Consider the following 465,499-nt stretch of genomic DNA (forward strand, 5'->3'; position numbering starts at 1 on the left):
GGGGTGATGTAAGGATGATAAAAAATATTGTATAAAAATGGGGCGGCAATTTAGCGCTGCCTAGGGGCGGCATTTTGTCTAGGGACGTCACTGTATATTGTGACGATGGTAGTTGAAATGAAACACTGGGTCTATTCAACAGGAACACGTTTATTACAATAGACGACAGAAATATGGGTTATGTTATTGTTTATCAACAAATACAGGTTTAATCCTGAAGTTATACAAAAAAAAAATCATAGTTACAAAACAAATTTACTCATCTAATGGTACAGTCCTAAAAGGGTTAATTAATTATACAGGTACAGCATATATTCGGAGAAAGAAGTCTTAAAAATCATAAAAATTATACAGAGATTTGGTACTCTATATCCGTTTTAATATGGGGCTTTGTTTGCAGCTACTGGGTCGAAGGTGCCCAGTGTGACAACCACTGGTTGAAGCTTTAGGGATTTGGCTACACAAAGCCACTTCACAATCCTCGAGTTGGCCCCTTTCCAGAGAGGGGTACGCCTGCGGGTTTTCTAACTCAATTATTTTTATAATTAAATATACTTTTTATGTTCCATAAATGAAACACAGGTGGCAGTGACATTTAAAAAAATAATTGTTTAATTTAGAATCGAAGATTGTGAACCGTCAGAAGCTTGCGAGCCATTCAGGTGCAGTTGTGTTGGTGGTTAGACCAACCGAGGACAAACAAAGACCTATATCTACGTGTATTTGGTGAGATATGGTACCACAAAGATCCGCCAACCATAGATCGATGACGGTCGATGAAATACACTTTTATGGGCAGAAATAGAGGTACAACCCTTAAACGATTCACATAACGTCTGCCGCTTATTTATTGACTTGATCTACACAGATATAACTGCGAAAAATGAGAAAAAACAATAATAATAAAATTACACTAAAGTACAGGCGGACCTCGACTTACGAACGTTCGACTTTCGCACAATTCGCTATTTCGCACATTTCAAAAAAATCGTTTTTTTAAAACGTCGCGCCGTGGGGTTAAGATATCCCCTTCTCGCTCGCTCACAAGCAAGTGCATTTCTTGCGTCACTTGCATCCTGCTCGCACCCGTCACTTTGCTTGTGAGCTAGCTAGGATAGGTTTAGTCTTGCGAAAAGTATATTAGCCTATGGTCTTGCGCAGGAGCGCATGCGGGCGTGTTATGTTGTGCGTTTTGCTAATTTTATTCATTTGAAATATTTCACCCTAAAAATTTATAAACATGTGTGAGAAACGGAAAAACTGCAGTGTTGATACGAACAAAAAGAAATCAAGGACTCAAACTTCTCACAATATAGGCAAAGATGGAAATTATTAGACGTTCTGATAGCGGCGAATCTTTTGCTTCAATCGGACGTTCGTATGATACTAACAGGTCTACGATATGTTCAATTTTGAAAAATAAAAATAAAATTAAGGAATACGTTCAAAATTGTGGAGATATACGAGGGTGGGTCAATAATTCCTTAGAAAAAAGCATTAAAACAGTTTTTATTTTTGTATTTTTTTTTTATTTCTCAACATAATCTCCTTGGAGCTCAATACACTTGGTTAGACGTTTCTCAATTTTCTTTAAACTGTCAGAAAAATAAGTTTTCGGAAGGTCCTCAAAATAAGCATTTGTCCGATCGATGACTTCTTCATTTGAAAAAAAACGTTGTCCACTTAGCCATTTTTTTAAGTTTGGGAAAAGGAAAAAGTCACTGGGGGCTAAATCTGGCGAATACGGTGGGTGGTCGACCAATTCGAACTTCAATTCTTCAATTTTAGCCATTGATCGTAAACATGTGTGAACACGGGCATTGTCCTGATGAAAGAGGATTTTTTTCCTGTTTAAATGAGGCCGTTTTTCTTCAATTTTGTTTTTTAGCTGGTCCAATAAAGATGCATAATAATCCCCTGTTATTGTTTTTCCTTTTTCCAAATAGTCAACGAAAATAATTTCACGTGCATCCCAAAATACAGTAGCCATAACCTTACCAGCTGATTTTACGGTTTTCGCCTTCTTTGGACATGGTTTGCCTTCGCAATCCACTGCTTTGACTGTTCTTTCGTCTCGGGAGTATAGTGGTGTATCCATGTTTCATCTACAGTCACAAAGCGACGAAAAAATTCATCCGGATTGCGTTGCATGAGCGACAACAGGGCTTTAGAGGCCACCACCCTATTGCGTTTATTGTCGACTGTGAGCAAACGCGGCACCCATCTTGCAGAAATATTTTTCATGCCCAATTTGTCATGTAAAATAGAAATGACGCTACCTTTTGAGATCCCTGTAACCTCAATTATCTCACTCAACTTTAATCTTCGGTCACTTAACACCATATCGTGGATTTTATTGATCATTTCTGGTGTAGTCACCTCTACAGGACGTCCTGAGCGTGGTTCATCCTTTGTTGATGTACGACCACGTTTAAATTCATTTAACCAGTTATAAATAGTTGCAAGTGAAGGAGCAGATATGCCGTGAACTAAATCCAACTCATTTTTTATTTCCTTTGCTGTTAACCCTTTTATATTAAAATGTTTAATAACAGCTCTAAACTCAATTTTCTCCATTTTCCATTTTTCCATTTTCCACAAGCAATTTTTTTTTTAAATGTACGAGAAACACACAACAACCCGACCAATCTGATTGAAACTTCGCAGCATACTAAATCGGTAGTGCCGCTGCATGAAAACAAACCGCTTACAGTACTAGTCGCGCCACCTGTCGGCTTTTCTAAGGACTTATTGACCCACCCTCGTATCTTTAATCCTTTCTATGCCGCAATTAGTTAATTGATAGTAATTAACATAAGAATTGGTGTAATTAGGGCGTCCAAAGACGCTTTGGGCACTTAACCGGTTAAAGGTTGTTTCCAAAAGACACGGCATAGTTATGGATGAAATGGAAAAATATAAGTCATCATGGATCGACGACCAACATCAAAAAGATGTCCCTCTGAATATTTCAATTATTCAAACGAAGGCTCTTAGTTTGCACAAAGATTGGAAGGCTAGATTAAAAGAAGATTCTAGCACGATTTTTCAAGCAAGTAACGGTTGGTTTATATTAAATTCACTGGAGAATCGGCTGATGCAGATAAAGATGCTGCAAAATAATTGCAAACCCCACTTAAACATGTCTCTTAAACATCTTATATTTACTTGATAAATAAATATTTCAAAATACACACAATTTAATTTTTTTTTTACTTCCCTCTACTCTCGAACATTCAACATTCGCACACCTTTTCAGGAACCAATTATGTACGAAAGTGGAGGTCCTCCTGTATTGTCAAAATCGTATTAAATGGCATGCGTCCGCGCTGACACGCTTCCGGCGGGCTTTTACAGAGGGCAGTGCGTTCGCTGTATCGAAGTTATTGCATTGAATTCAAACCGAGAAAAGACGATACAGTAGAATTTAATACAGCGATTATTTACTTTACACCTCGATTAACATATTGTGCACCATATAACATACTACAAAATTACGGGTCTTAATTAGTCTTAATTCCTAAACACGTAAATGGCAATATCAAAGTCAGTAGATCGAGAATTAAATTTAAAAATAACCACGAAATAATATGATATGGATGGTCATGAATAATGGAGCGATCTCTATGAAAATAAGAACACACAAATAAATCAGCGATAGAAAAATCCTTAAACATTAATGAGATACTATAGGCTATGAAACAACTAAATAATAATAATTAAAAACAAACTCAATGGCAACTAGAATTAATTATACACCAACTGGGCATGGCTTTAGTATTATTTAAACTCAATGAGAGGCACTAGTTTGAAATAAATTTACATGAATTTGGCACGAAATGAAAGGGAAAGACGAAAGCTATTAATACACAAGGTTATAAACAAAGAAGAAATCAACAGTAAATATCGATACAGTGTGCTCAGGGTTTGGGCGGCGGGCTGATGAGTGGTGCCTTCGGGACCTTCGGATGAAGGTGCTGCGGAGACCCAGGTGAGGTCCTCAAGACGTCAGGGAAGAAAAAGAGAGCATCTTCGAGTTGTGCAAGCTCATTTAAAGCCTTTTTCGCGCCGCCGTGGTGGAGGGGGTATTTTGGCAGCGGTCGCTAGTTCCGCTATCCGCCGCTGAGGTAGATGCCGGCCTTTTTTATTTTTTTCTGGTATTCGGGATTATTACGGGATTTTTAAACTAGCCGAAGGTCTTTTGGGATGTCGTTCACCTGGCCTTCCTGGTTCTGGAGTTTTTGGCGGCCGCCACCCTTCGCATAGGTGCATAGCATTTTACCCGCTTGGCGGGTATCTCACGCTGCTGGCTGAATCCGCCGCTATCCACCGCGAGATGTCGCTAGGATGTGCGTTTTTGAGAGTCGATGGCCGCGGCGGGGAAAGTTTGATATTTGAAAGATGCCGGCGTATTTATTATTGCTGGCGTATTCGAACATTAATTATTTACAATTTTAAGTCGACTGGAGTGGATATTCGAGCGGTAATGTCTAGTTCCCGGGATCTGGGAGCGTCAGGTTTCTCGCTGGTACGTGTCTTTTTTTATCGGATGCTTTATTTTTTATTTGCTTTGCGTAATGTAGCAGGTACTTCGAGCCGGGATTGCGTTGACCTTGAAATGTTCCCGATGCGACGCTTTCTCGAAACAACCGTTAGCCCTGTACCCTGTTCAGCGCAGGGGTAAACAACCGTACCGCGACGGGGTTCGCACGTATTGATTTGGTAATAATATGTACTGGTATGCAGGAAGAGGAATAATTGAGATCATAAAGGAGACGAATGCTGGAGAAAATGATTATTGTAACTATTTAAATATATGTAATTTGTTAATAGATTATAGGCAAATGTATAGCATAATCATCGAAGAAGAGTAAAATTAAAGCCACTAACTTCTCTAATATTCAAAAGTATTAATATCATTCTATAATATTAGCTTAATAATGCCAGCGAATAAACCACTGTGGTATGCGTGCACAGCCAACCTTGTTAGTGTGAGTGTAACCAAGACACACCGATAGGCACCCAGCACGAAAAAGATAGAAAGTACTGTAAAATCGTTAATACTTAACTTCTAGAATATTTGCTTCGATGATTATACTTAAAACAATTGTACCTATCGTCTATAATCTAAATCATAAGGGAATTCGCATGTTAAGTAAAATCTTGAAAAATTGGCGTGGACTTCGCTCACGACTGACTATTCTTACTTACTTAGGATATTGTGCTTTATATTTGGGCCACCTAGGCGATATTTATGGCCTATCCTCTTTATATCTGGTTACTATCTGAAGTGTGAGCATGATTTTATTGATGGATGGACCTGGCTTCGGCGGCTTTGCGACCGACCGAGGCCAAGTCGGAGGTCTGGATTAATGGATCTCTAATAAGTTTAAAAAAGTGTTTCATCGAACAAATAAAATGAGGATGTCCGTCGACACAGGCCACCGCGCAGTTCTTCCGTGCAGTTGTTCCTCTTCTCGGCTTCCGGCGTTGCAGAATTCTTTCTTCCGTCCGTATCCTCGTCAGGGTCTCGGTGCTTGGATGTTCGATCCAGTTCCCTCGAGTTAGCAATTTATCTTTTTTGCTGGGCCCTTGATCTCAGTGATTTTGGTATTTGTTATTTTTTAATACCTAGGTGGGTGGGTTCTGAGGCTTGCACTTATGTCAAGAATCAGACTGACCACCATCTTTTCAAATATTTAGTTTATGCTCGAGGGAAGTTCGATCTCCGTGTGACGCAATGAGGTCCCGATTGCGGTCGCTGAAAAGAAATGAAGGTCTGAAGGGAATGGGGGATGTGAGAAGCTAGGGGGGCATCAGGAGGAGTACCTTCCTAGGCCGGTTAAATTCTGTCTGTGCGTGTATATCATACTGTAATAAGTGTGATATTGTAGTGTTGGGATGGTTGTTGATGAAGCTGTAGAATTGCTTCGTGAGCTTGAGGATATGGGTGTGGAGGGTTTCCACGTTAAGATCGCTGTGGAGTTCCTGACGAACCAGGGTGCATTTGTGATTGCTCTGAGAGCTTTTTTCTGTGTGATTTGGAATCTGTTGAGATACTTTAGACCGGCGTATGCCCAGATGGGGCACGCGTAGGTTATGATGGGGCGGATGATGGCTGTGTATAATAGCAGCTAGCTGCGGTAGGCAAGTTTGCTCCTATATCCTATCATGGGTCTGAATTGAGCTAGGACTATGTCGACTTGGCGTTTTTTTCCGCTAATGTGTTGTGAAAAAGTGAGCTGTTTGTCTAGCGTAAGACCAAAATATTTGAACGTATTGGTCCAAGGGATTTTAGTGTTGTGCATTACCAGGTATGGGAATTTGCGCTTACGTTTTTGTCTCCGTTTTTTAAAGTTGCGCTTGAAGCAAATGGCGTTACTTTTGTCTGCGTTTATCTTTTCCGCCATTTGTCGCACCAGGCGGACACCTGGTCGGCCGACCTTTGGACTAATTCTGTAGCTCTATTTTTGTTCAGCGATCAAGAGAGGATGGCTGTATCGTCTGCATATTGTGCTACTGTGCAAGAATCAGCTGAGGTATCTAGAGGGATAGGAATGTCTCGTGTATATAGGTTATACAGAGACGGGGCGAGTACGGATCCTTGTGGGACTCCGGCGCTTGTCGGTCTGATAGTGGATTTGGCTCCGAACAGTTTCACTGCGAAGTGTCTGTCGGTGATGAACGAGTGTATGATTTTAATGATTGGTTGTTCAATTTCGGCCTCTGAAAGTTTAACTATGAACCCAAATTTTATCGAAAGCTTTAGCAATGTCTAAGAACAAGGCAACTGTGCATTTGTGGTGATTGAAACCATCTGTTATGTATTCTGTTACGCGCAGCAGTTGATGGTTCGTGGCGTGACCGGCTCTAAACCTGTGCTGTACGTCTGGAATGAGTTTTTTCTCATAGATAATGATTTGAAGTCTGGAGTTTATAATTCTTTCTAGAAGTTTGCTCATCGTAGGGAGGAGACTGATCGGCCTATTGTTTTCGGGGCGTGTATGATCCTTACCGGGTTTTGGTAGGAGGATGACGTCCGCAAGTTTCCAGTAATCTGGAAAATATTGGATCTCTAAACAGGCATTGAAGATCCCTGTTAAGGCAAGGATGCCTTTTTCTGGAAGATTCTTAAGGGTGAGGTTACTCACTCCGTCATTGCCTGGCGCTGAACGATTTTTAAGTCGTTTGATTAAGTATTCCACCTCTTGAGTAGGGCTTAGGGTAATCGGGGGTGGTGGAGGATCTATCCTATCGTGTATTATTGCGCCAGCCGTATCTGCGATTGATTTTAGGTGGTGTCCGCGAATACCTCAAGTTTCTCCTCTGTGGTGTATACCATTTTGGTGTGACCTTTCAGTGGAGTTATTGGACATTTCTTTGTCCTCAGGGCTTTAGAGAGTTTCCAGAAGGGGTCACTACCCTTAAGTAACTCTGTGAGTTTGGTGTTCTGGGTCTCAGCAGCGTGCTGCGTTTAGTTTCCTAATATTTTTCCTTAGTTTCTTGAAGTTGGAAAAAGAGGGCGATCCCCCAGGATTTGGGCGATCTTTCTAGCTCGGTTTCTCTCTGTGATTTTAAGTCTGGTGGATTTTGGTATGTCTAATCTATGAGTGTCAGACGGGCTGATCAACGTGGATGCGGCTTTGACAGCCTCATTTATGGAGGCTGTTAAGTCCCTTATTGCGGAGTCTACTTTAGATGTGGACGAGAGATCTAATGGAATCGTGAGGTGTTCCTCCAAGTGAATTGCAAAATCTTCCCAGGATACTTTGTATCTTTGGGAGTCAGGTAACGTAACTAACTAATGGGTCCAATGCATCCCCGAGGAACATTAGGACCGGTTTGTGATCTGAGTTTAGTTCATCTACCGTGTGAATGATGGGTATATAGTTTGTATTACGGATGATGGCAAAGTCGAGAATACTAGGCATGCCTCTGGTCGGGAAATTAGTGGGCGTCAGAGGTGCGACTATAACTGATTGGCTAGCGTGGATGAAATCTAGTAGTAATACTCCGCGAGCTGTTGACTTACGGTTGTTCCAAGCGGAGTGCTTGGCGTTGAAGTCACCGGCTATGACTGTGGGAGTATTATTTGTGTCCAGTAAATTATCGTAATCTGACCTGGTGGGTTTCTGTTTCGGAGTACAGTAGATAGCTATGAATTTAACTAAGCCATAATTCTTAGTGGTGACCAATATCGAGGTTGATTCTATTGCGGGATGTGTGGCGCGCGCGGGTGGCTGTAAGTGTATTGAACAGTGCTCGATATGAGATTTTACGAGGATGGCTGTTCCGCCACCTTTAGTAAGTCTGTCGGTCCTATGGGTAGTGTAGTTCGGTATGTTAAATTGATGAGAAGGTTTGAGCCACGTCTCATTGACTAGAAGTATGTCAATGTCGTGCTCTTGAAGGAAATGTCGGACTTCATATTTGTCATTGAGGAAGGATCCTCGTGTATTCCAGAACGCGGTCTGAAGTGATGTTGGTTTTATTTTATCGGCCATATAAGGTAGGGAAAATCATCTCAAGAGTGGAATGGACGTCCTCCGTCAGGGCCTTCATCCTTTGGGACAGCATCAATAAGTGTACAGCACTGTGGATGCTCCTGAGGGAGGGTGATGAAGGAGGGGTGAGGTTCAGCGACCTTTTTGGCGGGTTGCGTCAGCATCTGCTTCTTGTCGAGGGGGTCCTGGGTTTGGGGGGCGCTGGTTTTCGGAGGTGCTGTTCCTCGTGAGGCCCAGGCGTTGGGACGTTGCACCGGCAAGCTCATCAGAGGTTGCGGGGGCTGGCGATGGGTGAATCTTTGGTTTCCGGGTCGGCAGCTGCATCCTTTGAAATTCGCAGGGTGCGGACCATTGCAATTTTCGCACGTTGCCGGACCCATCTGTCTCGTGTGCGTGCAGGAAGCGGTGATATGGCCTTCACCGCATCTGACGCATCTCGGAGAGGCGTGGCAGTTCATGGCCGAGTGGCCGAACCCTTGGCAATTATGACATTGCCCGGCGGAGGGTTTTCGTCGGAAAGGCTCGACCTGGATGCGGAGTTGCACTTCTCTGCACCTTTAGGACGGGGTAATCGAGGTTCGTCGTAAGTTCCTCGAGAATCTCGGCTTCGGAGAATTCATGTGAGATGTACTATCTTGTAGGCTCGGGGAGTAGGTATGTGTGGTATTGTGCATTTCTTTTTTGGAGGTAATCTTGGGCCATGCGGTAGCCTGCGATGGTTGGGAAGGTTATTTTTATTCCGTCTCGCTGGTCAGATGACGATACATCGGAAATGCCGCCGATTTGGAGGTCCTTAATCAACGTGCGGTGTGCCTTTTTTATCGTGGATGATAATGAGCGGGATTTTGGGCATTTTGGTGGTTGCCATTGGTGGAGAGTTTTGTGTGGTGTTCGCTGGGGGAGATTTGGGGCTTGAGTTAGTGCTAGATTGTGGGATTGTCGGGGGGGGGGGGGTGTTCGCCATCCTTGGTGCTGAGGTTTGAGGGGAGTCTGGATTTTTGGAGCTAGTCGGCGAAGCTAGTGTTAAGTTTAGTGAACCTGTTCCTGCTCAGGTTGTGTGCCCTTGCTCTTTGATTTTTGTTTAGTACTAGCATATATTGTTGCGATTTGTGCGTCGACTGGTTGATCGGGTCGTGCTTTTGTGGGGATTTCTCTTCTTCGATGGTGATGAGCTTGTCCTTTGGTTTTCGTGTCTTGGCGAGAATCGTTTCGGAGTGGCTGGATGATGTAGAAGTAGATGAGTCCAGTGAGCCGCAGTCGTCTTCCGAGTCCGAGCTGTTGACATCAGGGGCGATGGTCTGTTGAGAGGCCGGGATCTGCATGGAGTTGGGCGGTTGACTTGTCCGTGAGGTGCTGCGTGTTTGTATTCTGGTCATAGTCGTTGTAGCTGCGGGGGTGGCTTGAAGTAAATGTTTGGTGAGTTGGAATGCTATGATGGCATCTTGCAGTTCAGGGTCAATTAGTTCCAGTTGGCCCGTGATATGGTAGCTGGTTAGTGCTTCCAAAATACCCTTGGCTGTTGTTTCGGTAACTGTGTTGTTTGGGAGTGCCATTGTTGTGTTTTATTTTATAGTAAAGTTAGCTACGGGCAGTCTGATTTAGATTGGAACTATCAGATTCAAAGAGTTTAATAAGAAATAATTTGAAGATTTAATCAAAATCTGTTGGTTACTTAGACAAAGGAAAAATTTAAAAATAAGAAAAAATGTTAATAGATTGAGTAAGTTTAACAATATGTAAATTTCAAATTTCAAGTTATATTCAAGTTCAGTCAACCCAATTTAAATTAACTAAACAAATGTCCAATTTAAAGTTATAAGAATAATAAAATTCTATTAATATGATGAACGCAATTAAACAAAAAACTTTAATAGAAAGTATTGAAAGAGGTATATGTAACGCAGGCTAGGTTTTTTTTTCTTAAAGAAAGGAGAACTTTTTATGTGAATAAAAATAAAATTAAAATAGGTTCTACTATTATGCTGCAACTATATGTTAGATTTGAAAGTTATTAATTTTAAGTTATAGACAAATTCAATTGTAAACAAATTCTAATGATAGGAAAAATTTCTATCGAATAATAAAATTCTATTAATATGATGAGCGCAAAGATGTAAAGAAAGTAAAAATAATAAATGGGTGGGTAATAAGGTGGGTAAAGAATAAAGGTAAATATTTAGCTGTAGCCCGGTTCCTTGGGCGCGGTGCTCTGGCGGTCTCCTCGAAGCACTTCACACTGACCGAACTGAACCGAACGGAACTGATATCAACGCGATCCGGGGCGTCGAGATCAAGGATGAAATTGAGGCCTCGGATCACTCACGACACCACACTGAACTGAACTGAACATAACCGTCAGCGCTTGTGCTTCTCGGTTACACACTTGAGACACTGACACTTTTGGAACGAACGAAAGCACTGGCTCACAGAAAATTTCACTTCACAGATGGGAGGTAGGTACGTAGGTAGGTATTGTAGGTAGGTATGATGGTGGGCAAATGGGCAGGTAGGCGTGGAAGAGCGCAATCAGGTCTGATTCGAATGGTATATCGCGTCTCCACTATGAAAGGCCGAATGAAAACTCTAGGTTGGTCAGCTATCGTCGATTATCTTGAAAAAGACTGTTCGGCGGCAGGTAGGCGGCTGCTAGAAATCATCAGGCTGGCGATGATAGCGGTGAATCGATAGGTATCTAGGTGTCCAGTGCAAAGTCAGAATTAAATTATTCTTTGCAGAATGAACTCAATATGCAAGCTGAGATCGGAGTGGAGAGCGAGATGTTGTCTGTTCGAGTGTCAGTCTGAGTGTGCTGACTATTCCAACTTACTTACTTAGGATATTGTGCTTTATGATTGGGCCACCTAGGCGATATTCATGGCCTATCCCCTTTATATATAATTACTATCTGAAGTGTGAGCATGATTTTGTTGATGGATGGACCTGGTTTCGGCGGCTTCGCGACCGACCGAGGCCAGGTTGGAGGTCTGGGTTAATGGACCTCTAGTATCAGTGGCGCACCCAGGATTTAATATTGGGGGGGGGGGGCAAGGAGGAGAATGTAAATTAGTCCCATAGGCTCTTTTTTTTCTTCATATAATTATTTTTACATATTTTCACAATACACGGCGATATATTTGTACAGTTTCTCCTAGTTTTTATTAAATTGGAGGCATAGTGGTAGTAACCGTTGAGCGTGTCATCAGCGACTGGCGGATTGGAAGTGACTAACAGCGACCATGCTGGACATGTGCACCTAGTATGCTAAAACATTACTCAAATAATATCGACTGTGCTACCCGCTTGGTCTAGAGCAGTGTTTCCCAAAGTGTGGTACGCGTACCCCCTGGGGTACGGGAAGAGTTTGGTGGGGGTACGCGCTGCACCGGGCTATGGCTGCGCCTGGTGCAACAAGCATTAATACAACATCCATGCTAGAAGGTTTATCGCATGCGGAAGTAGAGCAATTGTAGGAATTATTAGCTTCAGCCGGATTCTTGCAAAATAAATATAAGGAGTGTACTTAAACATCATTTAGGTTGCAAATGCAACATGTGTATCCAGTTTAAACACAGAAATTCCTGAAATACAGCCTTTTCCAGCTTCATATCTATGTGAAGTTGATTTTTGAGCATTTGTAGACATTAAGTAAAAAAACAGCCTTTTGGGTGTGGAACCGCATCTCAGATTAAAATTAATAACCAGGGAGTCAAATTACGATGATCTGTCGTTTCAACATAAACAATTTCATCCTTCTCATTGATTATAATGAATGTTATTTTTATAATAAGTATAACTTTTATTTATATTTTATTATGAATGAATTTTATTTTTCGTTTATTATAATTTTGTTTATGTACTACAAAAGGAAAATATAACTATATTTTGATTGTTATTAAAGTACTTATATGCATTTTTCTTTGACAAGGGGTACTCAGTGTTACGAAATTTATATAAGAGGTACACAGATTTCGAAAGTTTGGGAAACACTGGTCTAGAGAGCTACAATATTTACTTATCCACCGAAAAAAATGTTCTTTTGATTTACACCACCACCGACTGTAGTGGGTGTAGTCGTTCTTTTCGCCGAATGTTTATCATCGATTTTTGGTTTTTTAATATTGTGGTTCCAAAATATTAATTGAGGGCCAGGGCCTCTTGCCCCCCCCCCCCCCCCGGGTGCACCACTGTCTAGTAGACTATTCCTTGACTTGTGATATTCCTCGGATTCAGGGCACCTGAGCTAATCCCGCACCCCTTCATCTGTATTTTTATCTGAAATATAGGTTTGTATGAATTTACGTGTGCGATTTTAGTTTTGTTTTTCCCGGTTCTTGAGGAGGACCGGGAGAGGTTTATACCTCCAAATGCAAGGGTGTTGTTTTATATTTGATTTTATAAGCTTATTTCATTTCACATCCTCTCGGCCCACACCGCACCGACCGCGCTGCCGCTTTTGTTCCCACCGTGACGACCGTCATGCCGCCTGACAGAGCCCCTCTTGATGCATCTGGGTCCTTTGTCTTCGACATGAGGGTTGAGAAGGTTGCGAGTTTTGGAGTTCACCAGCTCGAAGCGAAGACCGACGAGAAGAAGAAGATACTTTGTCAGGTAACCAGTTAAAACCTGTTCGTTCATCAAAAAGTGAACCGCGGTGGGGTGAAAAATTCCGAGAGTGGGGTGTGCAATACTCTCGGCAAAAACCCCACCGCTGTGATTTTTTCTGAAAAGAAATTGGTATTAGTGGTTGTATTGGTCGTCTTGGGCTGCTTGGCTCTGATAGTAGAGGTGGTGTGGTAGGTCCTGGTTGTAGGTGATCCCTGGTTGGGTACGTCGTCAATGTCTGCTGAGGATCTGAAAGCATAAGAAAAGTCGGAAGGTCCTGGTTGTTGGCGTCTACTGCTGCCGCTTTGGGTCTGTAGATCTGTAATTAGAGAAGTTTCTTAGTGGTTCGTACGTTGATTTTATGGTGGTTGCGGGGGTTGCGTCTTAGTATGGTTCGTGGTCTATTGAATTCGGTGGTGTCGTTTATGTCATAGTCGTTTAAGTTCCTGATTGAGGGGTTGGGGTGGTTTGTCGTGGAGGCGTAGAATTTTATTGCTAGTTTTTGTATGTGTTTTGTATTGTATCTTTTGTTTGTATGGGGTTCTATTTCTAGGTCGTTGAGGAGAGTCGTTCCTCTGACGTAGTTAAGAGCGTCTGTGATCGAGCGTAAGGCTACGTTTTGTACTGTCTGGAGTTTTTTTTTTTATTAAATTGGGGTTTCCGTTAGCCCAGATGGGGCAGGCGTAAGTCATGATTGGTTTTATAATTGCCGTGTATAAGAGACGTTATCCTCTGAGGGAGGGCTTGCTGCGTTTACCTATTATTGGGTTAAGTCTTGCCCTGGCTATTCTAGCTTGTTTGTCTTTGATGTTTATGTGTTTGAAGAAGGTAAGATGCCTGTCTAAGTGAAGGCCTAGATATTTAACTATGTCGGTCCCGGGGATGTTCGTGTTATTCATGCGAAGAGATTTTGCGTGTCTGCTGTGTAGGTTAGTGCGTTGTGAGAATACGATTGCCGCACTTTTTTCAGAGTTGACTTTGATGCGCCATCTCTTGCACCATGCGGAGATGTTGTCGGCTGCTTCCTGTACTATTTTTGTGGCGTGGTTTCTGTTAATGGATTTGGCAAGAATTGCAGTGTCGTTGGCGTGTTGGGCTACTATGCAGGATTTTGCTGTGGATTTGTGTGGAATGGGAATATCTCTAGTATATAAATTGTAGAGAGTTGGAGGTAGTACTGAACCTTGGAGAACTCCAGCGGTGGGAGTCCGTGTAGTTTGTAGGTCTAAGCAAACATTGAGGATGTTTGTTAGAGCCTCAGTGCCTTTATTTGGGAGCTTTTTTCAGATGAGATTACTAATCCCGTCATTGCCTGGTTCTTTGCGATTCTTTAGTCGCTTGATCAGATAGTCTGTTTCATCTTTGGTAACAGCTATTAGCAGTGTTGGTGGAGGACTAGGTGTTGAGTTGAGAATGGCACCGGCTTCTCTAATAATTGAGTTTGCGTGTCTTCTGGTTTCGGTGTCCGAGTGATCTATGGGGTTTGGTGAGAATTGTTCTTGGATGCTATCCGCGAATAGTGTGCCTTAGTCTGTTGTTATGAAGAATTTACTCTAGGCCACATACAACCTACGATCCATTAACACTGTTATTCAAGTCTATGTGGATAACAGGCACCGCTAGCGCAGGGTACTGGGTGTTCGCACTATCTCTCTGGTGAATTCCAATCCTGTTACGGAAAGGACCATCGGAATCAATTGGCAGTGACGTCCCTAGACAAACTGCCGCCTCTAGGCAGCTCCAAAATGCCGCCCAATTTTTTTATATAGTATTTTGTTATCATCCTTTTATGACTCCCAATATCTAAGAAATGTAATGTATGGTTCCATTACTAACAACATATATAGGTATTATATAGGTACCACTAAATCTAATTTAAATGCCATCTCTGCTTCAATAGATAATATTGCGAGTCCACGGTTTCAGATACATTTAAAACTATACCTGACAACTTCCAAAACTCGCGAGTGACTGGCAAAAAAATTTGAATAAATTAATTAGGTAAGTATGTACCTACATATAATTCGCAAATCTGCACGTGACAATGCTGGTCATCAAAGATGTGACGTCCTAGGACAACGGAAGTAAACTAGACATCGCGAACCAGGCAAAAAAATACAGTCCTGTTAAACCTTTAATGTTAATAATTAATACATTCTGTTTCCAACTAGTGAGCTGATTTTTTTTTGGAAAAATATTTCCGTTATTGCTAAGTTTCGGTAGGTACCTATATCTATAATATGCGTAATGATTTTTCTCGATTTACCGCCCTTCGAGTAACTGCCGCCCCCAAGCGACGCTCAATCTGCCTACCCCCACGGGACGTCACTGTCAATTGGTATCCGATGGATGTGTTTATCATACCGTTGCAGTGGTTAATTGCGAGCATTGAAAACTAAACTCGAACTGGACGCCAACGTCTTTTCTGTGAAAGAAAAGAACGTAGAAAAACATAATATAGGTACAATTAAATTAAATGAAACACCGTGATAATTTAACCTCACTGTATTTAATATGACATTGTAATTAAAAGTCAATGGTACTATATCTAATAGTCGAGTCGATGTTTGGTGATTGGGTTCGAAGGTATTGAAACTGTCTTAATTGCTTCCTGGATTTTATGGGTTTGATCCATTATCGCGGTGTCTGTCTAGTTCGTTAGTGAGTAGAGTGTGTGGTGTGAGGTGTTCCTCCAGATAGGCCCCGAATTCTTCCCATGATGTTTTATATCTGGTGTTGTCCGGGAGTGTGGCTAGAGGGTCTACCGGGTCTCCCAAATACAGTAGGATGGGTTTGTGGCTTGAGTTAAGCTCGTCTGTTACTCTAATTATCGGAATGTAGCTAGTGTTTCTTAGAAGTGCAAAGTCTATGATATTTGATTGACGACCTGGTGTGTGGATGGTAGCTTCTGATGGGGCTACTATTATTGACTCTGAGTCCTCTGAGTATTGCTGAATCACCTTGCCTCTTGCTGTGGTGGTTGTGCTATTCCATGCGGAATGTTTAGCATTGAAGTCACCAGCAATGATGGATATGGGGAATTGCGAATTTGTTTGGTCGTGCAGGTCCGTCTGCGAAAGTTGATTCTTGGGAGGGCGCTACACTGATGTGAACTGTACTAACCCGTAGTTTTCGGTGTTGACTAGGACTGAAGTGGACTCTACTGTCGGGGTGTGGAGTGGCGTTGATGTTGGTGTTGAGCTTTAGGGCAGTGGTCTATAGTCGATTTGATGAGGATGGCTGTTCCTCCTCCTTTGTTCATAACTCTGTCAGTCCTGTAGATGTTATAGTTGGGGAAGTTGATTGTCGTATGTGGTTTGAGAAAAGTTGCATTTATTAAGAAGATGTCGATGCCATGGTCCTCTAAGAAGTTCGTGATTTCGCGTTTGTCCCTGTGGATAGCTCCAGAAGCATTCCAGAATGCTATCTGGAGAGAATAAGGTGATACCTTGGTAGCCATTGAAGGTTTTATGTATTTGGTCATGGGAGTTAGCTATTGTTGAGATGTGGGGGTGGTTCAGTAATTCCTGAGGGTTGGACATATTGCCGCGAGAGTGGAGTTGGCAACTTGGAGCAGGTTTTTCATACCTAAGCACAGTTCTTGAAGTTGGGCGATTTGCCAGCGATCTGTGTTGAATGTTAGGGGGCCATTATTTTTGTGGCTTGTTGAGGGGTTAATGAGGACGTTTCTAGTGTTACTGTAGGTGTTTGAGGGTTGGGGTGTGGGGAGGAGAGGTCTCCTGTGTTGTGGTGTTGGTAATAACGAAGGTCGGGGTGGTCTTTGCCATGCAGATTGCCCGGTTGTAGGATTATGGCGGAACCATGGGGGGATCGATGGCGGAAGGTTTGGCCATGAGGCCAGAGGGGGTGGAGCTTGGGCTGGGTTGAATTTAAATTTAGAGGGCTTTGTTACGCAGCCTCTGAAGTTGGCTGGGTGGGGACCGCCACAGTTGGCGCAGGCGGCGGGACCCATTTCACGGGTGTGTTTGCAAACGGCGGTGTGATGGTTAGATCCGAATTTTAGACAGCGGGGGGGGGGGGGAGCGTGGCAGTTGTGTCCTGAGCAGTGACGTCCCGTGGGGGTAGGCAGATTGAGCGTCGCTTGGGGGCGGCAGTTACTCGAAGGGCGTCAAATCGAGGAGAATCATTTGGAATATATAAAAATAGCTACCTAAACATAGTAATAAAGAAAATATCTTTTCATTAAAAAAATAAGCTCACTGGTTTTATCGGGTTCATGATATCTAGTTTACTTCCGTTGCCCTTCGACGTCCTTGATGACCAGAAACGACGCGTGCAGGTTTGCGAATAATTAGTCTGATATTTTGTTAGTAATATATCCATACTCATACAACACATTTCTTAGATATTGGAGAAAGGATGATAAAAATACTGTATTAAAAAAATGAGGCGGCATTTTGGTGCTGGCTAGGGGCGGCATTTTATCCAGGGACGTCACTGGTCCTGAGTGTCCGTATTTCTGACAGTTATGGCATTGGCTATTCGTGGTTCTTTTTTTAGAGACTCTACTTGGATTCTTAAGAAAAATATCGAAGAATACATCGCCCTACCTGCCTCGTTTTTTTCAACATCTACTAGGATGAGGGGGATGGGGGTTCTTTCTATGCCTTTGAGCATGCGCTGGGTGCTTACTATGGGATAGCCAGCGCTCGAAATGTAAAATTTTACGGACCGGAGCGCTCGAGAATTTTACGAACATAATATTACCTAACGATATTATCTATTTGTATATGTATTTAAAAAAATAAGTGTGTTAGATTTTTTTATTATATGGCATATGTCGCTCAGACGGTCAAATTAATATTTCCACGAGACGGAGCGATAATTTTGCGGATGTTACGAACCGGAACGGCACTCCGGTGCGTTCTGATCCATTTCGAGCCCTGGGGATAGCTTAGCCTGATTAATTCCTCCGTGATTGAAGAGTTACTGTATGTCTCGGGGATCCCTCTTATTACTACTCTGTAGGTTTTTTCGGCTTCTAGTTGGTAGGAATGAAAGGCCATGTTTCTCTTGGAACTAGTTTAGTATATGATTTGGGGTCCGGAAGGGTGATTTTAATCCCCTGATTAATATTGACTGCTTCCGTGATTGGATATCCTGCGATTTTCATGTCTTTAACAACTGTCTGGAGGTCTGTTTTGTTATGTAGTATGATTGGAGGGACTTTGAGAAAATTGTTGGTAGTGGTTCGGTTACGGGTGGAGGTTTGTGGTGTCGTGTTTTTTGGTAGGGTGTGGGGAGTTTGGGTTGGGGGGATCTGCTTCGCGGCGGTGGGGGGGATTTATCGCGTGGGTTCGGGGGGGATTGTGAGGTGCGCGATCTACTAGAGGAAGGAGTGGAAATTGATCGTGAAGCTGGGGGGTTGATGTGTGATATGTGAGAGGGACCAGGGGAGGTTCTGGGACTGGCTGTGATTCTAAAAATAGTATTTGGCCGTTTCTTCATGATTTCTACCTAGTTCTTTGAATCCGTCGAGGACGTCCTGATGTAGAGTGGGGAGGTGGGTTTTGATATTAAGGCCTGTCTCTGGATCCGATTCAGAGTCAGACGTGTCCGGACCTATTGTATCCTGAGTACCTGTGATCTTTTAGACTATTCCAAGAAAATCGAATCCTTTATATAGCCGCGCGGTATCCAAATAGCGGGGAATATCGCAAATGGCCGGGCGCGTATCGTTGATAAATTTTATTTTTTATTTTTTATTTAAAAAAATATTATATCTTATTTTTTAGAAATAGTTAAATATTATTTCATATTATTGTAAAGGACGTAATTATAAGCTAGAATAAGAATGTTTATATTAGATAGTTATTAAGATAAAGGCGTCAGACACTTGTTTCATCGTAAACACGCTAATCTTTATGTGTAGGGCGGTGGATGTAAATTGAGGGGCCTATTCTTATGTCAATATGTACCTGATAAGAAGTTCTAAATGCCTGCACTTTTTATTTCATTTAAATCATGCTTCAATTCCCGTCGTAAGACATTTTCCGCGGTTCTATCTCGAAAGTTGTCACTCAGGCACCATTCAAAAATTCATTAAAAATAAACCCGATTACATAGACTCAATTTTATAACTGCAATACATCCGCCCACTTAAACATGACATAATCCTCATAGCACTTTGGTCATCCGACACACCAATAAATTCAAATAAATTCGTAAAGGGTAATTTTATAGACTAGATTGAGGCGCAAATAAAAATCATCTCACAAATCCCTTATCTATGTCGATCAATCAGATCCGAGGGAGGGATCGTCTATAAAAACCGACCATCCGTCGAATAAAATAATAGCCAATAAAATAATAGAAAACAAAATACTTGTATTGCCAATATCCAAAGCAGAATCCAGTCAGTTCGCGTTCGTCTCTCAAACATACATAATCCTAAATCCACGTATGTCTACGTGTAGATTAAAATCCATTCTTCGCGCTTTAGTACAGTAAATTCGTTCATTTAAATAGTGTCTCGCGTCTTCCACCAAAATAATAATTAAAGTTAAATTTAAAAAAAAAATATTGTAATGAATGAGGATAGAACATAATTAGTAGTAAAATATAAACACAAATTCAATTAATAAAATAAATTTTTATTTAATAACCCATTTCGACTGAGCTGAGCTATTGAAGGGGTAATTACACTCCTTCTGAAGGGGGGGATTGTTAGTATCCCCTTATATCAGTATAATTTATAAAATAAAACATATCAATGTTATGATGTACTAATAGTTTTTAGAAATTTTCTTCTACTTTGTTTTTGTTTCCATCGCCCCCTTATTTAGATTCATCACCCTCAAATTGCATCCGAGGTTACTGCCGGCCTCCTGAATTGCTCAAGCGCCTCCCAAGGGGCTCACTTTTGGAATCACTGTTATAGACGAATTAATGGATACTTTGGAGTTTATAAAACATCTATACTTACACCAAGTTCTTAAAAAATGATTGCAGAAGGCATTGTATCAATAAATATTGTGAAATATGAGTGTATTTAATTAAAAACCATGACTTTAATGTTCATGTAAATGTACTATAAAGATCTATCAAAATTATCCGCGGTGAAGAATATATCGGATGTGCCTTGCGCTACGGATTTTAAGCGAAATGAATAGATCGTATGTGCAACTTTTCTCATATACGACTAATTCAGATGCATTTTTAGAATAGTTGCACATACGATCTTTTTAATATCGTATTCATGCTCTCTCAGATTTTTTTAAAAATGTAAGCATACGTTCAGACCGTGGAGAAAAAAAATCCTTTTCGAGTGGTATCATTAACTCATTTTGACCAAAAACTGCACATAGGTCATATTGAATATGCAGCAACGTAATGTACCTTGTTATGCAGCAGAATATCTGCACACTCACTCTCCATTTAAACTAAAAAATCTTTAAACTGGCGATGATTAAGAGCTTTAGAATGGAGTTGATAATCTTAATCACAAATTCCATAACTTTGTAAATTTCTTCTGGAAATGTCTGCGCACAAAGCGCTTCTTGACGAATGATGAAATGGTACCTAAGCAAGTATCTCGTGATTCTTTTCTTTCCTTGATTTGATTGATTTTTTTCTTCCAAAATAGTAACAAAACCTTTTGTTACGCCGGTCACATGTTTCACCCTGTCTGTTGAAATTGATACAATTTTATCGAGTGGAATATGATGTTTTTCCTTGCACTCAATTACAGCGTTTGCAATATCCTCTCCACGTGTTTGACATTTGAGTTGCAATAATCCTAAAAGGTCTTCTTTAGGACCTGTAGATGAAATAAATCGTACAAATTTGAGCTGTATCCTATATAAGAACTTCGACTTACTGGTTCGAAGACATTTTGACTGTTCTATCTCACACTATCTGAGCCACACTCAAGGGGCCAAAGAGCCGCAGTTTGCCGACTACTGCCTTAGGTCATAATTATTAATATCGTTTAGAGTCTGTTTGTGTCGTCCACATTGACATGTCTTTTGGACATGTTGCGTCGGGATTATTAAAGCAAAATGTTTGATTCCCCAGATGGTTACACCAATTTATGTGTCACAATTCTTTCACTGACAAGTCTTGTGTCATTAAATGCTAAGAGGAGTGGGGCTAATCTGTTGAGAACGCTGTTCGACAAAGAAGAAATAATATTCCCATTCACATAGTTTTTTTTTTCCATTGTGGTTCGGACCCATAATAATATCCCCCCATTAACCGACACTTAAAATGTACCTCATACAAAACACTAATGAGACCAGTTGTCATGTATGGCTGCACAGTATCTTCATAATCATCAATGACACAGAGAAGAAAATACAATTGTGACTGTACGCTTTTTACAGGGACTCCTCACATTCAGGAAGCCCTGGTCAACCTCGTACAAGATGGAGAAATAGTGTTGAGTTGGATTAATGAAAGACCGTGGGTGTCCTAAACTGGAACGAAGCAGTTGGTTGTAACGCCAGGAAGATTTTATAATTTTTTATCAATGTTAGGGTATTTTAATTTGAATCGGGTGGACATTAATTTTTTTTTTTTACCTTACCTGCTTCCTGAATTTCCGATATCGAAGTTGCTAAGCTAAAATGGTAACAGATCGTCGCTGTAGGATCGGTTTGTTGAATATCCATTTTTGTCGAAATCGACCTTTTAATGCAGAATGATTTTGTGTATCTAAATGGACCAGAACCATCCTTTACAATGAATTACTTTGTAATGAATACAGCATTCATATGCTGTAAAAACAACAATTTAAATACCTCCATATATTTAAATATAGGATAATGAAATTTGTTTCTCATCCAATCCTACAGCGACAAGATGTCACAAAAAATGAGTTATTTATAAATTTATTTAGAATGTCACCATGAACATTCCAAAAGTATGTCAGCAAGAGTAATTCCTTGACAAAGTTACAGTTGTTGCTCTCCTGTAAAGAGAAAATGATTGTATGGATATATAGTAAAAAATGTAGGTAGGTATATTATTTTTTTATTAGCAACTTTTATGAACATACATAATTTTCTTCAAGCTATTAAAAGAATATTTGAACACATTTAAAGCTAGATTTATCACAAACATAAATATGTTAGGTAGAAATTTGTTCAATGAAAAGTTATTTTAAAAACCTATGGCGAAGAAATATTTTCATATATTTTTTTTTAACTATTACACTGACATCTATGACGAATGGATTTCTAAAATCATTGTATGTAGGTAATTTCAAAATTGGACCAAAAAACCTACACAATAAAGTGAATGATTACGAAGATGTCTTCTGAAAAGTTGCTAAAAACTGAATATGTGTAAGTGACGTTATATAAATTTGTTTAAAACACACCATAACATGCCATAAAAATAATCATTTTTAGTGAGTATAATATGATTCAATATTAATTATTTTGTGGGGAAAAAAATCACTCAAGCCTGGCAAGGAAAAGCAACAGGTTTCTTAAGCGTCAATTACATTGAGCTACTTTACGAGCTGTTGGCGAATTTAAAAGTGGGCGATACAAAACTTTACATTCGCTGAGAAGCCACAAGCCAGCGACTATTTTGACAGGACGTAGTTCATTTTTTTACCGGGTGGTTGCTACTACGCTCTACTGCGCAGGCGCAGTAGGCCCACACGCCGGCGTGTAGCGTGTAAAGTTGACCGGCTTTCAACTTTTCTCTGTAGATTGTTTACAATCTGCTTATTAGCTTGTTCAATGATTACACTGGGCGAATTTACAGGCAGATTGTAAATTCGCCAACAAACAGCTCGTAAAGTAGCTCAATGTAATTGACGCATAACACATTATATCGTCTCTGTTCTGGCAGAACACACTAACTGGAGAATACTAGTTTTGAGTTTTTGACTTTGAAGTTGTTAAAATGTTTGAAATGGTCTATCATGTGAGTTTATTAAGTAATCGTAAAAAGGATGACTTTAAAATAAAAACTGTTTATTTATTAAGAAGGTTTCCAGACGGTAAAGTTTGAAATAAGGAACATTTTGTATAACTAACTCAATATGTCATTTTTTCGAATTAGTGTCTTCTGCCAGAACAGTGACGATATAACTCTATTAATGTTACCATTTTTAAAATAATAAACATTAAAATATCATACACTATCCAAACAACATAAACATTCTCGCCTCAATAACACAAACATTATTTATAATAAATCACTAATTTGTGCTTATTAGAAACAGTCTCACAAAATGTATAGTTTGGTAGATAATAGAATATAAATGCAAACAGTCCATAGTTGGGGAGTGAGAATTAATCTTCGAATTACATCTTCATGAATAGTTTTTTTTTTTAAATACTGAAACAAATAAACACATCGTCAATCTATATTGTAATACTCATAATACCCATTTTGGTCAAAAATTAAATTGTTATTGAATACATTAATGTTATTTTATAAATAGACATCTAACCTCTTAATTCGTGTCGATACAATGCAAAAAATTGCAAACCAAATACCATCAGGAATCGTTGTTCCCTGAAGAAAAAGTTCTTTTCGTAATATAATTTCTAAAATTAATACTATGGACAAAGAATATTTGATGGAATTTAAATTCTAATTAAACAAGTTTTATACTATTCCATTTAAGTTTTTTGCGACTTGGGTTTCACCTTTCGGCATCTCACTCACCGATGGTAAGCACACACTGACAATGAATACTGTTTATTCTCGTTTATACAATAAAGAAGGTAAAAACCGTATTACCTACGAAGTAAATAAAGTATCAAGTATGAAAACAATTTTGGATATTTTAAGTGTTTGTAAAAACCCATAGTAGATACATTAGATACTGTCAATGTTAGTGTGCATTTACCATTGGTGTTGTAAACATAGTGACTGAGGAATAGTACAAAACTAAATCAATTAGAATATAATTTCTAATTTTCAAAAATTCAGATGGGCAGTTTCATTTCAATTCTCGACATACGAACACACCAGTTCCGGCAAATTACGTCTATGGGAAACTACATTATTGCGAAAGTTGACAAATTCATATAGGTATCTGGCATCCACCCATCCACTCCCCAAAATTACATCAGTCAAGAAGTTACAATGCGACTTCTATGTCAAGTCTTCTAGATCACCACGGTCATTTCTGGAACTAAAACCCTCCCTCGCAGTTACTTCCCCCCTACTACATTCCCTCGCGCCCGCCCATAACTCAGTGTGTGTTCGAAACCGCATGGAGTTTCATTAACATTAAAATGCCTAAACTTGTGCTGAATCAGACGAGTGTATTATTTTGACTGTAGAAGTATTGTACGGAGGAGAAACAGAAAAGAAAGCTTTTAATTCCTCTCAATAGTATCTGCTAAAGTCAACATTTGACATAATAGTATCAGATCACAAAAACCATGTGACGTAAAGCGTCAGCACATGCAGTGTTGTGACGTGGAAGACTTGTCATAGAAGTTGATCTATAGTAGAAAATTACACTGATAAAAACATACACTTGACACAAAAATAAATTTCGAAAAATCGTATTCAGAATACTGGGCCTTATTAAAATAAAATGAGTGGACGTTTATATCTTTGAAAAGATTATGAATCTTTGGAGCCACATGATGAGGAATATACAATCGTGAAATATATGCATTATACAGTGATCCCCTCGTCTTCCTACACATGAAAAAGGGTTGACTGTTGGGTAGGCTCATGGGTCCCTGCAAATGACTGGAAGAGAAAAAGAAGCTCGAGAGACCTATACACGGCGGTGGTTGGACAGTGTGTAATAGAAAAACAACATCCCTGAGGTACAGGTACTGGAGAGAGCTAGCGGCAATGTAACATAATGTAATACATCTATACCTTAAACATACAGCCCCCGCTTGTTGTATGGCTTTTTGCTATAATGACTTTTTTTTAAATCATGGCGTAATTTCAATTTACGGCAAATTTTTTTCGATATACAATGACCAAATTAAAAAATGAAAATATTTGAATTGCATGCAGAACAATAATAAGTCATGAACACCTGCACCATGAAATATGACGAACCATGACACGTGACAAGTACTACTCAGTCCAGTCTGGAAGGATATATCAAAAGCGCTTTCTTATTTCGAACAAGGAATGAACATCATATTGTAAATTAATCGGAATGAATACATATTTTTTCAATGGAAATGTGATTTTGAAATAAAATGCTTTGAGATTTTCAATTTTTTTTCTAAAATCAGAACCGATTCAATGGAAATTGTACAGAAATACGATTCGTTATAAATGACATTTTGCTTTACAGCTGTCCGGGAACGTATTTGGGCCATAAAATAATATTGTGTAATATAATGTTATGGAAAATAGTGCGATACAAATAATGCGTAAACATAATCATTATACATAATATCAACAGTGGCACTCTCAATTGGTCATCGTAGGCTTTGGCTTTGGACATCAAAAGCACGTGAGTTCAAAATATTAGCACTCGAGTAAGTATGTTGAATAATATCTTTCCTCAATGACACATTGTTGTGTAATTTATTCCCCATCGGAGTCGCTCAAAGCCCACATCTGCAAGAAAAGAAAAATATATGAAATATCTAATACATACAATGAGTTGATCATATGGAGTAGAACAGTGAGTCAAACTGCTTTCCAAAGTATCACTTACAAAAAGCATTCATTGTCATGTTGTGCTATTCGACCCATGTCTAAATGAGGCATAAAATAACTAATAATAAAATTAAGTTTAATAAATATTATTCTAGCACATAGCAACATTTAAATGCTATAGGAGGCAGTGGCGAAGGGTGGAGATAGACTGTTAAGATCCGCCATAAATAGTGCACACTAAACTTTGTCAGTGATACGTATTTGTTTTCATTAAAATTAGACTACAATGTACAGATGGTATTCGATAGTTCATGCCATAATAGATAATAGTCAAAAAATTGTTGTCTATCTATAAAATAACTAAAATTATGCAATTAAAACCATACATAACTTTGGATATTTTATAGATAGAAGAATATTTTTTATCTATTATAGTTTGGTTTAGGCAAGGCTTAATCAATTTAAAAAAAACTACCCAACAATATAAACGAAAACAAATAAGTATGAATGAAAAAGTGTGCACAATTTTGTCATATTGCCCAACATATACCAAAACTATTGTCCTGTCCTTTATCACGTTTTGGCATATTTATTTTTTTGGTCTAGCAACATTAAGTCACTTGTTTTTGATCCGTTATGTTGGCCTCCCTACAATAATGATCTATGCATCTATCAAAATGGAGGATGACACGAGAGCTTTTGTTAACCCTGCGGATGCAAAAAGACTCACATGGAAAACTGGAAGAGGAATAAAAATAAGTGATTAAGGAATTCAGGGGAGGACTTTTAATTACAATTTCTTCTCATCTCCTCAATCAAATACAGTATAACCTCGTTTTTACGTGCCCAAAATTCACGTTTTCCCGGCAATTGCGTGTATTTTTTTCAGTCCCGATGTATTTCAGTACATTTAATACCCGCATTTACGTTTTTCTTTCCCGCGATTTACGTCGGAAATATTCAAAATATGGGAGTTACGCGCACTTGACAATGATTGGGTCGTGACATTCGAACGATTTTTCAATAAAAATTTTAATTGAATGTTGTTTTTTAATAAAACGTTATTTTTTTAGAAACATAAAATTTAAATGTTCTTTTTTTCAATACCCCCCTTTTACATTTTCCCTCCAATTAGGTTTTTTTTCTTCAGTCCCTTAAAAAACGTAAAATAGGGGTTATACTGTAGTTCAATTTGATTATCTCAAAATGCCCAAATGTAACATAGATCATTATTGAGGGAGGGAGAAGGGAGGCTTCAATTGTCAATCCACATTCATCCACCTACTTCCCCTGCGGTTGCATTTAAAACCTCGTTCGATTACATTCCACTGCTCCTTTCCTACTATTGTCTACCAGCAAAACTCACCAAACGTAGATAACATAACACACAGTAAAAAAACTTCCTAAGCGTGGAGGTCTCGGAATAAACTTGTTACCAGGATTAGCTGTTGGCTTTTCATATAATCCCTTACCCTATTTTATATGTGAAATAAACGTAATTTAGTATATTAGATTACCTCTGCGTTATCAGCGTCTATGTGAAGCTCAGTAAGGCCAGTAACATCCTCCAGGTATTTGGCGCTTTCAAAGACCTTCATCAAGAACTCAATTGATTTAGATCGGTACAGGTCTATCACAATACTCGAGCAAGCAATGCACTGTTTGAACTTCTCCGTAGACGGCAGGATGTGCTGGTACGAGGTGAGGAATCCTCGAATTGAGTGCGGAACAGCTCCAAGGATACCTTCATTGTCAACTATATCATCGTCTTCGGTGTGTTTGACGATGTTGAAAAAGGCTGGAGCGTTTATCCTTAAATTGAGGAAGACAACGATAATTTGTCAAAAAATTTTGTCCCTTCTATTTAAAGTAACACCACTGTGGCAAATTATATCCCGAATTGTGTAATTTTAAGAATTTTTAATTATCTTCCTTTTGCTTATGGCCGGACGTGCTCAGCGTGGGTCAAAATGGAACTTTTTTTCTATTTTCAAAGCATGATCCTGGACGTACCTTAAACGTAGATACTCTATTTATATAATTTTGAAGCCTTATTATCCTTTACATTTATTTTAAACATTTGATGACTGCATAAAGTATTTTTAATACATAAAATAGTATTCTTTTAAACCTCTCGCTCTAATGTTTTAGAATATAGTCATATTTCAGTACATAAATGTGCAGTGGTGTTAAGATTTTTTACATTTGTTAATTTTTAAACGCATTTATAAAACCATCAGTATAATTTATATCGACATTATTATAGTGAAATATTTACGATAAAAAATTATATTGACAATCTCTGTGATCCCAAATTTGACAAGAATTAGGCATTTTATAATTCAAAAAATGGGCAAGATTAACACATTTGAAGATAATTCTAAAGATACTCATTATAAGCTATGTCTTTGACCATTCAAGTGTGATAAACATCCTATGAATAATGATTGCTTTATAATAATTATTGACCTAAGAATAAGGTAGTGTTTTTTTGAAATACGCCATTTCTTTTGGCATTCCCCAGTGGTTAAGCTGAGCACGTCCGCCCTTAACATCACAAATATATCGACCTACAACTTCTAAGTAGGTATGAAAATAAACTACGTTTCATTAATTTTTTTTTTTGACTATGTCCGGTCTAAAAAGATCATATGGGCTTCCATGGAATGGAGGTTTGTATTAACAGATTTTAGTTTTTACGAGAAATGGATGTCAGCCACTTGCTCAAACTATTATGTAGGTCCATACTCTGACTCATACACAAATTAAAAAACAATATGTGCACTTGTCAGACCCAGGATTCGAACCTAGGACCCACGACGCTGTAGGCCGACGCATAAGCTGCGCGTCCATCGTGGTTGTTACATTGTGTTCATTAATTATTACACATTATAATTGATGTTTTGGGAAAAGTAGATCCCATTATACGTGTCCAGAAAATTGTACATATCGTCGGTGTTTTGTAAAAAGGGCGAATCAACCAAAATGCTATTTTACATGAGGAGGATTTTTAACTTTTGACATTTATTTGTTTATTAGCTGTAGATGATTATCTAACAAGTTTATAATAAAGCTTAGAAAGAATACTGTCATTATAATAGGTATTATTATATAATATTTTAAAAGGCCTAATATGTCCCATTTGCTTTTTATTTCTTAATTTTAATTAATTTAATTTTAGTTGATTATCGTTTTTAAGTACTTTCCTGCAGAGATACAAATTTGCCGTTTTTACACAACAAAGCTAGTGGGGTAAATATTGTATTTTCATTAAAATCTCGATTTCGCCAAAATGGTTGATTCGCCCTTTTTACAAAACACCGACGATATATTATGCAGTTGGTTGTATCACAGTTCACCATGAAATATTGTACCGGAAACCGATGGCCGTATAGCATTTAGATCAAATTAATGTCTAAATAAAACACTTAAAAAATACATAATAAAAACCGCCAGAATACAAAGGAAAGACAGAAGAAATTAAGTAAGTATGCTAATTAAAAATACAATCATATCGTATATAATTAATTAAAATTCTGAATGATTGAAAAGTAGGTTAGCAAGTAGGTGTTCGTAAGTATCAAGACTTATCACTATCTGATAATATTGACAGTGTGATTATCAGATATTAATTGATACCAATCAAAATCAAATTAATACACTAAACTTATTGAATCTAATAAAATTGAAACATTACTCAATGCTATACGGCCATCCCTTTCTGGTATGACAGCTCACAGTGAAATGCAATATAATGAAATGTAATACAGACAATTTGCATGTAACCCGCATGATGATTACATTGTTGTTAGTGAATAAAAAATCTCATGGAGGTAGGGTGTCAAAAACTCACTTTTGTTTATGTTGAGAGATAGCTATGGTCATTTCAGCGGCTAACGCTGCCGCAATGTTTGCTACCCCTGGCCTGGTTACAGTACACTGTTGATCTAACGTTCTATCTTTTTGTGACTATAATGAAAGAAATAGATTAATCATAAACAATTAGTCACTTTAACGGTGAACGGACAATATTGTATTAAACATACACAATCTGAAAACACCTGATATATATATACCTACTAGAAAACGATTTGAACCTGAAACCACTAAATTCACACCAACGTGCTTTATCAAATAAGCTATAGGCGTCCTATATAATTACGATGAAATCAACTAGCAGTTTTTACATGAGATGCTTATCAAATTGCATTAATTTTGGCTGTCAATTTTTGTGTTTTTACATCAAAGTATCAATTAAGTGCCCTAATTTAAATAAATAAAAAAAAATATATTACTGTCTTAATCTTGTGAATTAATCATTGAATAAAATAAATGGGTGCAAAATGGGGGTAAAAAATAAGTGCAGGTACGTTATAACTAAAATTTGGAGCAATCCGGATGTCAATATAAATTGAATTATTATAAATTAATAGTTAATACAAACATTAAATAATTTAATGCTTACCTGGTCAAAATATTTTAATTTTTAACATGCACACGGTGATAAAGTATTCCAAGTAAATATTTATTTATTAATCAAGTGGCAACACAGTGTCCGCCCTGAGCACTCACTTCATGATTGATGTAGAAAATCTACCAACATTTATTATTTTGTGGCAGCGCTCCAACGGCTAGCCAATATTTATTTTAATTCCTTCTTCCTTCCTTTAACATTACCCCCTAAATTTATAAATTCAAATAAATCATAGCTCACATTTCCGGGTGCGGTAACATCATTGCAAAAGTAGCAACCGAGCATGTTACCAGGTATCAAATTTTGTTTTACTTCATCTCCGTTCGAGCATCCTTCCATGGAGCAATCTTCATGTTGCGGAGTAGAGACACCGTGCCTCATGACGAGATAGCTGTCAAAACCTAATGCCGCATTTATTGTTAGCTGAAAAGTCAATAATGCAATATTATGATCTTTCTATGTACATATTCCTCCCCAACGACAGTCACTATCCTCCGGGAGTGTCTCCATATTTCAGTTAAAGGGGTAAAGCTTTTAAAGTCGATCCAACTCTCGATTGGGTCAGTCGGCCATTGCAACTTGGTTGCTACAAGATAAAATTTCTTAGCTTTCAAAAAGTTTACAGTGTCTTATGCTCAAATTACATTGGCAGATTGCTTCCGGCCCGATCGTCTGCCACGATTGCCAGAATCTATTATAGATAATTTTCCGATATTAATCTATTATAGAATCTATTATAGATAATTTATATTAAGTTTTCCGGTTATCTACAGGTTAATAGTGAATGATCGTGAGCAAATTGGAACCAATCCTATTTCCGTCTGCCACGATTCAAGCGAAGATTGCTGAGAATGTACGAAAATATCCGAAGCTACCGCACGTCACGCCACCGCAGATGGCCAATGATTCTGAATTCATCACTTCGATTGTAAACATGTCTCTTAATAACCATCCACAAGATGTCGACACAACTATACAAAACTTTCTATATGTCAAATGGCCGCGACTCGCTACTTGCATAAAATATATTTATAGTTAGGTTTGACAACTGAGTCTTGACGTAAAATTGCGAGGGAAAACTGTTCAGTGTAGCCAACAATCTAACAAAGAAATAGTTTTCGGTCAACCTATATTTTTAATACATAATAGCAACACTATGTTTATTTTAAACCAATAAAAAGCTAGGACTAAAGCGATCGAATCGTTGCGTGTAATTGCTTATAGTGTAAAGATGTTGGTCACAATGATTGGCGTGGATCGTTGGATCTGCACGTCAGCCATTGTAATTAAACCTTTACGGATGCTTAACATTGTTATGCCACGGCTGTGGTCACATGAATATGTCTATTAATTAAGGCGCTAAGTACCAAAATAATAAAAACTGACATTTTTATAGAAAAATGTTCTACATACCAACGCCAATCACTTCAACTATAGTCTAAGTGCCTCAAGCAAGTCAAAAAAATACAGCAAAATAATTAAACCTGTCGACGTTGTAAGTCCGTTGGCGTGTTTTATTTATAATGGTGTAAGTAGCACTGTAGTGGTTAACGGCATTCAATATTAAATAGCTGACGATGGTGTGTTGACACTTGCGAGTTCTTAATACCTAAAATTATAGAAGCTGCCGTGATTGCTTCACACTGTAAAACTACATTTTTCAAAAGGTCTGCTTCATGAAATTTTACTGCAATGACTCGGTATTTTGTAACTACAGGCAATACTACTTTTTGGTACTTAGAGCCTTATTTAATACATGTATTCACATGGCAGGTAATGGAGGGAAAAGCAAGTCGCCATCAATAATTATCACAAAACAAAATTTTGTTTAAAACTGAATTAAACGAAAAGTAATAAAACCTTTTGTTTTAAATATAACTGACTCAATTACAAAAGAAACAAACCTTGTCTATGATGATGACATACAAGTAATGACTTAACTGTCGATTTAACTTAATTTTCTTATCGATTCATTTTATTAGACTTGGAAAACGGGATGTTCGGTACTGACCTTTCCAAAATGAGCTGCAAGCAATGTAGGCAGCCACCTGGCCTCTCTCGAATCCAGGAGTAGGAACACAACATCGTGAGCGCAAATCGCTTCGGTCAACCGTATTATGTCTTTTAAGGTTTGTTCCCTTAATGAACTGCCCACTGGATGTCCAGGCATTGGAATGTGCATAGCAATGCCATATGAAATCTGAAATAAATATTAAATAAATCTATTCTATTTTTTACTATTAACATCAGTCGAACAACCCTATTAAAAAGTTGCAGTTAATACATGAATCAATGAAAATATAATGTTGAAAATATGCATCTGTTATAGATATTAATATTATATAGATTGCATTGCAAAAGCTGTGATTTTACATGGGAGAATGAGAAGATACATGTGCTAAGTGCAGAACAAAATCAGTCAGAGGTAGTAGTGTCAAGTCACATGTGTTCGACGTAGTCTACACAGTGTGCGCAAACATTACAAACAAACAGTATGTTATGTCTATAAACAGCTTTCCATTATAAAATATGATAAACAAATGAAAATACTTACGACGCCTGGGAATATTTTCTTCAAATTATCAGCAGCAGCTGTGGCCTTTGCTTTACCCCCATTCAAGCAGTCTTCGTGATTGAACAAATTTTGTCTCACAGGATTCGAAAATGACACTTTTCCGTTGTCAATAAATGTTATGTGCCTAACACCCCAAGCCTGCAATATGCGAAGAAAACCTTTTATCAAACTACAACATTCACTAAATGATCTTCATCATCATCCAGGATTGATGCATTACTGGATAAGTCTTCACCTCCTGAGACAACTTTTTCTATTTCTCAGTAATTACCAGAGGCAAATAGTGCCTATACACGGTTCCATAATATGACAAAATCGTTTGACTAAATGGATAATGCTCACTTTGCCTCCAATATTTTTTTGTTCAGCCATGTCAAAATCTTTCATATTCACCACAGTGCAGCGTTAGTGGTTTTCATACATGTTTCCTGGACAAATTATTTCAAACAATCGACTTAATACCATTGTTTATTGGTATTAAGTTGCAACGTTTGTTGCTAGTTTCTCACATAGTATTTTCAATATATACGGAAAAAAGATTTAAGTATGTAACATTATTTTTATTGAACATACATAATGTGAAAACACTTCTAAGAAAATATATAACGCATAACACAATGCTATAGGCATAATACAAAAGCCGATTGTCAATAGTAACTCAATTTAGAAAGCGCTATAGAGTATTGTAAGAGCCATTAGTTAAAATGTGTCGCAATTAGATAGGATGCCTATAGCATTGTGGTCGATGTGCGTGGGCGCGAATCCCGAGACGCAGGTTCCATTCCTGCTGGATGTCATATTTTTTCAAAAAAATGATTTTTTCTATTGGTTATATTATATTTTCTCAGAAGTGTTTTCAAATTATATATGTTCAATAAAGAATGACTGCACGATTTGTGGCAATCGAAGGCAACCACAGAAATAACTAAATCGTTAAATAAATCTAAATCATTAAATAAATAACTAAATAAATCTCGAATGTTGGGAAATATGGAATAAACTTTGCCACGTGTTAAAAAATATATTATTTTCAATAGTTACAAAACTTGTCACATAAACGAGACACGCATTCAATATTGGTAATATTTTAGGACACTCGCACTGCATTTCTTGTGTATTATGGCCTGACCATCATAAAGTAATAAACTGAATCCAGCTTCAAAGCCAGATCCATTCTGACTGGCTTTGACATTTTTATCTTATTAATCTGTTCTACAGTAGCAATAATATTATATGTCCAACAAATTCTTTTTTACTCATCAAGGTTTCTGCTATTAAATACCTTTATTTCCATTAAACACTAATCATTTTGCCAAACTTTGAATCGGTGACGTTGGTAGCTGTTTCAGGTTACAAGCCTGCTCATCATCTTCAGACTTTAATGACATAATGAAGGACATAGGAAGAATAATGGACAATACAAAGTAATTTTAAAAATTCTCACCAATAAATTTCGAGCCACAGCGCACCCCAATGTTCCTGCTCCGAGTAGTAAACATTTTGTCTGTTGTATCAAATCCAGATCTAAGTCCGGCAATAGCCGCCATTTCATTAACTTCAAATTTAAATCAACAGATGACTCAGCCAACCTAGATGAGAACAATATTTAATTATTATAGTATATAATATTCTGTAGATTTAAAGATTGTATTTTTTGTGCTTTAATCAGAGAAAAAAGGTATTACGGAAGGATAACAACGTACATTATTGGGTCCATTGAGGAGGCCATGTTGGAGAATCTTGGTCCAAATTTTCCTCGTTCGTTTCTTTCCCAACCGACCCAATCAACACCGGATTCAATATTCTCTTCCTGTGAAAATTAAATGAGTAAGTAATTTTGAACATTACATAATTGAACTTGCGTTTACGTGATAGAGTTCCATTATAATGGTTTTAAAACGAATAATTTGTTGATTTTAAAATGTTTGAGTTATTTATGTTGGCAGCTCGCGAGTGGAGAACTACAGGGTTGTAAGTGTTTGTCCTTGATGAAACAAAAGTAACAATGTGGCAGTTTAGAATACTACTTCATTGTTGGGTTTGTTTTCTCAAGGACGAATACTTAGAACCTTGTAGTATTAGGCTCGCGAGCTGTTTCAGTCTAAAAATTCAAACAGTGAAAGTTAACGATCCATAAGTCTTGTCAAAGGGGGTCCTGTGTAGGGATTGCAATACCGAATGAAAATATCAATACCGGTTTTTTGGTATTTTTTATTGAATACCGGTGTTTCTTAAACATTAAAAAAGACGTAAGTAGGTGCTTATCAATAGATATAGCTATTAAAATCTTTTTAAAATAATATCTTATAGCAAAAACCTACATACCTACATTTATTATGTTGACATTTAAAAATATGTATTGATCATAATTGTAGAGCTAGTGATTTTTTATAAAAAATTTGAATATATTGATAATTTTAACTAAAGCCCTCAAAAGTTCATCAAGTGCAAATAAGTCCTAGCTGCAGGAAAAGTTTCCTAAATTCAACGCTTGTGCAGTTATCAATAATTATAGCATAATTGAACATTTTTGTCATGGATGTTTTCTATTTCAAAATAATATTATGATAATTCATCGCGACAATTACTTATATAAATTATATTTAATGAAATTTGTTTTATTATTTTTTCACCTCTGTTGGATTCACTCAATATATTTGCATTTTAGCAGCACATAACTTATAATTCATTTTCAAAAACGTAAACGAGTGTGTCTATCTCCGGTATTTTGGATTTTTAAAACCGGTATTTCGGTATTGACAAATACTGGAATACCGTTTTTGAAATACCGGTATTGCAATCCCTAGTCCTATGTTAAATCTATCTGCTTAACTCCTCCTTGCACACAACACTGGCTTAGTTTTCATTTATAATTTGTTTCAATACATTTTAAAAATAGGGATTTTGCCAAAGAAATCGGACTATACCTAAAGGAATCATATTAAATTTAAGGGCGCAGGTGGCTAAATTGATAAAGCACATTGCCCGGAATCCGATGGATGCAGGTTTAAGTCCTATCCGGTGCCATATTTTTTTCAAGATTTTTTCTAATAGGTTCTTTGGGGTGTTTTCTAAAGATGTATATTTAATATTTATTTGTCAAATACATATTATGTAGTTATTCTCTGTCTAAGTTACGTAAGTTTCATTGGAAAAAAATGCGCCCACCATTCCATTTTTGACTATAAATGTGCTCCTGATGAAAATAAGGTTGGGAATCTATTGGGAATAATGACAAGGTTTGATACCGATTTTAGTATGGATGAATCGAGACAATGGGATTCTGTGTTGATGTCTTGCATTGGTTACTTATGGTGCATTCTCAGGTGTCAATGTCTCGCAATGTTTAAAAATAAATTGATAGGAATGGTCCCACATATCGATTTAAGTTGAACCAATAGTCATAATCAAGATGGTCTCACGTCAATTTGTTAGTTCGTCAACATCATTTCATCGGACCATTTTAATAATCTATCGGATGAAGATGTAATACTTAATTCAGAAACTAAAACAAGAACACTCTGCAATGCATGATAATCAACTATGCAATTACTTACAAGTCAAAATAAGTTTGACGAGCCGATGCGAATTGTTGGTTTAGTAACCTTGGTTACTTTAGTCAGTTTACCGAGGCAACCAGTTGACTCGAATGATGATTCACTGTTGAAACGACTAAAAGTAGAAAGGACCCAACTTCGTTCAATTTAACTTAGTTGAAATATCGTTCCCACTTATCATTAACATATAATTGCCACGAGAGAACACGGCAGGCATTATATAATATTATGTAATGTTATTTGGAAAAATTATTTTACGTGATTGTTCATCTACATAATGATGGTTTATTGTATAATAAACATCAATTAACATTGTAACACTAATGCAAGGTGACACTGACAAATAAATCTCAGTAGTGAAAAAGAGTGAAGTTTGCTAAAAATTAATCTGAAATGCATGACTTGCAGTTAATTTAGCATGTAATTGTTGAAAGGATAGTTGTCAACATCTTGCATGATAAGGATGTTTTCCGACCATTTACATTGTCGTGCTGGATGATTTCGGAAACCGTATAAACTAAAACTAGGACGGCGGCAGCAACCATGTCAACTAAAACAGCTTTGAAGACAACAGTTTTTTGTCTTGTAAATGTCAACAAAATCGAATATCTAAAGTTGACGACTCATCTTGAGTTTCTAAGTGCGAAAATGCTTATAATGACAGTTACTTACATTTGGAAACGTCACATTGAAAATCAAACTGTCATCAATATTATCGTTCTGCTTTGCCCTCAGAGCGATGAAAGAGACATTTTTCCCGCGTAGTTTTCCACAGTGATATACCAGAAGGGCGACAAAATTTCTCAAAGCCCAACCGGGATACTCATTGTTACTCGGATCGACAAAACCAAAGCAAATCTCATTGTCAACTTCCACGTCCAGTGAATAATCCCCTTGACCTTTCTTCGTCAGAACCGCAGACAGAGGGCACGCGGCCAGTGAGTTTTCTTTGAATTGGACAAAGAAATATTGCTTCTGCGTTGGATCGAGGTTCGCATGAGTTTTCAGTAAATCCGACAGCTGCGTCTCATCGAATTTTTTGTTTAAGAGAAATGACTTTTCCGATTCATTCAGAACTGGCAGACTGGGAGCTGGAAATCCAAACCAGTAGAAATATTGATATTTCTTTAAATCCTAAAAGAAAAAAATCACTTAGTTAAAGAAATAATTAATTAATTCTTATTCTATTAGGTAACTAATCGGTTTTAGATGTGTACCAGTGGAGAAAAATGTTTATTGGAGGGAAGTAATTAAGTAATCCTTCTCGAGAGAGTATGATAGATCACTGCCAGTTTTAATCGTGGTTAAGTAGATCACACTCAAGTTTGACATGCCTGCTAAGGAGTGTTTATTTTGTTGCTTATAGAAGGGTTACTTAACTGTCAAACCAAACTATGATACTGCACTCACTTTTTGACATTTGTGATCAATATAGTCTGCCAAATGATCATGAATAGTCACGCATGAACAACACGTCACCATATGAGTTGTTCTTTCGCAGATTGGACAAAATTGCCAAATCTGAAGTGAGATCAATCCAGAAGAGACCCTACAGACTGCATTACATCAACAAAAATGCACCGTTTTGCACAATTGACTCCTTGGAAGCCAACATTATTTGTGTTATTCATGATATACGCCCAGCAGTGGCGAAAGGTGAATATAGGCTGTTAAGATCCGAGATAAATAATATTTATTTTAGTGTGCACTACATATTATGTAGTGCACACTAAACGCTGTCAGTCAAACGTATTTGTTTTCATTGAACTAAGTCTAAAATGAGTAGATAGTGCTTATTAGTTTTTAAAATTCAATTATGCCCTTCCTAAACCAAGCCAAGCAAGAGATAATAATAAAAAAATTTTCATTTATCTATAAAATATCTAAAATGATACCAAAACCATACATAATTTTGGACATTTTATAGATAAATGAATATCTTTTATCGATTATGCGTATCTATTCTACACACAAGACTGCTTTCGGCCGGTACGGCTGCTATCTAGAGTAGGTTTGTATTGAAGTATTAGCGCTTACTGTAACAATTACAATAAGTTAGTAGTAATTGTTACAATAAGTCCTATGTTTTAACAGAGCCTCTTTTGGCTGTGGTAAATTTTAGAGCGTGATAGACAGTTTTGACTGTTTAGACGGCTAACTTATTGTAATTGTTACAAAAAGTGCTAATATTTAGATACAAACCTATCCTAGATAGACACCGTAGCGGCCAAAAGCAGTCTTGTTTGTAGAATAGATGTGATGGTTTGATTTAGGCAGGGCTTAATGAATTATCACCATCTGTAATATTATGTATTCTTAATTCAACGAAAACAAAACATGGCTGAAAAAGTCTGCACTATTTTTGTCAGATCATCCATAGCATACCTAAGCTATTATGGTTTGGTTTAGGTAGGGTTTAATTGAATTTTTTTAAATTTACCAGCACCATCTGCAAATTGTATTCTTAGTTTAATGAAAACAAATAATTATGACTGACAAAGTTTAGTGTGCACTATTTATGTCAGATCTAGCCTACCTCTACCCTTCGCCACTGACGCCCAGCAGTGCTCGAAAAAGTGGCCCAAAATTAGACATCCAGAATGTACTTTGTCAAGAACAGCTGCTTATTTTCAAACGTTAATACCATCTATTGATCTTTTACATAAAAAAAATTAAGTTAATTTTGTACAACTACAAGTTCTATCGGCATTAAAAAACTTCCTTTATAATATAGTAAATCAATGACTCGATGAATGGAGAACAAACAACTGATGGTATTGTATTGCAAACAGAATTTGCAAAGTTCTCATTTATTTTATGATTTGGTTAACTCACAGCATATGACAGAATCAAGAAGCGAGAAAGTTTCGAGGGGTTCTCTATGCAAGCTCCACTTTTAATGTCCTCCCATAACAAAACCCCCTCATCTCTTAACAGCTCTACTTTGTCGCAGTTTTTAAAGTCTTCAATAGTATTTTTATTCAACAGCACTCCATAAGATAAAGCCGAATGTCGCTTGAAGTCCTGTGACCTAAAAATTCATTTATAAATTATTTTTTTATTGTTAATTATTTCCACTGGTAATATTTATTATAGTCTGACCTAGGACAAGATATCCTTACAAAATAGGTATACAATATACATACTTGTTGAACGATGTAGCGTCGACCTCAAACAAACATGAAATATTTGTCTGGTATGAGTAACTGCCGTAGACATTTTTTCTTGTTTCCGATAGCTTATCAACATCGAGCTTAATCTGAGTTAGTTTATGCCAAAAACTCGGATTGACAAACGATGAAAAAGGATCGTATTTTACAATTTCTGGTTCCATATTTAATTTGTACCACAAGTCGTCGAATCTGAATGGTTTTTTTTTTAACACGGTACAATATTTTACAAAATTGACAGATTCTGTTTTATTTGTATGAAAAATAACACCACTTTGTTTATCAAGCGCTGGCAATTTGATTTTGACGTTTTGATGTAGTGTTGTCTTACAAAATGTTTTAAAATATTTTCCCCATTTTGTTGAATCCGCTGCGTCACTGCGTCATCTTTTACTCAGATTTATCGAAAACTAGTGTAACTGTATTATCATAAATTTATTTATTTTAATTACCCCAAATAGTATAAACGGAAAAAATATTGATAGGTATCATTATTCAAACAGCTTTAACTTTTGCGTCGTAGATAGAATTGGATTGTTTTGTAGACTGTCAGGTTGGTACCAATAAGACTAATCAGTCAGCTGTCAAAACAGTCAAACAAAATGTCAAATTGACCTTACCGCTATTTTTAATGTAATTATTTTTTTTTTGTGAAATTTACATGACAGATAAAAAAGACGTCGAATTGTTGAAATAACATTATAATCATGGATGCCTGCTGGATTAAAATAACTGAGGGGTAATAAACATAATCTATTCTATAAAATCTATGTGCCTAGTACGGTAAATCTGTGTACCTACTTCTCTTTGATTAGGTACTGTTTTAAATCAATTTCTCGATAATATGTACTTCCGAGTGAATTAGACTTTTAAATGGTCGGAGTCGTACTCTAGTACCTACCTACCATTTATTAGCGATTTCCTCTTTGTTCAATAGCTAAATATTATGTTTTTTTCTTTCACAGATTGACCAATGGAATTGAGTTAATAAATCAAATAGAATATCAAAAATTTCGTAAGCTGCTGTCTCATATGATGAACAATGGACGGACGGACAGTGGATCTTTTACACCTGAAGAATTAGTCGCATTAGAGAAGGTTTTGAAACTCGATGCAAATGAAGTGTCACTCGTTTTAAAAACGATCAAACACATTGTGAAACGCATGTCCAAGTTTATAATGCGACCTGCCAATCTCACAGCAGATTTCACTAATATTCTGAAACTGGAAGAAGAGCGGTCGAAACTGTTTGTAAACTTATACAAAACAATCATTCAAAATACATCTGAAGACTTCAATATAACCAATTTTGGTAATCTTGAACGGTTCTCTGATTTATCATGGCAATTGAATATAGAACTGTCGTCTAGTTTAAATAAAAAGGAGCGATCGCCTACTGTCTTGATTGATATGAAAACAAAAGAACAATCGCTAGCTGAAAATAAAGTTATGGAATTGAACTGCAGTGAACTTCAGACCTTTTATCAACAAATCGAGATGTTGCAAAGTGAAGTTGATAACATTGTCAACGTAAAACAATAATTATGAATCAATTATGATAGTCATAATAATTACACATTTATCTACCAGTATAGTGTCATAATATACAAAAGATTGAGTTATGTGTAAAGATATTGAAGAATACATTCTTGTAAAAAGATGGAACCTAAACATATGAAAGTGATACCAAAAAAAAATCACTAACTTTCATACAAATCCTAATAAGATGCAACAACTTTGAAAATCTTTTTATTAAATCAGTGATTTCAAACCTTTTTGTTTCACAACTAAATTTCCCATTAAGAATACCTACCTACATGAGCCTATTTTTCGCCACACTGAATTATGATTTATCTAAAATTATTAAAAACTCATATTGTAAAAAATGCATAAGTTCAACAGAGGGGGATGTACCTAGCAAAGGGAACTTGACAAAATAATCTACCAGCTTCGGATTGCCATAGGGACAGCTGTTTTTAGTGATCTATATAAATTGCAACTTCACAAGTCTGAAGATGCCGAAAGACGAAACTCATTTTGGTAAAAATCATCTAAAATACGTGTAAGCATCTTGGATATTTTTTAATTTAAAATCATTCCTTCACGCAACCACGGTTGGTTATATTAATTTTCTTGCGACCAATGTTTGTCGTATGGGCCCACATGCCCTGTAAAATAGTTTTGGGTATCTTTGAGAGCTAAGTTTGAACAAGATGTTGACTTTGTAGGAAAGGTGTATACATATGTTATTATTATGCCGTCTCTTTTCTCATCATAGAAATTTAAAAAAGGTGCTACAGCCACAAATATCTATGTACCAAAATGTGGCTTTCAAACAAAAATGTTTACAATACCATTTTATGGTATTAATATGTTATTTTATAATATGGTCATGAATCGTTGATTTCTATAATAAGAAAAGATAGAGCATAATAATGACATAATATATTGACATCTACGTCATTGTGCTGTATGCGATTACTGTATTACGCCACTCGTTTTTTTGCATGTCGGCAGTATTATAATGGTTTTAGTTACAGATACGACCGCGGTGACGTGTATGTCTCGATATAGAAGCCGCAGTCTAGATTTTCTTTACAAAGTTTACATTGTTCAGGCTAACCACCCAAATACTCATTTTTTCACCCTTACAGGGCTCTTATATAAGCTCTTAACATCAGATACCTAAATATCATGGGGTTGCTACCAAAAATTGTATAGTAACAATGAAAAACACTACTTATTGTGGAATTTCATACAATAATAAAACGATAAAATCTTTTCAAAATTTAATTGCCTGTAGAGTTATACAAAATTATTTTTCTCACAAAAAAAAAACAAACACATGACTGCATCTATACAACATAAAATAATATGATTGTTAATAATTTGTATTGACGAAATGATCGGAATTGGGTCAACAGATAAAAAAGCCTTGCTTACAATCACAAAAAAATTAATCTCACTCTTTATGGAACTAATATAGTCTCTATACAGATACATAATAATATTAGGTAGGTACTTATAAGACATTTCTTTAAAAGCTGTCAATATAGTGTGCGTGTTTATGCCGACTTATATTAATTAATATAAAACAATATATATAGTTTTAATACACACAAATGTAAATTAAATAAATGATTTCTAAGTGTTATATTATCATTATTCCTATGAAACATCCTTTTCCAAACACATAATTACATCACTCTATTTCTAATCACATATAGGTACTTAACTCTTTTGAATTGCTTCATTTAATTATTCCATCTTAATTCGATATCACCAAAAAGAATGGAATAATGGTGGGAACATATCGAGAACACGGCACACCACGCAATGTAAACCGTGCAGATTACACACACGTAATGCTATAAAACATCAGCGGGTTCATGAGATAAATGTATTTGGCAAATTTTATCTTTTTTAAGTCTTTCAAAATGATAAATTGCAGTTTAAGATGCAGGAATATAATGTATTATTGAACAGAAGATACATGAGTATAATATTAATTCATATTATTAGTACGTGTAGCGTGTGGACACATCGTGTCGGGATGTTAATAGTATGTTTCTGTTCTATAATACACGATATAAAATGGTAAAATATGGCCGTGGTGTGTTCCCAATCTGTTCCTGCCATAATATATTATTGTAATAATAAATGATTGTAGCAGAAATGGTGTTTTTTTTAATAGATATTTTTCTGTAAACTTCAAGAAAGACTTGGCATTGATTACAACTAACTTACATCATTGGCTTATTAAAATAACAATATGCTTACTATTAGAAAGTACCTATCTTTAATTAGTAAAATATGAGGTATTGCACATGTTCAGATGTCTCTCTCGATCTTGAACTCAACTGTCAGTCGAATTTCCGTACCGAAGACAAAATAATTAATCGAGCAATTGAATTGTCATGCTGACGAACAAGATATTTCATGATTAATAAAAGTTATCTGTGATTAAAAATAGGTCTCCAAAAACACCATATCAATATTATTACAAAAGGTTTTATTAAAGTATTTCTTTTTCTAATAATAATTTAGTTTAAAATCCAAATAAATGTAGCATAGTATTATAGGTGGCGGGTGATCAGTAAAATTGTACTGTTGACAATATAAGTATTTGAGAACACAATACAATAAATTTTAGCAGCACATATGAGGGTACACGTCAAAAACAGGCTCATCGCATTTTTTGAGATTTAAATGTCAATTCGTTGAACAGAGAAAGTGTTCAAGAATGGTATTAAAACTACCAAAATCGATTTCATTCCTTCATAAATGGAGGGAGAAGAAAGTGTAGTCAAGGCAAAAATCAGCTCATTGTGTATGAAACTGCACAAAAACGTAGGAAATGTTTTTATTATACATATTTCAAAATAAATGATAAATCAATATAAGTATAAATTCTTTTACTTAATATTAAACCCATTTTCCAACCAACAACGATTTCATTCTACTTTTTGGTCTCCTGCACAATTATCATTTTGTCGATGATCCTGTTTTTGCCGTTTACCCTCATATTATGTGATCAATAATGAATTACATATTAAAGCATTTTTTTTTAATATTATAACAACTAAAGATGTTGAAGAAATACGGTTTCCCCATCAAGATCATTGAAACATGTTCCAGTTTGAGATAAGTGTCATTTTTATATACAACATCATCGTATTCACGTTTTGTATGACAATAGACTAGGAACCCTTTTATTTGCTTCACTATGTTATGTGTAAGGCTCTATTTATATAGAAGGTTTTCTTCAACATCTTTGGTAATCGGAAAGTATAAATTACGCTGGATTGTGATATTACATTGTATATCCATTGACAGCCGTCGAATTAAAATAGGCATTGTCTCTTTTCCAATTGAACTATAAAATATACAATAAGGTTTTATATAAAATCAAAAAATATTAAAATAATTAAGTGATTCTTTAAATTGCCATATCTGAATGTGACTAAGAAAAATAGCCCAGATACACGAGAGATTATGATATTGATAAATGATACAGAATTTACAAGATGTGTAATTGGGAAAAAAACTATTTTTCATTTTTCTTAGTAGGTATTCCAAGATACCATGAATGATACACGTTAGTTAAAGGTCCGCACGGAAATACTTACATTTGTTGGACTTTCAAGATCGTTTAAAATAACTATAATTTTCTCATTTAGTTTAACAGTAATATATCTTTTTTTTTATCTTACATCATATTTTATTACATTCATAATATTTTTGTCTGTATAAGAAAGTTTTCTTTCAGACTAGTCTGTTATACGCATCCTGCCACTCAATAAATCTTCAAATGAAAATGTAGTTAATTTGAACTATGTAAATCCATCACACATTCCATGCTTCCGGCGTGCGCATTTTGCACAAGACAACATGTTATTTAGGCTGTCCACACTGCGGCAGCGAAATTCTATGTTGTTCGTGAAAAAATGCGGTAAATCCTGCCGTAACTCACAGATATATGAATATTGATTGATGAAAAATTTACGCTGTTTTACAAAAGTAATAATTGCAATCATATTCGGAAGAATTCGTATGATAATAAAAGTCTATCAATATAATAGTATACGATGATGAAAGAAGTGATAGGCATATTTAAATATGATGCATATTCTTTCTTTAATAATAAACATGTAGATTGGATCGAATGAAACCAAAAAAAAATATTCAAAGGGAAATAAAAAACGAGTAAATGTTTTTGGTTGTCCCTTTTAATTATTCAAAAATATATGGGTCAGATTTATCAGTTTTATATCATTTTTATGAGAAGCATTCTTGCCATACAAGCGGCAAGATGCAACTTTATAATAATTAATAGGGCATTTCTTAGACATACGGCGAACAGAGCAGTATAATTTAATATTTTCCTTTGTTAATTGAAATGAAATCAGTGATAGAGGTATAATTCTTTCAGTCTCAAATGTATAATTTACCTGGATAGAATTCCAAACATATTTAACTGATACACGATATTTTCTGGTAAATCTGAATTTCTTTCAATTGAATTATTTAAGTACTTTTGACACTACGGTTACTCGCACACGATAACATTCATTCGGAGTTCATTGTACAAACCGTCTGGACATACTCCGGAAGCAACTGAGCAAGGTAACTGACGAGGTGCAAGAGATTACCTGTGTGCATTTTTCTCACTGGCAAATTTGCAGGTGAGACGTTTGTCTACAGTTTGTCTACCGCCTACCCGATTACGTTGTCACACATTGTCGCTTCTGCAGTGAAATTCTAGCATCCATTTGTCATGTCCATTCAGCCATCAATATATGCAATAAAGGCCTCTTCAAGCGGTCATCATGGGCAAGTAGACTGAAGAAAATTTTAACTAATAATTTAATACTCAAAATATTGCCTCGTATCTCAGATGTGCCCGTGATTCGTCTGTATATACATAACATATAAAATCGCAATGATAATAAAACAATATACACTATCGATGGAGGGTCAGTTAGAAATCGGTTCATTCGTTACCTTAACTGTCGTGATTATCAGTCCTCGTATCTTACGGAAGACTTGCTATTCTTCGAGGGCGACGAACGAATCGACTTCCATCCGACGGGGTGCGGCTCACTGTTCGACAGTCGGATTTATCTTATAGGAGAAGCAATTGTTCAGAACGCAAGCAGCGAGAGCTTTTATGTTCTCGTAAGGCGCGGAATTATTGAGGACCTCCCGAAGGAGGACGTCCCCCCTTTCCGCTTCTAGAAGGTCGCAATACTTTTCAGGGTACACGCTGGTGAGATTGGCGAGCGCCCAAACAGCCCAGTGCTGACACTCAGGGGTGTGGTAGACCCGTAGCAGGCCAAGGATTGGCTCGAAGCTGCGGTAGTTGATGTTCCGTTTGGAATTGATGTCCCAGCGGCGAACGGCGACAGCCATCCGCGAGAGCACTCGCTCCCGCGGAGGGTCATCTAGGGGCCACGCTTCCGCCCCGTCCGACGCCATGTGAGCCAGGATTCCGCACACATTGTAGCTGACCTCGATACCGTCGCTCGCTGACTCCAACAGTCTTAGAAAGACTTCCAAGTATTTGCGGGTCATGAAGACCTTCCGTAGCTCGGTGACCTCGGCCACATTCCCCAACAGCCCCATCATGTTTCTCAGCAGCTCCTCCTTGTCGGGAAAAATCTCTAGGCATCTCAGGAAGAACTCCATCCCGCCGTCGTCAAGGAAGCGGCGGCAATTGGCGGGCGTCTCGTCCGTCACGTTCCACATGGTGCTCCACGCCACCTCGAGGACGTCGTCGCACACCTGCCGTGTGAGGCGGTCCGAGACGAAACTCAGCATTATTGTGATGGCCCCATTATCCCCCAGGAAACGCTTTTGACCCCCATCCACTTGGCATGCCAAGGAATTCAACAGGTAGATGGCAATGCGCTGCACGAAGCTCTCCTGGCTCACATTGGTGAGGCCGATCAGAAGCACCGAGACAACCCGTTTATACTCGAATATCACGTCAGCGGGTATTTTAAACTGACAGAGGGTGAGGCAGCCATTCCTCATCATTGTGTCGTCGGTGCGGTGGCCCTCCATTCCATTAAGCAGCGCCGTTATTATATGCTTCTTCAGTTTCACGCTTATGGTGTTGTTCTGCTCTTTCCCCTTGACAATGTAAAACAACGTTGCGCTCCCCGATATCTGAATGTGCTTCTCCGTGGTATGCTTGTCCATTGCCTCGAGAATTATATTGAGAGTCCTCGTGATGTCCGAACGTTTTTCGCTTTCGAATCGGAACACGTGATACAGATCGTTGAGGACCTTCGTCAGGATCTCCGGCTTGTCGGCACACGCCACCGCCGCGTTCAGGACCTGCTCCTCGTTCGCATTCCCAGAGACCTTTCTAGCGGGAATGTGGTGCCGGAAGCACGCCGTGTGAGATGTCCCGTACAGTCCCAGGAAATTCAGCGGGCTATCCACTCTTTTCATGAGGCCAGGGATGTCGCACTGCGGACTGCTGTCTTTGGAGGACTTGTCCGCCACCCCGGTGCCTGCCAGATTCGTGCCGGAAATATCCAATGACAGCAGAGCAGGAAGCGACTCGACAATATGAGATAGCGTTTCGTTGGGATTAGAGTAGGTGCTAAATTTATCACTCGATTGCGAAATATCAAGGTGTTGAAGTTCTTTCAAGGAGCAGATTCCATCGATGGCGTCATTCACTCTGTACACATCGTAGAGTGTGAGAGAAACGAGTTTATTCAAGTTGACAAACGAAAACCGCTCACATTTACAATAGGATAAGTACAAATGCGTCAGAGACGGAGTGTTGGGAAGAAAGCTACTCAGATCCGTGAACGAATCCAGGTTGCGGACGGTCAGCTGGAGCAGAGGAACATTCCAGGGATACTCTCTCACACGCCTAGAAGGTGAATCATCGTCGAAAGGAACATTCCCGACCTCCAATATCTTCAGACGATCGCTGGCGGCGATTATGCAATCCCAAGAGTTCAGTGACAGCTCGTTGCAAAAGTTTAAATACAATTCATCCAGACCGTGCTGTAGCAGAACACTTAATCCTTCGTCACTGATGTCCGAGTGGCGGATTCTCACTTTCTTGAGTTTCGTTCTGCCTTTGTCTCTGAATATGTCGACGAAATAGTCGGTGATGGAATCATTCTTCTGGTAGATTTCTAAGAGCCTTTCGCATATCTCTCTCGGCAGCACAATGTCATCTTTGAGTGACAGCTCTTTCGTTCGGTAGTCCACTTTGCATATTATGGTTAAATCCCTCGCAATATATTGCAAGCAGGTGTCCAGTAAGCTGTCAGGGGCGCTATCCGACAGAGAATCTTTTCTCACTGGGTACATTTCCGTATTAGTATCCATGATTTTTCTAGCATATTTTTTTGTCACTGAACTTTATACGAACAAAGAAAATAATTACTCGGCGTTAATTGTGGAAAGTGGCCCTTTGTGAGCGGATATTGATGTAAAACGAACTTATTAGAATATATACGTACTCATTAAATCATAACGACGTAAACGTCATACTCAGAAAATAATACACAAGATAAGTACGAGCAATACGAGCATAGACTCGAGCAGAGTAAAGTTGCACATTGACTTTTATCATGAAAATTTAATTTCCCTGATTTCGTGTACATAGAAGTACCATTAATATTCACTCTGAATTTCCCAATGTTTTGCCACCGAGATTAAATTAATTAACTTTTGCACTTCCACGCAACAGGTATTTTTTGTTTTTCTTTCCCTGCCATTAAATTTGTTTTAAACCACAAAACTGTAAAAGAATCGTTTTTATGAAATTCTAATTCTCTATCAAAAATGTGTTTTTTTTTCTTTGCATTCAGTAAAAAAAATAACTTGAACCTTTTCTAATAATTACCTACCTGTCTCGTGGTATTTTAAGCTTTACTGAGTCATTCGATTTAAAATCGACAATGGGAAAACATTTTTAACTTCTGGCAATAATTTTTCTCGTGTTTGCCTGGCAACTTTTAATTATAAATGTCAAAATTGTAGGTTAAAATTAAAAGTTATGAAGCATGAAGGGGATTTTATCGGTCACTAGTTCGGTTTGATGACAAATATAATATGGCAGCAAAGCGCACTATAGCATCCTTATCAAATATGCAAAATAAATTCGTATTGCCTGAACGATTCAAAGGCACATTTGTAGAAAAATGGTCCACTTATTGGAAAAGTCTTTATGCAGACTACAAATCGATGGTGGTCGATCTCGTTACCGATATCCAAGTAAAACCGAAGAAGGCGTTCGTTATATTTTCTGGATTTGGAATAGTCTGGCAATTGGCAAAACACAATCCTGACGAGATCGACTTTCGCAACGACATTCGGAAATACGCCAATGAGTTGATGCTACTCGGAGAAGAATGTCAAAATCCAGAAACAGTCAACCATTTAAAATTCGTAGAAAAATGTTACAACGAAGGCGTTTTGAGAAGAGTTAATATTGGGATAGCCTCATTTTTATGGGTGGATGATTTCGACGATACATGTGATCTATATAAAACAAACTGCGAATACATTAAACCGACATATTTATCGATTCCCCAAAGAATTATTGATGTCGGCTTCATGGGAAAATGGTGGAATAGCTATCGAAAATTTGAAGATTTCGATGTGAATATGTAAACTGTAATATTATTGTAGCACTTATTAAATTTAATTTAAAGATTATATCAATTCTTGTTTTTTATTTCAATCCGTCTCTATTTAAAATAATTAATTCTAAGGTCTACTGAATGTTCAAATCTATTTAAATGAGTCTGGGTTCGAATCTCATGGCTAAAATTCACATTTAGAAAGTATTTCAATCTGCGGAATCGATTGTTTAACTGCTGCAAGAGCATTTATGCGCGTACATTAATTACACCAATTTGCAGCACAGAAAGGATTAAGAGTTTACACGTTTTGCACAAAAAATCTGCAATCACATTTTTACAATAGCCTTTGAGGGAGTTTGGATATGTTTTGATGTTATATCACCAAACGTCCAAACAGGAGTACATAATTTTGAAAAACCTCAAACAAACACACCTCCTATAAAAAGTCATAAGAAATGTTGAACCAAGTGAGACTTAAACTCACATTTTACGGGTTCGTGCTTATTCTTTCAGCAATGATATTTAAAATGAGACACGATCCGCATTATATTTACTTAAAAAATTATATTTACAAATGAAATATTTTTATTATAGGATTTTACTACATTTCTTTTTTCGACCATGTCCGGTCCTAATAAGATCAATTATGGGCCTCCACAGAGGTTTGTATTAACAGATTTTGTTTTTACGAGAAATGGATGTCAACCACTTGCTGAACCTATTACCTATTATTATGAACATGTAGCCGGCAACCTCGTTAAATTTTACGATAAGTATAATTATCGTAAAATTTCTTAAGCAATTATGATAATTTTATTATCGTAATATTTAACGAATTTGCCAATGTGGACCCGGCATTAGGTCCATACTCTGTGACTAATACACAAATTGAAAAACAATATGTGTACTTGCCAAGCCCAGGATTTGAACCTGGGACCCACAATGCTATAGGCCAACGCTTAAGCCGCGCGGCCATCGTATATATATCAGGCATCCCCAATGTGTCAATCGCGGGATGGATTTTGGTCCTTAGGAAGTGAGTCGTGGAACTGTAAAATAGGTTTTTACATTGAGTTTTAATAAATGAGTCGTATAGTTCCTATATACGATAAGTCCACTTTTGGTCAAAATTGAGATAATGATGACATTTTTTACTACCGCCAGCGCTTCACAATTTGGTTCAGTTGATCGGTTCCTAAAGGCTATAAATTCATATGAAAAGAGAGTTTCAAAATCACGATGAATTCCTATTGGTGATAAATCGACGGTGCGGTTTGTTCCAAAGGCCGATAAGTCCATGCGACCTTGTAGACAGCCAATTAGCATCGAGCATTTGCTAAAATCAACATGGCCGTTGTAGCAGTTCGCGTTATCAAAAGTGTCTCAAGTTTTTAGTAGAAATACAACGAAATAATGTCTGATCTTACCCAGAATGTTGCTAAAGTGGAAGGAAATACATCAAGGAAACGATTCATCAATTAGGAATTATGGAAAAAGAACGTGGATCATCAGGAAAGGTATTTAAAATACGACTATTTTGCATTAAATGTTGGCAAATACTGGGTGATTGAGAATTTCTCTCGAATAAAACAATTGTTTTTATTTTAGTTATTTCCGTACATTTTTGTAAATGTTCTACCTGCACAAAATAAAATCTGTGTGAATGTAAACTTCCCTCGTTTCAAATAATGGTTTTTTAATAACATTTTTTTATAACATTTTTTCAGTTAAAAATTACTCGGACTACGTTTATTTAAAAAAAAATATTGTGATTACATTATTGATAGTAAGTAAGTGTCAATATTATACATAATAGGTACATTTATGTAAAAGTGCATGTTGTTTTTTCAATGTATGCTTGATCCAGTGCAAGGGCCCAATGAGTTGGGCGAATGGCTAACAACCATTCCTCGAAAAAAAGGGTCTGTTAATATAACCTTCACTCTGTGGAGGTTCATATGCTCAGCTTAGGAGCGAAGACGGTAATTACATTTGTGTATCTTTTTCTACTATCACTTACCTAAAAAATCTTTTAAAGTTACCTAAACATGTTAATATTTTTTGGATTTTATTTTAATAATCTTTGTCTATTAGATGAAGAGAAGACAAAACTTATGTTTGATTCGTTCTAATGTATTAGGTTTTATGATAATAAATAAATTTAAAAAAAATACGATTTTTATTTTACTGACGAAAATTCTCACATCACCAATGAATGAAATCATTCTAACAAATTATTTTTGTATTTATTGAAATTTTATTTACCCTATACTTGTCAACCACTTATCGTTGGTCAGAGAAACAAAGACCGATAAGTCACACCTACTGGGTTCCTAAATACGATAAATTTGACAGTTAGTTTCAAATGCCGATAAGTCCATCACTCTTTTGTCAATTTTTCCTTTACTGCTACGAAAATGAATAATTTTAATGTGAATATTTGTATAAAAACAACACACCACCATAATGTAAATTTAAACAGGTTTTCATAAGAAGAAGTAGTATTAAATGAAAATATTTAGTTTGCCAACATTTCATCAAAGTGGACTTATCAAATATAGGAACTATATGACTCAAATATAATATGATTTCATTGTGATTTTGAAAAGGAAGCATAACCAATTCACCAGATTAAAGTCGTTTTCAAATTAACTATGAGGAAACTTGTGCAACTTTGTCATATCACTAGATTCATATTATATCACTCATGGCATGCCATAGGAATGAGAGAAAGAGAATATGCAAATCCCTGCTTTGCAAATGTTATAATGCCTGTGTCCTTAGCCAAATAACATTTGTTGAAGAATGACAATGGAAAAGTATGGTAAATCACAGCTAATTTTGAAATCGGACATGCCTGCGCCTTTATATCATGTACCCACTGCGAGTGGCAGTTGCGAAGTCTCCATACTAGGCGATTATTTAAAGCATATTGACATATTTATCCTGATCACTTAATTATTTTAGATTCTATAAAAATAATTTAATTTGACGACAGATGTCGCATAACACGTAGGAATGTATTTACACATTACAAAACAATCTGCAAAGGCTTAAAAAATATACCGCAATGCACCATCTGCCTCGACGTAAATAAATGTCAATATTTTTTCGTATGGACTTTACGTCACGTAACCTCAGTCTATCGAATTGTATGTAATATGGTAGACTCCTATGTCTGATGACATGATTTTTGATGTGTATAAATGTTTTGAAAAAATACGTAATTTAAACTTGTCACTCAATTTTATGTCGTCAGTGAGTTTTTGAAATTTCATCGTATTAGTGAGTACCTTTTAATCTGTAGTAATATTGTATTATCTTCTCATACCTGACAAGTGTGTTCTTTTTCTCTGTTCTCCACAGCCTACCTCTTTCCAAAAGTCACCCTTCGCCACTGGTGAGTGGAAGGTATCATGCTGAGATTAGCAATTTAACTTAAATCGATTAACCTAAGTGATAACAACGCGCTAATCTCAATGCAGTACTCGCTACAGGTTGTGGAATGAAATAAAAGTCGATTGTTATAATAATGCTAATTTTATTTTTCTTCTAATAAATAAGTTATGCCATACAACCGACGGTATGAAAAACAATATAAATAAAAACGAGAAACGAACGCTGTATAAAAATATCTCTATAAGATCTAAATTTCTTCAGAAAAAATTCAAAATACACAAAAAGGCAAAACTTACAAAAAAAAATTTGTACGTGTTTAAAAAGAAAGTAATAATTATAATTACTATAATAATAATAATAATGTTGAGTGATTAAAACTTATATTCTAGAAATCATAAATAGTTATTAACCTTTTACCATTAATGAATGCGGATACCAGCTGTCAAAGCAATTATTCTCAATAAGTACACAAAAAAAACTAATAAATATTATGACACATAATAATAGTAATAATTTTGATGATAAACGTTGATTTTGTGTGCCAAAATATTAATTATCAATCGCCTCGAGTAACAGTTTAATTTAAAATATATATATATTTATGAATATTTACACTCGGATCGCTGGCAACACCGTTCACGCCCGCACACCGTCGAAAGACGAAAAATCCATTTTAATAATCCATTCCAACGTCATAAATCTGTATATATAAAAAATACTTAATTATAATAAATTACGTTTAAATAATGTTATGTTTCAATATATATACATCAACAACACAAATGGAAGGCGATAACATTTTAATCTATTATATTGTATTACACATAAATTATTGTAAAATTCATTGATTTATTATTGGCTAGTGCTCGTCTCTTATGAGATTGATCTTTATAATCCATGGTGATTAATATAATATTATAATATAGTAAAAATGTAGTTGATGTAAAACCCTAAAGCAAATAATGTATGTAGGTGTTTGATTATGACTTATATTTTAATTTGACTATAATAATATCATGCAAAACGAGTGATAGATCACTCATATTGTAATAAAATCACCGGTCCGATTTTTAATATTAATACATAATAATAATATATTTATAGATAAAAATGAAGATTCTTAAAAATAAAAAAATAAATTACGATTATATTCTAGTGTTATTTCTAATTCATTACATGCCTTTTGATTCGTGAAATATTTCAAATTATACAAACACAAAAACAATTCAAATATATTATGCATTACATTATCAGAAGGGATCATCCATAAATGACATTGTACGACCCCCTTGCAACAAAATCTTTTGAGCGGCGCTAAAAAAAATTCATTCAGTTTCTTCAGTGTGCATCTGAAAAAGTGCAAGAACTCAATGGGCCAGACAGATGACTAAAAACCATTCCTCGTAAAGGATCTGAAAATACAACCTCCGTAATATGGACTACTGCAGATCAAACATGGCTATTTACCAACTTATTTAATTAAATTACGTCACATTTTCAAGACCAACCTTTCCAAATGGATAAAAACAAATTCATTGAAAACTATTGATTTCAATGTTACGTTCTCGCGTAATACATTTATTCTCAGAGCAAAATTAGTTCATATTATGTTGGTTTAGTCCACAGAACAGATTAATAAATAGAATTCAGATAGACTATACCCCAATACAATACATTTTGAAGCAGGGTTTTGAATGTGTGTGTACTACGAAAATGAAATCAATAGTGTGTGTTGCAACCTTTAAATACACCAATATTCAATGAATGTCAGTGCATAAACCGAGAGCAGTTGTCAGAACGAAGGACAAGCTTGAATGGCGCATTCTTGACACGTGTTTAAGTTTATGCCATTTCTTCCACACTCGAGATTGGTCGCCTGTTACTCCACACCCGTTAGGTATTTCAGTTCCCATTAATTATGTGTTCCCTGTTTTAGTCATTAGTGGCACCACACCTCCCTATTCTCATCGTCACAAACAATCACATTATATCAGATCCCCACTTTAGGTATGATGTGATAAATACGACCCCTAATAGAAAGGTCAGTCATACAATTACAATAATAATATGTACTTATGTATGTATTTGCGATAACATCCCAGTCTGACTAAATTTGTAAGAAATAATGATTAATGTATATAGTTAATTAATTCCAATTTATTTACAAATAATTATTATTCTATCATCAATAAAACCGAATTAGACCAGCGATGCACAACCTTTTTATCAGTAAGGCCAGTTTACGATTCTCTAATTGGGCAGAGTCAGACATATCATTACCTAAATAAAATAGGCACATAACAAATTCTCTGGTAATTCTGCATTACGTAACAATTACAAGATTAAAGTCAGTGTCCGCACTAGTGAGATCGCTATCAATAAACTGTGAGTGTTATACTTAATTATTAATAGATGAAAATATTTTACCATATTTTACTGAAACCCTTGTGTATCAAAATTAGGGAAAAAAATTGCACATTTGATTTAGTCGGTGGGTCGCAATAAATGACACGGCAGGGTTGTGCATCACTGATGTAGAGTAACATTTCATAGATTTGACACAATTAAAACAGAGAATAAGCATAATAATTGAGACGCTGAGGATTTAACGAGTACATGCGAGATGTAATTAAAAAAATTGAGTTACCAGTTTTCACATCACCACATACCTGTTTATGCGTGACACGGGATTTAAATATATATCCGCTATGTATGTGAAGATATAAGCATTTCAGTCCCGACATTGGAGTACATGTATCCCATGGCCCTCGTAGTCCAGTGCGTAAGGCATTGGCTTCTCAACCGGGAACTCTGGGTACGATTCGAAGTGGAGTCAGAATACATTTAAGATGTGATTTTCTCAAAGCCCAGGTGTTAATGATCATTTTATTTCTATTACCACACTACTATCACAGAGTCCCATGGCCAGTTGTAGTGTTAAAAAGAATTGCACCATGAGTGTAAAACCACAGTACTTACTAATCTTTCGTTTTTGAGATTTAAATGTTTAATAAATATTATCATTTCATAATATCTCCAAACTGTCATTTGCACTTACTATGATTTTACGCGCACGGTGCGATACATGTATATAATATACATATTTATTTTAATTAATTTAAAAAAAATATTGACGGATATGATAAATAAATATCATTAATTTTTCGTGGAGACTTGACTTAAGGCCATGCATTAGTTGAGGCACGGTCTAAAAAGATCGTTGCCAGGCGATGCGCGGACTGCGGGTCGCGGGTGCAAATGACACCTGTCAAACGAAATATTGTTTGTCATATAAATCCAACATACGTTCATTTTATGTTCTGTCTATTGTTCTATTAGTAACAATAATAATATATTCATTGACATGTTTTTTTTTAAAGTAAATGGGTATTGTTTTTAGTCATCTTTACACGATTTTAGAATTAATTGACCCGTCGCCATCACGCAGCAAAGTGACGTGCTTCCGACTCGAGATTCTCTCAGTGAATGGCAGCGAGTCCAAAATTTCGTCGCGCCTACAGTTGGAAATTATTTGGCGTTTCACTGATGCGTCATCTTAATATACAGAATATTGAAAACAATTGAAGGATACACGGCAAAACTAGGCTTATTGCATTTTTTTTTCATTTTTGAGATTCAAATGCCAATTTGTTGACAAAACAGAGAAAGTACTCAAGATTGGTATCATTAAAACAAGCAAAAACGATTTCATTTCTTCATAAATGAAGGGAGAAGAAAATGTAGTCAAGGCAAAAATTAGCTCAATGTGTATAAATCTGCACAAAAATATTAAACCCATTTTCCAACCAATAACGATTTCATTTTTCTTTTTGCTGAGCCTGTTTTTGCCGTGTGACCTTCAATTGTGTAGAATTTACAATCGTATATTTAAATCTCACTTGGTTTGCTCCCGGTGCACTTGTACCGCTACAACCCTCAGAACCTCAATTATATTATTGATAATGCGTGATGAAACAAACCAGACAACTGCCACATGTTATTAAAAAAATTTGCGGCCAGTCATTTTATAATATTGTAATTGTTAAAAATCATTTTAAATTACAACAGTTTATAAATTGAATTACCACATGGAAATAATTATAAAGTTAAGCCTAAAAATTTTTAGCTGCATAATGCAAAATACATATTGAAAGTCATGTTCCTTTGTTTTTGGGTTATCACCATTTAGTTTGAAGAATTAGTTTATATATATATATATACATATATATATATTAATAGATGGCAATATAAAATTGTTATTATATTTGCATGCAAATTTAATAGGTGGCATTATACATTCCAATAATTGTATTCAAAGTATTTTATTTTGAATTAAAATATCAATTGCATTGAAGCGCAAAATATTATATGGAATTTACTATGGCTGTCCTAGGTCACTTCTGTCACGTGTTCATTTTTTTTCTATTAAAGAATTCAATTATCACAGAAAACCATTAAACACGTGGGCAGTACCAATAGCTCCCGTGTTTAAAATACGTGTCAAATGAATATTGCATGACGTGTGCAATGAATAACAAAGCGTATGAATTTTGTACCATAATAGTTAGTAAAGTTCTTCAGGCGTAATAAAAACAGGCTGAAAACAGCGTTAGAATACATGTTTAGCAAGTCGATGACAAAGCGAATAAATATTGTGTACATAATTAATTATAAACATTACATTTTAAATTCTCTACAAACTTATGTTAGATAGTATAGAAGTTGTGAATGTTATGTACCAACATTATATGTGAGTATGTATGTAATATTATGTTCACTGGGATAATATAGACTTATCTAAAATTGACAAAATATATTATTATATTACTATTATGCAAAGTTTTGTTAATATTAAATTACCTATCTCAATGCTTATTGATTTAAAGTAAATCTAAGAACGAGTATGTAATTGTTTATACCCAGTACCGTGACATTAGAAATGCACGATCTAATATTATTTAATGACACCTAATAACTTATACTGCATTATATACATATTACATTTTATATAGTGTTTTTTAAGGATTATTTTTTCACAGCAGATACGTTTTAATAAACCACCAGGATTATTTTGTTGTACTAAATTTCAAGAGCTAAGTAATTTTAGTATTACATATACCAAAATTACATGAGCAGACAGACTTGCAAGAGAGGGAGAGAGAGCAAAACATAAATATGTATATTTCAGCCCGATCCAGCTAGACAACTCTGGTGAAAGATTGCCACGAGCAGCACACTCTGCAAATGCTGTCAATTTGACATTTGCTTTTATGATAATCGGCCTGACTTAACACCCGCACAGGCCAATGCAAATCATCCTACAATGATGCTCATATCAACTTATGGATAAGATCAAATGGAGTAAACTTAATGTAAGTATGTATTGTATAGCGATTGCCACTATTCGATGAATCAACCAAAATAGTCAACACTGATATTAATCTAAAAGAAATATTACCAAATACAATGTTACAAAATTACAACAAAAAAATCCTTTGTATTTTGTAATTCGAATTTTTTTTTATATTTTCGGTCCCATCGATTTCGAATTAACTGGACGTCCAAGCAAGGCGAATTTTGGCGCCCTTTTATGCGTCTTGAAACACCAACTGTGTCAATAGACAGCAAACATTTTCCGGCCATATAGCGCCTGTACACGTGCATGGATTTACTTGCACCAATAGTGTGTATTTTAAACTATCGTGATAATAACTGTTTACATGGAAAAGTGCTGACTGTCTCGCCGTTTTATGGTACTATTTGACAGGTCGTGAAAATCGGTTATCCTCAAAATGAGTCTCTTCGCAGTGTAGTTCATTTATTTTACGGGCATGTTCGTTACCATCGATCTACTGCATAGGCGTAGATATTGCACGGTCTAATTGTCGAATGAAAATTCAGAAGCTTCTGAACTTTTTTTATACATGCATGTAATCTTGCAATTTGCACGATAATATGTGTTTACATGTGCATTTTTTTGTTATGACCACGATAATACGTACTGTCAGCAGTAAATCCATGCACGTGTAAACAGGGTATTAGGGCGTAGACACGACACGTATGTAGCCCTCTTCACAATGATGAGCACCACATGCATTCACCTGAATCGGGCCATTGTGAAGAGTTAGCATAACAGCTTATATTACGAAACAAAAATAATATGCTAATAAATAAAATCAGCAACTTGTCAAAATAGAATCTTCAATAGTGTGAAATTTAGCATACCTACCAAGCTGATCAATAGATATTTGTAGACGAATCATTAAATATAATTGTTATTTAACGTTGACAATTATTGCTAATAACTATCAGCGTGAGTCATCAGATATGCTCATGTAATTAGAGAATTAGTTATATTAAATTGTCAACGAGATACATAAATAATTTGATTCTAGAGTCTTTGCTGGATTCAGCAATCGGGATAGGTGAGTCAAGATGATATCATCTTCTTTCTCTGTCTCCGTCCGTCGAGTAAGTAAGACATGTCCAGCGGCTGCTTGGTTGGCATCTTGGAAAGAAGCTTCAGAAGTATATTGTTGAGGCGCGACTTCTGTGTAGCACGTGTCTGTGGGATAAGATAACAGATAACGGATTAGTTGCATTTGCGAATCTATAAAAAAAATTACACATTTGCAATCATAGTGGGGTTTTTACCAGAATTGTACTTTATCAGAAAGCAATTAGGAACTTCTATGACAGACGCTTTGAAGTAAAAAATACACATAACATATATGAATACATTATAATAGCTGGAGTACCTTTCTTGGTATACATGCGGAAAAAATTAGACCAGTCCATCAAATATATTAAAAATTATTCAAGAAAAACCCCACAAAATATTTTACCCCCCGTTTAAACTATATTAATTTTTTTTTCCATAACATTTTCCCTTTCATTAAAAAACTAATCCATTGAAAATTATCGATTTTAGTATAGTAGAACCTCAATATAACAAACTAACGCGGGTGAGGGGGTGTCCATGAAAGCTGAAAGTCCGTTATATAAAAACACAAACAAAATCCTGTTTATTCGTCTACAGATGATAATATATATTATATTCAGACACACCCGTTGTGGAGTGGCACGTTAATGTTCAACGTCGACACACTTGCTTTCAGTAAACCTGCTTTGAAAAAAGAATCACGCAGTTTGCACTTTTGAAGTCTGCTGTTTTTTTTATAATCAACTCTCTAAAATTATGAAAATCAGTCATTATGTGATACCCAGGGTCACTTCAATCTACTTCTAACCTTTGTAAACTTATTGTATGGAGTAATAAATGCATCCAATCACTTTGAGTTAACAAATTAAACTGCTGTACAACTGTGTGAATTAGCGGCCAACGTTGCAAATGTCAGGGCTACGTTCAGTCTATGAGCAGAACGGCATTATGACATTACAAATTTGAGTGCGAGAAATATGATGTGATTATCATCCGCAGAACATTGTTTACAAACAGTGACAGTTGGATATAAACATTTAAAACATTTAACAGGATGTTGTTAACAATTTTCACGTTTAAACAGATATTCCGTCTGTTATATCGAGGTTCGACTGTACGTAAAATGTTCTTACGGAACGTTTTATTATCAGAAATAAATGAGTTAACGGTGGTTTTGTGAATACACATTTTCTTGCATTATATCAGGCCCTCCCTCAGGGCGTAACATATATATCTGGATGACTGACTAACCAATAAGAATAATGGGATGACAGGAAAGGTTCTGCGAGAAAAAATCATAACAAGAATTAGAATCGTAGTAGAAATGAATAATATGTTACCTTGACGATGGGAGCATGCAGCAGGGGCGCTCCTTTAGGTTTGGGAGCAGGCAATGCCGGATGCTGATGTGTCACGGGCACCGCCTGCTTTTCTTGATTTGACTTCCCGGTATTTTCCTTACGAGGCCTATTTTTAAGCAATGATGGGGATACTTCGTGGGGCTGCAATTAGAAAACAATATATGATGTAGTATTAATCTTTGATGTATTACGTTCTCGGTATCTTTAAATGAGGATCGATCATTGGATGCTCAATGGAGTGGAAACTGAAATGAAGCACAAAAAAATCACAGGGTTTCGAGACACTGTTTCTCATAGCAAATGTCTAATGAATAAAACATTTATTAAATGTTTTGATCAATATATTGAAGAAATAAAAACAATAGTTGTATGTTTTTATACTTATGACACCGTAAAACTTTTACCTATTTTAAATTCACTTATAACTTAAATTAAATGGCCGAGACATTATTGATTGCAAACTGACAGCACAATTTTCTTCTGCAGAGGATTATTGCATAACCACACAGTCGGGGTACACTTACCAAAGTAGCAAAAAGTGTCTATGTGCCAAAAATTTTCATTAAAAATTTTGTAGAAAAATTTCAAAAATATTTTTTTAAAAATCTCTATGCTTGCACTCGAAAAATTAATTATCACTATTAACACGAAAGTGACAATAAAACAGTAGTTTAGTTTGTAATTAGGTTGTACACCAAAAATGATAACTTCAGATGATTTGAGATGACACAATGATTTCTAAAATTCTTACATTTGAATCGACGAAGGTAATTAGAGTGAGCAAAGAATACTGGAACTTAATTAGACCACATCAGTACAAGTGTTCAATTCATTGCAATAAAAAATAATGTCATGGTTACCGCATAAGTTCTAGTGATTTTCAGCCTCTGCGGGAACATCTCGAAGGCGTATGACTTGGTGCAGACGGGGTATTTGGGGCGAGAAATCTTGGTGAAGAGACGGGCGCACTTGTCCACTCGCAGCTCACAGATATACACATGCTCTTCCTTGGCAGCCAGCGGACGACCCTAAAACAATAAGCATCCATTCTTAACAAATGACAAATAAATCCTCGGCCAGATAAATTGCAAAAGTCTTCCAATAAGGGCATGAGCCAGAGCATTGACTCCAATTCTTTGACTTTACGTACGTGATTTAATTGAGATGAAAGCTTCACTCCCTTTATACATGAATATATTTTAGATGTGAGTGTTATAGATAATTAATTACCTTGCAGAATGTATTTAGATCCATGACCCAACACTGTGACATGACGAGTTCGATAGGAACCGCTTCATATAAAGGCACTCTCATTACTTCATTAGGGAAGAATCTGAAACATTTGAAAAGGAAATTATTGTAGTATGACATTATTTACAAAAGGTCTTTTAACTAGTTTGAGAAGAACATTTTATATTCCAAGTAATATTTCTGTATCTTAGCTTACTTTCTAGTAGGTTCGTGATACGTCTCGTGCGGTCTGAGGTAATGGTGACCGTAGACATATCGCTGTCCCGTAGCGCTATCTTTCCACAAACGTTCCACTCGGAAGATGTCCAACTCCGACACGCTGATTGCTCCGATTGTTTTGTAAGTGTGCTTGCGCACCTCCTGGAAGCAGAAGGATAACACTAATTAATACGAACATAAGGATAAAAGATGGTGTGAATCTTCCAACAGTAAAAACAAATTAAGAAACTCGTTAATTCCGGCAAACAGTAATACAATAACCTATTTTAGATTTAACTACGTTAATAGGCTGCCAGACTATTTGTACATATTATTTCTGAAACAGTTTATAAAGTGGTAAGAAAGAAGATTTCGTCTCTGCAAATATGTAAAGTAACTGAGGATGGTAATCACTGAATTTATATGACAAAATTAAGTGATTTTCGAGGAACATAGTTAAGTGGATTCTCATTTCCTTCTATACCGCAGTATTATGGACGGTGACATTACAACGCGCACAAAATACTATAATTGAGCCATTAATGAGGGTGTCCTCTGTACTCCGATAGGTACTATTTCCCTCTAGCAGTCTAGATTTAGAGGGTAGTTAGTCCTTAACACTCCAGACAGCCTCCTGAAGTCACTCATCTACCTGTAGCCTTGGTTGTCATCGGGTTAGTTAATTGCCGATTATGACGCATTTCTATGTGTTGATTTTTATCATTCAACTGTCTATTGAATGACAGAAATTGATAAGTGGGAATCAGTTGTTGAATTGAATGAAGTTGGGGTCCTTTCTACTTTAGTCAATTCAACTGTGAATCATCCTTCGATCAATCAATCACACTTCGGCGGGTGGAAACAACTTATTTTGATTTTATTAAGATTCGTTACTACCATGTGACACAACCTTGTTTTAGTTTATGAATAAAGTGGCATATTCAGCCAAATGGACTCAAATGGAATAGTACAAAACTTAAATCAATTAGAATTTAAATTTTAAATTCCGTCAAGTACCCTCGGTCGATAGTATTAATTCTGAGGTATGTCTTTGTCAAAAAATATTTCAGGTGGTCATACGAAATGATGTTATAAACTCGATGTCATAAGCAAACCATTGATAATAAAAAAACAACTGACCGATGAACTATCGCCGGCATCAACATCCCCACTCTTCCCGGCGGTGTTCTTCTCCTTTCCTCCCTTGTCTTTGTCCTTGTCGGTCATGTTGCTCTTCCCCTTCTTACTCCTCTCGATGCGTTTATTGAAAGGTTTGCTGCTGCTTGAAACGGCCGCATTCGCTCCCTCCTTCGCGTTGCCGGCCTGAGTCTTGGTGAGAGGCGAGCTACAGTCGGGGTGTAGTTCATCGACTGGGATGTCTCGCAGGACGTAGACCGTATCTCCTTGCCGCACCTGGAGATCGCCTCGCAGAAGCGACAGGTAGAATTGATGGCCTTCGTCCGTGTATTCGTCTAATGAGATTTCCAAATTCACCTGAAAGAAAAAATAAAATAAATAAGTATTCAACCTATGCCCTGATTTGTACAGTCGCCTCCGAGTAGAAATGGGCTCAAGCTAATATTGAGGCTAAGATCAGAGCAGACAATGGGTAAGAGATTTGATGCATAGTAGCACAATGCCCCAAATTTGAGTGACAGAGTAGAGTTGCGACTTAAAAATGACGATGAACTTAAATGTGCCTTGGCATTGGTGAAGACAAGAACTCGGTAAAATCGTAAAAGTTCTTTCACAGAATTGGTGAGAGCTTCTAGACAACAGATCATAACTCAGAGAAAAGATAATTTCATATATATTATACAAACCAAGGAAGTTTTGAAGTTTTGCAACTGCCACTTATGAAGATACCCATATGTGCAGAAATCGTACAGAATACACTGTTAGTTTTGACTACAGTGAAGTTAGGTGCACAAATAATAATATAAAATAAAACCTCATTGACTGCACAATGCCTCATACCATTGGGCTGACTAATGAACTGCCCTGATTACCTAACGCAGTGTTAAAATGATTCTCAATGTTAAACCTATCTGAATTTAGGTAAAAGCTGAACTTAAATGATAATATTTCGACAGTGTAATCTTGCCAATTATTAAAAACACGTTTATTGTACAGATTTTCATACATAGTAGGCATACTTGAAAAGTACATAAAATTACCTCTCTGGGCTGACAGCGATGGCAATAGTACGGCTCGCCGATATCAGTAACGGCCATACATCTGGCGTGCTGCCAAACTCCACAACCCTTCATTGTGTTCTTCGACACATCCGACGCAGCAGAAGTACCAGCTGAAGAACTTTCCTGTTCGGTACTGCATCCTTCAGAAGGCGCAGGCTTAGGATTATTTTTAACGGAGCCACCGTTATCTGTGTCGGAAACCTTAGAGGTGCTCGCGGGTGACGGTGGATTTGTGCCGTTTTGATTTTGGTTTTGGTCTCCTTCTCCTCCACATTGAACCATCAGGCCTTCTTCCCCATGCAGACCACACACGCACAGTATCACTTCCTCTGCAAATACAATTCCATATTCATTATTAATCAGTAGTGTGCGGTAATTTATGAGATCAGGGATGCGCTCAAAAATAATATATATTTTATAGGTAAACGAGTATTTTTTGACTATTATCTATAATTGATTTTTAAAAACTAACCAATACCATCTGTAAATTGTAGTCTTAGTTCAATAAAAACAAATACGTATGATTAACAAAAGTGCACTTTTTATGGCAGATCTTAGCAGCCTACCTTCACCCTTCGTTACTGCCTTTCAGTCATGCTAACCACTAAGTAGCATGCTGTGTACAATAAAGGAATACATATTATACATGTCATGTTATTATTATTCAAGCGGCGAAAAGTACTGGTGTAAAAATCAACTGATTTTGTGAGACGGAAAACTAAGTTTACGACTCTTCAAGTTGCATCAAATTGGCCTGATTACAATAATCAAACAATAAAATATATTGTAAGTTAAGAAAAATACATACCCTGTTTGCGTTTTTGTAAGAAGCCTTGAGGGAGGGGTTCGTCGGGTCCCAAAATTGTTGACAGTTGTTCGGCAAAATCCAACTTTGCATTGTTGTATAACTAGAAGAAAAAAATATTATACATAAATAAAGCTACATCTACAGTTATATTAAAATTTCTAATTAGGTTACATTATCAACATGATTCATCTGGGGATGTGACACCTCCCATGTCTTCATTGCAACTATGGTAATAATTCCATGGTGTGGCGATAGCGTCATTTAAAAAAATAAAAGAAGTACTGTATGCGTTATTTCTTGTTATAACATTTTTAGAACAGCATGTTAAGGAAATGTGCATGCTGGGCATGATGACAAAAACGAAATAATTAGATGAGGGAATAAATAATAAATGAGCAAGACAGAAAGTTTGAAGAAAAGACAAATGGGTAGACAAATCAGTCACTCAGTGGTACCCAAGAATCGCCATCTGATACACCTGACATGATAGTTATATTCTACGGAAGTACATGACAATCCAACACAGGATCGAAAGGGATGGAACAACTTGGAAACTGGATTGATGCAGGATGATGCTAACATAAATATATATTAACACCAAGCTTCTAACAATCAACATTTATGATCCAAATTGATCCAAACTCCACAACTTGACTGACTTTATTAAAGATTCATAGTTCTAAATAAATTATCAACAATGTATGGTTAAAAAATAATGTAGTAGGTAATAGTAACAATGAAAGCAAATATGTACCTTTCTAAGTTGCTGAGATATGATGCCTTGACTGGAGGTACGTCCTAGGGTTTTAATAATGGTCGTGAACAAGGAATTGAAATGGCTATCGAAAAGAGCGATGGTCTTATACTGTCCCGTTTCGATATTCCCTTGAATAGTAGTGAGATCCTGAGGAGAAGAGTTACTTTCCGCATTACGGCTCGCCTTCCTCCGAAGCAGCGGAGTACACAGCAAATCACCCTTGTCATCTGTCATCAAACAAAACATTTAATTGTATTAAAGAATCTTCCAAATTTACTTCCATTTAAATTTGTCAAATTAAAAGAAAATTACCTTTAGCGTTAATAACCAAGTTATAAAGTTCCCGAAAGACGTTAGCCAGCCTGGCGTGCTTGCTGAGTTCAGGATTGTCTTCGGCCCGCGCCAGACGCCTGGTTCTGATGTTCCTGGGCGTCCTCAAGGCGTGTAGACGAGTCAAGAACACACTGGGATTGCACATGTTATGTTGGAGCAAATTGGCATTGGTAGCAGCGGACTGCGACGGCAGAACGGCAGAACTGTTGGGAACGCCGCTTGCATTGCACGCCATTATCTGCGATGCGCTCGGCTGGATGTTTGACAACAACTGCTGACTCGCCGCCAACGCTGGATGAGAGAGCATTCGTTCACGTATGCGCCGTACCTGGAATTCATTGACAATGCTTAATAATATCAATACAAGTCTACCACAAAAATATCAGAACGAAAGAAAACCCCTCATCTATGACGATTACGTATTTAAAATGAATCTTAATTTTATTCAACTTTAAAATTAAATTCTCTGATCTCGTACCTTTCGATTCAACATGCAATGATTACTTTTAATTCAACATCTTTCTATTTTCCAACATTTTAATCGCTTCGTAATGTTAACATTTCGATTCATAAATATATATCTATATAATATTACATAATTTTATCCTATGAAAATGTTTTCTTCAAGATCTGGGATCACTACACTTATTAATTTGTTGTAATATTTATTATCAATTACCTTATCAAGATTTCTGTGCAAGAAGCAGTGTCGATCCTTCACCATAAGCTTCTCCTTATTGGTGAGCGGCTTCATCTGCGGCTCTTGCCAGAACCGGCTACTCGCATGCTGCACCTCCTTCATGAAGGACAGCGCGTCATTTCTCTCAGGCGAGTTGACGTTCACGATCACGTTGGACTGGCCGTTGGGCTTCATGTTCGTCTTAATGGCCTTCCTGGGCCGCCCTACTCTGTTAGGAGTGACATTGGAGGGATTGGCCTGACTCTGATTGGCCGCAGTCGATGGAGGGACAGTGGAAGTCCCCACGGATACGGATGTTGTAGAAGTTTTAACTTGGCTCTTGACGACGGATTTTGTTATGCGTTGAGATTTACCGCCGATGACACCGCGGCAATTTTCAGAGTCACATTTGCATGCCTGTAAAAAGAAATTTATTACATGAAGATTCAAGCAATAAACCACAGTAGATTATGGGTTTCAAAAACATATTATGTAGAATGGTAATTATAATTCGACGCAGCGCATTATGACTGATAAAGATTATTATACTAAAGTGTGTCTCTTTCTCAAATAATCAACAAAGATATCCATTCTAAAAACTACATCTTTGCATGATACAGTGGAACCTCAATTTTACGTGCCTGAAAGTCATGTTTTCCCATTATTTGCGTGTGGTTTCTGCAGTCGCATTTTGTTTTACCACGTACCCAATAGTGTATTGTAGAATTCAACAAGTTTAACTTCAGACTTGTGGTGTTATCGAACTATCGCGAGAGGATTGCCAGGATTGGAAGATTCCTGACATCCTTAATAAAAAACGAAAAAAATGCAATGATATACATATGGCATTAGTTAGGATATTTTTGGGTATATGGCATGCCGCAATTTTTCGTCAACATTGTTTATGAGCCGAATAAGCTCTTTTTGTCGTATATACATATATACTTATAATCTTTCTACCATCAATTTACAAAACCTTTTGCATTATTAACACTTCTAAAAATGACTTATAGCACACACAAAAAAGAAACATCAAATGCTTTCATGGTGATGGGAACGAATAGGGAAGTAGGATTTTAGTACACCAAGCTGCCGCACATCAACTTAAACTTTTCGCATTCTAACTCCATTTTGACAAAAATGTTAGTTATAAACATACCATATTAGTGTGAAATTAGATAGTTTTGACAGAAATTAAGACATAGTCGCAGCGGCTTCAAGCAAGAGAAAGCGATGCAATAGGCTTAATGTAAGTGACGTTCGGAATAAAAACTGTAACAATTATCAAATTCACCATGTCGACTGCTAAATCTGCAAACCCTATTTGGGCAAATTGTTCAGGAAGGAGAAAGAACTTAATAATTTAACTATCAAGCGGAATTTCACAATTCTAAAAATACACTATTTTAACTTCCCTTTTACATATAAAGAAAATTTATATAAAAACCGGAGTTGTTCTAATTGCGATATTGGAAATTTGGCACCTGCAGTTGACTGTTTTGTTTGAAGAACGATAATGCATTTATTTATAGGTTTAGGAGTTTGAAATTATGTGTGAGCATAGAAAACATGCTTTATAACAAAATCCCATCAAAATCTCACTTTTGGTCCAAAAGTGCAGTTGACTGGTTTGCAGATGAAGCAGCCGATGTGTAATTCGTGCGCACTTGAAGAGACCGCACCTTCAAGGTTAAATTGTTCCACTATAAAGCTTTTCATTTTATGTCTAATAACATTTGACAAATGACATACATTCTTAGTATGGAATATAAATTGTGGTGTGAAAGATTTAATTGGAATTTTGATTGGGCTGTTATCTTGTATACCAAAAGTAAATGCAACTGTTCACTTTCCATCGGCATGGCAAAAGTTTATTCGGTTGAAAGCATCAAGTCTATATATACTAAAGGGCCACCAAATACACAAATACACACAATAAAGATCAACATATCGACTAACCTGTCCTTCAGCCGGATTGAACAATGAGAAATTGTAATCGTAGGTGAGTTCCTCCCCGGATTTAATGTCGCGGAGGGCGAAGAGAGCCATTCGGAAGAGGCCGTTGACAGACCACTTCTGCATCTCGCAGTTGGGTTGGCAGGAGTGGTTGACGAAGCGGCCCTCACCGCCCATCCGATGGCCGTCGATCACCAGACCACCGTCCAGATGCAGGCAGTAGTGGTGTGTGTCTTTCACGTACCTAGATGCCATGCGGTCCTGCAAAATCAGGTAAAATCAATGAATGAATGATTTTAATTAAAAACCTATGCAAATGGAGTTTTAATATTATATGAAAACTGATAATTATTAAATTAGCTGGTAATAATTTCATTTTAGATTCATCGGTAGCAAGCTTTGATATTTATTTTCCGGAACCTCTTGTTGCAGAGATTTTTAATTTATGCATAGATTACCAATTCAACTAAATTTAAAAATCTGGAATCCTAATCAAGCATTGTGACGCAAAAAGCTTGTAAGACAGATTCAATCATTTTGAAAGGATGGGTTCTTAGCCCATGAAACATCTCCATTAGGTAAAAACATAACGTTCACTGTCTGAAAATCGCAAGAAAGTTTACCTTGAATTCCTTATCGGAAACCACTTCTCCGACGTATTCGAGGATGAATGTTCCGTTGATGATAGGCATCTTAGTCCTCACGCCCCACCCCTTGTTCTCAGTCATGAATTTATCCAAGCCTGGAGCGATCTCGTGGCGCTGGATTCGTTGATTTTTACATAAATCCCTGAAAGAAAATAATAAATAAATCAACTTTAGAACATGATTACTTCTAGATAGTTCATTTCATAATATGACTCTCTACAGAAACGTTTGGAGGTCCAGGTTAAATTAAGAGTATGCAGTGTACTTTTAGCAATTTTTTGTATTTTTTAATAAATCTAATTGAATTATGGAGTTTTCGAATATCAACACATGATATCCAAAATTTGTATCACATGACCACATATTTTAAAATGTTAATATTATTCTTAAAGTAAAATAGCGCCGCTGGCGACTTTTTTACCATTAAAGCAAATTTTTGAAGTGTTTATCTCACTCATTAGTCGACCCGTCATGCCGGGCCCCCCCAGACCCCGGGCCCGAAGGCTAGAGCCCTATCAGCCACCACCTTATGGGGGCCATGGTTTTACCATTTGAGACAGTTATTGTTGTTACAGTATCACATTTTGCAACAAAGGAGAATAAATAAATAAAATATACTGACTTGCAAGGACAGAGTTGCGGTGAACACTCTGCGTAGACCATTCGGTTGATGCAGTCATCCTGGCACTCGGAGGAGGGCGGACAGCTGCACGCCTGGCTCTCACACCCGTCGGGAGTTGGCTTCACATCATAGTACACATCTGCAGACAAACAAATTCCACATTAGTCAAACAACTATCACATAATTAATTATCGCAAACAAAAATGTTGGAAGAAAAACCTAATTTAATGGAGATTATTCTAACTGCATTTTCCCATTGCTGACTCAATTGTAGAAATATTGGTACTTGCACATATTTGTCAGAGACGCACTAAGATAAAAATGTCGCGCTAGTGTTACCAAGCTAAGAGAAGATTTTTATACAGTGAAACATCATTATTTAAATGAACAATCATGTAAAATCACAAACAACAGTGTTTGCCAGCAAGAAGTCAACAGCAGACCACTGATTTTATAATTTACAAAATTGTGCTGAAAAAATTCTTCTCTGTTATTAGTTAGGTTAGTGACGGGGCCTCCACTGCCGCGGCTAGTTCCAAGGGTATGGAAGTGAAGGTTGTCAATGCCAAGAGGAGTCACAGGCCAAGGTCTTCGTAGGGTTGGTAGTCAGAATAAAACTCATAGTCGGTAGATGGTCCATATATTGTTCAAGTTCACAAAAGTTCACAAAGTTCACAATGGTTCATCATATTATAATTATTAGTGTTCAAAAAAAAGTTAATATTATTCACATAAATGTTCGAAGCACAGTATACGGTCGTCCGTCAAATGATAAAGTACATTAACACTCGCAACGAGAAATATTAATTCGAAGAAAAGTTCCACAATTATCCAAATGTATCAAAAGATTCGCTACCATCAAACTTAGGTTGACAGTCAGGTTCGTACGACCCGATGAATAGCAGATAAAAGTCGAAAAAGATTCGGGGCCTCCGTTGGAGAACCGCTGTACGAAACTATACTTTTCACTCGAAAATATTAAAGTACCAGATAGGTATTTATGTTCGAAAAATTATTCGCGAAATTTTTCTAAGTCGGGGTTAGGTATTTATAAACGGTTACTCGCGCCGAAACGACAAAGTCCAACTTTAGGTATTTTACCCGCAGGAGGAAAGGGGGAGTTGGGTGGTCCCAAACTCCTGTGCAGACTTGCACAATTATATGAATTTGTATGATATATCAGACCGACGTCCGACGTGGACTCGGTCCTGGAAGCAGTGAAAAACTGGATACAGAATTCGAAAATCCTGGGTTTTTATTCGAATCGGGAGATTTCATCCCCTCGGGCGAGCGTTCTACGGGTCAAAAATCCACATATCATTTTCACTATGAGATTTGGACTTAATTGATTGCCCCGCGAAACCGCAAGTCGCGAGAGAGCTGAAATCAACGGTATTCGATAGGCGCGGGCCGCCGGCATAAATCGTCTTTCGCGGCATCCCGCTGAGAGCGATATTTCACTTAGCTCTCCCTACAATGAATGCGTTTTTTAGCTTGTATTGTACTTTTAGTTTTTAATTAACCAAGCGAAAACTCAACGCATCGAAGAGTGTGATACGTCAATCTGCTCGTCACCGTTCAAGCTAGCATATGAGTATACACCCTGCGATGTAAGTCTCTCCCTGGCTGAGTGGCGGGAGCCACGAGTTCGGACCTATGAGTGGGCCGCCCACGCGCTACGTGTATATTTATGATAAAAATTAAAATTATTAAAATACTAGGTCTTATTCTCTACGTATACATATAAATGTTATATCTAATTAACTTATATTTAAGGCGCTAAAATTAATGGAATCTGACCTGTTTCTGAGCTCTATATCTCGCGAACCTCTATGGTTACGCGTACTATGGAATAACTGAAATCTCCGCGGTCCGTAGACGCGTACGTCATTTCAAATTTTACGTTGATCGGACACGCGCAGCTCTAGCTATCATTAATAATGTGTTTGTATGGAGATCTCGCGGCCGTCATGAATTGCGTAACAAGGATGGCGCTCCACACATGAGCCGGTCGGCTGCGGTCGCGGTCGGGATAGGGAATTGATCCAGTTGCGCAAGGGAGACAACTGTCCGGTTACCGACTGGCGAACGCAGCGCCAAGGCCGCTCATATGTTACATATGAAGCGCGATAAAAACCGCGGGCAATCGCGCGCGGGATGCGTGGATTACGCGTATGGTATTAATAGGGGAGTGATGAAAATTAGAAGTCAGAGGTATACAGTACCTCGTGAGTGGTTTAGATGCTATGTAGATGCTATGTACAGAGCCCAGGTCTAGACCGATTCTCGTCTAATTAAATTAATTAAAATATTGATTAATTATTATCTAGCTTCATTTCGCGGATCGAATTATGTTATCATTATACTCTAATTATGGGTACAGATTTATATACTAATGTCGGTTTACAATTACACACGCTGACAATACCTAATCATCGCAATTATACAATATTAGATCCATTTGTCTTAATGACATTATTACATTTACTCGAAGTCCAATACAGTATTATGCTAATTTAATATTTATATACCTATCAAATATTTATTTAACATGGCAAAATATCTATTACTAACATTATATACCTATTGCTACCATCTTAATTAGGACACATAATCTTCGTACTGCCTCTTATTAATTGGATTTTAATTACTACTTTATTATTACTCCGTCGTTATTTACATTCTTACCATCACTCTTCATGGTCCTTATGACCGACTTATCTCATCTACAGTTCACCCTGAGGAGCAGTGGGACCTGCTGGGGCAACTGTAGGACTTCCTCATACATCATATATGGCTTGTCTTCGTCGAGGGTCGCAAGCTTATTACTTTATAACCGGTGGTACATTGACTATTTTGATCAGATCGAGCGATTCGATGGTACCACTCCTTATGGGAGTGTCCTCTCAGGAGCACACTAAACGTGTTCGTGACATTAGGTTAGTTATCTTCTTTCAGAGTAAACCTTCAGTGGTTTCGCTGAAACAAGTTCCATTTTGGTATGGAAGAGAGGACAACAAGCTGCATAATCACAAAGTTTAGAGGAAAATTAGAGGTCCCTACAGCTCTAATCCTAGTTTAATCCATAACATCATTTCATTATTTTTCTTGATCGGAGATAACTCTGAAAACTTCTGAATCAATTCTGTATATGTACAAGGCTATCTAAATTCCAAGTTAACACAATACCTGCTGCATATGCGCAATGCTTAGTAAATAATTATTGTTGTATTATTAAATAATGGTTTATAATACAATGACACATTTACTTTGTATCTATTGCATTGTATATTCTGCATTCTATAGAAGTACGTAAGCTTTTCAGCGTGTAAGACAACAACTTTCACAGCCCAGTAGCACCATTGTCGCGATGTAAGTATTAATTTTCCAAGTGATAATAAATTATTGTCCTCTATCTCATTCTATCTAGTTAGTGTGGCTACCGAGACTGCCGTTAAGAAACGTTACATTTGACAGTTCATACATCGAAATAGTTAACTCTTGGAATGTGTCATAGCATTTTTATTACTATTTATATCAATTTTAGAGTTTAGTGTTATGTTGGAATAGAACTGCAGGTATCTTTTTGTCTCACTTTCATAAACATAATATTATACTTAGGCTTTATCTCTAATCAAAAAGGTTGTCTATAATAACTTTATTCCCAACATTCAATTGATAACTAGTGAAATCGTTGGATCTAATCAGGATATAGACAAAGACGTTTTACATCAGCTATGTCTTATTGAATTCTGGGTACAAGACGTTTTTTCCTATTCAGTGGATAACTCCATAGGTTATTGACAATCATTGCAAGGTATTTAGATGATCACAATAGGTGTGGTAACTTACTGGTTCTGATTTTGCGGTAATTCCACGATGGCACAGGTTGATTGTACTGATGCTGCCACCAGATGTCGTAAGGCAGGGTGAAATGCAACTTGCGCTGTCGCACCCAACGTTCACAGTAGGGAGGAGGCGCCACTAGTCCGTTTGGATGATCGGCCGACTTGTATACCAGTTTCGCTTTAGGGTCCACAGGCTTAGGGCTGGAAAAAATACAATTAACACCATTAATGGCTCAACATAAGATTTAAAGTCAGTCTACAGAGACATCTCTGAATACAGTAGACATTGACAACATTAACAAGTCGTTTGAAGTTTGTAGTACTCAAGAATTATAATTTAGGACAGGATTTTCAATCCCAAAGGGATCAGTATTCTCAATGCAGATCCCAATTCTATTTCAATACCAAAACCTTTTACCACAAAGCACATTATTTTCTTCTTATGTTTGAGTAGGAAAGAAGTTTTATGGCTTAAACTAAGTAAAAAGTACTAGATGATCCAGTGACCATGAGAAAACAATCTTTAAGGTAAAATCCCTAGTACAGTGGTTCTTAAGCTGGGATCGGTGAGTCAGTCTCAGGGGTTCGGCGGAAGTCAAGACACACACCCGACTCATGATTCGTGATGACACGCCCCACTTGGCCATCATTGGCTGCAGGTGATCACGCAAGAGCTTGCAAAGTCTCTCGACGGATACTTCCCTTCAAGAGAGTCATATCCAGCATGGGTGAGACAGCCGTTCATGTTTTGTGTTGAGACAACAGATTTCAATGATGAATACCTGATGAAATCATTGAAATTCAGCAAAGCCAGGTTCAACAGTAACTCTTCAGAACACCAACGTTTTGGTGTCACCAAATGGTAACGTACCCTGTTATTGCTGAGAAAGCTCTGGAGATTTTCAAACCGTTTGCTACAACATATCTTTGCGAGTAATCCTTTTTGAGGATGCTGGACATAAAAACGAAGAAAAGGAAGACTTTGTTGCGAAAATGACATGAGAGTGGGACTTGCCAAGGTGAAGCCGCGCATTTCTGAACTGGTCTCTGAAAGGCAACAGCAGAAGTCACACTGATTTGCAGTAAATATTCATTATTATGTTTTTGTTTTTGTGTGAAAATCATGTTTTAATGGTTTTGTTCTTTGAACACAGTGATCTTGTGCACCAGTAAAATATATACCTATGTTTTGAATTTGAAAAAAATCATATTTTATTTTTCCAATTAAGAAGGGTTCGGTGAATGCGCATATGAAACTGGTGGGGGTCAGTACCTCCAACAAGGTTAAGAACCACTGCCCTAGTATTATAACAAAAATAACAGTTTTTCCTTAATTAATTAGGAATTTTAAAATACAGCCAATGTAATGTTTTGTTAAAAGAACGGATGGACGGAGACTGGATGCTTTTGAGACGTGGCTATTATATTGGCATACCATAAAGAAATCTTGGCCTTATCACATTAGCAATGAGGGGGTTTTCAAGACGAGCACAAGACAAAAGAACTTGGAAGTTCTATCAAGAATGTCAATGATATGCTCCGCTTAGGAGAGAAAATGTCATAAAGATAAATACTCACTCGTTGACTTTGTAGTAATCGGAGAATAGTCCGGCGACCAAATACTTCTTCTTAACTTTTGGATTCCGTTTTGTAGATCCTTTCTCTCTCTCGCTCCTGTACCCTCGTTCCACGCTGCTTGCCGGACTATCGTCTCTTGAAGACATGATCCTCTTCTTGCTAATGATACTCTTGGACAAGACGTCGATACTTTTCTCGAAGTCGATCTCTTTCTCCTGAAGCGGTAGAGGATCGTTCTCCAAACAGTTGTCTTGGAGGTGTTTGACGGTTTCCACGGAAGCGTCCCGGGACTTGGGCGACTTCTTGATTGTTTTGACAGTTTCCAGAGAGCTGTCGCGGGAGCTCGGTGACATGTCACGCAGTCGCTTGACGATATTGCAACTCCTGGATTTTCTTCTTTGAACTATTCTTGGTGCAGCTGATGAATCTCGTATGGCACTATTATCGGTTTCTTCCGTCGTATCATTTGAAGCGGTATCTAATCGACTCTGTTTTAATAAACCTGCATACTTAGTATTTTGTTTGTTCTTATTTACAGTGGAAATCAAGGGGGCGTCATCTGTATCGATACTGGTAGGGGTGTCATTCCGTCTCGTTAACCTTTTCATTAAAGTATTGTCACCAATCACTACAGTGGCTTTAGATTTCAACCCCCGTTCAATAATCGCCCTTTTAGATAGACTGACATTTTCAATACTGTCACATGGCGAAACCTCCCTCAGTTTTCTCTTCGATCTGTCAGTTTTTTGTTCTAAGCCGCTGTTGGGTCGTTCCGATTTAAAGTTGAGCAGACTCAAAGGAATGCTATCCTCGGGGTCGTTACCAATTGACCCCGAAGACAATGGCGGTAGGCTATCAGTTTCGCTGAGAATCTCCCATTTGGCCACCGAATCCAGCATGGCAGGCTCCGTATTGATAGTCAGCGGAGTTTTAGTCGAAAGGCTGATATCAGGGATGTTTGCTACAGCTGTGACGATAGTCTGCGCAGACGATGACAAAGTTGCAGGCTTTATGATGGAGATATTATTATTATCAACAGCCGCTTTTCCTTGTAACCGTTCAAGAGCGATCACCGAAACCCGGCCCTGCTTGGGACATTCGTCTTTGTTCAGAACCACTTTCAACTCTCCGTGTTTCTTTCTAGTGGTCCGTTCCACGAAAGTATTGGTCGCTTCGCCTATTTTGGGTACTCTGTCAAAAGCAGAGGAGCTTTTAGAAACGAGATCGGTGGCTAACGGCACTAACGAAACCAGAGGAGCCATATTATTCTCGTTAATTAATTCATCTTCAGCGGAAGTGGGCGGGTTAAACTTCTTCTTCTTTTTCTTGATACTGGGGAATCCGGTTCTGTTAATTGTCTTTCTCCTTTTGGCTCTCTTCTTGAGAGGTATCGATGAATCTGAAAGACGAGACAGGGGAATATTTTCACAGTTCTTAACAGCTATGTTTTCAATTTCAGAAGGCTTGATGATTTCTGACTTGGGTAATTCATTAGGCGCTCTATCTTGCTGAATTTTATTTTGCAGCGGTTTCGATACGAGTTTAAGTTTACTTTCTCTCAGAAGATTTGCGCCAGACTTCTTTTTCTTTTTATCTGCGGACTGACTCACAGCGCTATCGGATTTCTCTTCTGAATCGTTTGAATGATTTCTTTTAGAATGTCTCAAATTGTGACCGCTCTCCTGAATCTTATCTGAGATAACCGATGCTATAGATTCCACCTTTTTGGACTTATCCGAATTGGGCAGCGACACCATGGGAATTTGATTTTCTCCTTCCAGACTGACGCGAGTGACTTTGCCACCGTTTTTACTATCGACAGGTTTACCCGAAGCCTTTGAACCACCTTTCGCAGAACTGTCCGATATGACATGATTAACAGAAATAGATGACTTAGGGATCTGCAATTCGATGTCCACTGACGGCTCGAATATTCCTGTAGGCTTATCATAATTATACACGACCGTCTCTTCGATGAGAATATCTGTACCCTTGGGTAATTTCTTCGCCTCAGCTGGTAATTTGGCCTTAGAAATCGGAGATTTAATAACAGTAGCTCTCGTACTGATGGCTGTGAACCCGTCTTTGTACAATCTGGACCCTTCGAGAGATTTCTCATGCGGATCATTAGATCCGGTCTTGCTTCTCTCCAAGATCCGAGACTCGATTGATTTCCTGAGATTGTTGCTCATCAGAGTGTCAAGGACTTTAGTCGCCGAACTGGGATTGATTTTCGAGACCAAGTTGCTCGTCAATCCTTCCAGCCTGTTCTTTTTGCGAGTTATGATCTCGGACTTCTGAGCAGGAGGCAGAAGATTTTTACTCATAGATCTCGACGACCCAGATTTAACACTATCAGATTGGGAGCCGCTGTCTTTATCATCCCTCTTAGACTCGCTATTGCTCGAATGTCTGTGACCGTGATCATCTTGGTTTTTCGAATTTTGTGAATCAGTCAATCTGCTACCGGATCCCTTATCGTTGGTTGTATTTTTATCCAAATGTAAGACTTTATCGTCAGATAATTTCTTAGACAAGCTCTGAACAACTAAATCGAGACCGGCATTAGCGAGCTTGTCAACCTCGAGTCGGTGTCTCTTTTTGGGTGTCACAACAGGTGGAGAATGTTTAGTTCCAGCCGCATTGGCAGGTGATCCCGTGGAAGAAGCGCTATTAGCATTCTTATTGTCTGACTTAGACCCTGTAGTCTTTGAAATTTCCGATTTGGAATCTTTAGAGCCGACCTCGCTCTCTTTGGTTTTAGGCAGAGACTTTTCCAGATCGTGAACCATCCTGTTGACAGCTTTCAATTTTTCAGACGCCTCGTATATCTTCTTGGACAGCTCGGAATGCTCCCCGACAGGTTTTTTGATAGTAAACTCGTCGTCAGTCCCAACAGATGCAGGGGAAACATGCAAACTGTTGCAGTTGTCACCCGAAACGTCAATATGTAGAGGCATAGTTCCGTCAGCGGGCGATGACCCGTTTTTGCCACTCTCTGAATTGGCATGGTGTTCTTGATTTTTATTGCTTGCATCCTTTTTGGCTTTTTCTGTCGCCGCATTCATTTTCAGGTTCGCTTTGGAAACAGGTTTATCCTTGGATGGGTCGTCTTTCAAATCCCCCGGGCAGTCGGTTTCCGTGCACAAAAATGGATCCGAACCTTTGGCATTTTCCGTCTTCATGTCTTCCACAAACTCCGTGGCCACGAGACTGAGGCTCAGAGAATTATTAGTGGAAGGATTAATATGATAATGCCTCTTCTTCAAGGGCAATTTGTGTTCATTGGCGCTCGTGTCTTTCTCTTTGCCTCCTTTGCTTTGAGATTCTTGAAACTGTTTTTTATGTCGACGCTTGGAAGTGGGTGTGGCCGCTTCGGCGTTATCTAATCCTTTCCGTTTTTTGGATGCCCGCTTGACTCCCTTGGCCACGCTTTCAGGGGCGGTTTTATCCCCAGAAATCTTTGACTGCTGGGCGGTTGGCTTAGGAAAGGCGTGGCTGAGTTTCATGAAGTGACTGATAAGATTTTCCATTTCCTGGCAGAACTTCTGGTCGACGACGCCAGTGGCTGATTTGGCGCACACCTCTCTAGTGCGGGAGGCTGACCGGGAGCGGCGCCGTTTTTTGGTTTTCTTGGACTTATGGCGATGGCGCTTTGACTCCGCGCTCGACTTGCTGGACATCCGGGACAGCCTGCCGTTCGACTTCGGAATGTGACACTTGGTGGGGGTGATGACTAGTTGAGTTTTGTGCTTTTTCCAGTGAGACGAACTCTTCTTCTGAGGTTTCTTGACATTCAGAAAAACATTTCTGCTGAGAGATTTATTGGGCACATAGCTGCTCTGGGACTGCGGAAACAGATTGACGACCGGCGTGGGAGATTTTTCTTTCTTAAACACGGGATATATAGTCTCGGCAGGCTTTTGAGATTTCTTTGTTTTAGGGGAGATGTTACGGCAAGGCTGTTTTACCGTGTTATTGTTAATAGGTATACCCTTGCCCGTCAGAGGCGAAGAAACTAACATAGAAAAGGTATCATTTCTGGGCGTAGAAATTGGAGGGCAGGCAAATTTGTGAGTGAACGCTGACATATTGGATGTGAAGAGAGATCCGAAAGAGTGCCTGTTGGTTTTGTTGAATCCTAATCTATTGTTTGAGTTGAAGAGGCCGTAATTTATGAAATCCGTATTGAGCCTAGAATTCGAGCCGCTGAAGACAGGAGCAGGGGCGAATAGGTCAACTTTGGTGACAGAGGGCAAGGCCAGAGGGGTCAATCTGTTGGTGAGGCCGAACGTGATCTTAGAAGAGGCGGCGCCGGAGTTTCGGATCCCGGTGAACTTGGAGGGGAGATAAGAGCTCTTAGTTCGGCATTCTGAGTCGGAATCACTTGTGCTGTGTCCCAGCGTAAGGCAGCTAAAGGTCTTGTTGGCCAGCAACAATATCTCCTGCTCTGACACAAAGTATTTCTGATTCTTGTAATAGCTCCGATCGCGCACCGACCGTGACTTCTTCAACTTCCTCATCTTGCGCCTCATGTTCCTGACGCTGTGATCGCTTTTATATCCCGACTTGTCACTCTTATATCCTGACTTGTGATCTGTCTTGTAGCCAGATTTGCAACAGTGATCAGATTTGTAACCGGACTTAAAACCGTAGTCGCTCTTGTAACCAGATTCAATGATCCTGCTACAGCTCTTGTAAGATTTCACCTCGTGGTCGCTCTTGTAGCCGGAAAGGATATCCTTATACTTGAGGTTGAGGTCGATCTCCCTCCAGCTGGGGTCAAGGGGGTCATCTCCGGCGCCGCCCTCTTGGTCGCTGCGGTTGTCCCTCCAGCCGCTAAGGCTCTTGCCGCTCTTCTTGGGCATGGCAGCTAACTTGTTGAGGTCTTTTCTCTTGGCGTAAACTTCAGAAAGGACACTGCGGTTGGCGAGCGCCTCATCGTCGCTGTCCCCTGAATCAACAGCGGGCTTGGTCTTAGGCGGTCGGCCCGGGCCTCTTTTAGCAGAAACAGTTTTGCTCTGCGGGGGCCTGCCGGCTTTTCTTCTAGGGGGATAGAGCACCCTATCTGTGGCATACAGCATTCTATCGAGGGCGGCGATATCTAGTTTGTTTTCGTTCTTCTTCTTCTCAGCCTTTCCGGATTCCTGTCTCGGAATCGGCGAAGGAATTTCGACTTTGCAGTCACTGATTGCGGCCAAGGTTTTTCTTCTGACACTAGCCTCACTTGACACGGACCGGTCTCTCTTATCGGGTTCCGCTCTGCATTTAGACTTGGAGCGGCTCCCTCTCTTGGGGACGGGGCTAAGCTTAGCGGGGAATTTACTCTTCGCTGGCTTCAGGGAGCCGTCTTCGGATTCGGTCCTCCTGGGTGAAGGCGATGGCGAATTATGACTGGAGAGTATTCCCGAATCGGGTGACACGTTTGGGGGGTCATTATCGTGACAGAATGGATTGGCGGCGATGTTGTCGCAGGTGAGAGGTATCTTTTGCTCGGCAGTCGGGGCCTCCTCCTTTACTTTCCTGGGCCTCCCTCTCTTCCGCTTGACGTCAAAAAACGAATTCTTACTCTCAGTGTCCTGAGATTCGCTCAAATTTGTGCAGACGGCATCAGCCTTCGATCTGACAGTCGACAGGGAAGCATCAGACGCTTCCAAATCGCCGCCGGTCACATTTCTAGCTACAATATCAGCACTTGAAGTTGTAATATCTAATGTCATGAAGTCGCTGTTATCCACACAATCATCCAAGCTTGGTGGATTTTGAATTAAAATTTCTACACTGTCGGTGACAGAAGATATCTCGGCCAGGTCTCTATTGATCTGGGATAGCTCTTCGGTCTGCTGCGGACTCAGTTGCTGATCAGGCACCGTCAAGTGCTCGGATGATAAAAAATTCGGTTCCATCTGGTCGATCTCTGATATGGGGCAAGACTGGGTGAGGACGCAGTCCCCAAGGCCCTGCACTTTTGTCATGTTGGTGACGGCCGCGATGGGAGTGGTATGGCTGAGGAGTTGGGTCTGCGCCACGAACTCCTGGAGCAAACTAGATGCGTAATGAGTGGCCGATGGATGACTCATCTCCTGACTTGTGCTTTCGTTTTCTGAGCTGGAGCTGTCTGCCGTCGCCCTTTGGATTGCCGCATTCACCAGTTGCGGAGGCAGCTCCATTTCACTGCTGGAACCGTCACCTAAAAAAGTGAATAAAAAAATAATTAAAATTGTTAACTAAATTGTAATAACTACAATTCAGTTTAAAGCGTGTGCATGATTCACATCTTCTCTTTCTCACACTCCTGCGGCAGGCCGCGAGTGATGCAATGCAAATCAAGTGATGAAACGAGGTCACATGGGCCTATGGTTAATTTAAAAGAGGACTTGCAAGTAAGATGGTTAAGAAAATACAAAAGGAACGGTTAATGCTTCCTTTTCAAAAGCTCTCAAAATCTATTATATTATAACTGAATGTACCACGCCTTTTACATTTTCACAGCTCAATTCCTATGGACATACGGTGCGATCGACTAAAATCCAGCCCCTATCGATGCATTGGATATGTCTGTAGATGAGTATAGATTGTTTTTGTACCATTCTCTTGGACAGCCTTGACGTCAGGGTTCTGAGATTGGCCATCCGCGCCGAAGTCTGTGAATCCCGCAGTGTAAGGCTGATGCTCAGGAAGAATAGCCGCCAGGTCCTCTTCATTGATCACCTGCAATAAATAACCGTGAAAGATTAGTCATCATACTTTGCTAAGAAGCATTCTTCAAAGCAGATTTACAATAGATTAACCCATTCACTGCGTCCAACGCAACTGGCGCGTTGCCCATCAGGTGGCCATTAGATATAATTAGCATGTTATTTAATGTGGTAATTAAATATTAATTAAAAGGTCGAATGGAGAAGAGCGAGAAGAGATAAATAGTAACATTCCATCCAATGCCCAATAGTAGTCCAATACGTAGGGCACACTAGTCAGTAGTCACTGTGATATTTATTTTAAAAAAAACACACACACAGTGACATCAGTATTGACAGGTGACTTGACGATACTCACAAATAGACTTACCATACGTCCCGGTTTGACCGGGATCGTCCCGGTTTCACCCATTGGTCCCGGCCGGTTTGGAATTTTGTCCCGGCTGTTATTCCGCATATAAATGATTGGCAATAATACATTATTATGATTGGCCGTAGACAGAAGACGCATTTTGTAAGTGTTACTAACAACACTTCAAATAGAAAAGAAGTAAAACTAGCGCTTGTTGTTGTTATATACTTTTTACCATTGGAAGTAAAACTGATGGATTTTGAGTCTCTTCACGGAGAGACATAGGAAATTTGACTGAAAAGATACCTAATTTGAACAGTGCGTTATGAGATTGATAAAAAGATTGCATTTTGTAGTGACAATATTATATTATAACACGAATTTAGGAGCCGACTCTAACAAGTATTTGGTGTTAATATCGTCGGTATTGGATGTGGAGCACATATTGTGCACAATAAATACACTTCAATCTGATGTGGATGGTCTGCCAATTGAAATTGAAGCTCTTGTTTTGATAATATATAGTTCGAATAACTCAATTGACCATTTCTTTTTTTATGAGTAAATGTTAAAAAAAGTTCATTCCAGTGGGAAGTATGACTAGTACAATAAACAAATAAAATAATTAAAATTTCTGCTGCAGCAGAATTCTTCTTTTAATAATAAAACAATTTTTAGTGGTTAAATTTGTTTCTTTGACCTATCTCTCATTCTTGTCCCGGTTTAGAGTTTCATAATTAATGTAAACCTACTCATAAAGGTAAATAGGTGCTCTTGTATAATAGCTGTGAGACGTGTCATCAGACGAAAGCTCAAAGGATTTGGAGGTGCAATGGATCAAGGCACAAACGCTGGATTCCATGAGCAGATGGTCAGTCGTTTCGTTGCTGTGATGTGATCACAAAAAGACCATGTAGCTGGGATATGTGCTTTAAATGCTGCCCAAGAGTATTACACTCCATTTCTTCAAAGCATAGGTCTTACGGAATCCATTGCAGTGGATGACCCTTCTTCACCCTACAGCAATGTATGCCTTCCCCGGGGTAGTTTCAGCCATTCACAAAGCCAACCCGAAAGCTATTGCATGGATTAATTGCCTTGCCGGTTCCACTGCGACCTGTTACATGACTAGTTCTGTGATTTTGTTTTTGGGAACGGGATTTGAACTTGTAAACACTGTGATCCGGGCGCCAGCTAGTAAATAGGGCACTTCATTGATACATTGATTTAAAACATAAAAACCGATAGCCTTTGATAAGAATTTTATGTTAAAACTACTAGTTAATTTTGTCATAATTAGATAGGATGCCAGTAGCTTAATTGGTAAAGCACATTGGTGCGAATCCAGTGGTTACAGGTTCAAGTCCCGTCAGTTGTCATAATTTTTTAACAATTTTTTTTCTAGTAGTAGAGTAGAAGTTTTCAATGTATGTATGTTCAATATAAAGAATGTTAACATTCTCAAATATTGTGAATTATTATTATTATTATTATTTCTTTACTTAGTAATTATTTTACTATCACCATATTATATAATATATACCTTGCAGCAATGATACAAGAGCAATCTACATGTTACAGAAGTGACATGTAATTGGAGAGAAGAAAAACGTGACACTGGACCGAGGCAACTTAAGCAATATTATGATTTTCCTTATAATGAAGTAAGTATTCATTCACCTGCAAGCTGCACGCGGCCGCGAGAGCCGCGCTGGAGTCGGAGCCAGATGACGAGGAGGAGCTCGAAGACGACTCAGCATCGGAGGAAGAAGACTCGCCAGAGGAGCTGGCCGCGGGGGAGGAGTGGCGCACTGAACTGCCGCCGCCCCCCGCCCCACCGCTGCACCCTCCCCGACCACCCAGACTGCTGCTGCATGACGTTTCTTCATCACCGGTTACGAGGCTCACGTTTGATTGGATCGTCTGGAAGAAATGGAAAATAATATGGTTAGTATTTCATTTTGGTGGAATATATGAAAGTAGATGTGCGAAGTAGACATTAGACATAGACGCATTATGGACGTGAAATAGTGTGTGTTGCAACCTTCAATACACCAATATTAAATAAGCGTCAAAGTTTCATTCTTGAATTCATGAATTTTGCCAAAATCAGCTATGAAAATTGAATTAATGTTCATATTGTCGCTGAAACTAGAAAATTGTGTAACTCCAAAAATACTACTTTACAGGAGAGACAAAAAAACATTATGGTTTCGTATACAAATATATGGTTATGGAGTTAAATCATCCATGACTTAACGTTACATTTTTTTGGAATTACATCATTTGCAAGACGGGTAGATATTAACAACGGCCACTAGATGGCTTTCAAAATCAATTTTCGATTAAAACGAAGTTGCATATTTTTCTAGTGTCAACGACTGTATTGAATCTAATAAAATTGGAGACCGTATAGTATACAGTCATCTCTTTCCTATAAGAAAACTCACGACGAACTGTGACACGGTGAAATGTTTTACGTAAAATTTACATGCAACCATTCTTGCAACGATTTCGGTTTAGTGGGATGTGGAAAAATCTTGATGCACTAAATGACCCCCCCCCCCCCGTGAACCGAAAAAGTTTGGTAGCTCCCTACTTTCCGTCATTTACAATTTTCAAAATCAAATACCTACGATTTTTAAATATCAGAACGAATTTTCCTTATAGAGCTTTTGTAATATTGTATTAACTTCATACACGGATAATCGAATGTTTACTGAACATCGAATTATTTATACACACTACTCACAAGAACCAAATCGAATATAATATGTACAATATATTTGCGACAGTCCGAATGACAGAAAGCAGAAGAAGAAAAATCTGAAAAGCTTCTTTGAATAATACAATAATAATAATAATTTGTAAGTAAGCAAGTATGTATGGTATTTGACTTCGAGCTTCCAAACCTGTAGTGGCCGGTTTGGAGTATTTCTACCGAAACAAGGAGAGCTTTGAAAAACTTGCTCAAGCCGGGCGAGATATGTACACAGCTCAACACATGGTGCTTTTAATTCAATGCGTCGCATTTTAAACTGTGTGCCGAGAATCAATTTTAAAATTGATTATTTTAACGTCACAGTGAAGTAATACTCACTGAATTAATCGGGGGGCATTCACTCTGCCCTGAGAGAAGCAAAGGATCAAGAAGGGTGGAAAGTCTTGGTCGCTCAATAGATGACAAAATTCAAAAGAGGCAACGATCCTCAGCCATTAGGGAATGCCCAAGAAGAGACTAATTTTCTTAAATATTGCAATGAGTAAATTAGAGTTTTTTTTTAAATTTGTGAATCAAAATTAATTGTCCGCGAATGGAGAAAAAATGATTTAACAAGTTTTAATGAGATATCAAGCAACACCCCTACCATAGACAATAATTAGCTCTCTATAATCCTTAGGATAGTCTATGAAGTCACGAGAGTTGAACATATCGTAAAATTATAACTTGAATTATAATTAGAAAGATTGAGTTCAATCATATACCTACAATGTTGGTGCAGATATGGCAGAGTATAATCGTGGTTTCAAAGCTAATTATTGATGAACTACATATGTCAGTTTCAACTGAAGAAAGACCAAAGCTACACAAATCTGTCTCAAAACGATGACAATTCAAAAAAATGTCATTTTCCCTTACATCAATCATATACCTACAATGTTGGTGCAGATATATGGCAGAGTATAATCGTGGTAGCAAAGCTAATTATTGATGAACTACATATATGTCAGTTTCAACTGAAGAAAGACCAAAGCTACACAAATCTGTCTCAAAACGATGACAATTCAAAAAAATGTCATTTTCCCTTACATCAATCATATACCTACAATGTTGGTGCAGATATATGGCAGAGTATAATCGTGGTAGCAAAGCTAATTATTGATGAACTACATATTATGTCAGTTTCAACTGAAGAAAGACCAAAGCTACACAAATCTGTCTCAAAACGATGACAATTCAAAAAAATGTCATTTTCCGTTACAGGTAACTAACTAGAAACAGGATGATGATAAGCTTACAAAAATTAATTACGCAATTAGTTGTCAATAATTCTCCCAACGCTTTTCGAAGTATTTAGATTTAGAAGCAAATTACAAATATAGTAAGTAATTATAATTTAAAATATACGTTTTCTATTCACCTGTGATTAAAATGCGAACACGTGTTTTCGGCGAGGGAACAGCCAATGCTCGTAAAAGAAAGCAGTTAATAAACAGACACCCGGCAATTCGTTATAGGTATTGTGGAAGCTGATTACTGATTACGGATTAGGTATGGTGTCTTAATATTGATTAACCACCTTAGCCGAAATCAAATAGATGAGGGTACGTGGCCCGCTACGTATACATAATATCAGTGGCGAAGGGTGGAGGTAGGCTGTTAACATACGACGTAAATAATCCACCTTTGTAAGTCATACGTATTTGTTTTCACTGAACTAAGTCAACAATTTACAGATGGTGTTGGTTAGTTTTTTTAAAATTCAATTAAACACTGCGAAACCAAGCTACAATAGATAATAGTAAAAAAAAAATAGACGTCTATCTATAAATTACGCCGTAATTTCTTAACCGGTGGGCCGCAAAAATTTTCTGCAGTTCAAAAATAGTTACCTAGAAACCCAACATTTGAAGTGGGGTTGTATTATATTTCGACGATTGTTTCAAAATATATTTTTTTTATTCCAATTTTTTTTTTTTGATTTTTTGTGGTCCGCGGACGTAAAAAGAAACATTGATATTTTTTTATCTATGTACTATGGTTTGGTTTAGGCAGGGCTTAATGAATTGGAAAAAAAAACTAAACAACAACACGACGTGCAACACGTATTCTTAGTTCAACGAAGACAAATATGAATGAAAAGAGTGCACTATTTTGTCGAATCGCCCATAACATACCAAAACTATTATGGTTTGGCTGGGCAAGGTTTCATTGATTTTTAAAACCTAACTAACACCATCTGTAAAGTGTAGTATTAGTTCAATAAAAACAAATACGTATGACTGACAAAGTTTAATGTGCACTATTTATGTCGGGTCTTAACAGCCTACCTCCACCCTTCGCCACTGCACAATATGTAATTTCTGAGGTGGTCCAAGCTATGTATATAAATAAATAATAAGTTAAACTTTGGGAGCAGCCTGTTGCCAGGAGGAGGATAATACGCAAGTGAGAAATAGAATTTCGCGGCAATATTCGCTGTGTTGAAAGCGCGCGAACACTAGAATTTATCAGCGTACCATGTACCATAATAAGACGTACAAAAAGTTACGCACGGATAGGCATTATTTATACCGAGCCTGTAAGTGAGCAATATGTATGTGGGGCAGCTAAGTGCCTTGATGACCTCCAAAGGATCAAGTAAGGCAAAGAAAATTAACACAAAATGCAGATTAACAGTGAAGATACGTAAGTACTTTCAGACGCGGCGTGCGGTAATTTTTGTTAGTGGACATATTCTGTCAAAATAAATACATATTATACAGGTTACTATAATATTATTGTCTACACGGGCCACTGAAGGTTGAATTTTGAAACAAAGTGAGTTTTACACTTTAAATAATACGTTTTTCTTTCTGACAACCTACCCGATTGCATAGTAAATACATTATAGCGATCATACCACTCAGCATTACAATTAGTGTGACACACTTCAATATTTATGTTTTGTTATCAAAACAAAACAAAGTGACGGAAGCGATTGTCAGCATTTCCTCAATCATAACCTAGATCAATAGTGTCTATTATGGTTTGTTTAATTATGACAATGTCTCTTGTAATAATATATGTACTGCGTGTGTATAAATAACAACGATCCATAACTCGTCACAGTCAACCGGCATTCACTCGAGTCCAGTCTTGCGGTCCTATTAATCACTCAATAACATCAATCTCATCAGTACACCCGTACCCGCGATCATAACATTGTATGTCATCTTGATCATTGTATTTATTTATTCTTGTATCGATAAATAAACTCTCTCCTCGAAATTTCCAACCAACTACGACTTCTCCACACCCATCAGCATTCCAAAAACATAATGTTATCAATATAGAAGTATAATTGTATAAAATATGTATAGGCATGCTCCGCATTCACTGTATCTAAGGACCGCACGCCACTGGTACCTGCCTACTGAGTAAATATAAAATACAGGGAGTTATTTATACCAGGATACACTCCAATATAAAATCTCAATATAATAGTAGACAGGTCAGTAGAATAGGTTAAAGACACGAATCTGCAATAATAACCCAATATTGCAATGTGTGCTGCCAGTGTTCACGTATGCATACGAAATATGGTCCATTAATGTAAGACGAATCCAATACACCTACGAGTAGCACTAAGTGGCATGGAAAGGTGCATGAAGGGTATAACGCGGAAAGACCACAAAATAAACCAATGCAAACTGATGAAATCGCAAAGTCGCTGAGCGACTTTACAAATATAGTCATACAGTGGTACCTGCCCAAGGGGCACTAAAGACCACATATAGGGGAGCAAGGGTGAATTGGAGCCTCCCCCAAAATTTAGGCGAGTTGCAAAATCAACTCACATGAACATCCAAGGGAATTAATTGTTCCAATGCAAGTAATTTTTAAAAAAGAACGAAATTCGTTTGTTTGCTTAAGTATTTTGGAGACAGGTGTTTATGATAATCCACGTGACGGTCGGTAGCGACATTGACGGGAAAATCTGGAATTAATTTACTGCTAAAATTCCGATCGGACGCCGGGAGAGAAGACAAACGAACGTATTACATGGAGCCATCAGACACAATTCGACAACTGTGCTTTCATAATTGAGTTGTTACTCGGGTGTGAGGTGTGACTTTGACGATAAAATAATTAAAATTATAACTTTGAATCGGCACAACGCTTTCAATCAATATACTGTTATGTTATATTTTTATATATCAAAAATTTGAAGACTTTGTAGAAAATATAATAAATATTAAAGAGGGAATAAAATCACTGATAATTATGTCATCAGGCTTCTGAGCCATATCGTGACTGTGTGTTGTCTAGGTAAAACTACATTCCTGGGTCAAAAAAACTTCACGCTTTAAAAAAAAATAAACAAATTTTCTAAATTCCTATTAAATGCAATTTTACATAAATTAACACTGAACAACTACAGTCCTACAAACTTGTCTGAAGAACGGTCAAAAATTAAACTAATAACTACCATATGGACGCCATTTTGAAAACGCCATTCGAATGTTAGATTCTGCCTAGTTGCGAGTCTTGATTGGGTAGTTTTCTTCAGATAAGTTTGTAGGTCTGTAACTACGATTTTATTTAGTATGCTCAAGATTTTATGCTGAAAATTAAATTAGTTCTATATTAATAATTATGCAGTATTTCACATCGATTTTAACGGCTTAAATTTTACTAATGGTATACGTACTTTTTTGTACTACATGAGCATTCTCAGACTTGACGATTCACGTTTGTCGTCGTTAGAAATTGTCAACTAATACCAATAAGGTGCAACGATTGAGGTAGATACTCTCAGATTGTCTCAGAACTTGTTTTGATTGGTTCATAAATAACATATTATGTTGTGTTGTTTGTTTGTTTGTGAATTTATAAAAAATATCCATTACTCAGCTTGGTGGCTACCATGGCCCCCACATCCCTAAGCGGGCACCCATGCCACGATGTTCAGGTTCAGGCCAGTGTAATGCTCTACAGTAAGTAGTGTTCCCCAAATAGCATTCCGCGGAACTCCAGGTCCGGGTAAAATAAAGGGTATTTCTGTGTTTTTTTAAGGAGATTTTTGGTATTTTTAAATAAAATCACTTGAATTGTCGGCACTTGTCATCATAATATTATATTATTAAAAATATATATATACGACCCTTGGCCATATTGGATAAATAGTAATTTTTATTAGTCAGGATAAACGCTAAAAAATATATAAAATTAAAATTCATTCGTGAAATAGCGCCGCAAGCGACTTTTTTCTATTAGAGCAAATTTGTGGTGTGTTTATCTCACTTAACTTGTCGACTGGCCACACCGGGCCCTTCCTAAGCCCGGGCCCCCAGGCTAGAGCCCTGTCAGTCCCCCTTTGTGGGGGCCATGGTGGCTACACTAATCATATTCTTTTTAACTTAAAATGTAATCGTAAACTATTATAGATGTTATGTAATAAAGACTACTAGTTAAACCAAACGTCAAACTGACTAGATAGCGTGGCCGTACGCGGAAGCTCACGAATTCAATCCAACCTATAAAAAATCGTTGAGTTTAATCAGCCTAAAATAGATTTTTATTATATTCCACCCACGAGACGACAAAAAGTTTCAAATTTACATTTCTCGATCGGACCAGACGATCGTTGTGAGTCATCGAGTCTGCTCGTGTGATTCGAGCTTAACACAACCCAGAGTGGATGGCGGTAGACGCAGAAAGTGAGTAGTATGGATGCACTGCGAGGGTTGGAGCTTGGGGGAGTGGAGGACAAGAGAGTGACCGGGAGGAATGTGGTTTACGCACTGCAAAAAGTCACCCGGTAAGAAAGGGCCGAGAAGTGCACTTGGGAGCCGACACTCGCTAAACTGACTCTTGACATGTACATACTATTAACTCACTCGTGATGTGTTAATAATAATAAAAAAAAACCAGCCATAGTTTGGTGACGATACCGACGCAAACCAATATCCAGCAAAAGCTTTAAAGAATTGATTGACATATCAATTAGTAATTAAAACAAAACACAATAATATGTAGAATCAGAATGTATCCTCACAATATAAACATTCTATTTTTGTCATGATATTGAAATTTTCTATTACATCGCTGGATATTAACACAGTGACAATAATATGATGTCATAAATTATAGAAGATAGTCCTGTATTCATAGTAGGTATAACTATTCAGTTTAATAACCGGTGCAATAATTGAATGTTTCTTCAGAACAAATAAATTAATTTTGAATAACAAAGGGTAAAAAATACCAATGACACGAAAATCACATTAAAAATGTAAAAGTATGTATTGTAATCTGAAGCCAGTGCAGTGCATATTGGACTACGAGAAATGAGAATGATGACTGCGTATTTTCATTTAGATTTGATTTATTTGAAGATTGCTTTATAAGAAAAAAAGGATTCGTTATTTGTATGGTGCATTCAGGAAGAAGAAAAGAGTTGTTAAAATAATTGACGGCTTTTGAGCTTTGAGAATCGATGTCTCCGTCGAATCTTAGGGGTACATTTGTACGACCACGTTACAAACACTCGAGTTCATGAGCGTACACAGCAGCCCTCGGTGACTGAAGCAATCACGAAAAGACGCTTCACGTGGCTGGGAGATGTGTTCCGGATGCCGGCAGAGAATGCGACACTTCGTTCCTTTGTGGCACAGCCTGAAAGGTTCCGTCGCCGTAGCCGGCCCTCCCTCACCCTCCAGCGGTGTTACAAAAGCGATCTACACGCTGCAGGTCTGGCGAGAGTTAGCAATTGGACCGGGGTAAGTGGCGCAAACTTGTGCTTCCCCTATGCCAAGGCGCGATAGGGTGAAAGAAGAAGATTCTTTTACAATTACACTGTCATTTACATGACATGCGATTTAGTGGTTATTATTCTATACCTATATTTAAAGATTATGTGAAATAGGTCTATTGACGGTGACTTGGCTGATGAGATAGAGAATTTTCAAGTTATCGGCGGTAAGTAGGTATTGTAGAATACCACTGACTTTACTGGTATGTCATTTCATTAATTGTTTCTCGTGCTTCTTAATAATATTTGCTATAAATACCCCCCCCCCCCCCCTACATCTATGACCCATCACCCCTTTTCAGATGTGTCATATATATTTTTTAAATATGGTCACCGTAATTGTCAACATTGATATCACAGCAACCAATTTAACAATTATGTTGGGTTGAATGATACCTACATATCAAAATATCACAGCCAACGGAACGCAATGTTTCATCATTAAAATTAGCAAAAAAAAAACTTGAAAACATGGCGTGTCCGCGGAATCATAGCGATTAATCAGCGACAAATTGGACAAAGATTTTTTTCGCGGAGACAAAAAAAAGTCACAACATGTTCGCTCCGAGAGGCGGCCCCAGCTTGAAAAATAATATATCCATCAATACGCCATGTAATTCCGAGAAGACGAAAGAACAAATAAAATTAATGTGCCTGGGAATGGCGCAAAAAATTGTTGTCAGTGTAGAAATTAAAATAATATTATTAAATAAAAAGAAAAAAAACAATGATAGTTATACTAATCGAGTGACAGCTTCGTATCGAAGTAATAATATCACGAAAACCGCAAAAGGTTACCCATCATGACATATTATACAAAAAACATTCGTGACAAATGCGCGCCATTAATATACATAATATTGACTTCTTAGGACAAGTTAGATCATTTCGATTCAAGGAATTTCATTTCTGAGACACTTCTAGTGATTTTATTTAAATATGTATAATAAAAATAAACACATCAATATATCTAAATTGAAATGTTTCGAATTCCAACATAAAAGGAATGTTGGGACACATAATAAATTTAATTCGCACAAGCTGTCAGTTTCGCCAAAATAAATAAAAAAAAACGGTACCACAGTTCAGACTCATTCGGATAATCGAAAAATTAATTAATTAACCCTCCTTCGACAACTGAACAAAAAATGCGTTTGTATTATTGCAAAGTACATATTATATAGGTAGATATGTAAATACTTAATAAATAATATTATTGTGTTCGACTTTTTATTGGTGTACCAGGTGTACCTTATAGCTAGAGCGGGGGGGGGGGGGGCAAACTGCGGCCCGCCGGGTATTTTTTTGCGGCCCGCCATTATTAATTATACTTCTGATTACGAATAACTATATAATATTGACAATAGATTAAAATTTGAAGAATTTGTTGTTTCGTAAATGTATTATCTCAGTACGTCTTCCTTGCATCTCGTCTCACACTATGTAACCACTATTTTCTACGTTGAACATCGAGTTCAATATATATTGATAGTGTGCCGACAGAGCTACAACTTGAGGTTATTGATCTGCAGTGTGACACTGATTAAAGAGAATTACATCGTCGTGAAGAAATCTCCAAATTTTACAATGCCCTTAATTCAGACAAATTCGACCAACTTAAAGATTATGCAAGAAAAATGTTCGTTATTTTTGGATCAACCTATATATGTGAACAAACATTTTCGATCATGAACCTCAATAAAAATTCTTTACGATCAAATATCTCCGATGCCCATTTACAAGCAGTTTTGAGAATATCAACTACAAAATCAACACCTGAATTAAAAAAAATGTACAACAGTTTCATTATTCTCATTATTTTTTTTGTAATGTTTATTTTTCGTGATAATATAGTGTATATCTAAAAATGGTATTTTAATTGCGGTCCGCTGCTCATTTTGAATTTTTGAATTTGGCCCTCCATCTAAAAAGTTTGCCCCCCCCCCCTAAGCTAGAGTAAAGTTTGTTTTTAAGACGTCGTGGACCACAACAATATGTGGTTCCGGGGTTCATCAGTACCGCTCCAACAACATCTCTAGATGTCACACATTAAAAATTTATGTTAAAATCTAAATTCCAATCTATTTTATATAACTCCTTATTCATAAAGTTTTCTTCATAAACTTCCTATATATCGCATATACATATCTCAAGGAAACGTTTTATAAATTGAGTTACTTACATATTATTATTTCGTGTATATTATGAATCAGGGGAAATAAAAAATGGTCATTTCCATTATGATACAAGGAAATAAAGCGTTCAGCATTATAATAATATGTAACGTCATAAATATTGAGCTTTTAATATCGCACGCCAATTATATGCAAAATTCAAAGCTTTTGTTTTAGTTAATAACATATCCAGAAGAATATTTCTCAAAATTTTCCATATTCATATAGTTTTTGATATAAGTAGTAAATATACCCAACTATGAATTATATGAGTTTGGTCTGTGGGAAATTGAGTCACCACTAATTTTTTTTTATGAATAATCTGTATTTATTTAAGAAATAAATGGAACGAATAATTATTTAGGATTGTTTGCATATTGTCTAAAAGTTACACATGTAAAGATAACTAGAGGGAAAACAATATGAACTTTATGTACTACAAATTACAATTACATTATAGCTGATATTAATTCCGCATGGCTGTGATGTAACAGAAATCCAAAAATACGAGTATCGCAATTCGCAATGTAACATGTTAATCTGCATGCTGGGCATAACGCCGAAAGACGCAAAACAATGCAATGAATAAGGAGGCATACGAGAATGAGCGATGTGAAAGAAGTCTCCAAGCGACACCTTCTCGTATAATCGCACAGTTGTACCTAGAGTTGGATTTTTCCCGAGAAAATCTCAATCTCGAGATTCGGGATTTCCCGGAATGATGAAATTTTGAGTTCTCGAGATTCGGGAATTCCAGAAAAGAATTCTCGGGAATTCTCGAGATATCGGGAAATTTGAAAAAACCCTGTAAAAATCATTATAAAAACAGACAAATTCCAAAAAAAATGATCTTATTAATTTAAAATGGATGTAGGAAAACAACAATAATTAAAAACATTACTTATAAAAATGGAATTTCAAAAGCACATACTGTCAATCGCTGCGTCTAACAATCGCGTACGCTTTTGAGACACAAAATTCCCTGATGTTGCAAAAATTGCGCTCATTTTGAGTCGACGTTGGCTTAATTGTGTTAAATGCCCCAATCAGTCTTTGAACATTTTGTCCAAAACAAACAAGGCAATATACAAATGGGCAATATAATCGTAAATGTTTTCCTTTCTTGCTTGGCTCAGACCGTTCATTCATAGAGTTTGGTAGCAATTATTGTAGCATGGAACACTGGTCATTATTTAACAATATCTTTATCTACTTATATAAACGGACAAATCCTATGTTTAGCTGATTGCCGACGTTTGGTTAGGCTTTGTGAGTACAGATCATAAAATTACTGCCTTCTCTCGCGCAGATAAACCGCGGGTCGGAATTCAGCGCCGAGATAATGTTTCGAAATAAGCGATCGATCACGAGGCGGCAGGGCAAATAAACAATAATCTTGCCTACACCGTGCACGAGGAAATATTTAACATTTTCGAATGTTGAAATTTGATGGCAGACAAAAACTTTACGTTCCTACATACCTATTATCATACAGTGATCGATATACAGAAAATAAACTAGTAATTCAGGCACTGGGACAACTGGACGCCATAACAGGTGGGCGCCGCACTGTCGAATGAAATAAAATTCGTTCTCTACGATTTGATGCAGACAGTAGACGAAGAATTTTAATAAGTTTCTATATCCTACTACTTAGTAGTTTTAATTCAATTTGCTTTTCACCTAATCGAATGAAAATTATTATGCCTGACGATTTATATAAAAATAAAAGAATCCTTTTCTCGTTGGAATTTACAACATAATATGCACAATTAAATCATTATTAACGTGTGCATATTAATTAAATACTCACTAAGTATTAATATAAGTAATAATATATATTATAAGTAGGTACCTATAATTCACGAACGTCTATATATTTTTAATTTCATTCGATTGCGTTGCGCCCAGTTGTCCCAGCGCCGAATTTTCATAGACCCGTAATTTATACATACACGTTGTGCGGTCTGGAATAACTCCAGTGGAGCAGTGATTCCCATTCGAAAATCCGTTGGACAGGACACGTCGAACTCGGAAGTTACCCTAGAATTCGCAAGAGCTTGTGAAAATAGTACAACTTTACTCGAAACAGTGCCTAGTTCCTTTTTTTCTGTCCAAAGTATTTAAAATTCCCGGTTTAAAGTTCTACAATGAAAATATATTGATATAGGTATTCTTGATTTATAAAATGTCATAACATATAAATATTGTTATAGGGCATATTTTCATCATCATCAGCCGGGGTCGATCCACTGCTGGGTGAAGACCTCCCCTAACTCCCTCCACTACTCTCGGTCCCTACTTCTTTGCTGCCAAGTACATCCACCGAACTTTATGAGTGGTCTATCCAGAGGGTTTTAGGGCGTCCCTGTGGGCGTCTAGTGCCCCTTGGCAATGACGGCATTTGTCCAGCGGTCGTCCACTCGACTAGCGACCTCTATCACATCCCGTACTCTTGGCTGCGTCCTTGTAGTTAATACCAAATGATAGAGATATTTTAGTATTCTGAATTGCCACTAAGTCTTAAATCGATACACATTCTCATTACAAGAGTAAAGTGTTCAGTTATCTATTTAATTATTGATGGTTTTCAACGGGTGGTATATACCAACCTACCATTTAGGTATATTCTTTTTATTTGCGTAAAAACCATTTCGTACAGATAACTAATATACAGTTATAATGCTAATGTTAACTTCACACTTTATAAAAACAACCAAAATAAAGATACTTTACTTACGGAACGATATTTACGGGTAGTTTATCAAAATACCGTAAAAATACAAGGTTTATTTTTGATATTAGGTATTTAATATTATTTTTTGAATGATCAATTAATTTGTAACTATTCCAAATTTAAAAAGGCTGTCATACTATAATGTAGGTAGGCAATACTCTGTTGATAGGTTACCGTTAAACGGTTGCGATGTTGCGAAATCAATAAATAATGTAAAGTCGATGCTTTCAATAATAAGTTGGCAGGCCTGAACTTAGATTGGTCGCCATTCCGCCTCTGTGTACATATCCAATTATCATTGCATAACATAATAATATAAACGTTTCGAATTAGATTTGCAGTTCACACGATCGCTTTTACGTACTTTCTCTCGTGAGTTTCCACAGATTCGAAATGGTTCGAATGGGTTACCTACCTGTCCAATGAGACCCAAAGGTAAAGTGCAGTGTCGGACAAATTTAGGTTTTAGATTTATTTTTAATTTATTCAGATTTTCCAGTTGTGAATGAATGAATGAAAAAAAATATTATTGTAAGTGCGTTATTTACCAAAGGTTTATTTTGTGATATCAAGAATCGAGATAAACGTTTATATAAGACTACAGATACACGGCATTGCAGTGGACGGGCGTAGACGTGTGTCAACGCAGGGTCTTATTTGATTCCAATTGCATCCAATTTGAACTACCAATTGGATTTGTTTTATCCTATGATGACCACCGATGTAGTCTATAATCTGTGCAAGTTCCATCAATCCAGTAGATTGTAGTTACAACTGAACAAACGGTTCCTTAATTATGTTTGTTGAGGATCCTGACCAATGTTTCCTCTAATACTCTAATGCCGTGTCCACACTGGCAACAAGTTGCTGGCAACCTCCTCCGAATTAAATTTTACGATAATTATCATAATTATCGAGGTTGCCAGCAACTTGTTGCCAGTGTGGACACGGCATAATAGTCTAATATGTGCCCGCTCACACTTGTAAGAATTTGTCCGCACAAAAATGTTTCCAACCTACGCACACAGAAACTTTAAGTAGACATCAAAATCGGGTAACTTAGAGTAATAATATAAAGAGAGTGGGTATCGTTCGGCAAAATGAAGCCATGTTTCTTGCGTATGACACCACAGTAGAACATCATTTTTTTTATTAAGTATTAACTTACTTACTTGGGTAAGTAAGTAGGCTTCTTTGCGGCATAGTAATGTAATAAGTGCATTTACCTACGCAAAACATGATTAAAGTCTGCACACATATTTATTTATTTTATATTTTTACACGACTTCTGCCATATAGAAGATGTCCTCCGATTTTAGAGATGAAGTAGAAAAATAATATTTTGTCAAAGATTGAAAAATCAGCAATATAAGTATATTTACAAATAAGTAAAATGACGACAAAAACAACGATAGGATTTCCTTTTTCGCCTGTATCTTATTAAATGTTGAATTCTCGAAGTACGGCAATTTACCTTTGGGGCCCTGAGATGATATCTGCGGAGCTTAGCGCGATCGGCAAATCTCGCATCAATCGAAAAGTGCATTAGAAAGTTCAGCATGTAAAATCAATGATAATAAATATATCACGTAAAATCATTTGAATGTGTATTATTTTATTGTTTCGTTTGCGGACGAAAGTGAACGGAAATTGGAAATCTACAATGAAGCGAATGAAAGTCTAAAATGTGCGCTAATCACCAATTTCTATTATTCTACTAATACTAATAAACCGACGGTAGAAATAATATTGACTAAATAATGCCTAATAGTTTTCTTAAAGAAATAACGGAATGATTAGACAATGAGATGTAGGTAATTAGGTATAAGGCAACTTCTTGCCGTTAGGACAGCATAGGATCTATACCAGGGATATCTAATAAAGTAATAATTTACCCACGCTGTTTCGTTTGTATAAGTAAGTACCTACACATTTTGACATAGGTATTGACACGAACAAAAACGCCGACCTTCAGTTAGTGTTTATGGCAGAGTATGGTTTAACGACATAACTATACAAATCTAGCCTTGTAGTCAATTCTACTTCTCAATAGCCGTGCGACAACCTCACGACAAGGTACAAACAGAATATATAAGTCCCATGGTCCTAAACTATGGAAGAAGCAGGGAAGAAATGGTCGAAAAAGACCATGAACAGGTAACCAGTAGCGTAATCGTTTAGTATTAGGAAGTAAAATGTATGTTGTTAACCTTTTCTTTGTAAATGTAATAAAATTTTACGTAAAAAAATTTCGCCTCCAAGAATCGAGACTGCTCAAGTGTAATTGGAACGCTGTGACCACAGGCCTCGAGATGACACGTCGCGTAGATTTGGGCGCGATCTAATTTGGAAATAATTTCCGGGAAATCTCCATTAAACTTAGAAAATAAGTTATGGGAGAGATTGTTTACGTAAAATTTAGCAAGTACATGCTTCAGTAACTTTTATAGCAATAATGGAAGTGTATGAAAATTGAAAAAGAAAATTGAATATTTATAAATTTATATACTGTATAATTGTAAATAAAGAATTTTAATACTAATTTTATCAATACAAGATAGAAGTTAACTACCGTTATAAAAATACTGTAAACGCGTACCTATATTTATAGACGCGTAATTATAATTATAGATTTTATTAATGCTATAACTCGCTGACTATAATGAATATTGTAAAAGTAACGATTGGAAAAACTTAAGATTCTGGTATAGATGGGTTTCTACCCATAAACAATAATAAATCTTAATCGCGTCTTGGATAAATAAAAGAATCAAATACTGCGACTAAAAATACAAATTGACGCGTGACCTTGAACCTTAACTGAATTCTGTCCGACTAGAATTTACGGCCCAGCTGTGCTGGCTCGCGAGGTAAAAATAGATTCAAGGTTACGTTTAGATTACTATGGAAAAGCCACTATTAAAGACTAAATAAATTTGTAGTCGCTTGTAAATAACATCTTGTTAGGATTAAGCATTTATATATTTAAGTTGAAATGTTAAGTATAATATTATAGTATTTTCACGTAATAATGTTCGTCCGAAAGGTAAATATCGAATGAAACGTTTTCTGCGGCTCCAAATAGTTTTATTAAAACTTAGTAAAATTCTATTGGCCTAAAAAGGCCAAGAGTGGTGGAAAGGACTAGTACGTGGGTGTCAACCTTTCATTTTGACATTTTAAATTTAAAGACTGCCGTTCCCTTATTTAGTACCCGAATACTTATTCCGATACCTCGATGGAAAGCTAGAAACTTTCCCCTTCGTTTGAACACGAAAAATCATATAAAATCAACTATTTTGCTTACGTCATCGCAACGGCGTATTTAAGGGACTTGTTCTAGATGGTGCTTGAAACACCCCTATTGAAACTTTATTTTGTAAAAATAAGGTAGAGTAAATTTAACCCGATTTAATTAGAAGATATCTCTATTAGAAAGTTGCCAGGAACGGGAGATATATGTAAATTTATCCCGTGAGAGAAAGATATACATCTGCTATCCCTTACGGACTGTTTCCTGTTAAACCTCTATCCGAAGGGTATAAAAGGCGACCACTTTTCCCGTAAAATCATTAGTTTCTACACTTCTCACCGGCGATCTTCAACAAGCAGCAGTCCTCACTGCCAAGTTGTGAGATACGGTTCTCAGTACATTCGCGATTCCTACGTACCAGTAAGTCCCCTTCGACGGGCAAAACGTAGCGCGAATAACACGTATCTGTCGGTAGTGACGTCGGCCGCTAAAACGTAGCACGAATACTACGTATCTGTCGATAGTGACGCGCTCGCGGATTAATTTTATTTTTTATTACTCATCATACGAGGTGACGTAATCGAGATAAATTACGCGATCGGATTTGTTTTATAAAAACAAATTAATAAACTCAGTCTGTAATAATAAATTTTACAAATCTTTTCGGAATTATAAAATAAATTTTTGAAACTTTATTAAGTAAACATAATCATAAAATAAATTTTAGTAAACAAATTCATAAACATAAAAACAACTTTTAGTAAATAAATTTGTAAACATTAAGCAAACCTTTTGTAAACAAGTCTGTAAACACAAATAAATATTTGTAAATGTACTGTGAACATAAATAAACTTTATAAACAACAATAAAATAATTTCTATTCTTTTTTATAAACCTAATACTGTGTGACCAAAGAATAATTTATATTTTCTTTCTTATGGGAAAATATTTCTCGAATTAAAAATATCCAAAGAATATCGGCGTATACATTCTCTGAATTAGGTGTGACTTTTTGGGAACTCGTGAAAGATTTCACAGAGATCCTATAGTGAACAAATAAATAGTTTGCTGATACTTTAATGAGATTTAATTACGGGAACAATGACAGTTAACCTTATTGTGTGACCGTGAACTCTAGTACCTGAATAAATTCGGCACCACACCAGCTGAGAGTTTTATTCGGGAATTCAAAAGTTGTGATACTACAAAGGAGATCCACCTCTCCTAGTTCATCACTAGTCTCCTCAGTGACGGCCCGGTAGCATTATTGAGCTAGCCGTGAGCCGGGTCATGTCAGTATCTACCTAATTATAAAGTTATAGATTATTATACAATCCAGGGTTGGCGAACCTTTTCACGTACGCGTGCCAAGATTTTCCAAATATTATATTTACAACCGTCTGACGTGCCGAGCAGTTTTTATGGGAAGAAATTGTTTTTTTTTTAAATATTGTGTTCAAGATACCATTTACATAACATAGCACACATACATTTCGGTCCACCAATTTTGAAACTGTCTGCCAGAATTACTACTAGATCCACCAAGTTTTTGTTTCTTATTTGGTGCAGCCATTTTTTATGGGTAGACATGAAATTGTTTGTTAATACTATATTTATTAGTTCTTTACGCACAAATTGACATCATAATTGCTACGATCAGATGATGCATTCTCTCAAGTGGTCTTAAGCATTGTAAATCGATCAAAATTAGAGGTACGCAAAGCGGCATCCCCCGCCGCCTGATGAGTTTAGTGCGATAATAATAATATATGTGACGCATAAAGCCTAAGGACCAACCTATGCTATTATATTTACATTAAACATAATGCTTATTCTTGAAGAGTATTTACCTGCTACTTTTATAGGTATTTATTATTATAGGTATTGTTTCTCTTCAAATGAGTGCCATAGGTTCGCAACCACTGCTATTACATAATATTTACGACTGATTTTGACGTTTGGTCCAAAGCAGTGTACCAAATGAGGTATCTATAATATAACATAATATGACCAAACTAACAGTGGTCGAAGTATTTATTTGTGTTTATGAAGCGATAAAGAAATTGTGCCTCAATGTTTATAGGTATATTGCACCGATATTAAAATAGTAATTGTATGCACCGAATTTTAATTTAGTATGTAAGGTACGCATTCATTATCCAAGTATCTTAAATAAACACAGATAATACTACTATATAACGCAAACAGACTTCCAAAACAAACGAGCAGTATATTTTTATTTTTATTTACACCTTTGGCAGGTTAATGTAATAGTTGTGTGGTGATCCTAGAGATAATGACCATTGGCGCACGCAATGTGCAACTAAACTGGGGGCAGTTACATTTTACTTGCAACGAAAGTGTAAGCCCGGCGCAGACAACCTAATGGAACATTAGTCATGATAATATTAATTATATGAACATATTATTTAGTTGGTAATCGTGCGTCGGCGGAAAGGCTCTGCAATCTGATTTAGATCTATTTACCATTATAGCCCGTTCTCACGTGCATGGATTTAAGGCTGAAATTACGTATTATCGCAGCCATAACCAGAAAATGCACGTTTTAACACGTATTATCGTGCCAGTTCCAAGGCATGGATCAAGAAAGTTTTGCCGGCTTCTGAATTTTCACGCGATAGTCGGAACTTCACAACGTAGCAAATGTAAACAACGCGTCTTGATTACGATTGAAGAATGAAATTGGCGAGACAGTCGGCACTATTGCGTGTAAACAGCTATTATCGCGGTAGGTAGTGAAATTAACATAGTATCGGTGCCAGTAAATCCATGCACGTCAGCAGTATTGTTTGTTGGGCGACACATATAGTCGAAAAAGCATGAATTTTGAACTTTGGTATAATGAAGAGCATAATATTTTAAGTAATGATTAATGCTTTAACTTGTCTTGCTGTAACTCTGCTTTATAAATTGTAATAAGCAAAGTTACTTCCCTACTTTCTAAACCATCATTACTGTGGAACCGGTGGGCGGTTAATTTTTTTTACTACTAACAGAGATACAAAAGTGGGCGGTAGGTATAAATGGGTTGACTACCCCTGATAGATAATGGTTGGAGTAGCGCCCACCCGCACCTGACCACTTTATCTGGTGCACCATAATGAAATTCTACCACATTGATGATAGCAATAATGGAAACTATCGATGAGTGAAAGTCGTGACGGAACAAAGGGATACATGTTAAATATTAATACAATATTTTCATGAACATAAAACTACCATAGATTTTCAACACGCGGGTGTCCTTCCTTATACAGTTTATGCTACTTATCAGTCAGCATCTCCAAGTTGTCTTGTCATCCATATATAAAAAATATATATGGCTCTTTAAAAATGGTTCTTGTACCAAAAGTTTGTCAATATCTGATATAGATGATGGGGAAGGTAACAGCTTTAGCCAAAAACGCGGTAGCATTAGCAACCCTGGTATCAGGCCTCGGACACTGACGGAAAAGCCGAATTGATTGATCCCATGCGGGCGCGAAAAGCTTTACCGAACGATAGACATAGGGAGATTTCAACGCGCGTACGTAGGTCGAACGAAACCGGTCGGACTAGAATGCAGTGGGTAGGTGCTTATTGCGTCTGGTACACTAATAATGCGATCAGAATCAATTACACATCGAACGCGCTCGACGAAAGAGCGGGGAAGCCCTGAAGGGAAGTTCGCGCCAGGCCGTGCGCACACGCCAACAATGTGTATAACTGTACTGCATTTAGTTAGAAATTACTTCATTTTAATCACTGTAAATTCTTCACATATGCATCCTATGAGGATTATTATAAGATGCAATGTTCAGCCAGGCTTATTAGTTATTATTGATAATTTACATAGGATCAAAATAACAATCTCTTTCTTCTCTTCTTGGTCGTGCACTCATGGCTGAGGATCGTGACCACATTTAAATTTCGCCATCCTTTGAGCGACCAAGACTTTCCATCCTTCTCGATCTTCCGCTTCTCTCAGGGCAGAAAAGATCGTACCCCCAGTCAGCTCTTTCACTTGGTCGCTCCATCGCGCAGACGCTCTTCCTCTGCTTCGCCTTCCCTGGAGGCTACCCAAAACTACCAGTCTCTCCAGGTTGTCCGGTCCACGCCTGACAATATGTCCAAAAAACTGCAGAATTCTTCTCAGACATATCGTCGAGAGCCGTTCCTTTATCTTCAGTCTCTGGATGATTGACTGGTTCGTCCTGTGCTCCGTCCAAGAAATGCGAAGCATTCGGCGCCAACATCACATCTCAAAGGCATCAATTGCCTTCCGTTCTCTTGCCTTCAGGGTCCACGACTCGACTCTGTATAGAAATATCGAGAACACTAATGTTTGCACAAGCATCATTTTTGTGGCAATCGAAATTCCCCGATCCTTCCATAGAGTGGTAAGGCGTGTCATCGCATTTTTATAATAAATAACAATAAAAAAACTAAATTTCGTCTAAACTCTAATGAGTTATCTACTCTTCCCAATTTGTATGTATGTATATTGAGACTTAGACGATAAAGGCAAGGCAGAGGTTTTTTTAATAGTGTGGTGCTGAATTACAATCTTGTTCATTTTTTGGTCATATAACCCGCAGTAATTATGAGACTAACTTCACTTAACTTAACTTTTGGTATTCGGTGAGGTCGAAGGTCGGAGAAGTTCTCTGCAGATGCAGATGCACGGGCCAATTCAAGAATGCCTGTCTCACACACAAACATCACAAGTATTTAAACATAATTTTAAATTAAATTCACTAAAACAGTCAACTCTACAAATTGATAGATATGCAACAATGACTAAGATAAACTCTAAAACTTATTTTTTTTACGAATATACTATTGTCGACTTGTACCGAAATCAAAACACTCATATTAGAATGCAAATGTAGCCATGACTATTACAGACTGCAGACTGTATTAGTAATTATAGTAAGTATAGGTATATGCAGCCAACCAAATACCGAACCATCACTATTTAGATGAACAATCACAAATGTGTTAGCTGAAAAAATATTTAAATCTGCAAACGTTTTTTTTCTATTGCTATCAATTCAACCACACTAAAATCATTGAGCAATCCCCACTAAAGCCACTAATACAAAAAGTTCATTATACCCTGAGTTATAAGCCAAACCACGCAACAAATTAATAAGATATAAATGCGAACGCCAGTCGCCATAGGTCAAGACTTTGACGGCGGGTTTGGTTCATAACTTGATAAACGAACAAATACAAAGCCCCAGAACTTTCTCAAATACTATTACCAATATTGAACGCGCGTTGCGTATACGTGAAAATTTGAACGCATAATATAAATACAGATGAAAATAGTTAAAATAACATATTTTTCCACATTTGAGAATGGTATCTACTTTCTTACAACCACACCCAGAAGGTAACACACTTCCTATTATTCGATTCTCAGTGTCTATTGATTCATCTAAATATCTGCTGAAGAAGTCAACGAATTGGCATGATTCGCAGTTGTAAAGCAACAAAGACAGAAAAGGGTAATAAACGAGAAAAAAATGGACTGATATAGATACACCAACATAAATCGTCCGATGTCCGAATTCGGAACTTCACTAATCAAAGTATAAAAAAAATACTGAACGATGTTCCAAATTTTAGCACGCAACGCCCTCACTCAGCAGACAACTTCTGCTAGATCGATAGCAGTAATTTACAACAATGTTTTACTGTGCAGACCTGACTTTATGTCGACGAAAGCAAAAGCGCGACATTTTAAATTAAATGGGATACTTTTACGCGCCCCGCTGCGCTGGTTACTTATACGATAAATAATTATGTACTACACACACTTTGACAGAGACTATAAATACACATTATAAACTCGTATAGATTAGTAGTATTAATACAGATAGTTCAGAATCTACAGCACTTACTTTTTATTAAGAGAAAACATAATGAGCTTACATAATATTAATATTATGCATAACTCACTTAGTTTATAACCACCCGTTTCATGGGTATCGTGAATTTGTTCATGTATTAACCTTTTAACAACCCATCCGATTTATATACCCACACAGTTTATATTTATAGTGTTATACCAGGGACACACTTCGGCGTAAAATGTTGTATCGGAAATATAATATGGCCGTATATTAAAGACCGTCCAACCTCTTCGAGTCGTATAGTACTGATATAAAATGCATGTCTAGATAAAACACGATTGAGGAAGCCAGCGGCAAACAAATTTTGAAAATAGCCGATATACTGGATTATTTGTTAGGTCAGGTTAGGTTTTAATTCTAGAATTCATGAATTTTGCCAAAATCGGCTATGAAAATTGCAACTGAAAACGGCAATGTTCATATTGAATCTAATAAAATTGGAGACCGTATAGTAGACGGTCATCTCTTTCCGATAGAAAACTCACGGCGAACTGTGCTACGGTGAAATTTTTTACATACAATTTACCTACATGTAATAACCGTACAATTTAATATAATTTATATTATCATTTTGTCAAATGGAATTCTTTCCTGTAAATAATGATGACTCTACAGAACAGATTAATAAATATAATTCCGATAAGCTAGGTAGGTATAGTCCAATACACATTTCGACGCAGGGTTTTGAATGTGAGTGTCCTACGAAAATGAACCTTACATTATAGACGTGCAACAGTGCAACCTTCAAAAACACCAATACTGAATGAGCGTCAGTGCATAAACCAAGAGCAATTGTCACAATGAAGGACAGCTTAAAATGACGTATTCTTGACACGTGTTTAAAATTATCCCATATTCTTCCACACTCGAGATCGGTTGCATGTTGCTCCACACCCGTTGGGTATTTCAGTTCCCATTAATTCTGTGTTCCCTGGCTGACTTAATTAATATATGGGGTTCGTTTATTTAGAATTTCATCTTGAGCTTCCCAATAAATAGTAAAAGAGCAAGAGATATCGGTACGTTAGTCAGTGAAAAATGTATGAAGAGACCAATAATATAAAAAAAAAAAAAAAAAAAAAGCTTTCATGAAAAGTAGAGATCATATTATGATCTCTAATAACAAGTGTATATGTTACGCCGAATGTGCGAAATTAACTATTACATGAAATGGGCAAAATTTTGCCTAAATCATGAAAAATGCAAGCCCGTTGCCTTATTCATGAATTGGGCAAAATATCTGCCAAGTGCGTGAACGGTAGTAATTTTTCTGCCTAGTTCATGCATTGGGCAAATTAGATAGTAGCGCTACGGTGGTGTTTTTTGCAACTAAACCAAATGTTTCAAATAATGCTCATGCATTGGTCAAAATAGATGGTCGCGCTCCGGTGGTGTTTTTTGCAACTAATCAAACTAACCAAATGTGCCAAATGTCATTGATTATATAAAAATATACCAATCAATAACTACAATGACCATTATGCCAATAACTACAATGCCATTTACTATGCCCAAAAAAAAATCTAGAACTATAAATATGATAACAGAAGAATTTTATTAAAAGGTATTTTCGCGATTTGATTCGTGCTTGAGTATCAATCGTGCAGTGGTCGATTGTCTGTTTGTGATGGTATGATTTGATAGTTTGTTGAAACTAAGTTAGCCAACCTCAAAATCGACATTCAGTTGAATTCAGAATTACAAAACCTAACCTAACCTAATAATAATAATATTATATTATGTCAAATTATAACTAATAAAACCATCCATATTAAATTTACTTTTTCTACTGTCATGTTGACAGTTTAAGAATTCCATACCCTGGCGAATTCACGCACTCGGCAGATAATTTACCTAATTCATGAATAAGGCAACGGGCTTGACTATTACATGAATTAGGCAAAATTTTGCCCATTTCATGTAATAGTCAATTTTGCACATTCGGCGTAACATAATATACATACATACCAAGTCCAATTAATACCGGAAACGACAATATAATATCATCCACATTACTACACAAGTAAATTGATCCAACACAACACCTTACATTTTATTTACGAAGGCTGTCTTATTATTTTTATTACGCGGGCCAGTCAGAAGCGTACATGGGACATCGTATCGTTATTTTATATTTCATATCCGTAAATAGAAGCACTTTGCTGGAAACAAAAGTAATATCGAACAAATTTAATCTAACATTATTATTTCATACGAGTAACAACTTTCGAAAATACAACGGGCAACGAACGGTGTCATACGCGCGCCAAGTTTGTACAAAAAAAAAACCACTCCATGCGAATTATTTAATTGCATTATTAATGTTTGAAATTAATAAATTTAATACACGTCTGATTATGTATTCATGATTATAATGCGCTATTAATTATTTTATAACCAAATTATCGGTAATAATAAGACTTATTATAATTCAAACATTAATTAAAGTGTATTAACATTTTTTATTGCTTACTAGCTTTGTATAATATGTATTTGAATTTTATTAATGGACAATTTAATATAGGTACCTGGGATGTAAACAGCGAGAACAAAATAGAATACGAAATAAGACATCGTCAAAGTATAATAGCGCCTGTACACATTGCATAGATTTATCTGTAGCAATAGTGAGTATTTCAAACTATCGTGACAATAACTGTTTACACGTAAAAGTGCTGACTGTCTTTCCAAGGTTTTCTTGGTAGGTACTATTTGACAGGTCGTAAAAGTCGGATAACCTCAAAATGACTCTCCACGCGGTTTAGTTCGTTTTTTTGTCGGCAGGTTCGCCACTATCTTTCTACTCCGCAGGCGCAGATCGAAAAAAATCCCAACCGTCGCATGAAATCCAGAAGCGTCCGAACTTCTTTGATTCATGCAGGCAATCTTGCAACTTGCATGACAATACGTGTTAACACGTGCATTTAGGTACGTACTGTCGGCAGTAAATCCGTGCATGTGAACGGGGTGTAATGCTAAGTTTCTGTATCTATTATTAAATACCACCAATATGTCTAGTCACTCTCAACAGCCGCTTAACGTTAGCCGTTTAGTTAAGTACATAGCGACATATTGCCAGAATTAAGAAACGCAAGTTACAGCAGCACAAAATATGTAATTAAGATTACATATCGTACAGATATCATTAGCAAACAATGACACCGCACTAAGAATAAAGAAAACGAAATGGATAACCGGATGAAGGCATCTCCAAGCTGATTTCGATCTTTTCATGTGTGTTGCGTTGCCACAGACATTTTTTACCTCTCGCGTACCACTGGATGAGTAGATTTCTCCGACATATGCGTAGAGTTGGGTATTTCCCGAGAAAAGAATTCTCGAGATATTGGGAAATTTAAAAAAATACTGTAGAAATCCTAAAATCGGTGTAAAAACAGACAGATTCCAAAAAAATATGTTTTTTTTATTTATGTAAGAAGACAAACAAAATAGAAGTAGGAAAACAAAAGTATTTCAAAACATTACTTATTAAAATAGAATTTCAAAAAACACATAAGTTCTGTAAATCGCTGCGTCTGACAATCGCGTAAGCTTTTGGGACACATGTGTCGACGTTGGCTTAATTGTGTTACATGCCCCGATCATTGAATGTATTGAGTTATATGTCCACTTTTTTCATATAGAAAATCGTTTTTCAATTAATATTTGATAATAAAGAAATCCCGAATCCCGAGAAAAGATTCTCGAGATCCGGGATTTCCTGAAATGTTAAAAATTTCAATTCTCGAGATTCGGGATGGGAAATCTCGAAAATTTCTCGAGAATTCCCGAAACCCAACTCTAGTACGTATGCGCGAGCACAATTTCATTTTCCAAACTTTATTACATTGCATACCTACACTTGTCATTCTCTTATCCAATCTTAATTACGGGAATGACACACTTTTGGATACATTATTTATTACATTACTCCAAACATATATTTTTGTTTGATTAAACCAGTGATGCACAGCCTTTTATCAACAGAACCAATTCTATTTATCTGTTTTATAATAATAGTTTGCGAGCCGGACAGGGAATAAGTGTCGCAGATAATGACTTAAGGCCATGCATTAGTTGAGGCACGGTCTAAAAAGATCGTTGCTAGGCGATGTGCGGATTGCGGGTCGCGGGTGAAAATGACGCCTGTCAAACGAAATATTATTTCTCATATAAATCCAACATACGTCCATTTTATGTTCTGTTTATTATTCTATTAGTAACAATAATAATATATTCATTGACATGTTTTCTTTTTAAAGTAAATGGGTAAAGTTTTTAGTCATCTTTACACGATTTTAGAATTAATCGGCCCGTCGCCATCACGCAGCAAAGTGACGTGTGTCTCACTCGACGTTCTCTCAATGAATGCGAAGCGAGTACAAAATTTCGTCGCGCGTACAGTTGAAAATTATTTGGCGTTTCACTGATGCGTCACCTTAATTTAAACATATTATTATTTAAAATTATATTTATGTATATTGTATATGTACCAGATACTTCGGTCGCTCTCTAGCCTACATTTCCTATGTATTTACAAGTTCAAACGCAGTGTCAGTGCTAGTGGGATCGCCAACTCAACATACTTACTAGATCGATAGATACGAACCAGCACTATCTGCAATGTGTAGTCTTAGTTCAATTAAAACAAGTAAGTATGACGTATGACTGACTAAGTTTAGTGTGCACTATTTATGTCGGATCTTAACAGCCTACCTCCACCCTTCGCCACTGGTATAATACATGTGTGATAACTGATAACACTGATAACTGATAAGTGTGTTGTCGTCAATGACATTATTAATGGACGACGCATTCAGTACAGTAGCTAGCAAGTAAATTCGCCCATAGTGACATTCGCACGTGTATAGGTAGACATCACGCAGTATCATTATGCGATATCACGCATCGGGAATTTATAGCAATATCACCTTTATTGTAACGGCGTTAGAACAGTGTTTCTAGTATCAATGTTAGTTTGAGCGAACCTGTTCGAACCGAACTATTCGGCATACCCGACAAAAAGTTTCGGGAATTTATAGCAATATCACCTTTATTGTAATGGCGTTAGAACAGATTATGCCATTCGGCAGACCCGACAAATAAAGTGAGTGTCATTATTTTTCCCAGATGCTTCCGGTAGGCCAGATAGAATTAAAATTTGTAGACGCAGTATGTATTGTATAGTGACCAGACCAAACGAAGTGCTGAGAAATGATTAGGCTATTTTCGGTTCAATGATATTAAAGGTGTGTCGGACAATTTAGCTGAACGATCGCAGCGTAAATAATAACAACTTTGTTTGAATAATTGATTCTCCGCTGTTATGATAGCAGTGGTCCTCAAACTTATACGTAAAATGTCTCAATTTAGGTACACATATTATAATATATGGAGTTATCTCGGCATTCGTGGCATCGACTTAAAATCACAGTGCTTTGCGACTGATTCGGCTACACCAGTGAATGAATGATACATCGTTTGAAAACAAACAGTATAAAACTCTAATTAACGATTTTTTTATTCAACGAATAATTCACAAGATTTAAGTATGTAACATTCTTATTATTGAAAGATGACTTTTCTAAGCTCTTTGAGCGAACCTGTTCGAACCGAACTATTCGGCATACCCGACAAAAAGTTTCGGGAATTTATAGCAATATCACCTTTATTGTAATGGCGTTAGAACAGATTATGCCATTCGGCAGACCCGACAAATAAAGTGAGTGTCATTATTTTTCCCAGATGCTTCGTCCATATTAATGGCATTGGTTGTCGTGGCCAGATTAGTAGTTGTTTTGCGTGGGGAGACACCATCCCATTATATGCTCAGATCATTGCATTTTTATATCAATGATACCTGTTATAACACAAGAAACCAAAGTTATAATTTTACTGTGTCACAAAAAACCAGTACATATACGTAATCAATTCGATGAATTTTTACGTATATTATTCTCTTCGTAGGTAGGCCGCGGGTTGCGAACAGCTAGATTGAATCAATAGATTACACAATCCAAATGAGAATATTTATTTGTTTTATTATATAAATAAATTAATATTGATGCTGCAATGGCCTACTTTCTTGCACAATAAATTGCTTTCATAATTAAGGCCGAATTAATGATCATTATTTACGTCTTTTTAAAATTACAACCACAAAAAAGAAAGGAAATGTTTCATTCACACGTTAGCACACTTTTAATAAATCAATAATTGAACGAGAAATTTCGACATGTTTATTACAATAGTAAAAGTGTGCAACTACATACTACGAACTTTATAATTCTGCACCTGAGATACCTGACAACCAGTGTATCGTATAACCAAAAAGAACACTTTCAGATTTCGATTTTTCATCTGCTTGTTTAGTAATTAGGTTTTGAAAGACATTACATTACTTTAGCTACAAAACTCTGTACATAGACATTTTTCGTGCTTAGGTACAACTTACGACAACGCACTGGCTTTGAGGTACAATTGAACAGCACAGTATGCTGACAACACTAAGCCGCAACGCACAGAGGAGGCGGCGGGACGCATGTCAATTTTCGAGCGGTGCGATCACCCAACCAAAATACAGTGTGATCTAATACCGCAAAGCCCAATAGATGAGGCGGGTAAATTTAATTTCAATTTCAACACATTGAGAACATCACAAATTATAAGTTTAAGACGTTCATAACATGACGTGAGACATTATTATAAAGAAGAAAAGTAATAAAAACGATAAAAATGAAAATACAATTATACATCTATATGAGTTCAAAGAAGTACGCCGAGTTTGCTAAAGAGACCCTATTTTAAGAATTCATAAAATAGCGTCCACCTAAACTCACCCTCACGCAAGTGGAATATATCAACACCCGAAGCAATTTGGTTGAACATAGTCATTGCCCTCCCAATTGGCGTTACCAGTGGCAGATTGGTTCTGCACCTTGGGAGAATAAACTACAGATGCTGTCTATTTCTAAGATAGTTATCAGGGACATACACGTCAACAAAACTGCCCAGAATGGCAGAGTTCTCATTTATACCTCGTATAAGTCGAAAAAAATACGTAGCTAAATAAATATCTCTTCTAAATTGCAGACTGCAGTATGTAAATGGCAATGGTCTGGACAAACGTCACACGGCGAGTGGACAACCGCTGGACAAATGTCATCACACAGTGATTGATACCCATGGGCATGGCCCCCACAAGGGAGGGGCTGACAGGGCTCTAATCCTAGGGGCCCGGCGTGGCGGATCAACCAGCCAAGTGAAATAAGCACACATCACAAAATTGCACTAATAGTAGAAAATTTCGCCTGCGGCGCTAATTAACTTCAACCATAGGTACTAACATGTCAAAATATATACTTGTTGCAATTTTCGATTATTGTTTGTCGATATTCGACAACTCCACAATTCAAGTGGATGTATCAAAAATACAAAAATCGCAATAAAATACCCAAAAATTTACCTTGTTAAGTGTAAACCCACTGACTTTAACCTTAGCGATAGGTAGGGGGGGGCGCCGAAAATTCTAGCCTGGGGGCCCGGTTCAAGATGTGGGGGGCATGCCCAAGGGGCATTAAACGGTCACAGGGACCCCTTATAACTCGCTGGATAGACACATAGGTTCGGTGAATGTACGTGACAGCGAAGAACTAGAGACGGCAGTGGATAGACGCCGACTGATGATGATGATGATATTTATTTCACATTAGATCCTAGATACGGCATTTAGACATAATAATACATAATAATATTGACAAGCAAAACGGTAGGCCAGATAGAATTAAAATTTGTAGACGCAGTATGTATTGTATAGTGACCAGACCAAACGAAGTGCTGAGAAATGATTAGGCTATTTTCGGTTCAATGATATTAAAGGTGTGTCGGACAATTTAGCTGAACGATCGCAGCGTAAATAATAACAACTTTGTTTGAATAATTGATTCTCCGCTGTTATGATAGCAGTGGTCCTCAAACTTATACGTAAAATGTCTCAATTTAGGTACACATATTATATATGGAGTTATCTCGGCATTCGTGGCATCGACTTAAAATCACAGTGCTTTGCGACTGATTCGGCTACACCAGTGAATGAATGATACATCGTTTGAAAACAAACAATATAAAACTCTAATTAACGATTTTTTTATTCAACGAATAATTCACAAGATTTAAGTATGTAACATTCTTATTATTGAAAGATGACTTTTCTAAAAAAAAATCTATTGGTTATTTATAATATGTATTCTCAGAAGTGTTTTAAAAATTATGTTTATTCAATATAAAACTCGCTAAGAAATGAATAATTATGTCAAAATTCTTACGATGTTTACACTCTCATAATCTAAAACATTCAATATCTCATGAAACACACCACTCTTTATAAAGCTCCAATGATAAACTAAAATTTGTAACGTTCTTCAGGTCAGGTTTTTGAGTTAAGTTTTAGTATGTCATATTTTTACTATACATATTATACTCAAATGCTTTAAATTCGGTACACAGGAGTTAATGGGGTAACAATACATTATATTCAAATTTGGGGGCGGTCCAGCACTCAAAACAAATGATAATACTCATAACGATCACTAATAGATAGGTGCCTTCATCAGTAATAGATTATTCGTAGGTGTTTTCCAGGTCCCTTTTGAGATAATTTCAAAATTGCATTGGTATTCGCTGCTGTTTTGCACGTGTCGCAGAGGACGAAACCCCACTAGTAATACATAAATTAGTATTAGTGATTGATTTCTATTACCACATACACATGCAGTTTAAGGGACAGCTAAATCCAACGCACAGAACAACGGATTAAGAAAATAGAAATGCCAAAGCCAATCGCTATACACCAAGAGTTTGAAGCCACTTCTGTTTTATGACTCAATGGCAATCATATTTAAATATTACCAATACTGAATGCGCGTTTCGTCTACGTGACAAAATTCATTACAAATTATGATACAGTCGTAAATATTGAAAATCTATCCCATATTTATCCACACTCGAGAATTGTGCCTTCATACAACCACACCCAGAAGGAAACCCACTTCCCTTATTTTTCCGGTACCTGATCCAATGTCATTCGTAAGCAATGCATACAATATTTAGTGAAGAGTAAAACGGAATAGAGCAGTCACAAAAAATAAAAGATGAAGATTATCAACATTTTGAGAAGCCAGTATAAAGCGCCATAGCTAATCGTCCGGAATATCGGCTAAAAAAATCACCTGGTGCTTATAAATTAGGAAGCTACGACCATCCCTCTTCGGATAGATACGAATACATTATATTGTGGAATTAATTTTACAACGTTTTTATTAGGTCGTATTCTTATTTGTCCGGCGGTTGTTTATCCAGTACAAATCTTGCAATCGATTTTTAACTAACTTCCCGACTAGCTAGACATTTGAAACTTCTAGAATATATCGGAACACGATACAAATGCATTCTTTTAACACTTTTAGCCATCTTTAAGTAGAATTGAATTCATTTTCAGTTAATTCTGTTTTGTATGAAAAGTTATTTCAGAAGAAATCCGTAATCCAATTCACTATTATTGGTTGCTAGGGGGTGGTCCTAGCAACAAAATTATTAATATATACGTGTGTTAGGTACTATGGAAATCAATATGAAATGTCAAAATGACATTTCAGTATTATTTCTATCAAGTACATTTTTTTTTGATCGTTTAAGCTAGTTTATATGATTCAACAGAAAGTTTAACGTTGTAAGTATATCATCATCATCATCAGCCGGGGTCAATCCACTGCTGGATGAAGGCCTCCCCAAGCTTTCTCCAACTCTCTCGGTCCTGTGTCGTTCGCTGCCACGTATTTCCGCCGAACTTTACCAGTTCGTCAATCCAGCGGCTTTTAGGGCGACCCTGTGGCCGGATATATGAATTTTCACAATGCCTGATGGTGCCGAAATGCGAAACCCCGGATGTTAAAAACTATCCAGTTTGAATAGTACAAAATTTAAATCAATTAGAATTACAATTCAAATTTCATCGATAGCATGTATTAATTTTCAATAAATTATTGTTGTGTAAACTTTGTTTGAAAGGTTATTTTTATAAATACACATTACATATTATTATAAAATACAATCGTACTTCATTTTATTGTGAGAACCGTGTTCTGTCTAAACTTAAGTCTATACGAAACAGTTGTGCAGACCGCATAGCAGGTGAAAAAGATATTAATACATCTAATATTTATGTATCTAGTCTGGTGTATCTATGATCTATATCAGTAATAGTAAACATTTTTCTACACCTGTGACAAATTGTTCGTAAAATTCTTTAAAAAAATATCGCGTATCATTGTTTGTAGAGGTGAATTTTATATTTAAGACGGTCAATAACACCAACTTAATATTTGTTATCGGATAGAATTTGCTTTATATGGCTACCCATTGGCCGATATAAATAGTCAGTATTATCAGTTATTTTAATTAAATTTTATTGTATTTAATTTTTTAGTTTAAACTATTATTTTTGAGAACAAAAAGCTACACAAAACCGTCTTATAAATTTGTACTGAGTCTACATAACGGTTAACTGCACATTTATTACTAACAATATATTATTATATTCTAAATCTACTACACCCTACAGTCTACACCTATTACACAACAAATATTCTATTACACTTCAACAAGATATTTGTTTTGTTCTGATGTCAATTATTCATTTTCGGTTTAAAATTAACGACTTTTCGAAGATATTTGAAGACGACGCGCTTTGTAAGAGAATATAACTCATCGTTCGGTCGATGTTTGACTTTTGATTAAAAATAATTCATTGACGAAAATAGCTGTGGGCAAAGGGAGGAAGTTCTAAAAATCGAAAAATGAGTTAAATATCTCAGATGAACCATATTTCATATACTTAATGCACAATTGAGAAAAGGGATAAGTAGAATCAACGATTATAATTAACAATTACTAAATTCCACACAGAAAAATTGCGGTTCCCATACAAAATGGTCAAAAATCATTTTTTGAAAAGCAGTAATTTTAGACTTAACCCGTCCTTTCTTTCGCACACAGAATTTTCTGTTAACAGTCATTTATGTTTACCCAAAGATGGTCAAAATTGCGGTTTTCTAATTTGTTCAATCAATTAAAAGTACTTAATGAGTAACATTATTTTTAAATTACATTCTGCAATATATATTTTTTAAATTACCATCCTTTACTTTTTCTCACAATCTGGTCGATTCATTTATGGTAATATTAAAAAAAAATCTCGAATACAGTTTTAAGTGAATTATGCAGATATTCCTCCATTTATGTCTCACATAATTAAATATTTTGTGTTGCTCTTGCTCTTGTGTTGTTTAGTATTTCGTGGGGTGTTTGGGGATCAATTTCATGATTATGTTGTCTACACAGAGTTCCGGGAGTCCAGCGCTCCTTTTTCTAGTATTGGGCAGTCGTTGATGACATGCCAAACAGTTTGCACACAGACATCAATCATCGTCCTTCAATTTTAAACTTTTTTAGTCATACAATTTGTTTTAACGTCGATAAAACAAGCCAGTGTTCAAAAAATTTGATAGATTTTTGACAAATTAACTATAAAACTAATAAACTTTTGCATACAAAATTCGAAATCTGCCCGCCGAGGAACACAAAAATGGTCCGCGTGTCATAGGTTCACCACCGCCGTTCTGTAGCAAACTGCCATGTAGTAATTAACTTGACTGAGGTGAATAATAATAAAACAATTAATTTAGCTGGGAGCTAATAGACTACGCGTGGCGCCGTGTGATACCCAAAAAGACAGATGGCGGAATATTAATTTTACTCCAAGCGCTGCGAGTCACTTTGCATATTGCCACTGACAATAATATTAAACGAGTTTGAATTCATTTGAATAAGTAGTGTTTTAAATCATTGTCTACAATTCGGCACATGGCCGAAAGGTTTAGTACGATTATCTCGAGTCACCTGCATTAAAAAGAAACAATAAGTACTTAATAATATTAGATATCATATTATTTCGGATTATAATGTAAATCAAATAATTATACGAGCTACCCAAAATAACTAAAACTTTATCCGTAATGGTAAAAAACGTATCTGCCTCTCGACTTAATAGTTTTTTTGGTTCTTGCCAATTTAACAACAATTAATGAAAACAATTATTCTGTTCTGTGAACATACCACTTAACTCCAAAATCAATAAAAAAAAAAGTAATACGTATGATATGTTGTTTTCAGCCAGTTAACTATATTGGAAAATTAACTGTCATGCGTGATTTTTTTTAACACGCCCGCCCATGACCGCGTTAACCGCGTGTCGTTGCCGTTGCCAAATGCCGTTGAGTACCTAACACAGTTAACACATACCATTAGCATCTCCGATTGGACTTTTTTGTATCCAATTGGAGATTCTAATATAATGCAAATGGAATCAAGTAAGACGTGTTAACTGTGCTAACAATTATGGTAGATAACCGCCGCCCTGTTTATGGAATTGCTCCTGAGTGATAACTGATAACCGTGTTATTTTGAAGCAATAAACGTATTCTATATAGGGAATATCAAAGATAAAATTGTGGTCTGGATGGGATTAGAACACGAGAACTTGCAGATATCTCTTAATTAATTAATAACAACGCGTCTGAGGTTCTTTTTAAATATATAATAGCCATCATGCTATACGTTAGTAGCAGATACGATTTTATTTGTAAATAATATTCGATGGGTTGGCAGCATTGAATACATTTCTCGTAAATAAAAGCGGAAATGGCAGTTAGATGTAAACGCGAAGCGTTGGTTTCGTAACTTAATAATATGATGTAGTGTTAGTTGCATTTGACGTAACTTCTAATCTAATGCAGTGTTTCCCAACCAGTGTGTCGTGAGTTAATGTTATCATTTCAAGCATAACTTTTCAATAATTTTCTTTTTAATCTTAATTATCAATTTTCGGGAGTGTCTGTGTCGCTAACTAAAAAGGGTTAAAACTGGTCTAAATAATAATAAGATATATTGTGCTTGTAACACTAATATGAACTGAGTTTTTTTTATCTCAAATATTAGATGATATTGAAAAAATATCATCGCCCCGCCCCATTAAACAAGACAAGACACAGGCCCTACAGCCATTTGTCAAAACATGGCTCAATATGCTAGACGTAAACCGCATCTGACTGGAGACTCGATTGAATTTTCTCACGATCGTATAAATAAATGTTGCGAATCGTAATGAAAAAATAACAAACACACCAAGGACATTATGGTAACCTTGAATATATTTTAATAGGTAGGTAAACATGTTGGATTCACGGCGGTTGAGTTATGAATTTGGAGATTGCGTATCGGATGGCATTCTTATTTTCGTGACCGGATATTTGTCCAATATGCAATTAGCCGTATCACAGTTCACCGTGAGGTGTTATATCGGAAATATATGGCCGTATAGTATTGAGGTTGAATTCGTGTATATTGTACGTATTAATAAAAACACTGCATATTTTAATGTAATGCAAACCACCGGAATACAAGGGAAAAACAATAAAATGAGTAAGTAAGTAAATCAGAAATACCATCATATCGTATACATTTAAGCGTATAAAATTCAGGTAGGTGCTCATAACTATCTAACTATGCAAGTCGTAACTATCAAAAATATCAATAATGTTCTTATTGAATGTAAAAATTGGAACATTGCTGTCTGCAATGCTGCACGAACAACGTGTCATTTTGTTGTTTTATTTTATTATTTCAATGCTATATTGCCCATCTCTTTCCTGTGCGACAGTGCACGGTGAACTGTGGTACGAATAAATGTGACATGCACAATGTACAACATGAAATATTTATATCTAAAATTGATACAGAAATCGTCACAAATCACAAAAACCGGATACCAATATTAACGAAATGTAATAATCGTTTCAGTCGCATTACGGTTAGATAATTTTGTCGCAGAGTACAGGTGGCTAAATTGGCGACCCACGCGATGGATGCGGGTTCGAGTCTTCTAATGATTATAGAATATATTATAAAATTAAAGATTTTTTCCAATAAGTATGTTTCCAAATTCAAATTGATTGTTTTTTTATACTCCCAAACTCCCCAAGCTCCACTTTTGTAAATAGAAGTGAAAAAAAAAGTAAGCAGATTATACAGCGCAGCCTTAATCCGAGACGATTCATTTAAATATTTACATATTCAGTTGAGAAAACGATACACGGCGCGATAATACATTACTTACTTGTTTTCTTGCCATTCGACGTAAGTAAACAAGATTAAAAACGTAAAATAATATAAATAAAATACAGCGACAATACATATTTATTTATTAGTGTTTTAGTAATACGCCGGTGAAATTTATTACCATCTTCGAATTAGTATTGCACAATATTATATCATACCCAGACAATGTCGTGAACAGGTTTTTAGCAGCAAAGAATAAGTCAACGTACTTTAATTGTTTTTGTCTAGTAGAATAGAAATCTGCAAGAGATTTGTGTAAAGTTGTTGTAAAGCGAATGCTCAGGTTTTGAATCTATTAAGTTTTTTTTTTATAGCGATGTCAATGCACGTTACACAGGTTTTTTATTACGCTATATTTCAGTTAATACAATATTATACTTCATTATAGGTACCAACTTAATATTTTTTATCTATACCTAGAAATATCGACAAAAAATAGCAAATAACGATGAAGAAATAAATACTTATCCAGTATATATTACCAAAATCAACATATGTCTTAAAAAGCACTGTCATATCATAAAAACTCGTATGCAGTAACGTGATTTGACAGGACATGACAGAGTTGAATATATTAGTACAGTAAGAAAAAGGTTGAATCCCGCATAGTGATCAACTGGGTTATCCCCTATGCCAGTATATCTCAAACTGGGGGGTGCGGTCCCCTGGGGGCCGTTGAGCTCCTGCCAGGGAGCCGCGAATTATTTCAGTATTTGAAAAAACAAAAATCATAACGTGATCACTGGACGATACCTGATACAAATAAGCCAAAATCTCGAGGTCGAATTTTTACACGATCACAATAGGTAGATACTTTATCCGATATGGACAAGAATTGTAGAACTTAGTAATTAATTTCGCCTCTTTCTTTATGACAATAAATCAAATCTTTCTTCCCACTTCGGTGATGAAAAAATGGATGTGTTTTGCTTCATATTTGGCGGATAAGTAAATGAATTGAATATTTTTCTCTTCAGGGAAAAGATATTAACATTTTAATTCTGAATATCAAACTACAAGCTTTCTAAAAAAACTTTCTTCGTGGTCAAGAGGTATTAATTAATCAATGATGCACTGACATGTTTTCATGCTTGAATGAGTTTGTTACCACCAATGAAATATCACTCTCGACTTCAATTAGAAGTGTTATGCATACTTGATCACATTGTTGAATTTCAGCATTTTCATCATTATTGGTAATAACACAGGTCGTGTCTTTCAACGGAGACTTTGTAACAAACCCTGCGAATTAGCATTTAAAACATTGTACCGGATATTTATTTATTATGTAAAAATATGCAATCATCCCCTTCTCATTAAATTGGTTTTGTGGCTGTAATAAATTTGATGTTTTTTTAAAAATTTTGCTTCACTAGCAAGTAAATGAAATGTTATATTATTTTTAATAAAAATGTACCTATAATAATAATTAATGTTAAATAAAGTACTGTTGGTTAAATGTAATATATTCACAGTCCGTCTGGCATCATAAGTATCTATGTACCTAATTCAGTGGCGCACGCAGGATTTAATATTGGGGGGGCCCAAGGAGGATAATGTAAATTAGTCCCATATGATCTTTTTCTTCTTCACAGCCTAATTTCTCGTTTATCGGCCTTTTGTCTATTGCACTCGGTGTACCTACACCATGATCCCCACATCCTGAAACGGGCCCTCAGGATAGAATATTTGGCGGGCCCCCTACCTACCGCGAACATTAAAGGCAGTGTGAAACACTGCATTAACGTTTTAGTTCAAATTAAGGGTACTCATACAGTGAATTATTGGCGATTGTTGATACATCTACTTTAATAATGGAGCTGTCGAGTATCGACACATAATAATCAAAAAATATGTTGTACAATTATATAATTGAAAATGTTCATGGCCATGAAATATAATAGCGCCGCAGGCGACTTTTTTTACTATTAAAGCTAATGTATGATGTGTGTTTATCTCACTTATCTGGTCAACCTGACACGCCGGGCCCCCCACAGCCTGGGCCCCCAGACTAGAGCCCTGTCAGCCCTCCCCAGCCATTACCTACACCACTCCGGAATTCGGGTGGACACCGAGTTTTTTTTTACAGTTCCATTAGGGATTGGGTTTCTAAAAAAAACTGAAATTAGTGTTTCGAAATTTTTGTGTTAGAAATTAAAATCTAAGAAATTTTTCTAAGAAGGGTACTGGAGAATTACAAATCATTTTTTTGCCGTGTTTTTATTTGTCTAAGACCAAAAGTATAGTTTATCGGCTTTCAATTTCAATGTTTAAAATCATTCTGATAATTTTGGGGGGTGCCAGGGACCCTTGCCCCCCCCCCCCCTGGGTGCGCCACTGACCTAGTTAGTGTAATTTTAACTTCGCATTCACCTCTGTGCTCATACTTGCAGATAAGAACTTATCTTGATGTAGGTATGTAGAAAAAACTCAAGAAAACCACCAAACCAAAGGGCGGACACAAATTTAAAAGTCAAGTGCGCTGCATACGTTCCACATAAGGATGCGGTGCCCCTGATATCACATTATATAGACGCGCCCAAGTTATTGATTGTTATTTAGAAGGTATTATAAATGTTAATATAATCCATCTCCGATGATGTTTGTTTTTGCCCATTTCGGCTGCAACTGTTTTCAATCGCGAATGCTAAAGCTAACGGGCAGGTATAATTCAAATCACGTATCAAATGAAGCATGCATCGCGCATACATAGACGACATACCTGTCTGGAAATTCTCAATGCAACAATGGGATAATAATATTATTAGTGACTGCTGTCGGCTTCAATGAAATCTAATATTAATCAATCGCCTAGCCACACAGACATCGATTTTAAAACAATTTAACAGCAGAAACGTTCATAATATTGTTACATATTGTACTGTTAGCAACATGGTATAATCGAAATAATCTAGGGTAGAGGAAGGACAGATTATTCTGTCATTTCGTGGGACGTCGATGTGACATCATGGTTATTCACAAAATACACGTTGCCAAATGGAGCTCCGCATATTGGTGGATTGCAACTTTATTAGTTTGAAAAAAACATCTAGTGCTGCTAGCAACAAATCGCATGCGTCTCGGGCTGTGAGTCGAAGCCGCCAGAACGCATATACGGGGTCGCCGGTCTCTGCATCCCAAATACCTAACACGATAGCTTTTAATCAATTCTTCTTAATTTATCGTCAAAATTACAACTTTTATCAAGCGCTCTGTCGACCGAGATGTTCTGTATGCCAACGGTTGAGGTTTGACATTGTTGTACAATTCTTACAAGTGCCAACAGAATTTTCCCGCGTACTTTACGTTAAAGTTCCTACCACCACCCGTCATATATGCACAGCCGCTTTCCATGACGCTTTAAACGTTTCTGAAAAGAAGTGATTTTAAGTGCTCATTCCGTCCCGAGACGGAGCCGCACGGGACTGATGCTGCAACCATGCACCATAGTGCTTAAAGAAGTACTATAGCTTCACCCCCGCTAGTCACTGCACTATTGAGCTAATAGAAAAAAATCCTCGGCCATACAAACCGTATGAAAAATGTGGTCCGCATAGTGTGGTGTTTACCGGTACCTGTAGTTGATGGTGGTGATTACGCACCAGTGGCGAAGGGTGGTGGTAGGCTGTTAAGATCCGCTATAAAAAATGCACACTAAACTTTGTCGGTCATACGTATTTGTTCCCATTGATATAGGACTATAATTTACAGATGGTGTGATTTTATAGATAGACGAGTATTTTTTGACTATTATCTATTATGCCCTGGTTTTCGTAGGGTTATTTGAATTTTAAAAACTAACTAATACCATCTGTAAATTGTAATATTAGATGAAAACAAATACGTATGACCAACAAAGTTTAATTTGCACTATTTATGGTGGATGTTAACAGCCTACCTCCACCCTTCGCTACTGTTATGCACAGCCTATTTATTACGTAGGGCATATTTATCAATTTTATATCACCGGGCCGCAGTGGGTAAAAGTGTTGAGAAATAATGATACCTATATACTAGAGTACTAGACGATACATAAATATTATTATTACTTTAAATTTAATAGTTACATATTACTGGTGATGAACTACTTGTTATTTTGGGTCGGTTTGTGCATCACTGGGCCCTAACGCAATCGTTATTTATCAATATCCACCACGTAGCATAAGATGCATTATTAAAAACGAGATATCTAAGTTTCAATATGCTAACTGCATTGCATGGCATAGTAGTTAATCTGAAGTATGAAAAAATAGCATAATAACGTGTTCAGACGTTATCAGCGTGTACGACTCTCAGATTAGCTTAAATCCTTAAATTGTATAGCCAACTATTTATCTGTATATAGCAGTGGCGAAGGGTTAAGGTAGGCTGTTATGACCCGCCATAAATAGTGCACACTAAACTTTGTTAGTCATACATAGGTATTTGTTTTTATTGAACTAAGACTATAATTTACAGATGGTATTGGTTAGTTTTTAAAAATCAAAACATAATAGTTTTGGTATATTTTGGGCGATAGGACCAAATTTTGCACACTTTTCCCATTCATACTTATTTGTTTTCGTTGGATTAAGAATACATATTACACATATTGTTGGTTCATTTTTTTAAATTCACTATGCTCTGCCTAAACCAAACTATATTGGATAAAAAATATTATTTTATCTATAAAATATTCAAAATTACGTATGATTTAATTGCGTAATTTTAGATATTTTATAGATAGATCAGTATTTTTTGACTATTATCTATTATGACTTAAAAACTAACAAACACCATCTGTAAATTGTAGTCTTATTTCTATGAAAACAAATACGTATGGCTGACAAAGTTCATTGGACACTATTTATGGCGGATCTTAACAGCCTACCTCCACCCTTCGCCACTGGTATATAGTATATAATATAATCAATATATTATTCTATCGTCAGAAATTGGGAACACTTGTTAAGCCGAGTTGAAGAGTTCTACAGCGATCTCTACAGTGATGACACTGACATACGACTATAGACTTAGATCTTCAGAGAAATGGAAATTCGGAAGACCATACTCCCGAAATTACATCCTGGGAAGTAACCCATGCTTTAAATTACATGATAAGTGGGAAAGCCCCCGGGGAAGACGGTTTAACGATAGATATCCTCAAAAAAGCAGGAAAGGATGCAAATGAAGTACTTGCACAATTGTTCACAGCCTGCATATGCAAAGAGGATGTCCCAGAGGTATGGAAAAATGCCAGCATTGTCATTCTTCACAAAAAAGGTGACAGAGAAGACCTAGCAAATTATCGTCCAATAAGTCTACTCCCTATTCTCTACAAGACGTTCACAAAATTCTCTCAAACCGTCTGCAAAATGTACTAGACGAGAACCAACCGAGAGAACAAGCCGGATTTAGAGGAGGATACAGCACTATGGACCATATCCAAGTCGTCAGAGAAATCATAGAGCGGTACCAGGAATACAAACTGCCACTATGCATGGGTTTTATAGACTATGAGAAGGCGTTTGATTCGATAAAGAAATGTTCAATACTCGACGCACTCAGAAAACAAGGAATCCCTGGACGCTATATAAATATTTTCAATAATATATACAGTAGCGCAACAGCATCTGTAAATCTCCATAAACCATCGCGCAGATTTCCTATCAGCAAAGGAGTCCGACAAGGTGATACAATCTCACCTAAACTATTTACAGCTACCCTTGAAGACTTATTCAGGCAACTTGACTGGAATGACAAAGGGATCCCCATAAATGGAGAATACCTGAGTCATCTGCGCTTTGCCGATGACATAGTAATTTTCTCGCAAGACTCAGAAGACCTCCAAAGCAGAATGCAGGAACTCGCTGAAGTAAGCAACAAAGTAGGTTTGAAAATAAATGTAACAAAGACGAAAGTCATGTTCAACTGCTTTGCAGGCCAAAAAGAGATCCTCATCAATGGCACTCAGCTCGAACAGGTGAAAAGCTACATCTATCTGGGACAACAAGTATCTATAGATGGATGTATATTTGATGAAATTGTTCGCAGAGTAAAGCTAGGCTGGAGTGCTTTTGGCCGCCTGAATAATGTCTTCAAAAGTGACCTTCCACTGTGCCTAAAGCGCAAAGTGTTCAACCAGTGTGTGCTTCCCGTGATGACATATGCGTGTGAAACATGGACCCTAAGTAAAAGAGAGATCCAGAAACTTAGAGTAGCACAACGTGGTATGGAGAGGTGCATGCTGGGCATAACGCGAAAGGACAAAAAGAGGAATGAGTGGATAAGGAAGCAGACAAGGGTTTGCGATGTAATAGAGTTTATTAAAAGCCTTAAATGGAGATGGGCTGGACACATAGCTCGAAGAAGAGACAATCGTTGGACAAATCTAGTCATCCAGTGGTATCCAAGAAGTACAAAACGTCCACAAGGTAGACCTAGAGGCCGCTGGATCGATGAAATGATAAAGTTCTGCGGAAGTACGTGGCAACGCAATGCACAGGACCGAGAGAAGTGGAAGCAACTTGAAGAGGCCTTCATCCAGCAGTGGATAGATTCAGGCTGATGATGATGATGATATTATTCCTACTATAATTCGTTATAAATAATCTGCGCCAATTTTATTTTGAAACTCAGCATCATTTCAATGCAATATAAATGCAGTTATATTTAGCATGCACTTCGATTTTAATAATTATTATTGGAGAAGAAAAGGCAACCGCGATTAAGCTATTGCAATCATGACATTGTAAATGTCACGGTGAGATGGCATTTATACATAATCATAAACATAATAATCTCCCTGCTGACATAGAATGCAGGTATCTAATTCTACATAGATGTATTCAGTGTCATCGGGTCATCGGCTAGATTGGTGAAAGTTGAGAGAGACATTAAGATCAATAGGGTGAACGTCGCATTGTTAAAATTATCAGCACGATTAGCCAGAGACCTTATAACAGTGTGCTATACTCTGAGGTCAAATAACCTACAACAATAACGCGGAGGGTAAGTTAGAGCGTAATGCAGAAACATTTGTCATAACTAAAATTTCCTTAACAGAAAACACTATGCAGAAACACTGTCCTTAGTTAAGATCATTTTTATTGAAAATAATACCATATTTAAAAATTCTCGTTAGGTAAATTAGGTAAATTATTTTATAATCGTTAAACGATGACAAAAATATGACAACTGCATTTTATAAATGCAATAACTATAAATACATATTAATATTTAATTATAATACTCTTATGTTTCCGTTATAAGTCATTATACGTGATTCCACAGGCACCACAAGATTTTTTTTTAACATGGTAACACTAGCATCAAGTGTCATTCTTCATCTGGTATTTTGTATTTCTGCGGGCTGGCGTATAAAAATAAAATAATATTCTGCAAGTACATGCCAAACGAATTAACACTATCAATATCCACATTGAGATACATTGTCAAATGAATTTGAGTGTATGGACTGTGTTATAGACATGCGAATTTATTTTGACAGCAGCTGTCAGTGGTAAATGATAATACAGAAGGGGGCGTGTTCATACCAAAAGTAGTCTATGGTTAAGGATTCCTTAACTCTATACTCAGGATTGTCTATAGTTAAGTCATGCTTTTCGGCGACTTATCCTTAGGAACGAAATCTTAGATTGTGCATTCCGCTCATAGACTTTAAGGGGGGACATGCTCGTCGAAGGTCAAAATTGAGTTTTTATTGTATATTCAAACCATGATCCTGGACACTCCTTAAACGTTGTAGATGATCTATTTATATACTTTTGAAGCCTTATTATCTTTTATAGTTATTTTAAACATTTGATGACTGCATGAAGTATTTTTGTTACATAAAATAGTATTCTTTTAAACCTCTCGCTCTAATGTTTTAGAATATAGTCATATTTCGGTACATAACTGTGCAGTGGTGTTAAGATTTTTTACATTTATTAATTTTTAAACGCATTTATAAAACCATTAGCATAATTTATTACGAGATAATTTTTGTAAAATATTCACGATAAAAAATTATATTGATAATCTCTGTGATCCCAAATTTGACAAGAATTAGGCATTTTATTATTCAAAAAATCGGCAAGATTAACACATTTTAAGATGATTCTAAAGATATTTATTATAAGCTATGTCTTTGATCATTCAAGTGTGATAAAAATCTTATGAATAATGATTGCTTTATAATAATTATTGACCTAAGAATAAGGTAGTGTTTTTTTGAAATACGCCATTTCTTTTGTCATTCCTCAGTGGTTAAGCTACAACATACGGCTGTAGCCATAAATTGACAAACTATAATTGAAGTAAAGAGTAAAATGATATTAACGCGCGTGTTTGAACATGTACCGTTTAAAAAAAAATAAAAAAAAATTCGGTTAGGTACATGTTCAAACACGTGCGTTAACATAATTTTACTCCCTACTTTAATTATAGTTTGTCATTTTATGGCTACGGCCGTATGTTGTAGCTTAACCACTAGGGAATGACAATCGAAATGGCGTATTTCAAAAAAACACTACCTTATTCTTAGGTCAATAATTATTATAAAGCAATCATTATTCATAAGATTTTTATCACACTTTAATGGTCAAAGACATAGCTTATAATAAATATCTTTAGAATTATCTTCAAATGTGTTAATCTTGCCGATTTTTTAATAATAAAATGCCTAATTCTTGTCAAATTTGGGATCACAGAGATTATCAAAATAATTTTTTATCGTGAATATTTTACAAAAATTATCTCGTAATAAATTATACTAATGGTTTTATAAATGCGTTTAAAAATTAATAAATGTAAAAAATCTTAACACCACTGCACAGTTCTGTACCGAAATATGACTATATTCTAAAATATTAGAGCGAGAGGTTTAAAAGAATACTATTTTATGTAACAAAAATACTTCATGCAGTCATCAAATGTTTAAAATAACTATAAAGGATAATAAGGCTTCAAAATTATATAAATAGATTATCTACAACGTTTAAGGAGTGTCCAGGATCATGGTTTGAAAATACAATAAAAACTCAATTTTGACCTTCGACGAGCATGTCCCCCCTTAAAGTAACAGAAGAAATATCACTGAGAGGGTCTTAGATAATATGTGGCTGTATAGAAGTATCTTTGAAATTCCTTGGGAAAATGTTGACGCCCTCAAGTAAACGAGAAAAAATCTGGAAATTCATTATGTAGCATAAAAAAATAGAATAGTAAACCGTAGCTTGACAATATTATGAAGATAAAAGTACAGCATCCCCAGTGAAAGATTTCAAAGAATAGGTACCGAAAAACAGTACTTTAAACCAGCCGTACAATTATTGAAGTATGGATTAGATATCAATTCTTAATAAAATGTGTGTTTCTCACAAATTGAGTAGATACCTACCACACATAATTATAAAATATTACCCAAAAAATAAAAATCCCTGCAACTTTTTCTTCTTTCGACCATGTCCGATCCTAATAGGATCATTTGGGCCTCCACAGAGTAGAGGTTTGTATTAACAGATTTGTTTTTTTTTACGAGAAATGGATGTCAGCCACTTGCTCAACCTATCAGGTGCATACCCTGACAGACAGAAATTGAAAAACAATATGTGCACTTGCCAGACCGCAGGTTCGAATCCCTGCAACATGAGCCTATAAGGTACAAAACAAAATATGTATGTATGTACTCATTTGTACGCCAAAAATAAACCACAACAATATTATTATGTGTCTTCATTGAACATTGTAGTTTATATCAATTATTTGTTTGGTTGTAGAAAGTGATTTTAAGAATCAGTGACATTTTTACTAAGTACATACATACGTTAGGATTGTATTGATTTATTTTGTATTAAAGCCTCAAAATCAGTGCACGTTCATAAAGCCGCCACTGAGCATTCCTAACTCATTATCCAAGGAAAGATCACCGGTATAGGGCAGCGGAGGAAGAAGCAGGGAGTCTTCTGTTATAGGTACGCCGGGTAGCTCCATTTAACTGTTATAGGAATGAGACAAAGACCTTCAAGGTAGCCGTCCGCCGATAGGGGATGGCACAACAAGAAGAAAAGGGTAGAGTAAAATCATACACAAACGTTAACATATGTACGAAATAGCTACGTATTAAGAAGTTCAAAACCGGTCAAAACGTGAATATAGATTTTACTATCTAACACTAACTCGATGGTGATGCCCGGATCAATCCACTGTTGGATGACATACATCCCTCACCAGGCTGATTTTCCATTAATATATTATCGCGATGATCCAACGGTATATTATATAGGACTACGGTACGGACGTTTTGAGCTTCTTGCGTAGGTACCTACCACTTGAAGACAAAATCTGTCCATCGATTGTCATTTCATATGGTCGGAATGAGCACTTAAAATCACTTCTTTCAGGCATGTCTTAGCGACATGGAAGGCGGCCGTGCATATCCACAGTTTTACATACATGACGGGTGGTGTTGGGAACCTAGGTAGCCGTGGCATGACTATTTCCATTTTTTCCATATAATATTATTCTTCCACAGTTTTGGCAATAATTAATAATATTGAACGAATATCAGACTACAACTAGGTATGTATGTACATTATACGTAGCATAATTATTGTATAATTAATTATAGTAATTGGTAAGATCGGAAAATAAATTACTATGTTCTCGCTTATGGACTTCCTGGGCGGAGGTTCTATTAACAGTATATTTTAACTGACTGATAGTCATTCGCCCAACCCATTATTGGATCAAACGGACATTAAACCGATCGGGATTGAGCCCGCGCCACGTTATTGAAGGCGGGCGCACTACCAACTACGCCACCGTGCGGCACGAACAAGTAGCGACAAAAAACTATAAACTGTGTTGATCAAAGAACACAATAAAATTAATAAGAATTTATAAATCGCAGCGCTGGCACCTCAAGGTTAGGTTACGATAAAATGGCAGAAGAATCGATTTATTCTGCATCGGCGAAGGAAAAAAAATGAAAAGAATTCAATAAAGTACCAAATGGAAGCGCCATATTAATGGGTAAATCGAATGAGATGTCTAGCGAATTTACACCTTATTTGTATCGAAACGTTTACGCGTGAATTTTATATAATTTCGAATATAGAATAACAATATCTACTATCACACCGAGATTGTTATTCATCATTCATCAATGTTGCCAATTGATGTGTAACTATTAATAATTATAAAATATAAAACTAAATCGACTTCAGTTATTATTAGCGAATTACACATTAAATTTGGTCATGCATAGATATAGATGTTACATTGAAAATAATGATACCAATAATAATAATTAATGCATATATGTACAGCTCATGTGATTGAAAAATCTGATCACTCTGCTATCCTGCTTGAAAGAATTTAGAGAAAAGAAAGAGGTTGGACCTGGTCAGCCAGCCTGGGTGACATTAAGTGTCATCTGTATCATCATACTGAATATCAAGATTTGAATGCAATGACTATTCTACGGGAGAATCGGGACCAACACGATTAATCTGCTCTCTACACGACGCTGAAAATTTCTCAAGTGTGCCGCAACTGTGAACTGTTTTGACTGGATGGTGTCTGTGCTTTTATATTACAACGTTTTTCTTAGCTCGTATTCTTATTTGTCCGGTGGTTCTTTGTCCGGTACAAATCTTGCAATCAAATTTTAACTAACTTCCCGACTAGCTAGACATTTGAAACTTTTAGAATATATCAGAACACGATGCCAATGCATTTTTTAATACTTTTAGCCATCTTTAAGTAGAATTGAATTCATTTTCAGTTAATTCTGTTTTGTATGAACAGTTATTTCGACACCATTATTGGTTGCTAGGGGTCTGGAGTCCTAGCAACTAAATTATTAATATATACGTGCGTTACTATGGAAATCAATATGTTGATCGTTTAAGCTAGTCAAGTCATGTTTACATGGTTCAACAGAATTTAAAAACGTTATATATAACAAGTTCTTTTTATCTTGTAATTATTTGCATGCTATGTATGAGTATCGTTTACGATGGTTTATGTACACCCTGCCGCCAAACCTACTAACGAATTCGTTACATATTGTAAATACTCAGAAATCAAAATACCAACCCCCATAAAACGCTTGCAATAGTGAACTACCTATGTCCAAACTACCTATGTATGAACGGCATAAGCTTAAAAAAATTTACACCCGCTTTCGATCATAAAACTCGATGTAGTTGATTACTCGCAAATGAACAAAGTATTTTCAGAATCAGTACACCGACCTCTCTATCAAAGTAATAAGACGCGTTTTTTTAACATGACATTCCTTCTAAAAGATTGTTATAGTTGACCATTTAATTTCTACTGTTGGTCACAATAAATCATTTTGCAATACATCTATCAGTGTTCATCCTGACATATTCCACCCTTTCTCTCTCGAGAGATTTCCCGCCGGATTCGACCAGAGCCAAGGGCGGTTTGTTAATACATAACACATTGACTTCGACTGGAGCCAGGGCGGTTTGTTAATATCATAATATCTAATCCGTTGACAAAACACTGTTCGAATATTTAATTCAAAATAGATCGACGTTTTGTATTAAACCTGAATAACGAGAACTAGAATCTGATATGAGATTGATAATTAAGATAATTCTTTCTGTTACATAATACAACATTAATTCTAAAGTAACATGGTGTATCGGAACAAACAATCGAAGAACACACATATATTATGTAATATGTATTGCGACGTAAAAAGATTACTTCTGACACCAACAAATTCATAAATATATTACTTGTATGCTCTGCGTTGCAATTTTCTTAGCCGCAAAATACATTTAAGTGGCTATTACGTTTGCATGTGGTCCAGTGATTCCCAGCCGGGATTTCGCGAGCTGCATCACGGGTTCCGTAAGAATTTGCAAAAGTTAGATCAAATAATAATAAAATAAATATAAATAAGAAAGAAGCATTTTAAAAACATAATAATATCATGGTTATATCGTCACAATTTAATATTATCGCAGTATGTACAGGAGGGAAATTTTTGTAGTATCAAGATATGAAGGAATTCGGTTTTCGGTGATTAATGACGCCGCCTACTACGCGCTGTTCATTGTATTTCTGTCTACGCGTTTAAAACTTGCGCACTAACGTTACAAGTGATATAGCATAGATTGAATTTATTGATATAATATTCATTAATAAGTGCGTTACAATGGTCTGCCGATTAATTTTTGATAAATATCTTAAGATAACTATTTAAATCGTGTATCAAAATTTTCTACAGCGGCACGAAGACACCAGACGTGGTTGTGGATACTATAGTATATCACCAATTTCAAAGATTATTTTAGATGTAGGTATACGTTAAGTAGCTACGAGAAATAAAACAATGTTAGTAAGAAATGAATGTAGGTACCAAGGCCTGAACAAAAACGAACCATAATTATTGCGAATGAGAAAGCATTCGGCATGATCTGCGCAATATGCGTTAGAGTAAGATAGAATTTTTACAGCTGAATTAAATATTTTTTTGGAAACGTCGCCGGTAAATATCGATTTGAATGATTACATTCATTTAAAAACTGCGAGCACGCGTAGCTAAAAATTGTTTTTGAGTTAAATAAAGTTAGTGGTAATTATTTTTAGTTAATTTAGTAGAAAATATGTTAAACTATGTTGTGTTTAAATTTGGTAACCGTACTGAGAACCAACATGACAGTATAACGTTCCATAGCTAAGTTAATAACAATAAAATAATTGAGGTTCTACACTGCGTTATATGCGAGAAACGCGGCTTCATTTTGCGGAACAATAGCCACTCTATATTATTACTCTGAGGTAGATACACAAAATTGGAAACGTAAATATTAAGGTGTGGCAATTTGCCTATAGGAAACATGCCACTGGCTTCTTTTTTACGCGTGAATTATGTCATTCTTTATGGTCGTAATAATGTGTCAGCCAGGAAGGGGTTCCCCGAGATTTTACAAATCCGCCATACAAAAACGGTTTAGAATCACTGTGGGCAACGATTTAAATGCAATTCCTAATAATATTGTTGGTATGGAAATCTGTACGCACGGCGAAACAGAATTCAATTCGACCGACGCGACGCTCGGTTTCGTGTCTGTGGTTAGTTACACTCGCACACAATAGTACGCACAGAACAGCTGTGTATTGTATACCATACCAACTTGGCATTGCCCTTGAGAGGAGGCACCTTTGGAATATATCAATATTCGATACAACTAACTCGCAATGATTCGATTCCAATTTACAATAAAATATCAATAACCAGTGGAGAGGTAAAAATTCGTCGCGGTGTACGATAGGAGTGTATATTATCACCTCTGCTATCTGTCCTCAGAAGCTATTTTCAAGGAAGCCTACAAGGTGAATCGGTGGGTATTTTGGTTAATGGGAAACATTATACGATATGCCGATGACGCTGTGCTGATGAACGTCAAGAAAACAAAACTATTACTAGCATCAAAAATAGCGACACCAGACACCAACACAAATTTTGTCATTAACAGCGAACCAATCGAACGTGTGACCCATTATAAATATTTAGGTACATCGGTACATGGGTTCAGTCTCAGGAAATAAAAACTAGACTTGGGATCGCAAGGAGTGTATTTCTCAAAATGAGACGCCTCCTTAGCAATCGCTAGGTCTGGGACTGCGTATGGTACGTTGTTATGTTCTCTCAATTCTTTTCTACGGTATGGAAGTATGGGCGCTAAACCAAGAGATGTCACGGAGAGCTTTCGAGATGTGGCTGTATAGACAGACGCATCCTCAAAATTACTTGGACTGACCGGGTGACAAATGTTGAAGTTCTGAATCAAATGAGGAAGGACCGAGAAGTCCTACGTAGTATCAAAACCAGGAAAGTACATTGTGAGAGGACAAAAGTACAACCTTCCCCAACTTGTCCTCAAGATCAACGGTAAGCGTAGCAGAGGGTAGCGCCGCATTAACCTCCGTGATTGAACTCCACTGAACTGTTCCAGAAAGCAGACAAACAGACGACAAATCTAAGATCGCCTTGATGGTGACCGACCTCCGCTAGGGGATGGCACAATTAAAAGAAGAATCAATAACCCACACATCTATTAAGTAGAGCATCTTAACAACGCGTTGTTAATTCCAATACATTAATTATAAACACATACCTACATAACTTTTATAATTTTATAACAGCCGGTCTCAGGAGGATGTTCGTGTCAAAATTAGATATGTCAGTTATGGCAATCTTAATACATCAAGATCAATACATTATTATTGAAGCCAGTTTTTACGAACTGATTCTGCTGTCGGACGCGTCTTCAAATTTTAGCTGATGTAATAACGCCGGATATTTCGATTTCCCACAAGATAAGAGACCATTTAAAACTGAAGCAGATATAACATCTGATGGACCATGATGTAGGTACATTTTTTATAGAGCGACACAAAAAAATAATACGTAAGTACGAATGACAACATTGTAAATTATAACAAAAAACTGCTTCAAATGTATACAGATTCATATAGGTACGAATTACTTGCTGTCTGTCATGCACACAGTGATAGTGAATTGAAGCAAGCTGAACTAATTCGACACCTTCGGGAGGAAGATTCTACTGCGGATATATAGACCTAGAAGTTATGAATAATGATGAGCTGTACCGCGTGTACCAGGATTTGAAACACTCTACCTGCGTATAACTGCAGAAGCCCAGAACACACAGAGACCAAATACATAGAGGAATGTGACCAACAATTTGAGTTTACCTATCCATACCCATCATGTATATTATGTAACATCGATTTGTTCACGACCGCCTTCCATATCGGAAGCCCAGAGATACGCTGTGAGGAGGGGATGAAGATCGATGCCCTTTTCACCGTCAAATACTGGAAAAGGGTCGCAGAGGATCGCATCAGCTCAAAGAAGCCGTTGGAAAAAGGCCACAGGTCTAATTGAGCTGTATGGAAAGAGAAATTGTTGTGTTCTTAATCAAGTAGTATATTCAGATAATGCAATCCATTTAATCCCAGAAAACTAAAGCCCATCCCTTACTAACTGAATATGACGCTACTGTTTCGATTTTTGTTTAAACTCTGATGGTGGTGGTAGATGGAGGACTCATTCATAGTCACAAATCGTGCCAAGGAATACTCAGGAGTAGCATCAAATACCTACTGCCAAACTCACAGGTGAAACTCGTGCATAAACAAGTTTTCGATTTCGACATAAACCGAACAGATAGCTTTTTGTAATTCCTACGTTAAATTGAATTCTATTCGTTCACGTCAGATCTTTAGGACTCCTTGCTAAACCAAGTCCATGACTTTGATTGCGTTTTCTGGAACGACGTATCGGAAAGTGGTGGCCGTATAGCATTTAGATAAAAAAAATCGCTTTGTTCGTGGAGCATTGCTAACAGTAATGTTACAATTTCATTAGATTCAATAAGAACATTAATTTGATATCGATTGGTATCAAATTGATACTTTTGAGTAATTCATAATTTCAAATAAATATATACGATATAATCGTATTTCTAATTTAATGACTTACCTACCTACCGATGTTTTTCTGGCTTTCCTTTGTATTCCGATGGTTCTTATTACGTACGTTGTAAGTGTTTTATTTAGACATGAATATGATTTCCATCACTATACGGTCATATATTTCCGATAAACAGGTCACGATGATCTGCGATACGACAAACTGCATACTTCCGGACACGAGAAAATGTACAATTTATAGAACGACGCCCATCTAAACTCATCCCCACGAAAGTGACATATCATTACCAAGATACCATCATTGTCCACCCAATAGGGATCACCAATGAAATGTTAGTTCTGGAATTGAGTGAACAAACAACTGAATAAATGCTCGCTAATCCTACGATAGTTATATCTATCTATCTATGTAGATCGGCGGCAAAAAGTATTTAACATTTTAAACTTCGATAATATTTTATAATATTTAGAAATTTATTAAAAGCTACGATATTATAGTGCAATCAAATCAAATATAAAGCAGTTCGATTCGAAATATCAACGCTTCAATTAAAATAATTATAGCAATTTAAAAATGAAAAAAACACTCGGCTGTCATTTTTTCGCGGACCACGATTATATTTATAGCGGGTCAACTATATCATATTATTATGTTGCTGAATCATACTAGAGCATTTACGGAGATACAATAATTACCGATGGTCGGATTCGATATACACAATTAATCAAAATATATATATTTCGAATTTTAATGATGTTGTTTGATTTTGTACAGCAAATGCGATACCTACTGCCGTAATGAACAGCGACTAATTTTATTACTTGGCCAATTTATATTATTATACCAATAACGTAGTAATATTATAGTTTTAACTGATTTTTTTTTACACGAAAAATCCCGGAAATGAATCCCGTTGACATATATGACGAAAAACTGTCATGATTTACTTGACAAACGAAATTTAAAAAAAAAGCAGCAGGCGGGATTGATACGTAGAACTTTCGATTAGCAAGCGCGCACACGACCGATTGCGCTATTCCGGCCATAGGGTGACTGACAATTATTATCTATATGGCATAAAGCCCACCAAAAAAGCGCTCGGTGCGCTCACTACTGAGTAGGCCCCTCCCACCCGCGTATTACCCTTCACCTATGTAATAAGGGGTCCAAGAAGCACAAAATAATTATTATTATCAGCGGCTCTCATAACAAAGCAATAAAAATATTATATTATTTCTCGGGGCTTGTAATTAATATTCACGATGACATCATTCTACCAGCGAAATATTGGACACGCAGCAAACTAAACAATGGGTTCACTGTTATTAAATAATGGCTTCTCGCCCGTCTATCGACGACGCTTCCAGGAGCGTGATTTTGCTTGCCGTGTTCAATGAATGGACTACGTTGTATTTTCGTTAATTCGTATCGCTGAGAAGCCAAAAAACGATGAATCGTGGGGCAGGCGGGCACAATGCGTCGTCAAATCCAGTGTGCGCTGGCGTATTTGATTACGTTGTATTTTCGATGATTTACGCGCCACTTGTGAAATTTTTCGCGAGCGCCCCACTCGCTGCGTTAAGTGAGTTTTACGCCTATGACTTTTCTTCAAATTTAATTATGTCATCTCACCTATCACAGTATTAATTATCAAATAGCACAATAAATTATACATTTAATTGCATCAATATCTTATTGTTACCTTTACATTAAAATTAGAACAATTTTCCAAGCATTTTGTTTTTATCGGTACCTATAGAAGAAAACTATTAGTGTAGAGTAAATTATCGATTTTTAAAAGCTTAGAATAATTTTGAACAGCTCATGGCAACATAAAATTGCTAGTATGTTTATTTGCGCAGATAGCACAGTGGGTGAACGCACTGGAGAAATTGAGATCATTTAAAATATAATCTCGCGACGGATGTGGCTTTCATGATGCTGTATATGGTGCGGTTAACATATCAAATATAGCATAGGTAGATAAGCAAATATTCATATTTTTTATCGGTTTATGGTTTATTAATTTAATTTTATATGTATTACTAATTGGCATTAGTAATCAAATGTTTGTCTATTTCATGTTCCGTCGCCGTGGCTGGTTCTCCCTCACCCTGCAGCTATGCTACAAAGGCAATCTACGCGCTGCAGTTTCGACATGGCCGGAGATGCGATAGTTGGCGATGAACCGAGGGATGTATCGCAAACTTGCTCTTGCCCTATGCCAGAATGTTGGGAAGTGACAGAGTGAAGTAATATCCCGTTTACACGTGCATGGATTTACTGTTGACAGTACGTATTATCGCGGCCATAACAATAAAATGCACGTGTAAATACGTATTGTAATGCAAGTTGCAAGATTGCATGCATGAATCAAAAAAGCTTCTGAATTTTCATGCGACAGTTGGGACTTTTTCGATCTGCGCCTGCGCAGTAGAACGATAGTGGCGCAAAAGAAATTGTAATTAAAAGTGTAAGTAAGATTTCTCATTTTCTCTACATTACTTATTATATGCATTGTATAATATGTTGCGTCTTTACTCCTTTACTGGGTATTGTGATTATTGCGAAGCATTGGTCAATAAGAATTATGCAAGAATACCCACTGAAAAATAAAACAATAACCTTCTATAAATAGAATTATATCATATGGAAACAAACAATATTTAAAAAAATTAAAAAAAAACGATATACCATTAATCAGTCGTTATTTCAATATTTTTATGGGGAAAATTACATTTTATATCGTGACGTTTAGAACTAATGACAATAAAAATAATTATTGATGTCCGCAATACATAATAAAACAGTATATTTTAATGTCACGGCGAAGAAAAAACACCTCAACACAATCAATCAATGCTAAACTCTGGTGTAATATAAAATTTAAAAAAAAAAAACTAGATTCACCATTGCGAAAAGACTAATCGCTCAATCTGATAATAATAAAAATAATTGAATAATATTATAATATGCGATGACTCCGGTTGCCCTCTTGTGCTAGCTGTCCCGAGATACTGGGGCTAGGCTAGATGGAATCGCGGGCATTTTGTTTTGGTAAATCAAAGCCGGAACTCGACTGGTTAGGATAATTGAAAAAAACGTCGGGAAAAAAATCGATATCAATGTCACGAGAGTTTAATCGTGATCTTACAACACTCACACAGACCACTGACAAACATTATTTTTGTTAAAACACATTTCAAACAGGGACGTCCTATGGCGTGTTTGAAAAAATGTATGTACGTATGGGGAGTATGAAGCATTGCGATACCTTACTTATATTGGGAAACAACTCAAAATACCTTCTTCTATGATAATGGAGTATGACAATTTAGCACAAATTCTCATTTCAATAATGATTGAGACTTTCACGGTTGTTTTTTGGATTTCCACCATCTGTATTTCATCCTTCTATAGAGAGATATCTCTTGATAATAGCCTCTGCAACGAGCCCGAAACGTCGGGGAAAGAAGTAAGAAGTACACATTCTGATTTCAATTTAAAGTCTTATTTTTGAAGTAAATGTTATGTTTATTTTTTATTTAGTTCAATTAATGAACTAGCAATACACAACGAAGTTTTACAGTTTAACAAATAATCAACCCACACGTTCCCGTTTATAATTGATTTAATGATTAATCCCAGAAAGGGTTACTCGATTTTATGACCCGTTGGAGAAATTTTTGATTATTTTTTTAATTGGATTATAAAGAAAATATTTTTCTAAATCGAATGGCATTATTAACTCAAAACTTTGATATTTGAGTAGGTACATATATATTTTTTGTTTCCTATAACTAGGATATAGATAGATCGATTGAAAACGAGGTAACTTTTAGTATGCCGTATGAATTGACTGGTAGTGGTATGATTTAATTATCCGTCATGAAAAAATAGCACCAGGAGTTCTTGGATTTGGCGTCAATTGTATGGCAAATCATTTCGTAGCATTTTCATATAGGTACTTATAAACACTACGTCTGTTTATTTAACTTGATCTGAGTGATTGATATATTCACACAGTGAAATTTATCAAGTGCCGAGCGGTTTACCCGTCGGCTTATAATGTCGCGGGTCCCAGGTTCGAATCCTGGGTCTGGCAAATACACATATTGTTTTATTTAATTGGGTTTTTAGTCAGATTATGAACCTAATAGGTTCTAACAAATGCAAATGGGTAACACTAGTTTCCTACTAGGATCGGACATGGTCAAAAAAAGAAAGAAAGAAGAACCTTATCAATTATGAATATACTAAGGTAAAATGGAGGATCTCTGATGACCAAAAATGCAAGTGTGGTGAGATAATAAGCATGCTCACTAAATCGAGAACCAGCTATATGTGACTGTTTTCTTTGTGTATAACGGACAGTTGCTTCAATTTTATATAAAACGTTATACCAGCATTCTGCTACCCCATTTATACAAAATAAATACAGTTAACCATATTTTCTACTAAATTAACTAAAATATTTACCACTACTCGCAGTGTTAGCAGCGCATCCATCAAACTTAACGGATTCACGTCCTAAAACCTTACTCATCAATGCATATGCATGTGTTCTATCTTACTCTAATGCATATTACACAGATTATACGCGTACCTAATGCTTTCTCCCTAGCATGTACGGGTAATTTTTGTTCAGGCCTTATCTAGCATAGTTAATGTAAGAGTGAGATTCTTGCATAAACACTGATCACTGAATCACACGTTTCTTCTTAATCTCGTGCTTTCCCTGTCGGAGGTCGGTCACCATCAGGGCGATTTTTACTTCATCTATGCTATCCGAAACAAGTAGAGCTGCATTACAGCCCCATTTCCGTTAATCTGAGAAATTTCAACATTTATCCCATCATCAGTCAAATGAATGTTGACTACACGTCTAAAGAGTTAAATCTCGAAGGCTTCAACTCTCCCTGGTTTATCGTCCATACCTCGATGTCGTACGCAGTCTCAAGTCTAGTAATGTTTGAGGTCTCAATTGCCAAGGATACGTCTCATTTTGAGAAAGGGTCTCGTTTTAATGTCTTGAGACTGGTCCCATTTGCCATTCACCCAAGTCCCGAAATATGTATACCGGGCTCATGCGTTCAATTGGTTCGCTGTTAATTACAAATATTAGACTAGGTAAAAATAAACAATGTCAAACACGCATTAACATTTGTAATTTTATACAAACCGCAAGGTTACGCTACATAGTCGTGTCGATTTCTTTACTCGGATATCGGTAATCCTTGAAAATGCCTCTTCATAAATAAAAATAGACAAAACATACGAAAGCGAAATATTTGGCAAACGATGCAAGTGGAGCATTTTTTCATCAGTACGCGAGTACATCGCTTTCTAAATAAATGAGATTATATTTAGCATTTTTGGGGTCCGGCCAGAGAATGTATTATTTTATTACAACAAACTCGCAAAAAAAAAAAAATACAAAACAAAAAATCAATCCGACCACGAGTCGGCACTGGTTTCTTCCGAGAACAGGGTTCACCAACCTGGACAAGACATAATGCTGTGTATTATAAAAAAAAGTGCAAACAAAAAAACCACGACAGAAAAATACAGCCGCGTGAAAAAAACTTACGTAGTGTTATTGGACGAGAAAAAAGATCGGTTGACTGCCATTAATTAGGCACATACGCCAAGGTCAAGAGCATATTTATTCATACCGCAACACCCAAGACGGTCAACGATTTTATCAGACAAAAGCTTGGCAAATTTGAACGGCTTCTTGTGAGCATTAAGAGTTAGATATAATAAATTAATCCTCATAGGTATTTGGATGCATTCATACGCGATCAAAAGCTAAAAGAAAAGCTCATTGTGTAATAAAACAAAAGAGAAATGTATGGTACAATAGAAATATTTTGACAGCTGCCATAATAATATGACTAGAAGATTATTTTCTGGTATGCTAAATAAATTCACACAGAATCTTAAAATAAACACATGAAAAAGTAAAGAATAGAATTAATATCCATGGTTTACTATCAAATTGGTCACCTGCGGAGATTTTATGGTGGAGCTACTCGTGTCTTTAACATACGCTGGAAGACGTGGTCTTGTCCAGCAATTGTATGAAGGTAGAAATTTCTGACGCATCACTATAACCTATATAACTAATCTCGAGGCTTGTAATGGTAAATAAAAAAAGAAAACTCCGGTGCATAGCAATAGATGAAGCAACAGAGATCTGTCAGTCTACGAGAATTCAGAAAAACTCACCCAAATGTTAGGTTACATCTTGAAACCATTTTGGTAATAGGTTAAAGTAATATTTAACGTGATGTCCATTCACGTGACGTGTATATTTGGAAAATTGGGCTTGTTTAGGTCTAGATATCGCATCATATTATGTAGTTATTATTGAACTAGAGCGAATTCTACAAGGAAAAAAAATTCTAACGGCTATATGAAAGAACAGAAGTTGAGTAATTCGGTTATATTATATAGATTTTGCAATCCGTAGATAGGTCGACTAACTATCGTTTATTAACCTTACCGGCAATGACACAAGGCAGGTCAGGCGTTACGTAATAGGGTAACAGATTAAGGATGCAATAATACGAATAATTCAACTTTTGATGGTAGATTACGTGAAGAACTAATTTATGGTTTATCGCCATTAACATTTAAAGTGTGTAATTCCAAGTAGGGGTTTAAGAAATATAAAAAAAAAACATCTCAAGCGTTCTGCCAAACAAACGGTTGGGAATCACTGCGTCGGATAAAAATTAAAGGATACGTGAAAGAACTACTTTATACAAAGCGATTAAAGTAAAAACAATGAGCATAAGGGCCACTCAGAATATGTGTTTTTAAATGTGCAATAGAGCTTAAGCTGATACTGAGGCTAACAGGACACACAATAAGTAAAAGATTTGATGTCCTCATGGGAAGAAGCGATTCGCAGCTCTGCAATGTTTTGGAAGATATTGTACATATAGCAGTACAATGCCCTAAATATGAACGACACAGTGTACAGCTGCGAATTGCGGATATCTTTGAGAATGTCGACGAATTGAAAGGTGCCCTGGCGGTGGGAAAGACTGAAAAGCTTGGCAAAATTGTAAAGTTCTTTAACAGAATTGGAGTGAGGACCTGATCTGCGGATCCTCTTCTAGATGAGAAGAGGCAATGTGACTGCGAGTCGCAGTCAAAGCCTCGGTAAAATCATTAAAAAAAAATGTGCAATGTTATCACCTATTCCTATTTTATCCACCTTCCAACTTCATCGCATTAAGACCATCCATCATAAGTTCTGACCCGAATAGTAATTATAGACATGAGTATAGTTTCATTGGTTAGTAAATTCAGTATGATGCCTAAACCGTCAGGTTGCGATTCAAAATATCCTTTACGACTAAATTTATTTATTTTGTAAGAGGCGACCCCGACTTTCAAGACTGAAGATCTGTCTCAGCGTAGACCTATCTAACGACGGTGTGAAATCCCGGAAACACGACTCAGGTAATTGAAAATACTATATTCCTGGAATGTTGGGATTAGCTTTCACAAATTTTTCATCCAGAACAACTCATCTTTGAATCTTTGATAGCAAAAAGGAAATTGTTAGTTTCTCGTAATTCAATACGTAGAAATGTACGATTATTTTTAAAATTAAACCGTCATTAATGGAAAATTATGTGCAATATTCTAAATTTTATTTAATAAGTCTTTTAACAAATAACATTGAATTTTTTTATTAAAAAAAACTGTCGATTTTACTTCTTTTCGACATTATAATAGGGACGATTGCTTGGGGAAGACAGAAGAGGAATGTATAATAACTTTTATATTATAATGTAAAGGAATTCTTTTCGGGATTGCGGAATCAAAAAAGTATCTATAAAATCCCGGGATTGAACGTTTTAACTTGGATTGCAATCCCTATATTAAGTCTCTATATAAGGGCATAAATAAGTGTGTATAAAAGGGCATCTGCGGCGTTTTGGCGAAAATTCATTACTTATGTATCATACTGTCGCGCACCTTCGTAACGGTGTGCGCGCGCAGATCTCAATTTCACTCTCTGCCAAACACCCCAAAAGAAGTATAACTTCAAACATAACCTCCATTCGAGGATGTATTGGAGGGAGTTAAATAATTAAGATATACCACCGCAAAGTGAATTATTCATAATGCCAGGTAAAAACCTCTCAATAAAAAATTATACGAACTGAACAAGCCACCAGATTATGCAAATACATTGTTCCCGTACTATTGAATGACATTCGTTGGTCAAATAAAATCGCTAATTCAAATAGACATACATACGACTCGTTTCAAAGTAGCTATACGTATTATGTACGTGGGCGAGTTCCACATATGCGGGCGAAGATTTCGCATCGAATCGACGTTAATTTTATTGACAAGAAATATTAAACGGCTATTACCGACACGCCAAACAAGGAGGGCCCGACCGGTCGAATTAGGCTTAGCGCGAGTAAACAAATTGGACTGAGAAGTTAGAAACGTACATAAATATATGGAAATATATACATATAATAAAAATACATTTTCTATATAGGTAAATCATTCTGCGGTGGCACTAGTGCTAGTCGCTTTTACCGTGTCAACGGCACCACTGAATACTGATTTAGCTATACAGATCTATGAATTAGAATAATTTGATAATTTACAAGAGAATTTAGAAAAATACGATTTTGCTTTAAATAAAGCTTATAATAGAGTCATCAGCCAACAATAAACTCATCCGTATATATTGTATGATTTAAAACCAATAAACAAAATACTTAAATTATAGTTTTCATGTATTTGTTAGCGCTCCACGATATATTCCTTCCATTTTCAACGGTCCGCAGGTGTAAAAAATATGGGAAACGCCAGTAGCGAAGGGTGGAGGTAGGCTGTTAAGATTTGATATATATATATTTATAATGTACACTAAACTCTGTCAGTCATACTTATTTGTTTTCAACTAAGAATACAATTTGCAGATGGTGCTGGTTGGTTTTGAAAATTAAATTAAACCCTGCCTCAACCAAACCATAAGATTTTAGGTATGCTATGTGCGACCCGATAAAAATAGAGCACACTTTTTCAGCCATATCTACTTATTTATTTTCGTTGAATTGGCAATAGGTATAATTACAGATGGTGTTACTTAGTTTTTTTAAATTCATAAAGCCCTGCCTAAACCAAACCATAATTGATAAAAAATATTCTGATATATATAAAATATCTAAAATTATGTTTGGTATAATGGCATAATTTTTGATATTTTATAGATAAACGAATATTTTTTTACTATTATCTACTATGGCTTTGGAAGAGGCAAGGTTTAATTGAATTTAAAAAACTAACAAACACTATCTACAAATTATGGGTTTTCAATGAAAGCAAATACGTTTGATTGACAAAGTTTAGTGCGCAATATTTATGTCGGATCTCAACAGCCTACATACACCCTTCGACACTGTTTTGTATATTTACTTTACCAATTTTGAGACAAAGTGTGAATTGGTTCCATTCTACGAAACACCGTGAAATTATCAAATCTAATTAGGTACATCAATATTGTAAGAGCGTTTAAAAAAAATATCCAACTACAACGACGTGCTCATTCGCGGTCGCGCTTGAACACAAAAATGTAGTGAAATAATACAAACCATGAGATCGAATAAATAAATTGAATAACAGACAGATAGGTACAATACTGTTTGTCCGCCGTCGTTCGGTGGCATTAAAATATTAAATCCAAGTTCAATGAATTTGCTAATGTTTCGAAGGTCAGATTCTCACAGATCAAAATTTTTAAAACATGGCGCGGCGACCGATGAATAATAATTAAATTAAATATCAAATCTATCTGTGACCGGAGTTATTGCCTGTTCGCGTTTGACCCGGAGTTTTTGAACATCAGAATCTAGCCATTGAACCACGATGTTTTGGGATTAGTTTTATATTTAATACAACAAATCAATTTAACACAAGAATATATTAAAAAAAACGTTGGTTAGTGCACAAATTCTGTAGATAACCATAACCGGTTGTGTATATTTTAAGAAAAAAAACTAATTTGAATGAATAAAATCGAATAAAAATCGAACGCGAATTGGACATTGGTATTTGCATTTGAATGAGATAATAATATTTTCTACCCTACTTGGTCATACAATATTATTACCGCCGACGTATCTATAGTCTACTCTATGATTACCGCACACCGCATGGCGTTTTATGTAAAATTAATAATTGTGCCCATTTTCGTCCTTCGTTTTGCATAAAATGTATTTTTTTTACAATGTTTTTATTAGGTCATTCTTATTTGTCCGGTACAAATCTAGCAATCGATTTTTAACTAACTTCCCGACTAGCTAGACATTTGAGAAACTTTTAGAATATATCAGAACACGATGGCAATGCATTTTTTAATACTTTTAGCCATATTTAAGTAAAATTAAATTCATTTTCAGTTAATTCTGTTTTGTATGAAAAGTTATTTCGGAAGAAATCCGTAATCCAATCCACTATTATTGGTTGGTAGGGTCCTAACAACTAAATTATTAATATATACGTGCGTTACTATGGAAATCAATATGAGTGTCAAAATGACATTTCAGTATTATTTCTATCAAATACAATTTTTTTTGATCGTTTAAGCTAGTCAAGTCAAGTTTATATGATTCAACAGAAAATTTAAAAACGTTGTATATAAAAAGTTATTTTTATCTTGTAATTATTACTGATCACGATGGAATGTTTTCCATTCTCAACGTCGCCGTGACGTGCCAACACTGAAAATATGAAAATGTCAATAATTTTATTAATTACGTTTGATGGTTATTAATGGCAGCTTATAAAATAGTATTGTCATTAAAAAATACTCCACGATGTAGACATACCATCATAAATTATCAGGTGTTCGAATTTAGAACTAAGCTCATCACAGTATAAAGAGTATTGAATGATATGTCAAATGTTAGCATGTGGCGCCCTCACTCAGCGGACAAGTTATACTGGTGGATCCTGCAGTTAGTTATTATGTTAAAAAAAACTGAAAACACAACCACAATATTAATTGTGTATTCATAGTTATCCAGATTTTATTATGATGTCATTTTTTCATACGCTAACAGCTATCATTTTAAATAGGGGGAAAAACAAACGAAACCATAGACTGCGTACGTTCAACTAATTCAGATTCAGGCAGATTCGTATGCCGATCGTCTGCCACTGACGTGTAATCTCAATTTGTTCGTTTGAGTCGTGGCCACAATATAATAATTCCTATTTTACGCACACGCTTTAGATCTGTTTGTGTCTTCGAATCTGCAATGTAATTTAAACATATCTAATACTATTCATAATTTGTTTATTGTATTTTTGTGACCTTCGACTTGATAGGTAGGTAATGGAGTTTTTACCTACTTTATTGTATTGATTTATTATATAAGCTAGAGTCAAGAGTGTTCGTTGCCAGTGTGTGTTTAGTTTACCATTGGTAAGTGTACACGGCGCCTGAAGATGCCGAAAGGCAATGACATATTAAATGGACGACTCACTTCATACCCGGCGAGCACGAGAAATTGTGCATGAAAGTCATTCACAGATGTATAGGTAGATGTCACGTGACCATTGATGTATCCGTTTCCATTATGCGATACAAGCTTCGAGAATTTATAGTAATATAACCTTTATTGTAATAGCGTATTAGTGTCATGACTCATTGCGTTAGAAACAGATTCTCGGTTACTTACGACTTCTCGGAGATTAGACGCAAGTGAGCTCAGAGAATCACAGGCGACTGACTCTCCAATGGTTCCTGTCATTCAATTGCATTGAATAAACATTCAATATCTTAAAATGGCATTTTATAAATAATAAATAATACTAATACATGCAAAGTGATATCCCATCTTTCTTGGAGTGTTTAGTAGATTTTTTTACAATTTTTAACTAGGCACATTGGCATTTTGTAACACAATAATAACGGTGGAGTCGAAACCTGACAGTCAGAAATTTTGTATGGGCAGACCCAGCGGTGTCGCCAGACCGCTTGCAAGCAGAATGTTCATTTGAGCGTAGGATACCGATATTAAAATATGAATTTCGCCATCCGGCAGACCCGACACAAAGTGAGTGTCATTTTATTTTCTAGATGCTTCGTCCATATTAATGTCATTGCCGAAAGGCGAAACCCGGGTCGCAAAAAACGACTTAAATGGAATAGTACAGAACTTGAATCCATTAGAATTTAAATTCAAATTCCATCAAGTACCTTCAGTCAATAGTATTAATAATATTAAACATATCATGTCGATCCTAACTAGCGACTCTGCATCGCGCCCTTAGAAAACAATAATTTAGAAAAAATCAAACAAGCGTTATAAATAGCGGGATTTCAGAATGTTGCACGTTACATCTAAGTACTAATTTTTGCGTCTTGCATTTACCCTAACTCAACTACCTATCCAGGTGCCAAATTAATACTCGGATAAATCAAAACTATTACACAATCAACGGCACGAGGAAATAATTCAACGTGTCGTTAAAAATACATTTCATAGCTAACAATAAAATAATTTCAAAGTGTTTACCCGCTTTTACTATGTTAGAGATACAATCAAATGTTTGCTGTACTTGCTCGGCGGCGCGTGAAAATTTCGTGATTTAATTCGAAGGTACGTGTGTAGACAATGACGTATTTTGTTAGGAATACATCTTATATGTAATAAAAAGTAGAGTGGGTAATAAAAAGATTTACGCGAAAAAAAAAAAACTTATTCGCCGAATCAAATACCACAGCCCAACCAAAACACCAAGGCTATTCGGGTGCAAAATATTTTTTTTTTATATTGGTTACACAGTCAAAGCAGTGGATTCTCAAATTTATTTAAAGAAAAAAACGTATCGACACATTGAAAAGTTAAACGATTCGAATGTTGCCAAGCACGATGTCAAATATCAGTAGTATTACCATAGAGCGATGATACTGTGTTCTACTAGGTATTTACAAAACGTTTATTAAACCATTACATTTTTATTACCACGTTTTTATTAGCTCGTATTCTTGTTTGTCTGGTACAGATTTTTCTTGTGTGTCCGGTACAATTTTTTTCTTGTTTGTCCATGATTTGTATTGGACGATTGAAGATTTTTAACTAACTTACCGACTAGCTAGACATTTGAAACGACGACAATGCATTCTTTTAATACTTTAGGCCATCTTTAAGCAGAATTGAATTCATTTTCAGTTAATTCTGTTTTGTATGTTTCAGAAAAAATCGTTAAAAGTAAAACACTTATTATTGGTTGCTAAGGGGGTCCTAGCAACTAAAATATTAATATATACGTGCGTTACTATGGAAATCAAAATGACATTCAGTATTCTACATTTATTCAGTATTTATATCAAGTACAAAAAAAAGTATTTATGAATAGGTACGTAGAATTGTCAAGTTTATATGATTCAACAGAAAATTTAAAAACGTGGTATACAAAAAGTTCTTTTTATCTTGTAATTATTCACGCTGGTTTTCGGAAAAAATAAATTCGATCCGTATGATTTCGCAGTTGTTCGAAGACTACTGTCATATAATAACAAACATACATAATGACTGCACGTAACCTAACCTAGCGCAATTAAGGCAATGAGGTGTTGTACATAAATTAAAAAATATATATACATAATCTTTTTAGCACTACAACGAGTCATGAGGCCCAATGACACTACTGTATTTAAGCAGTAGTGTAATAATATGAGAGAAACAATCACAAACGCCCAGGCTTTGTGAAAATCACATAAATATGTTGTGACGTCACCGGGCATCGAACCCGGAGCCCCCGGATGAAAGACCAGCGCCATATGCACAAATGTTCCGAGTCAATACTTAATCTTATCTTAGGATTAAGAACGATTTAGCGAGGCCGCCAGGACAACTGTGCGACGGGACAACTACGCGTAGTTATGCTACGTCTAATTGTGACTAGCAATACGTATAAAGTACAAGAATAATATTACCAAACCTTCCCTGCCTTGGTGTATGAGATTAGTGTTATGAAACCTTGTTTTTATTTAATTTTTAGACATTTAAATCGTCATTGAACACCTAACGCAAAAAAAAATTCTTTATAGAGCCCAAATTAGCACACCGTTAGTAAAAAAAATTAATGCTGTGACAAATCAGTAAAAGTGCAAAAGAGTACTAAACCCCGTCCCCGACAAGGAAATGCGGTTAGGGAAGGGTAGAAAGTAGTGAGTGGCATACAAGTGAAAAATAAACCGACGACTTATCGCGATGACGCCGCGTCGCCAGCGTCGGCCGTAGACCGGCCCCCTCTACGGCGTAGAGGGGGTGAACGAAATAATGTGAACGCAGGAAGTTCTAAACACGCGACATATTTAAATGGACTCTCATTGCACCTAGGTCACTGTAAGCGTAATAGAAATATATTGAGGGGATAACCATTAAGTATTATAATATTATGACACACCAATTTGACAAATCTGTATTTTTAATAATCGCCTTACCTCACTTACTTCGATTGAGTCAGAGCGATGAATAATCTTCGAAATCTCTTACCTGAAACAAAAAAGAACAAAGTATTAAATATCATCATTAGAGCTAATAAACGGTTGATTCACAGGTAAATGAACCACAGAATGAATCACACTTTATTGTTGTTTTTATTTAATAAAACGCAATTTTTTAAAGTACTTATTCCACTTTTAATTAATATATGAAGTGGAGATGGCCAGGCAAAATAGTTAAAAAAAAACAGACTGTCACTCGAAAGATCTTATCTTTCAACCCAAGCGATATTGAAAAATCTACATAACGCACTGAATCAATGAGTTAATCAAGTTTAGCAGAAGTATATGGGACCGAAACACCAAAGAACCTCGAACTGGACGCGTTACAAATTAAAAAAAACACTTGTAAAAATTATGAGATTTTGTCTTTTTGGCACTCCATAGACTCATTATCAAAGTATTATCCTAATGTACAATAAGCATACTGCGCGACTACGCCTCAGTTTAAAGCGCTGAGGTTGACACCTTCTCTTTCGCTTACGCCTGCCTAAAGATATGAGTAATGCAATACGAATCAAGTAATACGATGAAGTCACGCGGTTTTCATAGGAATGGTCAATGCTTTCCTTTCAAAATATCAATACAATCATACAACCGTACACGCTCATCACTCATGGCTATATGGTGCGAAAGACATATTTCATATTAAGTACACATACTGCGAAATATTACATGTAAACGTTCATATATATTATAAAAACTTAATCTATCTACATAGGTTTTTTTCTTCAGGCAGTACTAATAATATTATTACAACGCTTCGATTCTGATTTTCCACTATGACACAATAAACACTGTGGCCGGTAAAAGGGTCACACGGGAGGGAGGAAGTGTGCACCCTTTTCCGAGTAGCTGGGCGCGCGCCCCTTCCAGGTTTCTTCGTCTCCGCACGCAGGGGTAGCGCGACTCACGTGACGGAGCGTCATCGAGTGCATTTACCATTGGGGAGGGCCATGGGGGTCGGATTGCTCATTTACGCGCGGTCACGGATGCGACGGCTTGAGCAAACACTCGGCGAATTTGCGGGTGTCTGTTCGGTAACGCGATACGCCCGGGTTCGTCGCGTCAGAAACGAGACGCGTGGTTTATATCTATCTATATGGAAGGTACTGAAAAGAAAATCGCCCCATTGCAACTAGAGCTTGAAATAATATGCAAACAGTAGCTTTTAATATTCTACGAATATTTTATTATGTAAGCATAGAACTAATGTAATTCTTATTTTTGCTCAATTTCAATCTCACATGACCGATGCATTACAAAAATACGAGATTATTAAATACTTACGTAGCATTTCACATCTAGTATATGCAATGACATTATTAACGGACAACGCATTCAATACAGTAGCTGGTAAGTAAATTCACGAACAGTGACATTCGCACATGTATAGGTAGATGTCACGCAATTTCCATTATGCGATATCACTCATCGGGAATTTATAGCAATATCACCTTTATTGTAATGGCGTTAGAACAGTGTTCCTAGTGTCAATGTTCATTTGAGCGAACCTGTTCGAACCGAATCGTCCGGCAGACCCAACAAAAATCATCGGGAATTTATAGCAATATCACCTTTATTGTAATGGCGTTAGAACAGATTATGCCATTCGGCAGACCCGACAAAAAAGTGAGTGTCATTTTTATTCCCAGATGCTTCGTCCATATTAATGTCATTGAGTATATGTATATTAGAACTTTTATCATTTTTATTTTGCCCGTGTTCGATCCCAATAAGTTCGTATTATGGGCCTCCACATAGTGAATGTTTGTATTATGACGGTACTTCAGTGAAACGGCAAATAATTTTCAACTGTAGGTGCGACGAAATTTTGGACTCGCTGGCAATCGGAGAGCGAACGTCGAGCTGTGAACACGTCAATTTGTTTCGTGATGGCGACGGGAGTATTAATTCTTAAATCGTGTAAAAATGACTAAAAACGTTACCCATTTACTTGAAAAAAAAACATGTCAATGAATACATTATTATTGTTACTAATAGAACAATAAACAGAACATTAAATGGACGCATGTTGGATTTATATGACAAATTATATTTCGTTCGGCACGCGTAACTTGCACAATCCGCGCATCGCCTAGCCACGATCTTTTTAGACCATGCCTCAACTGAGGTATAGCCTTAACAGATTTTTGTGTTTACGAGAAGTGGATGTTAGTAGCCAGTTGCTCAACCTATTAGGTATATACTCTGACTCAAAACACAAATTGAAAAAGAGTATGTATGGGTATTTGCCAGACCCAGGATTCCAACCTGGGCGTAAAATCATCATTTACTTGCAAATAAAAATAACTCACGCCAAAACTTCATATTCAAACTATATTATTATGGCAGTATATCCATTAGGCTCAGTTTTTAGATTATATATTGCTTTGGTTATTATATTAAAAAAAAATGTATTATCGTTATCTTAATAGTATTAAGCGCGTCAACAAGAATGTTGACAGGTGGCACTCCCACATGGTAATTTTCTCTAGTTTGTTCATATTCTTATTAAATTATTTATTTATTCAAGTCAATGAATATGAATGGACAAAATTTATGAATAGAGTTATTTCTTGAACTTTTCTTCTAACGGAATTCTACATTCCAGTCCGGCAGAGAATTTGACCACGCTTCGCTGTGATTTTACTATGTAGGTACTGTTCGTAGTATCGGTTTGTACAGACTTAATTTGATATTTCTTTGGATATTCTTGGACTAAAAAGCTCAGACGTTAATGAGAATTATTTTCTAGCTACATACATAAATATAATAATCAAAAAAACAATACAGACTACACGTCATGAATACCAATGCAACACAGATAATTTAAAAGTCGGTTTTTTTTTCATTTACTTTCACATTGAAGTGGAACAGTAGAAAGGTAGACGAGGGATAATTTCAACACAGATAGAGCCCCAACACTACAGTTTCTGTGGACTTCGCACAGACTATAATGAGAAGTCAGTAAAAAGCCTTTTACTTACTACTGTATAATATCTACTATTGAGCAATGGCGAAGACTCCATACAGGGCTTTTATTTAAATTCCACCTTCATACGAAAAATAATTTTTAATACCTTCATTATTTGATATTCTACAAAAACAATATAATTTTCCAGCGACATTCATCTGTCGGTATGTATTATAAATTGATTGCCCGCTTGCATAACCAGGCCGATAAGTATATGACACAGTACGTAGCCGGCACTATATAGTGGGCTAGAATAAAAAAGGCTGAAAATAATTTCGAACATTCCACGCATACAACACATACATACGATTATACACGTATTGTAAAAAAAACGCACAATGTCAGAACCAATGCCATACTATCACGTCACCTTTGATGTAGGTATTTAAGCATAATGGGGACCCTACCATGTAGCATGGTAGGGTCCGTTAGCGATGTAATTTTGGTAAATAAATAAATCCATTTCGGCGCGCTTGACTCGATGTCAATTAATATTCTCGAGGACAAAACGTCCAACTATAGTGACAGTACAATTTTCTAGCAGGTGCTGGAATTGCGTTGGGCAAAGGTAATCTATGCTCATTTTTGTTCACTAAAATACTGAAGATTAACAAAATTCAAGTAAGTATTATAAATATGGCTGTCTTAGGACTTTCTTCAGTGTTGTATCACAGGCCACCTACCTTCAACAGGTAGCCGCCGCTACTGATATACCTATTTATCATTTAGTTCTGATTTAAATATTAACAGTTTGCCGAATTAATATCAATATATTATTATCATGATAGACATAATCGTATACCTACGTTAAACAAAAAAAATCGATTCATTGTCGGACAATAACACCCTTGTTTGTAGTAAGCGATATTTAAATTACCAGCTCGTAGCGGCTGGGGTTGCAGAAAAGGGGTCGTAAGTTGCAGGCAAGCTCTACCCTCTCTCGCCAGGTGATTTGCAGGTGGAATGCGCGGCGCCGCTAACGATGTTTATAAACAGACCGGCGCCTCTGGTGCAAGCACGCGTACCACTATAACACCCCCAGTTGATGACTGCTCGATATATTTTTTTTATCGGCGCGTGGCAAAATATGGGTAATATTATTGCAGACATAGATGTGTTCGGTTGATTATTATATCTGGCAATAACACAATGTTTGTTTATATGACGGGGACGCTCTACAGAATTGCCCTTGAGAATTGAAAATATGATTTTTTTACATGTGGTCCGGAATTGTTGCTCTACTGGTAATATGCAAAGGTCGCCGACAATGCTTTGGTCTAAAGTAATAATAATGATCTCTTATTTAATTTAAATCATAACACTGTCAAAGTGTATAAAATATGGGGTGACCAAAAAATGATATCTTCTAATATACGTAAATGTTACTAAATTCAATTTGTTAATCAGGTGTTTGGTGGAAAACATTGCAACCAATATGATGGATAGCCACGATATAAACTTAATAATAATATATTAATAACGTTTTAACCTGAAATTGTCCGAGAGGATGTTGAAATACATATCTACCTACATCTTTATTTCATGTGCTATCCAAAAAACATTATTAATGAATAGTATTTATTTTGAATATGTAAGACCTATTACATAACTATTTAAAAAAAAAAAATGGGTACATATTGTTTAATTCTAATGCATATTTTAAAAAAAAATTAATATAGTGATGTCTGTTTATTATAAAAGTGACTTTTTATTAAAAGAAATGAAAATATAATTAATTATATTTTCATTTCTTTTAAAATGGAATTCTACCAAGTAAATGCTAACTCAATTAATGACTTTTTATTACTTACCCGATTAGTTTAATTAATTTAGTCTGACACTTTTACAAACAAGTAACGCAACTTTACTTTTAGTTGGTAGGTACAATAATTATTAATTAATAAAAGCCAATGCAAGAAATAATTTATACTCATAAAAAATGGTCACCCATAGATTTTTCTTATTCAAAGCTAGCGATCGCAGAGAACAAGACAAAAAAAACTGCCGACTTTATCGAATCAATCACCCAGGGCTGTCGAAGACGTCTTACTTGTTTTTATGATAAATTGTTTTTAATTGTGTGCAATTTGGCGGGAAAATATAATATATACAGTTGCTCACCATTCGGTTATCCCATGAGCTGGGTTTTGTTTACTCTTTTGCTGACATCCTACAGTTTTATCTGATATTATAAAAGTCACACAGTACAACAGTGTTTAAATCTAATATGTAATTGCACCGGTTTAATTAAAAACTATAACGAAATTAACATTTTAATGATTTACAGATTTTCCTATGTTATATCAACTTAATAGCAATTTTAATGAGACCAGATACATATTACGATATATCCAAAATACACATCATCAGATAATGTGTGAAATATTTTCATCAAAAATTATCAAAAATTATCAAAAAAATAAGAACAATACAAAAATAACATAACATAATCAGCTAGTCTTTTCATAATTATTTTAGATGAATGTTGTATGCCGTTTGACGCTTGGAAGTATGTAATTATTCCATCTGTACAGTAAGCTATTTTTAACTTTAAATTTTTTGACAGCCCTGTATTCGTTCGGCGGGCTTCAGGTTACGTCGCATACATGTTATGTTTGAAGGGAATAATAATAATGATATTCGTTCGACCGAGAAAATAATTGTAATTAATAATTATTGCGTTTCTTAAAATAAATCCCCGATGGTTAGAGGTTTTTGAGGTTAGACTGAATTAAAATGACGTCCTTTCAACGCTGAGGTTTATTTCTGACTAAACTATGAATGACCTTGTTCCTGTTCAGCTGAGTCTTAAGGTAATCACTGTTGTCGAAGTACGGTTGATAGACGCCCTCGCCCTGAAACCGTGGGTCACCGGTTCGATGCATGCATTTAGAATATTCACATGATGTATTTTCCATTTGCTTCAGATTCGTAATAATATGGGTCAAATAAGTTAAGCGAAAGGCCAATAACCATTTCGCACGCTAATTGAAAAACCAAAACTTTTTCAAAAATATAGTTTTTGAGTTATGAATATAATAAAATAAAATTGCAGTTTTTGTATCAGTGCCTATTCGTTAATATTTTATAATAAAAAAGAGAGAAAAACATTTTTTTTTTCATAGGACAAAATAATATTTCATCACTTTCACTGTTCACATATCCCTAAAGGCATTAATTATTACCTACTGCATTTTTACAATACGTATTAAATATTTATCGGTAGGTACTTAAATGAAAAACTTGAAAACCGTGAGTAGGTATATCGACAATAATTAAATTACCATGTTCGCTGCCAAATAATAGAGTTTATGTCCAAATGTTTCACTAAGTGGAGGTTATATTAACGCACCTTTTAAATGAATGGTTGCGACCTTCACTGAATCAAACACACATTGAAAAACCAACATGCCTTTTTGTACTTATCACGGGTTGGAACTTGCGACCCACATAAATATTTTCAACATTATGTTAATTAATGAAAAAAATACTACATATACTATATAAATAGCTACTCAAAGAAAAAAATATAATTTCATTATGGTAATGTTTAATGCGGGTCGTGGGAGTTTAAGGTACGTAGAAGCCCGAAGCTCCTTCGGTTTCTATGCTACACACCACTCCATTGAGTGTTGGAAATAAAACAATATTAATGTATCCACGATTGTGAAAAATAAGTATATTTTTGTACTGCTACTTTCTGATTTCCGCTTTATGGAAAACCGCCACAGAAATACTCAAATTAGATACTTACATACGTTGGTTGAAAATATTAACGAAAATGTATAGGATTCAATCTCTGGTATATAATTATTTAATGTTAGAAATAAACCGCTTTCAACTCATTTTTTACTTTATATGTCACTTGCACTTCATTCATACTTGGCCAGACAATAATAATTACTACATATTATATCCTTGTAGGTATTTCCACCATCCATACCTTCTCGTGAGAGCTACACGCAATGAAATCTTATACGGATCAACAACGGAATTCGAAACATTTTACTACGACAGAATTCATTCATAAAAGACAGAACCGTCCGCGGGTTAAAGCTGCGGACATTTTATGAATGGTCGGTTATCCGGTTTGACATTCGAGGCTTCCAACCACACACCGATGGATTCTTTACGACGGTCGGCTATTCAATCGAAGGTGAAATAAATATACAGGTATAACAGTTCATTCAACACGTCAAATTGCCATACTATACTATGCAGAATACAGAAGCATTGTTTACTTGTATATCTCCTTCATAACAAGCTCAAATTCGGCATTTCAAACCCTATGTTTTCCAAGAAATGAAAATATAATTAATATTAAATTCGTAGAATTTAATATTAATTATATTTTCATTTCTTGTAAAATGGAATTCTACCAAGTAAATGCTAACTCAATTAACCTATGTTTTCCCACTTGCATACAATTTACTGTGTACCCGTAATAATAAGAACGATGGGAAAAAAGATTCACCTTAAAAAACGTAAATATTATGAATAAATCCATTCTCAGCTTCCTGGACATAGCTGATGAAAGATACTATTGATAAACAAAAAATAGAGTTGTCAAAACGTCACAACTTGACGGATGAATATGACAGTACAATTAGAGGTTGACCACATATAAATATAATTATCAAGTGTACACATTTTATAAAATTATCATGAAGTAGACGCTGAATCCTTTGAAAAGATGAACTCACTGTAATTGGGTAACTAACTACATAGTGAAGTGGGGAATGGATGTATTTGCTAAGTCAATTAATAACATGGTTCTTTCTGTCGATCTACATTCTACTTCAACATAATATTTATTCGAATATCAGTATGATAATAATTTCGTATTAAAACTTATTTAATTTACTCATAAATTGCATTTACATCAATGCCTGAACAAAAACGATGCATAAGTGCGAGTGAGAAAGTATTCGGTGCCCTTATAATCTCTGCAACACGCGCTAGAGTAAGATAAAAGGTTTACAGATCTGGGAGATGATTTGCTACGGTGTAGCCGGCAAATCTTCGCTTATTGCATAACTAAGCGTCGATAACCGTGTTGCTTAAATTGCTATTTCTTGTGTTACATAAAGTCAGTGGTAAATATTTTTAGTTAATTAAATAGAAAAGATGGTTCCGTGTGTTGTATTAAAATATGGTAGCCGTACTGATAAGCAAGAAGATGGTATTACGTTTCATAGGTAAGTTGATATATGTTCGTGATAATTTATTTGTATATTATTATATATTTTAATATCAGTGACCTAGTGTTTCTTTAAAATAACTTAAATTATGGATATCTTTACCTAATGGTTGCATTTTTACCGCTTAAAAATACTATATAACGTAAAAAAAATAGAAAATTATATCTTATTTCTGAGCGTCTAGTGCGAGCACATTGGGCGAGCACTAACGAAATGGTCTATGGTCTCGAACATTTGTAGACGAATGCGTTCGCTCGCCCACAAACCAAACGCACGGCACGCGGCTTCATTTAGCAATGCAACGGGTGGCGTCTAGATGTATCTATAGTCTATGATTTACATACATTTTTCTGTAATACAAAAACTATTTCGATCATGGCCTCCACATTCTGATGCGGGCCCCCTACCTATCGCCTAGGTTAAAGGCAGTGTGATGTTCTACACTAGTGTTTTCCACAAGGTAAAATTAAGGGCGTTCCGTGTGTTTTCAGCGATTTTTAAAAAATCCACTTGATATATTGAATTGTCGGCACTCGGCATCATATTATGAAGCACTGACCTCGACCCCTTTCTGTGGTAGCCAAGTATCATGTGACCCATCGCCATATTTGATAAAGTAGCCATTTGTATCAGTAAGAAACAAATTATCATTTAATTATATCAATCCTAATATCACATTGAATTACATCATACAAATACATATTTTAAAATGATATCGGGAAATAGCACCGCAGGCGACTTTTTTACTATTAGAGCAAGTTTAGGGTGTGTTTATCTCACTTAACTGGTCAACCCGTCACGCCGGGCCCCCAGGCTAGAGCTCTGTCAGCTCCCCCCCTTTTGTGGGGGCCACGATTTCGATCATCTCCGCTTACATTGGAGACAGCAAAATCAGATAATTTCACCAAGGAAAATATTGGATAGATAGACATTCCGAGTATGTAAGAATCCTTTCGTTGTATGCCTTGCGGGCATCGAGTTTTAAAGTAATCCAGCTCAGATTTACGAGTCCCGGGACAAAGACAGATATGTCGGGTCGTAAACAGTCAGTGCCTGTCAAAGGGACCAATAAAAACGTCGCTAGCATCGGAAATCTCTCAGTGCGGGAAGTCAATAAACGGTACATAGTCAATTGAGCGAGCGGCCAAGATGTAAGAAGGATGAAAATTTATTGCGATTTTATCACTTTGTTGTCGGGAAAGAAGACATGTAAAACGGTCCTTTGTAGTTGGTTAGTAAAGGTATAATTACACCGTGAGACTCGCAGATTCACCGACTCACGGCGATCGTAAAGACGAATTGTCAATCTTGAATAGACATTAAACGGACTGCCAACTCGGCTACATCGACGCTTCATTTGACTGGTTCATAACATGCTGTGTGTTGTTAGTGTCGAACAGTTATAAGTAAACCAAAAAGATATCCATCAGTCACTTGGTGGCAACACTAAACAATGTTCCTTTAGTGTTCTTACTTTAAACGGAAACTAATGGATATTGCATTTAAACGAGCGAGATTGTGTTTACTAGCGCAAACCTATTATTTTTATTTCGTAGTATTATTGTCATAATAATAAATAACGTCGGGCAACCTTCATAACGTAAATATGTCAAAATCGCGTTTTGTCAAAAGCCGCTCACGATTACTTCGGATATTTTCGTACGTTCTCGATAATCTTCAACCCAACTGTCACCGATCTTAACTCCAAGGAACGATCTTTAAAGACATTTCACGATCGTGGCAGCGATCGGCGTGAGTCGTTGGAACTGATTGCATCTGTGAGTCTTCTAGTGTAATTTATGCATAATAGTACTGATCACCAAAGTAGATTACACTACCGGAATTCGACTTTCTGAGCGGTCGATAAGGCATGTCGTCGTTGAATCTATTACAGTAAAAATCGTCATAAACAGTCAGTTTTGATTCGTCAATAAAGAACCGGAAGTGTTGGAAAATAGTTAAAATTATTCTTGTGCTCAAAAATGTACTTTACGAGATGGTGGAAATATTTTATATCTGGAATTAAAGAAACCTTCATTAAATTTTGTGAATATGTCGGCAAGATAAGAGGTAATGCAATTTTGGATACGTAACCAAGATAATAAAAGTTATATTCCAAGATTGTTTATACGTTATTGATGGTTTCCACCCTGCAACGCTATTCTAACTAGTTAACACGGTAAGTCCGTTATTTTTATTGATCCAAAATAACACGGATATCACCCGGGGCAATTCCATATACAAGGCGGTTATCAACAATAATTTATTATTGGTAACCGTGATAAACGGCACTGCAGTGCTAGAGCGATGACTCAGGTGTTACTTGATTTCAAATGCATCCCGATTAGAATCTCCAATTGGATTGTCTGCTGATGCCTAATCGGATGCATTTGATATCAAGAATGACGTATTTAAACATATGTTGCGGTACTACTGGACGACAATAATTGACATAAGTTGAGCCGGCGAGGTCGCAATGTGAGTATTAATTATCAAAATCGCTGCATCTCAATTCTCATTATGCAATTGTCGTACTCTCTATCTTATCGCTTTAACACCGTTAACACGGTCATGAGCAATCGTGTTAAAAAAAAAACTTCTGGACCGACAGTTCACATCCCGTGATAATTAACTGGGATGAATACGATAGACCATATTTATCATATTTTTATTGATTTTAGGGTTACGTGATATGATAGAAGAATTCTGTCCTGACACTCCCGACAACCAACTGACTTATCTGCTTTATGGAAAACGATATTCAATTAACATATAACTAAAGTCAAGAGTTTTAAAATCTCAATCGCGTTGCGTCGCAAACCTACCCTCGGGCAGTGCATTATTTGATACCCGGTTTTTCATTTGTGGGTGGAAAGTCAGTAAGTATGTATGGGCACAACACGTCGCAAAGCAAGAAGGGTTGAAAAACAAAGTGGAGGGCTGACTTGCACCACGCTCGCCAGTCACCGCTACCGTTGTTGTGCCTGCACGCAATGTTATTTATTGCAGTTCGGCGTACCTACCCCTACTTACCGCCCGCGAGTTACTAACTTACTACCCGCGTTCATACCACGGGGTTGATAGGCACACTCAGAGGCGGTTTCGCAAGACTACGAATTATCTGAGAGATTTCCAAGCGAGTCACAATACAATACTCGAGGCCCAATGCGTAGATATGGCCAGAAAAATCGTATGCGAAATTACCATAATAACAATATTATAATGTATCTGAATGAAACAATATCTTCTGAAATACAATATATCCACATACAATACATATAACAGGTTATTGAATAAAATAGAACACAATATTATATACGAATTCCAAATAGTTTCCAAATAGGCAGGACCAGTTTAGTCCTCTTCAATGGGACGTTGTCAACTGCAAAATATGCAACATTACAGTTAAAAATAATTACAAGATAAAAATAACTTTTTATATACAACGTTTTTAAATTTTCTGTTGAATTATTATGATCAAACTTGTACTTGATATGAAGTCAATAAAAAACAAACAAATATAGAATACTGAAATTTTGACATTTCATTTTGCTTTCCATAGTAACGCACGTATATATTAATAATTTAGTTGCTAGGACCCACTTAGCAACCAATAATAGTCTTTTACTTTTTACGAATTTTTCTGAAATAACTTTCCATACAAAACAGAATTAACTCAAAATGAATTCAATTCTGCTTAAAGATGGCTTAAAGTATTAAAAGAATGCATTGGCATCGTGTTCTGATATATTCTAAAAGTTTCAAGTGTCTAGCTAGTCGGGAGATTAGTTAAAAATCGATTGCAAGATTTGTACTGGACAAACAACCACCGGACAAACAAGAATACGAGCTAATAAAAACGTTGTAATATAGAAATGTGAGTCAGTCACCATAGAACACGACTTTGAAGCAAGTTTTGCGGGCCACAAAACGCAAGAAATACAAACCCGCTGACTGACCTCAAGTATTACCGATATTGGAAGCGCGTTTCGTTTACGTGACAAACTTTAATGCATATTACAATATAGACGTAACTATTGAAAATAACTTATTCTCTAACAGGTGTTCAAGTTTATCTCATATTCCTCACTGTCGAGAATTCTCCCTTCTTACAACCCACACCCAAAGTGTAGCGCGCTTCCCTTCTGTACATATTTGTTCCCTAGTTAAGATATTTTATAACATAGGATGCGATACTAACATAATCACACTCACACAAATTTTACATAGGTAAATAATGTCTGAAAATGTGAAATGACAATAACGACAAAATATTAATATAATATATGTATATACGCGAGGCTTCCGAGATTTAGCCATGTGCCAGCCAGCCTTACCCACCCCTGATTGTGCTTTTGTCGACTTGCACGTATGCGGAAGTCGAGAAAAAATAAACAAGTCCGAGCTCTGAGCTTTGCGGGAAAGGGGAGCTTTTGTATTAACGATGCGCCAACTTTGAATACGTTTTATAAACTTTTAAAAAGCTCTCTGCGTATTCGATCACATATTATTATTTATTGCATCTTGGTAAATTACAATCTTAAGTACCTACTTATTCCACAGACATAATTTGAAAACACGTCAGAGAAATATATAACTGGAAAAATCTTTTTGATAAAATACGACACCCAGCAGGTTCGAACCTGCGCCCACCGGGATACGCGCCCAAAACTTTGGAGAGATCTTGACATCGGTTAATAATTAACGTACCTTACCTACACAATTAATACGTTTGATTCTAAATATATAAGCCAACTGCCGATAATAACGCTTCAGAGAATATTGTAAAAACCAACTCAACTTTGTCACGATTATACGCCACTTATAGCTTAGTGATCAAGAGCACATGAGCGCGAATCCCGGGGGCGCCGGTTATATATTTCTCTTGCGTGTTTTCAAATTATGTATGTTCTATAAATCTTGTGAATTATTCATTGAATAAAAGAAATAGTATCATATACATCGTAGGACCATGACTCCCACACTCTGAAGCGCCGCCCCCTACCTATCACTAAGATTAAAGTCCGTATGGCGGGTACAGTAACGCTGCGCTACAGTAACCTGCGCTCTACAGTAACGTTTTCTAAATGGAGTTAGAAGTAAAATTAAGAATATGTAGTATATTATAAACGATTTTTAGTATATATTGTTTAATTTTAATACATCCACTTTAATTATTGAATTATTGTTGAGTATAAATATATAGTCGAAATATATTGTAATAAGGAAGGATATCATATCGAAAGTACCATGTATGTATAACATGTTGATGTGCACGTTCAATCATCCCGATATTTTGCTTATTTTATCATGCTGGGGTGCTCTGCTGCAGTGCCTACAGGCGGACCGCGTTTGCTTACAATTTATAATACATAATACCTAAGGGTGGTTCACAATAATTATGGATCAAATCCAATTTTCATAAAATTCGATTTTTTTATATCACTGGCTAGATAAAACAGATCTCTCTATATTGTGTGTTAATATCACAGTTGTAGCACTAAAATTTTCCGCATAAATGGCAATACATTCATAAGACATCAAGTTGAATGTGAATCATGTCCATTTTGACAGTTCCTTTAGCTGTATATCAAGTTGAATGTGAATCATGTCCATTTTGACAGTTCCTTTAGCTGTATAAAGGGGTTTGCTAATATTAACAAAGCCTGAATAATACTTGATGTTTCGACTATTTATTTAAATTGATCCGTGTACTAAAATATGGTAAGTATATTATACAGTGAAAACATTCCTAAATAATACAAAATGAGTTTTAACTTTAGGTCTAAATATCTGATGATGATTTTGATGGAATTGATCCATAATTATTGTGAACCACCCATATATGCTTCCTTACTGGAAAATTCAGTGGAATATAAATATGTTATTAAATTTAAGCAGACTTCATTAACACAGCGGCGTACATATATTTATTTATGAGTAACTAACACCCGTAAGAAGTATGCTCAACAACGCGTGAAGTAAACATACGAGACACCCCAAAATGTACCAACGTAGAGGTCGATTCTCACGTTGGATAAAAATACACAGAATACACAGTATTATAATATGTAATTAGATCAAAGACTACGATGTTTAAGCTATACATTGAATGCATTTTATGGGGGGCGAAATGGTGTGGTCAGAACCAAATGATTTGAATTCTAATGCTCAAATTTCATTGGCAGACTGCGTCTGGCCCGATCATCTGCCACGATTGCCAAAATCTATTAAGGTTATAAATATTCTACATCAGTGAAACGGCAAATAGTTTTCAACTATAGGCGCGACGAAATTTTGGACTCGCTGCCATTCGGAGAGAGAACGTTGAGCTGGAAACACGTCAATTTGTTTCGTGATGGCGACGGGCGTATTAATTCTTAAATCGTGTAAAGATGACTAAAAACGTTACCCATATACTTTAAAAAGAAAACATGTCAATGAATATATTATTATTGTTACTGATAGAACAATAAACAGAACATTAAATGGACACATGTTGGATTTATATGACAAATTATATTTCGTTTGACATACGTCATTTGCACAATCCGCGCATCGCCTAGCCACGATCTTTTTAGACCGTGCCTCAACTGAGGTATAGCCTTAAGTACATATCTATGGTTTTCCGGAATCGTGAACGATCGTGAGCAAATTGGACCCAATCAGCGCCATCTTTAGATTAATAGCATTTCGAATATAAATAAAACTTGGTATAAATATTATCTATTGAAATAGCCAGAATTTTACTTGGGAAGAGTTTAAAAAATTAAAATATAACTAAAATGGTAAGGGGCGGTATTTGAAGTGCGTTGAAATGTCTTGTTTAAAGTGAGCGTGAGCTTTCCATAAACCATCGTGCATTAAAAAAAAAAGAAGATAAACAGCCAAAGTTAACTACAAAAAATTGATTTTTCTATGCATTCAATAAATTCCATGAAATTGTTCCAGTCAAAAAAAAATAGTTTGAAGTCACTTATAACATGCTTATAACCTTTCAGTATTTCACATATTATGCATAGATACTAGTTAACATAACTGATATTCAGAACACATCAGTGGCCGTGCATTATTTTTTGCTATTCGGAAAGCTTAAAAAATATAATTATGTATGTATGCCTAGTATTTATTTTTTACATTTACACTAATTTAAATACATTTCAATTCGTTGATACCGATCCCACGCATGCGGATACCGACGTTGTGTGGCTACCTAATTAGATGGCAGGCGATGAATTAATAAGGGAACAACATCATGCATGGTGCAGTTGCATGCGATGATGACCATCTCATGCAAGTATTAATTAAGCTAATTAGGATTATTATTGTATACACCGGTCTGCGTGTCACTTACGACTTCATTCTAACACAATCGAGAGTATACTATTTAGTATTTTACATAATAAACCAGATCGGTGGAGATAAAATTACATTATGACAGTTGTTTTGTGAAATTTATTACACCGTATGAAATAGTTTCATTTATATTTATGTTGTAAAAGCTTCCTGTTAGCTTATATCCAGAGACACACGAGGGATGCTTTATATTTGAGGTTGAATATTATTTATTCAAGAAAACAAAACATCGTGAACATCAAGACGTTCACACAGCGCTCGAAATGGAAAAGTTCACGAACCGGAGCGCTCGACAATTTTCTGAAGATATTACATAGTTATCAAATTTTATGTGTACTTCATAAAAATAAATGTGTTACATTTTCTATTACATGGCCTATCTAGCTCAGACGGTCAAAATATTTTTTCCACGAGACGGAGCGATAATTTTATCGATGTCACGAACCGGAACGGCGCTCCGGTGCGTTCCGGTCCATTTCGAGCCCTGCGTTCACAACATGAGATTTACATTGTGACAAATATTACCCTCACAAGAGAGAATAAAATATATACATAATATATATTTAAAAAAAAAACATAAGTACAATTTTATACATAAAAATTAAATTTCGAAAACAAAATACATAGCACGTCACTGAAAATGTATATGTCTTTGGGGAGCGCATCGACTATTCTTGCACCACTCGCTAATGGTGCCTGATAGACTTGACAAGAGGAAACGGTTCCGACCCAGAGTAGATCATGGCTGCGACCACGTAGGTAATTGACAGGCGCATGTAAATTAAAATTCTTTAGGGCACCAAGATTGGAAACCATCCATCGCGATAACACGCAAAAATGTCTCAAGAGCAGAAGTGACCTACGAGTTTCAAGAGAGTGAAAAGTAAGCATGCCTTGTAGAAAGGCAGTCGGAAGATAATCATTTTACGAATTATCGAAAGGAGAATAGTTATATGTCATCGAAGAAATTTCTTCTGGACGCGTTCTAAAATAAGCTTACAGAAAACCTCATAAGAACACCAGATAATCGACCCATATTCAAGAATGCTACGTACCAACGAGACGTAGAGTGTACGTATGACACTCATTATATTTAATTAATAACTAAATAATATTAACACGTGGATTGGCAACCCTCTAAAGATTTATTTAGACATATTTTGTAGGTAACTCTACAGGCTAGTTTATACGCGTTTAAGTTATCCATCACCAAGCTAAGGTAGACAACGTCTCCGTATTCCTAGATTCGATTAGTTTTTTTTTTCAAAACCGTGTTTACCAACAATTACCTACAAAACTTTTACACTGCATGACATTCTATAATTATAATAGGTATGTTCTTGACAAAATAGGTTGCTTACAGAGATGGTTGGTTGCAAAAGAGTCTCAATAGATGGACTCTTATTTTACAACCAATCAAAAAGTAAGACAACTGACTTATGTCGAGGGTTCGACTATTCTACAAATCTATGGTATTTTCTTTGATTAAAAAATCAGTGTATTCACAATATGTATTTTGATTGAATCGCACGACGTTGATTACACACTTAAATTTGATTGCCTACATTATACATACAACAATAATTACAAGAACTTTTTATATACAACGTTTTTAAATTTTCTATTCAATTATTATGCTCAATATGCTCAAACTTGTACTTGATATGAAGTAAATAAAAAACAAACAAACAAACAAATATAGAATACTGAAATGTCGTTTTGATTTCCATAGTAACGCACGTATATATTAATAATTTAGTTGCTAGGACCCCAGACCCCTAGCAACCAATACTAGTGGATTGGATTACGGATTTCTTCCGAAATAACTTTTCATACAAAACAGAATTAATTGCAAATGAATTCAATTCTACTTGAAGATGGTTAAAAGTATTAAAAGAATGCATTGGCATCGTGTTCTGATATATTCTCAAAGTTTCAAATGTCTAGCTAGTCGGGAAGTTAGTTAAAAATCGATTGCAAGATTTGTACTGGATAAACAACCACCGGACAAATAAGAATACGAGCTAATAAAAACGTTGTAATATCTTGCGGCTTACTTCCCATTTATTCACGGCACACCAGTGTGTCACGGCACACCAGTAGGTATATCACGGCATACCGGTTGGGGAAATTAGATACAACCAAATACATTTTGCATTGCTTGCTTGGATATTGAGACTGTCGTTCGATACTAACGATCAGTTTCAGTACTGGCAACCCACGCGTCCAGATGCATCAAATACACATTATACAAGGCTGAAAATCACGACTGCGGCGTGTAATGATGCAGAAAATCGACGACAATGTAATCCGTCCTGATTATTAAACAGGGGTTGTGCTAACGTTGCCAACTCAACTCTGAATTCATAATAATTTATAATAATAATTAATTACCATTCAAGTTAAAACACAACTGATTTCAGGTCATTCGTATTTTGGCTGGGTCAAATACCCGTAGGTAGATACTATATAAATTTAATTTGTTGTACTAAAATAAACTCTAAACCCCTTATATTTGGTGTAGTTACTTGCTTTTATAGTAAGTTAAAGAGTATATTGTCAAAATCTACCCCTTTTGAGTAAACCCCTCTGATGTAAAAGTATTAATAATATTGTCAGTCCAGTGGACGAACAAACAGACAAACGTGTGCTTTGTTAAGCTCACTCCAGACCGAAATCATCTGTGTATCGAATTTTCCAACCTCGTCAGAAAACAAATAATAGGATGGACAATTTTATTGTATCGGAACCAAGCCCTCCGCATGAGCCGATTTTAGTGAGTAATGTTTTACCAAGTGCATAGTCAACACGCCAGTGTTGGTATAATATAATTTTTAAAAACATCGCTTGTAAAATTATAACACTGGAATAAATATTCGATATCTGGCAACACTACGACACGCACACAGTCACACATATTTTCGAATAACCCAGGAAAGGGTCGTGGAGGAAGCGTGAAGGGGACGAGGCAAGTGCGTGAAAAAGTTCGTCATGTTTTGAGGGACAAACACTTGCAATAGCTCTATCTATATTTTCTATAATCTAAGATCGGAACATAGTGAATCGGAAATGTACGTAAATATTCAGAAGCAATTTTTATATAACTTTCGTTGTGTTCAATGTTCACCGAATCGATGTATACTAGGCATTAACGAGAGTTTGCTTACACCAGAATTCGCAGTTGTTTCGCCAAATATCCCCCACGGTGAATGCCAAAAAAGGTGGAGCCGAGCTGCAGAAAAGATCGCCGCCCTACGACCAAATCATCTGGATCACGATCCTCAATCATCAGGTACCGACGAATACAACGAATTGTGTCTGTTTGAGCCACTGTCCTATCTGTCCTCCGAACCCCGGCTCTCCATATTATAATAAGAGAACTAAACTTAGTTCAAACCTGCCCAAGTGTAGAACAACGTGAGCCAAATAACATCACATAATTAAATGTACTAGTGCCATGTGAGATAATAATATTGGGGACACCTCAGTATGAAGGTTAATGCCAATCACCATTATCCACACTCACACCCAAACATGCGGTGCATCCCCATGGTTGCGATTACACCCCACCCGGCTATACAGTCCACTGCTTATATCACAATTTTTGCGACCACTATCCTTTAAACGGCGAAAATACATAAACGAAATTTGTATGTCAGAAATACAATGTCTGTTATATGCCTGCACCTGGCGTAGCACCCTGGCTCCATCAACAATCTTGCATCCTGGCCGCAATTAATTTCGCAAAGAAAACAAGAAGTTGACTGGTATCGCGGCGCGCCTCCATAAATATCGCGCTGATTTATGCCGGCGAAGGACGATTTATTGTTATCATGCCAAAGGATCGAGACGACCGTTCCTCGGATCATATTATTTTGTATGACTAAGCTTCGCGGGTAATGATAAAGCCCGCCATGTTGTTTATTGGCGAGTGCATTGGCGCTAAAGCTCACAGCCCACACACGCTTTGCCCTATAGAAATCGAGTCAATATTATGTTTAGTTTACTTATGTCGGAAATTAATTAAAATAAAACGCAATACGTGGTACTTACTCCACTTAGTTTAATAATAATTAGCGCATATATTCTATACACAAGACTGCTTTGGGTCCGCTACGGCAGCTAAATAGGGTAGGAAAATATCGAATTATTAACACTTATTTTAACAACTATAATAATTTAATTATAATTGTTACAATAAGTGCTATGTTTTAACAGCACCTCTCTTGGCTGTGATAAATTTTAGACTGAGATAGACAGTTGACAGTTCAGACGGCTAACTTATTTTAATTGTTACAATAAGTGTTAATATTTCGATACTTTCCTACCCTATTTAGCTGCCGTAGAGGCCGAAAGCAGTCTTGTGTATAGAATACATGCGCTGGATCGGTTTCGTTCGCTTCAGACGGATATCATCAATTATTGATACTGACACATTTTAAAAACAAAATGACGTATTGAAAATATGACAATAATTACATAAAAATCTTTGCTCAAAAATAAATCATGTTTACCTTTCAGAAAACATCCGTTCGTGATTGTTGTTAAACTACTTACTTGGAATAAGTGCATGTGCTTTATTTTAATTAATACAATACATTTCCTCCAAGAATTTATTGACAGTACCTAAAGAACACATTAAAATAATTAATGTGAGAAAAACTGGTAATTAAGTTAAACCGAATCGCCAAAATTCGATGCACTTTTAAGCAACTTCCACTAATCGGTGAGTCCAATTAGTAATCTCGTAATAATGTGTGAGTTAAATGTCCACTTCACTGAGAAGGAACGAAAGAGTGATTTAATTAACTATTTTTATGTTGCATTCTCGAATTAGATTTTTAAGTTGTCACTGTGTTTCCTTCTTCCCTTGACGCTTCCGGCCCGTTGCACACGCCTGTATTAGGTTTATTAAGCGAACTCCGCTCCAAGTGTGTCGAAAGGAGTGTTTATCTGATAGCAAACGTTCCTCAAAGGAAAAAGGGTGTAGGTACACTGTACAGTATACAATTAATAGGTAACTACTAAGTGAAGGCAAATTGTGTTCATCATAATAGTATGTATACAAAATTTATACGAGCAAACGGTGCCCTTTATACACCAAGTTAGGGAGTGTGGAAGATTCAAGAACACTTATGAGTCAGGCACTTTTGACTTTTCGTGTATAGTATCATCTGAAGTATACAAATCACAAAATAAACTGCGTCTCTCATATTATATACACGAAACTCCACTCAATATCAGGTCGAAACAAAAATAATCTTTTTTTTCTACTCATATCAAATAAATAATTAATTATAAAACTGTTATACAAAATGGGCTGATTTCTACATTAAAAGCTTAATTATTAAACTTTCCAACATAAATATAGAATTTTTATATTATTATCCATTCAAAAGGGACCTAAGACAACCTTGAGAATTAATCAATGACAAATCCTCAATACAAGGACAACCGTTAGGGTTTGAAAAAGGTACAAAACGGCAGGTGTCAAAATTGAATATAAAAAATAACGCCTGCTGTCTTCAATGGTATTTTGTCAAAACGACTCGAAGACCTTTTTATTAAATGGTGCTTAAATAAATGAAATGTTTTTACCACCACGGAGACTTTGAATGAATAAACGTAAACCGATCAGTATGTGTAAGTATAAAATTTGTTAAAATAAATCAAAGTTGGACACGTTTTAAAGCTCTGGTGTAAACTTCAATTGACAGTGAAATTATAGATTACAGGATGGCCACATATGACGTTTCAGCCAAATTTTATAAAAGTGTAACCATTGAAGAAAAATCATAAAAATATTACAATTCCATTATCTTCTTATCTGTCATAGTCATAACATGAAAAATATTATATGCATACGAGAGGTGGTAAAAATAAATACGCGAATAGCGCAATCGGTATCATATTATCGAAACCGCCCAAGTAACGGTCAAGTAATATCGATAAGTAATTCAATAGCCACGATACGTTGACACTATCACCAGTAGGTAAAAAGGTAAAAAGTGGGTACTTAGTCAAAAGTCCCAAATGTATTAACAAAAAAAAATTATTAGTGGTTTAGCTTTAGATGTTTAGAATGTCACCTTTAGCGTCGTAGAAATGTGTCAGCAAGAGCTATTCTGTAAAGTTTCAAATTGTCACTTACGAAGGCCTTTTTGGCTTACCAAGCTCAACATTTCATAGGTAGATACACCAACAAAGACCAAAGTCATGTTCAACTGCTTTGCGGGCCAAAAACAGATCCTCATCAATGGCACTCAGCTCGAACAGGTGAAAAACTGCATCTATCATAGACAACACATGTATATAGATGGATATATATTTGTTGAAATTGTTTGCAGAGTAAAGCTGGGCTGGAGTGCTTTTGGCCTCCTGAATAATGTCTTCAAAAGTAACCTCCCACTGTGCCTAAAGTGCAAAACGTTCAGCCAGTGTGTGCTTCCCGTAATCACATATTAAGCGTGTGAAACATGGACCCTAAGTAAAATAGAGATCCAGAAACATATAGAGTAGCACAACGTGGTATGGAGAGGTGCATGCTGGTCATAACATGAAAGGACAAAAAGATGAATAAGTGGATAAGAAAACAGACAAGGGTTTGCGATGTAATAGAGTTCGCTAAAGACCTCAAATGGAAATGGGCTGGACACATAGCTCGAAGAAGGGACGATCGTTGGACAAATCTAGTCATCCAGTAGTACCCAAGAGGTACAAAACGTCCGCAAGGTAGACCTCGAGGCCGCTGGATCGATGAAATGATTAAGTCCTGCGGAAGTACGTGGCAACGCAACGCACAGGACCGAGAGAAGTGGAATCAGCTTTGAGAGGCCTTCATCCAGCAGTGATGATAACACCATTTTGCAAAATAGATATTTACCTACTTATTAACTACCGTCTAAAACTTTTAACTTAGAACTATACGTATTTGCATTTGTAAAAGGTAGGTCGCCAACGGCTAAGTAATGATACCCAAAAAATAATTAATTATATTAGAATCCCTTTTTGAAAAAATAAACATTATACATATAATAAGAGTTCCCTAACGTTAGATATCAGATGTAAACATTTCTATCGCTAATTTGGCCCGGAATTTTCCTCGCTGACAAAATAAATATCCATAAATTCTTTGGTTCACTTCATTAGTGAATCACTGAAACTTATTCCCTTCGGTCTCGGTGAGGTAAGGTTTATGATTCACTAATTATGTATGAACTGTAAAAAAAAAACAAAAGGTGTTACGCATCCGATGGATTACGAATCGCAGATCATTAGCGACAAACCCTTACAAAAGGCCGTTTTATAAGGCTTCTTTTGCTAAACGATGTCGAAATGGCGCGATGGTTAATTAATTTCTGCTACCATAGACATTGAAAACTTTGACCAATCAATTATTGCCCGCGTATTTTCTTGTTTTTCGGAGTTTTTTGTTGCTGTGTAAATGCGAGGTTTCTTGCCCACGTTTGTTTGAAACATTCGCGTCTTTTATTCTTCACAATAGCAAGCTTAACAACGGTAGTTACAACCTTTTAATTAAAATACCTTCTTCACGGGCGTTGACTTGTTTGCGAAATTCGTATTTTTTCGAATTAAATAGCATAAGTATTATCAGACATTGAAGACTATACAAATTTCATTACTTATAAGTACAAATAAATGGCGATTTAATGTAAAAATGTGAATTAAAAAATCAGTTTTAAACGTTTTAAAAAAGTTAGTGGGAATTAGTCGGGGTACCAGAATGCGTATTCTAAGAACAACTCGTCAGCCGAATTGAGAACACTATTGAAGTTATTTATTATTGATATATTGTTACTTACTTAAGGGCCCACATGCTCAGCGTAGGTCAAAATGCGCGTGTTTGAACATGTACCTAACCGAAAAAAAAATATTTTTAAAAACGGTACATGTTCAAACACGCGCGTTACCATGATCTTACTCCCTACTTCATTTATCGTTAGTCAATTTACGGCTACGGCCGTATGTTTTAGCTTAACCACTGGTAAATGCCAATAGAAATGGCGTATTTAAAAAAATACTACCTTATTCTTAGGTCAATAATTATTATAAAGCAATCGTTATTCGTAGAATGTTTATCACATTTGAATGGTCAAAGACATGGCTTATAATCAGTATCTTTAGAATTATCTTCAAATGTGTGTTAATCGTGCCCATTTTTTCAATAATAAAATGCCTGATTCTTGTAAAATTTTGGATCACAAAGATTATAAAATATATTTTTTTATCGTAAATATGTCACTATATAATGTTAACATTAATTTTACTAATGGTTTTGTAATTGCGTTTAAAAACTATTAAATCTAAATTATCCTAACACTACTGCACATGGACGTACTGAAATATGACTATATTCTAAAAGATTAGAGCGAGACGTTTAAAAGAATACTATTGTATGTAATAAAAATACTTTATGCAGTCATCAAATGTTTAAAATAAATATAAAGGATAATAAGGCTTCAAAATTATATAAATAGATTATCTACAACGTTTAAGGAATGTCCAGGGTTATGTGCTCTGAAAATACCATAAAAGCTCCATTTTGACCTACGCTGAGCATGTGGGCCGTTAAAGGATAACCCAACGAAGCCAAATACGGCGGTCTATATCTTTGGGTAATACTTATCTCTCAAATTTAAAAATATGTCAGAGATAGTGATACTGTTTAAGGCATTGGACCCGTTTTTTCCTGTCTTCTCAGAATCGTGGAAATGGCAAGGACGTTTAACACGAATTGACACATAATAAACACTTTATTTATTTAAAATCTAATAAATAATATTCAAATAACACTTTTTGTGTCATTAAAATTTTCTGATTCGCTTTACTTTTTAAAATAAATGACAAATAGTCGGTCCTGTTTTCGAAATTGGCCAAAACGACTGTCACGCCACAGTGAATTTTTGAACTTAATAATAGTTTTGCAGGTATATATTGTATGAAAGAAATGGGTAAAACAATACATTTCATTGATTAACTCACGTACTTTTTTTAATTTCAGAAAAATAAAGATTTTAAAGCCATTTTAGTTTGAGTATACATCAGCCAATTTTGAATGATTTTTTCTCACAAAATAATATATACTGCACAACACTGGCGGCTCCATTCTTAGGTCATTCGGTCATTGACCTGCCAAAATAAATACCTTACAATCGACATAATACTATTAATAATATGTGCAATGTCATATATAATAATATTAATAATAATCGGTGGATTTGAAATTATAGGGCGCGCGATATTGTGTCAACCCTGTCTATTGGGCTTTTTTTTGTTTGGGCGATAATTCCCCGAACAAAAATATTGTGTTCGCCGGCAGTCTGAAAATTGACCCAAATTGAATATTTTTATAAAATTTTCTCTCTCGTTTCTCATACATAAGACAGAGATCGATATAACACAAAATACGAGATCGAAGCTTGTAACGGTGCGTGAATTACTGTAATATCGGCAATGCCCGAGTGTGAGACAAAAGATTTTTTCACCTAATTAAATGAAACAGAATGATAACACTGACTAGATAATTGGTCTCAAGACGCAACTGTGTATGCGGTTCGGATTCGTTGACAGGTTTTGACGAATGCTTTTGGTTATTTTAATCATATGTAAGGAGTTTTTGGTGCAGTTATTGCATATACACACAACGTTTGGTTTTTAGTGATTTATAATATTTTTGTGAAGCAGTTAGTACGCACGCAGTAGCAATTGAAGTCTGTGATACAATTATAATGGAAATGGAAGCACGATTCGCATCCAACGATCATCTCATTATATCCGATTTGTTCAATAAAGAAAATTACACTGATTTTAAAAATAATTTTCCCACACGTCAAGTAAATTTGGTAAAACTGTTAGAAGAAATAAACATAATCAAGTTAAAAAATGAATTATTGGTGTTTTATCAACGAGATGATTTGCATGGCGCTAATAGTGCAGTTTCTCTTCTACATTTTTTACTCAGCAATAATTTCAACGAAACATTTTCCGAGTCGATCAAAGTTCTCCAATTTATTTGCGTCATACCAATGACAACAGTTGAAAGTGAAAGATGTTTTTCCACTCTCAAAAGAATAAAAACCTTTCTACGCAATACGATGGGCCAGGATAGACTGACCGCTCTTGCAATGCTCAGTATTGAAAAAAAAATATGTGGGAAAAATAGACAATTTTTATAATCGTGTGATTGATGATTTTTCAAAAAGCAAATAAAGAAAAGTGGACCTAATTTACAAAAAATTATAACGCGTTGTGTGCAATTTCGGTTAACGATGGGTTGGCGTTATGAAAAACGGACATTTTTTGAAGGGTAAGTAGGTACCTACCTATAACAATTTCTAGCACTTATTCTATAATATATAAAAAGTCAATTTGCAATACGTCTTTTCAGTATACAACGAAAAGGCAAATTAAAATAATATATTCAAAATTGACCTGCTAGTTTTTTCCGGATTAAGCCGCCAATGCTGCACAATAAAAATATTTTTTTATTATAATATAACATTTCCGTAATACTATAAATAATAATTAACAATGAAAAAATAAATAAAACCCTATAAATTCGGTACAATTAGTGACGCTATATTACCAAAACACGTCGTACGTTTTCATGTATTTATCCTATTTTCAGACAATTTAGATATATAATTATTTTGCAAAATTAACAAAAAGAGACCATTTGATCGATTAATCCATATAGTTTTTCTAATTTCTCATTTCTAACCTTAGTAGGCTTCTAAATTTCAACGGGTGAGGACGTCTTTTTTTCCAAATTTTTATCCGTCGCGAACAGTATTTTAACTCATAGAAAAATGACCTTTACTCGCATTGCAGTAACAATCAAATTGGCAAGACCACATGACGTAGACCAGGTGTTATAATTTGTGTTGACAAATCAAACATCATAAAATACCAGTGAATGTCAAACTGAGAAAAATGTAGTTATATTATATTATTTATTATCTTGTAATACAAATGGTTGCAGCATGTGAGATATTGTAAGATAATTGAATCTTATAACCACGGCGTCTACAAAGAAGTCCTAAAGGTATTCGTTCGGTGCAACATTTATAAAAAAAATATTTTGGACTTGAGCAGTTTAGATAAAATATAGGTGGACTTTAATTATTTTGATAAATACCTACTTGGTTGGGCTTTAAACGATTTGAAAAACTTTGCATGTACTTAATACAGTTTTTATGTACCTGGGTCGCCATGTTTTGTTATTTTCAAAGGGACGTATCCAGGAGTATGTTTATTGGCATTATCAATAGAAACAAAATAATATTATTTTTCAAGGTCTATTTATTATCGATCTTAAGTGGTTTATGTCACAAATAGTAAATTTGTAGAAAATTTAAAGTAAAATACGTTTTCGAATGCTGTCATAGTAATGGCCACTGAAACATGTGTCATAATTTTCCTAATCGTCAAAATAATAATAAAATAAGTGTTTTGGGGCAGAAAATCACGTATATGTTTTATGATGTATGTATTTTTCAGATGGTTTGTGGTAAAATCTTTTTTTTTCATACTGCCACAATTCAACTATTCATAATTAATTGTTTGTTAAATTTTTCATTGTGCACTTTGACTTAATAGGTAGGTGTTAAAGTTTTTACCTTACTTTATTGTATTAATTTATTGTTAAGTGAGAATTAGCTGCTTTCGTTGTCAGTGTGTATTTGATGAGTGCGCATAGTGCCTGACGATGTCGAAAGGTGAAACCAGGATCGCATAAAACGACTCAAATGAAATAGTACAAAACTTAAATCCATTAGAATTTAATATATTTAATGCCGAGTTGAATTGAATGGAATCACCTTAGGCATTTATTAGTAATTATTTAACACAAGTAAAAAATATATTGAGGTAAGAACCTAGTTCATTGAATAATAAAAACAATATTACTCTTTACATCACAACTGACAAGATTTATATGAATTGTATATTGCCTGAACTCATTGATCCTAGACTAACACGGTCGATGGATATAAGAAACCCTCAATATCATAATTATATTAGATGCTATCAATAGAAAAGAAAAAAAAATAAAAAATAATAAAAAATAATAATTTATAATAGTTATTCTAATACATTACATACCGTTAAGCCTGTACACTAATTAAAGAACCAATTATTAATTTTCTATACACACTAATGTTCCGAAATCCTCCGCGGTGACCAAAACGTACTGCCGTCAAATACACGTTATTATAATAATGGTTTCTTAAATCTTGATTGTTGCGTAATAAATTTAAAAAAAATTGTAAAAAGTTGTAAATATTCATTGAATTGCTTTCTTTTATGAGTCATGTTTTTATAATTCAATAAAAACGCAATAATAACAGAAATCTTTTATGCATCTTGTGAATGTTTTAAACTTATAATTTGTAATGTGAGCTCATGAAAAAATGAATAACTTTTGTATTCATACACACCGATATATATAAATAATATACCAATTTGAAACACCTCAGAAACATACATAAGTATTAGATTTTTTTTTGAAAAATATTTGAATTTGAACCCACAATATGATAGGTTCAAGAAAAGGTGTCACTTCACAAATTCAGCATATCAATAATATGAGGTTCTTATTTGGAGGTCTACTATTTTTATTCTTATAATTTATTCTACCTACCACAAAAATGTTTATAAAATTTGTTAGGAAAAAAAATATTATTAATTCAACACTTTTAAAACCTCTGATTTCGTATCTACTCCCAGAGACGCTGTTTGTTTTTTTATGCGCGCTCCGCGTATTGCTATTTTGTTGTGGCTCTTACGTCAAATTTGATTCTTACGAATGAACCCATAGGCCTTAACATATGGTACAAGTTTAATATATTATGTGAAACGGATAAAAAAAAATACATATTATTGTATATCATGTTTGCATAAAAACTGCCAAAGCACCGTCTGGATTAAAATTATATTGTCCTCTGCGACATTTATTATGCTATCTCATGACGTAACAAGTAACGAGACAGTGCGCGTCGCCCACGTTTGCTACGAATAAATGGACACAATTTTGCGAGCACAAAGAGAGCCACTTTTAATACCAATTTATATTATAATCTACAAGTGGGTTGATGTTGGAATCAATACCCAAATAGAAACTACTTAGCACCACGAGACGACTACCGGATAATATCACACCAACACGTTCAATATAAAAATAACTGAATATTATTAAAACACGAATTTAATTTTAATTTTTAGTAGGTACAGTCGAACCTAGATTAGCGATGGCGAAACTTTTTACGTACACGAGCCAAAATTTCCCAAATATTATTTTTCAACTGTGAGACGTGCCGAGCAGTAACGGAGAAAATAGTTTTTAAACATTCTATTAAAAAAAATGATGATGTTCTAGATACCAATCACAGAACATAGCAAACATATAGCTTTACCACTTTTTTCAATGACGCCACACATTTCGGTCCACCAATTTTGAAACTGTCTGCCAGAATTACTATTACCACCTTACCAAGCTTTTGTTTCTTATCTGGTGCAGTCATTTTTTGTGGGTAGAAATAAAATTGTTAATTAATGTATTAATTAGTTTGGTTATTTACGCACACATTTACGGAAGAATTGCTCAAATTAGATGAGGCATTCTCTTACTACAGTTGTCTCAAGCATTATAAATCGATCAAAATTGGAGGTTCGCCGCCTGATGAGGTTGTTGCGATAATATTATATGTGACGCATAAATTATAAGGATCAACCTATGCAATTATATATTTACTTTAAACTTAATGCTTATTCTTGAAGAGTATGCCTGCTATTTTTTATACAATGCGATCTGTCATTTATTATTATTATAGATTTGTTCTCTCTTCAAACGCGTGCCATAGGTGTCCGTTATATAAAAACACAAACGAAATCCCGCTTCTTCGTCTTCGGACGATAGATACAGTCACGCCCGTTGTGGAGTGACGTTAATGTTCGATGTCGATGCGCTTGCTTTCGGTAATCCTGCTTTGAAATTAGAATAATTGACTCTCTAAAATTACGAAAATCGTTTACGTCTAACCATTATAAACTTATTGAATCGAGAGATAAATGCATCCATAAATTAAACTGCCGTGCATCTGTGTGAATTAGCGGCCAGCGTTGCTACGGTCATGCACAAAGACGTATGTCCGGTTTGCGTATTTTGCCTATGTTGGTGACCAGTCGACTTTTAAATATGTACATTTCACCTTAGATGTGGCAAGAAGATGCTTCAGAATGGCATTACAGCTAATCATCGGTAACAATCACAAAGCTTTTTGCATGAATCAAGTGACATGATGGAAGCGCTTGTTAACTAACATAATATAGGTAATTATATATTATACTTACGTACATACATAATAGTGTCACCGTATTTTTATTAGCGTGTATATGTGAATGCGCTAAATTAAATAAACAAGTTCAGCCAAGAGACGTGAATACAATACAATGTCAAATAGTTTCAAATATTAACACATTTTATGGGGTGAACAAATGTAATTGAAAATAAATACTGCGCCTTACGCATTAATTTATAAAATTCCATTACCACGTATGTCAACAGATCACCTGGCCACTTCATTACGAAAACTAGGCGCCGGGTATATATGTTTACACAGGGCCGACGCGGAAAGCCTACGGCCGCCCGTACGAAAAGCAAAATTACCTATGAAAATAAAATAATGAAAGTACGAGTATAAATGAGTTGCGACATATTCCAAAAATCGAGATTTGAAATAATCGCAAAAAATCACCAGAGCGTTGTTTTTTGTAATTAGAAGAAAAGTACTGAACCACCTTGAATATTAATGAGTGAGTCGATTTACCTACATTGTTTTTTTTTTTAAATATATATGTATATATATAATATAATACTCCTAAGGCTGCAGACACACCGCACACTATGATAAATAGGGCTACTTGATTGAAAGATAAGAAAGGCCTTGATGGCAGAACTCACAGTATTCATTGAAAAATGTCAACTTTTTCACATGGTTTAAAGTGACTTTTGATACAATACTATTTTCCTTTATATAGAATCACTTGGAATATTCAACTCAAAAATGACAAAATTTCAAAATGTGAGATATGACTCAAGGCGACTCAAATAGACGTATAGCTAGTAAGTATTTTTAATCCATTAAAATAAGAGAAACAACAGGTAGACGCATTTGAAATGTGGTGCAGAAACCGGATACTGAGAATCTCTAAGGATGGCCAAACGAACCAACGATTCCACAATTCGTTAGACTTTTCGGTTTAATAATAGATAGCAATAAGAATTACAGTCTGAATCTTAACTAATCGCAGTTTCTTTTCGCTATTTTCGTACCGTTGGACATATTCACTGGCACGGTTTTTTAAGTGCAATCATAAAGTTGTAGTTGCGTTTCTGTGCCTACTTGTATATGAAAAACTGTGATACGGAGTAATGTCTTTCCTCTGAGTCAAACGGAGCATGACCGCATATCCAGTAACAAATTACTAGGACTACTTTTCATATAATATTCCGCGGGCAAATCACAATAATCTAGGTATAGATAAATCACGAATTCGATTTGGTTTCATATTGTTTAGATTGTATTTCTTCAATTTTTCAATCCAAACATTATATATTTTGTTTGACATTGACCAAAAAAAAACCTCTGAACATTTGATAACTGAAAGAAAATTTGTAAATGTAATCATATTGTTTAACTTATTACACATTTGCTTTCTTGACACTGTCTCGAAACTATGGATTCATATTATGGCCCCTTCAATTATTGTTGGTTACCTGAGTAAACGGCGGCCCTGCTCGATAGACTCCGTACATTATATAATATACCTATATGTATTGTGTTTTTATTTACCGTGTCGCATCACATAGCCTAAGCATGACAGAACCGACACACACGTGATACAAATAAGCGTTAATTACGATCGAGACTCTAATTGCTTGACACAATTCCGCCGACGTGGTCTTATGAAATATTCAAATAAAACGTAAAATAGCAGAAATTGTGTAATTTTATTAAACAACAGAATAAAATCTGCAATTAAATGGAGACGTTCAATTATACTGGCAAAAACATGCTTAATAATTCTGTCACAACATTCGTGATAGCGCGAAGTTGGAATGATGCACTACCGGAATACGCGATTAATAAGTTATACCAAAAAAAAGGGAAATATCACGGAATTTTCAGGCTTTCGAGGTTCTGCTTTATATTATGTGTATTTATACTGACAGGGAGGCTAACATAGATTGATGTCTTCAAAGCGTTTCAACTGATACAGTACATAAACGCATGGAGCGTTTCTATCAAGAAAATAATACTACCAAATAAATAGTATGCAAAGAAATTTAAGCAATTCCATAAATCGACTATGGTAAACAAAAGGGACAAACAGTCCTACGACAATGACAATACCTTAATAATTGGCTCTTCATTTGATTATGTATATAAGTATTAATAACAAATCAATCATTATTATCAGACTAATTGTATTGTAGCCATAATCAGAGTTGCAAATTTAGTGTTGTCCTTACCATTGGGTCTATTCTATACACAAGGCGGCTATCGACAGTAGTTTATCATATTTATGTATTGAGGGTTATAATTGTTAAAATAAGTTAACCGTCTAAACTGTCAAAACTGTATATCTCGCTCTAAAAGTTAACACAGCCAAGAAAGGGGTTGTTAAAACATAGAACTTTTTGACAGTTTACATTTTATACGGTTAACTTATTGTAACGATTAACCGCCTAAATAGATAAATATGATACACAAACTACCGTCGATAGCCGCCGTGTGTGTGTGGAAAAGACCAACAGATATGGAATTTTTAATAGCTTAATAATCTGCCATATCATGGTATTAAATCTAGCATTTTTGACACCGCAAACACCTTGAAATTTCTCACGAAAAGCTGTAATACACTTGAAAATCTACATGTCAACCTATTGTACATAATTTCGTACCTACTTGCGCATCTATTCTATACATAAGACTGATATCGGCGGCTATCGAGGGTAGTTTATCATATGTATGTATTGGGGTATTATAATTGTTCCCATACGTCCAAACTGTCAAAACTGTCTATCTCGCTCTAAAAGTTAACACAGCCAAGAGGGGTAATGTTAGCTGTTAAAACATGGCACCTATTGTAACAATTACAACAAAGTTGTGTATGTGCGGACACTTGAAGCTTTCGAGATGTGACTGTATAGACGCATCCTCAAAATTCCTTGGACTGACCGGGTGACAAATGTTGAAGTTCTCAATCGAATGGGGAAGGACCGAGAAGTTCTACGTAGTATCAAAACCAGGAAACTACAGTACCTCGGCCACATTATGAGGGGACAAAAATACAGCATTCCCCAACTTGTCATTCAAGGAAAGATCAATGGGAAGCGTAGCAGAGGACGGCGCCGCATTTCGTGGCTTAAGAACCTCCGTGATTGGTACGAGTGCAGCTCCACTGAACTGTTCCGAGTACCAGACGACAAAGATAAGATCGCCTTGATGGTGGCCGACCTCCGCTAGGGGATGGCACAATAAGAAGAGAAGTGTATGTATTGTGTATGAAGTAGATGCGCTGATTAAGTTTCGATTGAATGATTTGGGTATTTATTAATAATTGCAGTATAATAATTGATAATCCTTCAATATATTTTGTTCTGGGTAAAATGTTCAAAATTATAAAAAAATCTAGCGTTTTTTTGCCAACTAGTTTACTTAACTAACCATATCTGGTTGTCATATTTTTGTTGGCAAGACTGACCATAATCCAAGCTGTAAACAAAAATTATTTATTCGTCCGACTGTTTGATTCTACGGTAGATTTTCGTGCCATCTCCTCAGACGCCCTTGTGCCGTTTAAGCGAGGTCAACTCTTGATTGTTCATCTCGGGAGCAGGAACTTCATTAAATTCAATCTAAATTTCGAAACGGACATAAGCATTGTGTAGCAGTGTCGACGACGTCTGCTAAATAGTAATATACGTTGACGTCCTTCGCTGGTGCAAAGATTAGTGCAAGAAGTCGTACCCGTTTTGCGTACGAGATACCCCGCCGATACGTATTGTATTTTTTGTCACTAGATTGACTAGGTTAAATTTTAATTACACCAACCCAAAATAGAACATTTTAAATCTCAGCCTACTAAAAGAATAACTGAAGCCACTGTGTCAATTGACCACACACGACTTCAGTATTATGACATGTATGTTATAGTACAGGGATGGCGAACCTACCGCACGCGTGCCACTAGTGACACGCGAGATGGTTTTGCATGGCACGCCAATATTTTATTTCGAAGAGAAAAAAATGACCTATTAAAAAAATACAGAGAAGAGTTTTACAAATAAATTAAAAAATAATGAGGACATAGCCATGCGTACTTTCTTCGGTTTTTAAATTATTTTTAAGAATAATATTTACGTATCGATGCACAAACGGAAACAACGAAATGCGTCGTAAATCACAGATCGCATTGTATAAAAAATATCAAGCAAATGCTACAAATTTCAAGAATAAGCATTACGTTTGAAAAATTAATGTAAATATATAATTTTGTAGGTCGGTCGTTAGGCTTTATGCGTCACACATAATATTAACGCACCTTGACCTCATCAGGCGGCGGGAGAAGCAGTCTCGTGAACCTCTGATTTTGATCGATTTATAATGCTCGAGTCCAATCAGGCAATTAAAAATGAAAATATTCAATCAACAAACGTGATGAAATTTATCGACAGTCGTTCAAATACAAACAGCTGATTACTATTTTGCCTCAAACATTATCGCTAAAAATGAAAAAATATATTATGATGGAAGCGTGGTTACAATGCTTCCAAGATCTCTTTGAACATGGAAACAATTATTCAAAAAATAAAAGATATAAAAAGGATAGAAACACGGCGAAAGATAGAATCTCAAGAACCCAATTGTAATTTACCAACTTTCTTAACAGAATTCTTAAAAATATTTTTTTTTCATTTTTTTCCCTATGAAAAACTACTCGGCACGTCAGACAATCGAAAAATAATATTTGGGAAATTTTGGCACGCGTACGTAAAAAGGTTCGCCATCCCTGTTATAGTACATAATAGCCTGCGTGAAATAGATAAATAAAATTTGACAAATACGCATAATGAAGAGATAGACTGATTCGATTTTAATTTTCAAAGCAAAGAAATAGATAACGGTTGGATCCATGGCGCGACCCCCTCGTATCTCCGTGAAATGTTATATCGGAAATATATGACCTTATATTAAAGACCGTCCAACCTCTAGCGGTCGTATAGTACTGACATAAAATCCATGTCTAAATAAAACACGGTTCTTGTCGGTTTACACTTTACAGTCTACAGGTAGCCAGCAGCAAACAAATTTTGAAAATAGCCGATATACAGCTACTATTATTTAGGTTAGTTTAGGTTTTCATTCTTGAATTATTTCAAAATATGCCATGAAAATTGAATTATTAATGTTCATATTAAATATAATAAAATTGGAGATCTCTTTCCGATAAGAAAGCTCACGGCGAACTGTGCCATGGTGAAATGTTTTACGTACAATTTCCATGTAACCTCGTATCTCACCTAACATCACCATTCAGCGTTGCCAGAAAATTATTTTTCAAAATCGGAATTTTTACCCTGTGAAATTAAAAAAGTCGGGATTTAGGAGCAAAGGATAAAAATGACAACACAAACTACAAAACTCTCTATCAAAATAATAACATTAAATAATAGTTTTCCCGACACTCGCCTATTTGTACTTGGCTGAAGATTTTACTTCCTGAAGAGTTTCTATCTGCTGCTTAATCTTAATGTATTGGTAAAATTCAGGACATTAGTACTTATATCATGTTGAATGGAACAAATAATTCAGATTTTATGAACACAATAAAACATCTAACCATTTTAAATTCATCCAAGAAAATACCCGTTTGGTATAGCAATTAAATGTTGTTATGCCTAAAATAAATGGAATTAGCTTGATTTGGCTAATACGTCTTAAGCCTAAAAACGTATTATTTGTATTAGTTGAATAATCGTGAATTTAGCTGTATTTTTTCTTAAAAAGCGACACGTCCCGCAAAAATCGGGACGTCTGGCAACGCTGTCACCATTCTCCACCGTTACTATCTGACCACACTTATGAAACGCAATTAAAATAAATAAAAATCAGTGATGTTACAATCGAAGACTTTGCATCACTACCTGTTACGTACACGACACACCGATGCAATTACATACTATTGATTCCAACAAGGATATAGGTGGGATTTAAAAAAAAAAACAATATAATATTATAATGACAATAAAATTACCAGGTCACCTTGGTAGCATTCAAATAACTTTCAAGAGTTAGCGATTATTGCAATAATGTATTCTCAATTTCATGAAACAATAGCATCTGTGCTATTAAGCATAATAATATGAGGGTATATTATCCAAATCCAATCCTAATAACAACTATAAGATCATAATATGGGCTTCCACAGAGCGGAGGTTTTGTATTAACAGATTTTATTTTTACGAGAAATGGATGATAGCCACTTGCACAACATATTAGGTCCATACTCTGACTCATACACAAAATGAAAAACAATAAGTTTGTGAGCAGGCAGAGAAGCCGTTGGTGATCGAAGTTATCACGAGGAGACGCTTGAGTTCCGGATGCCGCCCGAGTGCGACACTCCGGAGCCTCGTGGCACAACCTCAAGGGTTCTGTCGCCGACGCTCCCTCACCCTACAGCTGTGCTACAAAGGCGATCTACGAGCTGCTAGTCTCACATGGTGGAAGCGCGAGACGTGGCGACCGAGGAAAATTGCGCGACTTTGCGGTTTCACTATGCCCCAACAACACACTGTAGCGTGAAGTGTACCTGTATCTTTTTGTAGATATAACGAGGTTTCAATCGTTTTAATGTTTTAAACGTCTACTACCGAAGATCAACAGTTAAATTTTGGGATGCAGGTAGGTACTATAATGTTATGAATAAATTGCTTATAACTTTTCACACAAACCAGTTACACGGTTGAATTCTTTTTCACACATAACCAGTAAGTGGTTACCTACCCCTTTAATATTCACCCGCTGAGCCTGAGCCTGAGGTATTAGTACTAATTATTATCGATCGCAAATTGATTACGGCATTATACCTTATATTAATCCCTTAACTTAACATGACGACATAAAATAAATTACTATGCCATACGGAATATTATGAAAATATATGGCTAAAAAGCTCGATGGTCGTTTCGTTTTTATGGCGTCTGCTGTAAATGCCTTGATAATGCAATCACCATTATTCTGTCTGCATCATGCTGATCGGCCAGATAGAGTAATCTCACAATCACAATAAATAATGAAATTTTCAATTAGTTAAGTGAAAGCATTACCTTATGGGTTTTAAAGGTTCAGAAGATCACAGTATTATTAATTTAATAAAGTTATAAATAACCACATAATAATAATAATAAATAAACAATTACGACACCTGTTTCGAATACGTCGTAGACTGATAGTCAGGAGATTATAAGAAAACTAGTAAATAGGTTCCTCCAAATTAGGGTTTAATAAGGGGGTGGTATTTTATAATGTAAATATGAACCGCGTCGGCTTATAATGTCGTGGGTCCCTGGTTCAAATCCCGGGTCTGGAAAAATCAAATATTATTTTTCAATTCATATTTGGACCTAATAGGTTGAGCAAGTGACAAACACCCACTTCTCATGAAAACAAAAATCTGTTAATACAACTTCCACTCTGTGGAGGCCCATATGATCTTCTTAGGATCGGAAGATGGTAAAAAAAATTTTAGTACAAGGGATTTGAAAGTTGTAAACACATGTCGTGATAATAAATTGTATATAATTATATACCTACCTACTTCAATATAAAATGAAAGTATTACATATATTAAAATAAAACTGTCATGAAAAATGTGAAAAGGGACCTAATGAAATGAAAATATATATACTTGGGTACTTATTGATTATTTGCTTTAGGGATTATTTAATTGAATTTAGAATCGATTTCTTATATAAATGACAATTGAATAGATTTTCTTTGATAGGTAAGAAAATCTAATATAAATACGTAATCGATATTTTCATTACCAATGAGCTTTTTTGGGGGATCTTTCGGTGCCTACTACAATCATATTCTCACTGTTGTTTTAGACAGGTACCTTACAGCGACGATTTTCTTCGATTCGTCAATCGATTTGTCAGAATATTTTAAAAGGGGGGCCTCGAAACAGGCCAAACCTGTCATACAATTATTAAATCTACCAAATATGTCAACATATTAAAACGATGCGTATTTCTCACAGATTGCGTATACAATATTAGGTACATAAGGCGCAACAAATCCTTGAAACTAACATGAAAAAGGCCTGTTACATAACTACTGACATATACGTAATTTTACACAAAAAAAGACCACTAAATATTATTATGTTACCTCCAAAAGTAGAAAGAGATACCTACATTACTGTTATTCTTACTAGTTATAATTTATGGTTTTTAATTTATTTTTTTATCATAGAGGACCTCGAAATTGATCAGTGCCTCCAAGTCAATAAACCCACCACCGGTTACCTAAAACGATTTAAGTATGGAAAAAATCAAAATTCCCTTATAAAATTCTTAAGTTTTCATTGAAGTGACCTGATTAAGAGGCTGTCTATAGAACGAAACCGCATACGTTTTTGTACTATGTATCATACTAAACTTATGATTCCTATTCATGGAAATTTTCGGTGTGTATAATATGAACGTGTATGTATACGCCATACGGTATATTTCCATGAACAGAAATCATTAGTTAAGACGTGTGGCATACGGTACAAAAACCACATACGGTGGTCTCAGCCCATAGATGGCCTCTTAATATAAAAATTAATTCATCTATTAAAAGCAATCGGTATTTCAATGAATCGACTGTGGATTTCGAACTACCCTATTATAATTACCTCGACGGCCTTGTTGCCACCCCGGTTTGTGCGGTATCAATCTGAGGTTTCTAATTATATGTTGATTCCGGGACACCGGGCTGTGAAGAATTATTTTTTTCAATAAAACAAAACGATCACTCGGCACAGAATGAAAAGGGGGAAAGCGGGGCAAGTGGGCGAGAGGTGGTAGTTAGTGCGAGTGCGCTGTGAGGTTATGAACGGAAGTCAAGGACGACCGGTGAGTCGCGCATAAGGGGAAACGTGGCGGGATCGGAGACACGGGGGCCTATATATCTGTCTCGGCCATCGGGTAACCGTCTCCAAATTAAGCATAATTACGACGGGTAGATCGGGTGCAAATTTCATGCATTCTTGAAAAATTCAAAAAAATGCGGAAACAATGTACCTAGATATATATTTGTATACCTATTCACTTTAATTTTGTAAGTGCGAGATATTGTTTAGAAATTAATTGCTGCTTTGATTAAAAAAAATGAGGAAAATTATGAAATAAATTATCACATAATACATTGTTTTATTTTATATAATATATTATATACATACTGTCACACTTGTATCGAGTGAGAAATTAAAAAAAAATCACGTGACAAAATTCCGTCATGAGTACATTTCAAATTTGTACATAATATAAATAGTGACATACTTATAATATATTTATTTTCGATAAGCACTTAACTAATATTTTTCATAAAAAGAGTGTACATGTGTGGGAGTCATGGTGTTGTGGATGATGATGGACCACTTTTGCGGGGCCTCGTTGTTGGGAGGACGAGACCGCTGTGTTTGGGGATGACCAGGAGGTGTAGATGGAGAGTCGTCAGGAGGTGAGATGTTGTGCGGAGCGATACAGAGACAGAAATACAAACAGCCCGGGAACTTATATGCGAGTGACATTTCCGATGAATTGTTATTCGCTATTTATACAATCAAAATAATAGTATTTTTATTGAAATAATCGAGTCAGCTATTATCTGGCGCTTGCGTCAATGGATGACTGACTAAGTGAAAAACGGATATGCAGAATTTATTATTGAGGTCAGCTCCTTACCGAGAGAGTCCTTACAAGACTAACAATCAAATATTATTATTTCAATAGTTCAACCTGGAACCTTCAGTAGGTACCAGATTCATCACATACGGTTTCCATATATGTAAAACAAAGAGGGTATCATTGCTTTACTTTTCGAGATAATGGATCTTAAACATTACATTTTTTGTTCAGACCATACAATGTTCTTTTTTTTTAATTGACACTCGATGTGAAATCTTCACCAACAGATTCTTCGTGGACGGTTTCCAGATAAAAATAAAATTTTTAAAAACAAATTCCGTCGATTTTAATTTTCGAGATAATTTACCTTAAAGATTGCACTAGTGTGCATTGCCGTCTTGCGTGTGTACTTAATGGTAGTTAATCGATGTATAATAAAAAATAAATATTAAAGCAATTAACAAAATTATAGGTACTTACATTTACGACCTGTGTTTATAATAATTAATAAAACACAATATCCCAACACTACAATAAATATATATTGAGACATATTTCGTTGAAAAAAGAGAAGAATGAACGTTTTTTAATAATTAAACCCTCATAATATAATTGCGTCCTCAAAGGAGTGGTAGCAATATTCTTGCAAGAAGCTCTCGTCTGAAGGGTAGAGTGGGGAAATCACGATACAAGTAATAAAATAACTCACCGATACATGAACATACAAGCTAATTAATTCAATAAATATGTCTCGCTCGCTCCATCGCGGTGGCTCGAATATCGAAGAGAGTTTTTGGGCAAGCGATTCGGTATATTAAATTATTATCATCGAATGCATTTACGTGTGCATGTATGCGTCTGTCACTCGTAGATGGCATTGTGCAGAGCCAACTTTCGAATTCGATGTGATGAAACTTTTTCTGACATTCAGAGCCGGATCGAAGGCTGACGATTTTAATGAAGGTTTGAACGGCTCGGATTGTTTATTCAACAGATTGAATTCATTATGTGGGCACTTTCTTCGTCGAGTTTAGCTTAGTTTAAATTGAATTAAAAACGAAAGAATATGAAAGAATCATCTCGTACAACCAAATACGTAATCATAAAAAAATATATTAGTGGTAAAACGGTGGCGACCAATCACAGATTCTTAAGCCACAAATGGTGGCATCTTCTTCTGCCACGTGTACCTACCATCTTTCTTTGAATAACGGACCTTTAGATTACCATACTACAACACGTCCCTCATAATGTAGCCAAAGTACTTTATATTGCTTGAGATTTTCACAGTGTTTCCTATCGTATCTTAGATGATCATCTCTTGAGAATACCTTTGCAACAAGGTCAATGAAAGACGTGAGAAGAAGACATGGTGACAGTCCAAAAACCAAATAAATAGGTACTTTAGTAGGTGTTAATACTGTGCAAGACTTCTCCAGGACCCTTTCTAATTCGTATGGGGGTGTCAAAATTATTCCTTCCAATACAAGGGATTTTGAATATGTCAATATCTATGCATAATGAAAATGCCTCTAATCTCCGTGATATATCTTGAGTCAGTGGACATACTTTGTTACAATTAAATTAATTGAGAAGATAATCAAGTAATCCTATCAACACAAGCCTAGATCCAGGGTCAGGGCCAGGCAGTGGCGAAGGGTGGAGGTAGGCTGTTAAGATTCGCTATAAATAGTGCACACTAAACTTTTTTAGTCATATGTATTTTTTTTTAATGAACTAAGACTACAATTTACAGATGGTGTTAGTTAGTTTTTAAAAATCGATTAAACCATGCCTAAACGAAACCATAATAGTTTTGGTCTAATTTGGGGAATACGACAAAATTGTGGATACTTTTTCATTCATAGTTATTTGTTTTCGTTGGATTAAAAATACATATTACACATATTGTTGGTTATTTTTTTTAATTCATTAAGCCCTGACTAAACCAAACTATAATAAATAAAAAACATTATTCTATTTATAAAATATTCAAAGTTATGTATGATTTAATTGCATAATTTTAGATATTTTATAAATAGACATGTATTTTTGGACTATTATCTATTATGGCTTGGTTTCTCAGGGTTTAATTGAATTTTGAAAACTAACCAACACTATCTGTAAATTGTAGTCTTATTTCAATGAAAACAAATATGTATGTCTGAAAAAGTTTAATGTGCACTATTTATGGCGGATCTTAACAGCCTACCTCCACCCTTCGCCACTGGGGCCAGGTATACTCCTAAGGAGGCGTCTGATTTTGAAAAAAAATTGACCTAAAATAATAATTACAAAACACGAAACAAAAGATTATTATGAAGCAAATAATACGGTAATTTATTTTATTTTTAGCATCGTAACACTTGATAAAAGGTTATAAGGATGCAAAAATGATTAAATTACCATTCAGTATGATAGTCAAGAAAGATAATATATAACAAAACCGAAAATAAAGTACGGTGAATAAATTATACCAAAATTCAGTCACATGTCTTTTAACAAAATGATGTTAACATGCTTTTGAGCTTTTTTGCATTCTTAATTAGTTTAGTTCCTTGGTGAACATCGATTATTCAAACTTTAATATATTATTATTATAATTTGACTGCCTCATACATAAACGGATCAAGCGACAGAAAAAAATGGTGTATCTCACACATTTCATATCGATGTCAGTACCTATTCGAAGCTGAGTTATTATAAACAAAATGTTAGTATTCTGCTTCCTCTTTGGGTGCCGTCTTCTAACGGGGGTTGTCGAACTAATTGCAGTATTACCCTGGACAGTCGCATCAAATCACCAACGCCTTCGACTTGGACATGACGCCAATTAGACGGAGGTTGAAAATCCAAGAAAAGCCAAGAAAATCTTCATCCACTGCCCTCTACGTCGAACCTCGAACGAATTGCTGGAATAAACCATGTCTCTCTAGTACGCAGCTATAAATTCTCTTTATCATACATTTACATACACATACAACAAAATATAGTAGTTATATTATGTACACGTACTTTTCAACATCACTATAAGCTAGTCACCTAACGCTACTGATGGGCACATATTCCATACATTGTTAACAAAATCGAGAAAAGCGTTTTGCTAATTATTTGTAAATATTTAAAAGATATTATACCTATATGTGCGGTTACTGCCAAAAGTTGTTAAGTCATATTATGGAGTAATTGTAATTTGAAGTTTCATTTGCCTTCTAAAATCAGGCATCATAGTAATTTCTTTGTGCTTTATGTGCACGTTCTACATATCGGTGATCTTGATTTTTTTTAGCACACATTTATATACGAGGACAGTTTCATAAGTTCGCGCAGTATTGGGGTTACAATTATTTTTTTTATTGTTGGGTAATCCTTATTAGATAGACTTATGCAATTTCTAGTTTATTGTTACATTAAATCGCTTCCAATAATCAAAGAACAAATGGAAGTCTATGATAATTTGAAAAATGTCAAATATAGAGCTCCGTGGAGTAATTAAATTCCTCACAAAATAGGGAAAAAGTGTGGAAACTATCCAAAATGAAATGAATGCACAAAATGAATTTTGGCAGTCTCTGTTGTGGTAAAACCATGATTCACAAATGGTCGCATTTATATAAGGTAGAGTGCATTGATATAGCATTGGTACTGTGGCATTAGAAAATGATGGCCGTTGTGGAAGGCCAAATAACGTCACTACACATGAATGGTACTAAAAATCGAAGATGCCCTTATGTAAAAAGCTTTAGAAAAATTAATCGATAGATCTAAGAAGTGTATTCATGTCCGATGAGATTATATTGAAAAATAAAAATATAAAACATAAATATTCTTTTCTTACTGACCCATTCCACGAACTTATGGAACTCCCCTCGTATAGACACATAATCCATTGTTAACTCTAAATACCTAAATTATCGACAACTTTTGGCAACAACCCACGATATACCATTTCACGAAAGCGTATATGATACAATAGTTATTATTGAAACCTACTTCGAAATAATTGAGACATCACCATTAATTACACCATACTGTAAATTTTGACCATCAGCCGGTAACTTGTTCGTTAATAATGAATTTGACATTATCACAAACATTTTTGAAGCCATACAATTATTATCCAGGGTGTGAACTTGGAATTATTATTGTTAGTGTGTACATCATAAACAGATCATACTGTTAAATTGGTCATGAATTACCCAATTATATTGTCTGCAGATGTGTGTGCCTTCGTGGTAGCTTGCATTAGTCGCATCTAATTGAATCAAACATTCCAAATGATAATTATATCTGTAAAGAAGGGATCTCGCCCCCCGTTCGCGCTCCGATGGGCCGAGACGGCCGACATTCGTTTCCCGCGCCTTTTTTCATATCACAACATTCATGAGTAGTAAACGAAAGCAGGCATGAGCCAAACGGGCGGGAAACCAAATCGCGCGGGAACTCGAGCGGAATCGAAGGACCAAAGTAAAGACACCGCGATTATTGAGCACCACGGACAAAGGGGTTGAAGTTTATATATTATAGTCTAACTAGCTACCTGAAATACTGACAGATATAGCCAAAGAAATAGACTGAATCGATTTGATTTTCCTCGCCACACCACTCCACCGCTGCTATGTGGACATTAATTTACCTGTTCGTGATGAATTGTTGCAAGTGCGTTATGCATATGCTAAAATCACATCGAGTGTGAGCCCACACTTGGCATTTTATTCCAGCAAAAAAAATTGTGTATTTCAAAAAAATACTACCTTATTCTTAGGTCAATAATTATTATAAAACAATCAGTATTCGTAGAATATTTTATCACATTTGAATGGTCAAAGACATAGCTTATGATCAGTATATTTGGAATGATCTTAAAACATGTAAATCGTGTCTATTTTCTGAATAATAAAATGCCTAATTCTTGTCAAATTTGGGATCACAGAGATTATAAATATAATTTTTTATCGTAAATATTTCACTATATAATGTTAACAATTTAACTAATGGTTTTATAAATGCGTTGAAAAATTAATAAACCTAAAAAATCTTAACACCACTGCACATGGATGTACCTACTGAAATATGACTATATTCCAAAACATTAGATCGAGAGGTTTAAAAGAATACTCTTTTATGTAATAAAAATAATTTATGCAGTCATCAAATGTTTAAAATAAATATAAGGGGTAATACGGCTTCAAAATTATATAAATAGATTATCTACAACGTTTAAGGAATGTCCAGGGTTATGCTCTGAAAATACCATAAAATTTCCATTTTGACATACGTGGCGCATGTGGGCCCTTCGTCTGAACTGGCAAAAAATGGTATGTTTTAACAGCCCCTCTCTTGGCTGTGTTAACTTTAAAAGCGAGACAGATAGTTTTGACAGTTTAAACGGCTATAATTGCTATAATTGATTTATTATATAAGCTAGAGTTAAGAGTGTTCGATGTCAGCGTGTGTTTGCCTTTGGTGAGTGTACACGGCGCCTCAAGATGCCGAACGGCGAAACCCGGGTCGCAAAAAACGACTTATATGTAATAGTACAAAACTTAAATCTATTAGAATTTGAATTCAAATTCCATCAAGTACCTTCGGTCGATAGTATTAATATTAATAAAATTACAATACCTCAAATACATACATATGATAAAGTGATAATACGTATCACTTTAGACGCCTTTGTGTATAGAATAGACCCACATTATAGAGCACCTAATCCAGTTTCCGTTAACGATGTGTTTATGCAAATGGTTCGGTTAAATATCAGATGGATGATTAAAATTAATATATCAAATCGGACCTGACTCCTGGTTGTTGAATTTGTTCACCCATGTGGGGTAGTGGTGTGTAAAGTAAGCGATGCATACACGAAATAAATAAACCGAGGCAAAAAAGCGCCGGGCGTGTACACAGTATAATATATAATACGCGGCGGAGCACTTGGCCGGGAGAATGTGAGAAAACCAGCTTGCTCGGCTGCGTCAGGTAAGTCAGGTAGGTGCCCGGTTATTTATATTTAAACGAGATAATAATAATAATAAAACGTAATGGCTATGTACATGCGAGTGTTTTATTTAAACAATCTCACGTAATGTGCTGTATTCGCAGGCGAGATCATGAGCTTTGCGGGGGATTATAAGCTTAGACCCAGACGCATCAACTGTGATACTAATATACCAGACAGCGACAATAATAATATACTATATTAAGCATGTCCAACTTCAATTTATTAGGCTGTGATCCAGTATTAAAACTGACAAGTGATTTACCACATTCTCCCACTGTTCTCTAACTTGAACAAACGTATTATAAATAAATATTATATTTGGCCGAGGACACTGAAGCGTTGTAAATCAAACACCTTTCTATCACCATGATAAAAAAAAAACTAAATCCCCCATTCTTCGTGAAAATGGATGAAAGTTTTGTTATTTTTTGGGCACTCATTGTCAAACACTGTTCTCCTACTGTGCAATGAACTACTGCATGACAATAAGGGAAAACGATGTATTAATTGAATGTGCGGGGATTCACATATTCTCCTTCTCTCACTCATGTGGCAGGACGTGAATGACGCGAGCGTCCTCATGGTTAATTTGAAAACTACTTTAGTTAATGCTTCCTCTGCAAAATCTTAATGAAATCATATTATACAATAACTGAATGTACACGCTCTTTTGTCCACGACTCAATTGTCATGGACCTATGGTGCAATCGACCAAAATCCATCCCGCGATCAATGCGTTGAACATACCTGTACTACTATTATATGAATATGAATAGCCTAGAATCAAAACTAACATTTTGAAAGTTTGTCATTTTTCTGTTTTTAGTTTTTTGTCGATATTGCTCGTTTTTTACGAGAAATGGACGTAAGCCACTTGCTCAGCCTATTAGGTACATACTCTGGCTCCAAAACAAATTGTTATTTTTTGCCAGGTCCGGGATTCGAATGCACGACACATGACTTACCAAGCGGATACGTGAATATTCGACCATCGTGAGCTATTCAAGAAGAATATTACGTTATTTATCAAATATCACTTTAAACTGACTAAAGATCATTATCAGTTGGTGTATTCTGTTCATAAAACTATATAAGCATCCAGGGAGCAGTATTTCTCATCATCGTGGCGAATTTCGCATCTGAAAAAGGAGTCTTTTTGAGCATTATAATATACAGGTACACAAAATATAAATCGACAAACTCACTCATCATCATTCATGATAGTTCATTAATTTTTGTAATTATAATAAAAAATACTACCTACTCTCTTTTTTGACAATGAGGATTGATTTTATGTTACACTTAATAATACACATAACTGGGCGGATTCGAATCAGTAAACATTACTTAGAAAAGCTTTTGAAACATACATGTTAGCAAAAACTTGGACCTAGTGGAAACTGAACACACGGCAGTGGAAACAGCCATCGTCCGAATGACATGTGAATCAAATGAGCGATTTGTCTAATATGTGTGTTTATGACGGTTTTCCAATTTATAAATTATGTTCGATAAAAATGCTATTTTCTTAAATACATATGTGTATATACAGTATTAAATATAAAAAAAATAACGATTCAATCGCTATATGTTACTGTTTTAAAGTCATGTGGCGTAATTGAATCCAATGTTTTCTTAATGATATTCTCTTCCGCGAAAGACAATAATAATATACCATATTAAGCATGTCCAACTTCAATTTATTAGGCTGTGATCCAGTATCAAAACTGACAAGTGATTTACCACATTCTCCCACTGTCCTCCAACTTGAACAAACGTATTATATTAATTGGCCGAGGACACTGAGCGTTGTAAATCAAACTAACACTTTTCTTGGAACATGATAAAAAAAAAAACTAAATCTCCCATTCTTCTCCCATTCAAATCTCAAAGAGTAAGATAAATATATTCAGATTATAATATGCTTCAATAAATAAATGCCATGAGTAAAAAGATACAACGTTCGTACATATCCAAAATTAACGCAAATGTAATATAACTGGGTGTCACTCAATCTTTGAATAAAATGTTGTTCCAACCGAAAGCTCGCACACACAGGCGTGATTCGTATTTCAAAAGCTCGCAAGATAAATAACTCAATAAGTATCGAGGCAAAAGCGAAGGCTGCGCAGTGACCCCGGGCGCCTATCCGAGGGTGCACTGATAGCGATAGTAATTTAACGGCGGCGGCGGGAGTAGGCTTCACTGGGCCAAGGTCGAGGTCACGTCGCGACGCCGGTCTACTGTGGCGGGTAGCCTACAACGTTGTTATTATCAGACGCCGCGATGCGATCGGATGACACACTGCTGCGGGTTTCCGGTTCCTCTCGTGGAAGAATATAAAGCTATTAATTGCTCCAGTAGTGACATTTCCTGGATTTTAAGCAAATACTTTGAGCAGGATAGACTTCGCCTGTGTTTTGATTAACTTAAAATGTTAGTAAGTATTCTAATGTTTTTAAAAACGTACCTATACAAAAAGAAATTCATTTTTAATGTATTTTTGGTTGTAGAGAACTAAGAAATTAATGCGGTAACATTATGTTTTACTTTCACCCTCAGATTTATACATTGTATTAAGAATTAAAACAAGTATATTTTATTCCACATACTTTAATAAAGAAAACCATTATTTCATATCCGTTTAGAATGTAATATATTATATATACTTATATCAAAACAGGCGAAACCAATCCTTATCTGTATGGGGAAAACGTACTATAATAATATTATATTGTTTTATTTGAATAAATATGACTTTTAAAAGATTAATACTATCGACTACTTGATGGTATTTGAATGTCAATGCTAATTAGGCGCGTACTGACTGAGCGAGCAGCCTCGGGCATTTGCTAGGCAAATTTTGCGGGGCAGCCGCGCACATTACCTTTGAGCATCGATAAACCGACAACGATTGGATCGGTTGTGACAATGCTCGGGCGAGTCGCGTACTGACTGACTGAGCATTTGGCCTCGCGAGGCTTTCACGTATATTTTCCATGGCGAAGCTGCCTCGCGACCGCGCGAGGCTGCTCGCTTAGTCAGTACGCACATATTGATTTAAAGTGTGTACTGTTCCATTCGAGACATTTTTTGCGACAATGGTTTCGCCTTTCGGCATCTTCAACCACTATATGCGTACTCACGAACGGCAAATGCACACTGACACGTCATAATACGTCAGTTCGCATTTATATAACAAAAGTAATGGGATGTTTTTTTAGAAATAAAAGATTTTTTCATCAACTAATATTACCATACACTAATTCTTTTATTCATCGAATAATTAACAAGCTTTGAGAATGTGACATTCTATATATTGAACATACATAATTTGAAAACCGATAGCCAACATTATTAACGTAATTTGATAACATTTCATGTAAGAACTACTCGTAATCGAGTAGCTTAAATGGAAAACCACACCGGCGCGTATCCAGCAGTTACAGGTTCACATCCCGTCCAGTTTTTTCTGGTGGATATATAAATAATAATTACATGCATATTATGCATGAGGTGTTTTCAAATATATATGTTTATTACTTTTATTACAATATTAATTCCAAAACCAACTCATCCGAGGATTTCTCTATTTACGTTTGACAATAAATCATAATTGGTTTTATGACGGCTAATCTCACGTGAGTGCCAATTTCAATACGATATTAAAACGCAATAGTCCAATGAATCACATTTTACGAACACGAATAGATGAACATAATTGTAATGAGACTGCAATAAAACTGCGATGTGGCAGGTATCATCCGACTAAATAAATACATAAAATGACCGGTGCAATAGTATTAAATTTATAAATAACACATAATTGTAAACTATGATAAAATATAAAAACGCAATCTAATAAAATAATGCAGGTAGATGCATAATAATGGGCACTTAACTATTTATATTGCATAATGACCAGCAATATTATTTAATTAAGAATATAATCACCCATTTTCGAGATAATTTCGTTTTATAAAATGCCTACTAGACATAGTAAACTATACGAAGCATTGCCAGAATCATGTGAGTGCCCATTAGAACTTGTATATTCCTAGACTTTTTTAGATTTTCATGATTCCAAATTCGAAAATTAAGTAAGGAATATGTTTGATATTCGAGAATTCGGGATTGGTTCATCGATTCTCGAATTTTACAATTAGTTCTTCGTTTGTTACGAAAAAAATCCTTACATAATCAAATTCGACTTTTATATGTTTGCTTGTTTTTTGCTGTCTTTTTTTTCTGTGTGGTGAAAATTCTTGAATTCTCGTACGTTTTATAAGGCAATTTCCTTAAACATTTTGTTCTCAAAATTCGTGTTTTGTGCTTGATTATTAGCTGTCATTAAAGCGATTTTTAACTAGGTACAACCTGTGCAGTGCCCAGAATGGAGAACTCACACAACTGAGGTGTTAATAATTACAAGATAAAAAAAAAATTATATACCACGTTTTTAATTTTTTTGTTGAATCATATAAACTTAACAATTCTGTGTATCAATAAATACTTTTTTTTATACTTGATAGAAATACTGAATAAATATAGAATACTGAAATGTCATTTTGACATTTCATATTGATTTCCATAGTAACGCACGTAAATATATTTAATTTAGTTGCTAGGACCCCCTTAGCAACCAATAATAATGTTTTACTTTTAACGATTTCTTTCCGAAACATACAAAACAGAATTAACTGAAAATGAATTCATTTCTGCTTAAAGATGCCCAAAAGTATTAAAAGAATGCATTGTCGTCGTGTTCTGATAATATATTCAAAAAGTTTCAAATATCTAGCTAGTCGGGAAGTTAGTTAAAAATCTTGAATCGTCCAATACAAATCTTGGACAAACAAGAAAAAATTTGTACTGGACACACAAGAAAAAATCTGTACCGGACAAACAAGAATACGAGCTAATAAAAACGTGGTAAAATACAACCGTACAATTATTACATTATTATGAAAAGTGCATGGAGTTTAACTATGTATTTCGATTAAGGTAATTAAGTTGGTGTATGTATTTTAAACCCATGGTTCTAAAGTGTTGACAGAGGAGTTACAGGAACAATTCCCTTTTTATTAAGAAATCAACAATATCAACAAAAAATCAACAAAACACAATTATGAGCATACACCTCTGTGTTGCATGTCTTTCCAGTTCGGACAGAATCCTCGTTAGACTTTCTCGTCATGGTAACGAATCGATCAATACCAATTGCGTTGGACTTGTAATAACCTTATAAAATTCAAAATAAGTAAACCCGTATCCTCACCTCGCAGCATTCTTGATGTGGATGATACGTCATGACCAGGTGGCTGACGAAGTCCCACACTCCATCCGTCTGGACGTTGACAGGAACCGAAGAGGCCGGTGGGAGGGGGGGAGGACCCCCAGCCCCGCCCCATGCTCCGAACTGACGCATCATGCTGTCAGCTGATCGCCAACGACAGTACGTGTCGTCTTTTCATACAAATATACACAGCGATTGGAGAACATTGTAATTTTTTTTGCAAGTTGTACAAAATTACACTAACACTTTCGTTTTATTGAACGCGGAACTTGATTTTTTTTAAATATTCACTAAAATCACATATTTTCTATATTTTAACACAACCACGAAAACTTATCTCACTAATAATGAATGCGATTAAAATATTGGCAATTGAATCTTCATATTGTTTTATATTTTCATCATAAACAGCTTAAAATACAGTGCTAGAAGACACGCATGCTCTAAAATTTATCAAAGTTGTGAAACGTTATATTAAAGACGTATGACATACGATTTATAGATGTACGTTGTTGAAGGCTTGATAAAGCGAGTGAGATAAAACTCAGGGTATTCAGAATAAGACTTATTTATTTACCTTCTGAATTAATTGCATCACTAAACGTGAAGAATAATTATATTTTATTTCACTGCACGCGCGTCTGAAACAATATTTACAGACGGCCATAAATGCGAGATTCAATTTCGAACAGATACAATTTTAACAGTTCTGTTACAGCTGACTAAATAAACACACGTAGACTGATGAAAAAATGCTAGCAATTTGAAGGGGATAAATAATTCAAACTTGACGTTATTTTTTTACAGAAAACCGCGCGAAAATATTGATATTCTTGACAAGTTGGAAGTGGCAAATTAAATAATTTCAATATTTTGAAAAAGCTTGTTTATAATTAAAAATAACGATAAAAAATATTGCAGTGATATATGCAGTCAATATAATATACAATGAAAAAACAGGCCTTCGGAATGTATAAAAATTAAAAATAACAAGACCTTTAAAAATATAATATACCTACCTATTGAAGATAGTTTAACCAAAGACTTCAACTTTTCTGGACAATGTTACCGGTTTTGCAATGCATACATAGTTCACCAACTAGGTATTCTACCAATATCGGCTGTGACTTCGTCATGGAATAACTATTGCTGACGTATTTTTGAGATGCAGATAATATTCTAATCTAAACAATGGAACCATTTAAATAAGTAATTGATGTCAATTATGTAATTTTTGCTGAGCTACACGTAATGCATCTACGAACGTAGTAATAAATAACCGGACATCTAATGAATTCAATTGCAATATGCATTATATGTTTTACTTATACTGTGTTAACTGCAATTTCTTGATGGAAATATATCGTATTTTAAAGGACTATATTTAAAAAAAAACAGAATAACTTAAGAAGTGTAACCTGACTATTGTCATAGAGATACCCATAATTTAGTCATTATGACCATTGAGTGCTATTAATGACCATATCGCTAATTATGTCTAAATACAAACGATTGACAGCCTATTCTAGCAACCATGTTCATTAGTACAGCGATATTTAGCACATGCGTGCGTACCTACTAGTAAAATGTTCATCCTGTGTATATCTAAAATTCTTTTATTTAACCAACAATTAATTCATTAATTTGACCCCACGGTGGCCTAGCTGCTAGCGGGTAACGTGTCAGGCTACAACCTCATGGATCACGAGTTCGAATCCTGGTTCTGGCAAAAAAAATCAAATTGTTTTTCAATAATATGTTCGGAGTCAGAGTATTGATCTAATAGTTAATTTTCACGTAAAAACAAATACTATATTGTTAGGATTGGGCGTGGTAAATAAAAATAAATTCATTAGTTCAGTCGTTTATGTCAATTGACAATGTCCCATTGAAGCGGTGAGATCAGGCCCTAGTGAGTATGAATAATTATTATTAGATTATGTGGAATACATATTACCTACTACTACTAGAAACCAATGGATAATTAACAAGACAAGAGTACGCGATGTGATGAAAGTCGCCAAGCAGATGAAATCCCAATGGGCTGGCATGACAAATGACATCTAAGGCATAAAGTCCACTAAAGCAGGCTTGCGGGGCGCTCGCGCATTTTCTATGTGAACCATCGAAAATACAAAGTAATCAAATACGCCAGCGCACACTGGATTTGACGACGCATTGTGCCCGCCTGCCCCATGAGTCACCGTTGTGTGGCTTTTCAGCCGGACGAATTAACGAAAATACAACGTAGTCCATTCATTGAACACGGCGAGCAAAATCACGCTCTGGAAGCGTCGTTGATAGACGGGCGAGAAGTCATTATTTAATAACAGAGAACTCATTGTTTAGTCATTGCGTAATTACAAGCCCCGAGAAATAATATAATATTTTTATTGCTTTGTTATGAGGATAATAATAATTATTTTGTGCTTCTTGGGCCCCTTATTAAATAGGTGAAAGGTAATGCGCGGGTGGGAGGGGGCCTACTCAGTTGTGAGCGCACCGAACGCTTTTTCGGTGGGCTTTATACCTTACAGCAGTGGCGAAGACTCCATACTAGGCGATTATTTAAAGCCTACCTTCTTAAGAAAAATAGTTTTATTTTCATATTAACTATTTATATAATCACAAATAATAATATATTCAATATGCCCCAAAGACATTTATCGTTTAATTGTCATAATTTTACGATCTTTTCCCATATTTCAATAAGCACCATCTATGGCATCTCTTGAAAGTTTAAAAAAATAAAACACGCCGCGTTTCACTTCACATATTGTATAGGATTATTTTTGCGTTAATCGACGGGTTTTTCAATATGAAGTTTTTTTCTCATAATTTCAAAATGTCTGGCGTCCCGCATACAAATGTGCAAGCTGTTTCGTTAGCGCTTGCGTCGCGAGAGCGCATTTATTCAAAATAATTAATAAAAAGATAATTTAAAAAAATAATTTCTATGCCATTAAATCACATAAATATGTATTGATAAAAATATAAAATAATTTATCTCGTGATTTTTATTTATTCATTAGTTCACTCGTTAGACAATTTAGATATCTGATATTGTACCTACCTAAGTCTGTGTTTTAAATATAGAAGTATTTTAAAATGTCTAGTTTTACGGGTCAAATTATAAATTGTTATGGAACATTATACATATACAACAACGGATATTTTCATACATGATAGGTAATATATTTTGAGCGTATGTTACGTTTATAAATGTTTAGGAAAATACATAAGTAATTCAAGCTAATTGCTTAGTTTTATGAACTAATTATAACAAACCAATTAAGCTTTTGAAATTTCTACGTTTTAGCGTACCTATTCATATTGGGTTATCTTCTTATTTCCCGCAAATATATCTGACATGCATGGTTACTACCACAGCCTACCTCTTTCAAAAAGTCACCCTTCGCCACTGCCTTACAGTAATATCCTACGGCCTAGAAACACTAGACGACCAGAGACATCTTAAAACGTGTTACAGTGATGTTCGCGTATGTACCTACGTGGCAATGAATAATATAGAAGAGACCTTCGTCCAGCAGTGGATCGATCCCGGCCGACGACGATGATTAAGTAAGTACTACGTCATTTATTATTGTGTCCAGCCAGAATTATAGCGAATCTGTATAACATTACGGTGATGAAAAATAGAATAACATGTTTTAAAATAACATTTCCTGCCTGCTTTATCAGACCGCAACATGTGCAATTAAATCATTATAGATATAAAAATGTACAATATATATATTAATTTTACCAATGCACAGTGATTGATCATGTAAAAGAGATATTTCACAATACGTAAAAAAAGATAATAAATGATTATTTAATCGGGCACAGCTTTCTCGGCGTTACTGACATGACGCAACATTTCAGACACCAAAGAAAATTATTCACAATATATAATATTATTATAATGTTGTCTATTTATTCACTTTCGTTTGAGATAACAGATAAGAAATTATTCAAAAATACACAATTCACACATCCATCACTCAGCCGCGACGTCTTATCTTTCAAATTCGTATGCGTAAACAAACAAACACTCGTAAGATTTAATATATAAGTAAATTTTCATTTTTTTTAATTCGGTTGAGAATAATAAAGATTTCGTAGTAATATACTATTACAAACGTGACGAAGGGTGGAGGTAGGCTGTTCTCCTTGCTCCTCCATAAAAACTTTGTCAGTCATTCGTATTTGTTTTCATTAAAATAAGACTACAATTTGCAAATGGTGTTGGTTAGTTTTTAAATTTCAATTAAACCCTGCGAAACCAAGCCATAATAATAAAAAAATACTCTATCAATAAAATATCTAAAATTGTGGAATTAAATCATACATAACTTTGAATATTTTATAGATAGAATAATATTTGTATCTATTATAGTTTGGTAAGGCAGGGCTTAATGAATTTTAAAAAAATGAACTGACTACTTGTGTATTATGTATTCTTAATCTAACGAAAACAAATAAGTATGAATGAAAAGTGTGCACAATTTTATCGTATCGCCCAAAATATACAAAAACTTTTATATTTTGGTTTAAGCAGGGTTTAATTGATTTTTAAAAACTAACCAATACCATCTGTAAATTGTAGTCTTAGTTCAATAAAAACATATACGTATGACTAACATGTGCACTTTTTATGGCAGATCTTAAGGGCCCACATTCTCAGCGTAGGTCAAAATGGAGCTTTTATGGTATTTTCAGAGCATAAACCTGGACATTCCTTAAACGTTGTAGATAATCTATTTATATAATTTTGAAGCCTTATTATCATTTATATTTATTTTAAACTAATAAGTTAACTAAAGTAAACTAAAAAAGTAATAATTTTGATGACTGCATAAATTCCCCCCATGAAAAAAACTAGAACTCTAGCTGAGAAACTGAAAATAATTAAAGACGTCGAAAAAATCCAGGAGAAAAATGAGTTTTTTTTTTTAATTGTAGGTACGAGTATATCCCCGCATTTATCGTTTTTTTCCTAGGGTCCCTTGAAAATCGGAGAATCGGAGTTACACGGTATTACTTATATAAACTATCCTCATCGGTGTTGACACAATATGGGTAAGTATTGTGGCATTATGAGTGTACGCAGGTTGGGAAATTTCATCAAATTTGGAGATCGGTCGAATGCGTTGCACCGGGCGCTCGAATAAACGGGTGCCAAAACGGGTTTAAATTATTTATAGCCCTGTCCGTGAGTGACGAGCTTTGAATAATAATTGAAATCGCTTAAAACAATTATAATTGTATAGCTCGCGTAATACGGAATAAATATAAACTGATTCGATTTGTTTTTTTTTTTATCTACAAGCACTTTTGCCTACCTGTGATGAATAATTGTTGCAAGTGCGTTATTTTCGTAACCTTAAGGCTATAGTTCAGCTGAGGCATGGTCTAAAAAAATCGTGACTAGGCGATGCGCGGATTATGCAAATAACGCGAGCCGAACGAAATATAATTTGTCATAAAAATTCAACATGCGTCCATTTAATGTTATGTTTATTATTATATTCGTAATAATAATAGTTCATTCATTGACATGTTTTCTTTTTCATGCGGAACATTTTTTAGTCATCTTTACACGATTTAAGAATATATTCCTCCGACGCCATCACAAAACAAATTGACGTGCGAACAGGTCGACTATCGCTCTCCGACTGGCAACGCGGCCGAAATTTCGTTCCATTTCGAGTTATATTAAGTATATATTACTAACAGACAAAAAAAAATTAAATAGTATATAATGTACTTATGAAATTAAGAATCAATATTTAGAAATCGCAAACAAACCCATCAATTATTGTATTATTAGTATAGAAAGATAATAAACGTACCTAACAACGTCATTAAACATTATACACATAAATAGGTTTTGATATCAATGAATGAATGAAATTTGCTGATAATTATATTATATTGAAACTAGGTTTTTTGAAATCAAAAGGAATACCATAACTGCAGCGGCAACACCGAATTGGCATCACCAATGGCAGTTTAGGTTGGGTTTGGACGTTAGTTGAACAAATCCCGAATTCTTAGATCGTTATTTGACAGTGTAGAACGAAACTGCATCCCTTGGACCAGCGGCAGAATACAGAATGATCACGTCACGACAAGCGAGTTCAGACAAAGCCGTCGTAGGTACTGAATTGCGAATTAAATATTAACATATTTTATTTCAATATGTAACAATCATATTTTTTACAAACGGTTTACCATTTTGCATTCGAAGTATGGCCAATAATTACTGACAGTACCATCAAAGATTACAGTGTCACTGCCATACTATAGTGGGGTATCAAAACCACACCAAAGTCACCCCACTCGTATCACGTCGCACCACCGAAAAACCATCACGCTCGATTTTTTTTTATTTTAAAGTCATGTGTATTATAATAGTAAGCTACGATGAGCGTACTTCGATCAGCGTTCCTGAGAACGGCTTTAAAATGCGTGTGCAGTTCGCAAACAATATTGACACAACATGCACGCAGTGGCGCGGAGCACCGAGCTCTCGTCCAGGGCGGCGCGAAGGGGAGGGCGGCACTTTTTTGCTCCTTGCGCAAACAGGTTTCACTTTTAAGCGATGACAATAGTAATGCACCGGCGCGAAGAAGGACCGACGCGCCAGACATCGCCGAATTGAATTGCCATTACGAAACCGCGAGGAGGCCCAAATGAAGCACGATTTATTGAAAGCATTATTATTACTGGGCGCAACATCTCAAGAAGTGGTTGAAAAGTTACACCTGAATCGGGCAGGCTGCATTGTAGAACAATTCCATGTCGTTTACCTATTCTGTTAAAGTTTCCAATTTAATATTGATGTTTTCAATTTAATATTGTTCGCGGATTTTATAATAGATAAATCAACATATTATTAAGCTGTTTATATTACAAAACTTTTAGGATAGGTAATTTTAATGATAATAGAAAAAATAATATTCTCTGCATTAGCAAAATTGAATGCATCGTTTATAAACAAAAAGTAATAATTATTACACATTTGCACTTAGGTATTAAGTAAAGTTTTCGAAAAAAAAATGCGATACGATTTTGCGACACACCAGTGATTAGGTAGCCCAGATCTAAATAATGATAGTATAAAAATGTCATTTAGACACTAAAGTCGATTTTGGCTAAATAAATCCCCGTGCCAGCCATATTGTCTGCAATGTCATAATTAGATTTTCATTGTATAGATAAATAAAAATGTGTTGCATATTATAAAGCATTTTAATTGCAATAAACTAACAATTAACTGTCCAAAATTTAATTCCTGTTACGGTACTGTGATTGCCGAAATCCAAAGCTAGGGGGGCACAAAATTGATTGGTCGGAGAGCGCCATGCTCAAAGGCTTTGGCGCTAACTAGCCCCATGCGTAATAAATGGCTATTTCACTTCACGTCAACACCGGTAAACCCACACCCCCGCGTAGAGGTCTACGTTAAAATAGCTCCATGTTAAATCCAGTCGTAGCATCTGAAATTACCTCTACGGCAATTTCGGCGGCAAATTTGAAAAGCAAAAATCGAACGGAAGCAATATTAGAGGAAGTTGCCAATATAATTTGATATCACGATACACTATTTTTACGTGATAATAATTATAGTGGTTAGTACACACGCGTCTTGGAAACATATGAAAACTATAGTTTATCAATAAGTAATAAAATAAAATCTTAACTGACATAATTTTCCACTTCAGTACGCACCGGTTGTAAGATAATAATATAAGCGAAACACTACTTCTTAACAAAGTATATACCTGTATATACCTATATATATATATATATATATATATATATGTGTATTACAACAAACCGATGGCGAGGGGTGGGTGGAGGTAGGCTGTAGAGTTCCGACATAAATAGTGCACACTAAACATTGTCAATCATACACAAGTAGGGAATCCAATCCCGGGATCCCGGGATCCCGAGCTATTTTCGATACCTATGAATCCCGAGATTGATAAACATAATCCCGGGATTTCGGGATTGATTTTTTTATCAATCTTTATGGAAAATATAACAGAAAAAATACTTTTAATACAAAATAACTACATTAGAAATAAACTGAGTTTGAATGAAGTTTGATGTGTAGGTTGCCGATTCATTTTATTTTTTCACATAGATTATTAAAAATGAGAAAGATTGGTAAAAAAACAATGCTTCGCACTTTTAACAAAGTAATTCCACCATGATATCATACGTTTTACGGCAGTTTCATATTTGGCTGACTAATTAGATTTATGAAGCGGAAAGGCCATAAGTACGCCATGATTATTTGCTTTACTATTTTAAATCTCGCTGATCTATTCATTATGTCTTTACTATCAGAAATATCAATCTCATATTAAATTCACATTATTATTTATATTACAATATTATTTACTCCATTAAACTTGTGTATTTCCAAGATTTAACGTATACAATATTAACAATAAATGTCTTAAATAGTATAAATTATACTAGATTTATTTTTGACCGATTTTATCAATGTTATTTGTAAATATAAAATTTTTATATTAACAATGGAAAAAAATCCCAATCCCGGGACCAGTCCCGGGATCCCGGGATTGTCAAATTGTAATCCCGAAATCCCGGGATCAGAATTTTGGCTCGGGATTGGATTCCCTATACACAAGTATTTGTTTTCATTTTACTATGAATACAAATTGTATTGGATTTTTTTTTAAATCAATTAAAACTTGCCTAGAAGACCAAAACCAAACCATAATATTAGAGGTACGCTGTGAAGATACGATAAAAATAATGCACATTTTGTCAGTCATACATATTTGTTTTCATTGTAATAAGAATGAAAAAAAATGGCATTGTTTAGTTTTTTAAAAATCAATTAAACCCTGACCAACCAAACCATAATAGAAAATATTCTTGCAATTTGTATTATTAGTGCGATAATAACAAAAATAAGCATGACTTACAAAGTTTCGTGTACACTATTAATGTCAAATCTCCACAATATAGTTGATTAAATTTAATACATTGGCATTTATTATCAGTGTGTACAGAATGTACTAAACTCAATTCCTAACCAAATAAATGAAAATGTTTATTTTTCGATAAATCAAAGCAATTATTATTGATTTATTTGTATACAGTGCATGGGTGTCACTATTATTTCTAACTCTTTTCTGTCTACTCACTCCCTGAATAATGGCAAAATAAAATAGACATAGCTTAGGCAATAAATAGAACAAATAAGATAAAGATTTTCAAATATTTTAAACTGTCTGTAGTTTATACTTAGATAGGTAATTTAAATATGCAGGTAAGTAGGTATATAATTACTTCATTAGATACACATCTTGCAATCTCAAGGTGAAAACATCGTTTTTTTTATTATTAAATTGGAACGATGTACTAAAAATCTACTACAATATCTACATGATAATACTGTTATTATGCAAGATAACTTTGATTAGGTATATGGAACATAGGACCGTTTATAATTAGCATTTTATCGTGGAAAAAATACGATAAGAGATACAAAATGCCGTGTTATTTTGCAATCGGCGACGAATTACTATGCACCCAATATAGTCGTTAAAAATAATTTAAATGTAATACTATGATTCGCACGATTAATGTTTAACTTATACGTGTATGCCAAATCAACAGGGCCGGATTTACAATAAATATGACTATTGAATAAGGCCCCCGGATCAAAAAAAAAAAAAAAACACGAAAAAATGTCAAATATGCAAAGTTTTGGAAAACGGTAGGAGCCCAATTATAACATTATAAGTACATTTCGATACCTTAGTTCAACAGGGGAACAACTCAAAATTTAAATGTTTTGCAAAAAAATAGTCAAAAATTTATTCAATGTGTCATAAAATCGAATAACCCTTTCTGACATTAATCAGTAATTCCGTTATATAATCAAATTTATTGGTTAAGGGGGAGGGCATGCGCAGAGAACCTAGCGGAAAATACGAAGCTTACAATTTGAGATTATATTTATTTATTTATTGAATGCAAATTATCAAAAAAAAATTCAAATTGCAAGCTTCGTATTTTTCCGCTAGGTTCTCTGCTGGCATGCCTCTCCCCCTTAATTCCTTATTAAACTGTACAATTTCATTGTGCATTGGTGAATTCCACTAAATTAAATATAAAAAACATACACTTTCATCGAAATCAAGGCTTTAAAATTAAAATGAGAATTTCTGCAAAAAAATTCAAACGCCATTATCTTGGAAGAAGGTTTTTTGAATTGTTCCCCTATTGAACTATGGTATCGATTCGGCCGTATTTCTGCAAACAATATTCAACCCACACGTGTGACATTCTGATACAATTCAATATTTGAGACATGGTTAATTTAAAATTATGTGTGGTTATTTAATTTTATAATAAGTAACCGTCAAATGTTTAAATTAAATAATCACACATTTGAAATCAATCTTCTCTCAAATATTGAATTTTCTCAGAATTTCACACGTGTGGGTTGGATCTTGTTTGCAGAAATACGTCAATTTCCAAAAGATATAATTGATTTAAAAAAAATACTCGTAGTATATCAGTACCTGCAACTAATTGCCAAGGCGAAAGACCGTTTTCCACATAGTCACAAATTTTAAAAAATATTTACGTAACACTATTTACCAAGCCAACTTGTTTTCATATGAACAGAGCCTGGAATGTTAAAAATAATAGATTTTGATTAAAATTTGATAACAAGAAGAGTTAAAATTGTATTTTAATAAGTTGGGGTTTTTGGGAGCCACAAAGCGTATTACCCCATGGCTCCTTCAGTTGTAAATCCGGCCCTGTAAATCCGGCCCTGTAAATCAATGAATATAGTAATGAATTATTGCACTTATAGACAACTAAATTAATGTATCATTTTTTACGCAAGTTGGCTCGGACAACAAATAATGTCAATATATGACGAAATTGCTCACAGAACCAATCCGGCACGAAACGCTTTTGGGCGTGCAAATATTATCTTGAAAGGTTACGCTCATACTGTATCTCAAACGTAGTGTTCAACAAATGTGTGCTGCTAGTGCTCACATGGGCCCTTAATTGAAATGTGTGATCACAAAAGAAACCCAACGGATAAGGAAGCAGACGAGAGCACGCGATCTAATAAAGTTCGCTGGACATGGCGAGTGGACAAGCTCTGGGCAATTAATGCTGTCATACAGTGGTACTCAAACGACCAGAGACGGCCTCCAACCCGCTGGATAGACAAACTTATCAAGTTCGATGGATATACATGACAGCGAAGAACTAGGGACCAATAAGAGTGAAAGAAACTATGGAGAAGCTTTCATTCAGCAGTCGACCGACCCTGACTGATGATGATGATGTTATTTTAATCCACTAATGACGGAGATGAATAAAAATTTGTTTACACATGTGCGAAACGAATGTTTATCGAAACACGCAACTGCTGTTTTTTACACAATCATAAAATCTTGATATAAATTTTAAAAGGAGCTTATTTTTTATAATGTATACAAATACCAAAGATAATAACACATCGACAAAACTGCGACTGTCAGTCAGCAAAAAATTCCCTAAAATTTTAAAATTCGGTAATAATAAAGCATGGTAGTATACTGCATTTTCCCTTTCACATAACAGTGTTATGACAGGGCATATTCGATGATTCGCTTTGACTAAAAGACGAGTAGTCCAATGTAAACATGTATTTTTATTGATTTTTTGTCATTGAATAACGATTGCCAGGCTATTAAACTTTTCTCTTTAACTGTCCTTTATTGAGTTTTATAAAATATAAATTATAACTATACATAAGTACATGTTATGTATTTCAATATTTTTATAGTTTTTGATAAACATATTTTTAATAATTATTATGTGTACGAAGTCTAATAAACAACACAACATAGAAAAAAATTGATCCAAATCATCCATAATGCATAGCGTCAGCTGAATGCAGAACTATTCTAACTCACATTTGAAATATTTTGCAGAAGAGTTTTTTGAAACAGCCTACTTCAGTTATTTATTATTTATATGGGCAAGTGTATGCACCATTTTTTTCATCAATAATCCTACTAAAATATGATGCATCCATTTATCGATAAAGATAATAAATAATTTCAGTAAGTTGTTTCAAAAAACTCTCTCCTCAAAAATTTCAAATGTAAGTTGGAATAGTTCTGCATTCAGCTGACGATAGGTATTATAATAATTAAATAAATAGAGATAACTTGAATCAATGCAACTGAATTACTAAATTTCACACAGAAACAACTCAATCTACTTCTGACTATACTGAAAAGTTGTGAATTTAGACATATTATCTCAATTTTAATTTATACACAGAATCATTTTTACGATATCAATAAATCTAAATATTAAATTAGAAATCCCAACCCTTACTTTCATATGGCAAAACCTCACATAAAAAATATCTAATACTTGAACAATAAACTAAGTATTAATTAAAATAAAAACACAATTATAATATGAAGTATTTATTCTAATTAGTTTAATAATAACTAAGTCAGTTAGTTGACAGTGTCCCATTGAAGCGGACGAAACCGATCCTGATTATTATTAATCTGAATTTAATAATTACTATTAAAATAATATTGTATTTTTTTTAAATTAACACAACGTATGTTTTCAGCAAGAATTGACATGATAATAATTAGAAATTACCGTTTATTACTGTTTTGCAAAATTTTAAATGCAATAACAAAATTTCACAATCAGTTGAAATGTATTATTTTCATGTGTAGCCGAACTTCACAATTCGTAACATTATAATCCACAAAAAAACTGAAATAGCGTATTTTAAATTGCACTAAAACTGTATTCACTTTGTAATAATTATTATTTAACTACGATTCACAATCATAAAACGGGCACTTGTCAAACAATCAACCGGGTAATCCGGCTGTATCAATCAATTATCACGTCGAAACGTACGCACGTATTTATTAATTAAATTAACGTAAATAATAACAACACTCGTAAAACCAAATGGGCGCGAACGCCGGCGATGCATGGACGCCGGCCAGACACCGACGCGGGCAACGCTATAGTGAACTGAGTGAACACTGACCACGTGTGGCGACGCTCGGCGTACACATTACCCCAGGCGCAAACATAAAACAGTCAAATGCCACTATGCAAAAGAACCCACGGCACACTCATCGTTGCGTACAATTCTGTATGGAAAACGCGCTTACAATAAACTCGGCGATAAAACTATTACATTATGATTTTTTTTTTGTATACGGCGTCTTTGAAAGAGACGGTGATCATCGAAGCAGAGAAAAAAGGGAAACAAAATATGCGTGTCTCCTTCATTGTGTTATAATCATAATAAAAAAGTGACATACGCGTAAAATAGTAAAGTTTTGGAATACCTAATTAAACGTAATGTGTGTACAAAAACGAGAAAATTCAAATAAATTATTGTAATCTTCTTTTACAAAAATTGTTTATTAATTTTTAAAGTATATGTAAATATTGCAGAGACACCATGGGCGATTCTCGCGTGTATTGGTTTCATTTGCTACAATACCTGTTTCTATGAACGCAATACAACTGAGAATCGCTTGCGCCGTACCCGTGGTGGAACTATAGAATGATTTACATAATTTAGTAGTTATAGTCCAAGACTGCCTGTCTCTGAAGCTATGAATGCTGTTCGAATCTCCCGTTTAGCAAAAAATACAAGGTGTTTTTGATCCAAAGCAATGACCAATTCGTCGAAAAAAATCTGTCAATATGACTTACGAATTTATGCCCATATGCTCCGCTTTGGAGCGAAAATGGTAATTTATTCGTTTTACATGTTATTAAGATTAAACATATTTTATATTCTTTATATTATCGCAGTAATTTTTATGCCTAGTCCAGACCAAGAACATCTGTGGGTACTTGAATAATGTGTTCCATCCGCGAGTTTTATATATAATGCCTGGTCCACACCGGCAACAAGTCGCGCGACAACTCGTTAAATTTTACGATAATTATCATAATTGCTTAAGAAATTTTACGATAATTATCATGCTTATCGTAAAATTTAACGAGTTGTCGCGCGACTTGTTTTCGGTGTGGACCCGGCATAACATTCATTTATTTCAGGGATGGCGAACCTAATGCCGGGTCCACACCGAAAACAAGTCGCGCGACAACTCGTTAAATTTTACGATAAGCATGATAATTATCATAAAATTTCTTAAGCAATTATGATAATTATCGTAAAATTTAACGAGTTGTCGCGCGACTTGTTGCCGGTGTGGCCGCACTTTAAGGCACGCGTGCCACTGGTGGCACGCGAGATGATTTTGCATGGCACGCGAATGTTTCATCTTGAAAAGAAAAGAAATTACTAATTTATATTATATTATACTCATTAAAAAAAATATATAAAAAGGTTTTACAATACTTATTTGAATACTTACTTATATATAATATTTTTAAAAAAATTGACGACAGCCATGCGTATTTTCTTCGGTTTTTCATATTATGTTTACCAAGCGATGCGCAAATGGACACGACGAAATTCATGCGTAAATGACAAATCGCATTGTATAAAAAATAGCAGGCAAATCCTTTTCAGGATAATTATTACATTTAATGTATATACTTACACAATTTCATAGGTCGGTCCTTAGGATCGGGCAATTAAAAATAAAAATATTCAATCAACAAAGATTATGCAATTAATTATCGGCAGTCATTCAAATACAATAACTGCTTGTTATTTTGACTCAAACATAACCCCTAAATATGGAAAACCGTTCAGTGATGGAGAATATAATATGAAAGAAGAGTGGTTCAAATGCTTCCACGATCTCTTTGAGAATTTTGAAAACAAGACAAAAATATTCAAAGAATAAAAGATATGTCTTCGGCTAGAAATACGGTGAAAGATAGAATATCAAGAATTCAATTAATGTAATTTTAAAACTTTTTTTATGGAATTCTTAAAAACTGTTTCTTGAGAAAACTTTTCAAAACTTTTTTTCCCACGAAAAACTGCTTGGCACGTCGGACAGTCGAAAAATATTATTAGGGAAATTTTGGCACGCGTTCGTAAAAAGGTTCGCCATCCCTGATTTATTCAATAGTGACAGACAGATAGGTACCAAATATTTTAGATTAAAAAACATTACTCCTCTGTCGACAGTATATTATTTTAAATATTTAAAAGATTCTTTGGCATCATGTAATAAAAAATAGTGTTAAGTAAATACGTTTTGTGCATTTGCCTCTTTCAACACAAGCAGTCTCTTCGGAGCCAGCAGTTGGAGATCAACGTGGCTACTTGCACTCTCGATGCAGCGGCCTGAACTTGAAATAGAGACACACGCATTGCCGCGGAACCGGTATTTTAATAGTCCCAATCAACACCGAAGTTGTATAATAAAAGCTTAAGAACACAACGAAGTGTAACCGATGTGCCATTTAAAAGTGGGGAATTGAATCTGCAAATGTATACTTAAATAATTACAAGATAAAAAGAACTTTTTATATACAACGTTTTTAAATTTTCTGTTGAATCGTATAAACTTGACTTGACTAGCTAAACTCATTCGACGCGGATGACACGGCTGCCGTGTCCCCGTTAAGCGGCCGATCGATCCAATTAACATGTTATTTAAATACGGTAATTAAAAAGTAATTAAAAGTTACGCAGCGATTGTGTTAAACGATCAAAAAAATTGTACTTGATAGAAATAATACTGAAATGTCATATTGATTTCCATAGTAACGCACGTATATGTCAATATTAATAATTTAGTTGCTAGGACCCACTTAGCAACTAATAATAGTTTTACTTTTTACGGATTTCTTCCGAAATAACTTTTCATACAAAACAGAATTAACTAAAAATGAATTCAATTCTACTTAAAGATAGCTAAAAGTATTTGAATGCATTGGCATCGTGTTCCGATATATTCTAAAAGTTTCAAATGTCTAGCTAGTCGGGAAGTTAGTTAAAAATCGATTGCAATATTTGTACCGGACAAATAAGAATACGAGCTAAGAAAAACGTTGTAAAATAAGTAGGTACCTACTTCGTTTACACATAAATACATAATATATCTCGCGGTTGACATATTAAATTTTGAAAGCACGATTAATGTGGATTTATTTTTCTTAAAGCTCATAAAACAATGTGTATGTGTTGGAGTGTCTAGTTTATAAACATGTATAATTAATTTTACCTGTTGCTAAATGAGGAGAATTAAGTAGAACCACTTTGGACATCTAGCGACATAATACGAAGCATTTTTCTGGTAACTTACATTGTATGTGGATGCTTAAATCATGTTCGATTAAATCAATCAGTACGCGTCTAAAAGCTTTTATTTCAAAAAAAATAAATATGTGAAATTTAAAAAAAAATGTTATAAAATGTGCTTTCGTTAAAAGCTTTCTTCTTATTAGTAATTACATTTTATTTATGGCTATTTTTATCATTAAAGTGTAGTTTAACAAATTATTTTGAATTCATAATTTTAATGGTTAAAGTAATAAAATCATTTGATACGAAAGCCCATACATATCTTTTTATTCCGCCAGTGACAATTTTTTTTTATTTTTTTTATTATTTCATCTGAGTAGAGTGGTCTCGTGGAGTGTTATTATGATCAAAGCGCGCAAATTTTGGCGATGTAGAGTACATCCAAACTACTTTCAATTCGATACCAATGTTTGCAAGTGTGCAAATGTATTTTAGACTGGACTAGGCCTTGTATGCATGCCTTGAGTCCTTTTTATTTATATCGAGTCGAGCTACGATATATTATGGGTATTATCATTACCTACATAGTAGATTTAGATTTAAATCTGTTATCTTACATATAGCTAGTGAGCTTTACAAAATTACAAATTCAAGGTCCACAAGATGAAATGGGGAAAACTGGCAATTCGCTGTATTACCATACTGTTTTCTGAAAAAAGACATTGTCGCTGTAAATTATGCCGAGGCAATTTTACATTAATTTTAAGTAAATGTCTGTTTGTGTAAGTACCTCCTCATAAGTAGTTATTTCATGAACCCAAAGAACACAGCTTCGGAAGAGCACACGATTTCAATAATAATAATATTATGAAACCAGTTTACAATATAATATGAAATCTTTAATTTGTCGCGGAGGTACGCGGCGAAACTGGTGTCAGAGGGAGAGGGATACATCGCGGCGTGCGAGAGGGACGGCTCGAGACGAGACAAGACTCTCAGGTGGGCGATAGACAGGGAGAGAAGCGTAAATATTTTTCAGTGGTGAAAAACCAGCCGAACTTTTGATAAAATGGTAATATTAAAATTTCAAATTTTGCATTTCTCAGACGGTGACCATATTTTGTTGGTGGTTAAAATTTTCCCAATTTTCCTTCGAGATCGATAGTTTAAACGTTTTGTATTATACTGTCGAACAAGAACTTTTTGCTCACGTGTTAAAACTGTAAACTAACAATCCCCTCCAGTGCAGCTAATCACACTTCCGTTTAAATGAGGAACGACCCCAAATTCATCATCTCAATTTACGCTCCCGTGGTGTACGGATCTGTCAATTTACGTAATTTGAAGCTTTTTATAATAAAAATATGTCTATAACGATCAGGAGTGATGTTAAAATTATCATTAGTAAACTTTGGTTTATTGGGAAGAAGAAAGGGAATAGCATCTAAAAGGAGAGCCGGTACAATATTTTTTGCGTTGCCGCCATGACAGGTACGTCACTAGAAGATTACAGCGACCTGTTTTCGCCGATTTCTTGTTGTCGGACAATAGTGAAACTATTTTAGCCACGGGTTCGTTCAATGGAAATCGAAACGTTACGAAAATTTTAACCAAACTGCTTAACTACAATAAGAAGAGTTGCGCTCTTTCTGTCACACTTGCAGTATGTATCATGTCAGTCGAGCTAGTGGCTAACGTCCAATGTCTCGAGTTGTTTGTTACAGTTCAAATGCGGTTGTTTGAAAAAATGCGTGATCGGATTCGAAAATTTCACCATCACCGTAGGTGTTCTACACACATATTATCCCAGATTTTCTGTTCTAGCGGATTTTTTCCAAATACAAAACAGAATTCCGATAGGCTATATCGAATACAGTAAATTTTGACATAGGATTTTGAATGTGTGAGTGTCCTACGAAAATGAATCACGCATTGCAGACGTGCAATAGTGTGTGTGTAATACACCAATATTAAATGAGCGTCAATGCATAAACCGAGAGCAGTTGTCAGTATTCGACGTATGACGTATTCTTGACACGTGTTTAAATTTATCCCGCATTCTTCCTTACTCGAGATCGGTTGCCTGCTTCTCATTACCCGTTAGGTATTTCAGTTCCCATTATTTCTGAGTTCCCTGGCTATATATACGCCAGATGCCTATTAAAAATGCTGATCTGGCAAGAACAACGCAGGCAACAAGGGTCATGCTTAAAGGAAAGCTCAGGATTAAAACGTCTTTACGTGGAAGACAAGTGCAGTCAGCAATGGACTTCAATGGTATTAAATAAGTACATCGCATTGATTGCCCTATCTGCGAAACGCTTAAATTGCTTTACACTACATTTTATTCGCATACCATGGAGAAAGTCAAAGTAAATAAAGACGTTAATCGTTTGTGTTTGATCACTACCCTCGTCCCATCGGCTCCCCACAGCTGGATCGATTCAATTCCACTGGCTCAAGTAAAAAGAGATGCCAATCGCAATATTCGCGTCGCAGGGCCGCGGAATGGGGGGGGGGGATAAAACAGGTAGCGGTGGGAGTGGTAATTGCCCGCACGCTGGACTGACTGCGAAACCAAACACAAGACAATCGTTTTGACGGCGAATATGCGAAGAAATCGAGGAACCAATTATTATAACAACTATTTAAAATATTGTAATTCCATTAGCATAAGTAGACTACACTATGTCCTGATTTGGGATTCGGGATTTTCCCGGTTTTGACGATGGTTTATTATGTTAGGTATTTATAGTAGGTACTTATTTTCTGATCCACACGCAAGGAAACTTGCCTTTTATAGATGACGTCACATCATATCACAATATGAATTGTGTGCATTTTTGTTATTGTTATGTCAGTCACCGTTCAAACAAGCCGTTCTTTTAAAACTGTCATAACAGCAACAAATGCCAATGAATAGTCAAAATCAAATATGCACCTATTTTTTTTATTCAATAAAAATACATAATTACGGTAAGCCCAAGCATAAAACTAGACAACAATAGTATTTTCTCCAAATAAACACTCCTAGACGATGAAATTATTGGGTCTATAAAAGTAACAAACAATAAACATATAATAAACAATAAACACGAATTTAATTTACGAATAATAGGTTTGTTTTACGCACATGGCGTCTCGGCTAAATCGCGGTGGGCGTCCTATGTTACTTTTTTGGCTCGCGGCAAACAAACACTTCATCGTATACGGTAGCAACCAGAGATAATAAAGATAAACGATCAAAGTATATTATACAAAATATTTATTGCAGGAAAAAAAATACTGTGCGCCCCTGCGCTTCTTAACTACCACTGTAAATTGTTGAATGTACCAGCAACTTATATTATATAAGAATTATTGTGATAATTCTAAGATATCAGATTTATAGACAATCTTTTGAGAAAAAGCATATAAGTAAGCTTGTGTGGAAATAAATAAGAAAAAATAATTATTACGCGTTTTCTACCTAGTACGAGACCACAGTGCAATTAATATAAGTCCCAATTGAAAAGTTTAATGCATGTATAGAAAGAAAATCAGAAATGTGTTTTTACATGAAGCTTTTCCTCGCCTATATATTAGAACAGCGGTTCTTAACCGGTGCACCGCTGGCTTGTTGCAAGTGCACCGCGAAATAAATGATAAAAGCAGAAAAATCTGCAAAATTATAAAAGCCGAAGATGATCCAATGTGATTTTGATTTTGCCGAAATGGAATTTATTAGAAGAAAAGATTTCATATTACTTTCCTTCATTAAATATAAATGACTGGATACGAAATCCATTCGCTACGATTGATACATCGAGTTGTGAATTTTCGTAGCAAGAAGAAGAAGAATTGGTCACCTTGTCAACGGATCGTACTTAAAAATTTAATTTCTGAAATAACTATGGAGGAATTTTGGATTTCTGTCCAGCTCTCTACATACGGGCACTGAAAATCTTGTTACAGTTTTCAACATCATATTTGCGTGAGCTCGGTTTATCAACAATAACTAATATAAAAAATTAAAAAACGAAAAATACTTACGATTTTAGACGAAGAATTTAAGGGTAGCTATAATAATAATGTTCAACCTAATATTTCTGAACTCTTTAAAATCCGACAAGCTCAGGTATCACGTTAATTGATTTTCACATCAAATAAATTCCATTTTGTCAAGGGTAATTTCAGTTTGGTACAGTTTTTCCCTATAATATGTTATGTAGGTAGGTATATATATTTTCTTTAATATTTTTTTTTCTTAGACTGTTATGTAATCTGTTTAATTTGGAATACAAGTTATGTCTGCATATTTTTCTTTGTTTTCTGACCGTTCGCTTGTGGTGCACCGCAATTTTTTCCTATGCTCAAAAGTGCACCGTGACTTCGAAAAGGTTAAGAACCACTGTACTAGAACAATGATTCCCAACCATAGTTCCGCGAGAATTTGATAATTTTTGAGTGGGTTTGTAAAATTAATTCGACCATTCTATTAAATGTGAATATTGCAAATCAGAACTCATTTATTTATTCTGTAATGTGTCAAATTGGTTATTAAGATTTTTAATCGACACCACTGCCACCAGTGAGTCAGTGAGTGAGCAGTTAAGTAGTAGAAGAAAGTGTCATAATCATTAACAATAATAAAAACAAAACTATCCAAGATTCTGTAGTCTTTTACAATAAACGATTTTAAAGGATTAGAAAAAGATATTCCATGCCTGATTGAGAGAATTTCGTACTTTCTAAGGCATGGGGGGGGGGCAAACTGCGGCCCGCCGGGTATTTTTATGCGGCCCGCCATCACTAATTGTACTTCTGATTACGAATAACTTTTTTATAATTTTTTAAAAAATATTGACAATAGATTAAAATTTTAAGAATTTGTTGTTTTGTAAATGTATTATCTCAGTACGTCTTCCTTGCGTCTCGTCTCACACTATGTAACCAATATTTTCTACGTTGAACATCGATTTCAATAGATATTGATAGTGTGCCGACAGAGCTACAACTTGAGATTATTGATCTGCAGTGTGACACTGTTTTAAGAGAATTGCATCGTCGTGAAGAAATCTCCAAATTTTGCAACGCCCTTAAATCAGACAAATTCGACCAACTTAAATATTATGCAAGAAAAATGTTCGTTATTTTTGGATCAACCTATATTTATGTGAGCAAACATTTTCGATCATGAACCTCAATAAAAATTCTTTACAATCAAATATCTCCGATGCCCATTTACAAGCAGTTTTGAGAATATCAACTACAAAATTAACACCTGAATTTAAAAAAATGTTCAAAAATGTACAACAGTTTCATTTTTCTCATTATTTTTTTTTGTAATGTTTATTTTTCGTGATAATAAATAGTGTAGGTATATCTAAAAATGGTATTTTACTTGCGGCCAGCCGCTCATTTTGAATTCTTGAATTTGGCCCTCTATCCAAAAAGTTTGCCCCCCCCTGTTCTAAGGGTTACGTGTGAATTGTACGTATTATAAAGTTCACCGAAAAGAGATGGCCGTGAAACATTGCGATCAAAAAAGTGGAAAAAGTACTAAAAAATATATTAAATTAAATCAATAATACAATGCATTTTCAACCATTTAGGTAATATACCAGTCAGGATATCACAACAAATTGTATCACATGGGCATATATATACCTACAATGTTATATTTTTTAAAGTAAAATAGAGCCTTTTAGACTTTTTTTAATGGGGAACGATTTTTTAGTGTGTTTATCTCACTTAACTGGTCGACCCGTAACGGCGGACCCCCCAGGCTGGAGCCCTGTCAGCACCCCCTTGTGGGGGCCATGACTGCGATACAGCCAACTGCATATTATGTACAAATTTCCTCTAGTTGGCAAAACTGGTATATAATAATATCATCATAAAACAGTGTTACCGGCCGTACTATAATAATTATAATATTAATTTGTACTATAATTTTGGTCCGCGTCCTATGTACGATATAAAACAGGTATAGTACGCCCAAAATACTATAATTTTGAATATCGGTAATATATATGTAAAATGTACTCAAATTTCGAGATTTCCGTTCGATACATTATAATTTCGCAAGAAAGATTTGAAGAATTTGGAAAAAGAATTGAAAAACGTAAAAAAATTCCTTGACTTTGGTTTAAAATGAAATTTCTTCCGTAAGCACTTTTGGTCGGAAGAGGTACCTAAATAAAAAGGGGTCTCATAGTTTCTCAAAATCTGTTATTTTTTTCTGAGAAACAAAAAACCTATACATTTTCAACAGAATAGAAGACAACGCGTACTATATTTTTTTCCCCAAATACTATAATTTTGGAGGCTCTGTACTACAATTCCACCTTGAAAAGATGGCAACACTGATGAAGGTACCCATCGTATGGGAAAACTAAATTCCTCTATTATAGTCAGTTTCTTTTTAAATAAACACACTTTTTCTTCAAAGATTTCAGTTAATATTAAGGCGATACTTCAGTGAAACGGCAAATAATTTTCAACTATAGGCGCGACGAAATTTTGGACTCGCTGGCATTCGGAGAACGAACGTCGAAGTGTGAATACATCAATTTGTTTCGTGATGGCGACGGGGGTATTAATTCTTAAATCGTGTAAAGATGACTAAAAACGTTACCGATTTACTTGAAAAAGAAAACATGTCAATGAATATATTATTATTGTTACTAATAGAACAATAAACAGAACATTAAATGGACGCATGTTCGATTTATATGACAAATTCTATTTCGTTCGGCATGCATTTGCACCCGCGACCCGCAATCCGCGCATGGCCTAGCCACGATCTTTTTAGACCATGCCTCAACTGAGATATAGCCTTCAACGTATCAGTGCACTTATATTAAATTTAATATAAACAATTAAATAAATCGTCACTGTTCTGGCAGAAGACACTAATTCGAAAAAATGACATATTGAGTTAGTTATACCAAAATGTTCCTTATTTCAAACATTACCGTCTGGAAACCTTAATAAATAAACAGTCTTTATTTTAAAGTCATCCTTTTTACGATTACTAATAAACTCACATGATAGAGACCATTTCAAACATTTTAACAACTTCAAAGTCAAATTACTCAAAACTAGTATTCTCCAGTTAGTGTGTTCTGCCAGAACAGAGACGAAATACATCTGGATGTTATTTTTTCTGTTTTTAACAGATAATATTGGTAAAAATGTGAATTTTTGATTATAAATATTTATACATATTCCTGTATTAAGCAGCATTGCCAATTTAGTGTTTTACATGCCAGATCTAGCATTTTTCGACATGCATCTAGCTTATGGCGTTTTTATTAGCGTTTTTTGATGCCTTCAACGGCTTCAAATAGGCTGAAAATCAGATAGATATTTAGTTTATTTACAACACAATGAAACAATAGGAGGATTCTTAGCGTTATAGTAATATAATGGTATCAGATATTATAATTTAATGTGTGCTTAGGCATGTGACATCGCATTGACGATTATCGGGGATTCCACTCACTGGTATCACCTAATTATTACTTATTGTAGGTAGATTAATTAACTATTTGTTGTCTATGAAAATGTGGTGTGATTGTTACCCATATACTCATTTGTTCCAATTTTTGCATTTTTGTTTCGATAGGCAAAAAAGGGTATTTATTGTTTTTGTATTCCGTCTGGCATGTTTTTGTCAATGACAGATGGCAACACTGGTATTAAGCAGACACATAAGTACTTACCTAATAATAATAAAATACATTAAATAATATTTGTATTACAAATTACTTAATTACATACATACTCAGTTATAATAACTTCATCGATCATTGATTATTTACTTACTGAAAGAAAAACCTGTCAGAACTACCTTATAAATAAGTAATAATGCTTACTCAAATGCATAATTAATAAAATTAATGTGTTTGTTTTATATAATTTATAATTATAAATTCCAATAGATTATTTTCAAGTCACAGTAAAACTTTAGGTACCTATTCATACAGAACATAAAAGTTTGGATTGTTTGTAAATTCTCATAGTCCAATGTGTAAGGCAAACCTGGAGGGGACTTCAGGATCGATCCCTGTGAAGTCACACTACATCTACGCCATTTACTCAAAACCTGTGTTTCTGTGATTGTTTCAGTCCTACTACTACACAGTCATTAGCCCCAGTGATGATAACTATTATTTGTTTTAGTTGAATTAAGAATGCATTTTTGGTTGTGTTGGTTAGTTTTTTCAAATTCATTAAGCCCTGCCTAAACCAAATCATAATAGATAAACATATCCTCTATCTATAAAATATCTAAGGTATGATTTATGATTTTTTGGATATTTTACAGATAGACGAATATCCAGTACCTATGGCTATGACTCGATTTGCGCAGGGTTTAATTGAATTTTAAAAACTACCCAAAACACTATCTGCAATTTGTATTCTTAGTTGACTGACAAAGTTTAGTGTGCACTATTCATGTCGGATCTTAACGGCCTACCTCCACCCTTCGCCACTGCTATGAGTAGATGAAATAGGAAACGTATCATGCGGGGTGAATAAAAATATTATAATTTATTTAAAATATAAAATAGAAGACAATAATACTCATTCTCGTTATATAAAATAATTTATAATGAGAATATGTCATATAATATGTATTCGTATTTTTTTAACTTTCGATTATTATCCTTTCAACTTATAGAGGGTTTATAGCAGATCTATCAACAGCAGTGTTTCCCAACGTGGGGCATGTGCAAAATTTTTTTGCCCTGACCATCATAAAGTACCCCGCTTCAAAACCTTGGTCCATAGCGATTGCTTTTACACTTCTATTGTATTCTGTTCGGTATGTTACTTACAAGTTCTAATAACGTGCTGTGATATTTAAAATTTATAAACATATTTTTATGCATGAAAGTAGACTATAGCAAGACATGTTACATCTTTGACCATGATTTTGTAATCCCATAACATGTCATGTAAAATCAACTAACTAATCCAAATCGTATACAAATATTGCATCTGCTCGCTTCAGAATATTAGTGACTTTATCGAGAGTACTAATGAGCCACCGCTGTAAGTTGGTAACGAGGGAAAGCGGTTGGCATGTAATGAGGACACATTTCAATTGATCATTTCGTTGTGCGTACCTCCCTTATACCCCGGCGCCTTACGGTTCTCTCAATGTCTAACATGAATCTCAAATAATATCAAATCATATGCTCACAAATTCAATACTTTTATCTGATAAATGCAGAATAGAGTCGGGTTTGTTTCAGTCGGCTAATAGCAGGAATGCAGGAATGTAACTCCTCAGCCTGCATGAAGATATTTTGAATAAATGAATGGATGGCAGATGCTTTCCAGATAACGAGTGCAAATTTTTGGAAGTAATATAATATATATATTAATAATATTATTATTATCTGCTCTCAAAGCCGGGTCAGATTCATAGATTACATATAGCATTAATGGTCTTACCTTAGTTCTGGGGCGGCCTCTGGGTCGTTTGGCGGGACTCTTAGCGGCGGGCTTCGCTTTGTCGGGCACGGCCGGTGGATTCCCTGTCGCTGCTTTGACCTTCTTCTTGGGAGTCACCTTTTTCCGGGGGGTGACTACCGGTTTCCCCTGAGTCTTGGCACTTTTCACTTCATTATTATTACTATTGGCACTCGAATAACTGGCAGCATCTGCGCTGTTCACTTTGACGGGGGTAGTCTGGTCCACGCTTTGGGGGGCGTCATCCCCGTCCTCTTCCTCGTCGGAGGAGTCTTCCTTCTTGGAGTAGACGGTGGCTGTCAGCTTAGGACCGGCCCTGGAAGCGGGGACGGAGCTGCCCTTGCGTTTTGGGCTGCGTTTACTTTTTTGCTGCTTTTTAGCATCGCCTTCCGAGTCGCTGGACGATCGGGAACGCGAGCGGTCGCTGTAGGAATGACCGCCGCTCGAACTGCTTTCCGAAAGTGGAGATTTCTTCTTAGTCTTGACTTTCGAGCGGGATTCCCTTTGATTCTTGACATGATTCTTGATAGGTTTTTCAACTTCTTCAATGGGTTTCTCGAAGTTTCCCTTTTTGGCGGCCGCCGTAGGAACGGGAGTCTTCTTTTTGGGGGAAGGCCTTCTGGAGTTGTTGGCGGGCGAGTCGGGTGGAGCGGGCGGAATGGCGGCGATCTTCAAGCGCAGTCCGGTCTCGGAAGAGGTGACACTGAACTGCTGCTGAAGCCTGGGTTTGGCACCGCCCTCTCGGGACTCGGCCGCCCCCTTCCGCTTGCCGCCGCCGCTGCCCTCGGACGCATGGCCACTCTGGCTCGAATCCGAATCACTGTCGCTCGACGAATACGAACAGCTGTCCGAGTTCTGGAAGAAACAAATCATAGTTAAGTACAAAAAATTATAATTAATTATGAAAATAGCAAATACGTGATGAAAACTGTCAAATTTTTAAGCAGAAATAATATTGTCATAGCAGTTTTAGCCATTAAATATTAAATAAAACCAATACTTCGAAGATCAGACTTTTAATACACCATTAACTTTTCAAAGAGTGTTTTTCAAAACTATGGTTCTGCTGATGACTTTTGACTGAACCGAAATTCATCACCCATAAACATAAAACTTCCTTATCAGTTTCATGCCAACCTTCCTCCAAACGATTCCCATGTTATTCCACTAACATACCTTTAACAACCATATATTTTTCAATCCAAATCCCAATCCATTGTTTTGTTTGTTTTTTTACCATACATTGTCTCTACACTACAATTCTTTCCATGTAATAAATTTCATTTTCTTCTATTAATAATGACGCTATAATATTTTAAATATAAGCAATCATATTGAATTCTACCATCGCCTTACTAGATTATAGACTAAGGGCCAGATGCATAATAATAGTTATATAAATACAGATGGCGCAACAGGCGGCCAAATTGAAACAAAAGCGACAGCCACTATCAAAAAATGATATTTTTTAAACAAAAATCAAGTAGGTATATATTATAGTTTATAATTTATATACATGTTTCTGACAATGCAAAATATCACCAATTATCCAGCACCAGTATTAAAATATTAAATTATTCAAATGATTGAAAACAGATTAACATCTATTGTACCTTGCGTCAATTGATATAATGTTGCAATTCAGAAAGTTATATCCAAATACCAGATACACTACCTGTCTTAAAGTGCGTACATTTATTTATTAAATTATCACTATTAAACCAATCATTTAATTTATACTTTCAGAAGTTTTCAAATTCAAAATTTCCATTTAAAAAATGACAACAAGTCTGATGACAGAAAGCGGATTTACTGGCACCAATAGTGTGTAAATTAAACTATCGCGATAATAACTGTTTACATACAAAAGTGCCGACTGTCTCGCCAATCTCATTCTTCAAGCGTAAGCGTTGTTATCATTGTATGGTACTATTTGACAGTTTGTAAAAATAGGTAAACGTCAAAATGGTCTGCGCGGTGTAGTTCGTATGTTTTCCGGCAGGTTCGCCACTATCGTTCTATTGCGCAGGCACAAGTTCCAACTATCACGTGAAAATTCAGAAGCCGCTAAACTTTTTTGATCCTAGCATGCAGTCTTTTAACATGCACGATACTACGTGTTTACACGTGCATTTTCTTGTTATGACCACAATAATACGTAATGTCAGCAGTAAATCCATGCACGTGTAAACAGGCTATTACCATAATTTATCACTATATAGATATTGTTTCTACAGCACATGTTTCTCTGATATGAACTTTTTTAATTTTGTGAACAGAAATTGACAATTGAGTTTGTGTAAGGTTGTAATTACAGTTTCAAGGGACCCTATGACAAAAACGATAAATACGGGATATATAAAAATTAAATTAAAAAAAAGACTCGTTTTCTCCTGGTTTTTTTTTCAACATTTTGAATTATTTTCAGTTTCTCAGCTAGAGTTCTAGTTTTCTAGGGGGGGATTTTAGTTGCGACTTATAAAAATTCATGATATGAGACGAGAGGCAAGCCTGAGCGTCGACCGGCCTGTCCGAACCTGACTGAACGGTCTGTAGTATGTATCATAAACAATTCTCCGAAAGCGAAATGAAAAATATTCAACAAAAACGGTCAATCGGGATAATATTTATGACGGGACCATAATATTTAGACGATAGAGGAAAACGATAAATCGGGGAACGGTTAATGCCGGATTATTTAACATTGTTCTTATGGGTGTTTGGCGGGACTTTCAAAAATGAACGATCCATGCGGGAAAACGATTTATGTGAGAACGGTAGATCGGGGTTCCACTGTATTGTCGAATTATCATGAATTACCACCGGGTAAAATGCTGACTCTCTTGAAAAAGGTTACCTCATTATTAATTTGATAAAATCTATGCATATGGATCATAATTATTTTGGTTCTTAGCACGTACAATAAAATTATGACTACTCTACCATTGTCAAATTTTTGTACCGATATATATATATACATATTAGACTAGTACTATTTGTATGCAATATATAGATTAAAATTTACATACCTCAGAGTCGGAGTCAGAATTGCTGTCTGACTCTCCACTGGAACTTTGGGTCTGTGGCTCGACACCCATTTCTGGAATGAACAAAAAAATGTTTTAAACATGCTTAAGTAAAACTAATATTAGCAATACACAGTTAAACATTAATTTACTACTATCCAGTTTGAATATTTTGACAGTCAAGTTTTTTAATTTTATGACTATTGAATAAACCCCATCTGTGATCGTGGGCAAGAATGCAATTATGTTTGCGTTGGGATTATATCGGGTCCAGTCGTGTCGAGTCAAATGTCAGTATGCAGGGTACCTTAGGAATAATTTATATTGTAATGGAAGTTGGATAAAACTTAACCACGGTCTCCGCATATACAGCTAGTTGAGTTCACTGACTTCTGTATGCAAATTTTAGTGCCTAATGCACTACACTTGGAAATGGTGTATAATGTTCATTACGCTACCGGCTACAGTATACACTCGCATAACGTAACATGAATTTGTTACAGATGGAGAGAAAAGCAAATAAGCAAATTAACATAACTCATAACAGTATAAACACAAAAAACGGAATGATTTGGTATGAAACAAACGAGGGTATGTGATATAATAGAATTTGCTAAAAACCTCAAAAAGAAATCTTGTAGGACAAATCTAGTCATCCAGTGGTAACAAGAGGTAGAAAAACTTCCCAAAGATAAGCCTAAGGCCACTGCATGAAAGAAAATTTAATAGTCAAGTTCTGCAGAAGTACATGGCAACGCAAAGGACCACGATGAATAGAATCTGCTTAGAAACCTACAGTGAATAGATCCGGGCTGACGATGATGTTGACAACAGTACTAATGTTTAATCTTTTTTAATTGGACTGTTGTAAAATGGAATTCTACCAAGTAAATACCATCTGGACCCATGAAGTTGATAAGGTGGTGGTCATGGCTCCCACAAGGGGGGAGCTGACAGGGCTCTAGCCTGGGGGCCCGGACTCAGGAAGGGCTCGGCGTGACGAGTCGCCCAGCTAAACATGGATCACAAATTTGCTCTAATAGTAAAAAAAGTCGCTCGCGGCGCTATTTTACTGCAATTTTAACTGTATATTAATGGATGTACATATTAAAAATACAGAAAATCGCTAAAAATACACATTAATTTGGAAAATGCTACTTCAGCGTGTCACACTGCCTTTACCCTTAGCGATAGGTAGGGGGGCCCACCAAACATCTTAGCCTGGGGGCTCGCTTCAGGATGTGGGGGCTATGGTGGTAGTCCATAAAGCCGTGGGTTTCGAGTTCAGTCCCGCGGCTGTGAAAAAGATGCATGACGTTTTTTCAATGTATGTTTGATCCAGGTCCTTTAATTCTTTCTAAATAAATGAATATTACTTACTTATAATAATTCAATCACTGACGACATCACTCGATATAAGTAATCATGATTTAAATGCAAGATAATGCAGCCACTAGTAATACACGAAGATCACTATAAACATCTCGTTTCAACCTGAAAATAATAAAAGCGAATAATTAAATAATTACAAGATAAAAAGAACTTTTTATATACAACGTTTTTAAATCTTCTGTTGAATCATATAAACTTGACTTGACTAGCTTAAACGATCAAAAAAATTTGTACTTGATAGAAATAATACTGAAATGTCATTTTGACATGTCATATTGCTTTCCATAGTAACGCACGTATATATTAATAATTTAGTTGCTAGGACCCCAGACCCCAAGCAACCAATAATGGTGTCGAAATAAATTTTCATACAAAACAGAATTAACTGAAAATGAATTCAATTCTACTTAAAGATGGCTAAAAGTATTAAAAAAATGCATTGGCATCATGTTCTGATATATTCTAAAAGTTTCAAATGTCTAGCTAGTTGGGAAGCTAGTTAAAAATCGATTGCAAGATTTGTACCGGACAAATTAGAATAAGAGCTAAGAAAAACGTTGTAAAATTGGTAAAACGTCTTTTGGAGAAGAGGTAAAGACCGTAACAAAAAAGTTCCCCATTTGCTGAATAATTGAGGAGCAAACATTCAAAAAGTGATTTGTCACACATTTTGAAAAATGCCGTTTATTGTCAATTCTGATAGTCCATATTTAAATCTATGAAAGGAAACCAGAATCAGTGTTCAAAGAACCTTTTATCCTATAAAAAAATATAATGCCTTGATTTTCATTCAAATAGTGTTTTGCCCACAAGTTTCATGCAAATCGTGTTTTGTCCAAATTTCAAATCAAAAAATGAACCACTTCCGCGAATTTTGGATTATACAAAATACCAGGTTTAAAATTCTTTCCTTAAACAGTTTTATAATAAAAAACCATTTTGAGTACAATATGTTTTTCTTGATTATCTCAGCTCAACATCTGTGTGACAAATCACGTTTTGAATGTTTACTCCTCAATTGTAATTTGGAAAATTGTTAATTTAGCCACCACGGTGGCGTTCACCCATCTCTGAATCTGCTGTCTTCTTAATGTGTTTGATCCAGAACAAGAACCTAATGGATTGGGCGAGTGGGTAAGAACCATTTCTAATAAAAAGAATATGTTAATATAGTCTTCTTTATTCTCACTTATGAATGCAATAAAAGCATAACTATACACACAGCATAAGACTCACATAACACGCGATGTTGACATGAGTCGAAAAATAAATAAGGAGGCATGTAGAATATGATAAAAAAGTTCATTGAGTCGTGCAGGTGTCAACGCGTGAGGTGACCTTATTGTTGTTCTAGTGATTTCAGCAGATTTTGCTGACAGATAATGTTCGTTTAAAGGTTTAAATATGCTACATTATGGGATCATCAGTCTGATAACATTTAAAACACCTAGAAAAACGACATTACACAATTTGTTCTCGCTTACTGTAACATCTCGTGATAGTACGCAACGTGAATCATAATATAGTCGTGTCGCTAAATTTCAAAAACCATTATAACACTTTTTTGTAATAATTAAGATATATATATATATATATCGTTGGATTCGTTATTAAAATCTCTACATGAAATCGCCTCTTTCAAAAGCCGCTACGATTAACTGTCATTTATGAAACAAAATCAATGTGTCTATCAAATCCCGCTATAACACTACTGAAACATTCAAAAACCTTTTTAGTTCAAAAAGTTTTTATTGATTTTCTCAACATTATGAAAAAGTGTTATAGCGTGTTTTGAAACTCAGCGACACATTTGAACCTTTAAGTCACCATTGGTACTTAACATAGCAACCAAATCAAGTCATGTCTGAAAGGTTTTTCACACGAAATATTAACACTACCGACAGTGCATACCATAAAACTGGTAATTAAATATAAGATAACAAAAACTAATGATTAAATTAGCTGTAAGTCATTTCACAATGTAGATTTATTTTTGTAGCAAATTTTACACTCCACGCATGGCTGCACTGAGGTAATTGCATCTGTATTATAAGACGTCTAAAATAAGTTTTGTTCATCAAATTATCTAAACTTCATATGATTTCCTGTAGATAAAGTAGGAACACTGCTTTTTGGTTTATGTCGACAGTTTTCCTGACTATAAGTAGGTTTTGTGTAGGCTCGGTTAGTTTTACAAGAATTAACCACTGTATCTATTAACATCAACAATGAAGTTAAGTTAATTTGTTTGTTCTTAAAATAGATCCATAATAATTTTTAAATTGGAATGATTTATAACAGTTGACATAAAAGTTATTCTTAATAAAAACATAAATAAATCTAAGTAAAAACTGTCATTGATATTGTAAAGATGTAATGCAGGGACAGACTAGCTGTTGTAATAAAACTATATTAATAATTCTGGATAATTCCTGCATTACATAATGTATTCGGCTTTTAGAGAATGGACAAAAAGTCTTTTCAATAATTTATTCATAACAGTGGGTAATATATTTTAACAAATTAGACTACATGCGATATTATAATACATATTGTATGAAAGTATGCCGATTATGTAGTTCACTGATTATTCAATAATAAGGAACTAGATTAAATGAGATATTATATATTTCGCTATTTTACTATTATTTATTTTTCATAATGACGTTTACTATGTCAGAAATCTAGTTATGTTGTGGCGGTGATGTCTCGGTTGTAAGGTAACCTTCCATGACTATTGGATTACAAATGAATATAATGGGGTAACGACATGTTTTAATGTAATAATCAATTAAAAAACAAATTTACAATGTAATCGGTAATGTATAACAAACCGTCTAAGGCCATTGGCGCCAAATAATGCATACGTTTACAGTGGTTTTGTTGAGAGAAACATTACTCGAAGATACAAATTGTGCAATCTGCACGCCGACTTATAACATCAAAAATTATACAAGATATTTTGAATAGAATAACGTCAACCGTACCTGCCAATAAATTGATGTCAGACACAATATAATGACAACTTTTCTCATTTTTAAGCAAAAGCATCTAATGAGACTCCATGTTTACAAAAGCCTTATAACACATGTTACGACAATCGTCCAAAATGACACTATCTCTTTCAAGAGGCCATATTCTATGAGTGCCAGAAAGAGATAGCACAATCTCCAAAAGTACTACAAAGAACGCAATTGAAATATAACACAAAATGGCGATGGGGCAGATGTAATAATAGAAGTACGAATGGGTGCGTTCCTGTTTAACATATAAACGTATTATTATTTGAATATCAGTATTGCATAAAATAATTTTTAACGATTTTACTTAAAGGTTTTTCAATAATTATGCAATTTTTAGAAGTTCAAAAAGTTCAATACCTGTACAATAAAATCAATCTTATTCGATTATTTTTTTTTGAAAAGAAAAAAATAATGAAATGTATGAGCCTGCTTTGCAGTATTGCATTTTTGTGTTTTGAAATAACCAATATAAAACAAGCAATATAATAATGTTCTCATCAAATAATCACTAAATTAACCAAAAATGAATGTTTGATTAGAAAATAATAATATTGAATGCTTACTCGCTGAACCATCACGTCAAATATTCGTCGACAACACCGCGAGTTTAGAATTAACTATTCATACGGTCATCAGGAAGACACCGGTTTCGTTTACAAAATTAATTATTGTTTAAAGTAAGAACACGCTAATTGACGACAGCTTTTCGACAAATCTGTCGGTTATTCAATAATAAATTGAAAAAAGATCTAAATTTTTCATGGAGAGCGGAAAAGCAAACTTCATTGAAAATCCTAGACTCACAGTTTTGTCCGCTAATAGATCGTACCCATTATGAATTTTGGAATACCGGTGTGCTACCTTTTGCCTATACCCGTTCATAGATTTGTTGATTTTTTATTCATTTATTATGGTAATACAATATTATTTACGTGTGTCATTTGATATCTAGGTACCTACCTGGAGAGGTACCTAAGTACTTACATTTTTTTAAGAAAACTTTATCTGTCAAAAATGTTTAGATTGAATAATACGTAGGTACGTACTTACTTAGGTAGGTACGTTGACAAATTAAACACAAACACTTTATAACAATATTATTGTCTTTCTTTTAAAAATATTTTTTCTTACAACTAAAGGATTCTAAATATATAAAAAACAGCTGATACCTACTACCTAAAATCATTTTTAAGGGGAAAGTTTTCTCCAAAACCCAAGAGATTCAATATCTTTGCCAAAACCTCTTTCTAGTAAATCGGGAAATTTATTTTTAATATAAATATCACCGAGAAGATTTTTCCCAACTATAGCAACTATTGGTCGAACTGACAGTTAAGTGACGTATGAAATATTAGGTTTAGAGAACTTTCTAAGATTTATATTGTACAGCACATTGTTTATAAAACTATTGTTTGTATTCTTGATTTAGTGTGAGAATTTTGTAATCTCAGATTTACTACCTTTAATATTACAATATTATGGTACTGAATGGCGATCTATCCTACTTTGACAGTTGACATTTGTGAAGCTGTCGTCCACATATTGTTTTTATTTCCATATTTTCATACCCCTCAATAAATTCTCCCACTGCGAAGAAGCAATTCAATAAAATGGATATCACACCATTATTTAAGGCGTGCGTGAAAACAGTTCGAACCCGTAATAAAGCATTCGGCTTACAAAACGATACGGATAAAAGTCGAATTTTAAGGAAGAAACCGAAGAATGGCTTCATGGCAAAAGCAAAAGACATCACATCCCAAATAACGAGATTACGTGATTTCTTATTAGAAAATCGGGCAGCGTATATGAATTTTTCCAATTTTTTAAGCTCCGGTAGCCAGATGACTGATTCCGAAAGAGATCAGATAGATAATGGCTCACAGAGGATTATTAATTCGTGTTCGCATATAATTCAGGAATTTAAAAAAGAAACTCGTTCGTTGAAAGGATCACAGCAGACTGTAGATTTTATGGATGCTATTCTGAAATTGATAGAAGGTTATCTTAAAGCTGTGTGCGTTATTCAGGTTGAGCAAAAAGCTATAAGAGTTAAGAGAGCGTTGGATATGAGAAAAATATCCAAGCTCGAAGTGGAAGCGAAGAAAGATGAATTCGAGAGTAACAGTCATAGAGATGTATTGGACGATTCGCCGGTTAAATCAAACACTAAGAACATACTCGAGAGTGACGATGAAAAAGAATTGAAAAGTGCAATTAGTAAACAGTCTCTGGATGTGGCGGCGGAAATGGATTCGTCGATGGCGAACGAAGACATCACACTATCGGCCGAGGAAATGCAAATATTTGAATCGGAAAACATCCAATTGTACAATGAATTGAATAGTCTATCGGAGGAGGTGAAGCAGATTGAAAGTAAAGTGTTACACATAGCCGAATTGCAAGAAGTCTTTACGGAGAAAGTATGTTTGTGTATTTTCATGTAAATCCTCTGAAATCCCCCTTGTTCTATCTTATAGAAACATACGATTAATTAGTTTTGTGTTAATCCAGATTAAAGATTGAATCCTAATAAACTGATGTTGGTATATATCAGTAGGAATGCCATGACATGCTTTTAAGGAAGCGATTACCATTTGTTAAATATCAAGTTACGGGTTTATAATTAATTGAATCTTGGCATGTGGCCAATAAATTAGTTTGGCCTGTGGTATTGCAGTAGTAACTTTACTATATTCTAAAAATATATACGTAATATTAATATGTAGTATAGAACCTTTAGAAAAGTGTAGTTAAGTAAATTTTACTATATAATCACACAGTAAATAACCCACTTAATATTAAGTATAACATAGTATGTTATTGATTATTTTGGGGATGCTCTGCATCTACTCTACAGCATCATTGATCGCACGCCACTGGTATATATAGCAAAATAGAATTTTAGGTTACAAAACTTACACCAATTGATCATTACATAATATATAACAGCGGTTTTGATAACTGTTTGATTTTTCCCTTGCGACAATATAGAGACGAGGTTATGAACTGCTAATACTTGGTGGAAAGACACCATAATATGGTATATATTATTAACTAAACCTAATTCCACATAATTTAGTAATAATCAGTTTCTTAATGACATTCATGTTATTTTACTTCAAGTACCTAAGTATTTACTTATATTAATAGAATATGTTGGACTTAACTGTTTTTGGAAATAAACGGCTCAATTGTTCAATAATACACAGTGTGCGAATATCTTTCCAAATATTCAAAATGCTTCTTTGTTTTATTGATAAATCATGTGAAATCCTTAATTATTTAATTTCTTTAATAGAATTATAAAAAAGGTGGCAAGTTGCATATTTTATGAGTAAATATTTATAAATTTTTTCATAGCTAGCGGGCCAGGTTTTCAGTCACTGCTCCAGAAGGTTTTTCTTCAACTTCTTTGATATTGATCCATTGCATTATTTTTTCAGGTATTACAGCAAGATCAAGACATTGATCGAATTGCTGGAACGGTTCTAGGAGTCACCGAGAATGTCCGGGATGCAAATGAGCAAATTCGGCAGGCGATCCAACGAAATGCTGGTCTTCGAGTTTGGGTGTTGTTCTTTTTAATAGTTATGTCATTTTCACTACTGTTCCTTGACTGGTATAATGAATAAATTGTGAACCAATAAAGCAATCATTTTTTTAAAAATCATTCATCAATATTAGTGTTTTATTGGTAAACTCGGAAAAATCATCAGAAACAACCTCAGTGGGATTCAAACTAGAGCAGTTAGAACCCCCAAAGTTTGCTACTGGGTTAGATTTCAGTGGATAAATCTAATGCGGTCCAGCTCCACCGAATCTACAATCGGAAACCTGGCTCCGACTCTTTTCAAAAATGAATAGACTTACTATCGTAACCCATTTTTTGTCTACTTCTGCGGCGCATGAACGAAGTTAAAACTTCTAAATAGTTACAAAACCATATTGAAACCTTTAAAAAACAAATTACTTAATATTAAAATAGAGGTTTTGAATGAGGTGCATATTGTGTGAAGCACGCAAGCAAAATAAATTTATTATTAAAATTAACTTGGGTTTTTGTCAACCACTACAATCTAATATAAGAGTAGAGTAATATAATATAAGGTAAACTAATATAATAGAATATTGTCACAGGCTCTGTCAGATAGGGCTGGATAATATTAAGTGCGACACCATCCACCGGAAAAACAGACTTCCCAAGGGGAAATTAGCGGTTTGATGACTTTCTAGGTGGTGGAGTTTAGCCATTAATTATTAAATATACATACCTACTTACTTTCTCATATTATACATTAGGCACCAAGCTACTTATAATATGATTTTATTAGTGAGGAAATGAGTAATTTTTCAAAATAAATAATATGTAAAAAGCGTGCTTAATAATAGGAATATTATTATAGACTTTCCATTATCAGTTTTCAACAACAATATACAGCGAGCATTTTTACTCACGTTGGGGTTATTCGATTCGCTCCCAAGTGTGCGTATACCAACACAAATGCATTCACATCCTTTGTAGATCTCATATACATTTCATAGACATTCATAGATTTGTACGGTGGCGACGGGATGGAACTAAGTGACCCCCGGTCAGCAAAAATCAGACACCATAGTTTTCTTAATTAGTACATAGGTGTCACCGTGAAATAGGACGTATTAAATTAAATAATTATTTTAATACCTATCGCGTAATCATCATTATGTTATTACATAATTTACAATCATTGCTTTATTAATCTGTATAATAATAATAAATATCTATAAAATTGCGACGGGTTTAGTTGGATAAAATAAATTAAATAGTTCATTTAATCGTGTAATTAAGTAGGTATATTATGACAATGGTAAAAATATCGGTTGTGTATTTTTGACATGATAATGATGTGGAGATGGTCCCTATGAACCCTTTAGGTAGACCGCTCCTGCCGCGATGTCATATACCCAGGGAATACAAAAATAAAGGAAGCGGGTTACGAGGTATTATAATTTTTAAGTTAGTTGTAATTGTTACAATAAGTGCTATGTTTTAACAGCACCTCTCTTGACTATGCTAACTTTTAGAGCGAGATAGACAGTTTTGACTGTTTAGACCAGCGATTTCCAAACTGGGAGGCGCGAAAAGTTTAACACAAATGTAACCACAGGTTTGCAGTTTTCAAATGCAATGTTTAAAAAACGGCCGCTAGTTATAAACTGCATAAAAAGTCCTATAAAATGTTGTTTGCAAACCTGTCTGAAGATATGGAGACTAATTTTATAATACCTCAGTTCTATACTATTGTGAAGCGCGCTGGCTATCTCGTGAAAAAATTAAATAAAAGAGTCAAATCATAATATTGAAATATGAGGCATATTTGTTTAGAAACGATAACTTTGTTGTTAAACTTGTCTATTTGGTTGAAATTTGAAAAAAAATTGAGTGAATAAATCAATGCAAGGACCACTAATGCATTCACTGATTTAAAAAGACAAAGTGAAGGCATTCATAAAAAAATGGAGCTTTGGAAATCAAAATTACAAAAAAAATAAGTTCGTTATGTTTCCACTTTTAAATGATTTCTGCGCCAGATATATTGAAGCAAACAAATATCTCTTTACCGAACACTTGGATAGTTTGCTAATGCACTTTTCACATTATTTATTTAAATAAAAGATTTCGATTTTACAAAGTTCGTGTGGATATAGAATCCATGGCCCTCACAAGGGGGTGGGGGTTGACAGGGCCTGGGGGCCCGGCGAGTGAATTTAACACACATCACAAATAATAGTAAAAAAAAGTCGCCTGCGTACTATTCATTGTTTTATTTTACACATTTAATATAAATGGTAAAATCTTATTTATTTCTGTAATTAATTTTTTTTTTCATTTTTATATTAGTACATGTTTGACTATTTATAAAGGTATCTGTATTATTAGTTCATGAAATAAAGGGGGGGAGGCGCCAGGATTAGATTTTTTTTTAAGGAAGGTGTAGTAACATAAAGTTTGGAAACCACCGGTTTAGATGGCTAACTTATTGTAACAATTATAATACTTCAATACAAACATATGATGAACTATCCTCGATACCAGTCTTGTGTATAGAATAGATGCGCCGATATGAATATGTAGGTAATCGAAAAGCCAGACAATAACTTAAGTAATTTTTTTTTTTTTTTCCCGACCATGTCCGATCCTAATAGGATCATATGGGCCTCCACAGAGTTGAGGTTTGTATTAACAGATTTTGTTTTTACGAAAAATGGATGTCAGCCATTTGCTCAACCTATTAGGTCCATACCCTGACTCACACACAAATTGAAAAACAATATGTGTACTTGCCAGACCCACAATTCGAACCTGGGACCCACGGCATGATAGTCCAACGCTTAAGCCACAGTGGGCGTAATTTTAGTGTTATCAAAAACTATTTTGTTTTGTATTTTATTACAACGTTTTTCTTAGCTCGTATTCTTATTTGTCCGGTGGTTCTTTGTCCGGTACAAATCTTGCAATCAGTTTTTAACTAACTTCCCGACTAGCTGGATATTTGAAACTTTTAGAATATATCAGAACACGATGCCAATGCATTTTTTTAATACTTTTAGCCATCTATTCATTTTCAGTTAATTCTGTTTTGTATGAAAAGTTATTTCGACACCATTATTGGTTGCTAGGGGTCTGGGGTCCTAGCAACTAAATTATTAATATATACGTGCGTTACTATGGAAAGCAATATGACATGTCAAAATGACATTTCAGTATTATTTCTATCAAGGACAAATTTTTTTGATCCTTTAAGCTAGTCAAGTCAAGTTTATATGATTCAGCAGAAAATTTTAAAACGTTGTATATAATAAGTCCTTTTTATCTTGCAATTATTATATCTGAACACCAGAAGAAGAATAATAATCTTTGTATAATAAATTTTTTGAATGACAATTTGCTGGAATTTTTGAGATGTGTTTTTAAAACTGGGGAACAATAATTATTAGTACTATTTGCGGACCGCAGTAATTATCTGTGGACCGGCAGCTGGGAAACACCGATCTAGATCACAACCTCTAGTCCTCGGGAAAAAGGGGTAAACATAATAAGTTTAAAACATCAATTTTTAACATCACATTTATTTATATTCAACATACCTATGCTTATAAAAAACACCAACAAAAAGTAAGGATAATATAAGAATAATATTATATTGCAAAATTGTGTACTTAACATATTTTAGGCATTTTTATAAGAGGAAGAGATTTAGTGCTTTTTTCATAATAATTAAAATACACCATTTAGAAAGGCTGCTTTTGGACATTAAAATAAAATAATAATTCATAATTTAATACTAATAAATGGTATTTAAAAATATCCACAAAATAATAACATAATAATATGTGTGACAATATAAACATAAAAATATATTTACATGTTAATTGGAGTATTTACTATCCAAACCTAAATATTTTATATTACAATCTAATATAATAATATTATTACTATATATTATAATACATACAACGTTCATCATGAAGAGTTTTCATTAAGGTAACTATAGAAATAAGTAACGGAATGGTATAGTGTATTTCGAGGGCTTAGTGTCAAACAACACTATCTACAAAAGTGCAACTTTACAGGAGAGCCAAAAATCGTTATTTTAGATTCTTGTAACTTAACAAGGGAAATGTTTATTTAAAACCTAATGTTAATATTTTATAATTTATTGTGTATTGTACATTTATCTTGCTTATGATGATGTTAAAATTTATAGGGATAGTTTTTAAAAAATATGAAAACAAGGGTAACTTATGTAATTAGCGTTAAACTTTACTGACGATTTAATAAGAAATTAGAAAAGATTGACATAACGTTGTTTGACTATCATGTAGCCGTAAATGTAAAATAACGTTATCTCAAAAAAAAAAAAAACACTTTTTTGTGGATAACGTTGTCTGACTTTAAGCACTCGATTTATCTTGTAAGAATGCGCAGAGCAGTATTTTGTCTGAATTTTATCCCTGCGCATTTTGCCTAGTAGAGTATTTTGAGATAAATACACTTTACTATAACCGATTATAGAAATTAACAAAATTAATTACAAGCTAATATTGCATGAGAGAGAGAGAGAGACGCACAGCCTAAATCAAAATATTAAGGATAACAGGTAAGTATGCCCCTGAAGTATGATCAGAATGTTCAAAGAAAAAACACGTACTTAATAATATTATGAAAATGATGTTCATTTTCTTATCTTCACTGTTGGGTTGGAGATCATAATGTGATACTAGTTTGGGTGCATTGAGTATTTCTTGAGGACACTTTTTACTTTTCTTAACATAGAATTTATAGATGTAGAGATTATTTTGTTGATCATCCCGTAGCTAAAATCTGTCTTCAATCTAATTCATTGAAATTTCAATACAAATATTACTTTATAATATATAATATTTGTCTTAATTTATCTGTAACACATGTAAGAGAGCGAAACAGGGAGAAGATGTTTTAAATGTTACACGCTAGTTCTAAATTCGAAAAATAAACTGAAATGAAAATAAAGGAATCGTTCATTTTAATCGGATCGTGATACTCTCATAATAGTTTGACAGATACTTACAGCACAGTACTAACGACATTAAAATTAATTTGAGACAGATTGACAAAAAGGTAAGGCAGTAATAAAGTTGAAATGTGATTTTAATCAAAATAATTTCTGTTGCAGAACCGAACCACATCCAACAATGTTGACAGTTGGCACTGCCACCTGGTATTTTTTTCTAGTGTATCATAATATTATAATTATATGTCTTACGTGAAATAAAATCTCAATACGGTATATTATAAAAATAAGAAATATAATTAAAATATTTCCCATAGGTTTTTTTATATTTTTAAATCACAGTTAACATAATATTTTACTATCTATGATCTTAGGAATTTTTTGATATAATTTATGAATACATAAAGAGGTAATTTAAAATATTTATTTGGAATACTTGAATAAGACGTGAAATTGGAAAGTAGGTATGCTCCTGAATGTTAATAGATTATAATAATTCTGTTAGTCTTCAATAATAATGCTTGTAATAATAGAATAATTTCAAATACCTATTTACATAAATTAGTTTTCAATAAATTTGAAAAGGTGGGGTCAAAATAATACATAAGACAATTCTACATTATAATAAATACGGTCTATACCAGCGATACTCAACCTGCGGCCCTTTAAGCTTTTATGTGCAGCCCGAAACACATCTATTATCAAGAATTTCGTATATCTTGAAATTCGTTTCGACTTTGATGCACAGATAGTGACACCCGAAGAGGATTGTCATTATGGTCCACATCAGATCTGGTATAAGAGTGTCGCTATTGAACACGATTAATTTAAAAACACGCATAATTTTTAAAATCTCAAAAATGTTTTGTAAAAAAGGGGGGTTTCATGATTTTTTTCGTCACACCAGTCAAGTGATGCAGCCCGCGTTACTTTACAAATATATGTATTTGGCCCGAAGAAAAAAAAGGTTGAGTATCATTGGTCTATACCAGTGTTCCGCAACCGGTGGTCCTCAAGCCTAGTCAAATTATACAAATGTAGAAAACAAATGGTTAAAATAAATATTTATTAAATCATACATAATATACAAAGAAATTGGATGCAAATTGCAATCAATATGTATTTTTTTTATTTTACATTGAATTCTTACAATATCACAATTTTGATAAAAATGTTTTTTAAAAGACAGTTGCTTACAATTGAAATCAATGTATTTAAATGTGGACGGAGGAAGTTATAAAAACGTTTTAAAAAAAAGCATGTTGCTCTGTTACTCAGTGTATGACAGATACTTTGCATTTTGCAATACTGATTTTTTTTATTTACTTAAAACTAAAGAAAACAATTTTCGCCAGTAAATTTTGCAGCAGACAGATTGTTATCGGAGTTTTTTTTTAAATTGACATTCCTTTATTATATCATATTAAATTTTTTTAAGTATATTTTATTTTTTATATGACGTTTAGATCCCTTTATTATCACAGGTGGCGGTCCTCGAAACATCATACACATTGTAAGGGATCCACGATACCGAAAAGGTTGCGGAATACTTGGCCGTACTCTATACACTGGTTAAAACCTGACAATACATTAATATTTTTTTATTAAAAATTTGGCTAGTTTCCATAAAAATCAGCACCAACAATATACAAATACCGCCAACTCAGTAGGCTATGATAAAAACAGTGATAAAACCCAATAATGTAAGAGTAAGGTACATTTTTATATTACTTGTAATGAGATATACTGAGATTTCTTTTTTATTATAAATATACATACATCAAAATAACTACATATTGAATTAAATTTATCATCATCATTAACAGGCAAGATCATCTTTAAGTTAATTGTCAAAAATCTATCAAACTAAATACAATTTAATTCAACATAGATGCCATAGATGGACATAGAAAAAGGTTTATCTTATTAAATATTATGTATAAAATACACCACAGATTGAATGAAAAGTAATCATTGATTGATCATAAATAAAAAAGAGTCTGGTGTAAGTACAAGATTTGTTGAATAGAAAAACTTTTGAATGAAATGGGAAATAGTAGTTTGGCTTAAAAATTTAAATAGAAGACAGAATAAAAGCAAACAGACAATTTATTTAGTATTTTTTACTGTGCTTCTATTTTATCCCAATAAATTAAAAAAGGTATTTTACCATTCATTATTATTAATTATAACTAAAATCAGAAAGTAAATTCTATTCACTGAGAAGTGTTAATCATAATTTTAATATTTTGACTAAACTATGATAAATTTTCACGATTGAGTCAACATGAGCTATCCATTTGGATTTATTTTAGATTTTCAATAATAAACGTAATAATAACATAAATATACTATCGTTAATTATCATATTGCTAAAGAAACCTCATGATTCTACTCAGAAAATATTTTTCAGGTCGTTACAATAATGCTTTATAAATTTCATAAGGTATAATTGAGATTTTTTTTAAAGGAAGCATCTCGATAACAATTTTATTATTCCAAATGCCTAGTCCAGACCAAGTCACATCAGTTTGGTGAAAATTGTATACAAACTTGTCGAAAATGATATACAAATAAACTTAAAATTATGCTCCCGGATGCGGATGGGAAATGTTGAACATAATATTATACCGATCATATTATACATCGTTTCGGTAAACATTGTATACAAACTTGTCGAAAATGACGTACATTTACAAACATTTAATATGTTCTGATACAAATAAACTTGAAATTATGCTCCCGGATGTGGATGGTAAGTATTGAACATAATATGTATTATACGGATCATATTATTATACATCGTTTTGGTGAACATTGTATACAAACTTGTCGAAAATGACGTACATTTACAAACATTTGATATGTTCTGATACAAATAAACTTGAAATTATGCTCCCGGATGCGGATGGTAAGTATTGAACATAATATGTATTATACGGATCATATTATACATCGTTTTGGTGAACATTGTATACAAACTTGTCGAAAATGACGTACATTTACAAATATTTAATATGTTCTGATACAAAAAAGCTTGAAATTATGCTCCCTGATGCATTGAACATATTATACGGATGTTCTTGATCTGGACTACGGTAAAGAATGACCTCAGTAAATATTGCTCGATGACTATAAAAATGTTTAGTTTAAAATAAAGTTTAGGGTAACTCTAAACTAAACTAATTAGGAATTTGTAGTTTTATTCGAACAACTGATTTCTCATGTAATTTTATTATGTAGATATCTGCACTGTGCAATTTATTATTGAATTAGGTAATCGAGATTCAAGATTGAATTAAAATTTCCGCAGTGTTGATATGTTTACAGCAGAGTAGAATTCTGAGTAGTCTTCAGCCGAAGGTTCAAAATATATACCGAAGACAGAACAAAAGTGATAGTAATATTTAAAAATGTTGATGTACTTTCATGATTAGGGTATGAATGAATGACCCTGAGGTTATATCAACTGATTTTTTAACGATGAATAGTATCCATTCACCCAATACATTGAGTCTTTGCATTGGATTAAAACAACATTTTTTTTAGCCGGCCGCAGGGTCGAACCTGTGACTGACACAGTGTCAGACACGTATGCTCTGCCACGTACTTATAGGTAGATAGATATGGGGGTGACAATATTTAAATTTAGTTGTTTGTACCACAAATTATTTTGGGTTGCGATATCTGATTAGTAATGTCGGATTTCTTTTTAAAAGAATGAAAAAAGCCGAATGTACGATCCACAAACATTTTCCTCAGAATGTATCAACATTATTGATTCAATTAAAATTGTTTATTCTTTATTTTTCTAGAAAAAGTATGAAATCGATGGGTTAGTACACAGATCTTGTAAGTCCAGTTTTGTAATATTTTGAGAAAATCGAATTTAATAATTTCAAATCAATAAAAATTGAAGAAAAAATGAAAATAATGTATTTCAGTGAGACAAATTCTTCTCAAATATCGTATTTTGTCATACAATATTTAACAGCATTAAGACACAAAATGTTAAAAAGACGTGTATTTCTTACGGATTGAATATAAAAATACCCGCAACTAACATCAAAGGGGTCTATATCATAACCACTCAAATAGATAAATAAATACTTGCACACAATGAGTATTGTGTGTTTTCTGTTCGAGTCGTTATGTTATCAACCCCTTTGGTGTTGCAAGGATTTTATTATGCCCTGGGTAATAATATTTTATACACAATTTGTGAGAAATAGACAAGTTTTAAAAATTTTGGTGTAATTTAATAATTGTATGAGTGGGTTGAACTGGGAGCCTTTTGGCTGCCGTAAAAAAGGCCTTGGCAGTACCCAACTGGCCATATATTATAATTTACGAAAAAAAACCAAAAAACTACATCTCTAAAATCTCAGTTGTAAGGCCTACCGCGCATGAACGATTTCCTATCGTACGGTCAACAATCGAGGCGTTGTAACCATCGTATTGCAATGCAACCCCGCGCATGGACTATCGAGCGAACGGCCGAATTGAAAATCTGTGTTCAGACACAAAATTTTACACCGATTCGAACCGGCCGGGGTCCCATTGGCAATGCTTTTAAATGAGAGCCCGCACATGACAAGTCATGGCCGGCCGAGAGTGCCCTCATACATGCACGCACAAGTGACGCGGTCATATGTAGCGCACGCATACATCGAACCGCCACATTTCACTTGGCAGTTCATCGATGCGTACCTATTGGCGTTGCATGCGCGTACCAGTCCCATTTTTTCAGTTTCTTTCTTCATAAATTAATAATATATACACCCACATTTTAAAACAGTTTGATAATCTATACAAAACCTCTATATATTATATAATATAAACTCTACAAAATCCATTTTGACGTTTCTTATATTGCGTCCGCCATTTTTCGGTGCGGAAGCATATCTTCAGTGCGCGCGCATTGCCTCCGATCTATATCACGCCATGCGCGCTCAAACATACTGGCCGGTAATAATTTGGATCATGCGCGAGCAAACCAACGATTGTCCGAATGCTTCCGGCCGGTTATGTAATGCGCCATGCGCGGTAGGCCTAACACTTGACAAAATTCAAAGAACATCGATGTTAAAATCATTAACTAATATGGTAAAATGTTTTACAAATATTACAGTAGATGTCAGTATGTATCCTATTTTGAAATTATTTCTTTTGACCGGATGTAAAAACTGTGTGTACAATATCTGTGTATATCGATATTATAATATTTCCTATGTGTCACATAATAATAATAATAATATGTGCGAAATAGCGAGGTTTTCTTGTGTAGGTATACAAGGTATATTTTTATCTTACAAATTACATACATTTAAGTTTCTCATACTCAATATAAACTATAACAACTTGAAAGCAATACAACAGTGTTGCGTAACAGTGTGTATTTAGTTTGGGTAATAATATAAATTCTATATTTCAGTCAGTTTGGAGTTATTACAATTCGTAAGATCCATAGTATTGACCGTTTGTTTGTAGGTTTTGGTCCAATCAAATTTTTATCTCTTAATACTAATGTCATGATGCTCTTGGAAGTGACAATCTAAATGGAATCCAATACGCCACCGGTAAGCTTTGTGGCATATTCACTCAGCACCTGAAAAATACAAGAAACACTGTCAGAAATATATTAAAACTATGTACCTAATAGCGTCAGCGACGTCCCGTGGGGTAGGCTGATTAAGCGTCGCTTGGGGGCGGCAGTCAGTGACGTCCCCAGACAAAATGCCGCCCCTAGGCAGCGCCAAAATGCCGCCTCATTTTTTTATACATTATATTTATCATCCTTTCATGAGTCCAATATCTAATAAATGTGTTGTATTGATACAATACTCTAATATAAAATATCAGACTAATTATTCGCAAATATACACATATCGTTTCTGGTCACCAAGGACGTCGAAGGGCAACGGAAGTAAACTAGATATCGCGAACCCGACAAAACTTTCAAGTTCAATTTTTTAATCGAAACATATTTTCGTTATTACTAAGTTTAGGTAGTTAAATCTATATATTCTAAATGATTTTCCTCGATTTGCCGCCCTTCGAGTAACTGCCGCCCCCAAGCGACGCTCAATCTGCCTACCACCACGGGACGTCAATGGTGGCAGTTATTCGAAGGGCGGCAAATCAAGGAGAATCATTAAGTATATATAGAAATAGGTAAGTACCTAAACATAGTAATCACGGAAATATCTTTCCATTAAAAAATTCAGCTCACTGGTTGGAAACAAAATGTATTAATTAACATAAAAGGTTTAACAGGAGTGTATTTTTTTTGTCGGATTCGCAATGTCTAGTTTACTTCCGTTGTCCATGGACGTGATGCCGGGTTCACACTGGCAACATGACGCGCGACAACCTCGTTAAATTTTACTATAATTATCATAATTGCTTAAGAAATTTTACGATAATTATCATACTTATCGTAAAATTTAACGAGGTTGTCGCGCGACATGTTGTCAGTGCTATCCTGGCATAACGTCCTTGATGACCATCAATAACACGTGTAGATTTGCGAATTATATTTGAATTATAGGTACGTACAAGGTACAAACTTACCTAGTACAAATTTTATATTTTTGCCAGTCACTCACAAGTTTTGAAAGGTGGCAGGCTTATGCCGGGTCCACATTGGCAACATGTCGCGCGACAACCTCGCTAAATTTTACGATAAGTATGATAATTATCGTAAAATTTAACGAGGTTGTCGCGCGACATGTTGCCAATGTGGACCCGGCATTAGATTTATTTAGGTGTATTTTTACATTGTATCTGAAACCATAGACTCGCAATATTGTCTATTGAAGAGATGGCATTTAAATTAGATTTAGTGGTAGGTATATATTTTGTTAGTAATGTATCAATACAACACATTTCTTAGATATTGGAGTCATGAAAGGTGATAAAAAAATACTAAAAAAATGTGGCAGCATTTTGTCCAGGGATGTCACTGAATAACGTCTGTACACTACATGAATTTACTGGCAGCAATAGTGCATAGGTATATTACACTATCGTGACAATAACTGTTCACATGTAAAAGTCCTGACTGTATCCAATCTCATTCTTCAAGAGTGAGCGAGACGCGATGTTGTCATTTTATGGTAGTATTCGACAGGTAGTGAAAATCGGTTAACCTCAAAATTCGTTCGTAATTCTTTGTTTGGCGGCAGGTTCGCCACTATCATTCTACTGCGCAGGCGCAGATCGAAAAATTCTCAACTGTCGCATGAAAATTCAGAAACTTCCGAACTTTTTTGATTCATGCATGCAACCTTGCAACTGCAGGATAATACATGTTTACACGTACAATTTCTTGTAATGGCCGAGATAATATTTACTGTCAGCAGTAAATCCATGCACATGTAAAAGGGGTATTCAAGGTATGTGCCAAAAATAAAAAAAGGGGGGAGACTCGGTACATGTGTAAAGAGTGTAATGTTCCTCTTCACAAAAGCATCTGCTGGCAGAAATATCACTTTGAAAAGATGGCAACACTGGAGTTAAGTAGTCGGTGGCACTTGCTAGATTTTGATAACCCTGTCGCCTCCCGCCACCTTAGATATCAATAAAAAAATGATCATAAAAATGTAGTATTTTTGGACTAACCTTATAAATAAATATATATTGGTCCTTAGTCTGAACTGCGTTGGCCCTATCTCTCCTTATCCTATATACAGTCTTTGGTATGTCGACGGTCCTGGACATCTCAAAGTCCCTGATGCCGATGTCACAGGCAATGAGGGCCCCAGTCCTGCCGGTTCCGGGACTGCAGTGCACCACAAGGGGGCCACCGCGGTTTCTGCTATCGCCATTTTCATTATTCCCATTTTTCGCTCCTCCGTTCTTAAGCTTTTCTTCAGCCCTTTTAAGATTATAAATGTTAACGTCATTGTCTTCGTTTGAGTCTTCTTCTTCCATGGATATGTGCGTCTGGTGAGTGACCACAGATCCGTTTTGCGTGACCATCGAGTCTTGCCCGTCGTCTTCGTGGTCTTTGGCGGTTTGTGACGCTTTGAGATAACTGCGAGCCTCTATGAGGAAGGCTATTATGGAGTGACATTCCTCTGGAACGCCTCTAGCCGGCCAGAAATACCAGATGTGAGTGATCTCCCGCCATACTCGTGCCGGAAGGAACCTCAGCTGTATTGAAGATATGACATATTTGTCTCGTACCTCTCGCTTCTTGACGATTACCTGATAATCACCGAAAGACCTTTTGTTGTCTGAAACTTCTGATGGAGGAAGGTATTCGTAACATTTTTCCTGAAAGCAAAAACAATTATTTATTGGAAATTGTTAAACACAAAGTAAGTACCTACCCAGTATTAAAATTTCTTTAACATAAAATTTTAAGTGTGACAAATTTGGTAGCCAGCAAAATTAATAAGTATTGTGCAAGTTGGCAGATTGGAATTGATATACAGTGGCTTGTTTACAGCCGCTATCGTTGTTTTGAGTGATATAGATGGGGGAAAATTTCTAGTGTTTTATCGGAAGTAGCGACGTGCAAAATGTTATATAAGTAAGTAATTTATTTAGGGGCTGTGAAGACCAATTACAGTGGCAAATCTCCCAGGCTTGAGGAATTTACATATTAGATTATGTAAATATATTTTGACCTCGCCGGGAATCGAACCCAGAGCGGGATCCCGGATGGAAGGCCAGCATAATTATTACGCACTGCACCACGAGAGCCGCGAAACGCAATGCAAAAGGTAATGATAATAAATTAGGAATTATGTTCAAATTAAGTCTACAGAACAATCTAATTTTAATTTCCTAAATAAATCCATGCATTCAAATATTTTTTATTTTGTAAGTACTTATACATTATACAACCATGGTTTTTTAATTGAAACAGTCTCCTTTTTGACAAATCATAATACATAAGTACCTGAGTAAGTACCTACATACATACAGAAGAATACCTAGGTACCTACTAATTTAGTATTTTGGAAAATAGGTAAGTAAGTACTTACTTAAGTACCTACTTTTCATGAATTTATATTGACAATCGAATAGAATGGAAGTAAGTAAGTATACAAATTACAATAATGAAGATATTTTTAATCAAAACCTTCTATATACCTAGGTATCCATTCATTTTATAGGAGTGGCAGGTTTTAAGTCTTAGAAGGACCCCTTTTAAATTTTCTCACAAATCGGTTGCGTCATGTTGCGGAAACGTCCCACTCCGCATCTATTTTATACATAAGACTGCTATTGGCCACTATCGAGGGTAGTTTTTCATATGTTTGTATAGGAGTACTTATTATAATTTTTACAATAGGCTAATTATAATTGTTACAATAAGTGCTATGTTTTAAAAGCACCTCTCTTCGCTGTGCTAACTTTTAGAGCAAGATGAATTTTGAAAAACTACCCTCGATAGTGGCCGATAGCAGTCTTGTGTATAAAATAGATGCGCTGAAGTAGGTACTACCTACACATTCAATTTGATACTTAACAATGTTAGCAGAAGTGGGCGCGTGTTGAATTTCAAAGAAATGATGTAAGTACACGATTAATAAATTTATAATAGGCTTTTAGACCATGACTCAGTTGAGGCATGGTCTAAAAAGATCGTGGCTAGGCGATGCGCGGATTGCGGGTCGCGGGTGCAAATGACGCATGCCGAACGAAATATAATTTGTCATATAAATCCAACATGCGTCCATTTAATGTTCTAACTTTCTTCTTTAAACACTACGGTGCATGGTTGCAGCATCAGTCCCGTACGGCTCCGTCTCGGGACGGGATGAGCACTTAAAATCACTTCTTTCAGACACGTTTAAAGCATCATAGAAAGCGGCTGTGCATATATGACGGGTGGTGGTGGGCACTTTAACGTATGTTCTATTAGTAACAATAATAATACTTATATTCATTGACATGTTTTCTTTTTCAAGTACATGGGTAACGTTTTTAGTCATCTTTACACCTCTTATTAAGAATTAATACCCCCGTCGCCATCACGAAACAAATTGACGTGTTCCCAGCTCGGCATTCGCTCTCCGATTGCCAGCGAGTCCAAAATTTCGTCGCGCCTATAGTTGAAAATTATTTTTCGTTTCACTGAAGTACCGTCTTAACTGTTATTTACATACTACAAAAATCTAAAGTGGGTAGGTACCTACTATGTAATATACATAGGACATAGGAAAAAATATACTATTTGACAATTTTGACATTATCTAAACCACACAAATTCTAGTAGGTATATGTTGAATTTCAAACAAATGATGTGTTCTTCTTCCTTTTTCCTTCTAAGGACACACGGTGGCAACCCAAAAATCTACTACGATAAAAAACAACCGTGAAAGCCTCAAACATTATATAGATGTAGGTAGATATTGTTTCTGTATAGAAAGATCACAAAATAGTTTGCGATGAAATGTATACCTACTTACCTACTTACCTAGCAATTTCAAGACATATCGTCATGTTGCTATTTTTTCATACAAATCATGGCATGTATAAGTACCTACCTACTAAAAGTTACCTCGTTTTCAATGGATAATAAGCTCTGGACTTGGTAGAGGCAAATGTATGTAGGTAAGTAGGTACTTACTTACCTACTTATAGGTAGATACTATTTAATCATTTTTTGTTTGTAGACATACCTATTTAGTATAATAATAGGTACTTAGGTACATACCTATGTAGATATATTTTAAAACGCATTAAATACAATATAAAAAGGTAGGTATCTAAGTAGGTATTTATATTATTTTTGTAATATCCCATCGTATTGCTTGCCTCCAAATTATTTTATTATATTGCGCTCCACGTTTTTTTAAAAGGTCTATGAACTCGAAACACTTCTGACTTCACTATTCTTTACTTAGGTACCTACCTACCTACAGTAGGTACACGTAACATAATAAAATGATAAATTTATGGGATTTTTGACACTCTTGGGAATAATAATTTTATTACCCTGGAGTGTGTAGCTACAATAATAAAAAATAATAATTTATTGTTTTACTAGTTGAAACAAAGGTGGTATTGTATTATATTATTATATGTAGCACGAGCACTTCACCAAAATCGAAAATAACAGTTGACATCACTCAAAGAATGAATCCGAAAATAAATTAGATTTCAGAGGTCCACCACCAGTTAAGTAGGTAACCAACTAATTGTATGGATTGGCATCTACAACCTTTGAATTACCTATTTCTTAGTATACCTACCTTCACATTGTGAACCTTAGATAAAGTAAATAGGTACTCAGATGAACCGTTTATTTACAGAAATGCTACGAAATAGATGGCCATTAAATTTTAGCTAATCCCAGTACCATAATTAGGTACTTACTGAAAACGTCGCAACACGTGAAACATGTCACAGTCCTATTTATTCATAATGGCGGATTTGTCACACTATAATACCTTACGCCAGGGGCCTTATGTTAGAACTTGCGAGTTGTAGTCGCCCGGTCGACATGACGTCATATGACATCATTGTGACGTACTACCGGAGTGATAATAGCATTCGAGAAAATAACGCTACTAAAATAGTGGCGTTATCCATTGTCCCCATACACAAATAGGTGTTTCAGCATAATAATATCTATGGTGAGCAGTGTGCGTTGGGCGGCTTGCCTCGAGCGTGTATTGGCTTACGTCACAATTACGTCATGTCGTCGGGTGACTTCATATCACCAGTTAGAACATAGGGCTGCAGGTGGCCTAATTGCCAATCCATCTGTGCTGCGTACTTGTTGTCAACATTACAAATTATAAGTTTAATACGCATTCATGGTTCAAGTTAAGTACAGTATAGAAGTACGAAGCATAGACCGATTGAACACTTGGTAACTTTTAGTATGCTATTTTGGCAGTCGTGTAGATAACGAATTTCTAAAAAATAGCATCATGACTACTTTTGAGTTTCTGACCTATTCAGCATTATGATTCTCGGAAGTGGCTTCAATTTTAGGACGAACTATGACTTAGAATTTTTGTGTAGAAATACTACATCTGATGTTGATGTTTTCGCGAATACATTATGCGTAATACGTGTTAGTTTTTATTATTAAAACTGTTTTTGTCTGCGTCCGTACTAGTAGGTAGTATAAATAACAAATGCATTGATAAATACTTTATATTCGCAGTACCCAACTACGCCAGTGGCCTAGAGACAAAGATCTCAATAATTGATACCTATGCCCCGTGAACTGGCACAAAACGGAAAAAACTCTATCTCCAAGAAATTAAAATTTATGGGGAAAATGGGAGAGAATTTTAAATAAATTGAAAATATATCTCTGCTTTAACTAAAAAACATGAATTTTGTATAATTTTAAACGTCACCTATTGAAATACTGCATTACTTATGTGACAACTCAATATTAGTGATCCATTGGGAGACACAATATTGAAAACATTGTCAGGATTTGGCAATCAAACCAGAGGGACTCTAGGTATGACATGGGGAACAGCAGAGGTGGTGAGCAGAGGAATGGTTTATTATGTAAGTATATTTCAATACGATATCATGCAAGCATATAGTATTAATACTAGGTTGGGTTAGGTTAGGTTTTTTCATCAACGCACATACAAAATGTGGAGAAGCCGATAATCTAAAATTATTTATACCTACATTAAATAGAAAAGGGTATGGAGTTTAGATTGATTTAAAACCTACAAACTTATCTGAAGAATTGATAGGGGAGCCACTGTCGAGAACTACCCAATCAAAACTCGCAACTGGACAGAATCTGACAATCGAATAACATTTTTAATATGGCGTCCATATTATGGTAGTTTGTAGTTCCATTTCTGACCGTTCTTCAGATAAGTTTGTAGGACTTTACCTACCTAACTTTTAATGGGTACCTAGGTATACCATTTTTGTAGATATTGACTGGCAAACTAAGTCGAACCATGTTTGAACGTAGTCTGAGGGTATATAATTAATAGATTTTTCATTTTTAAGTAAGTAAGTACAACATTAATGCAAAAAGTATTAATTATATGCTATCTCTATAACTTAATAATAATTGATAAAACACTTGTATCAATAATAATTAGTTGGTAACTTTTATTTCGAACTTCCATTAAAAGGTTTACGATAAATGACGCTGCACGTGTCGAAAGTCGCCAATGTTTACACAGAAAATCGATAAATTTGAGTTTTTGTAAAGTAACTAAATTTTGAATATTGTTAAGTAGGTATTACGTACAAACAGGGCTGCCAGCACAACACAAATTGATCTGAAACAAGGGTGTAAGATGTAAGTAGTAAATTTAATATATTTTTTTCTTACCGCTCCATTTTCCATATACTCAGTCAGCATCAAAACAACCCTTGAGTTTTGCTCCCAAATCATTCTCCAGAAATCGTTTACAGTTGATGACAAAGGCGCTTGGCAAGCTATGTAATAATTCTTCATGCTTTTAGGGCCCTGGAAAAAATAAATAGAAAATCAATAGGTACCTTAATAGAATTTAAATTATAATTGACTATCGTTTTGTACTGTTCCATTAGAATCGTTTTAACAGCACAGTTTCACCCTGGGGGGGGGGGATACCAGTGGCTATGGGAGGAGGCAGGCTGTTAAGATCCGACATAAGTAGTGCACATTATAATTTGTCAGTCATACGTATTTGATTTTATTGAACTACCTACTAAGAACAAAGACTATAATTTACAGATGGATTGGTTATTTAAAAAAAATAAACCCTGCCTAACCAAACCATAATAGTTTTGATAGGTAGTACCTACCTATGTTTTGGGCGATCCGGACAAAATTTTACTTACACACTTTTTCGTGCATACTTATTTGTTTTCGTTGAATTAAAACCAAATACATATTATTATTACACAATATTGTTAGTCAGTTTTTTAAAGTTCATTATGCCCTGCTTAAACCAAGCCATAATATATAAAAAATATTATTCTATCTATAAAATATCCAAAATGATGTGTGATTTAATGTCATGGGTAATTTATGATATTTTATAGATAAATGAGTAAGTACTTATTTTTTTGCTATTATCTATTATGGCTTGGTTTCGCAGGGTTTAATTGAATTTAAAAAAATAACCAACACCATCTGTAAATTGTAGCCATAGTTCAATGAAAACAAGTACGTTTGATGGATAAAGTTTAGTGTTCAGTATTTATGCCGGATCTTAACACCCTACCTCCGCCCTTCGCTACTCAAGTCTATCAATAGATCAATACACTGAAGTGGGCCATATCGAGGATGGCGAATCTGCCCTGTAATTTTAAAAATTATTGTAAAAACATGATCAATTAAAACAACCGAGATTTTAGTGTTTTTGTAACAAAGTTGTATAATATTTACCATAATTCAGATACAGTCTGAAGATGCCAAATGCAAAATCTGAGTGAATAAAAATAGTCCTGGTGGAATATTGGAATATTATATTACACGCCATGGAGCCCAATGATTATAGTGTAGTTAAACAGTAGTGTAGTTTATAATATGTATAAGTGCAACAACCACACAAACAACACTCAGACATTGAGGTTGGGAAGTATTATAGTAAATAAAAGTTTATGGAGATAGGCCTCAAGGAAGATGGCCGCCCTTATGAGAAATCTCAAAAGCTTAAAACTCACAATTTGACATTAAAAAATGGTGGAAAATGTTTTGTTCATTGACAAACACAGATTGTAGGCATTTTGTTCATTCTATTCTCTGATAGTACAAAGGAACTATTTGTTCATATTATGTAAAAAAAAGTCTGCTAGGAGGATATCTCTGTGAAAGGTATATATATGTGGGTAATAAAAAACTGAGTTCACATTAATTGTATTCTCAAATACCTAGACCTAAGAAACTTACCCTGACGTAATTGGCGTTTATATATTCTGACGTCTCATCGCCGGGTACCGGTTTTAGTGAAACGCGTGTTTCTGGAAGAGGGATGACGTTGGAATACCGGTTCTTTGATTCGCATCCTGGTGGAACCTCATCAGCCCTTGTTGTGATAGTCGGAATCTCATTGAATTCATTCACAATGGAGTCCTGGTCCAGTGCAAAGTTAGCAAGAGCAGCAAACTGCATCGGATGCGATGTGGCCCCCTGAAAAGCAATATCGAATAAGAATACGATATATATATATACTGTCTGTCACACTATCACCCATTCCATAACTGGTTATACCTATTAATTTTGTGAATTATCGTCAGTAAGTTATTACAAGGACGTTAAAGGAACAATCCAATAGAAAAATAGAGTGTGGAAGATTTCAAGACGTGACTGTATTTGCGTACGATGAAGATTTGTGGGTTTCTGGCCGTTTCTGGGCTGATCATTATATTAATGAAGATGTTGAGACAAGCTAGTAACAAGCCAAGATACCATCAAACGCAGAAAGACTGCAAACCTACTTCAGCCATATTTTCCGCAATGAGAATTATTTATTTATTTATTTAAGAAAACAAAACATTGTAGATATAACAAATCGAAATTCAGAACGTTCACAACATGAGGTTCATAACAAATATTACCATCACAAGAGGGAAGAAGCAAAAATAAAAAAAAACATGACAGACAAAGACAGTATAATAAAGTTTCAAAAACAAAATGCACAGCACATCACTGAAAATGTCTTTAGGGATTGACTAGTTCTTGCACCCCTCGCTAATGGTGCCTGCTAGGCTTGACTCGAGGAAACGGTTATAACCCAGAATAGGTCGTGACTGCGACCATGCCTGTAATTGTGACAGACGTATATAAATTTAAATTCTTTCGGACGCCATGATTGGAAACCATCTCTCGTGATAGCAGGCACACATGTGCCAAGAGTAGAAGTGACCTACGAGATACAAGAGAGTGAAAAGTGAGCATGCCTTGTAGAAAGGCAGTCGGAAAGTAATCGTTTGACGAATTATCGAAAGGAAAATAGTCATATGTCAATAAAGACATCGAAGAAATATCTTCTAGACGCGCTCTAGAATAAACTTGTAAGAATCTTCATAAGGACTCCTGATTATAGACCCATATTCAGGAATTAATACTACGCACTAACGAAGTGTACGTATGACATTTGTATTCTTGAATGGTTTGGCTTATCGTATGATGCATCCTGGAAGCTTTATGTTTTATGCGAGTGAAAAGATAACGAACAGTCAAAAATTATGGTAAGATCTTTCACCTCAGATTGGTGCTTTAATGAACTTTTTGAACATTATATAATTTAGAAAAACACTAACTGAGAGAGTATATCACAACCAATAGAAAAAACTTTTTTTTTTGAAAAAAGTAAGCCAACCGGTCGGGAATCGAACCGGCATCTCCAACGGGTAAACGCCCCAAACTCGTCGCATTCAGCCATTATGCTACGGAAGACATACTAATGACGACAATATTTAAGCTATTGGCTATTAAATACCTACCACTCAGCGCTCTTCGAAATCATGTTACTTTCATCATGGAACTTTTTGACATTATGCAATGAGAGAGCTTAATAAGAATAATATCGTTTTGGCTACTCAAACCCCGCAAGTAGCTCAATGTTCAAGGCGATGGTAACTCCAATTTACCATCCAACCTTCGATAGAAAACGGCACCGATAGAAGAAGATTACAGGTAAGTATATTTAGTTATTGTCTCTCTTTAGAAGAATGTCCGGAATTTAATTAAAAGCTGGAAATAATAATGCCGACTACGTACCTAGCAACTAAATAACAAATCTATGAACTGTTCTAGAACAGACCAGTCTTAAAACAGTATAGATTACTTTCTCATTACATATTGTGAAATTAAAAGTTGACAACCCTGATTGTAAGCGCCCGTCAGTGGCGCCGTCTGAGGAGAAAATATATTTTTCTAACTACCTACGCATTATTTAACTGATATTTTATAACGGCTACAGGAAATACACCCAATCCGCTAGCTTCTTGGTAGGTATATCGATGACCTAACATACAAATTTGTTATATTACTTACTGTTATTTTAAATAATTCGAAAATGATATTTTGAAGCTGAATTCAACACACATCATGCAACACGCTTGACAGCTTAGAGGCAAGATACGGGATATTACAGGCTTATTCCTGCAATGTTAAGATACGGGAAATTACTAAAATGGCTGTATCATTTTTTTTAAATAACTACAGATAGGTACAGGAATTTCGCAGTCGATGGCAGTATTTTTGTTCTTTTTAGTTGGTAAGTACAGCTACCTACATCAAAGGGACATTTTCGTCAACTCGGTCAGATACGGGGTATTAACATTATACCATCGATATGTAGCTTGTAGTATATTTACCCGATTCATTATTTCAATATAAATATTCTTACAGATTCATCATATGCAGGGTTTCCGTAAGATCGTTTTGAAGGTCTTCTTGCTTTTCGCCGGGCTGATCCTCCGCCAGACACATTGTCCAAACTGTAGGAATCTAGCGACACTGGAGTACACCTTTGACCGTATCCACCGCCTCTTCGTCTCCCTCTTGCCATGACCTGCAAATAACAACCACAAAATATATTAAAATATTGCAATGTTATCAAAGAGGAATAGGTATTAATTTACTAAATTATGTGTATTGCTTAATTATTATGATTCTCTAACAGACTTCAAGAAAGATGGAAGAACATCTGAAAATCGATATCGTAATGTATAATCCATAATAATATATCCGCTAAAACTAATGAAAGGCTATAATATACTTCAGCTGAGGCATGGTCTAAAAAAATCGTGACTAGGCGATGCGCGGATTGTACAAATGGCGCGAGCCGAACGAAATATAATTTGTCATAAAAATTCAACATACGTCCTTTTAATGTTATGTTTATTATTATATTCGTAATAATAATCGTATATTCATTGACATGTTTAAGTACATGCGGAACGTTTTTTATTCATCTTTACACGATTTAAGAATATATTCCTCCGACGCCATCACAAAACAAATTAACGTGCTCACACCTCTATTATCAGTCTCTGATTCGCGACGACTGCGAAATTTCGTTCCACCTACTGTTGAAAAGTAGGTATTTGCCGTTTCACTTATGTAAGCTCTTAAACTTCGCCATCACTCAAACGTATGAACAGAAATCTTTTGTTGGAAACTCAACGTTTTACACTCGCCAACACTACTGTCACAAATCATAGAAATTGCGCGATTTAATAGAAACAACATTTCACAAGACCACTGCCGATGAAACAGTAAACAAATTCGCTCAGATATGGTCAAACCTGCCTGTTTCACAGTTTCTATTTACATGTGTTTTCCATCCGAAGTGGTATATGAAACATGGTAATTTACTGATGAAGTTACTTAATAAACATATTATGGAGTGTTATAGACGTGTTAACAAGAGTTGAGGCGACGCAAAACTCACACAAACGCATTGTTTACAATCAGGATGTTTAATTTTTAAATCGACATATGTGCATGTTGTCCTCTTTTTGCTATAAGCGCAATAAGTAGGCGTAAGCAAGACAAAAGACTGTTTCTCGTAGACGTTATGCAATGCCTGTTGCCTCAGAAATGCACCAATACACACAATCTTTCGTATCTGTGTTCGCCTCAACTTTCATTGCGCGACCTATACCTACCATCATAGTCTGGCTTAGGATATAATAAGTAACGACATCTGTTCTCAAAATCGATAATTTGACAGTTGGAACAATGGTTTTGTCTTTTAGCTGTCATTTCGACCAATCCAATCATTCCAATTTTTCTTACGCAATATGTTCACCATGAAGGCTATGCTACTCCAAATTTATGAATCTCTCTTTTAGTTCATGTTTTACACACATAATAGGTAGGTACATTATTACGGAAAATACACACTGGTTGTACAGTTTGAGTTTTGGACACAATATAAGGTCACGTTTGAAGGAATTATCAGCCATGTTTGTTCACCCACAATGGCCGCGTGGCTTAAGCGCCGGTCTATAGTGTCGAGGGTCCCAGGTTCGAATCCTGGGTCTGGCAAGTACACATATTGTTTTTCAATTTGTGTATCAGAGTATGGACCTAACAGGTTGAGCAAGTGGCTGACATCCATTTCTCGTAAAAATAAAATCTGTTACTTAATAAAAATCTCCATTCCGTGGAGGCCCATATGATCCTATTCGGATCGGACATGGTCGAAAGAAAGAAGTTTTGTTCTGCGAACAATTTCATCAAGTAGATACGTGTATCTGTATTATAGACATTAATTAATTGGTGTCCCTCATATAATATATAGTTCTTCGTTATTCAACTGTTCAAGTTGATTAGCTACCTCTTTTCGGTTAGCAAAACGGTTAAATACGGCTTTCGTGTTTTACGCGGCAATTATGATTTTAAGTATATGGGATACAGAAATACAGCACGCCACTGGTGGCTTCAACTTTTGTCACTAGATCCTTGAACTAAGGTTTGAACTAGGTATTTAAAAAAGAAATTGAAAGAGTGTTACTGATTTATTAGTTGGGAAAAGAGTATAATACTGAATTATTGGTAGGCATTTCGTTTTTTGTAAGCTTTTGTTTTTACAAGCGCCTGTATGTAAGAGGCCTGCATAATACCGATTTGGCAGATTGAAAATCGGGCTCGGGGCCAGTTTCTGAACTCAACAGTTAATTACATATATCTACCCTGTCAAACATTCGATATACGTTTTATAGAACCTTATTGTAGAATTGTAGATCCTAAAAGCTCACTGTTGGAAACTAGAGGCAGCATTGTATATGAAAGTATGGTGAAGCCGGCAAGTATGGTGAAAAAGTATGGTGAAACAGGTTGGTAATCAATTTGCGGCAAAATTTCCAGGTTAACATTGTATTATATGGGTACGTTATAAAGATCAAAGTAAATCCTCCGTGATGCCCTGCATTTTTTTTTATCGCGTCGCCATTTCTCGTGAGTTATCGGCTGTTGTCGGCATGCTTCATTCAGTTGTATGAGGAAGCCAAATCGTTGCCTATCTGTACTTTTAATACATCTATGGTTGGAAAATAATGTGGAGACAACGGTGTTTTCCATCAGCAGCCCTATGTTCTAACTAGTGATATAAAGTCACCCGACGACATGACGTAATTGTGACGTCAGCCAATACACGCTCGAGGCAAGCCGTCCAACGCACACGGCTCACCATAGATATTATTATGCTGAAACACCTATTTGTGTATGGGGACAATGGATAACGCCACTATTTTAGTAGCGTTATATTCTCGAATGCTATTATCACTCCGGTAGTACGTCACAATGATGTCATATGACGTCATGTCGAGCGGACGACTAAAAACTTGCAAGTTATAACATAAGGCCCCTGGCGGCCCACCGGCACGGAGAAACATTAAAGATTCCCGTTGTAATCAGTAATCCGTAATAACTAGATACAATGTTAAAATACAATATTCATTCTTATCATAATTATACATTCGTATATTATATAATATATAGATACTTATATTAAATTCTGTGTTCCCTGATTGGTCTACTTTGATCGCGACTTGTGAATTTCGATCGTTGTGCCAGTTACTCTGAATGCAATAGCTGTGCATCCTATTATATACACACGACTGCTATCGGAAACTATTGAGGGTAGTTTTTTATGTTTGTATCGAAGTACCTACCTATTATAATTGTTACAATAAGTTAGCCGTCTAAATAGTCAAAACTGTCTATCTCGCTCTAAAATTTAGCGCACGCAAGAGAGGTGCTGTTAAAACATAGAACTTTTCATACAAAACAAAATTAACTGTTTTGCATGAAAATTTTTGTATGAATTAACAGTGTTAAAGACAATACATATACCATATTATCTTTTTCGTGCGCACGGTGTGAGAAAATATGGTCCTCCGTCTGTACCTAGATCTTGTCCCCTACATCCCGAAGCGAGTCCCCAGGCTACGATCTTGTGGCAATGTGACGATCTACAATTGCAAATTCCAAATGGTGTTCGAGGTAAAATTAAGGGTATTTTTAGCGATTTTTTGTATTTTTAATACACCCACTTTAATGTTGATATGCACAATTATGGACATGTCAAATATCAACAATAATCAAAAATTGTAAGTATGGTAAAACCACATATTATTAAATGTTAGCATGCTTGCATTTTTTTACTATTAGTGCATGTTTGCGATGTGTGTTTATCTCACTTGGCTGGTCGATCTCTGACGCCAGCTCCCCCCCCCGTAAGCCCTGGCCCCCAGGCTAGAGGCCTGTTAGCCCCCCCTTGTGGGAGCCATGACCTATATAGATACTTGGCGTTATAAACATCAGTGGAGATTGATCATCACTCGTCTTTCAATATGAAGTAAGTAGATTCTTTAATTATTTTAGTTTTACTTATTTTACTTCTACTTAGTAGAAGATATTTAAATGTGTTGCAGTGTATAAAACCTTTCCAAATGGTCGCGGAACACCTATTCAGGTTCGGCGGAACACAGTTTGGGAAACCCTGAAATACGGTATAGGTGGCTACTAAAACTGTTGCCCAGAAAAAAGCGAATAAGAGCATTTATGAGTTATTAGTGGGTGATATCCATATCACTAAACAATGCGCTTGGTTTGGGTTCTCTTGATAACCGTAAGGCAGCGATTTCCAAGCTGGGGCGCCAAAAGTTTAACACAAATGTAGCCACAGGTTTGCAGTTTGCAAATGTATAGTTTATAAATAGCATGGGGCCCGGGCATAACAGACATCACAAATTTAATCCAATAAGTACTTCAAAAAAAGTCGCCCGCGGCGCTACTTTGTTTCAAAACTATTAAATATATTAAATATGTAGTTGTGCATTGCAATTTGATGTGATACCTAGGTATATGATGTTTGCTATAAGTACTTAAATGATAACTCCCGTGTTACTTACCTACTTAGTGAAATCTTGTTTATTTTTATACTTATAGTACTTAATTAAGTTTTTTTTCTTTGTTGTATTAAATAGTAGGTACATTTCTGGCTATTTAAAAAGGTGTCTGTATTATTTAATGAAACAAAGGGGGGGGGGGGAAGCGCCAAGATTAGATTTTTTTAAAAGGGAGGCGTAGTAACATAAAGTTTGGAAACCACTGCCGTAAGGTGAAATGGTGGCTCCAATTTTTTTACGCCACGAAGGTGAAGAAGATTGTGGGCAGGGCATGGCCCCCATATACAGTAGCGGGCCTCCCACTAATTATCGCTAAGGTTAAGGCCGTTAAGGGCAAAGCCTATAGTCTATGGGGCAAAGTGATTTCCTACACCAGTGTTTCCTGAATAGTATTCCACGATACCTCAGGGTTCCACAGGGCGATTTTTTCTATTTTAAAATAAATCCACTTGAATTATTCAGCTCTCAACATCATTATTATGAAGTACTTACTAATAACGACCCTTTTTTGTAGTAACCAAGTAACATATTGTGACCCTTCGCATTTTTGATAAATAGCAATTATTATTAATCAGAAAACACACTAGAAATAATTATAAAATAAAATTCCATTGCACAGACACATATTTTGAAATAATAAGTTTTAAAGTAAAACAGCGCCGCAGGCGTTTTTTTAAATATTAGAGCAAATTTGTGGTGTGTTTATCTCAATTAACTGTTCAATCCACAACGCCGGGTCCCCGGACTAGAGCCCTGTCAGCCCGTCATCCCTCAGCCATGGGGTAGGGCCATACGGCCTGCGTACAACAATCCAACAGTTCTCGACCATTCAGAACAAAAAACGGAAAATAGAAAAAGCTTAAAATTATTTTCCTAACTAGGTACCTAATACCTATATTGAACATACATAATATGAAAACATCTCATGCATAATATACACACTAGAAGAAGTCTATTGGTAGAAAAAGATACGACAGCCGGCGGGACTTGAGCCTATATCCGCTAGCTAGATTATCCTGGAAATCCAGCGGTACAATTAAATTCTCGTCGGGTGTCATATTTTTTTCTACCAAAAGATTTTTTCTAGTGTGTATATGCTAGATATATTTTCAAATTATGAATGTTTATTACCTACCTAAGTAATATATTTTCATACTTATCTTGGAAAAACTTGGCAATTATAATAACACTAAGTATACAATTCAATTGCAGTGATAAATTTGCGTTTTTTAAGTAAATACTTATATATAATTCTACGTATAGATGTGTTAACAAGAGTTGAGGCTAAGCAATACTCACACATACGCATTGTTAACAAACAGAATGTTTCAAATTTTTAAATCGACATCAACGTATACCTACGCATGTTGTTCTCTTCCGTTATAAGCGCAATAAGTAGGCGTAAGCAAGACAAACGGCTGTTTTTCGTAGCGTGTGCAATGCCCGTTGCTTCAGAAATGCACCAATACACACATCTTTCGTATCGGTGTTCGCCTCAACTTTCATTGCGCGACCTAGGTATACGAAATGTAGTAAAGAAAATGTTGTGAATAAAAATATAAGATACCCTTTTACTGGTTGTTACGCTGGATTACGCTGTAGGCGCGTTTGGCGGAGCGTCGAGCGGCGCGCACGACTCAAACGTATAAATGTATAACCAAAAAAAGACATTGACTACGAACATTTTCACACACGGTTATACGTTTGAGTTGTGCGCTCCGCTCAACGCTCCTCCGAACGCGCGTAGTTGGACGGCGCCAAGACCCATATTATGTTGTCGGGCCAATGTACAACGAAAGAGAGTATTTAAAAAAAATGGTCCCATGCCTCTCGCCGGAAAGGTTAGGCAACTCGGTTTTTAAACAATTTTATTTTGGGAAATAATTTATCCACTTTAATTGTTCCTAAAACCAATACCCTTCGAGGATTGTTGATTAATGATTAGCCTTGCATGGTTTTCGACGTTTCTGTAGGTCCATTGTTAGAAATTTCATAACACATCATAACTTAACAACTAATCTGAGTATTCATAAAGCCTTGTCTAAATGATTATTATATGTATATTATATAAACCAGCAATTAATAATCTATGTAGGTAGGTATTTTCGTATTCTTTTGCCGCTACATAATAATGCGCGTATTATATATTATGTAGTAAATAGACAGATCGAGTGTTTTTATACAGAAATGCTACGAAATAGTAAGCCTTGAAATTTACATCATCATCATCATCAGGGGCACGACAACCCGGTGTGGGTCCTGGCCTCCTCCAACAGCTCCCTCCACCTGTCCCTATCCAGTGTGGCCGCTTTCCAATTCGGTACCCCCAGAATACGGCAGTCACTGACAGCTCCATCCAACCGGCGAATCTTTGGCCTGCCTCTTCTTCTACGCCCTATTGGATTGTTGGACATCACTCTCTTTGCCGGTTCATTGTCATTCATACGGTGCACATGACCTAGCCATCGCAGTCTCCCAATCTTAATTGATTGAACTGCGCTGCAATCTTCGTACAGCCCGTAGAGCTCAGAATTATATCTTCTCCTCCAAATGTTCAGGGCTCGTTCATTTCGCAGAGTTAATGTCCAGGTATCCGTAGCGTAGGTGAGCACTGGCTTTACAAAAGTGTCTTGTAAAGAGTACTTTTAGTTCGGCGAGATAGTATGCGGTTTTTAAAATGTCTTAACGGCCCACGTGCTCGTCGTAGGTCGAAATTGAGTTTTTATTGTATTTTCAAACCATGATCCTGGACACTCCTTAAATGTTGTAGATAATCTATTTATATAATTTTGAAGCCTTATTATCCTTTATAGTTATTTTAAACATTTGATGACTGCATAAACTATTTTTGTTACATAAAATAGTATTCTTTTAAACCTCTCGCACTAATGTTTTAGAATATAGTCATATTTCGGTACATAACTGTGCAGTGGTTTTAAGATTTTTTACATTTATTAATTTTTAAACGCATTTATAAAACCATTAGTATAATTTATTACGAGATAATTTTTGTAAAATATTCACGATAAAAAATTATGTTGATAATCTCTGTGATCCCAAATTTGACAAGAATTAGGCATTTTATTATTCAAAAAATCGGCAAGATTAACACATTTGAAGATGATTCTAAAGATACTTATTATAAGCTATGTCTTTGACCATTCAAGTGTGATAAACATTTTATGAATAATGATTGCTTTATAATAATTATTGACCTAAGAATAAGGTAGTGTTTTTTTGAAATACGCCATTTCTTTTGTCATTCCCTAGTGGTTACGCTACAACATACGGCTTATCATTATTCATAAGATCTTTATCACACTTGAATGGTCAAAGACATAGCTTATAATAAGTATCTTTAGAATCATCTTCAAATGTGTTAATCTTGCCGATTTTTTGAATAATAAAATGCCTAATTCTTGTCAAATTTGGGATCACAGAGATTATCAATATAATTTTTTATCGTGAATATTTTACAAAAATTATCTCGTAATAAATTATACTAATGGTTTTATAAATGCGTTTAAAAATTAATAAATGTAAAAAATTTTAACACCACTGCACAGTTATGTAGCGAAATATGACTATATTCTAAAACATTAGAGCGAGAGGTTTAAAAAAATACTATTTTATGTAACAAAAATAGTTTATGCAGTCATCAAATGTTTAAAATAACTATAAAGGATAATAAGGCTTCAAAATTATACAAATAGATTATCTACAACGTTTAAGGAGTGTCCAGGATCATGGTTTGAAAATACAATAAAAACTCAATTTTGACCTTCGACGAGCATGTACCCCCTTAACAGGCCAAAGTAGCATTTATTCGCAGATATGAGTCTCTTGTTGAATTCTTCTGTAATATCATTATGTCGAGTTACAAGAGAACCAAGGTGTATGATACTGTCGACCGTATCAAACTTGTATGCCCTTAAAATGTACGCTATTCTGATAATAAGAACGTCGGAGGAATATGTAATTGTATTGTTTTTTTTCATAACGGTCGATTCGTCTCACGGCTATGCCAGTCAAAGCAATTGGCAAACTAAAACTTGCTACATTTTCAATCAAGCTATCCTCCGTGCTTGGCACGTGTATAATAATTTGTTTAAAACTCAACGCATGTTATGTTTAGTTTGGAAATTTGCGTGCTTTAATCAAAACATCATTCTACAAGACGTGTTACTACTTCTGATGAAACAGTATTTTTCCGCAAACATAACCACACCTTGCCAATGCCTAAATTAAATGGGACTCAACTCGGTGTTGCCGGCTAGCTAGGTACATCTCGTCTTAATATATGTCATCATCATCATCAGCCGAGATCAATCCACTGCTGGATGAAGGCCTCCCCAAGCTTCTTCCAACTCTCTCGTCATTCTGTGTCATTCGCTGCCACGTATTTCCGCCGAACTTTACCAGTCCGTCAATCCAGCGGCTTTTAGGGCGACCCTGTGGCCGTTTCGTGCCCCTTGGGTACCACTGGATGACGGCATTTGTCCAGCGGCCGTCCTTTCGACGAGCAATGTGCCTCGCCCATCTCCATTTCAGCTGTTTGGCAACGTCTATTACATCGCGTACTCCTGTCTTCTTCCTAACCCATTCATTTCTCTTACGGTCACTTTCACGTGATGCCCAACATACACCTATCCATGCCTGGCTGTGCGACTCTTAGCCTTTGGACATCTTTCGTGTTGAGGGTCCATGTCTAGCAGCTATCTAATATAATATAACATCTATATAATATGTTCAAAATCCTTGGGTGACTAGGTAGAATAAAATAATGATTTTAATAATACTGTACAGATAAAAAATAGGAAGACAATCTATATTTTCAATTAGGACATGGAATTATTTTGAGGCTGCTGCTGTAAGATGTCCTAAGACTACAAATTGTCGTGAAGGTTTTCACAACGACTTAACCAAGCATTTTGAATCTATTAGATGGATTAGGCGAGACATAGAGCTTGCTGAATAATACCAAAAAAGGTATGGAAATTATTGAGGTTTTTACGCCGAATGGCCAACATGCAGTAGTTATAATAATATATTAAATATTTATAATATATTTCGTTCATAAACTTAAGTTGTATACGCATTTAATTAATAAATAGATAAGTACGACAAAAATTAATGTTTTATTTTCCCCCTGGCTATTCTGTTTTGTCACTGTTCTGTTTTTTCATGTTCTGTTTTATCACGTTCTGTTCTGTCCGGTTACCCCACGAATGATGATGATAATATTGATAATGTGTCAATGGAGGTTGGTTTAGACTAGGCTTAACAAGAGTGTAATAAACTAATAAAGTATATTAAAATATGAGTATAATCTGACGAAACATGCCACACAATGTTACTTTTGTTTCAGGATAGGGGAAGTGTGTGAAATATGGAACATACGTATTATAATTTTCTATTTGCGATATTATAACTGGTTACTTATTATCTTATTAAGTATGAAGTATTCAGCATAATTTAAGAGTCACCAGCGTATTCTGTGAAGATCAGAATGACACGTGTTCAATGCGTGTGTGCTACTTGTGCTTTGAGCATTGAGAATCGATGTATTAACTTGTACGACCACGTTACAAATACTTGAGTTCATGCGCCGATACATCAGTCTTAAGTAATTGACGTAATGAGATGCTTCATGTCGCTTTGACATATTGTGCTATGACTGCTATGGATGTCGTCAGAGAATGTGAAACTCCGTAGGTACCCATGTGGCAAAGTATTAAGGACTCCATCAAAGTCGCCTGTCCTTCCATATCCTGCAGCGCCCAGGTTTCACATGGTAGAAGGCGCGAAATTTGGCGATGGACCGAGGTAAGTGGCGTGATTTTGTGCTTGGCCTACACTCTCATGCAAGAGCATGACAGGGTTAGTAATAACTCCTAAGTTATAAATATATATAATAAATAAAAATTATGATGAATTTATGTTTTATACTATTCTATTTGAGTCGTTTTTTGCGACCCGGGGCACTATGATACTTTCTAAAGAATTAACTGAATCGTCTACGACTGCTTTCGAAAGTTGTAATAATCGTATTCGTCCACTCATTTACCACCCCTAAGCAACGCATGGCCTGCATACCCAACGGAACGTCACTGCTTTTATGTCACCACCACAAAGAAAATACTACTCATTTTTCCATTCGTTAATATGACGAGTTTTCGTCTTCTTTTGGGCACTCACTGAAATCATCGTCAAACTATTCTCCCACTGTACAAAGAGCCTACTACACGACGTGATGATAAGGGGAACTACGCCTCAGTTTAAAGTGCAGAGATTCACATATATTTCCCACACTCCTGCAGCAGGAATCAAGCGATACGATGAGGTCATGCGGGTTTTCTCATGGTTAATTTGAAAACTACTTCCACATATGCAGGTTAGGGAAATGAAAATATTCATCCCCTTTAAAAATACAATGAAATCATATTGTATTATAACTGAGAGCTTTTTACATTTCACTACTCAATTCTCAACGGCTTTCTTATGATATGATCGACGAAAATTCACCCCTAAACGACGCGTTAGACATATTATATTAGTTTATATCGCATACATATTTGTACTTTCCGTATATCTAATCAATATCTGATCAAAACATAGCAAAAAAACTCAATACGGTTCAGCGAGCACTAGCGATACGAATATGCAGAGCTTACCGAACGGCTTCGCTCAATTCAACGCAAGCTCTAGCAGGACTTATGCCTCTAGATTTACGTTTAAAACAAATCGCTCTCATTTACAGAGCTAAGAAGGGCGAGGAGGGCCTCGCAGGTTTTCTGCCTGACGACAGGCTTTACGAAAAACCGGTGGACTATAGAAGGCTGCCACACCCGGCTAGACTATTTTCTGAAGTGGTTTCTTATCCTGCAACGTTGGAAAGCAACGAATGCAATAACATGCCGATTTTCACGGATGGGAGCAAAATTGATGGCGGTACTGGTGCAGGGTTTGTGGCATACATTAATGGCAGTGAGATAGCGGCTCGTAAGTACCGCCTTGCCAGCTATTGTACGGTAATGCAGGCCGAACTCTATGCCATCCAATGCGCTCTGGAGTGGGCAGGCTCAGATCCAATTCAGCGAAAGCTCACCGAAAACCATAGTATTTGTATTTATTCGGACTCCAAAAGCTCAATCCAAGCAATTGGAAATCCGTTGTCTACTAATCCGATTGTCTTTTCTATTCACAGCGAGTCCGCTCTACTGAGACGGCGCCACCCCGAGATGCACTTCAAGTGGATAAGGGGACACACCGGGATAGAAGGAAATGAAAGAGCTGACAAATTGGCTCGGCATGGTGCCTCTGAACCCAAGACCGCGGTAGCTTATGACAAATTTCCTCTGAGCTACGCGAAAATTACAATTTCAGACATGGTGAAAAACGAATGGAACTCACGATACATAAACTCATCGACAGGGGAGTTGACCCGAAAGTTTTTACCTTCAATTTTAGCAGCACGAGACGTCAGGGTGCATAAGGGACTGTGTTTTGAGATGACTCAGATTCTTACAGGTCACGGAGTCATGCGAGCATACCTGCACCTGTTTAAAATAACATCTGATGGAAAGTGTCCATGCGACGACGGAAGCGACCAGGACGTCTTACATTTACTCCTAGATTGTCAAATCTTTAGCAAGGAGCAGTACAACCTGAACTTTTTATTACAGATGGCAGATGCGGACATTCGAGACCTTCCGGGGACCATGGCAAACGAGGCCGGAAGAGATGCCCTTTTTAATTTCTGTATTGATGTAATAAAAAGAATAAAAATAATAAATGGTGACATGTAAAGATGATTCATGCCTTTCAGATCCAGTGACTGCAATCATATAAGATAGGATAAGCATATACTTAGAACATTAGTCCAATGCGACATTTCTTTTACCACGGGAAAAAACTCGACTACAAATCGCAGTCCTCAGTTCCTAATGAATACGACAAAATATTCATCAGAATCACCTCCGCCTTGCGCTACTAAGAATTTTCCAGGGTTTTTGCAAGGCGGTATCATAGGCCCTAGCCGAATTCAAATTAGCAATACCCGATGCGGGTAGAAGAACAGTTATCAATAAGGCATATTCTCTCAGCCGGCACAATTTTCATTTGACTAGCATCAAGTAGAGTAGTTTGCGTGCCAAAGTCCTTAAGAAACCTCGATAGTAAATGCGAGGTATCCATAAAGGCATCTAGAAAAAAAAAAAAAAAAATCTAATATACATAATATTATTTACTTGACTATTTAAAAGTCGCATAATACATTTTGATATAATATGACGTTTGATGGAGATAATTATAATAATTAATAATGTGGGTTCTATACGTTTATTCTGGATACAGCAGCAAGCACATTTTGAAAATAGCGGATATACTAGATTATTTTTTAGTTTGGGTTAGTTTAGGTTAGGTTAGGTTATCCTAACAAATAATCCAGTATATCGGGTATTTTCAAAATGTGTTTGCCGCTGTATTCCACATAACCGACTTGTACCGTTAATATCGCATACATTATGTATTTTCTGTATATTTATTATATCTAATCAATACCTAATATACATAATATTTACTTGACTATTTAAAAGTCGCTGAATACATTTTGAAATAATATGACGTTTGATGGAGATAATTATTATAATAATTAATAATATTATGTATAGAGGTAATAGTTTTACAATAAACTGAATTTATAAATTGAAATAATTAATATTGTTTCATGCAAAATTTACATATCCATATATCCTATACTTCCCCCCATCCTTTAAAATGCGTACCTTTGTCATTGCCGCAATACGTAATTCTTTATTTCTTAACTGCAGAGTGTCGAAATATGATGCGTAGCAAAAAATAATACATAAATTATATAGTGGAGGAGTCATTTTTTGACTGAAAATTAGAACTAATTTTCCAGTATTGCTTCCTGATAAAGTGATAGGTAATAATACTTTAGTGATAATAATTATATTGTAAATAGGTAACTAATAATTATGAGAAATATGGTTTTATTAATGATACTAGATCACTTTCCTACTCCCTACAAGGCATGCTTACTTTTCACTCTCTTGAATCTCGTAGGTAGGTCTCTTCTGATCTTGAAACATTTTTGCCTGTTATCGCGAGGGATGGTTTTCAATCCTGCGCATCTATTCTATACACAAGACTGCTTTCGGCCTTTACGGCAGCTAAATAGGGTAGGAGAGTATCGAAATATTAACACTTATTGTAACAATTACAATAAGTTAGCCGTCTGAACTGTCAAAACTGTCTATCTCACTATACAATTTATCACATCCAAGAGAGGTGCTGTTAAAACATAGCACTTATTGTAACAAAAGTGTTAATACTTCGATACAGAAATATACCCTCTACCCTCGATAGCTGCCGATAGCAGCCGATACCAGTAATTGTTACAATAAGAGCTAATACTTGGATACTTTCCTACCCTAGATAGCGGCCGATACAATAGATGCGTTGGTGTCATAAAGAATTTGAATTTACATGCGCCTGTCAATCACCTACATAGTCGCAGCCATGATTTATTCTGGATCGGAACCGTATCCTCGCGTCAAGCCTATCAGGCACCATTAGCGAGGGGTGCAAGACTAGTCAATGTGCTCCCCAAAGACGTAGACATTTTTAGTGACGTGCTATGTATTTTCTATTCGAAATTCTATTTTTCTGCATACAATTTTACGTAGGTATGTTTTTTTATTATGCATATTCTCTTCTTCTTTCTTGTGAGGGTAATATTTGTTATAATGTAAATCTCATGTTGTGAACGTCTTGATTTTAGATTTGTTATGTCCATGTTTTGTTTTCTTATAATAAATAAATAAAGATCATTGATCAATAATCATACATCTGTTACTGCCTTGAGATTTATTTCTATTTTGGAGATTGGCCAACACCATTCAGGCGATATTTGCCTTATCATATTATTATGTTATGGTACAGTTCGGTAGAACTGCATTACCAATCACGGAGCCACGAAATGCGGCATCATACACTTTCCCTTGTATAACACGTTGAAGAATGCTGTACGTTTGTCCATGTATCTATAGTCTAAGGTTTGTCCTCTCATAATGTGAAAGAGGTACTGTAGTTTTAGATCCTTTCCCATTCGAATGAGAATGTCAACATTTGTCACCCGGTCCATCTAACGCATTTTGAGGATGCGTCTTTATAGCCACATATCGAAAGCCTCAACTCTCCAGGACATCTCTTGGCTTAAGGTCTATACCAGTCGTTCTCATGTGCGGCTCTGGGTCATGCATAGCATGCGGCCACCAGAGAATTGCTGCGGGCATCAACATCATTTTCAGCATTTAATTTAATTATGTGGGCTAATGTTAAATATGTGTTATTGGAAATGAGTCATATCCAAGTACTTAAAAACCATTTTAATAATACCACAGTTGAAAAAAATTAGTCGAAGTTATATGTTGACCAAGAATCAAGTCAATTCAAAGGATTGGCAACAATTGCTTTATTAATATTGTCGATTTTTCATACTACTGTATACTGTGAAAGATCATACAGTGTAATGCACTTCATAAAAAAACAAATATCGAAGCCAGTTGACCGACGTAAACTTAGTAGCAGCCATGCGGCTCCCATTGGAAAAAAGCAGTATTGAGGAATTTCCATTTGAATTATTTTTGAATAAATAGATATGTACTAAAATGTTCAAAAGTCTTTTATTAAATGGACTTGTTTATAAAAGAATTGATTCATTTTTTTAGTACTTAAATAGAATTGAGCTTCACACAACTCATCACAACAAAAGTGAAATTTGGTGCGGCCACCAGACGTTTCCATGGAACTGTCAATGTCAATTGTGCGGCCACAGTTAAATTTCAAGGTGAGAACTACTGGTGAATACAATAGGAAAGGATTGAGACAACAACGAATCATACGCAATCCAAGACCTAGGTCCCAGGTTAAGGTGTCGATTGCTAAAGAGGCGTCTTATTTTAAGAAACGCACCCCTCGCGATCTCAATTATAGTTTTTTTATATCCACTTCCAATTCGACCCTTATTCCTAAATATTTACACTTGTGTTGGTGTTTGGTGCCGCTATTTTTATTACCGTTAATAATTTTGTTTTATTGAGGTTCATTTTCAAGACAAATCATGTAAATTATAAAATATCATGATACTAAGTACCGTGGCGAAGGGAACGGTAGGCTGTTAAGATTCGACCTGAATAGTGCACACTAAACTTAGTCAGTCAGACTTGTTTGTTTTTATTGAACTAATAAAACATTTAGCAGATGGTGCTGGTTAATTTCTAAAATTTAATTACACCCTGCCCAAACCAAACCATAATCGATAAAAAATATTCTTATATTTATAAAATATCTAAAATTATGTAAGTATGGTTTAATGGCATAATTTTAGATATTTTATAGATAAACGAATATTTTACCACGTTTTTCTTAGCTCGTATTCTAACTTCCCGACTAGCTAGACATTTGAAACTTTTTGAATATATCAGAACACGATGTCAATGCATTCTTTTAATACTTTCAGACTTTAAGTAGAATTGAATTCATTTTCAGTTAATTCTGTTTTGTATGAAAAGTTATTTCGAAGAAATCCGTAATCCAATCCATTATTATTGGTTGCTAAGGGGGTGGTCCTAGCAACTAAATTATGACTATATACGTGCGTTACTATGGAAATCAAAATGACATTTCAGTATTTTATATTTGTTTGTTTGTTGCAAAATAGCAAAAAAATGATTCGTTGACAATTACCTTATTTGTCCTAAATTATTAATACTTACATAGAATTTTCAAGTTTATATAATTCAACAGAAAATTTAAAAACGTGGTATATAAAAAGTTCTTTTTATCTTGTAATTATTTACTATTATCTACTATGGCTTGGATTATGCAAGGTTTAATTGAATTTTATAAACTAACAGATACTAGGAATCGACACAATGTAGTCTAAGTTCAATGAAAACGAATACGTATGACTGACAAAGTTTAGTGTACACTATTTATGTCGGATCTTAAAAGCCCACCTCCGGCCTTCGTCACTGGATCAAAATGTATATAATACTATTATGGCATATATCAATTTACAATAACAATTAATACAACGCGGGTATACCTAGTTATAATTCATACTAAGGCTGTTGAATCGAATAGCTAGCTTTTATTAAGCAGTGTGCACTATTTATGTCCGATCTTAATAGCCTACGTCCACCTTTTGCCACTGCTAGGTACTGTATACTATTTACTAGTAATTAGGTGTATGTTTATATTAAACAATTAAACCAATGGCTTCAAATAGAAAATGTGTTTTCACGAAGGGGTTGGAGGAAGAATATAAACAATGAAAAGTGTTTATTTTTAATATTCAATCCAAAATCGAAGTTGGTAATTAATAAGACACCAAAAAATTATTAAATTATAATTTAAATAATCAAAACAGACTACACCCGTTTGTTCTATTGACCTGATATTAGGGTAGTTCAGAGTTTAAAGCTTTTAGAGTAAGCATAATATTAAATTGATTAAATAATTATGCAAAAATAGTTACATTTGTGCCAAAAGGATAACGAAATGTTAATATTTTCTATAATGTTAATTTTTGTTTTGATTCAAATTAATAATATTGAATATTGTGAGTGGAATTCGGATATCCGATATTATATTTGGATATATTTTGTAGATTCAAATGATTTTATTACATATAACGTACCTAATAGTGATATGAACATATAATACCTATATTAAATACCGTAATGCCTTAATTATAAGACACATGTTATTTATTACCTTTTTTTGTTGAATTGTAAATGAATTCGGTATGTGTCTTATAATCGATGGTCCATTACAATCGATATTTTATGGGAGTTAAGCAACCCTGATTTGAGTCACTAGCAGATTCATAAAGTCCACAGGGTGATGGTCCTTAAATTTCAATTCCAAACGTAATTAACAATAATTCATAAAGAACAACTAATGACATTAATATGGACGAAGCATCTGGAAAAAAAATGACACTCACTTTTTTGTCGGGTCTGCCGAATGGCATAATCTGTTCTAACGCCATTACAATAAATGTGATATTGCTATAAATTCTCGAAGCTTCTTGTCGGGTTTGCCGAATGGTTCGGTTCGAACGGGTTCGCTCAAACGAACATTGATACTAGAAACACTGTTCTAACGCCATTACAATAAAGGTGATATTGCTATAAATTCCCGATGAGTGATATCGCATAATGGTTATTGCGTGACGTCTACCTATGCACGTGCGAATGTTACGTTTGAATTTACTTGCTAGCTACTGTACTGAGTGAGTCGTCCATTAATAATGTCATTGAGAGCAACATACAAATAATAATCGATTTTTACATATCTACCAATGGTAGGTTATAAACCGTTTAATTTATTTATAATTAAAGCTTAAGATAAATTCACCACAGGTTATAATATTATATATAGCGTTGAATTGATAAGAAATGTAATGAAAATAAAAATCTCTACTATAAAAAATATTTATAAATCTAAGGTGTGTAAATTAGTGTCAATAAATGAATATCTTTTAAAAATGTGTCCGTGAAAATATTTCTACTTATTTTCGTAAAGATGTAAACACGGATACTAATCTTTTCGGAATAATATCAGTTAACAGTGAAATAATAATTCATATGTATGTACTTACTATAAAAGTAAGCCACCCCGGCAGGGAATCGAACCCTGCATCTCCTGGGTTTACGCCCCCGCGCATTATCTCTATGTTACAAGGTGACGTACTAATTGCGACAAATTTTAACTATTGGCCTTTTTAATACCCACTCATCAGCGTTCTTCTAAATCAAGCTACTTTGACAATCCGTTTTTTGTTTATTAAATCAAAGTATACACCTATTACTTCAATTACTAACCGACGTCGTGGATTTCTCCAATATTTTTTATGATGTAACTTATTTGAACTTGCTAATAATTTACAATTAACTATTTCTTTTATTCAACGAATAATTCACAAGATTTAAGAATGTACCATTCTAATTATGTATGTTAAATAATTAGAATGATACCTTCTTAAATCTTGTGAATTATTCGTTGATTAAAAGAAATGGTTAATTATAAGTTATTATAAAATGTAAATGATTAATGCAATGATTTTCATAGTAATTCCCGAACCAGAGAGCCATTTTTAACGTTTCCATGAGACGGAGCGGTAGTCTCAATGATTTCACGAGCTCCCGCGCGTTTTGATCCATTTCAAGCTCTCGAAGAACGTCAAATAATTAAAAATATATATACAAGATAAAAAGAGCTTTTTATATACTTACAACGTTTTTAAATTTTCTGTTGAATCATATAAACTTGACTAGACTAACTTGATAGAAATAATACTTAAATGTCATTTTGACATTCATATTGATTTCCATAGTAACGCACGTATACATTAATAATTTAGTTGCTAGGACCCCAGACCCCTAGCAACCAATAATAGTGGATTGGATTACGGGTTTCTTCCGAAATAACTTTTCATGCAAAACAGAATTAACTGAAAATGAATTCAATTCTACTTAAAGATGGCTAAAAGTATTTAAAAAATGCATTGGCATCGTATTCTGATATATTCTAAAAGTTTCAAATGTCTAGCTAGTCGGGAAGTTAGTTAACAATCGATTGCAAGATTTGTACTGGATAAACAACCACCGGACAAACAAGAATACGACCTAATAAAAACGTTGTAATAAAAGTATTAAAAGAATGCATTGGCATCGTATTCTGATATATTGTAAAAGTTTCAAATGCCTAGCTAGTCGGGAAGTTAGTTAAAAATCGATTGCAAGATTTGTAATTGATAAACAACCACCGGATAAACAAGAATACGACCTAATAAAAACGTTGTAATAATAATAATGGAAACTTGATAGTTTTAGGTATTTGTATATCAATAATATAAATACATACTACTGAGGACGTTTTGGTATGAGCCAACGCACCAAACTTATAGATAGCTAAGAAAAATCTATATACTTAAACCATATTGACAAGTATGATTTAATCTAGCATAATATTATGGAAGAAATGTAAAGGGCGGAGGAAGCATATGCAGAAATAGCTTATCTTCTTTATGCAAACCCCATCAGTGTCTCAATGTCTTGATGTGATACGACTGGCCCAAGATAAAGAGACGTACTGGACGTACTGCATTTTAGTCACCAACTCACTAGAAGTCGGCACCAAAAGAAGACGAAGTATAATATAGTCTAGTTTAGCTCACCAATGTACATGATATATTTTAGTAAATTGTAGTTCGCTCTGGCAGTTTAGCCGTAGACGCGACGATTAAAATATCTCCGAGTGCTTACGTCACGAAAATTTGTCTCAGAGAGGGAGGAATCAAGAAAAACTTAGGAATCTGCCAGACGGCTATATTGCACCCGATGCTGGGTTACATGTAAGTTGTACGTATGCAGTTCATCGTGGGACACTTATTCGTGCGCCGCAGTACGTGAAACATGAGTTTCGCACGAGACGTGATGAAACATTTCACCGTGGAATACATTTGTACGTATCTTACAAAATGCGGCGATAGTTTGCAAATAGTACTGGTAAATTAGATTAACCCTAACCTAACCTAGTAAAGACATCTCCACATATTGTAGCATACGTAAGAATATATATACTCCACGGTGAAATATTCAACAAAGAACTCGTCATTTGATTAAATGTTACACGAACTCATGTTTCACGAACTGCGGCGCACGAATAACTGTCCTGTGGTGAACTGTTTACGTACAAATTTCCGGATACGCCGATGCTGCTGATGACTGAGTTCAATTCAATTCAACAAGATTTCCACATTGGAAAAACTACCTATATTCAGAGCTCTCAATATTTTTTTAAATCTATAATTACCAATATAGGCTTTGTCGTTCATCTTCCTTATAGGCTTAAAATATTGTTCGAATATTCTTTTTTAATTTTCAGCGTATCATGTAGGTATATATTTACTCGTTTTTCGGGTACGTACACTCTATCATTTTCAGTTTCACTAAACTTATGAAGATCTCCATCCAAACTACCTGAAACTGTCGTGGTCCAGTGTGTAAGACACTGGACCTTCACCCCAGTGCTTAAAGCTCGATCCCGGTGTTGTCACAATATATTTATGAGGTTTTCCGGAGCTTCGGAGTTTATGTAACTAGCTTAGTATCTACTACTATACTACTGTTTCACCATATTATTACTGATTTTGGGTTTCATGGCCGGTTGTAGTGTTAAAAATATCATACATATCAATAATTATCACATAATAATATTTATTCACCAATATGCTACGTTTCAAGACATTGAACCTATCTTCTTATTTGACCATGTCCGATCTAATAAGATCATATTGTAATATGGATAGAAAACCTGGTGGATGACCGATAACATGGAAGTACGTTTAAGAGGAATATGCTGCCTGGTATAGGTAAATCATTCTACAATGGCACCATGGACAATTCGCATGGCGAAATTGGACAATTGGGTTAATTAGTTTCTATCTACTACTTAGTAGTTTTAATTCATTTCGCTCTTAACACAATGTTTTGTATTGAATATTGAGAATTATTATGCCTGAGGCTTTATATAAAAATAAAAGAACTCTTTTTTCGTTGGAACTTAAACATATGGATAATTAAATCATTATTTACGTGTGAATATTTAAATTCCAACCAAGTATTAAATAATAATTTTAATATAAGTACATAATAATATTAGATTAATATTATTTAAGTATCTATAATTCAAGAAAGTTTATTTATTTTTGAATTTCATTCGATTGCAAAGCGACGCCCAGTTGTCTGGGCGCCGAATCGTCCTAGATCCACATTATGAAGCGAAATTATATTAAGAGCAAAATCAATTAAAACTACTAAGTAGCAGATAGAAACTCCCTACAAAAACCACGTCTTCATTCCGTATTAAATCGTAACGAACGTTTATTTATTTTGTTAATTGATGTTATTCCATTTGACAGTGCGGCGCTCACTTGTCCGGGCGTCCAGTTGTCCCAGTGCCATTAAAACATCTTTGGACTGACAGGGTAACAACATATGTTGACGTCTTTAAATGATTTGAAAAATACCAAAGAAGTTCTACTTAGAATAAAAACAAGAAAACTACAGTACCTCGGCCACATTATGTGAGGATACAAATACAGCATTCCCCAGATCATAATCCAAGGAAAATGGAATCCAGGGGACGGTGTAGCATTCCTTGACTTAAGAACAATCGTGACAGGTACGAGTGCAACTCTGTCGAAATTCATGGGTAGTAATTAGTAGACGATAAATCAAATATATCGGCCTGGTTTTTATAGAAAATTCCGGATACTTTTCCGAAACAAAATGATTATGAGTGTATTCCACATTACTTCAGATTAAAACATCAGTCATAATAAATCAGAGTTTGTGATTTTTTCGAGCTTAACGGTTGAGAAATTTGAGAAATCACAGTCTCAAAATCGAATTTGCGAACTCATTGATGAATATATTTTCTCGAGAAATAAAAATGTTCGAAATTTCGGAAAGTTGATTTTTTTAAAAATGGTGGGATGTTTTTCACCCCGGATAAACTCCAACCGAGATCCTGGTCAAGGAACTCAATTAAGGGACGATCCCGCCTAATGAAAGATGGGCGTTTAAAATCGGAGAGAAGCGTCTTTGGAGAGACCTAAATACAGACAGATGCTGTATGATGAGAAAGAAGGTTTTATTATTGATAATACTTCTCTTCTTCGACCATGTCCGATCCTAATAGGATCATATGGGCCTCCACAGAGTAGAGATTTGTAATAACAGATTTTGTTTTTTACGAGAAATGGATGTTAGCCACTTGCTCAACCTACTACAACACTACGATTTTGAAAATAAATACTATTTAATAAACCACTTCTTTTATTCAAATGAATAATTCACAAAATTTTGACATTATCTAATGACGACAATAATTGAAACTAGGAGGTCATACATGAAATGCTTATCACATTGCATTGTTATCGACTCTCGATTTTTGTGTATTAAATCTATTCTTATTCATCATTAAATCTATTTTAAAAAAATCTAGCCGGTATATATCTGAGGCATTTTCAAGTTATGTATGTTCAATATATGGAATGTTACATTCTCAAAATCTTGTCAATTATTCATTGAAATAAAAGAAATGGTTTATAAAAAAATATTAGCAAGTTCAAGTCGACGTTATAACTAAAAATATTGGCGAGAGCCGGGCGTCGGTTAGTAATTAAGATAATTAATATTCCTTGATTTAATACACAAAAATCGATAGTCAATAATAACGCAATTTGATAAGCATTTCATGTATGACCTACTAGTTTCAATTGTCGTCATTAGATAGGAGGCTCGTAGCATAATTGTTTAATGCACGGATTGGCGCGACACCAATGGTTATACGGGTTCAAATATTTTTTTTCTAGTGGGTATATAATATTATCTGAACTAATGTAGGTATATTCAAATAATATTTAGTTAACCATATTATATAATATAATATTCGCGTATCTAAATTGTTGTTCAACTTTATACCACCCCCTTTGCTAAACTTGAGGAAGTGTTAGTGAAGTGTTTGTTTATTCTTTTTAACCGAGAACTTTTTAGTCCTTGGTATTAATGATCGAGCGCAACGCAGTTAATAATAAAATATGTCATTATTCCTAATACCCTTTGCATAATAAACGTCACTAGTTTAACACCAACTTGTGTGTTCGCACTGTTCTTGGGGGTTTTAGGAAATCTGATTTTCAAAGCATAACTTTATTGCTACTTTACAGTTATCATCAGCGAGTCGAAGGAGAAGCACCACTGCTCCTTTCTTTACTTAATTAGTATATCTTTTTACCATGGTGTTCGACTTGCTTTTCTCCATACTTTTAACTGCGCTCATGGCGTCTTCTCCGCAAAATAGTTTATAAATCTAATCTAATTGCATTCTAATCTGAAATATTAAATTAGTAAAACGATGATTATTATAATATAATAAGGAAGATATTATCGACGGAAGAGAGGCCGCCGGGAAATCCCTGCTCGCACTTTGCATTATTGTTTGTGAGTACACAGTAATTAATATTTAATTTTCTTTACAATTAATTATTATAACGACTTCTGCAACATTATTAAACCTTTATTTTTCTTCACTTAGGAACTTTTGTAAAGGCAAATTTTTGTAATATTCTGTTCTATTTAGCTTTTAGTAGGTACTGTACCTTATCCACATTTGAAAGCTTTCAACGACTGTTAATAAATTACTCTGAAACTTTTTTAAATAATAAGTGGCAAATTTCTTTTCCTGTTAATTTAGAGTTTTAATTTTATGTTTTTCTCATTTCGGTGCTGAAGCTGAAAAAGATGGGCGGCTTGCTTTTCTATCAATGAAATAATGAAAATACGTTTGCTGACCGTTACGAGTTCATTTAACCAGAGACCGTTCGTTCGTCGTTTCGTCCAGTTTTTACGCGGGAAATATTAAGGTAAGCTTTTCTCCACTATTATTACCTTATTATCTGAAAATGGTGCATTGCTTTTCATGTATTTTATCTGCATACTTCGATATTGTTTTGTTTAGTTTAGTTTTGGTTTGGTTTGGTTTGGTTTGGTTTGGTTTGGTTTCGGTTTCTTGGCAAAGGGTTCATTGAATGGTTTTGCAGCCGGTAATTCGCATTGTTTTGTTTTTTGGGAAGGGTTCATTGAACCGAAAATAGGATCTAACAGACTTAAAATTACCCCACTGTACTAAAACCTACCGCGCAACATACTGAAAAGTGGTTTTCTAACTTTGCTAAAGATACAGTACCAGTACTCCATAATATTATTGACTTGTAAATTTCACTTCACACTGCCTGTAATTCACAGATTTTACAGCGTTGTTTTTGGCGCCGCTGTGGGAGGTTGCAGGAGATTGTGAAAGAATTTTGATTTTTAAATTAAGTAGGTACATACCGTAGATTTAGTAAATACTCTTGGCGAAGGGTGGAGGAAGGCTGTTAGGATCCAAAATAAATAGTGCACACTAAACTTTGTCAGACTTGCGCGTATTTCGTCTATTCAATTCTAAACTATCCTAAACGCCTTTATATCAATCGATCCTCGATGAAATTTCCAACATTTCTGTGTAAACGAAATGCATAGGATTATATAGAATTTAAGAAACAATTATTTTCATGCAACTTCTTAAGTATCCTAAGTGACATTATTTGCCAATGTATCGAATTTTTCATAAATTTGAAATTGGAAAAAATTCCCCAAAAATTATTGTAATTTTAAACACATGATTTTTTATATTTCGATATTACAGAACTAAATCGAATTAAGTATACCTAGGTTCATAATTTCTAAATTTCGCTTTCCTGCACATTTTATGATTTGGCGTTTAGGATAGTTTTGAATTGAATATAGGTACGATTTGTTTTCATTGAACAATTTACAGGTGTTGTTGGTTAGCAGTGTTGCCATCTTTTTGCGACCGAAATATAGTACGCGGTCCAAGAAATTTTATAGTTTTTCGGCAAAAATTATAGTAGGGGTTGTCATAATGTATAGGATTTTTGCTTCTCACAAAAAATTACATAAGTAGGTACCTACATAGAATTTGAGAATTTCCGAATTTCCGAGACTCCTTTTTATTTAGGTAGGTGCCTCTTCCGACCAAAAACCAAAGCTGAGGATTTTTTTTTTACATTTTTCGAGCAATGTTTTATCCGGGTTCTCCAAATGTTATCTGGCGAAATTATACTGCTTTGCACCTAATTATGGTACGGAATTGTTGAAATTTTAGTACTTTATACGTATTTTTTCAGATATTCAAAATTATAGTACAAATACTATAATTATAGTACAGTTGGTAACACTGGTTAGTTTTTAAAATTCAATTAAACCCTGCAAACCAAGCCATAATAGATAATAGTCAAAATAGTCAAAAAATACTCGGATCTATCTATAAAATATTATTTATTATGTGATTTAATCATGCATAATAACTTTGGATATTTTATAGATAGGTATGTTTTTTTTTTTTTTTTTTTTTATCTATTTTGGTTTGTTTGGGCAGGGCTTCATGAATTTAGAAAAAATAACCAACAATATGTGTGACACGTATTTTTAAGGGGGATCCCTTGTACCAGCAGAGGCACCTAGCGGAAAAATACGAAACTTACGTTTTTGATGATTTACAATTTCAACTGTATTTATTTATTAATATGTATCTCAAAACATAAGAAAAATATTTTTTTGAAGCCAAAGATAAACTTAGAATTATTGTAAAAAAATGTGAATTTGTTCCATTTTATCTCCCCAGTTACGTTATTACAGGCGGACCTCGACTTTCGAACGTTTGACTTTCACACAATTCGCTATTTCGCACATTTAAAAAAATCGTTTTTTTGAAAGTGTCACGCTGTGGGGTAAAGATATCCTCCTCTTGCTCGCACACAAGCAAGTGCATTTCTTGCATCACTTGTATCCTGCTCACACCCTTCACTTTGCTTGTGAGCTAGCTAGGAAATATTTAGTAAGTGAAAAACTGCAGTGTTGATGACTTCACACGATCGAGACAAAGATGGAAATTATTAGACGTTCTGATAGCTGTGAATCTTTCGCATCAATCGGACGTTCTTATATCTTTAAAGATTGTTTCTAAAAGACACTGCATAGTTATGGATGAAATGAAAAAATCTTCGTCATCGTGGATCGATGACCAACATCAAAAAGATCTCCTTCTGAGTATTTCAATTATTCAAGTGAAGGTTCTTCAAAGATAGGAAGGCTGGATTAAAAGAAGATTCTAACACAATTTTTCAAGCAAGTAATGGTTGGTTTATATTTAATTCACTGAATAATCAGCTGATGCGGATAAAGATACTGCAAAAGAATTTATTTCCTCATTATCCAAAATTATTAAAGATGGAGAATATTCCTCTAGCCAAATATTTAATGTAGATGAGACAGGTTTATTCTGGAAAATATTCCTAGTCGTACATTCTTATCTAAGGAAGAATCAGTTGCCCCTGGGCATAAACCTGCTAAAAACCGATTGACATTGCTTCTTGGTGGAAAATTAGCTGGTGATTTAAAATTGATGCCAATGTTAATTATTTATCAACCAGAAAATCCCAGAGCATTGAAAGGGAAAGATTAAGAATTGCTTCCAAGTTATTTAGAAATTAAATAAAAAAGCCTGGGTTTTTTCTGCGTTAATATTTAAAGAAAAGATTGGTTCACTTTACATTTCGTGCCAGCTGTTTGGCAATATCGTAAAGTTGATAATTTACCATTTAGAATATTATATTTAAAGTAAGATAATAAAACAGTTGACTCTTAAATAACCTTTTAAGGGAAACACCCGCAAACCTCTTCTCTCTCTTCAACGCCTCTTATCTTATATTTTTTACTTGATAAATAAATATTCTAAAATACGCACAATTTAATTTTTTTTTACTTCCCTTTACTTTTGAACATTTAACATTCGCACACACTTTCAGGAACCAATTATGTGCGAAAGTCAAGGTTCCTCCTGTATTACATTATATTTTATGGTCATATTTATTATTGAAATTTAGTTTTCTATTTTTTCTGCAGATTTTTCGACTAATTTAGTTTTAATATTTTTTATATTTTCTTTTATAATCCTTGTAGTGTAGGTACCAGTGGCAAGGGCAGATTTAAGCTGTTAAGATCTGACCTAACAGTGTAGACTTAATCTTGTCATTAGAATACAATTTGCAGATGGTGCTGTTGTTTTTTTTAAATTCAATTAAACCTTTTCTAACCAAACCATGGTATGTACAGACAGGCGTTGGCAAATGGGGTTTAACATAATATTTATTGAATATATAAAAAAAATGATGCACATAAAATGAAAGTAAATAAGGAAATATAAGAACATTTAAGTAAGAACACTAATTTTTCTCTGAAGTTTTTTGTTTCACATTATTTGCAAGACTTTTATCAGGCTGATAATATGTAGTTGATGCAAATTAATACATGCTGCTGAATCTTCCTTTGTCTACCTATTTCTGAACACTGAACTCGCTTTCTACACGTTTTTTTTTACACGATTTCGAAATAACATGGTGCATCAACTCTGAATGCATGTTGGAAACCAATTTGGCCAGAATGTGTTTGAACCATTGGCGATGCTTCCTTGAGAGCGCTGGAGCGGTGAACACCCACCCACTCAATTTATGCGAAAAGACTTATTATTATTAAAATACTTATAGTATTTCATTTATATTTAGTTAATTAAAAGTGTTCTGATCTATTACCGTAGTCATTAATTCATATACAAAAACAAATTCTAATATATGTTTTTAACCGGCTATTTTAAATATTATATGTTGATGGGAGCGATATCCGACATCGCTCGACCAAAGCGCCCAGTTCGATTTCTTTGCAATGAGAAAGAGCGTCGTCTGTCGCGTGGACTAGCAATATATAAATATTTTTTCTGCGTGCTCCGGAGCGACAGTTTCAGTCGCTCCCGGCCCGAATGCGGCTTCATCGGTTTTAAAACAATACAGCTTGTATCACACGTACAATTATTGTTTGACAATTTTTATTCAATATTATTATACAAATTAATTCTTTTCACAGTACGTATATTAAATTTCCGCACATGTTGACAACATTTCTCAAATTTAGGCGAAGTACAATTTAAAAATAAACTTCAAGTTTTTTTTCAGTTTGATAACTAAATTCACAATGTTTATCAAGTATGATATCTCTCCAAACTAGCTCTGTGGGGGGTTTAATATGCGTGGTAGGGTGGAAATCGTAAAATATCACGGCTACATGCTTAAATAATGTCAATTTTGATGAGTTACTGCTTTCAAGAGCCACATTAAATCAGGTCACCTATTTTCTTAATTTGTTATTGAAGTAAGCCAATCCTTAATATGTTGCTTCTCATTAGCAGAAGACCTATTTTTTTATTGGAATTGAATGATAAATGGCATTGTTGATGATAATATTCTCAATAGTTTTTTTTTGATTTTTTGGTGAAGTTTTGATGAAGGCAAAGGCCTTTTTACGGCAGTCAAACTCCCAGTAAAATAACTCACCGGTCGCCACTGGTTTGAACATAGTGAATAATTTTTGTTACCTTGGATTTTTGAAGTATTTTAGTGTATACTTTTATTACACATTTTTTTTTTAACATGGTATCGCTTGGAACGTATCTACCCTGTAAATGGGGAGTTCAGTGTACAATGATTCAATACCTATGGAAAAAAAAATTCTTTCACTTTCAAAAGAGTGTATGTGGAAGAAAAAATGGTCAACAAAACGAGATTGCTAGTTTTTTTTTAACAGTATCAGGCATGCTTTTCCATGTTTTTAATATAATTATATTGAATATTAAAAATAAAAGATTTATTTTTTGGGCTTTAACTTTAAGCGTGCCATGTATTTGCCATCGCTGCGGTCCGACAAAATAGTGCACACTTTTCAGTCTTATTTGTTTTCGTCAAATTATGAATAGGTACATAATATTACAGATGGCGTTACGTTTCTTAAAATTCATTAAGGCAAATCAAACTTGAGTCATTAAAAAATAATCTTTTATGTATAAAATATCTAAAATTATGTACTTATGGTTTAATTTAATGGCATAATATTAGAAATTTTATAGATAAATGAATAAGTATCTATTATCTACTATGGCTTGGATTAGAAAGGGTTTAATTGAATTTTAAAAACTAACCATCGACACATTATAGTCATAGTTCAATGAAAACAAATACGTTTGCCAGAGTTTAAAATGCGCTATGAAATCTTAACAGCCTAACTCCACCCTTCGCCACTACTAGGTACTGAATCTATAACAAATTCTGTAAATTACAATTAATTGCCGTAGTTAGGTTTGTTAGCTTTTTCAATTTTGGTATTTGTCAACTTCCTTGATGTATGTATGTGTATCATCATGTAAAACCAGTTCAATCAAGCATAGGACTTCTGAAAAAGAAGAGGACCTACCATTCTATGGAAGCTGTGGAGAATATTTACAATTTATATAGTCATAATGTTGTTTTATTAGAAATATTATGTTATATAAGTTGCATATATTTTCTTCAAATTGAACGACTCGCCCCTTGCGAGAGAAGATGAAGATTTTCAATATCATCTGGAAACGGGAGCAAAGTCTTTATCTATCAGACATTATGCTGGTCTTACTCCAGGTATTTTACAATGTTTTTCTTAGCTCGTATTCTTATTTATCTGGTGGTTCTTTGTCCGGTACAAATCTTGCAATCGATTTTTAACTATCTTAAGCTTTAGCAGACATTTGAAACTTTTGGAATATATCAGAACACGATGCCAATGCATTTTTTAATACTTTTTTTTTAGCCATCTTTAAGTAGAATTGAATTCATTTTCAGTTAATTCTGTTTTGTATGAAAAGTTATTTCGACACCATTATTAGTTGCTAGGGGTCTGGGGTCCTAGCAACCAAATTATTAATGTATATGTGCGTTACTATGGGAATCAATATGACATGTCAAAATGACATTTCAGTATTATTTCTATCAAGTACAAGTTTTTTTTGATCGTTTAAGCTATTCAAGTCAAGTTTATTTGATTCAACTGAAAATTTAAAAACCTTAAATATAAAAAGTTCTTTTTATCTTGTAATTATTTAAACTGTGTTTACAAGATATTATTGGCTCTGCACGGTTCAACGGGAATTGGCTGCCGAAGGACTTGGCACAAAAAGTAAATTGATTTAAATTCCAGGATCTTTTTTTAACCATTTGGTTTTATACCTCGTTGGGATTGCTGCTTTATTCAAGAACGGATTGCTTCTTTTTGTGTCGCATCTGTTCTGGAACGTTACTGATGATTTTAACTATCCTTTTCAGTGTCTCATCACTACTCCGAATAATTTGAGTGCTGAGCTCAAACCAGTTTTGCGAGATTCTTCATCCCTTTGAATGATGCGAACCAGAAGTTCATATCTCTCAGGATGCTGCATGATATGCCCAAAGTATGTATGCTGACTTTTTGGTTTTTATTTAAATATAAATTCCATTGACGCGAAGAGCCAGTTTGCATGCTAAAGTCTTTAGGATAACCTTGAAAATTAACACAGGGTAGGGTATCGTTAAAAATAGCTAGTATACTCAATTTTATTTTTCAACAGTCACATTTTAGCACGATACACATAGACAAGTGTTTTTCCAATTTTGTGATCTCTTCCAAATGATTTTTCTCCAACCCGTCTTAATAGGTGATTGTTTCATTGACAACCAATTGAACCATTTCTTTAAAACCAGAAATAGTCGCAGGAGGTTCAATCTGGAGAAAATTGAGGAAGCAATTCACACTTCCAATTCATGCAACATATAATTTTGCCATGGAAACGACACGTGTGCACCTGTTTATTGTCCTGGTGGAAAAGAACTTTTTTTACTCACAAAATGCAGTCATTTCCTATTAGTGCAGTAATTGTTTTCCCTTTGGATCAGTGTTTTATCCACAGTTATAAATTGACTCAAATTCATTTGGATTACGCTTAATCCTTACGGTTGTACACTAATTTATTGGTCATTAAATGCTCCGCGTCCAACAACTTAAATATCTCCAACCATACCCTCGAATTTGTCCTACGTATGTTTATTTATTGTTGATTTTGAGCTACCGCGGCACTTATATTGCAAAAACCCGTTTCTTTTATCCGTCGATTATGAATCATAACCTGTTCATCCATTACTATATCGTGGATTTTATCGAATTATTTCTGGTGTAGTAGTAAGTAGTGACCTGAATTGGGCGCCCTGTACATTCAGCCCACAACGAAAATCAGTAAACCGCTTGTGAATCATTTAAATCGATGGCGAAGAGTCCGCGTAATATTTTTCAAATATTGGTTTGGTTTGCATAGGTTATTCCATGAAATTATGTTTCATCAATACATGAAATTCACATTTTCTATTTTTACAAAAATACGAGAGGGTTATCTGCTTTCAATAGCTGTTTAAAATAAATTATATGCCAAATCTGCCTGAAAATTTTAATGTGGCTTAGTAACGGATGGATACAGTTATGTGAGATTTGCTATTGTGACTTCATTTCTTAGGAATAGACTTGGTCGTAAGTTGCAACTTCCTCACCGAAACTGACTGAAAAGGACATTTGTCTTCCCATTGCAATACTTTTTTCAATACTCTTGAGAGAGGTGAGCATAATCTATCGTGTATTTGTCTGATATTATGCTCCCCCCTCTGATAGTATTTAAAAAAACATGGGCAACATCCAAATCAACTGCGTGACGTCAATATGCCATGTGCGGACCAACCACTGATTGGCCTCTTTTTTGGTTTTTTTTGTCTCCAGAATTAGTGGTCATAATCTCGTGTTTTATCAGATATTATGAACCACTCTTCTGGGGATATTTAAAATGCATTCACAAAAAATTATGGCACCTGAGAATGTGACATTTCCACACTCATGATGCTGCTGAAGTTAATCTACATGCTGCAGCTCTCAACTGGCTAGACACGGAATGTTACCGTTGTAGATGGCACAACCTTGTGCTTCTTTCCCTATGGTCCCAGTGCAATAAAAATTAAGCAATTAGGATAGAAAAGTTGTTTTTATACATTGATTGGAATAAATTTTGTGTTTTAGGCTATCAATGACTGCTGTATGCTTGGGCTACTGATCTCGAAAAAAATCACTCTGGACTGGGTCAGGTGGTGGAAATTGTTGGGAGAAGCCATGATCTACACACTGTTGGCGCACTCATGATATGTTTAATATAACCATATTGAGGACAACATGTGCGGGGCGACATTGGGTAAGAATATTATGATTTTTATGTAGTTTTCTATTGTTTTTTTTTGAATTGATGTTTTGGAGTAACGAGGGAATATATTTTCCCAGTCTCCTCTGGTGCTGTAACCTTTGATAGGTCTTATTATTTTCTCCATTCTGGATTGTTTTCCGGTTGCTTTGGTTGAGTGTTTTTTAAAATCCTCCGTGGCACTCAGCCATCTAGATTCCGGTATCAATGTGGAGATGGTTGGCTGCACCATGGATTAAGGCTGTCCGCCGATTAAAAAACTTCTAACCGCAGCCTGCGTGGAGATGTTGTAAATAACATTATTGGACGGACAACTTTAAAATTATGCTCAGTTGAAGCATTTGAAAAGCGACACCTGCACGGAACTGTCCAGGTCGGAGAAAAGTTTTTATTTTATATGGCCAAGACCGCCAAAAGATGTAGTGCCAAACTTGCGGATTGGAATTTTAGTGTCTCGGAATTGAAGTGTCTCAGAATTGTAGCCCTCCGGTTGGAACTTGTTTTTTTTTTTTTAATATCTTCTGTACGACTGGTGCCAGTTTTCGTATATGATACAGAAGCTGCACTCACCGTACTAGACGATATTTTAAAACATTCATCATTGTCATATCTACGAGTCTACGCGCCATTTGTATTTTTTATATTGTTCAATATTTAACTTGACTGTTTAGATGGGACTCAGCATATTTTATTCCCACACGTCTTATGTCAAGCGACACTTGACTAAGGACCTTTTAGTCTTCTATAATGTATGTAAGACTTTTTGGTTTATTTTAATCTTACCCGCCGAATCAGTGTTATAGTTAATATTACTGCTAAATTAGTAAAATGCCGACTCGTAAAAAATCGTTGTAGGAATTTTTTTTGGATTAAAAAAAATACCTAAATTTAAAACACATCTTATTATTTTGTAATATTTTATTTTTAATTTTATTATTAAATCATCAGTCAGAAGATTTTTTTTTTTTTTACCAATTTTCCAAATTTTCACTAGTATTTGTAAATTCTATTGGTACAACACTTCACGGTAAGTGTGTATGGTTGTTATTCGTTACAAATCCTTACCTCCATCAACCGTCAGGTTGGCAGGATTGCGAATATCTTTTAAATTATTCTTATTTTGTCTCAGGTTTGTATCTTCCAGATGGTGTCTAAAGATTGTATCCACCTTTTTCTTAATATCTTAGTACGGTGTAGTTCAGTAATTGTATATTTTCCAAATTACTATGCTGCCCCTACTGAAGATATTTTTAAACCATTCATCATGCACAGGATTGTATCATATTTTGTTTATTTATTGAAACACTGACCCTTGGACCTTAACTTGGAAACTAGCCTTGTAAACTTTACTATTATAGCATTGATGGCATTTCTGGAACGGTTTTAATGTGACCCGGTAACCGCAGAAAAATCAATATCATCCATATCATCCGGATCATCTCCTCCATAGATTCTCGGGCTCTCTATCTAGGGAAGGTTTTCTTCAACGACTTATTTTAATGTCTTACTTGCAGATGGTATTGTATTCTAATTTTTCCAGACTACCATTATCCATCGTACACATTGATCGATATGACTGTTAGTCAGTATGACTGTTCGTCATTTGTTTGGGCAATCTATGAATAAATTGTTGAAGAATGTGGTGTGTGGAAAAAAAGGATGTAATATCGTTGTAGATTTGTTACTCACATGCGTATGGAAGTCCTCGTGGATGAAGACTAAAGAAGAATGCAAGGAAATATTATAAATTCACATGGTCTTATTATTTTTATTACTCTTAAATATTATGCTACGTGAGTTTGTATTGTTTTTTTGGCAAATTTCTGCAATCCTCCACTGAACGAGTCATAAAAGAGAAGGAAAGAAGATTTTACATTAGTGCCTTCGGCCTGTAGCTGTTGCAACAAGAAAATATTAACAATTCACGCAGTTATAAAATTTTTATTATTCAAATATTATGCTATGTGAATTGGTATTGTTTTTTTTGGCAAATTTGAAAAAAGAAGGAAAGAATATTGATTAGCCGTGTCGTTAGTTCTTTTGTTCTGAAGCTGTTTCTACAAGGAAAATATTAACAATTCAATATAGTTATAATATTTTTTATTATTTTCAAATATTGTTATGGTAATTGCCATTGTTTTTTTTGGGACATTTCTGCAAACATCCACTGAACAAGAGTCATGAAAGGAGGAAAGACAATTGTTTGACCGTATTGCCATAAGGAAAATATTAACAAATTTCTGCAATCTTCCACTGAACAGCCATGAAAGAGGAGGAAAGAAGGTTGTTTAACCGTGTTATCAGTTCCTTCATTCTGAAGCTGTTGCCACAAGGAAAATATTAACAATTCACATGGTTATAATATTTTTATTATTCCCAAATATTATGCTATGTAAGTTGGTACTATTTTTTTTAGCTGATTTCTGCAATGCACTGAAGAGTCAAGAAAGAATGGGAAAGAAGATGTTTAACCGTGTCATCAGTTTCTTCGTTGTGAAGTGTTGCCACAAGGAAATGATTCAATTCACATAAGTATAATATTTTTATTTTCAATTACGCTATGTGAGTTGGTACAACTTTTTTTGGAAAATTTCTGCCATGCACTGAAGAGTAGTGGAAGAAGACTAAAGATTGTTAACCGTGTCGTTGGATCCTTCGTACTGATGCTGTGTGAATTTTTTTATCTTGTGATATACATAATATATTTTTGTTCTTAAATATTATGCGATGTAAGTCAGGAATTTTTCTCATAAATTTCTCCAATGGCAAAACAAGTGTTTTTGGAAATTTCTTTTAAATATTTTCAGAATATTGGGCATATTTATCGTGTATTTATCTGATATTATGCTCCGTTTTCTGACAATATTTGGAAATGAAAGACGTTACTACTTTTTTGGCAAATTTCTGCAATGTACTGAAGAGTAGTGGAAGAAGACTAAAGAAGATTGTTAACCGTGTCGTTGGATCCTTCGTGCTGATGCTGTGGGAATGTTTTTTATCTTACATAGGCATAATAAATTTTTGTTCTTAAATATTATGCGATGTTGTAAGTCAGGAATTTTTCTCATAAATTTCTCCAATGGCAAAACAAGACCTGTGTTATGTGTTTTTGGAAATTTCTTTAAATATTTTAAGAACATTGGGCATATTTATCGTGTTTTTATCTGATATTATGCCCCGTTTTCTGACAATATTTGGAAATGAAAGTCAGTACTACTTTTTTGGCAAATTTCTGCAATGCACTGAAGAGTTATGAAAGAAGACTAAAGAAGATTGTTTGACCGTCTCGTCAGTTACTTCGTGCTGAAGCTGTGGGTAGAATATTTTTAACTTGCATTGCCGTAATATTTTTTTAATATTACGCAATGTAAGTCAGGAATTTTTCTCATGAATTTCTCCAATGGCAAGACGAGACCTGTGTTATGTTTTTGGAAATTTCTTTAAATATTTTTGGAAATTGGGCATAATTATCGTGTATATATCTGATATTATTCCCCGTTTCCTGACAATATTTGGAAATGTAAGTCAGTACTATTTTTTTGGCAAATTTCTGCAATGCAATGAAAGAAGACTACAGAAGATTGTTTGACCGTGTCGTCGGTTCCTTCGTGCTGAAGCTGTGGGAAGAATTTTTTGTCTTACATTGGCATTTTTTTGTTCTTAAATATTAAGCAATGTCAGTCAGGAATTTTTCTAATAAATTTCTCCAATGGCTAAACAGGACCTGTGCTATGTTTTTGGAAGATTCCTTCAATATTTTCAGATTACTTGGCATATTTATCGTGTATTTATCTGATATTATGCCTCGTTTTCTGACAATATCTGGAAATGAACTACTTTTTTGGAAAATTTCTCCAATGCACTGAAGAGTCCTGAAAGAAGACTAAAGAAGATTGTTTAACCGTGTAGTCTGTTCCTCCGTGGTGAAGCTGTGGGAAGAATATTTTTAACTTGCATTGCCGTAATATTTTTTTGTTCTTAAATATTATGCAACGTCAGTCGGGAATTTTTCTCATTAATTTCTCCAATGGCAAAACATATATTGAAGAGATTCTTTCAATATTTTCTGAACGCTGGGTATATTTATCGTGTATTTATCGGATATTATACCCCGTTTTCTGATAATATTTGGAAGTGGAAGTCGCATCTAGATCATCGAACTGGAAGATGACAACTCTTCTGAAACTGAGATTGAAGTAATCTGTCATCAATTCAATAGGACTTGGAATTTATATAATAGAAGCGTAAAGAATTAATAGGATTTTATTGGTTTGTAAAATTATTAATTTGAATAGTTTGCATAAGTATATAATGTGCCCACCTAATGTATATAAGTGGCGAGGGGTGGGTGTAGGCTATTTGTTTTCTTTGAACCAAGAATACAATTTGCAGATAGTGCCGATTGGTTTTGAAAATTCAATCAAACCCTGCCGAAGCAAACCATAATAGCTTAGGCATGCATGCTACAGCTGATCCGACTATATAGTGCACGCCTTTTCAGTTTTACAGTATACTCAGTCAGCGGCGGCTCCTCTAATAGTGCTACGAACTGCCAGCATTTTTGAAGAAATTACTCAACTTTTCATTGTTATTCATATGTGTATCACTCGCTTCGCGAAGTAGAACATGTAGGAGTATTATGAACAATACTCCGTGCGCAAAGCGATTGCGATCCAAATGGGTTTTCAGTTTACACAGGATTACAATGAGGCCATTGTATACTTCTTAAACGGTAGTCTGATGTTCCTGTGGTAGCGTTTTGTGTAGCATTTTTTACACACTTTATGATCGGCGCGCGAAATTAGGACTCTAGAAACGCCAGTTTCTGTTTTATAACAATGTTGGCGAGTTCATTTTTAACAATTTCACATTTAAGATTAAATGAATCGCCGAACTTTTACGAAAATATGAACTGCCGCATTTATTTCTAAACCACTCAAATACATTCAATATAATAAAAAAAAAACACGGCAGCACTACATGAGTAGTAGGTCGTAGCTGAATAATAAATAAGAACGATAATTTAAGAGAAACATACTTTTATTGACATATAAATACATCAGAAATAAATATGAGTTCAAAGGAACGCTGATTTACAATATAAATATTACCCACGCAATGTAAGTTTATTTTATAATTTCACTTAAATTAATAATAATGTGAAATTAAAATAAATGTACTGCTATTCACTATTGACAAAGTGACCCAGCGTACGTCATCCATTTTTAGAACAGTTCATATTTGGCTGACGCATTCATTGTTGGGAGCGTAAAGCCATAAAACGTGACATTTATTTTTCTTTATTGATATTAAATTATTCTGTTTAAAAACTTTTTTAAGAAATGGAATAAATAAGACATTTAATTTATCTTCTGAGAAGTTCGACGTTTCAGTCATTATACACTAAGATATTATCTTAGCTTATTGACACGGCAGTCTTCGGTGATTAAGGTATTCATGAAGGGACGATTGCGACCTTTACGTGGCTAGGACAAGTGTTCCCGATGCCGCCAAAGAGTGTGACACTTCGTACCCTTATGGCACAGCCTCAAGGGTTCCTTTGCCATGGCTGGCCCTCCCTCACCCTGCAGCGGTGCTACAAAAGCGACCTACGTGCTGTAGGTCTGACATGGCGGGAGGCGCAAGAGTTGGCGTTGGATGGAGGGAAGTGGCGCGAACTTGTGCTTGCCCTATGCTCCAATGCTGGGTATAGAAGGTAAACCATTGCGCACTACCAGAAAATGCTATTCTGAAGACCACCGGCCGCCACTGCTCTCAGTAATCCGCCGCTTGATTATCCGACAACTACTATAATCCGCCGTTATTTTTACTAGTTGAAAGCACAAAATCAAGTTCTATAATTCGCCGGTATTCGATTGTCAAATTCAGTAGTCCGGCGCGTACAGGTGTATAACCGCAGATGACACATTTATTTTGGAAACTTCTTCGTAAAACGTACGTTCATCACGTACCAGGGAGGAAAGTGCCCAAGGACCGCATCACAATTATGCCGTGCTCTGATGCAACCGGGACACACAAACTGAAGCTTTTGGTCATAGGGAGAGCCAGGAATCCTAAACCATTCAAGAATATCTGCCTCACTGAACAACTGGTTATGTCTAGAGTTGGGTATTTCCCGAGAAAATCTCAATATCGAGATTCAGGATTAATATGATTTTTTTTTTATTTATGTAAAAGATAAACAAAATAGAAGTAGGAAAACAAAAATAATTAAAAATATTACTTCGCTGCGTCTGACAATTGCGTACGCTTTTGAGACACCCTTCCCTGATGTCGCAAAATTGCGCTCATTTTGAGTCGACGTTGGCTTAATTGTGTTTAATGCCCCGCCCCGATCAGTCTTTAAACGTTTTGTGTTTTCTGTCTACTTTTTTCATATAAAATCGTTTTATCAATTAATATTTGATAATAAAGATATCCCGAATCCTGAGAAAAGATTCTCGAGATCTGGGATTTTCCGAAATGTTACAAATTTCAATTCTCGAGATTCGGGATGGAAAATCTCGAAAATTTCTCGAGAATTTCCGTCGGGAAATAACTGAAACCCAACTCTAGTTTTGTCAAGTGATTTACTGTTAATATTTTTTATAATCTAGTAAATACTTGATTTTGATTATAAATAAAACCGTAATTTTCTAGTACAAATTTTAACTATTTTTATGAAATGGTGCCTGTTTTAATTTTTACCCTATTTTGTATGTATGCACTATAATCCGTTGCTTTCACTAATTTTACACTTGTCTGGTTTTTGGGGTGGCGGATTACTGAGAGAGTAGTGTATTTCTTTTTGTTGAATTAGGAATATTACAAATGGTTAACGTTAAGCGTTACCGATATAAAATATTCTGTCTATATAATATCTAAAGTTATGTATGATTTAAATTTAACTCATACAGCGCTGATAACACGGCTGCCGTGCCGGCATTAGGTGGCCATTAGATAGGCATGTTATTTAATACATTGGACGCTAAAGACGGGCCCAGCGCGTAACGATTAAGGTGGCCGTTCGATATAATTAGCATGCTATTTAAATGTGATAATTAAAAAGTAATTACTGACATACTCCTGGAATTCCCGTCTTCAATGGGGAGCCGGAATAAAATTTTGTAGGCGTAAGCGTGCAGCTTGGTCACATGGTCAATTGACAAAATATGAAAGGCTTATGACGTATCACTTGGCTATCTGGATAAAAAGAAATAGTTAGTAATAATATGTAAGATTTTGTTTTTTAAGTTTGACAGAGATGGGCGTGAAAGATGTATGAGTGGAAGAGAGTGAGTATAAAGTTCATTTTGTAGCGACTGTACCACTAACTCAATTGTCAAGTGAGATTTTTTTCTTTTATTTAAAAAGCAGTCGGAAGAAACGGGAGTTGCGAGCGGACGCAAGTTAAAGTCGTGTACTCCGCGCCAAAAAAATAAACTATTGTTTTAATTATTAGCATATAAGTGTGTAGCAAAGAAAAATCACTGAAAATATAAAGCCACGTGCTTATAACCAAAAAAAAAAGACAAAGACTTTTCATTTAACCCAAATCTGTTTAATTAGTTTTTGTGAATCCTGAATCGGGATATCTCATTACTCAGCAGTAGCTTAACAAAGTATAAAGTGCACTATGTATGTTTGTTCTTGCCAGTCTACTCATTCTCTACGACATTCTGTGTTGTGTTTAACTAAATAATCGTGTACCGGGTACCCTATGCATCAATGGCTGGGAGCTTGGTAAAACATTTAGTAACATGGCTAAATCGCAACATCGTCATTCTTTTAAATTACGATAATTTGAAAACTGCACAATATAAATTGAATAATAGCAAATTTATAGTAAATTTAAACTATCTGTAATTAATTGTCAAGTCTTATAATATCTAAATTGCAGGAAATTAAAGAATATTTTTGACAAATGGTGCTTCACATTTGAATATTTGTGGATGCTTATCAGGATTTTAATGGATTTTGTTTGCATGTGTGCAATGTGTTAAAAATGTATGCGTAAACATGTATTATCCTGCAGTTGCAAGATTGCATGCATGAATCAAAAAAGTTCGGAAGCTTCTGAATTTTCATTTGATAGTTGGGATTTTTTCGATCTGCACCACATACTAGGGAAGTACTTTTAATTTAAATACATATCTACCGTGCCAAATTTATACTTTGACTAGTACTGAAGAGGATGCACTTAATTTTTTTTCCAAGAGAGGAAGTGTGCAAGGACTACCTACACCTACAGTATCTCTGCTCTACCTGCAGTAGAATCAAAACCTTGGTGCGATATGGGACTGGACACACGTGGCGGAGCCAGGGCTTTATAATGTTCCCTAAAATCTAATTTATTAATATTATTTTTTATTATTAATTCCCTAAACTACAATGCTTTATTGTTTTATCAAGATGGCAAATTTTATTTATTGTACTTATATGATTTTTATATTTTGACATAGGTAGTTGTCTGCTCAAAAGTGGAGGTTTATAGCTTTTATTGGGCAATTGGGCATTGTATGTTAGAGCAATGTTTCTTAAGGCTATACTTCAGCTGGGGCACGGTCTAAAACGATCGTGACTACGCGACGATTGTGCAAATGACGCGTGCAGAACAAAACATAATTTGTCATAAAAAGTCAACATGCGTCCATTTAATGTTATGTTTATTGTTCTATTATTAATAATAATAATATATTCATTGACATGTTTTCTTTTTCAAGTAAATGGGTAACGTTTTTTAGTCATCTTTACACGATTTAAGTATTAATTCCCCCGTCGCCATCACAAAACAAATTGACGTGTTCACAGCTCGAATTTCGCTCTCCGATTGTTAGCCAGTCTGAAATTTCGTCGCACCTATAGTTGAAGATTATTTGCCGTTTCACTGAAGTATGCTCTTAACCTTTTTACATCCGCGATCACAAAAAAATCAAAAAATGTTTTGCGGACCATCAACATTGGAATGAAATAATAAATATTTATATTTAACCTATTTTTGAAACAATTGTTGAAATACAACCCCACTTTAAATGTTTGGTTTCTAGGTAACTATTTAACTGCAGAAAATTTTTGTGGCCCACCCAAAAACCGGACCACGGTTAAGAAACTGTGAAACTATGAAACAGACAGAATAATAACACATAAAACATTTCTACTAAAGTTGGGAAAAGGATATCACCTAAAGGGAACATAAGACATGAGCTGAACAGTATAATGGGATGAGCATTTAAAATCTATTAACCCATATACCAAATTACACCATTTAAACATGTCTGAAATAAAATTGAAATCAAATTTTGCCAAAGTTAATTGGCGCCCATCGAAACGATTAATAGTAATATTTTCCGTCTCGTTCATACATACTGTCCAAGTTATTCAAATAATGATAGTTTAAAATAATTCTTACCAGAATCCCGACCAGCAGAATGAGAGCGATGACTCCAATCACACTGATTGCGATAGCTGCAATAGCACCAGAACTATCTTCAGCGCCTTCCTGCCCACCTAGATCATCTGTGTAAGAGACAGTCGTCTGACGAGGCAGGCTTTCAACGGAATTCGGAACTGACTCTGGGTTAATAACTTCAATATTTTGTCCCGGGCTGCTTGCTGACGCCGTTGTCAAGTCGTGCTCTTTCGGCTTGAAGTTTGTACTGGGTAATTCATTGTTTGTAGTGTCTGATGAAAGAGATTTTGTAATATCGCTCTCTGATTTTTCGTTATCCAGTATTATCGTCTTGGTTACTTCGTTACTGTCGATATTTTTTGCATCAGGATCTTCATTATTGTCTTCGGTGTCTGTCGGTGAATTAGTATCGTCTTCATCAGTTGTTGTTGTTTCCCGTGAATCCAATATCTCCTCAGACGTCATTAAGCTGTGATTGTTCGTTTCGGTCACAATGCTATTATGTGTCGTAGGTTTCAGTGTAACGTCTTCTAAAGGAGATGTCTGCGTTACTGTCGTACTGGGAGAAGTGATATAATCTGTATTACTGTTAGTGGTGCCGTAATAATGAGTCGACGCTGCGTCCATATCTTGTGTGCTTGTCTTAATGGCCATTGTAGTTATATCGACAGAATTAGATATATCTGGAGAATTAGACTTCGACATTAACGTTGTCGTACCATCTTTTTCAGTAGTATACGACGAGCTAAAAGTAAAGTCTGTTATATCGTCGACGACTGTTGTCGTTGGCACGTTACTTTGCAAATTATTTTCAGTAATAATTTCCAACGTTGTAGTATCAGGAACCATCGTAGATGTAACATCATCATTAATTATAGTTGTTGTAATTCTGTTTGTAATACTTTTAGTTGTCGCGTCATCTGTTGATTTATCAGTAGTATACACGTTTGTCGTAGTCAAAGAGAAACTGTATGGAATAGTTGTAGTAGCTTCTTGTGTAGTAGTCGGAATATCTGTCGTAGAAATACCTAAAAATTCATCATCGTCATTATCACCGTCTGTCGTATCAAAACGTACCGAATAATTTGATGTAATCTTTTTAAATTTATATGAAGTATGTGTTGGCGTATCTGCTGTTGTAATTATATCAGTTGTAGTAATGTCTTGTAAAGTTGTCGACTCTTTTAAATTATCGCCTGTTGTAATTGTGGTTTTCTGAGCATACGGTTTACTCATGTAAGTCGTCAAATCCATATTGCTGAAGAAATCATCGTCATCCGTTGAGCTTCGGCTCGTTACGTCCTCGTGGGTAGTAGTATACCTGGAATGAGGCCCGTTCGAGAAAGCGTCTTTCGAACTGAACGTTGAAAAGTCTCCAATATCGTCGCCTGTTGTTCCGTAATAATCATCTTCTGAAATGAAGTCTGGAGGTGCAGATGTGTCACGTTCATAAACGGGAGTTGTAACGGTGCTGGGAAACTTTGTGATCGATTCAAACAGAGAGCTGTCGAGGAAATCGTCAACGGTTGCTTCTTTTATGATACCATTTGTTTTATTTATATTATCATTGGAGCTATCGAGTAAAGCCGTTACATAGTTGTTGTTACTGGGACTGGTGACTTGGTTGAAGGAAGCTTTCTTTTCTACTGTCTCCGTTGTGCTGTTATTATTCAGAGCCGATAATATTCTTGTTAAAGTAACTGTTGATAAATTCTCGCCCGCGGATGGACTGTCAGACATTGGTATGTTGGCTTCTGAAAGAGAGAATTATAAATATATTATATCATACGAAAGGCTAAATAGTTTAGGTGGGTGAAGTGAAAGAATGGGAGTGGTGCCGAATGAATCAAAGCAATACAACGTGCACAATCTAACAGTGGAGAAGGGTGGAGGTAGGCTGTTAAGGCTTGTCAGTCATACGTATTTGTTTTCATTGAACTGAAACTAGCGAGCGGCTTATAATGCTGTGGGTCCCAGGTTCGAAACCTGGGTCTGGCAAATACACATATTGTTTTTTAATTTGTGTTTGGAGTTAGAGTATGGTTCTAATATGTCGAGCAAGTGACTAACATTTATTTCTCGTAAAAACAAAAATCTGTTAATACAAACCTCCACTCTGTGGAGGCCCATATGATCTTATTAAGGTTGGATATGGTAAAAAAGTAAAACCAAACCATAATAGTCTTAGTGTGATATGGGCGATCCGACAAAAATATTGCACAGTTTTTCAGTTATACTTATTTGTTTTCATTGAATTAAGAATACATAATATCATAGGTGGTGTTACTTCATTAAGGCTATACCCCAGCTGAGGCATGGTCTCAAAAGATCGTGACTAGGCGATGCGCGGAATGCATGTCGCGGGTGCAAATGACGGAAGCCGAACGAAATATAATTTGTCATAAAAGTTCAACATGCATCCTTTTTATGTTATGTTTATCATTATATTCGTAATAATAATAGTATATTCATTGACATGTTTTCTGTTTTAAGTACATACGTAAAGTATTTTAGTCATCTACACGATTTAAGAATATTTTCATCCGACGACATGACAAAACGAATCGACGTGCAGACGCCTTGACTATCGCTCTCCGAATGACAGCGCGGCCGTAATTTCGTTCTACATACAGTTGAAAATTATTTGCCGTTTCATCTATTATGGCTTGGATTACGTAGGGTTTAATTGAATTTCAAAATATAACCAACACTATCTGCAATTTATAGTCTTAGTTCACAATGAAAAAAAAAAAGTATGACTGAGAAAGTTTAGTGTGCTCTATTTATGTCAGATCTTAACAGTCTACCTCCATAGTTTTTACATTTTCATGACTGTGGTGCGATCGACTAAATCCATCATGTGATCGACCAGTCGATGAGTTGAACATGCCTGCAGGGCTATTCTAAATAGTTAATGATAACACTTTTCTGTTATTTTCATTGCTCCGAAAAAACATGGATATTACTCGAAGCAATGCCATAAACAAGGCATTATTGTCTATAATAATTGTTAGCACAATACGTCTTACTTGATTCCAATCAAGTAAAGCGTCGATGACACTGAGCTACTTTACAACCTGCTAGTCGGCGAGTTTAAAAGCGGGCAAGTCAGCTAGTGGGATTCTGATGATGACACACAAAACCTTCCACTCGCTCGTTAGTAGTTCGTAGTTCGTTTTTTTACCAGCAGGTTTGCCACTATCGCTCTACTGCGCAGGCGCAGATCGGCCCACACGCCAGCGAGTACCGAGTAAAGTAGCCCGGCTTTCAACTTTTCTTGGTAGATTGTTTACAATCTGCTTGTTAGCTAGTTCGATGATGACACTTGGCAAGTTTACAAGCAGACTGTAAATTCGCTGGCTTGTAGCTTGTAAAGTAGCTCAATGTCATCGACGCTTTAGACGTGTTAACCGTATTACTCAACAACATTTGGAACTGGATTTGTATGGAATTAAATGTTTAGTTATATAAACCATTTCTTTTATTGAATGAATAATTCACAAGATTTTGAGAATGTAACATTCCATAATATATTGAACATACATAGCTTGAAAACACCTCAGATGTATACACACTAGAAAAACTCATATTTGAAAAAATGTATAACCAATTGGTGTGGCCAATCTGTATATTAACCAATTATGCTACGAGCCTCCAATCTAATTATGACAATTTAAACTAGTAGATTATACATGAAAATGCTTATCAAATTGCGTTATTATTTATTGTACGACAACATCTTCTTGGCTACGCTTCTAGGCGCTGTTGTCTACCAAATGGGAGGAGCTTGTTAGTTTATAATAGAGTGCGGTTAAAAATGGGCGGAGCATGTTAGTTCACAGTTTTAACACGTAGCCAAAAAGATGTTGTCGTACTATACTATCTGTTTTTCTGTATTAAATCAAGGAATATTAATTACCTTAATAACAAACCAACGCCTGGCTCTCACCAAATATTTTAGTTATAGCGTCTACTTGAACTTGCTACCAATTTTTAATAAACCATTTTTTTTATTCAATGAATAATTCACAAGATTTTGAGAATGTAACATTCCATATATTGAACATACATAACTTGAAAACATCTCAGATATATCGACACCAGTTATACAGGTTGAAATCCAGTTGAGTTTCATATTTTTTTTCAAATATGATTTTTTCTAGTGGGTAGGGGAGAGCAGGTAGGATTCGTACACAGGGAGCATTCGTACAGTGGCGATATCTTCACTATCCAATTCATTGGCATGCTCGCGTTTTTGTGTGTGACTCCCGCTCATACGCATAGTGTAACCGCGGGGCAGGGCATCAGTGCGGCCAACAGCTTCGACGGAGCACGCCGATACGTGTTTTCGCTCTACGTAAGTATTTTTTGTATTCACTTTTGAACACGCTTAACTGTTATAAGTTTTGCACGAATGTTATAAGTGACTTAGTATAGTTTATGAAGTAATAACTTCGTTTAATATGTAAATAGTCATTTTAGGCTAACTATAGCGGTTATTTTTATTTTCAATTAATTTGTTGATTTCTCGGTTTGGGGTACCTTCGTGCAGTTATGAGTGGGGTAGATTCGTACTGTACGAATACTCCCCATTCCTAACTGCGTGGCAGTAGAAAGATTGTTCACCAAAAATATTATTGTTACAGAACCATGCCGCGAATATATGTGAAAAGGGGGACAAGAACAGGAGACGTTGATGAAGATGCAATGATGCAAGATGCAGCCGTTAGAATCCACGTAAGGTGGACAATCAACTTCTACAGCGGGCCAAGATGCCGATGTGCCAGAAACTCTACCTGCAGAAACAGAGATTACTCGACAAGATCTTTCATGGAGCTCAGCGCCAGTATCACCCTCCTTGCTATCACCTACAACTGCGCCTGCATCTTCATCAACTGTAGGATTAATAACTCCAGAAATTATCCGGCCCTATCCCACAGTGGACAGAAATGCGTTAAAAAAGTCGAAGAAAGGAAAACTACCAGGAAAATCGAGAATATAATATACAGATACCCCTGAAAAAAAATAGACTAGAAGAAATAGAAAAAGCAAAAAAGTTGAAGAAGCAAGAGCAAGAGAGGAAACAAAGGGCTAAAGAGATGAAGCGAGCATTACATTTACTGTCAGATACAAGAACCAAAACAAAGAGACAGAAGAAAACTTCAGGGACAACTAAACCAAAGAGGCAAAATAAAACTGTAAAGACTGACAGTCAGGATGAAACTGATTGTGAGGATGAGGCTAATATGAGTTTATGAGAAAGTTCTTGTTCTCCCATCGAAGAGACGTCTGAAGGATCGGATACTGAGAATGAAACTCCAGTTACGTCAGAGAACATCAAAGAAGAACGCTTTGTGATAGTAGAGTTCAAGAAAACAAAGACGGTTTTATATTATCTTGGACAGGTGCTTAAAAAATATAGTCCCGTTGAATACAAAGTTTCATTTTTGAGGAAGAAGCCTCATACCTGAAAATTTGTCTTTCCCACTACCAAAGATGAAGGAACAGTTTACATATCAGATGTGGTATGTGTTTTCCCGCTATCAAAATCTGCTTTTACAGCAAGAACAGCCCGGATAATATTTAGCTTCGAAAAAGACCTATCTATGTATAATGTTGGATAGTACAACTATTACATACATAAGATTAAGACCTATTACTCTAATGGTACATTTTATAATGTTGATTTATTCGCTCCTTTATTAACAAAAAAATAAATAAAAGTGTTATGTTTTTATGACTAAGTAGTTATAAGCACTTTAAAAACAATAACTGTTAATTATTATTACATGAAGGCTGATTCTGTGTTAGCTTTGATCTCAATACATGATTATATTACATTGAATAAATAGCATTTTCTTTGACTGTACGAAGGTTCCCCATTATGTACGAATGTGCCCCACACTATGTACGAAGCAGTGACGTCCCTAGACAAAATGCCGCCCCTAGGCAGCGTCAAAATGCCGCCCCATTTTTTTATCATCCTTTCATTACTCCAATATCTAAGAAATGTGTTGTATGAAGCATGGCCCCCTCATCCTGAAGCAGGCCCCATGTTAGGATTTTTGCCCCCCCCCTACCTATCGCTAAGGATAAAAGCAGTGTGACGCTCTACAGTAATGTTTTCCAAATGGTGTACGCGTTAAAATTGATGTGTATATTTAGTGTTTTTTTGTATATTTTAATACATACACTTGAATTGTGGAGTTTTTGAGTATCGCTACACAATTATAAATTGTATTGTGTAACCATATAATTTTAAATAATATCATTATTTAAGGAAAATAGCGCCGCAGGCGAATTTTTTGCTATTAGAGCAAATTTGTGATAAGTGTTTATCTCACTTATCGAGCCCGAGCCCCAGGTTAGAGCCCTGTCAGCCCCCCCCTTCTGGGGGCCATGGTTTGGATACATTACTAATAAAATATACACCTACCACTAAGCTGAAACATACAAAATTAAATTTAGATATCAATAAATAAATAAGCGAATAAATATAATATTAGTTAGACACTTACCCAAATCACCAGAGTCTGAGATGCCATTTGGTTAATACCTATGTCTGACACATTTGGTTTGTATCATTTAGTAATACCTACGCAGATGTATTATTTTCACACCATTTTTTCTATGCTATTATTGTACCCTACAACATGTAAACAAAATAATTTTCCTCATTATTTTTTTAATATAAACCTAAATTTAATCATAAATACACTATTAATTAATGGTCTCAACATTCAACCGTTGATGATTGAAATAAACTACAAATCCACACTATTATCAGCAAAAAATATGTTTACAAAAAAAACGACTTAAAAGAAGGTATTGCACAGTATTGTATTCACAGCACGATAAATATGGTACATTTTTAATACAATTAGATGGTACTTAACGTAAATACCTATTATATGCACGAATACTAATTGATTATGTTAAATGTCAATAAGGATTAATAATCATTATGAATATGTATCTATTTGCAATAGGTACATCCGGCAACTTTTAAATCTCGCGAATGACTGGCAAAAATATTTGGATAAATTAAAAAATACGGTATGTACCTACCTACCTATAAATCTCTACCATAAATTCTCCTTGTTTCGTTACCAACGTTGATATAATACTCATATATAATATTATTTTCTTTTAATAACTATGGCGCGACATAATTATTGGTTTTTGCGCAGTATACCTACCACTGTTATGAAAGGAACTCTTTAGTCTGATTTAAATGACATTATATTATTATGACTGATTTATTATTCGTTTGTGATGTTTTACATTTATAAAAATATTCATAATGTGTATAGGCGCCAAGTTTATTAGCATTTGTATACGAAACCGAGCAGTCAAAAATAAAATAAAAAAATCTCTAGCTGAGCGTGGTGACATCATACTAAAATCGCTGCGAGTACCGACTGAATAATAATAAAAAAAAGCATCCGGAACAAAACATCTCCAAAGCTCTGGTTATAATATAACTAAGTTTAGGTAGCTATTTCTATATAATACCAAATGATTCTCCTCGATTTGCCGCCCTTCGAGTATCTGCCGCCCCCAAGCGACGCTCAATCTGCCTACCCCCACGGGACGTCACTGGTACGAAGCTACCCCACGTGTGGGGTAGTTTCGTACGTTTTCCATTTTTCAGAAAAGTTACCGTAGCTTCGCCAAGCTGATTTGTATCTAAACTACACTTCACTATTATTAAAGCCAAATATATTGGATATATAGCAGCATTGAAGTTATTTTAAAATATCTTACAGTTTTGTTTTTATACGGCTTAGAGTAAAAAGTGTACGAATCCTACCTGCTCTCCCCTATATATTATCTGAGGTGTTTTCAAGTTATGTATGTTTAGTTATATGGCTAACTTTCTTGCTATATGGAATGTACCTCGGCCGCCAAGTAAATTTTTTTATTTCCGTAAATGATTATCGGTAAACGTCAATACTTAATAGGTTTATGTAAATAGAATCAATAGGTACCTGTAGATTTGTCGAGCTTTTGCAAGTCATCTTCAGCCTTGATAGATGTCTCAATTTGTAAAGGCAGAGAAGACCCCGATAATGTAGCATTCTGTTTCTTGACCACAGGCGTATCTTTGAGGGTGATGAGAGCCCAAGCGGTGGCCGTCGGCGGGATGGTTAACTCTGACGAGAGGTCATCAGTCTTCGATGTCAAATTGTCGGGCGACTCGTAATACTTGACGCTTCCTCTCTTCCTCAATGTCGGTATCGAATTCTCCGAGTCGGATTTGGTATGACCGACTAATTTAAACGGACTGGTGTCTTGTAACACGGGATCGATTTTTGAAGAAGCCGTCGTCAGTGTTGTTCGTCGTCTGAATGGGAATAATTTAACCATGTCCGGAGACTTTGATGAAGATTCAGTAGTCGTCGAAATCGGACTTGACGTATTTTGCTCGATTCGATTATTTTTCAATGATATTCTTATTCTAGGTTTTGGAGTAGTGTGCGCTCTCATTCTTGTTGTGGTCAAAAAGGCCTTTCTTGTCTCGTTACTCTTTAGATGATCAACCCTTCTGTTTTCAACGCTCGGCTCGATTTTGGTAGGTTTATCATCCAGTAAAGAAAACTTAGCTATTTTATTCGATGACACCGTTGCCTGTGTTGTAATCTCATTTTGGTCAGAATTATCATTACTATTCGGCAACAGTGTAGATCTGATTGTTGACGATTTTTGTTCATAGTTCTCCGTAGACACCATAGACATCTCATAGAATATCTTCGTGCCATTCGAGTCCATATAATCTCTACGATTCGTTAAGGCGTTTTGAGAATCTGATAATATCAACTCTTTAGTGTTTTTATACATGACTTGCGAATTATTATTGGGAGATCTGGATAGAAGCTCTTGGAAGTCGACTTCTTTGGATGCGTCAGCGGGTTCAGTTGTAGCCTCTTCGGCAAAATATTCTGCGTCCGCCAAGTTCTGTCGAATACCGTCTGATACTTCTTTATATCGTTTATCGAATCGCACGGTTTGCGGTGTTGTCAGGACGTTCGTTGCTGCAAAAAAACGACGTTGAACATCCATATAAGAACCCGTATCTACTGTTACATAATAGTTTGCGGCGTTTTCGGGCACGATATAATGTTCAACATCCGGAGAAACAGCTTGAGAATATACATTATTTATATCGTGGAATTCTGGTGACGTGTATTTGTCTATATTAAAATCTGCATTCAATGATTTACTGTCTTCCGATCTATCCCTCGGTTTTTTAGAAGTTTTTTCTGTAACATCACTGTTGTCCTCATCTTCAGCTGATGTGTTTTCAATAATTTTCTCATTCACTTTAGGTGCAAGAAGATTCTTAATTATTTTAGAGGTAAAGTTCCCTCTATTTATCTTCATATTTACAGTTTCTTTACTTGACTTGGCTTCGGTATCTTTATTCTTTGATAAAATTTCTTTAACCGGTTTTGGAGTAATAATTTCTTTACTTAATTTATAAGTAACGGTTTCTCTTTCCGATTTTGGAGTAACATTGTTTATATTTCGTTTAGAATTAAGAATATCTTTAACAGGTTTCGGAGTAAATGATTTTATGCCATCTTTCAAAGTGGTAGTTTCATTGACAATTTCTTTTGACAGAGGCACCGTAACACTAGATCTTTCTGACGCTTGAGTTCGAAGAAGAGTAATATTCCTTCTCATAGGAATCTTCGGTTTGAATGGAGGTCTAGTGGAGAAATATTTAACGGTTCCTCTACCGTGAATTTTGTTACTTATACTAGGAGTGGTTTCTGTTGATTGAGTATTATTCAAATTATTTGCAGTAGGCTTTGGAGTACTAGTCACATTTACCGTTTGGTATCTCCCTGTAATATTTTTTGGCATAAAGCGAAATACGTTATTGTCTTTGATTTGAGGTTTGTCAATAGTCGTCGAGGGCTCTTGACTATTTTGTGTGACATTTTGGTTGATTGTGGTGTTGATGTTCTTGTTAGGATATGAGTCGGTAGCTCCAATGAGTAAACATATCGTAATGAATACGGCGAACCCTGAAAATTAAATTGTATAGAATTAGATTACAATTTTTTGCAATACTTGATTACATACATAATAATATATTCAATTAAAATGAATTTAAAATGAATATATGGATGAAGTAAGTAAATCAATTCTGAACATTTTAATTGCTGTAAGAAATCAATATTTGATATTCTTGGTATGTAGTAATATATTATGTCAAAACCATTCTTCGTTTTAGAAGACTTTCTTATTAACATTGTTTCTATCATTGTATCGAATGTGGAGTGTAATAGTTACTGGTGACATCTAGTGATAGAAGTTGTAGACGTATAATTACTTTTTTTTTTCTTTCGACCGTGTCCGATCCTAATAGGATCATTTGGGCCTCCACAGAGTAGAGGTTTGTATTAACAGATTTTGTTTTATACAAGAAATGGATGTCATCCACTTGCCCAACCTATTGGTCCATACCCTGACACCCACAAATTGAAAAACAATATGTGTACTTGCCAGACTCAGGATTCGAACCTGGGTTTCACGGCGTTATAGTCCAACGCTTAAGCCGCGCGGCCACCGTATTACTAGGAACTGGATTACATCCTAAAGCATTTAATATTGTTTCCTCTATTAATGGTGTCTCAAAAAATACTATTTGTCTTGTAATTTCGTCACTTGACGTGTACTTACACCCAGTGTCTTTGGATTTTTGTACATATTAAAATATAATAATCTTTGGATTCTGTTTTGTAGGTATTATTTTTTATACTGCCATCTATATGTATATGAGATAGTTTGTCAATATGATTTTAAAGTTTATAAAATTTATCAAAAGATGGCAGTAACTCAAATACTATTTTATTTTTAATATTGTGATGACTGATGTGATAACCTATTATTATTTTATAATACGAGGGTGGGTCAATAATTCCTTAGAAAAAAGCACTAAAACAGTTTTTATTTTTGTATTTTTTTTTTATTTCTCAACATAATCTCCTTGGAGCTCAATACACTTGGTTAGACGTTTCTCAATTTTTTTTAAACCGTCAGAAAAATAAGTTTTCGGAAGGTCCTCAAAATAAGCATTTGTCCGATCGATGACTTCTTCATTTGAAAATAAACGTTGTCCACTTAGCCATTTTTTTAAGTTTGGGAAAAGGAAAAAGTCACTGGAGGCTAAATCTGGCGAATACGGTGGGTGGTCGACCGATTCGAGCTTCAATTCTTCAATTTTAGCCATTGATCGTAAACATGTGTGAACACGGGCATTGTCCTGATGAAAGAGGATTTTTTTCCTGTTTAAATGAGGCCGTTTTTCTTCAATTTTGTTTTTTAGCTGGTCCAATAAAGATGCATAATAATCCCCTGTTATTGTTTTTCCTTTTTCCAAATAGTCAACGAAAATAATTCCACGTGCATCCCAAAATACAGTAGCCATAACCTTACCAGCTGATTTTACGGTTTTCGCCTTCTTTGGACATGGTTCGCCTTTCGCAATCCACTGCTTTGACTGTTCTTTCGTCTCGGGAGTATAGCGGTGTATCCATGTTTCATCTACAGTCACAAAGCGACGAAAAAATTCATCCGGATTGCGTTGCATGAGCGACAACAGGGCTTTAGAGGCCACCACCCTATTGCGTTTATTGTCGACTGTGAGCAAACGCGGCACCCATCTTGCAGAAATTTTTTTCATGCCCAATTTGTCATGTAAAATAGAAATGACGCTACCTTTTGAGATCCCTGTAACCTCAATTATCTCACTCAACTTTAATCTTCGGTCACTTAACACCATATCGTGGATTTTATTGATCATTTCTGGTGTAGTCACCTCTACAGGACGTCCTGAGCGTGGTTCATTCTTTGTTGATGTACGACCACGTTTAAATTCATTTAACCAGTTATAAATAGTTGCAAGTGAAGGAGCAGATATGCCGTGAACTAAATCCAACTCATTTTTTATTTCCTTTGCTGTTAACCCTTTTATATTAAAATGTTTAATAACAGCTCTAAACTCAATTTTCTCCATTTTCCATTTTTCCATTTTCCACAAGCTTTTTTTTAAATGTATGAGAAACACACAACAACCCGACCAATCTGATTGAAACTTCGCAGCATACTGAATCGGTAGTGCCGCTGCATGAAAACAAACCGCTTACAGTACTAGTCGCGCCACCTGTCGGCTTTTCTAAGGACTTATTGACCCACCCTCGTACATAATAATTATTGTGATAATAAAGTAAAAAGGCAAGAAATTAAATAATCCAATTTAAATTACCTGATTTTATTCTTACTGGAGATTCCATGTTTACTTCATGTCTGGTCAGCACTGCATTCGATTTTTTTGGATCTCCAGTTCTATAAAAAAATGAAAACAAAATGTTACAAAAAACTTGTCAGCAAGTATTTAAAATATAATTACTATTTAATTATGCTCATGACATTGTAAAGGCAGTCCTTGTAGAATATATCAGAGTAGACAAGTACTGAGAGTGTGAGGTCAGTAGATTTTATCACCACATTAGATCAGTGATTACCAATCTTCATAGTCTCCCTGCTTAGTGGACGAATCAGCCATGATATTTATGGTTAGGTATATGGTTACTAGGTATTATAGTATAGTATATTAGGTATACGTAAGTACAGTACACTCTCAGTAATCCGCTGCTCGATTATCCGACAACTACTATAATCCGCCGTTATTTTTACTAGTCGAAAGCACCAAATCAAGCTCTATAATTCGCCGGTATTCGATTGTCAAATTCAGTTGTCCGCCGCGTACAAGTATACAACGCAAATGAGACAGGTTTATTTTGGAAACTTCTCCTTCGTAAAACGTACGTTCATCGCGAAGAAAGTAATGTACCAGGGAGGAAAGTGCCCAAGGACCGCATCACAATTATGCCGTGCTCCAATGCAACCGGGACACACAAACTGAAGGTTGTGTCAAGTGATTTACTGTTTAATATTTAGTTAATAAACTTAGTTTATAAATATGTATAATTTAGTAAATACTTGATTTTGATTATAAATAAAACCGTAAGTTCCGAGTAGAAATTTCTCAAAAAAAAAAACTATTTTTATGAAATAGGTAGGTACCTGTTTTAATTTTTACCATATTTTGTATGTATGCACTATAATCCGCCGCTTTCACTAATTGGACACTTCTCTGGTTTTTGGGGTGGCGGATTATTGAGAGAGTACTGTACTCTACTATTTTATCTACACAAATGATAATAAATTGTCGTAAGGATTTCAAACAGAAGAAGACGCCAAAAATTCACTGTCTAAATGTAGGTACCAATGACTTCTGTGGATAGAGAGAGGTGGAGAGAGTTATTGGAGGAAGCCAGGACCCATCCCATAATATCATGCTCCTTATCATGATGGTGTTAACATTTTGTTAGGCGCCGTTCTGTGGGTTATTTACTTAAGACGGTACTTCAGTGAAACGGCGAATAATTTTCAACTATAGGTGCGACAAAATTTCGGACTGGCTGGCAATCGGAGAGCAAAAGTCGAGCTGTGAGCACGTCAATTTGTTTTGTGATGGCAACGGGGGAATTAATTCTTAAATCGTGTAAAGATGACTAAAAAACGTTACCCATTTACTTGAAAAAGAAAACATGTCAATGAATGTATTATTATTATTATTAATAGAACAATAAACATAACATTAAACGGACGCATGTTGACTTTTTTTAAATTATGTTTTGTTCTGCATGCGTCATATGCACAATCTTCGCGTCGCATAGTCACGATCATTTTAGACCGTGCCCCAGCTTAGTATTAGGTTATTAGGTATATTTAAGAGGGTACACAGAGTAAGTTTCATAACAAACATACAATTATTATGAATAGACCAGTATAAAGATAGTTATTATGTTTATTTAAATATATATATATTTTAAATTCATATACTTACTTGTTTACTTATTTACCTAGTTATTTTATAACCAACAAAAACAAACACATTGAAAGTTTGTATCGAAATATGGAAAAAATAAAAACGGTAATCGTCTAGTTTAGCTACTTGTTTTTGGTTTACTATGAAATTCAAATCGAAATCATAAATTATTGTACATGTCGGGACTATTTCAGGTTAACAAAAATTACTTCAGTAGATATCTGTCCAATCGTGCGTGAGATTTATTAGACGAGCCATTTTGTTATACAGTATTTTTATCATCCTTTCATGACTCCAATATCTTCTTCTTATTGTGCCATCCCCTAGCGGAGGTCGGCCACCATCAAGGCGATCTTATCTTTGTCGTCTGCTACCCGGAACAGTTCAGTGGAGCTGCACTCGTACCAATCACGGAGGTTCTTAAGCCACGAAATGCGGCGCCGTCCTCTGCTACGCTTCCCATTGATCTTTCCTTGAATGACAAGTTGGGGAATGCTGTATTTTTGTCCTCTCATAATGTGGCCGAGGTATTGTAGTTTCCTGGTTTTGATACTACGTAGAACTTCTCGGTCCTTCCCCGTCTATACAGCCACATCTCGAAAGCTTCAAGTCTCCGTGACATCTCTTGGTTTAGCTTCCATACTTCCATAGATACGTCTATATCTATCTATCTATATCTTCCATACATCTATTTTAATCATAAATACACTATTAATAGTCTCAACGCTCAACCATTGAAATTTAAAAAAAACTTTCCTGGCCTTTTATGTTGCAAAGTCAGTAACTATGTCATCCAAATCTAATTTAAATACCATCTCTGCTTCAATACACAATATTGATTATTGGGAGTCCACGGTTTCAGATATGTTTAAAAACCTGATAACTTCTAAAACTCAAGAGTGACTGGCAAAAAAAGTATTTGGATAAATTTTAAATTAGGTAATTATGTACCTAGGTACCTATAATTCAAATATAATTAGCAAATCTGCACATTTCGTGTCACCAAGGACGTGACGTCCAAAGTAAACGGAAGTAAACTAGACATCGCGAATCCGAAAAAAATACTTTCCTGTTAAACCTTTTATGTTAATTAATACATTTTGTTTCCAACCAATGAACTGAATTTTTTAATGGAAAGATAATTCCGTTACCTATTACTAAGTTTAGGTTGACATTTATGTATATACCTAATGGTTCTCCTCGATTTTCCGCTCTTCGAGTAACCCCCAAGCTCAATCTGCCTATCTCCACGGGACGCCACTGCCATTCAATGCATGACCCGCCTACCCCCAGTAGATACTTACTAAATTCCCTGTTTGCCACAACAGTAACGTTATTACCGCCAATTATTGCAGTCTCGTTTCTATATTCTTCAGGAAGTGGAAGGGTAATATAAACAATACGATCCTCTGTTTTAAGCAAGTAACAAGTAACAAGTGGCAAGGTTTACTGTTTCCTTCACGCTGCTGTAGATATCTCAAAGAGAATAGAGATTCGTCTCGGTCTGATCATCCTGTCTATGTGCTATATTGTTTGTTCTTGACGGTAAAACAACGTCTGTAACCTCCATTATTAATTTAGGCACACACTGACGATTTTTATTGAAGATTTGGTCCGATGACAGATTGGACTAGGTACTTTAAACAGAGGAATTTTTCCTTGAAGTGTATGAGACACAAAAACTTTCACAGACTCCTATTTTTTAAGTTATACTTACGTCTTTTGGGGTGTTTGGTAGAGAGTGAAATTAATTGAGGACTGCGCGCGCACACCGTTACGAAAGTGCACGACAGTATGAAGTTAGCTGCGAATCAGTCAGCTGTATACAAACGAAAGTTTGATAGTAGAATTGTTACGTTGCCTAGGCAACGAATTTATTATTGTCGGCCATTTGCAATTCCTTACGTAAACAAACGATTAAACGCCAGAGTGACAGTTGTTACTTTAAAAATAAAAACAACGAGAAATAATTAAGTATATAATTTAGTAATATAAGTTAAAGTGTATAGAAATAAACCAGCGGCGTTCCAATAATCTCAATAAAAATCTTGAGTGAGTAATTTAACAAAATAATTAAGAGCTAGTCGAAGAATTTCGGTTATCACAAGTTTTGTTTTGTTACGCCAAAGAAGTATAACTTCTAACGCGCGTAAATAAGTACACACACAGATTATTTTATAATTCGATGTTTTCAATATTGTAAAAGAATCATTGCAGCACAACTCTATTTTTGTATAAATATGTGGTGTCCTTAGCCCCAGTGACATCCCTAGGCAAAGTGCCGCCCATAGGCAGACATAGAATACCCCCCCCTTTCATTTTAGTCTCAAATTTTGTCTACCTATTTTAGTATGTTAAATTAAATAGACGAATGCAAAAAAATCTTGAAAAAATACATACATACCAAAAAATCTAATGAGTATTAGAGCATTTCCACTACATCTAATCTCAGACGGCAGTGGTTTTAGGTGCGTGGAGGTCTAACGCGCTGACGAGTATGGAGGCCTCCTTAGGATGTTTTAAAACTTAAATACGCTACTTTCTAATGAAGCGACCGCATCGCCCGCTTCATGAAAAATCGACACTGCTTCCAAAAGTTGTAATGATCAGTATTTGTTCGTTCATTTGTCGCCCCTAAGCAACGTATGATATGACTACCTTCACGGGACGTCACTGCTTAGGATACAGGCTATAATTTGTTGCAAGGTCTCCAGACCTGTCATAATACGAAAAAAATGACAGATGCGTATCAACTAAGGCCGTCTATAGTAGTACCTAAGTCCTACATCGATATGTTTAGGTAAAGAGATAATAATTGAATGTCATTAAACTAACTTCGTAAATATAAAAAGTATCCATCTACATATTAATATAATAAATATTGTTATTAAAGGTTGATTTGCTTTCGTAGGTTGTTAAAATTGGTCGGCACTAGGGCCTACAGTCTACACTCTACAGCTATAAGTAGGTGCCTTATATTGCCATAGAATATAGATAGATGATTACATACAAATAATATTATCTGGGTTGGAAGTATTGAATCAAAATAAAAAAAAGTAAATGGCGCTATGCTGCTGACGTCTTGTTTTCGTACATGCGCTACGGATGTCTCAAGACAGCTCCAACCAATGATCTGCCTTTTCTTCAAGTCAGCCGGATTCCTAAGACCGTAATGCAGAGTTTCCGATGTTAAGCAGCAGTTCTAACAAACATAATTTATGTTTTTCTCACCGAACTTAGGTCGCCGACATACGCCTCTTAACGTTAAGCGCATATTATCTTAGAGGGACTTATGCGCCTAAATATGGTTCTGCGTCGCAGTTTAAAACCTCTAATTACCATCCATCAGCGAATGGGATTTAGCGACGCCATCTGGACGATTGCTGTCTTGGCGCCGATAATGATTAATACAGTACGTGCAATATACATATTATGCATTACAATACAACAACCAAAAACACTGAAGTTTTTCAACAACCTACGGGCGTGTACGGTAGAATTTGATTTCTGCGGGATTCTTTAAGGATAATTAGAAGAGTAGCATAGTGTATATGTTCATAAGGAGCGCACATTTTTCTAAATTATACTGTTTCTTTTTTGGAAGGCCAGAACACACGAAAGATTCACAACTGTATGAGCATTGTTCCGATTGTTCCTTCAACCCGCTGAAAATCCATCACCCGTAAAAAGAGTGGCCTTAGCAAAGGTCCCGCTATTCGAACAACAGAATAAGGCCAAACAGTTAGTCTATCCCTGATTTTCGTATTTGTAGGATACTGAGCAAAGTTGTCAAATTAAAAGAAAATCTATCACTTCGTATTTTACGTATATTAGTAAATTATATCAAGTAGGTTAATCGTTTATTCACGAATATTATTGTGGAGAATAAAATTGAAAACATTCACCAAATTACCACCAAGAAAAGTCTAAATACCTTGGAAACGGTTAGTCAATTTTACTGTACAGTTTCACCGATGAGTACGCTAGTGGTTTTCAAACTTTTTCATCTTGCGTGGCTCTTCATGCCTAAATATTATATAACGGTACCTACCATAGAGGTATTAAATAAAAAAAGGGGCAAGAAATCGGCTTTCTCATACAACTGAATGAAGCAGGCTTACAATAGCCGACAACTTACGAGAAATAGCGACGCGATAAAAAAAAATCAGGGCATCTCGGAGGATTTACTTTAGTCATTTTAACGTACCTATATAATTAATAATGTTAACGTTAATTTTGCCGCAAATTGATTATCAGCCTGCCTCACCATACTTTTTTATATAACCTGTCTGCTTCACCATACTTTTATATAACTTGCCGCCCCTAGAACGGTACCCTAAAATACCAATGAGTGGATGAGTCTGATATACTCTATCTTTGTACTTCTTCAAATCTTGGAATCAAACTGGGCATTTCTACCCTGTGATATACCTAGGCAAAATGTCACCATTAAGCAATGGTACCCATATCGTTTTTAGTTTCTGTGGGGCTATTCTATATACATTAATACAATAAGTTGACCGTCTACTATCAAAAAGTGCTGTTTTAACAGCCTCTCTTTTGCCTGTGTTAACTTTTAGAGGGAGATAGACAGTTTTGACAATTTAGACGGATAATTTATTGCAGTGGCGAACCCAGTGATGGGGGGGTGCAAGGGGCCCTGGCACCCCCCAAAAATGAAAATTATCAGAATGATTTTAAACATTGAAAGCCAATAAACTATACCTTTGGGCTTAGACAAATAAAAACACGGCAAAAAATGATTTGTAATACTTCTCCAGCACCCTTTTTAGAAAAATTTCTTAGATTTTAATTTCTAACACAAAAATTTTGAAACACTATTGTCAGGTTTTTTTAGAAACCCAATCCCTAATGGAACTGTCAAAAAATTCTCGGTGTCCACCCGAATTCCGGGGTGGAGTAGGTCATGGCTGGGGAGGGCTGACAGGGCTCTTGTCTGGGGGCCCGGGCTGTAGGGGACCTGGCGTGTCGGGTTGACCAGATAAGTGAGATAAACACACATCATAAATTAGCTTTAATAGTAAAAAAAGTACTTCATGGCCATGAACATTTTCAATTACTTATATAATTGTGCAATATATTTTTTGATTATTATGTGTCAATACTCGACAGCTCCATTATTAAAGTAGATGTATTAAAAATCGCCAATAATTCACTGTATAAGTACCCTTAATTTGAACTAAAACACAATTTGAAAAACGTTAATGTAGTGTTTCACACTGCCTTTAATCTTAGCGGTAGGTAGCCCCCCCCCCAAATATCCTAGCCTGAGGGCCCGCTTCAGGATGTGGGGACCATGTTGTAGGTACACCGAGTGCAATAGACAAAAGACCGATAAACGAGAAATTAGGCTGTGAAGAAGATAAAGAGCCTATATGACTAATTTACATTCTCCTCCTTGCCCCCCCCAATATTAAATCCTGAGTGCGCCACTGACTTATTGTAACAATTATAATACTTCAATACATAAATATGATATTTTACTACCATCGATAGTCGCCGACAACCGCATTGTATATGGAATTAATAGACCCACTGTTATATCTACACATAATCAGTAGCGTTCTCTACGAACGTGTCCGAATATTTGTGCCTATGCAATTGGCCGTAACACACTTCACCGTAAGATGCTGTATCGGAAATATATGGCCGCATAGTATTGAGAACAAATTAATGTCTTAATAAAACACTTTATCAAGTCGTAACATTCAAATATCAGCTACAGCGGAACTACTCAATCTTGAAATTGCGCAGGTTGCAATTTCTTGTACTGCGCACAAATTACAAACGGTAAATTACTTATTTATGTTTCGTTCCGTTATTATTTCAGACCGCTCTTATATGAAAATTATTGCATCGTTTTATCTCACTCGGCGTCACTCTAACTACGTCATATTTTCTGTCAAAACTATTAAAATGATTGTTCGTATTGAATCTAATAAAATTAGAGCATTACTATATGCAATGGTAAGACAGCTCATGGTGAACTTTGCTACGGTGAATTCATCTACGGAATCTATTTTTAATAGTTGTATCATTCACACTACGTCCTCAATTTACCAGCTCCAAACAATACATGACCTCATAGCGTCACGGGACATATCTCCAGCTACAGTAGTTTCAGTCAAGTTCCACGTGAATTTTTCCACACCATTTTCACGAAAGTATGATTTTAATCAGTTACTAAGGTGAGATAGAAGTTTTTCAAAAATTGTATAGGCAGGAGAAATATCTATCACTATGATAGTGCACCAGTGCGTTATACCTACCTATTAAGACTGTCAATTATTAAAAATACTACATAAATTCAGCTACAACGCCCCTGGGTATTGGTCGTGACGCCCCAGAGCGCCACTGTGTACAGTTTGAATACCACTGGGATACGCAGCATTTCCTAAAGAGGATTTTTTGCGCGGCTTACAATATTATTATTAATTTTAATTAGTTAGTGTATCAATTACCGTTTGTCATTCAATTTCAATTTTTTTAAAACATATTGTGGACATTACAAATTATAAGTTTAAGACGTTCACAACATGACATTTAGAAACAAAGATATATAACAGTATTACATAAAAAAGAAATAGATCAGTAGATAAATTAGATAGGTACAAGGAAGTACACCGGATGAGTTAAGCAGACCCTAATTTAATTTTATTATTAATTTAAGCAGCGTCCACCTAAACTCATTCTCACGTAGGTGGAATATATCAACACCCGAAGCATATATTTCATATTTTACCCACGTGTCAGTTAGAAAGATGCACCCAGAGTATAATGTGTATGATATATTATAAGGGTTTAAAATAAAGACGGGTGGAAATCACTGGGTCATTAAAATCCCCGGCTGTATGATGAATTTGATCATTCTTACCGACAGAATATTTTAGCAATAATCATCCGTCACTGGTCATGGCTCAGCCAGAATATATTCACTTAAAAAAGTGATGCAACCATTCGTAGCAAATGATCGCAAAGAAAGAGATAAAAAAATGATGTAATGTCACAGGAAAAGAAATGAGTTCGATGACTGACAGAAGCATTATTATTTCTTCATAAACCACAATGCGTGACGAAGAAGATTTAGTTTTTTTTTACCAGCAAGTATCCATCTATTCTCATCGTATTCTAATGGCGCGGCGAATAAATTATTTCTACCGCAAATGAGCAGTCATTGGACACCAGGGAACTCAGAAATAATTTTTCTTTTCTGTGTTAGACACCTTAGACCAGTGATTCCTAACCTTTTTTGCTTGGCGCCCGAAAGCGGTTAGCATAGACGCTCACCTACGGATCGGAAACCTGGACAACTCTGCGAAATGAACGAGCCCTGAACATTTTTGAAAGAAAAATTTTCCGCCGTATATATGGACCGATCAGGGACGGCACCAATTGGAGGAGAAGATATAATGCTGAGCTCTACGGGTTGTACGAAGATTGTAGCGCAGTTCAATCAATTAAGATTGGGAGACTGCGATGGCTAGGTCATGTGCACCGTATGAATGACAATGAACCGGCAAAGAGAGTGATGTCCAGCAATCCAATAGGGCAAGAGTCAGGTCAAAGATTCGCTGGTTGGATGGAGCTGCCAGTGACTGCCATATTCTGGGGGTACCGAATTGGAAAGCGGCCACACTGGATAGGGACAGGTGGAGGGAGCTGTTGGAGGAGACCAAGACCCACACCGGGTTGTCGCGCCCTTGATGATGATGATGATACCTGAGAAGGGATCAGTCAACCTTCAACCGAGTTAGCGATCATTTGATTTAGAATGTAAGGGGTAAGGGAGCATGCTGTAATCTCGAGCCCCTTTCAAAGAGTTAAAAATCAATTTTATAACCTGTTTAATTGTCATATAAAAGTGCTTTGTTGAATGTGTAATTTAGTATCGAAATCATGTCGAGTTTTCTGCCGTTTACCCAGTGACGTCCCTAGGAAAAGTGCCGCCCCTAAGCAGACTTTGTATGCCGTCCCTTTTCATTTATACATAATTACCTTTTTTTTTTTAATTTTTAGCAATCTTGAACAGACAAATGAACCAAAAATCTTTAAAATTTACATACACACCATCTGCTGAGAATTTGAATAGTTCAACAAAACCTACTCTCAAAACAGTGGCGGTTTTAAGTACGTGGATGTCTGTGGCGCTGACAGTTTTGGAGGTACCCTTGTTAAAATGTTGCCTGTGCGATAAACCGCCATTAAAATATATATCACAATGGATTACAATACAGTATTGATAGTTTTGTTGTCAGGATTTTTTATACTTGTATTATTTTTTTAAACTTTAATTAAGGTGTCAATACTTTTCTGCTTGCTTGACTGCTTCGTGGAAAACCTCCACTGCCCTGAAAAGTTGTGATATTTGTACTCAATTTCTTCACTAACCGCCCTTTATAATTTGCCTCCCCTAAGCAACGTACGACTTGCCTACCCCCACGGGACGTCACTGTTCAATGTTAATATGTGTATACTATCGACCTGCACTCGAAGTAGTTTATGGTCTAGCTAGGTTCAGGTATAGATACTATAAACTGTAAGAACAGCAGCCATAAACAAGAGAATATTAATTGTATGAATCTATTGCAAACTGTAGCGAAAGAAATTTAATATTTATTAACAATTGAAATGTGTCAGAGAGAATAAGATTAAACCATCATGATAGAAGGTTTACAATTATAATTAACCTAAAAACATTGTTTGTCTAATTTTTGACCAATTTAAAATTTCTTAGCCTTAATTTTACGAAATTTTGTTATACGTATTATAATTGTATGACTTCCGTATATTCATAGAGTATTTTAATGAGAATAATTATTTTCACATCTGCATGTATTTTACGATTTGGATAGGCACACTTTGCAGCGAAAATAATATGGCCATGTCAAAAAGATGTAAAATGAAATGTTGCATCAATCATTTTGGACACACATAGAAAAAATATATTTCACTGATATGACTGACAAAACAACTATGTAGTTTTCTACACGTCATCTAGTTGTAAGGAATAGGGCAGGGATGGCGAACCTTTTTATGTACGCGTGCCAAAATTTCCCAAATATTATTTTTTGACTGTCTGACGTGCCGAGCAGTTTTACGAGTAGTTCGAGCTGGATAAAAATGAAAAAAATGTTATAAGAATTCTATTAAAAAAGTTCAAAAATTATAAGCAATTGAAATCTTGAGTATTATTACTATAATACCTACTTAGTTTGGTTATTTACGTACAAATTGACGCTAAAATTTATCGAACCAGATGAGGCATCATCTCGCTACATTGGTCTCAAGCATCGCAAAATGATTGTAAATCGATCAAAATCAGAGGTTCGCGATACGGCTTACCCTGCCGCCTGATGAGGTCAGTGCTATAATATTATCATGTGTGACGCATAAAACCTAATGACCTATCTATACAATTGAAATTAATTATAATGCTTATTCTTGACTATTCTAGCCTGATGAAAATGCACTATATTAAAAGTATATTAAAAAATTGTTAATGATCTTATCGATCTGAAACCTGCATTAATAGAATATAGAGATGTAAAAAAACATGAGTTGTCGTCGGTTTAATTTTCGAATATAACGAAACAGTAAATCTTAAGACGATACATCAGTGAAACGGCCAATAATTTTCAACTATAGGCGCGACGAAATTTTGGACTCGCTGGCATTCGGAGAGCGGACGTCGAGGTGTCAATACGTCAATTTGTTTCGTGATGGCGACGGGGGTATTAATTCTTAAATCGTGTAAAGATGACTAAAAACGTTACCCATTTACTTGAAAAAGAAAACATGTCAATGAATATATTATTATTGTTACTAATAGAACAATAAACCGAACATTAAATGGACGCATGTTGGATTTATATGACAAATTATATTTCGTTCGGCATGCGTCATTTGCACCAGCGACCCGCAATCCGCGCATCGTCTAGCCACGATTTTTTTAGACCATGCCTCAACTGAGGTATAGCCTTAATAATTTACAAAAAAGGAGAGTAGGGGTTTTGGCAAGACGATAACGGTGAGTGACATCGCCGAATGTGGCCAGGGGGGAGGGGGGCGGATGCCCACTAGTAATTTAAAAAATAATTCGAAAATAAGAAGCTAGATTGTTATTAGTTATTACAAACATCACAGTAGCGACGCGAAAAAGTTTAATTGGTATAATATCATTATACCTACATACAGGTATCTGATGCAGTTAGGTATGTAATTAATAATCGTTGTTGCATATATGATTGTAATTTAGTCAATTCGATACGTCTTTGTTCACAATCGCTGGTGTGGAATATAACTATTATTACCCACAACTACAAGATTTTATTAAAAGTTACGAATTTTACGTGTAAATAATTATTATATAATAATAAGTGCAAAGCTGTACCCTGTACAGAGGATAAATCAAACCAAATAATAATTATTGTTATAGCAAAAAAATCAACAATAATTAAGTATATCAAGATAAAAATAAACGATAAAATAGAATGAATAAAAAATAAAATATAAATATTGAATCGCTAAAAATGTCTATACTATCTCTAGGGAGTGCATTGACCAGCCGCACCGCCCTCGCTTTTGGTCGCTCTCGCTCCTGACATGAGGAAACAGTTTTCACCCAAAACAGGTCATGGCTGCGCGACCACGCATGTAATTGATGGGTGCATAGAGATTCAAATTTTTCAGAATATCAGGATTTGAAACTATACTTACCACGTGAGAGCAGGGAAAAGTGCTTTGAGAGCAGAAGTGACCTACGAGCTTCAAGAGAATGAAAGGCGAGCATGCCTTGAAGAAAATATAATACCTATGTAACTGTTTGTTTGTAATCAACATTAACTAATCTCATTAATTGAAAGCACACTTGAAGTGACTTGTTTTGCAATACAAATTTGTAGTATCAGTTTATTCCAAAAAAAATATTTCATTTTGAGTTACTAACTCTTTTAGCTTCATATATCTGTATAGGAGAAGAATTGTCTTTTTGTTCTTATTCTAAAAGCGTTTTTATGGCCATTTAAATGTTAAATAATTTTAGTAAAACAGTACCTACGTGAAACTATACTTGTGACCCGTAGCTGAAAAAATAATTATTTTCGGTAAAACTAACCATAAAATAATTACAAGATAAAAAGAACTTTTTATATACAACGTTTTTAAATTTTCTGTTGAATCATATAAACTTGACTTGACTAGCTCAAACGATCAAAAAAATTTTTACTCGATAGAAATAATACTGAAATGTCATTTTGACATTTCATATTGATTTCCATAGCAACGCACGTATATATTAATAATTTAGTTGCTAAGACCTCAGACCCCCTAGCAACCAATAAGAGTGTTCTACTTTTTACGGATTTTTCTGAAATAACTCTCCATTAACTGAAAATGAATTCAATTCTGCTTAAAGATGGCTAAACGTATTGAAAGAATGCATTGGCATCGTGTTCTGATATATTCTAAAAGTTTCAAATTTCTAGCTAGTCGGAAAGTTGGTTAAAAATCGATTGCAAGATTTGTACTGGATAAACAAACACCTGACAAACAAGAATACGAGCTAATAAAAACGTTGTAATAATAAAATAGAAAAATATATTACGTATAATTTGTTTTATTATAATAATGATTATATTATATATTTATAAGTATACATGAAACTTTAAATAGGTGTTTATTACCGAAATGTTAAGAATGCGCGAAAGAAAGTACATATTAAAAAAAAATTATTCTATTTAATTTGAAATATTTGACATGTAGAACGGAACCAGTTAAGTATCTGAAAATATGAAATAATGTATATATATTATTTTTTAATTAATTTAACGTGTTTTATTATTCTGCAACAATTTGAGGTTAATTTTATCTTAAAAAATGAATTATTTATTCGGAATATTTTCACGAAATCTTCAATCTCGGAATTCACCCAGTCTGTTTGGTGCAATAACAATATGTATGTACATGTAAAATTCGCTGAAGAATACTTGGACCAATGTTTGAGGCTTTCATGGTTGTTTTTTATCGTAGTAGATTTTTAGGTTTCCACCGCGTGTCCTTCTTCCTTTTTTTCTCGACGTGTCGGGCTCGTTACAGAGGCTATTATCAAGAGATGATATGTTTTATGATGAAATGTAGTGTGGGTATATGAACGTAAGTGCAAGAACGTAGTGGTCGCGCGGGGGCGGCGCGGCGGCGTCTTGCGAAACTCAAACGTATAACCGTGTGTAAAATGTTCGTAGACAGTGTGTTTTTTGGGGCATAATACACACGGTTATACGTTTGAGTTTTGCAAGACGCCGCCGCGCCGCGCCCGCCAATTGACTACGGCCGAGCACTAAACGTTGCTCTAAGAATGCCAAAAGGAATCCGGTTAGTTAAGAGCAAACGTTGCTCAGAGTAATGTGTCCATCGTTACGACTAAAAACGTCACGGCTTCCGGCACTATCAGCAAAATCCAATATTCGAGCCGGTATCTCTGGTTCGTAGCGATTGATAATACTTGGACCGGTCAAAAAATCCCCAACCGTGGCACATCCCTACTAACTCTTTGCTCATCGAGAAATTTAAACTCAATATAGTTAAAGATATTATCTTGAGAGCTCGAAGACTCATATGAGCCGGTAATGTCAATGGGGGTGCAGCGACGCGGATTGTCACCTACTGGAGAGATAGATAAATGCCTAGGCCCTAGAGCAGGGGTAGTTAGCCTTTTTATATCTACCAACCACTTGTGTATCCCTTTTAGTAGTAAAATTTTCTAACCGCCCACCGGTTCCACATTAATGGTGATTTATAAAGTAAGGAAGTAGCTTTACTTAATACAATTTATAAATCAGAATTACAGCAAGTTAAAGCATATAATAATAATTACCTACCAAATACTTTATGTCAGACTTTCGCTAAGTTTGGCAGAATAAATCTTTATAAAACAACTTACTGTAGTTAAATATTTCTTTTTATTTATACTTTGCATACATAGAAGCATGAAGTCTGATGAAATTAAATTGAATTAATTAAATTATTAATGAGATCTAAACTAAATACTGGATATTATCTGCCTCAATTTTTGTGAGGAACAAACGAAGGCATCCTCTTTCAGAAATATTGCCCTACCGCCAACTAGTGCGTTGACTACCCCTGCTCTAGAGGATGGTTTAATATTATATACCTACTGTAGTGTCAGCCAATCAATATAATATATTATACTAAAGCTGAGGCTACATATTATTATTATATACAAATCAGCACCGTATTTTTATGACGTTACCTATCTGCGCATGGCCGTAAAAACCAATTCGCCACGCATTTGCTTGACTTTAGGGGTAAGCACACGCAAAGAGTCGGGGAAGTGCGCGCGCGCCAATTTCTGTAGAGCACATTGAATATGACATGATAATTTGTCGATTAAAGCCCTTGAACCCTGAACGCACCGCACCGTACGGCCAACTGCCGCGTGGTTTGTCTTTTACCCCGAATTCAGAGTTCATTCCTAGTCATTTGAAAGTGTTTTAGTATTTAACTAGATCTAGTTGCTACTCTCCTGTACATGCGCTATATAATGAGAAATAATAATAATATGTATTTTATTGTTCCGACGCGCGACGCCGCGAAGTGTTGACTATACCGACCGCGTTCTAAATATACTCCCAAACTGTTCCCCGCACACGCGTTGTACAAACGCAATATTATATAAGTACCATTTTTGTTATTTCCACTGTGTCAATAAATTAATTCACCTAAATAGTGTTCACCCTGAAGAAACCCTCAAAAAACATTCCACCCCTTTCAACACCTCAGTTTTATACATACTAGAAGTATTTTTTGAAAAAAAATATGACGCCAACATTAACAAGTAGTACTTACGTCTTCAAGCGCCAAATAAATTGCATTAATTTCGGTAAAAAAAAGAATGAAATGAGATTTTAAAATTTGATAATAACATTTTATGATATTTATAATTTAATACTGTTATAATAATATAACACATCGTTAAACATTTTACGGATGCTTTAAGGTAGGACGCAAGTCTAATAACAGAAACCATGGAACAGATTTAATTTCGTGATAGTTTTAATTTATGCCATTTGAATGTGTTGGCATTTATTTCACATTCATCACTTTAATGTATCATCACCGGCGTTAATTTATTTAACTTACCGGATGAAGACTTCATCTGATCCATCTACTTAATTTTTAGTCAACGGTAAAAAGAGTAAAGATGTATTACCTCATTATCATAATAACCAAGGGCGGGTTCTAGACATAAAAGAACCTTCTCTCCCCTTATTGTGGGCCAGTGTCCTCCAGAAGTCGGCAATATTTACACTACTGAGGTAAGTATAGGTAAATCATTCTACTATCATATACTATCATACACTGAGGGAGTCGTATAGTATCAAAAGTAGAACTGTCGCGCAATATATCGAAATTTAACTAAGTATGCCAAACTATTCTTCTGACCATAATGTACGACTAGCAATATAATATTCGAATCAAAATCATATCTGTGTGGTATAACATTGTGATGGAAAATAGGGCTTGGTATCAGAATTAGAACTGTTCAATACTTTGGAAACAAAAGTAGAACTGTTGAATTTGAATTGAATTTCATAATATAACACTAAAAAACCCAACAAAACGTTTTTCGTCATTTTCTCGAAATGATGAATAACGCACAGATCTACTTTTGATACTATACGACTCGATAGGAATTGCTTGCTGCAATGCCTGGTTTAATGGTAAAAAACAATACCACTACAACTGCAAGTCGCTTTTTCCGTACCCATGGTGCCACTGTAGAATGATTTACCTATATACGATACGAAGATTATAATATGCATAAATTCGCATTGAGTTGGATTGTGACATATTGCAACGAAATCTATGTTCACTTGAAAGTTGGTCAATAAAAAATTAATTAGAATTTAATACTGACAAGTGTTTCTGTATCACTTTTTCTAGGTCAAGAACCCTAATTAATTATAATTATATAATGTCAAAAAGTTCAATAAAGCGCCAACTTGAGGCGAAAGATCTTGGCATAATTTTTTACTCTTCGTTATCTTTTCATTCGCACATGACTTCTACAACTTTACGTGCAAGTAAGCTTCTAGTATTCATCATGCGACAAGCCAAACCATTCAAGAATTCAAATGTCATACGTACACTCCTACGTTAGTGCGTAGTATTCTTCAATATGGGTCTATTATCTGGAGTACTTATGAAGTTTCTTACAAGCTTAATTTAGAGCGCATCCAGAAGAAATTTATTCGATGTCATAAGACATAATATAACTATTTTCCTTTTAATAATTCGTCAAACGATTACTTTCCGACTGCCTTTCTACAAGACATGCTCACTTTTCAAAATGCAAAGCACATCATTGAAAATACGTGTCTATAGGGAGCGCATTTACTAGTCTTGCACCCCTCGCTGTTGTGTATCATTTTATCGCATTCCCATCAGGTAGTTTCTTAGTTATAACGGATTAGACAGACATACAAAAATAATAATAAATAATTACAAGATAAAAAGAACTTTTTATATACAACGTTTTTAAATTTTCTGTTGAATCATATAAACTTGACTTGACTAGCTTAAACGATCAAAAAAAATTGTACTTGATAGAAATAATACTGAAATGTCATTTTGACATGTCATATTGATTTCCATAGTAACGCACGTATATATTCATAATTTTTTTGCTAGGACCCCAGACCCCTAGCAACCAATAATGGTGTCAAAATAACTTTTCATACAAAACAGAATTAACTTAAAATGAATTCAATTGTACTTAAAGATGGCTAAAAGTATTAAAATAATGCATTGGCATCGTGTTCTGATATATTATAAAAGTTTCAAATGTCTAGCTAGTCGGGAAGTTAGTTAAAAATCGATTGCAAGATTTGTACTGGACAAACAACCACCGGACAAACAAAAATACGAGCTAATAAAAACGTTGTAAAATAATAAAAATGTTGTAAACTAATAATAAAATACAATATATTTTACTGTAATGCAAATAGTGTAAACGTTTATACACGCTTATTTATTAGTACAATTCAGCTTATTAGACCGTTATCAGTGGCAATGTTAATTCGAAAATCAAAATCTTGTAAAATTGTAGTAGTTATGAATAAAAAATAAATTGTATGTCAGTACAAAGTAAGGTTGATCAACATTTGCCCATAAAAGAATAACTTTCATTTTCACCGGCATTGCTTTGATTTGCTGCAACAGGAAATGTGAATGTGCCATTATGATTACAATTACATACATTAAGTGAGTCAGAAGTGTATCTAGGATTTTTTAACAATTTAATATTATTTTATTGTCATAATCGTATACGGTTTTAACAAATGGCCACTAAATTGACGAAATAGTTCTGAGGAAATACATGCTAACGTAACGCACAGAAGTGAGAGGAATTGAATCAAATTGGAGAGGCCGTCATCTGGTGGTATCACAATGTATAATTTACATACATAACCGATAGAAAAAATCTTTTTTGAAAACAATTATAATATATTTTCTCAGTGTTTTTCAAAATTATGTATGTTCAATAATTAGAATGGTACATTCTTAAATCTTGTGAATTAATCGTTGAATAAAAGAAATAGTTAATTATAAATTATTAGCAAATTCAAGTAAGCTACATCATAAAAAATATTGGAGAAATCCACGACGTCGGTTAGTAATTGAAGTATCTACGGGTATCTGAAGGTATCTACTTTGATTTAATAAACAAAAATCGATTGCCAAAGTAGCTTGATTTAGAAGAGCGCTAATGAGTGGGTATTAAAAGTGGCCAATAGTTAAAATTTGTCGCAATTAGTATGTCACCGCGTAGCATAGAGGTAATGCGCGGATGGGGCGTAAACCCGGGAGATGCAGGGTTCGATTCCTGCCGGGGTGGCTTACTTTTTTCAAAAAAGATTTTTTCTATTGGTTATAATATATTTTCCAAGAAAGTGTTTTTCAAAATTATGTATGTTCAATAATTGGAATGTACATTCTTAAATCTTTTGAATTATTCGTTGAATAAAAGAAATAGTTAAGTATAATTTACAGTTTACACCATTGAACATAACGACTGCTATAGATATGTAATGTATCTAATATCAGCTAAATTTATTAAACAAATAAATATAACGGATAAATTATTACAAAAATTATTAACTATATAGTTTTATTTTAGCAAACATTTGTTGCATTCGTAACAAAAATATAGTTGGGTATGTATGTTACAACATGAATGCGGTTGTAAATTATGAAGAGGCTTATATTTAGCATCGAAAAGATAGCAGCCGTTTTTCTTGAAACAGTAGCTACACCGGCATAATTTTCTTCATGAAGCATCATTCAGCCTCTTCTAATCATCACCTTCACCTAAAATAATCCTCACAATATGACGTTAAAAATCTTAAAATTCACAATATCTTTTATTTCATAACCAGATGTTGAATTTCTGTCATTTTGATTCCTGCGGCTTCGAAGACAGCTGTAAAATTAATACACACAGTGTAGTATGTAAATAGTTTATCGCCCATAGCATACCTAAACTATTATGGTTTGGTTTAGGTTTTAAAATCTTACCAGCACCATTTCCAAATTGTATTCTTAGTTCAATGAAAACAAATATGTTTGGCTATCAAAGTTTAGTGTGCACTTTTTATCTCGAATCTTAACAGCTTGCCTCCACCCTTCGCTATTGGTGCCAAGTCTTTGCAAACGCCTCCCATTTCGCATCTCTCTACTCTAACCCTAAGACGAAGGACTCCCGAGCACCTGTACTCACCATCCTCCTCCCGGAAGTATCACTATTTAACAATACACGACAAATACTTAGTTATAAAATAACTGTAATCCTATAATCTGAGATATTATTTTTTCAGTAGGCACTCATTTACCTGGATACGTCTTTGCCGGACAGTATTGCATCTTTTATCCGTTTCGAGCGGATAAGTCTACCAATCGTATTAGTTGCATTCTCGATTTTACAAACATTCGAAACAAAACACAATAATTCGGCCTTTCGCTTCACAAGTTGCCGTACAAAACTGAACAATGCAATTTCCTTCAGATAATTTTGCGGCCATTGTGTTCAGCATGTAATTATTGCCAATCAGCACGCTATGTTGTCTCAGTTTGTATCTTTGTAGATAAGTATGAATAAACAATAGGAGATAAAGTAAACGTTGCAAAATGTGGGCCATGAATAAACTCGATACGTTTCTGCCTATTTTAAAAATTTTATCGTTTCATTTTTAACTGAAACCGATTGTATAATTATTCGTAATTGAGTAGTTATTCGATAAGCATGTTTGGCCGTAATCCCGAGAAAATACTTTTGATAATTATACGGTGTTAACAGATGTTTCGGGTTAAGAACCTGTCAACATAATACGCTACAAACAAACGCTTAAAACTCTGCTAAATTAAATATTATATTGTTTGCAAAAGTTCGTTTAAAACACTGAATAAACATTTCATTGATGATGGTATATAAAGACACCCACCCATAAAGTAGAAATATTTAATGGCCAGACTTTTTAGTTGTTGGTATTTTTTTCAACCCTTATTCTTGGGGTGGAAGAATCATTGTGATAAAGTAATCAACAAAACCACGTTCATATCAGATTATTCAATATTTTTTCGAAGTATTTAATCAAAATTAACCCCCCGACCATGTCCGATCCTAATAAGATCATATGGGCCTCCATAGAGTGTAGGGTTGTATTAACAGATTTTGTTTTTACGAGAAATGGATGTCAGCCACTTGCTCAACCTATTAGGTCCATACTCTGACTCATACACAAATTGAAAAACAATATTGTGTACTTGCCAGACCCAAGATTCGAACCTGGGACCCACGGGCCACGATGCTATAGACCGACGCTTGGTTAATCAAAATTAATAATCATCGTTATTTTTTTCATCGCGTAGACGAGGATGACTTTTAGGTTATTAACAAGACCAAGACAAGACAAAAATTACGAACGTAATAAAAAAGATATAATTTATCCCATCATAAAATACTTTAATGGATTGTTACAAAATAATTTTGAAAGGCGTAATTTTTAATAACTTCTTCCGAGATTATGGGCGAGTGTTGCCGATTTTACAACTGAACTCGAGTCAGGAGACTACTTTACATAATCCATGGTAATAAATACATTTATTTTATTTATATAAAAAAAATGCATATACATAATATAGAGATAACATTAGGTAAGTATATTACTATAGAATTAAGTTGGTTTATACGTTTCTTACTGTGTGGGTGTAAGGATTAACATTTTAATATGTTTTCTAGAGTTTCAACTTCGAGTTTCCGTGGTCGATCCAGGGATCCCGAGCTATTTTCGATCCCGGGATTGATAAACATAATCCCGAAACTTTCGGGATTGATTTTTTTTTATCAATTTTTATGGAAAATAAAATAAAAACGAAAATATAACAAAAAAAAATACTTTTAATAACAAATAACTACATTAGAAATAAACTGAGTTTGAATAAAGTTTGATTTATACCCATGTGTAAGTTGCCGATTCATTTTATTTTTTCACAAAAATTAATAAAAATGAGAAAGGTTGGATAAAAACAATGCTTCGCACTTTTAACAAAGTAATTCATCACCATGATCTCATACGTTTTACGGCAGTTTCATATTTGGCTGACTAATTAGATGTATGAAGCGGAAAGGCCATAAGTACACCATGATTATTTGCTTTACTATTTTAAATCTAGCTAACCCATTCATTAAGTTTTTACTATCGGAAACAGCAATCTCATATTAAATTCACATTATTATTTATATTACAATATTATTTACTCCATTAAACTTATATATTTCCAAGATTGAACGTAGATATACAATATTATCAATAAATGTCATAGTATAAATTATACTAGATTTATTTTTGACCGATTTTATCAATGTTATTTGTAAATATATAAAAATTATATTAAGAATGGAAAAAAATGCCAATCCCGGGACCAGTCCCGGGATCCCGGGATTGTCAAATTGTAATCCCGAAATCCCGGGATCAGAATTTCGGCTCGGGATTGGATTCCCTAGTCTAGACATGACTGTGGATGCCAATCGCACAGTCTACGACATTGTGGCACAGCGTATGGATTCTGGATTGAGGCAACTTGCAGGGATGCTGTAAGAGCAATCTATGCATGACTTGAAGCATGAGACCAAGGGAAATTGTTATGAGATTTTTATTTTTCTTATACTTAGATACTGATCACTGAACCGTGACAAGGTGAAGTAATTACACATATCGAGTATGACCAAAATACCTTCAATATATTTTGAAATGAAAACAGCTCGTTACAACATAACAATGAATTGCGTCAATGGACGCCAAATTAATAATCGACTCATTTGAAAAAAAATCTAAAAACGAATGCGAAACCAATCCAATCAGTTTCAATCGAACAAAAAATAGATGAATCTATTCATCTTGTAAAATAATAAACAAAAAATCACGTAGAAAAATGAAAGGAAATTAGTACCGGGTTTGTTTGGAAAAAATCAATTATCTCGTGAAGTTATTGATGCACGGTTTGTAATAGAGCTTTTACCAACTTTACACCAGTGATTTCCAACCAGGGTTCCGCGGAACGGAAATAAAGTATAACGAGGAACCTTTTTGCTAATAGTGTAGAATTATTGTTGTATTGCGACATATTTTTAAACAATGAATCAGTTTGCAATTATATATTGATGGCCATGGCCCTCATACCCTAAAACGCCCCCCCCCGGCCAGGATCTTTGGCGGGTCCCCCTACCTATCGCTAAGTTTAATGGTATTTGTGACGCACGTTTTCAAAATTGTGTTAGAAGTAAAACTAAGGGCCTACGGTTTATTTTTAACGATTATAGTTTTAATACATCTACTTGAATTATGGAGTTGTCGAGTATCAACATAAAACACTCAAATTGCATCTTACAACGTCATGTACCTTTTGTGAAATGGCGTGAAATAAATTTTTGATGTGTGTTTATCGCACATATCTGATCGTGTCACTTCATTTTGAGAAAAAAAATGAAGTGACACCGCGTTACGACGTTGTCAAAATGCACTGGAAGGCATAGAAAAGTTGACTCTCTTTGGTTGTTGTTTTTTTTTTAATATCAGATATATTATGAAAGTCTATAAAGAATATAAATATAGAAACAGGTTAAAATGTAAAAATAAAATGTTTTGTTTGAAATACTTTCTGTCTCGAAATTCCCATAATATAATTCACATACCTACATCGCTGATTTCCTTGTGACTCTCAGATAGATTTGGTGATAATAAAATGACAATACATTATATTCAAATTTGGGGGCGGTCCGGTATTCTAAACGCAAAGTCTTCACACAAAATTCTTTTAAAAAAATATTTTTTTCACTGGTCAATACTATTTTTTATTACTTTCATGGATAATTGAATTTTGCGATAGCGATCGACAATATATTTTTAAATCGTGGTGAAAGTTCTGAAATGAATTTAAAAAAATGACTGAAAGTCATATGCTCGGTTGATACTAATACAATTAGCCAAGCAATAACCTTCGTTTATGACGATTGTGTATTTATGATAGACTCCACTATAGCCAGGCCGTGATACGAAACTGTAAACTTCGATGGTAGTGCTTGTTATTTTCAGGGCTCGAAATGGACCGGAGTGCCGTTCCGGTTCATAAAATCCCAAAAATTATCGCTCCGTCTCGTGGAACAATTTATTTGACCGTCTTAGCTAAATAGGCCATATAACAACTAACTCACTTATTTTCATATAATACGTATAAAAGTAAATAACTACATATGTTAATATTTTCGTTAAATTATCAAGCGCTACGGTTCGTAATATTTCTCATTTCGAATTCTGGTTATTGTTCATACTTCGAATGCAATATGGTAAACTATTTCTAAAAAATGATGCTTATTAAAATAAATGGTAAAAATTGGGACGAAATATGCAATAAAAAATCTTTGCATTCTTTTTTCTTGCTCATTTCTTGCAACTAGCACTACCATCGTAACTCGCAATTTAATAACATTTAAAATTAATCTAATAATTATTCAATTATAAATATTAAATTGTTACTTTTATTGAACATCTAGGTATTTCTAATATTATACTTTCTGACATTTTGTCGCTTTATTAAGTTGTATTGTTTATATACCTACTTATTTTACAATGTTTTTATTAGATCGTATTCTTGTTTGTCCGGTGGTTGTTTGTCCAGTACAAATCTTGCAATCGATTTTTAGCTAACTTCCCGACTAGCTAGACATTTGAAACTTTTAGAATATATCAGAACACGATGCCAATGCATTCTTTTAATACTTTTAGCCATCTTTAAGCAGAATTGAATTCATGTTCAGTTAATTCTGTTTTGTATGGAAAGTTATTTCAGAAAAATCCGTACAAAGTAAAAGACTATTATTGGTTGCTAAGGGGGTGATCCTAGTAACTTAATTATTAATATATACGTGCGTTACTATGGAAATCAAAATGAAATGTCAAAATGACATTTCAGTATTCTATATTTTTGTTTGTTTGTTTGTTTTTTATTTACTTCATATCAAGTACAATTTTGAGCATATTGAGCATAATAATTCAACAGAAAATTTAAAAACGTTGTATATAAACAGTTCTTTTTATCTTGTAATTATTTATAGTAATGAGATTACATTAAGACAGATTAACTTTTTTTAATATTTTTTCGTAGTTTTAACAGTGTTGCATGTGCTATAAATACGTTGGTATACTTTATACGTAATAATTATATTGATACGTAACGACTACTAGTACCAACTTGCAAAAACAAAAACGCATCCTAGAAATAGCAAAACCGGTGCAGCGGAGGCAACGGCCTCAGAAATTGCATTCCGTGTCCGAACCGCATTACTTCATCATGAAAGGCTTCGTGTCTGATCGCTGCTAGACTACTTATCTATTGAAGTGGTTCTCAAACTTTTTTTTGAGGAATTTCTTTTTGTAACAAAATGTTATATTCTACTTAACTTTTTAATTTATAACGTCACAATAAATGAGTTCAAGAAATTGGTGTTCATCCTGAAACAACTCGTCTTCACATAAAAGCACATTCTCTCTTCCGCGTATTTTTAGTTAGTATTTTTTATATGCAGATGTCAGGCCAAGTAGGAAAAGAATGTCAAACAAACATATTTTGACTTTTATAACATCACAGTGTTTTTTCAACTATAGGTGCGATGAAATTTCGGACTGGCTGCCAATCAAAGAGCAAAAGTCGAGCTGTGAACACGTCAATTTGTTTTGTGATGGCGTCGGGGGAATTAATTTTTAAATCGTGTAAAGATTACTAAAAAACGTTAACCATTTATTTGAAAAAGATAACATGTCAATGAATATATTATTATTATTAATAGAACAATAAACATAACATTAAATGGACGCATGTTGAATTTTTATGACAAATTATGTTTTGTTATGCACGCGTCGTTAGCACAATCTTCGCGTCGCGTAGTCACGATTGTTTTAGACCGTGCCCCAGCTGAAGTATAGCCTTAAGAAACCAGATACACCGTTGAAGGGTACATGTTAGAGAAAGTCTGAAAATATCTCTTCATCTGTTTTTCTTTCAATCAGATGTTGAACTGTATCATCATACTAGATTCTAGTGACATGCAAGGACGCAATTATTGACACACACAGAACGAAACCGGTCTTGAATGGGAGTTTAATGTTACCTTTACCTACATATACTATACATTGTACTGTTACAATATTAATTCACACAGTCGAGTAGTGCTGGTATTTGGTCTAGCACATCTATTCTATACATAATACTGCTTTCTGCCACTACGGCAGCTATCTACCGTAGGAAAGTATCCAATTATAATAAGTTAGTTGTAATTGTCACAATAAGTGCTATATTTTAACAGCATCTCTCTTGACTGTGATAAATTTTAGAATGAGATAGACAGTTTTGACTGTTTAGATGGCTAACTTATTGTAATGGTTACAATAAGTGCTAATATTTCGATAATTTCCTACCTTAGATAGCTACCATAGTGGCTGAAAGCAGTCTTGTGTATAGAATAGATGCGCAGACCCAGGATCCAATATGTTTAGCGAATGGCATAGCTGACAATCATTCCACGTAAAAAAATAGTATGCCAGTATGACCATCAATATAAAAAGTTTTACCAAAATTACACTGAATGATTCTGGCAAACTAACTTTTTGTAGTCATTTTATTTTTCACACATTTCCATGGGCGATGATGGATGATATTTATGATAATGGTTGATTAAGTTATGTTGTTCACAGTTTGAGGGGCGCTGATTATATTTGATTGCCTTCTCATTTGCGTAAATTGGCGTTAAAGTATTCAAACAATGGCCGCCAGATGCCTTCGTGGTTGTGCATTGCTTTTCGGTAGTCGAACACCAATACCACAATAATCGTTCGTGTTGGTCTGCAATCAATTACATATATTATATGTACCTATATATATATATATATATATCGATCGCATTCTTTACGATACGTGCGCAATAACTAACTAATGCATGAATTATATTTATTTTTATTTACCAATAATGAACCATGACAAAATAATAGCAAATAGCGACGGTAGCCGTGCATAATAAATCAATAATTACTTAATATTTTAAACATTTGGCTTCAATGATGATTTTCAATATTTCATCTAAAAATGCTACCATTAATAATTTCTTATTGTTGATAAATAAACATGCTATTATTTTTAAACATCCTACCTTTCTTATTTATTGTGCGACATCGAATTATTGTTTAACACATTAACAGTTAAAACACTGATTGTGCGGGAGACTAATAACAACAATTCACGGTAGGTTATTATATATTATACTATAGCAGTGGCGAAGGGTGGAGGTAGGCTGTTAATATGTGATATAAATAGTGCACACTAAACTTTTTCAGTCATACTTATTTGTTTTCATTGAAGTAAAAATACAATTTTATTTACAGATGGTGTCATTTTTTTTTTAAATTTATTAAGCCCTGCCCAACCAAACCATAATCGATAAAAATATCTATAAAATAGCTAAAATTCTGTATAATTAAATGGGCTAATTTTAGATATTGCAGGGTTTAATTGAATTTTAAAAACTAACAAACACTGGCATGGCACTAAATATGGTATTTTAACACAATATAATTTCCCCTTTTATAAATAACTTAAATTTTTTATTAAATAAATCATCTAACCCGTAAAAAAAAGCTGCAAAACAAACATAATAAAACCAGTGCTGGTAAGCACTAATTCTAAGCTTTGTGACGTCAACAACGATTATGGTTATCATTTCTCGCTGCTGTTATGTACAACGATATATCGTTGTCTTGCATTCAAAGGGTTAATAGATCTTGCAAAAAATAAATAGTAGACGGACTAAATTCGTAACCTCTAACATGCAAATAACATGATATTAAATTATAATATTATAGATATTGTACACGCTTTTTACATTTTCACGACTCATTTACTATGGGCGTATGGTGAGATCGACCAAAAGCCATCCCGCGATCGACCTGTCGATCGTCAACGACACACCAGAACATAATAGGTATAGTATGATTTTCAGTGCGATGCCTTTTTTATTTTTAATAAATATGCAGTCATGAAAAAGGTTAGGAATCACTGCTCGAAAGTGACGAGAAATTAATTATGTAGAGTGTGTAGATGGTAGCGCTGCAAAACGCATACATATGGTATATTCAGGATATTTATATTTTTCAAATTTCGTTGCAGCTAGCGCTAGTAGTTTTTATAAATATTTAAATTAATAAGGATTATTTGAGAAATACTTGTATAATGAAATTGTTACGATTGCAATAATATACGTATATTTCATTGGTTTCTTGCATTGTAATTATAAATATGTAGATACTACTGACGAAAAAGCATTTTGTGACAAAAGCATTATTTATTTAACGTCAAATCAAGGTAAATGTTAAATGATTCTTAAGTACCGTGCCTTCGTTACTTGTATCTTATATGGTAACAACTTAACATTGAAATTGCGCAGTTTGTGTTTTCTTCTACTGCGCATGAATTACATAAGCTATAGGGTATATTTAATATTTGTTGCCGTTTTCATTTTTGACTGCTCTTACGTGAAGCCTATTGCATTGTTTTCTCTCGCTCAGCGTCGCTCTAATTTAATACATCACATTTTCTGTCATACCTATCGAACTTCACGCTTACAGACCTACAAACTTATCTGTATAATGTCCAAAAATGGAACTATGAACTACCATAAGACGGTATTTTGAAAATTTCATTCGAATGTCAGATTTTGTCTAGTTCTAAGTCTTGATCGGGTAGTTTTCGACAGTGGCTCCCCCATCTCATTCTTCAGATAAGTCTGTAGGTCTGTGTTTATAGCAGTAGACTTAAGTTGGATAAATTCTAGCAATAAAATAGTTCTCCTGCGCCTGATGATGCTAACAATAAAGATGATCCTGACACACTGTCAAATATTCAATCATGAATACATTTGTCCCACTTTCACTACTGACTTTTCCATTTACGGCAGACAAGGATACATTCCGATGTGAATTAATAATTCGCTTACGACACTGTTTAAAATTTCAAATACATAATTACACACGTGTAATTGCAGGTGTATTAGTGAATATAATAAAATTTATGAATGAATACAATTTGTGACATTGCAGTCGAAATGTGAATACTAATATATTATTAATTATCAACATATTATTATCTGCATACAATTAGTTGTACAACCGAGTTTCGTTCTTCTGTATTTATGTATTAAGGCAGCTAATTGTTACAATAAGTTAACAGTCTCTAAACTGTCAAAAAGTGCTATGTTTTAACATGCCCTTTTTTGGCTGTGTTAACTTTTAGAGCGAGATAGACAGATTAGGCGGCTAACTTATTGTAACAATTAGAATACCTCAACATATAAATATGCCGTCGGTAACCAACTTGTGTATAGAATATACACATTAGATTACTCCTGTTATTATGTTTAATATAATGTAGTGGTGGATATTTCGCCATTACTCCACCACGGGTGCAAATAATATAATGTGATTTTATTAATTTTTGACTGGTTAAAATTGACGACAGAAGAAGGTGTGATCAGAATAAAGTAGATTGTTGCGGTGTTGAAATATTTTCTTTTATTTTGACAGCTGTTTCGGGTAGTAAAGCCATCTACAGACTACAGATATAAAATATTACATTATTAAATCTTGTGAATTATTCGTTAAATAAAAATGGTTTATTAAAAATGGGGTGTTATTAACAATTCCAACGGACACCTTTTAAGTTGGCATAATATCGGAGACTTGGATTCTTATTATGGCGATCGTAGTGATAATAGAGATGTACCACTTATCAATGGAGAATATTTGTCTTTTTTTATCGATCAGCAATAAATTAAACTTTCTAAATTGTTTTATAAAAAGGTAACCGCGACAGGTACCGGCTATCTTCTGCTGTGACGAATTCTGTTCGTGATCTATTATACTATTTAAAGGTAATTCGATTATAATGATTGTAAGGCATGAATTTATATAATTCGATTACCCGATTAAAGGAATTGCAAATGGCCGACAATAATAAATTCGCTGCCTAGGCAACGGAACAGTTCTAAACTATAATATTACACTGTATAATCATCACGGTTGGAGTATCATACTGTGGCGTAATGGTAGTGCGTTCGGTTACATGTCACACGCCAAAAATATACTCTGATCTTATTTCCCAAACGCGCCTAAAGAAGTATAACTTCAAAAATAAATGTTTCTCTATTAAATAACGTTTTTTTATACAAATTTGCAGTTTTTACCTTCTATGTATTTCAAACCGTTTCACTGGTAAATATGAATAGACCAGGGAACACAGAATTAATGGGAACTGAAATACCTAACGGGTTTGGAGTAACAGACATCCTGATCTCGAGTGTGGAAGAATATGGGATAAACTTAAACACGTGTCAAGAATGCGTCATTATAAGCTTGTCCTTTGTTCTGACAATTACTCTCAGTTTATGCACTGACGCTCATTCAATATCGGTGTATTTGAAAGTTGCAACACACACGATAAATGTCTATAATGTGCGGTTCATTTTCGTAGGACACTCACACATTCAAAACCCTGCTTCAAAATGTAGTGTATTGGGGTATAGCCTATCTGAATTCTATTTATTAATCTGTACTGTGTAACAGACTATAATTTTATTCACCAAACCATACTGCTGAATTGCAAACACAATTTTTGGCAAGCGAATTTAGCCTTTCAGTCATCCAGCATAAAATTTTAATCGAATATGAAATCTGAAAACGTTCTTATTCACCCCGTTTTACTGTACAAACACATTGAACAAAACTTGTCTGTATGAATGGAGCCTAAAATATAGTTTTCATGAAACCTCAAGCGTAGAACGAATTATATTATTACAAATAATACTTCGAATACTGCGAATTGGATAGAATAAATAGTTTTGTTTGCATTCTAAACTACACCGAGGTCTAGACTAGGTTCCAAACCTTATTTTCATTAAGGCTATACCTCAGTTGAGGCATGATCTAAAAAGATCGTGGCTAGGCGATGCGCGGATTTTGCAAATGACGGGTGCCGAACGAAATATAATTTGTCATATAAATCCAACATGCGTCCATTTAATGTTCTGTTTATTGTTCTATTAGTAACAATAATAATATATTCATTTACATGTTTTCTTTTTCAAGTAAATGGGTAATGTTATTAGTCATCTTTACACGATTTAAGAATTAATACCCCCGTCGCCATCACGAAACAAATCGCCAAACGAAAACAAACAAAGACGTGTTCACAGCTCGACGTTCGCTCTCCGATTGCCAGCGAGTCCAAAATTTCGTCGCATCTATAGTTGAAAATTATTTGCCGTTTCACTGAAGTACCTACCGTCTTAAGAGCACATTTATAGCACTTAGATTTGTAGTAGAGTAGGTACCTATACGTTTTATAACTTTGTACTTTTTTGCACTCTTTACTATACTGATACGCCTCTTTGGCTGATTACCTCGCATAAAATTAGATCAAATGATATTAACTTGTATGAATATAATAATATGTAGTAAAAAATAAATAGACAGATAATATAATATGTAAAAAAATATTTTTACAATATATTACATCATTTTCGTCCTGTAGCCGGAGTGCAAAGTTATGAAGCATATACTCTACCTATATTAACATACCCTCGACCAGGGAACTCAGAAATAATGGGAACTGAAATACATAACGGGTAAGGCGATAGCAGGTAACCGACTCGAGTAAGGAAGAATCCGGGTTAAACTTACACACGTGTCAAGAATACGTTTTACGCCGAAAACTGAAAACTGCTCTCGGTTTATGCATTTACGCTCATTTAATGCTGGTGTATTACAGACACTATTGCACGTGCATAATGCGTGTTTCATTTTCGTAATACACTCACACATTCAAAACCCTGCATCAATATGCGGCGTATTGAATATAACCTATCGGTATTCTATTTATTATCTGTTCTGTGCCCTTGACTCTGTGGTAGCCCATAATGCTTAACTTAGGAGCGAAAATGGCAATTTACTACTTAAAATACAGGTAAGTACAACAGGTGTTCGTGTTGCCAGGTTAATAATAAATTTCTAATCAGTACCTTACTACCGGATAAGCTTCATTACCTATCTAGTAAATTTAATATTCGATAACAATATTGATTATGAAAACATAACATTATTTTTTTATTGACCAAACAAGTTTGGATATTAAGGCATTATGAAATAATTACGTAGATACTTGAATAAAAAATTATATTAGCAATAAAATAATAATTACTGAAATATGAAAAGGTTGTATACGTAACATTTGTGCCATCATAAAAATTGTTACTTTCTGATATTATTTTGTTATTTTGCAAAAATTAAAAAAAACATTTTAATAGCGATCAAGAAATTTGTAATACAATAATGTTTAAATTATTAATTTTGTTTAGTTTTTATATAAGTTTACATTAATCGGTTATTAATGATAGTAAAATTTTGTATTGCTTAAATGGATTTCCGTCTAATGACAAGAAACAAAGGCATGCATTATTGATTTAATTTAATAAAACGCAAATTTTTATCGTAATTATTCCACTTTGATTACTTAGTATTGGTGTATTTACAAGGCGGCTCTCGTGGTGCAGTGGGTAAGGCGCTGGCCTTCCACCCGAGAGTTCTGGGTTCGATTCCCGGTCATGACAAAAACATTAATGTGTTTTTCTCAAAGCCTGGGTGTTTGTGATTGTTCAAAATTACTAACAACCACCTTGTACGAAAAAGCAAGGACATGGTTATTAATAATTCTATAAAATATATATATATATTTGCGCATCTATTCTATACACAAAACTGCTATCGGCAGCTATCGAGGGTAGTTTATCATTTATGTTCGTGTCGAAGTATTATAATTGTTACAATAAGTTAGCCGTCTAAACAGTCAAAACTGCCTATCTCGCTCTAAAATTTAGCACACCCAAGAGAGGTGCTGTTAAACAACTAACTTATTGTAATTGTTACAATAATTGCTAGTACTTAGATACAAAACCACCCTCGATAGCTGCCGATAGCGGCCGATAACAGTCTTGTGTATATAATAGATGCGCAGGACCGATTTTGTCCTGTCAGAGGGATATTCAAAAATTAATAATAGGTATGTACATTGCATTTCCACCGTGAATTGACAGTTGACACGATAAAAAAATGCATGCACGCCTATAAGCGACTACTAGTGTCGAAAATACTAGCCCTAAGAAACAATTTTTATGTTTGATATACTAAATCTGGGTTTCCCAAACTATGTTCCGTGGAACACTAGTATTCCACGGAATGTGAATAGGTGTTCCGCGAAAATCTGGAGTGGTTTTATATTCTATACTACTAGTATTTTGTTCGTTACACATTTGATAACAGTATTGAAGAAGATTAATTACTCATGTGCGCATATCTACATGGAAATACTACTGGAGAATATATGTTCAACTGTATTAATGATTAGCTACACAGGTAGTAGCTAAATCATAATAAGATCAGTGGCCACTTACAGTAGACTGCAAGACGATATGGTACCGAAAAGCCTAGCAAAGGAATATATACCCCACAGTGGAAGCGACATATAGGCAGTATGTATTGAGGAGAACTGTAAGCCAGGTTGTACATCTAAACTCGTCTCGACTGCAATACGTCGAATATGTAGATGTGATTTTGTTACTATTCAAACAAATTTCAATCGACATGGAGCACAGGTATAAATCCAAAATGTCACATCAGCAAATATGTATGAGATGCTATATTATCACTGGCCTCAGTTATGCGCATGGAAGTAAGTTGCAACATTGCGCCTAGTTTGATTTATGATTTAATTCCAGTCGAGACAATTTTCAGTGTGAGACCGGGCTAACAGGACGAAAAAGTGTGAAATGTGGAAAAAATGGTTGAGAGATAGGACTCACCAGAGGAAACTTGTAGAAGAAACCAAATCTCGTAGTGAGATCGCCGAGAATGATGAAAAATTACTAGCAAATATATAATTATTTATAACAAGGAAGTTATAAATTCAAATTGTCTGATTGTAGATTAACTTTCATGCATTCGATTACTCAACAAAATGTTACAAATAGATTCAAATACAAAATATGTGCGTTATTGCTTACTCTACTGTGTATATTATTAAGATCCACACCTGAACAATTTTACGAAATTTATAGTAAACTGTAGCCAGTAGTAAAGTTAATATGCACCAGTGAAGCGAATGGCAGAACGTTGCTTGCGAAGAAATGGTTTTTAGATTTCTCAATGTCCGATTAAAAGAGATATCCATAATACTATCATGAGCTCTATTACAATTTAACATAACTCTAAAATAGATAAAAAATAGTGATAAAAATGCTATTTCGCATTCCAAGAGTTAACTAACCCGAGGTATAAACTGTTAAATGTATCATTGCCTAATGACTAAGTCCCTGTAGTAGGAATCACTGTATTAGAGGCATATAATCAGGGGCGGCTCTACCTTAAGGGCTCGTAGGGACCATCCCCACATCGTTATCATATAAAAAATGCACGTCCGATGTTTTTATCATTGTCATGCCTACTTAATTGCATGATAAAATGAACTATCGCAATTTTATAGAGATATTTATTATTATTATACAAATAAATAAAGCAATGATTGTAAACTATGTAATAACATAGGAAATGATGATTACGCGGTATTAAAATAGTTAATTAAATTAAATACGCCTTATTTCACGGTGACACATGCACAAATTAACAAAGCTATTGCATCTATTTTTCGTTGACCGGGATAACTCGGTTCCATTCCGTTGTCGCGGTACAAGTCTTGTTCTACAAAGGATTCGAATGCTTAAGCGTTAGTATACGCATACCGGAGAGCGATTCAAATGTCCCTGACGCGGTAAAATAAGCTCGCTGGATGTCGTTGTTCAAAACCAATAATGATAAGTCTATAATAATAATTATTATTAATTAAGTTAATATTTGCACGCTTTTTAGATGTACTTAAAAATGACTCAGATAATCATATTATTTATTCTGAAAAAATACTCATTTTCTCATTAATGAAATCATAATTATTATCATAAGTAGCTTGGTATATAATGCATAATATGAGAGGTAGAGAGAAGTAGGTAGGTACTTATGTATATTTAATAATTCATGGCTAAACCCCACCACCTATAAAGTCGTCAAGCCGCCACTACATATTATAATATTAACTTAATTAAAAAAATATATATTTCATTCTTCAATAAAAATATGCATCATCGCTCACCTGGGATTCGATTATTATAGTAATATTTGCGGAAATCAGTAAATTAATAATGCAATTATTATTTTTGCTTTCGTATTCATTTTTTTGTTTATTTTTTAATTATATAATATTTAATATTTTTCTATTAATCTACTGTATTTTCCTGATAGATTGTTGAATTGTTACTTCATCAAAAATTGCAGACGATTCGGCAAAATATTATTATACTACAAAAATAATTTGCTACGCCAATATATATTTTGTTTATTGACTTTTTTTAATAAATTGTTATGTCAATTTTAATAGTATAGATAAACTGACTTGAGTTGACAACGATATTATAAAATCAACAGATCGCCGATTCTCGCTCTTTAAATCTACAAAAAAAAGCGATAAAAATGAAACTGTTGCTATTAGTTTCTGGGAAGTAGTATAGAAAAGTCGCTGAAATAATTTATGGTAGATATAATCATATTACAAGAATGCCATAAATTAGAAAATAAAACGAAAGACCATAACAGCGAACGGCTGCTACTTTCGTCTACAAAATCAGTTAATCCTCTCCCGTTGTACAAACAATCTGATGTATATTGATGTAGTGCTGGACTCTCACCAAGACCGATGAGAATGCGCTTGATCTATTCAAGAAGATGGTGCTGCTTAGGATATATGGGCTCATACTAGAATGAAAAGAATTACGTATTCGGAAAAATATGACCTCTTTGTTAAAATTAGTAGATTCTGATGGGTGAGCCATGTAGAAAGAATTAACAGTACTCAACCGCTTAAGAGAATCCTCGATACCACACTGGATGACCGTGGTTGGGCGGTATTAACAAAGATGCTAGAGGGGCCGGCGCAGACATCAGGAGGACACTGGCCAAGGAGAGAGGGAGATTGAGAAAGTTATTAGAAGAAGCTTGGACCCGCCTAGGGATATTGGGCCGATGATGAGGTATAATCAGGGAATACAAAGATAATGGGGAAGTGGGTTGCTTTCTGGGTGAGGCTATAACAAGATTTAATTCTCGAGTGTGGAGAAGTATAGGATAAACTTTAACTCGTATTAAAGAATATATTATTTTTTATTGTTACAGCTGTCCCAAGATATATGGCACCATCGCAACTAAACTGCCACAATCCAAAAAAATGTCAAACAGAGAAAATCAGCTTTGAAGTTTTTACCTTTCGCATTTTTGTACTGTGTTTTTGAAATATGTTTTGATATTGAATGAAGTTTTGACTTGAATTTGATGACTTAGAGATATGAAATTTTCTGTACATATACTATGAACGATAGACAATGAAACGTAGTAATTAACTCAAAACACGTAAATTTGGACTTGTGGCGGTTTAGTTGCGATGGTGCGATATATTAAAGTTTGTCACGTAAACGAATCGGGTATTAAGGGTAGGGTTGAAGATAATTCTAAAGATACTCATTATAAGCTATGTTTTGACCATTCAAGTGTGATAAACATCCTACGAATAATGATTGCTTTATAATAATTATTGACCTAAGAATAAGGTAGTGTTTTTTTGAAATACGCCATTTCTTTTCGCATTCCCCAGTGGTTAAACTACAACATACGGCCGTAGCCATAAATTGAGAAACTAAAATTGAAGTAGGGAGCAAGATCATTTTAACGCGCGTGTTTGAACATGTACATAACGGGGAAAAAAATCTTTTTTTTTTAAACGGTGAGATTTGCTTTATGACTTAATGACGATCAGACCATTATCCCAGGAAATACAAAGTCTCCGGGATGTTTTTAAATACTACTAATATTGAATGCGCCTTTCGTTTATCTTGTAGAACCTCACCCAGAAGGTAACCCACTTCCAATTATTGTGTTTCATATATGCAACCATTTTCTCTCACGCAATAAACCTTATTTTTATCTGCTCAGTCTACTTAAAGTTAGATAGTGATTAAAGAGTATGATCAAAATTACCATTTCCAATGCTTCGCCATGACATGGTGTGCATATGATCAGCCTAAAAGATGTCATAAAGAATGTAGGCTTATTTGAATAGTGGTTTTATGTTAGAATATAAATGAAATCCAATCAATTATATAAAAATAGAAATCTAAACATCGTAAAAACATGGCAAATATATTTTAACGAAAACCTTATCGAGTATGTATGCAAATTTGACACATACGAAGAGAAGCAATTATAGAAAATTATATTTTTAATTTTCCATTTGCGTCACAGAATTTTCTATATTTTTGTTTTGAAATTAAAATACGTTTACTTATATTATAATATTAATAACATACGCAATTGGCAATATCGCTCAAATATACAAATTTATGATAATTTCGTACGTCGTTAAAGTAATGAATATGCAATCGCTCTCCGTGTATGAATTTCACTACAAAGAAAAGTTTCGGTAAATTAAAAAATAATTGTTCATAATGTTATTTTTGGCTATTACTTGGAAAATTTCAATATGTTCCGTTAGATATTTTTAAAAACGCTAATCATTTTTAAATAAATTTAACAATTTTATCACGCTCTGGAAATTTTTCACGCGTCTAACTCGTCATCTCTACTATATCTCTACAGTCAGAGATGGCGAACCTATGGCACGCGTGCCACCAGTGGCAAGCGAGATGATTTTGCATGGCACGCGAATGTTTCATTTCCGATCCTAATAGGATCATATGGGCTTCCACAGAGTAGAGGTCTGTATTAACAGATTTTTGTTTTTTACGAGAAATGGATGTCAGCCACTTGCTCAACCTATTAGGTCCATACCCTCACACACAAATTGAAAAACAATATGTGTACTTGCCAGACCCAGGATTCGAACCTGAGATGGCATGATAGTCCAACGCTTAAGCCGCGCGGCCACCGTGGGCCGCTTATATATGGGTAAATATTAAAAAAAAAAACTAATAGAAGTAGGTAAGTACCTACTTACTTACATATATTAAAAAATAATGACGACATAGCCATGCGTATTTTCTTCCGTTTTTCATATTAAGTTTAGGTACTAATCGATGCGGAAACGGAAACGATGAAATACATCCATAATTAATGACAAATCGCATTGTATAAATAATTGCAGGCAAATCATTTTAAAGAATAATCATTAAGTACGTTTAATGTAAATATACGATTGCCGCCTTAGGATCGGGCAATTAAAAATAAAAATATTCAATCAACGAATCTTATGAAATAAATTATCGGCAGTAACTCAAATATAATAACTGCTCGTTATTTAATCTCAAACATGATCTCTAAAAATGGAAAACCGCTCAGTGATGGAGAATGTAATATGAATGAAGAGTGGTAAAAAAACTGCTTGGTACGTCAGACATTTGGGAAATTTTGGCACGCGTACGTAAAAAGGTTCGCCATCCCTGCCTACAGTTTGAATGGGCTTTGGCCTCAACTCATTCATTCATTCCTCTGTCATTTATTGTGACCGACCGATTTAATGACATAAAAAATCATAGTGTATTCTGTATAAACTAGATTTTCCATGAAACGTGGTAAACTGTTGGAAGTACAATAGCTGGAATATACATGCTGCCCTGTTTTGACATTTATCTTTCGCAGTGGCCAGTAGAATGTAACGCAGTAAAATGAGCTATCTTATATCAACGTTTGTCAATACGATGTAATGTAACATTTTGACAGCTTATATTTTTGATTTGTAGTGTTCTTTAGCTGGGATCTGATATATATTTTATGGTTCTAAATCTTATCAAGGATCTGGCCAGCGTCACGAAGAGGTTTTTTTAAAACTGGAAATGGATATTAATCACTTGCTCAAATTATTAGATTCCTACTTTCGGTCCAAACACACGTTGAAATACTTGAAACACAATATGTGTAGCAGCGAAAAGAGACTCATAGATGGCGAGGCCCGTTGACTGGACGCCGCAAGAGCTATGCAGACGAATTAGGATTTAACTGAATGTTAACACCATAATTGGTATCTCTCACAGTCTTACAGCCAGTTGAGCTCTTACCCTTGTGTTCATACAGATCCTCTATTTTTAAACTAAGCACCTTACACTATCGAGATTCGTTTCTAGTGATAAGTGTGGTTTCTAGTTGTCAAATGTGATACCTACCTGACCTGAACTGAACTAATCCTTTGGCAAGTTCATCTGGTTGTTTGGTCGAGCGAGTCATCTTATCTTGTTAATCTGTTTTCATGTACAGTTTGAAGTATACTCTGTTATTGTTGATTAATCTCTGTGAACTCTGAATAAATACTAAAACCGGAAGTGTTTCTATTTTAACATACTATACATGTGATTTTTTCCAGACCCGGGTTTTACGTTACATTAAATCTTTAATCCACATTTGGTAAAATATGGAAAACCAAAAATAATGTGACGCGACAAGGGTTGGGAATTACTGATTTAGTGCACGTGATTTACAGTCAGGGAAGGTCTTTCAGGAACATTTCCAGTGCAATTTTTAGTAGCCACTATCTTTATCACTCCATAAGTTACGTTATAAAGGGTCTGAAGAAATGGCGGATGATGGAGGGAAAGCATGATACGTGTCTAAGTCAAATTGAACGAAAAAAGAAAAATCGAATAAGTGAATGTCGATTAAAAAAGTTGAACAGTAGGTATTCAAAAGCTTTCTCTAGTGCGTAAGAAATTTTGTATATCTAAACTCTTTTATTATTTACCAGTCTATTCATTTGAATTAATTTGCAAAGAAAGCACAAAAACATATATACACGGTCAGTTCCAATTCCGGTCTGACGTTAAGTTGTCAATTAAATTATTTATTTATTTACAAAAACATAAACAATAAAAAATACCGTAGTCGCGCAAATGGTAACCGAGGTAATAATATGCCTAATAGAAGAAAATTATAATTATAGTACAAATTGGGCTAATTTTGTTTTTACTAGGAAGCTTTTTGTTCGATGAAATCCGTCTGAAATGATGATAGTATTTTACTACGTGTACCTAAGTACATTATTATATTTTAAGGGGTATTTTCCGATGTATGTTTATATGTACCTAACCATTCCAAATTCAAAACGTATTATTTTTATATCCACTCATTTTATACAAGATGTAAAAAAAGACGACAGAAGGTCGCAAATACTGTCAGTTGCATACTATCCACTCATTTTATATGATATTTAAAAAACAAAAACAAAAGAACACTTATTATTAATATTAATACAATCAACCGAGGCTACCTACTTGATGAAATTTTAATTAAAATTCTAATGGATTTAAGTTTTGTACTATTTCATACCACTCAAATGGAATAGTAGTAGGAATTTGAATACCTATTACATAGTTTGTCACTTATATGACAATTTATTCTCCAGAGAAAGAGTAAGGAAGTGCCATCCATTAAAATTCGCGAGTGTGGAGAAATGTGGGATAAACGTAAGTACGTTCTTCGTCTCTTCCATTTTCAACGGTCCGGTAAAGCCTCAATTACATTGAGATTCTTTGCGAGCTGTTTATTGGCGAATTTACAATCTACCTGTAAAGTCGCCCAGTGTAATCATCGAATAAGCTAATAAGCAGGTTGTAAACACTCTACCGAGAAAAGTTGCTACGCTATACGCCGGCGTGTGGGCCTACTGCGTCTGCGCAGTAGAGCGCAGTACCTACCTCCCGGTAAAAAAACGAACTACGTTCCGTCAAAATAGTCGCTGGCTTGTGGCTTCTCAGCGAATGGAAAGTTTTGTGTGTAATCATCAAATCACAGTAGCTGAATCGCCCGCTTTTAAATACGCCAATAAACAGCTCGTAAAGAAGCTCAATGTAATTGAGGCTTTACGGAGGTATAAAAAATTGAGAAACAGTCAGTGGCGAAGGGTGGATGTAGGCTTTTAAGTTCCGAGATAAACAGTGCATACTTTTTCAGTCATACTTATTTGTTTTCGTTGAACTAAGAATACATTGCGGTTATTTTTTTTTTAATCGCTAAGCCCTGCTCAACCAACCACAGTAGATAAATAATATTCTAAATATCTAAGATGATATATGATTAATGGCATTAATTTTAGATATTTTATAGATAGACGAATATTTTTTGAGTACTATCTATTATGACTTGGTTAACTTACACATGGTTTAATTGAATTTTAGAAACTAACCAACACTATCTGCAAATTAATGTCGGATCTTAACAGTCTACCTACACCCTTTGCCACTGGGAAACTCCGATGTAGATCATCAACCACGATGATGATAAAATATAATCATTTCACAAATCGCATGCATTACATATTTTATTCATATTATTGTGTTTTTTTCTGTTATAATTTTTATTTTAGAAAATGTTATCTGCTCAAATAAAAATAATATGCAAAGTCAGAGTATATGAGGTGTGAAAAAGAAAACGGTCATAGCGTTTAGAGCAATTTTCTCGATATCATAATCAACCAACCATTGATTTCGTACCTTAGACATTCAAAGTCAAATAAAAAAAATGAAAATGAATTTCCCTTTTCCACGATACGAAATTGTCTAGGTGTTATTATATATTTTACGATTATTTAAGAAAATAAAACATAAACATAACACTTCACGGTATGGCCGATTAACCAAGGAAAGCGATTTGAAAATTACTTAGTTATTATATAATGTCGTATAATGAATGGATGCTGGCCGGAAAATTGGTGCGTTTTGATGAGGTAGACAATTTCGAAAGTAATACTGCGTTTTTATTTCATTGATGGACATTTATTTGTACCTAAAGTATATTACTTTAACATTGATTCTATCATCAACATCATCAGCCTAAGTCGATTAACTGTTGGATGAAGGCATCCTCATAGCTTTTTCCACTAACACATACTTAGGTACACATAGGTAACTTAATGATTTAATGAATTCAGCGGCCGTCACTATGGTCATTTAATGATCTGTAAGTACTACCGTATGACTGCGAGCGGTTGTCCATTCGCCGAGCGACTTCTCCAGTCCATATCCATTTAATTTCCTTTGGTGACCTAAATCACGTCTTCCAAAAAACAAATTATTATATAAATTATAATATAAATTATTTTAGTGTTGCTATCGATTTGACATTTTCACCAATCGATTCCAAATATTAAGCTATCATCAAAGGCAAACTTGCATCTACTTTTTACCAATTCGATACTAAGAAAATCATAAAATCTTTCATAGTGGAGGTTAACAGATTTTTGCTTTAACGAGAAACGAATTTTAGCCCCACTCAACCTATTAGGTCCATACTATATATTGAAAAAAAAATCAACATGTATTTTTTGCCAGACCCAGGATTCGAACGCGGGACCATCGACATTACAGGTCGACACGTTACCGCTCGGCCATCGTGGGCGAAATGAAAATAAACCGGAAGGTTTATAGTTGTATGTATTTAACATGTAATCTTGTTTTAACTTAACAACTTAAAACTATTTTTTTAATTCAACGAATATTCAGAAGATTTAAAAATGCAACATTCTTTTATTGATATATCTTAGAAGGGTTTTTAAACTAAGTATATAATACATTTGATAAACTTAGCTTAGAAGTAATCTTATTGATTGAATTTATATATTTAATATTTTTAAACGCACGTTTTTGTATATTTTGTATTTATTAAAGAAGTTAGGGTGTTATCGGGGTGTAGTCATAAAATTAACCCCAGTGGGTCTATTCTATACTTATCGAACACTAAATTGATAAATAGTATCAAACTTAGGGTAGGTTTGTATCAAAATATTAGCACTTATTGTAACAATTACACGAAGCCGGTTTTTATTGTTGCAATAAGTGCGATATTTTAACAGCAGCAAGATAGGTGCTGTTAAAATATAGCACTTATTGCAACAATAAAAACCGGCTTCGTGTAATTGTTACAATAAGTGCTAATATTTTGATACAAACCTACCCTAAGTTTGATAATATTTTTCACTTTATCACTTTAGCGGTCGATAAGCATAGAATAGACCCACAGGTATTCTTTAAGGCACTGTCTTGTATCCATATGAGTCACATGAGAAAAGCTCATAATTACTTGTATAAAAGAGATTGGCAATCATTCGAATTTCGAATAAGTAGAATACAGGAAGCGGTCAATGTGAGCGGATGCAGAGAAAAACAAGTAATTTTCATTAAGATGTGTCATTATCAAGTAACCACACGTTTTATGCATATCTGTGATCGATAACTACAACATATAATATATATATTTATCTTATGCATTAAGTGCATTGGCGGTGTACTTTTAATACATAGATTATGGTTTCCTACTTTCTTAAATTGATTACTGCCTGTGCTGTCACGTAGTTTGAACATATCCGCAGATCTCTCTACAACGGAAAATCTGATCTAAATATTTCAATATCACAATTTCTTGGTTAGCAAAAGTGACCATGGATATAATAATATGTTAGATGTATTTGTGTAATAATACTTGATCTTAGTTTCTACTACAAAGTATCGTATTTTTTTTTTTACATTTCCGCTTGAGACGGAACGAATTTTCGTTGTAATTTTATGTTCAAAAATCTGGATGGGCACAGTAAAAAGTTCTCGCGGGGTAACACTGAGAATTAAGTTTTTACAGTTTGCAGACAATTTAAAATTATAAGCACCAATTCGCGACGAGCTGGAAACAAACAAACTTAACTCAATTTAGAGAGCGACAAAGTTATGTCTTTATTCTAATGTAATGCACAACTATTTTTCATTCGATAATAATTGTGGTGTTTTTTACCATAACTGACTATTTCCAAAAATGAGTTAAGTATGTAAATTTACTCACTGTTATTTTAGGCATTGATTGGTATAATAATTGGCCACATACGTTGAAATCCATATGATTTTGATATTTTCAAAACTACCTAAGTATTTCATGTATGAATCATTATATCCAAAATTGTGTTATTAGTCAAAACTGAATATTTCTTTTAAATCACAACAATAACCCGGGGATTTATTTCATAGCGCACTGATTCCAAACAATATGTTTTTTCTAAGTTGACTAACTGCTTGTTTATAAACTTATTGTCAGATCAATTACAGAACGTACTGTTTGAAGTGATGTTTCCGTTGGTTAATAGCTGTCACTCGCCAGTCTCCTTGCATCGTTCCAGATCAAACTAGCATCTCGTAGCTCCGCCGTATCCTATATATATAGTGTGTATTATTTATACACCTGTCAATTAACTAGGTAGCTGTAAGTATAGATTAAAATCTTCAAAACCAAGGCACCAAAAGGCATGGCTACAAAACTAATCAATGCGCTCCGAATAGACGTAGACATTATCAGTGATTTATTTTTTATTTTTAAATAAAATTTTATTGTTTTGTTTTGGTTTATTTTGATATTAAAACCTTTGATAATAAATGTGAAGGTAAATAATATTAATTCCCACGAAAATTCCAAAGATTCTAAATATAAACAAATGCACGAAAATCTTCGAGTGATATCAGCTTTTTCTAGAATTAGTTTTTTGAAGGCTGCAAATTTTCAGCCTACCCTTGTAAAAACCATTTTATAACACAACTCTAAAGTATAGGTTTCTATTAAGGTATTTTTTTATGCTTTATTACCGAGGATAATAATTAATGAAATTAATAATGGTCGTTGCTCGGAGCGATTTTACGCTGGACTGATTGCTTCATTAATTGTTTCTTTTTCTTCGACGCCGTCACTGATCACCATCTCCAGGCTGTTCGAATCTCTTCGAACAATGTGGCCAAAGAATTGAAGAACACGCCACAGGTAGACCAGAGACGTTATTTGATGTATATAATATGTGCCAATATACAGGCATTTTTGCATATGACTGTACATTGAATCTCTTTCAAAGCTAGCTCAGGTTTCAACACCGTATATTATGAAGAATGAAAATATCCGTGTCCGATAATTTGTACGTATGCAGTTCGCCGTATCACACTTCACCGTGAAATGTTGTACCTATCGGAAATATATGGTCGTATATTAAAGACCGTCCAACCTCTTTGGGTCGTATAGCACTAAGATAAAATTCGTGTGTTGAAACTAGCCGATATACTGGATTATTTGTTAGGTTAGGTTAGGTAATTTTGTCAAAATCGATTATAAAAATTGAGTTAATGTCCATATTGAATCTAATAAAATTGGAGACCGTGTAGTATATATCTTAACTGTGCTACGGTGAAATGTTTTACGTACAATTTACATGTAACCGAAAATATCTGCGTTTTAGCGACATAATATAATGGCAATTCTTCGCCTAGCTTCCATTTCGCAGCTACCGGAATAATTGATGTTTTAGACAAGACATATTAAGTCACTTTGTCACTTATTATTACAATGATTTAATCTTTAATCATTCGGTTAGGACAGGCTTGTTAGCTCGATTGGCAATAATTAATTTCGTTTTGCATTTGCAAAATTATACTATTTAATACAAATACAATTCAATACAGTGAGATATCACATTTCTTTATCGCTAGCAAATAACTGTATGTATATTTAATTTAATTACTATTGAGTAATTTTGTTATTATACAAAGTACTAACCTAAGTATATCTACATGTTCGGTTGGTACAGGTAAATAAAAAAATAATCGTTTCTCGTTAATATTTCGTAAGAATAAAAGATAAAATTTAATATTAACTGCTAAGTTGTCAGAATTAACAGTGAAAGTTTCCTTCACAAAACGAAATAACAAAAAGGTAAATTACCTTAACAGTTTCCTCGATAGATTAAATTGAGATTAAAAAGTGAAAGGTAATCTGTCCATGGGCAATATTTACTATGGGTACTTATCAATATTTTTACTAAACGTTTTGTGTAGGGGGTTTTTATTATAATATATATATATATATCTATATTATATTATATATTTAATTAATTCGTCAAATGGTTATTTTCCGACTGCCTTTCTACAAGGCATGCTTACTTTTCACTCTCATGAATCTCGTCGGTCTCTTCTGCTGTTGAAACAGTTTTGCTTGTTAGCGCGAGGGATGGTTTTCAATCTTGGTGTCCTAATAAATTTGAATTTACACGCGCCTGCCAATTACCTATGTGGTCGCAGCCATGATTTATTCAGGATCGGAACCATTTCCTCGTGTCAAGCCTATCAGGCACCATTAGCAATTGGTGCAAGATTAGTAAATGCGCTCCCTAAAGACATAGACATTTTCAGTGATGTACTTTGCATTTTGTTTTTGAAACTTTATTTTTCTGTGTAAAAAAATAAATATATATATATATATATATAATATCCAGATAGATGCTAAGAGTGGGTTTCAATTGAAATGATATATGTATTTATAAACTCAATTTGTATATTCATTATGATCATCAGCCGGGGTCGATCCACTGCTGGATGAAGGTCTTCCCTAGCTCCTTCCACTATTCTCGTATCTTAATTCTTCACTGCCACGTACATTCACCGAACTTTATGAGTTCGTCTATCAAGCGGGTTTAAGTTCGTCACTGGGGTGGTTTAGCGCCTTTTGGATACCACTGAATGACTGTATTTGTCCACTAGCTTAGTGACATGTCCAGCTCATTTCCATTTCATATGATTTTTTTTTACGAGAATGGATGTCAGCCACTTGCTCAACCTATTAGGTCCATACCCTGACTCACACACAAATTGAAAAACAATATGTGTACTTGCCAGACCCAGGATTCGAACCTGATACCCACGGCGTGATAGTCCAACGCTTAAGCCGCGCAGCCACCGTGACCTATATCACATCGCGTACTTTTGTTTGCCTCCTTATCCATTGGTTTCTTTTGGAGTCTTTTCACGTAATGTCTAACATGCAACTTTCCACTCCACTTTGCGCTAGTCAGCATTTTTAAATTCCTCATACGTTGAGGGTTCATGTTTCACACGTATACATGAGCACTGGTGGCACACATTGGGTGAACACTTTACGCTTAAGAAACAATTGGAGGTCACCTTTGAAGATACTTTTCAAGCACCCAAAGACACTCTATCCCAGTTTGGTTATGCGAGCAATATCGTCATACATACCACAATTGACATTTTGCTGTCTGCAATAATGTACTTGTTGACCCGCTCAATTTGAGTGCCATTGATGAAGATTGCTTTTGGTTCAGCAAAGCAGTCTATCATTAGCAATATGTTATATTATTGGCTTTATTTACAATTTTTACGGTAATTAAAAATATATACATACATATATATTTTCTTTTTAACACTTGGGTGGGTGTTATTATTAATTGAGAAATATTAAATTATTTAAGACATGCCGATGACACTTTCTTGCATAATCAGTATATTATAAGACCTTCAGCCTTCATGGTTTTGAGCCATATATTCAATACTTCTTTCATCACTGGTGGAGTTTACCCTTCAACGTGTTGACAAATACTAATACTTGGGATGTATAGTTAATCAGAATGGGACTAAAACATAGGTATAGTATGTCGTATTGAACAGGCAAGATATATCTACGTCACAAGGATTAATAAAATCTTGAACAAGCATATCGTCACTGTTCTGGCAGAAGACACTAATTCGAAAAAATGACATATTGAGTTAGTACCAAAATATTCCTTATTTCAAACTTTACCGTCTGGAAACCTTAAGGTGACGCATCAGTGAAACGCCAAATAATTTTCAACTGTACGGGCGACGAAATTTTGGACTCGCTGCCATTCACTGAGAGAAAGTTGACCCAGGAACACGTCACTTTGCTGCGTGATGGCGACGGGTCAATTAATTCTAAAATCGTGTAAAGATGACTAAAAACGTTACTCATTTACTTTAAAAAGAAAACATGTCAATGAATATATTATTATTGTTACTAATAGAACAATAAACAGAACATAAAATGGACGTATGTTGGATTTATATGACAATTAATATTTCGTTTGACAGGCGTCATTTTCACCCGCCACCCGCAATCCGCGCATCGCCTAGCGACGATCTTTTTAGACCGTGCCTCAACTAATGCATGGCCTTAATAAATAAACAGTCTTTATTTTAAAGTCATCCTTTTTACGATTACTTAATAAACTCACATGATAGACCGTTATTTCAAACATTTTAACAACTTCAAAGTCAAATTACTCAAAACTAGTATTCTCCAGTTAGTTTGTTCTGCCAGAACAGAGACGATATTATTTAAACCTGGATTTAAGGTCACTATTAGCTAAATTCTATATCTTTTCTATAGTGTATTATTGCGTGTGGATTCTCACTCAAGCGATGAGTAATGAAATCAAGGCTTTCGAGATGCGGGTTTACCGGAGAATATTTAGGATACAATGGAAATAAAGAATTCGCAAGAACGCGGTACCTACTACAAAAATTTAGTTTAAAAAAGTTTACATACAGCTGCTAGTTCCTGCGATTTATGGTTGCATTTAGCTATTGTAATAGGCGAGTGTTAATTATTTTAATAGGTAAACGGTAACAGACTTAAATATTTGTCGGTTATATTCGTAGTATAGGTAGATATCAGTGGCGAATACTCCATACTAGGAGACTATTTAAAGCTCATCTTGAGATAAATATTTTTTAATTGCATAATGACATATTTAAATAATCACTTAAATTCTATAAAAATAATTTAATTTGCCAATGACATCTATCGTATATAAGTAGAAATTTAATACAGATTACAGCACCATCTGTTATGGATTTATAAAAAAATATGTCGCAGCGTGCCATCTGTCTTGAACGTATTTATCGGATTATTCGACGGGAATGCTGATGTTTTTGTGTATGGACTTTATGTCACGTGACCTCAGAATATCTATCGCAATGTATGCAATACGATAGGCTCTGATGAGTGAGCCTAAAATCTTTGCGCATAATCTATAACTTCTAACTGCAGCTTTGTCCAAATAATAAATAATTAGATAATTTAAAAAAATTATTTCTATGGCATTCAATCACATATAAGATTGTTTTTAAAAATAAAATATAATTTTATCTAATGAATTTTCATGTATATAAAAGTTTATGTCGTCAGTGGTCTATTGAAATTTGATGGAATTAGTGAGTCGTTATCATTAGTGTGAACCTATCCATCAGTAGTAATATCGTATTATCCTCTTATTTCCCGTAAATATACCTGACAAGTGTGTTCTTTTTCTCTGATATCCATAGCCTACCTCTATCAAAAAGTCACCCTTCACCACTGGTAGGTATACCTCGGTAGATAAAAACGATTCCTATTATTACAAAACTCTCATTAATAAGAATTTGAATTCGATTATATTTAAGCAAATAAGTATTACACAAATTGTGATGGGCAATATGGAGAAATATTCGTTTACGTTTAAAAATCGTTATCTACGGCTAATGTCGTCACAGTATACCTAATACAATAATAATCATTGAAGATGAAACAAAACAAAATTGCTATTTTCCGACATGTTGCAACACCGAGAATAAAATCGTGTCGTTTCGTGTTTTATAATTTATCCGTGCAACAATTAGAACGCAGTAATTAAAGTAAGGCGGTAAATTCAGAATGAAGACATATTGTCAATTGACTTATCGAATACATCACACTTTGTAATTTGTAATTTTTGTCTGAAGCGTGTGTAATTGACAGTCGTTCCGTAAATAAATTAAATAAACATTTAAATGAAATTACAGACAGGTCAAAAAACTGATTTAATATAAGATGATGTTTTTTTAATGCAATAACGTCCGTGTCAAATCTTTCGGACATAATACGAGTATAATGACAAATTGATAGAATAAATTGACTGTGCAAGTAATGTTTTTTTTAGAGAAGAACTGCACTTTTTGAAGAGAGCACAAAACTTGTCATGTTCACATAATATTTTTGCAATGTTTTGGAAGGGAAGTGACTTAAAATGTATCCCCCCAATAAAATGGCGGCTATGTTTTCAAAATTAGACCCCATAACATTACAATAATTTTAATGAATGTAAATAAGCCGTCAATTTGTGGATGCTGAATTGAAAGAAGGGTATAAAACGTTGTTAAAAGTCCATTGGACGAGATGGTTACATGTAAATTGTACGTAAAACATTTCACCGTGGCACAATTAGCCATGAGCTTACTATCGGGAAGAGATGACCATATACTATACCAGGGGGAGGCAAACTTTTTGGATGGAGGGCTAAATTCAAGAATTCAAAATGAGCGGCGGGCCGCAAGTAAAATATCATTTTTAGATATACTTACCTACACTATTTATTATCACGAAAAATAAACATTACAAAAAAAATAATGAGAAGAATGAAACTGTTGTACATTTTTTAACAATTTTTTAAATTCAGGTGTTAATTTTAAGTTTAAGGCATATATTTTTTTTCCTTAGTTAAAAGTATTTAAATGTGTCACGATGTTCAACGTAGAAAATAGTGGTTACATAGTGTGAGACGAGACACAAGAAAGACGTACAGAGATAATACATTTACGATAGGTACAACAAATTCTTCTAATTTTAATCTATTGTCAATATTTTTTAAAAAAATATAAAAAGTTATTCGTAATCAGAAGTACAATTAATGATGGCGGGCCGCAAAAAAACACCCGGTGGGCCACATGCGGCCCGCGGGCCGCATTTTGCCCCCCCCCTGTACTATACGGTCAATGTGATTCAATATGATCATTAATTATTGATGGTTACATGTTAGTTGTACGTATGCAGTTCATTACGTGGGACACTTATTCATGCGCCGCAGTACGTGAAAAATGAGTTTGTATAACATTTTATCAAATGACGAGTTCTTCGTTGAACATTTCACCGTGGAATACATTTGTACGTATCTTACAAAATGCGGCGATAGTTTGCAAATAGTACTGTTCCAATTAGATTAACCCTAACCTAACCTAACCTAGTAAAGACATCTCATAAAATTCGCCACATGTTGTAGCATACGTACAAATATACTGAACGTACTCCACGGTGAAATGTTCAACGAAGAACTTGTCATTTGATTAAATGTTACACGAACTTATGTTTCACGTACTGCGGCGCACGAATAAGTGTCCTGCGGTGAACTGTTTACGTACAAATTTCCGGATACGCATCGTGATGGGTTTCAAACCGACGCAACATTGTATCTGGGTTTGTTATGCAGTCTATTTTTGTTTTAATTTATTACCATAACATGCCTCTCCAGATTGATTCCACTGTCCTTGATCCTGTGTATTGAGTAGTTCTGACATTAATTATTGCCAGCAACATCCCGTGGGGGTAGGCAGATTGAGCGTCGCTTGGAGGCGGCGGTTACTCGAAGGGCGGCAAATCGAGGAGAATCATTTTGAATATAATATAAGAATAGCTACCTAAACTTAATAATAACCGAAATTATCTTTCCATTAAAAAATTCAGCTCACTGGTTTTGTCGTGTTTGCGATTTCCTTCCGTGCTCTCCGACGTTCTTGGTGACCAGAAACGACACGTGCAGATTTGCAAATAATTACATTCTGATATTTTGTTAGTAATATATCCATACAACATATTTTTTAGATATTGGACTCATGAAAGGCTCTTTCGAAAAAATGTTGCCTGTTCCAATAATGGATAATGTCCGAGCGACAATAAAATTATGAAGACAAACGTCAACACGACGATTCTCGTGGCCATCAGATGTTTTCGTTTTTTTAATCTTCGCAGGCAATCGGTGATTCAATCTTCGAATTCGGTCTATCAAGAATATAAACTTTTCTATATCACGCACGGTCCAAACTGCCCAATTGGCTAAGCCGTCTTGATATCAGTCAAGGCAAATTTTGAGGCATCTGAAAAGTTTTCTGGGTCATATGGAGGATGGAATAATTCTGATCTCTTTTTAGATTCATAACTTTAAACTACCGACTCCTCTGTTTAGGCAGAGTTTCAGTACACGGGTATAAAAGACACTTTTTGTCACTAAAGGATAAATGACGGCAGAGCAAGTCAAGATTCGTTTTTATTTTCTAAACTCTTTCTTTAAGCACCAAGATGCATGCTTGTTATATCAATCCCGTGCAGTTTCGTTTCGGGACAAAGCAGTATGGCACTAAAATCTTTTCATTCTGACACGTTTATAGCAACGGGTCGAGATGACATAAGTTAAACCATTGTCCAAATATATTTTCGTGTCGGTTTGTGTAATTTGAGCATAAATAGGATAGAGGTGAGAACGGTGAGGTTAGAATTAGTTTTCAATTTTTTTTTTGTGATTTTACCGAGGCTTTGACTGCGACTCGCTGTCATATCGCCTCTTCTCTTCTAGAATGGGGATCCGTCGATCAGGTCATCACTCCTATTCTGTTAAATAACTTTACAATTTTGCCTAGCTCTTCCCTCTTACCCACCGCCAGGACACTCTTCAATTTGTCGACATTCTCATAGATATCCGCAATTCGCAGCTGTACTCTGTGAAGTTCATATTTAAGGTATTGTAGTGCTATATGTACAATGTCCTCTAAAACATGACATTCATCGCAGAGTTGCGATTCGCTTCTTCCCATGAGGACATCACATCTTTTGCCCATTGTGTGCCCTGTTCTTAGCATCAGTATTAACTTAAGCTCATTCCTCGTCAAAGGAGACTCTACAAACCAGGGCACCTCTCGTGGTGATGGTAGAATAGACTTACTCCATTTCCCCTTTTCTAATGATGCCTTTTCAAAATTTTATTTTTCTGTATTAAATTGTACTTAAAATAGTTTTGATTTTTTTTGTTATTATTTTCTATATTCTCTTCTTCTCTCTGTTGTGTACGTCTTGAATTTAGATTTGTTATGTCCACAATGTTACGTTTTCTTAAATAAATAAGAATGTCTTTCATCGGTGAGTGATTGCTTTCCAACTAATTGGAGAGATTCAGGATCTCCAGCAAATATCAGTTCACACATATTGTAATAATATAATAACATACGCTTAATTTTTAAGTGTTTGTCGAGAGAAATCTTTGGTGATTTTTAATTTAACAATCAGAAATTGTCATGGTAAAAAAAGGTGTGACATTTCTTATCGGTAGAAATTTTACAAAAAAGAATTTCAGATTGACATGTGACACGGTTTGTTTATTGTGAGTTATGGGAAAACTTTTTAATTGTTTTTACATTTGACCTAGTGGGTATGTTTACTGTTTAGCTATTTTCTCACAATAAAAACACACCTCGTATTAGACAACAATGCGATTTCTGTTTCACTTCGAAATGCTTTTGTTTTCACTTAAAGTTCACACGAAAGAAATGAAGACATGAGGTAAATAATGTTTGTTTCATTGTTAACATGCGTATTTCTGTTAAGATATATACTTATTTAATTATGTACCTACTATTAGTAAACAAATACGGCACTCTCCAAGTGGATAAGGCATGCATTCTGTGGCCGATAGAAGTGGATGTCACAACAATACTACTGTTACCAAATCCTCACCATAAAATTTAAAAAAAATATATTAGTACCGTACCGGTATAATACAGGACACGGTGGCTTTGCCTCCAAGTTCTGTCAACTTGGCTTAAGAATATACCTCAGCTGAGGCATAGTCTAAAAAGATCGTGACTAGGCGATGCGCGGATTGTGCAAATGACGCGAGGCGAACGAAATATAATTTGTCATAAAAATTCAACATGCGTCATTTTTATGTTATGTTTATTATTATATTCGTAATAATAATAGTATATTCATTGACATGTTTTATTTTATAAGTACCTACATACGTAAAGTTTTTTAGTCATCATATTTTCATCCGACGCCATGATAAAACGAATCGACGTGCGGACACCTCGACTATCGCTCTCCGAATGGCAACGCGGCCGAAATTTCGTTCCACATACAGTTGAAAATTATTTGCCGTTTCACTTATGTACGCTCTTAATAGAATCTCAGACTTGATTATGTGGCGAATTGCAGGATGCCTATCACATCCTTTGGGAGTGTCCCTATATGTCGGTTGAAAGGGACGATCTTCTCAAGTTGATTCGACCCTTAGTTGGACCGGTCGACCATTGCGACTTGGTATCTACGAGGGAAATTTTCTCAGTATTTAAAAAGTTTGCGGAATTTTATGGCGAGCGAGAAGGTTTTGCCTCATCGAGAATTGACCGTAATACAATTTACAAATTACAAAAAATCAGTCTGTGTTTACCTTTGATGAGTGTCATGGCCATGGCCCCCACAAAGGTGGAGCTGATAGGGCTCTAGCCTGAGGGCCCGGGCATAGAAGGGGCCCGGCGTGGCGGGTCGACCAGCTTAGTGAGATTAACACACATCACAAATTTACTCTAATAGTAAAAAAAGTCGCATTAAATATTTTAAATATGTGGTTGTGCGTTACAATTTGATGTGATATATGATGATTGATATACTTAAATGATAACTCCAGTGTATAATTTGGGAAAAACTACTTTAGAGTACCACACTGCCCTTAACCTCAGCGATTGGTAGGTGGGCCCGCCAAAGATCCTGGCCTGGGGGCCCGCTTAAGGATATGGGGCCCATGGTGAGTGTACACGGCGCATGAAGATGCCGAAAGGCGAAACCCGGGTCGCAAAAAAACGACCTAAATGGAATAGTATAAAACTTAAATCCATTAGATTTTAAATTCAAATTCCATCAAGTACCTTCGGTCGATAGTATTGGTATAAAAAAATATTTTGTTACGGCATCCGTTGCATGTTCAAGTAAGGTAAATTCTATAAACATTTCTGTACCATTTATCAAACACATATTTTGGTTTCTGCTGACCCAGACAATAGGAAAACGTCAGTCTAGGTTTAATCATCTTATTGTTTTTAAAATACCGTTTGCAGTCGTATGTAGCACTATTAACATGACAAAATTAGAGGTTTTCGGGCTACCGGTGTCAATACAGTAATAATTACCTACAACATGTCAACTGACCTTGTTATTTGTGTGTCGCGTGCATATTGTTTCTAATGTCATTTTTCATTGCAATACAGTGCAACAGTTATCCATGATAATCCTCTTAATTAGGTGATGCTTGTCAAGTCTTCAAGACAAACATCCTATATTTTTGATACTGTGTATAATAATATTAATATTTTTTTATATTCGTATTTTTCAATAGGTAATAAATAAATGTCTATGTAAAATAAATCTGAATTGTATGCTAAATTGATAATCAATGTCAAATTCAATGGTGTTTAGAGTTTCTGATTTCTCGAGATAGGAAAACTCTCGAAATCAAAAATAATTGTTTTCTCGAGAATTCGTGATTGGTTTTTTGATTTCTCCAGTATTTCGGTAAAAAAAATAAAATTGAAATTTTATTTTGCTGTTCCGGCCAAAAAAAATCTCAAATAAATTACGTTGCTTTTCTAAAGACTTTATTTAGCGGCGAATTTTTTTAAATTCAGTAGTTAAATAGTCAGCCTGGTAAAAAATTCTTGAGATATTAAAATTCAAGAAAATTTCGGAAAATTTTTGATTATTTTTCGTGAATTCTCCAGGTGCGATTTCCCGATTAGAACCTCTAATATGTATCGTGTTAATCTACTTACGACTTTGTGGTATAAATAATTTACCGTTCCTGTCATGAATATACCTACTCAAAAGGTAAATTGGCTTTGAAAGATATTGTAGTTTAAGTACCTACTAATCTGAACATAATTGAATTTCGGCAAAATCGGACTTGAGACACACTGGTTCTAAGGTACATAATAATATTATATATAACTATGGCCTGTCGGTAAATTTCATAGATTTATTTAAACGTAATAACAGGGGGTTCATATAACCGGTGACAAATTAAAATCGATTCGAATCCGTTTCAACGTTTTTTTGTCAGGTAAAACTTTGGTAATACTATTGTAATTATTTTAGAGTAGTAACTAGGCAGGTGTAATAGGTACATACACAAATGCAGAGGATAGTATGGACGTGCCTTGAAATGGATTCTACATGGTGTAAAAAATCACGTTTCAGAGCACAGCACTGTGGATATTACTACAAATAAATCTGCAGTGCTAAATGATTTTCAGCTTAGTTTTCCTAACCATTTTTGTTAGTTTTTACTTTCGTAATAATTGTATTAGTCTATCTGCGGGTATACTCTATACAAAAGGCTGCTTTCGTCCGCTAAAACCGCTAACTAGGGTATGTTTGTATCAAATTATTAACACGTATTGTAACAATTATAATTAGCCGGTATTAATTGTTGCAATAAATGAAATATTTTAACGGCATGTCCCCTGCCTGTGCTAAAATTTAGAGCATGAGCGATAGAGAGAGAGCGAGAGAGAGAGACAGTTTCGACTGATTAACTGTTTACAATACAATTACAATTATAATATTTCAATATAAAATGTATGTAACAAATATTAACACATTATCACGTTAGCACGTTAGCGGTTGATAGTCGCATTTTGTATAGAATAGACCCGCTGATCTGAAGATTTCTTCAATATCTTTGGACGAAGGAGTGGCTTCAATAACTTCGATTTTGCAAATAATAAATATTATAAAATTGTCTTTCTATTATAATGACTTTTTCAAACAAGTGAACTACAATGTTCTTTTTTAAGTTCAGTAGGTACATTGTTGTGGTGCTGGATATAGAATGAAAAATTCTCTGGGTTGTTAAATTAATTATTTTCTCTTCATTCAATACAATATTGCCAATTCAAAAGTCGTATAATATTTGATTATAAAATGTATATTTAAAAACAACTCATAAAATGGTTGAACTGTCATTCGGTTCAATAATACCATTCAAGGCACTGAATAATACATGCATTGTAAGCAAATGATAAGAAAATTTATGTTGACGACTTGAAATAAATTTAATTTTACAATAGTGGCGGAACTTTTACCCTAACCAAAAGTTACTCGACTTTCCTTATATCTTAAAAAAAACTATTCAGGATAGTTTATATATAAAACTGCTAGTACATCTTAACTAGGGAATTCAGAAATATTGGGAACTGTAGTACTTAACGGGTGTAGAGAAGCAGGCAACCGATCTCGAGTGTGGAAGAATACGGGATAAACTTAAACACGTGTCAAGAATACGTCATACATCGAATACTGCATTTTATTGGTATACCATGGTTTGGTTTTTGAATTGTAATAACCTAGTACTTTTTCCGTTTTGTTAGACCTTGTTCTTTTAGTAAATTATCTGTTTCAGTTTTGGCTATTTTCTTGAATGTTTCAAAAAAGTCTGTATACGGTATTGGCTCGGCCGAATATCAAGGCATTCCAGTGTGTCCAAATGTTTCTGAGCGAGTGTGGCCTACAAGTTTAAACTGTTTTTGTTCTTTTTCTTTTTTTTCCTCTCCTGTAAATTTGTATTGTAATAACTGTGTGAGTAATTATTGTAATAATATGTATTAATAGTGTATGTTAAAAAGTAAAGCTAAATAAGACTCAATTCAGACTTCGGAGCTTAAAAAAAAAAAATCGAATACTGACAACTGCTCTCGGTTTATGCACTGATGCTCATTTAATATTAGTGTAAGCAAGGTTGCAACAAACACTATTGCACGTCTATAATGCGTGGTTCATTTTTGTAGGACACTCACACATTCAAAACCCTGCGTCAAAATGTATTGGGATATAGCCTATCGGAATTCTATGTATTAATTTGTTCTTCAAAACCAACACAAACAAGCTCACCTGTCCATTAGTACATTATATTCCTATGGAGTAAGTGATTATTCAGGTACCTACCTAAATAAAGATAATCATCTTTATCCAATCTAGAAATAATAACAACGGTACGTCATCTGTAAGACTAAAAACTTGTCTAAGTTTCTTGAATTTAGGAACGTTATTTGTTTGACATGAGGGATCCATATTATTTTATGACATTTAACATGAAAATTATCTAGGATTGACTGTTTATGTTATTTTTTTACGTGTGTTGGAGTGAAACCTGCTGATGCGTAATATACCATGAAACGGTTGACAGAAAGTCTCCGCAACTCACAACGGAGACGAGTGTACACGACGGTAAAACTACATTTTTCACCTTCACATTGCCATGTTGATTTTTTTCTAGTTTTTCCGACTGTATTAAAGCGAAATAAGCCGCACAACGATCGAAAGAGTATCGGGAAAAAACTCGCGTGACATCCTATAAATACGAAATCACACAACGAGAAAACTAGCATGTAGTCGCCACACACACAGTAATTAATTAATTCAAATTCATTTTTTTTTTTAACATACCGTGAACATTACAAATTATAATTTTAAGACGTTCACAACGTGACATTTAAAAACAAAAAAAACAGTGTAAAGAAGAAATAATATCACAAAACAGTGTAAAGTAAAAGGTACAAAAATTATAAAAAAATATTAATTATAAAGCATGGAAGCACACCGAGTGAGCTAAGTGGACCCTATTTTAAAAATTTATAAAACAACGTCAACATATAGTCATCCTCACGTTACACGTAGATGGAATATATCAACATTCGAAGCGATTTGGTTGAACAGAGTTATTGCCCTCCCAATTGGCATCACCGATATCAGGTTAGTTTTGCTCCTCGGGAGAACAAACGGCTGATGCTCCCGATTTCTAAGATAGTTATCAGGGACACACAAGTCAATACCACCAAGAATGGCAGAGTCCTCATTTACACCACGTATAAGTCGAAAAAAATACGCGGCCAAATATTGATATCTTCTAGCCTTTAAAATACAGTATGTAAGCATACTTAAGATATAAAGAATAATCGTGTATATGTACATATTTGCATTTAAAAAATTACCCCCATGGCCCCTCTCACTGCACTCTGTAGTTCCGCCGCTGTTTTAGAGGCAAACAAAATGATTCATCTTAATTAAATTTGTATTCTGTAGACGTCTCGCGAAGGAAACACAAATTCTGAAAACTTCCAACACTCCAACGACTCGTTCTTGAGACGAATTTATTTCTTTTTAAAATTTAGGCATGGATACTATAGTATGTAAATGATTTGGCAGTGTCGTGTGTTTAAAATACTTTCAGTTTCTGAGATTGTATACAATACTTATTCTACTTTGCCTACAATGGTGTTTTGTGAATTTTATAATTGTAGCTTTCTGAAGAAGTATAAATTTGATACATTCAATAGTTTCGTCTACTTTGGTTTTCTTGTGAATAATGATATCACACAGGTATAGGAATGTATTAACACATTTAAAATAATGACATATTTGCAGGAAATAATGAATAGATATGGTGATTTTCCATGAAATATACAAGGCTTCGTCAGAAAGTATGAACATTTTGAATAGATGTGTGTTTTTACAATCTGAGTGTAAAACAAACAAAGCAAACATATCTTCTACTCGTAATAGATAAATTTTTGGGTTTCCACCGCGTGTACTTCTTCCTTCTTTCCTCGACGTTTCGGGCTCGTTGCAGAGACCATTATCGAGAGATATGTGTTATGATTTCAATTCAATTATATATAGGTATAATATGAGGCACCAAGGCGAAACGGTCTTTTATACTCGTCATCTGTAGTACTCGCGTTTGTATAGATACCTATTAACGAAAAGCGCATGGCTCTTCGTCGCGGGAGATGAAGTGTAGTGTATGTATATGAATGCAAACGTCGCTCTAAGAATGCCAAAACACTACACTTAATCTTAACACAATATATTTCTGGATAATGGCCTCTGCAACGAGCCCGAAACGTCGAGGAAAGAAGGAAGAAGTACACATTGTGGAAACTCAAGAATCTATTACGATAAAAATCAACCGTGAAAGTCTCGAACATTATATAACTTCTACTGTATTTTTTACTCTCAATGGCATAGGAAATATTTTTGCAAGGCAGTTTCACGCCTCCACGTACCTACATAAAACCACTACAGGATGCAATCAATGTTCGTATACAAAATACATACATCTTTATAATATATATTATTAATGGAATCCCGAATTTGGCAAATTCACATTTCTTTAAAATGTTTGCTTGGAGTCAGAGTATGGACCTAATAGGTTGAGCAAGTGGCTTACATCCATTTTTCTCGTCAAAACAAAAATCTGTTAATACTCTACCCTATGGAGGTCTATAATATGATAATCTTAGGATTGAACATGGTGATCTAACGTAATGTAATGTTTACTGATTTAATTGAGAATTAAATAGGATTGAAATTTACCTTTCGTAATGGATGTCACAGTTCACCACAATAATGTTACAGTTATGTTATAATTTATAATACATAATATTATTTATACAGCCACGAATCCACTCGGGGCACTGTTTTCATTAATGGTGTACTTTTGTGTTTGAAAATAACAATGACAATAGTGTACGTGACATGACTTTGTTTCATGCAAATATTTGGTAAATTGGTCATTTCGAGAATGCAAATGACATATTTTTCAGCCATGATGTATGTGTAATTACGATTATCTACCTCATGTATAAAGAACCTTTTATGCTTTGCAAGATTATTAATTAAAATAATTTGTCAAGTTGTCTAGTAAGAGATACATTTAATTAAAATAATTGAGATACAGCTCTACAACTAGTTTAGTAAGAGATAAATCTAATAATAACGTGGACAAGTTTGTATTATATTGTTGATTATTTTAAAATACACCTGCGCATCTATTTTATACACAATACTGCTATCGGCGGCTATCGAATGTAGTTTTTCATATATCTGTATCGAAGTATTATAATTGTTACAATAAGTTAGCCGTCTAAACCTAAACAGTCAAAACTGTATATCTCGCTCTAAAATTTAACACAGCCAAGTGAGGTGCTGTTAAAACATAGCACTTATTGTAACAATTACAACTAACTTATTGTAATTGTTACAATAAGTGCTAATACTCCGATACAAAAATATGAAAAACTATCCTCGCTAGCGGGTAGATAGCGGCCGATAGCAATCTTGTGTATAGAATAGATGCGCTGAAATCAAAGACAGCGTGAAAAGAGAAAAGTGCACATACCTATAACTAGCCGAGAGAACACGGGCACTTGTGTCGCTCGATTGGACGCCGTCTTTCGGTATTTTTGTGTACTTTACACGAATGGCGCAACATTTCAAATTCATAAAAAAATTCCGGACACGTTTAAGTTAATTTATCAGATTCATAATAATGTATCGGTTTATAATCATCACTTACTTATCTACTTATATACTGTCTTCTATTCTTAGAGTTGTTATATAATTATTATGAAAGTTATGATGAATAAAAATCTTAGGGCTAGGTTAGGTACTTATTCCACTTTTAATCAATAGATTAGGACCGGTTTCGTCCGCCTCAGAAAGACATTTTCAACTTTAAATTTTTCAATTTAAAAAATTGCGTTTTATTAAATAAAAACAACAATACAATGCAGTTCCACCATGAATTGACAGTTAACAAAATAAAAGAAATTATAAAGTTATTAAAAATATAAATTAGTGTTTGTATAAATATATTTCGTAAAATCGTAAAAAATGTATATACGTATGTAACCAACACAAGGTGTCAACAGCATGCTGCCATTTTTATTTTTGTTTAGAAACTATGCATTTAACGCCGCCAATTGATATTTTGCAGCATACTAAAACATTCTGGAATCGCTATCAAGTAATCAAATACAATACGTTCATGTGACTCCATTTTTTTTTTAGTATTACATCTCTTTAGTTCGTATATTATGTGGTCGAAGTTTTGAATAGCCTCATGGATGCCTTCGATTAGCATTAAATAGACAGCAGTAAAGTTCTGGGTTTAGATTAGTAGGTATATAAAAGACTAAAATAATCGTTGCCTACTAACTACAAAAACAATATTTAAAAAAATGCATTTACAGAATAGTTGACGATTGCTGATCAGTAATATTGTGATGAACTTAAATTATATGTTTCATTCATAATTCTCATATTAGATCAGAATATCATTATATAAATATTACGTATGTTTTTAATAAAATGGCAGTCTTTGCAAACACATTCCACAACATAATAATATGACATCATCATTAAACGTTTTAAAAAAATATGTATTTATTTACTATTTTTTTGTTCTTGATAGAATTTGAATTGGACATAGTTATGCAGAAAGTAGCCAGTCCACAAAAAAAATAAAAAATGAGATTTGATATAGATCAGATGTGAGAAGGTTTTCTCTACATTCTGCTGAAAATAGCCAGGCCGCAAAAAAATATTCTTGAAATAAAATACTATTTACAATTTGACATTTGACATTTTTACATACTTTTTAATAAACATGTTACTAAAGTGCCATTATCTCAGCTCGACATTATTGTGGACTGGCTGCAGTCTGCATAACTACGTTCAATTTAAATTCTAATTGATTTAAGTTTTGTTCTGTTCCATTTGAGTCAGTTTTTTCGACTATATACACTCACAAATGGTAAATTCAACGGTACCTATACATATATATCATAATAATCTACGTAATTGACACTAGTGCAGTTCCACCGAACTGTAACAGACGACAAAGATGACATCGACCGAATGGTGGCCAGCCTCCGATAGGGGATAGCAAGAGGAGAATAAGAATATCTCAGTATCATCGGTCTGGATCATATACGCAATATATATAAATGCATTATAGTTTCTTACGTAAATGTAACGCGCATTCAATATTTATAATATTTGAGGGCGCTTGGTGCGCTTTGTGTTTCTTGCGTGTTATGGCCTGACCGTCATAAAGCAATAAACCGAATATAGCTTCAAAACTTTGGTCCATATACGCAATATATATAAATGCATTATAGTTTCTTACGTAAATGTAACGCGCATTCAATATTTGTAATATTTGAGGGCGCTCGGTGCGCTTTGTGTTTCTTGCGTGTTATGGCCTGACCGTCATAAAGAAATAAACCGAATATAGCTTCAAAACTTTGGTCCATGGTCCATGGCCATGGTATTATTAATCAGTTACGTGCTCTGGAACAATCCACTGCTGGATGAAAGCTCCTCCCAGCTGATTCCACTCCTATCTCTCACATGCATTACATTAGCACGTATTTCCGAAAAAAATATTAATCCTAAGACCTCTAGATCTACTGATGTATTTGTTCAGCGATTATCTTATTTCGAGCTGTGTGTCCAACTCCCTTAACAAATTACTGTAAAGCACTTTAGAAGGAATCCGATGGGTGCACGTTCAAGTCCCGCATGGTATACCTACCAATTTTTCAAAAATGTATTTATTTATAGGGATGTTTCTGAGATGTTGTAAATTATATATGTAACTGAGAGCTATATAGACTAGTCCAAAAGCCTTCGGGGATACACAATTTAGGATTTTTTTTACCCTTAATAATGTCAATTTACTTACAGTTTTACTATTTTAAGAACTTCGGTTTTCTATTATGAATAGACTAAAATATGATAGATAATTTATTATGTCACTTACATACTTCACGATGTTCGATCCTGAGGTTCTATTTTTTTATACGAGAAATGGATGTTAGCCACTTGCACAACATATTAGGTCCATGTCTAAACACAAATTGAAAAACAATATGTATATTTGCCAGACCGAGGATTCGAACATGAGACCCACGACTTTATAAACCAACGCTTAAGTCGCTCAGCCATCGTGATTATGATATTTCTTTCTTTCAACCATGTCCGATCCTAATAGGATCATATGGGCCTCCACAGAGTAGAGGTTTGTATTAACAGATTTTGTTTTTTTACGAGAAATGGATGTCAGCCACTTGCTCAAACTATGAGGTCCATACCCTGACAGACATAAATTGAAAAACAATATGAGTACTTGCCAGACCCAGGATTCGAACCTGGGACCCACGGCGTGATAGTCCAACGCTTAAGCCTCGCGGCCACCGTGGGTGTCAAATGATATTTATCTGTAATAAAAAATCTACGTGTACTCAAATCATTTTCGGTAACATGGGACAAAGTCTAAGAGATACATATACATATTTGAATCATTAAATGATTATTTTGGTTTAATTAACTAAAACCGCATTGTCGTAGGTCATTTTAATAATCACGTCCGAAAAAAATTGACTCATTTGCGGTAATTTCCTGCAACAATTCTAATTAAGTATCATTTTAATTAAAAATAATTAATATTTTATCAGCAGAAATTATTTTACCGGTTTGATAAAAATTATGCTGACCGACTTATTATATTGACTGGATGACCTAAAGCTGTTATCATATTATCACGACTACGGTGGTGGCGTGACCTTCCGAAAATTTGTTCAATTACTCATATTATTATTACGTCTAGAGTAGGTACCGAGTGTTTACAAAGTAAAGAATAATATTATGTTAATTGTAGACTCATATGATTTATCTTTTAACACAGTACAAGTGTACGGATTCTTTACGGACAGCTTTTTATATGAACCCATCTGATCGGGGGAGTGTTGGGAGGCTTACATTGCAGGAGGGTGGATTAGAACAGGGAAGACTACTAGAGGAAGCCAATGACTACTCTGGGACGTTGTAACACGAATGAAGATGATGCTGACCGATTGAATTAGTGTCCGAGATTCACTTTGGTGTAACGGGGCATTTACAAGTATTTTCACTAAAATATCTACACTTTGGGCAGACCCTGACGTCTTAACTGCTCTTCTGTATACGGGTGATCTAGCAAATAACATTTCAACCATTTACCACATTTCTAACAATTCAATTTATATAAATGATAGAATATTATTGTAAGTTTATTAACCTTCTGATTAGGTTGGTAAGGTACCTTTATAAATACTAACCAAATATATCATCATATATCATAAGAATTAAACGGGGGCCTCGAAACAGTCAAAACCAGTCATATAATGATTACATTAAACCATTATTTGAAAAGCTTTAGCAAGAATGCTATTATCTAAATAAAATGTTAAATATTTCATAATTTGTAAGAAAATACCTAGGTTACTTACGAAAATGAAATATATTTTTATTTTATTTTTCATTGTGGGAGGGGGAGGTTCAAAATCAATCAGCGCGTCGGGCCTCGTGGTGGTAGTGAGACATGGTCGCTCAGAAGATGATTGCATTCATATATGTCACGATAGACAATAAACACACATTTGTCTCGCATATTCTCTATCGCACCGTGTTTTTAATATATATATATATATATTACCATAGTTATTTTTTGTCGGCACAAGAAAAAATACCGCGACTTTAATAATGTCAAAAGAGTATGTTTGTTAATGGGCCGATTAATCAGGAACACCCGTTAGTTCGGTATAGCGTGAATAGAGTTCCCATAGTGGGAAAAATCTTCTCAAAAATTCCATTGAATCCTGACAATCGGCATTTAAAAACAATGAGTAGGTGTAACATTTACCTGCACCGTAATTAAATTTAACTTGAGTGTTTAATAATCCGCAATGAGGTAACAATAACATTACATTACTATTAAACGATGATTGGTGCTTCCATTGCAGGGTTGATAACAAAAATCGCTATAATAGTATATTTATTAATAATGATACAAACGCTTAGTCCTTGTCCATATGGCGCGATTTGACTCGCATGTATTCCAGGTACATGTGACCTCATTGAGCCGTCCGCAAGCACTCGCAACGTATCATGTCTCGCACGAGATTGAGGTACAGGTGACGACTTCATTGATTCGTCCACATATACTCGCGGAGTATCGGGGAGAGACACGCGTCATCTGGACAAGCTCCTACATTTTAATGACACACATCGTTACACACACAAGTAACTGGATAACGTCGGAAGTGGATCATCCAAGATGGAACAAGTTTTCGTAGGAGGTAGGCTGTTAAGGTCCGCCATAAATCGTGCACATTAAACTTTATTAGTCATACATATTTGTTTTTATTGAACTAATACTACAATTTACAGATGTGTTGGTTAGTTTTTAAAAATCAATCAAACCCTGCCTAAACCAAACCATAATAGTTTTGGTATACTTGATATGACAAAATTATGCACACGTTTTCATTCATACTTATTTATCTACGTTGGATTAAGAATACATATACATGTTACACATATTCTTGGCTCATTTTTTTTAAATTCATTTAGCCCTGCCTAAACCAAACTTATTAAAAAATAGTATTCTATCTATAAAATATTCATAATTATGTATGATTTAATTACATCATTTTAGATATTTTATACATAGACGAATATTTCTTGATTATTATTTGTTATGGCTTGGTTTCGCAAGGTTTAATTGATTTTTAAAAACTAACCAACACAGTCTGTAAATTGTAGTCTTATTTCAAATAAAACAAATACGTATGACTGATAAAGTGTAGTATACACTATTTATGGCTGATCTTAACAGCCTATTTCGACCCTTCGCCACTGGTCTAGGAGGTTAAGTAGGTACCGTCAGTGTTGTCAACAGAATGATTCCGCCAAAATGTATAATAGTAGGTACTTACTATATTATTATACTATAATTTTACCCCAAAATAACCCAAAAAATACTATACTGTGAAGGATACAAATTGAGAAATGTACACAGAATATTAATTTCAAAATACTAAATTATTTTTTACATATTTGTAAGTATTAAAAACGTCATTATAAAAATATGACAACACTCTTAGATTAAAGAATAAACACTGCTTTCCGTGTTAATTTGACGCAGAAGTGTGGACAGTAAGTTGCCACATGCGTAACACGCTTTCGTCTACTCGGTGTGAAAACTAGAATTAAAAAGTTAAAGTGAAGTGCATGTTGCAATCATGGCCCCCACATCCTGTAACGGGCCGCCAGGCTAGGATTTTTGGCGCCCCCCCTACCTATCGTTAAAGATAAAGGCGGTGTGACGCTCTACAGTAGCGTTTTCCAAATGGTTTACACGGTAAAATTAGTGTGTATATTTTGTGTTTATTTGTATATTTTAATCAATGACGTTAATATGGACGAAGCATCTGGAAAAAAAATTGACACTCACTTTTTTGTCGGGTCCGCCGAATGGCATAATCTGTTCTAACGCCATTACAATAAAGGTGATATTGCTATAAATTCCCGATGCGTGATATCGCATAATGGAAATTGCGTGACGTCTACCTATAGGTACATGTGCGAATGTCGCTATGCGCGAATTTACTTACTAGCTACTGTATTGAGTGCGTTGTTCATTAATAATGTCATTGATTTTAATGCATCCATTTGAATTATGGAGTTGTCGAGTATCGATACACAATAAAAAATTGTATCGTACAACCACATAATCTTAAATTAGAAAGATTTTGTGATATGTGTTTATAGCACTTATTTGGTCGACTCGCCACGCCGGGCCCTTCGTGAACTCGGGCCCCCAGGCTAGAGCCCTGTCAGACCCCCCCTTTGTGGGGGCCATGGTTCCAATACACATAAAATATGCGATAAATAGACAACTGGAGATCCGTTAGCAGAACATAACAACAATTCTGCAAATGAATGATTTATAATATTATGTACCGTTATTACAAAGTAGGTATTTTTTAAATATATTCACCTGTATTTTTATCTGTTTAATTTAGAATGAAAATTATATGAGCAAAACTATAAGGCGAGTCTTTACATACAATTAATATACAACGTACTTACTGTGCAATAAAAAAAATGCATTCTTAAATCTAGTATATTTTATGTGTTTATATTTTTATTAATAATCTACTACACTTTATGAGACTCAATTCCGTATCTCAAGAGTGACTTTGTGTACTGTATTACGATAAATAAATTGACTAATAATTACTGTGGAAACAAAAGAAGGCTAGAATGTTTGAATTTTGTATTTCGAAACTATTGTGTTTTAGTCAAAATAGTGAAAACGATCCAATATAAAAATAGATTGGTAGTTAAAAGTTTGTATTGTTGTCTTCAAAAAACTACAAAAAAATACCTTGCATTCGTATTATTAGGTAATACGAAGGTTTTTACAACTTATATGTCACTCTTTTTTTAAATGTGACATGTAAGGTTTTCGATATACAGCATTCGTTTCTTTTTGAAGTTATACTTATTTTGGGGCGTTTGGTAGAGAGTGAAATTGAGAGCTGCACGCGCACACCGTTACGAAAGTGCGCAACAGTATAAAGTCAGCTGCGAATCAGTCAGCTGTATACAAACGCAAGTTTGATAGTAGGATTGTTCCGTACTTTATTATTGTCGGCCATTTGCAATTCCTTACGTAAACAAACGATTAAACGTCAGAGTGACAGTTGTTACTTTAAAAATAAAAACAACATAAAATAATTAAATTATTTAGTAATATAAGTTAAAGTGTGTAGAAATAAACCAACGGCGTTCCAATAAGCGGCAATTTTTCTTGATTGTGTAATTTAACAAGATAATTAAGTGCTAGTTGAAGAATCTAGGTGATTACACAAGTTTTGTTTTTGTTTTGTTACGCCAAAGAAGTATAAGTTCTAACGCGCGTACATAAGTACACACACCGATTTTTTTGGGTCTTGGGATCAGATCCCGCAAATTTAGGAGAAAGCGTAACAACAGATTGGACTAAGTTGTCGTTTTAATAATTTCCAAAATATTCCTTTATTACTAAGTAAATAAAAATAAGAAAAAATAATTCAAAATTTGATTTTAATATCGTGGTGAAATCTTGTGCAACCCTATTCGATGGCGCACCGGCACATCATTCGTGATGTGTTAAAAATCCACGCGTTACAATGTTATGGTGTAACTCGTGAATTATTTATTATTAACACTTTCGACATGAAACTTTTCATACTTAATACCTAGTTTACTGTTAGGGAATCGGCATGGTATGAATTAACTAACATCATGTAAGTATGCAATTTGTTACATACCAAAGCATTATATCAATTTACAACATCACGACTGTCGTTATGGAGTACAAGTTTAGTTTCATCAGTCATTTCATTACAAAAAGTGTTACACTAACAAGAGTTAACGGTACCTCTATGGAATTCATTTTTAAATGACATGAGGCTACGGAAGATAAACAAGGATATAATATCACGAAGAGTGGTTGAAGCTTTCGATATGTGACAGTAAAACTGTTTTTTTTCAAAATTTCTTGGACTTACAGCTTGATGTTAACGTGCTTAAGTGAATGGAAAAGACCAACATCTGAGTCACATCAAAACTAGAAAACTACGGTAGGTACCTCGACCACATTATGAAGAATGTAATGAGAGCTCCATGTTTTTTATATTCTTTTTAATAGTACATCAGGCCGTGATGCCCAATGACAGTAGTGTAGTGATATAGTAGTCTAATTCGTAATAGAAGTGAAACAATCACAAACACCCTTTGAGAAAACATTGAAATATTTTTTTAATTAATTACTTATATTTTTTATTCAATAAATAATTCACAAGGTTTAAGAATGTAATATTCTAAGTATTGGATATACATAATAATTTTGAAAACACTTCTGAGAAAATGAATTAACCAACAGAAAAAATCTTTTTGAAAAAGTAAGATACCCCGCAGGAATTGAACCTGCATCTCTTGGGTTTCGCTGCCTGCTTACTTTTTTCAAAAAGATTTTTCTATTGGTTATAAAATGATGTATGTTCAATACTAAATATATTGTTACCTCACTGGGAATCGAACTCGGAGCCCCTGGATGAAAGACCAAAGCCTTACACACTGGACTACGAGAGCCACCCACAAATAACAACAGGGACACTATAAAACTCGCAAGATAGACGGACTCATAAAGTTCGGTGAATGTAAGTACTAGCAAAGAACGAGAGACCGAGAAGAGTGGAAGGAGTTAGGTGAGGCTTTCATCCAGCAGTAGATCGATCATGATGATATGTTGTGTTTTAATGGGATACAAATCAAGGTTAGTAAAAATATAAAATCACGAAGCCATCTGTTTGATATTATTGTTTATGGCCACCAACAGTCATTGACCCATCATGTAACTGGTCATCTAAAGTTCTGTAATTAATTGCTCAATCAGTTAAAAATGTTTATAAAGGTCAGTAAGTAGAGAAGTATTATATTATGTCATTTTACTTTATGTAATGAGTTTTGAAACGGGATTTAACCGACAAGAAATTAACACAGGTACTACAAGGAATAATATATTTTCCTATCATCAAATACAAATGATTGAACATTTCCAGGTTTGACAGCTTGTAACAGAATACTGTACTTGGTTTGCTTCAGGGAACACAGAATTAATGGTAACTGAAATACCTAACAGGTGTGGAGTAACAGGCAACCGATCTCGAGTGTGGAAGAATATGGGATAAACTTTAACACGTGTCAAGAGTACGTCATTCCTTCATTCTGACAACTGCTCTAGGTATATGCACTGACGCCCATTTAATATTGGTGTATTTTAAGGTTGCAACACACACTATTGCACGTCTATAATGTGTGGTTTATCTTCGTAGGAAAATGTAGTATATTAGGGCGTGTCCGGAAACTTGTACTTTTTGCCGTATCACACTTCACCGAGAAATTTTGTATCGGAAATATATGGCCGTAGACCGTCCAACCTCTTTGGGTAGTATAGTACATACTGACATAAAATTCATGTCTAAACAAAACACGGTTCTTGTCGGTTTACACTTTACAGGAAGCCAGCAGCAAACAAATTTTGAAAATAGGCGATACACTGGATTATTTGTTAGGTTAGGTTAGGTTTTCATTCTTGAATTCATGAATTTCGCCAAAATCAGCTATGAAAATTGAATTAATGTTCATATTAAATCTAATAATATTGGAGACCTCATCTCTTTCCGATAGAAAGCTCACGGCAAACTGTGCCACGGTGAAATGTTTTATGTACAATCTACATGTAACCTGGGCCTATCGGAATTCTATTTATTAATCTGTTCTGTTGTCTGATTACTGGTTATAGTATTATAGTGCCCTTAGAATGGTGCATCTTTGTAGGTCACCGATTACGGAGTAGTTATAATAATTATTATAATGGTTTATAGTTTGCTTCGTGCAAAACATAGATAAGTTATAAACACCGAAACAATGATGAAGAGTCGTCACGATTTCTTTGCACAGGTAAGAGTTAATAAATACATATAAAGTAAGATAATATAACGATTTTAGATAGTCCAAAGCACGAAGTGTATTCAAAACAAAGAGTTTTGTACTACTTGTCAGTACCCACTAATCAATGTCGATGATTTGGCATTATTTAAAATAATAGAGAATGGACTACGCATAAGTATTGTTCGAAGATGCTTCTGAATAGGGTATTATCCGAAAAGAATAAATTTGAACTAGAATTTTGTATTATCTGTACAATCTTGTATTAAAGGTACCTAATATGAATCGGCAATAATTATTTGTCTAAAACATTTCATACCGTTATACGTTTTCTTTTTTCATACAAAATTCAAGCAGTACAAAAACACTGTTATACTTAAGAGCGTACTTCAGTGAAACGGAAAATAATTTTCAACAGTAGGTGCGACAAAATTTCTCACTAGTCGCCAATCGGATACCGACTGTCGATTTGTTTTGTAATGGCATCGGATGAAAATATTCTTAAATCGTGTAAAGATGACTTTATGTATACACTTAAAAAAGAAAACATGGCAATGAATATACTATTATTATTAGTAATATAACAATAAACATAACATTAAATGGACACATGTTGGATTTTTATGACAAATTATATTTCGTTTGGCACGCGTCATTTGCACAATCCGCGCATCGCCTAGCCACGATCTTTTTAGACCATCTGAATCAATCATAGCCTTAATGGGCGAGTTAACATATATGTATTTAGCTTCCAAAGGGCTACATGATCTAATTGGTAAGGTATGTTAAGTTGATATGTTATATTATGAACTTGTGATTTCTCAACATTTTTGATTATCGAATTCACGAATATTTGATTCTCTAGAATTTTCCATCGGTTTATTAATTTCTCAAGATTTAGATAATTCTCGAAGTGTATTAATGCAACCAAATGTTTGCGAACAGATTTCAAAAATTCTATTAAAAATGAAAGTTGAGATCGTTTTAGGCCTTCGGGGAAAAAATACACTTATGAATCATTTAACAAATTCCACCCACAATCAAAATCTACAGCTTTTTATCTCTTCCGGAAAATAATTCTAAAATACTAGATCCCATCAAGAAAATCGCCATTTTCGAATCTCTATTTTAAAAATATATACCTAAACAAAAAAATCTCTAGAAATCTAGGATCAAATATTCGCATTATTTGTCGAGAAATCTCTTATCATAACATCTAGTAGCGTTTCCGGTGTTTTCAGTTTCCCCAAAAGTTCGAATAACATTTTTTTCAGAATAACTAATTGCCGAGATGAAAAGTAATTTTCCACGTTTATGAACTGGAAAAAAAACTGAAAAATATTGATTAACCAAAATTGATCGAGTTCGCTTGCTCTAATGTTATAATGCTACGTCAAAATAGTAGATTTTGATGAAATAAGTAGTGGTTTAGGTTATTAAAAATTGAAACGTTTAAAAAAAATAACGCTATATTAAGGGGGGACATGCTCAGCATAGGTCAAAATCGAGCTTTTATTCTATTTTCAAAGCATGATCCTGGACATTCCTTAAACGTTGTAGATAATCTATTTATATAATTTTGAAGCCTTATTATCCATTATATTTATTTTAAACATTTGATGACTGCATAAAGTATTTTTATTACATAAAATAGTATTCTTTTAAACCTCTCGCTCTAATATTTTTGAAATTGGTCATATTTCAGTACATAAATGTGCAGTGGGTGTTAAGATTTTTTACATTAATTAATTTTTAAACGCATTTATAAAATCAACAGTATAATTTATTTATGTCGACATTATTATAGTGCAATATTTACGATAAAAAATTATATTGATAATCTCTGTGAAATTTGACAAAAATTAGGCATTTTATTATTTAAAAAATGGGCAAGATTAACACATTTGAAGATAATTCTAAAGATATTGATTATAAGCTATATCTTTGACCATTGCAGTGTGATAAACTTCCTACGAATAATGATTGCTTTATAATAATTATTGACCTAAGAATAAGGTAGTGTTTTTTTGAAATACGCCATTTCTTTTGGCATTCCCCAGTGGTTAAGCTACAACATACGGCCGTAGCCATAAATTGAAAACTAAAACTGAAGTAGGGAGTAAGAACATGTTAACGCGCGTGTTTTAAACGTTGTAACAACGTTTAAGGAATGTCCAGGATCATGCTTTGAAAATAGAATAAAAACTCCATTTTGACCCACGCTGAGCACGTCCGCCCTTAAGTCGGATTTTGGCCTCCCCATCAAGTATTAGCCGATAAATCCAGCTCTGTTAACTAACCTAAGTTAACGAAATAATACATGGGTTATAAATCAGATTATAGAGCAGGGGAGGGCAAACTGCGGCCCGCCGGGTATTTTTTCGCGGCCCGCCATCATTAATTGTACTTTTGATTACGAATAACTTTTTTTATAATTTTTTAAAAAATATTGATAATACTCGTAGATTAAAATTTGAAGAATTTGTTGTTTCGTAAATGTATTATCTCAGTACGTCTTCCTTGCGTCTCGTCTCACACTATGTAACCACTATTTTCTACGTTGAACATCGATTTCAATAGATATTGATAGTGTACCGACAGAGCTACAACTTGAGATTATTGATCTGTAGTGTGACACTGATTTAAGAGAATTGCATCGTCGTGAAGAAATCTCCAAATTTTACAATGCCCTTAATTCAGACAAATTCGACCAACTTAAAGATTATACAAGAAAAATGTTCGTTATTTTTGGATTAATCTATATATGTGAACAAACATTTTCGATCATGAACCTCAATAAAAATTCTTTACGATCAAAATATCTCCGATGCCCATTTACATGCAGTTTTGAGAATATCAACTACAAAATTAACACCTGAATTTAAAAAAATGTACAACAGTTTCATTCTTCTTAATTTTTTTGTAATGTTTATTTTTCGTGATAATAAATAGTGTATATCTAAAAATGGTATTATACTTGCAGCCCGCCGCTCATTTTGAATTGTTGAATTTGGCCCTCCATCCAAAAAGTTTGCCCACCCCTGTTCTAGAGCCTTATAAATGGGAATAAACAATATAATAATATTATACTGTTAGTGTGTATCGCAGTCAAGATATCTACATTTTGTTATTTAGAAACTTGAAATCTATAATATAATATAATCACGATTGTATGTTTAAAAATAATAAAATAAAATTGTGTTTACTTACTTTTTCTTACGACCGGTTTAGGATGCAACTCTTATCAGCGATTGGTTGAAGATCTGAAAAAAAGAGAATGATTATTGAAAACATTATCCTGGTTTGGTTAAATTACTAGTGTTTTGAGATTTAATACATCTATAGCTGTACTCTAACAGATATTATATATAATAGCATACTTAATAAACATATGGAATTGTTTTGCACAACTTAAGTAAGTAAAGCGTCAATTACATTGAGCTTCTTTACGAGTTGGCGAATTTATAATCTGCCTGTAAAGTCGCCCAGTGTAATCATCGAACAAGCTAACAAGCAGGTTGTAAACACTCTACCGAGAAAAGTCAAAAGCCGGTCAACTTTACACGCTACACGCCGGCGTGTGGGCCTACTGCTTCTGCGCAGTAGAGCGCAGTAGCAACCTCCCGGTAAAAAAACGAACTACGTTCTGTCAAAATAGTCGCTGGCTTGTGGCTTCTCAGCGAATGGAAAGTTTTGTGTGTAATCATCAAATCGCAGTAGTTGAATCGCCCGCTTTTAAATTCGCCAACAAACAGCTCGTGAAGAAGCTCAATTTAATTGACGCTTTAGTAATAGGGAGTGTAATTCCGGTATTTAGGGATTAATATTACCGATCCCGATATTCATTAATGACAACATTACATTTTGCAAAACAAAATAAAAGGGTGGGAATTAATCGCACAATGCAATAATCAAAATTCACAAAAAAAAATAACTTTAACATTTGGAAAATAGTTTTCACATATATTAAATGATTTCACAAATAAATAGATGAAATCACATAAAATAGTTTGTTTCACAAAACAAAAATCATAAATCACTCATTGTAAATATAAATTCACTCAATTTTGACAACTGCACACATTTGTAAAATTGTTTTCACCGATAAATAATATATCGCACAAAGAAAAGGTAGAAATTCACAAATGTCAAACTAATTATTGTAACAATACAATTTTATTAGAAGGCAATCGCAAAAATGATGCTTAGGTGTCAATATAACTAATGTTTAACGCAGTAATATAAATATGTATATATAATTTGATGTAAATCTACAACCAAATAACACCACCTAGGTATACTTATCTTTTTCGGTTCATCGATATAAATTTTGGTAAATGTGGCGCAGATGCCGTCATGAGATTGTATAAGTATCTTTTTTGAACTAAACCTAATCTAACCTAACCTATTCTAACATAACCTAACCTAATATAACTTAACCTAACCTAACCTGACCTGACCTAACCTAACCCAACCTAACCTAACCTAACCTAACCTAACCTAACCTAACCTAACCTAACCTAACCTAACCTAACCTAACCTAACCTAACCTAACCTAACCTACCCCAACCTAATATTACCTAATATAATCTTAGTTTGTGATAATGAAGTAAGTATAAAAATCTATGAGCATTTTAATTTAACAATTATTAGATCGAAAAGCCTATGCGCCGACAGAAAAAGGTATTTATTATAATTGTCTACATGGAATTTATAAACTGTTTTCGTAAAAATAAATCATAAAAGCTCATGACGGCATCTGCGGCACAATTACCTAAGTTTTAATTAACGTCACTTTTTAAATAGGTATTTATAGTATTATTTGAATCTGAAAGTAGGTACCTAATACATACTTATGTTTTGCCAAAATATTGTTTAAAATCATTAAACCTAATTTTCATAGCGTTTATATTCTTTTACGATTAATTGGGTTACAATAGTATATTGATACGTGAAGACTACTTTTTCCTTAGTGCAAATCGATCATTTGATTGTTGTAGTTGATTTGTGAATATCATCCATTTCCGATGTGACGAACATCTTTTTAAATGTTGTCAGCGCTTTGTGAAAACAGTCTATTCAATTGTGCGAATATATATTCCCCAAAATAAAATGACTCGTTCAAGCACTCAAGTATTATTAGTATTATTACACTAAATAATATATATTTCGTGTCGTATCATTTTAATACATAGGTAATTAATTATTGTAATAGCTCATTTTATTTTATTTTCATTTATTTCTATGACCGATAACTTGTATTTTGTTTATTTACCTGTGTTATGTACTTTTTTTTATGTAATTATATTTTTTTAAATTTAATTAAGTACATTATTTTTTAATGTTTATGTAATAACGATATTTTTTATGCAATTATCATTAATTCATAATCAATGATTATAAAATCTTATTCCCAGGTTCATACGCGGTCTATGGACAAATAATAATACTCCATACAATTGGAGATATATCTTTATTATTGAAAACCCATGGAAAAATTTTTATACGTTATGTTACTTAAATTATTGAATTTTTAAAAAATGTTGTGCTTGCGTTATAATATTTTATCGAATCTTCAAACTATAGTTCCTGTTATTATTATAGTAAAGTTCTTAAGAGAATATATAAGCGAAACGGCAAATAATTTTCAACAATAAGTGGGACGAAATTTCGCACTCGTTGCCAATCGGAGAGCGGTAGTCGAGGTGTGAACACGTCAATTTGTTTTGTGATGGCGCCGAAGGAATATTTTCTTATATCGTGTAAAGATGACTAAAAATGTCACGCATGTACCTACTCGAAAAAGAAAACATGGCAATGAATATATTATTATTATTACTAATATAACAATAAACATAACATTAAATGGACACATGTTGAATTTTTATGACAAATTATATTTTTTTCGGTACGCGTCGTTTGCACAATCCGCGCGTCGCATAGTCATGATCTTTTTAGACCATGCCTCAGCTGAAGCCTTAAACGTTTGTAATAATGTTTGCTAAATTTTACAATTTTAATTACAATTTACACTAGAAAAATGTGTTACTACATAGGAACAATTTGACCATGAACATGCGGAGATCTGATTTCTTTTAGTGCACAGAATTTTCTCATGGCGAATATGATTATTATTCGGGGCTGTAATTATGTTATTCGGTTGCATCGATCTCTCTCGCTTTGTGTTAAATTAATTTTCTGTAAAAAATACCGAACTTGACGTCAATATACAGAATTTATTGTCAATCTCGTATTCCCGGATTAAAAAAATTAACGGAATTCAGAAATTAAAAACCCTAGTAGGTACATAACACCATTACATGTATTTTCAATCAATAATAAAGCTTCACCATTGAGCTGTCCTTGATTTTTAAAACGTCTTTTTTTAAGTTGCAGTTCCAAGAAAATTGCCACGACAAAAATATCTCCATACGTATTTATAAAATAATCATAATATTGTAATAATCAAACATCTTATTGCGTGCACAGAAATCAATAGTCAAACCATGTCGTGTCATACATATTTTATTACCACCTTTTGGTAGATGGCCAGGAATACAATGTAAAGCATTTCCTTTCAGATAAAACATGACATGTTATTATGACGCGCCATGCATTTAATGAGTTTTCAGTTTTAATTTTACAAAGGTTTAATATTTTGGACTCTAAATAAACGAAATCTTGTACGTATTCCATATTAGGAATATATAAGGAATTTAGAGTGTCGAATAGAACGTTTGTATGTGTTATTATATTGGTAACAACTTAATTATTATTTTCTTCTTCTATTGGCAGCGTCAAAACAAAATGGTAGTGCGCGTTCTGCTTTAAATGCTTTTGCTTTGATTACACAACCTACGTACGTATTTCTTGGTATTTTACATAATAAATCATTTGAAAAGTAATGGTCAATGCATTTTTCTTTTACCGCAGGTATTTATAGGTAATTTTTATATACTTCTGCTTCATGGACCCCACATTCTGAAGCGGGCCCTCAGGCTAGATTGTTTGGCGGGCCCCCTACCTATCGCTAAGGGTAAAGGCAGTGTGACGCACTGCAGTAGCGTTTTCCAAATGGCGTACGCGGTAAAATTAAAATGTATTTTTAGCGATTTTTTGTAGTTTTAATATGTACATACATTTGAATTATGGGGTTATCGAGTGTCGGCACACAGTTAAAAATTGCATCGTAAAACCATTTTTTTTTAAATTATTAGGCGACTTTTTTTTACTATTAGAGCAAATTTGTGATCTGTGTTTATCTCACTTATCTGGTCGACTCCTGCCTCCGTCGACTAGGCATGTAATCTGCTTTGATACGGCAATATATGAGATGCATGGAATGTCAAATTGAAGTCGAATTGATAATACACTATTCAATCATATGAATTTAAGTATTCAAGTCTTATTTGGCTAATGGCACATATGTATGTAATTATCTAATTGGGTGAATCTAAAATTATAGTGGAATGTCATATTAGAATAAGTGTGAAGTTCTCTTCAAATGAATTTGCAAATGTTCTGCAAATCTGCAGAGGTCCTTTTTTTCGCTTCAATTTTATACATTCAGGCTCCATCTCTATAGAATCTATCGAATGACTTCAATGATTTTGGGTCCTTGAATAATTAAAAACCTTCTTGATAACAGGCACAATGTTATAAATTTGAATTAATTCTTATATCTGGTGTGGCGTCGAGCCTGTTCCAGGACTTTGACCAATGTTCTGTGGGACATAGTTTGAGTATAGATAGAAGAAGGTTTGTCTAACATCTTGGGTTTTTCATATTTTGTGGCTAGTTTGTGGGGTTACATGTAAAGTGTACGTATTACATTTCACCGTAGCACAGTTTCTTATCGGAAGGAGATGACCGTATATTATACAGTCATCTCTATAGCACCGAGATGAAAAAAATACGCGTTGTTCGTGGATCATTGCAGACAATAATGTTCCTTCATGAATGAAAACCTAACCTAAAAAACAATCCAGTATATCGGCTATTTTCAAAATTTCTTTACCGCTGGCTTCCTGGAAACTGACAAGAACCGTGTTTTATTTTGACATGAATTTTATCTCAGTACTATAATACGACTCAAAGAGGTTGGACGGTCTTTAATGTACGACCATTTATATTTCACGTGTGATACAGCGAAATGAATACGTAAAAATTTCCGGACACGAGTTTGTGGTAGTCATTGTGGCAAATATTAACATGAATTTCGTTGATACCTAACAAGATAATCTTTATTCGGTTTTATCAATCTACCCATTATGATATTTTGTAATTTATCGTTCTGAAATCAAAATTAAAACAGAATTTCAAGTACATACATAGAAGGATAAACTACATTAATATATTTTAAGAAGCTGCGTTTGCAATAACTGGTTAACCTTGCCATAGCTTATCCGTCAACTAATCTAAATACTTCGCAAAATACGTGTAAGTTTTACCATTTGTTTCACTCTTTTATGAGCACTAGAAAGGGAAAGCAAATAAAGAGTTTGTCTATCAAATAGGTCATGTAAAATAATTTATTGCAAAGATGAACAGATATGTCCGTCGTTGTATTTGAAGTAGTGGACGTGCAGAAAAGTTGTTTGTAAATAATAACACATTATCAATAATATTATATTGAATAAACTATTTTTTTAATTCAAGATTTAGGAACGTAGCATTCCTTTATTGAACATACATAATATTATTAAGGTATATTTTAAAAAGATTTTGGTTCTCGTCGGTTTACTTTACAGTTTACAGGAAGCCGGCGGCAAACAAATTTTGAAAATAGTAACATACTGGATTATTTGTTAGATTAGGTTAGGTTAGGTTAAGGTTTCATTCTAGAATTCATGAATTTTGCCAAAATCGGCTATGAAAATTATCGCGGTTCCGGGCTGGCTTCTTGTAAACCGACGTGTACCAAGATTTTTCCTAGTGATTATATATATATTACTCAGAAGTATTTTCAAATTATGTATGTTCAATAATATTACTTATATTGTATGCTAGTGATAACCCGCTACTTTGTCTGAGTGAAATATAAATACAGAACGAATACTTATATAGACGAATTCAATTTGATTTTTTTTCAAATCACTGTTATAGAAAACGGTTAATTCAAGGCAAGAACTTTTCACCAACATCATCAACTTTCTCGTATCGAATTGTTGCAAGTAAGTTATTCGATAACGTTTGGATGCATGCACGCGCCCCTCTATCCGCACCTCACCTCACCGCTCCACCACTGCTAACTGACCGTTTTCACTAATGGTGCGCAATTTTAGATACGTTTTGTCTTGTAACTTCGGTACCTTTTCCATAACATATTCTATAAGCTGTAATTCTAATGACTGTATAAACATAAAGTGTTGTATAGGGACATCACCATTGGAGCATAGGAAGATGAAGAAACTCCACCTATACTACGTTGGTATCAAAGTACTACTTAAGGCTATACCTCAGTTGAGGCATGGTCTAAAAAGATCGTGGCTAGGCGATGCGCGGATCGCGGGTGCAAATCACGCATGCCGAACGAAATATAATTTGTCAAAAAATCCAACATGCGTCCATTTAATGTTCTGTTTATTGTTCTATTAGTAACAATAATAATATATTCATTGACATGTTTTCTTTTTCAAGTAAATGGGTAACGTTTTTAGTCATCTTTACACGATTTAAGAATTAATACCCGCGTCGCCATCACGAAACAAATTGACGTGTTCCCAGCTCAACGTTCTCTCTCCGAATGCCAGCGAGTCCAAAATTTCGTCGCGCCTATAGTTGAAAATTATTTGCCGTTTCACTGATGTATCGTCTTAATATATTATAGTCTATGAACTGTGTAAGTTTCAGCAATATTCGCCCAGTTGTTTTTAACTTGTAATTGAGAAAACCGAAAATACCCTACAGTTTTCTTAAGTACCAAGTGTAGATAAGTTTTTCTTTTAATATTAGTAGGTAATATATAGTATTGAATTGGATATTATTGGATTTGAGTAACCAGATATCAACATGTTATCTTGAGGAAAATTTTTGGAAAATTTATTTTGTTATTAGTCGAATATTAATATAGATTACAATACAATATTGTATGTATTCATTACACTTTAATAGTGGCTAATATTAGTAGGTAATATTTTATGTTTGTCATGCATTTACATAATTCTATTATTTTTTTCGTACAGATACCTGCTAAGAATTTAGCCGCGTAAAATTACCCGGTTTTCGGTTAGTTTAGAAACCCGAGGTTACCCGGTTAACCGGTTTGGAAGCTCTAATTATTAATAGGTATTTCATACAATATCAAAGTAAAGAAATTTACCAATGAAGGTTTATAGCGTTACATAATTGTGTGATACAGTTAATACACGTATCTTAAGGGCGGACGTGCTCAGCGTGGGTCAAAATGGAGCTTTTTTTCTAATTTCAAAGCATGATCCTGGACATATCTTAAACGTTGTAGATAATCTATTTATATAATTTTGAAGCCTTGTTATACTTTATATTTATTTTAAACATTTGATGACTGCAGAAAGTATTTTTACTACATAAAATGGTGTTCTTTTAAACCTCTCGCTCTAATGTTTTAGAATATAGTCATATTTCAGTACATGAATGTGCAGCGGTGTTAAGATTTTTTACATTTATTCATTTTTAAACGCATTTATAAAACCATTAGTATAATTTATGACGAGATAATTTTTGTAAAATATTTACGATAAAAAATTATATTGATAATCTCTGTGATCCCAAATTTGACAAGAATTAGGCATTTTATTATTCAAAAAATGGGCAAAATTAACACATTTAAAGATAATTATAAAGATATTAATTATAAGCTATGTCTTTGACCATTCAAGTATAATAAATATTCTAGGAATAATGATTGCTTTATAATAATTATTGACCTAAGTATAAGGTAGTGTTTTTTTGAAATACGCCATTTCTTTTGTCATTCCCCAGTGGTATTTCCCCCCTTAAAATATTAATGTGATTAAAATAGTTACTATTTAAAATATAGTATTCAATAATCGTATTCTGCAAAATGTCACAGTCAATAGACATAATGTGGGCGTTGTATTATGGTAATCATTTATCGATATTAATATTATTTTTACCTATTATCATTACGTGGTAAAAATGTTATTATTATCCATATTATAATATATCAGTGACGTCTCTAGTATGATTATGTAGTGGAGTAGTAGATAAAACGCTCGACTAATTATAAAAAAAACGGAAGTCTTCCCTAAGTATATTAATATAATTATGCCTAGATATCTATGTTGGATTGCAGAACTAATAAAGTTAATGAAAAGAATGTGTACCTACTGATATAATATGGATTATGTGGGAGGATTTGTTTGCACATTGATTAAGACTAGGGATTCCAATCCCGGGATCCCGAATCCCGAGATCCCGGGATCCCGAGCTATTTTCGATACCTATGAATCCCGGGATTGATAAACATAATCCCGAAACTTTCGGGATTGATTTTTTTTATCGATTATTATGGAAAATAAAATAAAAACGAAAACATAACAGAAAAAATACTTTTAATAAAAAATAACTACATTAGAAATAAACTGAGTTTGATTTATAACCATGTGTAAGTTGCCGATTCATTTTATTTTTTCACATAAATTAATAAAAATGAGAAAGATTGGAAAAAACAATGCTTCGCACCATTAACAAAGTAATTCCACCATGATCTCATACGTTTTACGGCAGTTTCATATTTGGCTGAATAATTAGATTTATGAAGCGGAAAGGCCATAAGTACACCATGATTTGCTTTACTATTTTAAATCTCGCTAACCCATTCATTACGTCACTATCAGAAACAGCAATCTCATATTAAATTCACATTAATATTTATATTACAATATTATTTACTCCATTAAACTTATATATTTCCAAGATTGAACGTATAAAATATTAACAATAAATGTCTTAAATAGTATAAATTATACTAGAATAATTTTTGACCGATTTTATCAATGTTATTTGTAAATATAAATTTTTTATATAAACAGTGGAGAAAAATGCCAATCCCGGGATTGTCAAATCGTAATCCCGAAATCCCGGGATCAGAATTTTGGCTCGAGATTGGGTTACCTAATTAAGACCACGGATTAACAAAACTTTGGCACGAAAAAAAAATCAGCGATGTAGGTTAGGCGGTTTCAATAATTATTTCCCGACTGTTGCTTTAAGTTGCGTTTATTTTACATTGTAACGTAATATTTTATATGTGGCATAATATTATAAAATAAGAACCATATTGCCTAATAATAGCTTGACCGGAGGACATGATGCAATTATTATGATCATTGGAGAATGGATTCAATCACCTCGGCTCTGTTCAATTACCCAATGATGGACCAATTTAAAAAAAGATACGACCAGAAAGAAGCCACAGATCGTAAGCATTATAATGCAACTTATTTATACCTATCAGTTGTAATATAATATGTAATCCCATCCAAAGATGTACGAAAAACTATTTAAATTCTTGTTAAAAGTTAACTATATTTTAGGAACGTGTTTCAAAAAGATTCCTTTAAAAATCTAAAAAATCAATCATAAACTTGGAACCCAATCCCATCAGCATTTTTTACTATTAACAATGAATTTTCTTCTTTCTTCGCGTATGTAAAAGTATTGTTTCCACAATTTGGAATTCATAAAGTCATCCAAATTGATCAAAATGTCTTCTGAAACCTTTCAATACATATTTTTCATGGATTGTAAAATGCAGAAATTTTGCGCGCATTTTAGGCTTTATTGTTTGGAAAATGTAAAATTATATTACCTTATCTTTAACGCATGAGAGAAAACATATGCAAATGTGTAAGAGGGACTGAGGAGGGGAGAAAACGTACGAAACATATGAGTACCAACATACGTATAAGCGTAAATTCTAAATTTGAAAAATCGTTTATTTTCTGAAAACAAATGCTAGTCTTATAATAGTTTGACAGATGTTTATAGTGTTGTAATAGCATATTCAGTGATTACCGAGAAATTAATGTGTTATCCTAGAGATTTAAGGGTTATTATAATAAGGGTAGAGTGCTGTAACCTTAGGCGACATACACAATTAATCAAAAATTAGAAATATTATGGACGAATAGCTATCAGGTAATTGTCGCCGTTTTGTGTGTGTTTTGAATGTGTTCAGCAATGGCGTGCTCGGCAAAGGATACACCACAACGACTCCGCTAGGTTGATGCAGCAGCTCTCATATACGTTTTATAATTGAGTCTGAATCATCAGAACAACGACAGTAAGCCAGGACATACACGTGAACATAATAATATGAGAGAGAGGGAGACTGGGAGAAGACGTATAAGAATGTTGACAGGTGGTGCTGGCTAAAAAATAATAAGTATTTGCTAGTATATTATAATATAAAACAGTGATTAATAGAACCTGTACACGTGCATGGATTTATTTGCAGCAATAGTGAGTATTTTGAACTAACGTGACAATAACTGTTTACATGTAAAAGTTTTGACTGTCTCTCCAATCTCATTCTTCAAGAATTAAGAGTGATCGAGACTCGATGTTGTCATTTTATGGTACCTACTATTTGACAGGTAGTGAAAATCGGTTAACCTCAAAATTCGTTCGTAGTAAAGTTCTTTTTTTGCCGGCAGATCGCCACTATCGTTCTACTACGCAGGCGCAGATCGAAAAATTCTCAACTGTCGCATGAAGCTTCCAAAGCAAGATAATACACGTTTTCTTTTCTTTTCTTTCGATCATGTCCGATCCTAATATGATCATATGGGCCTCCACAGAGTGGAGGTTTGTATTAACAGATTTTGTCTTTACGAGAAATGGATGTCAACCACTTGCTCAACCAATTTGGTCCATACTCTGACTCAAAAAATTGAAAAACAATATGTGTACTTGCCAGACCCAGGATTCGAACCTGGGACCCATGATGTTATAGGCCGACGCTTAAGCCACGCAGCCATCGGGTGTATTAATATTAATTTACACGTACATTTTATTCTTATGGCCGCGATAATACGTACTGTCAGCAGTAAATCCATGCACGTATATACGGGGTATAATGCAATATAGTTTACATATTAAAATTTACAATTTTTAACAAGGTTTATGGATTTTGATATAAATGTAGCAAAATATTAATGATTTTTTACTCTTTTAATGTAGCAAACCAACGAAGGATGAAAATTTTGGAATTACAATAATATATGTAAATAAAAAAAAATTTATAACCGTAGTCTACCTACTTATATTTTACTTCAGTGATAAAAGTTTTCTCCTCTTAGGAAAATCTTTTTATTATGTGTTCATTGTTATCAAATAATGTTTGATTGTCAAAAACTTATTCATTGATAATGTAGATTGTAGAGAGTAGTTATGTTTGTTTTTTTATCAATGGGGAAAATAATATTTGTAGTATTTGTGCTTATTTCTATTTCATATTTATTCTAAACTAGTAAAGTGAGAAAAAAATGAGTCAACCGCTAGAACAAAATTATTATTCTGAATTGTCATTGTCATTATAATAATATTACAAAGTGAGAGTTATATTCAAGGTAAATTCAGTTTTAAATACACCGCTCACAGCTCGCACGGTTAGCAGGAACAAGTTTCGTTTTTAGACAATGCGAACCCAACGAAACTCAAGTCAAGCAAATATTATAACACACACAATGACAATAATATTATTATAAATACTCATGCCTAAAATTTTATTTTGGAATCCCGAAACCCGCAAGACAAAATGGTCACGAACAGTATGGATTAGTTATTGTGGAAATCCCGATAATTTTTCTCCATTTTTCCCTGTCTCTATTATACTATTCCAGGGGTAGTCAACCTTTTCATTCCTACCGCCCACTTTTGTATCACTGTTAGTAGTAAAATTTTTAAACTGCCCACCGGTTCCACAGTAATGATGATTTATAAAGTAGAGAAGTAACTTTACTTTATAAAATGTATAAATCAGAGTTACTAGCATATAATAATAATTACTTACGAAATACTTTCGCTAAGTTTGGCATAATAAATCTTTTTTTAAATTTAAATTGTCACGGGGAATTTTATGAAAACATAATGAAAATGTTTTTAAAACCCCTACCGCCCACCATGAAAGCTGGAACGCCCACTAGTGGGAGGTAGGGACCAGGTTGACTACCCCTGTACTATTCTATATACTGACTTGCTTGTTATTCAATCGAATCGGATTCCAGAGTCCTAGAAGGCTACTAAATACCTATAAGAAACGTAGTGTGTACATGCGGAGCTACGAGATACTGGCATGCATGGCCCCCACATAATGAAGCCGCCACCGGGGCTAGGATCTTTGTCGCCCACCCTACCTATGTATAAGATTAACGGTGATGTGATGACCTACAGTAGCGTTTTCCAAATGGTGTTCACGGTAAGTTTATGGGTATTTAGTGTATTTTTAGTAAGTACTTAAATCCACTTGGATTATGTAGTTGTCGAGTATCAACACACAATTAAAAAATTGCATCGCATCATATTATTGTATTATCGCATAATATAAAATATTAATACTATTGAAGTAAAATGGCGCCGCAGGCGACTTTTTTACTATTGGAGCAGATTTGTGATAAGTGTTTATCTCAATTATCTGATCGATCTGGGAAGATGCAAGAAGATTAGAAAATGACAGGGATTCTTGGACGCCCGTTGTGTTGTCCATAATATATTTACTCCAAATAATACTAGACACCCACGGTGGCCGCGCGGCTTAGGCGTTGGACTATCACACCGTGGGTACCAGGTTCGAATCCTGGGTCTGGCAAGTACACATATTGTTTTTCAATTTGTGTGTGAGTCAGGGTATGGACCTAATAGGTTGAGCAAGTGGCTGACATCCATTTCTCGTAAAAAAACAAAATCTGTTAATACTCTCAACTCTCTAAACTCTCTAAACCTCTACTCTGTGGAGGCCCATATGCTACTACATATTAGGATCGGACATGGTCGGAAAAAAATACTAGATATAAACTATTTTTTTTTATTCAAACGAATAGTTCACAATATTTAAGAATGTAACAGTCTTTTTAATGAACATACATAATTAAAAAAAAAACTACTCAGAAATATATAACCATTTTAAGATTATTTTTTTTTGAAAAGATACGACTCTCCTGCTGGGTGCTATTGGTTATATATTTCTCAGAAGTGTTTTCAAATTATATAAGATGTTCAATACTAGATATAGATGAATTAGAAGAAGAAGAAGGTCTCTCCACCGTATTAATTTTTTCTCTTGCCCAGATGATCTAGCCTAAAACAATAAATATTTTCTCGCTTTCTGAGTATCGGCAAATGTTTATTTATTGGTAAAAGTTGTTCTAACGACATTTTTATTAAAATTAAAAATCAACACTAAGTTTTGTTATAAAATTGATCATAGTTATCTCAATGTGAGATTTAGTTTTGAAATACTACCATTTTACCAGGTATTAAAATAGTTGCTATGCAGTTGTTTCAATTCTTATATTTTCATGTGGTTTACCGATCGCTTTTCGGAATGGACTTGCTTTGTTTCACTAGACCTTGTGGTTTCCAGATGAAGTTGTAATCATAGTACTACTATTATGATTGTCTTGTTATGGAAAGGTATGATTTGCAAGCACACAATGACGGCCATTTTAGTATGATATTTTTGACAAGGTGAGTTACAAGTGTCTTGATATTCATAATGCCATTGCAGTCGTGTATTTTATTACGTTGTAATGTTGAAATGACGTACACAGTAGCTACTAAGCAACTCATAATTACTATTAAAAAATATTTACAAAATAATCATTTGCACATTAACATAGTACGCATGGCCCCCACATCCTGAAGCAAGCCCCCGGGTTAATATATCTAGTGGACCCCCCTACCTATCGGTAAGGTTAAAGGCACTGTGACGCTCTCCAGTATTGTTTTACAAATAGTGTACGAGGTAAAATTATTATTATTATATTATTCGATCATGTCCGATAAGATCATATGGGCCTCCATAGAGTGAAGGTTTGTATCAATAGATTTTTGTTTTTACGAGAAATGGATGTCAGCCAATTGCTCAACCTATTAGGTCCATACTCTGACTCATACATAAATTGTAAAACAATATGTGTACTTGGCAGACTCAGGGTTCGAACCAGGGACCCACGACGCTATAGGCTGACGCTTAAGCCGCGCGGCCATCGTGGGTGTAAAATTAAGAATATATTGATCGTTTTATTTATATTTTTGAATTTTTAATAATTATGAACTTGTTCAGTATCGACAATTACATTGCGCAATGGGATATGTTCAAATGTGAATATTCAGGAAATAAAATAGCGCCGCAGGTGACTTTACATACTATTAGAGTAAATTTGTGATGTGTTTTTATCTCACTTATCTAGTCGACCCGACACACCGCCTCCCCCTTGAGCCCGGGCGTTCAGGCTAGAGTTCTGTCAGCCGCCCCCTTATGGGGGCCATGATAGAACGGAGTGGTAAATCCTGGATTATATTGGTGGCGAATGCCAAGCTAACGGATATGATCGAAGGAAAGAGCCTGCGAGTGCGAGGTATATAATATGAACTACTAACCCTTAATCAAATCATGGTAATATTCCCACATACAATTTGGCTGTTTTGTATCGGACAATTGTTAAGTATTCACAAACAAGCTGTGGGAAAATAGTTCCTACATATTTTTTCAGGAGTTTTTTATACATACTGAAATTTGCATAAGTACATATAAATAAAGTCTATATATCATTGAAATACATAATAATTATTGTTGTAATGTAATACGTTACTGGGGTCTGGTTAAGTAGATTTTAAGATCATGGAGAATATGACTTAATGACTTATTCAAACGTATTATAAATCCAAAAGTCCACCAATTCATCCACCATAATGATATGTAAACTCAATGCAAGTCTATACCCGAATCATTGCTATAACATTAAATGTTTGGACATTCCACATATTAAATATTCCTCGCACGAATAAAAAAAAACTTTTAACGAGAACACGAGTTATACCGATGCAATAATCAAAATTATCCCGCAAACATGACCATACCTGCGCTTGTTTGTCAGTGCATTTGCACACATTTTCCATACGCAGCGAAATACAAAAAAAAGTGTAAATGTTTTAAACAGTTTCTAATGGCAGACATGTTGGTCTGAATTGGGCTGTATTTGTCGATGGACCGACCTATTTTAGTTTATCGCTTGATTGCTGATAGCCAAGTCCCCCATTTGGCCAATACGCCAACTTGGTTAAGACCACAGAACAGATTAACAAGATAGCAACGTGAAAGCCAGTGAAAGAAACACAACGCGCGCTGAATTTCGTCACATATGGATATAAGCTACCTACTAATATTGATGCATACTTTGATACATATTATGTAACTATTGTAAATAACACAATTCTTTAACACGGTTTACCCATCGAGATTTAATCCTGATAGCCTCACCCAGAAATCAGCACACTTCCAATTGTTTATGTGTTCCCTCTGTTAAAAAATACCTTGGGAATCATAGTAGGTATAGGTAAAACACTTTACTTTATCATCTATAATGGTAATACCTTTACTAAAGTTGTGCAACGCACCAAGACGTGACAGCTTTGCAGAAATGTCGCGACCTTTTGTCGTTGCTCCGTTCAGTTTTTGCAGACTTTCACTTATTATTTAGAACAGTGATGCACCACCTTTTCATCAGTAGGGCCAATTTATTCAATATATAATTAAAAATATATTGAACGTACCAGATACTGCGGACACTATCCACTTTGTATTGCGAACATTTATTTACAAGATGAAACATTTCAGTTTCAAAATCTATTACATCCAGATTTATATGGTGTACAGCGCAGCGATATGCAAAAAGTGTGCATCCGTGGCCAAGCGCTCTTCTTCCGAACACAACCAACTTCTTGCTCGTTTTATTTCCAAAAACCGTTAAGTCCTTAATTAAATATTTATAGAAAACCACTTTTTTGTGTTTTAAGTGGTTGCTTTCGACATTAATTTATGTTTAATATAGTATTGTTCTTTGAAATACAAACAATACGTAAGTATATAATTTTTAATTTGCCAATAAACCCTGTTTTCAGATCATCAACCTAAGGGCTAAGACACACGACGTAACAATATGCGGAAAACCCGAGGCAGACCACGACAACGAACTATTTCAAACTTCACGACCGCGACATATCGATACATTTTGACAGACAAAACACATAGCTTTGTGGACAGGTCATAAATCTATTTTTTAGAACTTCACAACCGGTATGTACAAAATCAGTAATAATCTCATAGTGACAAACTGGGATGAATAAATAAAGATTGCAATATTTAACGCAGTCAAAACGTCACGTCTACGCAGCTAGAGTTGGTGAGGTTTTCCTGCAAAAGCCGAGCCGTTTGTCTTAACCCGAAGAAATATGAAATTAGACATATCGGCAAGTACATTAATTATCATAATATATTATACATATTATATACCTATATTAAGGCTTTTAATGGAGATGGGCTGGACACATAGCTCGAAGAAGAGACAATCGTTGGACAAATCTAGTCATCCAGTGGTATCCAAGAAGTACAAAACGTCCACAAGGTAGACCTAGAGGCCGCTGGATCGATGAAATGATAAAGTTCTGCGGAAGTACGTGGCAACGCAATGCACAGGACCGAGAGAAGTGGAAGCAACTTGAAGAGGCCTTCATCCAGCAGTGGATGGATTCAGGCTGATGATGATATACCTATATGGTTTATCGGTTTTTGGTATGTACTTCAATAGCAATATATGATGTATCAAAACGAACGAATGGAATTTCGGAAACTAAGTCTAATTATGCAACGATTTTTTTTGCGTATTTTATTTAGTCGGCGGGCTGTAATAAATGCCATGGTGGACCGCATACCGCACGCGGGCCGTGGGTTGGGCGTACCTTATTTAGAAGCTCGTTTCGTTGGTACTCCGCTTAGCTGTGAAGTATGTATGATCTTATTGTTAGACTTTGTACTATGATTCTCATGTGTAACGGGCTGGTTTAATGTGACTGTTTGTTACTAATAAACAACTTACGTGACATTTCTATTGTGTGACTTTTTCAATTTATACGATTACCAGGCAATTATACGAGGCAAAATTATTTTAAAACGAGATAATTTGACCTGCGTCCGTATGCAAAGTTACAATAGACGCTTCGCATAAGTAATTAATGTTTGTTTACAAACGGTGCATGCATTTTATAATACAAAAAACTACAACTCATTAGTTGTAGGTACCTGAACAATTAAATACATATTATTATCTATATGTACAAAAACAATAAATATAAAATTCTTCTTTTTTTCCCTTGTGCTACAACCCTGTGTCCTGCTTCCATCCAGGTCTACACAAAGCCGCTTCCCTCCAGTTTAAGACAGACATTGTCTTTAAATTCAACTTGATACTATTCCTCAATCTTGTACGAGGTCGACCAGGTCTTCATTTGCCTTCCGGCTTCCCGAACGTCAGTTTCTTTGTCATACGTGACTTGTCTATCATGTGTACCCAGCCATCTAAGGTGGTCAAAGCGTACTGTTCGTAACTATATCTTCGTATCTGCCCCAACTGTGTGGCATTAGTGGATCCGAAGATACCACGCGGCACACTCTGCTCAAAGGAGCCCAACACTCTTCCATGCTTTAAAAATCATGCACCAGCTCTCCGTGCCATATGTAACAATTTATTAGTGTTTTGTACAAGATGTATTTCAAGTGACGGCTTAATGCCATGGAACCTAGACCTTCATTAAATTATATAATTGTAAATAGAAAAATACTATACATATTTGGGAAATAAAGAATATACAAGTTAAATTATCGGTAGTAAATAAAAGAATATTGTAAAATAACATAGACATTACGATTAGATAACAAAATATATAATAACTAGCTAAATAAATAACAAACAAATCGAGTATCTACTTCACAAATAAAATATGAAAGAGGGAATCAGTCGGAAATAATTATGCTTTTGTCCAAGAGCACACATGAATTATTTATACGACTGTGGTATTGGGATATTCGCAGCTCTTTGACTTGTCAATATTTACCGACAACCAAAGGGTAAAAACAATTGGCCAAATTTTACACACTCGTTCACATGACTTCAAGAATCTTTAAGTAACCAGTCGAGGGATTCTGTATTAACAGCACTGGTTGAGTACTTGATAGTAAGTACTTGTTATATAAAAGATGCCAATGGGGGAGCTGTTTAGAAAAGAATGGATCCGTTACATTTAAGAATGCATGGAAAAGTTTGATTTATAAAATTCACCATGAAAAGATTACAATACCCACTGGTATGGATAATGAAAGGTCGAATCACAGGTAAACACCATATTGTCAGCAGTTTGAATCATTGATTCTGACGTAGATACGTTAGTTATATTTAAAAAATATTATGTTTTGAATTGACTTCTACTTGGTAGAACTCCATTATAATAGTTTAAAAACAAAGTTTAAAGATAATTCTATGATATCTACTTGAGTTATTTATGATGATAGTTGTTGCATGTTATGAACCCATCTGCAGAAGGACACTAAAATAACAATTGATAAAAACTTAAAACTAATGTAGATAGAAGGTATGCCAAAAAGAAAATGTGCATTGTATTGCATTGATCAATATTTTACGCTTTCATTCACTAGTTTAATTATTTGTTCATTTTACTAGAAATAAATAATTTTACTCTACGGACTTAACATAATATCTGGGTGATAAAACAGTTTTAAGAGAGGATTATTAAATAGATTGACATCTACATTGATTAGGTCACCTTTGTATTATGCAATATTGTAAAATAATGTTGCATTTTTATTCGAAATATAAATTCAATAATAGTTACCAAGTCACACTAATTATTATTAACAGGTAATAAAAATTGTACACTTTTGTCTAGAATATTAACTGACCTGTGATAACTGATACTGAATTTATTTATTATAGTCAATTATTCGAGCTCTATTGGATATGCCTACTTTGAAAGTGACAGATAATAAACCACTAAATATTGCCTTATCAATATCAATTTACCGTCACGACCTTGTTATCGGACGGCGATATTATTTTTCTCTATGGAAAACCCGGATGTTTAATGAAAATTGTTAGAGAAAATTAATGTCTGCAAATAATTGTCGATTTTAACAACGACAAAAAATGGAAATTTATATATATGCAGTTATATGACGCGCGTTCATTGTCGAATCTTATTAGGGATTTACCCAGAAATATTTCCTCTAAAAGAGATACTTTGAATATTGCACATATTGTATAGTGCTAGCGCTTTGTAACAACATGCCAAACATCACAACACTTATACATGCTACGCCTCGGCGACCATATTGGAAAATGGTGAACGAATTCCATTTTTTTTAAATCTATATCACATTACTTGCATCAAATTTAAAAAAAAATAATGACAATGAATCTTGAACAAAAATATTTATAACAATTTCCGAGCTACATAGATATTATTTATTAATGGCCAATTTTTCTAGGATTATTCTAATATGTATATTTCTGAGGTTTTACAAAATGATGTAGGTATTTTAAATAAAATACAATTTAACTGTTTGCTTTCCTCAATTAAAAACGGATCATCGGATATTAAATATTACATTATATATTTGTCTTGATTTATCTAGTTACCTGTCTATCTTTAACGCATCAGAGAAAATATATGAAAATGTATAGGAGAGCGAGACAGAGAAAAGTCATATTAAAATGGGTAAGGTGAGATAAAACACGTAAATGCAAATTATAAATTTGAAAAAAAAACTAACAACACATAGGAAACTCTCATAATAGTATGACAGACGGTTACAGTGCAGTACTAACATATCGAGTATATGGAAAGTATTAAACTACATTACAATTAATTTGTGTATAAACATAGTGTATAAAGAAGTTTTGTGTCATAGGAAACAGGATTTTGAAAATGTCAATTTATATAAGAATAATATTCTTATCTCTAAGCATATTATGCTCGATTCAAATTAAAAAAATTAAACAGATTGTATAAACCGCCATGTATTTTTTTCTAGTGCAGTTAATAACCGTTATTAAGTAGCGTATAACTATTAAGAAGTTATTAGGTTAATCTATATACTTTACCTTAACTGTCAGATTTATAAAATTAACTGTGATTGAAACGACATTCCCGAAACAAATATCAGACCAGTTTCGAATTATTATACAATACGCACATTGCATAATATTATTTTACTATACTACTAAGACTTGATCAAAATAGTATAATTCAACATTATAATGAGGCATTAATTAAATACAGCTATGAATGGTTAGCGCCAGTTAGAAGAAGCCTTGGAATCTGCTAAAGCCCACTCATCTACATTTCTGAGACCACTTTTTGTATTGAGGAAAATAACATACAAATAACAGCTTACTAACACCTCTTAGTTCCTGGTGAATCGTAAATGTCCATGACTGTGATATTACAGTATTCAATGTGGGCTAAAACACGATACAATTTTAACGTTTTCAACAATATTAAAGCTTAAACCTATTGAACTAACTGTGAATTGTAGATAACGCAAGACATATTCAAATATTCCATATATAAGCAAAGAGGGGGCACAGTTATTGAGTAGCTTCTGAATACTTTTTAGAATCATCAGATCAATAATCTGAATGTGGGCATATGTTTAATTTTTCAAAATAAATTGTGATTTTTGATCCGATAGTGAATTCTATTTGATGATGTTGCCTGCACGATATTCTAATCTCAAGTGCATAGATTATAATATAAAATAACTAGCTGACCCGGCAAACGTTGTTCTGCCATATAAATTATTTCTAGTGAATATTTTGGTTATTAAATAAAAAATAACGAATGTATCGTAAGTGTGTGGGGATGGGATCTATGACAGAAAGAGGAATAGAGCGCTGTAGACGATGACCGCCGATAAAAACAAAAAAAACATCAACCATTCATTTTCTCAATTCAAAATGAGTAATGATGTTCATAATGAATGAATTACCTGTGACAGGATCTCGTTATTTAATGTTTATGCAATATCTGTCTTGTCCCTTCCAGAAAATTAGCGGATATTGGAGAGCGTCGTATGAACGGTGTGTGTCAGCGATGAACTCCAGATTATTGTTTCTTCTTCGAATCACGATTTCTCGCGTCGATGTGCGGTCGCCAACCATGATTCTAGCAATGTCGTCAACAACAGGCACAGTGAATCGACGCACGTGCTCTCCAGCTGGTGTTTTATCAGGATTGATGACAATAGCGTGATTGTCACTTTGCAATTCGTGCATGTGTGCTTTGAAGAATTTCAATAATTCATTGTGCTCATTCAACAGGGCGTTAGGCGAATTGAGGCTATTGTAGCCGCAACGTGCATTCACATGATTGATGTCCTCACCGCCCATGAAGTAGATTTGTAAAAATTAATGTGGTTCGTTTGGCATTGGCAGCAATGAGCCTACTTTGTGGTATACTTGGCCTTTGGATTTTGAACGTAGAATGGAATTGTTGACCATTTGCCGCAGTATTGGGAACTATTTCTGTTGCTCCGAACGAAGTCATTTGGAAGCATGAATTGAATATGCGAATGGACTTCAGGAACAGGTTTGAATCTGAAACCGTGCCGATGAGCAAGCCGTTCAATGGTTCTGGTGGTATCTCAATTTTCCTGATGCGCAACACATCCCGGCTGACTCATGTTTGAATTTGAGCGTATGACAATGGGGACATTCTTTGTCCATAGCACCAATCAGCACTTTCGGATGAGCGGAATATTCAATATCTGGCTCGTACTCAAATGCGAGACGAAGGAACGAAGCGGATATAAATGTTCGATGTACTTGTTGGCGTTGTCGGTCATTTGCTCTGCGTGTGTTAACTACGAACCGGCGCGCTTGGCTCCGTTCCAATTGTCGTAGTTGATTTCGTTCAGCTCGTGCCTCTTGTGATTGAGATGCACGCAATTGCGATATGCTTACACGCACATTTTTGTTATCTTGTTGGATTTGTTCGTCTGTTCTTTCTGCTCCACTATTTCGCATGTTTGTTGCTTTATTCGTTTGACGGCCCAAATGGCCCCCCTTGCGTCTTGTTGGCATTGTGACTTTGATACACGCACATAAAAATAGATAAATTAAAATAAATCGTACAAAATTTTGAACGCACTGCGTTGTGATATGCCGAATGAAATGTCAAAATGACGCGACGCTTCTCTTGAATTCTTCTCGGACGTAGCGCCATCTGTCATTCAACAACATAAATAATTTCGTTTTGTTTGAAAATACGAACGACGGTTAAATTTGTTCATACAAAAATAATATAATCGCGATTAAAAAATGGGAGGGTGGGGGTAGGAGGGTGAAAATTTGGAGTTATAAGTATTTTTTTATGCCAAATTATAAAAAAATACAAAAAAAAAAATTGTCAAAAAAATGAAAGAAAATTTTTCTGGATAGAGATACCCTAATCACCTAGCGGTATGAAATATACTTGTTGACCTATTCTCATACCTAAAAAATATACATAAAAAAAATTCATAAAAATCGGTCGAGCCATTTCGGAGGAGTTCGACCACAAACATCGTGACACGAGATTTTTATATATATAGAGATATGTAATAAAAATATTATATTGATATTGGGCTAGTGTGGTTGACAAGAATGCATGTGTGGCTGTTGTCCGACGTTTGGCAAAAATGCAACCCTCATCATCCATGTTGTCAAATAAGTTCACATCGATTCTAGTAATATCGAACCTTTTTGGGGCGGTCCAGTTCTTTATTTTAATGTTTACGAAATCTCACCTGGCTGTAAATCATTGAAAATTATGATTAATTGAAAAATATTTTATGAAATATTATATCTTTCATAAAATACCTTTGTCAAAAGATAAATAGCAAGATATTTTCACGAATGGTAAAGATAAAGATTAAAGAGTGTGTTGCCAGATGAGATTTTCAAAAATTAGTACAGTGACAAAAATGTATAAAAATGAACGATTTTACTTGATTCGTGGCCATCGATGGATACCTACTATATATAATTAAAATTTCACTACAATCTTCAAAAAAATCTCGTAAATCTGATATTAATGCGATATATACCTGTTCATTATATTGTTATTAGTAGATCTATTGAAATTTCAGTAAACATAGCAACACTGGGCAGTGGCGCACCCAGGGGGGGGGCAAGGGGCCTTGGCCCCCCCCCAAAAACATTGAAATTGAAAGCCAATAAACCTTTGGGCTTAGACAAATAAAAACACTGGCAAAAGAATGATTTGTAATTCTCCAGCACCCTTTTTAGAACAATTTCTAACACAAAAATTTCGAAACACTAATGTCAGGTTTTTTAGAGACCCAATCCCTAATGGAACTGTCAAAAATTTCTCGGTGTCCACCCGAATTCCGGAGTGGTGTAGGTAGATCATGGCTGGGGAGGGCTGACAGGGCTCTAGCCTAGGGGCCCGGGCTGTGGGGGGCCCGGCGTGTCGGGTTGACCAGATAAGTGAGATAAACACACATCATAAATTAGCTTTAATAGCAAAAAAGTCGCCTGCGGCGCTATTATACTTCATGGCCATGAACATTTTCAATTACTTATATAATTGTGCAATATGTTTTTTGATTATTATGTGTCAATACTCGACAGCTCCATTATTAAAGTGGATGTATTGAAAATCGCCAATAATTCAGTGTATAAGTACCCTTAATTTGAACTAAAACACAATTTAAAAACGTTAATGTAGTGTTTCACACTGCATTTAATCTTAGCGGTAGGTAGGGGGCCCGCCAAATATCAGTTTCAGGATGTGGGGACCATGGTGTAGGTACACCGAGTGCAATAGACAACGAGAAATTAGGCTGTGAAGAAGAAAAAGAGCCTATGGGACTAATTTACATTCTCCTTCTTGCCCCCCCCCCCCAATATTAAATCCTGGGTGCGCCACTGAGTCACTGGGTCACTGTTGTTCTGTCAGATCATCAAAACGGCAAGAAATTAACCAACAAAATATTATAATACTCGTCACCCATATTACAATATAGGAATATAAACGTACATACATGCCAACAAACATTCGATGTCCATTTTAAAAAATTAACTTTTATAAAATATTTTACGTAGTGTTTGTTATATTATGTTTTATAAAAGAATGCTATCTTAGTTAAATATCTTTTATGTTCTAATATAGCCCTAAGTGATTTTTGATTGTTAATCGTGATAATGGATCTAAGGTTTGTCTCGAAAATCAGTTATTTAATTTATTTGAAGTTTAGACATCTACTTCAAAGTAAATAAAATAATATATAGGTTCTATACAACTTCATATTATGCTGGTGTGTCTTTACGTCACTGATGGAATAGTTGGTGAAGCAGATAAGAAACTCATATGCACCATAAAACAACTGACGCGTGTCACAAGTCCTAAATTTAATAAGAATATTACTACAGGTGTAAGCATAGTGTGCCAAGGATATATTATTTATTATTATTATAAAATGTAATGTAATATTATATTATAATTATATTATTGAGATCATCATTTATGGCGTATAAGGCTATCCTAGGGTCACGCTTCAGGTAACATTTTTACGGATACAGACGACTTGACGCGATAACAAAAACTCAACCAAAACAGGAGTTACGTATCAATAATTCTATCTTTTCGAAATTATTTTGAATCTAATCAAAACCGAATATTTTTTTAATAATATAATAAGGATGTCAGGGTTTGTATTTATGATAATATTGTTATTATTTTCATTGTATCGTATCGAATATAATTATTCAATTAGGTATGCCAAAATCTAAAAATATACGGATTCTTCAAAAATTTAGTTTTTTTAAAAATACCGATTTAGATTTCATAGAACAAACACTTAACTATCATTCAACAATATTAAAATTAGTGACGTCCTGTATGAATAGGCAGATCATGCGTTGCTAAGAGACAGCAAATTAAAGCAAAAAATGCGAGTATTATATACTTACATACATCTTTGATAGTAAATTTCGGGACGTTAATTTTTTTCTAGAGAATTGTTTGCGCGGATTAATTAAATTTAATGCAACACCGTGATATTTGTGTAAAACGTACAAAATAAAAATAACAGATGGTTCAAACATATGTTCATTTTCTCCAAATCAGTCAGCACGTCGGGCCTCTACTTCACTAAATATGTCACTGAACGTATCTAATTAAAATGATCTTTAACCAGATACGTTCACTAATAAATTAAAGATGTGTTAATGGTTTTTCTTGGCATAGAAATAATGTATTAGTTGAGGACTTGAATTAATATCTTTCTCTCTTCTAGGTCGTTCCCTCATGGTTGAGAATTGTGACCACCTTCAATGCAGTCATCTTCTAAGCGGCTAAGCCTCTCCACACCTCTAATCTGCATCCCTTACGGCAATTGAAGGCTGTCGTCCCCAGTAAGCTGTTTCACGTGGGCTTTGCTACCCAAAACAATCAATATCAGGTCTGAGCAGAATAATATGTTTAAAAAACTGCAGAATGTGTCTCAAAAATATTGTCACAAGCCGAAATTTTGAATAGTTAACTGGTTTGTCCTGTGCTCGGTCTAAGAAATACGAAGTATTCGGTGCCTTTCGAATCTATTGTCTTCCATTCCGTTACTCTCAGGGTTCATGACTCAACACCATACAAACATTATGGAGAACACGTGTCGAGTGATACTCGTCAACTCCATAATTTGATGTGTTAAAAAATCACTAAAAATCACTCTGAATTATATTTGACGTCGAACACCATTTGAAAAACAACACTGTAGAGCGTCAGACTGCCTTTAATCATAGCGATAGTTAGGGGGGCCCGCCAAATATCCTGGGCTGGGGGCCCGCTTCAAGATGTGGGGGCCATGGATAATGCTAATGTTTGCAAAAGCATCACGCATTTGGCGTGATTTACAGAATGTTGAAAGTATTTATATAGAATTCAAAATCGTATACATATTTAACTTTGAAATCGATGCCGAATTATTTATTTTATTATTTGGGATCACTGCTTAGAAAGTTTTAGAATTTCTTTTTAAATTATTTCGATATTCTAATGCGAAGTAGCAGTGTCGTTCGGTGACATTGACCTGTGAACCGCAACATTTTGTTTACATTTTAAGATATTTAAAAATAAATTACATGTCTATAATAATAACACTACGTCAATGGCGTATTAATGTCTCATTTATTAAGTTTATTGAGAGAGATAGTTCAATATACCATATGCAGGGATAAATAAAAAAAATCACACCAAATTAAAAATTAGCCAGTTGAAACCTATTTAAATATTAACTACTAATAGAAACCATTACTAAGAAATCGTCTTCTACTGACACCGAAGAAAATATAACATAATTAATTTAATATTAGAATTAGTATTTAGAATCAATTTGTGGGATTGGTGTGTGTGTGTGTGTGATTTGTACTTTTGGCTTTTCATACCGTTTCACAGTGACGTGCCGTGGGGGTAGGCAGGTCATGCATTGCACTGGGGCGGCACATTATAAATGATGACTAATGAAGGAATACATACAAATAATATCACAACTTTTGATAGTAATGACGGGTTTACATGAAGCAGACGATGTTGTCGCTCCATTAGAAAGCATTGACATCATAAAGTGTAAAGGATAATCAACGCTTAAAATACTATTACTGTATTTTAATACCCATTGTAGTGGTGGTTTATCGCACATGGAAATTTTTCAAAAGGGTGTCTCCAAAAATGTTAACGCCACAGACCTCCACATACCTGACACCACCATTGTTTGAGAGTATGTTTCGTAGAAATGGTCTAATTTTGAATAGATGGTGTTTGCGTATTTTTTCTGTTTAAGATAGTCGACAATAAATTTGCAGTCAATTAGAAACTAAACATAAAAAGGGACGACATTCTATCTATGCTTAAAGGCGGTATTTTGCATATGGACGTCACTGATTATACAATAAGATGTTATTTCGTTATCAATACATCATATTATAATATAGCGGCCATCTTTGTCTTTAATTCGGCTAATTGTAGAGTTTCTCTGCGATTAGGATTGTCCTGCACTTTGCAGTAAATTGCGCCGGATTTTGGCTAGCCTTGCAGACCTTTATGGCTGAGAAATCTCCAACTAGACATGGCTCCAGAATGTGGAACGCCAATAAGTAAGAAGCGCCAACAGAAGTAAAACATATTTGTTTTGAATCGAAGGCAGGGGTGGTCGCGTACCAATGATGGCAAGCAGTTCTGAACTGCATATAGATAAATGCAAGAAGGTCAAAATGATAGTTGTAAGATAACATAGCAACAATTAATATATGTTATTATTAATAATAACATTAATAACACACTTATTGAGTTTCAAGTACACAGAAACTGTAATTTTGTAATCAGTATTTATGAAATGGAAAACACACGCTGGCAGTGGCAAGCTACCTACTAAATATGTGAAAGCCTAAGAAATTATTCAGAAAGGAAAGTTATATTTACAGAAATTTAAAATAAATGCCTACCTATTTAATATGTTTTCAGAATATCATGTCCAATGTCATAAAACTTATAGAAGTAATATACATAATTTGAAAACACCTGACTCACCTACATTTTTTTAAAAATACGACGCTCGAAGACTTGCTTGCACCTATGTATAACCCTTCTATACCCCGCGCAAGTATACCGCGCCGACTGGCTTCTACATTTACTACGACGGAAGGGTTGACAGGTAAACTGCGGGTCAAACGCACTGTTGGGAGGTTCATGTATATGCTCAGACGCTTAGTATATTACAATATAAAAATATATATAATTGCGTACGGAATTCTTTAGTAATTAGCGGCTTACGCATCGGCTTATAATGTAACGAGTCCCAGGTTCGAATCCTGGGTCTGGCAACTATACATTTTTTTTTAAAAATAGATTCTACAAGTGGCTAACATCCATTTATCGTAAAAGCAAAAATCTGTTAATACAAACCTCCACACTGTGGAGGCCCATAATATCATCTTATTAGAATCGGACGTGGTAAAAAAAGTAGCATAAAATCCTATCTTTACACATAAATATTACAATATTTGCTAATACCTGTAATTAATATCAGATTTCACTTTATTATAATGCCAACACAATACATTCTAAATTCCCGCGTAAAAATGTCAAGAATTTACTTGCACTTTCAAATTATCGTTATAGCGATCGATGCATTCCAATAAATTATTATTTACAGTTTGCCGTGACAAAAAAAAATCAATTCAAAATATGTCAGAAGAATTTATTCTTGAGTTTTAATAACACAATAAATATTTGTATTTTTTGTATCTTTAAAGTTTCTTGATAAAACGTTGTTAGGGGTGTATAAAAATATCGGTGGCGAGAGGTGGAGCTAGGATGTTAATATTTGACATAAATAGTGCACACTAAACTTTGACAGTCATACATATTTGTTTTCATTGAACTAAGAATACAATTTGCAGATAGTACTTACTGGTTAGTTTTTAAAATTCAACTAAACCCTACCTGGATCAAACCATAATAGTTAAGGTATGCTATTGACGATCCGACAAAAATAGTGCACACTTTTTTAGTCATACTTATTTATTTAAATGTTTTACGTACAATTTACACGTAACCTTAATTTTAGATATTTTATATTTAAACGAATATTTTTATACTATTTTCTTCTATGGGTTGAATTAGGTAGGGCTTAGTAGAATTTAAAAAAAAAACTAACAAACATAATCTACACATTGTAGTGTTACTTCAATAAAAATAAATACGTTTGACTGTCAAAGTTTAGTGTCCACTATTTATGTCGGATCTTAACAGTCTACCTCCACCCTTCGTCACTGGTGTATACTAGGAACTAGAGTACTATACCATAGGAGAAATGGCGCTAATTGTGATAACATATTATTAATGGCGCCAAGAATAATATAATATAATGAAGTCGAGTAATTTAATTATACAGCATGTGGTGTAGTTATAATAAATTGTTTGCAATCATGATCGGTGGTCAGCATAGATAGATGCAATAAATATTTTAATTTGCCGATAAACAAGAAACATGTATTTAGCCGGAAAAAGAGACACTGGATGCATAAATATAGTTATCCGGTGATATATAAGAGATAGAAAACGTACGAAAGTACACTTAAAAAGTAGATGGATGACATAGTTAAATTACACGTATCATAAAAATGCACAACACCGAGAGGAATTATGTTAACTTGGGGAAATCTTCATCCAGCAGTGCGTCGTTCCAGGCTGGTGATAGTATAACATAATAATTTATTTACCATGATCTTACAATATGATTTTCATTGTATAAAAGAACGTCACTTTATTAAGTATAAATTTTCATAATAAATCAGAAATAAACAATGAAAATAATATTTACATCGAATCTGACTAGAACCATTGCATTCCGGGCGTTGTGTTTTATGTTATGTATGTGTATATTATATTATATTTGTAAAGTCTAATGGCAAAATTACACGAACGACGATGATCGTCATACAGTGACAGTTTCCTGTCAGCTAATTGAATCGAAAGACCAATAGAGAATATAATTATAATTTGTTTTGGAATTATATATTTGTAGCTTGATCAGACATTTTATGACATTAGATGCTAAATTGGCGGCATATTCACGACACATACCATTTCTTACAAACTTATATAAAACGTGCACAATAATATAATGATTATTATTTATAACATTTCAATAGCAGTAGTATTCACCCCATATATTTATTTGATTTCATAATATTGTGAATTACATATTTAGGTTAATGCACCACATACACTTTGAGACAAAAATAAGTAAGGATCTAAGTTAAAAGAAAATAATATATAATGAGCAGGCTCGCATACAGAAAAATTGTTTGGGGGGGGGTCTACTTTGAAAAATTATCATTAATTTTATTTCCGCGGAATGTTGCAATTTTCCAGGTACATTCACCATATCCAGACAGTCCGCACTTTGAGTCTAACAATAAAAATATAGCCTGAATAACCAATAGTGTTCATCTGTGACTTATTACGAGTTGTCGCATCCGCAAGAGGTTATTGAATGCGCTTGGCTGAACATTCATAATTATTAGGATCGTTACGAGTCCGTTTGCGTCGTCCGCGCTATATTGCATTTTAGATACGCCGCATCGGAATAATAAAGCAAACATTGGATGCTCCAATAGGTGTAAAACTTATGAGTGCCACGGGTGTTCCAGTGGCCACAAGCCTCGCTTGTGTAGAATACCGAGAGGAATGTTGTAAAGGCTCTTTGACAGCAAATCATCCGAGTCATGATCTTCGGTCATGAGATCATGAAGAAAAGAAAAAAGTAATATTTCTTTAACTTAAATAATTTGTGTTTTTTTCCATTTCTGAGGGTGGGGGGGGGGGGTCCGGAATCATATTATTTACTTTAGATTTATATGAAACTACTTTCAGTTATATATATTTACAATATTTGTATGTACCTACATCATATTTTATAAGTTCAATCAAATCAATCTGCTTCATTATTGCTCAGAATTTAGAGACCGGTTAAACAAGACGGGTGGTGTAATTGGGCAACGTACAATAGTTGTGTTATGGTACTAGTACAACTTTATTATTGCTTTTATAAGTTCATTTTCTAATACTACTTATGTATATGAATGATTTGTATTTTATTGTACGATACTAAAAACTCTAATGGAAAAAGTTTCTCATCTAAAAACATAGAGTAGTAGCAAAACCTGTTTCTAGTAATGGATTTTGTCTTATGAAAAAATCTCATCATAATAGTTGTAATACAAACACAAACACATACTACGAATCGCGAAACGCTATCTATAAATCAAAGTTCAATCTATTAAAAAAATACTTAATATAAAAATATTGCAAATTATATCTTTTTTAGTTTCTATTTATAGTGTTTATTGTTTATAATGATTTATTTTTGCGAAGGTATAACGAGGTTTGATTTTTTACGTAGTGCAACCTTGAAAAATGGTAACGAAGTGGTGTCACTTTTTTTTACAACACACACTTTACACTTTTTTGTTAACATAGCGCAGCGGAGTTACGGTTTGCAATACCGGTATTTCAAAACCGGTATCCCAGTATTTTTCGATACCGAAATACCGGTTTTAAAATTCAGACAATACCGATATATTCAGTATTGAAAATGGAAACAAATGCATTAATTATTAACATAAGATGTTTAATAGGATATTTAAGTAATTTATAAAAATACAGTTTTCGCCGTATATAATATATAAGTATATAAATTTATTGGTAGATACTTCTGTATTTTTCATATATTTCACGAATACCGGTATTAATACCAGTATTCAATAGGAAGTACCGGTGTTGGTATTTTCATTTGATATTGCAATCCCTAAACAAGTCTTTTACAAATTGGCCCTATATGGGAACTAAGAATCCAGAGAGTGAAAAGCTTAGTAGATTAGAAAAAGCTTCAATCATTGAATCGATTACGACATATTATAAAGAAATATTTAAAACGTAAAACAATGATAAGTCGTAGTCGTAAATGAGCATTCTTTTTCGATCATTGTATCAAAATGCAGAGCACACACAGAAAAATATATCAATAACATAAATAATTAAGTAATTAATATAATTTATTTTACCATACATTGTTTTAATAAATTGCCGTGTGAATAGCTTCATTTTAATGCATGATTTCAAGCATACCGCTTTGTTACGATATTGTCAACTACTGTGTGAGCAGTTTTTAAGTTATTGTATGATAATTTAAAATAAATAAAATAAAGCTTACAGCTCTCCCTTTGTCTTAAAATCTCTAGCGAATCGTATAATACAGGTGGTACCTACGTCTTGCGAAAATCATTGCAAGTCACGATAAACAGATAGAAAAAATAGCAAAGTTTTTATTCCGTGTAAAATATTCAATTAACTGAATAGAGAAGATGAAAATATAATAATGATATGGATACTTAATAGTATTGGTGTATCCGTTTAAAAACTGAGAATTATTGGTAGAAAGACAGTAGAAAATATTAATTAAAATAAAACGAAACATTTATAGTACGTTAATCTAAATTCCAACCTGTTTTGGTTGGCAGAACCCTTAGCCCGGTCGTACATACAAATTTGTCGATGTGATTTTTTTGTCATTCACAAAACACATGTAACTTAATGTACCTACTGCCGCTTTTTGGTAGCTTGTCGCATGTCAATGTGGGTCTCAGGTAGAATAGAAAAAAATATTGCATCGACGCAAGTGCAGATGTTGCTTTTTATTCGTTTTGACTAGCCGCGTACAATCAGTGTCCTGGCGGCATGGTCTTGCCAGTGTGATTTTATATGTGCTATAGGGCTTAGAACATTTTCTAAAATCCTGCATTGATGACAAATAAGTTTAAATCACAAAAATCAGCCAGTAGTGACATACCAAAGTAAAGTATCCAGCACATTTATGTAATTGCAATACCTTCTGCATTTTATTATTTATTTTATAGGTACAGCGTAAACATGAAAACAAATTCATTAAAATTCTGACATACTCATCTCCAGACATTCAAAGAATGTAAGCGTCGTAGGTAATTTTTTTGAATCAGTATATTTGTTTATTCTGAATATCTGTTACATCATATTATTATTTCTGTATTTTACGCAGACAAAGTCGCGGGCTATGTTCTTTGTTCTTAACCACAGTTTATTTTCCGATTTCCTGTCCGCTTGTTGCAGGTATTGACCAGCGTCTGACGCCTAAAGGCTCTACTGAAGTTATCTCACGCAGCGAAAGTGAGGTGTCTCGATTAACCTTGACTTTTGTTCACAAACCACTAATCAATTTTGCCCGAGGACAAAGCAAAATCAAATTATTCATAGGTGCGTTGTCTCTTGCAGTCGGAGAGTATTATTTAAATACAGTCATGAAAGTATGATTCAGACTCTTGAAAATGTTGTCGTGTGTTTAGAGAATAAACATGACAAAGTGTAACACATGTTTAAGTGTTGTATATTTGAAACGAAGTAACTAAGTTGTAGAATTAATTTTGAATTAATACAATTAACAAAAATAATACCGTATGAACATACATAATTATTCTGAAAACATGAAAAAATATAGCCAATAGAAAAAATCTTTTTTCGAAAAAAGACACCCGGCAGGATACGAACCTGCGTCTCTTGGCCTTAGGTATCGCGCGCTGTGCATTGCCATTATGCTACGTATGTAACTCATATAGAGAGCGCTTATGACCAGGTATTAAAAAGTCCAATAGTTAAAGTTTGTCGCAATTAAGCATGGCAGTCGTAGCATAGTGGTAATGCACAGGGCGCGATACCAAAGAGACGCAGGTTCAATTCCTGCAGGTTGTCTTACTTTTTTTGAAAAAGATTTTTTCTATTGGCTATATTTTCTCATGAGTGTTTTCAGAATTATGTATTTTCAATAATTAGAATGGTACATTCTTAAATCTTGTGAATTATTCGTAGAATAAAAGAAATAGTTAATAATACAGTCTGTTAAGTCTTGGATTTTGGACTACAAATGCTACAACCTTGTAATATCTATTACGGTTATGTTAAATCGACTCGAATGGCTAAACTTACAATTATACAATCATTTGTTTGAAACTCAAAGTACGTTCACACCTGCATATATATATATATACATATTATAATATAGTCTGGGCAGCACACACCGTCAACATTTACGCGTTTTAATAAAAACAACATTCTCCAAAACATCATACGTCGCAAAATCCGATGAAACAGTATTTTTTCTTTTAAATAATATAGCCACAATTATTACACACGTTTTACATCCGCGGTGGAAGATAAAAGGAAACACAATCGTTTGAATAATTTAGTTTAATATGTATTGTAAAAAACAATTTTTAAACAGTTTTCATACAAAGTTTTTAGTTGTTTACGGACGTAATAATAACATTATGTATGTTGATCCGAACAAGGCATAATACGCCGTTTACACGTGCATGGATTGACTGCTGACAGTACGTATTATTGCGGCCATGACAAAACAATGCACGTGTAAACGCGTATTATCGTGCAAATTGAAAGATTGCATGCATGAATCAAAAAAGTTCAGAAGCTCCTGAATTTTCACACGACAATTGGACTATACGATGTCTACACGTGCGCAGTATAACGATAGTGGCGAACCTGCCGGTAAAAAAACCAACTACACCTTTCGATTTTATCGACCTGTCAAATAGCATCATACAAATCCGACTATAGATATGCCGGGCAATTGAATTTCGAGATGGTAGTGCTAATTATTGATTATTTTAGAATGCAATGAGGCAACCTGTTTGCATTAAATGAAGATTTTTGACAGTATAATCCGTTCAAATAAATTTACATATTACCATGTATTTCGATATAAAACAATCGAAGTATGAGCAACAACTACCTAGCACTATGATAGAAATTTACAGTTTTGTGTCATGGTCCGACTATAATTGGGCTTGATTTTACATGTAAGTATATACATTATTGTGGATAATAATAATCAATAAAAATATTGTAAGCTGATTACATTTTCTTCTATGTATTTTATTTTGCATTTGGCAAACAATTTGATGACACATAATAGAGACTGACATCACATTTTTTTTTGAAAAATACTTTGACCGTTAGATTCATCGTTAATCATTTTGTACAGTGTCTAGAAGAATAATGTTTCGTATATAAAATTCTTATACGATTAATAAAAATGTTTATTTGATAGTAAAAAAATCAATATTATGATACATATTCATACATTGACATTTCTTTTGTAAAAACTGATATAATAATCAACAGGGTTATATAATATGTAGTTGAAATTTCAGATGATTTTTGATGTTATCCAGTGATTTGCTGTAGACTTTGCAAGGCCATATAATGAGAATGATGATAAATTATGTAAAAAGACAAATTGCGCCAATTGATATAAATAAAAAATATGCACTATTATTACTATCGATTGATGGAATTTGAATTCAAATTCAAATTCTAATGTATTTAAGTTTTGTACTATTCCATTTGAGTCGTTTTTTGCGACCCTTAAGGGAAACCTGTGCACTAGGTAACGTATCCCAGTATTGACGATGTATACGCCTATTGAATGTACTATTTATTAGTGTTTAGGTATTTAATTAGCTATTAAGTAGGGTTTTTTACAAACATTTCAACTATTCATATATATATTTTTTTTATTACTTGATCCTTAATAAAGTTTTTACCTACTTGTAACTTGTTTTCATTTATTATATAAGTTAGAATTAACTGTATTCATTGTCAGTGTGTATTTACCGTTGGTGAGTACGCATAGTGCCTGAAGATACAGAAAGGCGAAACTCGGGTGCTAAACAATGACTCAAATGAAATAGTACAAAACTTAAATCCATTAGAATTTAAAAATATGTAGGTACCTACCTAAATCATCATTATTTTGCATACTTCGATAGACGTTGGCATACTTTGGCCACATTATGCAGCATCCCGAGAGATATCAACTTCTGGATCTTATCATACACAGGAGAGCCGAGGGAATGGTAGAAGAAGAACGTCCTGGCTGAAGAATCTCAGAGACTGATTTGAGCGCTCTATACAATTCCTGTTACGAGCAGCTATCGGCTAGGAAAAGCTGGCCAAAATCAGATTTGAACCCGGAACCCACGACATTCTAACCCGAAATATTACCACGTACTATAAATCACGTAGGTATAATACGTAATAATATACCATGTGACGTGTATTGTGTATTTCTCGCATCTTAAAAACACGTTGTGTAAATTAATATGAAGTAATCTGACTTAATTTGTCATTTCTGATTCTGACTACCTATTCCGCTTTCAAATTCTTGTGACAGAAAACACAAAACAATACTTTGTTGTCTTCCAAAATATCTCCATAAAGCGTGACCAACAGAATAGCTGTCACTGTCAGGCTGTACATTTACAAAGCGAATCATGAAATAATAATTATTCCAACTTCTCGTTCATATCATATTGGGATTCAAAAAAAGAAAGTTTCTAATGATCGTAAGTATAACTAACTGTTCTTGTATATTACAAGGTTTTGTCATAATAATATTTGTATTATAAACAATAATAAACGAGTTTATAAAATAATGACACAGGTGCACAGATTCCATACAGCATTGTCAACTTGTCATTCTTTTTTCCAGCGCATCTATTGTATACACAAGACTGCTTTCGGCTGCTACAGCAGCTATCTAGGGAAGGTTAGTATCAGCAAGTATGTAAGTATTAGCACTTATTGTAACAATTACAATAGGTTAGTTGCAATTGTTACAATAAGTGCTATATTGTAACAGCACCTGTCTTGGCTATGCTAAATGCTAATGCTAATGCAGTTTTGACTGTTTATGTCTAAACTTTAGACAATTAGGTAGGTGACAGTTATTTTGGTTTTGTTAGACAACCAAAAGAATTACTGAACATTGCGATTAAATTAATTTATTCAGGTAAGATACCGCGAGTGTATCCACCACAGTGGTATCCCAAACCATACATTTCCTTCCCCTCCATGATATCATCAGGTCGCTTGCCATCTTGTCGACAGACACCAAGAGGCACCTGCCTTGTCAGAACTCCCGACGAAACCAAAGGTCGATGTATCACATAATTAATGGCAAAATGACGACTTTGTCTCCCGGCAATCCTGGCAGCTCAATCTAATGTGTAAACCCATATGATCAACTGATCTTCAGCAATTGCACTAGTGTGCATGACACAAAACACAAAACAGTCGGAGAGCAACATAAAGAATGTCGAACATACATAATTTTGAAAAACACTTCTGTGAAAATATATTATAACCAATAGAAAAAAGTAAGACACCCGGCAGGAATCGAGCCTGCATCTATTGTGTTTACGTCCCGTCCGCGCATTGTCCACTATGCTACTAGGTGACATACTAATAACGACAAATGTTAATTATTGGCATTTTATAATACCTGTTCATCAGCGCTCTTCCAAATCAAGCTACAATCGGCAATCGGTTTTTGTTTATTAAATCAAAGTAGGTACCTACTACTTTAATTACTAACCGACGTCACGGATCTCTCCAATATTTTATGATGTAACTTACTCGAACTTGCTAATAATTTTTAATTAACTCAACTTCTTTTATTCAACGAATAATTCACAAGATTTAATAATGTACTATATTGAACATTTTCAAAACTATGTATGTTCAATAATTAGAATGGTACATTCTTAAATTTTGTGAATTATTCGTTGAATAAAATACATAGTTAATAAAGAGTGACATTTAGAAGGGTGCCGAGGTTAGAGATGAGAGAGAATTAAGCCGTTTTTAATTCTTGTCTTCTGGGATTTTGATTATTTTATCAAATCAGATCATCAACCAATCTATTGATATATTGTTGAAGTTGCAAACGTTGCAATCAGTTATCATTATCACAAACCAATCATAATGACCCGGTTTACATTTTATTAATACGCATTCACTTACAACAAACAATATAACTACATATCACTATGCATGTTACATTCATAATAAGTGACCATTAAAAATAGAGATTTGAGATGAAAGTACACCGCGGAATATGAGGATAGCCGAGAGAACACTAAATACACGTAAAACATAACGTTCATAAGTCGTAATTATTGTTAATTAGGAAAAAAACGTAATGGAAAGTATCAAGTATCATTTATGCAAGTGATGTAAATGCAAATGGAGAGCGTTCGCTGCAATAAACCACATGGTTAGCATTTAAAATTTAATCCGTCATATGTCAGTCTTTCTTCGGCCTTATTTCATATAATTATTTTTTGAGATGTAAATATACAATTAATAATGTTAAAATATGAATTATTATTTTGAAAGTATTATACGTATCGTTTCTGTGTTAACTAACATTCACTTTGAGCTAAATCCACTTATTTAAATGAAAAGTATTCAATATGATATTAATTCCACATAATATGTGCATCGTCAGTAATCTGTGTTATTTATGAAAAGAGTTTCTTTATTAATGGTGATTTCATTAGTATCGGTATGAAGAATTGATACAATTATTTTAAATAACGATTGTATTTGTCCCAAATGCGTTTTCGCAGTAAGGGGTTCTCTCCTTAACTTACAAATTGAGATATTATGCTCATACAAATAATGACACGATTTTGACAGGGTTTAAAGTACATTATAAGTTTTATTATATAATGGTTGAGCTTTTTAAGTGGACTGTAATTATTTTAAGGGAAGATGAGGAGGTTGGATCTAGAGGTGGGGGCGATGGAACAGAACGCCAGACACTGACCTTTGTGATGATGTTTGATGGCTGCGTGGTCTGATTTCAACTGTCACTCGGGTGGTATCGTTGTTTTGGGTCACCCGGTTCATATACTCCCGCACTTTGTGACACAGTTATATGGATTATATGTGAGGGTGTATGAATGATTCTGAATGAGTCTGTATCTATTGAGTCAACCACTTAAGCGACGGAAAGCTATTAGAAGCCCGCACATGCCCGCTGTCGAGATGCAACTGAATGTTCTTTGTAACACCGTCTCTCATGACCCGTAATTGCTTATTGATTGTCTGGTGACAATAACACTGGGGATTAGGAGGTGGGTGAGGAGATAAGGAGTGGAATGGGAACATAAATGGCCCAACCATATAAGTTACCTTGATAAAGTATACTGAGCTACTTTAGCTTACTGATTAAATTAAAATATCGCAGTTATTTTTTCTAATTTGAACAATTCAAAGTGTGGACACTTGTGCATTTCAAAAATAGAATATAGACAGATCGGGTGCCGATCATTCCAAAACTAAGCTAATTAACATAAAATTTTGGTTTAGTTTTTTTTTTAAATATGTAGGCAATTATTTTTACAATGATGTTTCATTAAAAACAGGAATCAAAATCCTCTTCAAATTTGAATTTAGTTTATGGTTTAATTAACAGTAATAATCGGTCATTATTTTGGCTCCAAAATCAAGAAACCAAGTTCTACATCTACAGTATATAAATACTGATAGATTTCAGTATTAGTTAATATGTATGTGATTTTTTCATGCCTACATGAAATCATAGAAAGAGACCATTAATTTTATAAGTTTATATTATGCAGTTATTACTAGATATTGTGAGTATTAAAAGATCACATAGCATATTACAATGCAGAGATTGCGCTGCATCAGTTACGTGGATAAAATGCCGGAGGATATACCGGCGTAGCGGGCTATGTACGCAAAACCGCGAAGGTAAGAGAAGACCTGGAACGCCGAAATTGAGATGGTTGAACTGCGCCACGGGAGATTAAAAATGCTCGGTCAAAGCAACTGGAGAGTGTCGGCGCTGGATCGTCCAGGATGGAGAAAGTTTTTGAAGGACGCCAAGACCCGCCAAGGGTTGTAATGCCATAAGGCATAAATGATACTAATAACCGTAATCCAGAAAATTGTGTCTCGGATTACAATCACTACTATAAACTCATAATGTGCGAGGTATTATAACAGATCTTTTATAAATACTTGATTACGAATCCTTATTTAAGAGGATGAAAGAAATAAGAGATATTGTTGAAAATTATGAGCATCCATTGACGCAAGCGGGATTCGATCTCGTAACGCTCATATCAATAACGTGTTGGGATACCTTTTAAGTTCCAGCTATAAAATATTAGTAAACATTTGAATTATTTAATAACATAACATTAATCAAATAATGCTTGGCTTTGAATGATTCACGATTCTATGCGTGATCACGCTAAGTTTGTCCAACAGATGACTGCATTTCGATGCATCATCTTTAATGAAATGCTTCCATTTTTAACCACAATAAACAAACAGACTTCAGTTAGGGTTGAAAGTAGACGATTAGTTTTATAAAATATTGTCGAATTAACGTTTTGTTTGATCTAAAAATATTGAGCTAAGTATGCTACCATTTTGTTGCGAAATCGAGTTCTATAAACCTAAAAGGACTTTTTGGACCTCTTTGCACTAACGGTGGTCGAGTAGGTAGAACGGCCGTCTATATTTTCTGTGGTTGATCTCTGTATGTGTGTGAAACTTGGAGCTTAACAGAGAAACAAGAGAAGGCTAACCAAGTATTCGAGAACAAAATTCTCCGTAAGATGCTTGGACAGGTGAAAGAAAACCAAAGGTGGCGCACCTGTACGAATGATGAGTTCTGCGAACAATTTAAGCACAATATAGTCAATGTCTTGGGGGCGTAGGTCGGTTATGTTGTTCTATGCGATTTAAGTTTATGAAGGAACCATTGGGCGCCCCCGGAGGACATGGTCAGATAACGTAGAGAAGGCCGCAGAGAGGCTGAATGTGATCGACTAAGGAGAGATAGAGCTCAATATAGAAATTCTTAAAGGATGGTTGTCGAGTCAGAAATGGACCTGAATTATCTGTAGCGCCAGCTTAACTAAGTAAGTAAGTTTGATCCAGTGCAAGGACCTAATGGATTGGTTATGTGGCTAATAACCGTTCTCCGTAAATACAACATTGTTAATAATATATACTACATCTTGTGGTGGCTCATATCTTCCATTTAGAATCAATAATGATAGGTAGTTTAATTTGATAATAATTCTTATTGCTTTTTAAATGAAGTATAACCCAGGGAACACAGAATTATTGGGAACTGAAAGACGTAACGGATGTGGAGTAACAGGCAACCGATCTTGAGTGTGGAAGAATATGCGATAAACTTAAACACGTGTTAACACACACTGCTGCACATCTATAATGTGTTTCATTTTCGTAGGACACTCATACATTCAAAACCCTGCTTCAAAATGTAGCCTATCTGAATTAAATTTATTAATCTGTTCTGTGAGTATACCACTATATTAGCAATGAACACAATTTATTGTTAAAGTAATATGTACTATAGGTTTTAATTTTATGACTTCTTCTGAAAACCTATTTATAGATTATATTATTAATATAGGTAATGCATGATTGGCAGAAAAGTCTGTGAAAGGCGTGTCGACAAGTTTTGTAGTAAAACATTATCCATTAATAATTTATTCTGATTGCCCACAAGATATTTTTTTTAAATAACCATATCGAAATATTAATGAAAGTAAATATTTTTTTAATTATTAAACCTACATACATTAAAAGGTCAGGTATATAATTCTATGGACCAAACGCCCACGAGTAATTTTTATCCTAACCAAGTATCACTGCATAATAATTATTAATTAATTACAAGTTTTTGCTACAAATTCGATTTCCGTAATAACCACGTATACTGTCACATTGGATCACATATAAATTCAGCAATATCATGATTCATGATCTACCAAGCGTCCAGTTTGTTCTAAAAAGCCCACGCTTGCATATCTCGTAAAAAAGTGTTGCCAACTCAAACACGAGACAGTGAGGTAGGCCGTAATTTTCCTGTTGTAATTTATTATTCGGATATGGATTAAACCGGTAGTCGGGGAAATATTGAGGATATTACCCTAAATCTTTGTCAATTTATTGCGATTATTTCCTCTGACTTTAAGTCTAAAACTGTTGCGCATAATATTATTGTCTATGACTGCAGCTTTATTCAAAATAATTAATAATAATTAGATAATTTAAAAAAAAACTTTCTATGGCATTTAATCATTTATATCAATAAATATACTGTTTAAAAAAAATCGGTGTGTGTACTTATGTACGCACGTTGGAAGTTATACTTCTTTGGCGTAACAAAGCAAAAACAAAACTTGTGATAAACTAGATTCGTTGACTAGCTCTTAATTATCTTGTTAAATTACACACTCGAGAAAAAGGACCGCTTATTGGAACGCCGTTGGTTTATTTCTATACACTTCAACTTATATAACTAAATTATATAATGGCTCCTCGTTGTTTTTATTTTTTTTAAAGTACCAAGTGTTACTCTGCCGTTTAATCGTTTGTTTACATAAAGAATTGCAAATGGCCGACAATAATAAATTCGCTGCCTAGGTAACGGAACAATTCTAAACTATAATATTATACTGTATAATCATCACGATTGCAGTATCATACTGTGGCGTAAAGGTAGTGCGTTAGGCTGATAATCGAACAATCGGTGGTTCGAACCCAATCGAGTGCGTTTTGAAAAAATAAATTATGTGTTACATGTCACACGTCAAAAATACACTCTAATCTGATTTCCCAAACGCGCCAAAGGAAGTACAACTTCAAAAATAATTTTATCTATTGTATAGGTACAATATGTTTAGGATAAAACATAATTTAAACTCATCGCTCAATTTTATATCGTCAGTGAGCTATTGAATTTTTATGCAAAATGACAAGTGCAGTAACGCGGAACGTTCGTCCTGTTTCAAGCTATGTATTTGACGTATTCGAAATGTATGAATGTTTCTACAAAAATAATAAGAAAACTATGTTATGACCACATTACACAGACCAAATTTTGCAGTCAACTTTCGTTTCAGCAGTAGTTGTCAAGTTGCAACTGATCCCGGTCGGAGGCAGACTTAACGTAGTGAGGTACTTAAATTTCCACATCGATATTCTATCATATCTAATAAGTATACTCACTGTAAAGGAAACATATTTCCTATTTCCTGAGAATATTATGATATTTTAAGTGGTGACCGATTTGAGATCATTATAGTAAAACTAAACGACATAGATTTTTGTACTTGACAATACAAAGATTACAAGAATTAATTAATCTAATAAAATATCTTCTGAAGAGGATGATAGATGATTGTCTTATAAACATTTTTATGCCGGCAACACTATTGCAGTCAGCAAGTAGTCAAGTAATGTGGGTCACGATGCCCTGCTTTGAGCAATAACTGACTCCTTAATCGGATCCAAGCGATAATGTGTGGGCCATAAAATATAATATTATACTGCGACGTAATGTGTATTCAATGACAAGGTAAGTTAAAATTACTAGGACAGGTTGTAAAAAATATAATATTAGTCACCACTTTGTATTCATAGTCTATAAACTGCTAGATGAAGGTTTCGGATATTCTGATTCTTCTCTCGTGAACGAAAATCTCCTCTATGTGATAGTACGATAAATTAATCATAATTATTATTAGTCAGGGATTCTAAAGTATCAACTTAAAAATACCTGTCAATACAATATTATTCTAATGGGTAAATTCAGTGGTGGCTCGACGACTTTCTAGATGGTGGGGTTTAGCCATTAATTAATATAAATACCTACTTACTTTCTCATATTATACATTGTATAATAATGATAATGGTACATTATCTGAGTTCTTATTTAATCGCATCTAAAAACCGTGCTTAAAAATATTAACATAATTAATAATAATAATTATTATAGACTTACCAATACCAGTTTTGAATAATGACATACAGGGAGCGTTTTTACTCACCTAGGGGCCATTTGATTCGCTACCCGTATGCTTATACTAATGCTAATGCGTTCATATCCTTTGGAGAACAAGATTTATACCGCGGTGACGGGATGGGACTGAGTGACCCCGGCCATCGAAAAATAGACGCCACAGCTTTCTTAATTTGTACATAGGTGTCACCGTGAAACAGGGCGTATTTAATCTAATTAATTATTTTAACACTACGTAATCATCATTATATGAAGTATTAAATAATTTACAATCATTGCAATAAATCTGTCCGTAAAATTGCGACGGGCTTAGATGGATAAAATAAATTAAATAGTTCGTTTAATCATATAATTAAATAACTATGTATATTATGACAATGGTTAACATATCGAACGTGTATTTTTGACGTGATAACGATGTGGGGATGGTCCCTACGAACGCTTAAGGTAGAGCCGCCCCTGGCTAAGTTACATGAGAAGTATTTTACCGTCGCGAGCGATTGTCAATCATAAAATAACAATTACACACATCGATTCAGATACCTATTGTATAATCTCGGCGCTTGTTGTGATTGATATTTATAATAATAATTCACATTGAAAAAGAGGCAAGAGGGCCGGACAGACTTTGTGATACTTTCAGTGTGCAAAACAGTATTTTTGAGAAGGTCAACCATTTCATGTACCTGGGGTCATCCATTCATAGTGAGAGTACCCTAGAAATCTAAATTTAAAGAATAATTTAGGCAACCAGATGTCGTTTCGGTCTAATGAAGGTGCTATGTTCCAAGGCATTGAACTGACACTTAAATGTATCTTGTACAGAAGAGTAATAAAACCAGTTGTCACGTATGGCTTGGAAACTTGGTACATGACCAAAAACATAGAAAGAGTATTGGGTTTATTTGAGTTATGTATGCTGTGTTATATTTTAGATTTCATGAAAGACACATAGTTGGGGTGGAGATGAATATAAAACTACAAACTATCACACATCGTACAGTTACTTTAGATAGCTGGACTATGTACACAGGATAGACGAGTCACACATGGCAAATAAACTAAAATTCAGAAAGCTGGAAGGCAACAAAGACAAGATGGAATGATAGTGTTGAGTTGGATTTTAAAACTTTGGAGGAAACGAAGCGAGTTTTGATTGTGTTAGAACGATGTGTAAGTAATAAGTTACCGATTGTACATATTGTGTTATAGTTTTGTTTCGTATTGTCACCCGACCAACATATCAATGTGGTGGAAAACTATAGAATGCAAGCCACATCCTCTGGGTATATCCTAGAATGTGCTCTGTGAGGGAAAAGATACTGAAGGCCAATTTTATAGCTTTAAAAAAAAATGCAGCGACTTACTGCGGACGTAATGTCACGATACGTGAACATAGTTTCTGTATGTCAGTATTGTTTAGCTTTGTTTTTTTTGTATTGTATTTATAATTAAATTATTTTTCTTTTTTGTTAGTTCTCCATGCTTTTCTCTCCCATTGTACTTTTTATGAACTTAAGTCAACTCAATCAAAGCTCACTTGAAAGCGTGGCAACCTCAGTCTTGGGTGTCTGGTCCTGAGCCATTTTACCATGGGTAAAAAAACTGCTGATGTTTCACATTTTAACGTCGGGCTTAGTGATATGCTCGATTAAGACCGAGTGTGGTGCGGGGTGAGTTGGTTTGGAGGGGTCTTTGCATAGAATGAGAGTGGTGCAAAAGGCAGTTGAGCATGTTCGTCGAGTCGGTTCGGGCAAGAATAGAACCTTTTCCATTTCACTCCATACTGTCAAAACAAATTCCAACTGACATAATATTTATAATGTAGACGGTTCGTTAAAATCGAATCGCTTCGTGTAATTTGAGAATATGAATGATAATTCAGTATTATCTGGTGATTTATTTTACCTAGCCAGTAACAGAAAAGTATTATTTTTTATTTTTCCTATGCTATTTTAAATAAACAGATACCAAAACACCACATGTTTTTTAATATCAGACATTTTATGCAGATTGTAAATATGTTAGCAATCATCAGCTGACTGAGTCATTTCACACCGTTTTTACATCAGTTGTCACTAAGTAATCAGAAATATGAATTTATTGAATTAATTACGACGATATGGTAGTGTATTTACCAGTAGCGATGGGTGGAGGTAGGCTGTTAAAATTCGCTATAAATAGTGCAGATTAAACTTTGTTAGTCATATGTATTTGTTTTTATTGAGTTAAGACTATAATTTACAGATTGTATTGGTTAGTTTTTAAAAACCAATTAAACCCTGCCTCAACCAAACCATAATCGTTTTGGTATATTTTGGGCGATACGACAAAATTGTGCACACCTTTTCATTCATACCTATCTGAATTCATTGTATTTAGAATATATATTACACATATTGTTGATTCATTTTTTTTTAAATTCATTAAGCCCTGCCTACACCAAACCATAATAGATAAAAAATATTACTCTATCTATAAAATATTCAAAATTATGTATGATTTAAGTGCATAATTATAGATACTTTATAGATAGACGAGTATTTTTTGACTATTATCTATTATGGCTTGGTTTAATTGTATTTTAAAAACTAACTAACACCATCTGTAAATTGTAGTCTTATTTCAATGAAAACAAATACATATGACTGACAAAGTTCAGTGTGCATTATTTATGGCGGATCTTAACAGCTTACCTCCACCCTTCGCCACTGGTATTTACTTATTTATTAGTCCATACAGTCAATAATAAAACAATAAAATTATAAACACACATTATAATGTTGCATTAATTTACATGTGCGTCAATTAAATTAGAAATTTATAATTTTATTATTCAATAGATGTAAAACGATTTTATTATCTGCAGTGTAACATTATGTTCATCTTCTTACCTTATAATTTTAATTAAAATGAACACAACATTACAGATTTTAGATTTTAAATAACAACCCATTATCTTTAATTCGTAATTAAAATATATTTATTTCACATTGATTTATATCTTGTAGTATATATATATATTTTAAATATATTAACATAAGTAGGAAGTTACAATACGTAGAACGTACTTCGAAGCCTTGATAGTAACAATAAAACTTGTCAGAAAATAATTGTTTACATTATAAAGGTTAGACTACACTTACCTTACAATTTATTAATGCCAATGAGAAGATCTATGTGATAAACATTAAAATCTTTCAAAGAAAATACTAGTGGCTTCTTGGGACAATAGAACCAATCTAGGAATACCTACAATGTTGGAATTTCTCGCTTGCTTAATTAATACTTATTTAGTTGTTTTTTGATGTAATAAATTTTATCAACTTTTTAAACACTGTTATTTTTAATATAATTTTAAGTAAAATACCATCATGGGGTTACTGCCAAAAGTTGGTATCAGATATAATGCTAATTTCTATATATCATCATTATCCGGGGTCGATCCACTGCTGGATGAATGCTTCCCTCAGTTCCTTCGACTCTTCTTGGTCTCTAGTTCTTTGCTGCCACGTATAGGAGGGCTTAATCAAATCTTAGAAATTAATCAGTACCATCTGCAATTTGTATTCTTAGTTCAATGAAAATAAATAAGTGTGACTGACAAAGTTTAGTAGGTGTGCACTATTTATGAACAGCCTACCTCCATCCATCTCAACTGGTATATCGCTTTGCTTGTGATATAAAATAATTACAAGATAAAAAGAACTTTTTATATACAACGTTTTTAAATTTTCTGTTGAATCATATTATAAACTTGACTTGACTTGACTTGACTAGCTTAAACGATCAAAAAAAAATTGTACTTGATAGAAATAATACTGAAATGTCATATTGATTTCCATAGTAACGCACGTATATATTAATATTAATAATTTACTTGCCAGGACCCACTTAAGCGTCAATTACATTGAGCTTCTTTACGAGCTGTTTGTTGGCGAATTTAAAAGCGGGCGATTCAGCTACTGCGATTTGATGATTACACACAAAGCGTTCCATTCGCTGAGAAGCCACAAGCCTGCGACTATTTTGACGGAACGTAGTTCGTTTTTTACCGGGAGGTTGCTACTGCGCTCTACTGCGCAGACGCAGTAGGCCCACAAGTCGGCGTGTAGCGTGTAAAGTTGACCGGTTTTCAACTTTTCTCGGTAGAGTGTTTACAACCTGCTTGTTAGTTTGTTTGATGATTACACTGGGCGACTTTACAGGCAGATTATGAATTCGCCAACAAACAGCTCGTAAAGAAGCTCAATGTAATTGACGCTTTAGCAACTAATAATAGTTTTACTTTTTACGGATTTCTTCCGAAATAATTTTTCATACAAAACAGAATTAGCTGAAAATGAAATTAATTCTACTTAAAAATGGCTAAAAGTATTAAAAATGCATTGGCATCGTGTTCTGATATATTATAAAAGTTTCAAATGTCTAGCTAGTCGGGAAGTTAGTTAAAATCGATTGCAAGATTTGTACCGGACAAACAAGAATTCGAGCTAAGATAAACGTGGGAAAAAATAGTAATATTGTTATAAATCGGATAATGGGCGCATCGACAAGAATTTTGACAGGTGGAACTTCCACCGGGTATTTTTTTCTACTGTTAAATAATGGCTTAGTATCGAGTATTTGACAGTTTATCACAATAACTCGACCGCAAAGAGGTAGGTACAATCGAATAATGCGTACCTATTGGGTATGATGTACAAATGTTCAAGGCAATAACCACACCACAAAGTGTTTCAATTAACTGCGGCATACTTCTATTATGGAGTTTTATAAAGTCCGACCCATGTAGGCAGTTCGTTGACATCGCAGTTATCGATCTCGGTTAACCCTCAAAAGTTAAGGCCGGTCGGTTAAAAGGCCCATCGGTCGTTACACCGAACTCGAACAATCGGTCACATTAATATTTAAATGTACAGGTGTAATTTTGAATGTCTATTATCGGATTTAGTTCAAGATCAAACGGCCACGTAGTGACTCTAGCCTCAATACAAAAAAAAATAGTGACTGATAAAGAATACATTATTGCAATCGTCAAGGAATAGATATTACTGTTCTAAAAAGGACAGAAAGTTATTAATATTCATATTACTTTTACGTGAAGGTTTTATAGTTAAATAAACAATATTGATCATGGCATGGGCTGACAGGGGTCTAGCCTAGGCACCCGGCGTGGTGGGTAGATCACATATATGAGATAAATACATATCACGAATTTGCTCTAATAATAAAAAAGTCGCCTGCGGCGCTATTACACAGCATGAAGTTGGCCGGTACATTTTTGACTGTTTTGTGTTGATACACGACATCTCCATAAATCAAGTAGATGTATCAAAATTACAAAAAAAAAAAAAAAACGCTAAAAATGCACTGAAGGCCCTTACTTTTTACCTCTAACACAATTTTGAAAACGCTTCTGTTGAGCGTCACACATGCCATTAAAATTAGCGATAGGTAGGGGGGGGGAAGATTCTGGCCGAGGGGCCCGCTTTAGGATGTGGGGGTCATGATATTGATTATAATTGACTAATTATTTAAGACAATATATAACGTTATCAAATATTTTTTTTTCTATTGGATTTAAGTTTTGTACTATTCCATTTGAGTCGTTTTTTGCAACCCTTATAATTGTTATAACCCAAATATTGTGTACTCATCAAAAGGAAAATACACACTGACAATGAATACAGTTAACTCGCAAAAAACTCGCTTAAAAGTCAAGGATCACAACAAAAAATATAACAAACAAATTACGAATAGTTTACAAGTGTTTGTAAAATCCCCTATCTTATCACTAATAATACACTCGATAAGCGTATAAAACGTTAAAACCTAATAATAGATCATTAGTAATTATAAACAATAAAAATACTACACTCAAGAGGTGTAAAATCGTCCATTCTGGGAACAATGGTAACGTATTGGGAAATTCAAATTCCATCAAGTACCTTCGGTCGATAGTATTAATAATTTATATTTTCAATTTTGCTTTTAATAAGTTCATTGTATCACTAGCTGTATGGCATGTTGCACCATCTTGTTAGAACCACATATCATCCAGATCAAAATTATCTAATTAATGCCAGAAAAAAATCAGTAAACATGTTTCTGTAGCATTCTCCATTGTCAGTAATAGCATTACCGTTTTGGTTGAAAAAAAAATACCGTCCAAATACACCTCCAGACTATAAACCACACAAAACTGTTAATTTTTGTGGATGTAAATTTATCTCAAGAATAGCATGTGGGTTTTCATTACTCCAAATGCGACAATTGTGCTTATTTACGAAGCCATTAAAAAAAAATGCGCTTCATCGCTGAATATATTTTTTCCTGAAATAATGGGTCTTTTTCAAGTTGCTCTACACAAAAGATTACCCAAGTTAAAGAAGTATAACAGTTAGAATTATTACAGAAAAGTTGGTATAATAAAACGTACTGTTACGTCCCCAAGTAAAATAGATTATCACTTTCACTAGTTCTTTTAGGTTTCGTAATTACGAATTTAAATAGTCTTTATACTTGTAAAGGTATTATTTGCTATTTTATTATTATACAGAGGACTATGAAAATAGGACTCTGTTAAAGACTCTTTTGTTTTGTCAGGAATAGCGAAATCAAATTGAAAGAGAAGAACTTTTGATAGATGTTTGATTTATTAAACGGAGAAGAATTACAGTAATACAGATATTACGACTGGCAGAAAGCCAGCTTACAATACAAGAGGTACAATGGTTGACGGAGAACTAACAAATTCATTACGTGCACAATGGTAGATATATGGAAAGAAATAATGTTCTAAAAACTTCTAATTATCAACACGAATAACATTATATTATTGTTTTGTGGTTTTCTGGAATTAATTAGAATAATTGAATCAATATTTAAATTAACAGAGAGGATGCTGTTGTTATCAGAGGAAGTTGCGGTTTCTCTAATTAGAATCTTTTATCTACTTATTGATTTTATGCATAACAGTACGATTACTGCGTTTATTCTTCCATATTCCAACTCAATATTTTTATATTTCGCTTGACAAAACGTTTGAAAAATATTTAGAATCTATACCTACATATACACACAATATATTATCTATATTTCAAAAGATTCATATTTTTTTCTATTCATTAGATAAATGCTATGTAAAAAAATTTATGGATATCCTGCATTTTTTTATTTTACTGATGTTTCCACTTAAGCTTTTCTGAAAGCGCCATGTTTCTCTAGAAAAGCATTCAACCTCAAATATACCTTTCGAGGTAAACCGCAAACGTAATTCTAACAACTTTCCACGAAGAAAAACTCGCTACACGGTTCGAGACCATTTCGATGACTAATACATTACTGTTTGACAAGAGAGTCAAAACATTTTTCTGCTGATTTATTGCTCTGCTAACGAAATACTAAGAGAATCCTTCAAAAGTTTAGTGAACTGGTTCGAAGGTAACGCCATGTGAGTTGTATGTAGGTTAGCTGTTTTAATATTCATAAATTTATATATTACTTTTGAAATTCGAGCAGTATGTTAGACCGTATTTTGTATCAAATGAAATAATTCTTAATGTGAGTCTTACGTGTATCAAATGTTACCATATTAAGTTAATTATCAAACCTTGATACAAGTTGGTGAATTACAGATAATATTAAATAAAACAAGATCTAATTATTCTCGCTTATTCAGCGCAATTCAAAACAGTTTCAGTTTTGAAATAATTATCAATCATTATACTATAAAACTTTTCATTCGATATTCATTAAAATAGGGGTAGATAAGGGGTAAATTAAAATATTGTATTATGGATTTGAGCAATAGCAGAAAACTATTCTGGAAAAACAAACACAATACCTACCTATAAAGTGATTAAAACGTGTATAATATGAATAATAACGACATGAGAAAAACAGAAGTTTGAAGTAAGTATTTGAAATGTGTTACTGATGAAGGATTCTGAATCTCGTGTATATCCAGAAGGAAAACGACTCCATAGTCATCAAGATAAACATTTGAGACAGATTATCCTCGAATTGCCAGTGTCACATTCGATATTTTGGTCACAGCCCCCGCAGTTTTTCGGATATATCGCTAGTCAACGACCGGCTAATCTGGAGAGATGGATGGTGTCAGATAGCTTTCAGACAAAGAAAAAGCGTTCGTGCTTTGGAGTGACTAAGAGAAGGAGCTTATTGGGACAGTCTTCACTCTGTCCTGAGTAACATGACAGTGAGTTATGAAAATTTTTGATAGTGTAGAAAATAACTAACACTTAAAAGTGGACACGATTCTCAGTTTAAAACGTAAAATGATAGGTAAATATTGTACTATTTGCTTAGGCCTTAGATTGAAGATTGTAGAGGACCATAAAGTAAGTAACAAAGTAGGCTTGAAAATAAATGTATCAAAGATGAAAGTCATGTTTAACTACTTTGCGGGCCAAAAAGAGATCCTCATCCATGGCACTCAGCTCGAACAGGTGAAAAACTACATCTATCTGGGATAACAAGTGTCTATAGATGGATGTATATTTGATGAAATTGTTCGCAGAGTAAAGCTGGGCTGGAGTGCTTTTGGCCGCCTGAATAATGTCTTTAAAAGTGACCTATCACTGTGCCTAAAGCGCAAAGTGTTCAACCAGTGTGTGCTTCCCGTAATCAAATATGCGTGTGAAACATGGACCATAAGTAAAAGAAAGGCGCATGTTGGGCATAACGCGAATAGACAAAAAGAGGAATGAGTAGATAAGCGAACAGACAAGGATTTGCGATGTAATAGAGTTTGCTAAAAACCTCAAATAGAAATGGGCTGGAGACATAGCTCGAAGAAAGGATGATCGTTGGACAAATTTAGTCATCCAGTGGTATTCAAGAGGTACAAAACGTCCGCAAGGTATACCCAGAGACCGCTGGATCGATGAAATGATAAAGTGGAATCAGATTGGAGAGGCCTACATCCAGCAGTGGATAGATACAAACTGATGATGATGGTGATACCGATAGTATTATGGGGTTTGAAAATGGCTATAATTCACGTATACCTATTGCAGAATGGCGGAGAGGAATATATCTGATATCATCCGGGTCATAAATTTCAGTATTTATAAATATAATTAAATAATCATTGCAGTGAAAATACTTACGTACAAGTAACTTAGCGTATTTTATCTGAACATTTAATAGATGCCGGCACGTATTGTTCTAGTATTTGTATGCGTTTTGTAAAACGAGAAGGTGTTGCGGTACTGTACTCCTCCGACAAGAGGAAAATCTACGGTAGGGTGAACACTGAATGGTGAACACTTACAACGTCAGCACTCGTTTGCAGTACAAACGTAACACTCTGATTAACACTGCGAACTTTTCTTAGGGGATAGATGGCTTCTCAATCTCAGATCCGCACAAATTAATTATCTAAAGATTTTAGTTACGATAATTATGAGAATAATCTGTATTGTATGTCCAAGAAGATCACTTTCTGATTTCTATTATGAATAGACTCAAAATATAAATTAGATATTATGAAAGATAATATCGATTGTTGTTTTTATTTAATAAAACGCAATTTTTTTGTAGTACTTATTCCACTTTTAATCAAGAAGGACATTTTCAACTCTGAGGCGGACGAAACCGGTCCTAATCTCTTGATTAAAAGTGGAATGAGTACTACAAAAAAATGCGTTTTATTAAATAAAAACAACAATACAGTGCAGTTCCACCATGAATTGACAGTTGACAAAATAAAAGATAATATCGACTTAGAAAAGAAAAGGGGCGTAACCCTAATTTTTTTCAAAATATGTTTTATTGCATAATAATGTTGTACACGACTAAGCACACATTGTGTCCAAAGGATGTAAGCCGCAAATGTTTAAATAAGATTTATTGTCTAAATTTAGCTAGCATTTTTTTAAAGAATGAAAGTTACGTGGGAAAAAGGACTTTACCATCATTTTTGTGGTTTTTATTTTTAATTTACTCAATAATTAATATCAGATTAGGAATATAAAAACCAAAATTATTAATAATTATCATGTAAGTACTTCAAGGTTATGTCTATTTTGTATTTTAACTTTAACCGAAAACCATAACAAAAACGTTTTTGTGCCTCCTGTAAAATTTGATTTATGTGCCCTTTTCCCTTTCCAAAGTCGAATGATAAATACTTTATAAACAAAATCTTTAAAAAAACGTATATACGATACACAGGCTGTGATATACATAAGTATTTATGAATACATTATAATGATATGACGAATATTAAGACGTCAAACCATTGACCTTTAATTTGTATATCAAGTTGTCCCCAATTAAACCTTTCACTGACTCGTGAGTACAGTCCAGTTACAATAAACAAAATGTTCGTAGGTACCTAATCAAACAAACGTCTGCTAGGAGCAATTGCTTGCATTTTCTAGATGCATAAGCTCGTTCAAAAAACAATTAGGTTACTATACTGTCTTTATTTTAAAAAACTACCAAATCGACACTGCTGAAACTTACACAATTTATAGAGAAAAAATGTTGGTACCAACTTAAAAGATAACAGTGCTCCAAACATAGGTTCAAAGCTGGCTAAAAATAACTACATTTCTGTTAAGAGCGTACATAAGTGAAACGGCAAATGATTTTCAACACTATGTATTTCGGCCGCGATGCCATTCGGAGAGCGATAGTCGACTTGCGAGCACGTCAATTTGTGTTGTGATGGCATCGGAGGAATATATTCTTAAATCGTGTAAATATGACTAAAAAACGTTCCGCATGTACTTGAAAAAGAAAACATGTCAATGAATATACTATTATTAATAGTAATATAACAATAAACATAACATTAAATGGACGCATGTTGGATTTTTATGAGAAATTATATTTCGTTCGGCTCGCGTCATTTGCACAATCCGCGCATCGCCTAGTCACGTTCTTTTGCAGCCTTCATCGATGAAATCGGCATCGATTTAATATTGTTTCAACTCGATATCTCAAAAGGTTCCGAAGTTACATGGTAAAAATTCTCGAAAATAGCGCACTAGGTAAAGTGGTCAGATAGCATTGGTGGGTTAGTGAGCTGAAGTACAGGGGCTGTGGCTAAATAAAACCGTTGTCTATTGTCATTGGTTTGATTTTTTTTTTTAAATGGTATCAGTCTATTTCTTCATATTGTATTCCTGTCCGCATTTAGCGTGCTATCGCTAATAAATTGCAAAAGGCATAGGAGGACCGATAGCTCAACGGACAAGAGCAGTCACTCGGTGTGTATGTGTGTTTTTTTTTAAATTTTGTAAGTAAGTATATTCAGTACTAATAATAATTTCAGTATTGAATAGAAAAATAATAATTTATTAATTATCTGCAAGTATAAAGACGCCGTGAAGAAATAGGCAAATGCCTAGCGCCAACTATAAAGTCGTATTAGTACTATTATTACTAGATTTTATGAAAAAAATTGGTGGCTTTATTTGCTGCAAAGTTTGATATATAACCATACTTTACAGCGTACGCCACAAGATGGGCATCTATCTTTAAGAGGCCGATATCGGCAACTTAGATTTCGTCGCCTACAATATCTATACATAATAATACGACACGTAACAGGTAGTTAGTCTACGGAAAAGGGTAGTAGCCCAGAACGAAACTATTTAAAATATATACAGACCTACAAACTTATCTGAAGAATTGATGGGGGAGCTACAGTCGAAGACTACCCAATCAAGACTCGCAACTAGACAGAATTTGACATTCGAATGAGTTAGTTATAGAATTAGTCTTCGTAGTTCCATTTTTGACCGTTCTCCAGATAAATTTGTATGACTGTACGGTTAATTCACGCTTAACAAATTGGTAACTCTGGATGTTGTTTATTGTTAAGTGCGACTTAGTTAATTCAGACGATTCTGCATCGCGCATTTAGACATAAATATGAGATACGTTACAAGCGAAATGATAGCTCAAGGTACAATAGAAGTATTTTTTTTGACGTGATTAAAAGTTATGTATTTAAAATATAATTTATTTGATATTAAAATAATTCTTCTGGGCTTGTATTGAACATCCCTGCTGACGAGAGTGAGATATGTATGTGAAAATATTTTCTACGGAAAAGAATGCATATTCATCTGAATAATAAAATGATGTATATCTACCAACCGGCATTTAGCATGCGCACGCGCCGTTCAACATCTTGATTTCATTTGCGATTTTAATTATTATAACAATTAAAATTATTTTATCATAACCGTTATTTATTAATCTGGGCGTGGAAGTATTACATTATTATAAAAATACGCCCCTTATTATGACAAGTTCACAGTATTACCATTTTTTTTATCATGTGTTTACTTATATTTATAACAAGGTGTAATAATTTTTTACATTTATAAGTAGTGGACATTACACATTATTAATTTAAGACGTTCACAACATGACATTTAGAAATTATTAAAACAGTATTATATAAAAGTTATTAAACAGTAGACAAGTGTAAATGTTATATTTATGATGAATTGTATTTAGATTTTTGTAAGAGAAACAACGTGCTCGGCTGTCAAGACGAAAAAGGGAAGTGATTTTATTTCCTTTCATAGACAACACAAGTCAACAAGCTTACACCTCTAAATCATATGTGGCGTTAGTGATAAGTAAAGACATGATATTTTGAGCATATTACAACAGTAAACACAAAAAAAATATAAATTAGATACAAGGAAGTACAGCCAATGAGCTAAGCAGACCCTATTTTAAGAATTTATAAAACAGTGCTCACCTATACTCATTCTTACGTAGGTGGAATATGTGAATATCTGAAGTGATTTGGTTGAACAGAGTTATTGCCCTTCCAATTGGCATTACCAATGGCAGGTTAGTTCTCCACCTTGGGAGAACAAACAACTGATGCTCCCGATTTCTAAGATAGTTATCAGGGACATAGGTCAATACTTACAAAGATTGGCAGAGTTATCATTTTCACCGCGTATAAGTCGGAAAAAATACGTGGCCAAATATAAATATCGTCTATGTTTACGCCACAGTATGTAAGCATACCTAAGAGTGAATGAATGCTTCAATGTGTTTAGTTATATTTTATTTTGCGTACATATTTCTATAATTATTGTAAACATAATTTATAGTAACATACGATTAACAAAAAATAACTTGTACTTGTTATTTTATAATACTGTGTTTTATTATTCGAAAAAAGTACCCTCGAATAATCTTTGCAATTTTAGTTAAAGTAATACTTGATTTGCATACAACAGAGGGTCAATACTCTGGCTTAAAATAACTGCTACGGATGTATCTATAGTCTAAGCTGCTTCGCTTTCTCGTAGGCCGTAGAGGTAGGTCTACGACCTGCATTGAAGACTCTACAAATTTTATTATCATACTTCTTCAATTCTGTTATTTTAGATTTATAAACATAATTTTCAACATGATTTATGGATCTCTATAGAAAAAAAAACAAAGCAAACTAAATCACTATTAATATACCGATGGCCTAATGTCAATATCCCGTAAGTGACTTTTACAAAATGTGCAGGAAGCTAAAAAAACTAAATATTTAATATCCCGTATCTGACTTTTAATAATTCACACATCTTGTAACTACATAGCATGCCAATAACTCGTAGCGTAAAAAGTGGTAAAGCAAAGCACATAACGATAACATCAAATAAAATGTGACATATATATATAAAGATAAACATCCAACTTTGTTATATTACTTATTGATTTACTTTTTAAATAATTCGAAAGTGACATTTTGAAGCTGAATTCAACACACGTAATGCAACACGCTTGGCAGCTTAGAGGCAAGATACGGGATATTACATGTTATTCCTGCAATGTTCAGATATTGGAAATTACTAAAATGGCTGTATAATTGTTGTTAAAATAACTACAGATACGGGAATTTCGCAGTCGATGGGCAGTATTTTTGTTGTTTTTAGTTCAACAAAAACTTTCATATATGTCAGATACGTGGTATTAATTTTAGACCATCGATACATCAATGGCGTATCAAACTAACTACTGGTGAAAGTTTTAGAATTGCAATACAATTAATCATTGGTGAATGAATTTTAATTGGAAAATACTTAACAAAATTATCCATGTTAAACGCCCACAGGAACGCCATAAAATCCGCTGGATAGATAAAGTTCGATGGATGTACGTGGCAGCGAAGAACTAAGGACCGAGAAGAGTGGAGGAAGCTATGAGAGACCTGCATCCAGCGGTAGCTGATAATGCTGATAATTCTGCGAATTCATAGTTATTATAAAATATAGTGAGGATTCTTCTTTGTACCTATGAGGATAATGTTTGTTTGACTTTTTGTATTCTCGGAAGATGTATGCACTAAGAATATACATACATTATGCAACGTCTATTTGTGTTAGATAAACATTGACAGTCCTTTGCTAGATTGTTAGAATACTTCGCACGTTGTTTGGATAAAAGGAACCACCTTGTAAATGTTTTGTGCACACACTTCATTAAATATTTATTTTAGCCGGTCGATCATCTGGCTGTTAAACTTCTTCATCTTTCGAGATATTCAGTGTTTAGTTGATGGTAATATTCATGACTATTATTTAATAAAATGCATTACTTACCATATTGTGAGCGAAACACGTGTTGTAAAGTAATTTTTATACGAGATGAATATATTTTATCAATTAAATTACGACATTGAATGCAACACGAGTGATGCTTATAAGATGTCATGTAATGTAGATATATAGATACTGTGAAAACTGCACTATATATATATCATCATCATCAGCCTGAATCCATTCACTGCTGGATGAAGGCCTGTCCAAGCTGATTCCACCTCTCCCGGTCCTGTGCGTTGCGTTGCCACGTCCTTCTGCAGAACTTTATCATTTCATCGATCCAGCGGCCTCTAGGTATACCTTGCGGACGTTTTGTACCTCTTGGATACCACTTGATGACTACATTTGTCCAACGATTGTCCCTTTTTCGAGCTATGTATCCAGCCCATTTCCATTTGAGGTTTTTGAGAACTCTATTACATCGCAAACCCTTGTATGTCTCCTTATAAACTCATTCCTCTTTTTGTCCTTTCGCGTTATCCCCAGCATGCACCTCTCCATACAACATTCTGCTACTCAGCTAAGTTTCTGGATCTCTCTTTTACTTATAGTCCATGTTTCACACGCATATGTGATTACGGGAAGCACACACTGGTTGAACACTTTACGCTTTAGGCACAGTGGGAGGTTACTTTTAAAGACATTATTCAGGCGGCTAAAAGCACTGCAGCCATGATTTACTCTGCGAACAATTTATATCATCATAGCACCAAATATATTATATTTAATTGGCCACTAGTATCCGATATGGGATCTGGGCCGCCTCGTGAAGAGGTACAGAGGTAGATTATGCATTCCTTTTTTATTGGTGTTGGCGTCGATAATCGGCAATTAAAACAATATTGCTTTGGCCGAAGCTATATTTACCATTCATATTTAAAACGTAATGATATACAGCTGTCAATTTTTTCCCAGTATTTTGCCGACAACCTCGCTAACCCCGCCAGCGGCCAATTGGGCCGGCGTCCGATTGTACTGGCGGCCAGTTCGCGGTGCCAAATCGTCCTAGACCCAACTACACGGAGCCCACAACATATTCGTCACTAATCATTATTTATTCTAAAATTCGCGATCAGTGATTACGCCGCCTTATTTAAATAACTACCAACTACTATGCATATGCCCATAAGTAAATTCTAGATCTCTCGAAAGATTCATTTCTCATTAGTCATTAGTTTCGGCTTAACAACTTATTGTAATACTTATGTAAGCAGATATTACTAACATTTTAAAATGTATTTTTAATCGGTCAATATTATAATTATAACGAATTTATCGAAAAAGAAGATACTTCTTACCACAGAATACGTACACTTTTTACAACAGAATTAGTATATTATACACAATACGTACGTATTAATATGTCATCTATAACTAAGTATGTATTATTATTGTTGGAAATGTTGAATCTTCCAAACCGCAATGATTTCGTTTTTAAAAGTACCTATATATTGTATAGGGTTGTCATATCGATACCTGTGGGTATATTATATATAGAAGGCGGCTATTGGCAACAATCGACGGTAGTTTATCATTTTTATATATTGAAGTATTATAATTGTTACAATAAGTTAGCCGACTAAACTGTGAAAACTGTCTATCTCGCTCTTTTAACAAAGTCAAGCTGTTAAAACATAGCACTTTTTGAGAGTTTAGAGTAGACGGTTAACTTATTGTAGCAATTAACAGCCTCAATACATTCATATGATAAACTACCCTCGATAGCCGCCGATAGCAGCCTTGTGTATAGAATAGATGGGCAGAAGACAAGACAGTATCGAATTACCTATGAATAGTTTTTTGATGACAATACTACTGTATTAACAATATATTCAAAATATCTTCAGTTACCTCTATATATTCTTATACCAGCGGTGATTTTCTTTAACGCAGATGACGCAATCGATTCGTCATAAGATTTCAAAGGGGGCCTCGAAACAGTTCATACCATTAAATTATACTAAATTGTTCATAATTTGTAAAAAAAAGTACCTCTTATTTTTTGACCGTGTCCGGTCCTAATAAGAACATAAATTATGGTCTTGTATGGGTTTGTATTAACAGATTTTTTTACGAGAAATGGATGTTTATCCACTTGCTCAACCTATTACGTCCATACTCCGACTCCAACACACATTGAAAAACGATATGTCCAGACCCAAGATTCGAACCTGGCACCTACGACATTATAAGCAGACGCTCCTGCATCGTGGGCATATATTTATTAAAAATAAATACAAGAATACTTAATTTATAAAAATGAAAAACAGTTGGCGTTTATGGTTTTTTTATTGTATTTTTCTCATAATCAATCAGCGCGTCGGGGCTACGCGTCCCTAAATCCATCACTGTGTTATACACGAATGTAAATATATTATACAGAAAAACATTAATTCGTACACATTTTCTACAGCAGTGTGTGACAGTGTAATTGAATAGATTACAGTACAATCCATTGGCTGTATGGTCACTAATTGGGTAATTTTGAAAAAGAGCACGTTATTAGTGGGTAATGTTACATTTAAGCTACAATTTGTAATAAAATACTAATAACTAGTATACCTCTTCAAAATGTCATATACTTATTTTAATTTACAATAATGTTGTTTTATAAAATTTAATTTAGTAATATTGTATTGTAACAAAAAGTCTAATTATTGTCATTATAAGTAGGTAGGTATACTTATATTAATTTTGGTAATCGAATTAATTATAACGGTTTAATTTAACCTACAATTAAAATACATAAAGTGAATTTAATTGAGCTTATTAAATACATACATATTTTATTCTTAGTTAGTGAGCATGTAAAACAGAACAGATTAATGAAATATACCTACTCGAAAGTCAGTCGCTATTATAGATCAATACTTTGAAGGCAGTTTTGATTTACGATTTACTGAAAGTCAGACCAGTGGGTCTATTCTATACTTATCGAACACTAAATTGATAAATAGTATCAAACTTAGGGTAGGTTTGTATCAAAATATTAGCACTTATTGTAACAATTACACGAAGCTGGTTTTTATTGTTGCAATAAGTGCGATATTTTAACAGCAGCAAGATAGGTGATGTTAAAATATAGCACTTATTGCAACAATAAAAACCAACTTCGTGTAATTGTTACAATAAGTGCTAATATTTTGATACAAACCTACCCTAAGTTTGATAATATTTATCACTTCATCACTTTAGCGGTCGATAAGCATAGAATAGACCCACATAAAGCGTAAGAAATACTAAGTGCCCATACGCACATGCGGCAGGCCGCCTCGCGGCTAGCCGCGGCGGCCTGCCGCCTATCGTTTTTTGTATGCCGGCTAACCGCAGCGGCCTGCCGCAAGTGCGTATGGGCACTAAGCCCCCTGCCTTCAAATATTACCAATAGGCGTTTACAGGGCTTTTTTTTAAAAAAAAAGGTGCCGGAACTCACTTCATGTCAAGCTTTTTACTAAATAAAATTATATTCAAATGTCACTTAAATGAAATTTAAAGGAGCTATGCCACGAAGCGAACAAAAAAAGGTTGATTTTTACGATAATTTTTTATTTTAGTCAAAACAAAGCTACAGAAACAATAAAATACATACATTATATTTGAAATATATTGTACAAATAAGACTAAATAAGACTAACTTTAAAATATAATTGTAAATACATATGTAATGTATTTATTTATGAACTTGAATAAAAGTTTAGAGTGATTTCCAAAGTTTTTTCCAATTCTCGTCTGATACATCATCTCGATTCCTTTTCTTAGTGTTAGAGTCTAAGGCCGAATGTCTTCCTTTAAGTAACCACCTATCAACATATTTTGAAGGATCGAAAAGTGTCAAGGGTGGTCCCACGAGTTTGATGAACAAGAGTGCCGAAACTGTTTTAGTGTTTAACGAAGCTCTTGTTGGGGTAATAATAAGATTCATTTGCGAAAACCCCCGTTCACATTCACTTGGAAAAATGGGAATAGAATTCAGAGCATATACCAAACGCAAGAGTTTTTCAGAATATGTCTTTTCGAGAATGTATTCGCGAAATCCACGAATCATTTCTCGTTCATCTAGTTGTAGCCTGATCGAAATGTTTCTAATTTCCATCTCTCCAAATGTCAACCGATTATCAATGTCTTCAGGCCAATATTTTTGGTCAAGTACGCGAGCCCAAAGTGCAAACTCAACATCTTTATTATCTAGCAGCCTTTTTTCAATTGACGTTTTCAACGTGGAATAAAATATTTTCGGATCAATAGGAGGATCATTTTTAGAAACTTTTTCGTGAAGTAAAACTCCACGAAAATGCAGATTGCTTATAGCAGCTGCAGCACATTTATAATAGGGTCCAAAATTCTGTTTTCTTTCTTCAAAAACTTGAACGAGTTCATTTATTTTTCGATTTGCAATGTAAAGGTTCACATTGCGATTTTGTAGGTCCAAACTAAGTTCCGACAATTCTTGGAGAGCGTCGCACATCAATGCTAGATCCAATAAAAATGCTGTTGATGTTATTTTGTTCTTTAAGCCACTGTAAGTACACTTGTCATTTTTATCTCTTGTAGGGTCATTCATCGCTTCTTCAAAATGACGCACAAGGGATTCATAATTATTCCACACAGCCGAAACTGAACGAAAACTAGATGCCACCCATCGGGTACTTAAAACTCTTCCGATTTTCAGTACCTCAACGCCTAGTGATTCTGCACATAAATGCAACTCTCTATTATTTTTCGGCGACGCGTGGTATAAAACATAAAGTTTATCAATAAATGATTTGAATCTATTGATCCCTGAAATTTTTTTTACAACATCACTTACTGATAATTCTAATCTGTGATTAGTACAATGCCAAACTATAATTGAAGGAAATTTTTCTGTCAGCAATTTTTTCACTCCATTTTTAGAACCTAACATCACAGCAGCGCCGTCGCATGCAACCGAAACTAAATATTTTTTTAAATATTCTTCTGTCATCCCATATAAATCAAGAGATTGGAGTAATGATTCAAATATTCCTTTTGCCGTTACGTCTTTAAGTTCAATCAAATCCAAAAACAAATTAATTGGTGAATTCATTCCAACACTTTTTCGACACAGCATCGAACATACACAATGAGGGTGGTTTTTTGGCTTATGGTGGTAGACTCATCAATTATCAAAGAAATTATATTTTTCGATTGAACAATTTCTTTGAAAACATTTTTTCTCATTTCATCACATATATGATTTACAATGTTAACACATGCGTTAGTGGAATGGAGAATATGACCCATTTCGATCCCATTTAGTTCTTGGAGATTAATTTCACTTTCAAACATATTGAATGATTGATTTTCCTTAGCTACTTTATATGCAGTTCGAAAAATGTTTGCTGTTATTACTTTTTCGCGAGATAACGATTTTAAAAAAGTATTTTCAATCTGCTTTTTTTTGGCTTCAGAAATGATTTTTAACGCTGCTTTGTGTGCAATAGATCCTCTGTGATCGAAATTTTTTTTTCGAAGTGACCCCAATTGTAGCTTCCTCTCTTTCCCAGAATACGTGATTTCATTATTGGCCCATTCTTTGGATATTTTCATTCCCATTGTCGTTTCAGTTCCAAGAGTTCCAACGTTTCTGCAAATTGTGCAGCCAAGTTTCATTTTGTGTACGTTCAACCATTCGTTTTTTGAGCAAAAATCGTTTTTTTGATCTAATGACCAGCAGTCTGGCCAATCGTTTTGAGTTCGACCTTGATCCCCGAGATCAGCTAGAGATGATTCAGGAACATCTACATGTACCGATATTTCCATATCTTCTGTCATCGTTTCTGTTTTGAGCTTTTTATTTGCGGAATCGGAGCCGCTGCCGGTGGTTGAGAAGTAACAGGAAATTTTTTTCATATTTAAACTTGGGGTTGCACTAAATAATATATAAAATAGTTGCACAACACGTAATCGTAACACAAACTGACTAAACAAACGTAAATAACAATATACGCAGATGCTGCCATGCGATAAACGTCAAACTGTCAAAATCATAATACGCAGCATACGTATGAAGCTAGTTACATACGCATGTTTGCTATTTAAACTATACGGTTACTTCACTAACACTAACACGCCAACATTCAAAATGGCTTCCACCTGTACCTTATTTTATCATTTTAACGAATTATTATTGTAATTACTTAAGCGCAAATATTTTTTCGTTTAATTGATTTTGAAATAAAACCGTGAAAAAAGGTGCCGGAACGCCGTTCCACCGCGTTAAATGGAAAAAAAGCCCTGGGCGTTTATATGACAAACTTTAATAAACTATTTATTTTTATTCGACGTAACATTCTATATATACGTAAATGCATAGTTTTTTGACTGGTTTGTACCGTTTCGAGCCCCTATTTTAAATCTTCTGACAAATCGGTTGCGTCACATGTGTCAAAGAAAATCGCCGTTAGGTAATAGAATAATTTTTAAGTTAACGTGGATTTCTTCACATTATTAGGTAGTCTTAAAAAGATGTAGAGACATTCTAAATATTTTATTAATGTTTGAATTAAATACAATATTATAAAAATGACATCACTTGATTATATTATATTAAAAATTGAATGGACAATGACAGACAGGTGATATGACAATTGTATGACAATTGACAACACAGATGATAAAATTTACCTAGGATGATTGACCAGACCGAAAGAAAACAATGATGATTTTTTAGATCTGAAACTGGCCACTACAAGCATTTTGTAAAGAAAGATAACATTTATCTGTATTACCGAAATAAATAACATAAACAATTTCCTGTAATCTCTGGCACTTCGAATGACAATTACAATATTATATTAATTGTCTTGATTTATCTATCTGTCCGTAACGCATGAGAGAAAATATATTATGCAGATGTAATATTAATACTATCGACCGAAGTTACTTGATGGAGGTTGAATTTAAATTCTGGTAATTGTGCCGCAGAGGTGGACACAAGCTTTTATATATATTTTTTTACGAAAACAGTTTATTCCATGTAGACAATTATAATAAATACCTTTTTCTGTCGGCGCATCGGCTTTTCGATCCAATAATCGATAATTGAACATTTGAAATTTTCATACATTTTGATACACCATTATGACAAACTAAGATTATATGAGGTAATATTAGGTTGGGGTAGGTTAGATTAGGTTAGGTTATGTTAGGTTACGTTAGGTTTGGTTTGGTCTAAAAAGAAAGTTGTAAAATCTCATGTCCACCTCTGCGGCACATTTACCTAAATTCTAATGGATTTAAGTTACGTACTATTTAATTTGAGTCATTTTTTGCGACCCGGCTTTCGCCTTTAGGTATCTTCAGGCACTATGCATACTAACCAATGGTAAATACACATTGAATACGTAGATGTGTAGGAGAGAGCGAGACAGGGAGAAGGTGAGATATATGTGATTGTGATAAATAAACTCACACCCAAAAAAGGAATTGTTTATTTTAATCGTGTCGTGAAAAAAAATAAATGATATGATACTCTCACAATAGTTTGACAGATGCTTACTGTGCATTACTAGCATATGAGCCATACACGTTAAGAAAAAACGAATACATTAACGTATTAATATATTATAGGTAATGATAAGTAATCTAAACCATAATCAATAAATGAGCATCGAGCTGTCAGAAATATAATAAATACCTACCTTTTCAATTACGCTTCGATTTTAGATAGTTAGTCTCTGTTCTGGCAGAACACACTAACTGGAGAATACTAGTTTTGAGTAATTTGACTTTGAAGTTGTTAAAATGCTTTAAATAATGGTCTATCATGTGAGTTTATTAAGTAATCGTAAAAAGGATGACTTTAAAATATAGACTGTTTATTTATTAAGAAGGTTTCCAAACGGTAAAGTTTGAAATAAGGAACATTTTGGTACTAACTCAATATGTCATTTTTTCGAATTAGTGTCTTCTGCCAGAACAGTGACGGTTTCTCCAAATGTATTCGCGATTCATTGTTGTGATAATAATAATATGACGTGTTTGTTTATTTTATAGTTAGGCTACATCAAAAACGCATCAAAATTAAATAACTACTTATAATTACAGTGTAGAAAAAATAACTTACCTGTCGAAAACGTCGGAATGTGCAATACCAGGAAGTAAACAGCCTTCAGATTTTTATTCAAACTCGTTATGTAGGTATACTTGAAAGAAAAAAAACACTAAAAAATAACAACACAACACTTTTACAATTTTGCTTATTAAAACGAACTTATCACGTTTATTATTAATTATTAATTAATAGATAATACAATATGACAATATCTATTAACGATGTAATATTATATTTTGCAGAATTATTATTGAAAATGTTTAATGCAATAATACAATATTGTAAACAATTTAAGTCCAGTACGTTTATACTACGTACAATGTCCAGGCACAATGGTCAGATTAAATTTGGACCACTCTATTGATCGAATAGTTTCTCTATCCATACAAATCCGCAACTATTATTTTGTACTGAATCTGTACAATGTTTAAAACACGATATAAAATTGAATTGAGCGATGTATGAAACTTTGTCGTACACCCTACACGCGCTGTGTTGCTCGTGTTACTGACTGGTGTTTGAGAACGTATTTTGAATGGAGGCAATAATTCATAGACCAGTGGCTCTCAAATGTAATTAATTATAACACTCGTTTCACCTGTTGGTGGTTTATGAATGGTAATAAAATAAACTGTAGTTACCTGGCTCAGTGAATATGATAGCCACGCGCCGTTATTTGAATTCGGGCATCAATTTCGAGATTGATATGATAGCAGACGAGTCGCATTCTATTAAATAAGATTTTAATCGAAAAAAAAAACAAATAATCAAAATCACTGTCTGAGACTTTTTTTTATAAACGACTTACTCTTGAATGGAACCCAGAATCGTACATATCGGGGTGTAGAAAAATAAATATTAAAACGTATTCTGCCATTAAAAAAAAAACTAATACTTACTAATAATCGAAATACAAAAAAGCATTCCATTAGAAAATGTGGACATAATCCAAATTGATGAATAGTGTTGTGTAAATGATTTTTAATTCCTGATCCATAATAAATTATTTATTTTTCGGCCCCCAGGACAATTACCCTTTTGTTATCAAAATCTATGATAAATCAAGATTCATGAATATTATCTGACTAACCTAACTTGTTACTCTGTTACTAACCTAACATTATTTTTAAAGAATTTCTCACAATGACATGATTTTTTCAAATGTTATAGATTTCCTATTGTTATATTTTTAATAGTTTTATGAAACTGAGAACTTGATAAATTCATATTAATATGTATCTTTATTATTTCAATTGAGTTAGTCCAGAGAAGCAATTTCATTTATTTACCCACTATTCATAAGAAAGAAAACTCTATTCCTTGATACGTACATTTTGATACTGGAAGTGGAAAGGTTATGCGTCAATGACATTGAGCCACTTTACAAGCTGTTTGTTGGCGAATTTAAAAGCGGGCGATTCAGCTACTGCGATTGTGATGATGATACACAAAACTTTCCATTCGCTGAGAAGCCACAAGCCAGCTACTATTTTGACAGAACGTAGTTTGTTTTTTTTACCGGGAGGTCCATACTGCGCAGACGCAGTAGGCCACACGCTGGCGTGTAGCGTGTAAAGTTGACCGGCTTTCAACTTTTCTCGGTAGATTGTTTACAATCGGCTTGTTAGCTTGTTCGATGATGACACTGGGCGACTTAACAGGCAGATTATAAATTTGCCAACAAGCAGCTCGTAAAGTAGCTCAATGTCATTGATGCTTTAGACAACTCTGCTACATTATTTGCTGACCGGCTCACCTGTGATGAGCGATAAGCATGACCCACATGTTTTGAAGCACCGCAAAAGTGTTACCTGTCGAGTGTCGACCGGTTGCCTCGTGTTCCAAATTCAAAATACAAAAACAGTATGGTCGCCAGGCAACGGAGCGTCACTAATTTGACAAGAGGAATGCTTTCTTCAAAAATCACCGTGATTATTGGAACACAGGTGGCGCGCGAAGTGGTCTCGGGCTTCGGCACCATCATTTCAAAATAACGCAAAAAGCGCGCCAAATTAGCAAGTCATTTTGAAATACGATGGTAATAAATTATTTACACTCGTTCTGGGATATTAATTTTGTCATACTTTTATTTTACTTTTGATTGATTTCAATTGAATTAGAAATCTTCATCGACACCAAATTACATTAAGGGGGAGTATAGTGCTACCTGAAACATCTAGCTACAGAACATGAAAGATACAATTTAATAAAAATGAAATGCAATTAATCAATGCGTACATATCTATTTTAAATTTTATAATGAAAAATAACTTATATTTAAATGTAACGATAAACTTATAATTTTAATAACGAATAATTGTTACTTAATCAGAAACACAGAAAAATATACACATTTTTCCAGTGACTCTGTTTACCATTTTTTTAATACAGGCACCTCCTGCGCCTGTGTGATAAGCCGCCACTGGTTATTATGTTTACACATATTTTTTTCAAATTATTTTGCCAATAAATTGCTGTGGCTCAACACATTTCATAATATGACATAAAAGGGCGTAATAGTTTAAGTCTCACTGATTTTTTTTTGATATAAAAGTTGAGATGAGCTTTTTTATAAAACATCAAAAATATTTTTTTTTAAAGTTAAGTTATGATTGTTACGATGCGAAGCTTACTGAGTGGAGGTTATATTAATACGTTACCTCTCTACGATACAATAGTAAGTTAGTTGTTAGCTTTTCGCCTAAGCAGTTGGGTCCTTGTACCAACTGGATCAAAATACACACACCAATTTCTCACATATTACAAAGCAACATGAGTATCCCATATGTCAATAACTTATATCAGCCTAGTTTGTAAAGTAGCCGTCTCTGTAACCATGAATGCTGATTCGCGGCTGGTTAAAAATAATCATGTTGTTTTCTCTTTTGACCACATCATAATAGTATGTTATTAATTGCAAGAAAACATCGCAGAGGAAGGTTGCCTACGCGATAGTCTGAACACAGGAAGACCCACGAGTCTCAAGCGCGAGGAACACGAAAACGAAGAGGAATAATATTATCTATTCAGTTGGAAAGGATGATTGTCTGTGAAGTCAAAGTATCCACCACCACACTTTCTTCTTTCAGAAAGGATTGAATGAATAAATAACAAACAACTGTCGAAAAAACAGAATAGGTAGGTACCTATAATATCCACCAGTATAAGTTGTCGGTTGAGTGAGGGCGCCATATGCTAACATTTGGCATATAATTCAATACTTTTTATACTGTGACGAGCTTAGTTCTAAATTCTAACACCGGACAATTTATTTATTTATTTTTTATTTAAGAAAACAAAACATTATAACAAATATTACCCTCACGAGAAGAAGAGAATAAATATAAAATAATAATAATAAATAAAAATAAAACATTCTTAGGTAAGTACAATTTTTTAAAGATAAATAAAATTTCCTATACAAAATACATAGCACATCACAGAAAATGTCTACGTCTTTGGAGAGTGCATTGACTAGTCTTGCACCCCTCGCTAATGGTGCCTGATAGGCTTGACACGAGGAAACGGTTCCGATCCAGAATAAATCATAGCTGCGACCACGTAGGTAATTGACAGGCGCATGTAAATTACAATTCATTGGGACACCAGGATTGGAAACCATCCCTCGCGATAACAGGCAAAAGTGTTTCAAAAGCAGAAGAGACCTACTAGATTCAAGAGAATGAAAAGTAAGTATGCCTTATAGAAATGCATGATGGTATATCTATACTACTATTGAACACACAGTGGCGGGTTTCCTTGATGTAGATGACGCAATCGATTTGTCAGAAGATATAAAAGAGGCCTTGAAACAGTTCGAACCTGTAATACAAATAATGATAAATTGTACTTAATAAAATCTTAAACTTCTCACAAATTTACTATACAGTATTACCCAAAGCATAATAAAATCCTTGCAAATAACATCAAAGGAGCCCATAATAATATAATCACTCAAACTGATACGTTCCTACTTGTGCACAAAAAATGACTAGTATTATTATGTATGATTACAGTCATTCTTACTAATAATTATTTTACTTGAAGGATGTGACGTATGGTTTTTATTTTTGAAGTTATACTTCTTTTGGCGCGTTTGGGAAATCAGATCAGCGTATATTTTTGGCGTGTGACATGTAACACATAATTTATTTTTTCAGACGAAAAAAAACCACTCGATTGGATTCGAACCACCGATTGTTCGGTTATCAGCCTTTACGCCACAGTTTGATACTGCAATCGTGACGATTATACAGTATAATATTATAGTGTAGAATTGTTCCGTTGCCTAGGCAGCGAATTTATTATTGTCGGCCATTTGCAATTCCTTACGTAAACAAACGATTAAACGTTTACCATTATATAGTAATATAAGTTAAAGTGTATAGAAATAAACCAACGGCGTTCCAATAAGCGGTCCTTTTTCTTGAGTGTGTAATTTAACAAGATAATTAAGATCTAGTCAAAGAATCTAGTTTATCGCAAGTTTTGTTTTTGTTTTGTTACGCCAAAGAAGTATTTTCATCGTGGGAGGGGTTTAAAAATCTGTCAATGTATTGGGCCTCGACGTGCCTAAACCCGCCACTGTGAACAGCATTATCTAAAACCTATATTTAAAAACATTTTATACTTTTTAGGAATAAACAGATAGTGAAATTTATACAGATGTGTAAATGTAGAATTTTGACCAATCTTAATTGTGCAAAATAAAATAATTGGCAATTTTTTTCGAGATGAGTCTCCGCGTCACTTCGATAAGGTTACAAATTTTCTACGGCCAGATAGATACCTAGTATGTTTTTGTTTTATAAAATTTGCTTATTTTCTTCAGTTTATTGAATCCGTTGCATCACAAACGATTGGTGAAATAATAACGCGGCGTTTCGCTTGGGTGAGATTTTACACCATCCAATGATCGATAGGAATTTCTTTTGTTATGTATTACCATCAGACCTGAGCAATCACTTAGAACTTTTCTTCTGAATGTATTAAATTTTATACACTCTCTAGAAAATTGTTCACGTAAGCTTTACAATACCTGAGTTTCTTCTCTAACTAGTTTGATTACCTGGTTACCTATTCTCGTTGGCGCCGTTAAGGGTATTGGATGCATGTGTGCAAAACCCGTTTTTGCAAGACCCCAAACCTAACCAATGGATATGGATATAATACGGAAATACCAATGTCCAAGTCGTAAAATACCTACCTTGAGTAAACTATTGTAAAGATGATATTGGTTTTTGAAGTTATACCTACTTCTTTTGGTGCGTTTGGTAGAGAGTGAAATTGAGAGCTGCGCGGGCACACCGTTATGATAGGTTCGTTTCTTTCAACCTGAACGAAACAAATCAAATTAAACCATAGACAATATACATACAAATTGTATGAGTAGAAAGTTGACCGGAAATGGTTTGAGATTTGACGTTTGGTTCAGTGTATCATTGAAAATCAAACCGTTCTCGGACCATCAGAAATGGTTTGACATGAAACGTCAAACCGATTCGGACGATCCATAGACTAATGGCAATCTGTCAAAGTGTTGATAAGCATTATTCGGCATTTATATATCGTGAGGTGTTCATATTAATATGTTAGACATTTACACCATAGAAGTCTACTTGAATTATGTATATTATAGATTAATAATCAATACCTATTAGTCATAAGTAACCATACGCGAACAAGAAGCCGCTTTTGGTCTTATTATCTCAAAATCCAACCATATTTTCTATGCAAAGAGTTCGATTTAATATCATTACTATAATTATTATGTCAGATCAAGAATTTATTTTCATTTTATTTATATTTTGTAACGGAGATTCTAAACTACAAACTGTGTTAAATCAACACGGAATGATCTTTATATTACCTAGCTAACGAATTTTATCAATTTAATATGTTCGATTGTCGTCTAAGTCACAAAATCATACTGTCGACATGAACAAGTGGTCAATTATAAAAAGCTCTTATCAAAGGTAATTTTTAAAAACTTGTCATAACTATAAATCTTACAAATTAACTAAATGGCTACCTATTCACGAAGCATTCTTTATATTTTGTACATTTAAAATAAATGAATACGAATTTGTATTATTGTAGACAACGATAGGAGGTTAGAATTTCATAATAAGTTGACGTAACAAAAAATATGTTTCTGTTTTAGAGAATAATATGTTATGAATTAATTTTAAGTACTGGCAACACTAATTAGTCGTGAGAAAAACGTTTCCGTGGACATTTACCAAACGGTCCCAAACCAAACGGTTCCATTTCGTTTGTTTGATTCAGGTTGAATGATACAGACTTGATAGTGCACGACAGTATGAAGTTAACTGCGAATCAGTCAGCTGTATACAAACGCAAGTTTAATATTAGAATTGTTCCGTTGTCTAGGCAACGAATTTATTATTGTCGGCCATTTGCAATTACTTACCTAAACAAACGATTAAACGTCAGAGTGACAGTTCTTACTTTAAAAATAAAAACAACGAAAAATAATTATATAGTTTAGTAATATATAATTAATATATTTAGTATAATTAATATATATATATAATAATATATCATCATCATTATCAGCCTGAATCTATCCAGTGCTGGATGAAGGCCTCTTCAAGCTGCTTCCACTTCTCTCGGTCATGTGCGTTGCCACGTACTTCCGCAGAACTTTATCATTTCATCGATCCAGCGGCCTCTAGGTCTACCTTGCGGACGTTTTGTACTTCTTGGATACCACTCATTATATTAATATAATTAATATATATAATATATAAACCAACGGCGCTCCAATAAGCGGCCCTTTTTCTTGAGTGTGTAATTTAACAAGATAATTAAGAGCTAGTCGAAGAATCTAGGTTATGACAAGTTTTGTTTTTGTTTTGTTATGCCAAAGCAGTATAACTTCTAACGCGCATACCTACACACACAGATTTTTTTAAAAACTAAAGTAGCGATGAATAGTTTGTATGAGACCGTGTCACCTTGCAAACAGCTCACATTGCAGATAGGAGGCTCGTAGCATAATTGGTTAATGCACATATTGGCGCGACACCAATGGTTATACGGGTTCATATCCCGTCGAGTTTCGTATTTTTTCAAATATGATTTTTTCTAGTGGGTATATATCTGAGGTGTTTTCAAGTTATGTATGTTCGGTACATAATTAGTTACTTAGACAAAATACAATTTATTGTCATTTGGGAAGATATTATGATAGGGAGGTGAGTTATAGATACATAACAGAACCAAGGATTGTGATAAGTAATTGAGGAGTTGAGGATTGAAGAAATATAATTAATGAACCAGTGACCAAGTTGTACCAATCCGCTTCCAAGTAAAATACGCAATTGTAAATTCTAAATAATAGTTTTTAATATTTTGAATGGAATATTGTTCACATATATTTTACTACGTTTAGTATTTAAAGGGAAAAAGGCAAACCAAACATTCAAATGATATAGCCACGTTTGGTTTGAAAATAATAACGACATAGTAAATAAAATGTCTATGGGAAATACTTATTTACATATTTTCATATAATCATAGAAGATAAAAGTAGGTAATGATAAGCTGCTTTGATGAACCAAAAGCGTTCCTCATGAATGGCACTCAAATCGAGTAAGTCAACAACCACGGCTATCTTAGCAACAAAATGTCAATGCACTGTGGTATATATGACGAGATTAACTAAAGAATGAAACTGGCATGAAGTCATTTGGGGGGCTTGAATAGTTTCTTCAAAAGTGATCTCCCATTGTGTTTTAAGCGTAAAGTGTTCAACCAATACGTGCTACCAGTGCTCACGTATACGTTTGACATATTAACTCTTCTTCTTCTTGGTCGTGCACTCATGGCTGAGGATCGTGACCACATTTAAATTTCGCCATCCTTTGAGCGACCAAGACTTTCCATCCTTCTCGATCTTCCGCTTCTCTTAGGGCAGAATGGATGGTGCCCCCAGTCGTCTCTTTCACTTGGTCGCTCCATCGCGCAGACGCTCTTCCTCTGCTTCGCCTTTCCTGGAGGCTACCCAAAACTACCAGTCTCTCCAGGTTGTCCGGTCCACGCCTGACAATATGTCCAAAAAACTGCAGAATTCTTCTCAGACATATCGTCGAGAGCCGTTCCTTTATCTTCAGTCTCTGGATGATTGACTGGTTCGTCCTGTGCTCCGTCCAAGAAATGCAAAGCATTCGGCGCCAACACCACATCCCAAAGGCATCAATTGCCTTCCGATCTCTTGCCTTCAGGGTCCACGACTCGACTCCGTATAGAAATATCGATAACACTAATGTTTGCACAATCATCATTTTTGTGGCAATCGAAATTCCCCGATCCTTCCATATAGTGGTAAGGCGTGTCATCGCATTTTTTGCAATCTGTGTGCGCCTTCTTATTTCCGCTTCGCATCCGCCCTTTCCACTGATGGTCGATCCAAGATATACAAACTCGTCGACTGTTTCGAGGTTTTGGAGTGTACTTGATGTTGGTAGAAGGTTGGCCCGATCAACAACCATTAACTTGGTCTTATTCCTATTAATAAGGAGGCCGTATTTGCGACTCTCTTCCTCTACCCGGTGTAGCAGCTCTGTGAGTTCTCTTTCATCAGCAGCGATTAGTGTGGTATCATCTGCGAATCTTAAGTTGTTTATTTTCTGGCCACCAATTGTTATTCCGTTAACTCGGAAGTAAGAGAAAGACAGAAGTAAGAGAAAACCAAAATAATTACAAGATAAAAAGAACTTTTTATGTACCACGTTTTTAAATTTTCTGTTGAATCATATAAACTTGACAATTCTATGTATTAATAATTTAGGACAAATAAGGCAATAATTGTCAACAAATCATTTTTTTTTGCTATCTTCCAACAAACAAACAAATATAGAATACTGAAATGTCATTTTGATTTCCATAGTATGGCCTTAAATCTTAAGATCTTATCTCTAATCTTATCTCTAAGATCTTAAACGATCAAAAAAATTGTACTTGATAGAAATAAAACTGAAATATCATTTTGACATTTCATTTTGATTTCCATAGTAACGCACGTATATATTAATAAATTAGTTGCTAGGACCACCCCCTTAGCAACCAATAATATTGGATTAGATTACGGATTTCTTCCGAAATAACTTTTGGCTAAAAGTATTAAAAGAATGCATTGGCGTCGTGTTCTGATATATTCTAAAAGTTTCAAATGTCTAGCTAGTCGGGAAGTTAGTTAAAAATCGATTGCAAGATTTGTACTGGATAAAAAAACCTCCGGACAAACAAGAATACGAGCTAAGAAAGACGTGATAAAAATGGATAAGAAAGCAGACAAGAGTCAGTCTGTAATCTGAGGAGTCAGTACACGGCATGATAGAGGTTGCAAATAGTGGCTTGTTGAGTGGACAACCGCTGAAAAAATGCCATAGACAAGCAAGTGATAGACAAACTCATAAAGTTCGGTGGATGTAAGTGGAAGCGAAGAACTAGGGACTGAGAATAGTGGATGGATTTAGGGGAGGCCTTCATTCAGCATTGGATAGACATCAGTTGATGATGATATAGCCTTGTAATCTTGTTTCATGAATACACAGTTATTGGTCATGTGAAAACTGCTCCTAACTATTTAAAAAATATATATATAATGTCATTTATTAATGTACTCATTAAACGATTAAACCATGATCAATTCGTCACCTCAATACTACAGCCAGATAACTCTGATTTGGTCATTGTTGGGAAAATGAAAATTAAACTTTACTTGATTAACATAAATCTAGGCTATAATTATTATTTAAAATAAAAATGGAAATTTGTGCTTGCCTAATATTGGAAACAATTAAGGCTATACTTCAGTTGAGGCATGGTCTAAAAAGATCGTGACTAGGCGATGCGCGGATTGTGTAAATGACGCGAGCCGAACGAAATATAATTTGTCATAAAAATTCAACACGCGTCCATTTAATGTTATGTTATTGTTATATTAGTAATAATAATAGTATATTCATTGACATGTTTTCTTTTTCAAGTAAATGGGTAACGTTTTTTAGTCATCTTTACACGATTTAAGAATATATTACTCCGATGCCATCACAAAACAAATTGACGTGCTTACACCTCGCTGTCGGTCTCCGATTGGCTGTGAGACATGGCATCTTACTTAGATTCAAGAGTCTCGGCTTTTGAGCTTTGAGAATCGATGTCTCCGCCGAATCTTAGGGGTACATTGGTACGACCGCGTTATAAACACCCGAGTTCCTGAGCAGACGCAACAGCCTTCGGTGATTGAAGTTATCACGAAGAGACGCTTTACGTGGCTGGGACATGTATTCCGGATCTTCGTACCATTGTGGCACAGCCTCAAGGGTTCCGTCGCCGTGGCCGGCCCTCCCTCACCCTGCAGCGGTGCTACAAGAGTGACCTACGTGCTGCAGGTCTGACATGGCGGGAGGCGCAAGAGTTGGCGATGGACCGAGGGAAGTGGCGCCAACTTGTGCTTGCCCTATGCCCCAATGTTGGGACGTGACAGGGTGGAAGAAGAAGAACATTTTCAAACACAAAATTAATACAGTTTCCATTAAGTTCTAACTTACCTAATTTTATCATTTGGTAGAGAAGGAAATGTAGAATCATATTATCAAACTCATTATCAAATCATTATCAAACAATAGCTATCTC

The 465,499-nt window shown here is 34.8% G+C and overlaps 6 protein-coding genes across 9 annotated transcripts; 2 read left to right on the forward strand and 4 right to left on the reverse strand.

The window, feature by feature from the left end:
• Positions 1–23,207: 23,207 nt before the first annotated feature.
• On the reverse strand, positions 23,208–39,974 carry Atg7 (Autophagy-related 7). The gene is made up of 11 exons (XM_085945751.1): positions 39,432–39,974; positions 39,121–39,316; positions 36,958–37,419; positions 34,432–34,538; positions 34,173–34,317; positions 32,708–32,866; positions 32,165–32,353; positions 30,394–30,576; positions 29,533–29,648; positions 27,197–27,491; positions 23,208–25,637 (listed from the first exon to the last, which is right to left on the reverse strand). Exons 1-11 carry the CDS (start codon positions 39,617–39,619, stop codon positions 25,605–25,607), a joined length of 2,073 nt encoding a protein of 690 aa, XP_085801877.1. The 5' UTR covers positions 39,620–39,974; the 3' UTR covers positions 23,208–25,604.
• Positions 39,975–44,526: 4,552 nt separating this feature from the next.
• Positions 44,527–48,543, reverse strand: LOC147072899 (protein zer-1 homolog). Its single transcript, XM_085945749.1, has one exon. It carries the CDS (start codon positions 48,312–48,314, stop codon positions 46,056–46,058), a length of 2,259 nt encoding a protein of 752 aa, XP_085801875.1. The 5' UTR covers positions 48,315–48,543; the 3' UTR covers positions 44,527–46,055.
• A 390-nt stretch (positions 48,544–48,933) lies between these two features.
• Positions 48,934–49,655, forward strand: LOC147072900 (mitochondrial import inner membrane translocase subunit Tim29). The gene has a single exon (XM_085945808.1). The coding sequence runs from the start codon at positions 49,044–49,046 to the stop codon at positions 49,602–49,604; it is 561 nt and encodes a 186-aa protein (XP_085801934.1). The 5' UTR covers positions 48,934–49,043; the 3' UTR covers positions 49,605–49,655.
• Positions 49,656–57,397: 7,742 nt separating this feature from the next.
• On the reverse strand, positions 57,398–235,624 carry ash1 (histone-lysine N-methyltransferase ash1). 4 transcript variants are annotated; one of them, XM_085945867.1, is made up of 22 exons: positions 235,522–235,624; positions 232,523–232,636; positions 231,146–231,216; positions 228,099–228,971; positions 84,384–84,626; positions 82,241–82,364; positions 75,654–81,843; positions 74,080–74,276; positions 70,228–70,366; positions 69,582–69,747; positions 68,962–69,219; positions 67,003–67,419; positions 66,303–66,651; positions 65,988–66,217; positions 65,234–65,333; positions 64,405–64,754; positions 63,368–63,721; positions 62,226–62,389; positions 62,009–62,111; positions 61,639–61,806; positions 60,758–60,919; positions 57,398–59,540 (listed from the first exon to the last, which is right to left on the reverse strand). In XM_085945867.1, exons 3-22 carry the CDS (start codon positions 231,212–231,214, stop codon positions 59,406–59,408), a joined length of 10,791 nt encoding a protein of 3,596 aa, XP_085801993.1. In that variant the 5' UTR covers positions 231,215–231,216; positions 232,523–232,636; positions 235,522–235,624; the 3' UTR covers positions 57,398–59,405. The 4 variants fall into 4 exon arrangements, with proteins under 4 accessions (XP_085801993.1, XP_085801996.1, XP_085801994.1 ...); XM_085945870.1 differs by lacking the exons at positions 228,099–228,971; positions 231,146–231,216; positions 232,523–232,636; positions 235,522–235,624 and adding exons at positions 202,394–202,701; positions 215,102–215,507; XM_085945868.1 differs by lacking the exons at positions 228,099–228,971; positions 231,146–231,216; positions 232,523–232,636; positions 235,522–235,624 and adding exons at positions 202,394–202,854; positions 215,102–215,504.
• A 1,260-nt stretch (positions 235,625–236,884) lies between these two features.
• Syx18 (syntaxin 18) lies at positions 236,885–239,238 on the forward strand. Its single transcript, XM_085945871.1, has 2 exons — positions 236,885–237,980; positions 239,004–239,238. Exons 1-2 carry the CDS (start codon positions 237,168–237,170, stop codon positions 239,190–239,192), a joined length of 1,002 nt encoding a protein of 333 aa, XP_085801997.1. The 5' UTR covers positions 236,885–237,167; the 3' UTR covers positions 239,193–239,238.
• Positions 239,239–248,854: 9,616 nt separating this feature from the next.
• On the reverse strand, positions 248,855–455,344 carry LOC147072903 (uncharacterized). Its single transcript, XM_085945872.1, has 10 exons — positions 454,847–455,344; positions 388,957–389,009; positions 315,446–315,525; positions 311,160–313,202; positions 303,169–304,922; positions 261,398–261,562; positions 258,934–259,173; positions 257,386–257,523; positions 251,718–252,374; positions 248,855–249,702 (listed from the first exon to the last, which is right to left on the reverse strand). Exons 3-10 carry the CDS (start codon positions 315,471–315,473, stop codon positions 249,649–249,651), a joined length of 5,079 nt encoding a protein of 1,692 aa, XP_085801998.1. The 5' UTR covers positions 315,474–315,525; positions 388,957–389,009; positions 454,847–455,344; the 3' UTR covers positions 248,855–249,648.
• Between the last annotated feature and the right edge of the window lie 10,155 nt (positions 455,345–465,499).

The sequence above is a fragment of the Rhyacophila brunnea genome, unplaced genomic scaffold (assembly GCF_057557595.1).
Source record: "Rhyacophila brunnea isolate RB1 unplaced genomic scaffold, BYU_Rbru_1.0 scaffold_19, whole genome shotgun sequence".
Taxonomy (NCBI): Eukaryota; Metazoa; Arthropoda; class Insecta; order Trichoptera; family Rhyacophilidae; genus Rhyacophila; species Rhyacophila brunnea.

Coding starts and splice junctions, on each gene's coding strand:
- Atg7 (XM_085945751.1), bottom strand. CDS start 39,619: ATGGAACCAGAAATTGTAAAATACGATCCTTTTTCATCGTTTGTCAAT. Junction 34,539..36,957: donor TCAATGTGACGTTTCCAAAT/GTAAGTAACTGT, acceptor TAATTTTCACAG/GAAGAGAATATTGAATCCGG. Junction 32,867..34,172: donor CTGTGGCTCGAAATTTATTG/GTGAGAATTTTT, acceptor CGCATATTGCAG/GCTTGGGGTGTTAGGCACAT.
- LOC147072899 (XM_085945749.1), bottom strand. CDS start 48,314: ATGGATACTAATACGGAAATGTACCCAGTGAGAAAAGATTCTCTGTCG.
- LOC147072900 (XM_085945808.1), top strand. CDS start 49,044: ATGGCAGCAAAGCGCACTATAGCATCCTTATCAAATATGCAAAATAAA.
- ash1 (XM_085945867.1), bottom strand. CDS start 231,214: ATGGGTGTCGAGCCACAGACCCAAAGTTCCAGTGGAGAGTCAGACAGC. Junction 81,844..82,240: donor CAAGGCTGTCCAAGAGAATG/GTACAAAAACAA, acceptor TCACTTTTTTAG/GTGACGGTTCCAGCAGTGAA. Junction 69,748..70,227: donor CCGCAACTCTGTCCTTGCAA/GTCAGTATATTT, acceptor ATTTTCTTTCAG/GGATTTATGTAAAAATCAAC.
- Syx18 (XM_085945871.1), top strand. CDS start 237,168: ATGGATATCACACCATTATTTAAGGCGTGCGTGAAAACAGTTCGAACC. Junction 237,981..239,003: donor AAGAAGTCTTTACGGAGAAA/GTATGTTTGTGT, acceptor TTATTTTTTCAG/GTATTACAGCAAGATCAAGA.
- LOC147072903 (XM_085945872.1), bottom strand. CDS start 315,473: ATGGAATCTCCAGTAAGAATAAAATCAG. Junction 313,203..315,445: donor TCCAGTAAGAATAAAATCAG/GTAATTTAAATT, acceptor TTTAATTTTCAG/GGTTCGCCGTATTCATTACG. Junction 257,524..258,933: donor TAAACGCCAATTACGTCAGG/GTAAGTTTCTTA, acceptor TATTTTTTCCAG/GGCCCTAAAAGCATGAAGAA.